Here is a 576,716-nt window from a genome sequence, read left to right as displayed (position 1 = left end):
ATCTACTTAATGTGTAGTAAACACTATGTTATGGATTTGCAAACAAATTTAATATAGCTTTCTTATATAGGCCAACTCTCAGTGTAGATATCTGAATTTGACCTACCACAATGTGCTGTAGGGTTCCTTTCTTTTGGATTCTATTGAAGGTGAGATATTTGCTTCTCTATTTCTGTTTCTCTCTGCCATTTTTTTCCTTAAATCTCTTTCCCATTTTTTGCATATACAGCACTTATCTTTTCATACCAAAACTATTCAGTGTTTTCTATAAATTAATATTGCTCTTCTGAAACCTATTTCCTGTAATATGTACATCTTTTTTTTTCTGCTGCTTAGAAATCCATTTTAAGGATTTTATTTTAAAATACAGAGGAGATACAATACAAAAGATATTAAAGGAAGTCCTGTACATACAAAAAATGAAAACTTCAACAATCAAGCTCTGTCTTCACATCTAAGATCAGAATATTCCCCACAGTGCCAGATTTAGTACTACTTTTCTTTCTATCGTTTATAAAAAAAATAGACAATTTCTAGTTGTTGTTTTTTTTTTTTTCTTTCATTTTCTTTCTTCCCCCCTTTCTTTCTCTCTCCCCTCTCATTCTCTCTTTCTCTCTTCCTCCCCTTTCTTCTTCCTTAATCCCCCTCCTTTCCTTCCTCTCCCTTCCTTTCCCCCTCTCTCTTCTCCTTTCCTCCCCCCTTTCTCTCCCCCTCCCTCTTTCTCTCCCCCTCCCTCTTTCTCTCTTCCCTTCCCTGGCCCCCTCCCTCTCCCTCACCTTTTCTTCCCCTCAATAACTCTTTCTCCCTTTCCACCTACCTCTTTCCCTCTCTCCTCCCCTCTTCCCCTTATTCTTCCCCTCCCTTTTCTTCCCTCTCCCCTCTTTTCCTTTCTTTCTCTCCCTCCTTCCCTCACTTTCTCTTCTTCCTGCCCCCCCATTCTTCCCTTGCCCCCTCTCCCTTCCCCCTCTTTCTCCTCTCTCTTCTTCCCTTCCCCCCTCTCTCCTTCCTTCCCTCACTCCCTCTCCCACCTCCCTTCCTCTCTCCCTCTCTTTATCCTTCCCCCTCTTCCTCCCTCTCTTAGAATCATAGAATCACTAAGGTTGGAAAAGACCTCCAAGATCATCTGGTCCAACCATACATCTACCACCAATATCACCCACTAAACCATGTCCCTAAGCACCTTGTCCAACCTTTCCTTAAACACCCCCCAGGGATGGTGACTCCAGCTCCCTGGGTAACCCAATGCCTGACTACTCCTGAGAATAAACGTTTCCTAATTTCCAATGTAAACCTCCCCTGGCACAGCTAGTCCTATCAATGGTTATCTGTGAGAAAAGGCCAACCCTCAGCTCCTCACCACTTCCTTTCAGGTAGCTGTAGAGAGCAATAAGGTCTCCCCAATCCTCCTCTTTTCCAGACTAGACAATCCCGGTTCTGTCAGCTGCTCCTCACAAGACTTGTGTTCCAGGCCCTTCACCAGCTTCACAGTCCTTCTCTGGACACGTTTCAGGGCCTCAATGTCTTTACTGTAGTAAGAAGCCCCAAGCTGAACATAGTGCTCAAGGTGTGGCCTCGCCAGGTCAGAGTTCAGGGGGATGATCACCTCCTTGGTCCTGCTGGCTACACTGTTCCTGACACAAACCAGGATGTCATTGGCCTTCTTGGCCATCTGGGCACACTGCTGGCTGGTGTTCAGGCAAGCATCAACCAACACACCCAGATCCTTTTCCTCTACTCAGCTTTCCATCCAGTCTGCCCCAAGCCTGCAGCATTACGTGGGGTCTGTCCCTCACTCCCTCCCTCCCACCCTTCTCTCTCCCCTTTTCCCCCTATTTACCCTTACTCTTCCTCTCTTTCTTTCCCTTGCTCTCATCCTCCCTTTCCTTCTCTCTTCCTCCCCCTTCTCTCCCTCCATTCTCTCTGTCTCCACTCCTCACTCCCTTGTTCTGTCCCCCACCTCCCTCTTCCCTCCCTCTTCCCCCTTCTCTCCTCCATTTTCCCTCTTCCCCTTTCTCTCCCTCCTGCCCCTTACTCTCTTTCTTTCTCTCTTTCTTTCTCTCTTTTTCTCTTCTTTCTCTCTTCTTTCTCTCTTTCTCTCTCTCTTTCCCTTTTCATATTCTGTGCATGTACTAAAATCCAGGAAAAGATTGGAAAAGCTTGCTGATAATTACTACATGGCAGGATGGAATCACCTGCTTATCTTAGTTTGGGTTTACAGTCTGTAATATTTATTGGGCAAACTTCTTTGAATGGGTAATGAAGAAGGTTTAAAACACTTAGCTTGAAGGAGGTTTTCTTCTCATCTAGGCATTATTACTCAAGGCTTTTAATAGTTCCTTGTCTTAGACACTACTGTCATCTGTAGTGTTGTAATAGAGCTTCATGTTGAACCAAGAGTTTCAACATTCTGGATTACATTCAATATAACTTTTGATATTGAACAATAATTTGATATTGACAACTTTTGATGAGTTATTTATTTATTTGGTGCCTCCAAATATAATAAATAAATATATGTATTTTTTGTATATATATTTCCTGTATAGTTACCATGAGTATTGTGAACTGATGTAACAATTCATTTGTTATCTCAGTAAATTACAGTAGTTCCTTCATTCCTAATAACAGGTTTAATTATTATTTTCTATCAGCTCTTCCAGTTTAAAACATCTTATTCTTGTGAAACTGATGAGTTTTACTAAAGATTTCAATACGAGTTTTAAATCTTTATTAAAAAAAGAATATCATAATTAATTCTTTTGTCTACTAAGTAAAAATAACTGGACTGAACTAATACTAGTTTTGGTATATTCAGTGAATGTATGAATAAATCACTTAATTTTTTCTGTGGTTCATTTTTCATAATTGAAGGTGTTTATTGCTATTCCTTTAGTCAACAGTTTCTAGAAGCACCTGAATTACCTTTAATTATTATTATTACTTTTTCATTTTTTAAGCTGTGTCTTTATCTTTTACATGATAAGTTTTGTATTTATTCTCCCAGGCTACATATTTTGTCTTCTCTTTCAACTGCTTCCCTGTTCAGCAATGAGCATTTCTTTACTCAGTATGTAATGCTTATTTTCAATTTAAAACTCATATTTTATTCTTAGAGAATGTGCAGTAAGTTCCCTAAAAACTTATAGTTATTGAAATATTAATTACATATTAACAAATAAGAACCTTTTTTTTTTTTTTTTTTTTAAATAGCTCTATTGAAATAACATTTTCTAATCTTTTGGATGTCTTTAATCTTTTATTTTAATAGTATGTTTGTAGGTTAAGATTTGTCTCTGAACTTAGTAAAATAAAGCTTTTGTAAAGTGCCTGCTCTGGAAGGATGTGGAAGCCAGATCAAGTGCTATGAGAACATAGGAAGTCAGTCCGAATATGCAGTTATCCTGATTATTTTGCATTGCCATATAAAAAACATATTTAATTGCTTCATGAATGGAGTCACTGCATTCAACAGTAAGAAATATATAAGAAATATATATATATATATATATAATACATAAGAAATATACAGCAACAAGAAATAATTTATGCATTGCTTGAGGAGTTGAGGAGTTGCAGTAACACTGTTAAATACTGTTATGGGTAAAACAAAAGAACATTAAAGATGCCTTTTGACTTGGATGGATCTCAGTGGTCCAATTGTTCTTACGGTTGTAGCCATCCATTTTATTTTATACAATAGTTACAAAGAAAAATGCTAGTGACAGCACAGAAGGAGTATGCTCCCGCTATGAGAATCTTGTGCTGTGATGTAGCTGAAAGAAACGTATCTTGATAATTTGTCATAATCACACAATGAATTGCTTTGTGTCATGCTATAAATATACTTACATAAATTTTAAACAAATAGTTCTCAGTGCTGATGTTGATTTGGAAGAGTGTGTGTCTGCCTTGGAAGACAAAGTAAGCAATTCATAATATTCACAAAATAAAACATTTTTTTTCGGGAGTAATGGATACAATGTGAAGAGTTATGAAGAAAAAGTACTCAAAGAAAGTAATTATTGCAACAAAGAACAAATAATACATATGTTTTTCATATAAATGCTATGTAGAACACAAATACATATTTTATACATTAAGTTTTTCCTTACATCAATTGCAAACAAAAAAGAATAAAACTTTTTTTCTAAGTTGTAAGGAGGAATTATTATGTGAAAATGGAAGAGAAGATAAGGCTTCATTCAGATGTTTTCTTTGATATCTGACTTGGTTTTAGATGTTTTTTTATTTTATCAGCTGCAGAGCAGAGAAAAAGCAGAGCCATATCTTCCAGTGCCCATGGATACAGAACATGTAATTAATTATATGCAATTTTGTATGAAGTTGTACAGAGTTGCAGTGAGACTTTGATCATGAATGTCAGACAGCAAATGGAAGTCCATGTTAAGAATAATCAGAATCTGTACCCTCATTTCTGTCCAGTTTCAAGAAAAATAAAAAATAAAAAAGAAGAACGACAAAACAATAAAAACAAAACAGAAACAAAACAAAACAAAATAACAACCCAAAGAATCCTTAGCCAGCAGCAGATCACTTTCATACTTTTGCACCACTGCATTTAAGTACAAAAAAAAAAATATGAAAATAACTTTTTCTCAGCCAGGATCTTGAACTGGAAAATCAAATCATATTACTTTTTAAATGAAATTCATATGGTCTGGATGACTAGGTGGTTCACTTCGCATTTCCTGTATACCATCTTCAAAAGCTTTGATATTCAGAATACAGTTTATTATTTATGTTTGCAATGCATTAATATATTTTGCTATAATTTCTGTATGTACTGTAAAAAAACATGCATTTTGGATTATTATAATAACCCCAAGCAGAACTACAGGCTGAGAGAGGATTGGTTGGAAAGCTGCCTGGCAGAGAAGGACCTGGGAATGATGGTTGATAGTTGGCTGAACATGAGCCAGCAGTGTGCTCAGGTGGCCAAGAAGGTCAACAGCATCCTGGTTTGTATAAGAAGCAGTGTGACCAGCAGGTCTAAGGAAGTGATTGTCCCCCTGTACTCGGCTCTGGTGAGGCCGCACCTCGAGTACTGTGTTCAGTTTTGGGCCCCTCGCTACAAGAAGGACATGGAGGTGCTCGAACAAGTCCATAGAAGGGCGACGAAGCTGGTAGGGAGTCTGGAGAACAAGTCCTACGAGGAGCGACTGAGGGAGCTCGGCTTGTTCAGCTTGGAGAAAAGGAGGCTCAGGGGTGACATTATTGCTCTCTACAGGTACCTTAAAGGAGGCTGTAGCGAGGTGGGGGTTGGTCTATTCTCCCAAATGCCTGGTGACAGGACGAGGGGGAAATGGGCTAAAGTTGCACCAGGGGAGTTTTAGGTTGGATATTAGGAAGAACTTCTTTACCGAGAGGGTTGTTAGGCGTTGGAACGGGCTTCCCAGGGAAGTGGTGGAGTCACCATCCCTGGAGGTCTTTAAAAGATGTTTAGATGTAAAGCTTAGTGATACGGTTTAGTGGAGGACTTGTTAGTGTTAGGTCAGAGGTTGGACTCGATGATCTTGAGGTCTCTTCCAAACTAGAAATTCTGTGATTCTGTGATTTTGTTGCTTATATTTTTCTCCTTTTGTGAATGTGCCTTTGACAGACAGTGAACATTGTTATATTGGAATTCTACTTCAAATGACAGTTCCTTTGCTTCCAACCTGCAGGCATTCCATCTTATCTTCTGAGTAGAAAGTATTATGAAAAGGGACATGTGAAGGGAATTTGCACAACCTCTAAAGTAACAAAAGGTAACTTACAAGAGGTAACAACATGTACTGTGTTAAATTTTCCTTTGTTTGACTTATTTGCATGAAATGAATTTTGAAACATTCAGGTACTCCTGAGGAAACTTCCATATCACTCGGTTTTACTCAGTGAGATTTTCAGTAGTACACATGTATACATCTGGACTGCTTATTCCTTAAGGTTGGCATCACACATCTAGTTTCTGCTATCTTCTGTGGCGTGTCCTGGATCAAGGAGGTTTTTATCTCTAGGGTAATGGTACCAGTGACTCCATACATTTTGTTGTCTTCCTTCCATTTGGGCATGAAGAAAACAAATGAAGTTTAACAAGAGCAAGCGTAAAGTCCTGCACCTGGGAAGGAACAACTGCACGTCTCAGTACAGGCTGGGGGATGACCTGCTGGACAGGATCTTTGCAGAGAAGGACCTGGGGGTCCTGGTGGATGACAAGTTGACCATGGGTCAGCAGTGTGCCCTGGGTGGCCAAAAAGGCCAATGGAATCCTGGTGTGCATTAAAAAGAGTGCAGCCAACAGGTCAAGGGACTCCCCCTCTACTCTGCCCTGGTCAGGCCTCACCTGGAGTACTGTGTCCAGCTCTCGGCTCCCCGGTACAAAAAAGACAGGGATCTCCTGGAAAGAGCCCAGCAGAGGGCCACAAAGATGATATGGGGCCTGGAGCATCTTCCCTCTGAGGAAAGACTGAGAGACCTGGGTCTGTTCAGCCTTGAGAAGAGAAAACTGAGAGGGGATCTTATCAGTTTTTACAAATACATTAAGTGTGGGAGACACTGGGCAACCTGCTCTAGGGAATCTACTTTGGCAGGGGGGTTGGACCTGATGATCTCTTGAGGTCTCTTCCAACCCCTTCAGTTCTGTAATTCTTTAATTCTGTGATTCCCTGTTCGGCAGAGCTAGTCACCTATCATTGTAAGTTACATATTGTGTTCCCAAGTTTGGGGGGCCTTTTTTGCATTAAAAATGAACTAGCAACTAAACTAGCAACCCTAAAGGCAATGTGACATTCATTTGTTTTTTCCGTGGTTGTCCATCATAAAAGAAAATGGTTGAACAGGATCAGTAAATTTGATATTTTTATGACATACTCCATGCCTCATTAGAATATGCAGAAAAGTGTTGCTGTTTTATCAGTAAAACAGGTTTAATTTTTTTCCTCTTATTCTGGGGGAAAATATATTTCTATATGCCCACTATCACATCTTTCATTTTCTCCATTATATGGTGAGAAGGTTCCTCTTTTCTACTTTCTTTATATGACCACACAGACAAACCGTAACTGTTATGGCTGTGCATGGTCTTGAATGTTTACTTTACTCTGGTACACTTAATTGTTCCCTGAAGTCAGATATGATATTTTCAAGAGTAATTACGTCACATTTAACTAAAAATTAAATATAGATATATGTTCAAATGTATTCAAATCATCTTTCATTTAGAAACTAGACAATACTACACCCATCTACAAGAAGGGCATGAGAGAAAACCCAGGAACCTACATACCTAGAACAAGGAACCTCTAACTACAATACCTGTAAAAGTTTTGGAGAAGATTGTCCTATATACAACTGAATGCCATTTAAAGAACAAAGCTATTATCAGGCACAGTCAACATGTGTTCACAAATGGAAAAAAGTCTGGTCTTAGTAATTTTACCTCCTACAATAAGCATACAATACCTGCTTGGTCAGTGAAGGGAAGGTGGAGTACGTAATCTTCAGGGATTTTAGCAAAGTCTTTGATACTGTTGCTCACCATATCCTTCTGGAAAAATTGCCAACTGTGAGATGAACTGGTTCACCCTATGCTGGCTAATGAACTGGCTCAATGGTAGAATTCAATGGGTTGTAGTGAATCTGGTCTACATCTGGTTGGCTGGACAGTCACCAGTAATATTCCCTAGAGCTAAGTTGTAGGGCCAGTTCTGTTCAACAGTTTGATCAATGATCTGGATGGAGGAGAAGAAGCATGCCTCAACTAGTTTGCTGATTATGCTAATCTGGAATGTATTGTTCACTCCCTGGAGGGACAAGAGGCCTCACAGAAGGATCAAGATTGATTGGATAAATTGGAGCATTGGGAGCAGTCATCATTTCATTGGGAGCATGAAATTCAACAAAGGGAAAAGTCAGGTGCTGCATCTGGGACAGAATAATGCTCAACACAGATACAGACATGAGCAGTTGGAGAGCAGTCTGGTAGAAAGGAATCTAAAGGTGCTAGTTGACAGCAGGCTCAACATGTGCCAGCAGTATGCACTGGCAGCCAAGAAGGCAAACCAAATTTTGGGATGCATTAAACTCAGCATAGCCAGCTGATCAAAAGAGGTGATCCTCCCACTATATTTAGCATTGGTGCAGCCTTACCTTGAATATTTTGCACAGTTCCGGGCTCCAAAATATAAAAATGATATTAAGATACTCAAAAGCATCCAGAGGAATTCAACATGGTAAAATTGCTCAAAGGCATGTCCTTTGAAAAGAGGCTGAGGAAAATTGGGTTGTCTAGTTTGGAGAAAAAGAGGCCGAGAGGCAACCTCTTCGCTCTCTACAACTTCCTTGAGGAGGAGAATGGAAAGGGAGGTGCTGGTCTCTTCTCCCTGGTAAACAATGACAGGACACACAGGAATGGCACAAAGCTGCACCAGGGGAGGTTCAGACTAGGTATTAGGAAAAATATATTTGCTATTTATTTGTTGTGAGGGTTGTCAAACACTGGACCAGGCTTCCTAGACGGATGGTTGATGCCTGTCAGTGATCAAGAGGCATTCTGTTCTGTTCTATTCTATTCCGTTCCATTCCGTTCCATTCCATAGCTACCACAAAGAGTGAGAAATTTACACATATCTAGAGTATTTGTGAGACAATCTTGAACATTGAACATGAACATTGAACACTAAACATTCAAATGAACAGTCTTGACACAACACAACTTAAAATCAGTAAGTAAATAAGAAGTTAAGCTTATATTTAAATAATTTGTTTACATGAAATGGACAAACCTCAAAATTTGTAGGGCTTCCAGGAGGAAATATAATAGAAACGTGCAAAATTCTGCTTGGATGCTTTCCTCATAGCCACCTGTTTCAGTTTTAAATTGTTCGTTGCTATTGTATGAAAATAGAAATAAGTAGAGCTACCAATAAAGAATAAATATTACTAACATTTTCAGTGCTCAAAAATACAACAACAATGACAAAGTATGAGGTTTTATGGTAGGTTTTTTTTTGATTGTTTGTTTTTTATCCAAATATTTCTAATCAAAATTCATAAAAAGATTATTCGTTAGACAAACTGTACAGTTAATCAAAATTGAAAGGTAAAATTTGAAAAATAGGAGCTACATATTCCTATTTTCATTTTCCTCTAGCTGTTTTTATTTCATGCACCCAGATTACTTCAGGCACTTGTACTTATCTTATGCCTCAGTATAATCCTTTAGTGGATTACTCTGAAATGGTATGCACAGCTTCATTCATAGTTTCATAAATACATTAAAATACCAAAGTCACTTTTCATTTAAAGTAGAATGAATATTGTTTCCCACTGGCAGTCGTTAGATACTTTTTACAGCACACAAAAGTGAGGGGCTGTTGAACCTTTGAAATGCAAAGCATCTTTCTTAATAGAGATATTTGTCTTGTGTGGAAATGATAAGAAGTCTGATACTCTGAAACTTATTGAAAATTTATTTCTTTCTGCTAAACTGTTAAACAATAAATAGAAGGACAAGACAACTAGATCTATATAGGACAGAAACACCAAATATAGCTATCTTTTGCTTGTAGTTATATCAGGTATTAATATAGAGAAATTCAATTCCACTGAATTTCTTGGAATTATTTTAGATTCACAATGAATTAGAGTTGGCTTAGTGAATGCAGAAAATACTGTAACAGCAGTACGATCTTACACTGGGATGCTGATCAAAATGTGAGGCATTGGTCACATTTCTTTTCACAAAAGAATGTCACACAAGCTGCTCCAGTGGCACCATGGAGATTATGGCATCCATGTATTTATATCTAACATGGAGACAACTATGTAGCAGATAGTACTGCTTGCTTTGACATCAAGAAATCAGCATTTTCCAGTGGAAAAATGTCATGTCAAAAAGTTCTTGACTGGCTTCAGTGGACCATTTGATGCACTGCATGTAGCTGACTGACTTGAGAATTCAATTGAAATATGGGTAATTTGGGGTATGGGTATTGTTTTTCCAATAAATGCTGTTCCATGCTGTTACTGTGCACTTATGCCCATCTACCACATGACAGAAGACCATTTCAGAGCTTTGAGGCAGATCTGTCTAGAATCTGTTATGACACAGACTTAACAGAACTCTTCCAAAAAAGCATCATAGATTCATAAACTAAAACAACACTTAGCTTCTACCATGTCCTTTGTAGAAAAATAAATATTACATATTTTGTAGAAATGAACAGAAAAGAAAAAAGAAAAAAAAAAAAAAAAAAAAAAAAAATATATGCAGTTAGAAATCTAATGGCCAATATCTAACATTATACTTATGCAGAAAGTCACTGTAAGGAAACAATGAAACTCTCAGAATGTCTGAATGTTTTCTTTTATTCATTTTCTGCATTCTGAATGTCTGAGAGTGCAACTAAAGAGACCCTACAATTTTTGTAAGGATTAGATTTTTTTGTTCGTTTGATTGATTTTACTTTTTATTTATTTATTTATTTATATGTAAATAGTGATAGAAAGTTTAAAGAAAAGATGATGTAAGGTCACAGAAATAGAAACAAACAAGAAAATCAGTAAAATATTGACAGATAATAATAAGATGATAATATTAACTGGAAATACAGTGAGCTTGGAAGCAGAGAAGGACTGATAATATTAGCAGAAATATCATTATAAGAGGAGAGAAATATTTTCATAAATTGAAGTACAAAAGGATCTGGAAAATTAATAGGCAACTTATGTTCTAAGGAGGTAGAGAGCGGAAGGTAATGCTGATTGCATGCATCTGAATGTATGTGGTTGTTTTACCATGCTGGGCAGCAAAACACCACAACTGCTCCCTCACTCCCCCTCCTTAGATGAGGAGGAGAAGAAGTAAAGAACAACTCACGGGTTGAGATAAGGATTATTTAATTAAAGGGAAATAATAATAATAATAATTAAAGAAAGATTATTATGAACTAAACAATTTAACTAAAGGGGAAAAAAATAAAAAGGAAAGGAAAATGGAGGGTGAAAGGAAAAAAAAAGGGAGGAAAACAAACAAATAAAACAAATGAAGGCTATGTGGAAATGCAGAGGAAAGAAATTACTCTCTACTTCCCACAAATGAGTGATGCTTGACCACGTCGTTAAAGCAGGGCTTCAACGCACATAGCCGGTGTTTGGGAGGAGGACTGACATTTTCACAATGCGAGCCCACTCCTCCCCTCTTCTTCCTGTTTCCACCTTTTATTGTTGCGTGTGACATCATATGGTATGGAATATCCTTTTGATTGGTTTAGGTCAGCTGCCCTGGTGATGTTTCTCTTCTCATTTTTTTGCCCCCCCTGCCCCCCCAGGAGGGTTAGAGAGAGTCCCAATGCTGTGCCAGCACTGCTCAGTAGTAGACATAACACTGGTGTGATACCACTGCTGTTCTAGCTACAAGTGCAGAGCACAGCACTGTATGGGCTGCTACAGGGAAAGTTAATATTCCATCCAGACCCAGTACAATGTATGAAACCATTTGCAGTCAGCAAGACAGCAAAGGCAGAAGTGATGTTAAGTGCTTTGAACTCTATTGCATCTCTTAATTTGCAAGAATTGTCAGGACATAACAGTTCTCTCGTATATTTGGTTGGGTATCATGTCTAAAAGTTACCCAGACATCCTCTTCTGAGAAAAGTACATACACAGTAGACAGAGTTAGAATATTCTCTCTTTCGTCTTAAGACTTCTCCTAATTAATAGAGTTTTGTATGAGACTTGAAGCACAGGAGGTAATACACGTTTTTAAAGTATTGCTATTGTCACATTAAAGGCATATGGAAATGACACATTGCACAGTTTATATACAGTGCTCAGGAAAGTTGTTGACCTCAGGAACCGTGGCAGTGTTTTTCAAAACAAAACCACACTCAATGTGATATGGAATTTGTTTACAGGACAGTCACAAATCTCTTTAAGTGTTTATTTTTCTTGTCTTATGAAACAAGGGGAAGAAGTCATGATAACAAGGATATACAAACTGATGTCCATGTTCTTTCCTTAGTTATTCATTTAATCTTTCTATTCTCTAAGATATTTATTAGTAAGTGTTGCTTCTGTATAGACCCCCCTTCCTCTTTTTTTTTTTTTTTCTTTTGAGCAAGTATATGTTTATTCTTGCATTCCTTTTAATGTGACAAATGATTTATTTTTCAAAATACTTTTAAAGCTGTTACTGTTTTATCAGGTTCCACTGATATTGAATAACTAAAATATTATGCCACATCTTAGTCTACTTCTTTTTCCATGTCATCTATCAATATAATAAATTACCTTGTATCTTTTACAGAAACTTGAGTTATCCAAGGATTTGTGTTATGCCATGACAAAAATTGAAAAAAGATCTACAGAGTCAAAATCCAACTTGAAAATGCAGTCATGCTTTCTGGCACACAAGGCTGATATGAAACATCTATAGGGGGCATATAATATTTTTCCACTCTATTCTTCTGAAAAATGATTCTGAAGAAAATCTTACAAATCTGCGTTTTGTTGTTGTTTTGTTTTGTTTTGTTTTGTTTTCTCTCCTCAGCTACATGGCTTGTTAAAAATATATATATATTTCTTCTTCGTGCAGAGCTTGTCTTGCTACTGTCCTACTGCCACAGCATGACATACATTTAATTCTACTTTGTCATTTGCTCTCAAAGGACTTTTTTAATGCATTTTTTTTTTTATTGATAATTCTAAGGCTAATTAATTTCTCTATTACTTTATAGACTTTTAAAAGATTTTTTGAGACATAAATGCATTCATCTATCCTCTAATTTTTCTTTGCCTATTCTTCATAGTAATGACCTATGTCTATGCTATTCCTGGCCTAAAGATATACACACATTATCATATCAGGATCCATATTATTAACTGCTCTTCAACTCAGATCTTCAACTTAAGAGATGGGAATTGCCATATGCCATGGAGATAAAAACAAAATGTACAAAAAACACAAACAAACAAAAAAATAAGTACAGAAAAATGAGTAAAGAGATTGCTGCAGTCCTCTCCTGGCTGGCCAGAGATTCTTCTCTCTCTCTATAAGACAGATAATGAAATTACATTTAAAAGATTCTGAAAATATGTCTGTAGGTATAGGACAAAAAAGACTAAAAATAGGGGGGAAAAAAGTTAATAAAGGATGCTTAATGTGATGATATTGAATATAATAGTAGATAGTTTTGGAAATGGGAACGTATGAAAAAAATAACCCATAACAAACAAAGAAGATATATACATTAGCAAGGAGAAGCAAAATGAATGCTGTTTAGGTGAGAGGTTTAAATAAAAATGTTGAAGAATAGTAAAAAAGCTGAGAACTATACTCACAAGCCAGCAGCAGATGTAGACCACAGTTACGTTTACAAAATAGTTGGATGAAATCTAAGATACTAGTCAAAAAAAATTAGGTCTTAAAAAATATTAAGAGTAAAAAGTATGTTTTCCATATAAATATATATTTTTTCTCCTTATGCTATTTATTTATGTTGTTAGTTAATTTCTTATTGATTGCACCTTTTCTTTGTAAGAGCAGCTTAGAGACCAGAGTTTTCATAATTTATTCAACAAACACTCTTTTGTCTAATTAGAGGTCATTATTTCCTCACTATTTGTGCCTATCACTTCACCATAGCAGATTGTTTTTCTCAGTACTAACTGCATGAACGGAAGTACCTTTATAATCAGTTGGACAATTTAATTTATGCCCTTCTTCTTACTAGGGTTATTTATCACTTTTTGTGGTTAACCATCTAAGCTGTATAATCGTAGTTCCAATGACTGAATTTAATCAGATGCAGACAGAAAGCTCACATTAATTTTGTCTAAATTTCTAAGCTGTGATGGAAAACATCATCTGTACACTATTGTCTTCAGTCCCAGACTTACAAAAAATAAAAAAATCCCCCAGTAGAAAAACACCATTGAAAAGAAATCACAGTAAGTCATAGAATCATAGAATAGCATCACAGAATCATTTAGGTTGGAAAAGACCTCTAAGATTGTCAAGTCCAACCACTAACCTAACGCCTGACAAGTCTACCATTAGACCATGTGTAGACCATAGTACCACATCTACCAGTCTTTTGAATACCTTCAGGGATAGTGACTCAACCACTTTACTGGGCAGCCTGTTCTAATGCTTCACAACACTTTCAGTGAAGAAAGTTTTCTTAATATCCAACCTAAACATCCCCTGGTACAACTTGAGTACGAAGTGCAAGGTCCTGCATCTGGGTCTGGGGCAATCTCAAGCACAAATACAGGCTGGGCAGAGAATGGTCTGAAATCAGCCCTCATGAGAAGGACCTGGTGGTGGTGGTTAACAAGAAGCTCAACAGGAACTAGCAATGTGTGCTTGCAGCCCAGAAAGCATCCAGAGCTGCATCAAAAAAAAAAAAAAAAAAAAAAAAGCCAGCAGGGCAAAAGAGGTGATTCTCCCTCTCTACTCTGCTCTCATGAAACCCCACCTGGAGTACTGTGATCAGCTTTGGGGCTTCCAGCACAAGAAGGATATGGAAGTATTAGAATGAGTTCAAAGGATGGTTACAAAGATGATCAGAGGGATGAAGCACCCCTCCTACAAAAGCAGGCTGAGGGAATTTTGTCTGGAAAGACATTATAACAACCTTCCAATATCTAAAGGTGGCCTACAGGGAAGCTGGAGAGGGACTCTTTATCGGGAGAGTAGTGATAGGTCAAGGGGTAATGGCTTTAAACTAAAATAAGGTAGATTTAGATTAGATATAAGGAAGAAATTACTCAGAATTTACTCAGAAGATGGTGAGGCACTACAACAGGTTGCACAGAGAAGTTGTGGATACTCTATCCCTGGAAGTGTTCAAAGCCAGGCTGGATGTGTCTTTGAGCAACCTGGTCTAGTGGAAGGTGTCTTTGCATATGACAGGGGGACTGGAATTAGGTGATCTCTAAGGTCCCTTCCAACCCAAACCATTTTATGATTCTATGATTTCCTCTTGTCCTCTCTCTTGTTTCTCGGGAGAAGAGAATGACATCCACCCTGCAATAACTTCTTTTGAGGTAGTTTTAGATATTAATAAGGTCTCCCCCAAGCCTTCTTTTCTCTAAGCTAAATACTCCCAGTTCCCTCAACCACTCCTCATAAGAATTGTTCTCTAGGCCCCTCATCAGCTTTGTTGTCCTTCTTTGGACATGGAGTATTAGTCATATTAGGTGACACATTGCAGAGGATCTAACAGCACAGCTGTGCAACTAAGGTCTTTGGTTTGGAAACAAACAAACAAACAAACAAACAAACAAACAAACAAAGAATGAGGGAAAGACTTATTCTATCCAACATTTTTCATAAATGTATAAAAAAAGGAAAAATGATTGGAGTTTGGTAAACATTTCTGTCAATCAGAAATGAAATGCTTTTTGTTATATTGGAGTGTCCTGAATCACTTGAAAAATATTATGCCAGAAAAGACTAGTTATTCCTAAAAGAAGTCCCTCAGCTGATAGGCTATACATTATGCAAGTGACATTGAGACTCAAATCCCATGGCTGATCTAGAACAGAAATTTGAATTTAATCTCTTGTATTCAAGAGAATGGGATAACCTGGTTTGAAGAATTACTCCATAATCCTACCTCTGCTTGAATGCAATCCCTAGTGATAAGTGAAAAATGTTCCTTAATGATCTATATTAATTTGACATATTTTATTATCAAAATATAAATCTTCTGAAAGTCTTCAGATCTGCATTCATTTCTATAAACATCCTTAAACTTCCTGTAGCATTTATGTTCGTTTCCCCTGGTAGCTGAAAGAAATCGTTTATAGAGCCTGTGTTTACACTGTGTACTAAATTTGGGTTTGCAATCTGGATTTTGGCATCTTCTTTGGGATGTTTAGGATGATGTCCAGGACATCCTAAACTCTAAAATCCTAGGACTTTGATGGATGTAGACATCATCAGAGTCCTTAATGTTGCAAAAGAACCCCAAGGAGGTATTTCTTCCTCTCCTAATTGTTGTGATATCTGATCTTAACTCCAGTTTGAGGGGTCACATACTGTTATATTTTCCATAACTTTGCATAAATTGGGACACTTAGAATCATAGAATGTTTTTTACCATTTTTACCGTACCAATAGGAAACCATTACAACCTGTAAAATTATATAGCATGTACAAAAAGGGATATGATGCAATTTAGTAGTGGAAAGTTTAAACACTCATGATGGAATGTTATGTGCTAATGTTTTCAAGAGAAAAATAGTCACAAATCAAGTAAGAAAACTGTGCATTTATTATTTCTTATTATATATATAAACTTTTACCATTATACCATCAAAAACCTGTTAAAGAGACATGCAGGCTAGAACCTGGAATGTGCTAATTAAGATATAGAAAATTAAATTAAAGAATCTCAGTTAGGAAGTAGAAAAGGGACATAATCTGAGTGCCACATGATATCAAAATCTAATCATAATAAACAAGCAAAAACATTTTCTGAAATCTCAAAAGCAAAATGAGAAAGATTTTAGCTTTTTATGTGTTTGTGATGCAAAGCAGGGAAGGAGGATTCAGTAGCTGCATTAGACAAATAAACTCTTCCTTAAATCAGTAGATACTGGGGAGAACAGATGAATGCTGAGAGATTTTACGATGTCCTGCAATTTTATGGATTAATTACTCTCCCATCTCCGTCTGCAGCTGGGGAGCAGATAAGGCTAGAGAAGGTTTGAACAATGACAATAAAAGTTGTCATTCAAGTGACACCAGAACCTCCCTCTGTGGAATGTTAGTAGGAAAATAATTTCCAATCCCTTACAAGAACAGATAAATATTAACTATAGCTGTCTGATTATTCCAGGGAATAATCTGTTTTGCTCCTCCAGGGAACATACCAGAGAAGAGCACTTTATTCCGAAACTGGCTCTAGACTCAGCAGGGAGACAGAAGCTAACAGCTTAAATATTTCAGGAATAACTTTCTAAACTACTTTTTAAGTTTAAAATCCATTCAAATGAAAATTTTGATTGGGAAGGATGATTTGCCTCTCACCTTTGAGATATGATGAATGTTGCTGGGTGAGAAAATGAATTAAGGTATGATTCCATACTCTAACTAAGTTTAATGTCCATTCTAAAAGCACTTAAACTAGGTTACCTACTTTAACATACTACAAAATTTTCAGTGAGTGATTTTTCAACTTAGGAGGTATAATGTCTGCTAGAACTCCAGCAAAGCATGAAAAGCATGGGAAAGGCTATGATACAATAATTGAGAGCAGAAGAGGAGCACAGAAATACACTCTCCCCACATCCCACCAGATACTGTTTTGAGTACTTGAAAGCAACAACAATTTCCCATGTCACCCAACTGAGCGTGTCACCTGCATGTGCCCATGAAATGTAGGGCACAGGTCAAAAATAGATAGTCTTTAGTGACCTTCACTGTTTTTAAAAAACATTTTCTTAAATGTAAATCTTCAGTTTTGCTGTATGCTTTAAATTACAAAATCAAACTCCAATGTAAGGTTATGAAATATAAAAACAAGTATCCCTTCACAAAAGTATTGATGCAAATTTTTCAAGAATCAACTTCACAGTTCATAAATTCTATTTTCTAATTCATTTACTTTTTTTTTTTGGGGGGGATCCTCCATGAAATCCAGGCCTGCTGTCTCTCAGATCAATGTATTCATCCTGTTTCTCTCCAGAGCCCTAAATATTTTGATGGTTTAGTTGACATCACTACTTTTAATTTATCTTTAAAAATATACTCTGTAAATATTTAAGTAGCAATGCCAAAGCAAGTAAGCACAAAAAATACATATCTCTTTTCCATATTCAGTATTCAAAGTCACTGTTTCCTTTGCAAGTTTTAAAAGATATTAAAAATAACAAATTCTTCTTTTCTGAAAGATTCAATAGACCAAAGGAATGATAATCAAACTTATAAGAGAGAAACCTTACAGTGCTTTATCTGACTTGTCAAATACCTTTTCAGTCATTTTTATCTGGACTCTTAAGAAAATACACATGATCTGTTATACAGAAATGAGAGCACCTAGGTGTGATAACACCCCACCACCCCAGAACTGGACCCCAGAGAACACAGTTGTAAGCAGTTTCATGAGATTTGAGAGTTAGAGTACACACATCAGACAATGAAACTTTTAACTTTACTAATGATAGTATTTCAGCTGATTCATCTTTATTTTGCGACAAAGATATAGAGTAATTACTATTGCATTCTCATTACTTGAATATTCACTCACTCTAGGGGCTTGTGTAACAGCAATCCACTGCAAGAAGACAGCACCTCAGGTTGTGCAAGACTTTCTGTAAATACCTTAATTATCTCTACTTTAGACACATATAAAATTAAACAGCAAGGCATAGAAGAAAAAGAAAAAGATGAAGAAGAAGATGAAGAAGAAAAGGAACACTCCTAAGGCCGTTAGTTAAAGTCTCAAACAGCGGATAAAAGCCTCAACACAAAGTAGGCTGAGGAGTGAAGCAGTAATGTGGACTATATATATCACATGTACAGGGTGTTCTGAGGTAGTGATTTAGAGGGCAGGCAATGATTTGGTCAACAAGCACACAGCAGTGATTATGTACTCATTAATAAGCTCACCTTCAGTGTTAGTAAGTAATGCATTTTCTTGAGAGATAGTGCTCCAGCCAGAGCTATGGAATTTGCAGGCACTATTTTTCCTTTCCCTTTGTACCATGGTAAATAGAAAAGATCTGGATTGCCCAAATTCTCTGTTATATCATTAAAATCCAGTTAATGTCTGACCCAATGAAATCATCCTGCCACTTGGACTATATCGTCAATACTGAAATCAAGCATTTTTTGATGTGCTCATTTTACTATGTCAGGTGATCTGTACTTCAAAATTAATTTATCTCCCTGACTATAATGAAGCCAGGGCTTGTTAATTCTGACTGCCTACATGGCTAATTCAGTTATGTAGCTCATGGAACTAGTTTAGACCAGATCTAATGCTTAGTAGCTTAAAAACTTAATAAACTACTTAAAATTACATGAAAAGAATCCATGCCTTCAGGGAACAATTCAGAGACCAACTACTAGATGTCTAACTACTTCCTAAATTAGGACATTTCAGTGTCTTTCTGAAGTCTTTCAGAAAGACAAGTCTTTCCAGGATACTTCACTCACTGGGAGCTTGTGCACTTAAGACATACACTTTAGTTAAGTGTGAATAGCCTCTTTTCAGCTTCATCTCTTCAGACAGTCTTTCTTCGCAGTTTATCAGAGATCCTTTCTGCCCCTCTCCTCAAGTAAAATAAAATAATAAAGGTTCATTTATTATATTATATCTCTATTAAGAGATATGGTAATTCTCCCCAAGTAATGATTTATTTATTTATTTATTTATTTATTTTAATATTAGTATTGTTACAAAGCATTTGTCCTGTCTAGACATGTAACACTAAACAGAAGTGATTTCTCTTTCACCCAAATGCTTTAATGGAAAGAGCTAATTTTCCAGTTTTTGCATGGAAGCTACTCATGTTAAGATGAGATATTTGGTCTCAAAATGATAGTCAATGAAAAAAAAAATCTATCTCTCTGAATGGCTGCAATAATAATGCAGATAATTTGGTTGTGATCAAGTCTCACATTACTGCATTTTCTGCCAGCACCTGAAGTACCACTTGTTACACTGTTAAGAGTTCATCTCTGAATAAATACTTACGTATGTTTCAGTGAGTTCTATATCAATCTGATACCCTTTGAATAAGCTGTATTCTTTAAAAACTTTATTTTTTTCCTCTACCCACCAAATCTAGCTTTCATCAAATAAACTTTTTTTTTTTTTTTTTACTTTCAAAATTACGTAGACTGTTACCATTGTTATTATTATTTCTCTTATCTTTATCCCGAAACATTACAACATTACAAGAGGGAAAAAAAAGAGGGAGAGACCTTGCAGTAAAATGCAAAATTCATCACAAACACTTCACATATTTCTGGGTTGGTAGCATTGCAAGTAATGAGTAGCAGTAAATTCACCCTAATAAAAAGAAAAAAACAAAAACAAACAAACAACAACAACACATTTTTTTTTTATTTTGTTCACCTTTACAACCATTTATTGACACCACGCTTCATACTAAACAGCACAATCAGAGTAGTTTTGAGTACGAAACCACAGTCTGCAGTGACTTTTTAGGTTTTTGTAAATATTGAGGGCAGATGCTTCAGTTCTGGATCTGAGACATTTTAACTAGCTGATAATGTGAGAAATATTTATGACATTCTTGGGATGTCTCCTCCAATGCTGCTCTGTCATTCCTGCTTGAGTATTTTCACCTTAATCAGTTATGATATGGGGGAAGGTGGAATGAGTTACCAATATATATAATTATTTTGCATGCCCTATTTACCTAGAAGGGAATCACAGTGTCTTAAGGTAGCATTATCTTAATTATCTTAAGGTAGCATTAAAAACAAAACAAAACAAAACAAAACAAAACAAAAATAAAATAAAATAAACAGAAAAACTCTGTTATATTTAGTAAAACTGTAAGGTTCCAGTCTGTGCTGCATGAAGACACTTACTTGTAACTTCAGTTAATGATTTGGTCACAGAAGAAAATCCATTTAAGCTGCTTAAAATTGACAAACTAGGCTGCACATGGAAAAGATTTGTAAGCTTGTTCAATACTTAACTCAGAAGCAGTTACTGCTCACCTGCTTCTTTCCTCAGCCAATCACCATTTCTACTATTCCTGCCTCTGGGCATGTGCCCAATGGAAAAATATTGGAAAAAATCATGAAAAATCTTTGTGACATTGATATAGTCATTCCATGCTCCTGCAGGATTCCATGAATGGTGTTCATCCCATATAACCTCAGTAATCTAAGGAAAGTAGATAATAGTAGGATATTTGAGAGATATAAGCTCAATACAGGGCAATAAAATGCAGTATGTCTCACCTGTGCATAGCTACCTTTGGTCAGATGGGTCAGATGTATTCCAACATTGCTCCCATTGACTATAAAGGAGAACATGTCACTTGCTGAAACATAAAAGTAGATGCCTTCTTAGGTAATTTAAATAGTTTTTGAAACTACATGGTTTTTCAAATCTATGTAAAAGAAAAACAGGTTCATTTGAATCTGATAGTTTTAAGGTTGATTTTAAAGAGTTATATTTCCTAAAGATAAGGTTTGTGGACTGTCCTAAGATCCTGAGATTTGGATTCTTATATACGTGTTATTTTTTTTTAAGAAAAAGTAAAGGTCTCTTGTAAAATATGCAGGGACATGTATTCATGTGTTTTAAATCACAGTTTCATTAAGAAGTAATTGTTATTTGTGTAACTCTTCATATATCTACTCTCCTTGCTAAGGACTACAATCAGAAATGCCAGGATCTGTTACTATGATAACCTAATATTAGTTTCAAATGTTCCTTAATGGGTTCCTTAAAAGCTAAGCTCTCTGTTTAATTTCATAATATCAAAGCTCCTTAATTAATTAAACAGTCTTTTAGGAATCTTAACATATATTCAGGACTTAACTTATATGTGGATGTGTTAGAATCTGTACTATAATTCTTATGAACGTTCATTTTACACTGCTAGCAGATTATTACCATAATTTATCATACTGTATTTTACCTTAAAACTTTAAGCACCACACACAAGATACTATAAATATTTTCTTGTTTCTTTAGTTGTAATCATGTTTAGATCATTCATCCCAAGAAGTGTTTGATTAATCATATTATCATTTAAAATTAGATGTATGTGAACTTGCATTTATTTGTGGTCCAAAATCCATGCCATATAATGAATACGTGTAATAAATGCAATGTAATTTGTGTGTAAAAAATAAACCCTGTTCTCTTCAAATTTATTTTAACAAACTAAAACAAAGACTTTCTCATCTGAAAATCACCAAGCAAAGAAGTAGAAGAAGAGAGAGGAAGAAAAAGATCCTGAAAGTTTAGTAATGTTTTGTGTAGATGTAATGCATCTAAGTAGTACTTCAAAGGTTTGGTGTTATCCATCCCTATGCTTATTTTTGGGTAGATATTTTAAGCAAAATAATTCAGTGTAAAAAAACAAAACAAAACATAAAAACTGTTCCTACACAGAGAATATTTTGGATTAATTTATCCTTTTGAACTGCCTGCATCATAGTTATTATCTATTCAGTATAAAATTTTGGGAAGGTTTTCTACCTTGAGTTAGGTTTTTGACATTACTGGAACTTGACTGGGTTCACTTTTCTTCACAGAGTTCACTCCACCTACATGTATGTATTATACTGTAAAATATTGCCACTTCTATTCAAATAAAAATTGATCAAGAATATACTGCTCCTTGTGCCTTCCCATCCTCACTCCTGAAGACAAGTCCCTGAAGGCATGCTTCCAGTTTTATTTAGCAGAAGATAAAGGACAAAACAGTTTGGTTTCTAATCTAACACTTCAGATAATAGTTTGGTGTAAAGGCTGCACACTTGTAATTGCATTAGGCCAGTTTAGCTAGTAGATTAAAAGTTTTCCCAGGTGAAATGTGCAAACAAAGGCTCATTATAAAGTAATACATACTTAGTGGCTACTGGTCTGTTTCACACAGAAAGCTATATGGTGGTTATATTTTTGTATGTCTTGTGAATGTTGTGTGACCCAACCTGTCTGTTTTTTTGTTTGTTTGTTTGTTTGTTTTTTCATTTTATATTTAAAATTTTAGACAGTAATATCTTGAGAAGGCATTGAAAGTATAAGAATGTGTCATTGGTTTGTTTATGTTGTTTCAATCAGCGTTATGGCTAGCAAAACAAACTGTTTTTGCAGTTGTTTCCAAATCCTCTCCCAGGTCACTGCAGCATATGATATTTCTTTCATCTGAACCACAGTAAACAACCAGGGAAAGAATGAATGTTCCAGCAGCACTCTCTCTTTTTATTATTGGATCCTGAAACATTGGATTAATTCACTGGGTGTGTAGGTTTCAGATCCAGCTCTTGCAAAGCAAATCACTGACTGTGTAATATTAGTTCTGCAATGAGAACCTTGTTGAAATAAAGACATACCAGGCATCCAGTTCACTTTTTCAGCAAAAGTATCATTAATGTAAAGATCCTAAACACTTCAGTGTATCTGGGGGTTGGCTAGCTACATTCATAGGCATGTTTATATGGCAAGTGAATAGCTAAATATTGCTGCATTGGTGCCAAAGCAGTTTCCTCTGCTCGGCAGCTGGTACCTAAAAGTCGTCTTCCTAGGTGGCTAGGAAGAAGACTAGGGTGGCTCTCTCCTGGTGTTCTGTGACATTTCTGTGTACTGTCCTGTTGCAACTAATATTGATTCAAAACCTGCTTGGATGCTATCCTGCGCAAAGTGCTCTAGGTGAGCCTGATTAGCAGGGTGGTTGGACTAGATGATCTTCAGAGGTTTCTTCCAACCCAAACCATTCTGTGATTTCCTTCATGCACTGGGAACACTGATGAAACAAATCCAGCTGAGAAGAAGCAGCTGGTATTACGGTTTCCCCAGCCTATACAGAAAATTTAAGGTTAGCAGTTTTCTGTTTTCTTTAACTAAAACTTATACAAGCCAATGAGAACATCAAATCAATATATTTTTATTATCACACAGAATCACAGAATCACAAAATCATCTAGGTTGGAAGAGACCTCCAAGATCACCGAGTCCAACCTCTGACCTAACACTAACAAGTCCTCCACTAAACTGTATCACTAAACATCTTTTAAGGACCTCCAGGGATGGTGACTCAACCATTTCCCTGGGCAGCCTATTCCAATGCTTAACATCCCTTTCGGTAAAGAATTTTTTCCTAATATCCAACCTAAAACTCCCCAGGCACAACTTTAGCCCATTTCCCCTCGTCCTGTCACCAGGCACTTGGGAGAATAGACCAACCCCCACCTCGCTACAGCCTCCTTTAAGGTACCTATAGAGAGCAATAAGGTCGCCCCTGAGCCTCCTTTTCTCCAAGCTGAACAAACCCAGCTCCCTCAGCCGCTCCTCATAAGACTTGTTCTCCAGACCCCTCACCAGCTTCATCACCCTTTTCTGGAATCTCTCAAGCACCTCCATGTCCTTCTTGTAGTGAGGGGCCCAAACCTGAACACAGTACTCGAGGCGTGGCCTCACCAGAGCTGAATACAGGGGTACAGGGGGACAATCACTTCTCTAGACCTGCTGGTCACACTGCTTCTTATACAAACCAGGATGCTGTTGACCTTCTTGGCCACCTGAGAATACATACATATATATATATATATATATATATATAAATTTTGTGGTATTGTCACAGAGAAGAATTCTGAAGATTTATATGTACCAATTTGAAATGTGAGTATTAAAAAACATTACATGTATTTTCAAATATGTACTATGCAGTAAATATATGGTTACTTCTAGAATATCTAGCTGCAAAAATACATTTACAGGGTAAAATATTCAGAGGGGTGCCTATCTCTATAGAGATTGGTAAATTTATGTTTCTGCATAGTGTGCTGTTCATAGGGGCACTGTCTGCATTCTTTAGAAATTTTCTGTACCATAGTCTTGATTGCAATTCCACACACTATATTATAACTATCTAAATTCTGACTTCAGGCAAAAACTATCAGAGCTCCATATAACATTCATTGAGGTAATTGAAGCATTCTGTCAGACCACTGACAGACTAGCTTGTGAACTAAACAGAATTTTTCCTGATATCCAACTGTTTTTATTTGTAAACAGAGCAACAAAACAATTGTAACAGGAAAGGAATGCTCACGTCAAAGTGGAGGTACTAGATTATAAGGAGCTGTAGCCTTGAACATTTCACATTTACAAATTCAGTGTAAAAATAAGGTCCAGACAAGTTCTGTGTGTTGCATCAAATCTTTGAGTCCTCCTCTGTTATGACTTGTTGCCTCATTTGCATGGAATGGAGAAGGACCTAGGCTATTTTCTTTATATCAAGTAGCTGAATACTTCATTCTTTTTAAATAGGAACTTTAACACATATGGAGATAACCTTAGCACTAAGCTTTATTCTGTAATCTGAGATCCCAAAGTCATTCTCTGGTTCCTAAAAGGTGGTGTTATATAAACCTTTCAGTTTTCTTAGCCTAAACCTTCCTGCTCTTTTTCTTCTTAGAAATAGCAGGAGCCATGTAAGGATTGAGCAGCAAAGCACAGCAGATAACAAGTAACTGACCTTCGTTGTCTGTTTCAGCAAACTCTGAGCTATGAATAGTGCTGACGAGGGGAAACATACTGCTTTCTGCTACTTCTTCTTCAGAACTGGTAATCTCCTGATTACCAGCCTGGATGGGCAGCCGTTGAAGTAATTTCCTAATTAGCTGCCCCTGAAGCTGGGAGATCTTAATTGCAGGAGTATTCAGACCCAGACAATTTCTGAAACTTTTGAATTCACTGAGGAGGTTAATATTTGTTTCACCAGTAGAATTCACTCTGCTCCTATGAGATGTCTTAGATCTGAAGAAAATGGAACAAGAAAGTGTAGAAAGCTCACACTCCAATGTCAGCACTCAACCTCAGCAGCTGACAAAGCTTACCAGGTATGACTTGTTTGGTCTAAAACATTCCTAGGCATCTGCATATATGCTCTTATCTAGATACTTTACTATGGAAGGGGCCAATACATTACACCAGTCAGATATCCCCTTTTCAGTACAGACTTCACAATTACTTAGGTTTTTTAATAGGAGAGATAGTATATCCTGTCTGGAAATTAGGAAAGACCATTGGAAAGCTACAGGGTGCACCTAAATCATTTCTGGTGGACAGTAGAAATTAAAATTAACTGTTTGGGGGAAGACTGCTTTAATTTCAAGATGTTTTATAATAGAAGGGTCCTATTGCTGCTTCTGTGGTTTTAAAAAGAGTGAGCCTTACTCAATTAGATGTCTGCCCATCTTGGTTTCCAAGTGGTCCAAGAGATTAAAGTTCAAGCCCAGAGTCATCAAAACTGGGGGAAATTTTTGAAGTTAATCACTACTATATTTTGTATCTGCTCTGAGTGGTTTCTCATGATCACACACACAGCATGGATTACCTTTCAGAGTTTAAATTCTCTATCAGAGTGATAGGGAATGAATGTGTCTATTTGTGGTGCTGTGAACCATTCTGCTGGACTGTACCTAATTCTGACAGTGTGAAACCATTTAACCTATATCAGCTCAAGAATAAACAAAAGGAAAACAGAATCCATTCAAGACAACCATGACAAATTTTATATTTCAGTGCCATCTCAAGACAGAAATATGAAGTCACAGTATTATGCATGTTCAAGATATGTGGATGGAGGGAGAAGCAAAATTTCCTTGGGTGTCGAAAAATTTCCTCTCTCGAAATACAGCTCCCATGAAAACTGTGCCCTGGTCAAAATTCTTGAAAGGTTCAAATGGTTACATAGATCTTGCTAGAGAAATATCATAAACACAAGGGAGCATTACATTTTAATTAAGATAATAAGTAAGAAGGTACATAATTCAAAAATGCCAGAAGACAAAAAAACTGTTAGCTAGACAAAAGGTTGATGATGTGATGTCAAATAAACACAAACACAAATAAATCCTCAGATGAGTGAAAATTAAATGTACATTTTCTTTATACTCAGAATGCAATGAAATGAGTCATTCACCCCCGTTGCATGAGGAAAGAGCATTTTTATACATTTTTTGACTGTAGAGGAAGCCTAAACTCCAGGGCTAGCAATACCAGCTCTGAAGCTGAAGGTGAAGCCCACCAGTACTATAGTGGGCCTGTGCTGTGCTTGGTGTCATGAAGACAGCATGTGTCAATGTTTCAAGCAACTCATGTAGGAAAAACAAGTGAAACTTTCAAAGTCATCTCTAATCTATTTTTCCTTCTTACATGCAAGCTCTCCTGAGTGGTTTGCATTTGTTCCTTTTTGAGGTCATTTAGTTTCTTTTTTTAGCCTTTATTCATTAAATATTAAATTTAAAGCATTTGATCAAGACACTCACAGCTGGCAATGAGTCAGATCTAAACACTATATCTTAGTGATTTTTTCTGTCATTGTAATTTCTCTCTCACTGCTAAATGAATTATAGGGTATCACTGTAATGGGAAAAAGACCCTTTAAAATTAACCCTTGAGAAAAGGAACATAAATCAATGGGAAATATGTGGCAACAACAGGGTTTTATTTCCATTTTAAATCAGTAGGATAAGAAAAATTTAAATTCAAATAACATACACTAGATTTAATAATTTTTGCAATAGTAATATCTGGGACAAATACAGTGGCAACACTGTAGCAACATTTGACAAGTGTGCTGTTCATAGGTTGTGTGTGAGCTATGCAGTCTTTGGGGAAAAGGTTTAAAGGAAAAGCAGATAAACTGATTAACATGGAAAAATGTGGTGAGGTTTATGTTTTAGTTTAATTTACAGACCAAATAACTGCCAGAGTTTCAAAAACATTAGAATTCTTACATGTATTTGTAGGTGCAGGCCAGAGAACCCCATATATTTAAATTTAATAAGTCCTTGCTCAGTTTCCAGCCATGTTGGTTTCCTGCCTTCCCTGACTGACATGGGGATGTAGAGCTTTTGCACTCTAAGAGAAATGTCCTCAAAGAATCGACAACTCTGATCAGTTCTTCTTTCCCTAAGGGCTGTTTCCCAAGGGATCTCATCCATTAATTCTTTAAACATCTGGAAGTTTTATAAAGTTCAGGGTTCTCACATTGTTCTTGTTCTCTATTGTTCTCTATATGCCAGGCCCATATTCCTCGAGATTACAATCTTTGCAATCTGTTTCTTAACATAGAGGGCAACAATCCCAGCCCTTCCTTCCCTGTGTATCTCTTCTGAAAAGCTTCTAGCCCTCAATTGCAGTGTTCCAGTTGTTTCATTATGCAACTGACTGATTAATGTCAGTTTTCTAATTACATGAGGGTTTCCAACGCCTCCTTGTTTCCTACGCTGTGTTGGTATAGAGGCACTTCAGCTGGGCTACTGGTCGCATCACCTTTTTGTGAACACAAAGTCACAGATCATATGATCTCTTAAGCTTTGTTTCCTAAGGAAAAAATGACCAATAAAATAAGTACAAATAAGATATTTTTCAATACTGTTTTCAGCAATATAAAGATAAGTGGGCTACGGAAATATGCCTTCATATGGTAGTATGACTTCAGTGGGGCCAGCTGAAGCAAAAATTATTGCTGGGCTACTGGGCTAAACCTCAGCTGATCATGCTTCCTTAACTCTTGGATGTTGTTGCTGCTTGAGTTAGAGGTGAAATTGCTAGGTCTTTCTGGGGTCTCACATTAGAAATCAGTTCTTGTTAAGCAGTTGAGTTTTCTAGGCGAAGTTCAGGCAAGTCTAAAATGCCCCTATTAGCACATTGAAATGAGTACATACCAGATCCTATGAAACAATGATGTTTGCAGGATTGCACAGCCACCCACCCTGTCTTCTTTTTCATTCTTCAGCGTACTTATGGGACTGTAGGTTCAGAGGTTAAGTATTAGACAAAAAAAGTATGTCAAGTAAGGCATGTAGTTAAATGTTAACATGCATTAGTTTCCAACTAAAACAAACAAGCAAAAAACAGCCTGCAGTTAAAGGGAATTTGTTCTGTGTCATTATATAATTTTAAAAATCAACTTTAAATAAAGAATAAGAATGAAACAGCTAGTCATTTATTTGCCTTCTTATATAAGGCAACATTTCTGAGTGCCAAGTATGGAAGTGCTAACTACATATAAATAGGAAGTTTAAAAATGCCTCCTAAAGTTAATACTTTTGACTTGAAACCTGTAGACACACAGTCAGCCCTATAGTCACTCTACTAATTATTTTAATGAAAATATCATAATTTATCAGAAACTATTCATATGCACATCTGCAAGGTCTTCAACTGCCAAACAGTCATTTTTGTTTAGCATAGGTATAGTGATATCCCACGATTACAGATATTAGTAAAAACTTCATAGGGAAGAATACAACACCAGGCCCCTGAAATTGTAAGGGACCATTTGCGTGAGCTCAATGTCCATAAGTTCAAGCGGCCTGAAGTGATTCACCCCAGAATAGTGAAGGAGTTAGTAAATGTCATATCTGGGCTCCTCTCAACAATTTACCAAATGTCTTAGGAGTCTGGGAAGGTCCCTGCTGACTGGAAGCTAGCCAACGTTATACCCACCTATAAGAAAGGCACAGGAAAAGGCATAGCAAACTACAGACCTGTTAGTGTAATCAGAGATCCTGGAAAGAAGAAAATTATCTTGCAATTGAAAGGCATTTAAAGAACAAAGCTATTATCAGACACAGTCAACATGGGTTCACAAATGGGAAGTCTGGTCTTAGTAATTTTATCTCCTTCTACAGTAAGGTCCCCCACTTGGTAGATGAAGTGAAGATGGTGGATGTAATCTTTCTGGATTTTAGTAAGGACTTTGGCACCATCTCTCACACTATATTTCGGGACATATTGTCCAAGAGATGAACAGCTGGGTGATGAACTGGCTGAATGGCACAGTTCATAGGGTTGTAGTTAATGGGGCTGCATCTGTCTGGCAGCTGGTCACTAATGATGCTCCCCTGGGCTCAATTCTAGGTCCAATTCTGTTCAACATTTTTACCAGTGATCTGTATGCAGGATTGGAGTGCATCCTTAGAAAGTTCTCTGATGATACTAAAGTGGGAGGTGCCACTGACACACTCTGGAGGAATGAGAGGATGCATCCTCAGCAAGTTGGTGGTGATACTAAAGCAGGAGGTGCATTTGACTCTATGGAGGGACAGGCCTTACAGAGGGACCAGATACATTGGAGCATTGAAAAATCAATCAGCAATGGCATGAAATTCAACAAAGGTAAATGCTGGGCTCTGCACCTGGGACAGAGTAATACCAAACATGGGTACACTCTGTGGAGGTGAGTGGCTGGAGAGCACCTCAGCAGAAAGGGATCTGGGAGTGCTGGTTGATAAGCTCAACGTGAGTCAGCAGTGTTCCTTGTCAGCGAAGAGGGCAAGCTGCATTTTGGGATGCATTAATCACAGTGTAACCAGCCAGTCAGAAGAGGTGATTCTGGTGCTATATTTAGTGTTGGTGTGGCTTCACCTTGAATATTGTGTACAGTTCTGAGCTCTGCAACATCAAAAAAGAATATTAAGATATTTGAAAGTGTCCATAGAAGGGCATGTCCTATGAGGAAAGGCTGAAGACAGTTGGGTTGTCTAGTTTGGAAAAAAGGAGACTGAGAGGCAATCTTATTGCTCTCTACATATTCCCGTGGAGGCGAAGTGGAGAGGGAGGTGCTCATTTTTTCTCCCTGGTAACCAAAATAGGACATGTGGAAATTGTACAAAGCTATGCCAGGGGAGGTTCAGACTAGGTATTAGGAAATATTTCTTTATTGTGAGGGTGGTCAAATATCAGAACAGACTTTGTAGGGAGGTGATTGATGCCCCATGTTTGTCAGTGTTCAAGAAGCATTCAAATAATGCCCTCATTAACATGCTTTAACTTTTGTTTAGCCCTTGAAGTGATTAGGCAGTTGGATTTGATGATCTTTGTAGGTCCCTTCCAATTGAATTATTCCATCCCATCCCATCTCATCCCATCCCATCCCATCCCATCCTATTCAGTCTAACTTTAGCAATCAAACTTTTAGTATAATTCTGTTGAAGAATGAATAAATATGTCATTCTATTTTCATAGTAACTAACAGAATCATAGAATCATAGGATGGTTTGGGTTAGAAGGGACCTTAAAGATCATCTATTTCCATTCCCCTGTCATGGGCAAGGATGCCTTCTACTAGATCAGGTTGCCCAAAACGTCATCCACAGAATCACAATTGATATGAGACATACAATTGTACAGCCAGAACAACACAAACAAGTTCGCAAAGATGTAAAGTATCTGACTTTAATTTTTTTTACTGAAATATATACGCAGGAAAAGAGCATTGCAATTCATTATATTTATTATTTATCAAAGCAAAATAATATTCAAGCAAAGTTCAACAATTATTTGATCGGCATGGATAGAAGGAGGAGATAGAGATAAATCATGAATATTTCACTTTGCAAGATCACATACAAGAGACTCAGATGACTTCTCTTAGTTTTGAAAAGTGTATTTTACTACCACATATTGTAGGATCTATTATTATTCATTTCTGAGTTGTCTTAATTTCTGTGGACTTAGTAAATGTATTATGTGAAAATGTGAAGAAGATATGCAAGTGTAGTTTTCAGATTGTCAACTGGCAAGTGTCACCCAGTACATTTTGTAAGTGTAAATCAGAAGAAAAATCAGTATCTGATGGAAATGAAAAACACTGAAGCTAATAAACAAGAAACATTTCAATATGTATTTTCTTAGGAAGGTGATTGTCCCCCTCTACTCTGTCCTTATCAGGCCACACCTGGAGTACTGTGTCCGGTTTTGGGGCCCTCAGCACAAGAAAGATGTGAACCTGTTACAGCAGGTCCAGAGAAAGGCTGCAAAGATGATCAGAGGGTTGGAGCACCTCTCTTTTGAAGAAAGGCTGAGAGAGCTGGGGATGTTTGACCGGGAGAAGGCTCCGGGGAGACCTCATTCCAGTCTTTCAATATTTAAAGAGGACTTGTAAAAAAGATGGAGAAGGACTCTTCACTCAGATAATGACAGAACAAGGGGGAATGGTCTTAAACTAAAAGAGGAGGGATTTAAACTAGACATGAGGATGAAATTCTTCACTGTAAGGGTAGTGAGGCACTGGAACAGGTTGCCAAGAGAACTTGAGGATGCCCCATCCCCAGACACATTCAAGGCCAGGCTAGATGGGGCCTTGGCCAACCTGGCCTAGTGGAAGGTGTCCTTCCACTACAGGGGGGTTGTACTTAGATGATATTTAAGGTCCTTTCCAGCCTGAGCCATTCTATGATTCTATGATTCTTCTTGTTGAATAGAAGCTAATTTATGTGTAATGACACCTCACTTCTTGCTTATATAGATCATTCCAAATATAAAATATTGAACCAACTAAAATTAATGGCAATACAACTGTGCGATTTCAATTTTTTGGTATTTGAACATGGGATTATCACTACTGGAAGCTAAAAACATACCCAAAGACAGTAGTGTTCTTGCTTCCTTCTTTCTGGAGCTGGGGACAAAAAGCAGAATTGTTTATGGGCAGTCATTTTTAATGAATTCACTCTTTTACTTCTGTTTTTTAGATGACTACATTGTGGTCTTTGTCTTTCTTGCAGATGAATTTACAGGCATGATTATTTACTGAAACAGTGCATTGTAAGTTGAAATTTCAGGACATAAAAGGCTGATAAATGTTATTTCTTTAGTTATTCCTGTTAGTTCCACATAGTTCCAATTCAAAGACACACAGGCATAGAACTAGAAAATACCCAGTTTCTGCCTTCTCATATTCACTCCTGAATTGATTTCATTATTTATCTGTTCTTGCAAAAAAATCCAACCTGTAAATATTTGCTGGATTTGACCAAAACTTCATGTGTTCTTTCAGATCAATCAAAACTCTATTTTTCACCTGCTAACTTACTTTCTGAACAAGATATCCTAGCATTGCCATTGACCCTTTTAAATGCATGTAAGCTGTCAAGCAGAGGACTGTAGTCCTTATATCAAAACATCCTGAAAATGTGTCAGTGTTATTTCAAATGGTTTGTGTAAATTCATCCTTCACTGAATAATTTTTCTTTTCATTTACTTTGACTATAGGAAAGACTACTACATACCTATTTACATCCTGTGTTTATGAGCATTTTCATTCTAGAAGTTATCAACCACTATCAGTATGAATGCCGGCTGTATGGCTTCGTGATAAATACATTAGATTTACAAAACATAAAATATCATACACAGCTCAATCTATTTTTATTTTTTTTTCATTTTTGCCAAAATGAAACATTAATTTCTGTAGGAGCTTTCTAGATCTCTTTCCCAAACAAGACATTCTGGTTTTGTACTCTTTGTTAATATCTTGATTTTACATATATCTAATTGTCTATATGGTTCTGTCATACAAAGAAAGCATTTATTACCTTCAGAATTTGAATCTGCGTATTCTGTATTCTCCAGTATCTTGTTATAGTAGGCTTCTATATGTACATCGATGATAAAAAGAAGACTAGGGAAATTTTGGACACTCTCTGAAAGCAAACAGGAGACTTAGTCACCCAAGAAATGGAGAAGGCTGAGGTACTCAATGACTTTTTTTTTTGCCTCAGTCTTCAATACTAAGAGCTCTAGCCACATACCTGGGCCCCAGGAAGGAAAGGCTAGAAGAATAAAAAAACACCCACTGTCAGAGGAGATCAGATACGAGACCAGGGACAGAACCTAAAGGTGCACAAGTCATAGAATCATACATGTAGAATCATAGAATAGCTTGGGTTGGAAGGGACCTTAAGGATCATCTAGTTTCAACTCCCCTGCCTTAGGCAGGAATGCCACCCACTAGATCAGGTTTGCCAGGGCCCCATCCAGCCTGGAAAGTCCACAGGACCTGATGGGATATATCCAAGGGTCCTGAGGGAACTGGTGGATGTAGTTGCTTAGAGACTATCTATCACATTTGAGAAGTCGTGGCAGTCTAGTGAAATTTCCACTGACTGGAAGAGGGGAAACATAATCCTTATTTTTAAAAAGGAAAAATGATGGGGTTACATCATTGGTGGACAGGGGAAGAGCAACTGTACCTGGACTTGTGAAAAACATTTGACACTGTCCCCTATGTTATCCTTGTCTCTAAATTGGAAAGAGATGGATTTGATGAATGGATCACTCAGTGGGTAAGGAATTGACTGGATGGCTGCACTCAAAGAGTTGCAGTCATCATCTCAATGCCCAAGTGGAGATCAATGACAAGTGGTGCTCCTCAGGTGTCAATATTGAGACCGGTGCTGCTTAATGTTTTTATTGGTGACATGGACAGTGGGACTGAGTGTATCCTCAGCAAGTTTGCAAATGACACCAAGCTGTGTTTTGCATTCAACACACTGGAGGGAAGGGATGCCAGAGAGACCTGGACAGGCTGGAGAGGTAGCTCTGTGCAAATCTTATGAAGTTCAATATGGCCAAGATCCTGCTTCTGGGCTGGTGCAATCCCGAGCACAAATATAGACTGGGTGGAGAAGGGAAGAAGAAGAACCTGCAGGTGTTAGTAAATGAGAAATCTGACATGAGCCAGCAATGTGCACTTGCTGCCCAGAAAGCCAACTGTATTCTGGGCTGCATCAGAAGTATGGCCGGCAGGTCAAGGGAGGCGATTCTCCCATCCAGATTGGATGGGGCTTTGAGCAACCTGATCCTAGTAGAAGGTGTCCCTGCACATGGCAGAGGTGTTGGAATTAGATGATCCTTAAGGCCCCTTCCAACCCAAACCATTCTATAATTCTATGATTTTATGATTCTATAATTCTGTAATTCTATGATCTTTGTGGTTTACTGAAACCAATATTTTCTCTTGAAGGAGAACATCACAGTTAACAAAAAAAAAAATTGTTATGGTAGAGCTAAACAAAAAGAAATTACAATACAGTAGCCTTCTAATGACTGCCTGACAGCCACAAATTAGTGGTATGGTAACGACTTCACTGACAGTTTAAAATAAATTTACAAAATTATATCATGTAGTTTTTATTTTCAGCTATGACATTTTGTTCCCGTCTGGTTTCTGGTAGTTTTTGTTGTTGTTGTTGTTGTTGTTGTTATTGTTGTTGTTTTCTTCATATATATAACAGCTATGAAATATAATAAGATAGTCTCTTTGTCTTGCCATCTGAACTGCAATTAAATCCACCCACTCAGACTTCATGCTTCCTTACATTTCTGTTTTTACTTCCTTTTCCAATTTTAGTATGGTACCTTTTTTATCATCACTTTATGAGAAGTGTCTGAATTTCATTTTATGTCTCATGAGTGGCTTAGGGTATACAAGGTACCTTTTACTTAGCACAGAGATGATAACAAGGACCAGCTCCTCTGTCTTCAGACTCCACTTGCACTGGAATAATTACCATAAATAATCCCAAAACTACATTTATTAATGCATGCACACAATACGACATAAGTAAAACTTAAACATGCTGATCTTAGTTAAGAAACCCACTCAGGCACTAATTCTCCTATGTTCCCCCATGTAGTCTTGTGGCATCTGAGGGTGCAGCAACACAGATCAGACACAGCTATCTGTCTCTTCCCCTTTAATATGGAGGGAGATCACAGCAACTTCTTTCTGATCATAAGCACATTAGGTCTAAAGTTAGGTGAGGTTAAGCTAAACCAGTGTGGGTAAGATACCCTCCCATATTTGATCTTCTTTGTGCCTTGATAATTGTCTTTTGTCTTAGGTTTTACTTCCTTTGCAACAGGAACCATGTGGTAAAGGACAAGCCCTTGTAAGGCTTCTATGTATTTTTGCATTGTAAAATATTATTTAAAAAACATGATTTTTTATCAGAAGGCACCACATTTAAAGACCAAGGGACCTAGGTACAAAAAGTCAATTTGGGTGATGTTTAATTGCTAACAGCTTCTGCAAAGCCCATCCTAAGATAATCTAAATATGAAATATAAATAAAAATATAAAACAATAAAATATAATATAAACTATAATTAAATATAAATATAAAACATTATTTTTATTATTATTTTATAGTGTCTTGTAATAAAAGCTATCAATCATTATAATAATTATTGATAATCATAATTTAAAACTTAAGTCTTTAGACAAAATACTCTGTCCAATTTCTGACAATATATCAATGGCAGATGCACATTGTTCAAATCTTTACTTTCCAATCACATGCTGTTTATGTTAACTTATTTAAACATAATTGTGCAAAGTATGAGAAGTATCCCTTGGAAATGTATTTAAATACTCAAATGATGCTTTCCTTTCATTTTTAAATTCATCCCTTTTAAAAGTAAAGTTCATGTGACTGATGTCACTTGGAAAGAGGGAAAAATATAAGACTTGTATGAATTAAATGGAAATAATTGGTGTAGATTTGAGAAGTATTGCTACTGTGCATGTAATTTACATTCACAGTTGAGCTTTTCTGATTAATTGCTTCTGATAGGTTGTGTTTTCATTTTCTGACTTTTCACTTAGCGATATAATACGTTTTTATCTATGTACAAATTTGTTTATTTTCTTTGGAAAGAACTAAATTAATTCTCTCTGGCATATGTTGCAGGTTTGCCTCTTATGCAACATAGCTCCTTTCAAAGTTTGAATTAGCATTTTGCCTAGACAAGATCTGAAAATTATTCCAGCTTTATTGACATACTGAAGGAGAAGTATAAAATTGAACATGATTGTTTGAAACCTAGACTATATCTCAGTATTACAAGTATTGCAGTATTGGCAAACAAAGGTGAAGAGAAGTTTTGTTGTAGAAATTACCCACTGACATTTTAACAATATTGATTCTAGTACTATGAATGCTGCTTTGGGAGCACTGTGAAATAAATGTGTCAGTGTTAGAAAGATCCTGTGGAAATGCAAGCTGATTCTGATCTGTTGGTCGCTAATCCCTTATAGTATAAGGAGTCTAATTGCAGCGGTAGGAGGGATAGGGACAGAACTGAAGATGGTGTCCATTTTTGAAGAACCTGGCATCCTGGTTCCCATCTGGATACACACAGTAACCATCATGCTGCAGTACTGCAGTGCAACAAATCCAGGGAGTGTCATTCCCTTCTTCTACAGCCTTCTGCCCCAATCTCAGCTGGAGCAAAATCTATATATGAGGATCAGAAAGGCTTCCAACAGTTCCCTGATCTTTCTGCTTCAGGGACTAGGACTGTTGAATGTTCTATGGCATACACTCAGCCACAGTATAAATCATCTAGTTGAGACTATCTGAAGATTAAACTTTTAGTCTGTCTGAACAGAAAGCATTAGAGGATGCTTCATGTGGGACACTAGATGTCCATCTGCGCACAGCAGATTTTGTTAGAAGTTAAATACAATTTTCAATTTGTTAGGCAATACAGATTATGACCATAATACAATATATTCATAGTCTGAATAACAGTAGCTTGGAATCTCTTTGGAATTATATATATATATATATATAAAAGTCCACTGATATGGTTTCATGTTACTTTTTCCTGAGGTGAACCTCTCTCTCCTTTTTCTTCCATCTGTATTTTTATTTAGATCAGTTATTTATTTGTAATTTCAAAGTTTCAATTTAAAATCTTACTATGTCTCCACTATTAATTTAATTGTGAGTTAATTATAAAAGTAATGAAAATGTTGTCTTAATTTTCAAAGAGGACTTTCTACTTATTAACTATATTTGAAATGAGACTGATGAAATGTAGACATTTCTTTAAATATTGTGAATTCTACATTATGCGGTTTAATGTGGAAGTGTAGGTTTAATTAAACTTACAAAAATATCTAAAATTAATTAACTGTGTCCTGCCCTTCTGGGTTAGGGTTAATGGCTTGTTCTCAGAGGTGAGTTGTGTAACACCTTACAGGCTGTGTGTACTCCCTGTTGTGCTGTTGATCTCTGGGGTCTGGCTTAATGTTATCCAGTACCTGAGGGAACTCAGGTTATCCAGTTATCTGGATTACTGAATGTTATCCAGTACCATGCTGGGGCTGGTTTATAATGATCTGTACAACAACCAGTTATCCAGAGATTCTAATGAAGTCAAGTGGCCATGACCCCTGTGGTGAAAATTTGTGCAGAGCACACCACGACTGTATGCCAGCATGTTGGCAGTAATGACATGGAAAGACCTAGAAGAACCCACAGTGGATGAATGGGCTGGCCAACTCTGGCAGTACGAAAAAATTCTCTCTTCTTCCCTACAGGCACACATCTTGGCTGTGGAGAAACTTTCTCAAGAGAACAACTTGAAGATAATATATTTTCCTCCACACCTGTACAAACCAGTATCTCAGCTATCAGAAGTAATGTAACCATCCCGCTGCTCAAGAAAGGGGATATAGTGGGTACACATCACATGCTACCCTGTTGATTTACCTGTGTGACCATGAAGAGGAAATGAGCAAATGGTATGGAAAATCTACCTTGAACCTAGAGGCATGAGTATGTGCGTTGCAAGGAAAAAGGGGGTTCTTCTGGGAAATTTGCTGCTCCAGTTTCCAGTGGAAAAACTGTCTACTCTGTCCCCCAGAGAGAGTTGAAGGGATGATCTTATTCTGATTTTAACAAAGAGAATTCTGATATGTGTTTACAAGAAGTGAGTATCAAATACTATGATCTGGACTAGAGGGGTCCTGTCTCCAGCCAGATGGAGGAAAGGGAGAACCATACTTAATGGGTCTGACACATCGTCTGATGTGCCAGAGGAGTATAAGGCTCTAGTGGACACCAGTGCACAGTGTATCTTAATGACATCAAGATATAAAGGGGCAGAACTCATTTGTATTTCTGGAGTGACAGGAGGATCCTAAAAGCAAACTGTACTGGAGGCTTAAGTGAGCCTAACTGTAAATGAGTAGCAAAACCACCCCATTGTGACTGGCCCAGAGTCTCCATGTGTCCTTGGCATAGATTATCTCAGAATAGGATATTTCAAGGACATAAAAGGGTACCAGTGGGTTTTGATATAGCTGCCTTGGAGACGGAGGAAAAGAAACAGCTGTCCACCTTACCTAGTCTCTTGAAAAACCCTTCCATTGTGGGGTTGCTGAGGGTCAAAGAATGGCAGGTGCTGATTGCTACCACAGTGGTGCACTGGCAGACATATTGCACCAACCAAGAATCCCCAGCCCCACCCATAGAATCATAGAATCATAGAATCATTTAGGTTGGAAAAGACCTGTAAGATCATCTAGTCCAACTATGCACCTAGCACTGCCAAGTCTACCACTAAACTATTTCACTAAGTAGAACATTTACACATCTTTTGAATACCTTCAACTACTTCCCTGGACAGCCTGTTCCAATGTCTCACAACCCTTTCAGTGAAAAAATTTTTCTTGATATACAACTTAAACCTCTACAGCCAGCTACAACCTCCTTTGAGGTAGTTTTAGAGAATGATAAGGTCCCCCTTGAGCCTCCTTTTCTCTAAGCTAAATATCCCAGTTACTTCAACCCGACTACTCCTCGTAAGACTTGTTCTTTAAACCCTTTACCAGCTTTATTGCCCTTCTTTGGATGTTGGAACTAGGGAAAAAGAGGATCCAAGGTGTACTATACTCCAACTGAAACAGAGATATTGGCAGCATATGAAGGGGTTCGAGCCACTTCAGAAGTAGTTGGTACTGAATGGCCTCAAGTTGCGCCAGGGGAGGTTGAAGTTTAGGTTGGAAATTAGGAGACATTTCTTCTCAGAAAGAGTAGTCAGGCATTGGAAAAGATTGCCCAGGGAAGTGCTGGAGTGACTGTCCCTGGGGGAATTCAAGGAAATGTTGAACCTGGTGCTTAGTGACATGGTTTAGTGGGTGACATTGGTAGTAGGGTGATGGTTGGATCAGATGATCTTGAAGATCTTTTCCAGCCTTAAGGATTCTGTGATTTGATGACTCTATGAAGCACAGCTCCTCTTGGCACTCCACTACCGCTAGTGGGCTGGATGTTCAAAGGGATGGTCTTCTCTACACATAATGCAACTGTTGCTCTGTGGTGTAAGTGGGTTGTATTGATCACAAAGTGGGCTCGAATAGGAAACCCCAGTCACCCAGGAATCTTGGAAGTGATCACAGACTGGCCAGAGGGCTGGAACTTGGAATATCATCAGAGGATGATTGATGTGTGCTGAGGAGGCACCATTGTATAATAAATTACTAGAAAATGAGAAACAATATGCCCTGTTCACTGGTAGGTCCTCTTGTATTGTGGAAAAGCATCAAAGGTGGAAGGCTGTCATATAGAATCCTATATAGCAGAAACTGCTGAAGGAGAAGGTGAATCAAGTCAATTTGAAGAAGTAAAGGCCATCCAGCTGGCTTTAGGTATTGCTGAACGAGAAAAGTGGCCAGCACTCTATCTCTATAGTGACTGGATGGTGGCAAATGCCCTGTGTGGGTGGTTACAGCAGTGGCATCAGAGCAATGGGAAGCGCAGAGGCAAACCTACCCGTACTGCCACATTATGGAAAGTTATTGCTGCCTGGGCAGAAAACCTGGTTGTAAAAGTAAATATTCATGTACCCAGGAGATGGGCCTCTGAAGAACACCAAAACAACCAGCAGGTGGATCAGGCTGCTAAGATTGAAGTGGCTCAGGTTTACCTGGATTGGCAACATAAATGTAAATGTGAATCTTTTATTACTTGGTGGACCCATGACACTTGAGGCCATCAAGGAAGAGATGCAACATACAAATGGGCTCACAATTGAGGGGTAGACTTGACCATGAACACTACTGTATAGGTTATTCATGATTGTGAAATATGTGCTGCAGTTAAGCAAGCCAAGCAGTTCAAGCTCCTCTGGTGTGGAGGACAATGGCTGAAATATCAATACAGAGAGGCGTGGCAGATTGATTATATCACGCTCCCACAAACCTGCCAAGAGGAGCTCCATGTGCTTACAATGGTGGAAACAACCACCAGATGTCTGGAATCATATCCTGTGCCCCATGCCTCCACCCAAAACACTATCCTGGCCCTTGAAAAGCAAGTCTTATGGTAACATGGCAGCCCAGAAAGAACCATTTCAGACAATGGGACTCACTTCTGAAACAACATCATAGGCATTTGGGCCAAACAGCATGGCATTGAATGGTTGTATCTCAATCCCTATTGTGCATCAACCTCCAGGAAAATCAAATGATACAATGGACTGCTTGAGAGCAATGGATGCTGGAACATTAAAACATTGCAAAACACATTTAATAAAAGTCATCTGGTTAGTCGGCACTAGGGTATCTGCCAATTGAGCTAGCCTGCCCAGTCAAAATTTTTATGTACTGTAGAAGGGGATAAAGTCTCTATAGTGTGCATAAAGAACATCCTGTGGAACAGCAGAATGTCTGGGTTATTCCTTAGGCAAAGGCAGGAAGGACCTGTTCAAGGACCTGGGTGCACTTGGTGGGTAATATGGAAGGATGGGGAAGTCCAATGAGTACCTCAAGGGGATTTGATGTTGGGTGAGAATAGCCAATGATTTTAATTGCACGACTGTAATTGCAGTATAATGCTATGTAATCACAACAATGGTCACTATATGCCATATCAATGGTATTACAGTAAGTCACCCTGATTAATGAAGAATGAATTTTGATGGAACCAAGCAAAGTGAAGCAGTGATAGAACTGGAAAAGTGCAGTGCTGATGGAAGCAGAACTGTCCTCAGCCTCCAGTAATTCAACACCATGCCCTATCTCTTCTGCCCTGAAGGACTGTTATGACAGATGGAGCTCAAAGTCATGGACTAAATGAACTCATCAGATATTTTCAGCAGTGGTCGATAGACTAAAGGAATAATATCTGTGTTTATATATCAAAAGACAGAAAAGCTGCTGGTGTTTAACTGGGTTGTATTGGAAAGAATGGGACCTGAGCATGACATAGGTGTCGTGGAATAAGGGGCGTATATTGTCTTAGTAGCTGGTATAATGCTGTGTTTTTGGTTTAGATTGAGAATAATGTTGATAATACACTGATGTTTTAGTTGTTACAGAGCAGTGCTCATATTAATTTAAGGACTTTTCAGCTTCTCATACTGCCCTGCCAACAAGGAAGCAGGAGGTGCACAAGAAGCTGGGAGGGGACAAAACCAGGACAGTTGACCAAAACTGGGCAGAAATATTCCATACCATATGAGGTCATGCTAAACAGTAAAATAAGGTTCTCTTCTGATTCTCTCCCTCAACCCACTGTGTGTAGGAGTGTGGTGGATGGAGAATGAGTGCATGGCTCAGTGGTGCTTATTTGCCTGCTGAGTTAAACCACAACAAACAGGATTTAGTTATGAATCTTACCATAATGGAACTGCTTGCCCATCAGCTGAGTAAATGTATGGATGGATCTCTGAGAAGATGGGAACCCTTTTTTGGAAATACAGAGCTGCCTTCCATAGTTTACACTACTATATATGAATGGCAATTTTTGACTCAAAAGACATCGCTTACTGAAGAGTTTTCAAGACGACAATTCAATGGATGGATCTTAGTGTTTTATTCGTATCATGTATGTTCCAAGCTTCTGAAGGTTAAATCCCAAAAGTGAAACTAAGTAGGCTTCTAGAAAGTGCACACTCAAGCAAAATTGTTTTCCAAGATTTAAAATGTCCAAAGAGTATCTTTGGAACCAGTGGCTGCTAGTAATTGCAGTCAATAATTCATAAATCAATAATAAATTCACATGCATACACACAAAAAGGGCTTTATTACATGAGTCATTAGTGATAGAAATATCATGTTCTCTGACTATTTATAGTTTGAGAGCTTATTTGATATTCCATCTTGGAAGAAATGTGTAATCTTTCATTCCAATGTTCTGCATCATGGCCCAGCATTTCATCTTATCATTAGTTCTCCATTAGTTCACTGTGTAGTAGAACACCAACATATTGGTTCAATTCTGAATTTACACATATCTGAGATTTATAAAGGGACAAAGATTAATATTCTCAGTGTCATAGAACCTCAGTAATGTTTGGTAAGTTTCCAAAAATAAGGCTCTTAAAACTCATTTTCTCACAATTCATGCTAACTACAAAACTTTTTTCCTTTCTTCCATTGTTTCAAATAGGACTAAATGCCACTTTGAGAAGACAGAATTATATATATACTTAGTAAGAAGAGAACAAATGGACTGAATGATATGAGTTGGATCTGAATTTGGATGAAAAACATGGACAAAAAAAGTCATCACTTTAAAATAGCTACTTTATAATATGTCTTCCAAAAGAAACATGGCAAAACTTTTGTTGGTTTATTTTCTTTTTTGCATTTTTCTTTACGTAGAAGAATTGATGGTCCTGTTTTCCTCGCTGTATAATATGCAGGAAGTCTGTAATGAAGTTAACATGCAGCCTGACTGAACTGAATACTTAAAAGTCAGCAGGGTTTTCCCAGCATCTCAAAAATCAGGTTGCAATGTGTCTATTATACAGGAACCAGTGGTTAGCGTTAGTCCTCTGCATCTGAAGATGTTTACCTCATTTCTCTATTCTTCTTCCTCCATCTCAAAGAAATGATTTGGAAGAATCTCTTTGAATTACTGAGGTGTTTGATGTAGCAATAATAAATGTTCTTTTTCTTTGAACTTCGACGGAGTATTATTATTAGAAGTCCCTGGGGTGCTTAAGGAAAGGTTGGATGTGGTACTTAGGGACATGGTTTAGCGAGTGATATTAGTGGTAGGGGGACAGCTGGACCAGACGATTTCAGAAGTCTTTTCTAACCTTAATGGTTCTATGATTAAGTCTTTTAAAATAAATAAATAAATAAATAAATAAAAGCTACACTGGGAAGCACTAGAACAGTTTGTAGTTGAAAAATTTAATTATTTTTTTTTGACTAAATTTGACTAAAAATTTGACCATAATTTGTCTACTTGTCTAAACATGAGCCCAAACATACAATATGAAGGCATTGAGAAATTTAACAGTGACCCAAGCATAGTTAGATCTAAATATATACTAAATATATATATATATATATACATGTATACTTAATCTGCTGTAGACAACTTTTTCCTGATATATTGATGACTTTTTAACAACTGATGGAAGTTCTCATCTCAGAAACTGAGAAAGATTTCTAAAGAATTTTCATGTTATTGCTCTCTGGATATTTTCTCTTTAAATTAAATATCATTTTTTTCATTCTTATTAGAGGAAATAAAAGATTTCCACTTAGACTAGAAATCACTACTCTTTTTTAACAGAACTACATTTCCCAAATTAAACATTGACTTTTATACAGTGGTGATGTGGTGGTTTTAGCCAGCTGGGCATCTGGACTCCACCACAACTGTTCTCTCACTCCTCCTCCTCAAAAGGAAAGGGGGGAAAAATATGATGTAAAGGGCTGAAGGGTTGAGATAAAGACAGGGAGATTGTTCACCAACTACCATCATGGGCAAAACAGACTCAACATTAGGAGATTAATAGGATTATTGCCTATCACTATCAGACTAAAAGAGTGAGAAACTAAAAACAAACTAAAAATACCTTCCCCCCATCCACCCTCTTCTATGTCCTCCACCTGAGTGGCACAGGGGAATGGGGAATGGAGGCTGCAGTCAGTCCCCAATGCTTCATCTCCACTGCTCTTTCATGGTCACTCTCTGCCCCATCTCCAGCATGGGGTCTCTCCCACAAGATGCTGTCCTTCCTAAATTGATCCTACAAGGGCTGCCCACAGGCAGCAACTCTTCAAGAACTGCTCCGATATGGGTCCATACCACAGCATCTATCTATCCATCAGGGCAAACTACTCCAACATGGGTCATCCACAGGCAGCAGCTCCCCCCAAATCCCCTGCTCCTGCGTGGGCTGCAGCTCCGGCCCAGGGCCTGCTCCTGCGGGGGCTCTCCATGGGCTGCAGCCTCCTCCAGGCCACATCCACCTGCTCCACCGGGGGCTCCTCCACGTGCAGCATGGAGATCTGCTCCACGTGAGACCCATGGGCTGCAGGGGTCCCCTAGGGACCTCCCCACAGATCACAGGGGAACTTCAGTTCCAGCACCTGGAGCACCTTCTGCCCATCTTCTGCACTGACCTTGGGGTCTGCAAGGTTGTTTCTCTGTTTCTCACTTCCCTCTCCCAACTGCTGTTGCACTGAAGGTTTTTGTTTGTTTGTTTTGTTTTTGTTTTGTTTTGTTTTGTTTTGTTTTCCCTTTCTTAAATCTGCTCTCCTGGAGGACCAACCAGCATCACTCACTGGCTCAGCTCTGGCCTGTATCGGGTCCCTTTTGTCACCAGCTGAAGATGGTTCTGATGTGACATGGGGCAGCTGCTGGGTTCTGCTCACAGAGGCAACCCCTGCAGTACCCCACTACTAAGTCCTTGCCACATAAACCCTATATAGGCAGTAATTGTATTTTATCTCTATTTTGATTTGATTAAAATATTATACAATTTTTTATTTGTTGTAAGGAATGGAGTTTCTCATTAGGAATGATGTAAGCTATGTAGTCCAACAATTAATTATCATAACTGTTAACCCAAACTTGTAGCAGAACTAAGTCAATTTATAATTATTTTTTAATAGCCATCTTTCTTCATAATCTGTTTTAGTTTGTTTGTTTTACAGTACAATTATATAAATTATATAAACAATTATATAAACAAGATGCAGATATTCACAACATTAGCCAGTGTCTTAGAGTTACTTCAGCAGTTTGCAAACTTTGGTGTATAACAGTAAATGCGGGAATAACAGTTCTGCTTATGTGTTTTCATATAGTTGCACATAATTTTCTCACAAATTTATTTTCAAGGTTTGGTGGTTAAACACTGATAGGGACCACCACACCATTCTCTTATTCCCCTGCTCAGAAGGGTAAGGAAAAAATATGATGGAAAAAAAAAAACAACTCATATGTTTAGGTAAGGACAGGTAAATCACTCACCAGTTACCTTCACGGGTAAAACAGATTCAGTGTAAGACATGTTAATGAAATTTAATGACAATTACTAACAGACTAGAGCGGTGAGAACTAAAAGCAACCTAAAACCACCTTCCCTCTTCCTTCTATCTTCCCTCTTCTACCTCCTCCTCCTGACTGGTGCAAGGGAGTAGGGAATGAGGGTTGCAGTCATCCCATAACATTTTGTCTCTGGCATTCTTTCCTCCTAACTCTTCCCCTGCTCCAGTGTAGTGTCCCATGCATGGAAGGCAGCCATTCCCAAACTGATCCTATGTGGGTTTCCCACATGGATATAAGGGAGGATCCAACTTCAGTCTTCCATTACCTGGAGAGGATTTATAGAAAAGACAGAGACAGATTCTTCTCTTAGATATGTACAGCAAAAAAGTGAAAATCCAGCAACCATTACCTGCATAAAAAGGAAAATTCTTAACAGATAAATTATTCACTGCAATGGGGGTCAAACACTGGAAGAGGCTGCAGAGAGACACAATGGTATCTCCCCCCCTGTAGTTTTTCAAAATTCAGACCCTGGGCCATCCTACTTTTAGCAGGCCATTGAATAGGTCTAAGCCACTTGCTCTCTTCCACTTTCACCTCTCAAGTAAAAAAGAAAAAAACTGAAAAACCTTTTCACCAAAAACACAGAGTCCTTACAATAATCTTCTCCCTCTCATTTCATATATATTTATATCTGATTCAAAACTGAATCTCTTCTTCTGACCTGCTGTCCAATGATGCATTCACAAATCCTGATTAGGCAGCAAATGACAATTTTCAGTATGATCTCTGCAAGTGTAAGTGCAGCCACTGACTTATAAAATTTCTACTGAAGAGCCAGGTGGAAAACAGAAGATAAACTCTAATAAAAAAGATAACCTACTCACAGACAAAAAGTGTAAATTGGTTTCCAAGCCTCCTCAAAAAGTTTCACAGCAGAAATATTTTTTTCTTGTCATTTTTATTTATTTTATTTTATTTTATTTTATTTTATTTTATTTTATTTTATTTTATTTTATTTTATTTTATTTTATTTATTTGTTTTGGAGAGGAGAGATTCAATTTACAGAAGAGTGCAAGCAAATAAATAGCGAGACTTATCTCTAAAACCACCAAGCTAACACTGTAACATTTTTGTGAGGGTTTTCAAGACAACTGTTTCACCTTGTTTGATTGTATTATAACATCAGTATTCAGCCCACATTGGAAGAAAGCAGAAAGGCCATGTTACAATTTCCATTGTGCTTGTTTGTAAATTGAAGTGTATGCTGACATCCTGTAGTAGAATTAAGGAATGAAGGAATGAAAGCAACACAATTCATAAACCTGTTTTTTTGTTTTGTTTTGTTTTGTTTTTTTCACCATGTTAGAATCTAAATGCTGGAGGCATATTTTACTCAGTTGGACAGTCTAATCCTGTTTTGCTTTCAATAAAAGGATATTTTGCCTAATACTATTTGCTATTTTAGATATTACATTAATTTTGGAGTAGTCTGTACATAGGTCCAGCATTACTCCAACCCACGTGTAGCACCTGGAATTTTCTTTTGCTGAATTTCATGCCACTGATGATTGCCCAGTGCTCTAGTCTTCCTTGATCCCTCTGCAAGGCCTCTCCTTCCTTCAGGGAGCCAACAATCAGCAAACTTGCTGAGGACATATCCCACTCCTAAAAACAGATCAATGATAAAAAAGTTGAACAGAATGATCTTGCTTGTCTTCAAAGCTCACTTGTACAGCCAATTGAACTCTCTACTCTGTACAGCCAACAATCACAGATAGGCCAGCAGGAAATTGAAGGTGCTTGTGTTATCTCCTTTTTGTGATACTTTTTTTTTTTTTTTAGAACATCTTCCCAGTTAAAAGCTTATTAAGTTGTTGCTCTGCACTTTTTGTAAAAAAGAAGATAAGACTTTGTGGTTCATAATGTGAGGATGACTATTCACTACTAAAGTCAACTATTAAAACTTCTAAGGAATGTTTTTTTCTAGGCTGCTGAATTTGACTGGTGTTTTGGGAGTTACATCAGGATGGTGGTCAGTCACTAGAGGGGCTCCATTTTAGAACCAGTTCTCATAAATGACTTGGATGCAGGACTTAAAGGTATAATAAGTTTGCAGATGACATTAAATTGGGAGGAGCTGTTGAATCTGTCAAGGGCAGAGGGGCCTTGCAGAGAGATGTTGACAAATTAGAGGGCTGGGAGACCACCAACCACATGAAGTTTAACAAGAACAAGTGTCAGATTCTGCACCTGGGATGGGGCAATCCTGGCAAACACACAGCCTATATAGACTCTTCTATACAGAATGGAGGCTGGAGAGCAGCCCCTCAGAAAGAGATCTGGGGATTCTGGTTGACAGCAAACTGAACATGAGCCAACAGTGTGCCCTGGCAGCCAAAAGGACTAACCATACCCTGGACTGCATCAAGCATACCATTACTATCAGGTTGAGGGAACAGATTATCCTGCTCTTCTCTACATTTGCTGCTTCACTTCAAGTACTGTGTGCAGTTTTGGGCACCAGAGTATAAGAAGGATATAAAACTATTAGAGAGTGCCCAAAGGAGTGCTATGAAGATGGTAAAGGGTCTAAAGTGTAAGATGTATGAGGAGTGGCTGAAGTGACTTGGTTTGTTCAGCCTAGAGGAGGGGAGAGGGAACTCATTGTAGCCTACAACCTCCATGCTTGGGAGACTAGAGGGGCAAGTGCTTCTCTCTTCTTTCTTGTAACCAAGGGAATGGCATGAAGCTGCCACAGGAGAGGTTCAGGTTGGATATTAGAAGAAGCTTCTTCACTAAGAGGGTGGTTGGGCACTGGAAGAGGTTCCCCAGCTCATCGTACCAAGTTCGTTGGAGTTAAAGAAGCATTTGGACAACATCCTTAGGAATATGGTTTGATTTTTATATGGTCCTGTGTAGATGTAGGACTTGGGCTCAACGATCCTTGTGGCTCCCTTCCAACTCAGGATATTCTATGACGCCAGGGTTCTATGATTTAGCATTCCATTCTGGTCATGGTGTTGAAATTAAACTCTGCAGCTGAATATGTTCTTTCTGATTCTGAATATTTTTAGGATTTTATACACTAGAACAGAAAAAGAACTAGGAAAAAAAAAAAAAAAAAAAAAAACAAAGACTACTCAGAAAATGATGAGAGCTTCAGTGGTCATTTCCATAGGTATAGATGTTCAGTGCATCTGTAGTGATTAATGCCAGACTGTGTCATTTCTTTAATAAAGTTGTTGTGTTTGTTTGTTTGTTTGTTTGTTTTTTAATTTTGAACATAAAAAGTATATTAAATAACACCACATGTCATATAATGACCACATGTCATATAATGACTACAAGAGAAATCTTTGTTTTTCAATTCTAACTGTTTTAAAATAAAGAGTTCCTAAAGTTCTGCTTTACAGTCTGTGTGGGTAGAGAAGACAGGATTAGTCTGCCATCCAGGCAAATGCTGATGCGCTGTTGATAGAGACATCCCATCTATGTTAATGTCCAGACAACCTAATCACATGGTGTAGTACTGCAGATTTCTATAGGCATGACTAATTTAGATGTAGCACTTTTCATCCTTTTACATAGTCTGTTCCTCATATTTCTGTATTCATTTTTCTCTATTAATTTATGAGAAATATGAATGTGAAAACATTTTTATAGACTGGTTACAATGATGTGGGTCAAAGACATGCATAGGACATAAGACAGATAAGCTGAACACATGTTCAGAAGGATCAGTAAGCTTCCCCTGCCTAGAAAAATTACAATCTTACAAAAAGGAATTTATTGTTCAAAACTATAATATGATTTTAGTAGTCAGATACTTAATTTCTCTTTTCAGTTATACTTACGTTTTGAAAACAAACAAAAGAAACTTACAGATTCAAAGGTTGTAAAGGATATTGCTTTTCTTTATTGCCTTTTTTTGCCTAGTGAAGCTAAAAGTAACATAACTGATATCATGTAACAATTTTTTTATTTGTCTTTTATTTTCCTTACGTAAAATATCTGTTTAACATCATGAACATCACATCCTTGTTAAAAAAATCATACATAAATGCCACTGCCTTTTTTTTTTTTTTTTTGTAAGCAGGAGCTAAAGTACAACATAATTGTTTAAATGGTTGATGATAATCAAATATTTTCTAAGCAAACAGGCAATTTTTTAGATAATCTAAAGCTCTTTATCTATTACTCTCTCTCAGTGCAATGCATTAGGTAAATAGTACCGTGAATATTTTGAAATGGTATTAAGATTATCATTTTAATATTAGAATTAAAACATCTTTATTCTCTTGGATACAGCAGCTGGGAATTCTTTTTCTTTCCCTACTGAAAGCTCCAGTTCTACAGTTTTGTCTGTAAAGCAAACCACTAAACCCGTACGTGACTTCATTAAGATTTGAGAATTTCATAAAGATACAAGATTTCAATATGAATATGAATATGAAAATTTCATATTGAAGATTTCCTCTTAGATAACTTTTTTTTTTTTAATTCCTATTATTTCCTGTAACTTTCCTGCTTCCTGAGATCAGCTGCCTATTTCCCTATTTCAGTCAGAAATTCAGCTATTGTTCTGTTCTTAAAAAAAAAAAAAAAAAAAAAAAAAAAAAAAAAAAAAAGTTTTTAATTACTTGCATTTAGTTAGTTAGTTAGAGAAATTTTAGTGTGACTTTAGGGAAAAGTTCAAGGCAAAAGCACAGTACAAACTTACAAACTTTGTGTTCTTTATAATTCAGTAAAAAAAAAAAAATCCTTTATCTTAGTAAAATGGACCTAAAGTTAATTGAGCTCTTTAATGATACAACGTTTTGTGTATGTCGATGAATATTTCAGCAGTGATGTGAGTTAGTTAGTTGAAATAGAATAGAGGACATTTAGGCCTGGGTCTTTTAATTTGCAGTTGACATATGCATCCCTTTAAAGCATTACTGACTTCATCATTTGTTTATATATATATTTATTTTATTAGAAATTAAGTAATCTTTTGCTTGCAAAATTTCATGGGTATACTTAAGCTGTGTGCTGACATCTGAAGAGAATGCCAGTAGTATCCAAGAGCAATTCTTCAAGGTGGTGATGGCTTTAAAGACTGATGGATTCACATTAGACTGCAAATATCAAATGTAAAATCATGCTAACTTTATAAAACAAGTATGGTTTTGATTAATAAAATAAATCAAACTAAGTGCTGTTTTATGACCTTTGATCACTATTCAAAGAAAATTAATGCAGTTGACTGCCAATCTTTCATGTAATGGCAGCTATTAAATCCACGAGAAATCAACTCATTATCCAATTCATACCAATTAATCAGATACCTTGGCTAAGTGGAACACAGTAAAACATAATAGCTGTGATGGGGCACAGCTTAATTAAAACTCAAGTTTTTAAGCTCAGATTTATTTGTTTTTCTTTGTTATTTGCATTCCATCTTGGTGTTAAATGAAAAAAACATTTGCACTGTGAACAAAAAAAAAAAAAAAAGAAAACTGTTTTGTACTGGCTTTAGTGAAAGATAATATCATGAAGAGAATATTATATAATAAATGCTCTGGAAATAAAACATCAGTAGAGAAGGAAATGTTTAACAGGAATTGCTTCAGAATGTATTTATTTATCACATCAAGGAAAATATGTACATTATAATTATGCATTTTTGAAGAAGGAAGGAGTATTTCAGTGAGAGGAAAACAAAGAAGATCCAAGACAGCAAACCAAAGTATTACATCACATCATAGGGCAATTAACTTGACCCTGGCAAAGATGCTCTCTTTAAAGTACTTGTTAAAAGATCTTTTAATATTCACCGTAAGAAATGTTTGTAAGGAAGGTTAGTCAAACTCATACCAGGAGCTTAGCCAAATTTACGTTGAACAGTATTCAATTATTTTGTTATTTACAGGTTTATATATCTAAAATAACAAAATAAATTCCATCAGCCTTCACATATTCAAAAATCCATTCATTTTCTCTCACCATCTGATGGGTTAGTGACATCTGCTGGTTACCTCATGCAAGTTATAATATTTTACCAATGAGTCGACGATATATACAATAGATGGTTTTGTTAGTCTTCCATCCAGGTGCAATTATGGAAGGAGCAGCCCAACAGCCAGGTGTCTGTCAGGTAGTCCAAAGGGCTGTTTTAGATTTTTGGATCATATATCACTGTTCAGTTTTCTCGTACTGCAACACCAATGACTGTTAGCCAAGGAGACAGAAGATCTTAACAGCAGATGTGACTCTGATGGATACTAGAAGATTAAGATACTAGAATTGAGTATAGTAAGGCTAAGAAACTTTAAAGTGCACTTGGGCAGGAAGAGGATGGTGTAGATTTCTTTATTTTCCTGATGTGGAATCTCTTCAGAATCAATCCATAATACTTCCCAAGGACTGAGTATGCATGGTACTGCTCTTCTGAGTGACATATTTTGTAGGGAACTTTCTTTCCTGCTTCTTTATACATACTTTCCTTGTAAATGTTTATGGACACTTTCCTTGTAAATTTTGTAAATAAATGCATAAACGGTGCAGCACCTCTCCCCAGTCTGTTTTTTGCATATATAATGCATTTGGATCCTTCCACAGTGATAGAAGAAAGACAACACAAAAATCACATTGAGCAGCTAAAGATCAATCATCTAAATTGGACTAAGTTTAAAATCTCGGTAGTTCTCTTAGCATGTAAGACAGTAACAATGGGATTGAGTGTGAACATAAAATAGACTTCAGGTATGAAGGGTACTGTTGGAAATCAGTGCCATGGAGAATGTGTTTTCTCAGATCTTAAATCATGCTGCTGTGTTTTGGATTTAGGATTAGAACAATGCTGATAACACACTGATGTTTTAGTTGTTTCTGAGCAGTGCTTACACCAAGTCAAGGACTTTTTAGCTTCTTATGTTGCTCTGCTTGGCAGGAGGCTTGGAGTGCACAAGAAGATGGGAGGAGACACAACCAGCATAGCTGACCAAAACTGACCAAAGGGATATCACATACCATACATGTATGATGCCAGTCTTAGCAATACAGCTGGGGGGAGCTGGCTGGGAGGACTGCCATTGCTCAGGGATTGGATGAGTATCAGTTGTCAAGTGGTGAGCAATGCATTGTGCATCACTTGTTTTGCATATCCTCTTCCTTTCCCTTTCCCTTTCCCTTTCCCTTTCCCTTTCCCTTTCCCTTTCCCTTTCCCTTTCCCTTTCCCTTTCCCTTTCCCTTTCCCTTTCCCTTTCCCTTTCCCCTTCCCTTTCCCTTTCCCTTTCCCTTTTCCCTTTCCTTTTCCTTTTTTTTTTAAATTTTTTTTTAATTATTATTATTTTTCTTTTTCTCTCTCTTTTTTTTTTTTTTTATTTTTTCCAGCTGTGTCATGCTTAGCTGCCTACCATGTTAAACCACAACATATCCTCTATAGGACGTCAGGTTTGAGACCATCTATCTAAACTCAACTTACATGAATCCATGGAACCTAATGAACCTAATGCATTTAAGAGTGCTAAGGGAATTAGCAGATGAAGTTGCTAAGCCACTATCCATCATATTTGAGAAGTCATGTCAGTCCAATTAAGTTCCCAGTGACTGGCACAAGGGAGACGTAACAGCCATTTTTTAAAAAGACAAAAAAAGAAGACCTGGGGAACTACAGGCCAGTTGGTCTCTACTCTGTGCCCAGTAAAATTGTGGAGCAGATTCTCCTGGAAACTATGCTAAGGAACATGGAAAATTACAAGATGATTGATGACAGCCAACATGGTTTCACTAAGGGAATATATTTTGTGACAAATTTTGTGGCTGTCTATGATGAGGTTGCAGCACTGGTGGATAACAGCAACTGACATAATTTACCTGGATCTGTGCAAAACATTTTATACTGTCCCACACAGCATTCTTGTCTCTAAAATGGAGGGACATGGATTTGAGATGGAGAAATTGAGAGACATGAACAGATGTGGACTTAAAAAGGATAGATTTAAATTAGATATAAGGAAAAAAAAATTCCTAAGATGGCGGTGAGGCACTGGAACAGGTTACCCAGAGAAGCTGTGGGTACCTCACCTTGGGCACTGTTTAAGGCCAGATTGGATGAGGCTTTGAGCAACCTGATCTAGTGGGTGTTGCCCCTGCCCGTGGGGATGGAATATTTCAAGTCCCTTCCAACCCAAACCATTCTATGATTCTGTGATTTATAGATATGTGAGTGTATATAGATGTTTCCTAGCAATATTGGTTCTAAGGTGCTGGTAAGCATGAAACTAAAGTGTAAAACAAAAGACATTGTAGAGTTGGAAGTATTTTTGCAGTAGCTGAGAATATCAGCAACATAATTAAATTAAATTATATTAAATTGGTTATTTTTAGGAATGGCAAAGCAAAACATCAGAAATGACTCAAAGTGCAAAAATACATAACAGAAACATGTTCTTTTAAGTTAAAATGCATTGCCACTAAAGCAAAGAGTATTATTTGTAAACAACTTGGAGATCCCATAGGATAAAAACAACTATGAAAATTATATTGTTACACTTGTCACAATTCTGCTTAGCATAAATACTGTGCAGAATGCTACTATTAAAACATTTTAATGCAACCATAATACCTTTTAATTTTAATTTTTATTTTTTTTTTCAAATTAAATATCATACACACTTAATCAGTGTGGATTTGGGACAAAATAACTATTACCTGTATCCTGGAATGTGTATTTTAGAATACATACTAAATCTTCCAATAAATGATCTATTATGAGATCAGATGAATCTTCAATCCAAATCATTCATTGCGCAGGGTTTTCTACAGCCACAAAATTAGAACAGCTCCACAGCTACTGTTGTGCCATGTGGTGGAGAAGGCGCACACAGCCCCTGCCAGTGTTACTGAAGTGAGGGGGATATATATTTTAACGTTCTTAAACAACTAGTCTTTATTTTCTATCTCAGAAAACTGTACCTGAATCAGTCATTAATTTCAATGAATTGTTCCTCAAATAGAGGCTTTTTAAAAAGACAACAATAATTCTGCATTTTCCACCTGTATGCCTGCATAAAAGCTTGACTCAACTCAGTCTTCTAGTCTTACTTCATTTGATTTTAAAATAGGCTTAAAGTTGAATAACACATGCTTTACTGACTTGATGAGTACAGATGAAGTGATATATACACAAAGGTTCACTCACTCTTTTACCAGTGTCTTACCATATGTGCCTTAAGCATACCAGTCAGAGCATACTGACAGTATTATATCTTGTTTATAAACCTGTGCGTTTAGTAAGGTTTAATAATTTGTTAGCAAAATTGCATCAGAAAGCTAAGCTTCAGTGGAAAACAAAAACTCCCATTATGAGTTACAAAGTCATGGAAGTGTGGAGTTATAATAGAAATGCTGACACAATCTTAACCATAGTTATGTGAAGACAGGAAACTGTAATTGTGCCTATTATTAAAGACTTGAACTGTCGGTGTGTTTCACAGAATTGATTTTGCGATCTGTTTGTAGCTTGTTTCTCAGCTACTGTTTCAAAATGTCCCTGGTTACACAAATGGATTCTTAAGATCCTTTGTGACTTTATATATAACTAACTATATAACTCACATATTTGTTATGGTGCAGCTTTATCTGGTGGTACTGCTTGCAATTATTTGTTTGTTAATATTAATCATCTAATAAAGGATGCAAGAGATTATATACATCTTAATTTCTCCACTGGACACTCTGCTTACAACATGAACAGCTGAGTGGAGGAAAAGTAGCCACTCTGAAACCATGACTTTCTGCACATGTGCAGGTGTTTAGAGAAATGAGGGCAAGGGATAGAATAGACAGAATTGGATATGAACACTAGCGCAGTGTGTGTGATGCTCTTTTAAGCAATCTCTTTGAGCCAAGTATAAAGCAAGCGCAGATTATTTCTCAGCTTTCTCACAGCAGAGAGAAAATGAATTTTGTGTGGAAGAATTATATTTACTTCTTGCTTTACATGTGAGGAAAGAGCTATGTACAGACAAGGTTTCTGCCAGAGTAAGAATTATCTACTTTATTTGTAGAAACACCATTTCCTTTGATTTGTGAAATATCTGTGTACTGGGTCTGGCTGGAATGTTAACTTTCCCGGCAGCAGCCCATACAGTGCTGTACTCTGTACTTGTAGCTGGAACAGCAGTGTTACCACACCAGTGTTGAGCAGCAGTGGCACAGCATTGGGCCTCTCTCTAACCCTCCTAGGGGGTGGGCAAAAAGTGAGAAGAGAAACATCACTAGGGCAGCTGACCTAAACCAATCAAAGGGATATTCCATACCATGTGATGTCACACTCAGCAATAAAAGGTGGAAACAGGAAGAAGAGGGGAGGGGTGGGCTCTCGTTGGGAAACGTCGGTCCTCCTCTCGAACACCGGCTGCGTGCGTTGAGGCCTTGCTTCAAGGACGTGGTCAATCATCGCTCATTTGTGGGAAGTAGAGAGTAATTTCTTTCCTCTGCACTTCCATATAGCCTTCATTTATTTTATTTGTTTGTTTTCCTCCCTTCTTTTTATTTTTCCCTTTCCCCTCCCTTTTCCCCTTTCCTTTTTTATTTCCCCTTAGTTAAATTGTTTAGTTCATGGTAGTCTTTATTTAATTATTATAATTATTTCCCTTTAATTAAATTATCCTTATCTCAACCTGTGAGTTGTTCTTTGCTTTACTTCTCCCCCTCCTCATCTAAAGGAGGGGGCGTGAGAGAGCGGTTGTGGGGTTTAGCTGCCCAGCACGGTAAAACCACCACAATCTGGGATGACACATCTAGGATGGTCACATCAGTGAACAATCATTTAGGAGTGTCTTATAAGTGCCCACAAAGATGAGGCTGATTTATCTAGCACAGAGAAGTTGTGGATACCCCATCCCTGGCAATGTTTAAGTCCAGGTTGGATGGGGCTTTGAGCAACCTGGCCTAGTGGAAGGTGTCCCTGCACCATGTCAGGATGGGCTGGAATTAGATGATCTTTAAGGTGCTTTCCAATCCAAACCATTCTATGATTCTATGATTCTATCCAGTTTGTTGAAGCAGTAGTTTCTGCATTTTACTTTAGCATAATATAAAAATAATGTGTTTTTCTTTTAAAGGATCACTATTACATCATTCCTGGGAGTATTTTTGTTGTAAAATATTTTCAGCTCATTTCTTACATTACAGTGATACTTTATCACTAGACATGGTATATGTCTATAAGAGAGTATTTTCCTTTCCTGTCAGTTGATGGTTGATCCAGCTCCCATTATACTAAATGGTCATCTGTCAGATTTAATTTGAGTTAACTTAAATCTGTAAAGAGCAGTTCTGGTCACTTCTGTCCAGCACTATGTCATATACAAAAATGTCATATATGACAAATATATTATTTAGAGAAGTGATTACTGAGCAACACCACTGCAAAACTTTATATGTAATATGAAAAGTATAACAGTTTTTGAAATAATTTAATATCAAATGTGAAGTAAACTGCAGAATGATAATTTACATCAGCTAAGAATATGACCCATAATGTTCTTCAATAAATGTATGCACTGAGGAATTACTCATATATTTATCATAAAATGACAGACACTCTATGTCACTTTCCCTAGAATTCTTCCCCACCAAACACCCATGTACTTCCTTTCTGCTGTGAAAGATAAATGTTTCAAAATATTGAAAGATTGAAAGATAAAATCTGGCCTTTTTATTGGTGGGTAAACATCATTTGTGATAAAGGACTTGTAGAAATGGTGAAGTTGTTTTCAAATTAAGAATTTCCAGTGGTGATGTCTCCAATAGAAATGTCACCTCTGTAAAAAGCAGAATAGCCTACATGAAGTTGCTTTTCTTAGTCAACTTTTGCAGATCCCGTGCAGATCATCTAGGTTTCCCCTGGATGCTGTGCACTATATGTTGGAAAGCATGGGAATCTGGGTGCAATAAACATACTTAACATTGAAAGTCACAGAGAGGGCATCATTAAAAAGCTACTGACTACTATAATCTACTACCTTAATACCCTCTGTGAAAGAACCTCATTTTATTAAGACCTTACTGAACTATTGTGCATTTGTAAAACTCTGGCTTTGGACAATTCAGATATCAGTTGAAGTTAATATGTTGAAGAGATATAGGATCAAAACTAAAATCTTTGTAAAAATTTTGGAAATCTTTGTAAAAGTCATTATGTGGTACAGTTACAATCACAGAAATTTTGAATTTGGGAGAACTTTATTTTTTTTTAATCTGAAATGTTGATATTTCAAGAAAGGTGAGGAAAAAAACATGGTACATATTCTTCATGTTTATATTTAGTATTTATTAAAGGTGAGAGTCTAATAATCTTTGTTCTGGTGAAAAATAAAACAATAAATAATCTAGGCAGACCATTGTTGAAGAGATAGAAGAGGCATTTCATACCCTATTGGAAACTTAGAACATGGCGGCAACAGAGAACTTTAAATAAATATTTTCTAGAGAAATATTTTGACAGACTGATAATGAAACTCATGAAATGCACTGAGAGTAAATTTTGTTTAGGAGATTCGATGAGAAGCAGCTATTTCAGATTTAGTCTAAAAGGGAAAAATTGATTGAGATGCCAAAAGTTCGTGGGGTTAAGAGTAATCATAAAAAGATAAAGTGAACTACCCTAAGGGAAACAAAAGTATGACAGAAGAATTGAAAATTATATACTTTAAGAAGTCAAGCTTTAACAAGGAACTAAGGAAATTCCTATGACAGGTAATTAGGGAAGATAATCTGAGAGTAAGGAATGCAGCAAATCTGGCAGTTACTGAAATAAACTATATTAATGCATAACAGCAAACTAGCAAAAAGAACACAAAACAAAACACTAACAAAAAAAAAGACAAAAATCATGGTTAGAGACAATTTTAACTGCATTAGGGTTTCTTTTGTGACCTGAAAAGCAAAAACAAATCATATACATGTATAAAGGCCATAGCTCATATAATTAAGTAAGATTATAAAGGAAGAGCCCATACTTGTGAGGATAGATCCAGAAACACTACAGAGCAAATGAGTTTCAATTAACAAGAGAATTTTTTTTTTTTTTTTGAATAGTATATAAGAGGGAAACTAAAAGAAATACAGGTCCAATATTAATTGGAAAAGAAGAGCAAATAACAGCTGAAGCTTTCATTACTTGTTTTCTGAAGTCTAACTTGTAACAAGATTGCAAAAAGAATGCTTAACGAGAAGATGGTGATGTAGGCTTGATTCTGGAATATTTTGGTGAGATTGTCATATTTAAGTTAGAAGAACTTACAAAAGTCGCCTTACAGTGTTTAGGGTTCTGTGCGAAGAATTTGAACTCTTTGTACCACTAACAGTACTTTCAGAAAATGTGATTCATGTCCTAGCTTAAATTATCAATAAAAGCAACTTTAAGTTAAACCAAAGCATGTGCCTTTGCGGGGCTAAGATGTGGAAATAATGTTCCCTACAATTGACCATAACATGGCAGTGAATTGAAGCAAACAACTGGATGCAAAGTGCTGTTTTACAGGACTTTTAGAATCATGAAATCATCTAGGTTGGAAAAGACCCATAAAATCATCAAATCCAACCATCAACCTAACAGTATAAGGCCTACCACCAAGCCATATCCCTCAGGGCTCAATCCATGTGTCTTAAATATCTCCAGGAATGACAACTCCACCAATTCCCTGGGGAACCTGTTCTAATACCTAACCACTTGTTTGTGAAGAAGCTCTGATATCCAATCTAAACCACCCCGATGTAACTTGAGGCTGTTTTCTCATATTACTTGTCACACGAGAAAAAAGACCAACACCCATCTCACTACAATCTCCTCTCATGTAGTTGGAGAGAATGATGAGGTCTCCCCTTATCCTCCTTTTCTCCAGACTAAACAACACTTGTTCCCTCACCAGCTTCTCATACATCTTGCTCTCTACTTCTTTCACCAGCTTTTTTGCTCTTCTCTGAACACATTTCAGCAAGGGACCCAAAACCAAATACAGTGTTCAAGATGTGATCTCACAAATACAAATACAGAGGGACAATCACTTTCCTAGTTAACACCCTCCCTTTTCTATCAACCCTTTGCAACAGGGAATACAACTATTCAGCTCTACTTTACACTGGTGATCCTTTCTTGCAATATTTTGGCCAGTTTTAGGCACCACACTTTGAGAAAGGACAAAACAGTAAGAGTCTATAAGAGAACAGAATGTATGACAAACATATTAGGGAGTGTGCAAATTAAAAAGTAGCTAAATTTGCTTTCCTGGGGGCAGGAAGCAGGAAGCAGGAAGAAAGACTTCTAATTATAAAGGGTTGTTACGAAGAGGTAGTGAAGACAGGAGCAAAGGACAAGTAGAAATCAGTTTAACTGGTAACAAAAAAAACTATATATAACATATTAATGTATATATATACATATATGTATGTATGTATGCACATATGTATGTATGTATGTATGCACATATGTATGTATGTTAGCACAGAATCACAGAATGGTTAGGGACCACAGAAATGTTAGGTATGACAGAAAGGAAGGGATCTTTGAAGATCATATAGTCCAACCCCCTGCTTGGAGCATCAGTGGACCAGACTACTCCAAAAGGAAAACCTTTCACTGTGGTTTTCAAGACCAGTTTAGAAACCTGTTTGTTAGGGTGGTTTAACTGGAAGATGATGACCAAGGTGATTTTTCAAGGTCCTTTCTAATCTTACAGTTTTAGAATTTTTATTCCCTATCATCATGTTGTGTTAGCAAGAGTGGAGTACTCTATATCTCTCTCCTTTTTTTTTTTTTTTTTTTTTTTTTTTTTTTGTCTTGAATACAATGGACAACACCACATGTGTTTATGCAATATATTTTCTGGCATTGTTAACATTCCATTAGTGGCTGCTTACTGTAGAAATACAATGTTTAATAAGCAGTCTTCAAGACAGAAAAGTGGAGAATCTCTTCATTAAACAATAAGTATATAATTATACAGGAATAATTTTATACAGCTTTTTAAAAAGTGTTTCACCTATATCCTTTCTAAACATCAGCCATTCATTTACTGTTTAGTTTGCAGTACAATCAGATTAGAAATATTCTGCATTCTTACTCTGATGACAAAGAAAACACAATTTTGTACTGCATGCTAAATTATACTTTAAGAAAGTTCTTTTTAGTTAACTATTTTAGGCATTGTTGTCAGAGATTCAAATACATGATTACACAGATCAACTGAGTGATTAACACCGGGACTGTATGAAGACTGTGCGTAGACTTCTACAGTTCTGAATTGTTGCAACACAGCCATGTGATGCATGTTCCCTTTTAATTACAAGTCAACATCTTCCTAGTGCTAAACCAAACACAAAAAAAAAATCAAATTCCAGCATATTTCTGTCTTTAAACAAGTGGTTTTAAGGCCTCTGTAAGCCCAGGCTCAAATCTGTGACACAGACCAATTATATTTCATATAACAGAGGATTATCATCCCAATTAAAAGGAAAAGAAAAAGGCCAGGATATTTTTAGAAATCTGGTTAATTGATTAAACTTTTGGCTGGCTGCTAAAGTCTTACTCAGCTCCCTCCAGTAAAACTATCAACCTTTAATCACAATTCATTTATTTGAAAAGTGAATATACAACTATTTTTATAATGCTACTCTGTGTAACCAATTTCATATACTGACACTTGTTAGCTGCAACTTCACTAAAACACACCCAATGAATTCAAATATCAGCTGAACAACTGAGTTTCGTGATACCAGTGGAAACAATAACATCTCTTAATTCAGGTTAGTGTAATGAACTGTAAAAAGTTCATTACCCTTTATAAACCTAGCCTGAAGACAAATGGCAGGATTCCTTTACAGATAAAAAATAAAAAAATAAAAAAAATCTGAAACTAGTTATGTTTAACATGTTTAACAGGAGTCTAAACAATCCTTACAATCAATAGAAATTTGGGGGGAAGAGGATGGGGTGCAGTTGCCTGAACATACATATCAGTACTGTTTAAAAATATATAAAATATGATATCCTCCTCCATAAAATATCCTCCTAGCCTCCAGCTGCAAATTCAGTATGGGCCTGCCATAGGTCCCATGTCATAGGTCTATTTTATAGGTACCTTAGATATGCTGGGATATGTGAATAATGTTTAATATTTTTACATTAAAAAAGTGTTTTTGTTACTTCTTAAAGCTACATTTGTGCCTGGTAAATAAAATGTTTATCCAGTCACAGCATTGGCTTAATAAAATTTGATTCACATATAAAATTTTCTTATCTTCCTAACTGTTCGGAGAACTTGTTTGTTTGTTTGTTTTGTGAGTATATATGTTAAATGGCTGTAAGCTGCTCTTGAACAGCCAGACTGAGCAGAAAACTAAAAGCATATATACTATTTGACTTCCTGTACAAAAAAAAAAAAAAAAAAAAAAAAAAAAAAAAAAAAAAAAAAAAAGGAAACAACAAAAAGCTTTTTCTGTTTTCAGGTGTCATAGTTACTTGTGTTAAAGACCAATTATAAACAGCTATTTTTTAAAGAAAAAATATTGTCCTTAATTTTGATTATATTTTTAAATTGAATTTTAAACATTGCACATAAATAATTTTGTAACAGGAAAAAGTCATCACAAAGTTTATATGATATTTGTAAGGTTCCCATAAAAATATTAAAGTAAACTGTTCAGGTTTACAAAGTTCTATACCTGATTTATTTACAAGTCCATCTACTCAGAGGAAGAGAAACCTCAGAGTATGTTTATCGGTTCTTTAAGAACTGTAGTTATTTGATAGAGTTAACAGAAAATATAAAATACCATAGGCATATTCTTTACTTCACTTGGCAAAAATATGTGTGGACTTAGCAGGAAAGAGGAGCTGGGTAGTTTATTACTGCAAGTAAGAATATGATTTTTTTGAAAGGCTACTGAAAAGTTACTTAAATATTTTATTTAAGCAACTTTTTATAGGCATTGAATGTATTCAGGACCAATCCTTCAGGTGTAAGACCTCCAGATATTGGGGAAAATTAAACTTTCCCACTCCTCCTCGAAGCTCCAACTTTATGAACATTGTTTAAGAGACAAACACCATCATTATTATGCTTAAATCCACTGAGGAATCTGAATGTCGCTTCATTCCTTTCTGCACCTGTGTTTTACGTGAAAAAAACTGTGCTACTGATTCGTTTAGTGATATGACTATAAACGACTGGCAGGACAAGGGTAGAAACTTGACTTGTTATTGTTATTTATTTGACTAGCACTAATGAAGAAGAGATTAAGTCCCTGTAGTAAACACAAATATGATTATACTACATCAAGATATAACTAAGCATCAAATCAACTTCTTTTATTTTTAGGACTCTTCTTTTACCCTAAATTTTGTCACTTTATATGTTTTGTGAATTGTGATTTCTTTTTAGGAGGAGGACCATTCTCTTTTGTCTGTGTAAAGAGCAATCAATATATGCAATCTGGAAAAAAAAATAATGCAAAAGCTGGGGGGTTCCAGCTTATTTGGCATAACATTAATTTCAAAGAGAGAACTGACACCTTATTTGTAATTTGGATCAAAGGTTCTGGCAGCTTCCTTTCACAGGGAGATGTGAGTGTGTTGTGCCAGAGAAGGTGGTAGGTCCTGCTGTTTCTACATGCAGAGATTCTCCACCTTCTCCATGTGTGGCCACAAAACTTAGAACACTGTCTTAAAGCTTCTCTTCAGTTCTCATGCTGGAAATCAATCACTTGGATATTTATGGTGACTGATGGGGATTTTTCTGTCACTTCAACAAATATGAATAAGGATGCTAATCAATAGCTGTGCACAATAATTTGTAGTGGAATCCTGCAAGCAGGAAAAATAGTGTTATCGTTCAAATCTATACAGAACTGCTAAAGAAACCATATTTATATTCATATGTTTCTGTACATCTCAGTATCTCAAAACATGGAGAATACAGACATGAAAAAGATTAGAAACAACATAACCAAAGTATTTGAATTAGAATGTAATAATTACTTATTTAAAAAAATCATCAGCTTCCTCATTTCAATTTATATTTAATAAATTTTTATGGCATAAATAAAATGTTTAAAATTTTAGTAGAAGAAAATGTAGAAGTCTTACAGATCATTTTGAGTTACTGGCTTTTGGAAGAAAAGTATTACCAATCCATTCCATTAAGTAATGAAATTATCATAGCCGCGTGTCTGCAGAGTTGCCCTGAGCATGAAGCAATTTCTCTCCTTTCAGGCACACATGCACAACTGAGCTGTTCCCCTTTTCCTTCTTCTTTCATCAACTTGCTTTCCTGGAAACCATACATAAAGGAAAACAATGTAGATTATTCTGAAAATTCTTTTTTTGTTTGTTTGTTGTTTTTTTGTTTGTTTGTTTGTTTCATTTGGAACTAATAGGAACTTCAATACTATGTAAATCTGAGAGATAGGCATATCCATTTAATTTCAAGGGCAGAAACGCAAGTCTGAAATGTTTTAGACTCCCTATAAGTAATTGAACATGAAATCTTGAGATATGTTACATGAATACTGTCACAGACTTTTTAGAATTAATAGACTTCCTGGCAAATCAACATACAAATTTACTTGCTTTACATGAAATTAAAAAATGTACTTTTGAAGCATTAAGCTGACACAATCAGCAGCCTCAAATCACATATCTTGATTACTGTACTTAATACTTCTTTTCATTTGTTTCTGTTTATCTTTGCCTATCCTGTTAAATGTGATTAAATACTCTTGATCACTCATGAGCTCATGCTGAGCTGTATCATGTCACACAAAGCATCACAGAGTAAAATTATTCAAGATCAACACTCACACAGAAAACATTTGCCCTAGATTTGTCTTTTTTTCTGCTATATCTGGACCAATGGATGTGTTCAAATCCAGACAGATTTATTTATTATTATTATTTATTTATTTATTTATTTATTCATTTATTTATTTTTAACTGGCACTAGCAATTTATAGAAATAAGTACAATCCCTATTCCAAAAAATATTTTGTCAAAGCTCAGGAAGGGAGGTTTAACTTTCTTTTGTAGCTGGTAAGTTATATTCTTAAACTTCTTGTCACTTGCCTTAACTTATTTCCTTCTCAGTGAGATAAAAGGTCAAGAAGCAATACATTCACAGGCAAAGCTAGAGGATTTTGTGAAAAATATACTTTGAAATGAATCGTAGATTACTGTATATAATGAAAAACAAAGCTCCTGTTCCCTTCCCTTCCCTTCCCTTCCCTTCCCTTCCCTTCCCTTCCCTTCCCTTCCCTTCCCTTCCCTTCCCTTCCCTTCCCTTCCCTTCCCTTCCCTTCCCTTCCCTTCCCTTCCCTTCCCTTCCCTTCCCTTCCCTTCCCTTCCCTTCCCTTCCCTTCCCTTCCCTTCCCTTCCCTTCCCTTCCCTTCCCTTCCCACATTTAATACATGGATCATAGGAGACAATCTTTCCAGACCCAAATGGTTTTGGTGTGTGCTCTGCAGCTCAGTATATTAGACTAAGGATGTTCCTATTATTTCGGTTTAAGCAGTGTTGGAGAACGAGCTGTATAGATTGCTCTCTCAGACATATGTTTTGATACAACGATTTTAAGAAGTGTTTGAACTGTCTGGAACACAACCTTTATAGTACTGTGCCTCTGATTCTTATCAGTAGAGTATGAGTGGATATAATACTTTGCTATCTTATCCTTTTAGACCACAAGCTCCTTAGAGTTTGTGAGGGACTTTCTTATACTCCCAATGTGTACAGTCATATTGACATTCTAGAAGTGAACACAAGGCAGCCCAATAGATATTGTTTGGTTTTGTTACTTTATTTGTTTCATCTGATTCCCATGCTACAATTGAATTTATGGTGACTGCTGCTATAATTTCTTTGTCCGGCAAATTAGTTGATGTTCAAATTTTTACGCCAGCTTGTACCATAAGATGCTCCCTGGAATCTGGACTGTTTTCCCAGTTTTCTGGACAGACTGAGTTTAGCTAAAGTGATTACATTTCCTTGACTTCGTTAAATTAAGAAGTTTTTTTCCTGGATAACCACTTTTCTTCATGCAGCAAAAGTAAAACTTCCAGCTAAAATTAGTAAGAGTAGCACCAACTCATTTTCCTGTTACACAACTGCTTTCACTGGAGCAGAAAAGAACAAAATATCCTCATGTATTTGTTTCCATCCTAGGATTTAAAGTGCTCATGTAGAGTAGTCAGTATTTGTTTCATGAATCACCTAAACCACAGACCTTTTTATAGCTTGCCTGTATAAGACACCATTGTAACAGTAATTTTTAACAATTTCATTTTCTAGCACCACCTGCTGAAATGAGAAACCTGCTCTCTATATCTATTTCCATTCCTCTTTTTCTTTTTTTTTTTTTTTCCTGCAAATTTCCTGCATTTTTTTTTCTTATACTATAACCAAAAAACATTCTGTATCAAGATCTTTCAGTTTACAAATAAATGTAAAATATTATCCTATTATAATTGTTAAAACATATACACATTCTCCTTAGAGAAAACTGTCTCTAAAACTCCACTCATTTCTACTTTACATGGCACATTCTTTGTGTGTTTCTCTGTGTGTATAAATATTATATTGAAAACTATTTTTCATAATTTGTTCTCTGATCAAAATATACATTTTGAATATATTTATATATGCTCCTGTTTTCTCTGACTACTAGTTTCTCTTTCACTAATTTAGGATTAAAATCTTCATCTTCCTTTGGAGGTGAATAATGAGGAATGAAACAGATGTTCTTCCTTTAAGATGAAACCTTATTATCTTATCATCAGTGATCCTTGTAGTGAAGTATTACCAGGCTTTTTGGTTTGATTTGACTTTGTTTGGTTTTCATCCAGACACATTTGTCATTGTTATAACTGAAAAAGTGTCATTTAAGTGGTCACACAGTACTCCTCCCTGTTATTTGGTGCCAGTAAATAAACACCAATTACCTGATTACCTGATCAAATATGAGAAATATCAAGGTAATATAATTTAGACAGATTTCCAGTGCAATCTATAAATCATTATTTACCTTTAAGGCAGATCTGAGAACTGAAACCTTAGTTAATACATATTTGCATGTAACTTTTTTTTTTTTTCCCTAACACTTGAAAAATATTTTTTTACAAACCTGTAATCAAACTTATGGGTCAAAAATCCCAGTCTCAGTCATTTAAATTGTAGTTCCAGAATACCCCTATTTAAATTAAGGTTTTGTTTGTTTGTTTTAAAAGTGAGAAGATAAAATGAAGAGTATATGTGACATTTCCTTTGGATAAAACTGGTCATAAAATCACAGGTGCCAAACCATAGATCTGTCTAAACTGTAAACTAAAGTCACTGTTTTTGACTTGAGAGGTTTTGATAATGAATTCAGGCTTCAGTACAATGAGAGTGCACTGAGTTTTGCAGAATGCTAAGCAGAGATCAACAGAAAACAGGGAATTTGCACATACGTTAAAACCACTGCAACTTTCAGAGTATATCAAATTGAGGCTAGGATCCTATGAGTACTTACAGTTCTAGCTTCTGCATTACCATTGCTCTTGAATTAAACACACAAAAATGTAAAAGTCTATGATGTGAAATAGATAATTGTAAACAATTTGCAAGTGCCTTTTCTGATAAAAGTGCCACAGATCCTGTAATCTACATAACAGACTGAAAATGATCTGCTTTTGTGCAGAAGGATTAGCTAGCTAAATTCCAAGAATGTATATCTTTGAATATCAGCTAGTTCACAATCAGCTGATATTACTCAATTTAGATGTATATTTTATGTAACCTGGAAGATGAACAACAAATCATGGTTTTGGTTCATTTTTTCTTCAGTTTCCAATTGGAAAAAATGTCTTTCCAGCTTAGTCAGACTTCATTCTGCTGATAAGGGAGAATAACATATAACATTATGTCTCAGTAGAATCTTAAATGAACAGAGAAAACAATACATTTTTGGGGGGATAATAGCAGAAAAAAAATAATAAATAAAAATTAAATCTCTAAAAATCCTTTTGTGTAAAACTTGACCTTCTACAATATTATACATGTAACCTTATAAACCCATTTTAAGTCTGTAACCTGAGTAAAAGTTAGTCCTGAGAAAGGACTGTGTATCCTTCATTAAGCCAAAGATCCTAGGGAGAAAAATATTTATACTAATTTATATGGATTTACCCATACATGTGTATCTATATTAATACACAAATATATAAACAACTAAAAGGGCCATTTGTGATGAAAAAGCTCAATTTGAGACTCTCCTGGTATCCTAGCTACTCTGTAGCATGGTAAGAATATACATTAGTAATGAAAAAAGATGATGTAGTGTCCTCATGAAATGACCGACAAAATAGTTTAAGTTTGGTTTCGTTGAAAGAAGGGAAGAATGTGGATGGAACTTGTGTAGAAAAATAGTGAAACTGTAGATGAAAAATGAATATTACAGGTAGCTGGACACTAGAAAAGAAATGTTCTATCTATTGTGAGCATAAGAGCAACGTTCTCTGTGTGCTAAAATAAATTTGGTTGAACTCTGAGTCTCCCAATTATCTTTTCTGTTTCAGTCACTGTGTGACTTGTTATTGCTGTGACTTTCTCAGCCTTTCCATTGAATGTACTCAAATATATTTCAGTTCAGAATGCAGTAATACATGTACAGTCACACTGCAAAGATGTTTCCTTCTCTGCTTTTCCTACCTTCTTCATATGTTTCGTGTCTTCAGGATTATGTCTCCAAATACACTTCTTTTTTCTCACATTTCTTTCTGTAATGGATTTGTCCCTTGTTGATTTACTAGTCACTTGGTTTCCAGATGAAGAATGGAGAAAATAGGCACTGAATTCTTATAAATGTTGTGGTATCTATCTGACATGATCTAACACTGGCCTTCATCTTATCACATCCCTCTCACTTTTTAAAATGTAGTCCTTATGTTCTGCTTTATATCTCATACCTAACCAGTAAAACAAACAAACAAAAAGTTCTTTCTTCTCTCTGCACTCTGTATTTGCTCATTTATTTTGTTGCTTTTTATTTCAACTGTATGCATCATAGAAGAGTTGTGGATATTACACAGCCATCATTCAGCTAAACAATTGCACATCTTACATGTAGGATATCACCTCTGCTTCTATACACAGGTCCTACAATAAAAGATGAGGTGATCTGTGGCAAGTTCACATCCTCTGCAATGTCTGCAAGCCTCACAGCTCTGCCAAAACTCACCAGTATCATCCTAAGAATTATGACGTAATTCAATATGCTAAGCCATGCAGTGATGCCAATAATCAAACTATTTTGTCTCAGCATGTTTATATCCCAGGAACTAGTTGAAGCGTGCATTGTCCTACCATTACCTTTTTGTTGTAGGAACAGAGAAAGAAAGCCCACTGATTCATCCTTACTCTAACACTTGAATTGCTTAATGTAAAAAAATGTTGACAAACCAAAAAAAATACTTGAAAGTATTGACACTTGTACTTTTATATGTGTTCTTCTTTGTACTTTTGTACGTTCTTGGTGTTTGTTGGTTTGTTGGTTTGTTTGTTTTCCTAATGTATTTAACTGCAAATTTTCCCTAATGTATGAAGCTATTAGAAATATAAAAAATATGTCTGTTATGTTACTGGCATTTATCATCTAATTTATTCACAAGTAAAATATCCAATATATTCTAGCTTTGCTGATTCAGAGACTTTAATTTATATTTATGAATAAAAATAGAAGATGCATAATATTTAGTAGTATATACTGGATATTCCAAATACAGTACGTCACATTTGGTTCTTTCTTCAAATACAATTGTTTTTAATGTTGTGCAAAGATACTTTTCTTTTTGACAATATGCAGCCATTACAACTCACCTTTGCGTTAATGTACTTTGTTTTAAGAAGCCTAGATTTACTAAGGATATATTTTTTATTCTTCTCATTTTAACACAGAAAACTGGGAAGCTATCTTAGTGGGGATGGATGTCAGTAACTATGATATTCCCACAGCATTCTCCTCAAGAAACTGGCTGCTCTTGGCTTGGACTGGCGCACGCTTCGTTGGGTTAGAAACTGGCTGGATAGCCGGGCCCAAAGAGTCGTGGTAAATGGAGTCAAATCCAGTTGGAGGCCAGTCACTAGTGGCATTCCCCAGGGCTCGGTGCTGGGGCCAGTCGTCTTTAATATCTTCATCGATGATCTGGACGAGGGCATTGAGTGCACCCTCAGTAAGTTTGCAGATGACACCAAGTTAGGTGCATGTGTCGATCTGCTTGAGGGTAGGAAGGCTCTGCAGGAGGATCTGGATAGGCTGCACCAATGGGCTGAGGTAAACTGTATGAAGTTCAACAAGGCCAAATGCCGGGTCCTCCACCTGGGGTGCAATAACCCCAAGCAGAGCTACAGGCTGGGAGATGAGTGGTTGGAGAGCTGCCTGGCAGAGAAGGACCTGGGAGTATTGGTTGATAGTCGGCTGAATATGAGCCAGCAGTGTGCTCAGGTGGCCAAGAAGACCAACAGCATCCTGGTTTGTATAAGAAGCAGTGTGGCCAGCAGGGCTAGGGAGGTGATTGTCCCCCTGTACTCGGCTCTGGTGAGGCTGCACCTCGAGTACTATGTTCAGTTTTGGGCCCCTCACTACAAGAAGGACATCGAGGTGCTTGAGTGAGTCCAGAGAAGGGCGACGAAGCTGGTGAGGGGTCTGGAGAACAAGTCCTACGAGGAGCAGCTGAGGGAGCTGGGCTTGTTCAGCCTGGAGAAGAGGAGGCTCAGGGGCAACCTTATCACACTCTACAGATACCTTAAAGGAGGCTGTAGTGAGGTGGGGGTTGGTCTGTTCTCCCACGTGCCTTGTGACAGGACGAGGGGGAATGGGCTTAAGTTTCTCCAGGGGAGTTTTAGGTTGGATGTTAGGAAGAACTTGTTTTCCGAGAGGGTTGTTAGACATTGGAACAGGCTGCCCAGGGAAGTGGTTGAGTCACCATCCCTGGAAGTCTTTAAAAGACTTTTAGATGTAGAGCTTAGGGATATGGTTTAGTGGGAACTGTTAGTGTTAGGTCAGAAGTTGGACTCGATGATCTTGAGGTCTCTTCCAACCTAGAAATTCTGTGTGATTCTGTGTGATATTAATTTTTTTTAGCGAGAATATAGAACTTAAATGTTTGAATCCTCACAGTACTTGACACATTCTTTACTCAGAAAGGCTCTTTATGTTGGAAATTTACCTGAGGACACTTAAGTAAAAACTTTCTAAGGCAGAGAGTTTCATGCAGTTCTGATTTCTGATAGTTTAAGATTCAATATGGTCTTGTAAGTGAATTGAATTGTTTTCATTCCTTTCAACAGGTTTTTGAGCAGACACAGATAGCTAGGTATTTGCATAACTTTGATATCCACTTTGATATTTCTACTATCATTTTCCCACACTGCTGAGAAACATCATCCTGAGTATCTGAAGAAACTGAAGGACACCTAGACTGCTTTGCTGAACTTGGCCACCATGATTTAACTTATAACATGCTTTCATTCATGGTGGCAGGATATATGAGGCTAAATGCATTATAATTTGTAACCCTTTTCTGCCTCATGCTCATGTAGTTCATGAACAGGCCACAAATAAAGTCTCAGTGAAATTAATTTAGAAAACAAGCAAACAAACAAACAACACACAAGAAATCATGCAGCACTTCTCTGTCTCTTTTGAATTGTTTCTCAAGTTGTATTTAAAATCAGCATTTCAAGTATATGTTTTAAACTTCTAGCTAGAAGTCTCTTCACTTTTGGTGATGTGTCTTTGTTCTTCAGATTAAAATGTGTGCATGTACTGTAATCTTCTACAAAATCGTAAATGATTTAGTGTGACAAGAACTCACCTGAAACTTTGCCAGTGTGAATTATTTACCTTGCTTCCAAGTATTTTCTACTTCCTCATTCTATAAAACTATCATCAGATTGACATTTGTTGTCATGACAGCCTCACTGTCATGATGGCCTCTCCATCACTGCGGCCTCACCTCGAGTACTGTGTACATTTCTGGGCAGGAATGTGAAACTGTTGGAGAGTCATATAGAGTCCAGAGGAGGGCTATGAAGATGGTGAAGGGCCTAGAGGGGAAGACGTATGAGGAGCATCTGAAGTCATTTGGCCTGTTCAGTCTGGAAAAGAGGAGGCTGAGGGGAGAGCTCATCATGGTCTACAGCAGCCTCCTCATGAGACGGAACGGAGGGGCAGGCGCTGATTTATTCTCTTTAGTGACCAGTGATAGGACCTGCAGGAATGGAGTCAAGCTGCGACAGGGGATGTTCAAGCTGGATATCAGGAAGAGGTTCTTCACTGAGAGGGTTCTTGCACACTGGAATAGGTTCCCCAGTCATGGCGCCAAGCCTGTCAGAGTTCAAGAAGCATTTGGATTGCAAAATTAGTTATATGGTCTGAATTTTTGACTGGACCTGTGTGATGCCAGGAGTTGGACTTGATGACCATTAAGGGTCCCTTCCAACTTGGGATATTCTATAATTCCATGTTTTGTGATTCTATTATTCATTATAAATGAGAAGAAAATCAAAGCATATTAAAATTAAGTGATCAAAATATTGAAGTGAGGATGGATGGTAAATTATATTGGTTTACGCCATGATTAGATCATTCCTTGCTTACCTCCATGATTATTTTATTAACCTGTTTTGGACCAAATATATATATATATATATATATATATATATATAGTATGTATACATATATTGTGTATATGTATATCTCTCCAAGTACACTGCTTGAGCAGATACTTTGTTTTCTTTTTCATTCCCCCAAAACACGGAACAGAGGTCAACTTTTAACATCAAGTACATGCTTCCAGTGGGACCAATTTCTAGAAACTGAAGGACCTAGGTGCTGGTGGGGTGTTCTGTCTTTTTCTGAAGTGTCAGATAGCTAATAGCAACTTTCTTATCTGAATCAGATAATTCTTAAGCTTTTGTTAACTTTACAGCTGGCTCTACACTTTCCTGCTGTCAGAGAAGGTAAGTTCCCTAGAGGAAGGCAAAATAGATACTTTGCTCTTTTTATTATGATTATTATGATTGTTATGATTATGTAGGTGTTTAGAAGCAGTAATAGCAGCTTGATGCTGTTGAAAAATTCTTCAGAGCAAAGAGAAAAAAAAAAAAAAAAAAAAAAAAATATTTTGGGGTTTTCTCTAGATGCAGAGTAGAGCAAAATTAAATATCAAACACCCTGCCCGAGAGCCATAATTTCTTTTCCATGGTTTGAGAGGTTTTATACTTCTTAAATTTCCCTTGTTAGTCACAAACACATAAACTGACACTTTGGGACCAATTTATTCCTGTGGATGTCACATGAGAAATATTAGTGCCTTAACTTAAAACTTGGTTGCACTGGAGTTGCTTCATAGCCTTGCAGCCACCACAAATTATGCACAAATCTGAATGTATTACTGTGGAAAACCTTGTCCTATTCTTGCAAACAATTATGCATGTTACCTTCCCACATTTTTCTTAATGAGTGACTACACTTGCAGTATGCTGGAACAACTTACTGCACAATAGTAGCTGTGGTTTTAAAACTTTAAACCTAGAGAAATTCTAAACTCTTAGATTATCTTCATTCTTCATTTTGATACCTAGATTTCACTAACATGAATAAATTTGCCATCATATATTTATTGAGAATACAGAAAAAGCACAACTGGTAAAATAAAGTTGTTTGAAAAGGAATGCCAATAAGTCTTGAGGCAGAATGATACTCTGGATAGTATGTTCAGATTTTCTTTCCTCCTTTCTCCCTTTCCTAACATCAGTTGCTTTTTTTTTTTTTTTTTTTTTCTTCCAGTTTCTGGAAGGAATAGCATCCCTCCTCTCTGCCCAGCATAGATCAGGGGAATGGATCCACAGCATCCTTGCCTAGGTTGGGCTGCTGGATTTAGCCCAGTTCCCTGATACTTCTCAGATGCTATTTCATGAACAGTTTATATAATTTATTTTGGTTATTACTCAGCCCATACACTTGGTTTGACAGTGTTTAATGTTAGCAGTGACAAAATGAGCTCTTATTAAGAAAGCATTTCTGACAGGAATGTAAACATACTCTGAAAAAGGTGTTCCTACCATCACCCACTGGTGTATCTTCCAAATTTCAGATCTTATTCACATACTTGTCAGAAATCTATATGTAAAAAAGTCTCAAAGTGCTGTTATAACTCCTAATGAAATCAGAGGCTGTCCCATATTTAATTATTCTGAACTGAATTTATGCAGGTTTGTCCTTTTTTTCACTAACTTTTTGGAATGCTTTTCACTGTAAATAAAAATTCAATTTCCCTTTTCTTCTTGCTCTCAGTAGGTTTCAATATTAGATTTCAATATGTTATAAAAGATAAATCAGATTCTAACCTCTCAAGCTTCTTGCTTTGCTTTAAACTTATTCAAAATTTCCAAAATATGTCATATGTGAACTCAGATCTCCCTCTCCCTTTGCCATATTTGCCTCCTTCTGAGTTACAAAAGGATAAAAAATATTTCATTTATAGATCAGTCACCACTACCTTCATCTAAGTTCTTCATAGAAGCATGTATTTTCACCCTGATGAATTTATAATCTCATAATCTCATCTTTTTTTTTTTTTTTTTTTTTTTTTTTTTTTTTTTTTTTTTTTAGTTAGGAAAAGCCAGCCTTCTATTTAATTAGACTTGTTTAATTTTGCATTTAGAGAGGTAAATATCAAGTCAGCAACAGTGAAGAGAAAAAATAATGAGAAGAATTCCAAAACTGAGAAGAGAAAAGAGAAATTCTGTTTCCAATGATGACAGTGGAAAGAATCCATGTCTTCCACAGAGGCAAGATGTCACCTCAGGTTGCTGCTAAGAAAACATCCAGATGCTTTCCTCTCTCTTCTCTGTGACTTCTCTCTGACTTTTCTCATCCTAAATTGTTTCACTGCTCTATTTTTAGTTCATTCATTATTCCTCTTCATCTCCCTCTGTGGTGAGAAAGGGACAGGTCTGGTGTCAGTGGAAGCAATTTGAAATGAATAGATGTGCTAGCTGACCTCTTCACAGCCACATCACAAGACAACATTTACTGACACTATTTATGTTCCACTCAGAGGATTCAAGCTCTTAAATGACTTCAAGACAAAACTATCATTTGGAGGTTACTGCTGCAGCTTGTCCTACACTATTACTCTCTAGGCTAGAAAGTTGTTTGCTTGTCACCAAAAAGTGGATTTTGGTTTTCAATGGTTGCTGATCATAAAGAATAGTAAGATTTTCAAGAATGATTGACAACAGTTAAGTCTTTAGTTTGTTTATTAGTTTACATGTAGTTTATTGTCACAAAAATTGCTTAGAGAAAAAAAAATAAATCAAATATAGATCAGCTTTACTTTGATAGCTAAATTAAATTAATACAATGTAACATAATTAGATTTTTGTATGAGATAGAATGAATTTTTTATTATTTTAAAGGGTTATTTTCAATAATTCCATTCTGTCTAAGTCCATGAATCATCCAGAAACAACAACAGATAAAAGTTTGTAAAAGTTCTAAATGCAATGTAGATCTGTTGACATATTTCCCTTGGGGCACACATTCAGTGTTCTCTTCCTGTATTGTAAAGTTTAGTATTTAGATAAGGTTTGGTCTACTTTTACTGTATTCTTTAATTGTTTGTCCAGACTCTTTTTGTGTACATTTACCAAATTATTTTATTAATTCTTTTTTTATTTTCCAACTACTCACTGTCCCAAAATAAGATGGAAACTTGAGAAAAACAGGATGAGCAGTGTGGGAACAGTAAAACAAAGATCACAGGTTCTCAAAACATATGAAAGGGGAAAAAAAGTGAAAAGGGAGAAATTAAAAGGTTGAAAAAAAAAAATAAAAAAAATGAGCATATATGGTATAGAGGACCATCAAGTAGCTTGTGAACGTGTAGTACTCAGCCAATGAGGAAACAGGGGAGGTGATCAGGTGTCAGGTAATAGAGAATAAAAGGTTATTATTTGTTTACTATAATGCACTCATAATTGGCAGGATGCCCACCATTGCAATTGCAAATAAAGTAGCTTCACAGAAGCTACTTACCCTGTCTGAAGAAAATTATTGAGGTTTTTCTCACAACTCTGGGAGTAAAATAATCTGCAGAAGACTCAATATCCTAAGATTAATAATATGAACACCATTCTATACAAAGTTGTACCTCTACATCATAGAAAAGAGTATAAGAATAAGAACTAAGGAGGCTCCAGACTCAAGAGTCTGTGATAGAAAAATGCTAGAAAACAAACAAACAAACAAAAAGCAGTACAATTAGCTGACTCTAATATTTGAGCTCTGCTGTCCCTTTGTGGAAATGACAGATCACACATCTGCAGCAAAGATTATGTTTACAAATATGAATGAATGAATGAATGAATGAATGAATGAATGAATGACATTAAACTGCCCTTATTTTTCATCATATTTTAACAGCTGATGACCATATTCTACAGTCATGGAAAATATTTCATCTTTTGGGAGAAAAGGTAGAAAATTTGCCATTTTTCCCAAGAATATCTGTCAGCTAACATCTACTGTAGCATAAGATATACAAGTCCTGGGACATACAAGTACTGGAATAATTATACTTCCTACTGCCATTTGCCAATATGTCAAGAAAGAAACGCAGATTAAAAATAAAAATAAAATAATAAAAAAGCGCTCTTTTTTATTATTATTATTATTATTATTATTATTATTATTATTATTATTATTATTATTATTATTATTTAGGTTGAATAAATTATTTTACGTAGATTATTTTACATAAAAGTATGTGCAAAATATTTATTATTTTTGCTTGTAAAAGAACAAAAATTGAATCATTAGGTGGTTTCACTTTAAAGAAGCAGTCTGGGATCCGGAGTGGGAAGAAATAGAGGGAAGGATCTATAGTAGCACATGTTGTACTAGGTAGCTTTAACTGGAACTCAGCCCTCTTGTAAGCCACACAGACACTCAAAGTAATTCCTGAATACCAAAGCTGTCAGGAAAATTGTGCAAGGATTCAGAATTTTGTAGTAATTATGGTAAAACTCTTTCTGTTTGTTTGTTTTCCAAGTATTATTTCTGCCATTCTATTTTGTGTGTGTGTATGTGCTTACATGTATATATTTATACACACACAGACACATAGGTATGACTGACTGTTTATGTCCTTTAACAGGAATAGTTTACTTCAATCAGGGAGCTCACAGACATTTTCAGCTTAATCATAAGCTATTGTTAGCATGTTTAAGAAATGAGTTTCCAATTATGCAGCATGGAAAGGGCTGAGATCTGCAAAATCCTTGTTCCTCATTATGTAAGTAGGGAGATGAGTATAAACTATTTCTTCATTGAGTAAAATGGCACTTCTCATTACATGATCAGCATCACATGTTCTTTTCATACAATCTGGGACTGGGCAGTCAAGTTGCAATCACAAAAAATGTAGCTGCATCACAAAAAAATGTAGCAATGGTGCTTCAAACTTGAGCTAATTTTTACAGATGGAAAATTAGATTAGCCCACATTTGCAGTGGTAGGTTAATAAAATATATCTGAGTAAGCCATATATTGCAGAACTGACAGAATTCATCACTTGTCTATATGAGAAATACCAGGTCATTAGAACAGTTTCTATTTATTGTGTTTTTCTAGAGGCTTCCTTCTGTACAGGAGGCAGTTACTTTACTAGGATGCAATATATCTTCCCAGAAAGAAGGTTGCACAGTCACATTTACTAACCACAGCTCTCTTATTTAATCTTTTCAGTTATGCTGTCCTGCAGTTAGCTTTATTTCTCTTTTCTCTAATAATAATAATAATAATAATAATTAAAAATCACTTGGGAATTATTGTTTCTGTCATGTAAAAATGTAAAATGGAACAGTATCATGTAACAGTGAAGAGGGATCATATCCAGCTGTGCTACACAGATTTTGCATATGCATAATTTGGAGTCCCTCAAGATGAGTTAATACAAAATACAACAAAAGCATATAGTGCACAACTCCTAAAGAAAAAGAATATAGGACCAGAATATAAGCCCATAGAAAAGCAACAGGATGCAACATTAAATATCTGAAAAACACTCATACAACGTCATAAACTAAGGAAATTAGCTGAATGCATTGATTTCATTAAGCCATATTATCAGCAGTCCAAACCCATCCTTATTTTTTAATAGAGAACAAGTATGAAGGTTATGGAAGATGTTAAGTAAACTGTCGTGTAGATTCTTGTTCCTTTGTTGTTGTTGTTGTTGTTGTTTTAAAATCTTAATTTTGCTAGGCAAAGAGCTAAGGTTATATAACTAAGAACATAACAGTTTTATATCAATGTATATTACCATGACTAAATGATCAGACTATGTCCAGTTTTATGGCACTGTTCTAGACTTGAATTAAGGCTGTCATTATGTTTTGTTTCGTTTTGCTTTCATTTTGTTTTTCACATTTACAGAATTGCTGACACTTATTCCTGTCTTTGCAACTAACCAAGGAAGAGTCTTTGTCTCAGGTGACGTCTTTGCTAAATAGAATAAAAATCATTTTGCCCTTTGGGTGACTTTGAGCATCTAAAAAGTACATTCTAAGCAGTATTTTACCCATGACCTTTTCACTTCTATTTGTAATTATTTTTCCTCTCCTTTTCCATTTTTTTTATTTCTTTATGGCTCTTATCATTATTAATTATTATTATTGTTATTGTTATTGTTATTATTTCCTATAACATTCAAAAAATGCAACCTCAGGAAATGAAATTATCACAGTGAGATCTAAGCAATTTCTTTTGAATCCCATTCACCTTACTTTATGGTAGTTAGAAAATTCAAACGGATAGAAAGATCAGGGAGGGAACTGACAGTTTCTCAATAAATGGGTTCATAGAACACAACTGAAAGTCTGATGCAAAATTCTAATTTTAAATCAGTAGAGGAAAGGAGTGGTGCCTTTTCTGCCCCATAGAGAACATTTTCCTATAATTTTCCTACTGTTTATTTTGAGCTGTTGCTTGTCACTTCATGATGTTGCCTGTTTTTAAAATTAGCCTTCCTGGAATTTTCAGAGGTTACGCTGATCTATATATGGAACAGAAAACTGCATTATTTAATTTAATTTAATTTAATTTAAATTTATTTTATTTTATTTTATTTTATTTTATTTTATTTTATTTTATTTTATTTTATTTTATTTTATTTTATTTTATTTTATTTTATTAAGGAAGATTTTTAAGGCAGAGTTTCTGCTTAAATTTAAAATTTACAGCAGATGACTCAACTCTGTAATCCTTATTTATATGAAAACAAGCAAACAAAACCCTGCTGGAGTGAAAACATTCCCTAAGCAAGAACTGTGCTAAGAATTCGTCTCCTAATTTTAGTTTTGTTGTTGTTGTTGTTGTTGTTGTTGTTGTTGTTGTTGTTGTTGTTGTTGTTCTTCTTCTTCTTCTTCTTCTTCTTCTATTTTATTTATTTATTTGTTTATTTATTTATTTATGAATTTTATATAATGTATCCATTATAAACCAGTTACCAAGTCTACCTTATAAATGCAGTGGAAACTGACAGGATTTGTCAAAAATGCATTTTTGTCCTTTAATCCCACTGAAGCCAATGGAAAGGCAAAGGCTCCTTCAAAGCTTAACTTGGATGCTCAGAATCACTTTCTAGAAGACTGTCTAGCCCTTCATTGAGTGTTGTGAAATCTGCTGGGATATTAGTCTAATTACAGAATATCCCCTGGGGCATGTCTATAGATAACACTCTCATCCGTCTTTACCTCAGAGCTCTGTTTTAAGACATAATTAATTGCCTGCTGGGGTGCCTCTATCTTTTTTGTGAGCATAAAAAGATCTGAGGGCAGCTACCTTAGGATAGACTCCTGCCTTTTAGATGAACTGCACTTGGAAAAATCAGTCCCACTCCACAGTCATAAAGTATAAATATGCTAAAAAGAATCTTAACTGGAGATGTATTTAAGTTGATAATTCAATTTCGGCAGCAGATTTAATTTGTAAATTTATATTGGAAATAAAACCACAAAAATTCTTTAATAACTCTTCTGTGGATTACAGTATACCTATATTTAAAAAAATAATAAAAGCAATATTAACTTTTTCTCCAAAAATTGTCAAATCATAGCATAAAAGAGAACTATGAAACTTCTTTATTAAACACCTGACACTGTATTCAAAGAATTGTTTGTGAATGTCATTAGGAAAAAGCACAAAGCAGTAAAACATCCTCATGACACTGTAACAAGATTGGAGTAGTTGAGTATGAAATGCATACTTTTTAAAAAAATTTATATAGTTCCCTGATCTTTATTTTCTCCAGACAATTTTCAGTCAACAGGCAACATCATAGTTAATTCTAATGGAGGAACTACAGTTTTCAATGTAGGAGTTAAAGTGTCAAAAAAAGCATAGCTTTCATATAAATTTTAAAATAATAATTTTAATCTTATTAATTTCAAATGGCAATCAATATACCTGTATTATGCAGAACTTTTGCGTGCATATAATTAAATTATTTACCTGCTTTAATAGAAGAAAGCATGTTATTAGAAAAAGTGGTGAAATTGTTTAAAAGTGAGATCTCATTTTGCTTTCTTTACATACTAATCCATACAATAAATTCTGTCTTATTGAACTACTGGACCTTGAAGGGTGATACCCTAAAACTCATATCAACATGATGATTATATCTTTAGCACCTTTTGGTTCATTAAAAATCTCATACATTAAGACTGTCTTTTAACTCTTAAACATTTTATGCCACTTTGATTGTGTCTTTGCAGATTCTTAAGTCCAAATACTTAACTTTAAGTTAAGTCCAAATACTTTTAAAGAGTTGTTATTTTATTTTAAACTCCATTGAATGTTTTATATTAACACAGACTTAGTGGGGGAACTGCCACAGTAGTTCAATTCATGTTCGACATCTTATTTATGTTATTATATTTATATATTTTGTACGTTTATTTATTTTGCATGTAAAATTAATATGATAAATATTCCTATTGCTACAAAAATGCATACACATTTTAGAATGAAAGCAAAGAGATATTTTAAAAGAAGAAAGGAAAAAATAAAAACACAGAAATTAGGCTTGCATATTTCAAGAAGGAAAGAACTTTGCAACAAAGGGGTCTATCAAATTGTCTTACTGTTACAAAAGTATTTTAGGGCCTACAGTTATCGATAGGTTAGATTAGATTAGACTAGACTAGACTAGACTAGACTAGATGACAATACAAGAAATAATTACTATTTCTTTGATTTTTTTTTTTCTCTCTGCTGCTTCTGGGTCATAAAGCCATAGCATATTTTACTTATTATTTATTTATTTATTTATTTTAAATTCCCACTCTAACGTGCTTAAATCCTAAATTATTGTCATTAGGATGAGAAGAAGCAATGACTTGTTACCATACTGATGACTCTTACAGAATCATTCAGCACATTTATCAATTGCTCTTCACCCAAATGGAATGTACTTCACAATTGAGTGAAACTAGCAGTATTAAAAATTAAAAATATTTTCCTATTGGATATAGTAATGAGGAGGTTTTTATTTGCCAACATGCCAGATAATTTATTAATCTCAATCATTGTGACCTGTCTTCTATATTTATGGCAAAGCAATAAATCTGTACATTATGACTGTTAAGTACAATGCTTACTGTGTTAATGTTTTCCTCTCACTGCTCTCAAAGAACTGCATACCACTTCAGAGAGTACCTGATGCTTCACTAAGGTGAGTTCAATGGAAAATTAATTCATATCAGTCATTTGTTACAGCTTCTGACAATGATTCAGTTAAATTGTGTAGGAAGGGTAAAGCTATGTTGTCATGACCATTGCAGCATTGTGGACAAAGGTTAGACGAAATACCATGTCTGAGATTTTGCTTCTGTTATAAACTGTCAAGTATTTCAATAGTTGAGTATTTCAATAGCTGAACATAGTGAATAGTGGGGAGTAAGATTTCTATTTTTTCCATATCTAAAACCTGGGGATGTACAACACATCTCCTGCTGATCTACTTGCATTTGCGACCTTCCTAGGATGTATCCCTGTTCTCAGTTCATCTCAGATGACCCCCATGAGCCAAGTGTGATAAGAGGGGAAGATCAGGAGAGCTATTTCATAAGGGAACTATTAAACCAAAAACAAGTATTACTTCTGAAAGAACCATAAGCATTGTGTATGGAATGAACTATAGGATTTAGTGAGGATTTTTTTTTTTTTGCCTGACTTTCCCACTTTAGAATTATTTATATATAGAATTCTGTTGTACATCCCCAGATTTTAGATATGGAAAAAAATAGAAATCTTACTCCCCACTAATGTTCAGCTATTGAAATAGTTGACCACATATTATTTAATGCAATGATACCCATATGTTTACTCATCCAGCTATCACTGAGAGAAGGCACAGAATGAGGTAAGGGCAAGATTGGATCCATCCTTCTTTTTTGTTCTGCTCTCTTATTCACAGAAATCACAATTCAAGGAAAGCGTGTACTAGAAAATACGATGTACTACATCAAGATTTTCTATATCAAGACATGATAAGAATAGAAGTATATTCACTGGCAGTTAAACAGGCCAGGAATCTCAATCCCAGTCTAGTTTTATGTCATCTAACAAGAGTAGAAAATAAACTATAATTTTATCTTTATAAGTTATAAAGATAAAATATGTTTATAATTTTATATTTTTATCTTTATAAGTTATAAAAAAAGACTGTTTTAAGTCTTTTTTCCACATTTAAGTCTTTTCTCCACATTTAAGTGTATAGATGTCATTAAATATATATATATATATATTGCATGGATTTTTCTTTATTGGCTCTATAATAATAAGAGACAATACCTTTCAAAGAGTGGGATTTTGTAGTCAGTTTTTCTTCCTGAGATAAAAAAAGGAGGAAGAACTAGTTAAGGTCTTTCCCTCCCCCCCCCCCCTTTTTTTTTTTCTCTATAAAGGAGAAGATTAAAGGAATACTCTGATAAATCTCCCCTCATTTTCTCTTTGCTTTTTTTTTTTTTTTTCCAGAAAAAAATAATAAAATTATATTGACTTTAGATGTAGAACAATCTTTTAAATCCTCATTATTCTTAGGATTACAGAGATTACATGACAGGTAACAGGTATTTCCTGAAAACAGATGCAGGGAAATGACAAGGAAATATGTAAATAAGAATTCTTTCTTTCAAACACTGAAAGAAAAAAAGGGTAAGTCACTTATGCAGTCACCTCCTTTTCTGCCATTTTGCCCTCAAAACTGTATGGTAAAGATGAATATGAATAAGACAGACTGTCCTTAAAGGAGTTTAATTAGGCTTCTTAATACAAAATATGCTAATTTGTACATGACAAATTCAGCTGAGTTTTCAAGGGTGCCCTATATTGGGAAGATACAAATGAAAGAACAGATGGAAGTTAATAACTTGTTTAGATGTGAAAGCTTTGGATTTCAAATTTGCTTCAAAACTCTGGATTCTGTATTTTTTTTATTGCAATTTCTGATCATTTAAGTACAGATTCTGTTTTTGTTTCATATAGAGTAGATCTTGCACATGGAGCAACACACCAACAATGTTGTAGAGGATGATTTATCCCTTTTTCAAAGTTATTTCCAAAGTTTGCTTTGAAAAGTGATTTAGCAATGAATTCCAGCAATGATTTCATTTGTCAAACATGCTGCAGCATTTTTTGAAGTAGTTTGCATCAGTATTGCACAGGTAGTACAGATCACATGGTAGCAGTAAACTGAGTTGGGTTCTTGGCTTCTTACACACAAACTATATTTATTTTCTTTGTAAATTGAAAGTAGTGAAGAAATGGTTATAAATTTTAAAAGCAACACATGCACCTTCTAATATAGCAATCAAAAATGACAGGACATCATCTAAAAATCAGCTGATTCCAGAACATCTAGTTGCTTTCCATAGAACAGATCTGGAATGGCTGTTGTGGTTTTTGTCTGTTTGTTTGTTTAAAAAAAAAAAAAAATCATTGACCTACAAAGAAGTATAAAAGAGAAGTACTTTTTGTTAGTTTGTTACACAAACAGCTAGTTGTTCCCTTGTTTATTTTAGATTCTTGTTCCTGGTGAACTGAAAGTTAAAGTCCTATGATAAGAGAGAACATTTTAAGGAAGAACAAGTACAGGAGTATTGATGCCTGAGAAAATTAAGTATATTGGGTTGCTTTGCCTATGCATCTGCCTATATTGGGCAGATTTCTAAACAAGCCAAGGGGTGGAACTTGTAAAGACACAAAATTATGACCTCGTTTGTGAAATCTGGAGGTTAGTAGAGGCCAGAAACCAAATTAGACCTCACAAGGAAAAGCAGAGATAAATTAGGCCAGGAAGAAAATCAACACATGTATAATGTTAAGGTACTCATATAACATACGAGTTAAAAGACAGCAAAGTATTGCACCAAGGAACTTATTAGGGAGACCTATAAACAGTCTGTAGCTGTCACTCATTCTGCAGCTCATGGCAATACTGTGGCTTTAAACCATTACTCTCTTTGAAATTATAAAAAAGTCATAATTCTTCTACTAGATCAACTAGTGCTTCTTCTGAAAAGACATCTAGTGTTCAGCACTGTGTGTCTGGTCTGTTTACAAAACCATTATACTACTTAAAATGACTTATTTAAGGTTTTAGAAATGTCGTATATATGACAGGTTAAGTCAGTAATGTGATCCAGTAATGTAAACATAAAAGCTCTTTTTTTTTTTTTTTTTTTTTTTTTTTTTTCTTTCCCTTTGTGCTTTACCTCTAGTTTTCTGAGAACATGTGTGGTAGAAGTCTTAAAATCTGTGTGTCTATTTTCCTGATTTATAGGCGTACTGGAAAACTCTTATAACTTAAAACTTATATTGTATAAAATTTTTTACTTAGAAAACATATGGCTGTTTGCAATATATGGAGACATCTCAGTATTTCATTTTGATTGCTGGGTGTTTTTTATGTATAAAATGTTTTTATTCAGGGTATAAATGTGTTTCTACTTATGATATTTGAGTGTTTGTTATTTTTCACTTGGATTGGAAGAGATTATTAGCAGAGAGCTAATAACAGAGAGGTGTGGTTACCTTTGAAATAGCAGCCCTTATCTCAAAGACTAGAGGAGGGTGAAGACTGAACTTTCTCAGGGAAGATTATATGGAAGCAATAGAACACCTGCTGAAGGATTGGAAGTCTTTCAAAATAATTAGTTTGACTAAGAAATCCAGAACTTTATAAATGGAAAGCCTTCACATTTGTAAAGAAAAAATAAATAAAATAAAATAAAATAAAATAAAATAAAATAAAATAAAATAAAATAAAATAAAATAAAATAAAATATAAAATAAAATAAAATAGGGAATTCCTTGGGAATCACCATTTTGGTGGAGCTCTGGAAGCGAGGAAGATCTACTCCCCACTTTGTGGGAGAGCTGGGGGAGCGGGCATGAGAGAAGAGAGTATTGAGATGTAGATGGCTAAAAATATGCAGGGTTCCATTCCTCTGGGCAGGGGCTCTTGACCTGCAGCCCAGGATGAAGTCTACATTCTTAACAGATGTCCACTCCTAGCCAAAGTAAAAACACATTGAATTTTGAATTTTGGCAAGCCAACTTATGAAATAATTCACTATTATAATAGTCAAAATTTCTTTATAGAATCATAGAATTATTAATTTTGAAAAGACCTGATAAATATACATCATCAATTTACTCTATAGTGCTTTTCAAAAACTCTTTCACTTTATGTTTTGCAAAAGTAACATCCTTTGAGTAAAATGTCTCTGTCTTTAATGACTATCCAAATATCCTCTAAGTATTGTGCTTCTTTCTACTTCTTTAAACATCAGACCACAATTTATTGTTACAGCTGTATCTAGAAATTAGTTCCTGCTCAATTATTATTTTTTATTTTATTTTATTTTAATATTGGAGTAATAGAGCTAATGGAGCTAATAGAGTGTGGATTCCTTAGAAATGGTCTGAACAATTGGATCTTTATTTCTTTTTTAAATTTGTCATAACTACATTCTCTGCAGGAAGGGGCTAAGATGGTTAATTATTCTATTTTCCATGTATACATGTATGTAGTTCTCTTTTGTTAAAAGGAAACATTGATTTCTATTTAAGACAATATCCAGAACACGTTCCTTTAGGACATATGTCAAAAATACTTATAGAAGCAAAATGAAGAAAGGTAGTGAGTAACAGAACTTAAGTGATGACCATTAACAAAATAATATAAATTCCAGGTACAGATTACTATCTCCAATCTAACAATATAAGACACTCATTAAAACATATTTCCTTCTTTTTCCTTCCCAGAAGTGAACAAAACCCACTACAAAGTGCCAAGCTGACATTAGTGGAATTATTTCTGTTTACTTGGCAAAGCATAACACACAGATAATATTTCATTATTATTATTATTATTATTATTACCTTGGTTAGGCTTTTTCTTCTGTTCTAAGAAAATTGGTTCTTTGTCCACTGAAATTAATACCATTTTCATTTACTCCAGACTGTTAATTTTCCATTCTCAAAGACAAGACCTAACAGCTGATTACTGTTTCAATATCAGTATATATATGGTACTGTTTCAGTTTTCACTATATATTTTAAAGTGCATGTTTGTCAAAAAGTCTAATTAGAAACTAAATGTTTTGAGATTATTACTTAAGGCAAGTTTTATTCTTGTTCTTGTTCTTCCATTTACTGGTAGTAATTCTAAGTACTTTGTAGCATATTGTTTTGGACAGTGACTTTACTAAGAGATAGGAAGTACAATCTATTAGAAAGTAACCTGTGTCTTGTGAGACTGGGAAGAAGAGTGAGTTTCATTCACACTGAGAGTGAAAAGTTTGTGTAAAGCAACTCTAATGTAGCTGTGAATAGAAAAGGTTTCTAGGACGACAAGTACCTTATTCTTTCCCTTTCTCAGGGAAGGTGCTGAACTATATTATACAGTATGAGTGACTCCCTGAAGAGCTAGGTAAGGGTAATTGGGAGGGTGGCAAAGAAAAAGGGAAAGGAATTCGTATTTTTTTCCCAGTCTCTTAAGTAAAAAAAATATATATATAATAATAATAAAAAATAAATAAATACACCCAAATAATTCTGAAATGTAAATGAAAAGAATAATAATTTTGTATTTTTTTTAATATCATCAAAATATAAATTTTAATTAAACAAACATTCTAAAATCTAACAAAATTAACCAATTTCAAGTATGTCAGATGTAAACACTGTTCCAAGCTCCACACAAGCATTATGAACAGTCATTTCCCCCTTTCCATTAAATCCTCACATGGATGGTTCTGCTATACATTTCTAATGTAGAATCTGAAGTTAATATTCAAGTTGTGCTCATACGTCCAACTGATGATTATTTTTAACGGAGTTGATATTTTAATACTTCACTGGACATTGAAACAATTAAAATATTTATCATACTCAGTTATGCATGTTTTCCTCAATTTCTTGTGCTGTTGAGACTGGGATACAGACATGTATTTACAACAGCTACCCTGCAACATATCTTCAGGATTGCAAGAAACATCATCTTGACTGAGAAAAAGAAAAAAAAAATAAAAAAAGTCTTCCTTGATAGGTCATTGGAAGCAGCTTTCCAATAATACTCCCTACAGAAATATACTAGCATAATGAAAGAATTAAAGTTAGCAAAAACAAAACAAAATAACACAACACAAAACAAAAAGCTAGATCAAAGTCCATCACTGTAGCTGGCTATCTTCTCACTAGATTCAGCAGGCTTTTGGTATGATTAAATGACCATACCATAGAAAAATGAAAGTGAATAACAGAAATTGCCTCTTCCAGGTCATAGAATCATAGAATGGCTTGGAGTGGAAGGGACCTTAAAGATCGTCTAACTCCAATCCGCCAAAATGAAAATTAACCCCAACCCCAGGTCATGAAAATGAATTACAGGCAATAGGCTGGGAGAAGTAAGATCCAAATTGAACCTTTCAGATTATTTTTTCTTACAAAATATTAGAAAAATAGACTTATGAATTCTCCGTATATGTAACATAAAATGCTACATGTTTAATAAGGCTTAGGTTGACATTTTTTTCAGAGATCATTTAATGTTTACTAAATTGGGGTTTTAATATTAAATGTTACCTTACAATGTTGATATACATCATGTAAAGTTACAGATACTTACTTTTATTAATTTGGCATATGACTTTATCTAATATATATATGTATATATATGTATATATATATCCACTTTGAGCAGCCAATTTCACACTAGACCCACAGAATGACTTCCTCTACTGCCTATCCTTTTCAATCTTGGCTTCAAGAGCTTTATATCATTATATAATTTTACTTGAGATCATGGCATATTTCTTTTTGTCTTGCAGGAGTTAACCTACTCCAGGGGGTTTCTCAGTCACCTCTGTAAAACTGTTATTCAGGAGGCACCAGACTTGTCAAATAAAAGAGTAAACAAAACCAGTTTAAAATATTTTGGAAGGAGTCATCAAGCAACAATGTATTTTTGTTCTAAATATGGTATGAATATTTTTACTGTAGTGGAAAATCTATGTTATTGTTAGCACGGCTTTTGTTTGTGTTGGTCTTGAGCAGAAACAGACAATGTAATTGTTTAAGGCTCCACGCTTCAGGGAGTCCTATCTACTCATCACTTCAGTTTTTCCTTCCAGCTGGCTGCACTACCTGAATACCAACTACTCAGCAGTGATCATCCATAAAAAGGCAACATCACACACATGAGCATCTACCTGCAGGCTGTAGCTGATATGCTGAATTTCATTCCCCAAACAAAAAGATGCTGTGAGTTGTTGTTTCTTTGTTTTGTTTTGTTTTTTAACAAAAAGGCTGAGCTTTTTAACAAAATCTGAGCTTGTTCTTTGAACAGAAGGATGGAAGACAAATACTGTGCAGGGAGTATCAGACAAGGGAGGTAGATGAATGGGCATGAAAGTGTGTGGTCAAGACTGGAATATGATGGTTGCAAGAAGTAGTATGAAGATATGGACACCAGAGAATATAGAGCTGAGTTCCTGCTTTGAGGAAATGGAGACAGAGGAGGAGGAAGAAGGCAGATAGATGTAGGACATATAGAAAGTTGGAAGTGTGACCAAGCCAGAAGATGAGCTTTCAAGCACAGAAGTCTACAATGCTTAAGGTCACATCTGAGATATAGATACATAGATGTACAGGGGCACAACAACCCCAAGCAGAGCTACAGTCTGGGAGATGACTGTTTAGAAAGCTGCCTGGCATAGAAGGACCTGGGAGTATTGGTTGATAGTTGGCTGAATATGAGCCAGCAGTGTGCTCAGGTGGCCAAGAAGGCCAACAGCATCCTGGCTTGTATAAGAAACAGTGTGGCCAGCAGGGCTAGGGAAGTGATTGTCTCCCTGTACTTGGCTCTGGTGAGGCTGCACCTCGAGTACTGTGTTCAGTTTTGGGCCCCTCACTACAAGAAGGGCATTGAGGTGCTTGAGTGAGTCCAGAGAAGGGCGATGAAGCTGGTGAGGGGTCTGGAGAACAAGTCTTACAAGGAGTGGCTGAGGGAGCTGGGATTATTCAGCCTGGAAAAAAGGAGGCTCAGGGGCGACCTTATTGCTCTCTACAGGTACCTTAAAGGAGTCTGTAGTGAGGTAGGGGTTGGTCTGTTCTCTCACAGAGAGAGTGGCAACAAACTCCTCTTGGTAGTACCAGATGATGAACAAGGAGAAATGGTAAGAAATGGAAAGTTGAAATGTTCAGATTCTACATATGGAGCACAACAACAACAACAAAATCTAGGAGAGTAATGGAAACCGAATAAGTGTCATAGAGACGCTGTGCAATCTTCATTAATGGTGCTTTTCAAAAACTGATTAATCAAAAATCCATAGCTGACCATATCTAATGTGATGGTAGATCTGCTTCAACAGGGAGGTTGAATTGGAAAACAATCATCATTCTAGCCAACACTTCTTTGATATCTATGTTTTTGTACATTTTTTTTTTTCAGTTAAATTAGTTTGAATTATGTATGTCTGATTTTTTGTCATGGTTTTGGACAGGACAGAGTTAATTTTCTTTCCGGAGGCGCTTACGCAATGTTATTTTGGGGATTTTGGGTGAAAATAGTGGTGATAGCACACCAAATTTTTTGGTCCTTGTGGAAAAGTGTTTACAGAGAGCCAAGGAGCCAAGGACTTTTTTTTTTTTTTTTTTTTTTTTTTTTTTTATTCTTATGCTGTCCTGCCAACCAGGAGGCTGGGGGTGCACAAGAAATTAGGAAGGGACACAGCCAGGACAACTGACCCAGGCTGACCAAAGAAATATTCCACATCACAATGCATAATGCTCAGCAACCAAAGATGCAGTAAAGAAGAAGAAGGACAGGGTGATATTCAGAGTGATGGCATTTGTCTTCTCAGAAAACCATTACATGTGATGAGCCCTGCTTTCCTGGAAGTGGCTGAACACCTGTCTGCCAATGGGAAGTAGTGAATAAATTCATTTATTTGCTTTCCTTGCATGCATGGTTTTTGCTTTACTTCGTAGACTTTCTTTATTTGAACCCATGAGTTCTTGCACTTTTACCTCTCTGATTCTCACCTCCATCCCACCTGGAGAGAGTGAATGAGTGGCTGCATGGTACTTAGCCACCTACCAGGGCTAAACCACAACATTTCTGTATGGATTTCACGTGTAAGGAAGGAAAAAAAAATGCAACAATTAAACTGGGAAAAATTAAAAAGCAAAACAAACAAACAAACAAAAACAAAAACCAAAACATATATCTCTCCAATCTTAAACAGATAGCCATTAGAAACAAGTACTGTCTCTGAGAGATTCAGTGGAAACTACCTTATAATAAAACAGTATTTACTACTCATAGAGTACTAACTTTAGGTGAATTACACTTAGCAAACCCAGCAGCAGTCATATCTAGCTGTTTCACTAGAATGTATATATTAACTCCATTACTTATGTTACTGCTGAACTTGTTCTTGCATACAGTTTGTGTTTTTGTTTGTTTGTTTGTTTCTTTCTTTCTTTCTTTCTTTAATGCAGCTTCCAAATAAATTATCTTCAGATGTGTTTAAAGTCAATTTTGAGTTAGGTGAAATCTTCACAGCATTGTACAACAAACCTAGTAAATTACTGTATCCCTTTGCAGCTCTAAATTCCATCATTGTCAAAGACATTTGCCTCATTCATTGAGCCTCTAGTGAACTGTTTTGAGGAAGCAGTTGAAAATTTACATACTGAAATACTGAAAAGACCATATAGAATGTCTGAGTAATTTGCACTTACCTTCAGCTGTTTAAAATGAAATATAAAATAGCCATTGAAATCAGAACAATTTGCACTCTGTGTTATGAAATTTGTAATGATCTCAATACTCCAAGAATCATTGAAATAAGTCAACATGTTTCTTTGAGAAAAAATGTAGTTTTAAATGTATACATGAAATATTTTGGTAGCAAAATAGTAAAAAGCTATTTATATTGAGCCTGAGAAATGGAAAACCTTTATCTCCAAGATTCTGAAAACAATGAATATAAAATTTTCTTTTAGTGAAATTTCTTAAAGGATAAACCTAAGATTTTAGGACATATTTTCTCTTACAGTTTGATATTTTGACATAAATTGATAGGTCCATTATGCTTGGAGGTTTTGGTAATTTAGTTTTTAAATAAAGATGGTGTATGGTCTTTCAAAACTGTCAAGTCCAAAAATCTGAACATAGAAATTATTTTTGTGCAGTGTCATTATTCTCCCCTCCAACATCTCCTTAGCCACAGCATCCACTTTTTGATGCTGAATGCAGCTAAGGTGGGAAAAGAATCCTCAGTGTTCTGGTTGGGGCATCTGGGACTTGAGGTGGTGAAAGGGCCACAAAGACATGCAAATTCTCCAGCCTAGAGCTGCCACTTTCTCTCATGTAAACTAAGTCTTTTGCAGCTATTGACTTCGTAATTTCTTGTTTGGTCATATAACTTGATTCACCAATGTAGTGGGTTATACTGGGCTAGCAGCCAAACTCCCACCAGCTGCTTGCTCACCTCTCTTCCCCCAGTAGAAAACTGGGAAAACAGGAATGAGAAAACTTGTGGGTCAAGATGAAAATGGTGAGATCCATTACCAAATACTATTGTGGGCAAAACTGAGTGAACTTGGGAAAATTAACCTAATTTATTCCCAGTTAAAATAAATATTTAATTACTGATTCAGGTAGTGAAACAGGGAAACAAACAAACAAACAAAAAAAGACACATTAAAACAAGCTACTTCTTCCCCTCATTCCCAGGTTCAACTTCACTCCATCACTCCATACTCCTTTTATGCCTGCAGGTTAACTCTGCCTTCAGCAAGGAAAAGGGAAAGCACACCGTATGTCAGTGCATAGCAGTTTCTGCCCCTTTCTTCTTCTCATAGCTTTCCTCTTCTCCAGCATGAGTTCTTCCACGGACTGCAGTGCTTTAGGACAATATTCTCTGGTGCGGGACTTCCTCAGGCAGAAGGGTATATCAGCTCCATCATGGGGCTCCTCGCTCTCCCGCTGTAGTGACCATGACGTTCCCTCTGCTGTTTCTCACTCTTTTTGTTCCCTCCTCTTCTCTCTGTCTTTTTATCCCCATTTTTAAACTATGCTTCCCTGAGGCATCACAGTTTTACCAGCTAGGCCCAGCCATGCCCTGTGTTGGGGCCATTGGACCCATTTGGAACTGTCTGTGTCTGGCATGCGGCAGCCCTGGCCTCTCTCCACTGAGGTGCCCTGCAGCCCTGCTGCAAGCACTGGGGCACGGACACACAGTACAAGGAGCTACACAGCCTCCTCATAAAGCTTCATCAAATCTTGTCTTAGAATTCTGGCAGATTAGAAGATAATCATGTAGTTTTCTTCCTGGTTTGTTTATTTGCTTCCTTTAAGTACACATGAATAAAAGAAAATCATTTTGATGCAGATTAACTGTGTTTTATTTGCAGACAAAATAGAATATATCTGTATTGCCAAAAAAAAAAGAGTATGACTGTATGTACAAACCCTTGACCTGCCCATCAAAATTAGACAACAGAAAGGTGTTGCTGTTCACAGAGAAAATACTTTATGATGTTAGGAAAACCTTGAAACACTTACAGATTTTTTGATAACATGCCTATTCAAATTTTCTTTCCATAAAATCCAACATGTAATAATAGAGTTAGCGAAATGTTTTGTTGTTGTTGTTGTTATTTTGCTTGTTTGTTTCAGAGAGAGGAGCTGAATGAAATATAGAAGATAGACATCAACTATTGATGAAGTCTACCTGGACTTCAGCAAAGCCTTTAACATGGTCTCCCACAGTATTCTCCCAGAGAAGCTGGCAGCCTATAGGTTGGACAGGCACTCTCTTTATTGGGTTAAAATCTGGGTGGACAGCCAGGCCCAGAGAGTGGTGATAAATGGAGTTAAATTCAGCTGGAGAATGGTCACAAGTGGTATTCCCCAGGCATAATTTCTGGGGCCCATACTCTTTACTATCCTTATTGGTGATTTGGATGACAAAATTGAGTGCACCCTCAATATGTCTGCAGATGACACCAAGCTGGGGGGAAATGTTGATCTGCTCGAGGGTAGGAAGGCCCTGCAGAGAGACCTGGACAGGATGGGTGGATGGGCAGAGGCCAATGGGATGAAGTTCAACATGGCGAAGTGCTGGGTCCAGAACCTTGGTCACAACAACCCCATACATTGCTACAGGCTCAGCGTAGAGTGGCTCAGAAGCTATGCAAAGGAAGAGGATCTGGGGGTGATGTTCATGCTCATCTGAACATGAGTTGACAGTGTGTCCGGGTGTCCAAGGTATCAGGAATAGTGTAGCCAACAGGACCAGAGAAGTGATTGTCCCCTTGTATTCTGCTCTGGTGAGGCCACACCTCAAGTACTGTGTTCGATTTTGGGCCCCTCACTACAGTAAAGACATTGAGGCCTTGGAACATATCCAGAGAAGGACTGTGAAGCTGGTGAAAGGTCTGAACCACAACTCCTGTGAGGAGCGGTTGAGGAAACTGGGGTTGTTTAGTCTGGAGAAGAGGAGGCCCAGGGGAGACCTTATTGCTCTCTACAGCTACCTGAAAGGAAGCTGTGGGGAGCAGGGGGTTGGCCTCTTCTTGCAGATAACTAGTGATAGGACAAGAGGGAATGACCTCAAGTTGTGCCAGGGAAGTAGAAATTTCTTCTCAGAAAGAGTAGGCATTGGAATAGGTTGCCCAGGGAGGTGATGGAATCGCCTGCCCTGGGGATGTTTTAGAAAAGGTTGGATGTGGTATTTGGGGACATGGTTTAGTGGGTGACTTTTGTGGTAGGGTGATGGTTGGACCAGATGATCTTGGAGTTCTTTTCCATCCTTAATGATTCTTTGATCCTATGAACTGATATCTCTCTTTTAAATACTATGCTGAGTAATGGCTTGGAAAATTAGGCAATTAAGGTTTGTTTATGAAAAATAAACCATAATAAAATGGGATTATGAGCTACTCAAATGATTAAAAAAAATAAATTAGGTTCACATATACAGTAAATAAAAATAATATTAGATTTTTTTAACCAGGGAAGGATAGTTACATAGGAATTTATCCTGAAAAATTGAAATGTGCTAATTCCCTTATATGATAACAGTAACAGGAAAAATAACTGAGATCTGTGTCATTTATGAAGAATTAATAAGTATGTTTACAGGTTAAACCTAGGTTTTGAGTTTTTAGCTACTAAGGAAAGTAAAAATATGTCAGATAACCAATAGTGAAATTTCTCACAGAAATATCTAGTTCTCAGTCATCTTTATCTAACAACAGTTTTGCAGTTTTGGAGGGAATCCAAAGAAGAGACTCCCAGAAGTTAAACAGTTTGGTGCAGTATGGAATATGGAAAATCTATAATCAGATCTCAGCACAACCTGATCCACAACTGAATCTGGACCTATGAAATCCACGGTCAACTCTAATCATTAGGCTGTTTATGATATAGTGAAAATTCTCTCCTCTTTGAGAGAACTTTCGCTTGTGACATAGTAATAATTGGTTTTTTGTTTGTTTGTTTGTTTGTTTTTTCGTTAATCTCAAGGAACCTAAAGTTACTATTTAATAATACAGAGAAAACAGAAAAAAGTAGTGTGAGTCATTGAGTGAGTCTACATTACAGACTGATAAAAAAATCCAGTGAGGAGGACTGTAGGATGATTTTACACAATCTGTTACAGTTTCAGGATCATCTGTGCATGCCACATCTTTACTAGCACTAACATTTCTGCTTGAGATGACATCCAGCTGCTGGAGAACCTAGGATCCACTCGTCATCCTACTGAGTGACTTCTTTTCCTAGTGTACTTTTTGCTCATTATAATATCATTATAATGCCAAAACACACCTCCATCCCAAAAGCTACCCACCTCCAAGGTGCGACCACCCCTCACCGAGCATGCGCTCTGAATTTCTTGGAGCCCATTACTTTAAATGGAGACGGAAGAACTTTTTGCCAATCATAACTAAGATATGTTTGACTAGAGTCACTCAAGCTCCATCTAAAAGATAGAAAATAATATAAATTGGCCTAAGAGAGAGGGGATGTTAGGGAAGATACCACCTTCAGGGGAGATACCATCCTGAGGGAATACAACATCCTGAGGACCTCCTGACTCCTGGGATCAGTCGATGGGCTGAGCCTCTCTTCTGCCCCCATTGGGATGCCTTTGGGTGAGATTTGAACACTTGATTATAAATCTTTCTAGAATCTTTGATCCTTTTAACATGTTAATTTCTAGGCTGTGCACCTTTAACACCTGTAATACCTGTAACACCTGTAACACCTGTGTATTTCATGCATGCTAGCTTGCTTTTGCAGACAGTCACTATCACCGGCAATCCAAAGAACCTGGTTATCTGTTGCTGTAATAAATCACACTTGGTTGAATTGTCATAGCTCTCATTAAGTGCAACTAGGGTAAGGGTGGTTATACGTTATTGGTGAATCTGTGACAGTGATAGTTCAGTGTTCTGAATCCAACCAGACCCCAGATGGTTAACACGTTATTGGTGATTATCCGACCAGACCCCAGACAGTTAATTCGTTATTGGTGAATCCGACTGGACCCCAGATGATTAATGCATTATTGGTGAATCCGACTGGAGCCCAAACTGTTAATGCGTTATTGGTGAAATCTGTGATTGTGACCGGACACCAGACAGTTAATCCATTATTGGTGAATATCCGACCGGACCCCAGACAGTTAACGCATTATTGGTGCATCCGACTGGTTCAGTACCCTGAATCCAACCGGTCCCATAACGGTTAATCAGCTACACCCCTTAACGCGACACCTTGTTGTGGTGGTTTTACTCAGGTGGGCAGCCGAGCTCCACCACAACCACTCTCTCACTCCCCCTCTCCTCAAAGATGAAGGGGGAGAAAATACAACACAGAGAACTCATGGTTTGAGATGAGAAAGGTTTAATTAAAGGGAAAGGAAATGGGGAGAAAAAGAAACAAAAGAAACAATAAGTCCGCATGGAAGCACAGAGACAAGGGAAAAAATTATTCTCTACTTCCCATCAATGAGCGATGTTTGGCCACATCCTGGGAAGCAGGGCCTCAAAACGCGTAGTGGTTGTTCAGGAGGAACAGCCCCCTCCCCCATGAGAGCCCCCCTTTTTATTGCTGAGTGTGACATCAGGTGTTATGGAATATCCCTTTGGTTGGTTTAAGTCAGCTGCCCTGGCAATGTCCCCTCCCCAGCCTGCTGTCTCTTGGAGGCTTGGAAGGAGTCCTGATGCTGTGCCAGCACCATGAAGCAATAGACACAACACTGGAGTGGTATCAGTGCTGTTCCAGCTACGAGTGCAGAGCACAGTACTGTGTGGGCTGCTGCAGGGAAAGGTGACTCCAGCTCGGACAGACCCAACATACTTGTTTAAAAAGTGTCTAATAAAAATGGGAAAAGAATTATTTTATCTATCCTTGGTTTTCTCGGTTTTCGTCTTTTGTCCAATACTTCAGGTCTTTTTATCCTTTTGCTCTTTTCATTTTTTTGTTCTTTATTCATTTTCTTCCAGTTACTCATCTGCTTCTGAAGGTGTTTGCTCTGATTCTTACCTTACAGGTTCTTGATGCCTACAACAGTCTCACCTTCTGCTACACAAAATGATATTGTTATGTGAAGAACAAATCATAGTGTGTGTCCACAATGAAAAACAAACTATTTGCAGAAGGACTAGCCTACTTGTTTAAGTAGGCTATTGCTGACAATTAAAACTTAATTTCTTAGAATCATAGAATGTCTTGAGTTGGAAGGAACATTAAAGATTATCTAACTCCAGTCCCTCTGCCATAGGCCACCCACTAGATACTAGAACTGCCCATAAATTAAATTAGGTTGTAAATTATAACACTTCTAACCATGACAGGAGTGACATTTCAGGGGATTAAAATTCAAAACTAATAAACAGATCAAGATCTATCTTGGAGCTAGTGAAAGCAGTTATGATGAATTTGCCTCCTACAGAAGCTGGAGCTGGCCAATCTAAACTTAAAGTATATATAGTGGCTGATATTTTTCTTTTGTAGCATGCACCTGTAAGCCTGTATTGGGTTTATTTTTCAAGGTTTTGATAATGGGGGGCTTCAGGGGTGGCTTCTGTGAGAAGAATCCAGAAGCTGCCCCATGTCAGATCACAGCCAACGCCAGACAACTCCAAAAGGGACCCACTACTGGCCAGAGCTGGGCCAGTGAGCAATTTCCCTGTGCCACTCTGGGGGAGGGTATGGAACAGGGTGGATGTGGGGAAAATGTTTTTAATTTGTTTTTATTTTCTCACTGTTCTTGCCTGTTAGTAAGAGGGAATAAATTACATTAATCTCCCTATGCTGAGTCTGTTTTGCCCATGACTATAACAGTTGAGTGATCTCACTATCCTTATGCAAACCCTTGAGCCCTTTTCATAGCATTTTCTCCCCCTTTCCCTTGGAGTAAGAAAGCGGTTGTGGTGGAGTTCAGCAGCCCAGCAGGGTAAAACCAACACAAAGCCCACAGTTATAAAAATCTACATACTCTGCCACTCCCTGGCACTTCCCTGGGAGTGCACTCAAGGTTTATGTTTATGTCGTGCCATAGACTGCAGGGAACAACATCACATGGAACATCATCACCACCCTGCACTGATTTCAGCAACCTTGACCAGCAGCTTTGGGCCATTGTGCACCCCTTCTCATACCAGTCCCCACATTTACATTAACTGCTTTGCTTTTGGTTGCACATCTTGTTTTTATCACTCCTGATCACTTGTGCTCCCTGGACATGTGTTAAATAGGAAGCCAGATACAAGGCCTACCTATGACATTTCGTTCTCAGCAGGCAACTTCTCACATTATCTCTTGGTTCCTGGTTGCAGCTGACTGGTCCACCTGCCATTCCTTTCTCCCATGCAGCATACCAAATGTGCCTCAGTGTGCCCTCCTACGATTAAATTACACTGCTTTTGGAGAGCAGGATAGACAGATTAAGGTGAGAAAGTGAAGGATGTCATATTTAGGAATGTGCTTATTGGTAATATGATCTGTTCATCTCAGTTAATATATCTGCTGTGGAGTTGGTTAAACAGCTAACATTTGAGAGGACTAGAATTAGCGGTGCTATTGCAATTAAGGAAGGGAATTTCTGTTCTTTCAGCTCAGAAACTTGTACTCAAATGTTTTGTTTTGTTTAATTTCAAGGAGAAAGACTTTTGTAAAGAATCATTTTTATATTTTAGCTTCTTAATTAGTTATCAATTTCATATACACATAGATTGTTTTTTTTGCTATAGTAGTGAAAATATTATCTGTCCTTGCTATTACTAATATACAAAACTTCTTACTAGCTACTTGATTTGCAAATATAGAACTCAGAAAAATACATTATTAAGAATGTAAGATGCAAATAAAATACAAATGAATTGGATATAACAAAAATATTTTATTTCTAGTTATGTTATCTTTCAAATTAAACAAAGTCTTTGAAATAATAAATTATTATCAATAAAATATTCCTGAAAGCATTTAAACAAAACAGATGTTATACATCTGAATTTCTGAGGATCTACTGCTAGGTATCATTTTTCTTGACATTCTGAGATTCTGACATATTTATAGAATATAGAAACCTCTGGGAATATCTGAAATTAGATCGGAATTTTATATGGTTAAATAATGAACTAAAATAATTATAGAACAACTACAGTCTTCAAGTCTCCATGGGCTACAGGTCCGGCCCGGAATCTGCTCCGGCAGGGGTCTTCCACAGGCGGCAGCCTCCGTTGGTGCAGGGCCACCTGCTCCACTGCGGTCTCCTCCACGGGCTGCAGTGTTGAACCCTGCTCCACCATGGTACTTCATGGGCTGCAGGGGGACATCCTGCTTCACCATGGTCCTCACCACAGGCTGCAAGCCACAGGGGACTTCTGCTCCGGCGCCTGGAGCACCTCTCCCCCTCCTTCTGCACTGACCTTGGCGCCTGCAAGGCCGTTCCTCACTCCTTTCACTCTCTCAGCTGCTCTGTGGCACAGCATTTTTTCCCTGTCTCAAATATGCTCTCACAGAGGTGCAAAACAACATCGCTTATTGGCTCGGCTCGGGTCAACAAAGGGGCCCTTACCAAACATGGGGCAGCTTCTAGATCCTTCTCACAGAAACAACCCCTATGGCCCCCTTTTATCAAAACCTTGCCAGGTAAACCCACTACATCAAGAAGTATACATGTATATGTGTATGAAGAGAAAGGAGGAAGGATCTCTTAGAATTGTCAGTAAAGACAATGTAAGCATTACAATATGCAACATTATAAAGCATTAGATGAATATAAAGCATTAGATAAATAACTTGATTTTTCACATTTAAATTTTTCTAGATACATGTTGAACAATGCCAGCAGCACATTCCAGGATTCAGTAATGAATTCTTAGGTTTTCTAGAAAAGGAACAGAAATAATTTTTTAACCTTTGCTGTATACAAGATGATCACATTTCCCAATCCATTGTTCAGTGTTCATAAAAACATGCAAAATAAAATATCTTAGATGTTTTGGAACATCTAACATAAATTCAGTATGAATAATACTAATGTTGTTAAAAATGTAGATAACTAAAGCTCCTGTTATTAACCCGACCTTTTTAATTAGTATACACTTTGTGTCAGTTAGTTAAAGAAAGTGTTTTAGAACTGAAAACTGATTGGGTGCAGATATGCTGGTATAAATCAAGAATTACACAATTACACACAGTGTGAGAGGATAGCAAAGTCCAAAATAGAATAATAAGACAGGGTGTAGATGTGAGAGACTGCACATTTTGAACAGGTGGTAGATTTTCAAAGACAAATGCTTTCAACATATAAATAAATAAATGTAGCTTGAAAATTTATTTGATTCTTAAAAGGTTTATGCTCTTAAATCTTTCCTGGCTAGAATCCACTCTTCTTGAATCCACTGAAAAACTTCCCATTGATTCATCAGCTCATTAAAAGTTTTTGCAAATGCTCTGCGGAATATACTGTTCTCAGAAATTACTGTTAGGAGCTGCCTAATCCAGGAGTCAAACAAAAGGAAGCTACTGCAGCGCCATGTTCCCTGGTCCAGATTTCCAGTAAGCACCAATGCACTCAAGACATACACGTTTGCATACACTGTTTGCCACACAGATCAACACAGACAGAAAGCACAGCACTTATGCAAACATAAACAGTACAAGTGGACTCATGCTGTTCTCCTTTCTAGCTAATCAAGAATAAATCCTGTTAGTGGAAAATGTATATATACGGTATGTATGTATACACTGCAGCAGCTGGGCCCAGGCACTCAGGCTGCCTGGTAGCTGTCCCTGGATCCCAGTCTCCTCAGTTGCTGGCACCTGATCTGTGAGCCCGCAAAGCCATAGCCCCACTTCAGTTGCTGGTATTCTTTCCTGCATGTGCACACACACACACATGCATGCCAGTAGCTATCCTTGGTCTGTTCAGTAGCTGGCCCTAGACCTCCTGGTCTCACAGCTGCCTCATGCAAAGACACATACATGCAAAGGAGTCCCTCCATTACTATGTCCCCAAAGGCACTAATCATCCTCCATTGGGGGATCAAGGTGTCAGAGTTTTGAGTGCCACCCTGTGGCCATAGGCTGAGTATCCCTTGGGGTCAACCACGAAAAAGCTGGCCTGGGGCTCTGATTGCTCTGATGAGGTAGTTGGGGTTTCCTTGCCTGCCATTGTTCCTGTTGGCCCCTTTAGTTTCACAGAGATGAACCTATAATACCATAAATTAACAATTGCGTGCACTCTTCTATTAACTGATATATACCTTTCAGTTTTCAACATGAAGAGATGCTTAAAGAATTACACAATGACAAATATTTCTCTTCAGAAAATAGAACTTTGAAGGACAAAATCAGAACATTTGGAAGTTACTTCAAATATAAGTATGAGGTTGGTTAGGCATTGGAACAGGTTGCCCACAGAAGTTGTGGGATGCGCCAGCCCTGGAAATGTTCAAGGCCAGGTTGGATGGGGCTGCGAGCAACCTGGCTTAGTGGAAGGTGTCCCTGCCTATGGCAGGGGGGTTGGAACTAGGTTTTCTTTAAGGCAGCTTCCAACCCAAACCATTCTATGATGCTCTGATTCTATATCCATTAAAGACAGAGAATAAACGAACACACAAGAAAAAATAAAATTATGGTAATTAAATTATTCACATTATACTACACTGAGACACTAAAATCAAAAATAACTTTTATGTGGAAGGTACAAAAATAGATATATAGGCAAATATAGATACATCAAGCAAACCTTTTTTGTTTGTTTTTTTTGTTGTATGTTTTGTTTTGTTTTGTTTTGTTTTATGTGAAGGTATGACAGGATAACGAAAATAGTGATAACACTTCAGAGAGTGTCGTGTTAAGGGGTGTAGCTGATTAACCATTATAGGCCTGGTTGGATTCAGGGTACTGAACTATCACAATCACAAATTCACCAATAACGCATTAACCGTTCGGGGTTTGGTTGGATTCAGAGTACTGAACTACCACAGTCATGGATTCACCAATAACATGTAACCACCCTTACTCTAGTCGCATTTAATGAGAACTATCATGACTAGGAACAATGCAATCAAGTGCAATTTGTTACAGAAACAGGTACATAGGTTCTTTGGATTGCCGGCAATAGTTACTGTCTGCAAAAGCAAGCTAGCATGCATGAAATACACAGGTGACACAGATGCACAGCCTGGAAATTAACATGTTAAAAGGATCAAAGATTCTAGAAAGATTTATAATCAAGTGTTCAAATCTCACCCAAAGGCGTCCCAATGGGGGCAGAAGAGAGGCTCAGCCCATCGACTGATCCCAGGAGTCAGGAGGTCCTCAGGATGTTGTATTCCCTCAGGATGGTATCTCCCCTGAAGGTGGTATCTTCCCTAACATCCCCTCTCTCTTAGGCCAATTTATATTATTTTCTATCTTTTAGATGGAGCTTGAGTGACTCTAGTCAAACATATCTTAGTTATGATTGGCAAAAAGTTCTTCTGTCTCCATTTAAAGTAATGGGCTCCAAGAAATTCAGAGCGCATGCTCGGTGAGGGGTGGTCGCACCTTGGAGGTGGGTAGCTTTTGGGATGGAGGTGTGTTTTGGCATTATAATGATATTATAATGAGCAAAAGTACACAGCATTTGTCAAAACATGACAGGTCCTTGTCTCAGTGTAGCAAAAAGTGCAGCTTATCGGTCTCAGTGTGCAAAAGAACAATAGAGTCCCCACCTGGTCACAGAGCCTAGCCGTGGTGTCTCCACTCCACTCTATGCTCCGTACTGTTCCTTAGAACTAGCACACCAGGTTCCCCCAGCATGATAGCATCTAAGGTTGGAAGCCTAGGGAACGCTCAGGTAATGCAGCTATGCCCTACCCTGAAAGCCTCTTCAATGCTGTACATTTTCTTTAAAATGTGAATGTTAGTTTTATTTTCCTAGTTCAGGCAATTGCACCACAGAGAGTAAGGATTACTAGAACCAAAACGAACACTTTCTGAATAATTACCAAAAGTGAGATTTCTTTCTGAGTAGGTACGGTATTTATAGAAGCAGTTCATTAGAAGTAAATTCCTGTGGAGTAGATTCATTGGTCTGGTGCCTGTAGGGATCAGATACATTATATTGAGCAAACTTCAACTGAAGAAAACTGAACTTTTCAATGGTGCCATAACAGAATCATAGAATCATTTAGGTTGGAAAAGACCTCTAATATCTATCAACCTTTAACCTAGCACTGTGAAGTCCACTATTAAACCATGACACTAAGCACTATGCCTGCATGTTTTTGGAGAATACCAGGGATGGTGACTCTACTACATCCCCAGGCAGCCTGTTCCAATAATTCACAACCCTTTTACCAAAGAAATGTTTCCTGATATCCAACCTAAGCCTCCCCTGACACAATTTAAGGCCATTTCCTCTTGTCATATCTTTTAGTGAATGGGAAAAGAGACCAGTCCCTACATCGCTACAGACTTCTTTAAGGTAATTGTAGAGTGCAGTAATGTCTCTCCTGAGATGCTTTCTTTCTAGGCTGATCAACCTCAGCCGCTCCTCATAAGACTTGTTCTCTAGACACTTCACCAGCTTTGTTGCCCTTCTTTGGACATGCTCCAGCATCTTGATGTCTTTCTTGTAGTGAGTCCTGAAGCCTTCAGCTTAGAAAACTGCAATCAGCATGGGTACAACTTTATCAAAGGAAAAGGGTTAAATTCCTTCTTCACAGTTCGTGTCCTAACAGGTCAACGTCACTGATCACAAGTGTGCCTTGAGACAGTGTGTTGTGGCTTGGGTCACAAGCTACACTGAGCCTGTAGCAGACTTGGCCTGTTTATGCCTATATATCAGACCAGACATGAAGACACCACAGCCAAGAGATGGGGAGCCAGCAGTGTAATATTTCTATAAATATAAACTATCTCAGAAATTAAGAAGCTTTAGAAAGATACTGCAACTCTATGGACTTTCTAATGCTTGTCTTTGTTTCTTTCTTTGTACGATCTATGATTTTCTCCCCAGGTTCTGTGCATTCATTAAAGGCTAAGATTAGTTTTTCTGCAGCTGACGATGGGCTCAGTAACAAATATGTTACTTCAACAGATAAAGTTGCAGGAATAGGTATGATAGATGAAAAATTTTAGAAATCAGACCAGTGTCGTTCCATTACTTCCACTATGAAAGCTGTGTAGAAAAAAAAAAAAAAATAAAAAAAAAGAGAGAGAAAAAGAAAAATGCAGAGAAGAAAACGAAGGGAAACATGGGAAATAACAAGCTTACATGACAAAATTTATTCAAAGTTATTCCACAGCACTCTACAAATTATTTATACAACAATGAGTGTGCTTTGGACCCTATCAGGAATTTTTGCACCTATAATGGGGAGGAGACATTTTGTAGACTACAGACCTACAGAATACTAGTATAACTATTAATCAGTTGTTCTGTCACTACACACAACCAATATGTTCACAAGGTGGACACATCTTATGTCTGATGACATAATCATTTAACCATTGTCCATGGCAAGCCTATAATCCCAATTTTCTTTCCTTCTATGAAAGGCAAAACTATTCCTTAATAACAGCAGAAAGAAAAATGACTTTTGAATAAAAAGAAAATTTAATCAAAGGTGCAAAACTGCGTAAAATTAGAAGAAAACTGAACATGGACATTTCATGTGTGGAACAGAAGCAATGAACTGGCTTGCACTTAATGAATTGGATACTGATGAAGAAAACTGACCTAGAAATATCCTTAAAACATACAGATTAAAGTATAATAATTGGAAGAGATTTTGTAGTGCTGAATAGGCTTCCTTAAAAATGTATATAAACAGAAACAAAATTTAAAACTAAATTAATTAAAATTACAAAAGTATTCATTCTGAAGTGGTCACAATGGAGAAAGCAGAAACTTTTATTTATTTATTTATTTATTTTTTAAGAGAAGACACTGGCAGCACCACTCTAGCTCTTACTCCATTGAGATTTTCTTTATTAAAATTCTTTTGACTGACACTAGTATTTCTGCAGTTTCAGACTTCATGAGACTGAAATTTAGCCTGTCAGTTGAAGAGATTTAAATAGCTCTATTTAGCAGTTTGTCACTTTGATTTAGTAATTGGCAAAACATTAAATTTTTGAGATTTCAAGCACTTTTATGGCATCTTAATTTTGAAAAGTAAAATTTAGTAGACAGCCTCTAAAGCTTCAGTTGCTTAATTGTATTACTCTTGCAAACTGTGCAGATGTACAAAAGGCTTTCAAAAGAGTTCATGAACATGCAGCTGAAACTGCTTAACATAACACTTGTCCTTTGTATCTATGGAGCATCATTACTGTGCTTAAATCCTAATAGGCAGAATATGTATTTTCATAACTCCAGGTTTCTTTTGTGCCAGTCTAAAATAGTTACAAAACACTGGAACATTTCTTCCATAGGTTCATTTGAGATAAATGTTGGAGAAATGTAGAGAGTTAAAACTCCCTACATGTTAATGTGTATGGCATCAAAGACGTTGCATTATTCTGTGCAGAGTGACCTGATTTCAGAGTACATCATTGGCAAAATGATAAGAGCAAATTGTACTGGAAAGCTATAATTTCCTAGTTTTTTTCAAGTGCACAAGAGATTGTGCACAAGAGATCAAGTACTCAAGACTGTGAGAACAAAGTAAAGTACTATTAAAAAAAAAAAAAAAAAAGTCATTCTGTCAACTTGGTTCAAGGGCTAACATTAAACAATTCAAGTGCTTCCCATGATACATGAATTTCCTTTTTGAGCAGCTTTGCACAAGTCTGTGCTAATAGTTATCTTTAAGAAGCTTTTATGAACATTAGGTCATAGAATCATAGAATAACCCAAGTTGGAAGGGACCCATAAGGATCATCAAGTCCAACTCCTGGCACCGCACAGGACTGCCCAAAAGTTTAGGCCATGTGACTAAGTGCACAGTCCAATCGCTTTTTAAATTCAGACAGGCTTGGTGCAGTGACTACATCCCTGGGGAGCCTGTTCCAGTGTGCAACCACCCTCTCTGTGAAGAACCTCTTCCTAATGTCCAGACAAAACTTCCCCTGCCTCAGCTTAACACTGTTCTCATGGGTCCTATCACTGGTGTTTACAGAGAATAGGTCACCTGCCTCTCCACTCCCCCTTGCAAGGAAGTTGTAGACCGCAATGAGGTCCCCCTTCAGCCTCCTCTTCTCCAGGCTGAACAGGCCCAGTGCCCTCAGTTGCTCCTCATACGTCTTCCCCTCTAGGCCCTTCACCATCTTCATCGCCCTCCTCTGGACGCTCTCCAACAGTTTAATGTCCTTCTTGTACTGTGGTGCCCAGAACTGCAGACAGTACTCGAGGTGAGGCTGGACCAGCACAGAGTATAGCGGGACAATCACCTCCCTTGACCAACTAGCAATGTTGTGCTTGATGCATTCCAGGATATGGTTGGCCTTCCTGGCTGCCAGGGTACAGTGCTGGCTCATATTCATCTTGCAATCAACCACAACCCGCAGATCCCTCTCTGCGGGGCTGCTCTCCAGTGTCTCATCGCCCAGTCTGTATGTATAGCCAGGGTTGCCCTATCCCAGGTGCAGGACCCAGCACTTGCTTTTGTTAAACTTCATGTGGTTGGTGATCACCCAGCTCTCCAATCTGTCCAGATCTCTTTGCAAGGCCTTTCCACCCTCAACAGAGTCCACAACTCCTCCAAGTTTGGTGTTGTCAGCAAATTTGCTCAAAACACCTTCTAGTCCTACATCCATATCATTTATAAAGACATTGAAGAGGATTGACCCTAAAATGGAGCCTTGAGGGACCCCACTATTCCACTGTTCCCACTATTCTGACCATCTGCCAGCCAGATGTGGCCCCATTAACCACAACCCTTTGAGCTCTGCCTGTCAGCCAATTGCTCACCCATCGTATGATGTTTTTGTTAAGTTGTATGCTGGACATTTTATCCAGTAGAATCCTACGGGAAACCGTGTCAAAAGCTGTGCTGAAGTCCAAAAAGATCACATCAGCTGGTTTCGATTACAGGCCTGTAATTGCTAGGGTCTTCTTTCTTACCCTTCTTGAAAATTGACACATTTGCCAGCTTCCAGTCTACTGGGACCTCTCCAGATTCGCAAGATCATTGAAAAATAATTGAGAGAGGTCCCGTGATGACATCAGCCAGCTCTTTAAGCACCCTGGGATGGATCCCATCCAGACCCATGGACTTGTATGGATCCAGGTGGAGCAGCAAATCCCACACACGTTCAGGGTTGGTTGGGAGTTTGTCTTTCCCACCGTCATGGTCCTCCTGCTCAGGGCACCCAGGGTCCCGAAGCCCATCATCAGCATTGAAGACAGAGGTGAAGAAGACATGAAATGTCTCTGCTTTGCCTATGTCATTGTCTGTGAGGAGACATTCCCCGTCAAGCATCAGACCTATGTTTTCTTTGGTTCTTCTTTTTCTGTTCACATATCTTAAAAAAAAAAAAAAAAAAAAAAAAAAAATTGTCTCTCACAGACATGGCTAGCTTCAACTCTAGTTGGGCTTTGATCCCACGAATTTTCTCCCTACAAACATGAAGAGCATCCCTGTATTCCTTCCTCGTCACCTGACCCTCCAGTAGCAGGACCCTCCTGATCCCTGGTCAGCCAGGCCGGTCTTCTGCCCCACCTGCCTGACTTCCGATATTTTGGAATCGCCTGATCTTGTGCTTTTAGGAGGAAGTGCTTAAAGACTGACCAGTACTGATGGATGCCAATGCCTTCAAAAGCAGCTTCTTAGGGGACCTTGCTGACTAGTCCCCTAGGCAGCCTGAAGTCTGCTTTCCATATATCCAAGGCTGAAGTTTTGGTGGAAGTTTTCCTTCTGTCACCATAAATTCTAAACTCAATCACTTAATGGTCACTATGACTGAGACGGCTGCCAATTGCCACGTCTCCCACAAGACCCTCTCTGTTTTCCAGCAACAGATCAAGGAGGGCACCTTTCCTAGTTGGCTCCCTTAGCACCTGCACCAAGAATTTATCATCTAGGTGCTTTATGAACCTCATGGACTTGCTCGTGTCAGCTGTGTGGTGATCCCAATTGATGTCTGGCAAGTTGAAATCTCCCATAAGGACAAGGAGAATTTACCTTGAGGCATCTCTTAGTTCTGCAAAGAATAATTCATCGGCATTGTCATCCTGGCAGGGATGTCTGTAATAGATTCCCACAACGACGTCCCCTTTATTTGTTGATCCCTTAATCCTTACTCAGAAGGTCTCAACTTGAAGATCCACACAGTCCAGTCCATGCTTATATCACGACCCCACCACCTCGCCTACCCTGCCTGTCCCTCCTGAAGAGCCTGTAACCATCTATTGCAGCACACCAGCCACAGGACTCATCCCACCAGGTTTCACTTATGCCGATGATGTGGGACTTGGCCAAGACTTCCAGCTCATCCATTTTATTCCTCATACCACGTGCCTGTAGAAGCACTTCAAATGTGCCTCCCTACACACAGTACCTTGTGGAGCCAACCGAAGGACCTCACTGGCACACAGTCCTTCTGATTCTAGTGCACCATCCCTTAGCTCATCACCGGCATGCCTGATTTTATCCCCTTCCCCCTTCAACTCTAGTTTAAAGCCCTATCTATCAGCCCTGCCAACTCCTGAGCCAAAATCCTTACCCCTTTCTGAGAGAGGCGCATCCCATCTGGTGCCAGCAGGCCTGGCATAATGTAGACCTTCCCATGATCGAAGAACCCGAACTTCTGTCGGTTGCACCAGTCCCGAAGCCACGTGTTAATGTGGTGAGCCCGCTTGTCAGCATGGATCCCGCCTATCAGAATGACAGAGGCAAACACGACCTGTGTCCCTGATCCTTTAAGAAGTTGTCCCAAAGCCCTAAAGTCCCTTTTGATCACTCTCAGACTTCTCATTGCTACATTGTCTTTACCAGCCTGAAAGACCAGTAGCGGGTAGTAGTCGGTGGGCCGTATCAGGCACTTGACTTTCTTAGCTAAGTCTCTCACCCAAGCCCTGGGGAGACAACAGACTTCCCTGTGGGTTGGGTCCAGTCAGCATATCGGGCCCTCTGTCCCTTTCAAAAGGGAGTTCCCCATGACAATAACCCTTCTGTCTTTCTTGACAGACGATGTAGCAATGCCGGGGGTATGTTGCCTTGCCTTAGGCACCCTCTCCAACTGGGATGGGCTTTTGTCTACTTCATTGTTCTGACGGTCATGTTCTAGAACCTCGTACCTGTTACATAAGGGTAGATGGGAAGGTGAGGTGGGCAGGGACAGGGCACAAACAGAAACCTGCCTCCATTCCCCCCTGTGGCTTAGGTTCCCTCTTAGTGCCTGGTGGGTTGAGGGGACTTTTGTCTTCTGTGCAGCAGGAGGCACCTGTGCTGCAGCAGGCTCGAGTCTGTCTCAGAGAGGGTAGAGTACACCTCCACCAGTCAATTTCCTTCTCTGACTCCCTAATGCTCCTGAGCCTGCTCACCTCCTCCTGAAGCTCCACTACCTGGCTGAGCAGCTCTTCAACCTGGGCACACCTCCCACAGGCATACCCCTCACTGCTGCTGTCAGACACAGACAGAAGACTCGGGCACACCCTGCAGACCAAGACCTGGACAGCGGTGTGTTTCCCTGAGCCCTCTGTCTGAGTAGCCACATTGGTGACTGCAGCTGGAGAGGCCGGAAGAAATGCAGAGGCCATGGTTTTCTGCCTGGTTGAAACCATGGCCAGGTTTCTCACAAATCTGGAATTACTGGTCTTGTTGTGTAGTTTCTAATATGACACAGAGTTTTTATTTTTTATTTTTTTTTTTAAGAACTCACAACTGATTTTTTGGAGATCACCTTCTAAAGAATGCAAGCCTCTGTCAGACCTCATGATTCTGAGACATTCCTGAACATTGTCTAGCAATAAGTTAAAAAATAAGGGAGAAGCTTAAGGCCTTATCAGAGCAGTAAGAAGAGCAGTAAGAATATTCATCTGATAAAGAGTGCATTTTCTCAAAAAATTAGATAGAGTTCTGAATACTTAAGAAGCAAATAATCTGTGGGACATCCATCTTACAGTTCCTGAACTTTAGCTACTCAGTAATAAAGCAAAAAGGTAAGGCTGCATTTCCTAAAATAAGGAACTCTTCCATTTTTTCCAGAATCCTAGAATGGCTCAGATTGGAAGGGACCTTAAAGATCATCTAACTACACCCTTCCGGCATAGGCAGGGATGTCACCCACTAGATCAAGTTGCCAAAGGCCCTATCCAGCCTGGTCTTGAACACCTCTGTGAATGGCACATCTACAACTTCTCTGAGCAACCTGTTTCAGTGCCTCACTACCCTTACAGAGAAGAATTTTCTCCTGATGTCTAATCTAAATCTATCTTAGTTTAAGACCATTCCCCCTTGTTTAATCATTACCTAACTGAGTAAACAGTCCTCTGCCATTTTTATAAGACCCTTTTAAGTATTAAAAGATTGGAATGAGGTCTTCTCATGGAGCCTTCCCGGAGCCTTCACTTCTGTAAGCTGAATATCCCCAGCTCTCTTAGCCTTTCTTCATAAGAGGGCTGCTCCAACCCTCTGATCATCTTTGTAGCTCTCCTCTGGACTCACTCTAACAGGCCCATATCCTTTTGTGCTGGGGACCCCAAACCTGGACGCAGTACTCCAGGTGGGACCTCATGAGGGCAGGGTAGAGGGGCATAATCACCTCCCTGGACCTATTGTTCAGACCACTTTTGATGCAGCCCAATATGCAGTGGGCCTTCTGGGCTGCAAGTGCACACTGCCAACTCATGTCAAGACTTTCATCCACCAGAACCCCCAAGTCCTGCTGCTCTCAATGAGTTCTTCTCCCGGTCTGTACACCTTTCTGGGATTACCCTGACCCAGGTGCAGCACCTTGCACTTGGACTTGTTGAACCTCATGCGGTTCACGTGGTCCCACTTCTCCAACATGTCCAGGTCCCTTTGAATGGCATCTTTTCCTTCCAGCTTCTCAGAAGGATTATTCAGTTCTGGATCTTCAGTCAATGGAGGCACCCAATACCTTCTCAGATTAACCCCAATATTTAGCATTTCTTCCTGGGAATCTCTAGACATCTTCTCATCAGAGAGCTGATGCTCTGGAGCATTGTTCAAAGACATCTGACAAGGCAGTAGGCAGAGGGTATTCTGGTACTTTACTTACTCAGTATTTTATTGTGGGTGCTTACCTTACCTCATTAGCCCTCTAGCAATTACATGCAAGAATTTAGGAAACTGCATACATTTAGTTTCTGCTGAAAGGAGAGTTAAACTTAAGAGTGTTTATAAGTCTTAAAACTAGTAATATGAAGCCTCCCATAAATGAATAGATAGGAACATTAACATTCCCAAGACTTCTCATTTTTATTTACAAAGAATGTTGTAGTGCTCCTGATATTTAATTCTTTCTCTAGATTGCATTTCACTGTTTGATCCTGCACAAAAGTCATACCTTTTGCTACCATTTGTTGTCTCTACTCACATCAAACCTTGTTGCTTTCTAAACCAGTCTTTATACCAATTTGTAACAAAACTAACCCAATCTTTATTATTTCCTCTTCTTATTCAATATATACTTTAAAAAAATATCAGGTATAGGGAACTCACACCATTTAAATTTTTATTTTTATTTTTAAATTGTGAGCAAAGTTACTGTCTATGGATAGCCTCCACTACTAAATCTGACATGAAGTGCAGAGATCTATGTGTTTATTTTCCACATTGAAATGCTGAAAATGTCTGCTGAACTGCAGGTCTAAGGACTAATTCAAAGGTTTTGAAACATTCCGAGGCATTTTTTTTTTTTTTAATTTTATTTTTTTTTAGTTAAGAACACTAAACAAAGTAAGAAATTTAAAAATCAATATCATCTGGGAAAAAAAAAATTTTCCTGTATTTCTGGAGTGCTACTGAAGTACAATTCCCGTCCCGCCCCCCCCCCCCAAAAAAAAAAAAAAAAAAACGATGTAATATATAACATACAGTGTGAAACATATATAACATACAGTGTGAAAGAATCCCCATATTTGGACAAATATCCTCAAACATTTCAGTGAGCTATTGTGAAGATTGTCAATGTCATTTCAGAAAATAATTTTATCTAGGAGTAATGCACCAGCAGTTTTGAGAGGCCTTGAATATAAAAATTCCATTTTAAGAATAGATATCAAACATATAAAGTTAAAGGGGCTTCAATATACACTTGAGCATCCTCCATCAATCCTGGCAATTACCTTCCTCTAACTTCACAAGATTTGAATAGTGCTGGTACTGCTGCAAAATCTTATCAGCTCTTATTTCACTATCAGGGTTGTAATTTTCCGCCACTATGCACTGGTTCAATTAGATCCCTACTACATATAATGACAGCCTCTACACAAGTGAGAGGCATCAAGGAAACTAAGTGTAGGAACCATATCCTTTGATGGTTGCATCGCAATTTACTGATTGTTGAGCAGGGTTTAGTTTAGCACTTAGCATTTGGAATTAGATTTAGCTAGTAAGGGAGTATTATGCTTCATGAAATCTGAATGAAGAAGCAATCAGCCATATTTTATAATGGAAAGTCACAAATTTAGATTTTGCAGGGAAGAAAATCCTGCAGGCACATTTATGTCTCTATCAAACCAAAATAAAGCAACCATGCTCCGTGTTCTGAGCCAGACATTAAATATTCTGTGAGGGGACACTCCTTACATTTTTTCATGCTGAGGAAAAGACCTTTAACTCTATATGATGCCATAAAGGAGAAAACTGTGAATTCCAAAGGAATAGCAGCAACACATGGTGCCAGTGCTACCCTTCATCCTTGTTCACTCTTATAAACTGAAGAAGAAGCTGGGCAAGAGGATTCTTCAGGTATTCATTACATGGGGTAGAAATGTTGCCAATTTCAATGGCCCATGAACTAAGTTACATTGTTCTGGAGTTACTTTAACACTTCTCTGAAATGTCATTGAAGCAACACAAAATGGCTCCTTTGTAAATGGATTCTTAATATGTTAGGTTTTGAATAAATATAACAGCTCACCTGTGGTTTGAATTTTTTATGGATTTACCATTACTGTTACCTCATGTCTTTTATATTCCTACTTCTTTTTCCTCACTTCATCTTGTTATATTATCTCCCCTTGTGATTCTTTAAATCTGAAGGTGTTATTCAATGAACAGGTACTGAGTGGGCACTTACATTGTTATCTTTTTTTAAGACTGTTAGATGGTTGTGGAAGGTTGTTTTTTTTTTTTTTTTTTTTTTTTTTTTTTTTTTTTTTGTAATTGTGAAAGAAAGAAAGATTTTACCATAAGAGATACTACATACCGTATATAATGCATTTAATGTATTGGGCATAGAAATTGTTGGCAGAGGAGGAGCTCCTCTTCTGTGCCAGAAGAAGCCAAAGGCTGAGCCCTGCCAGACACAGCTGTCTTAAATGGACCCATCAAAGGACACAGCTGAGCCAAGCAGTGAAGCTGGTGGATCTGCTGTGAAAACATATTTAGAAAAGGGGAGAAAACACAGAGGAAAAGGAAAAACACAGACTGAGGAATAGGAGATAACCCACAATGGAGCTGGTTACACCTCCAAAGTGTTATAAGAATATATATTATCCTTATTATTATGTATATAATATCCTTACTATCTTTCTGTTAAATGGTAATAGATTAAGTCAAATTCGTTAAGCTGAGTCTGTTTTGCCCATAATAGTTGAGAGTTTTCCTTGCTTTTTTCTTGAGCCATGATCTTTCTTAATTCTGTTCTTCCTACTTTCTCTCCCATCATGGGGGAAGTAGGGAGGGGAGAGCAAGCATCTGTGTGGGTATATATATAGAAGGGGTTAAAAACAAGTCCATTAAAAGTGCTTACGTTTTCCGCATCTAATTTTTTTTTTTCCTTAAAACTAACATTTCAGTGCAACTTTGAATTTCTTAAATTTTTTGTTGAGCTCTGTCACTGTCACTGGGCAAGAACATCTCTCCCAGAAAGGAGAAGCAAAAAAAAGATTTTGGGTAGTTAAATATTTTTGAAATCTTCTACAGTGCAACTTTAAAGACAGAGAAAACAAGAACCTGCAAGATTTGTGTTCTAAGCATGCACACTGAAATTATCTAGCTGCCTACTAAACAAAGACCCCATCATAACTTAGGAATAATGGGCTGATTGTGATTGCAACAGAATTGGGTTGATGGATACATGTTTGACTCAATATATGTTTGTGAAAGGTTCAAATGTTCAAATTTGTTCCCAGGAGGATGCCTGGGGCGAGGAGGTCGACTCCGCGCCTCAGGACTGCCTCCACCAAGAAAGACAGGAGGGTTATTGTTGTTGGTGACTCGATTCTTAGGGGAACAGAGGGCCCTATTTGTCGGCCTGACCCTACCCGTAGGGAAGTCTGCTGTCTCCCTGGGGCCAGGGTCAGGGACGTTGCCAGGAAGCTTCCTAACCTGGTACGCCCCTCTGACTATTACCCTCTTTTGATAGTCCAGGCGGGCAGTGATAACATCGAAGAGAGAAGCCTCAAGGCTATCAAAAGGGACTTTAGGGGACTGGGTCGGTTAGTGGATGGAGCGGGAGTGCAGGTGGTGTTTTCGTCCATCCCTATGGTGGCAGGGAGCGGTTCAGAGAGGACACGGAAAGCCCACCTGTTAAACACGTGGCTCCGGGGCTGGTGCCAACGCAGAAATCTTGGGTTTTTTGATCATGGGGCACTTTACTCAGCACCTGGCCTGATGGCCGCAGACGGGTCCCTATCTTTTAGGGGAAAAAGGATCCTGGGCCAGGAACTGGCAGGGCTCATTGAGAGGGCTTTAAACTAGGTAGGAAGGGGGATGGGGCTGAGGCTAGGATTGTTGGGGCTGTGCTAGGGGGAACAATGGCAAGGCCGGAGGATAAGGCAATGGCCCAGCTGAAGTGCATCTACACCAATGCACGCAGCATGGGTAACAAACAGGAGGAGCTGGAAGCCATCGTGCGGCAGGCAGGCTACGACTTGGTTGCCATCACGGAGACGTGGTGGGACCAGTCTCATGACTGGAGTGCTGCAATGCCTGGCTATAAGCTCTATAGAAGGGACAGGCAGCATAGAAGGGGTGGTGGTGTGGCTCTCTATATTAGAGAGTCTTTCGAGGTTGTAGAACTCGAGGTTGGGAATGACAAGGTCGAGTCCCTTTGGGTTAGGATCGGCAGGGACAACAAGGCTAGTGTCCTGGTCGGGGTCTGCTATAGACCGCCGAACCAGGATGAGGAGACGGATGAGGAATTCTACAGGCAGCTGACAGAGGTTGCAAAATCATCAGCTCTTGTACTCGTGGGGGACTTCAACTTCCCTGACATATCCTGGAAGCACAACACAGCCCTGAGAAAGCAGTCTAGGAGGTTTCTGGAGAGCGTGGAAGATAGCTTCCTGACGCAGCTGGTTAGTGAACCTACCAGGGGTGGTGCCCCGCTAGACATTCTCTTCACAAACAGAGAAGGACTGGTGGAGGACGTGATCGTCGGGAGCTGTCTTGGGCAGAGTGACCACGCAATGGTGGAGTTCACTATTCTTGGTGAGGCCAGGAAGGGGACAAGTAAAACCGCTGTATTGGACTTTCGGAGGGCTGACTGTGAGCTGCTCAGGACACTAGTTGGTGGAGTCCCTTGGGAGGTGGTTCTGAAGGGCAGAGGGGTCCAGGAAGGCTGGGCGCTCTTCAAGAGGGAAGTCTTAATGGCGCAGGAACGGTCTGTCCCCACGTGCCCAAAGACGAGCTGGCGGGGAAGAAGACCGGCCTGGCTCAACAGAGAATTGTGGCTTGATCTTAGGAGGAAAAAGAGGGTTTATAAGCTTTGGAAAAGTGGGCAGGCCACTAAGGAGGACTTTAAAGAAGTAGCGAGGCTGTGCAGGGACAAAATTAGGAAGGCCAAAGCTCATCTGGAGCTCAATCTGGCTACTGCCGTTAAAGATAACAAAAAACGTTTCTATAAATACATCAACACAAAAAGGAGGACTAAGGAGAATCTCCATCCTTTACTGGATGCGGGGGGAAACTTAGTTACAAGAGATGAGGAAAAGGCGGAGGTGCTCAATGCCTTCTTTGCCTCAGTCTTTAGCGGCAATACCGGATGTTCTCTGGATACTCAGTACCCTGAGCTGGTGGAAGGGGATGGGGAGCAGGAAGTGGCCCTCATTATCCATGAAGAACTGGTTGGTGACCTGCTACGGCACTTAGATGTGCACAAGTTGATGGGGCCGGATGGGATCCACCCAAGGGTACTGAGGGAACTGGCAGAGGAGCTGGCCAAGCCACTATCCATCATTTATCAACAGTCCTGGCTATCAGGGGAGGTCCCAATCGACTGGCGGCTAGCAAACGTGACGCCCATCTACAAGAAGGGCCGGAGGGCAGACCCGGGAAACTACAGGCCTGTCAGTTTGACCTCAGTGCCAGGAAAGCTCATGGAGCAGATCCTCCTGAGAGTCATCATGCAGCACTTGCAGGGGAAGCAGGCGATCAGGCCCAGTCAGCATGGCTTTATGAAAGGCAGGTCATGCCTGACGAACCTGATCTCCTTCTATGACAGAGTGACGCGCTGGGTGGATGAGGGAAAGGCTGTGGATGTGGTCTACCTTGACTTCAGCAAGGCTTTTGACACCGTCTCCCACAGCATTCTCCTCAAGAAACTGGCTGCTCTTGACTTGGACTGGCGCACGCTTCGTTGGGTTAGAAACTGGCTGGATAGCCGGGCCCAAAGAGTCGTGGTGAATGGAGCCAAGTCCAGTTGGAGGCCAGTCACTAGTGGCGTCCCCCAGGGCTCGGTGCTGGGGCCGGTCGTCTTTAATATCTTCATCGATGATCTGGACGAGGGCATCGAGTGCACCCTCAGTAAGTTCGCAGATGACGCCAAGTTAGGTGCGTGTGTCGATCTGCTTGAGGGTAGGAAAGCTCTGCAGGAGGATCTGGATAGGCTGCACCAATGGGCTGAGTTCAACTGCATGAAGTTTAACAAGGCCAAGTGCCGGGTCCTGCACCTGGGGCGCAATAACCCCAAGCAGAGCTACAGGCTGGGAGAGGAATGGTTGGAGAGCTGCCAGGCAGAGAAGGACCTGGGAGTGATGGTGGATAGTCGGCTGAATATGAGCCAGCAGTGTGCTCAGGTGGCCAAGAAGGCCAACGGCATCCTGGCTTGTATCAGGAACAGTGTGACCAGCAGGGCTAGGGAGGTGATCGTCCCCCTGTACTCAGCTCTGGTGAGGCTGCACCTTGAGTACTGTGTTCAGTTTTGGGTCCACACTACAAGAAGGACATGGAAGTGCTTGAAAGAGTCCATAGAAGGGCGACGAAGCTGGTGAGGGGCCTGGAGAACAAGTCCTACGAGGAGCAGCTGAGGGAGCTGGGTTTGTTTAGCTTGGAGAAAAGGAGGCTCAGGGGCGACATTATTGCTCTCTACAGGTACCTTAAAGGAGGCTGTAGCGAGGTGGGTGTTGGTATGTTCTCCCACGTGCCTGGTGACAGGATGAGGGGGAATGGGCTAAAGCTGCACCAGGGGAGGTTTAGGTTGGATGTTAGGAGGAACTTCTTCACTGAAAGGGTTGTGAGGCATTGGAACAGGCTGCCCAGGGAAGTGGTGGAGTCACCATCCCTGGAAGTCTTCAAAAGACGCTTTGATGTAGAGCTTAGGGATATGGTTTAGTGGAGGGCTGTTAGTGTTAGGTTGGAGGTTGGACTCGATGACCTTGAGGTCTCTTCCAACCTAGAAAATTCTGTGATTCTGTGATTCTGTGAAATACAATAAATAGGTCTAAGAAGTTATCTATTTTTAGACTAAATGGGAAATGCTTGGTAATAACAGTAATAAAAAGCATACTTTCTACAGAAAAAAAAAAAAAAAGAAAAAAAAAAAGTAAAATGTAACTAATGTTTTAATATCTTCTGGTCATTTTCAGTACATATCTTCTTCTAAGGGTGTTACTTAACTAAATCAATAACATTCATATAATTTTAAATAGAAAGTGAATACTATGGTATTCTAGAGGTGTGTCAGTCTTTTTATCCTTCTGCAGTGTCAATCATTCTCCTCTTGATATCATATATATAACAGTCTGAGTCAGAGACATTCAATTTATACAGAAAAAGTTTCTCTCCCAGTGTTACTCTCTTCTCTCAAACAGATTCTCTGCCCTTCTCCATTCCTGTGAAGTTCTATCTTTATTAGAAAATTGGGGGAAAGAAAAAGGCCAAATGTCCTGTAAAAATGTATTTGTGCAGATGAAAGGACATCAGACTAATATTTCTGAACTTAAACTCTGGCAACTTGGTGCTTAATGAGATAACTGTGCTCAAAGATTTTTTTTCTCATTCACCATTCAAGCTTTGAAGAAAGTTTTCTCGGTTAGATCCAAAAAAAAAAGGACATTAAGAGGAGCTTGATGAGCTTTAAAAATGAAGTCTAAATGAAGTCTAAAACAGACATTGAAAAGACCGTTTCTGGATACTATAAAACCCCAATAGTTTGAGATTTTGTCTACGAACTTGTTTTCTCAGCGGTCATCGCTCTGAAGGAGTGAGTGACTCCTTCAAGAAGGGTCAAAACTCTTACGGTGAATTTTCTACCCCGAATTGTCTCTGAAGGAAATTGTCTTTCCAATCACTATGGCAGAAACCTGCAAAGGTCAGGTCCTGCAAGCTGCAGGATTTTGTGCCTAGAAGCTATGGGTTGGTGTGTGTTCTGAGCTCCTTGCATCACTAGAGCCCAGTTCTAACATAAGCTCACTATATGCACCACACCTGAAAGCTGGTTCCTATAACTAGAATTACAGAATTGTTTAGGCTGCAAGGCACCTTTTGAGAGCAGTTAGTCTAATTCCCCTGCTCAAACTTGGTCAGATGGAGCAGGTTGGCTAGTAGCATGTCCAATTATGCTTTGAATATCTCAAAGGATGGAGACTCCACAACTTCTAGTGTAAGTCCAGTTTAAGTGCTCCCTAATCCAGTCCTCCTCCAGTGAAAGTAAGACTTTATTACCCTAGTCTTTCCCTGTTGTCTGAGGGAAATATGGTATGGAAATATTCTGGTATTCCTGAATGCAGGTCTTACCAGTAAAAACAGAGGCAAAGAAGGCATTGAGTACCTTGGCCTTCTCCATGCCATTTGTCAACAAATCCCCTGCCCCATTCAGCAGGGAGAACACACTTTCCCTACTCTTCTTTTTGTTGTTTCTGTATTTGTATAAGACTTTCTTGTAAGCTTTCACAACCCTTGCCAGATTCAACTGGAGGAGGAGGTTCCAGACAAAGTTCAGATTGAAAATTAAGAGAACTTTCTGCTCAGAAAGAGGACTTAGTCATTGGAATGCATTGCCAAGGGGGATGATAAACACCCCCTCCCTGGGGGTGTTTAAGAAAAGGTTGGATGTGGTACTTACGGATATGGTTTAATGGGTAATATTGGTGGTAGGTGGATGGTTGAACCAGAAGATCTTGGAGGTCTTTTCCAACCTTAATTATTCTGTGATGCTAGCTCCAGGTCAGCTTTGGCTTTCCTAACCTTATCCCTGCAACTCTATGCTCCTGTTGAGTCACCTGCTCCTGTGTCCTTCTCCGATATACTTCCTTTCTTTTATGTCTGAGTTAAGAGCTCCTAGTTCATCCTTGTAATCTGCGTGCAACCTTTGCTTGATTTCCTACTTGTCAATATGAATCTTTATTGAGCTTGGAGTAAGTGATCCTTGTAAACCATCTCTCCTCTACCTTATTCTCTCAAAAAGAACGGATTGTAGTCCTGCCATAATCCCTCCTTTTAGGATTCTGAACACCTTCTCATGTTCACTTCTGCCAAGACTGTCTCTGACTTTCACATTCCAACAATTTCTTCTTGTTGGTAAGCATCAGGTCCAGGAGAGAACCTTTCCCTGTTGGCTCTCCAGTATGTGCCAAGAAGAAAAATAGGCCTACACTAAGCAGTTCAGCCTGTTTGTTGCTCTTCTCTTCTTTTCTTAGAGGAAGTGATACCCATCTTTTACACAGTAACCTAATGTTTTGATCACTACCTAGATTAAATTTTCTTTTTCATCTGAAGGCTTTCAAAGAACTCATCCAATGTAACTACTTGCATACCTAACTGCTAGACTATTTTTTTAAAGATTATATCATCATGATGTAATTTCTTTCTTATTTTCAAAGATCAAACATTATTCCAGTCTTAGAAAGGATAGATAGCTGGAAGATGCTATTTTTCAGAATGGAATAGTCTCAGGAGAGGGCCAGGGAAAGAACATCTATAAATTCATAATCTAATTTGTACCCATTTAGGTCTTTAATTAGGCTATGAAAATGCCTGTTGAAACTCTTTCTTACTCTGGAGCTAACACAATGACCGGTCTTGAACAAACAGTCAATAAATTAAATGCAATTTACTATCATTATTGTGGAAAATAAAGCTAAGATAAAAGTTATTAAAATTATATTGAAACTACAGAAATAATACCCATATTTTTTTTTATTTTTTTTCTTGAAATGAATGAGGCAAACAAACTTTGGCAAATTTGGAAAGAGAGGAATGATTATCATCTATCTGTATCTGAGACAGTCATCCCAGACGTTCTTAACAGACATCAGAGAGATATAGCAATTTTTTAGTGTGATCTATCTGACCTACTTTAGGCATCTGCATTAAGAGGAGGTGAGCTACTTTCTAGAAATCATTGTTTCTCTCCATTAGCTATAAAGGGAATACACACTGCTGGCTCAGGCATAGATATCTCTATTGCAGATGTCCACATGAGATCAGATGATGGATGCATGCTGGATGCATAAATGAGGTACTTTCAGTAAGTTGAGCAACTCTAAAAATAACTAGAAACTGTAACCTTCATCCTTCAGGGTTGGCAAACCTTGATGATACTCAGAGATTCTACTCTATTATGATAGAACTCGATAGATGAAGGAAATATAATTATAGGAGCTATAATAAAAGATATTCTGTAGATCTCAATGGAAGACATGTTTTCTGAGAGTATTCCATCTGTCTGCACAGGAAAGACAGAAGTTGTAAAAACAAACAAACAAAACAAAATGAACAAGCAAACAAACAACAACAACAACAACAACAAACATGTTCAGGTGATCTTGTGAATGTTGTTTCCTGGAAGATTGTAAATATATTAAAGTGAAAAAGGACTACTTTAAAGTAACTGTAATAGTTAAACAAAGATTATTAAAAAATTATTAGTTCACCTCCTTCACTAATTGTAAGCGAAATCCAGGAACATGTAAAATAATTTCTTTAATCTGATGACTGTTCCTGACAGTCCTTTCCATACCAAACACATACTCTGTAGGAAGTTGGAAACTATTGTAAAGCACAAAGCAGGAAATAATAGAATGAATTGCTTTTTATTTTATTAGGAGTTCTAAATTAAAATAGATGCTCAAAAATGCCTTACTCTCAGTACAGTTGGTTTCAATGTTTTTCCTTTTTCAGGCACTTTAATATCATAGATTCATAGAATCACAGAATCATAGAATAGCTTGGATTGACAGGGACCTTATAGATCACCTAGACCCAACTCCCCTGCCATGGGCAGGGACACCTTCCACTAGGCCAGGTTGCTCAAAGCCTCATCCAGCCTGGCCTTTAACACTTTCAGGGATGGGGCATCCACGGCTTCTCTGGGCAACCTGTTCTAGTGCCTCACTACCGTCAGAGAAAAGAATTTCTTCCTTATGCCTAATCTAAACCTACCCTTTTTTAGTTTAAAACTGTTATCCATTGTCTTAGCACTACACTTTCTGGTAAACAGTTTCTCTTAAACACCACATTATTTGTTAAATACTTTTTATTCATCCCTGTCATTTCCAAAGCACTTGTCTACATATAAAGTTGAATGACTTCATAGACAAGACAGCTTTGTAATGTTAGCAGCTCACCCCCATTTTTTCACAATGTCTGTAACATTTTCCAGACTTTCCCAAAGGAGATAGTAACATGGTAAGAAGACCAGGGTTGTTGTATTTGTTTATTGATTGATTGATTGATTGATTGATTTTTCCCTGAGTAACAGTGAATGCCATTTCCAGTGACATGTAACTTGATGGTGAAAGGGAACCTAATACAGAGTACCCCAAATGGAGTGTAAGAAATATTTTTGTGACCTTTGAGTGCTTGTAATGAGTAATGTCAAATGATAGTGCAGAATCACTATTGCTGCAAGCTATAGCAAACCACAGCAAATATACAGTTAAATAATCGATCTTTTCCTTATGTAGATCTCTTCCATCTGTACTTCTGTTACTAACCCATATTTTAGAGACACTTAGAGAAGGAGAGCAAATTCACAGCTGGAATAATGCCACCTTGCTGGCTGATTTGCAGCAGGGATAAGGGTTTTGGTAGGATCTGTCAACAATACCTAGTAGAGAATCTGTACCAGAAACAAAAATAAAAAATGGTTTTCAGAGTCAGTCATCTGAGTTTCAAACTTAGCAACGTAGCTTCTTTCTATTGCAGGGTTATTTCAAGCTTTTCTTTTTTAGTTTTTATTTATTCCTTGTTTTTAACAGTATACCAACCTGTTGACTTATAACCTTAACAAATGAATCGTGAACACTGGAACACTGTGAGTTCATGAAAAAAAAAAAAAAGTTGGTACTTTAAGTCATCTAATCACTTTTATTTTTCAAGACTAGTATTACTTGCTGATATTTATACTTCTTTTATAGTCTTGTTTGTTTATAACTAATTAAAGTTGTTAATTATGCTCTCATAGTTTTCTATATTATAGATGGAATGATAGATACTCAGGTTTTCAGAGTATATTCAGACTTGGACTTAGAATAAAATAGCCAGTCTGATCCATACTAAATATAATTTATATATCTGATGCAATAAAGAATGTGAAATATGTTCATCTGATTCGTGTCAATATGGAACAGTGCTAGGGCCTCATGATGAAATGTGACCTTCTGTCTTACATACCCTTGTATAACCACAAGTCCAAGAGAAACAGAGTGCTTAGTGCATATAGTTCTTGTATCTTTCAAAAGAATGGTCTAGCAGTTTGTGTTGATAGAGGGTTTGAAGGGTAAACCTTGAGACTCGGGTCTGGGAGATAAGAGAATAGGGGGGAGTTTTTTGAGATAACTGCTGACTATTGCATGAGACACAACTTTCTGACATCTGGCCCAGAGGCTGATAAATAAGGAGAGGGGGTAAGCTGAAGAACGACTGAAGGACAAATCCTGAGAGGAAGACTATGAGCCTTCAGTACAAGCAACCCCCAGAGGGACGACCAGAGACTGATACGCATGTGTCTGTGGGATGGTTTGGGTCCTGGGAAACTAATTATAATAACCCTGCCTTTTCCAAAAATGGTGATGATTATGTATTAGCCTAGGAGCATAAAAACCAGCCGCCTGATGTAACTTGTGTGCATCTTGGTGGAGCGGAGACTCCCAGCACACTCAGTGCTGTTTGCTTGCCTCTATTTGTTTAATAAATTGTAAACTTTAATTGCAATCCTATTTGGGACTCAGTCATTTATTACAAAGAAGACTATAGGATTTTCTGTAAGGGTGCCTTTTTATTTGTTTGTTTGTAAGTTTTGTAAGTGGCAAAAAAAAATCTGCAGGATAATGAATAAAATAAATATATATATATATATTTTGTGATTCAGAGAATGAACATTAGTTTCAGGCAATATTTTGGTTCAAAATAACATCCAAAACAGAGAAGAAAAACAGATTTATTTAATATGTATATTATATCAAGACTGAAAATAATATACTAAAAGCACCAAGTGCATCAATAAAATGGCTTAAAAAGAAAATCTGCAAGTATGCAAACTGGAGAGTTGTAAAATAATAAATAATGCAAAGCAGAAGAAAATGACATAAATTTCTTAAGCGCCTCTATGTGTTAGGACTGAAAACCATTAGGTTGGTCCGATGCAAAACAGGCATTTTTGTGCAACTACCAAGGTGAAATTGTGACCTTGTGATAGTACATATTGCTTTTTCAGCAATATGGCACCAGGCCACAAGTCATCCAACATGAAAAAATACTGCCATTAGCACAGCATATGCTTGCCACACGGCTGTGCATGATTGCAGTAGCCTATCAAGGATTACCAAGTGCTTCCTGTGGCTGGGGCCGCCAGTAGTGTGCTGCTCCAGGTTCAGGACCATGAAGGGGTAAAACCTATAAACAGACAGTGTCAGAAAGGCAGGAACATCAACCTAGGTCAACGTTGCCTCTGCAGGGATGCCCACAAGACATTAATACATACCGCATTGACAGGATGCCGACCATGACCTGGCTAAGTATCTATTGGAACAGCACCACACTTGGCACCCTCGTCATCGCCCTGGGGTCAGTATGTATGTAAATAGATCATAATAAAGCTTGCTTGTTTTATCTATCTGTCTGTCTGTCTGTCTGTCTATCTATCTATCTATCTATCTTGTCTGATCCTTGCTGGGCTGAACAAATGAGCTTCAGCCCCAGTAATCTAATTAGAACACTCTACCATGTTTGACTTGGTCAAACTTTTCCCGATTCAGACACAGCTGTAGGTTTGGTTGACTGGAGCACCTGTCATAGGAGAACAGGCTGAGAGAACTGGCCTGTTTGGCCTAGCAAAGAGAAGACAGGGGAGACCTCATCAATGTGTATAAATATCTGAGGAGAGGGTGTCAAAAGTATGGAGCCAGGCTCTTTTCAGTTGTGCCCAGTGACAGGAAGAGAGGCAACAGGCACAAATTGAAGCACAGGAGGTTCTGGCTGACTATGAGAGGGCACTTTTTTGCTGTGAGAGTGACAGAGCACTGGAACAGGTTGCCCAGAGAGGCTATGGAATCTCCTTCTCTGGAGATATTCAAAACCTGCCTAGATGCCATCCTGTGTAATGTGCTCTAGGTGATCCTGCACGGCAGGGGGGTTGGACTAGATGATCTTCAGATGATCTTCCAACCTCAGTCATTCTGTAATTCAGTGATTCTATGACAAAAGCAGTTATGTTATCTAGTGTAGCTTTAGATTTTGTAGTACTCTTCATGAGCAGGACATAGAACTCAGCTGCTCTAAAAGTTTGTATCACAGAAGAAAGCACTTCATTATTAGATGCTGTCAGTGCACCTGTCACTAAAGGACCTGGAAAGAGCTGGGGAAATGAATCTTTGATTTCTAGATATAGGCAAGCAGTCATCTTATCAGCTGCCAAGAGTTAAAGCCAATATACAAGACCAAGATATGAGGGAGTCTCATTGTATAACATCAGTGGAGAGAAACTTCAACAATGATCCTTTAAGAGCTTAGGTCTATGGGCAAACACAGCCTGGTAGATGTTCAGATATATATTTGAAAATCTAATGTTTACCAAGGAGGAGTGTTTTTCCTAGTCAGCAAATATTTGCCACAGTCAGCAAATAAAGGCAAATCCCTCCTGGAAAAGTTCATAGGAAGTTCATGGGAAGTGTTAGTTCTGAGACAGCTGACAAAATTCAGCACTTGTCATTTACTGTAGCTGGAGCTCAGGGAAAGCTGGTGAAGGAGGGTATAGATGTTTTGCTTACATGCAGTTAACTATCTATTCTGTTCTTTCAGAAAAGCTGTTGGCTGAAAGGAAGGCTGTTTTTATCCTGTTGTAATGAGCTATTCCTGCACTTTTGGGGAGGGACTGAGTTTTCTTGACTGGTAAGGCAATAGGGATCAGGCTTACAGATTGCTTTTGGTAGTCAAGGAAAGAAGTGATGTAGTGATCTGAGTAGACTGAATAACATTTGAATGACTAGGGAAGTCACTGAAAGTTAGAAAGCTAGAAAGCTAGAAAAGAATTAGAAAGCTAGGCTGAAAGAAAACTCCCAACTTTGCAGCTTTAACAGGCAGGAAATAGACTTTCCCACGAGGTATGAGTTTTCTTATTGAGATTACTTGGTTCTTTGATCACAACTTTAGAGATTATTGCAGTGGTCTTTGTGGGTTTGCATTATGGAGGAGGTTTAACATCTCTTCTTTAAAGCCCTGCCCAGCTGGAGACTTTTTAATACTGCCTGGGTACCTAACTCTCCTGGAGCCTAAAGTTTTGAAGTCATCAATTCATAATCTTGATATTTATAATTATTAATATTATTGTTTAATTTTTAGCTTGCTTTCATGAAAATGGTTCTCCTGAACAACCTGCACATGTGGTATATTGGTATAGTATATGACTGCATATTGTCTCAAATTTGCTTAATGCTGTCCTGAGGTACAAGTATTTTTGTGTTGAGTTGTGTGTTATGTCCTAGAAGAAAAAGTAAAACACAAAATCCAAATTCACATAAAAGTTTAACTTTTTTTTTTCTTAAATCAATTCAATAAAACATGATAGTGTTTCTTTAAACTTATGTTCTCATCTCCAAAATATAATTTTAAGTTAATACTTTAGTCTTCTCGTTTCTTTTAGGGTAATAATGTTATCGAAAAACTACTGACTACACTAAATATTATGTCCTGGTATATTTAGTGAAAGATAAAACAAACTGGTAAAAATATAGAGCAGAAAAGAATGTACATTTCTGGGGACTTGTTAGCTATTAGCTGTGAAAAAACAATGAACAGTGAATTTTAAAAGCTATTTATTTATTTATTTATTTTTCTTGCCTTCTACATCTTTACAAGCAAATAGGAGTTCTAAATGCTCAGACATACATTTATTAAATGATAATTTGATCCTGGAACTGTTCTTATTAAAGAAATTAAAACAACATAAACTTTCAAATATTTTATAATGGATATAATACTTCTGGTACCTTATAAGTAAAGAACTGTGAGAGAGAATCCAATTAAAAAAATTATGTATATATATATATATGTATATATATATATATATATACATATATATAATTCCTTTTGGGAAGTTTTCATGGCCTTTAAGTGTATTCCTGTTTTTATTGTACTGTAAGGTATAGATTTTGGAGGGGAAAAAAGAAAAATATAGGATTTAAAATTCTTATATAATCACAGGTGTCTACTAAATCTGATACATAATTAGTTTGTACCCCTAGAATTATCTCTTATCTATTTGTGGCATGTACTGCTGCTGGGACTAATGCAAACAGAGGAAGATCATTGTAGTTTAGTGTCAGAAAGCTCCCTGATAAAATGTTTTAATTCCTTTCAAATCTATTTCTAGAATATTGGGTGAAAGATATTAAAATAAAAGTATGCTCTGCATAGCCCATAACATCTACATACCAGCAGACCAAAGGATGTAAAATCTGAGATAAGAATCTGTTTATGGAAGGGAGTTGATTGATTTACATGGCAAGTTTGTGAGCAAGCTCTATAAGAGACATTATGAAATAGTACAGCTATATTATAAAACCTCAGCCATTCAATACAGAGCCAAAATAGTCTTATACATGTATTAACAGAGGAAATATTGCTGCACAGATGAAGAAAGAGGAAAAAACAAACAAATAAATTGTAAATTAAATCTTAACTAACCTGATCTCCCTCTATGATGAAACTAATCTTAACCCCTTCCATGATAAGATGACTTAGGACAAGGGAAAGGCTGTGATGTTTACTTAGACTTTAGCAAAACATTTGATTATAGTGTTTCCCAAAGCATACTCCCAGATAAACTGGTTGTTCATGGCTTGGATGGATGTACTGTTCATTGGGTACAAAACTGGATGGATGGCAGGGCCCAAAGGGTCTTTGCGAATAGAGTTAAATCTCTCTGGTGACTGGTTACAACTGATGTTCCCCAGGGCTCAGTATTGAGGCCAGTTTTGTGTAGTATTTTTATCATGATCCTTATGAGAGGATCAAGTGCATCCTCATGTTTTCAGATGACAACAAGTTAGGTGGGACTGCTGATCTGTTTGAGGATAGGAAGGCATTACTAAGGTGGAGGAAAAATTTGCAGACTTGCCTGACACCATTAGTTAATGGTATGATACTCTAGCTCTACTGGTCTTCATTTATTTTTATGCTAAAAGCTATCATTGATGAGTAAAATCAAAAGATTTTACCCTTTTCAGTTTTAGCCTGATGCAGTGCAATGAATCCAATGTCTTAATATAGTGAAACACAATTCCTAGTGAAGGCAGGATGAAGGTTGTTACAAGGAACTAGTATCTTGAAGAAAATGTCTGGGAGATTGAGATTTTTCTCTTTAATTACACTGCTAATTAATTGTATCAATAGGCACAACAATTCCTCATTCTGTGCAGAATGTGAAGCTCAGCTCTCTGAGGCAAGTAGAATTCCTCAGGAGAACTTGGCTGAGAAATGATTACATAAAGCACTCTCAGGCTGGCTGATTATTTTTAGTTAAATCCCAAGTGACTCAGGATATTGCTACTGTCGCCTGAAATTCTAAGTTCCATTATACTGACCATTGATTTTTTAAAAGAACTTTTCAGTATGACTCTTGTTACTAAAGCAGTTTTCTTCAATAAAAAACAGAAAGTGATTTTCCTTGCTGGGCAGGACTCCTCCAGGCCTGCATACCCATACTTTTAGCCAGCCCCATATCATCTGTGTTTATCTATGCTATTTCCATATATTTTTGCTTTGTAAAGGGTTTCTGATTGTTTTGTTCATCACTACTATTGTTAGATGTAGCAGTTGTACAATGGTGGCAGAAGATACTGTGGCTCATTTTGCTTGAGTCTATAAAAAGAAATAGACGTCTATAAACCAGCATATATGCATGTATGCATGTTATAAATATGAAAATTCAATGTTGAAGACTAGACATGCAAAGAGGGGGATGTCATCTTCCATTTTTTTTTTTTTTTTTTTTTTTTTTTTTTTGCTAAAGCTCAAGAACCAGTGACCTGAGTTCTTTCCACCTTCTATTAGGTACTTCACTGAAACAATTAAATTAGAAGTCTAGCTGCTAAAAGATTCTCTTGCAGAGTGTTATAGACATCTTGACAGAATAATTCATATCTTGCACAAGCTGACTCATCTTTTGGAAATTAATATGTATTTGCAGTAATGATAGAGGGAACCTAAGCTGAATAGGCTTCCAACTTGGGCAGTCCAGCTAAATACATAAAATCAGATAGGTGAAGTTAGGTCTAGTTAATTCATCTCTAGTGTTCAAGGAAACCTCTGTTACAATTGCAAGTGCCTCATACTCATAGCTGTTGTACTATAATACCTGTAGTAATTTAGACCTTTATTTTTTTAGTTCAGGAAGGGCTTTCACACAGCTTAAACAAAACATGCAGAAGACATTGCCTATTTGGGGAACATTTATTAGAAAATTTCTGACTCTTTCAGTGATCAAAAACTTCCTTTTTTTTTTTTTTTTTTTTTTTTTAAATGAATGAGTAAAAGCACAGTGCTTTAGTAGTGGAAGTTCTATCATTGCCACTATCATACAATCAATCAAACATCACTGAGCTGTCAAAGTGACAAAGTGAAAGAAGAAGAAAGCTAACAAGGGGACAATATTAAGGGACTGAATGCTTTGCCAGTTGGAACCATAGAGCTGAGAGAAAAGTTTAAATACTTGAAAAACAAGAAAAGAGATCCTTGATGAGACAGTTATATAAAAAGGAGAAGATAGAAATCATAGGAAAGGGAACCTCTCTAAAAAAAAATGTTCTGCAGTGCACTTGTTTAAGTATATTTTCTAATATCAGTGCTGTAACTGCTGAACTCTAATATCACACCATTTCTTGTTCAATTTTCAGAGAAAGAGCAATTGACCACTAGAAATGTGAAGGAGATTCAAGGCCAGTTTTAAATTCTGAAATCATGTTGTGACCTTTCGACTCAAGATCCTGTATACACAATGTGTCTAATTCTATATATTGTATAAGAGCCAAAATACACAGATATGCTGTTCAAGTTTTTCTACCAATTCAGTTGTAACTTGAACTACATTTACAGCTGATTTGTGAAAGAAAGTATTATCATGTTAGTTCAGATTGCATGAACACTCAAAGAGGTGGAAATATACACAGAATTTTGGCAAGGACCTCTTGTTATTTCACTTCAATATAATCATAGAATCATAGAATCATAGAATATCCTGAGTTGGAAGGGACCCTTAAGGATCGTCAAGTCCAACTCTTGACACCACACAGGTCTACCCAAAAGTTCAGACCATGTGACTAAGTGCACAGTCCAATCTCTTCTTAAATTCAGACAGGCTCGGTGCAGTGACCACTTCCCTGGGGAGCCTGTTCCAGTGTGCAACCACCCTCTCTGTGAAGAACCCCTAATAATAATCATATTATTATTATTATTATTTATAAATTAATTTTTGGAGTATTGAAAGAAATTCAAAAACATTTCTCACTTATGCTTGCCTGTAATATGCTCTAAGACATAGAAGTTTTCATGTCAAACCATAAAATTTTCAGCACAAAACTCACAAAGTAGTCACTGTGAAGCACGTTTTAAAAGATAATTTCAAAACTTTGAAGTTTTTCACAGGCAGATTTTGTATATAAAAAAAGAAAAAAAAAAAAACAAAAAACACAAAACATTTCCAGCAGGAGCAGAAAACACATACTTCTATTCCTTACTCTGTTACTCTAAAAGACAGGAAAAATCAAAATCAAAAATAAATAAACAACAACAACAACAACAACAAAAAACATCAAATTAATCATAAAATAAAATCATTTAGTCATTTTGATTGGAAAAGACATTTCTTCCTGATATCTAATTTGAACCTACCCTGATGCATTTAGAGGAAATTTCCTTGTGTCCTATCACTTGTCACCTATCACTTGTATATTTCACAATAAAAGATACTGACACCTCCCTTGGTGCAACCTCCTTTCAGGTAGTTGTAGAGACTGATGAAGTCTCCCCTCAGTCTCCTCTTCTCTAAACCACACAACCCCAGTTCCTTCAGTCACTCCTTATAAGTCTTGTTTCCTTGTCCCTTCACCAGCTTTGTTGCTCTTCTCTGCACACACTTGACCAACTCCAATATCCTTCTTGTAGTGAGGGACCTAAAAATGAACACAACATTTGAGGTGCAGTCCCACCAGTGACACATGCAAAGGGGCAATCACTTTCCTAGTCCTGCTTGCCACACAATTTCTGATGCAGGCTTGGATGGCAGTGGCTTTCTTGGCCACCTGGACACATTGCTGGCTCATGTTCAGCTGGCTTTGAAGGAACACCCTCAGGTCTGTTCATAGTATCATAGAATGGCATGGGTTGGAAGGGATCTCAAAGATCATCCAGACCCCACTGCCATTGGCAGCGATACCATCTACTAGATTAGGTTGCCCATCCAAGTCTTGAGCACTTCCAGGGATGAGACATTCATAACTTCTCTGGGCTACCTGTTCCAGTGGCTCACTACCCTCTGAGTGAAGAATTTCCTCCTAACATCTAATCTAAATGTCTTTTTGTTTAAATCCATTTCCCTTTATCACTATCTGCCCTTCTTTTTTATAACTCCCCATTAAGTATTGAAAGGTTGCAAGGAGGTCTCCGTGAAGCCTTCTCTTCTCCAGGCAGAACATCCCCAGCTCTCTCAGCCTTGCTTCACAGGAGAGCTGCCCTAGCCTTCTGGTCATCTTCATGGTCCTCCTTTGGATCCACTCTAACAGATAAACATCCTTCATGTGGTGAAGGCCCCAGACCTGGATACAGTAATCAGGTGGGTCCTTACAAGGGCAGAGGAGAGGGAGACAATCTCCTCCCTCAAACTTCTGCCCATGTCTCTGTTGATGCAGCCCACGATGCAGTTGGCCTTCTGGATTGTTGTCTCATCTCAAGCTTTTTGTCCACCAGAACCCCCAAATCCTTCTCAGCAGAGCTGCTCTCAATGCTCCCAGTCTGTGCTCATGCCTGGGATTGCCCTGACCCAGGTGCAGCACCTTGCACTTGGAATTGTTGAACCTCATGAACCTATGGCCCCACTTCTCAATCTTGTCCAAGTAAACAAAACTGTCTTTTTCTTCTGGACAACTTCTGTATTGGGTTGTGATGACTAATAAATTATTAATAAATTTTCCAGATCAGTGTCTAATGTTCTTTGCTTAAAAAAAAGACAGCTAATATAATTTTATGCAAGTTTATCCTAGAAATTAAACAGAGTTTACAGGAATTGCTTTCATATTGCTGCAATTTGAATTTTATTTTTTTTTTTGTGAAGATAACCATAATATGAACATATTGAAATTTTGATTCAGTATTATGAGAAAATATTAACTGCAACAAATAATTAAGAAATCAAAGACATCATTGAGATGTATTTATTTGTTTATGTTTTAGGCATGGTACTAAGCTTGAACAGGATAGTTGTTAAGAACATTTAGCTTCTTTTCAAGATTCAGGTTTTCCTAATGGGCCATGATGCTTGATTGTTGTATTTGCATCTATTTACTAATGTTTGGAACAGTCCTCAGGAGAAATTTTTTAACTGAAAGTCCCATAACCATACAATGGACAAAATTATATGTAGTCTTTTAAACAAAACCTCCTGAGTTCCAGCACTGGTGAAGAAGAATGTTTGTTTATGTTCTCTATGGGTTCCACACTTACTGGGTATCAGAGTGGAGTGAATCAACTATAGAATAAAAGAGGCCCAAAAGAGGGGAAAATCTAAGGTATTAATAAACCTTTGGTTGTTGCTTTATTTCCATGCCTGTTAAGACAGAGTTGTTTTTCCAGAGACTTTTGTCCAAGAGGCTGAAATATATTCCTAAAGAATAGACTTTTTCCCTTAACCTACATTCCCTGTTAAATCATTTTCTAACTGTTTCCTGGAGGAAAACAACCTCAGAAAATCCTTGTTACCATTATTCATTTTCTTTACCTGTTATTTCACTTCCAATATCCCAAATAGGTAAATACCCTACAACTTTCTTACTTCCTCAGAATCATTCTGCAGTTAACATTGTTCCTCGACTCACCAGTACAAATAGAGCCTCACCAAATCTTGAACCATCCATATACATTCTTCTATATCAGACATGTAAATGAAACAAAATCAATACTTTAGCATCTGAGAATTTGGATGATATAATTTACAATCGAAAATTGAAATTAATCCTTTTAAGAAATGACTTCACAACTGACCTTATGTTTTAAACATTAAACTGATTTTTGTATTACATTCACATTAGGACTGCCTTAGAATACCACCAGAAATATTTTTAAATACAGAATAAAGGTGCTAATCCTTTGAAAGATGTGAGTTGCTTTGAGCACATATATCCAGATCTGTGGTCAATTTAGGCATCCGTACTGTAGTTACAAACCTGTATGTGAAAATAGGAATAGTCATTGATGTTCCAAAATCTGAATGACTGGACTAATCACTGGCATTTTATTAATTTCTGACAATTGTCAGTCTTCAAGTGTCCAGGGTATTTCAATGCCAGCTTCCTCTGCAATCTGCCAAGAGCTCAGAATATAATATCAGGGCCATTTGTTTTGTGTTGATTGTGACTATCTGTTTGTGCCTGATACTTGATTTAATCACTGCCCTGAACCACATAATTGCCTTGAGAAAGGTGCCATGGAAATGAGTCAATTAATATATATGACCATGGACTTTGTAGATGTTCTAGAATATTAGATAAGCAGGCTGGTCTAAAACATCAACTGGCAACATTCTTAATATTTCTCTAAGGCTATTTTCAACTCTCTGTGGTGTTTGTTTTTCTAGTTGATTGATTATGTTGTTGCCCATTGCAGTGAGTGGATAGAGGGATAGCTATCTGAGTGTGGTGCCTGGTAGCTTATCAACAGTATTTCATATTTTGGGGGGTTTATTGTGTTTTCAAACTTCTCCTATCTTATTTGAACAGGAAAATAAGTACATTCTAGGATAACATTTCTGAGAGTACCTAACTTTCTTTAATTCACAGATTTTTAATAGCTTAAACTCATGCGTTGGTCTGACACATCTGAAAACAGACACTTTTACTCTACTTATGGATAAGGCCTGTAAAATGCAAGTGGTTTTGTCATATTTTACATAAAATCTGTGTTTAAGGGATTTGTTTGTCCAGTCTCTGCATGGGATAAGAAAAGGGAGGGCCTAATAGCTCTTTATGAAATTTTAATTCTATATCAAAATCTATAAAAATCTATATTAATAACTATCTAGAAACTCAATTCTATAGTCTCTGTGTCAAACAAAGTATAAATTTGGCTTTGTAACACTTTGCAGACAAAAAAAAGATTGAGTCATTTTGGCTTCTGACAGACCTCTCCTGACACTACTTCAGAAGGCAGTGATCCTGGCTTCTTGTCATTAGGGAGTTTCTTTGTTCTTTAGCAATACAGATTTACATAGGATAATGGAAAATAAATGGGCACTGGAAGGACAATCTGCTTAAAAACTCACCTTAGAGCATAGCCATCAGGAAGCAATTCATCCAAGTCATTTTCTGTCTCTATTCCCATAGTTAGAAGGTTTATAGACTTGTGTTACCATGGAATTTGGGCCCATGATTTTTCTCTTGGAATTCTTCCAGATGAGATTTTGCCACAGTAAAAGACCCACCTTGTTACAGTTAATATTCTTGTTGAAGGAAGGCTCCGGAGCTACTTATTAACACATTTATAAGAGGTGATTTCAACATTATTTAAGTAATTTGTTATTATTATTATTATTATTATTAAAGGCAGGGCAAGATATTTACATTTATATAATAAATTGTGTTTTAAACAGGGCAGTTTTATTATGTAAATTTCTGGATTCTTCAATTTTTTTTTTTTTTTTTTTTTGTGGTAAAAATCTAGAAGCAGTCAAACTCTCCTGAAGTATTATTGCAAATCTCTGAAATTAATTTCCTATATCCTCAACTAAGAATACTTTTACTCAATTTAATTGAAATTAATTTGTAAAAATTAATCCCTTTTCAAAATATAAAGTTATAACTTGTAGGATTATTTCACTACAATTTCAAGCATTTCTATAAGCAGATAATTTTTAATTTGCACAGCTATTTACATATTTTACAATTTATTTTTTTTCCCCATAACATGAATTAATATCCATAGTAGTTTAATGTAGTGAAAAAGAATGTTATCTGTCACTACTCAATTTCTGTCTGTGTGGTTTTGAACATTTCTACGTATCAAAGTATCATATTATTAAATCACTGTTTTATTAACAGTGATTTTTTTATAATTTATTATATTTATTTTATTATTTATTTTATTATTTTATTTGTTTTATTAAGCAAAAAAAAAGTTTTGCTTAATATGGAAAATATGTTCTTAATTGTGTTCAAACATCCATCACAAAATGGTTGACTTTAATACCCTTTTTTTTTTTTTTTTTTTTTTTTTTTCCCTCCATATGAATTATTCTTTCTTATAAAAGGCAGATTTTGGACAGAAAATAATATTCCATCCTGCATTTTTTTTCAGAGCTATTATCCCAAATACAGCCTTTCTCTGAAGCAAACTTGAATGTCTAGGGAATAAAACCTTGTAAAAGGCACATATACACATAAATGATCCATGAAATCATTCTTATAGAAAACAAAAAATTTTGCTTAAAATAAATAGGGTTCTTTTTTATCTTTCGTCCTTCCTGTTAATTTAGATTTCTGGCATTTTCACTGAAGTCTTGCAGTAAACTCAGATTATGTCTCAGATAAATAATGTATGATTAATAGGGGTTTATGCCTAGAATAGTAAAAATTGATTTTTGATTGACAGATTTGTCAATGACTACGATGACCCATTTGTCTATGATTGTTTATGATCCTTATAGTTACCAACTGTTTACATTATTCAAGCTGTTCTTTAATGCCAGCAGTTTCCAGGTTTCAAAAATTCCATGAGCTATCCACTAAAGTTACTATTTTTATGATTTCCTCAAGTATGCAAAGTCCTGCCTTTCAGAAACTGGTCATCATAATTTTTTGAACTACTAATATGAAAGTCACAGACTGACACCATCAGAAATGAATATCCATAGCTTTTTCAGGGCAAAGTAAGGTAGCCAAAAGGTAATATACTTCTCAGGTTCTAACATAAATAACTTCTCAGGTTCTCAGTAGAGCAGTCCAAAAGACATGAGAGAACCAGAACAGGGTTAAAGGAATGCAAACATATATGCAAATATATATGCAAATATATAGAAATAAAAGCAAACAGAAAGGCAAGAGAGATATCCTAAGAAACAAGACATTATGAAGTTGGTAATGTTTGACACCATTTGACCAGCAGGGTGGCAAATAGATGATGATGAGAGATTTAGAAGGAGTCAACTTAAAACAGAAGGCATGAGTCTCTTGGGGAAAGATCTTCTCAAAGGAAATAAGGAGTAGAATGGCTGGTGGAGTAACGCATTCATGAGCATGAAAGAGATGTAGATTGTTTACAACATTCCCACAAGTTAAGTTTGTCAAAAGTATAAATGGGCTTTAGTTGTAGTTTAAATACAGGAGATTCTGAGTATGTCACTGTTATGATTTACCTTTGGAAAAATCAAACAAACAGTTTTACTTAATTTTCTACAACTTAGTACAGTACAGAGATTATATTTGTACATTCTGTTTACATAGCTGTACATCATTTTACCTCTATTGACTTCGGTGGATTTATTTTTTATTATTATTTTTAATCCTAATGTCATTAAGAAAACAACTGTGAGCAGTGCATTTATCTAATGGTTTGTCAGAAGTCTTCCTGAACATCAGCCCTCTTCTTAACAATCAGATTTGAGGGCTAGTAGGTGGGAATTATAATGAACTGCTGAAAAAAAAAAAAAAAAAAAAAAAAAAAAAAAAAAAAAAAGGAGTTTACTAATGACATCTGCACAGCAAAAAGAAAAATATAAATTATGATAGATTCCCATGCTGTGTAGATGCTATGTAGTATGCACTTCAAAAAAGACAAAAATGTAAATAGAAGCAAAATGAAAAGAAATGATAGATGATATACAATAAAAGCTTAAAAGTAAAATTTCCAGGCTGTGAACAAGAAGACCAAAACTGTTGCTCTTAAAAAAAATAATAGTAATAATAATCATATCAAAATATCACATACGCCGTTGTGAAGTTTTATCTCTGAGGCATGTTAGTAATAAGAGAATAACTGATACTAATTGCGAGCAGAAACTGTAGAAAACGTGAAATGGATGCTCTATAATGCACAACTATTATGTTTTATAACTCTAGAATATTTGATCTTTAACTTTTCATTATGTCTTGCCATTTTAACACCTTCATACATTGAATTTTACAGTTGTTTTGCATTTTACTTGCCTCCCATTTTTCTTTCAAACACATATTTGTCAGTGGTTACATTGTATGCATTTAACAAGCAAAGAACAGTCTGTTCAGGAAAAATGGAGTGGGAGTAATCTGGCAGAAGCTAGGTAAACACCTTTGCCAAAAATAATGTAAATTAAATAAGAGTTATCTATGTCTAAAATTTGAATTTCCAGACTAAGACCTTCTGGATATTCAAGTGTGCAACAGTAGTTTTGGTATTATACTTCTGTTCTGTATATTTTCACCAGCTTTAGAGACAGGTTTATTAAAATACTTCCCTTGCCAAATCAGAAACTCTTTGGAAGATCTTCCACTTTTTCAACAAAATGAGTTTCCTTGCTCCATTTGTCTGATCCATGGAAACTGGCAGTGTTTCAGTAACTTTTGGCTCCAGGGTCCTCTGTGTTTAGGTGTTCCTTGGCCAGCCTAGCATGGCTCTGCCTCACATCCTATTGTTCTGCCATGCGTAAGACCAGTGACAGATATAGGTCATATTTCCAGGAGATGAAAAAATATCTGGACCCATCCATGCCCGTACTACACAATGCTGACTGAGATCCTTGCTAAGATGGCTACAGAGTCAGTACAAAGCATTTGTGTTAGCAGTGGGTAGTTGCACTTTGAGATAGCCACAGTGTTTTCAGAACTGTTATGGACTGCCTGCATAGTATTGGAGTGTGTCAAATAGACATGTTAGACTTGAACCATCAGTTCAGGTGGTTTTGTGTTAGACTGAAGAAAGTAGGTGTGTGATATGACTCTAATCACATTTCATGGATACTTAAAAGTTCAGAAAATCACCAAAAAACACAATTACACAACCTTGCCAGTTTCATAAACATAGTTATAATATTGTTACCAAGCCAATGATGAGCTGGAGAAAGTTCTCTGAGTGTTTGGATGAAACTCAAAAACAAAGAAACTAGGAAGGTTTCTCTTTTATTGGAACAATGTATTTGTAGTTGGGGTAATGCTAAATTACCTTTCCAAGGCAGAACTGCATAGATGGGAAATGCAACCAACAAGCCTATAACTTTCACTCCGAAGGACTCTTTCTGATTCTGTTACTTCACTGGACTCTCCCATGCAGAATTCGTACCTCAGTTAAGGCTTTCAATAACAGCTTGATGAGCTGCCAAGGAAAGAGTCTATGTATAATTAACTTTCATCTCTCTATATATTGCAATAGATAAATGTTGTGAAGCATATCCTATTAATCTAATTGACAGGAAAGGTAAGAAAATAATTCCAGTCCTGTTTCTGTGACTACAGGTGATGGGAAAACATTCATTACATATCTGTTGTTTTTTGTTTTTTGTTTGTTTTTACATATTGTTTAACTAAGACACTTGAGCTAATGAAATCACAGCTACTGTTGAAGATTAGTACTGGTAGAACTCTAAATACTGTGAAATGCATGGTCTAAAATAAGGATGTATTTATTCTACTTGCACATAAGTTACCTGTTATGCAACTCACGTTAGTTTGGAAAAAACAATTCTCTCCTACTGTGGGGGTGAATACAATGGGGTTTTCCTTCCTTGTATCACTGCAAATTGAAATTTCATCTGAAATATTAAATCTGCATTTTTTATTAAGGTAAATTTGCCAATATCTGTTATCAATAGTAACAGTTGCACTCTTGAGACAATGTCTTGAGCCAAGTAAAATACCTATATTGTGAGAATGCCTAACTATAGACCTTTCCTATAAACCAAGAGGCAATGCCAGGATGATCTTCATAGAAATATGAATTCGCTATGCAAATTCTGAGTCAGACACATAGGATGTGTTGATTTAAGCAGAACTACAGTGATATATGCCAATTGTTGATGTAGCACAGTAACTTTAAATAATATTATATGTTCCCTAGAAGTTTGTTATTCAAATTTTTCTAACAGATTACTGCATAACATAGAATCATAGAATCCTAGAATAGGTTGGGTTGGAAGGGACCTTAAAGATCATATAAAGATCCCTGCTATGGGCAGGGATGCCACCTACTAGATCAGATTTGCCAGGGCCCCATCCAGCCAGGTCTTGAACACCTCCAGGGATGGGACATCCACAACTTCTCTGGGCAACCTGTTGCAGTGTCTCACCACCCTCTGAGTAAAGAACTTCTTCTAATATCCAGTCTAAATCTAAAGCTCTTCCACTACAGCTTTTCAAGCATGAGGTAATGCTCACAGTTGATTAGGGGAGGTAAAATTAAAAGTATGATTAAGGTGTAGTTCTTTTACTTTCAGAGGTTTCTTTTCCCTCAAAATAGTCTCGAGTACAGCATTCTTTATCTTACCATTTTGTACATAATAGACAACTTTCATTGTAATAATCTGTCCATTCCCCTTGAATATTTTTTATATTTTGGTCATTTAGTTCTAAAATTATTCCTCATAGTGCTTTTAAGTGGTCCCTAAATTGTTCACTGGATTCATGTTGCTCTTTCCCATATACATATTACAATAACTTCTAATGGCTTTTCTTCTGTGTTGCTATTTTTATTTTTTATTTTTTATTATTATTATTATTTCATTTGGTAGCTACTTAGTCTTTTTAAAATATATAAATCAATAATCATTGTTAAATGAAACACATTAAGAATTAGTTCGTCATTAAGAAAGCAAAAGAAATAGAAAATCTGCAATGTGATTAAACATTTTCCATAAAGAGTTTGATCTGGTAGGAATTAAGGTGATATCTACTATATATGAATTTGGTTTTCTGACCAAAATTGTCTGGGCAAAATTCTTGCAAATAACTGTAATAGAAGCATTTCTTATGCATAAATAAAATTGGACTTCAAGTCTACTACCTTGTCTTAGTGAACATTAATTCCCCAGTGTTTCTTCTCATTGCTTTATAATGTGACTAATACAGTAAACTCCAACTACTGATTCATACTCTAACCTCATTCATGTTTAGCTCAGTTACAATGGTTACTTATACATATTGTAAATACTATTTTATTTATTTATTTATTTATTTGCCAAAGATATTCTCTTTTCCTATCCAAAATTCTACTTTCTGGTTTTGGTCTTAATGTTTGGACTACGTTTTTCATCAGCACCTTCAATTTTGTTATGTTTAGCTAATTTTTTTTCTTTTTGTTAGTTTGTTTGTTATTGTTGTCATTTTTTGGGAGGGGGTGCTTGAGGGAATGTCTCTCTTATTTTTTTTTTTTTTTTCTTCTTTAGAAAATACAGTACATTAAAAGGTTGTATTTGCCAGGTTTCACTGGGACATTCAAACACTTCTTACTGTGAAGTGTATTGTTATTCCAGTACCAAACAATTTAGATGAGCATGATAAATGACAGCAGGTTGTTTTTATTAAGGTTAATGACTTGATGATTTACAAGTGAAGGCATATTAGAGTCAAAATTATTGCAGTAATTGTTCCATTAAACAATGTGAACTTTGAATATACTGTTTTGGAATGCCCTGGAGATGTGTCATTACTATTATATTAATTTTGACATGGCATCTATTTCAGATGTGCTAACAATTTAGAAAAACTATGTACTGCTGCTTACAGCTTCCCAAAAACTTAAAGGTTACTGTCTTCTGTCAGCTTCTGATATCCAATAAAAAAATGAAAATTACCTCAGACAAAAAGCAGAGCAGGACAATAGCAACGTGTTAATGTAGACTCCTGTGGCTGTGAGAAATGGCTGACCAGGGTTTGGAGACAGTTGCTTGTACCTGTAAGCCACAGTAAATCTACAAATGGATTGCTGCCACCTCATCTCTCTTGGTTTCAATTGAGTCAGAACTGCTTCATACAGAAGCCCCATCTGTGATCTTTGGGTTTCAAACAGATAAAAGAAGAATCAAAAAGGAGCAGAAAGATCATCTGTATTTTATGAGCTATGAAATGTTTTCTAAGCAAAACTGATTACCAAGTGGTACAGTTAATTATAGGAAAGCCTTACTGCTGGCATTAGTTCTCAGAGAACAGACTGGGCCTTAAGAAGCAGCTTCTGGTATGAAAACTGTTCTTTTTAGCATTAGTTGATGGTACCTCGGAATTTAACTATCACATATCATGAATTATAAAGGGATGATAATATTAAATCATTATCTTACTTAGGAATTGTATCATTTGCCATTATTGTTGTTTTTAATAATGAAACACTGCAGTGAAGCTAGCTGATGAATGCTGTAATCTGAATTTATGATTCATCAGGATTATATTGAACTGCTATATTGCAATGTTGTTTGCAGAAAATTTTCACATTAATATTTTGAGTTTTGGGGGGAAGGTCAATACAATTCAGAGGATATTTGAAATGATAAATGATCCCTGAATATTTCTATATTCACACATACGGCAGTTATTCTTTTCTCATTAACAAGAGCAAAAGTGACCAACTCAGCCTTGTTAGCCATAAGCAAGCCAATCTTCAAAAGACCTCAGTAAAACTACACTTTTTTCCATTCTGAATAAGTCGATCAGATCTTCTTCTGTTTTAATACATAACGTCCTTTCCTTTCTATATGTAGCAACAAATGATTCTGCTAGCTATTTTCTGGACAACTCAGTGTAAGATTGCCTCTAACAAGTAAAATAAAGCAAACAATAGCAAGGAAATTAGTTTATTTGATTATTATGCTGTTTATACTTATTTTACTAAAAAAATGACTGACATCATGATATCGGGGGCGGGGTGTGGTATAGAGGATACAGGGTTCAGTAAGACGGCAACCAAAACATCGTCTAGCAGCTCTAGCTGCAGCCCTTTTTCTCCATCCCTCCTATTTTCCTTTGTTTTCAGCAGTTTAAATACAAACAAACAAACAAACAAACAAACAAACAAAAAAGCACTTCTGTTTCCACCATCTTTCCACTGTTTTTGCACTGCTTTGGAAATGAACAGCAAAAAGACAAGCTGGAAGTTGTTGCTGCTCATAGGAATAAAGGACCTGACAACTAGATTCTGTTTAGTAGAAGCACATGGATAAGGCTTTCACGTGATATGCTGTATGGGAGTAGCAACTAACAAACATTCCTATGACAGATGTAACCTGGTAACCTTAAATTGTTACCTTGATCTTGGAGTAGGAAAGAAGGCCGGGAGGAAGGGAACAGGGACAAGGGAAACATGGTTAGTCTTATTTCTTCAAAAGATATGTTGAAAAAATAATAAAATACAGCGTGGGATTTTATATTTTCATCCATGGTGAATTATGATTTGTACTCTAATTGTAAGAATAGGTTCGTGAAACCACACTGTGCTTTGTTGGGTAGTGGTCTTCATGTGATTTCTTTAATCTGTAGCTGGGTGTTAGTCTTTGGCATGACACAGTATGATGAAAGATGTGTCACTCTGAACATCCCTTCACAGACTATAGGACTGTATAAGCTAGCCCCATGTCTGCGCTTGTTCACTAAATGAGTACTAGGGTGTAAACATGAGCTAAAAATAACTTAAATAGAGACAATATTTCAACTGAACATGACTGCTTACATACATTTAACATTAAATAGTGTTTCTGATTCCTTATGATTCTTAAAAGAATCAGTTTTCCAACAGGACAGCAGTTATTTAGGTGCTCAACTTAATTTCTTAAGAAGAATTATATGAAGTAATGTTATTCAGTAGTGCCTTTAAATTGCTTATGGCTCCTATGAACTAAAAATTCTACCTTATATTGAGCACTTTTTCATTTTCCTTGATGAGAATTAAGGTCTTGTGCAATTCAGTTTCTGTTTTACTATGTAACTTTTTGTTTCAGGATGCAAGTCTGAGCACAGTATACCTCAGAATAAAGACTGTATATTCAGATTCAGTGCGTTTAGGATGTAGGCAATGGAATCATATGGTTCAATGTTCTGGAATACCCAGATATGCCCTGTTTTATTGCAATGGCCAATTCATGAATGAACACTGTTGCTGGTTATCAGGAAGAAACTTGATAATAATATCATAGTGTGAATAACTATCTGACACTACAGGGAAAACAAAGTCTCTTCTTTGTGCTGGATATTATTTAGATTTCACAAATTATCACAAATTGAAAATCTGGTGAAAAATTGTTAGGAGGGATTCCATCCTGTCAGAAACATATGGTAATTTTATATGAATTGATATCTTTTGTAAATGTGACAGCAGAAACATATGTGGAAATGTTTGCATGTAGAAGGGAGTAAAATGTGTTTTGTTGAAAATAAGACTTCAGCAATTGTCACAGTGTGTCTCATGATTAACAGTGTTGATGTGAAAATGATTTACTGAAAATTGCAGACTGAACACAAGTCATTTAATGCTCAAGCTCAGAGGAAAGACAAAAGAGATACAAACTGAGCATCTGGTTTTTGTTTTTCCTGTGACAACACCTTAGTATTGCAGTCCCCAATACTAACGTTACTGCAGAGTCGCAATCTAAAAATCAATAAAACATGCAAACTCTCACTGTTCCCTCTCTATGCATTGATTTTAACAAAATAAGCAAATCATTATCTCACACTTAGCATTTGCTGAGGAAAACAGAATTGGAAAATAAAGTGTAAAATTCCTGTGTAGAAATAGCAGTTTTTACAATATTTTGGAAGATATTGATGATGCTTTATTGATAAAAATGGACGACCGCTTTTTATCTTCCATGAGGTATCATAAACTTTGTACATCTATTCATGAGGAAAATTTTCTTCAGAACAAAGAGGTGGATTGTTAATCTAATGGTTGATATCTGTTGCAAGTAGCAGATAGGATACTTTCTAGAAAAGAGAAGTTATTAAAATTTAAAACATTAAAGATGCTTGCAGTGCAGTTAAAAAAAAAAAAAAAAGAATATTAGAAAAGAAAGAAATCTGTGATGTCTGTGATGAAAGTGTATCTATAAATATCCTAGTAAAAGATAGGGAAAAAAAAAAAAAGTTACAGACAGGTAACTTTTAACTTTAACAGGTAACTTAGAGAAAGCATCCAGATAGGAGAAAGGAAAAAAAAAAAAAAAAAAAAGTAGAAAAGGAAAAAAAAAGCTATTTATATTCCAATTATGTCTTTCTTCTGTTGTGTTTCATTACTTACTGAAAAGTCTACTTGGAAAGGCTGAAGAGTATATTCAGCCAAATATTCAAATATTTGTCCAAGCTTTCCTGCTTTGATTTGTAAAACTGGTGTAAAAATGATGTAAGAAGAATCTTCTTTTAGCAATATTTCCAGCAAGTAGACACCCAAACTAGTCCAGAAATATCACAGTTTCAGAATATTTAGAATTGTTTCAACATGTGTTGATAAAAAAATATATCGGGATAAAATCTAAATTAATTTAACTTTTTAAAACAACATTACATTGTTCATTCAAATTCATTCAGAAGATTTTATTATATGAAAGTTCTTTTGTCAAAAAGTGGATGGTGTCCCTGCGTATGTCATTGGGGTTGGAACTAGATGATCTTTGAGGTCCCTTCCAACCTAAGCCATTCCATGATTCTATGAATATCTTTTGGAGATGGTCATTTAATACCACAGTAGGACAACTCTCCTCTAAAATAATCTCTTGCTGCTGAGTGCTAATATGGCAACTCTAATGCCATGTGCCTGGAAAATCCTGTATGAAACCAGGAAAAAAAAAATAGATAAAGTAAAAGTACCGTCTTTTACCACTCTTAGTTCCTTATAACTGTATATCAGTTTTCTCTCCATGAAGCACTTTTTGCTAGTATGGTATCAGAGAAGACTTCAAATATTTTAAACATTAAAACACTAAGATTTAAGGACTGCATATTGGCAGATGACTTTTTAAAAGACATTTTAAAAGAGGTAATAATGGAATAAGTGTACTACCTTAACTGAGAAGAGACAAACAAGAGATACTTAGAGTTGTCTTTCACAGGACTAAAGCACTTTTGTAAATGCATCACTTGGACCTGTTTCTATCCTGATCTAAAATGGGTTGCTGCCTTTAATTTCTATCAGAATTTCACCACTCCATGGGCAGAGTGGTACCTCACTTCTGCTATTGCCTAGCAGAGCACCATACATTAGATGAAGCTCTAAAGAACTATAGTGCACTCTTAAAGTGATTCATCTTAGTGGCATTATCTTTAATGGTGCAAATTTTCCACCAATAAAAGTTTATTAAAAGACTAGTATTCTTACATATAATTTGGTCATTTATAGAAGAAAAAAAAAAATTGATGAATAATAGAACTGCTTTCTGCAAGTGCTATACTTGATTTTTTTTCCCAATAATCTTATAAAGGACAGTAAATATTTAACAGAACAACAGCTCAGTTCTGTAGATTTAGTGAAATCCCAAATCACCTTTCAAATTTCTTGTTCATTTTGAAATGCTGAAAGCATTCTCTGTCATCTTTTTGCCCTGCAGCTTTCATCATAATGGCTCAAAAATTCCAGAAAGCAAATTATTCCTGGTGCATGTTTTTTACGTGGTTCTGACCATGTTCTTGGGATAAATTTAGACATCAGGAGCTACACTCTAATAAGACATAGTCTCAGTAGCTTGTTTCCAGCATAATCTTTCATCTTTCTTCTCAAGTGACATGTTCAACTCTGTAATTTTACTGTTCTTTTATGAAACCAAAGATGTCAGACTTCTATGTATTCACTTTATATTAGTAAGAACTTGGATAGTGTAGAGATTCAGTCTGATTGAGAAGTGCTTTTACAGTGCACTTTGATGAGGGAGAAGGATTAGATATGTTATCTCATCTACTGTTTATCAACATCACTGTTTTGGGAAGTAACAAATGAAAATTGGTTATAATTACTTAGTTGTGTTTTTAAATTTCATTGTGTGTATTTAATTGTGTGTATTTTAAATTTCATTGTGTGTATTTAAATTTCAGAGTTATTAATATACTAAAAAACCTTACAGATAGGGATTCTGACTTCAAAAGTTAGAAAATAATTTTTCTTATCACTCAGACATTTCTTCATTCTTACATGTGAAGCAGTTGTCCATGTGTTTTGAAAAGTGTTGAGAGCTGTGGACTTTGACTCTTTGACTGGACTAAGCCTAGATGTGCAAATGGATTTGCATTATCGAAACCTGCCTGAGTTGTGATTTATTTCCCCATATAGAGGCCACAGAAAGAGAAATGTATACAAGACTGGCATTTAGTGAGATGATTGAGATGGACAAAGAGCCATAAATACATAAGGAACAAATACTGAGGAGAGACAATACAATTAACGTCCTATACCAGATGTTATGCATGTAATTGTATTAACCCTTACAAGAAAGAATGTGTAGAAAATTTATGTTGAATCCTATCCATTTTTTACAAATATATACTTTTTTTTTTTTTTTTTTTTTTTTTTTTGAGCAAGGACTTAAACTGGACTTCACAAATCCACACAAATATTATACTCATTGGAATTTGGAGGCAGTGTCTTACTAACACAAAGAAAGATTTCTACACAGTCAAGTCTCTTCAGTAGTAAAAAGACAAAGTCATTTACACCAGCATAACCAGTTACACTATGGTCAGAAAATGCTATTATTCAGGTTCCTTTTGTGTTGAAGAGTGGACTGGTGACTGTCAAAAATCAAATAATATAGAGATTTGAACTGGAGGTTCTTCCACATGCAAGGATAATAAATTTACCATTGACTGATGAGGATATGCACATCAATCTAAAAAATTTGCTCTTCTTTTCTTATATGCAGTTTGAGACTCTGAGCATGTACCTGAGGCAATAAATTCAATGCCTACTCAGAAAATTCTGTAATTTGTGAAGCAGCTCAATCGGCGTTATTATTTTCCAGAAAAATCTCTTTCACATGCCCATTGAACCTAGTGGATGTTTTGAAGCATAAGGAGCTTCCACATCCATAAGGACTCAGAAGGAGCAAGAGAAACAGTCATTGAATAATGCTGGTGCCTAAAGAGGATAAATGGGGCCATCTTTTAATTATATGGTTTTCCAGAGTTCCCTCACTTGCACAGAAGAAAACTATTTTATGTCCTTTTGATTGAAGATCATGTGAGATGTTAATTCTTTTGATAAATAAATGTATGTGTAAAAGCTCCACAAGCAAAATAGCGATTATGAGAAACACAAGAACATGCAGAGATGGCTTGTGTTTCTGAAGATATCTCAGTTATGTCCCAGTTTTGGAACAAGACAGGGTCTGGGCATGCACTACTTTCATAATCTTCCTCTCTGTGCTTTCTGTTCGTATTTCGTTTTTTCTGTTCAAGCAACAATCAGGAGCACAGGCCCAGAGCAACTGGCAATATGTCCCAATAACCTTGGGCTTCATGGTGTGGAAAATAGCAGCCTGGGTGGCCTACATGCTGCATACACCATACATACACACAGTCTGGCAGAAAGATGCTCTACTTTTGTTAATGCATTCTGATTTTTTTTTTTTTCCTGTAAGAAGAAATTCTGCAATTGCTTAGTATTAACAGAAAGCTTTCTCCTAGAAGCCATCTCCACTTGATCTCAGTAAGACTGCAGAAAGTGTTCACTTGTTGGCTAACAGCACAAATTCATTTCTCTAATAAAAGTCCTAGATGTAGACTAATTTCTAGTCTGACTTCCTACAGATGATTTCCTTCAGAAATGGTTACAAAATCAGGAACACTGTCTGCAATTGAGGGTACTGATTCCTGTTGTCAAGTGTATGAGAAACAGTGTCCTTTCAGTGTGGTAAAATGTTCTTTATTCTTTTCACTCATATTTGCTTCTCTCAATATTTGTTTTTAATCTTTGCTATTTCAGTCACATTCTTATGGCTTGTTCATAATTCAATGGTATGCATGCAATAGTACACAACATATTGTGTGAAAGTTCCCTACAATACAGTCTGTTCCTTTCAAAGTGTCTGTCATAATTTTTCATTATAGATGTTGTCAAGACTAAATTAGACAATATAGTGTTTGATAAAGCATATTTTAAAATATACCAAGAAGATGCAGCTAAAGCCAATATATATGGATCTTGAGGAAGCCACATTTCTTCCTCATTATAAGAAAGTCAATATTTTGATATATTTTTGGCAATGAATTCTAAAATCCAGACCGTGAGTGCCAAAGAGCCTGTCAGTTTGGAAGCTAATCCATATGCCAAGGAAACATTAAACAAATAATTAATTACTCACTTCAGAGAATGACCAGATATGAATAAAAATTCCACAAGGAAATAAAGCCCAATTATGGGTAAGTGTGAGGTGAAGTTTTAAATCACTTTTAACAAGGTGTAAAACACAGTCATAGTGTAAACACAGTATAACGTACATGATGAACTTACTGTTTACTAGCTCACTTGCAGCAGAATTTTACACAGGCAGTACTGTAGAAAAGAATAATCATTGAGAGTTAACATGAAACTCAAGTGCAGAGACATGCAGAAATACGTCTAAAGAATAACCTTTGGAAAAAGTGAACAAGCAATTATTTCATTTTCTAATCACAAGCCTTGGCAGTGGGCTCTATAGTTTTATATTTCCACTTAAAGCCACAGGTCTGTCTTCCCTACTGGAAAACAGGTAAGAGAATATGAACACACGGTTTAATACAAAATTTTTCTCCTCTACATTAATGATATATTTATTTCAATCGTTAATAGAACTCCAGCTACAGATCTCATTCTTTTAGATCAGACTGGATTTTTTTTCATTATTTCATTTTATTGTTATTATTTTTTTTTTGTCTTTTAACATGTCTGAAGCCCAAATCATCAAATTAAGAAAAAAAAAAATCTACCTCCTCACCTCCTCCTGTAGCTGTTTTCATTTTTCTCATGAATAGTTAAATCAATGCATTGAGAAGTGTTGGGGGTGCAGCCCGTACAAACTTCCGCCACATGCCAGCACACTGGCAGTCATCTTACTTTTGTTTTTTTTTTTTTCCTTTGTTTTCTCACTTCTCTCGCTTGTTAGTTGTAGGCAATAAATCTTACTATCTCCTTATGCCGAGTCTGTTTTGCCCGTTACAATAATTGTTGCGTGATTTTCTCGTCCTTATCTCAATCCTTGAGCCCTTTTCACATATTTTCTCCCCATTCCTCTTTGAGGAGGGGGAGTGAGAGAGTGGCTGTGGTGGAGCTCGGCTGCCCACCTGAGTAAAACCACGACAAGAAGTAAAACAGGGATGGATACAGAATTAGCCCCTGTAGTCTCAGCAGTGTTTATAGGGTGGTCTGATTCTAACAGCATCAGTTTCTACCATCTGTTCATAAGGGGACCACTGGCTGTTCCATGAGCCCCTTTGTTAGTCATGCTAAAAGGAATTTGTATGGCTAAAATTGAATTGTGTGAATATGCACATCCAGGAACTCCATCAGTGCAATAAATAACTGAATATAACACGAAAACAAAAATTAGAGCAATAGAATTATTTAAATACTTTGAAGATTAGTTCAATTTTCTCAGTTCTTTTGATTTAAAGAGCCTAGAACTGCAATAGGAAAACTATACTCACTACGGATAAATTGTCCAATCAACTTAGACATATTTGTGTAACACCTGTCCTGTTTTCACAGAAGTGTTGTATTATTTCAGAAGTAGTCCAAGCAATATATATATAGTTTGAAAAAGTATATTACTATTTACAAGCAGTTTTAAAATGTGTATTGCATGTCTCATTCTGCCTAATTTCTAGTATATATATATTAACATTCCTGATGCCTAATAAAACAAGGAAGATTATAATACCAGTTAAAATGGAAAAAAAAAAAAAAAAAAGACAACAAAAAAGTGATCTACACATCTATATTAATATAAGAGTATACTTGTATAAAAAAAATATATATATATATAGGAAAAAAATGTATAGGACTGAAAACATAGTAGTTTAAATATTGAAAAGGCATAATATGATTAAAGAATAAAGTTAATTTAAATTCAAAGAAATATTTTTACTTACTATGTTGCAATATTTGCCCAGCAACAGTTTTGTGGAAATATAGAACAGAGAGTTTTTCAGGGTATGAATTCAAAGATGAAACAAAGATAAGAATTAAAGATAATCAAAACCTAAACATAAAAATCAAGGAAACTTAGACAGTTTTTTAATTATTTAACTGTTTAAACATGAACTCCCTGAAGAACAGTCGGTGTTAAAGTCATGCCTGAGAAATGTGTCTACAGTAGGGAAAGGTTTTTATTCTGTAATGTTTATTTGGATGTTTTAATTAGACATTTAAGTATACTTCTCTTTGAAAGCAGCTACAAATTATATTGTTATCAATAAAAACATGCATTTTCAACAACGATCTTCGTTTCTTCCTTTTTTTCTTTTTTAATTAGAGTCCGAGGAAGTCTACTCCAGACTGATTTTCACATCTGTACTGAAGTGAAGGTAAATTGTTTTCAGTTCTCTGTACAAGAGCTGAACACGCTCTAGGCTACTGTCTTGCTTACCCATCCCCTTTTATTTATGCCATATTTAATTCCAACTTATCTGGTCTTCCAGCAACTAGGAATTATATAAGGGAAGTGTGCAAGTGAGTTAGAAGTCAGAATGAAAGATGTGTTCAGCTATGGTTTAATATCATGGATGAAGCTCTCACTGCACTGAGCTTAAAAGAATTTGCAGTGGTGATCCTATATGTGAAATATATTTGGACTCAAATTATCAATCACTACAAGTATCTGAGGATGTGCAAGTATGCCTACTGAGTGTACTGAGTATGGTGATGAAATGCAACTCTCATAGGAATAATGATATAGAGGACTGTACCCTTCAAATGTAAAATTATCTTTTGGAAAGAGGGGTCATTCAATGAGGATTAAAACGAGAGTTTTTCTTTCCTCCTGTTGCATATAGGATCTGTGGTGCCACAGATCTGTCTGGAAATGAGACACTTTTTTAGTTCACAGTGTCATGTACTTAGAAGATGTATAAAGTAGCAAAGTTTAGGTAACAGGGGGTAAAGATGCAGTCTGTAGGTGTGGCCTTTGTGAGAAGAGGCCAAGAGTTGCCCCCATGCTGGACAGAGCCAGTTTCATCCATCTAAAAATGTCTTCACAAGAAGACACAGATGAGACCATCAACCAATCTGGTCATGGGAAAACATGTTTAAGAAAGGGAAAAAAAATGTGAAAAACCACCACAGAAGTTTATGACTTTCTTATGTCAGGTGAGACCCTCCTCCCTCTTCCCAGATCTGCTGTACTATCAGTATTTGACATATGATGAAGGGTGGTATTGATTTCCCTAATGTGTCCCCAGTCTCTGTCCTTTGTCCTCCATGTCCTTTGAAGCTGATGTCTCTTCTGTACTATAATCCTAAACCACAGACATTCCATGTTTTTACATGAGGAAGGCATTCATAAGACTCAAACTTATTTCTCATCAGTGAACAAGATTATTTTTTTTTTTGAAATTGAGTTCCATGGTTTTTTTTTTTGTTTTGCTTTTTTTTTTTCTTTTTGGTTTTTGTTTTAAATTGAGTTCCATGGTTTTTATTTACATCCACGTTGTGCTGATTTATCTGAAAGTAATCACCCAAGACTTTGCACATTCATTTTCAGAGGAGTAGCAAGAAATAGTTTATTTAAATTTTCTGCATCTGGAGTTGCAGATTTTGCAGCCAGCATAGTTCATATTTAAAAATGTGGCTATATCAGTGCAAATTATAGTCTTAGCATCTACTGAAATTTCATGAAGAAATGATATATACAATAACTAAGATTCTAGAAAATGACACAAGTTATGATGGCATTTATAACATAGGGGAAAACAATGTTGAAAATATAACGGTTTATAAATGGATTAAAGAAAGAACCTGACACATCTTGTAATTCTGTGTACTGTCAAATTGGAATTTACGTGCAAAGGGCAAAAAAGATAAAAAGGCAGTTTCCCATGGTATGCAGTGCATGTAAGCTAATGCCTGGCAGAAATAATATGGTCAGCTGTTTTAGTACAGTACGCCGAGCCTGTGAAAGCAGTACCTGTATATTGGATTATTTGTGGTGAAAAAAATGTCCAAGACTTCATAATTGTGGGCCACTGAGGAGGACTATAAGGATGTTGCGAGGCTGTGCAGGGACAAAATTAGAAAAGCCAAAGCTCATCTTGAGCTCAATCTGGCTACTGCCATTAAAGACAACAAAAAATCTTTTTACAAATACATCAACGCAAAATGGAGGATTAAGGAGAATCTCCATCCTTTACTGAATGTGGGGGGAAACCTTGTTACAAAAGATGAGGAAAAAGTGGAGGTGCTTAATGCCTTCTTTGCCTCAGTCTTTAGCGGCAATACCCGTTGTTCTCTGGATACCCAGTACCCTGACCTGGTGGAAGGGGATGGGGAGCAGAATGTGGCCCTCACTATCCATGAGGAAATCGTTGGTGACCTGCTACAGCACTTGGATGTGCGCAAGTGGATGGTGCCGGATGGGATCCACCCGAGGGTACTGAGAGAACTGGCAGAGGAGCTGGCCAAGCTGCTTACCATCATTTATCAACAGTCCTGGCGACCTCGGGGGAGGTCCCAGTTGACTGGTGGCTAGCAAACGTGACGCCCATCTACAAGAAGGGCCGGAGGGCAAACCCAGGGAACTATAGTCCTCTCAGTTTGACCTCAGTGCCAGGGAAGCTCATGGAGCAGATTATCTTGAGTGTCATCACACAGCACTTGCAGGGCAAGCAGGCGATCAGGCCCAGTCAGCATGGCTTTATGAAAGGCAGATCATGCTTGACGAACCTGATCTCCTTCTATGACAAAGTGACATGCTTAATGGATGAGGGAAAGGCTGTGGATGTGGTCTACCTTGACTTCACCAAAGCTTTTGACACCGTTTCCCACGGCATTCTCCTCAAGAAACTGGCTGCTCTTGACTTGGACTGGCGCACGCTTCGTTGGGTTAGAAACTGGCTGGATAGCTGGGCCCAAAGAGTTGTGGTAAATGGAGTCAAATCCAGTTGGAGGCTGGTCACTAGTGGCATTCCCCAGGGCTCGGTGCTGGGGCCGGTCCTCTTTAATATCTTCATCAATGATCTGGACGAGGGCATCGAGTGCACCCTCAGTAAGTTTGCAGATGACACCAAGTTAGGTGCATGTGTCGATCTGCTCAAGGGTAGGAAAGCTCTGCAGGAGGATCTGGATAGGCTGCACCAATGGGCTGAGGTAAACTGTATGAAGTTCAACAAGGCCAAATGCCGGGTCCTCCACCTGGGGTGCAATAACCCCAAGCAGAGCTACAGGCTGGGAGAGGAATGGTTGGAAAGCTGCCTGGCAGAGAAGGACCTGGGAGTATTGGTTGATAGTCGGCTGAATATGAGCCAGCAGTGTACTCAGGTGGCCAAGAAGGCCAACAGCATCCTGGCTTGTATAAGAAGCAGTATGGCCAGCAGGGCTAAGGAAGTGATTGTCCCCCTGTACTTGGCTCTGGTGAGGCTGCACCTTGAGTACTGTGTTCAGTTTTGGGTCCACACTACAAGAAGGACATGGAAGTGCTTGAAAGAGTCCATAGAAGGGCGACGAAGCTGGTGAGGGACCTGGAGAACAAGTCCTACGAGGAGCAGCTGAGGGAGCTGGGTTTGTTTAGCTTGGAGAAAAGGAGGCTCAGGGGCGACATTATTGCTCTCTACAGGTACCTTAAAGGAGGCTGTAGCGAGGTGGGTGTTGGTCTGTTCTCCCACGTGCCTGGTGACAGGATGAGGGGGAATGGGCTAAAGCTGCACCAGGGGAGGTTTAGGTTGGATGTTAGGAGGAACTTCTTTACCAAAAGGTTTGTTAGACATTGGAACAGGCTGCCCAGGAAAGTGGTGGAGTCACCATCCCTGGAAGTCTTTAAAAGATGTTTAGATGTAGAGCTTAGGGATATGGTTTAGTGGGGACTGTTAGTATTAGGTCAGAGGTTGGACTCGATGATCTTGAGGTCTCTTCCAACCTAGAAATTCTGTGATTCTGTGATTCTGTGATCTAAAGGTGGTCCAACATGACAACTTGATCTCCAAATTGGAGAGGTATGGATTTGATGGGTAGACCATTCAGTGGATAAGGAATTGGTATGAAGGTCACACTCGGAGAGTGGTGGTCAGTAGATCTATGTCCAAGTAGAGGCTGGTGATGAGTGGTGTACCTCAGGGGTCTGTCCTGAGACCAGTACTGTTTAATATCTTCATCAACGACATAGAGAGTGGGATTGAGTGTACCCTCAGCAAACCTGTAGATGACACCAAGCTGAATGGTGAGGTTTGTACAATAGAAGGAAGGGATGCCATCCAAAACTGTATTGACTTGGAGAAGCTTGAGGAGAAGGCTCACGAACCTAATGAAGATCAACAAGTCCAAGTGCAAGGTGCTGCACCCAGGCTGGGGCAATCCTGGACATGGGTATGGACTGGGAGAAAAACACTTTGAGAGCAGCCCTGCAGAGAAGGACTTGGGGGTTCTGATGGACAAAAAGCTCAACATGAGTTGTCAGTGTGAGCTTGCAGCCCAGAAGGCCAGCTGCATCCTGGGCTGCATTAAAGGAGGAGTGGCCAGCAGGTCAAGGGAGGTGATTATCCCTCTCTTCTCAGCCCTTGTGAGGGAGGGCATCTGAAGTACTGCATCCAGGTCTGGAACCCCCAGCACAGGAAGGAGGTTGATCTGTTAGAACTGGTCTAGAGGAGGGCCACAAAGTTGATCAAGGGGCCGGAGCAGCTCTTCTATGAAGAAAGGCTGAGAGAGCTGGGGATGTTCAGTCTACAGAGAGAAGGCTCCATGATGACCTCATTGCAGCCTTTCAATACTTAAAGGGAGCTTATGAAAAAGATGGAAAAGGACTGTTTACTCATGTAGATAATGATAGGACAAGGGAGAATGGTTTTCAACTAAAAGAGAGGAGAATTAGATTAGATGTTAGGAAGAAATTCTTCACTCAGAGGTTGGTGAGGCACAGGAATACGTTGCTCAGAGAGGCTGTGGATGCCCCATTCCTGGAGGTGTTCAAGGCTAGGCTGGATGAGGCCCTGGCAAACTGGAGCTAGTGGGTGGCATTTCTGCCTACGGCAGGTGCGTTGGAACTAGATGATCTTTAAGGTCCCTTCCAACCCAAGCCATTCTATGATTCTATGAAATTTTCAAAAATAAATAATACCCTTCTTTTTTTTTCTCATTCCAGCTGTATTGCAACTCTACAAGCAATAAAACCTTCTGCTATGAGCATAAGAAATTCCTTCAAAACAGTTTGAATTGTGCTGTCATGTGTAGATTAATTTAAGTTATAGAAGTCCAGCTTGAAGCCTACTGATTTCAAGCTGGTGACTTTACTAAATTTGGTCATTTTTATGGTCTTTGTAGAGTAGTACTCAAGCACGTGTTATTGAATGTGAATACATTTGCACAGTTATTGTTAATTTTGTAGAAGTGGCCTTCTTATGGCCATTTCTGGCCATACCAGCCATATATATCACTCTGAAGTGATTATACTTATAAATTCAACCCATGCCAGAATTATGTATAGGAGTTTATCAAAGATTATTTTCAGACATTAGAAAAATTAATTTTGATGTTATGGGTTGAAAAAGCTTTGATGAACTATGGCTATGTTTTTATTAAATACATTCATAATCATGAGTAATGTAGCTTTTTGGATATTTGGATATTTGATAACATCTTTTATTGTGAGAAAATAGGCCCTTGTTTCTTTCTCTGCAGAAGATGTACTAAATCATTGTAACTTTTATAATTTACCACTATATTGATTGTTTCTGTCTCACCACAGAAATGAATGTAGAATAAAACCTGTGGAGTAAATCAGCCATTACCTGCTGAGTCACCCATAGAATGGGTGTGAACAAAAATAAAGGAACCTTAAAAAACTATACTAGAATTGGAATTACCACTTCAAGTAGTTCTTAAATATTCTTCACCTCTAGAGGTAAAAAAGCAAGACTCATTTAATCTTTTGCTTGTGTTTTGCTTTTCAGAAGAACTAACAATACTGAGACTTGTAAATATGGCTAACATAATTTTGCTTTTTCATACAGTAAAAATATAGTTGACAGCCAAAGGAGCATGAATTCTGGTTAATTAATATATGCCATTTTAGAAAGGACAAAAACTATGGTCAGTTATTCCTACTGAAGAATACACAGAATGGAAAATTGCTAATCAACAACATTTTTAAATGAAGTTTATAAAGCTCAGAAGCATTATTCCCTTCTTTATATATATGTGTGTGTGTGTGTATACATTTAGGAAATTACTGTTTGTTTGCTCATTTGTTTATCTTAAGATAAATTTTAATACACTTTTAAAATTTCTGGATTTATTTTATTTTTTTTTGTCTCAGTCTCAATGTGTTTTTGAAGACATGATTCATGTTTAGATCTCATAATTCACAGGAAAGATAAGGATTTCTTTGACTATTGTCCATATAATAATATTGCATATGTTGATTAGCCTCCAGGTGTATTGAGAATGATGGAACAGAATCTGTTAAACATTCAAAATAAAGTCAGGTAGGAAGAAAACAAAGCTGAGGTTATTATTTCTGATAACTCAAATGACATTTGGCATTTACAAGAGCATTTAAGATGGAGAGAAAAAAAAAAAAAAGAAAAAAAAAAAAAGATTTCGACTGCATACAGTTCAGGGCTGGCAGTCCCAGCCTCCTTACTAAATCTGTAAATACCTGTACCTAACAGCCACCTTCCATCCCACAAGGTACTTGAAGGACTTCTTTTAGGAAAGAAATTGGTTTATCTTGAACAATTCAGTTGATATAATTGTGTAGATCAATTGCATAGATACAACCTGAGCTATGTCTTAAGGAACCCTGCATTTCTACAATTCCTTTTTACACTTTCATCAATGTTAGATTAACGGTAATTTATATGTATACTTATTTTCCTCCATCAACTGAAAAGGGAGTTCGGATGACTGACACGTAGAACTCTCTGTTTAGTTATGTGAATCATTTTCCTTCATCTCTCTTGTTCCTCCCCTCAGTACTTTCACATAAATATCTTTGGTGTTCATGTTCTCAGCTTCATAGATATTATGGATATCCCTCTAATCTGCCCATATGCCACATATCTGATAGCAGCTTAGACGTTTACTCAGACTGTGGATTCCACAAGACAGCTAGATATTGCACTCCTCTTTTGTATATCCCTCAAAATACAAAAGAGAAAGGTCCTGATTTTCAAGATTATTTGTATTTAAAACATAGATATACATATATGCTTACATTTTTACAAATGCCTACAGTTAAAACCATCTTAAATGTAGTACTATTTGAATAATTATGTGTTTAATTACTGTTGAAAAATTAACATAAGATTCACAGTCCCCTAGATGAGAAAAATTTTACCCATCAGCAAAATATTGGCTGAAGAGATTTTGCATCATATTTGATGAACTGGTTTCTATAAAACTGTTAGTTTTAGATTTGTTAGGGATGTTTAACCCTAGTTCCTATGCTGATAATAATAATAATAACTATAATTATAATAATAATTTTAAATTAAGGAATAACAGAAAATTATGTCAGAAAATAGTATTAAAAGAAATTGTTCAAAAGCAGGTAATGGCTGATTTACTCCACAGGTTTTATTCTACATTCATTTCTGTGGTGAGACAGAAACAATCAATATAGTGGTAAATTATAAAAGTTACAATGATTTAGTACATCTTCTGCAGAGAAAGAAACAAGGGCCTATTTTCTCACAATAAAAGATGTTATCAAATATCCAAATATCCAAAAAGCTACATTACTCATGATTATGAATGTATTTAATAAAAACATAGCCATAGTTCATCAAAGCTTTTTCAACCCATAACATCAAAATTAATTTTTCTAATGTCTGAAAATAATCTTTGATAAACTCCTATACATAATTCTGGCATGGGTTGAATTTATAAGTATAATCACTTCAGAGTGATATATATGGCTGGTATGGCCAGAAATGGCCATAAGAAGGCCACTTCTACAAAATTAACAATAACTGTGCAAATGTATTCACATTCAATAACACGTGCTTGAGTACTACTCTACAAAGACCATAAAAATGACCAAATTTAGTAAAGTCACCAGCTTGAAATCAGTAGGCTTCAAGCTGGACTTCTATAACTTAAATTAATCTACACATGACAGCACAATTCAAACTGTTTTGAAGGAATTTCTTATGCTCATAGCAGAAGGTTTTATTGCTTGTAGAGTTGCAATACAGCTGGAATGAGAAAAAAAAAGAAGGGTATTATTTATTTTTGAAAATTTCATAGAATCATAGAATGGCTTGGGTTGGAAGGGACCTTAAAGATCATCTAGTTCCAACGCACCTGCCGTAGGCAGAAATGCCACCCACTAGCTCCAGTTTGCCAGGGCCTCATCCAGCCTAGCCTTGAACACCTCCAGGAATGGGGCATCCACAGCCTCTCTGAGCAACGTATTCCTGTGCCTCACCAACCTCTGAGTGAAGAATTTCTTCCTAACATCTAATCTAATTCTCCTCTCTTTTAGTTGAAAACCATTCTCCCTTGTCCTATCATTATCTACATGAGTAAACAGTCCTTTTCCATCTTTTTCATAAGCTCCCTTTAAGTATTGAAAGGCTGCAATGAGGTCATCATGGAGCCTTCTCTTCTGTAGACTGAACATCCCCAGCTCTCTCAGCCTTTCTTCATAGAAGAGCTGCTCCGGCCCCTTGATCAACTTTGTGGCCCTCCTCTAGACCAGTTCTAACAGATCAACCTCCTTCCTGTGCTGGGGGTTCCAGACCTGGATGCAGTACTTCAGATGCCCTCCCTCACAAGGGCTGAGAAGAGAGGGATAATCACCTCCCTTGACCTGCTGGCCACTCCTCCTTTAATGCAGCCCAGGATGCAGCTGGCCTTCTGGGCTGCAAGCTCACACTGACAACTCATGTTGAGCTTTTTGTCCATCAGAACCCCCAAGTCCTTCTCTGCAGGGCTGCTCTCAAAGTGTTTTTCTCCCAGTCCATACCCATGTCCAGGATTGCCCCAGCCTGGGTGCAGCACCTTGCACTTGGACTTGTTGATCTTCATTAGGTTCGTGAGCCTTCTCCTCAAGCTTCTCCAAGTCAATACAGTTTTGGATGGCATCCCTTCCTTCTATTGTACAAACCTCACCATTCAGCTTGGTGTCATCTACAGGTTTGCTGAGGGTACACTCAATCCCACTCTCTATGTCGTTGATGAAGATATTAAACAGTACTGGTCTCAGGACAGACCCCTGAGGTACACCACTCATCACCAGCCTCTACTTGGACATAGATCTACTGACCACCACTCTCCGAGTGTGACCTTCATACCAATTCCTTATCCACTGAATGGTCTACCCATCAAATCCATACCTCTCCAATTTGGAGATCAAGTTGTCATGTTGGACCACCTTTAGATCACAGAATCACAGAATCACAGAATTTCTAGGTTGGAAGAGACCTCAAGATCATCGAGTCCAACCTCTGACCTAATACTAACAGTCCCCACTAAACCATATCCCTAAGCTCTACATCTAAACATCTTTTAAAGACTTCCAGGGATGGTGACTCCACCACTTTCCTGGGCAGCCTGTTCCAATGTCTAACAAACCTTTTGGTAAAGAAGTTCCTCCTAACATCCAACCTAAACCTCCCCTGGTGCAGCTTTAGCCCATTCCCCCTCATCCTGTCACCAGGCACGTGGGAGAACAGACCAACACCCACCTCGCTACAGCCTCCTTTAAGGTACCTGTAGAGAGCAATAATGTCGCCCCTGAGCCTCCTTTTCTCCAAGCTAAACAAACCCAGCTCCCTCAGCTGCTCCTCGTAGGACTTGTTCTCCAGGTCCCTCACCAGCTTCGTCGCCCTTCTATGGACTCTTTCAAGCACTTCCATGTCCTTCTTGTAGTGTGGACCCAAAACTGAACACAGTACTCAAGGTGCAGCCTCACCAGAGCCAAGTACAGGGGGACAATCACTTCCTTAGCCCTGCTGGCCATACTGCTTCTTATACAAGCCAGGATGCTGTTGGCCTTCTTGGCCACCTGAGTACACTGCTGGCTCATATTCAGCCGACTATCAACCAATACTCCCAGGTCCTTCTCTGCCAGGCAGCTTTCCAACCATTCCTCTCCCAGCCTGTAGCTCTGCTTGGGGTTATTGCACCCCAGGTGGAGGACCCGGCATTTGGCCTTGTTGAACTTCATACAGTTTACCTCAGCCCATTGGTGCAGCCTATCCAGATCCTCCTGCAGAGCTTTCCTACCCTTGAGCAGATCGACACATGCACCTAACTTGGTGTCATCTGCAAACTTACTGAGGGTGCACTCGATGCCCTCGTCCAGATCATTGATGAAGATATTAAAGAGGACCGGCCCCAGCACCGAGCCCTGGGGAATGCCACTAGTGACCAGCCTCCAACTGGATTTGACTCCATTTACCACAACTCTTTGGGCCCAGCTATCCAGCCAGTTTCTAACCCAACGAAGCGTGCGCCAGTCCAAGTCAAGAGCAGCCAGTTTCTTGAGGAGAATGCCGTGGGAAACGGTGTCAAAAGCTTTGGTGAAGTCAAGGTAGACCACATCCACAGCCTTTCCCTCATCCATTAAGCATGTCACTTTGTCATAGAAGGAGATCAGGTTCGTCAAGCATGATCTGCCTTTCATAAAGCCATGCTGACTGGGCCTGATCGCCTGCTTGCCCTGCAAGTGCTGTGTGATGACACTCAAGATAATCTGCTCCATGAGCTTCCCTGGCACTGAGGTCAAACTGAGAGGACTATAGTTCCCTGGGTTTGCCCTCCGGCCCTTCTTGTAGATGGGCGTCACGTTTGCTAGCCACCAGTCAACTGGGACCTCCCCCGAGGTCGCCAGGACTGTTGATAAATGATGGTAAGCAGCTTGGCCAGCTCCTCTGCCAGTTCTCTCAGTACCCTCGGGTGGATCCCATCCGGCACCATCCACTTGCGCACATCCAAGTGCTGTAGCAGGTCACCAACGATTTCCTCATGGATAGTGAGGGCCACATTCTGCTCCCCATCCCCTTCCACCAGGTCAGGGTACTGGGTATCCAGAGAACAACGGGTATTGCCGCTAAAGACTGAGGCAAAGAAGGCATTAAGCACCTCCACTTTTTCCTCATCTTTTGTAACAAGGTTTCCCCCCACATTCAGTAAAGGATGGAGATTCTCCTTAATCCTCCATTTTGCGTTGATGTATTTGTAAAAAGATTTTTTGTTGTCTTTAATGGCAGTAGCCAGATTGAGCTCAAGATGAGCTTTGGCTTTTCTAATTTTGTCCCTGCACAGCCTCGCAACATCCTTATAGTCCTCCTCAGTGGCCCACAATTATGAAGTCTTGGACATTTTTTTCACCACAAATAATCCAATATACAGGTACTGCTTTCACAGGCTCGGCGTACTGTACTAAAACAGCTGACCATATTATTTCTGCCAGGCATTAGCTTACATGCACTGCATACCATGGGAAACTGCCTTTTTATCTTTTTTGCCCTTTGCACGTAAATTCCAATTTGACAGTACACAGAATTACAAGATGTGTCAGGTTCTTTCTTTAATCCATTTATAAACCGTTATATTTTCAACATTGTTTTCCCCTATGTTATAAATGCCATCATAACTTGTGTCATTTTCTAGAATCTTAGTTATTGTATATATCATTTCTTCATGAAATTTCAGTAGATGCTAAGACTATAATTTGCACTGATATAGCCACATTTTTAAATATGAACTATGCTGGCTGCAAAATCTGCAACTCCAGATGCAGAAAATTTAAATAAACTATTTCTTGCTACTCCTCTGAAAATGAATGTGCAAAGTCTTGGGTGATTACTTTCAGATAAATCAGCACAACGTGGATGTAAATAAAAACCATGGAACTCAATTTAAAACAAAAACCAAAAAGAAAAAAAAAAAGCAAAACAAAAAAAAAAACATGGAACTCAATTTCAAAAAAAAAAATAATCTTGTTCACTGATGAGAAATAAGTTTGAGTCTTATGAATGCCTTCCTCATGTAAAAACATGGAATGTCTGTGGTTGAATGTCTTTTCATCTCGACCTTCCTTGGTGTGTTTATGATCATTCCCTCATCTATGCACATGGAGAATATTTAGTCCACTCCTCTTAAACAATAGTCATTTAACTGATCTAAACTTTATTACCCTGTCTCACCTTAATTTTTTCTTTAGAATATGCAATACTAATACATTCAGCTAAACTTACTAAATCATGTTTGTAAGACCTGTACCATACTTGCTGTGTACTCTGCACTTGAACTGGTCCAATCTTTCTTGAAGTGTGCCCATGATAACCCATATAATAATTTACTGATTTATTTATATATATATATCATTTATTTATATGTTAGAAGCTTTTTGTTTTTTTTTTTGTTTGTTTGTTTGTTTATATGACACTATAATATTACTCACAAGAACTTAATAATAGCTTATGTTCAGCTATAGCATTTTTTTTTCTTAGCTAGCTGACTCTTACCTTTTTTTGTTTGTTTTTTCTTTTTTGACACTGAGTATCTTTGCCTTAGAAATTTTGCACTTGCTGTATTGAATTAAATACTACATTTCTCAAACCAGATCTCCAGTTCAACAAGAACTTATTGAAATCCAATCCTATCCTACAGCGTATTTACCAGGTTTCATAAAAACAATGCCTGTTTTACATCAAGGTTATTAATGAAAATATTGAATAACAGCAGTGTTCAGGAGAAATTCTGGGATAACCTATCCAGTTTGTCAGTGAAAAATTGGTAACCTTCTATCTAAATAAAGTTTTATGATCAGTTTCACTCCAACCTTATAACATTTTTTTCTAGAAAATCTTTCCTTTGGTTGTTTACTAGAATATTGTCAAAAGCCTACAGTTTCTTATCTATATAAGTCTGTTAGCCTGGGATAGAAGCAATTAGATTAGTCTGGCATGATTTGTTCTTGGCAAATCCATACTGGAGATATATATCTTTTGGTTATCTTCCAAGTTTGTTTTTTTTTTCTAGTCTGCTTCTGCCCTTTCTTAGTATGTGACACCTATTACTGATTCCAGATACTCCCATAAACAAGGAAGGCTTGCACATTGGAAAAAATCTGTGGTTAACAATACAGTGTGCTGATGTTAACATGATGTCACTTGTGGAAATAGCTACGTTTGTAATTTGTAATTTTGAAAATATGGAAATTTTCTTCAAAACAAACACGAGATTTTAAACAAAGCAAGCACTCACAATGTAGGAAATGGCAAAAGTGAAACTCTTTGTGTTATTGCAATTTTCCATATTCATAATGATACAGAGTTTTATATGGTTGTTAAATGATGTTTTAGGAGAATATATGTGGCTCATTCAGTGTTCCAGTTGTATCTCCACTTTATCCATTCAACATTATGCAGTGCAAAAGCATAAGCCTCATATTTTGACTTTTGGTGAAAGTCTGCAAGAAGTGTCTTAGGACATGCTGCTTAGACCACCTTCAGTGGCATGTCCTTCATGTCCTGCCAGTTTGATGTTACCAAGAAGGTGAAATTGTAAGAAACCTACACCCACCCCCATTTGAAGTTCCTGTTTAGAATATAAATATTTATATAATTCCCTTCAGCAAATAGTTTTACTTTTGTTTTGTTTTGTTTTGTTTCTTTTCTGTGCAATGTCTAGCACATTATATGTTTGGTTTTGGGTAAAATGTTCTTAGAACTACAATAATTAAAACTATAAGAAATAAATTTACATCAGAGCTCTTAAGAGATGTTGATCTGATTCATTTTGCCTTTGCTTTATGACAAAAAAAAAAAAAAAAAAAAAAAGTTGTACAATTATTGAATTGATCTACTTGCTGTATTAACACAGTCACATGAAAGTCTATGATATGATATAATTTAGAAGGGTTATCTGTCTCTTTGTCAGTAGAGGTACTTTATTCAAAAACTATTATTCTCTTTTGCAAATATTCTGTTAATGGAGGTAACATTCATAAACTCTAAGTAACCAGCATTAGCCTCAATTTAAATAATTATTACTTTTACATAGATCTGTTTTGTAAAAAAAAAAAAAAAAAAAAAAAAAAAAAGTACATCAGCTGAAAATCACCTCTTTATCTCTGTTCATGTTGGTTTTGTGTTAAAAGATACTACTAACAGAGTAAGCAAGAGAGAAAATGATCTGGTAGAAAGATGGAATGCGAACTTGCTAACAAGTTCTTAACACATTGCCTTGTATTAAGAACAATGAGTAAGTTGAAAAAAACTACAACTAACTTATTTGCAATAATTGCAATTGTCATTTGCAATAATTGTACTGCATGTGTAAACATGAGTTATTTTTATGTAGTAAATGTGCAGTCCCCTTTGTACAAGTGATCAGTAGGCTTCCCTGAATCTTCGTTGTCACAACACCCACTGATAACATTGTGATCCCATTCAACTAAAAATTGAAAGATAGTGTTCAAATCTTGTGGGATATTCCCTTTTAAATAAAATATTAATTGCTTAAAAAAAAAAAAAAAAAAAAAAAAAAGTGGAAGGACTTCAGTAAATGGCAAATAGACTCTAGACGATTAGAGGTTAAGGACCTGGAATTATGCTGTCGTTAATATTTTATGCTAAATTATTTTATAGATATAAATTCAACATTTTAATTACTCACATTTCTCTACACTCTCCCCCATGCACTCTCTATATTTAATTTCCCAGTGGATTCTGTTCCCTCTGCTTCAAATATCTGCTGAATTTCCTGATGCTCATTCTCAAAAGTTGTTAACTTCTCGTGGCCACATCTTTTAGTGACTGCATTTTTCAATTTTTCTGACATCTTTTGTCTCCTGGTGTCACATCTCAGCATCATCTCTCCAGACTTCACTTGCTTTCATCAGCCAAGCTTTTAAGCAGTGTCTGCTTTCAGCTGCAGTCCTATCATGTAGCTGCCTTATTTTAAACGCTATTGCTAGGTCCATACCTGCTTCTGTTCACTCCTTCAGTAGTCAGCTCTCCAGATACCAGCAATGGTAATAAGCCCTAGTTTCAAAGGATTTATGGAACCTATATCTGCCAGAAACACATCTGCATGACCACAAATATACATACTGAACTACCTCTGTCCTGTTAAAAGGACAGGCAAGTGTGATCTGGGAAGCACAGTGTCTGTGAAGCCTTTTCCTTGCTATTTCACCCTTGCCCCAGAGCAACAAATATGGATTTATATGGGAGCCATAGGTGCTTGTGAGTGTTACTAAGATCACTTTCTGTTCAGTATTAGATAATGTGGCATTGTTAGTAAGACTGATTAGTTAATAACGTTTTTGTTGACATGTACTGTAAATTGCTCCTGAGTGACACGGCTTTCAAGTCACTATTTAGCAATGCCTGTGTTAGCACAAACAGTGTTGTCTGTCCCACTTGCCTTATTGTTCATGCCAAGAAACAAAATGAAGCCAATGAGCCCATTCCTTGCTTCTCAGTGCACCCACACATTAATTTCTGGTCACTTATGAAGTGGAAAAAGGTTGGGAACCACATAAGTAATTAATTTTTCTAGGTTGGCCACCCATCTGGAAAACAATCCTTGTAAACAATCTACTTGGATACTCTAAAACACTTTTAAAATTTATTTTCAATAAGTTATTATTAAATTTAGAAAGGAGGAAAATTGGAAGGCAAATTAAACATTTAATTTGATGTGTAACTATGACGTGTAACTCTGAGTTATGTAATAATTAGGTGATAATTTGGTGCAGTTTAAAACCTGTCAGCTGCTACTTTTTCTTCTAAGGTAGCTTGTATTTTGGAGAAAATAGTACACACGTTTTACAAACATTTACTATTCTATTCACTGAAAATAACCTGATGAAGCAAGGAAACACACAGAGCTGATAGCAGGAGTTTTTCCAACTGCAACTTGACAACAAACAAAGGGACATACCAGGAAAAAAAAAAAAAGGGGGGGGGGGAACACACCTTCTGATATGTTCTTTTGTTCTTTCTAAATATGTTCTTTCTAAATATGTTCTTTTTGTTCCTTCTAAATTTTGACATTGGCTCAGTCTAGCTGCTCTTGGAGTCTTTGTGGTAATTGGCAAATATATCTTCCATAGCACCTTGTCCAAAACAGCTGTCATCAGAAGAGGAGGATTATTTACAAAATAACAAAAAGAGTTTAGAAGCATTGTACCCCATAGATACATACCCCATAGATACATTCTCAAATCCCAGAGTAATCTAGAATAGAGTTTTATGATCTTTCAGGAAATTCCATTTCACCAAATCCTTAACCAAAGTATCATAAAACAGCAACATTGCTAACAATCGACACCTTTAACTCTTCATCTAACTTCCGCCTCTTCAGTCTCAACAATTTTGTATTTCCTTTATTTATGCCCTAGAGAACTAATTTAGAAGTGTTAGCTGGCGATGTAGTAGCTATAAAGAGGTCTTGGAATCTGACTTCTGAAATAATTTCTTCATGTGATTTCAGGGTTTCATAATTGTGTAAGAGATGCTAATAGACAGAAGCAACCATGAGATGCTGTTATATGACAAAACTTCCTTATACTGTCTTTTGCCAGACTTGTAAAACATACAAAAACATTTTTATGTACTATTTTTTATCACATTTCCTCACCACCCCCTCCATCTCCCCCCACTGGCACTATGTACCATTAATTCAATGTCCTGAAACTCTTGCATTATGATACCTTTCATATTTCACTAGACATGAGATTTTCTATTCACTGTCTTCTCAAAAACTGTCCTTGATTATATCTGAACATCAGTGAAAATGAAACACTTGCTTAAGGTTTTTATTTTCACCTTTTTGGTGAGAAAATCCAGAAATGTTTCTGCTTTTTGATCCAGTAGATCAGCAAACTCCTGTAACTTTAAATGCTGCTGACATCCTTGAGCATTCAATAACTTGAGCCATTTTGACATGCTTATTGTCAACTGTGCCCATAGCAACACTCATAAGTGTCATCTGTTTTAACTCAAGTCTTCTTTTTTCAATTGACAAAAGAAGACAAGACACATCATGATTGTTCCAATTTTAGTATGTGATGAAGAATGATAATATTCATATATTGCCTGTGCCAAGTTGTGATGCTATTCATCAACTTGAAATTTCGGGAATAATGATGATGGTTATAAGCCTGTGTACCCTCTTCTGCTACTAAACAAGTATCTGCTTTCAAACAAGTTTCCTTGTTTCTTTTTTCCTTATACTTTTTAAAATATTTAACTAAAGACAGGAGAGGTTAGGCAAGAGGATAGCAAAAATCTGTTAAAGAAGAGCTAGAGCTCTGTGCTATTGGACTTATTACGTTTATGTGTTTCACTGTGAGGCTGGATGTCTGTATTCTATCAGAGTAGAAAACTATGAAGTATTGTTAACAGAATAAATCCATGGTTGATGTAAAACATCCTGTGATAGACCAAAACTACATGGATCAGAATTACCACTGTTTCTGGCATCCAAGCATGTTTTTCTTACTGTATTTTTTGTAATACTTCAGTACTTGAGGTTAAGAGATTTTAGCTTTCCAAGGCCTGAATGTCTTGGAATGTATATAAGCTGCTCCATGTTTATGACTGTTACAAGAAACAAGATAGAAAGGATACTTGTTAACATTCTTCTAAAGAATAGTTCTGTTGTCTGCTCTGTTTCAGTCCTTTTTGACTGACATTGTCTGTATATGATATATATTAAAAAGAGAACAATATTTGTCTTGAATAACAGTTACCTTTTGGTCACACTGATAATATATAAGCATACATTCATTGTGGAGAATAACCTTGCAGTGGCAGATGTTGCATGATGCTTGAGGTTGGTATATCAGAGAGCACATAAACCACAAATATACACTCCTTTGTAGATAATAAAACACTTAATGAATGTTCTTTTCAAAAGGAAAATAGAGACTGGAGGGTGTCTGTCACGTAAAGAATCATCACAGTCAAAGCAATGTTTAATTATCGAAGAAGTATATAGATCTGAAACTCAAATGAAATATTTTGGTTCTATAACAACTTTTAGTCTGTATATTTCTATATTTATCTATATATTTAGCTGGACTTCTGGGTCCAAGCCTACATTATAGGAACTCTTCTTATTTGTTTCAACCACATTCTGCCTTTTAAATTATGGTCATAAAAAGAATGCTGAGGGAATCTGCAGCCACACATTTTACTCAGAGTAAGTTTCAGGCCCCTAACGGGTAAGATGTTACTGCTGATTCTGGCTGATGAAGCTGAAAAGCAAACCTCTTTCTCATAACAGTCTTCACCTAAGAACTAAACCTTGGTCCTGAAGATTTTTTGCAAAAATGCATCAGTCACTCAATATTCTGGACAAATACCACAAGCTGGACTTAAAATGCACATCAAGCATGCATCAAGAAACCTTAAGTTTCCCAGAGGTGTGTTTAATAGTCATTCTGTGACTACTGAGTTAAAAAGTAAGGGAATTCTTGTGATGATTTAGGTGGTCAGTCTGCTGTTTCATAAGTCAGGGAGACAAAGGTTTGCTGAGTAGTGAGGATTTCTGCAAATTTTAATGTCTGTCCTTTTCCCCTAACTCTTTGCCACCTCTTAAGGCAGAGGTCAAGAACACTCTCTTATTCATCCTGGAACAATAAATGGTATTGATGCACACCCTTCAAGGGCCATGGTAATTTTTTTTTTTTTCTCAGTGAATTGCAGTTTCTGAGAAATGAAAAAGGAATGAGCACATTCCCTAATGCACTTGTGGGATTCTCTGTAGAAGCAGGCAGTCAGAGTACCTCAGGGAACTTTTAGGATTTGCAATATGCAAGCAAGTGCTTTCCCTAGTATAGTATACGCACTAAGCCCTGGCTTTTACCTCATGACCCCCTTAAGAATCAGATATCCACTTACCTCCCTAACTGCTTGATTTAATGCTTTCCAAGTTTTTGCAAGCTATAGACAGATTTTGAGACAGTCTTTGAGACTCTTGTCAAAAATATCAGTTTCAGAAATATCCCGTATAGCTTGAGATATACATGGCTAGTTCTAGAGTGCTCTAGAGCACTACACTGGATAGCAGGATACCTTCACATATCTAGCAGCCTAACTATAGTGGGTTTATTCACACATACAGAATGTTTTGTTGTCTCCAATCATTTAGAGGAAGCTTTATCAAAATACAGAATTCAAAGATGAAATATTATTTTCACTTAAGAACACAGACTTGTGGAAATGATACAAAATGAAAAATGGTAAAACCACACATTGTAGTGGGAAGTGACAAGTCAAGATCCTTCAGGACTATCTAAAGTAGCTTCCATGTTTTCTTCATCTGAATTGAGGGAATAATCCATATCCAATACTGAAGATACTCTTGTTTTTCTGAATAACACAGTTGCACTTCCTTTTTCTTGCTAGGGAAAGAAAAATTACACAAAGCAAAACCTGTAGACCAACTTTTATCCAGTTAAAAACTATAAATCTTTTCCCATTTATCTTTCACATGGTATTGTTGCTGTTTTTTCTTGTGCTTTGACATTGTGACAACTAAGGTAGAAATGCCCCTATCCTCTTTGATATCTCCAATGTCTAGGTAAAAAAATTTGAGCTGTTTGCTTTAACTTCCTCTTATGGTCAATACAAGAAAGAAGCACCCCTAGGGCACCATTTCTCTGCTCTAGTTTAGATATTTAAATCAAGAAGTGTTGAATTTACCCAAGAACTTGTTTTTCTGCAATAGCTTTGGAGTATAAACTCCAAATACCACATGGAGATACATACACAGAAAGCATCTGTAAAGCAAGCATACAGATAAATCCAACCCCAATTTTCTTTCCTTCCTCTTAGTTGAATTAAATTGTGTTATTTAATTAGCAATTCCCCGCCCTTATGCTGCTTTGCTATCAGAAGAAACATTAATATGTATATACTGTAATATTGAACATTCAAACTCACAGTGCTTTTACTAGAATCATAACTATTTTCTTTGGGTGAAAGAAGTACAAAGATTAAATATCACACCACATTTTAGCACCTAAATTGAGTCATTACTTGTTTTATGCATATTGATTCTGTGCACTCTCACACTTATCTGTGTTTGACAACAGAATAAAAAGTAATTAAAAGGTCCATCTCCTTGCAAACTCTTCTGACAATCTCTTTCACCTGAGCAGGGTGAATGGGAATTCGTTTCCTCTTGATGGAATGAGGACAGTGAACTGAGATACCAACATGCATGATCCTTCCACTCCCCTTTACTCTCCTTTTTTAAAAAATATTTATTTATATATATATTTTTTTCCTAACATCTTCTGAGACCATTACCAAAGTATATTAGAAGTGGCAATTTTACTACTTTACCAACATCTCTTTCTATGCACATAAATCTGAAAGTTCCATAGAATTACGGAGTCAGAAAAACAACAGAGGTTTGTAGAGACTAAAGTTGAAGCAAAGAAAATTATAGTATTGTGTCATAAACACACAGATCTGACTTCTCTCATAATAATCTTCCACTGTTACTTGAGTAGAACAGAACTGATCATTCCAAGTGGACGGATATAAAGAAGGTCTTCGGAAATATCTGGAAAATATTTCCCTTTCATTTTCCTATACGAGCTGCTTTTTCTTTCAGATTTCCAAAGCCTTAGAGAATGTTATTTAAGTAATTTTATGTGCCATTTGAAGATTAGAAACTAAATTTGAGGTTTTTGAAAAAAGCTTGACATTGCATTAAAAGTTAGGTAGCAAACAGGGAGTAAAAGCTTCTTAAAACTGTTATTTCCATCCCTCTCTTCTTCTCTCCCTATCTGTTCCTTCTGCTTTTCTTTCCTCTATTCTTTCCCCTCTTCTTTCCTCTCTCTCTCTCTCTCTCTCTTTCTCTTTCTCTTGTCTGTATTCTCTATATGTTAAAGTCTGTATCTTCCTGTCAGCAAGAATTTACCATAATTTAAAAGTGATAACAGTAATGCAAGTGAACAAATACTCAAACATCTCATATGGCATAAATGTCAGAAGGGAAGCTCTCAGAAAATTGCATGCAACATATAAAATGCAAAAGTAATATATAATGTCCCATGTGGAAAATAGAAAAGCTGAGCTCAATTCTTGCCCTTTACTTGCCTTTTACTTTGACTAGTACTGCTGAAAAACTAAGCCATAAACTCTCCTGAATCTCATCTCACCTGCACTACACAGATAGCTGTGAAGTACTGAAGTAAATTAAACAATCTCTTAGAACTGAGAGAAAATGAAACTTCATAATAACTTGTTTTATCAGGCCCAACTATTCTGCAAATGTTTTAGTGTGTCCATACTGGCAAAGAATATATTTCTTTCAGCTTTTTCCTGTCATTAATCTATTTTGACGCTATCAGGTATTTCTCTTGCGTCTAACTATTAACAATGTGAATTTGCAATATGAATTAGAAGTCTTTTTTATGTTATGTTATGTTATGTTATGTTATGTTATGTTATTTCATTTCATTTCATTTCATTTCATTTCATTATTTCATTTCATTTCATTTCATTTCATTCCATTCCATTCCATTATTTTTTTTTTTAATGAAAGAGGAAAGAGGAGTGTTTTTCCTCCTTTCACTGTTATTAGCTGGTGTTTCTCTCCACCCTCTACCTATTATTTTAATGGCCCAAAGGGATTCGCTTTTTTTGTTTGTTTGTTTGTTTTTTGTTATCTGATTAAGAGTTAGAATTGATTGTGCGATATACTTTTACGACTTCTGGAAAATTTCCATTGGAGTGCTATATTTTCAATTGCATTTTAACTTCATAAAGCTTGTATGTTTTAGACTGACTTCCTTTTAAAGTTCTGGGTGTCTACCTCAAATTAAACTTATTTTTGTTTTGTTGTTAGCTTATTTACAGCATTTCAGTTATTTCAAAAAGTAAAGCATGTTAAAAAATTCTGAAGATCTTAGCCCTGAACAGCTTTAATACTTTGTGGTTTGAACAGCTTTAATATTATGTGGTTTGGCAGAAGACTTGGAACTGGCAGAGGAGCTGCAGTGTGTCAGGAGTGCTTTTTAAACATCATGAAAATCTGCTTTGCTGCATCTTTTGAAGAATTGCCAATGCAGGAATTGTTGCTGGTAATTAGAAGAAACCTATGATTCTTTCTTCCTGGACAGAGCCTGACCCAACCATAAAGCAACATCTCCAATTACACATTCTTTCCATCATAGAGCTACATCAGAGTCAGACTTGCCAGGGCTGGCCAATTCTACAGAAAGGAAGTGGGAAGTAAACAAGGCATATTTGTGAGCATCCTTCATGATCAGCATGAAGGATCCTCCTGAAAGGGAGAGCTGTCAAAACGGAAGGCAGAAAAGAGAAAAGTCAGAATACAGGAAGAAAAAAAAAAAAAAAAAAAAAAAAAACAGACCTTAGCAAGTCTGTTAAGATCAAGTCTGTTAAGACTACAGCTCCAGGAAATGAAATAAACCGTAAGCAACAGTTCTGAGCCTGGTAGACAACCATGGGACAGATGAGCACAGATGAGATGAGATTTAAAGGAGTTTTCAATTACCAAAGACATGAGGGAGGGAAGACAGTCTGAAAAGTAGACAGTCACACCAGGAAGCTGGATCTGGTTGGACAAAGCAGGCAGGTTATAAAGTTCTGTGAGGGCAGAAAAAAAGACCAGAATAGAGGGACAATGACAAACAAGAGTTATACATGAGACTAGCTGATGCATTGATGGGGAAATGGTATGGTTAAAAAACATTAGAAAGAGGATTCTAAAGGATGGCAAGTGTAAATACATGTACATACCTGGACAAAGAATATGGGGCACCAGGAACAGCCAGCAGCTTGCATGGCTCCCTGCGTACTGTAGCAGCTGGTGTACACTCCTTTCCTCTGGAATTTCATCATCCATGCGTGTTAGACAGAGACTCTAGAGCTGAGAGCTGTAGATTGCATTTGGCATTAAGATGTTCAAACATTAGTCTTTGCAATAAGTCTTCCTCCAGCCTTCCCACTAGAGCAACTGTCTATTTTGCTTTTTTCCCATATTCACTTCCCGCACATCAGTGTAACCATCTGGTGAGTTGGAAAGTCTGTATATTATAATGGACAAATCTGGATTTATCAGAGAATGAGAAATGAGTGTTCATTCTGGAGTTAATGGTTTCCAATTCACTTTGTTTTGTAACTCAGAAAGGAAAGGCAGAGTTAGTATGAAGTGTTAAAATAATCTATACATAACTTTTATAAGATCTCTATGTTTGTTTGCTTTTTTTTACCCAGTGGGTAATATATATATATATATATTTATTTATTATATATAATATATTATTATTATTATTATTATATTTTATCATTATATTATATTATATATTATATATTATATATTATATATTATATATTATATATATTAATATATATTATATTATAATTTATAATATTATATCATGAAATATACCATATAATATATATATATTTTTGTAATATACTATAATAATATATAATATGTATTATAATATAATATATTTTATATTATATAATTTTATAATATAATATAATATAACATTTATTTTAATACTTAAAATATAATATATTATTATATGTATATATACATTTTTTAAAAATATTTAATCAGTTCATCATCTAAGTGGAAATAATTACAGCACAATACATAAGGTTTCATTGGTTTTCAAGCCCAGAAAGTATTGGCCAAATTTAAGACCTGGCAAAAGCGGTACCTTTAGTGAAAATGTCCCACTGGATGGAGCAAGTCCCAAGGCTGTCAGCTGATCTGCCTAATTATGTTATTCTTCAACACCCTTCTTGGACCTAGCCTTAAATTCCTTATTTTCTATGTCAGTTGTTTCTAGAGTGGTCTTTTAAATCAAATACAATTTATATTTTTTAAATAACAAACATGGCAAACATTAAAATAACAAAAATAACAAACATTCCTTGACTTGAATATAGCTGGCTAGAGCATAATTACACATTACAATTAAAAAAAAATAAAAAAATAAAAATAAAATAAAATAAAATAAAATAAAATAAAATAAAATAAAATTAAATTAAATTAAATTAAATTAAATTAAATTAAAATATATATATTTGGATACAGAAAAATATGGAAGGTTTCCCCTGACAAGGACAATTTAAACTTTTATGAAGGTCTGAAAATTAGAGATTATACTAAAAACCATTTTGCATCTTTTACTATTGTGTTTGTTACCATGTGTTAAGATAACGTATTCTAATTTGATACATTTTGTTGAACTATTAGGTAGTTCGACTAATCCCTGAAGTTTGAAAGTGAAAAACTTCCACTTAAGAAAGAAAATAAAGGTCATTATATTTTCATAGCCTTCGTTGTTTTTTTTTTTGTTTGTTTTGTTTTGTTTTGTTTTTCTCACACAACTCTTTTCCTGTTCTCTTCTAATACAACAGAGATGAAACATTTGATAAGACAATAATAAATGTCTTATGTGTGAGAAACGGATTACAGTTTTCAGCAGAACAGCAGAACCTCAGTTCACAATTATTTTAATAGGGAAAAAATATTTTTTTCTTATAGCTTGTACATTATAAAAAAGTTAACTCTTTAAAAACAAATCACCAATAAACATTCAGCTAAACACTGAAGAATAATTCTAACAATGCCATAAGAAATAAAGTTATATTAATAAAAACAAAATCGTGTCAGATTAGTTATTGTCTATTGTTTCTGACTTATTACAGCTTTCCAGGTAAAGTATGGTGACCAGAATTCAAAGGCATTTGAGAACCTTTCTTGTATACAAATGAGAAAGATATAGAAAATATATAAGAGAAAAATATATATAACTATGTATATAACTATAACTATATAACTATGTATATAAATTATAGTATATATATATTGTTCCATTCTTAAAAATAATTCCATTATAGATATATATATATAATGTTATATATATATATATAATTTGCATTACATTCTTATTTAATACCATAAGACTCTTGTTAAGCAATGACATTTTTTTGGTAGCAAAATTCTAAATTACAAATCTTGAAACCTAGAAAATTATTATTATTTCTCTGCCAGAGAGAGCTTCACCATATCAGTGTGACATAGACTGTAGCCTGAATGACTTGTTTCTGCAGTGTTGTTGTTGCTATGGGAACAGATGTGAAAAGCCTACTGCTATACTATAACACAATTAAGCATATTATGGCCTCTTTAATTGCATTCTTTAGAAGTCACCACAAACAAAGAGAGAATATTAAGCTGGATGGACTCTCATTTATTTTCAACAGACAATTTTGAATGAATATAGCAGGATAGACTTTCACTTATTTTTAACTACTTCTTTCTCCTACTGTTCTCATCTGTTCTCATGCCAAAAGAGAAAAAAAAAAAAAAAAAAAAATCTGTCATAAAGATATCCAACATATTACTCCACTTAAAAGACAGAAATACAAAAAGCTGTTCTTAAGGGTTTTCTGAGCCAACATTTAATATTTAGTAGATTCTAGGTTAATGACAGTGGAAACTTCTAGAATGAGAATGTCAGTTCCTCCTACATCATGGACGAACATATTTCATTATCTCTTTTTAAATAGCTGGGATTAACTGATAATAAGTCTAGTCTTATAATTCATAGTTAGTACCATGAAACAACTGCTTTCATTCCTGTTTTTTGATTGGTTGGTTTTATTTGTTTGGTTTTGGTTTTGTTTTCTCCTAATATTGACTCCATTTTCTGGTTTATGTGCTACTTTATACTGAGATGTCAAAATAAAGCTCTATTCTTTTGACAAAGAGAAGGAAAATAAAACAAAACAAAACACTACAATGCAAACTTTGGTAAACAGAAATATAACTTGTGAAGAGACAGAAGAATGTGGGGAATTTCCATGGCTCCATTAAGTCTAAATTCTTATACTACATTTTAAGTACTCTAAATTTGTCACTGTCTGTGGCATAATTCTGTCTGCAATGTTCCTTTTATTACCAAGCTTTTCTCACAGTTCACTAACAAAATTCTATCTGTAGAAGAAGAATTGTTCTGGAATTGCCATTAGAAAAAAAAGAAAAAAAAAAAAGAAAAAAAAAAAAAGAAAAAAAAAGAAAAAAAAAAAAGAGAGTGAGAGAGTGAAAGAGAGAGAGAAGTTGAAAACTATGGTATTAATAGGATCTCTGAAATTTGCTAAATGGAGATAACAAAATAACAATAACCAAAGTCTTGAGGCATTTGTTCATAAGGCATATTCTAAGTTTTGGAGAACAAGAGGACCTTTTCAGGTAGAAGAGAGAGGAATAACCGGAAAGAAAGACTTCAGACTGGTAATAAAGTAACAGATGAACTAATAAGATTACTACCCTGTGATAGAGATCGTATAGAAGTGAAGGATGGGAGGCTTACAGAGCTGCCAAAAGGTAGATATCCCTGAGAAATAAAGACAGTAGTGGTACAGTCCAAGCACCATGAACCATTCTCATTCAAAATATTGATACTAGTATAACCATCATCACTGTTATTGATTGTTGTTATCATTATTAATTGCCTGTGTGTTTCTATGTCCCTGCTGTCTGGCTGAGGGCTGGATTGCAGACTGACTTCCCATGATCACTGGGAGAATTTATGCCCCCAGGTACAAACTATGGTCACAGAGACTGGATGGCTATGGGCAAGAAGGCAGCAAATTTTGTTCCAGGGTAAGTAAGAGATGTGCTGTAATTTGTCAGCATGATTCTAGTCTCACACACAGTAGCCATTTGGGGCATTTTTGGTTATCTGTTAGCCTCAACATCAGTACAAAACCTGTGATTGTCTTCTCAAAGACACAAGAAATTGACAGCATGCTGCTGTCATGTCAATCATGTGAACAGCTGTCAGCTCACAGTTTGCTTTTTGAGGAGAATGCTGGCCTCATCAATAGGTCAGAAGATGGGTTTGAAACTCTGACCTTAACATTTGGAGGAGAGAGTACATCAAAGTAGAGGACTTCAGATGGGACAGCGACGAAAATCTACTTCAGATTATCAATGAATGTTTCATTCATGCCAGAACAACAGCACTGATTCATGTGTGTTCTAATAAAATAATTTCAAGTTAGTAGGCCATCTGTTAGGATGAAAGAAATCAAAGTGAATGAGGAAAGAAAATTAAGGAACTTTCTAGGCCACGACTTCTAGGTGACTCTGCTTGAGCAGGAGGGGTTGAACATTATGACCTCCAGATACACCTTCCAAACATTCTGTGTTTCTGTAAGCCAAAATTTAGATTCTAAACATTCATATCATACAGACATAATTGTAGAATGCCTTGGCTTTCCTTGAGAAAGGACTTCTTTCAGATATTATCATAAATAACTGCATATGAACAACAGTGAAAAGTTATTTGTTCCTTTTTCCACAGTGCTTGATGGGCTAAATTCAGTAAACATTCATAGCACATGTTGGCTGAAACAAGGTTTGTTACTGTCACAAGAGGATAAGTTGTTTTCTCCAGCTTTATCATACATATTGTCTCTTTTCCAGATTTTGGGGATGTCCCATGTAAAAAGTCATCCCATTTTTGTCTCCCTCAACACATGCCAGTATTGCAAACATCAGGCTTGTTTCTGTTCTGCAGACTGGCGAAGCAAGAGCAACTCTCTAGTAGCCTGGCTTATCTGTTTTACTCAGTAGGAAACGATCACATATTCAGTATTCAATATTTAAGCATGACTTCATAAGCTAGTGGTTAAGGAAAGAATCTTCGATTATCTGCTCTACTGAATACTTAACATAGAGTAGTGATCACTTACTGACACCAAGTCTCTGTACGTAAAGGAGTGTGCTGTACACTGGAAGGAAGTTGTTCTGTTTCTGTCTGCAAGTCTAACAAATATGTATTTATTTCATGGGGGAAGAAAAAAAAAATAAACAGTTTCAACAGGAAGTGAAGATAGAAACTTATTTCAATACACTTGAGAGACTGTCGTGGTCTTGAAATTAGAACATTCACGGGAGCTGCAGAAAGTTAAGGTTCAAATCCTCTTAAGTAAAGATATAAGCATAACCTCACAATGTAGGTGAGTTATTACATTGGATTACATTGGATTACAATGTAGGTGAGCTATTACATGGATTTTTTGAGGCAACAGATTTAAAAAAAAAAAAAAAAAAAAAAAGCAAAAAAGCATAAAACCAACCTCTCTTCTTCTCCCAACTATGCTCTGACTGAGAAGATGCAATAAGCAGTCAGTGGCAGAAGCACTCTGAATTGTATCCTATAATTGAGGCTTAACTTTCTGGGTTGAAGCTCTGTTTTCACTGTGTCTTGTTAGTTACCTCAGTGGCCTCTTTTGCTACCTGCTGTCCTTCATGCATCTTATTTTTAGAGATGAGCCCCTATTTCATTAATGGATCTTGTTTCTGTGGACCTTATTTTGTTGAGGCATTTATGGGAAGCCTGAGCACTGAAGTCAGGATGAGGGATTCCAATCTGCAGCAAAATGCTTTAAAGAGTCATAATGCTTCCCATTGCTATGTTTAAATATTTTCATGGTTAAAATCCCAAACCACTTCTGCTTTCATACAAGAGCATAACTTAGAGTAAAATGGGAATCTGTGAGATGAGGAAGATGGTTTATTGCTCTTACCTTGTTCACTTGCAAAACACAAGGATCAAAAATGTCTTGTTCTTCCTCTAACCTTCATGGAAAAATAAAGGAAAATAAGCTTTAGAACTTATAGCTCACTAAGCAATTGGGTATCTCTGGACTAGAGTGTTGGCTTTTGTGGATGTCATGACTTCAGTCCTAGTATTTACTTGCTTTTTGTACATATACCTAGAATATACCTAATGATATTGTTTGTGTCCATGTATTTTACAGTTTTGGTTGCAGTTATCAAGAATTATCAACAAGATCAATGTAGCTGATGTGATGAAAAATAAAGATAGTGTGTGTAAATGGAAAGGAGTTTCTTACAAAAACCATGATATTCTACAATGATTATGAAACTATAAGATAATATTCAGATATGGAAAATATTTTTATAGCTGTACATATTCTGAATTTTGAAGTTTCAAATGTAAATATGTGGGATCAGAAAAGGTCTTAAATCTCTGACTGCATCAATTGCAGCAATGCCCACTTCTTTGAATGATAGGACAGGGTATGCTATACATATATTCCTTCTTTAAAATTATTTGGAGCATCATTTGCCATCTCCTTACTCTCTTAACATTAACTTTTATATGGGATAATTGGATCTATTGTATATACATGTGTGGAATTTTGCTTCTTTTTGCAAAGAAAGATGTATCTTTTCAAAACAGAGATCTGAATTTATATGTAGGCTGTTCTTTTTATACAGACAGGCATGTCTGATGGGTGAATCTATCTGCAGCACGAACTTTGGCTCTGAAACCAAAGAAAATATAGTCCCCTTAATTGTTTTGGTTTAAGGTATTCAAATGCCAGTGGATATTATTTAGAACAGATGTTCTTTATATTCTTAATATAAAGAACACATCAATTTGGGAAACCATAAAAAAGAAAATGGGTGTATGCTGTCACCAGCCATTAAAGGTTACTTGTATTTTTCTGAAATAAAAGTTTAGTTATATTGATAGTTCAAATAAAGTGGACTAGCAATACAGATACAAAAGAGAACAATAGAAAAACAGCAATTATCCAGGTTAGTTGTTTATTTTCTTTCTTTTTTTTTTTTTTTTCCCTACAACTGAAGAAGTTAATGTTGCTACAAAATTCAGAATGCAATTATTCCTTTGATTCAGAAGCTTTGTTTGTTTCCTCACTAACAGCTCACATAATTTCACATCTGGGTTTTATTTTGTATTTAAAATAATTATGTAAAAAGTAATTTATAGAGTCACATCAATGGAGAAATCCACGGTAAATATTTTGATTTGCATACTGTATGCTCATGTTTTTTAAATATTCATAATCCTTATTACAAATTTTACTGTTAAATACCATCCTTAGAATCTGTTTGCTCTAAGATCGTCAACCTGTGGCTATGGAGAGATCAAATGTCACTTTCTATTGTTTGTATTGTGCAACCACATACTTAAAAGCATATGAAAATCTTTACTGTTCTTACCTTGTGTATATGTTCCTTGTTCTCCACCACAACTGGTATATGCAGAGAACAGGAAAAAGAAGTGATAATGTACTAGAGACTCCGGAGTGAAGTACTTGAAAAGGCACACTGTGGTCTTCACTGTGACAGATAGTATTTTCATTTAATTGCATTGATCATGTTTCATGTCATCATAAGGTCTCTGCCAGTGTCATATTTTCTGTGTTATCAATGTTGTGATCATTGCTCAAATCTTTAACTTTCTTATCTTTTTTCTAAATAACATATTATTAAAATTAATTAGTAATAAATTAATTGTCAAACAGTCAAACAATGTATTTCTAGTACAAAACAAAACAAAACAAAACAAAAAAGTTGAAAGGCATAATGACCTCTGCTCTCATAAGGATCAGAGGAGGGGAGGGATTTCCCTTGCCAGGAATGCCACCAGAGAGCAAGCTTTTAGCGTATTACAAATTGGTGCAAGTGCGACAAGAGAGAGGCTAATATTTTTACTATAACTTCAGCACCGTCAGATATTCTGGAAAACAACAAAAAAAAGGAAAAAAATCCTCTCGTGAAATAATTTCTGATTTAGGATGTCCTTTTTGTTGCAAAATAAATTATCCTAAACTGAATTTTCATGTCAACATTCGGTCTGGAGCAAAGTTTTATTGACGAATTATAAATCCCTGACAATAGGGAAATGTAATGTAAATCCTGACAAGATCCTTAGCTATCATGGTACAAATGACAATAGTATAATAAGTAGCCTACTACATATTTTATGTTAATAAATATGCACAAGATAAAACATATCATTTTAATATTATAAACTCATATAATTAATATGTTAATATATTATTGTATACTTTCCTGAAATACAGTAGTGTATATTCAAACACACAAAGGCATTATGCTGTTAGAATGTCTCAGCTAACTAGAAATGAGTAAAATGCACAGGTGATATCAGTATAAATGCATCAATACAAGAATGTTTTACCTCAGCAGTGACCTCCTTTTATTTATTGATCCTATTTTACTAAAATTCTACTCAATATCTGTGGGTTTGTGTTTTTTTTTTTTTTTTTTTTTTTTCTGTTTACTTTTACATGCAATGAGAACTGAATATTTACAGAAACAATCTGAATACTAAAATAATGTATAACATCTTCAAGAATTGTTAGCTAGTATCTAATTACATCAAAATATGATGTAAAAATTAATTGATATTCATAAATACTGTCAATAAACAATTAGAAATAGTTACTTCCATAGTACTTTATCATTTTGGTAGAACAGATTCGAGAAGATATTGTGGAGGTCTTTAAAAAAAACAGGTGAAAACTCGTTTGGAAAGAGAACAGAGAGCAATTAATGTTTATAACCTGAAATAAGGTTTCCTAAAGCTATGATATGAAGTAAAGAAAGAAACTGAAGCTGTAAATCAGTATATTTTCATTTTTTAAAGATGCTAAATACTAAATACTATATACTATATACTATAAATACTATATACTCAATACTAAAGCCAATCTATGGCTTCAATATAATCATTAAGTTTCTTAGCATAAGGAGAAGTCCTCAAGGCCATGAATATAATGGTATAAATGAATTCAGGACCTTAATTGCATATCTCAGGGAACTAGCTTATTTCTCTACTTCAGCTTAACATCTTAAAAATGTTTCTGATGTTATGAAGGAAATGATGGTACTTGGTAATCTATCTCATAGGATAGATTAAGGTTTAACAATTATCAAGCAAATTAAGTTTATTCAAAGCTTCTGAAAACATATGCTTCTAAAACTCTATTAATGGAAACAATTCGGATATGGGACTGCTACCCATAAAAACAATTGAAGAATATATGCTATACTGAGAGTTTGGGCTACCTTGTTTAACATTTAAGTTACCAGTGTATGGCATTATAGGTCATCCCAACACATATGCACAATGTGTGTACAATATTTTTACATTTTAGTTTCAGTGAAAAGTCAGTGAAGTCAGTGAAAAAGTAGACTGTGATGTCTACTAATGTGCTTATTACCCCTGCCAGCAGAAGTCCTACAGCCTAAGCATTCTTTATAAATTTTTGCAGTCACAAGTCTTGTCATCCTCCATGACTATAATCATGGACACATAAAAGCTTGTGTTCTCACTATATAACACGAGGAGACAAACTGAAAAACTTGCAGTGGAAAAACAGGAGTTCCACTTCTTGCATTTTACCTTCTCTCAAGACACTCTAAAAATTTCTGTGTCCTCAGTAGCTAAACTGTATTTAGCTGTTATATAAACTATTATATAAACTGTTTAACCTGTTCTATCAACAAATTCCCATTCACAAGTATCTAGCTCCTTTTCAACTGACATATGCAGATTATACAGTCTATCCCCCTAATTTTACTGTATTAATTTTATGGGTAGTGTGAACTTGCTGAAACAGAAAGTTAGAATAGGAAGTGGTAAATATTAATTGCTTATCCCAAAGCTGGGCTGACAGACTTCTGATGGAGAAATCCTGTGAAGAAATATTAGTACATGGTCTGTAAAACAAGGAAACTAATTGCAGCCCTAAAAAAAGTGAATAGATACATTTATCCTGAAGCGGCATTTTGCTAATTATATGTATAAAATATTTAGATAACCTGTTAACAAAACAAAATTAAAAATTACATTGAGATACTGCTGTATACTACAGTAGTATCCATATTCTCCTATCCTACATATTGTTTGAATATGGTAGCAGAATTTGCCCGAGATGCTTCCAGAGACTTATAACATCAGAGTTTTTTCCATACAGATAACATTTCTACAACTTCAGCTACAGTTCAGTCCAGATAAATATTTCAATGTGAGTATGACTGTAAATTAGGGCTAGTGAACAGTAATGTTAACATATAATTATGCTCCTCAAAGCTCAAGAGTGATGCATCCCAGCAAAAAGGCAGTCAGGCAAAAATGTCATAAGGCCTACACGAATGAAAAAAGTGCTCCTGGAACAACTCAAATGCAAAAAGGGAGCCTAAAGAGCAGGAAGGAAGGCCAGGTAGCCTGAAGAATACAGATAAATCATCTGAGCAGCCAGGGATCAGGTTAGGAAAGCTAAAACACTGGTAGAATTAAATCTGGCCAAGGACATCAAGAGCAACATGAAAAGGCTTCTATAAGTGCATCAGTGGTAGAAGGAAGACTAGGGAAAATGTGGGGCCCCTGTGTGGGGAAGGAAACAGGAGAACTGGTTACCATGATAAGTAGAAGGCTGAGGTACTCAACAGTTTTCAGTTTTCACTGGCAAGTGTTCTAGCCAAACTGCCCAAGTCACAGAATACAAAGGCAGGGACTGGGACAATGAAAAACTGTCAACTTGAGGAGGAGATAATTTCTGAGGTCATCTAAGGAACCTGAAGGTGTGCAAGTCCATCAGACATGATGAGATGCATCCTTGGGTCCTGTCATGAGGGAACTGACAGATGAAGCTACTAAGCCACTATCCATCATATCTGAGAAGTCGTGGTAGTCCAGTGAAAGTACCCAGTGACTGGAAAAGGGAAGACAGGACTCCCATCTTTAAAAAGGGAAAAAAAGAAGACCTGGGAATTACAAGCCAGTCAGTCTCACCTGTGTGCAAAATAATGGATCAGATCCTCCTGAAAACTATGCTAAGGCACATGGAAAATAATGAGGTGACTGGTGACAGCCAACATGGCTTCACTAAGGGAAGATCTTTCCCAACAAGTTAGGTGGTCTCCTAAAAAGGGGTTACAGTACTGGTGGATAAGGGAAGAGCAACTGACAATCCACCTGGGCTTGTGCAAAGCAGTTGACACTGTCCTGCACATCATTTTTGTCTCTAAATCGCAGAGACAGATTTGACAGATGGATCTCTCAATGGATTAGAAATTGAGTGGGTGGTTGTGCTCATAGAGTTGTAGTCAACAGCTTAATGTCCCGGTGGAAACCAGTGACTAATGATATTTCTCAGTGATCAGTGTTGGGACTGGCACTATTTAACATATTTGTAGGCAACATGGATAGTGGGATCAAGTGCACCCTCAGCAAATTTTGCAGTGATATGAAGCTGTATACTGCAGTCAAAGTACTGGAGGGAAGGGATACCATCCAGACGGATGTTGACAGGTTTGAGGGGTGGGCCAGTGCAAACCTTATGAAATTCAACAAGTCCAAGTGCTAGGTGCTGCATCTGGGCCAAGCACAAATACAAAATGGATGGAACATGGATTAAGAGCAGCCCTATTGATAAGGACTTGGGGATGTTGGTTGATGAAAACTCAACATGAGATGGCAGTGTGTGCTTGCAGCCCAGAAAGCCAACTGTATGTCTGCATCAAAATAATCATGGCCAGCATGTCAAGGAAGGTAATTTTCCCCCTCTACTCTTCTCTCATGAGATCCCACCTGGAGTACTGTGTTCAGCTCTGGGGCTCTTTCTCATCCACAGATGAGAAAGGTTTAATTAAAGGGAAAGGAAATGGGGAGAAAAAGAAACAAAAGAAACAATAAGTCTGTGCAGAAGCACAGAGAGAGGGAAAAAAATTATTCTCTACTTCCCTGGCAATGTCCTCTCCCCATCACTTGCCCACCCCCAGCCTGCTGGCTCTTGGGGGCTTGGAACAGTCCTGATGCTGTGCCAGCACTATGCAGCAATAGACACAACACTCGAGTGATATCAGTGCTGTTCCAGCTACGAGTGCAGAGCACAGCACTGTGAGGGCTGCTGTAGGGAAAGGTGACTCCAGCTCAGACAGACCCAACACCCTCTCCCAGCTCAAAAAGGACATGGATCTGTTAGAGCGGGTCCAGAGGAGGGCCGTGAAAATTATCAGAGAGCTGAAACACCTTAAAGAGGGCCTACAACAAGTCTGGAAAAGGACTCTATCAGGGAGAGTAGTAAAAGGACAAAGGGTAATGGCTTTAAACTAAAAGAGGGTGGATTTAAATTAGGTATTAGGAGGAAATTCTTCACTGTGAGGGCAGTGAGGCACTGGAAAAGGTTGCCCAGAGAAGCTGTGAGATCCCTGGCAGTGTTCAAGACCAGGTTGGATTGGTCTTTGTGCAACCTGGTCTAGTGCAGGGTGTCCCTTCACATGGCAGGGGGGGTTGGAATTGCATGATCCCTAAAGTCCCTTCTAACCCAAACCATTCTGTGATTCCATATGAACTTCAGTTAACCCTATATGAAAAGAGAGAAACTCAGTTATAGGAACAAAGAATGATAAGTATGAACAACATGTTGTTTCACTGGGAAACTCATGAAGGTGTCAAGAACCACAGAGTGCTAGAACCAATGATGGTAGCACCCAATTGTTAGACACAGAGGGAATATGAATGAGACAAGAACTGGGCATTCTTTGCCTATCTCCCAGACTGAAGGTGTTTGGGGTCACTAGGGAGACAACACATGGGACTCACAATCATGTCCCAGACCATGTATTCTGTGGCTGGAGCCACTGCTTTGACGACTTGGTTTCTTTTCAGTCTTCAGGACCATTTTTTCTTTCTTGTGGGGCAAGTCATGAAATGTATAAAATTTCATGTATGCATGAACAAGGTGTTTAAGTATACAGGACTTAATATTAAGTATACAAGACAAGTATTTCAGTCTCTTCACTGTCTTTTAGTCTTGAATGGTGAAAGAGTCAGCATGTTTTAACAAGTGCTTACTTGTTTATTTATATCAGTAGTCTTTTTTTTTTTTTTTTTTTTTCCCACAACATGTTTCTCTGTTGTCAGTTTCTTCTTCATGTTGAATTTTCCTTTTAATAGGGTAAACATTTTTATGTTATCTTTGATAAACTAGATGTTTTTATTGTCATGAAAGAATGTGTCTGGAAGAAAGGAGAGGAATATCTTCTTAGCTTCTCCTTAGGTCATCAAGAGCTAAACAACCAATGTAGTCTTATCTACTTAGTGAACAAGTAAGTAATTTTAACCTTCCTGGAAAGCATAAATGGCAGTACTTGAAGGCATGTTTTACTCTACCCACTTCCAGTGTTAGAGGAAAATAATATAAATGTAGATCTCAGAAAATTGAAAGCTGTAAAATGAAAAGCTGTATCTTTGGCAGAATATTGAAACAGTTTATGGCTCTGTCGGGATCTGAAGAAGAGTAAGATTTTAGCATGTTTTCCTAGACTAATAAGTGTTTTTATTGTCCTGGGTACCATGACTTCATTATCTGGGCCACAGAGAAGCAAGTATGCAACTTTTGTCCTTCAGGCACTGTGGAGTGGTCATAAGGGTCAATAGTTAGTGAATTTCTGTTTGATGGACTATACAAACTTATTGATTTAATTTCCTGGCACAGTTCTCTTGAATTTCTGATAGCTACATGTCCATATAAACTAAATGTCTGCATAAGTAACAATCTCATTGGTTGATTCTGAAGAGAATGAAAACATAAAATGTATGGAAATCTTTACCCATATTACACATAAGACACTTGCTTCAGGAAGGACTCCTAATTTGACTCCTCCGTACAAAATCAGTAACAATAAATAAGAGTTTTGGTTCTGTACCAGTCAGTCTCATTCTCTCCATAAGCATTAAACTGATTTGAAAACGTGCTGTTCTTTTATGGAACCACAAAAAGTAATATTTATTATAGTATTTTTAATCTTCATTCAAACATGTTAATTCTAAGCCTTTCAAATGTACTGCATTTTGTATTGAAAACTGTTGAGAAAAAAAACATGTTTTCTCTCTACTGCTTTTGTTTTACATAAAAAGCATTTAAAAGGAAGTCACTCCTAAGAATTTAAGCCCATGGAGAAAACAACTACAACAACAAACAATTTGAATATGATCTGAAGAAAAATATATGGTTTTTATATTTGATTTTCATGGATGTACAATTCCTTGTTTTATAACTCATGCTACATTTTTATTTATGTTGTAAAAATACTGCAGACATGGACATTCCACATTTTTAAAAGTATGTTTCCTACTATGATAATGTAATTGTCAGTCCATGGCACAAACATTTTTAGAAAAACAAATATTTTAAAATAGAAGTGCTACACATAAGCCTATAATGAGCCAATCAATAACCACGCACCTTACATTTCCTTGCTGTTGCAGTAAGAAAGGGAAATAAAGCAACCTTAATCAATAGCTAATTTCACTAAGAGAAGACAGTAGTCTGGTATCTGTATGTCTATGTGATGTGTTCACTTTGGATGACACACCACATTGGAAGCCATTATACGACAATTAGCTGAACAGAACAGGTTAGTGAAAAGAGAAATATAGGATAATTTCATTTATACTGGAACTCAGAGACCATGACAAAAGTGTAAATAACACAACTTGCTCGGAGAAGTTTAAAAATATAGAAAAATAACGTAAAGTATTAAAAGAAAAGTTTCTAAATTGTCTGTGATACAAAGATAGCTGCAAGTTATGAATAAACGAACAAGAAGCTGAGGACTGTTCTTTATTGCTTCAGTAAGCTATAACGTAACACATTTATATAATTAACCATTTGTACCTTCAACCAAGCAACAAGAAAAACAAGAATGCAAAGAGATTTCTCTAATTATAATCACTATTTTAATATAGTTCTTGTTTTTTTTACTTAGACCTTCTCAAAACAACACTTTTATGGTTGGTAGTATAACTTCAAACTCTTTATAGTGTCCTGTAGATCTTATAAGAACAATACATGTCTTCAATTTATTAAAACAGAAGTACCTTATTTTATTAATATTCCTTTTTGAATTATATAATTTTATATAAGTGAATATATAATTAAGTGTAAGATAACTGTGCTAAAGAGGTGTGTTGGGTCTGTCTGAGCTGGAGTCACCTTTTCCCTGCAGCAACCCTCACAGTGCTGTGCTCTGCACTCGTAGCTGGAACAGCACTGATATCACTCAAGTGTTGTGTCTATTGCTGCATAGTGCTGGCACAGCATCAGGACTCCTTCCAAGCCCCCAAGAGCCAGCAGGCTGGGGGTGGGCAAGTGATGGGCAGAGCACATTGCCAGGGCGGCTGACTTAAACCAACCAAAGGGATATTCCATAACACCTGATGTCATACTCAGCAATAAAACAGGGGGCTCTCGTGGGGGAGGGGGCTGTTCCTCCTGAACAACCACTACGCGTTTTGAGGCCCTGCTTCCCAGGATGTGGCCAAACATCACTTGTCAATGGAAAGTAGAGAATAATTTTTTTCCCTCTCTCTGTGCTTCCGCTCAGACTTATTTTTTCTTTTGTTTCTTTTTCTCCCCATTTCCTTTCCCTTTAATTAAACTTTTCTCCTCTCAAACCTCGAGTCCTCTGTGTTGTATTTTCTCCCCCTTCCTCTTTGAGGAGAGGGGGAGTGAGAGAGTGGTTGTGGTGGAGCTCGGCTGCCCACCTAAGTAAAACCACCACAAGAGGCATACAGCAAAAAATCAGAAATCCATCAGCATTCCAAACCTAGTGATTTGTTCTCTCCCCGGATCAGTTCTACAATGAATTGAGAAAAATACAAAGAAGGAGGCCAGCAGGAGGTCTCAATTGCAGATAAAATTAAAAATAAATATAGAAATTCCAAAAAGCCTACTTTCTCATTTTCCCTCTGAAATAGATTCACTGGAAATACAGATAGCAATTGCAGTTTTCAATCAAAAATACCTGTACAAGCTTTTCTTTTCCCTAAATTGTACAGTATTTTTGAAGGCAAAAATCATTAAAAGTTGTGCCTTGCTTTAAAATAAGCAAACTTATTTATTTATTTTTAATCACGTATCTAAGTCACTTATCTGCTCTGTTGTACATAATTACAAAAAAATAAAAAATAAAAAATAATGATTTTTCATGCCCAGAGGGCTAACATTCAGAGAGATAATCACAGAATCACAGAATTTTCTAGGTTGGAAGAGACCTCAAGATCATCGAGTCCAACCTCTGACCTAACGCTAACAGTCCCCACTAAACCATTTCCCTAAGCTCTACATCTAAACATCTTTTGAAGACTTCCAGGGATGGTGACTCCACCACTTCCCTGGGCAGCCTGTTCCAGTGCCTCACAACCCTTTCAGTGAAGAAGTTCTTCCTAACATCTAACCTAAAACTCCCCTGGCTCAACTTAAGCCCATTCCCCCTCGTCCTGTCACCAGGCACGTGGGAGAACAGGCCAACCCCCACCTCGCTACAGCCTCCCTTGAGGTACCCATAGAGAGCGATAAGGTCGCCCCTGAGCCTCCTCTTCTCCAGGCTGAACAAGCCCAGCTCCCTCAGCTGCTCCTCGTAGGACTTGTTCTCCAGGCCCCTCACCAGCTTCGTTGCCCTTCTCTGGACCCGCTCAAGCACCTCCATGTCCTTCTTGTAGCGAGGGGCCCAAAACTGAACACAGTACTCGAGGTGCGGCCTCACCAGAGCTGAGTACAGGGGGACGATCACCTCCCTAGCCCTGCTGGCCACACTGTTCCTGATACAAGCCAGGATGCCGTTGGCCTTCTTGGCCACCTGAGCACACTGCTGGCTCATATTCAGCCGACTATCCACCATCACTCCCAGGTCCTTCTCTGCCTGGCAGCTCTCCAACCATTCCTCTCCCAGCCTGTAGCTCTGCTTGGGGTTATTGCGCCCCAGGTGCAGGACCCGGCACTTGGCCTTGTTGAACTTCATGCAGTTGACCTCAGCCCATCGGTGCAGCCTATCCAGATCCTCCTGCAGAGCTTTCCTACCCTTGAGCAGATCGACACACGCACCTAACTTGGTGTCATCTGCGAACTTACTGAGGGTGCACTCGATGCCCTCGTCCAGATCATCGATGAAGATATTAAAGACGACCGGCCCCAGCACCGAGCCCTGGGGGACGCCACTAGTGACTGGCCTCCAACTGGACTTGGCTCCATTCACCACGACTCTTTGGGTCCGGCTACCCAGCCAGTTTCTAACCCAACGAAGCGTGCGCCAGTCCAAGTCAAGAGCAGCCAGTTTCTTGAAGAGAATGCTGTGGGAGACGGTGTCAAAAGCCTTGCTGAAGTCAAGGTAGACCACATCCACAGCCTTTCCCTCATCCATTAAGCATGTCACTTTGTCATAGAAGGAGATCAGGTTCGTCAGGTTTTTTTTCATAAAGCCATGCTGACTGGGCCTGATCGCCTGCTGGCCCTGCAAGTGCTGCATGATGACTCTCAGGAGGATCTGCTCCATGAGCTTCCCTGGCACTGAGGTCAAACTGACAGGCCTGTAGTTTCCCGGGTCTGCCCTCCGGCCCTTCTTGTAGATGGGCGTCACATTTGCTAGCCGCCAGTCGATTGGGACCTCCCCCGATAGCCAGGACTGTTGATAAATGATGGATAGTGGCTTGGCCAGCTCCTCTGCCAGTTCCCTCAGTACCCTTGGGTGGATCCCATCCGGCCCCATCAACTTGTGCACATCTAAGTGCCGTAGCAGGTCACCAACCAGTTCTTCATGGATAATGAGGGCCACTTCCTGCTCCCCATCCCCTTCCACCAGCTCAGGGTACTGAGTATCCAGAGAACATCCGGTATTGCCGCTAAAGACTGAGGCAAAGAAGGCATTGAGCACCTCCGCCTTTTCCTCATCTCTTGTAACTAAGTTTCCCCCCGCATCCAGTAAAGGATGGAGATTCTCCTTAGTCCTCCTTTTTGTGTTGATGTATTTATAGAAACGTTTTTTGTTATCTTTAACGGCAGTAGCCAGATTGAGCTCCAGATGAGCTTTGGCCTTCCTAATTTTGTCCCTGCACAGCCTCACTACTTCTTTAAAGTCCTCCTTAGTGGCCTGCCCACTTTTCCAAAGCTTATAAACCCTCTTTTTCCTCCTAAGATCAAGCCACAATTTTCTGTTGAGCCAGGCCGGTCTTCTTCCCCGCCAGCTCGTCTTTGGGCACGTGGGGACAGACCATTCCTGCGCCATTAAGATTTCCCTCTTGAAGAGCTCCCAGCCTTCCTGGACCCCTCTGCCCTTCAGAACCGCCTCCCAAGGGACTCCACCAACTAGTGTCCTGAGCAGCTCAAAGTCAGCCCTCCGAAAGTCCAATACAGCGGTTTTACTGGTCCCCTTCCTGGCCTCACCAAGAATAGTGAACTCCACCATTGCGTGGTCACTCTGCCCAAGACAGTTTCCAACCACCACATCGCCCACCAGTCCTTCTCTGTTTGTGAAGAGAAGGTCTAGCGGGGCACCACCCCTGGTAGGTTCACTAACCAGCTGCATCAGGAAGCTATCTTCCACGCTCTCCAGAAACCTCCTAGACTGCTTTCTCAGGGCTGTGTTGTGCTTCCAAGATATGTCAGGGAAGTTGAAGTCCCCCACGAGTACAAGAGCTGACGATTTTGCAACCTCTGTCAGCTGCCTGTAGAATTCCTCATCCGTCTCCTCATCCTGGTTCGGCGGTCTATAGCAGACCCCGACCAGGACACTAGCCTTGTTGTCCCTGCCGATCCTAACCCAAAGGGACTCGACCTTGTCATTCCCAACCTCGAGTTCTACAACCTCGAAAGACTCTCTAATATAGAGAGCCACACCACCACCCCTTCTATGCTGCCTGTCCCTTCTATAGAGCTTATAGCCAGGCATTGCAGCACTCCAGTCATGAGACTGGTCCCACCACGTCTCCGTGATGGCAACCAAGTCGTAGCCTGCCTGCCGCACGATGGCTTCCAGCTCCTCCTGTTTGTTACCCATGCTGCGTGCATTGGTGTAGATGCACTTCAGCTGGGCCATTGCCTTATCCTCCGGCCTTGCCATTGTTCCCCCTAGCACAGCCCCAACAATCCTAGCCTCAGCCCCATCCCCCTTCCTACCTAGTTTAAAGATAAACCACAAACAAAACCAAACTTGGATAAGTTTTAAAAGGAAAGAGCATGCAAAGCAGCTTCATGCACTAAAGTTCAGGTCACAATGCTGAACACACATTCAGGTATCCTGCAGACACAGACCACTCAGAAGTCAAACTCATCTGAGAATATCAAGGGCCCTGAGATCGTTCACAGAATGGCTGGCATCTACACAAATAAATTTCCAAGGCTGGGTAGCTAAAGGCAAACTGGCCACTGGGTATGCTCTTGCACTATTCTGGCTGACAGACCATGCTGGGGAGTTGCTGAGAAAAAGCAGTTGTTGAAACAGGCCAAGTAATTTTCAGAAAACATGCTGAGAGTTGTCAAAGCAAGGATGATCGCATTATCATGCAAGGAAGCATTCCTCTGCATACTAGTATAGGTGCATCCAGAGAGACTGACATAAGTAGCGCTACACAGACGGGCTCACTGTCTTTAATCATAAGACATGAGCAGAGAGCCAGTCATGAATGCCTAAAATTTCTTAAATATAACTTAGAGCAGGCTTTCATCACACAAAATATTTAATGACATTGAAGTTTTTGTTTGTTTGATTGATTGATTACTTTTTTCTGTTTGTTTGTTTTTACTGTAAAGGTGACAGAGCACTAGTACAGGGTGTCCAGAGAAGTTGTGGAATCTTCCATGCTAGAGATATTCAAAAGCCATGGACAAAAAGGACATGGTCTTGGGTCACTCCTTGAGTAGGCTGGACCAGATAACAGCCAGAGGTCCTTGCTAACCTCAACCATTTTGAAAATTTGTGATTCCATAAAATATTCACACTTCCATGTCCTGGCAGTCTATTGCTAATCTGCTTGTGGCATTTTTCTCTGAACTCATCATGAAACAGACACAGATTACAAACAAAAGAACAGTTTTTATTTCACTTGCAGGGTTGCTTGTAATCCAGACCAATGCAGCTGTGTGAACAAGATCATGGAAATTATTGGGGTTACTAACAATCCTGCAGTATAAATGAGCAATAAGCCACACAGAACAAAACTGGGATTGAATAGTAAGGGGTAGAAAGGCATAAATGTCTTAAACTGCAGCCATTGCTAAAGCTTCTGTATCATGGAACTGTAGACAGTATGATCTGATGAGTTCTTCTCATGCAGGAGAAATATATTAATTTAAAATAAGTTCTTCTTCTTACCCTCATCTGATACAGTTTCATTGAAACAGACTAGGAACACTTGCACAACCATATACAACTGCTGAAAGACATCTCAGGAAGCTGTGTTGTCTGAGCAATTATTTACTGCTTCATTTAAAGAACAGTTCCTTGCTGTAACAATGTGCATATCTGAAACATATGCTGGCACATCAAAAGAGAATGCAAATTCACTTCATGAGAATTTCTACTTTGAGCAGGGGGACATGTTGTCAGCTAGTAGGAAATGTTGAACAATGATAGACTTTGAAGTTTGGAAGTCCATCAGTGTCCAGAATTAGGCCTCCTATATGTAGAGTATTTACTTCACTGAGTGGGACTCTGTAGTTTTAAAAGGGCAGGAAAAGTGCCTGGTTTTGTTTAGATGCTCTAAACAAGCAGAAAAAGAGAATGACGTTTTAGGCATTTTTTTACATGAAGGATCTTTAACCTGTTATTTTTGATCTTTCTGGAGTGTCTGTTCAATTATGTATTTATTTATTTATTTATTTTTCTGAGTATGACATTCTGTCTGTTGAGAATATCTTCCCAATACTGTTGTTATCAGTAAATTTCATACTTCTACTTATTTGTCAAAGGTCACAAATTGAAAGATTAACTGGCATTGTTCTCATGACTGATACCAGGAACTTTCACTAGCAGTCTCCCTTCAGGTTTCTCTGTTTGTGTCTACTCTTTAGCAAGTATCTAAACCAGTTTAGTTACTGTGCTTTACAGTGCCTCCATTTATATTTATGTTCTTCAGCTAAAAGTTTTACATTTCAGATGACTTACTTATGTTTGAGAATATAAATTGCAAAATAATTACTATATAACAGTCAGGCTACACGGGAAGCATAGCATGTAAACTTGCAGTAGACTTTATTTCCTTTGTTTTGAAAATGATCTGGTTTAATTTGAAAAGATGTAAGCTTAATCTGGTGTCATTTCCTTTTAGCAAGCCCGGTTTACGTTTATATTTTGGAGTTGTGAGTATAAACCAAATCAATAGTTAATCTTACTATACACAAAGTAAAGAAGTGATAGCACTACAATAGTCTCAGATCTAGGTGGAGAATTTGAACAGAAAAAAAAAAAAGTGAGAAAGAAACTAATGCCTTTATATTTTCAGTGATTTTATACTTGATAAATAATCTGTTTTAGTGAGTAGATAATTCTTATTTTATATGCTCCTCATGCTTCATATTCCAACTGAGGACAAGAAAAAAAAGAAAAATTAACAAGACAAATGTTTCTTACATAAGAATATACATAAAATAATACTTTTGTTAAGAAATAAAGCATAAAATTTCCTTTATAAGAATAAATTATAATGAATTATTATATTTATTCATATTATAATGGCAGCTTGAAATAATATTTTAAAATGGAAAGTGGGTGAAAAATGTGTGGAGACAAGAAATAGGTTTACAATTCCATTTGTGTAAGAAAACATTCATGAATTATATTTATGATTTTTTTCAATTTGAAATTCTTGCCTGCATGAATTCAAATAGTGCTATTGAAGCCAATTTTTTAGTGCTATAGAAGCTATTTTTTTTTATACAGTCACTAGGCAAGTTGGTCAATGAGGGTCAAAGAAATAGGCATCTTTTATTGGCACAAATCAGTTAACATTTTCATATTGCTCAAATCCATTTGTTTTTTATTTATTTATTTGAAATTTTAACTTCACCAAGTAATCTTTGCTTATGATTCTGTTTTATAAAATATCCTTGAATTGACTATCATTTTCAATGGACTAAAAATATATTTGCAAATAAATCAACTTTAGGGAAAATGTATTCCTAGGACCTCTCTCAGGTTCCTTAAATACTCCATGAAGATTATTTTATTTAGCAGATATTCTGAATATAAAAAAAAAAAAAATGAAGACTAAGAAGCTCAATCTGAATATTGTTTGCTTTCCTGAATACACAGGTCATATTCAAGTTAGATAAAACTTTATTAAAGACTCCTAAAATATATGAAGCTAGGAACTACAACAGGAATGTCATGTTCTCTGACCTAATTTTACATCATTAGATGAAATTCGAAATAGCAATTCTAATTAAGGTTCAATCTTTGTGCCCTATGACACCTTTCAAATTCTTCACTGTCTTTCTGTAGGGTACATTCAGAAATATTTTTATATGTATATATAAAATGTATATGTATAAATCATACGTATGTATATGTATATATAGGTATAGATGTACAATTTTTTGTGCATATTTTAATGGAACTCGAGTCATAAGGGTATGTGCAAAAGTTGATTACTGTGGTAGTTGGTGCACCAAAAGAAGTCACTCAGAGTAAGACTGCATAGTACAAATCTTGTTTGCTGTCCTGTCCTTTCAGTGCATGGGTCTGAGCCAGACTGTACTCCATCCACAATTGCTTCAGTACTCCAGACAGTCACACAACCCTGACTCCACACTCCTACTTCTCATTCAACACTCAGCAATGACAGAGAAGGTTGTCCACAGCTGTTTCTTCTCTGTTCTCTTCTTCAACATACTTACATGAAGAACCCAGTGAAGTGAAGTATTTGAACAAAATGCAAAGGACAATCTTATGTTTATGATTTTCATTCATACATGTTCAGCAGGCTTCAAAGCCAAACCAAAATAATTTAACAAAAATTAATAATGAATAATAATAATAATAATGATAACGACAATTTTAGGAATATGGACTGTGTTGAAGTTATTGTGTATTTGGATACCAAAGAGTAAAACCTTTTTTCCTCAGATATTCAAACAGAACTCTTTCACAATTGGAAAAGACATGGAAAGCCAACTTCACTTTCCATGCCAGTAGTAAGTCATATTTTGAGCCCCAAGATATATGTAAAAAGTACCCAGATATAAAGCCTGTCTAGATGTCTAGATCCTGTATAAAGTCTTCCTGCAAAAGCAGTATCTTGTAACCTAATCTAACTTTGAAGTTAGCATCACTTTGAGGATGATCTTGACTATATCCCTTCCATATTAAATTGTTATATGACTCATGAATCATATGCTTTCTCTGAATGCAATAGATACTGGGATGGACTGTGTTTCTTGCAAAATATGACATGTATTTAAAATGTTGAGTGTTGGATCCTTTTATAAATGTCTTTCTTGGAAAAATGATTTCTGAAATACATGATTATGGATTTGGTTCTGCTTCTTTAATTCAAAAGGAGAAACCAAATCCAGAAAACAATTGTTCATAGAAAATACATTTGTTTAAAAAAAAAATGTTTTCAGAAATGTTTTACTATATACTCTTCACCAAAATTAAAAAGAAATATATATTTTATTCTTTCAGTTTCCATTTTTCCTGAAAAAGTCAGGCAATAACATTGAAAATTTCATTCTAAAAATGAATTTTAGATTAAGAACCTTTTTTTCCTAAAGTTATTTTTCACTTACATTTAGAGTAATTTATCTTCAATAAATACCTTGTTTGTAATAGCTAACTAGTTAATGTACTTATTTTAGGAAACTACTAGGATGTTAATCAGTTTTGTCATTAGGAGAGCAATTCTCCAAATTCAATATTCTATTCCAGAATAAGCTTGTTGTCTTCTGAAGATGACAAAAATGTAAAGAATGTTAATGACCCAGATTTAAATAATATTATTACATACCATCAGGTCTATACAGTACATCGTTCTTATGTGTATTGGTGTCAGAACAGGTTAGTTACCATCCTTGATTTTAATATGCTCTATTCAGAGAAAACAAGTTTTTATAATAAAAGTCACAATTTCTTGTCTTAGTTAATACTACATTATGTGTTATTGGACTAATTTCCCAAAGACAATAACTTAGACAAACTTTCCAGGGGACAGATATTATTAGGTCAGAGAAGCCGATTCAAGTAGAACTACCGACAGTGGCAAGCTGTTGACTGAGAACTTGTAATTTAGTTAGAAAACAAGCTATTATTGAAGAATTTTATAAGATACAGCTATCGGCTCCTCTCTAATTATTTTGTCTAGTTTTACAGGACAGGAAAACATATCTCAAAAGCTGGGGTAATCTGTTATTCCTAGTGGCTTCTTTCAGGAAAAAGTTTCACACAGGATCCCTTCTTATATTAAAATGCTAGGAATAAAGGTAAGGAATGAAGCTTGCATAAAAGCAGTTGATAGCTTTGCTGAATGCTGCTGATAAGACGGCTTCAAATGAAAACTAATAAGAGAAAGAACAGCTGTACATATACAAAGAAGACAGCTTCTCAGAAGAGACACTGTCCTTTAGATCCAAGCATGGGCAATGTTACTTACAACTTCCAAGCCAGAAGTCTGGTATCAGGTGCCTCAATACAAAGATGAGCAAAACAAAACTGAAATAGTGACAGGAACATTCTCATAGCACAGAAATAGAGCAAAAGTAAAGACAGAGAGAACAATATTTCTTCACAACAGAAAAGAACAGTAAAGCTGTAGAGGAGGGAGCAAGGTTCCAAGCAACAGCTGGAAACTATGAACAGCAGCAAGAAAGGAGAACTGATGGAAGTATCATAAAATAAACATTTTCCTGTCAATATAGAGGCTGCCCAAAGAAGTTGGAGATAATACTGCTGTTATCAGTGTGTTACAGGATGATTTCACATTCCAAGGGAGAAGATATTCAGAATGTAACATAGAACAATATCAGTGTTGAACTGAACAGGCCATATCATGCATTTTAAATGAACTTGGGGTAACTGCTGCAGTAATGCCAGAAAAAAAATAATAAATAAAATAAAATAAAATAAAATAAAATAAAATAAAATAAAATAAAATAAAATAAAATAAAATTAAATTAAATTAAATTAAATTAAATTAAATTAAATTAAAAAGTCAGAACAATATTTATTCAAAGCAGACAGCTGTGAAAATCAGGTTAAATACTGTATGGGCTCAGAGAAACAAAGTTAGACATTTGTGTTTAGTTCCTAGCATAAGGAGATGTTTGGTTTGGTTTGGTTTGGTTTGCATTGGTTTTGTTTGTTTGTTTGTTTAAATAAATAAATAAATATACTAAGAAACAAGGATTGACACTATATGCTTACTATGCTTAAGTTCCAGACACATTGAAGAAACCTGGTTCACCACCATAATAAAAGATGACTTCGCAGAAGTTTAAACCATTCATGGGACAAAGAGTGTTTCTTAGGCTGAGTACAAAAAAAAAAAAAAAAAGATTCAGATAGAAACTCCAGGTGCACTCTGTTATTTGCATTTGAAAAATTAAAAACAAACAAATAAACAAACAAACAAACAAAAAGATGAGAATGATAATACAGAACCAGAAATCACTTACTGGAACAGGAATAGATTTAGCATAAGTGTTAAGGAAATAACACTCTTTACCTTCTCCTGCCTAAGTCAGATGCCATGGGATAAGGACTGTCATGCAGCTGCACAGCTCCTGCACCCACATGAATGAATGCATTGTGCTTTGTGCAATCAAAACACAGCAAATGCTTTGTGGCAATAGCAAAATGCCACCTGTTTTATTTTCACAGAAAAAAATACCTATGCATGGATAAAGACAGAGATGATTAAATGATAATTTTGATATCAGACATCAAAGTATTCTCAAGACAGGAACCCACAGCAGACCTTGAGAAATTCCCATTTGCAAAAATCCTAAACAAGTCTGAGAGATACTGCTGCATTTGCTTGCTTTCCTCTAATTAAGAAATATTGTCAAAGGTTGAATAACACCATCATTACATTATTGATTTTTTCACATGTAGCATGAGGTACAGAGATTCCAACAGATTATTGGATGTAACTTCATGATGTTTCCAAAAGACTCCATTCACCCTATGACTAGACTTGGAGCAGGTAACCTCGGAAGTATGTATGTAACCAAAAATTTAGCAGGAGCCAAGCATAAGTAGAATACTGTCTATCTAATTGTAATGTTAACACATTTGTAATATACAAAAATCCATGAAAGTAGGAATTTGTTAGTGAAAATATTATTTAATATAAAGCTTATATTACAAAAGCATGAAATAATCTACCAAAGATAAGGGTGCTAAGAAATTCTCAGGAAAAGGAATGGTAACGTTAACATCTCTGCCAGTTTTGAAAGTGTTAAATATACTCTCTATCTGCATTACCAACCGATACATCTCTTAATGCTTTTGGAGCAATGTTTGAACATAACAGCTATTAGTAAGCTTAGAACTTTCATTCATGGTGCTTCATGGATGATCATTATACTCATGCATTAATAAGGACTTAATCCCACTTCACTTGGGATTAAGTAAGATAATGCATGGTAATGGCAAAATGCTAAAAGCACACTTAAGGCATTTTTCAGAGGTCCTCTGTGACATTATGTTCTCCTCCTTTTATCCAACCACTGAGTAATCCAATAGCTCCTTTTCACCTAGGATGAAATTCATTTTCCTTATACAAATTCCTTCTTGGTTAGATAGATCTGAGCTGATATCTCTACCCACACAAAAGAAAACTGTGTGGATATATGTCTCTGTGAAAAACGTATCTCCTTGATCGGACACATAGTTGGAACTAAAAAGTAGTCAGACAAGAGATTTACTCTACATTTTAGACTTTATACAGATGAGAGGAGTATTCCTGTCTCAGAAAAAAAGTTTGCAGTACAAGTGAAACAAATTTAAGAAATCTGAGAGGCTAACCCAAGGAGACTCTCATGGTTAAATCACTCTCTTGGAAAAGACAAATTCAAATCCTGTCAAGGTGAGAGGAAGGGTGAAAAATAAATGAGTGAATATTATCAGGATCCATAGTGAGTGCTTAACCAACCTTTTTTGGCTATGCTTTATATAGAACATTGTCTGCTCAGTGTGTGGTAAATAATTCCCTGTTCAGAATTATTAGTTGAGAAATAGTAGACTTTCAGCACCTTGGAAAACATTATAATAACATTAACTTATAGGATGACTATGTGCTTAAGATCTAAATCTTAGGCTAGGCTGGCAGATATGTTAGAAGAGCCCCAGTTATTCTTCACTGTAGATTTTGTCACACTGAACTGGATTTTACTACATAAATAAATAAAAGGCTACAATCTCTCAGGTGTCACCACTCAACTTGTACCTAACAAGTGACTTTCTGCTACAGATGTAAGCAACCTGAATGAAGCAGCTGTAATTTTCTAGGGAAAACAAAAACAAAAACAAAAACAAAAAAAAAAAAAAAAAAAAAAAAATGTCCTATGAAGATCATTGAAGAAGTTACGTCTTTTGACCTTGTATTCCAGTACTTAATTATTCCAGTACTTCAGAAGTGGCTACAAAGAGAGCAGAGGTTTTCTCTTGCTAAGGAAGCACATGGAGAAGACAAGGGGCAATGGGTACAAGTTGCATTCAGAGTGGTTTTGTCTTGAAAAGAAAGACCAAAAAAAAGAAAGAAATTTTTCAGAATGGGAGCAATCAATCTTTGGAACCTACCCAGGAACACGTAGAATTTCCCATGCTTTGATGTTTTCAAGATGCAGTTGGACAGGGTGTTAATCTCATCCTGGCTCCTTTTTCCCATAAAAGGTTGGACCTGGTGTTTTTTTGAGGTATCTTCCAACATAGGCTGTTCTATGATTCTAGGAGGAACAACTACTGCACAGCATAACCTGGCAATGCTTGTCTGTTTGTTTGTTTTCTGGATTGAAATACATAAATTTGTTGTGACTGAACATTTTTCCTGAAATATGATTGACTTTTTTTTTTTTAAATAATGGAAACCGCAGATATTCAAGCCCTGTGGAAATGGAAACTGATATTTGCAAAATATAACATTTTTCCTAATTTGATTTTTGACAAATGGTCTCTGTATTTGTTGACTGAAGGGCTGCATTATTAACATTACAGTGGGGACACACAGTGAGCAGCACAGACCTGAGAAAGACTTACAAGCTCAATTTGTATAATGTCTAGAATCACTTTGAGTTTTCAAAAAAACATTGATCATAATACGATACAGAACATATTTAACAGTAATCATTTTAATATAACTTTAATTAGCTCAACTTTCAAAGCAAGAGACACCAAATATTGAATGATTTTGAAATTAGCAGGGCTCAGAACTAAGGAAAGAGATCTACTGATTTTGAATTAAATCAGTGGTACTTTGCAGATTTCCATGTGCTGGTGATTTGGTCCTTTGTTTTACTGTATAAAAGAATCTTCAGTTACAGTTTCAGTTTAAATAGTTCTGAGAGATTTTATTTGTTTGGAAAAATATCTTCTGAACTGTGATTAGTTTGTTGGTCTGTGTCCCTAGATAAAGAAGGATTAGAACTTTAAAGGCAGGCAGAAGTAGAGCTAAGTTAAAACTATAAAACACTTAATCCATTTTTTCCTATACAGGATCACTAAATGCAGTAAATCAGATGCTACTAAAATCTTGGGGGAACTGGTTCAGAGAATTTAACTTCCACAGAGTAATAGAGACACAACAGCAGTGATGCAGGCCACAGCTTTGAATGGAAAAACACAATTTTATTTTTGTAATCAAAGCAAAATATTTAAAAATAATTATTTTCCCTACATTTTTATATTTCTGTGACTTAGAGTTTTAACCTATTTTTAGCTGTTAATGACAGGTGAGGTAGAGTGGCGAGATCTTCCGTGGAGCTTCAGATACAATGACCAGTGATTAGCTTCCAGAAAACATGACTCTAAGATAATTTTATTGCTTCATATCTTAGAACCTTCTGACATCATAAGCACATTTAAAAACTGATATATCTAAACCCTTTATCTATTGACCATTACTGTTCTAAAACACTTACATAACCTATAGCTGATCTGTAGTGTCCCCTTTTATTTTCTTTGTCTCATTCTTTCTTTTTCAAAATGAGAACTACCTCATCTGCAAACTTTTAGTGGCAGTCTGTCACTTTCTATCCAATCATACATTTTTCCAAATTCAGACTGATGTGAAATAAGATTTTGGAAGGAAAAGGAACTTCCAAACTCACCCATGAGAAACTGAATAGATTTGCAATCTGGGCTAAAAAATGTGAGTGGGTATTTTTTCTTGTACTGATAATATAAAAATTCCCTGTGCATCTCTGTACCCAAAAGTGGAATAGCAGAATGCATGAATGTTGAAAAAAAATGTAACGGAAGCTAAGTAGTTTTGCATTGAAAACTATCTTATTCACCCAGTCTTGGTTAGTCTAAGGTTTCACAGGGGATCTGCTTAAAATAAGGAGGGTCTCCAGTAGCTGGGCTGTCATGACTTGACAAATCTTTTTGTTGGAACTTCCCACTTTGAGAAGCTTTCATATGGCCAAGATTACCAGAGACTGACTTTAAAGGTTTCTGGTTACAGTGCCAAGGGAAAAGGAGCTCATCTAAATGAATAGTTAGAAATTGCACTCAAAAGCATTCAGATTCAGTCAGAAGAACCTTGGGCCAAACTCTTCCACAAGCAAACAAATGACTTGGTCATGCATATAGATGGAACAAGGAAGGAGGGGAAAGCTTGTGAATATTTAAAAAGTTGCCCTGCAAGTTGCCGCGATGGCATAATTCTATTTGATTATTTAATTTCTTAAATAAATAAATAAATAAATAGATAAATGTAACTGTACATTAGGAATAGAAAAAAATATATATATATTCTTACTCAGATCTCTTTGGAAAAGAGACTACTGATATTTAGGGACATTCCCCAGGCACAAACAACAGAGCTACATCTCCTGGGGACTGCTCCAGTTACAGTAGCTACCACAGATCTTCTTCACAACTTGCATGGATAATACTTTCCCCATTTTATTAAACATTTATCTTCACATACTCTCTAATCTAGTTAATCAGACCATGTCTGAACTTCCTTTTGCTGACCATACTAGGAAAATATAATCTAACACTATTCATAATCAGTAAATACCCCTCACTGTCAAAGAATTTCTACCAACTATACTAAAGCAGTACCAAAATATCCAGAAAAGTCACATACTATATATTCCCAATATGTGGGAATATATTCAAACTAGAGAATAAGTGCAGGTTCATGTCCCAGTTATTGATTTCAATTTGATTCCTCTAAGGTAAGTTCCTCTAAGGTAAGAGTATCTGGGAAGAAAAGTCGTCCTCAAATGAGTTTTTTACAAATAAGAAAACTGGCATAAAAGCTTGAAAAGTTAGTCTTCTCTCTTGAATTAAACAATTCTACTGTACAGATTATGCCAGAACCTTAATATAAACCTTCAGATAATATTTAACCCACAGCTAGTGAAGTGAAGGGTGTCTTTGCTTACTTCCAAATCATGCCATACATGTATATATCCAGAGAGCCAGTTTGGGAGCTTAATTGCCTGAGAGGATATAGAAACAGTTTGGAAAGTAATAACTGGGAACTGACTGAAGAAACTTAACCCATTTAGACCTTCCATTTATAACGGTGTTAATCTCAAAAAGGAGAGAAACAAAGATAATTTTGCTGGCTAAAAAATAAGTCATAGAGCAGAGCTCTGGAAAAACATAGAAAAAACCTTGAATACTTCGGTGTTTTTATTTTGGGGGAGGATTTCCATTTGTCACACTACTGGGCTAAGGGTTAAAGACATTTATGTGGTTAGTGTCAAACTAGATAAATCCAAAATCATTTCAATAAATCCCTAGCTGCAAAATGAGTTCAAGCCTGAGCTTTGAGTGAATTTTCTTCTTGTTTTGCTTTTGATTTGCTTGAAATGACAAAACAAGTAAATGAACAAACAGAGAAATCCAGATAAAGAGAAATAGCAGCATGAACACACAAAAAGCTAAAAAATGTTCTTAAAATAATATAGTGAAATTTGGCTATGCAGTGGCATGCTTCCTGGCAATTTAGTAATGTATTTGCCAAGGGCCAAGTTTAAACCTGCTTTGCATCTCCTGTATCAGAGAGCATTTAGGCTGAAGTACTTTCCAAAGAAGCTGTAGGAAGACCATATGAACCAGTGAGAAGGACATAAGGAATTAGTATGAAGACAAAATTTGGGTATGTATTGATTTTAGTAGCTTCCGTATCTATGGCTTCTTACTTAAACAGGTTGTTTTCTGTACTGCATCACTCATGGAGTTTCAGCCAATAGGGATTTATTCTCTGTTGTTTTCCATCACTTTGCCTCTAGAAGAAGGGCTTCTGATCAAACTTGTACAAACTGCACCAAGGGAACAGGCTTGTTCTTCAGCACATGGTGGAGCTGGTACCTCCATCTGCTCTACCATGGGAATGGAGGACATCAGTGTGTGGAATGAAGATTTGGAACCATTTCTCTCACATTCTGAATTGCTCAGGAAGCATTTGTAGCCAAGGCCATCTGACAGATGTCTGTTTCACTCAGGACTAATATCAGTGATCATTATGGTGTAATATGTGTCTCTGAGCCTCCACTGATCAGCCGATTTAAGATACTCTTGCAGATAGATCATCCCGTACATACTTTTCCCAGAACCGTGATTATTACTAGCATTAAGCATAAAACAGAGTTTAAAATCTATCTTGTAAATGTAAAATACAAGTTTATACTTGCGATAAAATATATTCCTAAATTTAATGAGGTATCTATGCCATCATTTTAAAGTTATAGAAAAGAAGAGAAAAATTTTTGTGAGTTAATTGCAATTCTAGCCTAATATGTTATGTGCATGCAAACATAAAGATATTCCCAAAGTAAAATGTCCTTTTTCTTTTAGTATGAAGTACTGAATACTAAGTCTCACATAGGAAAACATCCAGTCAAAACATCTTACTACTTAGCTGACTTAAAAATATGTACTCTATGACTTATTCCTTGGCAATTTCTTAATATTCTGGTGTTCCTCAGAATAAATAAATACATTTCAATAAATGTCTACAGTGGATGGATTTCTAACAACTCTAATTGACTGAAATTTTAACTGCATTTTCAGCCAATGCCTTTTGTTATTAAACTAGGGTTTTCCTCTGTTGAACTGAAGAAGTTTAATACAAAATGTATTTATCCAGACAGATTTATGCATTTAGGTGTCCGCATAACTGAACAGCTTTTCCCTGGAATATTTCATACATCTAGTTCATTGTCCATGCTCTTAATGATAAACAAATGGTACAAATATTCTTCTCAATAATAGAACGCTACTGAATCTGCCTACCACCTCAGATCTGGTAATGCTAGTTTAGAAAAATACTTCTTTTACTCAGAAAAAAAGATAGAAAGGTCATTACACAGGGATAAATCTGTACAGATACAGTTGGACAAGACACTCCATCACCATGTCAACACATACTGTCTAGCAGAGGTTAACTGATCTGGGACTCAGGACACAGAGTCAAATCTAACTTCTGTCAATGTTTTACTGTCCTATTTTCCAAAGATCATGTTCCTTTGTTATTTCATTCTCTGTATTTGCAAGACCGAGATAATGAGCTCTATTGTTGAACAGATATATATTAAAAGAGCAAAGTACTTTTGCCCTGACATTTCTACTGTGAATGAGTTGGGACAAGTGATACAAGACAAGACATTATGAGTTTAATTTATCCTGAAAACATCTGGGTTACTTTGTGAAACTAATCTTAGTTCAATAAAAATACTTATGTAACTATTTTATGCTAGAAATGCAGAGCAATAGCCAGAAAAATCTCTGCATTGATTGACGTAGGTGAGCCAAGCTTTTTTTTTACAAAAAAAAAAAAAAAAAAAAAAAAGTTTTACATTCTGTTCAGTTCTTTGGGGTCTGTGCAAAGTCCTGCTACTGAGTTGTATCAAACTCTTGTAAACAAAAATATAAAAGAGTTATTACAGCCAAAAGTTTACTTTGAGACTACTGTACCAATTATGATGTTGGTGTGAAAGTTTTGTTGTTGATGTATATATCTAAGCAGATCATCTCATACTGGAGAAACTGCAGGCCTATTTTTCTTCTCCTTTAACTCAAGAGTAAATCTCCCATTCAGTTCAAGAGGAATAAAACAAGATCCTTTAAAAAAAAAAAATAAATAAATCTGAGAAATATATTCTATGCCAAAAGATGCTATCTTGTAAGGCCTAATTCTGACTTCAGTCATCTTGCCAATTTCTACCAGGAAAGGCTTTGAGGGTGATATTTTATGCTTCAAGTGCGAGAAAACTGGGGCAACAATGAGCTGAGGGAATAATTTATAATTAATAATTTATTATATCTTTCTTTCTTCCTTTTTGAACAGTTGTGAAAGAGCATCTTCCTTTCAGCTGTGAGAGGCAATACCACAGTGGGTCACTCAAGGTGAGGAAGAGGACATAATATACTTTGTACTTATGGCGCCTGCCTTCTTGCTCAAGTCCTTTGCACACAAATCTTTTCTTGATGATTTGGTGTGCAGCCAGTTGGATTTGCTAATTTGTGATCCAGTGAGGGCAACGTGTGGGCTTTAAAGCACCTGAGGAACTATGGCTCTCTGCTGCATGAGCATAAGACCCAAAGGCCTGGATCAGGGTGTTCATAAGATAAGTGTCTTAATCTGCATGAGTCTCAATATTTATATCAATATCATCTCAATATCAATATCATCTCAATATCTCAATGTCATAATCTGCATGAGTCTCAAACATACTACATGATGTAGCTATGAACAGAAGGCTGAGGTTAATGTAAAGACTCATAATATAATAACACTATTTATTTATTCATTAACATCAGTCAAACTGTCTGAAAATAAACTTGGTATTAGTGTAGTTAATAAGCAGTTTACTGCAAGTATGGAATAACTAGAGACAGGGAAGATGAATTTGGTGTAGATATTTTATTATTTATCTATAGTAACAAACAGAAATAGTTCTTTTGTTTAATGCACATACTTTCTATGTGAATAAAAGTCTTACCCAAACACTCCTACTTAGTAAATTCCCCATTCTACAAATATTTCTGCCTGTACTTGGTCATATTATAAGACCATTTTGACAATATATTGTTATGAATACATAAAATGTAGATTGTGTATTTGATATCCATTATGCTTTTGATGATGATGATGATGATATGTGACTATAACTGGAAAAGAGCAGGAGATTAAAGGTAAAGTATTGCAGATAGTATATAAGCAGCAGTCACACTTTCTTATTTTGTTCTCTGCAGGGCAGAGCAGAACTTAGAACTAATAGCGTATTGTTCATTTTCAATAATTGCATATTAGAACTCCAAGTATGGCTTTCACCAGTGCCATCCACTATTCAGCAACAATACATATTTTAAGCAGCCACTCAGTAAATTAATTTCCTAGAATATTCTTGCAAAGTGAGCACAAAATGAGCTAGAATATTACCACAGAAAATTAAATGTTTCATTTAAATAAATATTTTCAGATTTCACCCCTCATTATCTGCTTGGCTATGCTCATCTCAGAAAGAGAGCTTGTGAGTATTCCTTTCTTTGAGCATCAAGAGCTGAAATTTTAGTTCAGATTTTTTAGGGCTGAAAGTCCTTAAATGAATGGGAAGAAGAGAAACATAAATCCTGAGCATACTGAAGTCTAGATTTTCTGATTTCTTCATGTATACAAATGTAAATATATCTTTAAATCATTGGTATACTTACATGTATGTATATTATATATATATACATGCATGTACATTATATATATATAAATACACACCAACAGACACAATAATAGAATTTCCATTAAAGATCTACTATAAGTGATCCATTCTAAATTATAAGTTTGGATTTATTTATTTATTTAATTATTTTGAGAGACAATTATAGAACAGCTGTAGTGAAGACAAAACTATTGTTCAGGTCTTTAAATATGAAGACACAATAAAGTCACAGCAAACTGCTTACAAGAACATTACAAAATCAAGACAATGTCAAATGTTTATGGAAATAATATGCATATTGTTGTTTAGGATGAAGCTCAGTAAAGGAACACCAAAATGTACAATGAGAGTTTTGTATTTCATTTCATTACTAAGGTTATTTGTTTCATCCTCAGACTATATCTGCATACTGATCTGCATGACAACTCAGAAGCCCACACAGAATCATCAATATTTCTGATTGCCATTTCATCCTTAGGGCAACTAGTGTGAAACACCATTAGGTGACAACTCTCATTACTGATTAAATGGATATTGCATACCCAATTTGATAAGCTAAGTGGGAATTTTTACTTTAGAAAGGTAGTCCTTTATTCAGTGGCGTCTTTTGGATTACCAGAAGATATGCGTTTTTGACAAAAGTGATACTTTCTATATGGTGGATATATGTTTGTTTCCTTTTCCTATATGAATAAAAAGAAAATGAGAATGCATCTATATTTGCTCAGGACCTGCAGAAACTAAGAGAAAGGGGAGATATACTTCCCCACTAACCACATTGCCATACTTGCAAAATCAGACAGGCATGATTTCAATTCTAAGGCAGATTGCGTTTAGGAGAAGCTATGACATATATTTTACATCATGAAAGTTAGATGAGTAGGCTTTAAAAAGTTCTGTGATTGCAACAACAAGTTTTGCAAACAGTTCCTTCTTTATTTCCTCTGAAAGCTGACATTTATTTTACAATAAAAGAGGTTCTAAGTGGGATTCAGAATTAAACTGGGATTAAACTGGGATTCAGAATTTATTCTCATATCTGATTATACACTCCTTATACTCATATACACCTCGTCTTTGTACTCATATTTGGGCACTTATCTACTCAACAAATAAACTTTTCCCATTCTCCCCTGTGGGTTTATTTGCCTCAAATTTCAGTTCTCTTTCATTTTTCTCCTCACAACGCCCTCTCTATTTGCTCCCAAATATCCACGAAAAAGTGATAGAGTCAGGACCTTTATTGACAAAATTTCCAGCAGCCTCCATCCAAATGTTGAATACAAAGCACAACATGTACATGTACAACAGTTACTCCTGAAAACTGGAGTGTCTTCTGCCCTTTTTTCCTCTTCAGGTCCTCCACCTGTTCAAAGACTCTTCATGTCACTGGTAGTAGCCTTCACAGAATAATCAAACTAACCTCTACGGGTTTCCTTCATAGGAAGTTATCCTAGGGCAAATGTATCAAGTATCTGCCACATGTACGCAGCAGAGATCTCTAGAAAGTCCCTTTATTGCTCCACAGTTTCTACTTTGTTATTAATGCAGCAAACCACATTACAGACAGAGGATCCAAAATCTGAATTTAAGAAATAAAATAAGTAACAGCAACACTGAAAAAAAAAATAGTTGGATAATATGCAGTATGTCACCTTTAGAATATATTTTATCTCTTGGTGTACTGTTATATATTTTTAATCTCCTGTCATAACAAATATAGCCTACCTGTGATCCACTAACACTTGAAGTATGTTTATTTTAGAATTAGATGACATTTTCAATTCTCATAATCACAAATTGCTCTTATTTGACAAATATTTAGTCTTTTATTTTAAATTAAGCTTAAAATAATAATTTTTAAAAAGGTTTTTTGCTTTTTCTCTCTGTCATTATTTCTATACCAGTATAATTTTTTTTTTTTTTTTTTGTTTCATTAATGTCAGCATAACTCAGAAATGAGTTTTAGATGAATTGAGTTTCTTGTGCTGACTAAATTTGCAGCAGCAAAGCAAAAAGCATTTCAGGCTCTTCAAAAACATATCCTTTTTATTATTTGTTGTTGAGAGACTGGTGATTTTAAAAACTAATAGATGCATAGAACTCTTTTTTTTTTTTTTTTTTGGTTTGTTTGTTTTGGAATCTCCATGATTGAGGGATTTTGATGCACTAGAAAATCATCAGGCTTTGTAAAGTTTTTGTCATTTGGCACCTAAAAAACATACACAGTACCATGTAATGAAATTATACAGCTGTTACAGTTACACAAGATTGTCTCTATAGTGAAGACATACAATATACACAAACAAACAATATGTGTGTATATATATGTTATATGCATATATATGACATATTTATTTAAAATAGTTATTTTACAATAGGAATTAAAATGCTTCATGCCATGTGACAATTTTTTGGTGAAATTAAATACACATCACACTTTGCCTTCTCAGCTGTTGCATGCTGCTTAGTTTTCAGCTTGGCACTGTCTACCTATGCAGTCACAGATGGAACATCAGTGTGTGTGACATGCTTTTCACCTGCCATGAAATGCTTAATTCCCTCCATCATTTTGTATAAACAATTTGCAATTCATTTAGTTCTCACATAGAGTATGCCAAAATAACTCAGTAAAATGATTACTATTAACAGTATTGGATTTAAAAGTAATGAAAAATGAATCTACTTTTAGAAGTTTTTACATGCTATAATTGACAGATCTGCAACCTACAGCACAGGATGAGGGATTGAAATTATATATGAGATTCTGCATCTGAGTCTCTCATATGACTTTTACATATTGACTTCTAGAACAAAAAGGAGTAGATTTATGATTTAGTCCCATCAAAGTCAACTGCAGTTTCTTTCCTATCCTGTGTTAAATGATCAGAAGTTTCATGCGACACCATATGATTGTCTAAACATCTATTACATGACATGGAAGGAATGTTGACTTAGGACACACAATATAAACAGCTTTACAAAGGTAGATGACTTCAGTCCTGAGGCTATATTTTACTTTAAAATCCATGACCTTTTGTACAGAGTAAGGAATATTTCAAAGATTTCCTGCTCTCACAGAACCACCGTTAATGCCAAACAGATTTATAAGCTTATTAAAATCTCCTGAAATGTTTTCCTAAATTATCCTTTTATGTAAAATTATCACAAATATTAAGAGGAAAGAGGAATATACTGAAAGATATTGTAAGTAAAGATGAGATGCAATTGCTTGCTTATCTCTATTGGCAACAAATAAAGTTTAGAATACTATCTTAGGATAAATCCTTGATTTTTAGATGGTTTAATTTAGGAGAAATGCCTCCTACCTTTCAATGTGCCTTTAAAGAGAATCTGCATCTCTCTTCAGTTCCTACCTGGGGCTGGTTCTTTAGTGAGTAATACTTGATATTCCTAACAGTATTCATTATAACCTTACAATGTCATCAAAGAGGCATATGTCATCCCAATAATTACTCTTTTGATTACTTGGCTTGTTGAATTTGTAATATTTGTACGCTTCAAATACATAGTTTCATTGACCAAGTCATGCATGCACAATACACAGTGCTAAATATTATTAGAATTTCATATTGCCACTAGTAATTAAAACTGCTCTTTACAATTTATACTTGTAAACCAGCTTTTTCTGCCATACTACTTTTTCTGAGCAATAAAGTAAGGTACTTTTTTTCTGCTAGATACTGGCATATCATGAGCTGGAGGAAGCAGCATATGGACAAATGTGTTCAATTTTTACAATTTAGGCTCAAATTGTAGTTGACTCTACATATCTAGACTATTTTGATCACTGTGGGAGATGTAAATGAGTATATAAAATTACAAATTAATCTTACTTACACAGTAGGAGAAAGATTTTATGTCAAGGAATAAGAGTAACAGGAGTATAATCATAAACCTTATTAGGTTAGTGTATATATTAGATGTATTGTACAATATGAAACAAACAAACAAGCAAACAAAAATGGTATAAAAATAGAAGTAAAAAACATCCAAGATACAAATAAGTTTTCACATAACCATTCTGAAATTGATGTAGATATGCAGGATGGCTCTTCAAAGTTAAAACACTTGTTCAAGAGTATAATGTTAAAAAAAGTAAAGATTATTGTGAGGATCAATGCCTAAAAAAATGCTAGTCTTCATAATTATAGGCTTAACTTATCAACATGGCATAAAGCTGCAAGTTAAGAATGCACATCTTGCTTTGAATAGCTTTGGTTTTCCCAGTTGGTTGACATACCCTGCAGGTCCCTTTCTTAAGACAATACACACTATGGTCATGGTCATGTTTATGGATGGGTCTTCACCTGGAGAATCATGAATTATAAAATCAGGCTTTTGTCTTTCAGTCAGAACTCTGTATTTCCATGCCCACTCAAAACCCTGAGCTCATGGTACTCACAGGTATATGAAATGGTACACTAGCAGTAACTACAGGCTCAAAAAAAAAAAAAAAAAAAAAAAAAAAGAGGTTGTAACTGTACATTTTGTCAGAGAAACCTATATCACAGATTAAGGTAATTAATAATGTGTTCTGAAAAATCTACTTTATGTAGTAAATCTGGGTTTCATCACCTTTTTTTCTTCTGCAAATAGTTTTTCAAAGAGAAAATCTGTAAGTGCTTTTAGTTCAAGAGCATTTAATAGTTTTGGCTGAAAAGAGAAAGCTGAAACAGCTTTGACACTTCTAGGTGACATATTTTTATTGTTTTGAAATGACATTTTGTTTTGTTAAGTACCCAAAACAGGAAAATCTACAAATTAATGCAAATGAAATTTATAATACAATTTAAAAAATTAATAATAATAATTGGTTTTCATTATTTTATTTCAGTAGTGCAATCCATGATTTTTAGCTTTGGCTCAACATACAACAGTTTGTTTTCGGTTTCTGTGGTCAGCCAGTGAAGTGGAGAAAAATATATATATATTTCAAGTTCTACTAGCAACCGTAAATTCCTTTATTTGAAAAACTACCAACTTGTCAACTACATATACAATACAAACCAAAGCAACCAACCAAACAAACAAAACAAAGAAAATCAGAAAGAAATAGAAGTAACTTATCTTTATTTTTTTAACATGAAATATGCACTAAGCTACAGAAAACTTTTTTAGATCAAAATTAAAATGACACAAACATAGAATTTTCTTACTTTTGTATGATTTTATGCATGTAAAACTTTTTCCTTATGTCATTTCTACTTTTCTTACCGTCATGATATTTACATTTCACCAAAGCAAATGGCAAAATATATCTTTTTCAAATATAACATTGTATTTTGTTATTTCCTGGTTGAGTGCATTTACCCAAACACTATATTTAGGGATTTTTATGTGAGGAAAAATAACAGAAGATTATGAATTCAGAGGAAAGAAAAGGCACAATTTTGTTTTGCTTTTATATCTTGGGGTGAAAAAAAAAAAAAATCCTTACTGTCCTTTGTAATTTTTAGTAAAGACAAGACTAAAGGAAATTATTTATAGTAGAAAAAGTGTTTGTTTCATAGTAACAAGATTTCTTCAGTGGATAATAAACATTAGTTCCACTTTTGAAATTACAGTTTTTCATGATACTCCAACAAAAATGTAGGCATTACAATTCTTCTTCCAGTTACAAAAGTTTAAATCTAAGTAAATCTGTTTGCTTCAGGCTCACAACAGTCAGTATAAAGCTGGAGTGAATTGGCTTGCAACAGTAAAATCAATCCTTGCTGAATTTTCCTAATATTGCATACAGAATATGAATTCTGCTCATTGTGAATTTTCACATATGGTAAATTAATTCTAGTAAGTTTGCTATTATTAATTTGCTTAACAATCTTTTTTCTTTTTTCTTTTTTCTGTAATTATAAATTTTGTTTGTTTTTATTGCATTTTAAATATTAAAATGTCAGATATTTTATCCTTTGTTCAGCTCTTTTAATACTTTATATAAATATTAGTTAAAAAGAGAAATATTTTGTCTGGTGTTACATTAATTCAATGACTGAAACATTAACATCTATTATTTATACAGTTTATCATGGATCAATACATCTTGATGCTGACTAAGAAAATCCATTTACACTTAGGCAGTTGCACTCAGAGCTGTAATTTTACCCATGTGGCAGCATAAGGAAACACAGATAATTCAAACTGGACCTTTGCCTGATGGTACTAAGGTTAATAGGAATGACAAACAAGGGATTTATTTTAATAATTATGACCCATTCTAGCATTTTCATGGGTGGTAAATAAGAACTTATTCTTGTGAGGTGTTCAACATTCTTAGATGTCATTAATTTAATTAGGAGCACAGTGCTTTTTAGGAAGTGTGCATCGCTAGCTCAGAATTAGGTTCCTAATTCCCTGCAATGAGTTTGAATTATTAGCATATTTAGAGCTGTCTCATTTTTTCTCTAGTCTTCAGGGTCTGAATGCACTTAAACATTTATGAAATGTCACTGAAAATATAACACTTGAAAAATATGAAAAATTGGCCCAGGGCTTCAACCATAAAATAATACGGCAGGAAGAAATTGGAAAGAACATACTGCGGAGTGTCTTGAATATTTTCACAGAATAAATAATAAATAAATAAATAGAATAGAAATTTTCATAGACTAGAAAAAGTGTTTCTTAAAACTTCTCTCAGTTCTCTAAGTTACAGAGATCAGGGATAGCTTTTATCCTGGGAATATTGAGCTTTATCCCTAACCAAAGTTCATGAAGTTCACTAAAATTTTATTTAACAGTGACATGCAGTGACAACATAAAGCAACAATATAATGCAAAATAAAAATAGTTAGTTGTCACGTTAGTTATAGATAGTTAGTTGTCATGTCAATATTAACAACATAAGTATATTTAATTGTTATATACTGGAAAATAGGGGAAAATATGGTTATTACCTTGTTTGTCAATTTCTCTTTTGTAATCTCTTTTTAATGCTCACCTGAAATTGTTACATGTCTGCCTCTTCCAGCTTGAGAAAAGCCAGAAAAATCCCTATTATATAAAAATTTGCATGAATTAAGATGTTCCTGTAGGCATAGGTTTTTACTAATGTTTAAGCATATTACACAGTTGTCATGCAAAGGCTCACTTCCTTAGCATCCCTTAGTAGATGACTTTCTGACTTTCTGGCCATGCCACAAAAATTAACAGGTCCTTTACAAGTTAAGGGTCTTTTTTTTTTTTTTTTTTTTTTTTTTCCAGTGACTGATAACTACTCTCCTCTTTTTAGTATTATTGTGATAATGAATAACCTGAATGGCCTCAAGATGCTCCAGTGGAGGTTTAGGTTGGAAATTGGGAGACATTTCTTCTTAGAAAGAGTATTCAGGCATTGGAACAGGTTGCCCAGGGAGGTGGTGGAGTTAAACATCCCTGGAGGTGTTTAACAAAAGGTTGGACAAGGTGTTTAGGGACATAGTTTTGTGGGTCATCACCCACTGGTGGTAGGGGAATATTTAGACCAGATAATCTTTGGGGTCTTTTCCAGTCTTAATGTTTCTGTGATTCTATAATTTTCTTTTAAACCTCCATTAATGTTCTTTTAAACATATATACATGTGCCTAAACAAGTCTATTTTGTATTATTTTTCCTGAGATCCCCACAAGCTAAAATGTGTTAGACACTGAATAGGGTCTAAACAGGATATGCCACCAGAGATATTGTTCAAGAGCAGCTGCTGACAGCTCTGGTTAGTAGTACCTTGATCAGAGGGCTACTTTTTTTTTTTCTGTTTTGTTTTGTTTTGTTTTTGGTGTGTGTGTGTGTGTGCGCGTGTGTTAGTAGCTGTGGAAAAGCTGCAGAAGGATTTACTACAGATTTTCATTCTTAATTTTAATCCTCTGTTGCAAATCAGGGGCATGGCAACCAGGCAAGAACAACCCTTCTGCTATTCCGTGTATGTCCCGATCTCTATTTTCTACAGTAAGTTGGCTAGAATCTCTCTGAATTAACATGTCAAAATAAGGAGAGGTGGCAATTTGTAGCCTGGTTTTCTTTCTTTTTTCAGGTAATTGAGTAAATTTCTAAGTAATTGAGTGAATGCAATCATTTCCCATGTCAGTCTGTCTGTCAAACTCACAGTAATCCTGGAACACTATTTTAGAGGGGTAAAGAGCCTAAAGATAAGCAGTTTTGATAATTTTATGAGAACTGGCAAGTGGATGGAGAAAAGACACTCTATTATTAATCCTTCTGGAAGAGGCTAATGAGGTCACCCTTTCTTAGATGTCAAAGACAGGAGGGAAAGCAGATATCATCAGTTATGCTGCACACAGAAATACTCAAAAAAAAAAAAAATGGAAAAAAAAAAAGAAAGAAAAAAAAAGGTGTCCATGTTATCTTATCTATATATTATCTTCTGTTCTAATTGCTAGATGCTAGAACTGGGGGATTAATTAGAGGGGTACAGCATGGGTATGGAAAGGTTGATGTTCCATCTAGACAACACTTCCATTCAGCGTGACAAATAAAATTAGATGACCAAACTAATTGTGACTTACATGACTGATTTGCTGAGGCTGAGGCAAAGAGAGAAGAAGGAAAGAAGGCACAAACAGACTTTAAGCTATGGCAAATCTTTCACTGATTCTGGAACCCTGAGCTATAAAAATTACTTCCTGTTGTTTCTTTTAACAGAGCTCTATTTACAGATGCAGAGAATCAGAGAATAGTTTGTGTTGAAAGGTACCTTAAGGATCATTTAATTCCAACCCCCTACCATGGGCAGGGACACCCTCCACTAGACCAGGTTGCTCAAAGACCCACCCAACCTGGCCTTAAATGTTTCCAGGGATGTGGCATCCACAGCTTCTCTGGACAACCTGTTCCAGTGTCACACCATCCTCTGAGGGAAGAATTACCTCCTAATATCTAAACCTCCCCTCTTTTGGTTTAAAACAATTACCCCTTGTCTTATTGCTACACTGTCTGGCAAAGAGTCCCTCACCATCTTTCTGGAAGTACTGAAAGGCTTCTATAAGATCTCTCCAGATAAATATTCCTACTGCCCAGTGTTTCATCCTTCTGCTTTCTATTACCTTAATGTGAATTAGATTTAACAGTGTGTTTGTTTTGTTTTGTTTTGTTTGTATTTCTTTTTAATTCATATAGTGTACATCAAATATCTAGACTATAATTGCTATGGTCTTGAGGTTGTTTTATGTTATATTGCATAGCAGTTCTTTCCAATGACTGTGTAATGCTACATACACTACTAGAAGGAAACTAAAGATCTAATATTGTCATGATTTTTTTCCTTGCTTCAAGTTGTAATTCAAGTTAGATATTTTCTTGCTATTGATTTATGAACAACAAAATAATGTTTAATAATTGGTAAACAAAAGTACAGTCTCCTTATGAAGCAAGAAGGATGTTATTGAAACATACTTTTAGCTTGGATGACAATAATTTTTTGCAAGCCCTCTGTTGTCTTAGCTGCATAATTTGTGACAGAATAACTTATGCTGAAAATTATCACTGAGGTGAACATTTTTTCTTCTATCAATAAAACATTTGTTTAACTTTCTGAAGAAGCTAAATAATGAGTAAGTCTAGTTTGTCTCTGTGTCTACTCTGCATTGGTGCAACCTCACCTTGACTACTGTGTGCAGTTTTGGGCACTGCAGTACAAAAAGGACATGAAACTATTGGAGAGTGTCCAAAGAGCTACAAAGATGGCGAAGGGGGTAAAGGGAAAGACATAAGTGAAACAGCTCAGGTCATTTGCTTTGTTCAGCCTGGAAAAGAGGAGGCTGAGGGTTTATCATGGTCTATAGCTTCCTCACAAGGGGAAACAGAGGGACAGGCACCGATCTATTTTCTCTGTTGACCAGCAATATGAGCCAAGAGAATGGAGCCAAGACATGACAGGGGTTCAGGCTGGAATACAAGAAAAGGTTCTTCACCGAGAGGGTGGTCAGCCAACGGAACAGGCTCCCTAGGGACATAGTCACAGCATCAAGCCTGTCGGAATTTAAGAAGCGTTTGGACTGTGCACTTAGTCATATAGTCTGAAATCTGATTTTTGGGTAGACCTGTGTGGAGGCAGGTGTTGGTCTTGATCCTTGTGGGTCCCTTCCAACTTGGGATATTCTATGATTCTATGATTAATATTTTTTGGATGCATATAAATCATAAAGACTGATAAATTTTATGTGATTTTCAATTGTAACTTCTTGATTTTATGGTTGTTAGTACGGATACCTCAGCATCTAGTCTAATTAACAAATTTCTCAGGACTTGTTAGCTTAGTCTTACACCCTCATTTATTTACACAGGAAGAAAACTGGTCTTAGCCGTAATGAAAAAAGGCTAGCTTTATTTATTTATTTATTTATTTATTTATTTATTCATTCATTCATTCATTTATGTTCTGTTTACCATTGTTTAATTAAGTTTGTGCAAACAGTCATCTGGGTAATGTTTCACTTTAGTAGAGAGACTCTTCGACATTCTATTTCATCCTTTCTTCCTATTGGAAGTTTGGATTCAAAAGTCACTGCAGCCACGTGGACATGTCCATGTGGACAGCCACAAACATTTTATTTCCTTCCTAAGCTGGAGAAGTTTCTTTCTATAAAGGACTGCTTTCTCACTGCAGTTTATGCAATTATAAAGCAATCATTAACATGAAAGGAGTTTTATATTTCCTGCTCTGAACTGTGGTACAGGGGCTATTAGCAATTACTGGCATAAAAAGTGCCCCTCCAGGCATCTCTCCAGATATTCCCAAGTTTGAAGAGTTACCAGCTCCATGCCAGTCTCCACTCTGCTAAGAGCTGGATGGACAAAGGAAGTAATTTTTAATGCAAGATAATATCTTTATTCAATCTACTAACTTCTGAAAAATGTTCTATAATCATTTGTGCCAGTGAATGACACATTGTTTCTACTAACTATATTTTTGCACATATTCATCTCTTTCATATAGGATTCCTGTAAAGCTGCTGAGATTTAAAATGGTGGAAGCTTTGCTAGAACAGAAACCATTTATTGAAATTGGGTAGAATACCATTCAGTTGCTCTCAGACAGAGCTGTACTACCCCTCTTTGCGTATCCTCTACATAAGGTACTAAATAGCAGGACCAATCTAGTAACAACGCAGTTTAGAAAGGATTTGCAGTATAAGAGAGATGGGACTAATTAGGCAAGGAGCCATTGATCGTTGTGAAGCTTTTGCAGGAACAGAGGAAGGTGGCTGACATCCAAACCCTACATTTCCTGGAATACAGAGAAAAAGGACTGCATCTAAAATTATAAAATTTGGATAAATCTTGAAATATTGCCATGCTATGAGTATGTTATAGAGTGAAAATTAAAACAAAACAAAACAAAAAGAAGTCAAAAACTGTGAAGTCAAAAAAAAAATCACTACTTTTTATTTTATTTTGGATGATAAATCACATTACCATACAATCTGTTATCTATTAGAATAGATATCTGCAGAGAAAGGTCTGCTAATGAAAAATACACACATATATATATATTTATAATATAAAGCATCATTTTTTTTTATATATAGATCTCAAAAAATTGCCAAAGTCCATTACAAAGACTTAGGTATGAAAAATCAATATGGGAACTCATGAAAAATAAACGCATTCATTTTATCCAATTTGATTTGCTCATCTATATTTTCTACCAGTTCACCACAATTTCAAAATCTTTAGCAATATCGCCCATGTTAATTAAAGCAGCACCAAATATAAAGGATACAAACCTTTTCTTATTTTCTTCAGCTAACATTATGTATCTATTCTATCAGATATCACCCCAACTGAGCAAAGATTTCATTATTCCACTGAGCAAAGATTTTGTAATTCCGATGAGCAGATGACTTTCATAAGTAGATAGATAAGGATATTAGGGTTTTAGATAGCCTGAAGTAAGGAGCTTAAGAGAAGAGGATGAATGTTATTCTGTGGAGTTCTTCATATTCTGGAAGAATGTGAATCTGGAAGCAACTGAATTGTAAACTAACATTTTACCTTGTCTTTTTTTTTTTTTTTGATCTATATACTCTTTTAAAGGAGTGAAGTAACCTGATTTGAAATTGGAAAGGCTCAGGCTTTCCAAGATTGTGCACATTTGTGTCATCCAATTCTCTGTAGCCACCCTGGTGGAGTCTGTGTTATGCATGGTTATACTGGACCACAGGCTGACTATGTCCCTTTCAGTATTACTCCCTGTGGATTAGTTTTGTTGTGCAATTTTGCAGCTGTCTTTGAAAATCATATTTCCAGACAAGCTCCTTTCCTGACGAGACTGAGATTCCCTTCTTATTTACCTTTTTCAGTTCTTTAAAGCTGAAGAACTTAAGGTCCAAGGTATGATTCAGGGCCTTAACTAAACTCCTTATTTATTTATTTTATTTATTTGTTTGTTTGTTTGTTTGTTTGTTTTATTGTGTTTCAAACCATTTTGTTCTGTTTAGCCAAGCTTTCTTCTAAATATAGAAGGAACACATGAAGTCATAACTGAAATATAGACTATGAATTCTGCAGATATTTTCTGTCTGTTGCATTATGGCTTCTATATGCATTGCTCTTTGAGACACAGCATAGAAGTTAAATCATGTCTGACATATATTTTACCCAATGGCTCAAGCAAATTATGAGACATATTTTAGAGAATTTGGGCACAGAAACAGGGCAAATAAAAGTATCAAATTTTGCAACTTTAAAAGAGCACATTGTTATGAACTGATGCATAGATTTGTCAGAACCAAGTGCTTAATCAGTACCTCTCACTTTGTATGAAGAGGTAATGTTTCTAATCCATGTGTACATTCTTCCAAGAGGGCTTCTTACCTGTTTTATGTTTGTGTTTGTTTGTTTTTTTTTAGGTGCTTGGAAAGTGAAAGACATATGATGATACTAGAGACTCTGCACGTGATTAGAAATGTGGCTTTGGGGACAAAATAAACTTGGTAAGGAAATGCTTTTTAAATACTTCCCAAAGTGCTTCGATGCAGCCAGAAATATGAACTCAAAGGGTAATTAGTTTTCTGCATTAATTCACTGGACATTTAAAGTCCAGGATCATTTTTCCATTGACTTAGCAGACCAGCTCTAGCTGTCATTGTCAGGCTTATCCTAACTTAAAGTACCTTACTAAGACTCCTAAGTTAAGGATCACAGTCATTGAAGTCTGCCTTTTATAGTCAATGGATTTGACTATATACTCAGATATACTCCTGCATATACTCAGACTGTAAATAGGATAAATTACTCTCAGGAGCTGTTCCTCCAGTCCATCAAACTACGAAGTTAGGGTGAATTAGGTATCACAGGTGCCTTAAGCTAAATTGGTAGAAATTGGGCCTCATTATATAGCTGAAACAACTATCCCTTTGAAGATAGTATGTGAGTCAAAATATGAATTTAAAATAATAAATATGTATTTATGTAAAGTTTAAAAATGTTTATTTATCATTTCACTAGTGGGTAAAATATCACTAATTTTCAGAGGAATTTTCAGTGCTTAACGTGAATAATACATACTTTAATAGAATTAATTTTTTATATAATGCCCTGTACATCAAGAAAAACATATACAATCAGTAAATTGTTAATTGTTGGTTTAGAGAGGATTAAGCAAAAATCTTTGAGATCAAGTCAGATGCTTCTGAAATCTGTAAGGTCTTGAGATCATTCTAAGTACTCACTTAACTTCACCTTAAGCAAAAGAGAAACCGCAATGCCGATAGCTCTGCCTTTCTCTTCCATCCAAGAAGTCTGTAATAAATGAATTAAAAATCTTTTCTAGAGAACTTTTTTTTTTTTTTAGATTAATGTCAGATTAATGTTTAGATTAATTAACTCTCAGCTTGACTTTGGAATTTAAAAGAAATTTTCTATGCTTCCCCAAAGTACATCTTAACACTTGGCCAGTGAGAAGTAACTTTTCAGGTCCACAGCAACCCATTTCTCCATATAGAAAGAAGGACAATAAGCACATGCACTTAGAGTGACCTGTGCCTATTTTAGCAAACTACTAGCAAGATGGCTTTTTTCTTTGAAAAATTATGCCCATATTAAAAGCTGCCTGTCTAGCCCACAGTACAAAAACCAGCTAGATTTAGATGAGACAAATCTATGAAGGCAGTGAAACTATATATATGTAGTTTTCACTATATATATTCATATTAATTTGATGTTTGACCAAAGCATTTTTACTTCTATTTTAAAATGAATTATTTTCTTCTGCTTGAGAAAGATATTCTTAATCTTGTGATCCATTTTTTCAGTGGGACTAAGTGATCAGCACTCTAGCTATCATTATATCAGTGTTTCTCTACATAGGTGTCTCAGGAATGTTCCTTAATTGAATAAACAAACAAACAAATAAACAAAACAAAACTAACCAAAACAAACAAACAAAATTACCAAAGAAATCAAAAGAAATAAGCACCAAAAGCCCAAGCCTCTTTTGTTCAGAATGAGAATTTAGACCTTATATCAACCATGAAATAAAGAAGGAAGATCAGTAGAATTTTCCTTTAGTAATAACCAGAGTGTATCTTGGCAGAAATATCTGTATTTTGAATATTAATAAATAACTTTGGTTCCTATAAATCAGGAAAAAAACTCAGCTTTTATTGACCAAATAGTACATAAACATGCCTTTTATCTATACTATCTATACTTATCCTAGAGGGGAAATGTAGCATAAACTGAGAACACAGTTATCTTTGCATGATTTTCTGTGTTTTGTATTGAATATACAAAAAATCTTAGCATATGTATAAAAGAATTGTGAAATTAACTTCTAGACTAGAGAGAAAGGAAAAAAAGTCAAAGTTCATGCTGAAACTTGAAGTTGAGACTTAAAAGGTGACATTAAATATTTGCACTGTTCTTTTCTCAAAAGGAAAGACTACTAGCATAATACTAAAGGAATTACGAATAAGAGGTGTATGTGATTCAGACTGTAAAGCAAATTCTTCATTTCAAATATTCTAAATGCTTCTAAAAATGTTAAAGAAAAAATAAATGTGCTAATATAAACTTATGCTTCATAACTGTTATCTTCTTTAATCCTCAGAGAGTTCTTTGTGCCTCCTGACTTTGTAAAGAATTAAGAAACAGCTCATACAAGAGTCCATTGTTACATTCCCTTCAGTACCATTTTCTTCTTTTCCTACAATTACTAGGATTTTTTTTCTTTGCTTCAAAATAGGATTCTTGTCTCATTTCAGTCCCTGTTACTTAATTCCTACTTGAAGTCATAATCCTCCCTGTCACATCACACCAATCTCTTCAAAGCCAATTGTGATGTCACAGTTTCCTGATTTTGACTTCAGAGGAGCTGATTATTTACGTACACTTTATGTACCAGAATTTAGTTTCTTCATACAAAAAAGGAATGAATACTGAAGACAGTTTCAAGGCACTAAATTCAAGGCACACGCTGTGAAAGTATGCACTTCCTGTTTAGCACTTGTCAGTAGTATTTTAATGGACTTTCTGCTAGAATAAAGAGGAAATAGAATACACTTACCTACACAGTCTTTGTCTTTTCCTTTCCTAAGGAGGATTTCTAAAAGAGGCTTCTCTGATTGTCCACAAAAAATTAAGGTGAGGTGATCATCTTTCCAAATAGTCAGTGGTGTTAGGAAAGAGTTTCAACCTGGATGGGTTTCAAACCTCTGATTTAAAACAATCATAGTGTTGCAACACCACATGATATTCACTGTCTAAGTGTTTTGTTGTTGTTGTTTTGTTTGGTTTTCATTTTGTTTTGTTGTTTGGTTGTATTGGTGGTTTTGATGTTTTGTTTTGTTCGCTGAAAAAGGAAACCTCTCCTGATTATTTGTCAGAAAAGGAAGCCCTGTATTACTGTCTCAGTGCTGACAAGACCATAAATTGGCCTTTATTAATTGCCATGGGATTGTCTTTTTGCATCACCAAATCAAAACCCCCAATCTTTCATATGAAAGAAGAATAACCAAGTCACCAAAAGCTCCATACCAACATGTTGACTGACTGATTTCAAATGAACAGATTAATTTATATGATACAGTGTACTGAACATTTGACTAAAAAACAAAAGAAACAACAGTAAAACTACAGAAAGTATCCCTTATTTTATGCAACTTTTCATTTCATGTGGTTTGATGTGTGTGATTGATCACCATAAGTTCTCCTAAACTAGGAATTACACTCAAACATTTTTAAACCTTTTCACGCCATGAGTTCAAATATTTCTGATGGGAACAGCTTAGAGGCTACTGACAGAGTTTGAGAGCACTGACAGTGTTCTTTTTTCTTTTTCATGGGAACTTACACAAGAGCTAATACATACTGAAGCTATGCATACTGTTAAAATATAGAAAAGAGATAATTCTCAGGCTTCAGTATATACTTGGCTTATTTCACCATTTCGTCTGTGTTTTTGTTGTTGTTGTTGTTGTTGTTTGTTTGTTTGTTTTGTTTGTTTGTTTGTTTTTCCTGTGTTTTGTTTCAAATTTCTTTCACATATGCCCAAGACAGGTTATCAGAGGGGGAGGTTTGGTCAGAATATCTTCAGGTATAATGAAACCCGTTTACTCTGAGCTTCCTTAGCACGTTTTCTGTCCTACTGCTACAAGGAAACAAACATAAATTACAAGGAACACCTTGTGCTATCTTGATTCTATCTCAGTGAAGACGACACTGAGTGTACCTTAATTAATTAATTAATTAGTTAATTAAAACATGGAGAAAACCTTTTATTTATTGCAGCTAAGGGCACGTAGAGCCCGTTTTGCCCCGCAGATGCGGCGGTGCTGTCAGCTCGGTGCGGCCGGCGGCGGCGGGGCCCTGCAGCATCCCAGCGGGCGAGCGGCGGGGCGAGGCGCGGCGCGGGGAGCCCACACGGCCCCGGCGGGGAATTCGCTTCCCGTCATCCACACGCCATCTAGCGACGGAAAAAAAAAAAAAAAAAAAAAAAAAAAAAGAGGTGGGGGGGGCATGGCTTTGCACGAGAGCGGAACGGAGAGAAGGAGGAAAAGGCTCCCATAGCCGTCCCAGCTCTCGCCTTTCCCAAAGCTGGTAAGGGGCATTTGGATATTGCAGCGAGAACTCCGGTAGTGAGGAGCATCGCCAGGCATTTTACCCGCCTCTTCAATCTTTCTTTCACTAAATAATCGTTCCCCTTCCCCTGAAACGAGCTGGCGCGCCCGAGAAATCCTCTAGATACCTCACCTAAGCCATCCCCGCCGCCCTACCCGAAACACCGATTCCTACCCGAAACACGGCGAACTCCAGAGGCTCTGCGCGGCGCTGCCGGCGGAGGGCTTGGACCGGGCGATCCCGGCCCCGCAGAGACACACGCACGCAGAGAGCCACACGGACAGAGGCACACGGACAGAGCCACAGACACGCACACACACAGACACACACACACAGACACACACACTGACACACACACACACACGGGCGCTCCCCTCCAGCCCCGCCGCCGGCAGAGCCCCTTTGTTCTGCGATGCTCACCCCCCCACCCCACGCCCCCTTATCTCCCCCTCCTCCCCCGCGCCCCGCTCCACCGCCCCCCTGCGCCTCCCTCCCTGCGCCCCTCGCCCGCGGGTGGCGGCGGCGGCGCGGCAGGGCAGGGCGGCATGGCCCGCCCGCCGCGGGGGAGGCTGCGGGAAGCCCCCCCCCCGCCCCCGGCCGCGGCAGGGCCTCGCCGCCGCCGCCCGCAGCCCGCAGCCCGCGGCAGGGGCAGGGGCAGCGGCCGCAGCCGCAGCCGCGCCTGACGGCAGACCCGCGCCGCAGGATCCGCGCCCCGCAAAGGACGTGCTCCGCCGAGTTGCCAGGCGCGATTACGTTTTTTTCTTTTTTTTTTTTTTTTTTTTTTTTTTTCTTTCTCCCCCCACCCACCCCTTGAACTTGTTGCTTGGCGCTCGGCGGTGGCGGAGGGGGTGGGGGTGGGGGAAAGCCTTATTATCGATGTCCCTTTGGATGCGATCGCGCTTTCTCAGGAGCAACTACTTCCCCGCCGTTCCCGGAGGGACGCGGAGATCCAGCGGCGGAGCCCGTATTTCCAAAAGTCTCTATGCAACTGAGCGCTCTCGCCAGACTTTCCCAGGTAGGTGCCGCAGGCTGGACACGTCCGGAGGGATGCGAGAGCAGAAGCGAGGGGAAGGGGCGAGAGGCGGGATTGATCTGGCCCCACCAAGCCGCGACCTGCAGCGCCGGGGCCCCGCGCCCCTGCCCCGCGCCCGCCTCCTGGTCCCCCCCCCCTCTTTCCTCCCTGGCCTCCCCCGGCGCCGGGGAGCCCCTGCCCCGCTGCCGCTCCAGCACCGGGTTCCCCGGCTTCGCCCTCCGCCGCCAGCTCCCGAGGATGTCCCCCAGCATCCTACCTTCAGCAGGAGGCTCCGAAGCCCCCGCACCTCCCCTCGCCACCGCGGCCCTGCCTGGCCCCTCTGTCCCCGCTCTGGATCAGACCCTTTCCCTGCCCTGACGCCCTGTTAGGGGAGGAATCCTCCCACGCCGCCCGATCTCTGCCCCGAGGCGCTCCCCCCTCGCCCCTCTGCCCTTCAACGCCTTTCCTCCACGGAAAACTTGCCTTAAAGTTTAATGCTGCCGCCCAGAGCTCCTCCCCTTGCCCCACCGGCTCCCACGGCCCCTAGCCTGGGTCAGGAGGAGTCCCCGGGGCGGTGATCAAGGTCAGCGAGAGGATTCGTCCCGCTGCTGCTCCAAGGCTGCGGCCGGGGACGTGGGGGGCGGCCCGCCCGGCCCGTCCTCTCCTCCCACCCATGGGGAGCGGGCGGCGGCGCCGGGCAACCCCGCTGCAGCCCGCCCGGGAAGGGCTTCGCTGGCGGCCGCGGCCCGGCCGGCAGCGGGCGGGGAGCGGAGAAGGGGCGGGCGGAGAGGCTGCATCGCGCGTGGAGGAGAATCTCCTTCCAGGTGGCTGCACCGCTGCACCAGGGCTACCAGGCGGCTCCCGGGTTTAGAGCTCCGTTGACTGCTGCTTCCATCCGGGGGCCTCGCATGGACCTCATATCCCAAGGATCTAGCTGCTAGAGTTGTAGCTGCTTTGAATACGCTGATTTTCTAAGTGCCCTGGTTTATTGTCCTAACTGTCCAACCAGCCCCTGGAAAGGACATTTTGGGACCAAAAAAAAAAAAAAAAAAAGGAAAAAAAAAAAAAAAAGGAGGAATCCAAAAGGTGGCCCAGTTAATGCTACAAATCACAACAATGTTCGGAAATTCTGTTGCCTTGAAAATGTGTGAGCATTTGTATTTTTCTTTTCCATTTGTGTTTTAGTGTCTGGACCAGAACTGTCTGTAAATTTGCTTCTTCAGCTGTAGTAGCTGTTTGGGACCATGGCAGCAGGAGTAGCAGCATGGTTGCCCTTTGCCAGGGCAGCGGCCATAGGATGGATGCCAGTGGCTACAGGTCCCATGCCAGCTGCTCCACGGCAGGAGAGGAAGCGAAGCCAGGACTCTCTGATTGTGCTGAATGTAAGTGGTATCCAGTTCCAGACGTGGCTGGACACCCTAGAGCGCTACCCTGACACTCTGTTGGGCAGTTCGGAGCGGGACTTCTTTTACCACCCTGAGACACAGCAGTACTTTTTTGATCGTGACCCTGACATTTTCCGCCACATTCTCAACTTCTACCGTACTGGGAAGCTTCATTATCCCCGCCAGGAGTGCATCTCTGCTTACGATGAGGAGCTGGCTTTCTTTGGCATCATCCCTGAGATCATTGGCGACTGCTGTTATGAGGAGTACAAGGATCGCCGACGTGAGAATGCTGAGCGCCTGCAGGATGATGCCGATCAGGATCATGCAGCTGAGAGCTCACTGCCCTCAATGACAGCTCGGCAGAGGATGTGGCGGGCTTTTGAAAATCCCCACACCAGTACACTGGCTCTGGTCTTCTACTATGTCACTGGTTTCTTCATTGCTGTCTCTGTCATTGCCAATGTGGTGGAAACAGTGCCCTGTGGGGTAAGCCCGGGTCGCATCAAGGAGCTACCCTGTGGAGAGCGCTATGCTGTGGCTTTCTTCTGTCTGGATACCGCCTGTGTCATGATCTTCACAGTTGAGTATCTCCTACGCCTGCTGGCAGCCCCTAGTCGCTACAAATTTGTGCGCAGTGTCATGAGTATCATTGATGTGGTAGCCATCATGCCATATTACATTGGCCTGGTGATGACAGATAATGAAGATGTCAGTGGGGCTTTTGTGACACTAAGAGTCTTTCGTGTCTTCAGGATCTTTAAGTTTTCCCGCCACTCGCAGGGGCTGCGTATCCTGGGCTATACCCTCAAAAGCTGTGCCTCAGAGTTAGGCTTCCTCCTCTTCTCACTCACTATGGCCATCATCATCTTTGCCACAGTCATGTACTATGCAGAAAAAGGTTCATCAGCCAGCAAGTTCACCAGCATCCCTGCAGCCTTCTGGTACACCATTGTCACCATGACAACACTGGGGTAAGTGCAGCTGGTGTTTGGTTACAGCCAACATTTCAACAAGTGTGTTGGCAAGAAGGAAAAGTGCTCAATTTAAAAAAATAAATTTGATAGAGAAAATGTGAGGGTAAGTTTTTGTCATGGAATGTCATGAATACAACTTAGCACTTAGTCTAAGTATTTTGCATGGTGAATTGAGTTAAAAGTGTTGCTGAAGTTAAAGTAACCTAAAACTCCAAATTACAGATACATTGGGGAAAAAAAAAAAAAAAAAGCAAACAAAAATTAATTCCCAAAACTATTTGGTGTCTTTACTATTTTCTCTGACATTTTTTTGTTGTTGTTGTTTTAGTTAGTGAAATTGGAATATTTTAGGAAAATCTATGAGTTATTCCTTGGAATTCTAACAGTGTTATGTTTGCTGGCAGGACAAGTTACAGTGTTGCTAAAGTAGTAATAGGGTGCAATATTTTAATTTGATCATTCATAAAAGGATGTGGATCTGCCATTTTGTTTGAAGTGATGTGTTGATGTAGACTTGGATATTGAGTTGGATATTGCAGAGTGATTTGCTTTCACGGAAATAAAGCAAGTATAGATACCTTAATCTTCACAAAAATGATTCCTAATTTCATTTAAGACTCTGGATATCTGTCCTTTGATTTTACATAACTATAACTTGGTCTCAAGTAAATGACATGTCAAGCTACGCTGACCCATGACAGATTCTAGAAAATGATCTGAGAAAATGTAAGATTTTTATATGACAAATCTAGTTTATGTATTAAAACATAATTCTAATGACATGCAGTCTTCCAGAGAATTAGGAATTTAAAAATGCTGTTGTTGACATTAGTCAGACCGCGATGAAGTTTACTGGAAAGGGGTGATAGTATTTTTTTAAAGTTTCTTACTGATAATGGAATCTTATTGTAGAAGCTGACTCTGTGTACAAGGTTGTTAAATCTATTTGTCTGTAATTCTGACATGAATTTAGAAGGCTGACTAATTTAAGAAGCTAATTTTGAGAGGTAGAGTATGAGCTGTGAAACTGAAAATTTGTTATTCCTTAGATGTTTTTTTTTCTAGTTATTTAATAATTACGTTTGAAAGTCAAACTTTTTACTTTTCTAAAGCAAAAGCTCATCATTTTATTAATCAAGCATTTTGCCACATCCTATTGGGAAAGTTGAGATTTATGAAACATGTAAAATTTTAAAATTTAACAAAATGAAAGTGCTTTATTATACCATAATGAACAAGTTGATTTATTATGTGCAATTTAATTTAGTTGGGAAACGGACATAGAAAATATTGAAAAAGATAATGGGTCTACATTATGCCACCAATTTTTGCACAGGGCTTTTATCTTCAGCATGATATAAAAATGAAGATAAATATAGTGCATTGTAAATATTTCATTACTTGTAAGGGCAAGTTATGCTAAAAAGGAGTGACAGGAGCTTTGGGGATTTTAGTCTGCTTTTAAGGTTGCTGGATTTTTTAGGTTTTCACTTTCTTCTGGTAGTGACAAACTGAAGGGAGAAGTTAACATAAGGAACAAGTTATATATGCAAAGCAGTTTCATAGTCCTATGCTTTCTGATGCTGACTCTTTTTGCAACATCTTTTTAATATGTGATGATTTCAACAAGTTATTTCTCGAGAATTTATCAGTATTCAGAATGAATAATCGTATTATAGAGGAGCAGGAACTGGTCTGTATTTTTTTGCAATGAAAGGTATTTCTTGAGTAAGTTGTTTTCACTGTTATGGGTGCAGTTTTGACAGTACTTGTCCATGGTACTGAACAAAATTTTGTCCTCAGCAGTAGGGTCAGTTTGCAGTTTATTATTACGTGGGTGTGATATCTATTTGGTGTTGTTAAGTTTAGTTTGTTTCTTTCATAAAATAATGAATACAATCCTATAGTTACAGGTTTTGAGGTGTTATACTGCATACTGATGAGATTTGAACATCATTAAAAATCTCTGAATAAAACCTAAAACCAGGCAGCCACACATTCATGATTTGAGGGGAAGTAGAAGAGTTAAAAAGAAAAATGTATGCTTGACTCAGTTTTAGGGGTAGTTTTCACAGAGAAAATTTTGAGCAGGTTGCACTGATATTCAGAGCTTCACCCTCCGAAGTTCAGATATAAGTTCAGATATGACAGACATCCCAAATTTCTGGGAAGTCTTTAATCAGTGGATTAGCTAGATGATGTCCTTTTAATAATATCATGATAACCATATAAAAATTACGTTTAAATGTTAAATACATATGAATAATTTAAATAAAATTAACATAATAAAAGCTTTGAACTCTTTTTAGTTGATGGAATAATTACACTAAAAGAGAGGGAAATTACAAGGAAAAGCAGCAAGGGTCAGTGAAAGCTGATTGTAATTAGTACTGCTACCTTTGCTTCTGTGAAAGATCTTCTCATCCACTCAGTAATGTAGAACTCCCATTCATTTTTAATTTTAGTTTTAGCTGAATTAGAGCTTTATAAATGGTCTCTATACAAACAACATTTTTTCTTTTAGGAACAAAGCTAGCTGAAATATCCTATTTTTGAAATGACAATAGCACACAGCAGGCTATCTGAAATATTACAAAAATGCCTGAAAACTAATACTGAATAATATACTAATATAAAGTTGAGGTTTTGAGTCCTGGTGTCATTTTCATATTTTCTAGATAGCAAGGGTACTGAGTAAGTGATCTTTGTATTCTGGGGAGTTATTATAATGGAAGCAGGGCTATATTTCTCAGTTCTGCATGATTGCTGAACAATTAAAGCATCTTTTAAAAACATAGGTTACATTTTTCTCTGCAGAGGGACAGTGACTTCAAATATTATTGTATTTTAACCTCCAAGGACATTCCAGCTCTTAACTGTTCTTGACTGCTCAACTCAAGTAATACATAGTTGTATATAGAGACGTTATATTTTCATACAATATAGGGAAGAAAGGAAGAGATGAAGGAAGCAAGGAAGGAGGAAGGGAAAAAAAAAGAAAGGCAAAAGGTGAAGAAGAAGAAGAAAGAAAGAAAGAAAGAGAGAAAGAAAGAAAGAAAGAAAGAAAGAAAGAAAGAAAGAAAGAAAGAAAGAAAGAAAGAAAGAAAGAGAGAGAGAGAAGGGAAAACAGAAGGAAGGAAAGATAAAAGTAAAAGAGAAAAAAAAAGAAGAAAGGGGGAGAGAAAAGGGGGAAGAAAGGAGAGAAAAAAGGAAAGAAGAAAAGCACAATGAGAAAGGAAAGGGGAAAAAAGAGAAATGGAAAAAAGAAAGAAGAGAAAAGAAGAAAGAAGAAAAAATGGAGAGAGGAAGGAAGGAAGAGAGAAAAATAAGAGCAAAAGAAGATAGAAATAGAGAAAGGAAGGTAGGAAGGAAGGAAGGAAGGAAGGAAGGAAGGAAGGAAGGAAGGAAGGAAGGAAGGAGGTTGGACTCGATGATCTTGAGGTCTCTTCCAACCTAGAAATTCTGTGATTCTGTGATTCTGTGAAGGGAGGGAGGGAGGGAGGGAGGGAGGGAGGGAAGGAGGGAGGAGACAGAAAGGTGGCTAGAATAATGGCACTCACTATTCCAGAAACTGAGCTGTCTGCTTTCAAAATTCAGTTTTATATTTTATCTGTATTCTTGCAAAAGCAAAATAGGGAAGAGGGACAAGAGAATAAAAATGAAAAACATCACAAAGCAGTTTGTGGTGATTCAAGATTAAAAAAAAAAAAAAAAGAAATCATAAAAGTTAGGGACAAAAAGGTCAAGAAGCAGGGCAGTGTAAAACATGTCAGAGAAAAAGGCTCGGGTTTATTGAACTGGGACTGACAGACTTACATAGGGGCTTGTGAACATCTACATCCATAATGACATAGTTATGACACCTGCTGCTGTCACCTTACAACATGGTAATCTAATAACATTCCTTTGGCCCTGTCAGTAGCCAGCTAGAATAACTGGTAAGGTTTTGATGGTGTCAAGGTGATGTTTGTTCCCAAATTTGGCAGAGCTGTAGTGTACTTTAAAGCTTTATACATATATTATACTTTAAATAAGGATCACAGTGCTCTTTTGTGACTAGTTCCAAAGCAATCTCACTGCTATATAAAACATTTGTATTTATAGGATTTACATTGGGTAGCATTGTCAGGTCATGTAATACATTTGTAGATGAGCACAATATTTTATGGGAAGAAGTTAAAACATAAGACCATTTATTTGTTTTGATTATGTAAACAAGAAGTGTGTCTTCTAGAAACAATAAACCACCCATTCATTTTCATTATTTGTTAATGGAGCCCATAATGTATGAGGGACATATCATATTACTTGTACTGAAGACATTAAAATCAAACAGGTGACTGAATGTGACAGTAGAAAACTTCAAGTAGTGAACAGGGTAATAGGATGATGGATTTCATTTTCCTACACATTCCATTCTCTTTTCCATTCTCATCACATCCCTGGGGTATGTTCCATCTATTCATTTTCTTTGCTTTTCTTTCAAAATACCATTTTCCATAGTCTTCCTATTTTGTTATTTGTCAGCTGGCTTGGCTCCTTTCCTCCCTTGTTTCAAACAAGTTTAATGTTTATATTAAGATTCTGGTTTTATTTTACTCTACTTCTTTGTTCCAGAGTCCTCATTCATCCTTCACCATTAGATTAAAACTTCCATTCATCATCGTCATTCATTTAACCTAAACTTTCTTCCTAAGAGTTTTTTTTCCTGACCTTTTTTTGATAGATTTTTCCTTATGAGCATCGTAAAACTTCCACAGCACTTTTTTTTTTTTTTTTTCCAAATGTCATGCACATTTTCTGGTTTTCCTTTTCTGTGAGTGCCTTTTGTTCCTTATTGTCTCCGTATTTTAGTTTGAAAACATCCACCTCTTCAGAACTCATATAAAAATATGAGTTAAATAAAATCTATCAAGAGACACAAAATTCAAAATCTCTATTCTGTGAACAATTTCATTAAGCACTATAAATACTCTCATGAAAAATATTGCAAAGGTAAAGATTAGCAAAGCTGGAATACTATTTCTGTATCTTTCATGTCATTCATTCTTTTTGTGTTTGAGTTTTTCAGCCCTGTTTCAAATAGTATTTTTCTCTTTTATATTCTTGTACACAACCTAGTGATTTTTGGATTTTACAAATGTGTTTGATGTCTTATTCTATTTTCTCTTCACAGCAGAGACTTAGCCTGAATCGTTAGAATACTATATCACAGAAGAGGGAGAAAGTATGGTGTAGTGTAATTGCCTTCAAAGCATATTGCTAGATATTCAGAAAGGGCTCCAGGGAGAATATGAAATACTAAAAAGCAAGGGTCATTTTGATAGCAGTGAGTAAAATTATTTGTTCTTTAATACAAAGAGAGTCAAACTGCATTGGGCTGTTGCAGACTTGACAGAGAACCTGGGTCATTACAATCCTGTTTAGTTGCACTGCTGACCAGCTTTCCAGTTAAAAAGATATACTGAAGATCTCTTAGAGGAATGGCAGTTAGTTTACTTCACTCTTTTTCTTGATTGTGAATTTGTGAGCTTCATTTATGAAGAGCATGAAAGTAATGCTTAACAGAAATAAATGTCTGCACAGAATGTAATTTATTTCCTCCTTTGGTGGAAACAGATGGAATTTTGTTTTGTTGCAGTTATTGTGAGAGAAGAATAAGAACTACGAGATTGGTGTGGACAAGGAGATAACAAAGAAATATACTGATTTAGGACAGCAGAACAAATCGACTCAGAGAGTAATTATGATTGGTGCCTGATCTATTAATTATGGCCTATCATTCAACTAATCCTCAGTGAATTTTACGAATTTAGTAAAAGCCGTAAGTAACCAACCCAAGAAGTTCAAACTGAGTGATGGCAATCTGTACTTGACTCACATTATTGTGCCCCTGTCTAAGAAGAAAAAATTGCAATATAAAATGCATATAAATGTCTGCATAAAGCATTAGAATCAGTGCTGCCATGAAAAAAATATCTGGAAATTGAAACCACATTTCTGAACACAGAAATTTATAAACAGTGCAAAAATAAGATTATCCAAAATAAGTTGACAATATCTTGCAGCTTCAGGATGACAATTTCCCAAACATTTGAAACAAAGTCTAATGAATTACTTCTAGTACTAGAGAAAGCTCAAGTACTAGAGTACCATATGGTATGCCACTATAGTCTACTGGTTGAAGTTATCTCATTATTCATAATTTATATCATGGTAAACTGATGAGAGTAGAATCTGGTTCAGCATTGGTTAAATAGATAGGTAGTTCAAAAGAAGGAGTATAAATTAGAAATCCAGAAACAAAGTTTCATCCTTCTCAAGTTTCATCAGTTACCTGACAAGGGAGCTGACAGAGTGATAGAAAAGATTCCATATATTTATGTTCCTATCCTTTATTGGGCAATATATTTTTGCGTAAGAAGTAGTCTTCAAAACATCTTTTTTTTTTTTTTTTTTTTTTTTTTTTCCTGCATTACTCAGGCAGTGGATTCAAATTCATAGACAACACTTTGAAATGATAATTTTACACTACATTTCCTGGAACAATAGTAATTACTATGCTTGGACTTCAACCCCTATCACAATTAGTAGCCTAAGTTCTACTATTATTTTTAAGACTTTTTTTTTTTTTTGCTTTTTTTTTTTTTTTTCCCCTGTAGTACATGACTTTGATCTTACCATGCTTATGGTGATATGTTATAATCCCTCTGCTAAGTAAAAACCGTGGGCTTTGTTTTAACAAAAAAAATCAATTTTTACCAAAGTACACAAAGAAATTTGCATTACTTCCACTTAAATAAATGGGAAATGAGATGAAATACAAAATAGAGCACCTGATGTTCAATGGGTGTAAGTATTCCAAAGAAAAATATTGGATACAAATATTTACTCATGCATTTCAAGTAGGGAGGCTCAGATACAAACATGAAAGCATATGAAGATCATGTGACAATACATCAGTCATAGAATATTTCAGTTTTGTTTAAAAAATCTTCCAGCAAAATTTATCTCTTTATAATTCAAATGAGACTGCTGTATTTTTCTTACACCTGAGTAAATAAAACTTGGGCATTATTAGAAGGCATATCTTAATGTACCCAGTCATCAGTACAAGTGTTTTTACTATTATCAGTACAAATTCAGTTGTCTGCAATTACAAGCTGACTTCATGACTACTATTTTTGTAAATATTACACAGTAATATTATTCATACAAGCAATCCTTATACAAGCATACAAGCATTCCTTATGTATGTAGAAAAAAGTTTCCTTTCTTATATTCCACAGCAGAATTTTGTTCCCTACTTATCTGCAGGTCTCCGTCCTGAAGGTGGAAACCTTTGGAGCAAATGTGCTTAATTAGGGCTAAATCCCACACTGTTATAGAAAATGGGAGGTTGCATAAAATCATACGAAAATGTTAACATCCAAAAAACCAAAAAAGTTTAAGTTTGCATATGTAAAGTATTTAGGAACTTAACACTGCAAGGAAGATTTTTAAAGGCATTTATGAATCTGGAGATGCAGTTAGGCACCCAGCTTGAAATCTCAGAAGAGGCTTAGGTACTTAGAAACATGGGAAAACACTTGAAAACATCTAAGCTGGGATACTAGGTAGATAGTTGCTTTAGAAAGCATTCTCCTTTGTACAAAAGAATAATTTCTAAGCTATGTAGAGTACTGTACAGACACTGAGTATGTCCTGTCCCAATCAAAATCAAAAAGACCTTACGAGTGTCTTGTGAAAATCCAATATGCCTTATATTCACATAGCACTGTGGAATAAGATAAACTGCTGTGTGTACAGAATTGTTAGGAAAGAGATATAAGTAATTCAAGGGGAAAAAAAGAAAGAGAAAAAAAAAAAAAAGGATAACATAACTAGGAGAGTAGTATGAGGTATCAGAGGGAAAATATTTTAATCCTCATTTTCTGCCTTTTTTCAAATCAAAAGTTCAATGTATAAAGAGATGTAAATATTTGAGTTATGGTATTGTTCAGATATTGTTCAAATAATGAAAATGTTTTTAGGAATCAAGCATAGAATTAAAAAACAGTGTCAAGTAAGGTGGTCTGTTTTCTCAATGAAACATGCAATTTGAGGATTTATTGGTTTCAGTAGAATGCACAATTGGATTATATAAAGGAGATCTGTCAAAATTCAGATGTGGGTAAGAAAAAGTAAACTCTAAGTCTCAATTTGAACCACTGAAAATTCATCCCCTACTCTGGTGTGCTGACAAATATTTTGTCTTATGCCTGTGGTTTGTAGATTTAAGTGGTCAGTTTGAGGAGGAGTGCTTACATGTACTTACCTTAATATTATCTTTGTAGAAAAAACTATTTTCTTGAGATAAGCATTTTGTATCACTTTTTTTTTTTTTTTTTTTTTTAGGAGATACTGTATTTGTGAGTTGACTCTTAACTAGATGGTCTTTAGCTCAATTTTGTACTAACTTACCACTTACCACTTAAGCTTCATATCAGATTTTAACCTATGAGGTTGTACTGCCAATGCTAATACTTTTACATATTTTTCAAAACATAATGTAGAATCACATAATAGAGACATTAAAAAAAAATGTTCTAAAATCTTTCCTTGAGTATCTGCGTAAACAAGTTAGGCTGTTTGAGCACTGAAGACTCAATTTCCTTAGGCAGATAAAACTTCCCATGGTGTAACAAACAATATAAACTTACAGGATTTTATTTAATTAGACTCAGTACTTCAGTAAATTAAAATAAAGTGAGTATATTCCGGTATAGTTTTAAATCATCTATGATAAAAATTATCTGTGTAACTTCATAGAGGTACTTGAACTTATCTAATATTATGGAAATACGTCACATTGTTTTTATTAATTATTTTATTGAAAAAAAAAAAATTTGAAACAAAACCCTAGCATTCTTGAAAATATATATCCAGAAATATGGTCTTTTTATTGGCAGATTCTCAAAGTATTTTGGCTGATAACAGGGAACAGTCTTTCAAGTTATCACTTACAAGCATGGCTATCCAGACATTCCTTACTGAGAGTCAGACTGTGAGGTTGTAATGCTGTGGTGGTTTTACCGTGCTGGGCAGCTAAACCCCACAACTGCTCTCTCACACCCCCTCTTTTAGATGAGGAGGGGGAGAAGTAAAGCAAAGAACAACTCACGGGTTGAGATAAGGATAATTTAATTAAAGGGAAATAATTATAATAATTAAATAAAGACTACCATGAACTAAACAATTTAACTAAAGGGAAATAAAAAGGGAAGGGGAAAAAGGGAGAGGGAAAGGGAAAAATAAAAAGAAGGGAGGAAAACAAACAAATAAAATAAATGAAGGCTATATGGAAGTGCAGAGGAAAGAAATTACTCTCTACTTCCCACAAATGAGCGATGATTGACCACGTCCTTGAAGCAGGGCCTCAACACACGTAGCTGGTGTTTGAGAGGAAGACCGACGTTTTCCGAACTAGAGCCCACCCCTCCCCTCTTCTTCCTGTTTCCACCTTTTATTGCTGAGTGTGACATCACATGGTATGGAATATCCCTTTGATTGGTTTAGGTCAGCTGCCCTAGTGATGTTTCTCTCCTCACTTTTTGCCCACCCCCTAGGAGGGTTAGAGAGAGGCCCAATGCTGTGCCACCGCTGCTCAGCAGTAGACCCAACAGTGGTGTGATAACACTGCTGTTCCAGCTACAAGTACAGAGTATGGCACTGTATGGGCTGCTGCAGGGAAATTTAACATTCCAGCCAGACCCAGTACAAATGGACATAACGTAATATTGTCTAATAATAGCTCACAGTCTTAAAGTGTCTGCTGCATCCTCACTCATTCTTTTGTTTAGTAAGATGAATCAAAAGAGTTTTCCATATAAGAACAAATGTAATGTGAGTGGGATCCTTAATTTTCGTTGTTGCTGTTATCTTCCTCCTTTTTTAACCAAAAAAAAAAAAATTGTATTACCTTGATGGTGACATTACTTTCAATTTCTGCAACTTCCATCTCTCCCACTTGCAGCTAGTTAACAATTCCCTGAGCATCCTTATCAGCTATGGACAGCAACTACAGCACTGTGCAGAGTTGCTTAGGAACAACATTGATGATCTTTGACAAGGTGGTTCACAGCTGCAACATGATAGTCCCCAAACTCTCCTGCTTCCCTCAGAGGAAGGAAAAGCAGAGTTTGAAGATGCTTTCCAAATCTGACTGTGAAGAGGGTATATACATTTTTGGTTTTCATCATCTAATCTCTTTATTGTTGGTAAATAGCAGCGTAAGAGTTGTGACCTTTCTATTGAAAGCACAGTAGTATTGAAAAATCTTTAGTAACAACTCCTTTTAACAACTTCATAACTTAAATACCAATGTATCTTGTATACTTTACAGAATTGAGAATTTTTATTTTTTCTATTTTTTTTTTTTTTTGGGGGGGGGGTGGATTTGGTTATTGATGTTTATATCATTTAATCATTTCCATGTTAAGACATGGACATCAAGAACTGGGGACAGGCAAACCTAGACAAGCAAAGAATATAGACTTATATACAGCTAAAGATGCAACTTATATATAGTTATATACAGTTAAAGATGCAACTGTTTCTGGTGTTTATTTGTTATATATATTTACATAAAAAATTACACAATATTTCCATTGTAAACTCTCCAGTGATAGACAATTTAGTTGGTATCAATAGCATTACTTTTTTTTTTTGCATGAGGATAGAAAACTTCAAAGGCTACTAAAAGAAGCTTCCCTTCAAAACTTTATAGTAAATTATAGTATTTCATAATAACTTTATTATAACTATAATTTATAATTATAGTTAATTATATAGTAAACTTATAGTAAATCTATCCTTGAACTGGCTTAATGATTTGGCAAGCTCAGTCTTTTTTGTTCGTTTGTTTGTTTCATTTTGTTTTTTTTAACAAGTGAAAGGAAATCTAAACTTTTTATCTTTTTGCTTGTTAACACACAAATCAACATATAGGATGTTTCAAAAGTGCTGAGTTTTGGATATGAAAGCTTCATACAAAAATGTGCAGTCTATGATATGTATCCTGTATTTGTGGACCATGTGCTACTTCTGCCACCTCTCTTACGGCCAGTTCTCTTTAATATCTTTATCAATGATCTGGATGAGGAGATCGAGTGCACCCTCAGTATGTTTGCAGATGACACCAAGTTAGGTGCGTGTGTTGATCTGCTCGAGAGTAGGAAGGCTCTGCAGGAGGATCTGGATAGACTGGACTGATGGGCTGAGGCCAGCTGTATGAGGTTCAACAAGGCCAAGTGCTGCACCAGGTCCTGCACCAGGGGCACAACAACCCTAAGCAGCGCTACAGGCTGGGAGATGAGTGGTTAGAAAGCTGCCTGGCAGAGAAGGGCCTGGGAGTGATGGTGGATAGTCGGCTGAATATGAGCCAGCAGTGTGCTTAGGTTGCCAAGAAGGCCAACAGCGTCCTGGCTTGTATCAGAAACAGTGTGGCCAGCAGGGCTAGGGAGGTGATCGTCCCCCTGTACTCGGCTCTGGTGAGGCCGCACCTCGAGTACTGTGTTCAGTTTTGGGCCCCTCTCTACAAGAAGGACATTGAGGTGCTTGAGCGAGTCCATAGAAGGGCAACGAAGCTGGTGAGGGGTCTGGAGAACAAGTCTTACGAGGAGCAGCTGAGAGAGCTGGGCTTGTTCAGCCTGGAAAAAAGGAGGCTCAGGGGCAACCTTATCACACTCTATAGGTACCTTAAAGGAGGCTGTAGCGAGGTGGGGATTGGTCTGTTCTCCCACGTGCCTGGTGACAGGACGAGGTGGAATGGGCTTAAGTTGCACCAGGGGAGTTTTAGGTTGGATATTAGGACGAACCTCTTTACTGAAAGGGATGTTAGGCATTGGAATAGGCTTCCCAGCGAAGTGGTTGAGTCACCATCCCTGGAGGTCTTTAAAAGATGTTTAGATGTAGAACTTCATGTTATGGTTTAGTGGAGGACTTATTAGTGTTAGGTCAGAGGTTGGACTAGGTGATCTTGGAGGTCTCTTCCTAGATGATTCCGTGATTCTGTGATTGAGGAAAAGGTAGCTGTTTAAAGGCTGCCAACAAGAACATTGTTGCTATTATTCATTTAACCTATGGTTTCTTTCATTGAAAATTTCCTCAAACTTTTGAAAAGTAATGCATTAAGTTATTCATGGGTGAAGCACTATTGCTAGTCATGCTAGTGAGCACTTCAGCATGGTTCAGTCTGTTGCTGTACAGCATGGCTACAGCAGCCTGTCTCCTCTAGGGACAGTCACAGCTGCGGATCATAGATGATACTGACTAGTTGTGTCTGGCACATTCAGCTGATAATTTCAGAAGACACTTCATCTTACAAATGTAAGAAAAAAACATAGTTGTGGGAGAGAGAGAGATGAACCAGTTTAGTCTCAGTTCTTGAGGAGAAGGGAGAAGAAAGAGTGCTGTCTCACTGGGAGAAGGAATGTGAGCTGCCGCCAAGCTGTGTGATGGGCCTGGATGGGTCTTTGAACAACCTGGTCTGGTGGGAGGTATCCTTACCACTGTCAGGAATGTTGGAGTTAGATGATCTTTAAAGTCCCTTCCAACCTAAAGCGTTCTGTGATTCTATGATTTTATGAGCTTTCCCTGTTTCACTATGTAGCCACCACATTTAGTGTGTAGTGTTTGCTACATCCTTGCAAAGGAATGAAATAGATAGAGAGAAATGTGCTAATGATGGCATTAGGAATACTAGGCAGGAGCTGCGGATTTAGATTCACATAAGTGGATCTGAAAGACATCAATATCAAAAGACTGAAAACAGGTTGGTTCATCTCTTATTGTCAATGCTGTACCTTCTGCCTCCAATACTTATTTTCCATCTCACTAGCTATATTTAAAAGTTCTTTTTTTTTTTTTTTTTTTTTTTTTCCAGAGAAAAATCCAAATACAGCAGAAAGGTTTCCTTAAATAAGCCTTTTTAATGTATACAATCCTCTTCTCAGTCCCTATGTTTGTGTGCATATTGCTACAGAATGTGTAGATTATGTTTTAGGTGTTTTTTGTTTGCTTGTTTGTTTGTTTGTTTGTTTAAAGAAAACGATCAGGACATACCATAGAAAAGAATGATCAGTGCAAAATCTGGAGACGGAACCCAAACTTATTTCTCTTCCAGATGCTAACCATCTCTGTGAGGTATTTATCTGCCCTGATTTACTTCTCCAAAAGTTAAATCCTTCTGAGCTAGTCATCCTTGTCCCACTTAAGAGGCAATGAAGAGAAGAAGGCATCTGGAGGTGCTCATACCTCTCCACTGAGTATAAAAGAAATTTATTATTATTAGCAGAGGCATTAATTTAAATTTAAATATGTAAATTCTAGGTAAAACATATGAGAGAAATCCCAACCTCTGTGTTTAATGGTTTGGTCTAGTCACCTTGTTCCAAACTGCATAACTTCAAAAGGCCAGTAACATATTCCTTTCAAAGATCGTAGCAGAGTACATGCTTGGGATTTGATGAGAATTTCCACTTTATATAAAAAACAGTGTTTTCTACATTTAAAGTCAAGCTATATATAAACATAACTTCTTTTTTTTTTAACCCACTTCAATGTTTTTGCCAATTTTTTGACCATTTCCAATCAAAACAAAGCAAAACACTAATTTAGAGAAAATATAATGAGTATATATATATATAAAAAATATAGTGTTTCTGTTATTTCAGAAGAAACAACTGGAAAACCAAAATAAACATTTAGTTAAGCATTCACTGAAATTTTGTGTGTTAAGAAGTCTTTCTCCAAATATCAATGCTTTTGAATAAACATATGGAATTCATGAAGACCTCAACTTTAAAGTGATGCAAACCAGTCCTTTTATTCTGAATGGGAAGACTAGAGACTGATTCAGTGTTTGTTTTCAAAGTTCCTCCAAACAAACCATTATTCCACAATGGAGTGCTGTCAGGCACATTTCCACATGCCATTCTATTGTCTTCCAGGAGTCAGACCTCAAAACTGTAGTTATGTATTGCCAATATGTATCTCTGAAGCAGACTGAAAATCTTAGAGACGTACTGAAACCTAAACTAAATTTCACCAGGGACACTCTTCTTATTGCAGTATTCATTTTCATATTTAATTCAATCGTATGTTACCATTTTCTTTCACTTAGAGCTGCCTCCAGACTGGAGCATTGCAGAGGCTTGAGGTTCATGAGAGAGGATTATGGTTAAGACAGCTTCAGAGTTTATATCTTTCTCATTTGCCTTATGAACTTTGTTAAATTCTCTGCAAATTATACCAATCTCTCTGGTGAGGAAATTCTGTAATTTGATATGAAATCCTGTTATTGACAATGATTTGGTTTAAATCATTTTAGTTCATCTCCATGTTCTGCTTTTTCAGATCAGCAAATCTGAAATTTACTAGCAAGTACAGTTCTATACCAATATGAAATAACACATCTGTAGGGTTTTATGAAATTATGTTGCTATACACTTTATTTTTCTTTCTTTTTTTTTTTTTTTTTTTTTATTAAAAGAGATGAATAAACTGCAGGAGAAATAATATTCCTTTTTTTCCCCTAGACTGGGTTGCTTTGTCATAAAGTTCCAAACAGGTTCTAAAGCAAAAGTGCCATCCTGCTTCACTACAGAAAGTTTGGTTCTCCTTTGATAGGCATCAGCAATTTTTCATGATTTGGGGAAAATAATGTTGATTTAATTGTATATCTTATACATTTCTATATCTTATACAGTTATTGCATAATTGTATAATCTTATATATAGTTATATATAGTACCTCTCTGATTTGCTGACCCAGTAAATGCTTTTTATAAGCTTGAGGGATGATGATGTTCTGGAACCTTTGCCCTTTGAACAATTCCTTCTGTAAAGAGTTGCTTATTTACATATACATTTCTGAGACTGAAAATAATATTTTCAATCTGCCAACCACTTTTCCACTCTCTTAAGAAACAAATTGTGAACAGGGACTCATGGAATCTGTCTGGAGAGAAATTATTTAGCTGAGTAGTTGGTGGAAACTGAGAAATAGATTATTTCCATTTTAGTTGTCAAGTAGAAGAAATAGAAATCTGAACTACTTCTCTTTCAAGAGAGGAGGCCAGTAGTGACTTGTGTTCTGCTGTGTGGTAGGTTGTATGTTGAGAAAGAGACAGTGCAGATTTTTTTCTGGATCTCAAACAAAAGGCCCAACAACAAATGGCTTTATAAATTAGCACCTTTAATAAGACAGAATAGCTATAAAAACTTACATCCTTTTGGATGCTGGGAACTGTGTGTTCATACAGCATTAGATGGACCCCAGATGGATTTTCCTGTGCCATGCTGCACAGACCATCTCCATAGGAGAAAATTATCCTTTTTGGTTCTTCAAGCTATTATACAATTTTATTTTTATTTTTATTTTATTTTTATTTTTATTTTTATTTTTATTTTTATATTTTTATTTTTATTTATTTATTTTAACAACAAACCAACTTTATTCATAAAGTTCTCATGAGAAACTCTTTCTGTGCTTTTAGAAAAAGGCAAAACTATGAAAATGATGTAATCACTAATACTGAGGGGGATCTGCCTGCAGGCTTCTCTGATACATTGAGTTAGTCACATTTATCCACAGAGAAGGGATTTGTGCAACACAGCACAGCGTGAAGGTTGGATGTGCAATTGTCTCCCAGGCACATTCACTACAACAGGATTGTGTTGCAAGATAGAAGGGCAATATATCTGTTATCAAATTTTCTTCACTATAGTGTAAAAATCAATAACTTATTTACTAATTGTTTACATAATTTGATTAGAGAACTATAAATTATAAAAGTATCAAGAACTTTTGCAATTGGACTCAGATAATGCCAAGATAAGGTGAATGTTTCAGTTAAATATCTAGAAGTTTCTAGAAGTTTCACAACAAAGCATCAAGATTTCTTCCCATATAAGATAGGAGAAAAGGCATTAGGAAATTTCCTCTTTTTTTTTTTTTTTTTTTTTTTAATGTGATACTTTGATAAAAGAAAAAAAAAAGCCAGAAAATATAACCATTGATTTCTTATTCTGAATTATTTTTTTATACATGTAGATCAAAAATTTGAAATGAAATGACATGAAATTGAAATTAAATTTCAGTTGTTTGTTCTGAATTGCTTTGGGAGTTCAATTTAAGGCAGTTTTGACATTTTCCTTATGTGCAATGGAGGATATATTTAATAAATAATGCTGTGAGAGAACCATTTCATCTTATGATGAAAGGTCATATTGCAGCCATTGCTATTCAATTATTTTTTTGACTGAGAAAGACAACTAGAAAAATTAATAGCAAAACATCCTTCAATGTGTATCAAGCACAAAAGATATAACATCTGCTATGGAAGGTCCTTAAGTTACAGAGTGCTGAAAGCTGAAGAGTTATAGTAATGGAAATATCTCTGTATTCTTGCTTTTTCATATGTTATACTCTTCTTCATTTGTTTCTAGCTACTGATAGAGTCAGGACATTGAGCTAAATGGATTCTTCACCTGATCCTGAATGAACACTCATGTTCTTAACCAGTGGAAATGACATAGATGTGGCTTGGATCAGTCTTAGAATAGAGAAATAAAATGTTTTATACTTTTTGTTCCTGAATTTTGCTACAGAACCATGGGCAATGGATAAAAGATAGATATTCTTAAAGTATCAAAGGGTTAGAGGGTCAAAAAATATCATAGAGATATAAAACCTTGCACATAGGAAAATACCTGCTTTAAACTCACAGTTATTTGTTACATCTTTTTTTTTTTCTTTTTTTTTTTTCTTTTTTTTTTTTTTCTTTTTTTTTTTCAGCTATTTATATAATCAAAGGTCATAATCTACAAGGTGCTAAGAATTTATGTCAGCTTCAAAACACTTAATAAGTATTTCAATGGAAGATGCATAAATGCTGCAACACCCATGACTGCTGAATACCTTGTAGGATTTAATGTTATTCACTTGATCCAAAACCCATGGATCAGAGATTCAGATTTGACCTTAGAGACCTTTGCCTCAAGCTTAAGTATGAAGATCTCTAGCAAGATATTAGCCAGGGCAACAGTTATTTATTCCATCTTGAACTGCAGGGCTTTAAAACAAACTCCATGGCATTGCAGCACAAATTCCTGCAATACAAGCATTGCTATCAGTATCTTATACAGAGATAGGGTGAAAAAATCAAAAGATAGAGTTTTGCTTTATTTACTGAAACATAGATTCATCGTGAGTTAAACAGTAAGATAACAGACTCTGACTTCTAATGTAACAGGTTTATTCTGTCCACAGATTATCAAAAGGAAACCCTTTTTAGAGATCAAATAATACCAAATAAATCAAATAAAATCTCCTCTTGTAGGAGGTGCTGTAGAGGTTGAGTCACACATCCTTCCCTGAGTATTTTACAGATATTGGTTATAAGCAACACTGGAGTAGAGAATTTGCTGAGTTTCTTACAGTTAAAAGCAGAAAAAGTTGGCTTATTTTTTTTCCTTACCTAAAAAGTCTTGTTAACTCAGAAACTTCCAGGTAACCTTGAAAAGATGTCACACATTAATAGTATCAGAGACTATGACGGCAAGAGCTGATGTAACTAATTTTGGACTGGTATAACAACGCTATTCAGAGCAATAAACTTTTTTTCTGTTGGTTGATCTGTTTACTATAACAGTCATTGAAAAATGTGCCATATATTACATCCAGGTAGTATAAAGTACTTTTAAACTGATAATTCTACCTATACTTTAGGATTGTCCTGCTTAACTGTATTAGGAAAAGGTCATCTGTGTTATAAATGGATATAAAGAAGAAATACTTAGTTCTATAACAAGAATCTGTCAAACAATCTGATAAAATGAATAAGACTCATATGAACCAACAGCATAATTATTATTATATGCACTCCTATTCTAACTTGCTTTTCCACATTAAAATCCATCCGTCCCAGTAAAAAGGCTTTATTAGGCTCCTCCCATACATGATGACCATTAGCTGAAGAATTTGTTTAACAAAAAACAAATACTTTTTTTTTTTTTTTTTTTTAATGTGAGACAGGAATGACAATACTCTGAAAGTCCCAGGAGTAGGACTGGAAGAGAGTAGATTATATTCTTAGGTTTTATTCCATTTAAGAGCATGTAGCAGCTTTGTTGGCATGGATGCACTGCATGAGTGACTTTGTTCATATTCACAACTCTTTCTGGGAAGTAAGTGGCTTAGTAAACAGTAATCATGCAATGTGTGTAAATATGTATTGAGATTAAACAGAAACATTTCTCATTGCTTTATATACGTTATTGATTAAAAAAAAAAAAAAAAGTGTTTTTTTCTGGTGGCATTTACTCTTATGGGGACTTTAAACCTTTAAACTTAAGTAAACCAGTAAACTTATGACTGATTTCTTTTTATAAATGAGAGATAATTTTCCTTATCTCATATATAAATAGTTCTCTATTTTCTCTATTTTATGATTTCTTCTCTGTTCCTCTTGAATTACACACTTTTTGGAAAAAAAAAAAAAAAAAAAAGAGGGCAGAACTCATGGGTGTCTAAGTATGACCCTAGATAAGAAGATCAGATAGTCATGTCTAGATTCAGGTGAGTTAACTCAATTTCAAGACTCATTGATTGCAATAGGAACTTCAACACTAGCTCACAGGTAAAAATCTGCATGCACACACAAAAAACACGTTCAATTTGGACTTGAATCCCATTCCAGGACAGCAAAATAGACTGACCATTGTATCAGAATGGTGACTATTTATTTATTTATTTATTTCAGATTTGGGGCACTGTATATTGGTCTAATACAATTTAACTGTTCCTTATTCCATTTTCAAGCTTCTTTCCCCAAGGTGCTTCTTCCTAATTGCATTGTCCACTGAGAAAGAGTGACAGTATGTTTCTCAGGAGAAGGACATAGAATCTATTGAACAAGTCACCTCAGAACTTAAATTCATGTACATTCTCATTATGGTTATATTACAGTCACCTCTGTACACTTCTTTAAAGAGTTTATACTTTCTGTCAACCTCTGCAAGAAAGCATTATATATATATGTATAATATTCACCTGGATGAATATTTTTATGCTAATTGAATAGAAAGAAGGAAAACAAAGAATTCACAGCTTTTAAACCTTCTGTCCTTGCTAGTGCATTTTAGAAACAGTGAAAACACAGCTGAAATGATATAAATATATGATATATGATATATATGATATAATCCAAGATATAAAACAGTGTTAGAAGAAAAAAATATTATATATATATATGCATATATGTGTATCTATGTAGAGGAATATTATGGACTTGTATTTCAAACTAGTGAAATGAAATTGAGCAATTATAGCAAGTAAAACTAAAGAAACCTATGTACAGGACATTATATTTTATGATAAAAGGCCACCAGAGACTATTGGGGAAACTATACTTACTGATATTAAAAAAAAAAAAAAAAAAAAAAAAAAAATCCTGAGCATTTTTTTCTAAGCAGCAATGTAGATAATTCATGGAAAATTTAATTTTTTCTACCCATGTTTGTGTTTGGAGGCAAAGCCCACCAGAGCCAATGGAAAGGTTTTCAATTTGTTCAGTGGGCTTTTGATCAGATTTCTAGTTATGTCTTACAGTATATAATCCATGATTTCTTTGTCATTATTTCATAAATTTAAAATAAATTATTCTGATGAGTACTAGAGCATTGAATTTTTGTCACATGAATTCCAAAGTAAAAATTTTGACCTTCTTTCCTTGTCAGAAAGGAAGGCAACTCTCTCATGATAGACTGGTGGAAATGTTAATGAAAGAGCTGAAAACACTGCTAGAATGTATTTATTATTATTTTAAAATGTTAAATGTGTCATGGAAAGGTTTGCTTACTTTATGTAATCCACTTGAATATGTGTGTCTCAGTCGTCAGTTTGGAACATATCAATGTGTAAGAAATGCAAATACTTTTTAGGGCTGAGGCAAACTCTAATAGTTAGATGCTGTGCAAGCTTCTGAGACTAGACACCGTGACGATTTTGTAGGCATCTCATTAACAAATTGTAGCTGCAGCATGCTCTGCTTTACTTATTTATTGAAGAGATAATGGGAAATAACTGGTTTCTTTGTGAAGTCATAAATAATATGACAGAAGGATATTAAATGCACTGAGATGTGACAGAAAAGCTAAAAACTTGTGGGGTTTAGTGTTTTATCGTGCCAGTTCTCTTTTACCAGTACATGTAAAATGAACAGATATGTTTTAGCCGTTTTTGTGAACAATTATCAATTTAGTGTGCTAGCTACTGAAATGTAGGTGTCTTAAAACATAAACAGTATCTGTTTTGCTATTTTGCAGTAATATTCAGATGTCACTGAAGAATAAATCTTTTATTTTTCATGTCTTTTTATATTATCTTATTTTTATTTTTATTTTTATTTTTATTTTTATTTTTATTTTTATTTTTATTTTTATTTGTCTAGAGATAGTCTTTCTGTCTTTCTTAATTTTTAAATTCCTGATATGAAACAATGGTTTTACATAGCATGAACATTTCTGACATTCATTCTGTGAATACTTTGTTCTCAGTGGGAGTCCTGTCCTGAAACTGCACACAAACATGCATGTGGTCCTCAGTGTTTTGCACACTTGATTAAAATAAAAGCCAGCTCTTTTTTTCCTTTGTTGTACATGCATGTGTGTGTGTGTGGTTGAACTAAAGAGAAAGTTTTATTGTAGTATTTAATTCCAGAAACATTCCTGAGTAGTACTGTCCCCTCTTCTTGTCTTCATTGCTGTTCTTTTCACTCAGAGTTACTGTGTGGTATACTATGAATTTCCTCAGAGACCACGGTGATTATAAAAGTAGCAATCTCTTTGGATACATGAGTTAGTCTTGAGAGTGTTTGTGAATATCCTGACCCCATAATTAGCCTAAAATTGACTCAGCTTTTAGTACAAAGCTGATATTGAAGACAGAGCTAAATAGCAATGCAGCCTGTTCTACTTAGGTCTCTATACACTGTCTAACTTCATGGTACCCAAGCAACTATCCTCTAAACATGCTTCTGCAAGTTGAAATTTTTTTTTTTCCTTCAACAATATGAACTCCTCAACTCCTCCAAGGTTGGTATTATAAACATTGTTACAGCAGGCAAGTGTTGAGGTCACCAATGTATGGATCTCTGACACTACCTCAGTGTGAATTTTGTCTATGCAAAATATTTTACAGTTTTATAGAATCCATTACCACAGCATCTAAAGACTAAGCTCATCTTCTGAAGGATAACCTTTTTATTGGAGGACTTCCAAGCATCTTCATATGGGATGCTGAACCTTGCTGCTTGCTTATCCCATTTACATCAGTTTTACAGTCATGTTAATCCATTGTTTCAGGAGCTACTCCGAGTTTACAATAATGTGAAAGTAGAATGAAGCCTGAACTGTCATGCTTAGCTTTGCCAGCAAAGTATATTTTTAATTATTTTTGAAGTAGCAGGATGCAGGAAACAGGTGAAGCAATTTCTAGTACAATTCAAGTGATATATATATATGAAATCTAAGGATAGATGCAGTTTACATCAACAATTCCAACTACTATGTTCTGCTTATTATTGCAACTTATATTTTCTTTTCAGGGATATCAGTGCCTTAATGACTTAGGAAAATGAAGAGTGAGTTTTCCACTGAGCAATAGAGTGATGAATTGAAATTCCCAGGATCTTCAAAGATACTTTTCTGTTAAACTTTCTATTTTTGTTAAAGTACAATTTAAAAATAGAAATTGTCAATGCTGAAAAGGAATTATCACAGAGTCACAGAATGTTAGTAGGGGTCTCTGGAGGTCGTCTGATCCAATGCCCCTGCCCAAGCAAAGCCACTTACTTAGAGCAGGTTGTATCTATACTACATTTGTGAAAAGCAGAGAAAAAAGCTTCTTTGATTGTTCAAATAACCGAGAAGCCATTGGACAAAATGTCACAGTTCTAAAAAATATATAAATAAAAAATAAAAATATGGACACTATTTCTCATAAATTTTAGAAAACTTTGGAAATATGGAAGTGCACCATATGAGATACACTCTTTTTTTTTTTTTTTTTAATAGTAAAAAGGACAGTTTATTGTTCCTGAAGTCCATTCCTGCTATCTGTTTCATAGAAACCACTGTTACTTTTTTTTTTTCTTTTATTTATTTATTTTTTTTTTTCACTGAGTCTAGTTTCTTTCCAACTCTTACAACAGCTGCACTTTTTCTCTACATAGGACAGAGGCAAAATAGCTGTGTACAGCTTGCAGCACCTCTTCATTCCCACAGACATTTGATGTCTGTCATCAAGCGTGGAATGACTAAGGATTTACATTTCAGATTATCTTTCAGAGAAAAAAAAAAATTCTCTTGAAATGTCAATTTTCCAATGCAAAGAAGCCATGGACTTTTCACACAAAATCCATTTTTTTTTTCAAGAGTTTCCAAGAAGTTATGTCTTGAGCCTATTGTTACTGTAATACATTAAAATAGTCAGAATACAACCCCAGGGCCTAATTTTGATACTATATGTCACTGTAGCTTTTTCAGACTGGCTGGGAGGTCTCTGAGACAAAGAGCCTTTAAAAGATTGTTTCTATCAGCAACCTGTTCAATTAACCAGCCATACAGGGAAAATGGAGAATAAATGAACATCCTTGCTTAGAGTTCAAGTAAAAGAGGTAATAGATTAGATCACTGTCGTATTTTGCCACAAGTGGTTTGTGGTAGAATAATTCTGCATTCATTACTTTACATGTTTTACTGTTGCAAGCTATTTCACCAATATTTCCAAAAGATAAGTTTGAGGAAGAATGAGCCTAATATGGTCTGGTAAATGCTGGGTCAATTTTTCTTGAGAATACATGTATACATGGATACTGGATACATGTATACATTAAAATACCATATAGTAGATATAATTATCAAAAGCAATAGAAACACATTATCAAGTGTTATATCCATACTATATACCAGACATATATCAGGTATGAAATGAATTTTTGTTATCCTTTTTGCCTCTTCTTTCGAGATAGGCATTATAGATCCAGATACCAATATTCACATTGCTGACTAGCTTAATCCTTTGGGTAGCTATAGATATAATATAAATTAACCAAAAAAAAAAAAGGAGAGAGAGAGAGAGAATAAAACATTATTTTTTTTTTTTGTGTCAAGTTCTATTATAGCTTAAAAGCATTAAGTCCATAGCATCCCTCAAATTTTTACTTGTTTAAACCCAGTGAAGGATTTTTTTTATTTTTTTTTTTTTATATGATGTACTAGAGTGTGATAAAGACCTTTCAACCTTGAACCACTTTGTCAGGATAATCGTAAAATTATAAGGGTCAATTTTAAATTCAATAGAAATAAGTTCTACACTTACGTTTTCTCAGTTATATATAGAACAGAGCTTGAACAAACAAGTCAAACACTGTAATTAGGCCATTCAGCTAACTGGTAGGACCATTCTGTTCTGTCTCCATTCTCCAGACAATATCTGATTATCAGGCAACATATCACATATCACTCTTTCTCTCTTACTGCAACATTTTCACATTGTATAAATATTTATTAGAAAAAGGCCCTAATTATGAAGGTTTCCTCTTTGCTTTTCTAGTGCCATAAATGACTGCATACAACAGGACAGAACTGTTCCATTAGACAAGCCTGACACCTTGTACTCTGGTGGGAGGAGGAAACAGCTGTTCATTTCACAGAAGCTTAACCTAAAGGGTGTTCTGACACCATTTTGTCCTTGTGAATATTATATTCTAGAATATGAATATTCAGAAATGCTTTTTTTTTTTTTTTTTTTTTTAGAAGGTGGTCTGTGTATAATGTGTTCTTACTTTTATATCCACTTATATTCCCAAATGGTGTTATATCTTTCTCCCCATAAGATATGTCTATTCTTTGCAAAGCAACTAAGACCTTTGCTAACTTTTACCTGAGTAGCTTGTAGCTCCTCAAGCAACTATCTTCACGAGACTACACTGTTACATACTTAGTTCTTTCTGTGCCAAGATACCTTAAAGTTAATGCAGTGCCTGATTGAATTTTTCTTCCTTACACATATTTTAGAGCTTATTGAAAATGTAGAAGATACGTTTCATTTATAACAAATATTTGCATAGCATGTGTGTAAATATGTGTTTGTTTATGTGTACTTACACATAGTATAGATGTCGTATATATAATCATATAAAAAGATATATGCAATCATGCTATATATTTTAGCAATACACCATGCACGTACTTCAATATGTTCAAGAGCATTCAAATTGTGAAAAGTGCTACAGCTCATTTTTGTCAAACTGCATCTTATTTTTGTCTGCTACAGAAACAAATCCTTTTTCTGAGCATTTTATTTTTGTCTCACTTAATTTCAGTAAGACTTCTTGCATATGTAAGTACTCAAAATGTAAGGGTTGCTGTTTCTAGATTCTGACTCAGACACTAGCTAAATAGTAACATCTCTACCTTGAATCTCTCTCTTTTCTTTTAAATTGGCAGGAAGCCCAGAAGTTTTCTTCATCTAAGGCATGTTCACAATTTTTAGCCTACTTTCATGCTAATTTGATCTTCTAATCATAAAATTAATCAAAATCTTTCCTATTGTTTAAAACTAAAGATAACATTTTTACAAAATCATTTTAGAATATTTTGACTATAAATTGACTATTAATGACAGAGAAATAATTACAGTTAAAGTTGTGTCTCATAGGCAAATGGTAAGTAAACTATTAGCTGATCCAAAGCTAATAAGCTAATAAGTAAATATCCCATTGACTTCAGAGAGTTACAGATTAGACCTCAATAAAAAATCTTTACTAGAAAGAGATTTCAGAAAAAAGAAAAATATATGTAGCTTTAGAAGTATGAGTTGTATCACAGTCAGTCTTCAGCCATAATAATTGGTTTGATTTGAGGAAAAAATATAGAAAATGTTTGACAAAGAATGATTTATTCTTCTGCACTTCCCTTTAAAATTATCTTGTCCTTGTAAATATTATATCCTAAAATACAAATTTCCAAAAATTACAAAAGCAAATATGCTTTTTTTTTCAAAGGTAGTCTGTCTTCCTCCTTTTATATTCAGATTATTGCTTCTATGGCATCCTGTATAACATCAAAATGCAGGACTGTATGAAGCTGATCATGGAAATTCAGTTCTGGAAAATTCAAAAGAGAAAAGTCTTTCCAGGTGGTATAATGTTCCCAACTGGTGAAGAAAAAGAATAGTAATTTCAGAAGAATTCAAGATGGTTAAGTGTAGTTGAACATTAAGTTCCCTGAACAAGCTTTTTTTCATTAGGTCATGAAATATCCAAGGGGGTTTTGAAAATTGCTGAGTCTCTTCCCATGCTGACATGAACTGGGGAGGAGACCTGGCTCAGTGCGCAGCAGCACGGCAAGGTAATGAAAAGGAAGGCGTCACCAGGTGGTGCTCTTGTCCACCGTGGTCCATGTTCCTGGTGCTTTGTGTGTGAGCATATGTTTAGTCTTGGGAAGACATGTAGACCTGATTTAGATTGGGGTTATGCTTGAAGAAAGTTCCCATTTTCAATCGGGTTCTAATCAGAGGACATTCCCAAGAAGAATTTGCTTTCCAGAAGCCAGTTAGATTCCAGGTTCGAGGTTCATGGGGGTGGAAGGAAAAAATATTACTTTCAGTGTATATCATTACATTTCTTTCAGCAAAGAATGCTATTTTAACCTTAGTTAAATGAGGAGAAAATGTTAAAGAGTAACACTGGCTTTAGTAGAGGAACAATGGAAGCCTAAGATGCGTGTCTGTTTTTAGTAGAATGATGTCACTAAATATTTGTAAGGCCTGTTTTAATGTTCAGTTCTTTTGAAACACTGTAATTAAGCTGTAAAAAAAAAAAAATAGCAATGTCAACTATATTGAATTCTGCAAGAATCCCAGAGAACTGTTCCATGAGCAATTTTAGGTGTTGACTTACTCATCAATCATATTACTTCAACAGTTGTCATCTAGACAGAGTCATGACTAGTAAGACCTTAAATATGTATCCAAGGAAATACGACGGAAACATTGTTTATTGACATTGTATTAATATTGAAGAGCAAGAATGTACATAATGTGACTACATGTCAAACTACATGTCAAATAAATTGCAGACCAATCTGCAATGTATAAATTAAATTAAGGATTTTTTTTATGACTCTGTTTAAATGAAGGAACTTTAAACATTTTGCATGGTTCTAAATTTTCAGCTATGCTTCCATAAAATCTATAGAAAAATAAATGTTTCATCATTTCATCTGTCATTTGTAGATTCTATGATTACGATTGCTTTAATGCTTTCATCCCTTGCTTTCATCCTGTATCAAGAGAACTTACAGTTTTTAGGAACTCATTATTTTCCCAAGATTTTCAGTAAAGCAGAAGCTCCCCGAACTCTGCAGATTCTCACATAATGGATATTCAAACATGTACTTGTACTTAAGAGCTACTTGTGCTAGGCAAATTCTTGTAAGAGAAATTAATATATACTTGTAAGTACATAGGAAAGCTATCTGCTTCATAAAATGCTTGAACTGAGAAGAGATGGAAGCTGAGACAGTACTAAGTGAAAATGCCAAATAGGTTTGCCTTGTTATTCTCTGGCTTCTATGCATTCAGTAATGGCTGCAAGATCCTGGCCTAGATATATCTTTGATCTGTCACAATTTATGAATTGTTACATTCCAAGTTTTTATGTCACTTCAAAACCAATGGAGCATGAAATTGTGTTTTGGCTAGATGCGTCAATCATGGGTGTTATGGAAATGGACATTTCAAAATTCCAAAATGTCCCCAGTGCCACTGCTTGTGAGTCACCAAAAGGTCATTGAACTTAATATTTTCTAAAAAAAAAAATAAAAAAATAAAAAAGTCATATTCAACATGCACTTATCAAATATCTCACCATAAATATCGTATTAATATACAACTTTTGCCAAGAAGTTTCCAGTTAACATCGTATGTGTTGCTTCTTGCATTCCAAGAGTGAGGAATGTATATTTTTTGAATTAAAAGTAAGTATATATTGCATTTCTTTTTTAGCAAAAAGATTAAAGGAATATTGGGCAGAAAAGTATTTTACGTGGGTATTGCAATGAAAAGTGATTCTAAATTCTCAAACATAACTTCCACTGGTTTATTTGAAAGTATTACTACTGAAGTATTACTACATTTCAGGAAATGTCATTTAATGTCATTAAATAGCTTCCACAGGATACTAGCAATGTGTATGTAACATTTTTTTATTTTTTTTTTTAACATTCAACACCACTTGAAATGAACATTGCTGGCTAAATCCAGGTTCAAGATTATTGTATTAAGCCTATTATGAGGGCTATTTTTGACTTTGTTTCTAAGGAAAAAATATTGTATAGTTTGTTTTGATTATTTTCTAACATTATAAGAACAGTGATAGAACAATTTCTCTTTTAAATGTTAAAAGAGTTTAAAATGCCCATAATGTAAGTAGATGTTGGGCTCATTAATTTTTTTTGCTTTGATTATCAGAGTCAATCTTTGGGATATGATAATACTCAAATGGTACAATGGCTTCCTCTTGGCTATTTTTAGCTTTGATGTTCCATCGTATGAGAATCAGCTTTGGTGATATTTCTAGCTACTTGGTTTGTTGAGTTTATTCATGCAATGAGGAAGTCCAGCAAAATATCTTTGACTACGAGCTCTAAAAAGCCATTCCCTAGGCCCTGACCTCATGGAACAACAGATAATATGAAGATAAGATGGCTATTTTTTTATACATTTCTTCAATAGGAAGATGTTTCTTGCTGAAGTGCAACAGACGAAATAAATGCCAGTAAATTAGAATTTAAAGTTAAAAATACTGCATCATTTATGAGCCTATACTGGGAAAAAAAAAAAAAAAAAAAGAAAAAAAAAAAAAAAAGAAGTCCCGTGTAGGTAAGAACAACACTATGCATACTATCCATTCTTTTTCTGGATGATTTGGTATCTATGATATCAGACCCAAGTAAAACTTCTCTGAAAATTCCTTTATCTCTAACAATCATTTTTCTATTTACCATGAGGACGTCTTTCTTATAAAACTCTAATATATTTCCTTTTGTTGAGTACAAGCTGTACAGTATCACTTGTTTGCGTACAGTACCTATCTGCATTTATCGTGTTTTGGAACAAGTGTAACCAATAATATCAAATTTCCAGCGCTTTTTTTTTTTTAGTAACTAGAGAATTTTTTCTTATTTTGTTCCAAAGTGAAAGTAATACCTTTTCCCATGAGACAATATTAATTCTTTATCCTAGTAGCTCTAGAACAAACTCCATTTCAAAAGAATAACTTACCTGGATTACTTACTGAAAAAAAAAAAAGTTAACCATACAGCTAGAACATTCAAAATCTTTTCTAAGTATCTTTTTTATTTTTTATTTCTGAGAATGACACAAGAGAAAATATCATTTCCATATTTTTAGAAAAGAGGTTACAGGAAAGCAATCATACTCCTTATTTTCTTCCTTAATTTCATTCTCACATTGGCAGAGATAAAGACAACTTTTGGAAAAAAATTAAAAAATAAAAAAAATCTTTGTCCTTCAAATGTGCAAAATGACACAGTAGTCACAGAAATGCCTTTAAACCAAGTAAAGGAGCTGGAATATCAGACATCAATCTAGTAAACATTTCCTTTTCATCTTGTGCTATTCACATGGAACTTAATAGCATAATTTCCACTCAACCTTGATTATACTCAACTCATGAGCATAAGGACATGTAAGAGTCTTTGAAAGGCCAACCACATAGAGACTGCTTTAGGGAGTAATAATGTGGTTTTGGAAGAAAGTGAACACAATTTTAGTGAAATAAAAATCAGAAAATGAGACAAATGCATTTCAGTAAAATATCTTCAGGAATGGAAAAAGTGCCCTTTATTATGTAGTATAGGAAATGTTATTGACAGCTGTGACAACTTAATGACTGTTAAAAATAGAATTCAACGTTAAATAACATAAATAAAAAAACAGGACAGGAAGCTTAAACTATAAACTGACTTTGTATTTATCTACTTATTTCTTCAATGTCTTTCACCTCAGACTTGCAAGTAGAAATTAATACTAAGATAAATATAGTTCTATAAGCAAAGCAGTGATTAGATAGTGTCACTAACAATTCATAACTGATTTCTCTGAAGGCAAATTGAAAGAAAATTTAAAAGTAATCATAAAGTGGATTTTGGGACAGACAGACTAGAAACTGCATAAACAACAATCTTCTTCCTTTGTGTTTTTTTTTTCAAATGCTTCTAACTCAAGCATTTGAGAACACCAACAAGCTATTTGGAAAACAAAACAAAACTAAACTAAACTAAAAAAAAACCACACAGCTCAAAGCAAATACATTGTTTGCTGAAGTATCCTGAATTCATTTTGAACAAGCATGATCCAATATCTTTTTACTTAGAAATCTTGTATGGCAAGGTCCATTATGCAACCATATTAGTGTCTGATTATGGCAAAGTTGGGAGTAAAAATATTTTTTTTCCTATTTTTTTATTGGTTCTTTAAAGAAAGAAAAAAAAATCAGTTCATATTTTTGGTGAATGTCACTACAAGGAATACAGAAGTCTAAAAAATGTAACCTGCAAGATAAATTTCACATGTACTGATTGAGCTCCTCACTAAGCAGTACAGCTCACTGAATGCTGTACCATCTGCTGGCCACATTTGAATTCCAGAGTAGCCATATCACTGTCATGATACCACAAAACTGTTTTATACTAAGCTGTGATCTGTCTGCCTCTACCCCTTTAGGCCCTGGTAAACTACGTCATTTCACTGTCTTCATGGTCAGAATCAAAGCTCATCACACACAAATGTAAAAGTTGCCAACAATACTGAAAAATGGTGAAAATTCAAAACTTCCTGCCTGTTTGTAAAACTTAGGAAAAGGACAAAAATTACTTAACACTTACAAGCCAGTTAGAATGACAGATTCCCAATACTGAAGCAAGATGAATACTGAAGCAAAGTAATTCTAGCAATTTATTTCAATCAAATTTCTTCCATTTAAAAATTGGCTTGAAATAGTTTTATGTTATTTTCTTTACTCACAGGCATTGTATAATGGGAAAATAGGTTATAGAAAGAAGTAGGTCTTTCTTATTGGCCATATATAGGTTACATAGTGAAATGTGCCCAGAGCTAAATATGTCCCACATGGTTGTAAGTAGAAGTTCATATTGCTACTTTGAAGTTGAGAATGTATCTAAAGCACCTCTGGACCTGCTTCATTCAGGAGTTTAAGTCAGATACTCCCACGTAACTGCAGAAAAGAAGTTGAACCTTCAATTTATCATGTAAAATTTAAAATGGTAGATTTGAGTCATAAAAAAGTTGCACCTACAGTATGTTTAAAAGTCCATAATACATTTTCAAAACTCCAATCTCAATTATAAACACGAGGAAAAAAAGGAGATCTGAGAGTGCTGAAGATTCAAACTAGAGCCAAAAATATTTGCAACTAATGAATGAATTAAGAACTTTGATATTAAATGTGTGGCGCAGTCTGTTGCATTTATAATTTAGTGTGGTTACAAGGCTGAAAACTTATTCATATTTTAATTTTTAGACAGGAGAGAGCATTTTCATGTCCTCCATGTAAGCTGTTTTGGCATGAGCACAGCTTGTACTAAAGTCTTGCATATAATGAATTATTTCAGCACTGAGAAGCAAGTTCTGTAGGCATATAATAAAGGTTGTTAACCAAATAAGATATTGAGAATAAAAAAATAAGACATTCGTTTGTTGAATTAAGGATAATATGAAAAGAAGGCAATGAAGTTCTCAGTTATGATTACATCTGGAACCTATATTTTCTCTTACTATTTTATTTCTAAGACAGAAGTGAAATCTTGTGTTTTGGATGGATGAATACGTAATATTGCCCAACCTATACAAACACTGCTATTATGAAAGAATAAGAAGTTAATGCATCTGTGAAATGTAATCACAACAATTTTGTAAGAATATCAAGACCGTAGTATTAAAGGTTTAAACAGTTCTCCTTTCATTTATTTTGCAAAAGTTCCATTCATGTAGGCTTAGTAAGGGAATTAATGCTTAACTTGTCTTATTTCCACTGACCTAGATGGAAAAGATTATCATTAACATGTGTTCTCTGAATAGGCATTGCAGTATTCACTATGATCAAATCATTCTCCAGGTAATAGAATCTCTTTGAGAAGTTAAATGGCCAATGTGCTCCTAGAGTCTTTCACTATGAATCACATTTTCCAAACCCCAGCCATTCCTGTGGTTATTCCAAGGATTCATCTTCATTCTTCAGCACTGATCTTGAATTATGTGCACCAGAACTGTATGCAGTATTCTCAGAGCACTTTGCACAAAGATTAAATTGTGAATAATATAACCCATGTAATTGTGATTCCTATGTACGTGGTGGAGAATCCCACCAGCGTTTTGTCCACAACAATAAACTGTGAGCTATTCAACTCAGTATATCCTTTACTATAAGTTTTGCCTAAGTACAAGTAATTAAAAAAAAAAAAAAAAAAAAAAAAAAGTCAAACCAGAATAAGGATATTCACACAGCTGTGTGAGTTGTATTGAGAATTCAATACAACTTCACTGGGAAAAAAAAAATTGAGATTTCAGTAGACACAAACAACTGTGGAAGCCTGCTATCATCAGTCGTGTTAAATATCTGAATTGTGCCTTAAAAAATGTTTGCAGTAGGTTTTTTTGAGCTTTACAGAAGTTTCAATTAAGGCAATTGAAAAACATTTGTATTGCACACATTTGTCAAATTCCAGATGGTAAAATAAAGCAATATTATTTACACTGAGAAGAAACATCATCTTTGTTAACCCAACAAACTGGGAGACACCTTGCATATAGTGTACAAGACTGAGCAAACCAGACAGTGTTTATTGAAGTCTTTATCTTAGTCTGATACTCCCTAGTGAAAGACTGTCAGGTTTGTCACAGTGGGAATTTTGTTGAATAGGAAATGCAGAATGGAGTTAGGAGCAACTTCAAATGGAAGTTGTTTCTACAGTTGTTTCTATTCCTTTTAGTCGGGCAGATATCTGTGTTCCACTGCAGCATCAAGACACTTTAATGAGATGATGCAGCATTCTATCCCTCATGTCTAAGTACAGTAATTACGGTAAGATTTATACCCATTATTAAGGAAAAGAATGAGAAAGAAAAATGCTATTGTATGATTAAAATAATTGATTAATGTATCTGATCGGGGGTTGAATGGGTAAAGGTGTGTGTCAGGAGTACTTAGTCATCCGTATATAGGACTAAAACAAATAATAAAAAGGTTGTTATATTAAATGTGCCAACATTCTATTTGAATTTATATTAATGCACACAACACTTTTTTTTTTTTTCCTGTTCCTATTGAAATCGATGTCCTCTGAGTTTATTGGGATGAGGATTATGGCCAATATCTGACCTAACAGAAAGAAGTTAATGGAAAAGAGGCTTAGGTCTTCTTAAATCCTGCAGCCTTGCATTGTGAAAGCATGTATTAAGAAAAAGAGGGGTAATTGTTTATTGCACATATACACATATTAAATATTAATCCAAAATCCTACTTGTCAGGAGAAGTGCATATAAAGTTAAGACATATAATGGATGATTTGAAGATCACACAGATACCAAAATCACAAGGGGACACTCAAACTATTAATGTGTAAAACAGTACATTTTTTGGCACTCTGAGACCACCAGGAAAAAAAAAACAAAAACAAAAACAAAAACACTTACCAACATGTTCAGTTTCCTCTGTCATTTTCACAAATTTATTTTAGGCAGCATGGTACCTATCATATCTCCTGCTAGGAGTTCATTATCTGATGGGTTATTTTTCTCTCACATTCTTTATTTCCTGATTTCTGTGAAGTTTTATGAAACCTTCATTTGAGCATTTGTTTTCAGTGTTCAATGACTCTTCTTTTCTAAGCTTCTTACAGTTTTCCTAAGTTAAATTGATATTCTGAGGTAATTGCTTTTTTTTCCCCCTAGTTTGTCTTAAAGAATTTCATCTTTTGAGGTGGATTTCATGCTTGGGAAGTTATTGTTTATTTGTTTAAGTATTTGTTATGATGGGCTTTATTCAGAACTCTGTTTACCACTGAGATCCTTCAGAAACTTCCACAGCTGGAGCTCCTAAACACAGACAAGATTCTAGAAAGTGTTTATGTTCTGTATGAGAGGTGTTTCTTGCCTCTGAAGACATATATTGAGAAATCTCTCTTTGAGGAAGAAATGTCACAGAAAAAAATCATCTACACTAGCACAATGATTTTTTTAAATAGTAAGTAACAGATATCTGTCTACTTTTGTGGAACTGTAGGACAGGATGGACATCTTTGCTGAACTTGTTGATCATATACTGGTGCATTTAAGGATTGACAGTTGCATACCTGAGAAAATTGAAGGAAGGGCATGATGTAGGTTAGGCAAGATATGAGAGCTGATCATTATGTGCTTCCATCACCTACAAGTCTGTGTTAAGCATATCACTGAATTCCACAGAAAATTATCATGTCACCTCATCACCCTATGGTCTTACATCTTCATGGGGTTTACATTTTAAATGACCCCAAATCTCAATACCTATATACAATTCCACTGTCCATTCTGAGACTACACTATGGTTTGAAAGACTACTCATAATCAGCTTGCAACACAAAAGCAAGGTAATAGCATTAGCATGGTATGACAATATAGCCACTTATTTCTCACCTTTCAGAAAACACACTGAAGTCAAACATTTTACTGTCTGATTAAACTGGAAGGGTAGCATGTACAGTCATGCTTGAAAGGCTAAGTACCAGTCCTGATGACATTCTTTGCCTTTCACCTGAATTTGTTATGGTTAACTAGCTAAAGTTTTAGCACATGAGTGTGTTTTGCAGACACTTGTTTAGATCAACTCTATTATTACCACTACAGGCAAGCTGTTTCTTGTCCTTGACAAATAAATAAATAAATAAATAAATAAATAATGTTGTCAAGAGCCAAAGTAGGGCAATTACAAAGTTATGATATATCTAGCACTAACGATCCAGTCTTGCCTGCTATTCTTCCTGAGGCAGGCTCTATTGAAAGGAAACAATTCAGTAACAACTGTTTTCTGAAGGAGTAGTGGTAATCAGCTCAAGGCCATCCAGAGGATATTGTCAGAAATATTATCCATTGTACATTAATGTGTGACTCCATTCTGGACATCAGACTACAAAAAGATCTTTAACAGAAATGACATTGACACAATGCAGTGCTTTGCCTCTAGTCATGTGGAGCCCTCCACTTCACTTCATACAAAATGTAGCTGCTCATATGCAGCTGTCATGCAATAACAGAGTGAAGTAGTTACTCTCTGGCAGAGTGAAGACTGTTACTCTCTGGCAAAATTAAAGGGTTCATGCTTTGCAATGGCTTGAAGTTACAGGTGTGAGGAAGTGACATTCTGTTTGCCTGCTTTATGGCACCCGTAATTAAAAATTTCTCTGGATAAATGGCTTTTCCAAACAAATATGCATTTTCAAGCTTTTTAAATAAATGAAAGTGAGACGTATTTCAGCATGAGAAACAACTGCTCATAGATGTCAATTATTCTTTCTCTTTTTCTACCTTGAAAAAAAAAAAAAGAATGATTCTAAATTGAATAGGCATTTATATGTAGCATTAATTAATATTTCACTGCTTTACACTGGGGAATAGATAGGAAAAGTTTTTTTGTTTGTTTGGTTTGTTTTGTTTTGTTTTGTTTTTCACTTACATCTGGTTAAACAAAGCTAAGTGGAACCTTCTGACATTATCAATTCAAGGATCTGAAAGGAAAGATGCTCTGTACAATAGTCTCTTCCATATATTTTTGCAAGTATTCTGTTTCAGTCTGCTATGAAATAACATAGCTTCTGCTTGTTATTTTTTATCTTTAGAAATACACTGTAGTTATAGTGTGCATGACTTATTTTTCATTGCTTTTAGAGCCAACTGCAATTCATTTGCCTGTGTTTCATGATTGCTGAAACCTTTGTGAACTAATCTGATCTTTTCTCATTGAACTCTTAGTTTGCCCACTGAGTAGATCAATCTTACACTTTATGAACTCAGATGTAGTGAGTCATCCTTTATTTCCATTAAAATCCTGTTGCCACCACCAGCTAATGCACCTCAACCAGAATTGTGCTTGTGCATTCCAGATGAAAAGGAAAAAATGAAATGTAATGAAAATAAATAAAATAAAATAAAATAAAATAAAATAAAATAAAATAAAATAAAATAAAATAAAATAAAATAAAATAAAATAAAATAAAATAAAATAAAATAAAATAAAATAAAATAAAATAAAATAAACCTGAGAATGTTTTTGCCTCAACTAGTCTATTCCTAACAGGAGTGCTTCTACTTTCCCTAGTACCCTAGCTAAGGGAATCACTTGGGTAAGGCAACCTTCTTCTGTGGTGGCAGGTGCTTCCAAGAAGGCAGTCAAGATCAAGGGCCCAGTCTTAGCTGAAGACAAAACTATTGCTCATAATGCTAATTGATCCTTGTGCATGTACACATACTGCATTATGCAAAACAACATTACATACTCATTTTTGTTTTCACATTCTGAAATATTAAAGAGCATGAGCAATATTTTAAGCAATTAAACATCTCATGCCAGTCTTACTCCTAATTAGAATAAATCAAATATAAAATATCAAAAGCTATTTGTAAGGAAATAATTCAAGTAGCATTTAAATGTATCATTGTATATGATGGTGGCAGAGGAAAATGTGCAAACAATTAGTTGCATGAGTAGACACAGGCAAACAAACAAAAAAGAGAACTAAGCAGAAAAATTTGTTAATAAATCCCTTCATTTATCAGTAGATTTGAATAAAAATCTAAGTTATTGAATTATGCTTTGAAGCTATTGAAGAAAGAACACAGTTTTGTGCTGCTAGCAAATTTTACAAATAGTAAGCTGATAAGTTTCACTGAAACTTTATATACTCATCTAAATAAAACATATTTGTAACAATGCAAGACTGTAGGTTTGGGTCTTGTGAAACTTGGAATAACCTCCTCCTCCCTCCGCCCCCCCACCCCCCCAAGCTATTGTCTATGTACTTATACAGCTGAAATACTCACTATTGTGAGTAGTTTTATACGTTTGAGTATTTGAATATTTTAAAAATGTTTTAATTGGTATTTTGAATATGAAAGTTTTATTTCTTCCCTTTTTTTGTTTGGTGTGTGTGTGCTAGTTTTTATTTTCTTTACTGAGTTTATATATTTCACAAATGCTTACAGGGAGTTAAATATTTGAGTATTTTTAATTAAAGGTTCAATTTATGTGCAAATATGTTCACTAGTTGATAAATATAAATAAAAGAAATATCAAATATTAAGAAAACAGTAAGACAATGAAATTACATCTGTTAAGTCCTTTCATAAACTAGTCCCTAAAAGATAGAAACCCCTGGACACTTCTATTTAGCTGTGCAGAATCTCAATGAAGAATATCCTTAATGAAAAAAATGCAAACGATGTTAATATAGTTTTTGAATAATGTAAATCCCCTGTATTAAACAGATTGTCATCTCATATTTTTTTTCTGTCTTCAGCAGATGAAATAGACTACATTTTCTATTTACCTTGTACCAGGAACACAACTGAGTAAAACATCTGTAGCCCTTACTAATCCATATTAACAGTGGATGTTACATACATGTTTACATTCACAGCCCAGAAAGAACCGCTAGCCTCATGCACTGTAAAACATAATCTGTGGCACTCATGCATTTTCATTCTCATGATCAGGGTTTACACTTCTGTTGTTTCAATGCATATTGCACAGTACTGCTCTGCTGATGCCTGAACTGCAGCATAAATAAAAGTACCTCCGCTGATAAACAATGCCTTTACTGGTATATTTCTCATATTTACCTGTCCTCTAGTTCTGCAAACATAGCAAATGTATGAATTTTGGTAGCCTTTCCAAAATTCTGTTACTGCAAGAGAAGATAACAATCCTTGCTGAGGGTCACTGATACTGTCAATGCAATCAAACCACAAAAATTCACTTGTAGTGCTACAAAGAATCACAGAATTGTAGGGGTTGGAAGGGACCTCAAAAGATCATCAGGTCCAACCCCCCTTCCAAAGCAGTTTCCCTAGAACAGGTTGCCAAGGTAGGCATTCAGATGGCCTTGAATATCTCCAAAGAAGGAGACTCTACAACCACCCTGGGCAACCTGTTCCAGTACTCCATCATCCTCACCATGAAGTTCTTTTGCATGTTGGTGCGAAGCTTCCTGTGCTCCATTTTCTGGACATTGCTCCTAGTCCTATCTCCAGAAACCACTGAAAAGAGTGATCTGAAAAGAGCCAAATCCCATTGTCTCTCACACTCAAGATATTTGTAAAGATTAATAAGATCCCCTCCCAGTCTTCTCTTCTCAAGGCTGAACAGACCCAGGTCTCTCAGCCTTTTCTCATAGGGAAGATGCTCCAGGGCCTGTATCATCTTTGTTGCCCTCCACTGGACTCTTTCCAGGAAAGAGCTTTAAGGAAAAGGGTCATTTAAGTCCTACCCTGGAATACTTGCCCTGTAGACATTATACAGGGTGCTCATTGTGTTCATTAAATAATAAATCCATTTGGTAGCCGTTTCCTTCAACTCATCTGTAATTTTACCTCATTTAAGACTGAATATGCACATAGTTTTGGCTCAGGGATAATACCAATTTTTAAATATACGTAAAAAATGACTATTAATTTCTCTTATCATGGCAGATGTACCAATCAGTGCTAGATTGCATTTCCCTTGAGAAAAGCTGAATATGAGTGATCTGTCAAGTCAAATACCTGTGTTTAGCAGTAAATCTGGGGGGGGGAGGGGGGGATAAAAATAAATAAATAAATAAATAAATAAGTTATAAAGTAATCAGTAGCCATTGGAAATCTCATCAGTGAAAAGTCTGTCTTTGTACAATACATTGAACAATAGTAATTACATATTAAATCAAGCATTTTAGAATTCTTCAGGTTTGCTTAAATCAGGTTGATTGATTTTTAAAATTTCTTTTACCCACAGGAAAGTGTGCTTCCAGTTGAGTGAAATGTTGGCCTAGCCCATGATTCATGATTGATGTTCAACTTTAACTTCTTTCCTTCAGCCACAGCTTCTGCTCATTGAGATATTAAAACTTAGGAGGACCGTTTTGGTATCAATGCTGAGGGAATTTAGTGCACTTTTATCCAGATGCCTATCTTGATATGGTTTCAGAATTAGGCAGTTTTATCCCAGTGTATATTTATCCAGATAAACCTGCAAAAGATAGATATATAGATAAGTAGGTAGGTAGATAGATAGATAGATAGGTAGATTAGTTAGATAGATTTACTAAAACACCTCAGGAACAAATATTGTATTAGTAAATTATTCCATGTAGATGTTTGTTGTGGACTTTTTAGAATATTTTTGTTGAAATAGTCTTTCAAACTTGGGATATCCAGTAACGATTCAGAATTCTGGAACATTTATTTGTCATCAGATCCCCCCTACAAAACCTCCCAGGCCCTAGCTCTGCATTAAGGTATGTGTACCTTTGTCCTCTGTTCTGTTTTGTATCAAAGAAGGTACAAACAAGCATCCCATTTGTGTGTATTTTATATGCATTGACCAAAGGTTTCTGTTACGATCAATGGGTCCAATATATCTACTGCAATATGAAAATGCAGTTCTAAGTGCAAGACAGAAAAAGGCTGTCTCCTACTCTGAGCATCTTTCATTAAACAGCTTTACGCTGTGCCCAGTCTCTTTGGTGCTTACATCCAGACACTTTGCATAGTTAGAAACATCTCAGTCTAGAAAATGGGTATTTATTTCCTGACTTAACTCTACTAAAATACAAACCTTCCCCAAGACTTCAAGATTCTGAAAAAGCAGACAGACTCAGACAAACAGTAATTACATCAAACGACATTACCTTCATTCATGGATATGGGAAGTAGCATCGGTGTCCATTTGCATAAAATTTAGGGATACAATGTACATAGACTAAGGTCTTAAGGAACAGGCTATTCTAAAGTTGCAAGACTGGAATAGTTTCTACTCATCAGCTGAAGTTGCTCCCATGGCAATTCCACTTCCTGGACAGGTGCTCATAACAGCTAGAGTATTACACAAAACATGCACAGCACTCTCAACAGCTGTCCTTTTAAAAACATTAAGATTATAAAGTTAGCTCAGCTTCATTATTAATACCCTAGGTCCCAGGTGAATACATATATTTAGGCTTTCTTACTGGTTGTCTCCTGACATTGCCTTACACAGCATCCAGGTACGTTGAAATGCTCTGCACAGTTGACTTACTTTTCAATTGAGTCAATAGAATGAAGTAAATAACTCCAGAAATCTGGATGAGCTTTCGCAGGAAAAGGTGCCTTTCTTTTTCCAAGGATCCTTCCATAGTCAGGCACCCACTTGTACTCACTGAGATAACTGATTTTTGTTATGCAAACAGGCATCCTGCCAGTGAGGTTATATATTTGAAATGAAGTTCAGCTACAGAGAAGGTAGATAGCTATTGACAGGTATGCATAAATTTGGGTATTCACCTGCCTTAGGATTCAGTTGCTTAAACAGAAATCACTAGTGCCATTTTATAAATCCTTCATCATCTTGCCTGGTAGCCTTCTTTTTTTCCTGAAGTGTTTCTCCTTTGGGATTGTGTTATAGCTTTCATTTACATACAGAATCTCTTCAGAGATCTTTGAAATGATTCTAGACATCCAACCTGTCTACTTTAGGTGAGTAGCATCATTCTGTTAGCATCACTGACTTCACAGATTGACTACAGTGAGACTTCAAACATCACTTCACAACTGCATGTATCCTATCCTCGAATCAAGGAACAGGAAAGTCGGGCTGATTACAGTTGCAAAAGTTAGGTGTTAATTTTAAACCAGATGAAATTCTAATGGATTACAGCACTCCAAAGACAACTAAAGGCAGGACATGAGAGGGGGCAAAGAGAGCTCATTTAAATTGTCTGCAGACAGGTGTGTTCTCCCTGTGGGACACCCTGGGGTTTCCAAGGCTTCCACACAAAGCTATCAAACAGATGTCTGTGACCTACAGGAGGCCTATTCCTTTTTGGCTGAGCAGATGGCCAGGTCAGATGCCCTAGGCCATCTTACACAGGACTCCATACCTAAATTTAGATAATTTAATCATATTCATGGAATCCATAAAGAAAACTATAGGACCAGCTGAATTTGGGAATAACCAGAGCAGAAAATACAGAAAAGGTGAAGTTCACAATAAGGCTGCTGTTATGAAAATGATTTAATGCTGTTTTGAAAGCATGGAGGTTCAGAATGAAAATGCAACTTTTATATAAACATGTTAATACTTGATACAAAGACTGCTTTTTTTTTTTTTTAATTTATTTTATTTTAATATGCTGTTTGAACTTATTCGACTTATTCCTAAATCTTGTGTTTGAGGGTCATATTTAAGTGCAATAGCTTACTCCGCAATATATAGGGTAATGTATTCGTTATCTGGTTTATTAAGGACAGTCAATTTTAACTGCTTTCAACTCTGATAGCGTGCTACCATAATAATATGGAAAATTATGCTTGCTTGTCTGTAAATTATGAGAAAGACCAACTATGAAAAATGTGGATATTTGCTGTATTTCTTGAGTGGAATATTTTAAATATAATTACAAAATTGATATATGTAAATATTTTTTTTATGTCCTCCATGAATTTTTAATCTCTTGTTGAAAACATTGATCTTGAAACTTGTCTGGAATTCTAGGAAAATGAAGGTCCTGCAACACATCATTCAGGATACCATTTTTTCCTATGGATGAGATGTTAACCAACAATATTTACAGTCAGAATATTTTGATTACTTTTGATAGAACTTTTTGGAAAAATAAATAAATAAATAAAACAAAACAAAACATTTACACTGTTACAGGCACACTTTCAAAAAAAATAATAGATTGCTTACCGTTTTACTAGTGGATCATTGAATTATGATTGTTTCTTATTAGCTTATTTGAGATCACTATCACACTATTACACTTACATTAAACCCTCACATTGTTATGAATGCGTTTCTATTACTGAAAACTTTAACCAGTGCATATTCAACAGAATCACTGGTTCCCAGACATAGAAGAGACTTCAAATCATCTTTGCTCTTAGTAGTAATTGTCTGTTTTAGTTTATTAGCTTACAATTCAAGAGGATTGTGTTAGTATTATCATTTCAAACTTATCAGGTATTTAGTTCTTCCTAGAAACTAAAGATTTTGATTTTTATTAGAAATCAGTTTTCAAATGTGAGCAAATATATTCCCCATATATTCTTTATATTCAAGAACAAACTATTGAACCAGCAACTTTATAAAGAAGCAGAATCCATAAATAAATAAATAAATAAATATACAAACTTTATTTTCTATAGCAATAAGTTCTGTATAGTGGTATGTAATAATCACATTTCGTTATGTGATTATTAAAAGGTATGTAGTATGCATTTACATAAATAAATAAATAAATAAATTTCTTGTATGGAAGCTTTCTTTCTCGAAAGAATCTTGCCACATGCTGAACTCTTGCCAGTGCTAACTTCATCTAACTGTTACTATGACTTCCCATAAATCTACTTCTTCTGAAGTTTCCCTGAAGTATAAGAATTATGTTTCACAGAATCACAGAATCACAGAATTTTCTAGGTTGGAAGAGACCTCAAGGTCATCGAGTCCAACCTCCAACCTAACGCTAACAGCCCTCCACTAAACCATATCCCTAAGCTAAAGTTTGGGACTTCCTAAATGAAAAGTCTGAAAAAGAACAGTGCCACTTGCAGTGCCCTATAAGGATCTAATCTGCAACACAAGAAATACTTCCACTGATATCACCAAGCATTGTTTTGGACCTGAAATGAACACCAGTAGCAGTATCCTCGTTACAAACAGATAAGGGATTAAGTGAAAATGATACGATTTTCCAAAATTTGGATTGATTTAGAATACAAACAAAATCTTTGTTGGGTTTTATTTCAGGTGAACCACCTTGGCCCATGAAATGAAATTGTGGGTTATCAGTGAAAATATGTGATACATTTGTTTTTAAATATTCAATCCCTAATAATCTTAAATCCTTAAATCCTCAGTCATCAATTTACATCATCAATATTTTATTTTGAAGGAATAATCTTATCTGAATTTCCTATCTTTAGGTATACACTTTATCTCCAGTGAAATATACCTCTAAACTGGCTTGATTTATACTATCAAAGTTCAAAATTAGAAGCAAAGCCCCTTGTATTTCAGCACTTCCTAAGCTTATTTTCCATGGTGACATCTCCTTTGAAACTGATTTCCTGGCAGTATTTGCTGCTTGCTTGTAGCGGGATTTCTGTACTGACAGTAATGATAGCCTATTATTTCCTTTGGCTAACAAGAAATTTACCTTTTATTCCTGCTGATCAAACTTGGAAAATAAGTACATACTTATGATAAATTTTTGTTATATGGAGAGTGGTCTAAATCAATTTCTATGCAGATGTTAATTCTTGCATATAAAAGTATTTGCATTTTGGTTTTCAAAGCTATTTTGTAAAAATGAATCAAAATAGAAAGATTCAAAGAAGAAATGTTTGCACTGGGTAGAAACTTAGCAGCACTGAAGTAGGTGGGAGTTCTGCTTCAGTGGGGCTGGAATTAAATCCACTGAATATTAGCATACAATATAGTAATATATTCCTCCCACAGTTTTCCATAAAGCTGACTAAAAAGCAAACAACTGCCTCCCCCCCCGGGACCAGCCTTAGCCTGCAAACCAATAGTATATTTACTATCAATAGCACAAGGGGAACAGTACAATAGCAATGTTAGTTTAGTAAAAACGTAGTTTATCCATGGGTTCTGCTATGCAAGTTGCTTACTGCCTTGGATGAACTTTTCCCGTTATATAAAACACTAATCATTTAATTAAGAACCCTAAGTTTTCACATCCTCTTCTTTGAAAAGCTTATGGCCACACTGAGCAAGAGTAGAAGGAAAGATGTAATATCTCCATTTTATAAAGGAGAATCTGCGGCATGGAGAGGATGTTGCTTGCTGGTGTTTGCATAAGTTGTGGTGATTAATTTTATGATTAGTGTCTTCATGTCCTCCTGAATGCAGGTGCAAGTCTTGGTTCTGCTTGATTCTTCTGATTTGACTGTGGCTGAAAAATTAATCAGAAGGTATATCAATTACGAAACTCCTGTTTGATCTTTAATTGAAGCCTGATAGAAAAATAGGAATGCAAACAATATCATTTCGTATTCTTAAATCAGATTAAAACTATGTTATTTGTAAAAATTCTACTAATGAGGAAAAAAATCACAAATTGAGAAACTTGTAACAAATGTCTAGAAAAATTGTGAAAGATAAATATTGCAGTAAGTGAGAAAAGACACTAAAAGTGCTTTTTTCAAGATTTTACTTCAGCTACCAAAAAAAAAAAAAAAAAGTCTTGTTACTGTCCTATAGCACACTGATCTTTTACACTCTTCTTATTAATGGGATCTGAGGATGGTTCTCCCTTGCCCTCCACATTCTCTGAAAAGAATAAAAGTTTTCTTTTATTAGTAGTGGTTGGAGAAAGATGTCGTATAAATGCCAAATTTTGCATTATATTTACAATTCAGTTTTAAGCCTTAACACTAGTTGTTACAGTAGACATCAGACTTTGTAGACTCAGTACTTTGCATTACTGATTCCACAGATACTGCTTTACAGGAATATTTTGCTGACAGTGGCATAATATGCATAATCTCTGTGAACTCAGCCATAAGCAGTGAAGGAAAATGTTTCTGAGAAAAGAATTTTTTGACAATTATTATTTTTTTTTTTCACATTTGTAAGTTTTAATGGAATAGAAGATGGAAGTGGGATTTTTCTTCTGTTTTTTTTTTTTGTTTGTTTGTTTGTTTGTTTGTTTTGTTGTTGTTGGCTTTTTTGTGTTTTTTGTTTGTTTTTTTCTTTCAGGTAGGTTCTGCCACTTTTCTGCAACTCACAAACACCACAAACACACCTTTTTTTTTTTTTTTTTACTGCAGGGCTCACTTTTCTATACAGCTTAAACTCAGTACTTCTGGAGTAAATCAAAGTGCTACTCCACATGATCAAAGATGGCAAATAAGGCATGTTTTTTAATGAAGAATATTGCTTGAATTGTTGTTTAGTGCAGTCCTTCTATGCAAGAAGATTTTTTAAAAACTCCTTTTTTGTATGCAAAAACGTTTTCAAGACTGGATTACTGAGAAGACCAAGTTTGTGCAATCACAGGAGGACTGAATAAGGCTATGAAAAAAGAGAAAGATTTGGGAAACATTTTATTCTACAAATCTATTTAGAAAAAAAAAAAAAAAAAACAGGTAAATGAGTGATTTTGTTTAAAGTTCTGAGTATCTTAAAGTACCCATCTCCAAAACAAATGTAAAAATATTTCTAAACAGTACAGACAAATGTCTCTCAGAAAGAATCATATATTTACGTTTTATATTTTCATTATATATATATATTATTTTCATTTTCCTATTATTTTCATTTTCCTGTTGCTTGTAGATTTGCTTCAGTGCATTCTCCTTTCTGAGCTCTGAATGTCTGTGTTCTCTATGCAAAAATATCTGCTTTCCCCCATTTTATCATGATGGTTTCAGCTTTGAGTAGGAGGTGTAGTCTATTTTTCATGGTTTGTTTTGAAATGTGCATCTTGTTTTTGTGTCATCTTTGAAATTCCCATGCCCACTTATCTCTATATGAAAGAAAGCTCTTCATTTAAGCAGTGAGATATGATACAGAATGTATTTGAGAATTATAATTTCACATTTTATAACATTTTGAAAGAGAAAATCTGAAGGTCTAAATAAACCAATATTGCAATAAAAGGGTGTAAATATTCTGGTCACTACAAAGTGATAAGTGATGGAACCAGTTTTCTTAAATCTTGAACAAATCTCTTTTTTTCTTTCATGAACTCAGCTGATATAGAAAAAAAGAAAAAAAAAAAGAAAAAAAAAAAAACATTTCCAGTTTTTCTCAGGAGTTGAATTCATGAATTCAAGAATTCATGAATTTCTTTATATCCAAACAGAACCAAGACTTTTTGTTTGTTTGTTTTCTGAATTGTAAGATACCTTACTCATAAGCATGCAACAGGGCATGTATGGAATGAGCTGCATTTCCAAGACCCATCACTGATAAGAATTACAATTTATCAGAAAACTTTTGCCTTAAACTCTAGTATTTGACACAGTTCTAGATGTGTTATCTTCAGCCATTAGCATTTCATCACAGGTCTTTCCAAGAGTCTTTATACTGTGGAAACGCAAGAGTCCTTGTCACGTGAAGCTTCTGACAGAAATGTAGATATGAAGCCCATGGCTATCTGGTTTTGGAACAAGCAAAAAAATGTCAGGGCTGAGATATATTCAGGTTTACTATTTTACTATTTACAATGCAAGACTTTTTTTTTTTTTTTTTTAATGACTCTCAGTCATGTGGTCCACTTACATTTTATTATTTTCACTTTCTGAATTAGTACTTGCTAGTTTTTTTATCAACTTGCAAAAATGGTGCTCAGTTTCACAGAGTCACAGAATGGTTGAAGTTGGAAGGAACCTCTGAAGATCATCATTTGGGGGTCGAACCCAATGATCTCTTGAGGTCCCTTCCAACCCCTACACTTCTTTGATTCTGTGATCTGTCCAATCCCACTGCCTAAGTAAGAACACCTAGAACTGGTTGCCCAGGACCATGTCCAGTCAGCTTTTGAAGATCTCCAAGAAGGGAGACTCCACAGCCTCTCCAGGCAACTTGTGCCAGTGCTCATTCACCTGCACAGTAAGGAAGTGTTTCCCGATGTTCAGACAGAGCCTCTTGTGTTACAGTTTGTTCCTATTGCCTCTTGTGCTGGTACTGGGCATCACTGAAAAGAGTCCCCTTTGCACCCTCCCTTCAGGTATTTATAGGCATTGATGAAATCCCCCCAACCCTTGTCTTCCGCAGGATGAACTGTCCCAGCTCACTCAGCCTCTCCTCATAGGATATGCTCCAGTCCCTTGATCATCTTGGTGGCCTTCTGTTGTACTCTTTCCAGTATGTACAAGTCTTTCTTGCACCAGACACAGTACTCCAGGTATGGCCTCACCAGTGCTGAGGAGAGGGGAAGGATCACCTCTCTTGACCTGCTGTCAATACTTTACTTAATTCAGCCAAGAATACTACTAGCTTTCATAGTAACAAAGGTACATTGCTGACTCGTATTCAACGTGGTGGTCACCAGCACCCCCAGGTTCTTTTCTACAAAGTTGCTTTCCAGCTAGGTGCAGGACTGTTCTCCTTATTGAACTTCATGAGATTCTTGTTATCCCACCTGTCCAACCTGTTGAGATCAGGTCCCCCTGGATGACAACATGGTCCTCTGGTGAATCAGTCTCTCCCCCCAGTTTCATGTCATCTAAGAAACTCTGGATTCCTCTTTCCCTTTTAGAACGTCTACATATAGCTTCACTGGCAGAAGTAATCCTTTTAAAGCTAAGATAACGCACCCTTTTATTTTATTTTATTTATTTATTTTCCCCCAGTAAAAGAGACAGTTTGAAGCAGGCAATTTATAATCCATAAATATGTTAAATTAACATGATTTTTAAGTTTGGGGTTTTAGTCAGTGAAGGTTTTTTTGAAACACAAAGCTTGAACTTAGAATGATCAAGAACAACTAAGCCATTTCTTTCAGGGAACTTTTGGTAGCATACAAGATTCACAAGCAATACATTAGCAGACTATATATATATATATATATATATATATATATATATATATATATATGTAGTCTGCTAATGTATTGCTATAGTCTGCTAAAGTATATATATGTACACACACTTCGGCATAGCATCATAGAATCATTTAGGTTGTAAAAGACCTCCAGGACCATCAAGTCCAACTGCTATCCTAGCACTGCCAAACATACCACTAAACCAAGTCTCTAAGCACCACTTCAACATGTCTTTTGAGTACCTCCAGGAATGGCGACTCAACTACTTCCCTTGGCAACCTGTTCCAATGCACGACGACCCTTTCAGTGAAGAAATTTTTCCTAAAATCCAACCTAAACCTTCCCTGGTACAACCTGAGGACATTTCCTCTTGGCCTATTGTTTGTTGTTTTGGAGAAGAGCATGTTCATATAGATTTAAGATAAATGTAAAACATAATTGAGATTAGAATATTTCTTATTTAAAAGATGTTATTGACTTTGTTATTGGAGTACTTAAACTATTATTTTTTCACACAGTCAAAAAAAATAAATTTATCGTTATATATTTATTTAATGCTGACACTGTTAGTGGTTCACATTCAATGCTCTGCTTTCACGAGCATATAATAGAATAAAGCAAAACTAAATTATTTAAGCAGGCATTCTTTTTTTTTTTTTTTTTTGTCTACTGTGTCATTGAAGCAATTTCATTTTAGGAGAATGCACATGCACATATCTATTTCTTGTGTGTTTGTGTGTTTATGTATACATATAAATATAAAAATGTATGTATAATATATGATATATATATATTATATATATATTATATATATATATGTATTATATGTATGTATTATAATACGTAATATATATATATGTATTATATATATGTATTATATATATTATATATATATATGTATATATATATATATACAAATATATCTAAAAAAATATATTCATTATTTAATATGATATACACTTTGACCCTACTGTAGCCATCATGTTAAAAAATCTTCTCATCATAGAAAGTCCACTGAGCCTACATGGCAAGAGGAAGATTGCAAGATTAGAATTATAAAAAACAAATGTCTTAGTTTAGAAAAGGCATGCTCAATGTATAAATCAGTGTCTTTAAAACATAATTATAATATTGATTTAACAGTTAAAATATATCTTCAGGTTCTGTTTCTAATCATATGAATACATTTGCCTTTTCTGACAGTTACTTTATTCTTCTTCTAGTGTATCTAAATTATTATCTGGTGTAAAAATGTCTTCCTCCTCTCTACTACTTTCTCCAAATCTGATGAGAAGTCTTTTCCACCTCCGTAAATCAAAACTGATAAGAATGAAGATAGTGTCCTGGTTAAGGGAACTGGGAATTTAGTGCTATTTTTTTTATTTATCACTTGTAGGCTTAGATCTCTGTCCTACCAGCTCAGATGGTAAAACAGATTCACAAGAGTGACAAACGTTGTAAGACACATTATTAAAGTACCCATATCATTTTATGGCCATAGATTTCAGAGAAGCTTTATATTCATAGTATAAACTGGAAGGGACAAAAATTTTAACTATATTGCTACAAAGATTATGGAATACCCAGCCTAAACTACACAAGAAGCTTTTTACTGTAATTTTTACTAATTGCTTGGCATAAAAAAATATATATATATACTTTAATGACAATATTGATCAGCCAGCAATGAGCCATAACCCTCCAGGGGGAAGGCTCTGATTAAGAAATAAGGTGAAAAACTGTGTATTAGTGCTGATCAAAATATACCTTGGATGCAGACACAAGGTGCTATCAATGCAGAGAATCCATAATATATTCAAGGTGTGCATTAACAAGCCCCTTGATGTGTTTTACTAGATTTCTACTTTGCATTCTTAAATCAAGATTTCTATGCTAAAAGAAGAATCTCACTCAATTTATAAATAGTCCCAAGAGGCCCTTGCAAATGTGCAACATTTTGAAGCAGAATCATTTAAATACTTTATGCAGTTAAATTTGATTGATTTGAAAAGAATATTTCCCCCCCCCCCCCCCCCCCCCCCCCCCCCCCCCGCCCCCCCCCCCCCCCCCCCCCCCCCCCCCCCCCCCCCCCCCCCCCCCCCCCCCCCCCCCCCCCCCCCCCCCCCCCCCCCCCCCCCCCCCCCCCCCCTCTCTCATTTTGTTATATTGTAAGATGTCTTTTTTTAACTGGGTATGTTTTGTTGTTAAGTCAACATTTCTTTGCACTGCCAATAGAATGTCAATTTAACTTTACACTGGTAAAATTTAGCCAGTCCCTGCTTATTTTGTTTCCTACAGGAAGGTATTAATCAGACTAGGAGAGTGTAACTATCTATGGATTGTAACTTTCAAAAAATATAAGAAAAAATGAAATCTGTTCATTATCTATCTCACTGGGACTATAGGAAAGATCAGTTAATGAATTGACAGTATTGTGACACACATTACCAACTAAACTTATATTTGTTTTATGTCATATTTTATGTATCTTTAAGTATACCAGCTATTTCTTCCTGTTCCACGAACCTGTCAGAGGTTTTTGCTGTATTTTCTGAAAATGTGCTTTTCTCAGAGTATTTTCCATGGGAAATATATCTTCCAAAATGAAAAGACATTGTTTAATAATGCTTTAGATAGAGATATGTGTGGGAAGGCACTCCCAACCTGCTGGAGATATTGCTCACTTGCTTTGATCATTTGCCTTTGATCATTTGTAAATTCAGGCCCAGTTACTGCTAAAAAATCATGGGCTTAATTATCCTTCAGATAAACATTTGAAGCACTGAAGTCTTGAAGATGTTTCTTTTTCCATCAAGGCTGAAGTTTCTTGGATGAGAAGTGCTAGATAAATACAACATATATACAGCTTTCTCTCTGTGACTGCTACCAGAGATTTCCTATCTTTCACTTCTCTTTTTTCCCCTCAACATAAGGCGACATGCACAGGCTACTTCCTATCACAATTGTGTCCTCCCTGTCACACAGTTTGAGTGCAGATATACTTCTCTTGCAATCTGGTGCAATGGTATGTATCTATTCAAATAATCCAAAATGCGAGTCTCACAAATCTGGAATTATGAAAGACATATAGGATGAAGTTTCTGAGTGCCATTTTAACAACTCTGATAAATTACCACAAAGGTGCTTTTATTGTGCTGAAACTCTGAGTAAAACCATAGATTATTGTCTGCTAGATATAAACTACAGATCATAAATGTAAAGGTGAGAAAACTAGTGAAATGTATCACTTCTGTTCCTGCTCTGCCAACTGAACAGACTGTTATAGAGTAAGAAAACAATTCAATTCAAACAATTCAAACCTGCCTGACTAAGGAGAAGAAAACTAAAACCAGCTACAGGAACTGCATTTACTTCTGACACTTCCGGCAGTACTTTGAAGCTTTACAGTTAGCTTTACAGTTTAAGGATATTTTATCTGCTGTGTTGCTGTTTGAAAGACAGCCACTATAAGGGAAGTCTGACTTGAAAACATGTAGTGACTTCTCTTGTTCAAACTGATCTCTGCAGAAGGATACTTGTGCCTGGAGTCCTGTCACAGATAGGAAGGTTGTTTGCTGGTGTAAGTTTTGCTACTAGCAACAAAAAACACCTGCTTTTTCTTTCTTCCTCTGTTTGGCATTGCTCTTGGCTTCACTTCTAGGAAATTAATAATATTAATATTGACATTGATATTGATATTTATTGTTATTATTATTATTATTACTATTGCTATTATTATTATTATTATTATCATCATCATTATTATCATTATTATCATTATTATTATCATTATTATTATTATTAAATATGAGAATACAAGAGAGTCATCACAAGGTTCATACATAGAAGGTCTAGTCTTGGATAATTATAGAGTTTCTCTGAAGATAACCAGTAGATAAACAGAGTGGATGTACCTCTGAAGTACTGGAAGAGAGTGCACACCTGGGCCACCCTATTTTGGAACACAGAATAGAACAGAGTGGAGAAAGGAGGCCTACCTCTTGCTTTTCCTCCTCCTACTACTCCTCCTACACTGAGTCCCATGGCAGTTGATTTAAGCAAAGATTTGATTGTAGCAATTGCCTCACAGAGGCTGAGGAGAAAGAGGGATTCCTCGGGGTTTATTTAAGTTCTCATTTCTGTCTTCAGTGAGTGGAAGGGAACTAAGGACTCCTGTGCAAAACTACATTAGAAAATGTACATCCAAAGAACATGGAAGCAGCAATTAGCTCAGAGCATCTCATCACAGCTCTGTCACTTTACAATGTGTTACTTCAGAAAGCAAAGGAATTCAAATAATGAAGCATTTTGCATATCTTGGCAGCAACATACAATCCCATTGGGAAGTTCCAGAAGGAAAAAATATCTTTTGGAAAGAAAATAGTTAAACTCATGGCACAAACAAAATTAGGCTGTTTAAAATCTGCTATTTAAAGACAAATTGTGAAATTTACAGCTCAGATGTTATTTTCACTTTAGCATATGGATATTAAGAATGTAAATCCATCAAAAGTACACACTCCAATCTCAGTACATCCAAATCAAACACCCTTGAAAAATGTTACATATTGCATCGAATCGATATGTAACAGATGCTAATAAGACTCGTATTCTACAACTATTATTTCTTAAGATATCCAAAAAGTTGATGGAAATACTTGGGAATTGTAGTGAGAATAAAGCTAGAAATCTGCCATGATAAGTATGCTACTGCACACCTGAAGAGTCATGTAGGTGGACCAGCTAAAAGACTCTTTCCCAATATTAATCAGATAGAAAACTTATGAAACTGAAAAACACACAAAGAATATAGTGAATAGTTTTTGGCAGGACTTATTTACATAGTAAGCAATATTTGGCTTCAGGTGTTGTCCTACATTTCAGTTAATGTCAGAACCATTAAGTGTTATGAAAATTGACCACATCTCTTCAAATAAGACTGTAAATCAAATAAGAATGTAAAAGTTTGTTTCCTACAGGAAGGTGTTAATCAGACTAGGGGAGTATAACTAGTTATGGACTAAGCAATTTTAGGGTTCTATTACAATCTGCCAACTCATACAGGTCATGATCTGTATAGTTTTAGAAAATGTACAAATGCATGACTTCTGGGAATATCTAAGGAATAAACATTCTATTCTTTTGGAAATATCTTGTATACAGTGGATGTTAAAATTATATATATAATCTAAGATTTGATTGTGCTCACTACCACTTGAAATATATAAGCCTTTATTTTGGTTGCAGATAACAAACTATTTATCAAGTTTTATTTTTCCTTAATGCCTTTAACAGTACTCCTGAAACAAAACACTTATGTCCATGTTCCTCTGTACATGACAGATAAACGCTTGATTCTCTATGTGCAGCTGAAATTTCACTTCTGTATAAGTTTGAACATTCTAAAAGTACATGAACTTAACCAAAAATGATTATTGTAAATAGAAAAATGAATATTGATTTAGAGATAACTATAACTACATATCCTCACTAAAATTTTTGGAAAGATTAATCAGCACAGTATAGAGGATCAATATTATATGTCTTAAAGGAGATAGATGGGATGAAATATTATTTGACAATCTTATCAGAAAGAGAGTAAAATATTTGTAAAAGCAATATTTTAGGCTAGACCATTCTGTGCATTGATTGTGAAGAATTCCTCCAGTAGAATTCTTTCAGAAATAAACCTTTGATTGATTATGTTTTTTAAGGAAACTTTCTTATTATGGACTTACACTCAGTTACCTAGGACTTATCTATTATTTAGTAAGTAAATAAGTGTATCTGTGACTGACTGCATCATGGAAAAGTCAGTGCTCTATTCTGTTGAACAGTTTTACTAAAAGGAGATAGTAGGAATTAGAATTTGGTGAGAATGATATTTTTGGAATCCTGTAAAGTGTTTTGGATATTTCCTTTTCTTTCTGCACTGAAACAAATCAAGATCTTAATTCTTAGAAGCAAGTGTCACTGGCTATTTTACTGTAGCCCAACAGCCTGTACAAATTCAAAATTTACAGTGATTTAAATAAAATGTTAATTCATAAAAATAGTTAAACGTTAATTTAAAAAAAAAAAAAAAGAAAAATAAGGGGGAGGGAGGGGGAGGGCCCTCCTGACATAAGCAAATTATTGAAACTTGGGAAACAACCAAATAAGGGCACTGACAGTGCAGTTCAGAAATTGTAATATTTACAGAATAATGGAAACACCCTTGGCATAGAGTTTCAGTAGTTTTGGCACTGTTTAGCTGGAACAGTGAATCAGAAATATCCATGGTGGACAAGCCAAGGAGCATCCTTGTAGGATCTCTGTAAAAATATTCATGAGAATTCATAGTGCTGGAAATAGTCATGTTGGTGCCTGCTGTTCTCCTCAGGCATCAAAATGAAAACAAAGGACATCTCAATGATGTCCTTTGTGTATCATCATCTGAGGTAAACAGAGACCAAATTCCACCTCTTTACATGGTTTCTAAAGTCCCATGGAGTTTCTTCAGCTTCTGAATCATGTAAAATAAATATTTATACTTTGACAACAGGAGGCTTTAATCTTGATTTTTTAAGAAATTGAGTTTGTTGTTGTTGTTGTTGTTTTTACCTTATTCCTTTTGGTTTCTTTATTGTCTTCTTAACCCCAGCAAAACAAGAAGAAGAAGGGGTAGGAAAGCAAGAATAAGGGGGTAGGAAACAGCTTTGCCAGCTCTCGACTTGCCAGGGAATCTATCACACTAAGAGTATCACCTGCTGATAAGATGTTTTTCACTCCTCTGTACCACCTGGTTGGTGCAGAGGAAAAGATGTAGATGAGATAACCCAGACCACTAAGTGCGAAACTGTAAAATGTTGTTCTCAATTTGAACATGCGCAAAGCATCAGAGAATTAGGCTTTATTTTAAGTAACTAGTAGAATACTGTGCGAAAGGACTCTGTCATTAAATCAGCTGATATTTATGCAATGGAAATGTAAATTATATTTCTTTTTTATGTATTTTTATGGATTTTTTCGTTTACATTGTAAACACTTCAAACTATGGAGTCTGATATATTGCAGAGAATATGTGAAACGACAGGCAGTAAGCTGTGCTACATGTCAGCATAGACCACATTTCCTTGAACAGAAGTAAAATAGTGTTGTTTTTGTTTGATTGTTTGTTTGTTTAATTATATTAGCTGACCATAACTTTCCCCCTCTATTTAAAAGTATATTATAATTGAAAACCTGTCTATAAGTGTAAGTTTTTATTTTACCACTGCACTGATGTAAAGTCTTTTCAATTATACTGCTTATTCAAGCTACATACTGAGCTTATACATGTAGAGGAGATCACAAGTTAATAATTACATTTTATGCTTCTCAATAAAATTGAGAGGGGTGGTATTTTTTGAGAGAATACTTTAAGGTCAATTCCTTAACAATATTTGTTCTTACAGTAGAATGACCAACCTAATCTTTTGACTGTCTTCCCAAAACACTGCCATGGAGCAGAGAACCTCCCACACTTAACACAGTGATAAGGTTAGCTTTTACAGGTGTGGGATAACAATTATTGCTACGAAATGGCTCTTTAGAGATCTTTGAGGTTGGAGGCTAAGCTTTCATTGCACTTCCTATTGCAATGTAAGCATATATGAACATACAAACACAACGAACATGAATGTAAGCAACCTTGGCAGGGTATGAGCTAGACAACTGAAGACACAATAGAGGCATTAAAAGTGACTTCTTAAACATTGTTGTGATGTAGCAACTCTGTGTCACACTCTGTGCAGAAGTAGCTAGGTTCTCAAAGATAAGCTTCTTGCCATTATCACCAATTTGTGCACCAGTCAGAATTTCTCTGGGCAAGTTCATTAACTACAAATACTTTACTTGTCTGAAGACCCAGATAAGGACCTGACATGCTGTTTGCTTTTTCATCTATAAAAATGAGGTATCTTTGTTAAAATCCCCTTGATTCACATTTCCAACTTCAAGAAAGAGAGAAAGGGAAAGGGAAAGGAAAGGGAAGGGAAAGGGGAAAGGGAAAGGGAAAGGAAAGGGAAAGGGAAAGGGAAAGGGAAAGGAAAGGGAAAGGGAAAGGGAAAGGGAAAGGGAAAGGTAGACAACATTCACTGCTCTCCCTCCATCTACCTAAGCTAATCATCCCATCATAAAAGCATGTAAGATTGGTTAAGCATGATTTCCCTTTGGCTAATTCATGCTGACTACTCCTGATCACCTTCTTATCTTCCACCTGCTTAGAGATGACCTGCAGGATAAGCAGCTCCATCACCTTTCCAGGGATGGAGGTGAGGCTGTCTGGCCTGTAGTTCTTCCTTCTTTCCCTTTTTGAAGACTGGATTGGCACTGTCTTTCTTCCAGACCACAGGCACCTCCACTGTTCTCCATGACCTTTCAAAGATAATGGAGAGTGGCCTAGCAATAACTTCCACCAACTCTCTCATGTACTCTGAAAATATGAAATATGAAATGTATATTTTTTATACTAAAATATGAGATTTTAGTATAAAAAATCTCTAGGAGCTGAAAAAATATTATTTTATTCTTCCAGCATTAATTTTTGGACTTTAAACTGATTTCACTGTACTTTATTTGTGCTTTTATATAGCACTTAGAAATATTATTCTCATCTTTTTCTAACTTGATACTTAGATACTGGATCAAGCATTCTTACTTCATGCTATTATTTGCTTTTCCCAGTGTTCCATTGCTTATATTTTCTTGCTTCTCAAAGTATACATGGAATATACTTAAGATCTGGCAAGTTATTGTGGAGGCCAACATCCCTTCACATGTGAGAGTGAATTCTTTCAAAACAATAGTGTATATTTGAGTATGAAAACTGAGGAATTAACAGGCATAATTTCACACTTACTCCCCGGTTCCACTTGATCTGTAGATGAGACATGACACTGAATTCAGTAGGATGAAAGTCTGAACTTTCATCAACATCAGACTCAATATCAAATAGCACTTCACCCTTATTTGTTGCTGAGTGGTCTAAAACATAATTGCAAAGTACTTTTCTAATTAGTTATCTTTAAAATTTTGCCTTTAGCATATTACATTTGGCAGCTTTGTGAAGTGTAAAAAATGTCACATAAGTGGATAGTGTCTGGGGAAACACAGTTACTTTTTTTCTAGTTGTAAAAAACAACAGCTTGTGAGGGTCAATCTTTTAAAGTGTATGCTTCACTGAATGCAATTATTAATCATTTCCCTTCAGGAAAAGTATTAAATTAAGTGTTAAAGTACAGATCTAAACAGTGTTAAGTGCCCAGAGCTACTGAGTTCATGGTTTCAGCTATATTTCAGTGTGAGATAATTGACCTTCCACAATGCAAATGTGAAGCTGGCACATATTGATACAAAATAACTCATCCTTCTGTGTTTTATCTCCTTGCATTTATTTATTTATTTTGGTGTCCATCCTGTGTTGCCATGAAGCATACTCTCTGGTTGTGTTTAGAATTGGGTCCTTAACTTTCTCTATTTTTAGTAAGCACATAGTTCACAGGACAGTTTTCTCCAATGCAACAGCTATATAGTAAAGATAGATGAAAATCAAGATAAATAATATGATCACGACTTTTTTTTTTTTTTGATTCAACAATCCTCCAAGCCAGTTGAATTTACTGACATTAAATAAATAAATAAATAAATAAATAATGTAAACTATAATTTTCATAGGTAAACAAACAAACCCCCTAAATCTGGCTCAAAACCAAAAGAATATATAATGACATATGACATAAATCTTTTTTTTTTTTTTTCAATGTGATTATGATACTGACAAAGATCTCTAATGTTCATCCTTGTTGTATTATTAAAGTGCTTTCTGTAATTACATTTTAATAATATGATTTACGTCACTAATTACAGATGGTGGCTTTTCCAAAGCAATTCCCAGTTCCAGATGCCTTTTCAAAAATCTCTCAGCATTTCTCTGGATGCTGATAACATCTAAAACACAACAGATACTGCTGGTTTACTAATAAGAAGAAGGAGATATTGAAATCATTTACAGATGAAAAGAAATTAGTCTGGTATAGTTAGTAGGATCTAGGAACCTGAAATGCAGTGTCTTTGCATGTATGTATACATGACTGTGTAAATAAACAAATATAAATGCCTATCTCTATGAATATATGCATACATGTTTGTGTGTTTATCTTTGCCCAGCTTTTCTGATAAATAGAGATTCTCTGTTACTATCAGAATACTCTATCATGAATTTACATTATTTTGTGTCCCTGGAAGCATTTCGCAGTGCAAGGAGTGTTGCTGAAGAACAGTGATTTTAAAAAGTGTGATTAGGAAAGAAAGACTGCTCTGGTGGGAAAGATTATGTCCTGTGTGATCAGAGCTTAGAGTTTGATTCATTACTCTTTCACAGGCCAGTTAACTTTAGACAAGTCAGTTATTCTTATCTTTTACAATGGCTGTGATTTGGCAAACAAATACTCCATGTTAAAATAAATAAATAAATAAATAAATAAATAAATAAATAAATAAATAAATAAAAATAAATCCTGTTATCCCTAGCTGAAAGAGAATTTTAAAAAGGTCTAATTTTTTTCCATGCACAATTTTGCTGTCAAGCGAAAGGCTTCATTCTAAATATTGATGTGGATTTTCTCTATATACAAATCTCAAGTATATCCTACACAAAGTTAAAAACATGACATTTATTATTATTTTTTTTTACCATCAGAAAATCTCTTCATGATGCTTGGATAGGTAATGACTGAGAAAGGAGAGAAATGAGAACAAGAAACAGTTTGGGATCTTTGTTTCTTCAGTTTAGAGTTGATATTTCAAAAACATTTTTGGTATCTAGGTCCCATCTTTAGTGAAAACAGAGATCATTATGTAATTAGTTATACAATATAGAAAGTGGGATCTGAAGGGGGTGATCACAATTCTATTTATCACCTGCTTCCACATCTCCTTCCATACAATAACCTCATAGCAGAAGTGCTCAAAGGCAACATGGAACGCCTTGTCCTGCCCAAAGATTTTAGAGAGAGCAGGGTCTTCAGCCTGCATCTTTGGCATTAGTAATCTGGCTGCAAGGCTGTAGACTCTCTTTCTGTGATATTGTCATATGACATAAGAGCATTTCAATAAATGCTTTAGGACAAGGACTTGATAATTGTTTTTTCCCTATGCCAAGTGACTGCACTGATAAGTCACATAATTGCATGTTCTGGGCTGATATCTGACTCAGGTAAATTATTCAATCCTACATATAATGAACCAGTTTAATGAAAGCCAAAGCAAATCCAGTATATCCATACAGAAATTTCCAGTATTGACAACTGACATTTTCATAGGAAGATCTATTCTGCTGAGAAATAAATGAATATTTCAGTATTATTGGAGGTTAAATAATTGGCTCATAGAAGAATTATTTTGAAATGATATGTCTCTAAACTTTTAACTTGCTTTTGTTCCTCAGTTACTGGCATAATTATGCGTTTTCTTTGAGGCTGTTATAAACTTTTAGTAACTTCCTGTATAGTTAACACAAACATATTCTTACTGTTTTAAACTTTGTTCAAGAAATCGTACCAATATTTTAATAAAAGGTTAACCTTCCTTTAGATTTGTAAATATTTTCAAGTGACTATCTCTGGTAGGGCAAAGCTGGAAACATGTACCACCTAGTGTCTGTCAACATTTGTTAATCTCATAGGAAAGCTCTCCTATTCATTACTAAGTGACCCTGTGAAGCAGTGGTAAAATCATAACTCAGTGTTTCAGCACTTGCTGAGGTACTGTGCCAGCACACTGGTACTGTGCATAGCTCGTAAATGGGGAACAGTTGTAGTTCCATGAATGCTGGATTTAGTTTCAAATTCACAGCAACTGCCTTCTTTTGGGGTTGGCAAACTTATATCAAGATTTGTACTGCTTCTTGCCTTATACCTACCTTCATTCTTTTTTGGGTAAATTTTTCAGAAGACACAAATCTTCAGGGAAAATAGGAACAAGTTGATTGCTGGAGCACATGGCTGTCCCTGAGTACATTGCACCAAATTCTCCACCCCTTGAGGGGATGTGTAATTGGAAACTTCATATGACCCCTGTAGTTCGAGTCTCTTCTTGGCTTGTTTTAGGTGATGAAGTCCATCCCTTTACAATTTTTTTCTAATTTATTTTATGTTAAGATAGTCAAGAGATGCACATTGTTGTTTGAGAGCATAACAATCTTACCAAAAAAGTAAGCATGTCTGTTTCGTTTATAGTTTTTAAAATTATAACTATATAAAAAATAAATAAATTATAAAGTATATTTGGAGAACTCATAGGGAAACTTGGTCCCATTTAATTTTACTAACACATCTCACCTTGATTTCAGACTCTGTGTCCTTGCCTTGAAAGACCCCCACAGCTTTGCCCCAAGCTATTTCTCTAACATTATCTGCTTTTGCATTCCTCTTCTTTATGCCACCAGCACCTGTCTCAATGCTTCTTTTGTCCCTGAACAGTCTCTCCAGGCTTTTTTCCATGCCTGTACATTCCACCTGGCAGTTCTTTGCCAAGTCACAATCCCACCTTCATTAAAGTCAAGTAACCAAAATAAATACTGTTTTTCTACCAGATTTAAAGTGAGTATAGAAAGAATCAAATAAAACCCCACACAAGTCCTGATCTGAAATGGTAAGCTAATGCAATGATTTCCTTGGCTTAAAACTGGATTGCCCGGGAACATGACCAGGCAGATTAAATTGCAAAACTTGGGAGATGATCCTCCTCATGAAAATGAACCCTGTTTATGTCAAATCTGTTATATTGCTTAGTCAGCTGGTATTACGCTAATAATTTCAGTATTAATTTAAGTGTTTTACATGGGTAAATGTAAATAAAGGATTTTTTTATGGCTTTAGGGTTATTGGCAAAGTTCATTTCTGGTCTGTGCTTACTCCTCATTCCAGGAAGCAGTTGGCACTACCTTCACTAGAGTTGCTGACTCTGTTGCAGACTCTGTTCCATATAAGGTTGTGCTCCAAGCATCTGAGTATCTTCCAGCAGTACCTGATGTGTCTAACATCTGCCCTATGCAGTCTGATGCAGTCTGCCCTATTCAGTCTGATCTTGGTCCTGGGCAGATGGAGTATGATGCAGTGCCCTGTTTCAATTTGTTATACCAGCTAATAAATTTGAAATTTATTGCTTGAGTTTGCGTGTGGTCTCTGTTCACTCCTTTCCCCTTTCTATTCACTGGAAAAGACCAGCAGCAAGGACACAGAAAGAACAGCTGTACCCCGAGTCCACAGGTAGGGTACATTCCATCTACTGCAGATGCTATCCAAGCACACTGCAGGGCTAACAACCTAGTCTTTAAATGTTTTATTTGTTTATTAATTATTTACTTATAAAAGTATCATGGCATTTAAAAACATGTTTCACTGAAAATCTGTCCTTTGTTTACTCTGAGATGTGAAAGTGGAGACATAATGCACAAGCTTTAAAAGATTAAAAAACATTCATTGAGTTTCACTCAGAAAGACCCTCTCCCTTGCCTTTTAATGCTGCAAAGTAGAATGGCACTACATAGGGAAGTCACTGCAACAGAGGTGTTTGTTTCTTCATTCTTTGACAGGCCTCCTAATATTTTTTCTTCAATGTTCTAGAAAATAAACAAGCAGATTAAAAAAATATCTCAAACAATATAACTGCTAAACTTAGCACTGTCAGACAGTACAAGATCAGAGCTATATGTTGTACTCCAGATATGGAACTGCTGTCAAAAATCTTCTAACCAATTCACTGATTAACCAAATAAAAAGGCTGATGGGAAAATTGTTTAGTGTTTTTTTTTTTTTGTTCACTTTTTAATGTTGATTTGCTTAGTGGACATTAAATATTTCATTATGGAATCCTTTTGGGGTAAGATGTTTGATTTCAGTCTTGAAAAAACAAAATTAAATGGTAAAGAAAACAAAACAAAGAAGCACAAACAACTTAACCTCTCTTTACTCTTTGTTGGATAGCATATGTTATCTTTTAGACATGCATAAGAATGTTCGCTAGGAATTGTTTTACAAAAGACCTTGGGGGATTTACAGGATGCTCATCTATTATTTTCCTTCCAGATTTAATTATATTTATCCAAATGAAGATTTATTCATCATTTTTGCACAACCTTCAATTTTTTTTCCTTCTTCCTTATTTCCTGACCTCTACTAAATGATCATGAAGAAAACAAGAGTTGTGATGAAAGCAGCATGGGTGAGGGGAAGGGGTACATTCTTGTCCAGTTTCCTCACTAAAAATGAGAGGAAAGGAAAAAGAAGTTTGTCAAAAAAGTAATAAAAGGAAATTTTGCATTTTGAAACTAACCTGCTTTGTAATGTCTCACCATTATTTTCTGTGTGTATGCAGAAGAACCTCGATATGAATGATATCATCTTCTGGATTGGCTTCAAAGGCAGTTAGAAATGCAACAGTTCTTTTAAATTCTCCATAATGCTAGCAAATTCTTTATGATCATTCAGTCTGGATGAAATCAACTGACAAAGACAGCTTTCCCTTTCTCTCTGAGCACAATAGAAGACTCCATTCTTCAAACACCCAAAGCAAACCCAGCCTTGCTAGCAGATAACTGCATGTTTCTTAGGATGTTTAAATGGAATCGACAGTCCTGACAAAATTGACAGAAATGTACAGCTGAAGTGTTAGATCTAATGAGCATGGGGTGTTGTTCTAGGTTTAATCATTGCATACTTTCATCTTTTTAATATTTATGTATTGTAGAATATATGTTATTCTATGTTAGAGCCATACTGTTGTGCCCCACACCTATGTGAAAAGTTTTTTCTTATGTTTAAATGAATTTCCTCTATTTCAGTTAGTGCCTATTGCTTCTTGGTCTGTCATTGGACACCACTCAGAAGAGTCTGACTCCATCATCTTTACTCCTCCCATCAGGTATACATGGATAAGATCCCCCTGAGCCTTCTCTTCTCCATGCTGAACTATCCAAGTTCTCTCAGCCTCTCCATATAACTCACATACTCCAAGCCCTTCATCACCTTTGTGGCTCTTTGCTGCAGTTGCTCTAGTATGTTCATGTATGTTCATGTTCTTTGGTACAGTCCTGTACCAAAGAGTCCAGGGACTGGGCCCAGCACTCCAGCCATGGAGTGCTGAGGAGAGGGGAAGGATCATACCCCCAACCTGCAAGTGATACAATGCTGTTCCTGATGCAGCCTAGAAGAAGCTTCTGGCCTTCACCACGAGGATGCATTTCTGATTCATGGTCCACCAAGACCATCAGGTCCATCAGGACCATGAAGGTCTTTTCTGGAAAGTTGCTTGCCAAGACAGTCAACCCCCAGCCTGTACCAATGTGCACAATTATTCCTTCCTATGTGTCTTTTCCTCAAGATTGTTAAACTCCTTCTGAATGGCACAATAACCATGTGGTTCATCAAGTTCTTCTTGGTTTTGTACCATCTTCAAATTTACTTTGTGTGCACTCTGTCCCATCATCCAGGACATTAGTGAAGAAGCTAAAGCATATCGGTTGCAGTATCAACCACTGGAGTATACAACTGGCCTCCAGCTGGACTTTTTGCCACTGATCACAACCTTTAGAACCCAGGAGTTCAGCTAGTTTTCAAACCACCTAACCCTTCATTTATCTAGCCTGTACCTCATCAGTGTCTCTAGCAAGATGTTATGGGATACAGTGCTGAAAGACTTACAGATGTTGAGACAAATTACATCAATCCCTCTCCACCAAGTTAGTCATCTCAGGTTGGTCAGGAGTGACTCATAAATCCATGCTGACTACCCACAATCACCCTCTTGTCCTTCATACATTTGGGAATGGTTTCCTTGACTATTTACTCCACCTCCTTTGCAGGGATTGAGGTAAGGCTATCTGACCTGTAGCTCCACTGACCCTAATTCCTGCCCTTTTGAAAGACAAGAGTGACATTTTCTGTCTTCCTATCCTCAGAAAACAACAACAACAACAACAACAACAAACTGTTTGTCAAGATCTTTTAGAGGTTATTGAGAGCGGTCCCATGATGACACTGGTCTCTCTCCTATGTACATCCCATCAGGTTCTATGGATTTATGTATCCACTTTATTTAAATGTTCAATGATCTCATCCTCCTTCAGTGAGGGGAAGTCTTCTCTGCTGCAGACTTCTCTGTTCTCAGGGACCCGAGATTCCTGAAATCTGATTTTACCAGTAAAGACTGAGGCAAAGATAGCCTCGAGATGTTGGTCCTTTCCATGTCCTTCATCAACCTGCTCTATCCAGCAGCCTGGGCATGTTTTCTCTTGTCTTCCTTTTGTTGCTAATATAACTGTGCCTTTCTTACTGAACTTCTCATCCCTTGCAAGATTCAATTCCAATAGGGCATTGGCCTTCCCAGCTCCATCCCTGCATACTAGGACAGTGTCTCCATCGTATTATCACTTCCACCTCCTTTATGCTTCTATTTTATGTTTGTGTTTTGTCAGGATCTCCTTGTTCATTTTTGCAGGCCTTCTGCTGACACTGCAGCTTGGAGAAGGTGACCCATGAAAATCAATCAGCTCTCCTGGACCCCTCCTTTCTCCAGGTCTGGCCCTAATGGGATTTTTTTTCCAAGCAGATCCCAGAACAAGCCGCTGTCTGCCCTCTTGAAGTCCGGTGCTGTTGATCCTGCTTTTTGCGTTGTTCCTTTCTCTCAGGATCTTTGAATTACACAGCCCCAATCTGTTTTTCCTTGACTAGAAGTATGAGGTCCAACAGAGTGCCTCTCACCAATAACTTTTTGACAGAGATGTTACAGGAGCTATCTTCATTGCACTCCAGAAACTTCCTGTCCTATATGTTGTCCTTCCATCAGATATTGGGATGGTTACTCCCCCATGAGGACAAGGCCTTGCAAATGTAAGGTTTCTTCTAGTTGTCTGAAGAAGGCTTCATCTGGTTCTTCTTCCTGATCAGGTGTTCTATAGTAGGCATCTACCATAACATTGCCTGTGTTGGTCTGCCTATTAATCTTGAACCATTGAGACCCAACTCTCAGTTGGCTCATACCTGTCCATAGGCAGAGTTCCATGCTCACATGGCACACTCCTCAAAGGCATGAAAAGAGATTCATTGTTTCTGTTCTAGCCTGTCCTTGAGAAATCACATATGATATAGTAGAACATTTATTTGTATCCATCCATTGCAACACCTTTGTCATGTGAGCTATCCTACCACATTATTGTGATCCCAATGAGATATTGTAGCCCTGTGACTGCATTCTGACTCTGATTTCTCCTGTTGGTTCTTCATGCTGTAGGCATTATTGCAGAGGCACTTCAGATGGACACCAAGATGTGCTGATTTTTCATGGAAAGGTATGAGAGCTTTCCCCATAAAGTAGGTGCTTTTTTATGTACATGGAGATGCTTGAAGTGGAACCCTTTCAGTACTGTTTTGTTGATTAAAAACTCGCACGTATTCGCATCAACCTGCAAACTTTATCTGCCAGCCTGGTCCACCTCTTCCTCATTTGATCACTAATCATCATAAATCTCCCCCATCATTCCCTTCTACCTCTCCTCTGTTCAATTCCCACTGCCCTTTTAAACTTTAATATCAAAAAGAAACATTCCCACTTGCCAGTCTTCAAGTATGAGTTGATGCACAAGGTAATGTCCTCCATGGTTCTTTAGGTAACTCATGTCAGATCAGCTCAATTTTCCCCCTAGCTTTTCTGCATTTTTCTTTAGCTAAAAAGTCTGTCCCCCCACTCCCTCCCCCTGCCCCCCCCCCCAAAAAAAAAAAAAAAAAAAAAAAAAAGAGAGAGAGAGAGAAGTAGTATGTATTGAATAAAATACAAAATATTGAGTTTGCTATGGGTAATCATTAATTGTCATTAATAATCTAGTAATATGTATTTCTTTTCCCAGCTACAATTCAGTGTTGCATGCAGGTTTCAGATATATATAGGCAGAATGTTGGAATTCCCTAAGATATTTTTAAGTTGCTACTCTGCAAACCCCATTTCTTCTTTATATTAGTTAGTGTGGATAAAAACATTGTTTTATTGTACTGCAAGCACATAATTTGACTTACTAGCATCCAGGATCCCAGATGACATGTAGTTTCAGAGATTTCGAAACATCAGCTGCATAAAAAGTTTCAACAGAATTCGTGCTAACTAGTACCTTTCAAAAGTCACTATCAAGGTGGTGCACCAAACTAGATTATAACAACCCATTTACAGATTAACTTGGACACAGAGAGTACACCAGAAAAAAATAAATTAATAAAAGCCAATGGTACATTTTCACCTTGACATAATGCCACAGAAAAGAAGGAAACAAAGTTAATCTTAAAATGTATTCATCCCAGCCTACCAATTAATCAAGTGTAGCATCAAATAAGCTTTTGGCCTCAAACAGCATGTCTTGTTTCTTACATAATCCAAAAAATAAATGTCTAATCACATACTTGTGAGAACTGGAGTAGAAGGAGCACTGAGAACTGGAAGTAGAAGGAGCAACTTCTTTGTACGGTGGAGGCAATTTTTCAGTGTGAGGAAATTTCATGGATTCATAATGGACTAAATTTGTCACTGTTGAAACATAGTCCTCCAAGGTAATTTGTCTTGCTAATTTTTTATTAGTCAGGATCATGTGGCTTGATGCACATTAACTCATTCACCTCTGTAGCCCCTCACTTTTGAATGCCTAATTTTAATGGGGTATTTTTACAAGAAAGCAAAGTATAAACACAAACTGAACAACCCGCTACTCCAATTTTTTGACACCCCACCTGGAGTACTGTGTTCAGTTCAGTTCTGGGACTTCCAGTACAAGAAGGACATGGACCTGCATGATGGTTTTACTCAGCTGGGCAGCCAAGCTCTACCACAACTGCTCTCTCATTCCAGCTCCTCAAAGGGAAACTCCTCATGGGCAGCAGGGGGTCAGCCTTCTCCACCAGGGGCCTCTCCACAGGCTGCAGGGGAACTTCTGCTCTGGCACCTGGAGCACCTCCTGCCCTCCTTCTGCACTGACCTTGGGGTCTGCAAGGCTGCTTTTCACTCCTCACTCTCCCAACTGCTGTGGTGCAGCAGGTTTTTTCCCCCTTTCTTAAATCTGCTCTCCCAGAGGAACAAGCAACAGTGCTTGTTGGCTTAGCTCTGGGCAGTGGTGGGTCCCTTTTGGAGCTGGCTGAAACTGGGTCCTTTTCTGACATGGGACAGCTTCTGGACTCTTCTCACAGAAGCCACCCCTCCAGCCTCCAGCTACCAAAACCTTCTCTGAATACAACCTGTTGGAGAGGACCCAGAGGAGTCCACAAATGTGATCCAAAGGCTGGAACACCTCTACTATGATGACAGGTTGAGGGAGTTAGGGTTGTTCAGCTTGGAGAAGAGAAGGCTCTGGGAATATCTCACAGCAGCCTTCCAGAACATAAAGGGGGCCACAGGAAAGACAAGGAGGGACTCTTTGTTGGATAGTGTAACGATAGGACAAGGAGTAATGGTTTTAAACTAAAAGCTTTGTGGCATTATGTCAAGGAAGAAATTGTTTACTCAGGGTGGTGAGGCACAGGACCAAGTTGCCCAGAGAAGTTGTTGATGCCCCATACCTGGAACTATTCAAGGCCAGGTTGGATAGGTTGAACAAACTGGTCCAGTGGGAGGTGTTTCTGCTCATGGCAGCAAATATTGGAGCTAGATAATCTTTAAGGTCCCTTCCAACCTAAATCATTCTACAATACCATAAAGCAGAGGTAAACTGAATGTGCTTTCCTGTGTGCTGCATAGCTGTTGTAGTGTGTCATCATTAAGATGCAGGAGATGCACCACTGCATCTTGCTTGTTTTGCTAAAGAAAGGTACTTGGTTTAAATGGTTGATTTTAAGTTTAACAACAACTACAACATATGTCCTCCATACAAATATTCAAAGTTCATTCTTATATTTTTGCTCTAATGTTAGACTTAGAAGTAAGGACCTGCCATCCCTATTCAGCACTTCATCTGCATCTAAATTTTATGGCAGAAATAAGAAAATAATCTGTTTAGGCCACAGCCTTAAATGGCTAACATCAGTCTTATCTAATACCTTAAGACTTTATTTTTATAGTTAAAGCATCCAACCCATCAATTTTTAAATTTACCAAGCCTTGTACAGAATGCCACAGAATGCAGAAGGTTTTTTAGCTGGACATCTAAAGAGAAACACAGAGAGGTAACATTTTTTATTGATATTGCCTCAGTATGGAATCTTTTGAATTAGTGTCCAAGACTCTAAATGGAGTTTTAGCCATTAAACAAATATGGAAAGGAAAAAATGCAGGCGTTATGTGTGCATTGAAAAAGAAATAAGCTAAACCCAGAAATAGTTATGTCCTCTACATAGTAATTATACAAACACATTTTTTATTTATAAAAATGTTCTATCCTTAAGCTCTTGGAGTGCCTCATAAATGTTAAAAACAAAAATGTTGGTCAGATGAAAAAACACAATGTCCATCAGAGAAAGTGCAAATAAGAAAGATGCACTCTAAACTAACATTGCTCTTCAATTCAAAAACTGAATTTGCACTACAGTTCAAGTTTATTTGCCTGTTTGGACTTTTGCAGTTTCTTTTACAACAAGCTGTCACATGTTCTAACACAAAATGCAAATTTTCAGGAGCAGTTCCTATTACAAAGTTTATATCAACTTCTTCTCATTATTAAAGGTAACCTGAGTGTAAGTAAATTAGAGTCTGGGGACAAATTATCTAGGAATTCCAGATAGGAAGCCAGCACTGTGTTTTGGCAATGGTTGTTGTGAGGGCTGGGTATTGTTTGTTTGTTTGATTTTTTTAAGTAGTTGGGAATGAAGGCAAGAGAAATTGAGAGGGAGGGAGGTAGTCGTGTCTCACACTGGCAAACTTAGGTTCAGTGCTATGTAAATCTTCAAGATCATTAGATTAGTGTGTCTTTGCATTTCCTCTGAAATTTGATACCTTAGTCTGATAGCTGCTTCAGTCATTGCATAAGCCCCTTGCAAGTAAGCTTCATAATTCACTGTGATTCTTTCAGGAACATATTTGTTAATAAGTGTCAACCTGAGTGACTTACAAACTGCTGATAGGCCTATCATTTAGAAAGAGAGAGTGCAACCAGGGGAATGTTTTTCCCTGATGCAGAGTTTTTGAATGAGCTTGGGCAAATCTCTGAATTTAGATTTTCTAATAGTATGATGTCATTTAAGATCTGTTTGCAGAAAGCAATGTAGTTGTTTCAATCAAGAGTATTTGGTGAGGCCACATGGTCTGCTTAGAACTATGTGGCCTCACTGTCATCTTACAATGCTATGAAGCTCTGAGCAGCAAATACCACGCATTAAAAGTTAAAAATCTAGGCCTCCTGGAAACATGTGACATGAAAAACAGCTTTAGCTGCGTGAAATTAAATGCAAGTGAAAATAGTGGAAAGGAAATGTGAGTAGCCAAGTCAGCTCAGTAACACCTCCCTCTTCTCAGTGTCTCCAGCCACTAGTTCTGTGCCTCTCAGCCATCAACCTAGTATTGAGAAAAAAGATTTCCTTCCTATTTTTAAAAAATCTATAGAGGAAAGAGTATCCATAAGAAATGAGGGATACACAAGCTTCTCCCTGCTTACCTGACCTGAAACAGGGCCTTGAAAAAACAGTTGCTTAAGCAGGAGGCAGGTGACTTTGCCTCCATGAGCTGCAGTTTCTTGCTTGATGGATCTGTTCCTTTTTCTGTAAGTAATAAAGAGTGAAGGACAAGCTTATGGTACAGGTCCAACACATTTCCCTGAGGAGTGGTAACCCAAGTTCAAACCTCTATGTCAGTCATTAGATAATTGCTTAAACAAAAAAACTGCTCCCACAAGAGAAATTTAACTTCTAGTTTAAATAACTGAAAATCAGTCAGGAAAGGATATTTAGATAAAAGGTGGGAAACTGAAGCATAAGACTGAAGTGAAGCAGTCCTGCTGAGATTTAAGGTGAACAATGACTAAGCCAAGCCAAATGCTTTTGTTGTGAAGGTGGCCTTTCTAATTGCCCTCTCCCACAAGACCATCAAAAGTTTTGCCTACCCTTCTGAGTTCCCATGAGGAGAACAAGAAGCACTCAGGCACTAGTAACAACAGTGTTTTGAGAACATCTGTAACTGCTAGACAAGAGGTGACAACAGAGACACATCTCTGAATCACATCCTTAAGAGTAAATTTCATTAAATATTAGTGGGACTTAGATTTTGATGGCACAGATCTGCAAGGACAAAAGAAGCTTTCCCCTTGTTTTTTTTTCTGGGGGGGATTAAGGTAACTGGTTTTCATAGAGAATATAAACTATAATTGCTGTTTGAGAATCCAAACAGATCAAGCTTTGTAAAAGTCTTTTTAAACTGTTTTTGTTGTTGTTTTGTAGTTTTTAAACTTATATGATTATTAATTAAGAAAATCACTTCTCAAATACAATTTTTAGGATGCAGCAATGAAAAATTGTAAAATAATTCTCAGGATCAATAATTGCAATTAAATTGCATTTAATTACAGTAATTATGAAAATGTTGAATTATCAGATTCAAAGGATTAAGTAACATAGGTTTTTACAATTTTTTCACAGCAAATGATGAATGCATTTTCTACCACTGTATGTGTTACCCTGATCATCAAAGGGTTTGCTCTTATTTGGAATTGTCTAAATTATATGTTCACACCTCTTTTCTTTGAAATGTAAATTAGTCACTATTATCAAAATTTAGCTGTCGTATGTATGATCTACTGTAAATCTTTAAGCATCAAGGGATGATGGAATGCATCTTTCAATTGTTATTGTTGGTTTAAAACACTACTGAAAGCACTACGTCCATAGAGCTTTCTTTAGGAAATTTTAATCAAATTAATCAAAGGGAGCATTTATTTATGTAGCTAAAAGGTAACAGAACAAAATATCATATAGACTAAAAGTATCTTCTGTGTGACATTAAATTAAATATAATGAACTGTGGATTAGCATTTGAAAATCCAGTTAACAAGCTTTTTCCTGTCAGAAGATTGCTCAGAGTTCATTAAGTCCGTTTCTCTTTTGGTATTGTACACATCCTTGAATTATTTCTAAGTATTACAGAATCATTTTACCATATTGGAGTCTGTGCATTATGTTCAGAGATTAATCTGTGAAAAGAGATGGATAGTGTTCACTTAGTGCAAATAAAATGTAAATTCTGGAGAAATAGTACACTGGTGGTGGGGGGTACAGTTTCTTATCAAATTTTATAATTCTTATCAAATTAAGTAATTCACATATCAGTTATGTGCTAATATTTTTTGAAAAGGATTTACAGCTACAGTTACACACTTTTTAAGTTTTTACCAGTCCTTGATAGGATGTATCGAGGTCTATGAATTCTATTTTTTAAGTGTCTTGTAACATGTCCATCACCACAGTATTTAAACACAGTCCAAAAGTACTTTAACTGAGTTATCTATAGCATAAATGTATCTCATTCTCACTCAAATCCCCTGTCAGGAGAGGGATTTTTTTCCTGTTATGCTGTGTCTTTTCACAGGATGCTTGATCATGTCTGCTTGATCTGCTTGAACTGACTTCATGTCAGTTCATATCTTCAGACAAACCCTGATAAATTTACTATCATACAGACAGATTTTACCTTTTTTCTTTTTACTTGTTGTACAATTTGATTTTACTTTTTTAGAAAACGTATTTTGCCTGAGAAGCAAAGCAATCTACTACAGTATCATATTGCTGGGTAATCTAGTGGTAAGTCATTGATACATATGCAGTACAAATAAACTTTCCAAAAATTCATTTTTAGATAGTAAACATTCTGATGAATGACCATTAAGAAATACCATAAATACTCTTTTAGATACATAGATACAAAAGCAAGAGTCAACTGCCCTTCTGAAATCTTCGTGCATATGAGATCACAGAAGTCACAAAAAAAAGGTTGAAGGAATGTAGTAGGTTCTACTGCAATTTCTGACTACAGGAATGATATAAAAAGGGTATCTTATAAAAAAAAAAAAAAAAAAATAAAAAAGTTATCATGGGTCTGGGACTGAATACAGAAAGAATTTATCCAACATTATCATAATATTTACATAAAATATGCCTTTATAAGAGTATAACTGTTCATTATAAATTAATTCCAGCCCTTAAATAGTGAACAGAATTATCCTTGTAAGGCTGTATATCAGCACCTGTTTTTGAAACATGCAGAGTCCCAGGGCCAATGCACAAAACATTGGCAAAATTATAAATCTACATGTTTTACTACATTAATTACCATTATAAATTTGAACTTTTTTTTTTTTTTTTTTTTTTTTTTTTTTTTTTTTTCACGAAGAGGCTTGTTTTCCTAACCACCTATGGTAATCTTATGTCCATATCAGGAGCTACAATTTTGGATGGTTTGGATATATTTCTGCTTTCATAATCAGACATTCTATATTGACAAAAACAACAACAAATAACAACAACAACAAAACACCTAGATTTAGGGTTTACAATATACTTCACAAAATCAGAACAATAGTGGGGTGGAATTCAGTGAACTAATATCCAGAATGCTAAACATACACACACACACACACACAAACAAACCTCAAAATAATAGAAAGACCGTAATAATTTCAAACCAAATTAACTAAGCACTAGTTGCACTAGTTATTCTTTTAACTTCTTTAACAGCTTTAAAATCAGATTTCTCTTCCTTTTCATGACAATTCAGTTTATAACAAAACAAAGAACTCAAGAAGCTCCTAATCAGATTAATGAGTCAGTGTCTCTGTCATTCTCAAGATCAAATCAAGTTTCAAGCTTTTATGTGCCTAGCAATCTTGAAGCATATCTTTGAATATCTCAAAATAGAAACTGAGGCAGAAGTTTCTATCAAAACCCCACCCATACAAGCAGGCACAGGTTTGTCAATAGATATGATACATGATTCATGGTACATTAATTGGTACTTGATTTATGCTTGTAACTTGGTTGAAGGAGCAGCTTCTTGTCTTTTCAGCCCATATACCAGAACTACATAAAAAGAAATATAAATAAGCTTGGTAATATATAATTTCATGGCATACTTAAGAATTTAGATTTAGGTTTTAGCTTGGGATTCATCTCAGGTCACTTTCATTGTACTGGATTACAGATGTAGGTATGGATATTTTAGGTAAATGGCAGAAGTTTTCAATAACTGAAGAAGGGATAAGGCATCTCATAAGGGTGCCTGTTCTTTTTACTCTTGAAGTATCAGTTTCTCTTCCTTGACTAAAAAGGGAGCACACGTGACCAAAGTTGATGGAGTAACTAACTTTAACATGCTCAAAATGATGTGAAATGGATACAGCCTTTGGGATCTGATAGCCTCTTGCACTGAGGATCAGAAAACTTTATATTGTGTTAGTTTTATATTGCATTTGTTCCCAATAAGTTCAATAAGAGATATTGTCTCACTTTGTTTTCTGTTTAACAACCAGCATTTGGTCTGTATGAATTGCTAGGTATTGCACTTAAGAAAATATAGTGAAGAAATCAAAGCTGTGAAGACAGGATAAGAAAGCAAAATGGACAGATAATTAATTAGGCCTGACGACTTTTTAATTTAATTTTATTTTATTTCTGTGCTCTGAAAAAAATAAATAAAAAAAATCTTAAGACTGCATAATTCAAAGATCAGTGGATGCAAGAGCTCTTTACTTGTTCATTTATTTTGTAACATATGTAGTGTCACTATTTTATGCTAACATGACTACTTTTAAGTGTGATGAGAAGCCAGATTTTAGTAAAAAATTTTCCATTTCAAAGGTTCAGGTCCATCAAAAGGGTTTAATGAATGATAAAGCCTATTTTATGATTTTTCTTCAAGTTCTGTAAAAAAAAGAGAGGAATTAATATTGCGTATCTTTGTTTTGTATTGCAATTCAAAGGTTCCTTTATGAATGGGACAAAAAAAAATCTCCATCTTTGTCTCTCTGTTAATGTCTATATATACACCATCAAACTTCTGACAAAAATGTGAAGGCAGGCCATTGATTATTAAAAATGTTTCCCCCAACAAAATTACATAAAAATAATGAAGATCACCACAATATTAGGCCTGGTTCCACTAAGAAACTTAAGTATCAGGATGATCAGGGATTAACTTCACACCTTAAGTAATTTGGCTTCCTGAATTTGAATACATCTTCTACTTCTGCTTGTAAGTTATACTTTTAAGCACAGTAAAGTGCAGCACACAAACCCGCATGTTAGAGCTGCCTAAATGTCCCTGGACTGAAAACAGCACCATTATTTCAATGCTACACAAGCAAATAAAGCCTGTACTTCAAGGCCAGTTAATATTTTGTGCTGGAGAAACACACCACCAGTGCTTACCAGGTGTAAGCATGGTTTTACATTGACATAATCTTTGTAGAATTAAGTCAAAGAGACCCAATATGCCAGTGGTTTGTGCAGTTAAGACATTCAAATAAATTTAGAAATGCACGAAAACCTAAATCCCATCCAACTAGGCATCTCCATGGGATTGAAATTCATAGCCTGGTAGTTGTCACATAGCTATATAAAAAGTCTGTGGTCCGTTTTGAGAGTGGATAATTGAATCACTCTTTCCTTTTAAAACATCAGAGTACAAAAAGGATGGAGACAGTCTGTATGCATTTGCCTAATGCTCTGGTTCTGGTCATCTAAACAGTAAGTTACTCAGGCTCAAAGATTTTCTCATCCTTAATTTCTGGCTTGAGGAAAAGTCAGTGTTCCTTTGGCACAGGCAAATTCAGTGTTTCTAAAACAAAAGAAAGAGTAAATGCCAGGAATATCCATCTTTTGAGTCATTACTCTAAATCTGCTGTTAAGCACAGTGAAATCCAAACCAAAAGTACTTCTTCCAAGACAACTCATTTTATCCCCTTTCAGTGGCTGGTGTTAGCTGGTTGTTTGTTTGTTTGTTTGTTTGTTTATAAACACGTGAGGTTTTTAATAAATCTGACACAGTAAAAGGTGATATTTTTTATTTTTATTTTTTATAGTTGTAATATTACATGCCTTTGCAGCAAATGGTTCGTTGTCTTCCACTTTGTGCAGAAAATTTATGTCAGTTTAAGTGAACAGCTCATTTGTAGCTGAAAGTAAAATAAAGCTGAAAGAAATGGCTACTAAATTGTAATAGTCACTTACAGAAAGTAAGGCAGACCCTTCTAAATTGAAAATATTTTGCTCTAATAATATTCAAAAGGTTCAGCACTCTAAAGTTAACTTTTTTAGCAGGAGCTAAAGCAGAGTCAAGCCATTTCTATTTCATTGTAAACTGGATCATTTCTGGAGTGATTCGGATGTACAATACAAAGGTAGACTTACTCATGTTCTACCACTCCTCATTTGTGGCCAAGAAGTTCCTCTAAGGATCTTTCTATGTTTTGTATTACCTTAGTAGAAGAATACAATCAAAAATGCAGTGGGAATGAATCATAAATTCTAATTCCTCTGATTATAAATCATGGACTCAATATATATCTAAAGATCACTTGTATTGAAATCAAGCCGAACTCTAGGGTAGTGGCCCTTATAGTTGTAACTTGAAGAGATGTTCTGAAAAATATAATGTTAAAGCTACACTGAGGCAGAAGTTCTAGATACTCATTAAAAAGACACATATCTCTATGGACATCTAGAGCTGTAGAACAGCTCTTTAAAAAATAAGTAGCCAGGGATATTGTTGATCACTCATCTACTATTAGTTGTTTTGTTTTATTTTTTTCATGCAAGTCAACAACTTGTTATGTTTCATTGTTATAATCATTAATCAGTTATAAATTCCTGGAAAATACAATCCCATCACACTGCATGGAAAAATTCCATTGAAGTCTATGGATCAGAATTTTTTGTTGAAGGCACACACAGAGACATGGTTTAGTGTGAGAAGGAAATATAGAGTTGGACTGTAGAACAAAACTATCCATCAGATTATTTGCATATTCCATCACACCCTGGAAACTAACAATACTTATTAAAGCTACTAAAAGGTATATTGAAAATAACAAACATTTAGATTACTAGTATAATATATATATATATATATAAATTATTAGTAAAACCACTGAGTTACTGAATGGTATACCATTCATGTCAAACACCTGGTCTACTCATCTAATTTCTATTAGATGAGTATGTAACTGGTATTTGTTCTTCAAATACCAGTTCTGTACACATTCATCTTAAATGTAATAATGTTTCAAGAGATAGCTGTTGGCAAAATTTTTGAATGTGACCTGATGTATCTCTTTCAGACTGAAATAATTAAATGCCCATTTTTATATGCAGTTCTGGTGTTTTCAATTCCTGTAACTTTATATATATATGTGTATATATATATATACATATAAATAGATATAATACAGAAAATTTTATACTGCTAGCTAAATATGAATGGGGTACTCAAAGAAATAGTCATTGCAAGAACAGATTTTCTGTTTCAGAAAGTGACCTTATGGAAAAAATAGTAGTAGAAGTAGTGGAAGAACTAATGAACTATTTTTCTGTTGTGCTGTGGCTCACACTTGAATTTTCTGACATCCTAAACTGTAATCTCTAATTGAAGCTTTTTCTGTTTTGGGGGTATTCGTAACATATCTTTCTTTCTTGCATGAATTTTCTCATGTCTAATTAGAGGTTAATTCATACTCCATTCACTTCCTCATTGAATATATTAATAAATAGGTTGTTCATATTTAGCAGTAATCTTTAAAAAATTTTGAGGAACTTGTTATATTTTATATCATATTTTCTCTATCAAATTTGGTAGACTTTGGACAATGGGTTCAAAAGCTGATTGGAAATTGACAGATACATTCAGCATTATTATTACAAAAACTGCCAAAGAAATGCAAAACTGAGGACAATCTGAAAAATAATAATAATAATACAATAAGATTGGGATTTTATTCAGTTTTTGTAAACTGGTTTTAATCAGTAAAACCAGGCTTTGGTTCTTTAAACTCAATAACCAGTACCTTATAGTTGGTCTGTGAAGGTTTACTACCTACCTCAATGCCATCATGGCCTGTGAATGTCATAAGCTGAGAGCATGATGGTGACCTACCATCATCCAGCCTCAGACCTTCCACGGTCTTCATTTGAAAAATTCTTGAAGTCAATATGTATATGTGAAGTCAGTGTTGAGGCATGTGGCATCCCAGCAGGCTCTGGCTATGCCTGCCACCACAGATGAAACATCAGTGCTGACACAGCAAATCTAGTCTTTTAGAAAGTCTCGAGATGTCCCTCAAAATACACTGAAATCAATGAGAATATAGTGGTAGCCAATAAGTTCCAGATAAGGCATTTTCAAAAATATTCCAAATTATGGAAGATTTTTTTCTTCATTTCTATTTTTTCCTCCATCAGCAATCAGATGTTTTCAGACAATCAAGAAAATATTTAACATATTGAAAAGTGCTTTGTGTCTCACTGAAATTTAAAACTACCAATATTTAAAAGCAGATCTGAAAACTTGATTATTATGTGGAAAAATCTGAATGATGCCTCTTTTAAAGGAAAGAAAGAATGCACTTATTACTCCCATATTTTTTCAATTTAATACATCTACAAAGTATACATAATATAGACAGAATAAAAATTAAAATAGTAGAACTGTGTGGCAGCTGGGAAAAGATGAATTGTTCAAAGGCTTTCCCTTCTCCTCCACTCCTACGTCATCTTAACTCCTTTATCCAGAGAACAAAATTTTTCTGTTTGGTGGACAAATGTCTGTTCTGTAGGGACACCAGTGCAAGCAAATTTAACTTGCATGCCCCAGCTGTGGTAGTGTGCAAGCATCCTCCAGCCTCTTCAGGCTGATGCAGCAGCAGCATTTAATGGTGCATAATTATGCCCTTCTTAGAGTTATTTACCTAGCATTTTTAAAAATGCACATAGAAGTGAAGTCTTCATTAAGATTTTCTTTATTCATCTCAGTAGTTATTGACTCTGATCCTCTATATGTTGATGTAAATCACTTTTCTGAGGGGAGTTGACTTGCATTAGTGTAAACCTGCTTGGAGAGAAAATCAGAGTTGCTTCATTTGTGGGAAATAATATCATTTCTCTCTAAATGAGTAGGAAGGCTTTTACACATTGATCGAAACTTCCATGAGTCTTGCCTTTCAATATTACTGTAGATTTAAAAATAGGAAAACAACACAGTCCCAATGTACAAGAAACTTGCGCAGAGCTGTTAATTCAAAGCAGGCACCATGTACAATCAATCCTTGTCTTCAAGGTGTCATAGTCCAGGCCCCTTTGAGCATGAGAGATCCCTGTTAAAGACCCTTTTCATTCTCAGACACAAAGTTGTACAAGTGCAAAAGACATCATAATGTGCAAAACAAATGAGTGCAGCTGAACACATGCCCAAGATATACAAATTTATTCAGGATTTATGCACAGGGAGGTAGCTTCTACATTTCTGGATTGGGGAACATCTGGAAAATCAGCAGGTTGCCTTGGATATATGGGGAAAGAATAATCTCATATGTTGTTTGTATAATATGCAGGGTTCAGCTGAGGAACAGTGTTACGTGAGACATCTGAACTTTAGCATGAATAGGGCAGAAGGTGGATTAGGACAAATGACTGGCTCCACTGAACATATATCTTTCAATGTTACTGTCCATTTCATCAGCAACTTCTTACTATTTTCAATAACTTCATCTGGGCTGTTCGTATGAATATTTTGAGCAGGCTATCACCCTAAATTGATTAGTTTGCACCTTCAATGTAATTAGCTCCTTATGTTCCTTTGCTAGAGGCAAACTATGTTATATTCAAGGTAGCTACACAGTTGTCTTCCATTCTGTCCCCCTTTTAGGTTGCTTTGGAAGGTAAATTGCACTCTAAAATTGTTGCTACTTTCCTCTGTAGAGAAATAGGTTAATGAAAGTATACTTTTAGAGAGAAAAGATGTATCTGATGTGATAGAATTAGTATCTATGAAACTAATTCTTCCTCTATTATTGAGATTCTTCTTTTATTTTCTCAGGTCTAATTCTCATTTAAATTATTTGTTTTCATAGACCACATATTTCATTAGTCATGGCTGAAGAACAATATAAAAGTATAGGTTGCTAAATATTAGGACTGAATTTTAGAATCTGAAGATTTAACAAATTAGGATCTTGCTTCTGCTGGATTTTGATTTTGATTTAAAAATAAATAAATTACAAACTGAGCTATACATCTGCAAGTTTATTCTGTTGTACCCTCTAAAGAAGTCTCATTTTATATCCTTCTAGGTATGGAGTGATCGAAGTTAGTACTAAGTCTATTTGAAATAGTTATTTTACTATGGTAACAGTGACTGAAACAGAAACTGCACATTGCAATGTAAACTGCTGGAAGAGGACAACTTCATTTTGCTTTCATGGTAAACAGTATGGGTAGGTCACCTATAGATGCATAAAGGAAATGCTAGCACCATTAGAACAATCATTGGATTACTATTTCTCAAAAATTACATTAATAATAAAATTAGGAGAGTCTTCTAAATTGTCAAGATTTAATAAAGTAAGGCATCTCAAAGTGAGGTTATTCTCAATGGGAAGGGTAATACCAGTGTGCTAAAAGGAAAGTCACTTTTATGTAATGCTAATCACATAAACCTCTCAAATATGATTGTTGTGATAAAGCATTGTATAGATCTTTGCATTATATGATCTTTATTTGTATTAGCATTATAAATAATGTGAGAAGAAAATAGCTCTCTAGATTTTTGACTGAGAACAGACAGTCCAGAACATCATAAAATGGTTTTGACAGTAGATTTTTAAATAGGAAAGCATCTAGGAAAATTACACAGGACACTCATCTAAACATTAGTGTAAATAAAGTCTATATTACTGCATGTTTTTTATTGTGTCTTCCATGCATACAACAAATTCTTTTAATTAATTAATTAATTATTTTATTTATTTATTTATTTATTTATTATCCTGAGTGAAAAAAATACTGTAACTACAGAGTAGATTTTTTTTTTTTTTTCTGAATGGCACATTAATGCATGACCTACAGAGTGACAGCCTGAAACTGAAAACATGATGACAAGTCTTTAGTGGTGCAACTGAGACAGAAGTGCTGTGGAAGTCAAAGGATTTCTAACATTTTACATTATATGAGAATCTGGCCCTCAGTTTCTAGTCTTCAGGGTGCTCATGCTCTCATACTACAAAAGCACGACAGATGTGCTAGGGGTTGACAAATACTCCTAAAGCATAGAGGAATTCAAGAGTTACAGTGATAAGGTGTCACAATTTATGACATGGCTCAGTTAATAATCCTGGGAGCTCAGAGGGAAAATTCATGCTTATTTTTAAGATGCTTCTCTAAAGGGTAAGGGTAAATCCTTCTTTTCTATAAGTGGCAAGACATTGTTCTACATTGGCTTAAAAAAAAATAAAAAATAAATAATCTTTAGACATATCTTTTTTTTTTTCCTATTGTTTCCAGTCTTTGTTTAACAAAAGACTTCCAGCCTTTGTTTACTTGAAGTTCCATTCTATTCCTTGCTTTTCTATCTCTTTCTATGCTCACCTTTGTATTTTTCCTCATAACACATGAGATGAACTAGAAGGGTAAATTCAGGTAGAGAGCATGACAAAGCTCTGAATGTACAGCCAGGAGGCCAGAGTGCATTTCACATATGATCCAATGAGCTGAATGTGTCTCATGTCTGAAAAAAATACTACAACAGTGTGTTCTTCTCTTTACATGTGAAAAGATTTATCAGTAGTTTATCACATTATTTATTGAGTAGGCATCATTCCAGAACACTTCTTTATTTTTTTTCCCCAAAAAATAATCAGAACAATTTTCTGCTGTAAATACAAGAGATAAGTTGATAGGTCTAGTTATTTTCTGTCATAGTAGAGTAAGTAATAAAGCATAAGGCTTTTCCACCTCAACCCCCTTATGGGAACAATAATAAGAGCCTTCAGGCTTCTGAGGTCATAAATCTCCTAAATAGGAATCAAGAACCATGTTCTTCCTAATTTATCATATTGTCAGTTATTATAGATATCCTTTCATCTAAACTCTCCTTGCACTATATCTTTCTCATCTTCTTAAGGCAACTCTGTTGATCACTGTTATGCATCTTACTTTTCTGCATTTACTTTTGGCTCTTCTTACATCCACTTCCCCAAATTTATCATTCCCACCACCCCCTCACACCTCCTGTCTACTGGTCCAGTGATTTCTTTCTGCCAGTCCCACCTCCCTATTCAGGTTGAATAATATCTTACCCAAAATACTTTCAGATACTAAAATATTGTGCTGGAATGGATTTCTCAACCAGTGACAAATTCAACCTTTCTCATCTCACCTAACTTTGAAGACAGTATTAAATTCCTAGTAGCTGATGCGGATCACCTGTCACAGGCTAAATTATGTCTCTTTTCTTTGTAGCTTTTTTTCTCTTACTGATCATTTTGTTTTTCTTTTGGCTAGTGTACAATTTGCTTAAATAATTTGCTTAAATTCTAGTTGTGTAAATATCTGAAGATTTAAAGATAGAAAGTTTCAGGATAATTGCTTCATTTCATTTCAGGTTAATGATAAACTCAGCTCCTCCTTTCTTTTATTGGAAAGTTTCCAAAAAAAAGTGCTAAATGATTTCCTGGTGAATGCACAACATTCTATTTTTGATTCTTAAAATGGACTCTATTCATTCTAGATATTGATGACAAATTCCTGATAAAAATTTATATATAATACAGTTAAATAACTTTATAAATAAGTCTATAAGCTAGAACATTCAGTAAATTGATAGATTTTATGTTTTTAAGGATTTGTTCTAACAACTAATAGAAATGTCATAATTTCTCTACTTTTTGAATAGTGATGGTCATTTCTAGACACAAGATGAAAACCTGAAAATAAAAATAAATAAAAATAAAAATAAAAATAAAAATAAAAATCTCTCTCTGTAAGTTTCCATAAGCCTCTTTCTCCTTAAAATGATCCAAAATCCTTAAATGGCAATAAAATAAAATAAAATAAAATAAAATAAAATAAAATAAAATAAAATAAAATAAAATAAAATAAAATAAAATAAAATAAAATAGCAAAAACCAGCCCTTCTTAAAAATTAAGATATCATTAACCTTTTTCAAGCATTTTACAAATGCTAATTTTAATGCCATGTAAATAAAACTCCAAGGAATGTTGTACATTGAGAGTAAATGTTTTCAGGTCTTATTGTTTGTTTGTTCTAATGTAAGAAGAAATTCATAAATGCTTCAAAACTAGGACAAATATGTGTCTATAAATAGCAATCAGTATCAGTGAAGCACAGCAACTTAATCTCCACTAGAATCTATTCTGAGCACAAAGTTAGGTGGAAGGACATGAAATTTGTTTTGGTTCCCATTGTCTTCCCATCACTGTTGTCACTCTAAACATACCCCTGTTCTCCACTTATCTCATACTCCCCTAATTCATCTGTATATTTTTCTCATTCTTGACATCTCAGGTTCCTACTTTCCTTCCCCTGATAAACAGCAGAGTAGTTTTTCCCTTGAATTTTCATCCTTCTAATCTACCAAGAACCCAATCTGACCTTAGGCTCCATGAAAGAAGTATAGAGAAAACACTTTTTTAAAAGAGTAAGGATACTTTTTAAACATGCTGAATCTTTCTGAATAAAATTATTATTATTTTTTTTTTCCTATAAAAACTGCTGTTACTCACTTTTTCCTGATAATCTGGATAGGGCTTCTTTACAGCATATAGGAACAAAATGTACAGGAGAATAAATGAATATACAGATTATACAGATTAATGAATATACAATTATACAGATTATACAAATATGGTACATATAATAAAATAACATACTGGAACATAAATCAAACCTGTTGTTTGGAGCTGTTAGGTAGACACGTTGTCCTTGATCAATACATCTCTCACCTCAAGCTTCATTCTACTACAGTATTCTAGAGGTGAGTTGCATCATTCTGCAGACAAACTATAGCAAGGATGGAAAGAAAAGGGGCTTCCTCAGAATTTCTTTTTGTGTCACTCCAAACTATGTTCTTAAAAGGTAGCAGAGTCCATTCTCAAAATAGAATTGGCAAGCATCCTCAGTTTAGACCTCATGAATACTTTGATATTTCTTGGAGCTTAATACCCCCTAGAGTATCATTTAAGTGTTCTCTCTGAGGCAATTGGGCTTTGGATGTCTGAGCCAGTCTCCAGGGTATTTAGAGTGATGCATTATTATTTTCCACAGTCACCTACACAGCACCCTGAGGTAAGATGCTGATATGTCTAATATTATATAGGAAGGCAGTGTCTGAACTAAGATCCAAGTTGTTTCCCAGTCATATTTTTGATTCCTTCAGGCACAGAAGGTTATCAGTCCCAAAGAGTGTTACTCAAAGTGGCCAGAACTCCACCAATCACTCAGCAAGACATTGCTGTGTGCATCCTGTAAGAGGCAGATAAAGAGCTAAGCAGACCTAATGGGATAAGTATAGCCCACAGCTGTATGATGCTGGTTGCTGGCTGGGATGGCATGTAAAAGCAAGAAGTGGGGGCAGGTTTCTAGACATTTTTTTTAAATCTGGCTGGATATAATTCTTATGTTGCATTTCAAACTGATGTGTTTTTTGTTTGTTTGTTTGTTTGTTTGTTTTTTCCTGAGGTGTTGTTCAAGTCCAAATATATTGAGCAATTTGGTGTGCAAATGGACATGACAGACAGGCTGTCTACAGGTTGTCCTTCAAGCAGAGGTCAGGCAGCCTATGAAGCATGCAAGGATTTGGGGCACTGCTGCACTCGCTTACCCAGTGAAGTGTGGACATGATTAACACCACTGCCGAAAAACATTATAGATTTCTTTACCGTGCTACTATTCAAGAGAGTAAGCGTGTACTTGATTCCTATGACATGCCTCTAGAGTAGCAGATAGCAGCCTTATGTACATCACGGATAAGACCTGGAGTACAAAGTTAGTGTGGTTTGTTACCGGAGCCTCCGCTGCTGTAGGAGCAAAAAATATATTTATATATATTACAAGAACAGGGAGGAATTTAAATTCAAAAATAACCCACTCCTCCATCTTTATCTACTGTGCTCTGTAGCTTTTGGACTATTCTTTCATGGCTTGTTCCTTTTTTTCTGCACCTCCTCTAGGACTCAACATGGCTGAGAGATAAGTGGTGCAAGAAAGTAGTCTGGCAGCAAGCAAGAGCACCAAGAAGCAGAAAAGTCAAGGAAGAGAGGTTTCACAGAGGCAGTTGCAGACTTGAACAGTGAAGAAGAAGGAAGTCAACAGATAATACAATACTAATAAAAAATAAGTGATTGGGATCCAGTGATCCAAAACAAGCTGACATTCAGATTTGAGGAAGAGGTATTAATTTATAAAATGGAATAAGCTTGCTTCTGCCTTTCTTTTCTTTAGGCTACTGATTAGATACCACTCTGCACTTGTCAATGTAGATTTCTCATACACATTCCCATTCTTATAAACATTTGCCAAGAAATTTTTGCAGAGAGGAGAAATGGACTAAGAAACAAAATCACAGAACCACAGAATCACAGAATTTTTGAGGTTGGGAAGGACCTCTGGAGATCCTTCTCAACAACCCCCCTGCCAAGCAGGGTCACCTAAAGCATACTGTGCAGGATGGCATCCAGGTAGATTCTGAATACCTCCAGAGTAGGAGACTCCACAGTCTCTCTGGGCAGCCTGTGCCAGTGCTCTGCCACCCTCACAGTAAAGAAGTGTCTTCCCATATTCTGATGGAACTTCCCGTGTCTCAGTTTGTGCTTGTTGCCTCTTGCCCTGTCACTGGGTGCCACTGGAAAGAGTCTGGGCCCATCCTCTTGACAACTTCCCTTCAGACATTTATACACATTGATCAGAGCCCCTCTATTCTTCTCTTCTCCAAGCTAAATGGACCCAGCTCTCTCAGCCTCTCCTCATACAACAGATGCTCCAGTCCCCTCATTGTCCAGCAGCCCTCTGCTGGACTCGCTCCAGGAGCTCCATGTCCCTCTTGTACTGAGGAGCCCAGAACTGGACAAAGTACTCCAGAAGTGGCCTCACCAGGCCTGAGTTGAGGTGCAGGATCACCCCTTGACCTGCTGGCAATGCTCTTCATAATGTACCCCCAGGATACCGTTGGCCTTCTTGGCCACAAGGGCACACTGCTGGCTCAGGGTCAGCCTGCTGTCCACCAGGACTCCCAGGTCCTTCTCTGCAGTGCTGCTTTCCAGTCAGTGAGCCCCCAGCCTGTATTGGTACATGGGGTTATTACCTCCCTAGCTGGCGAACCCTGCCTGCACTTGCCTTTGTTGAACTTCATCGGGTTCCTCACTGCCCAATTCTCCAGCCTGTCCAGCTCACTCTGAATAGCAGCACAACTCTGGGGTATCAGCGACTCTGCATCTCACCAATATAAAAAACACATTGTCATATTTTATTTTAAGAGAATATTCAATAATTTTCAAAGTCTTATGTGATGCATTGTCAGTATTAGATTTTGACGGGGGGGGAGGGGTGTTTTTTGTTTTTTTTTTTTTTTCTTTCTTCTGTCTGTATGTTCTTCAGTTTTATGTGATTTTGCTTATAGGAAACAGACTCTAATTTGTGTGCTGTTTTTTCAGCATGACCTTGGTGTCTCCTTTATATTGATTAAGACAGCAGAGATACCTGAGTGTTTGAGATCTAGTAGGTCATTTCAGTATTATGCCCATTTTAAACAGCTTTAATTTGATTTTTATATAAATATCACATCACTGAATATCTGTCAGTTCAGTTTAGCCATGCAGGTCAGTTTGCAATTAGCTCATATGCTGTTCTGGAGCTCTAAAGGCACAGCTAGTGTATTAAAAAAGAAAAAAAAAATGTTTCTTTCTATCTGTGACTTTGCCCATTCTGGCTGCCAAAAAGTTGGCTCTGTACACAGATCTCATGTTCTCTTTGCCACCCTCTCTTCCCTTTCTCTCTGAAGGTCTGCTGGTCTGTGAAGGAGAGCTATGATTTTGCTTTCTTTGTTGTGCACCATGTAGCAGTGGCAGACAAAAAATGCATTGTAGATGAAAAATATAAAAGCCCATGAGCTCTTCTCTGTGAACTCTTTTGCTATGATTGTTTCTTTTCTAAGGATCTCTATACTCCTCCAAGAAATGACTGGGCCTTGTGGATACAATCAAGCCCTAGCTGAATATCTTTCAGTCATTTGTACCACGTCATTCCTTTACTTTTAAGTACTATTTTTGCTGTTGTTTCAAGTTATTGTGCTACATTGCCAGTGACAGAACTTATTTCTTTTTTGCCAGTTATTCTGAGTTTTGGAAGGAAAGGGTTTTATGTGATCAGAAGCATCAGTCTGATGTACAAAATCATCTCTGTCCTACTCAGAGGTATAATTACAGTTATTGTGGGGTAGACAGTGTTTCCCTCTCAACACAGGTAGTGGTGTGCAGCAAGAGAAGTGATATCTGCAGTAAGGGATCTGAGTGAGAGCTGGTGTTCTTGAAGTCCATGTGTTGTTTGAAGGGGAGATGACTGACTATTGCTTTAGCATCTTATAAGTCTGTGAAAGAGCAAGCTGAAAGAAGGAAGGGGGAAGAAACCTATTGTAAATTCCATTGATCCCCACATGTCCCAAATATACAGTGGCATCCTAGAACACTAATCCTGTGACTAGTCTTCTGGATTTTAGTTGGGCCACCAAATCTCAAAATTAAATTTGTACTTAGGAGCATGTCTTAAAGGAGTAATGCTAAAAAGTACTAACTCTTGTTGGCTACTGGCATTTATCTCTTTCTCACCCTATGTCCTTCTTGATACTACAGAAAAATGCCTTCTGTGAAACAATGATGCAATTCAGTCTCATAAAAGAACAGTCCTTGAGAAAACAGACACAACAATTTCACATTACACAGAAATTATGTATAACAACCTTATCAGAGAACATTTTAACTTTCATTTACACCACCCTTTTGAAACAATTTTGAGGGATTTAAGATTTAAAAATAAACTTAGATGATGCTATATCATGTCATTAAAGCTGTCACTCAATTATTGCTAAAATCATATTTTTTTATTATGCCTTTTGAAAATACATGGTGCATAAAGGGATTAGCAATAGCTAATAAATGGAACACAGCAAACCCCAACAAGAGAAAGGAAAAATTATGTAAGGGAACTTTATGCATGCCCTGAATTGGCCATGTGTCTAAGATACTGATCTGTTGCAGACAGTATGGGCTGACCCTATTCACTAGGTGAAACTGAAATGGAAAATTGCATAGCAGCTTAAGGATCATAGGGGCAGCCAAAGACTATCTGCCACTCAAGAGCCGCCAATGCGTATTCCTTTGCTGCCCTATTCTAATCCATGGCTAGATGTTTTAAGTCACCTAGATAGGTGCTGTAAAACCTCATTCAGGAGAGCACCTTTGTGAGGATTTTTTGGAAAAATATTGTATCTTTTGGTCACATCTGATATATTGTTTAAAATGATGCAAGGAAATAAAGCATTTTGTGCATTGAAAATGTTTTTTACAAGTTTGCAAAAAGCATGTATTATGCATTATACTGAATTCCTACTTAGGAGTAAAAACACCATGCTAAACCAAATTCAGCCAAAAAGTCACAGGGTTTTCTTGATTTGGGTTTTCTTGAACATCTTAATGTGATCACATTGCTGGTTTCAGATCGGTATATTATCAGTCCATTTAGAACTGCTTTTTACGAAACTGGAAGATAGCTCAGATGTAGAAGTCTGACTTTTTTACATCTGAATAAATGCCTATCCAATAATTTTCCAGGAGTAGTCTTATTTGCTAATTTAAGAGAGTATTCTATCAAACTGTTAAAAAGAATAAAACTATGAAACCATGTCTGCCCTAAGTGTAGGCTATCTGCTCATCTAACTATGTTAATAAATAAAACAGAAATACTTGGTCTTAACCACATTGCCAGAGTTCTTGCCTTTTAGAATTACAGATCTGTCAGCAGTTTATCCCTTTGTGCGTCAGAAGGTCTTGCATCTTTATAAATTGAAACCACACATGCACACATACACTTTTTTTTCCTCTCATTCTATTTATATCACTTAGACTCTTTGAAGTAAAAGGTCTGATCTTTTATTATATCAAGCATGAATGTGTATCCTATATTTAACACCCTGCAAAAAAACTATTTGCACAGGTGCATCCAAAACCACTCTGGATTAGCTATTGTTATCTATTCTAGTTTCCTTCTAAATTGCATGGCATTATATTTCCCAGAATAATATGAATGTTCTCTGCTTCTTATTTGATTTCAAGTTAATTTGTGGAGTTTCTTTAACATTATTAATTCTTTAGCTCTTCCTAAACATCCTGATTGGAGTAGTTTTTGTTTTGTTTTGTTTTGTTTTGTTTGTTTGTTTTATGTTCTGCTGTGCTGAGTCTCTAAGCCATGCACACCATGCAATCCTTTACATGTGGCCATTGCAAATACAAAATTACTATCAAATCAAAATAATGTCTGCAAATGTTTGCACTAAGTGCCTGCCATAAAGGAATTAAACTTTAATGATTCACGTCTCCTCAGCATATGGGAGAAAAATGGGGGCATCTCTGTACATCACAGTCAAGGTATAAAAGGAAAGTTTTATGTGTGTGTTGTGTGTATGTATATGCATATCTGTATACAAATATTAATTAATACTTCTACTATCAAGTAAGATTGTCACATTCATTACTTTACAAAGATGCTCAAAGCTTCACAGAGCTTGACTTAAAAATATGTGAAACTGTACAGCTTCATAAAAGATTAGCAAAGAGAAATCAGGGTTGTAGTTTTGTTATGATACCATACGATTTCACAGTATGCATTACTCAAAACAGGAATAGTTGAACATTGTAATAATTCTCAACAAGCAAAAATGTTTAGTAAATTTTTCTGATCTGTATATTGGAAAAAGACAAATGTCATACTTAGATTCCAGCATGAGAAAAAATACTTTTTGTTTTAATTGTAACTAAATAAGAGATTAAACATCAGCTACTGAAGATTAAAAAAATTATAACTAGCATCTATAGATGTCTTGCATATAAAAGCCTTGAAATCAAGGAGCTCCTTGGATTATAATAAATGATTTTTGCCTGTTCTTAGAACAAATAGGAAAAAAATCAAAAGAATGGAAGATAATATCTATTATATCATTACTTAAGAACTATAAATAAAACAACCTGGGGAATATAAGCCCTCAGGAAAAGTAATGAAACGGTGATAGAAATCTTAGTTAATAAACTATTTAAATGATCACAGAATCATAGAATGGCTTCAGTAGGAAGGGACCTTAAAGATCTTCTAGTTCCAGTCCCTCTGCCATAGGCAGGGATGCCGTCCACTAAATCAAGTTGCTCAGGGCCTCATCTACCTGACCTTGAACACCTCCAGGGATGGGGCATCCACAACCTCTGTGGGCAACCTGTTCACCTGCTTCACCACCCTCTGAGTGAAGAATTTCCTCCTAACATCTAATCTAAATCTCTCCTCTTTTAGTTTAAAACCATACCCCTTTGTCCTGTCATTATCTAACTGAGAAAAGTGTCTTTCTCTCTCTATCTTTTTTATAAGCCCCCTTTAAATATTGAAAAGCTGCAATAAGGTCACCCTTCAACCTTCTCCAGACTGAACAGTCCCAGCTCTCTCAGCATTTCTTATTAGGAGAGGTGCGCCCTCTGATCATCTTTGTAGCCCTGCTTTGGACCAGTTCGAACAGATCAACATCCTTCTTGTGCTGGGGGTCCCAGACTGGATGCAGCATTCCAAGTGGGGCCTCACAAGGGCAGAGCAGAGGGGTACAATCACATCTTATGACCTGCAGGCCATTCCTCTTTTGATGCAGCCCAGAATGTAGTTTACTGTCTGCGCTGCAAGCATGCACTGCTGGTTCATGTTGAGCTTTTTGTCTACTAGAACCCCCCAAATCCTTCCTCTGCATGGCTGCTCTCACTAAGTTCTCACAGACTGTACTCATGTGTGGGATTGCCCCGACTTAGTTACATTTAGACTTGAACCTCATTCAGTTCACTTAGGCTCAAACCTCAAGTTTATTCAGGTCCCTTTGGATGGCATCCCTTCCTTCTGCTGTATCAACTGCACTACTCAGCTTAGTGTCATCTGCAAACTTGGTGAGGGTGAACACGATCCCGCTGTCTATGTCGTTGATAAAGATACTAAACAGTTGTAGTCCCAAGACAAACACCTGAAGGACACCACTCATCACTGTACTCCACCTGGACATAGCAACATTGACCACTACTCTCTGGGCGTGGCCATTCAGTCAATTCCATATCCACTGAGTGGTCCATATCTCTCCAATTGGGTAGTTTTTGTTGATATAATAGATGACAAAAAGTAGTGTAAATAGCAGGATGTATGATGCTGATATGAACTGCTTCTGCTAGGTGAAAGTCCTATGGAACTGGCCAGCACAACAAGGAAACTGTGTCTCATCCTCTTCACAGCTTTGATTATTTGCATTCTTTCCTTCTGGTTAGCCAGAATTAGCCATTTGTTAGCCATTTGTTTCTTAACTCTGTCCAAAAATACATTTATTATTTCCTCTTCCAGGAGGAATCAGGCCAATTTAGAAGGTTACACTCTAGAGAAATATTCCAAAACAAATAGTTTTATATATGTCTTCTGATTTAGTTATAGAGATCGTTTGGCACCAGTTCTTAAATATTGCATTTGAAACCCACTTATAAACTGATAATCTCATGTGAACCCAAATAATGGTGTCCTAAAACTCTGGGACTAATATTGTATTAAATTGGCTTTACAGTAGGCTCACAATTTCTTCTGTAATTGCTCTGTCCTCACTCTAGACTTCATATCTCTTTTTAGAAACACATGTTGAATGAAATAGTAAGATTTGTTTGTTAAGTAGTTGAAGTATATTTATACTTCAAAAAGCACTAATTTAATCTTAGGCTAAATGTTTCAGTTTTAAGGAAAACATTATAGGTAGGCTAAATTATACAATGGAATTAAAATGTAAAAAACAAACAAACAAAACACTCAGGAAACATATAACTTTTACTATATAAATGCTATTTAAACTATTATATAAATGGTAATATGATCTTTAGATTTGAAAATTGACAACGGTCTCTGCAATGTTGATAATGAAAGAGAAAGACTGATAATACAGTTAAAATAATAATTTGCATCATTTTTCATTATTTTTTTTCCCTTAAAAATGTTTCATAATCAAAATTGAAGTAGCCATTATAATGTTACTAATAATGCCAAGAGACACAGCAGGGAAATGGAAGCTAAAAATTTTGGATTTTTTTCTCTGGCTAGTAAATCTCTTTTGTAGTCAGCTTCCTGACAATTTTAATGACAGATCTCTGGTGTCAGCTGTAGCAGTACCTTCTCTTACTGTACCTTTCAGCAGGAAGTGAGTCGTTCCAAAATTTACTAACAGCAGAATGATCAACATGACACCATAATGAAAGTTGGGAGAATATTAGAATAATACATCAGATCAGAATCCATCATTAGTGCCATGGGCATAAATGGTAAATGTCATTTTTCTAGCTCTTGCCATAGGAAAAAAAAAAAAATAATAAGAGGGTGCTTTGTTCCTCTAAAGACTGCTCATGGAACAACACAGTCTTTTGATTTAAACCCTCACAATCACCGTTAGGATGGCTAACAGAATAAAACACTTTGATTAAATAATTCAAAGTACTGTAGAGGGAAATGATGTGTAAGTCCTGTTCTTGAAATAACCATGCTTGAAATCAGGCAAGATAGAGAGCAGCAGTGAATGGAAATGCTTGATCATTTAAGGCCTGGAGTTAGGAGGTTCTGAGCAGCTCTTGAAGTTCTCAATGAAGCTAAGAGCAGTGGGAGTCTCTTAGGAATGGCTTTCATTTGCAAAATGCATACATATAGCATTTTTTTTTTCAGGAAATTTGTATTAGGCTGCACTGCATTCTATACACAGCTCATGTTACTTTATATGGTTTTGTTCTCAGCAGAAGGCATTCACACCATCTAAGTTTTAGCATCTAACTTAGGGTCCTAAATCAGGACTGTAGTCTCCATATTTAGTGGTGCTCCAACAAGAAATTTAGAGCTAGTCATACCTAAATATCTGCAGTTTGGAAAATGTGACAAGCAACTAGAGTAAATCATAGCATGCAATCTTCATTAGTGTTGCACAGATTATATAAAAATACTGTATCTAGATGAATAAACACATTTTATTTAAGGCCTGAAGTCACTAACAGTTAGTGTCAAAAACTGGAGACAGCTTTCTCTATTAAAGGTGGGCTGATGGAAGTGCATATGTATAAAATATGTTTTATTTATATATGATGTATATGTGATATTTAAGGTTTCCAGCACTCACTGCTCAGTTTCAAACTGCCAAATTTTACTTCAAAAAATGAAGTTAAAATAGTTTGGTTATACTTTCATTCCTTTTAGTCAATTTGATGTGTTTTTTGAGGCTGATTCTCTCTTTTTTAATGCTTCTTTATATGCTTGGCTTTAAAGGAGTCGTACATATTTTTAAACAAACTGCACTGAGGTCAATGAGGGCCACTAAATGTGCAGTTTCTCTAAAAATCAGTTCACTTTTATCTAAACCTTTAAGTTATGAGGGTTCAAATTACAAGTTGTCATAGATATCAACAGTTTATAATAAGCAGTGATAGTGAGTCTATGGCATGCATGACAGAATTAGCAGCTGGGGTTGTCAACAGCAGAAACAAAGCCCCAGGGTTTACCTCAGAAGTACCACTTCTCCTGCCTGCCAGTTGGCAGGAAGGGGCTGGGAGAAGCTCTGGGGAACAGTGACAAGGGAATCAGAGGGAATTCAGAGTGGAGAAGATATTGACATATAAATCCTATAAGATATGAATTTGAGCCAAGCACATTGTATTAATATTAAGATGGCAAAAGTTCATTTTATTTTAATTTCAGCCTCTTTGCATAAATGGAAAAAGGTCCAATATGTCTAATTTGTAATTACTAAGGAATGTTTTGGGTCAAACTGGGTTTAAACCTGGTGGGTTTAAATGGGCTGTATCCCATCTTTACTATCTCAGATTTTTAAATACAGATGTGAGAGCAACTATGACGTATTATTCCTACACTGAGTCACAGAATGACTGAGGTTGGAGAGACTTCTGGAAGCCATCTGGTCAAATCCCCCTGCTCAAGCAGGGCCACACAGAGCTGGTTGCCCAGGATCATGTTCAGGTGGCTTTTGGCTTTTAAAGATCTCCAAGCAGGGAGACTCCACAACCTCTCCGGGAAACCTTTGACAGTGCTCCATCACCCACACAGTAGAAAAGTGTTTCCTGATGTTCAGAGGGAATCTCCTGTGTTTTAGTTTGTTTCCATTTCCTCTTGTTCTGGCACTGGGTACCACTGAAAATAACTTGTCTTTGTCCTCAGAATCCTGCCATCAGATATTTGTACACATTGAGAAGCTCCCTCCTGAGCTTTCCCTTTGACAGGCTAAACAGTCACAGCCCTCTCAACCTTTCATCAAAATGGATGGCCCTGTTCCTTCATCATCCTCCTGACCCCTTCACAGGACCTCTTCCAGTAGCTCCACTTCTGTCTTGCACTGGGGAGCCCAGAACTGGGCACTGTACTCAGGTATGGCCTCACCAGTGCTAAGAGACTCACAAGAGTGTTGTGAAGACAAAAATCTGAAAGATTATGAGGATCTCTCATATCCTGGTGACCAGAAGGCAAAATAAATAGTACAAACAAACGCATAAAGAATCAGAGCTAAGGCAGTAAGTGAAATCTTAAGTATGTTGTTAGATAAGCTTTGTGTATTTGACTTTTGGAAGAGAGCAACATTGTTGTAATGCAGTTTGGTCTCATATTTCTCAGGTTTAAAAAAATAAATTGCAGTTAAAAAAAGATTTTTGATGTGGAGTCACACTGGTACATTTATGTTTTATCCAGAAGACTTTAAACATGTCTAAGAGCAGTCCCCTGCTACTCCAGCTCACAGAAAGCAGGAATAGTCATTTTCTGTGGGATTAGCTGTTAGTGTCAGAAGAGAAGCATATGGGTTTCAGATGTTTGCTGGTTGCATGAGCATAATGATATTAGGTTTCCTCATTTCTGTAACAGATACAGAAAAGAGAATCCTGCATAGTACAGATTTCATTCGTATCGGTTCTCTTACGGTATAGGTTCTGCACCCCCTTCTCCTCCTGCATGTCTCTGTCCCAGACTACTGCCACTGCTCATCCCAGGTGTGTATTTTCTTTCCCACCTTGATGCATCGTTTGAGCAATCAGCCACTGCATCCATGGTGCCATCTTTCCACAACTCTCCTCTCCCTTGTGTGTTGAGAAACTGCTTTTCTTGAGCTCATTTCTTGACTTAACACTGTTTATAAAAGTACCTCAAGCAACCTCCCCCTCTTATCCTTTCACATCTTTTATCTTTACAGTAACAATTATTATGAAGCAAAAATGCAGCATGAAAACTGTTAACCTGTACTGTGATATTTACACTGAAAGTATTCAGTTTTCTCTGGGATTACAGTGCCAGTAACTTCACTGACTTCACTGACTATGGCTTTTAGAAATAAAGTAACTTCTCATATTGCAATATATAAATTTGATTTCAAATATTAATATTTCTTATTTGATTCTTTATTTCACTAGTTTCAGCTTGAATAGGAAAAGGTGTTATGCTTTTCTGTTTTTCATCTTAAATTTTATTTATCGTGTATTATTAGAAATCTACATTTCAAAGGTGTATTTCTCTTGACAAATCCTGTTTGGCTTGTAATGTCTTCTTTGGATACTTTGGCAATAGTGAGTTGTTAGTTTTGTAGGTCAAACTGAATTGAATAGGGAATGGAGTGTCTTAACATACTTGAAATAACATTGTAAGAACACAGTATTACTTGAATCACTTTTGTATGTTATAGTAATCTTAATACTCGATGAAAAACACACATCTGCATAAAAACAAACACAAACAGACTTCAGGAGATCTTTTTCTCTTAATCTTAGAAATACAAGAGGCATTAAAAATAAGGGAAAGAAATGCCTCAAATCTTTTAAGAGAACATTGGAATGCTAGAAAAATCTCTGTTACTGTTATAATATTTTACATATACAGATTGCCATAGAAATTTATTTTAATCTATACTATGATATAATCAGTTAAAAAATACCTACAGCCTATGGGAAAAAAAAAAAAAAAAGTCCCAACTTCAGAGAACAACTTAAAATCATCTACTTTTCCACAGACTGTTACAAAACTATTTGTCAGTTTATGAATGATTTCATTTTCTAGAGACAAATCATGACACATATGAAATAGAAAATGGAACTAGAGTATGCAACATATTTTCACAGTAACATTTTACATATTAGGAAACAACCTCATGGGAGATACTGTATAGTACAAAGAACATAAGTTGCATTGAACCTTAACTGCTTTCTTTCTTGGTTTTGTATAGGTCGACTTGTTTTTCAAGGAGGGTAAATAAATTTGTTTGATGTTTGTTTTCATTTTTCAGTCACAGATGTTCTTTCAGATACATTTTTCTTCTAAAATGCAAACATTTTGTCATATTTGGTTGTCTCAGAGAAAACTTCCCCTGATCAGAGAAAAGAGAGTCAAAGTCACAATGAGATTTGTTATGGATTAATCTCAGTTTAATTGCTTCAAAGCTTCTTTGGGAATGTAAGGGTAGGAAACACTATAAAATGCTGAAACAGGTGTATCCTACTGAAATGCATCCCAGTCATCATATAATAGCAACTTGCACAAACCCTCATTATTTTCAATATACTTCAATAAACAATTTATTTATTTATTTATTTATTTATTTATTTATTTATTTATTTATTTATTTTGATGAATGAAAGAGAGTTCTGGTTTTGCTATTAATAGAACCAGGATTGAATTTATGGACTTTTCTGTGGAAGTGGACATTTGGATCATCATGGATGATAGCAAATCAAATATAGGAGGGAAAAAATTCTGCCTAGAAGCTTCTACAGTTTTTTGTAATTCATGTACAATATAACTGCAACAGAAAAAGAAAGGTTTTTACCTTTTCTTTTTGCGTTGGTACTTTTGGGGCAAGGAGGATCCATATCAATTAATGGAATTGTTGCAGTAAATTAAGCTTTCTTCTTTGTTTCCTTAGGACAATTATAGAATCATTGAACATCCTGAGTTGCAAGGGACCATGGATCATTGAATTCAACTTCTGACTCCACACAGGACCACTCAAAAATCAAACCATATGTCTGAGTGCACTGTCCAAATGCTTGGAACTCCAAATTTCTGGTTTCTGTACTAGCAGTATAGTTAGTGATCTAGCAGTCACTGAGAAAAGAATAACTGTAAAGTTTTCATCTATCCTTTTACATATGTTAAGACTTTATATGACCCTAATTTTTCTCAGTAATGTTAATTTCCAGGAAGAGGCTTCCCACTCAGTAACTATTATGTAAATCTCCCTGGTTAATCACCAGCTGACGTGCTGCTTTGGCAGGGCCAATGTCTTTTCTTAACTGGAATCGATAACCTGCCTTCTCTGCGTCACTTTATTTGGATAACTTTTACCATGAACAAAGACACAATACAAGAAGGATGTACTCATTCAAAGAGCATAAAACAGGGCTTGCTTGGTTTTGTTTTGTTTTGCTATTACACACAACAGAGAATCTGGAAAAAGAAAGAAAATTAAGTATTAATATGCTTACCACTGTTATAAATGAGGTCTCAACTCAATCTGAATTTTGTAATATTTATAAAACAAATATTTCTAAAAGGTATAAAAGCTATAAAAGGCAAGTAAACAGCGCTGGGTGTGCGGGGAGAATATGCTCCACCAACACGCACACACGAACATCAAACATTCTAAATATACAGAACATTGCTTTACATACTAAACCCGAGTATGCCTATACATACGTACAATCAGGAAAGGTAACAAACAATCCTTTAAGTTCCATGACTTAACAGTCTCCCATTTTCCATTCGTTTTGAACAATACATGTATGTCTCGCTTTAAGTTGTCAAGCAACTCGGTCTTCAGGCCTTATGTATCCCGTTCTTCCCAGATTGAAGAAAAACGTATCCATCTCCTTTTCAAGGCCAATGAGGCCTCGGTCAAAAGGCAAGTTGAGGTCAACAGGGGGCATAACAGCAAAAGCCTTGGATGGCTGTAGCAGCAGAGGGGCCAATGGTGTAGCAGTCGGATCAGTAAAGGAGCCCGCAGCTCCCTCACTATCTGGCAAGCCTCTTTAAGGCCTCAGAGATTGCTCGCCAGGTGCCAAGCAATCCCTCCGCTACCTTGTCATTTTTAGTTGCAGAGTCCCACACCTTGACCTCAGTTTGGTCCCATATTTCAGGCTCCTAAACTGTCCAATTGTTAATAAGGAGAATAAGCTGTAAGGTTACCAGGACAGTCTTTGTTCCTAAGGACGTATGATTCCCCATAATGCGCAACTGCTTACCAGCGAGAGGCAGTTGTGTGCACAGGTCCGCTTCTCTCAGCTCGAGCTTCTCTCCAGCTCCAGTGCGCCTATTTTCAGTGACTTTCTGTACAAGCTTCTCTGAGCAGTTTGCTGAGTTTGGCCAAACCTATCTTCATGAGGTGATCAAAGTGCCTGTTCCCGTTCTGGTCTCCATTCTGCCAGCCTGTTCCCCCTCACTTCTTTTTCCTGCTTCTTTATTGATGATATAACTTCATCGTGTTGCCTTTTTCTTTTTTCTTTTCTTCTTTCTTGAGGGCAGGCTCCCCTCTTATACCCTTCTCTCCACAGCAGTTCTTTTCAAAACAACTTTTCATTGGTCAAACAACTTTGAATGTAACAACAACAGGAAACACACAGAGACATCCATGCCTTAACGGCTGGAGAACAAGAGAACCATCTGGAGAACAAGAAACCGGAGACTGCATGGAGTCTCCTGAATCACCTTTCTTTGTTCCCTCTAAACTCTTTTATATTCCTGATGGCCTCGTCGTTAAGAGTCTAATGTTATCTCAACCATGGGGCTTTCCAACCCCCATGGCCACATTCCCAAATCTCCCCCTTCTTTATTAATATCAACCATTTTCTCGACACGAATTACCACTCCATATATAACACCACCTCAGTAAGGCATGCAGTAAGTCTTTGCTGGCCAGACAGTTTGATGACAGGTACGGAGAGGGTCAGCCACCATTGCTGATCCTTAGTGTTGCTGATGTTCCATCTTCTAGATCCTAGGTTTTCCTTTTTTATTTTATACCTTCTCAAGTTGTGTTTTTTGTTTTGTTTTGTTTTGTTTTGTAATAATTAAGATCCCAACTACCCCTGTTTAAACATTCTTACTTCTGCTTGTCATTTTACCTCTCTTTTCTAGCTTAGCACTTTTTTTGCAGCTCTTACTCACAATTTATCATCTTTTTCTGAAGTTTGAGTCAAGATTACACAACCATGTCATATTGAAAGCAGCCATTGAATCACAGACAGCTCTGAGAGAACCCCTGTGAGAGAGGTTACACACCAGTGACACTGGAAGGCTGACAATGTTTAATGAGAATAGCTTTTATGTTTTACAGTAGAAAGGATGAAATGCTATCCATCTTTGGCCATACAACAGTCACGCTTAGTTGAAATTAAAATGGCTAAAGCCATGTCATGGATGTGTCATGGATGAACTTCGGGATGAAGCTTTAAACAGTGGAAGAAAGAAAGTCAAAGGAACTCTCAGCTTCCCATCAAAATATTGACTTCAGTGCCTCATGTATTTCAGAGCCCTCCATTTGCCTCAGACAAACACCCCAAAGACTTTATCTATTGCACATTCAAGCCTCCTCTGTCTACATGTAGGAGTTTACAAGACCATCTGTTCAGGTTTAGACAACAAAGTAGTTAAAATGCTGGCATCCTTTCTGCTCCAGCACTTTCATGACTGTTGCCACTAAAGGAGTTAAATAAGAGATAGCACCTCCACGTGTGTGAGGTGCAGTAGGAATGCTCAACACAAACATGATAATGAGTAGGAGAAAGTGTAGATGGAGAAAAGGGGAAAGATTTAGCTGGTGTAGCAGAATAGCAGAATATAAAGTGAGAAGCAAATGAAAATACTCTATCCAAAGATGAAAGAAAAGTAACTCAAGTTCCATAGAGAAAATGAGAAACTGGAAAAACTGAATGGGTCAAAAGGAAATAGATTGTATACCTGAAGGGCAGTATCTGTGCCAAGACTTCCTCCGAGAGGGCCCAAAGGGATGAGATATGTTCAGCCAGAAAAACTGAGATATCCAAAGAGAATAGGTCACAGATCCTGCTTAGAAATTACATGAAAAAGGAAAAATAAAAACAACAAAAAAAAAAAAGCAACAAATAACATGTAAAATATTTGTATTACATCATCACTAACACACCAAAGAGTAGGTTTTTGCTTATGCAGCATAAGTAAAGATTAGGAAAGATAATTTAAAATACGTGTGTAGAAACACACAAGTAGGTATCAGTCAATTAAATTATCAGAGAATATACATCAGTTAAAATTCATGTCAGGCAGGCTGGATGTCATCTGTCACTACCAGTCACTACAGGATGACTGGAAATAAAAATTATCAGCTTCCTGGTTGAAAACCTCTATATGAATATTCAAGGAACTGTTTCTCTGCTCTTGTAGTCATCATGGCAATCTACACTTTTTGAATGTGTAGAAATATATTGGTATAACCATAAAAGGCTTTGTGGCACAACAATAAATGGTTCTGTTTTATTCTTGAAACTGATTTATTATGTTTCAAATTCTTCCTGAGGCAATTTCCTTTTTTTCTGAATATACAGTATGTTAATCTATTAGTCTCAAACTGTTTCTTTCTGTGCACTAAACTTGACGCTGAGGCTATAATTCTCTTTTGTTTCCTGGAGAAATAACAGGTTAACAAAATAAGAGTTTGCTGTAGATAAACTTCTCAGCCCTTATGCAGAAAAAAAAAATCAATCAAACAAAAATAACAAATAATAATAATAATAATAATAAAACAATTAGAACACATTTTAGTGAACTATCATTACAAATGTTGTAAAATTCATTAAGCATTTAGACAAATGACTTTATTGTTCCTAGCTTTGGGTAGTCAAAATGTATAAACTGAAAAAAATATATATATACATGTATGTTGCTGTTATGGGTTCCTATAAAAAAATAAAAATCATGTGTTTAACAATACAATGCTTTGATCAAATTTTGCTGACTGCTCTGTGAATGATGATGTGATACATTAATTAAACCATAAACTGTTGCATCATTTTTATGGTCACTTTACATTTCATTCTGTGGTGCAGAAAACAAATTTTGCACACAATTTCAAATAAAGGTGAGCCAGTTATAATGAAGTTACTTATGTCTGTGTATTTTTACAGTAAATACCAGCTAATCCATAAGCCGCACATATTACAGTTTTCTGATTCTTTTGCCATCAGTAAAAGTTATTAGAGCTTTTAGATTACCCTTTTGGTCAACTAACAATATATAACATGATACTTCTTCCAATACAGTAAACTCAGAAGTCCCCACTGAGTGCAGTTATCATAACACAGGTGCTGTGGTGAATTTGCTGTAAAATTGCACATATTCATTAAACAATAAGTATATATTCAAAACTAAAACCTGCTAATCTCTTACAGTTTCTGTTTAAAAACACAGTAAACTGACTAATCTGTTTTTATATAGAAGCATATTGTGTATATGTATACATATAATTATTTATATATTGTGTAAGAATAATCATTACCTGAAACAGCCTATGATATTATGACTACTTGATAGATAAGAAGAGTATTGCAAAGGCTGGGTAGCATACATTAGTGGACAGTAAGGTAGATTGAGAATTAGCTGGATGGCATGAGCTCAGAGGGTTGTGCTCAACAGTGCTGTCTTGTTGGAGGCCTGTAGCTAACAGTGTCCCCCAGGGATCAGTACTGGGTGCAGTCTTGTTCAGCTTTTTCATCAACGACCTGGATTATGGAACAGACTGCACCCTAAGCAAGTTTGCCGATGACACAAAACTGGGAAGAGTGGCAGATACCCCAGAGGGCTGTGTTGCCATGCAGAGAGACCTGGACAGGCTGGAGAATTGGGCAGTGAGGAACCCGATGAAGTTCAACAAAGGCAAGTGCAGGCAGGGTTCGCCAGCTAGGGAGGTAATAACCCCATGTACCAATACAGGCTGGGGGCTCACTGACTGGAAAGCAGCACTGCAGAGAAGGACCTGGGAGTCCTGGTGGACAGCAGGCTGACCCTGAGCCAGCAGTGTGCCCTTGTGGCCAAGAAGGCCAACGGTATCCTGGGGGTACATTATGAAGAGCATTGCCAGCAGGTCAAGGGGTGATCCTGCACCTCAACTCAGGCCTGGTGAGGCCACTTCTGGAGTACTTTGTCCAGTTCTGGGCTCCTCAGTACAAGAGGGACATGGAGCTCCTGGAGCGAGTCCAGCAGAGGGCTGCTGGACAATGAGGGGACTGGAGCATCTGTTGTATGAGGAGAGGCTGAGAGAGCTGGGTCCATTTAGCTTGGAGAAGAGAAGAATAGAGGGGCTCTGATCAATGTGTATAAATGTCTGAAGGGAAGTTGTCAAGAGGATGGGCCCAGACTCTTTCCAGTGGCACCCAGTGACAGGGCAAGAGGCAACAAGCACAAACTGAGACACGGGAAGTTCCATCAGAATATGGGAAGACACTTCTTTACTGTGAGGGTGGCAGAGCACTGGCACAGGCTGCCCAGAGAGACTGTGGAGTCTCCTACTCTGGAGGTATTCAGAATCTACCTGGATGCCATCCTGCACAGTATGCTTTAGGTGACCCTGCTTGGCAGGGGGGTTGTTGAGAGGGATCTCCAGAGGTCCTTCCCAACCTCAAAAATTCTGTGATTCTGTGGTTAAGAAAAACACTTTTTAAGCACTATTTTGTAGCATTACTGATGTATATTAGATAATTACAATACAAAAATGCTTCTATTGTCAATGTAGAAGATGATTTTTTAATACTTGATATTAGCATAGTATGAAATGGGACTGCGGTTGGTCCTGTGCAGAGCCATAAATTGGACTCAGTCATCCTTGTGGGTCCCTTCCAACTCAAAGTATTCTATGCTTCTATGACTCTGTGATTCTGTGAACACAAAGAAGAACATGATAGCACATCACAAAATTTAGTAAAATCATTAAAGTAGACAGAGATAAATAGAAGAAAATGTAAAATATATATCTTGACCAACTACATCATGATAAATTAACTCCCAGTTATTTAACAATGAACATAAACCTTAATAAGGAAGAAAAATGTTAAAAAGTAGATTTAAATTTCATCCTCTTAGATACAGACTAATACCTAAGACATATAAATAACATCTAGCCTATGCTTTAGTTCAAGAGATGAACATGTCAGTTTGAAAGACCATAGATCATTTCAGTTAGTGAGATCAAGGTCCTCTCTGATGTGTTCTGGAAGATAGCTGCTCTAAAAAAAAAAAATAAATAAAATTATTTTTTTTCCTGCCATCTTTCAAGCTGGCTCCTAACAACTTCTGTTTGATTTTAGCTCAAGGTTATGGAATAATTTAAGACAGAAATGCATAGGACAGACAAAAAGGTACTAAACTCTTTAAATGTGATTATTGGGTTTCAGATGAAGTTTATTAGCAATACATTTTCTCAATGATAAGTTAATTCTTGATGCCAACTAATCATTATTGTCCACACTGTTATAGAACCAATAGGTACATTTGATACTCTGGGTCCTAAGAATGGTGTAGACATACACATGAGAGTGTACAAAGTTGTCCTTTCATTCGTTCCATTCTTTCTCCTCAAATTGAGTGAAATTAGCATTGAACAATTGCTTCACAGTAAATGGTCACACAGGATTCTTTAGATTTAAGCTACTGTCACCTCTTTTTAATCTATGGGATATATTATGTTGCTAAGATTTAGTGAAGAACCACAAATTGAAATGTGAGCAGCATCCTGATGCCCAGCTTGGACATCTCTCTCCTGTGTTAAATGTTCTATTGACATCAATTGCAATGCAAATAGCCTTTGTATGACTGAAAGAGATAGAAAGTGTGGAGGTGATGGTGGCATGTAATACGGCAAAGACTAAATCAGTTTTCTGAACATAGAACTTTTATCAGGCATTTGGACAATAACAAAAAAAAAATCTGTTTCATTCAGTTTCAGGTGTTCTGAGAAAATCTAACAGTATTTTTTCCAAACAGTCCAAGTTCTCATGAAAGACAGAAATCCATGTTCTTCTTATATTTTCTAAGATATAGACCTTAGTACCTTAGTGGTACCTTAGTACCACACTTTTGCAACCTTCATGAAAGTCAAATTAGATATACTTACTATGACTAGACTAAAGAGACAAATTGGGAAGAATTGACCACTTGTTACTGTGAATATTAGACATTAAAACTCCACAGTTCACATATAGGATGACATTATGCTAGCATTGATCAGTAAAGAACTAAATGATTTCTCCTAGTTGGAAGAAGACTTTGTCTCAATCTTTGTTTCTTGCTTTACAGGGTGCAGACACTGTTGAAGGTATTCTTATTTTTATCTTGGCTTATCTTTTATCAAGATTTTTATCTTGGCTATCACAGTAGTTTTCTCCAAATCATTTTTAAGGAAAAATAAACAAACAATAACAACAGAAAAACCTCAATCATCTTCTTAATACAAAGGGATCAAAATCTTAAGTTCAAACAAGTTTTTTTTTCCATATAGACAAGATCTTTTTTTCATTACAAAATATTAAAATAGTAAATCGGTTGAAAGAGTCTAGCCCATCAATTCTGAAGGTCTTGATCCCTCATAACTTTCATGATTCATGTAAGAAATTTTTCATTGTAAAGAAACTCATCAAAGGAATTGCCAACTCTGTTCCAAAGAAAGTAAAACACATTTGCCTAAAACAGTCAGTAAAACCTAACTAGTCCATTAAGATGTGGCCATATATACACAACAATAGCCCAGTGAGGAATCAGTATTAAACACTGAAAGCCCACAGAAGACACCTACAGATGGCAATGATGTGATCCTTAATATTCTTTTTCCTGAAGTACCTTAAATAAGAAAATCCCTTGATAATATCGGCACTAAATTCATGCTATTTCTTCAATTAAAACACAAGAAAATGTAAACTTTACAAATATATAGACACCTTTAGACTCATTGCTGAAGAAGTAAATGGCTACATTCTTAGAGTACTGAACCACAGCACTCTGGCCTAGTTCATTACTAGAAAAAATGGCTGGAGCCAAAACCTGACAAACTAAAGCTGCTAAGCAGTTTCTTCCTGCTTCGTACTGCAGTTCAATTTTACCATAAAATCATAGTCACCACTTGCCAACACATCACACCCTATCATAACTCTGCACAGCATGAGAGAACTGCAATTTCCAGCAATGGGCTATCATCTGCTATACTCTGCCAAGCACACAGTACTATAGCATGTCCCTGGCTGGCTGTCAAACCACTTCAGCACTCCACAGCACTCCATGTCCAGCTCATAAGTCAGTGTACTAGTATCAGGACACCATAATGAACATAATTGTGTGCAGAAGGATTTAGCACAGCTGTAGAACTATGCAGCTGACACTCTCATTGTGATACATCACCTTATAAAACCAGTAATATCCACAAGAGAGGAAATGGAATTGACTGGTCAGATGAGGGTGCAGCCAACTAGCTCCCATTGTTTTCCAAGCTCCTGTGTCATATTAACATATCAGATTTCAAAATGACTTCTGGAAGCTTAAAAACTAATGCAACATTTCATATGTAAAACCAGTATAAAGTCTTAGGCCAAAGTCTATTCTGCCTTATACCCATGTAATACTATTGAACTCACTGTACAATCAATGCCCAGCAGGTGTGCTAATTTCAGTAAAATGTTCTGTGTCATGTTACATAGAACTCCACATGAGCTGCAATGTCAAACTGCATGGGGGTAGACAAAATCCATAATACACTGTGAAGTCTGTTTAGGCACTCATTTCAACTTGATGATTTGATGAACTCAAAATCAGAGGCCCATCAAAACAATGAAAGAGGAAGTTATCATTTGAAGAAAGCTGAAGACTATGTAAGCAGATGTTTTGGCTGGTGTGACTTTAAGCAACGGATACCCAGACAACTGGTCATACAAGCCCAAAGTAACCGTATTGCTCTCTTGCAGATAAGCAACTTCCATGTCTCTTTTGCATGGGGCTGGGTTTTACAGCCCTCTAAATCCATCACTTTAGTCGACTTTTGAAAGACCAGATTAAGTTTTGACTTTTGTCATCAATTTTTCTAAGACAGGGTGGATTGTTCTCCCTCTCTGAGGGCAGGAGTGAAGCCATCATAAGACAGGTCAGCTCAAGTTGCAGTTTACAAGGTGATGTCTTTGTTTCACACATAGAGACAAAAGATACCCATTTCTGGGTATCCATGGATAGAAGTAGAGATATGGGAGTTACCCTTCCAAAGGGTGGGAAAAGAGACTTATGATGATTGCAATCCTGGAAGGATTGTGGAGAAACAAGTGAAGCCTGTCATGTTCTTAGCTGAAATCAAAGATGAGGAACAGAAAGTCTCTGTTCTTATGGAAGAACTATACAGATATATTTTGACTATATCTTTTGACACACAAAGCACTGGACAGAATGAAAGGGAGAGGGAAGAGGAGAGATGCCTGCCGACTCACCTTAGGGCCATCAGTTAATCTTTGCTTGGAGCAGAGGAGGTAGTAGTCTTCTACAAACTAGAAGAAATTAAGGAAAGAGCCATATGATGTAATGTGTGAGTTACATTATTCTCAAGTGAGTTACAAAACTGTTGTCTTCAGTAAATGATATATATAGCCTTCTGTGTTTCTTCTTACATATTAAAGACAATTTTACCATTGTTTGAAGATAGCTGGATCATGATCTCCAGCTGCTCAGAGTATGATTAAAAGCTAGAATATTACTTGGAAGGGCAGCAACATTTTCACGTACTTTCCCATAGAAAGATAAACGTTATAAACTTCGAGAGCACTCAGGAGCCAGGTAGTCTATACAAGAGTAAAAATCACTCTTAATAATTAATTCTTCAGTAAAAAGGAAGTGCGTTTGGACTCCTGGAAACATCCAGGCTATGATTCAGTAAGGTATTTAAAAGGTGTGTTTATCTCAAAGCTCAGGCTAGCGTCCCATTAGTGAACAGTTTAGGACTTTGTCTTTCACAGATAGGAAAATTTTTGTTATGTAATCATGTGCTTTAACTAACATATATGTTGAAAGTATTTTGATTTTAATTGGGGCACAAATTGGATGTTCAGGAGCATTAGTGATACCTGTTCTAATATTCTATACTTTTATTAACATAGCCTCTTCCAAATTTGTAATGTGACTGTCTTTCCCCTAACATAATCTCTAAATTTATGTTGTAGGAAGTTTTTCAGTACTCTAAATTAAGAAAATGTCCAATTAAACAAATCTAGATTGTGTCTTAAATAATGCTTTCTGAAACTACCAAAATCTTCTTTCCCTTTTCCTCTTCTTCTTTATATTCTCTTTTAACATTTAGAAAGTACAATCACACTTCCAAAATGCAGGTATAAATTTATATAATGTTAAAACTTCACACCTTATTTCAGGTAAGACCTTCAAATAAATGGAGTAATTATGGTTGTCTCTTTGTATTTTGTAAGCAGTTAACTACTTGGTTAAGAAGAATGATGTTCAGTGTTGAAATCCAAAGGAATTAGAAAATCAATCATCCAGCAAATGATTGGAGGTGATACATACTTATCCAGACTCTGTCTGGATACACTGTTCCTGGATTCTCAAGCTGTTTAAATAAATGAAAAACAAACAAACAAATAAACCAATAAACTGTGTCTCTTCTGTTGTTCTGCTTACACTTTCAAACAGTATTTAAACAGCTAGAATAACAGCAATACATGATATTCTCTCAATGGTGAAGAAAATTACTCATCTTTATGTGATCAGAGTTAAGGTGTTAAAGTAACTGTTATAACTATCTTTTCTGGGTGGAACTGTAGGAAGAAAAGAAAGTGTTATAAAAGAAAGCTGAAAAGGACTGTTTTGAAATAAAAGCATTGTATTTGGATAGCAGTTAAACCTAAAATTTCACCACACTGGTCCTGGGATGTGGAAATAAAGCTGTATGGAAAATCATTTTTCTATTCTATCAAGGGGCAAGGAAGTCATGTTGACAGATGGGGAGTTGACAGTTGTCACTAAACAAATGTCTGGAAAAATCATGAACATTCCAGTTCCTTTAGGTATTCTCTGTCAAACTGAAATAAAAAAGCTCTTCATAGCAACAGTCATTGAACATCAGAATTGATTCCCATCTTTGGGAAGGGAAGAGGAATTTTTGTGCAAGGGAAATCTTTATGAAGGGCAAGCAGGAGCAGATACAGAAAAGACAAAATAAAATTTACAAGAAAAAATAAGTAGTAATTTTATTAGCCCTGTTTTAACAAATGTGGTCTGATTAAGTTACTATTTATGACAGTCCCTGTCATATTCATGTAACATTTAGGTATCAGAGCATGAGTAATACAGTGAGATAAAATTTTGCTTCCTTAAGACAATTGGAGAAATGATTTGACTTTCAGAAATGTAAATGGCTGTAAAATATTATGTTAGGATATGCATATTAAGAAAAATTAAATTGCTTCTGTTCTTGCTTTTTTTCATGCTTTAATGTGGCTTTAATTTCTGGGAAATTCAGACTGAACATGAATTTTTGTAGAAAGCATAAGACATAAGAGTATCTGAAAATAGTCTTTAAGTTGTACACAGTATTAAAAGAAGGGGACTCTTATAATAGAAATAAAACCGAAATGTTTTTACTTAATAAGTATTAATGCAAATGCGTATGGTAAAATTATACAAATAAGAATAATAATCATCGTAGCCACAGCTAGTTTTTTTATTTCAACAGGTTTGCTGTTCTGTTTGAATGGATATTACACTGTAAGTGCCACAGTAATTTATACCAGGAAAGTGTTACATAATAATAATAATAATAATAATAATAATAATAATAATAATAACAACAATAATAGTAATAGTTATAATAGTAATAGTAATAATAATAATAATATAAAAGGGGAAGAGAAAACGAGAAGGGGAAAAGCAGAATAAGGTGATGTTTGCATTTTAAATTAGTCAAAATAACTAAATATTGAGCTGACTGTGAAGAGGTGAAGAAAAATTGTCAAGCAGACAATAAAAATGTAGATACAGTTTTGTAATAACTGCAAAACCACATCAACAGAACTCCCCCCAAACATCTAATAACTATTGCTTAATGGTCTCTAAAACGGCTTCTGCCATTCGGAAAACAGTAATCCTGAATAATTTTCTAAACATATAATTCATTGATTATATTTTTCTTTACATATAATGTATATGTATAATGTAAATGTATAAAATGATTAATGCCTTGCTATCTGTTTAAATTATTAAATTCTTTGGGATCTGGGAAGAAAAAGGTCACCAAAACAACTGTGTCATAATAAGTGCTGTTTACTTAGAAAGAATTTGAGAAAAAACTACATAGAATTATATGTAATTGTAGTGAACCATTATCTTGAATAATGCAAGGAGCTATATATCTCAGAAAGATTATCATATAAAAATCAATCTATGATATCATTTGAAATCATTAGCACATTTCATAAAATATATCATTAGCTTAGCTTGCTATTCTGAGCTGGACACAGAAAGGTCTCAGAAAAGTTCTAGGACCTGCCGTAAACAATGCAGTAGAAAGAAAAAAAAATCAGAGGTCAACAGAGACATGGAACGGGCTTTGAAGGTACAGAGAGCAGACTGTAGATCTTCATCTTGGAAAGAAACACAATAGCTTTCTTTAAAATTAAGAACAGCAAGAAGCTAAAGCAGAAAGATTTTTCTAAATTTCTCACAACAGAGGAATTAGGGAACATCTGAATTAAATTATCAGTCAAGAGGGAAAAACTGGAAAGAAAAAAAAAAAAAAAAAAGGTGCTGCTTTCATCCAATATGTAATTTAAACTATGTGACTAGGAGATTGGTTTGGCATGACCAAAGAAAATAATTCAAATGATGAAGAATATGTTTTAGGTACTAAACACTATGTTTTAGATGCAGCTGGTGGCTGAGGCCACCTGTTGCTGGAAACTGAATGGAGACACTAGAAGGAAAAGCAGTCTATTCATAAGCTATTCTTACCGTGTATCCATTCTTTTATATAAGCCTCTGTTCTTGGCAGCTATCAGAGACAGGCTAATGGGCTAAGTGGACCTTTGATCTGACACATTATGAGAACGCATATGCTCCTCTTAGATCAGGTCTCCATAGAGTTGTGTGCTCCAAAGAACTTGGAAGGTGCAGCCATTAATTTACATTTTATATTCTTGATTTCTGAAATAATAACCAGTTCTAGCACAATAGAATAAGAGTTACACATATGTAAAGAGTAAAGAATTGTTTTATGATTACATCACGTGAGTTGTTTCTGGTCTGTTAAAGACAGAAAAAAAAAAAAAAAAATGTAAAGCAGTTTACACTTACAGCACCAAAAACTGCTAGCATTTCCAAAGTACTTAGTGACCACCATCCTGGATGATTTGTAAGTGTCAGCACAGTGCCAGCACAGAAAGCTGCATTTTAGTGTAGAACTTATGTTTTCATGTGGAAACTTTTGCTTCTTAACACTGTCTCACTTCAGTGCAAATATACCATGCACTTTCATCAGAGCAAGCCATTTTCCTTCTCATTATTCTGTGTAATTTCAAAACCCCACTTTTCATCTATCCCTGTTTTAGCTGAGGACATGCATCTTCTCAGTCAAGTTCTTACATTCTAATTACAATTAGTCAAATCCCATTCAATATATAACTAATTCAGAATAGTAGAGTTTTAGACATCTCAGCTATCAGTCTCAGATTATCAGGATGTTTGTGTTTTTTGCCTTCTGAAAATTGGCAGCAGTATTTTTTTGTCAAACTTCATGCATATGAGGATCTTTGTTTCATTTTCACTGCATACACAAACATTAACCAAGTATAAGGAGTTTGTAAACTTCAGTTTTATAACCTTCAAATATATTTGCAGTGGGCCATCTGCCCATGCAGCAGCTACTCTGTCTGTAAGTCAGCCAGAGATCTGGCAACAGAGGATCCCTGGTTCTTGCTCTGCTCCCTGGGCAAATAGGCAAACAGGCAGCATATTTTATCTTGAAAACAGTCAAATGTTGTCACTCGGTTTCCAAAACAAACCATTATTGGACTGCCAAGCTTTGACAGAATATTGAGTTGGTGTCTTTGTTCTAATGCAGAGAAATTCCATCCCTGAGTAAATTTTAGCTTTTCAACAGACAAACTATAAATTTTCTTCACTAAGCCAGTTTTACTCCTCCCTCTTCAGCTCAGCTTGCATAACTTTTTTGTACTTTTTTTTTTTTTTCAGCTAACACTCTGCCGTGGTTTAACCCGACCGGCAGCTAAACACCACGCAGCCGTTCGCTCACCCTCCCCCCTCCCTCTCTGGGACGGGGGAGAGAAATGGAAAGTGAAGCCCGTGAGTTGAGATAAAGACAGTTTAATAAGACAGGAAAAAAAAATAACAAAATAATAATAACAATAATAATAATGATGATACAATGGTGATAATACGAAAGTAATAATAGTATGTACAAACAAGTGATGCACAATGCAATTGCTCACCACCCGCTGACCGATGCCCAGCCTAACCCCGAGCAGTCCGGCCCCCTCCCCCCGGCTAGCCACCCCTATATATTGTTTAGCATGACGTCAGATGGTATGGAATACCCCTTTGGCTAGTTTGGGTCACCTGTCCTGGGTCTGTCCCCTCCCAGCTCTTACTGCACCCCCCAGCCTGCCCGTTGGCAGGACAGAGCAAAGGCTGAGATGTCCTTGGCTTAGTATAAGCACTGCTCTGCAACAATTAAAGCATCGGGGTGTTATCAGCACTCTTCTCATTCTAAGCCAAAACACAGCATTCCACCAGCTACTAGGAAGAAAATTAATTCTGTGCTAACTGAAACCAGGACATCTATCCACCCCTTATTCCATACCATTTATGTCATGCTCAGGTTACACTCTTTTCCATACATTCTAATTAGTCACCTATAGTAATCATGGTAGTGATAACATACAGTATAATATACTATTTAACATGGTGCAATTCAGTTTATGGGCTATTCTCACCCAGTATTAAATCTCCTTGAGGTACACACCGGACCTCTCCGTTCTTTTGCATCACCCACCAAGTATATCCAGGTCCCTGAGCGAAAACAATTCCACGAATAGGTTTGCCTTTTCCTGAGGCAGGAGTAGCCCAGACTGTTTTACCCAGCATATTTTTTACATGCAGTACAGGAACTTTATCCCCATCTACAGTACGTAACAGGTTTGATTGGGCAGGTCCAGCTCGGTTGGTAGATCCCCTAGTATTGACTAACCAGGTGGCCTTTGCCAAATGCGTATCCCAGTTTTTGAACGTCCCAGCGCCCATTGCTTTCAAGGTAGTCTTTAACAGGCCATTGTATCGTTCAACTTTCCCGGAGGCTGGTGCATGATAGGGGATGTGATACACCCATTCAATACCATGTTCTTTGGCCCAAGTGTCTATAAGGTTGTTTCGGAAGTGAGTCCCATTGTCTGATTCTATTCTTTCTGGGGTGCCATGTCGCCATAGGACTTGCTTTTCAAGGCCCAGGATGGTGTTCCGGGCGGTAGCATGAGGCACAGGATATGTTTCCAGCCATCCGGTGGTTGCTTCCACCATTGTAAGTACGTGGCGCTTGCCATTGCGAGTTTGAGGGAGTGTGATGTAATCAATCTGCCAGGCCTCTCCATATTTATATTTCAGCCATCGTCCTCCATACCAAAGAGGCTTTGACCGTTTGGCTTGCTTGATTGCAGCACATGTTTCACAGTCATGAATAACCTGTGCTATAGCGTCCATGGTCAAGTCCACCCCTCGATCACGAGCCCATCTGTATGTTGCATCTCTACCTTGATGGCCTGAGGTGTCATGGGCCCATCGGGCTATAAATAATTCACCTTTATGCTGCCAATCCAGGTCCACCTGAGCTACTTCAATCTTAGCAGCCTGATCCACCTGCTGGTTGTTTTGATGTTCTTCAGTAGCCCGATTCTTGGGCACATGAGCATCTACGTGGCGTACTTTCACAGCCAGGTTCTCTACCCGAGCAGCAATATCTTGCCACAATGCAGCAGCCCAGATAGGTTTGCCCCTACGCTGCCAGTTGTTTTGCTTCCATTGCTGTAACCATCCCCACAGGGCATTTGCTACCATCCATGAATCGGTGTAGAGATAGAGAACTGGCCATTTTTCTCGTTCAGCAATGTCTAAAGCCAGCTGAATGGCTTTCACTTCTGCAAACTGACTCGATTCACCTTCTCCCTCAGCAGCTTCTGCAACTCGTCGCGTAGGACTCCATACAGCAGCCTTCCATCTCCGATGCTTCCCCACAATACGACAGGACCCATCAGTGAACAGGGCATATTTCTTTTCATTCTCTGGCAACTGGTTGTACAGTGGGGCTTCTTCAGCACGACCCACCTCCTCCTCTGATGATATCCCAAAGTATTTGCCTTCTGGCCAGTCCATGATCACTTCCAATATTCCTGGGCGACTGGGGTTTCCTATTCGAGCCCGCTGAGTAATCAGTGCAACCCACTTGCTCCATGTAGCATCAGTTGCATGATGCGTAGAGGGGACCCTTCCCTTGAACATCCAGCCTAGTACCGGTAATCGGGGTGCTAGGAGGAGCTGAGCTTCAGTACCGACCACCTCCGAAGCAGATCGAACTCCTTCATATGCTGCCAATATCTCCTTTTCAGTTGGAGTATAGCGGGCCTCAGATCCTCTGTATCCCCGACTCCAAAACCCCAGAGGCCGACCTCGAGTTTCCCCAGGTTCTTTCTGCCAGAGGCTCCAGGTGGGGCCGTTCTCCCCGGCTGCAGTATAGAGCACATTCTTTACATCTGGTCCTGTTCGAACTGGCCCAAGGGCTACTGCATGGACTATTTCCTGCTTGATTTGTTCAAAGGCTTGTCGTTGTTCAGGGCCCCATTCAAACTCATTCTTCTTACGAGTTACTTGGTAGAGTGGGTTTACAATCAGACTGTAATTTGGGATGTGCATTCTCCAAAACCCCACAACACCTAGGAAAGTCTGTGTTTCTTTTTTGTTAGTTGGTGGAGACATAGCTGTTATTTTGTTGATCACATCCATTGGGATTTGACGACGTCCATCTTGCCATTTTATTCCTAAAAACTGGATCTCCCGTGCAGGTCCTTTGACTTTATTTTGTTTTATGGCAAAACCGGCTTTCAGAAGGATTTGGACTATTTTCTTCCCTTTCTCGAAAACTTCCTCTGCTGTGTCACCCCACACAATAATGTCATCGATGTACTGCAGGTGTTCAGGAGCTTCCCCCTGCTCTAGTGCAGACTGGATCAGCCCATGGCAAATGGTAGGGCTGTGTTTCCACCCCTGGGGCAGCCTATTCCAAGTATATTGGACTCCCCTCCAAGTGAAGGCAAATTGTGGCCTGCACTCTGCTGCTAGAGGGATGGAGAAAAATGCATTAGCGATATCAATTGTGGCGTACCACTTGGCTGCCTTCGATTCAAGTTCATACTGAAGTTCCAGCATGTCCGGCACTGCAGCACTCAGTGGTGGCGTGACTTCGTTCAGGCCGCGATAGTCCACTGTTAGTCTCCACTCGCCATTAGACTTTCGCACTGGCCATATGGGACTATTGAAAGGTGAATGAGTCTTGCTGATCACTCCTTGGCTCTCCAATTGACGAATTAGCTTATGGATGGGAATCAGGGAGTCTCGGTTGGTGCGATATTGCCGCCGGTGCACAGTTGTGGTAGCAATTGGCACTTGCTGTTCTTCGACCCTCAGCAACCCCACAACAGAGGGGTCCTCTGAGAGACCAGGCAAGGTAGATAATTGTTTAATGCCCTCTGTCTCTAAGGCAGCAATACCAAAAGCCCACCGGAACCCTTTTGGGTCCTTGCAGTATCCTCTTCTAAGATAGTCTATGCCAAGGATACATGGAGCATCCGGACCAGTCACAATGCGGTGCTTTTCCCACTCATTCCCAGTCAGACTCACTTCAGCCTCCAATACAGTCAACTGCTGAGATCCCCCTGTCACTCCACAAATATAGATGGGCTCTGGTCCTTTATAGCTCGATGGCATTATAGTACATTGTGCACCGGTGTCTACTAAAGCCTTATACTTCTGTGCGCGTGATGTGCCAGGCCATCGAATCCACACAGTCCAATAAACTCGATTGTCCCTTTCCTCCCCCTGGCTGGAGGCAGGGCCCCCCTAATCCTGGTCAGAATCTTCCTCGTTTCTGTGTTTGAAGGACTGTCTGCTGGAAGTTGGAGCAGCAAACTTTTCGGAGAATCCCTTTTTCCTGATTGTTTTCTTTTGCAACTCACGTACCCGTGCCTCTAGGGTCGCGGTAGATTTTCCATCCCACTTTCTCATGTCCTCTCCATGGTCTCGTAAGTAAAACCACAGGGTGGCACGGGGTGAGTACCCACCATATCGTCTTCCTTGTGTGGGTGAACGCCTACCCCTGACAGCTGAGACACTGCTTTGTACAGGTGCGAAGGAGAATAATCTCTCTTCAAGTTGGTGAACCTTTTCAGAAAGTTTCTCCCAAGTGTTCTCCTTTGGTCGGTGGGCACTGGTTGGTTCAGGTGGGGAGGACAATAGATTCTCTTCAAGTTGGTGAACCTTTTCAGAAAGTTTCTCCACAGCTGAGACGCAGGCCTGTAAGGAAGAGGAGAGACTTTCTTCGTACTGCCGGAGTTGTTTAGCCGCTTCACCCACTGTGGGTTCCTCATCCTCTTTCCAGGCCATTATTGCCAATGAGCTGGCATATGATGATGGTGCACTCCGTACAAACTTCCGCCACATGGGTCGTGTACACTTGACTTCATCTGGATCTGTGGATGTTTGTTTGAGGTCTGGATCCTCATAAATCACTTCCCGTACGGCTAATTCCCTCAGGTACTGGATTCCCTTCTCCATAGTGGTCCACTTGCCTGGTAGACATAAAATATCTTCCTTGAAGGGATACCTTTCCCTCACAGCTGAGAGGAGACGCCTCCAGAGGCTGGTGGGTCGTGCTCCATCTGCAATTGCTTTGTCAATGCCGGCGTCTCGAGCAAGGGATCCCAGCCGCTTGGCTTCCCTGCCGTCTAATTCCACACAATTGGCTCCAGAGTCCCAGCACCGGAGCAGCCAGGTGACAAGCTGCTCACCTATACAGCGACCAAAATCTTTTCGCACATCTCGTAGCTCGCGCTCGTTTAGGCTTCGGGTAGTTACTGTTGCTCTTTCGGCATCCTCATCTTCCTCCTCCTGAATCCTTGACGGCCCAGCGTCGTCATCATCTTCGTCATCTCTATACTTAGTTTTGGCAGAAGCCTTACCTGGATTGGCAGAAGACTCTCTGCGTTCTAAACGACTTGAATTTCTATACCATATTTTCACCTTCTCTACAGGGGCAGCTTGCACTGCTACTGCTTGTTTCTCTGACTTTGTTACAGGGTCTGCCACAGGGGTTGGAATGCCCTCTGCAGGGTCAACTTGCACTGCTACAGCTCGTTTCTCTGACACGGCCACAGGAGCTGGAGCGGCTACAGGAGCTGGAGCAGTTGCAGGAACCGGAGCTGTAGCGGCTACAGAAGCTGGAGTTGGAGCTGGAGCAGTTGCAGGAGCTGGGACTGGAGCAGCAGTAGGAGCTGGAGCTGGAGCAGTTGCAGGAGCTGGGACTGGAGCAGCAGTAGGAGCTGGAGCTGGAGCGGCTTCAGGAGCTGGAGCTGGAGCGGCTTCAGGAGCTGGGACTGGAGCAGTTGCAGGAACTGGGACTGGAGTAGCGGCCGGAGCTGGAACTGGAGCGACTGCAGGAACTGGGACTGGAGCAGCTGCAGGAGCTGGAGCTGGAGCAGCTTCAGGAGCTGGGACTGGAGCAGTTGCAGGAGCTGGAGCTGGAGCGGCTGCAGGAGCTGGGACTGGAGCGGCTGCAGGAGCTGGGACTGGAGCGGCTGCAGGAGCTGGAGCTGGAGCAGCTTCAGGAGCTGGAGCTGGAGCGGCTGCAGGAGCTGGAGCTGGAGCGGCTGCAGGAGCTGGGACTGGAGCGGCTGCAGGAGCTGGGACTGGAGCGGCTGCAGAATCCACCGTAGGGGTCACAGTGGCCGTTGGATCTGTCACAGGGTTTGGAGTGGCCGCAGGGTCTGTCACTAAGTTGACAGCAGTATCAATGGCAGCTCGATAGGCATGAGCCAGGCCCCAGCACGTTACAATGATTTGTGTTACTTTGGAACTGCCAGAATCATTACACCTTTTTTTCAAGCATTCTGCCAGTTTTTGAGGATTTTGCCATTGTTCAGGGGTGAATTTCCAACACACTGGGGGTGCCAACTGCTCTAGATGCCTGCCCATATCCACCCATACTCCCTGCCACCCACAACTATACTGCCTCCGGGCAGATCTCCGGATGAGCTTCATAAGTAGTTGTTTAACTTTAAGCAGAATCTGAAGTGCATTCATGAGGCAGAACAACAAGACTATGGTATTCTGAGTATTCCAGAAATATTCAATATCTTGGAGAGCTATTGTGACAAGCTCAGGGGATAAGAGGGTGGTGAAGGAGGAAGGCAGAGTGACCCAGGAGGATACAGGGGTGGTGAAGGAGAAAGGGAGAGTAAGCAAGTAAGGAAAAATATCCTCCCCTTTCCCCTCCACAGATTGACTCTCTAATGGAGAAAAACAATAGGTATAATTGCTAATAGTTCCCAAGATGCTGTTTCCAAAGTACAGAGTCCACGATGTTACTGAGTATAAATACCAAGTTAGAGTCATGACCAGATATCTTATCGTCTCATAAGCCATTGCTATAACACTTAGTACCATAATGGTCTGAAACCAGGGCCCGGAGAGGAGAAACAACACTACAGAGAGCAAATACGGAAAATAATGTACTATAATACTCAATTTGGAAAACAGGCGCAGCAGAGTTGTGATTAAAGCAATCAGCATCGTGACAAGTGACTATTAAGCAGGTCTAATCCTTACACCAATTTTAGTTTAACACACTCTGATCAGATCTGCCGTTATCTCAACCTTTCGGGCCCCACGTTGGGCGCCAAAAAGACTGTCGTGGTTTAACCCGACCGGCAGCTAAACACCACGCAGCCGTTCGCTCACCCTCCCCCCTCCCTCTCTGGGACGGGGGAGAGAAATGGAAAGTGAAGCCCGTGAGTTGAGATAAAGACAGTTTAATAAGACAGGAAAAAAAAATAACAAAATAATAATAACAATAATAATAATGATGATACAATGGTGATAATACGAAAGTAATAATAGTATGTACAAACAAGTGATGCACAATGCAATTGCTCACCACCCGCTGACCGATGCCCAGCCTAACCCCGAGCAGTCCGGCCCCCTCCCCCCGGCTAGCCACCCCTATATATTGTTTAGCATGACGTCAGATGGTATGGAATACCCCTTTGGCTAGTTTGGGTCACCTGTCCTGGGTCTGTCCCCTCCCAGCTCTTACTGCACCCCCCAGCCTGCCCGTTGGCAGGACAGAGCAAAGGCTGAGATGTCCTTGGCTTAGTATAAGCACTGCTCTGCAACAATTAAAGCATCGGGGTGTTATCAGCACTCTTCTCATTCTAAGCCAAAACACAGCATTCCACCAGCTACTAGGAAGAAAATTAATTCTGTGCTAACTGAAACCAGGACACACTCATACAGTTATGAATGATCCTTGACTATAACACTATACTTCATATTTATTTAAGAACCTGCTTCCTTTCATCCTCTTGGAAATTACATAACTGTTGTTGTCAAAGGGAAAAAGGTTTCTTAATCTGCAATTTGTTCTCTTAAAGTCACATCTACATCTGTCCACTTCATTTCATTCAGTATCTGGTTGGGGCAGTTAGGGGTGGAGGAAATGTTTAGAAGGGAATTTACATGTTCAAGCACAGAGAAGATTAATAGGGATTTCCTCCTCCACCATAGCTTTCAAAGACACAAAGTTCTTCCTACCTTCACACCCCTTCCCTACCATGAACCAGGAAATTCTACTACTTCTTCCCACCAATGAAAAAAGCTTGGTGATGACTTTCAAAGAACAAGCATTAACAAGTATTTGTTTTTAAACATCCTCTTTCAGTATAGATGGAATGTACCTCAGCAGTTTCAGATATCTAAAACACAGATGTTTACATATCAATTAGACATTCCCTGTGTTCAAGACCAAAGAGTCTTGGCAAGGGATTTCTTTGCCAGTACCTCTGCATTGTATTAGTCACTGCTGCACCTCTGGGTGACATTCCTCTCTATTACCTACAAAGAGTTTAGGTGGCTATGTCCGTTGTAGATCTTCCACACAGTAAATGTATACACTGGGATGAACGCCTCACTATCTGTCTAAATTATTATTGGGGTCTGGGAAGAAAAAAAAATAATTTAAGTAAATGGTTAATATTACTGATGAAGCATGTGAAATTCCACCTGCAGTACAAATACATATGATCATCTACAAAACATGCCATAATATGTACAGTTGAAGGATCAATACAGAGCTTCAGTGCTTCACAATCCTTTTTCAATCTACCTGCCATATCCTGGAGAAAGATATTTTTATTTTCCTATAACAATGTGATTGAAAACAAGATAAATGCTTTTGATATTGGCAGATGGACAAATAGTCATATTTTACTTAACTGGAACATAAATTATGACTTTTAAAGTGTGGAAGAGTTTTTTGTGTTTTTTTTTGTTTGTTTGTTTCTTTGTTTGTTTTTTTGTTTGTTTTTTATTGTTTTGGTTTATTTTGTTTTTTTTTCTTAAAAAAAAATCCTGAAAAAGAAAATACTTTGACATGAACTGGCTCTCATATTTACAGTAAAAACAGAAATTTCTAAAAAAAAAAAAAAAATCTCAAAATTTCAATCCAAGTTATAGAATACATGGGATTTTTTTTAAAGCTGAAACATTTTACCAAAACTTGAGACCAAGGGGTTCTTCTTAATTTACAGATATTTCTAGCCAGAATCTGTATGAAAAGTTACATTATTTTACCTGTAAATTAAGAGAGAATAATCTCAGTCTGTATGAGTGAAAATATATATATATATATATAGTGAAATTATATGTAGCTATTTCTTGCTATAACTTTTGGGAAGTTAGCATCTGAGCCCAGCTCTAGCTCACCAACAGAATGCTTATGCTGATCTCCACAGCCTTTGAGTGCAGTATCACTCTCAAAGTTTGGATATAAATATATATATACGTATATATTATATATGTGTATATATTATATTATATTATATTATATTATATTATATTATATTATATTATATTATATTATATTATATTATATTATATTATATTATATTATATTATATTATATATATTATATTATTATTATATATGTATATAATTGGGAAGATTGGTTAGGCTGTAATTTCAAAGTACCTGAAATGCGAAATTTGTTCCTTAGTGACGTGCTGTTAGAAGAGAATCTACACTGAGGTAGCTGAAATAGGGAAAGCTCACTTTAGTGAAAAAAAATATATATATATTCATGAAACTTAATGTCTTTAAACCTTTCCTACAGGCTTATTTTCTAATCTCCAATGTTCCCTTGCTGCTTTCATGATGTCTGCTCTAAGGTCTTAGCAGACATCACCACAGACTCCTAGGTGGCCCTGTGCTGCAGGCCATGTGTTGTCCCAGTGAGCACTCTCAAAGCTTCTTATAGTAAACCACCAGAGAACAAACAACCTCTGACATATTTTAGTGTCTTCTGCCTAACCCAGGCCAAGCCAAACAGCCTCCTCCTGACTGATAGGTGTGTTAGAAAATAAATAAATAAATAAATAAAATGCACAGCATATATATTCAATATTATAAAATAATGAATAAAGAGATATAACAGATCTTATCCACCTCATTGGTAATCCTCATCTGTCTGGAGGTATTCCTGTGATTTGAAGTGCAAAGAACAGTTTGGGCTTTGTGATATTACTGTTCTCTTCATGCTTCTGAAATGAAAACTTGAAAATCTATATAGTGCCATTTGGATCACTGAAAAGAGGAACTTAAGAAATTCTACGTGCCACCTAGAATGTGTGGTCTTACCACATTTTCCAGAAAAGTTATTCTTCGCCAGCACTGAAAAAAAAAATCCACAATCCACTGCACATTTTAAAAATGTTATGTGTGTTTATTGACTCCTTCAGCTCAAATTGATCCAACCCAACCCCATTCAGTTTTGATTTCCATTTTCAAGTGGCACCTAGAATTTAGGCCATGGTTATCCAATCTGAATTTAATTTTATGTAAAGTATGAAGAAAAAGATTCAGAGCTCTCCCTTACACATGAAGCTCTGCAGTTCTATAACATAAAATGTACATCAGAAAAGCAAAAAGTGAAATCATATTCTGCTAAAAATAATGGGAGCTTAGATATTTGTACCACAGCAGCCAGAATGTCACTGATAATGACTGTGGAAAGCAGAAAAGTCAAAAAAATATTCATGCATTAGACCACATTATAGAAGGGTCTTTTCCCTTTCCCATAAAAGGGGGTCTTTTTCCCCCATAGATTTGCATGGGTCACCTCTCCTCTACATCACATTGAAATGCTTTTGTAGCAGCAGCTGCAGCAATTAGTGAGGTGGAGGAGTAACACTGTACAAAAGTATTTAATAAATTTCAAGTGTTTGCTGACAGCTTTGCTCTCCACAGAACAGCCTGTTTATTCTTAGGAAAAGGAGCCTGAATCATAGGGTTGTAAACATTCTGTTCAATATTTTTAACAGCCTTCCAGGCTCTTTGTTGCAATTCAGAGCATGAACATCAATATGAAAGCACGGTTTGGAAGCTCCTTAGGTAGCTTAACTAGGTAGGTGTTTGATCATTGATGGCAGGCACACCAACTTATGAGAGTAATCTTTTCCTACATGCAAAGATATGAAACAACAGGATTTTCAGAACAGGTTATATATTTCTTCATCAACAAAAAGGGTGATATGTACACCCAGTGTACTTATTGATATATAAATATAGACATTTTTAGTAGCTGCTTCTGTGTTCTTATGTCAGAAGGTTGCAAACAGAGTATTAGTAACCATATGATGATTGTTTTTAATGTAAAAGCTGTAAATCAGCCATTTTCATCTATATTCACCATAAATCAAACAGTAAAATGTTTTCCTCTCTGCTTTTATCTCCTTCTATATTTCCTTTATCACCAAACTTTTTGTAAAATCTCTAATATACTCTGTGCTTTCAGCCATGCTTCAGTTGAATGCTTCTTCATACTTTACTGCTTATTTGCCTTCCAATCTAAGGTTTCCTTCCATTTTTCACCTCATGCACTCTGAAATACCTTTTCCCCAAGGGAGCCAAAGAGCTAGGTTAATTATGTTTGTTGGCCATGCATCTGACACAATTAGTTCTAATTAGCAGATTTGTTTACACATAAACATAGTTTCCAGGTAGACCATAATTCGTATGACCAGCAGTACATATCATTGGGTCTCATGAATGTTCTACCTTTATACTTAGTGTCAGAATAGCTTACTAGCTCTTAAGAACAAATCATTCTTTTCCATTTCATTCCTGCATTGCATTTTACAGATGACTATCTCTTAACACTGATTTCAAGAGTACATCAAAAAAATATACTGAACCTTTGGGACAAGCCCAGCCTAAAGTTCATTTTTTGGTTTGTTACAGTAACAATAAAGAACCATCATAAAAATATGAATCTTAAACCTTATAATATTCTTATAATATTATAATAATATAATTTCATTTTAAGTAGCATGATGAAAAGTGTTGCTTAATGGGTTTTGGATAATTATTCAGTATATACTGGATGTAATAATAAGATTGAGGATAACTAGATCTTTGTAGAGTAATCAGTTAATGCACAATGAATTCTACAACAATTCAGTATAAATGGGTGTTATTTTCTCCAAGCATAGATTTGTATATTATTGGGTCTGGATCCTCTGGAGAAATCCAGAAACTTTAAATGTACTAGAAATTAAAAGGTAGCTGATTTAAGGAAAATAGTATTCAAAACTACATCTATTTGGTTATATAATAATTTAAATTGTTATTTTCCTAAATAAAAGGTGCTTGTAAGGCTGAGTATAGTGGGGAGCATCCCCACTGGGAGAGCATCTAGGCAGAACTAATATAATTTGATCTACACGGTAGTACAGTCAATTGAAATGTTTCAGTCTGGACTTCAGAAGATATTTTTTCAGTAAGGATGATTTATTTTGTCAAACAATTGGTCAAAGGCAAAGGTCAGATTTAAACCAGTCTATTGAATAATGAGCAATATTCTGATGTCCTGCCCATTTAAACCTCCCCTTTTCCACAGCCACATGTCTGAAGGAGCAGCCGAGGACCCATTATTTGAGTCACCAATTCTGCCTTGGTTTTGTACATTAAACACCTTTCTCTTTTTGTCTGTACATCAACATCTGTCAATGTATTTCTTCAGGTACATAAGTCTAGTTAGTGGCCCTTCACTGAAAACGACTGAAACTGAGTTCTTCTATCTGTCACACAGATAAGCTGTCTCAGCTGCAGCTGTAGTTTAAACACACACCCATGCTGATATGCTTCCAAATTAGCATGACCAGGAATGAAGTGACAACTCAGCTTCTTTGGTAATCTTTATTTTTCTGTTTGTTTCTTTGTTTCAGTTGCTATTAAAATTGTAGTCACTCCAGCTATGGTGCCTCTAAGTGTTGTTACTATTATGAGATCAAGATCTTACAGGCGAATGACCTTTCCCATGTCACCTCCCTGTAAGATCCTATAATTCTGTAGGAGCTTTCTAGTAATGGCTTTTCACAAACACCAACACAATCAGATTTCACAACAGATGTAAGAGACATGACATTGACAGCCTTTCTCTAGTGCTGTAAACATAAATAAATAAATAAACAAATAAGATTTATACATTTGCTTTAATAAGAAAGTTCTTAATAATATTTTCACATAAGAAAACCCTATTGAGATTTGTCCCTGCTCTATTTTTCTTTCTGCTGGTTTGAAACCACACTGTATTTTCTTTCTTTTCTGTGGTTCACAATCACTGTAGCTGGTGATTGTGGTTCACAATCACATAGGTCACTGCAATCAGCGTGTGCATCTGCTGAATCATAGAAACCTTATTTCATTGGAGCCTTGCAATTACTTTTTTTTTTTTTTTTTTTCCCACACAAACTGAATCTTCAAATGCCCTCCTAGATTCTCTAGATTCTCAGCTATGTCAAAGCTTTCGGGAAAAGGCAGCTGTGGAATACAGTAGATGTCTGAGTAGAGGTTAGGTTTTCTTCTCCTAGTTCTCTGACTTGGACTAGAATAGGCTTCTTAAAACTATGTTCTAGCCACATGTTCTGTAATTTATCTTTTAATTTCATTGACATATCTGCTCTGGAGAGAGCAATATATATCAACATTTTGCATCTAGTTACTTCCTTATTGACACAGCCAGTTGGCAGATATTATTCCGCTAAGAAATATGAAGTAAATACTGCAAAATGTATTCAGAAACACTTATATGTACTTTATATATATATATATATATATATATATACACGTATATATATAGGCTGTGTATGTGGCGCCAGTGGATTCACTTTCTCCAAATACTCCAGCAAACAATTTTAAAAGGAGGCATGTTCACCAAAGGTCACAGCTGAGTAGCTAGTGCATATTCAAGAAAATATTTAAGCATATGCTTAACTTTGAACTTCAAATTGTATTGAGTCTCAAGGGGATCCAAGCATGTGCTTAAAATTCTTCTGGTTAGTTACAACAAGAAATTAACTATAGTGTGTCCTGATGTAAGACCGTATGCATAGACAGCTATCCAAGATCAGCTGATAGATGGAAACTTACCCAATCAGATCACTTATGTTTTTTATAAAATCTTTGCATTTTGTATAAATGTGCCTTAAGAAAGCTTTGTAGTTTAACTATTGCTTAAAAAGTTGACAGAAAGCTCTTAATACACTTCTAAAACATATTTATTTCTCACAAATACACAAGAAGATCTCAATGTTTCCTGACAACAAAAGTAACTGAATCATAGCACTTTCATAGAATCACAGAATCATTAAGGTTGGAAAAGACCTTCAAGATCATCTGGTCTATCCATCACCCTACTACCAATGTCACCCACTAAACCATGTCCTCCTATACACCAAAGCAATCTTTGGATCTAGATTTTTCTCCATGTAGCTCCACTAATAAATGATGGGGCTTAGGCTTCTAGGATTACTAGATTTATTTTACTAAAAGCCAAAAATATGAAAAAGTCATTGTTCGAGTAGGATGAATATAAGCCTTGATCCTATAAAATGTATTAAGAATGGTACTTAGGGACTATACCATGACACATTTTTTTCTTACTGTCATGAAAAATATGCTCCTTGACTTTTAACTTTCATTAAAAATCCCCCAAAAAGTTCTTGACACTTGTAGAATGAATTATGGTTTAGTGAAGGACTGGTTAGTGTTAGGTCAGAGGTTGGACTAGGCGATATTGGAGGTCTCTTCCAACCTAGACGATTCTGTGATTCTGTGTGATTCTGTGAATTCCTCTGTGCAGACACAGAAAAATATTTTATTTCCCACAAAACAGTGTATGCTTCATAATAGGCAATTTAATTCTTTTTTTTTTTTTGATAGTGTCCATCAAAGTTTATTTTTCATTCCTCAGAAATTACCTAACATATTATCCAGTTTGTCTCTGATGATGATTTGATGAAGTCTACTATTTCCATTTCGATGTTTTGTTTATGTTTATACCGTCTACCCTAATATACTGTTTATCTTGACTTTGATGAAATATGAGGATGGCACCACTGTTTTATGTCTCTTTAAATTTGTTAGAAAACTTATTTCATCTGTTATAATAAACACTTGATAATGATCTTTTCTTAATTGCTCAATTTATACTGTCACTCCCCCTCTTTTGAGTTTTCTTCTGGTTATAATCTGATGTTTTATTTCAATGGACTTCACAGAAAGCAGAGAACATTTCTTCCTCCCAGACTATAGCTGTGATGAATTACTGCTTTCCTATTTGGGATATATGAGTTAGGATATTTATTTTTATTTCATTTTTTAATTCTTATATGTGTAAGAATTTATACAAAATGCAAAGATTTTATAAAAAAAAAATAAATAAATTGACATTAAATTAATGCAGTCATCAGCTGTCTAAAGTGCCTCACAAAATAGATCTTTCAATTCAGAAAGAAGGTCCAGAATTCCAGTAATAATGCTAATGATGATAACAATCACATTAATTTTTTTAAAGGTGCTCATGTACATTGCCATCACTGTTGTTCCTGCAAAAATAAATAAATAAATAAATGAATCACTATAGCAGTCAACCAAATTGTATCATTTTCAAGATTTAATTTAAGTATGTTTCAGTGTTCTGCAGAAAATGCAGAGAAAGACATTCCTAAATGTGAAGTTTAGGAATCCATTATCCTTGCTTAAAAATAGAAATTACTATAATGAACTCAAGAGGAACCTGAAATTCTAGCTGTTCATTAAAGTGGTTTCTTTAGCTGCATGAACTAATGGCAAGTCCTTTAGTAGTTTCATTTAGTAGTCTGCACTTCTTTCTCCAATAGTCATTTGACCAGAGAAAATGTTAGATCATGTTGACAAGTTGTCGATTAAAATTAAATGTTGCTAGCAAATACCATTGAGTGCCTTAATTAAAACTACCACAGCTCTTTTAAAAGTTAATGATATCTGTCATTAGAAGTATATGTTAATATCCCTTAACACAGAAAAAAATAAAAGAAAGTGTAAAACTGTGCTTTGAAGACTGACTCTTGTCACATGTATGCATGAAATTCTACAAAAACAAAATAAAAATAATTAGAAATCATAATAATTAATAAATAATTCACAATACATAATACATATTCTGGCATGTAGTGTATTCCCTACCTTTACAGTTGTATGGAAGATGCACATTAACTATTTGTGCACTGTGATGTATGTACAGCCACGTAAATTTCAACAGTGCGTCACTGTCTGAAGGCAGTGAAGAAAAAAATACATAGGAGATCTCCCCTGGGGGGGAGGGAACGGGGAAAGGCTTGTAAATTAAATTAATTTATCTACAGATGGTGAATTATTTGTGATGTTGATTTTTTGTGGGAAATATGATCCTCAGTTGACTGGTGCATTAAGGTATAATTAATATGAAATATTTCATTAAGAATTGCTGTTATGAAAAACTTTACTTGTATGTTATCACTGTGTTCTTGAAATACAACATTCCAGATACACTAGCAAAAGATAAAAAGACAAGATAAAGAAGATAAAATAGGATAAGACTTCACTGGTGCAGTACCCTGAGGAAAGTGACAACAGCCTTCGGTATTCTTGGTACAAACAGCACACAAAAAATCCCATATTTCTGGGAGGAATATATTCTAGGCCTCACTGAATTCATAAAACTTTGTAAGCAAGCACAACCTGCTTGCACTGAGGCAAGCAGGCTCCAAGTTCAAATCTCTACCAGCAATGTTAACTTTCAGTTGGGAATAAAAATGATGATCCACACCTCCCTGGAAAGATTTTGGACCTCTGCAGTAGCAAAGCAATATTGTATCCAAATTATGTATTTCAGCTCTGATCTGGGAAAACATGCAGACATATCTCTAATTTTAGCTTTGATATATAGAACAAACTTAAGGAGCATTACAATGAAATTTTCCCAAGGCAGTGTTTAAGCAGGAGGGTCCTCTTTTGGTTAGAAGACAAAAAGGTAAAAGGACAAGAGATGTTGTGCATTTTTTACATATATGTAAAGAATAAACATGTAACTTTTCCTTCAGTTTTACTCTCAGCTTGCTTTCATGTTGTCTTTATTTTGGTAATTAGTTGTTGGCTTCAGTCGATGATATTTATCGTCTTCTATTTGTGCAATTGGTATAATTACCTAATTAGTTTAAATAGATGCAATCATCATTAAAATGCTTTGGATTGCATGAAATTTTATGGAAATCACATAATATATACTCAGTGGTAGCTAAAATACTATGATGAGATTGTTTCGATGTTTTTTCTTAAAATTGCATTGTGATTTTTCCACGGCTTAGCGCAACACATGCCCATATTGAAAGTTGCAGTAGGATAGCAAGAAACTTCCAGAGGCATGAAATGAGGGGACTTCTCCCAGCTACCTAGAAAAAAAGTTGCCGTGAATACCTGAAGACTAATTCTTACACAGAAACATGCAGACAAATATTAAAAGTCAAATTCATCAAACACCTCTTTTGTTTTTATCTAGTGCTAACTTAGTATTGTGTTAATATCTGTCTCTTACTGAAATAGAAGATTAATAAATTAGATAGATAAATAAATTTGTATTAACATAGTGTCCTGGTTTCAGTTAGGACAGAGTTAATTTTCTTCCTAGTAGCTGGTGGAATGCTATATTTTGGCTTAGGATGAGAAGAGTGCTGATAACATGCTGATGTTTTAATTGTTGCAGAGCAGTGCTTACACCAAGCCAAGGACGTCTCAGCTTCTTGCTCTGTCCTGCCTATGGGCAGGCTGGGGGTGCAGCAGGAGCTGGGAGGGGACAGACCCAGGACAGGTGACCCAAACTAGCCAAAGGGGTATTCCATAAAATCTGACGTCATGCTAAACAATATATAGGGGTGGCTAGCTGGGGGAGGGGGGCCAGACTGCTCAGGGTTATACTGGGCATCGGTCAGTGGGTGGTGAGCTATTGCATTGTACATCACTTGTTTGTACACATTATTAGTAGTAGTACTATTATCATCATCATTATTATTATTATTGTTATTATTATTTTCCTGTCTTAATAAACTGTCTTTATCTCAACTCACAGGCTTCACTTTCCTGTTTCTCTCCCCCGTCCCAGAGAGGGAGGGGGGAGGGTGAGCGAACGTCTGTGTGGTGTTTAGCTGCCAGCCGGGTTAAACCACAACACATAGACATTGGAAAGTAGGTCTAAAAGTCACCATTTGCTTGTCTATTGGTTTTATGTGGCAAGGGTTTGGTAGCTACAGGACTGCAGGGGTGGGCTCTGTAAGAAGAGGCCAAAAACTGCCCCATGTCAGATCAGAGCCAACTCCAGATGGCTCCAAAAGGGAGCCACCACTGACCAGAGGTGAGTCTGTGAGCAACACTCATTGGGCCTCTGGCAGAGCAGATGAAGGAACATGAAAAAAGTGCTGCGTAACAGCAGCTGAGAGAGCAATGTGTGAGAGGTGGTGTCTGCAGCTCTGCAGACACCAAGGTCAGTGCAGAAGGAGGGCAGGAGGTGCTCCAAGCATGCAGCAGAAGCTCCCTGGCAGCCTGTGGAGAGGCCCCTGGTAGAGTAGGCTGTCCCCCTGCAGCCCATGGGTCCCACATGGAGCAGATCTCCATGCTGCGGCCCATGGAAAGCCCCCGCAGGAGCAGGCCCCGGGCTGGAGCTGCAGCCCACGGAGAGGGGCCCACGCAGGAGCAGAGGGTCTGGGGGGAGCTGCCACCCATGGGGGACCCATGCTGGAGCAGTTTGCTCTTGATGGATGGACCACGTGGTACAGAGCCATGTGGGAGCAGTGCTTGAAGGGCTGCTGCCTGTGGGCAGCCCCCACAGGCTCAGTTCGGGAAGGACGGCATCCCGTGGGAGGGACCCCACTTGGAGCAGGGGCAGAGAGGGACTGTGAAGAAGTGGCAGAGATGAAGTGTTAGGGACTGACTGCAACCCCCAATCCCCCTTCCCCTGTGCTGCTGGGGGCAGGCAGTAGAGGAGGGTTGATGGGGGAAGGTGTTTTTAGTTTGCTTTTAGTTTCTAATTGTTCTAGTCCAATAGCGATAGGCAATAAATTATATCAATCACTAAGTCTGTTTTGCCCATGACAGTAATTGGTGAGGGACTGCTCTGTCTTTAACCCGTTAGCTTTTTTCATCATATTTTCTCCCTCTTTTCCTTTGAGGAGTGACTGAATGGTTTGGTGGAGCTCAGCTAGCCATCAGTGTGAAACCACCACAGCTTGATGGAGACCCTGAGATCATAGCTTGCAGCTGTGAAGAGATGTTTCATCCAAAATAGTTCCACTATACTCACTTAACAAATATTGAATACTGCTGGTTGCATGAAAAAGAGAAAGCCATTGCTATTCTGTGCTACAACTGCAGAGATGGAGAAATTAAGGACATCACAACGTCCTAAATTCCTAGGAATTCTTTCTGGTAACAGAGTTTCATATGCTGTTCTTCTGAGGAGAATAGCTGAACCCCAGAGACAAGCAGCTCTTTACTTATATGCAGACATCTCTAAGAAGAATGTTATTTTTCATGATACTTTTAAGAACCAGACTGAGATCCTAGAAATAAACATCAACAAACATGAGAAAACCACAGAAGTGTTAAGATCTTTATTTGCCACCTCACTAGTCAGCTTTGCTGTGTAATTTTTGATAAAGACTGAAGTGATAACACATACCACACATGACTTAGGGTCCATGACTAGTCATGACTAGTGGACCATATTATATGACGAAATGATACAGGTGTGAAAAGTTATGAATACTGTGTGGATGTTCCTTAGATTTTCTGTTTCTCACAATTCTGATATTCAACCGTCTATTCGGAACAATCAGATTTTTCAAGAAGTTACGCATCCAGATGTCTAAAGGTGAGATGAACTATGAAATTCTTTTTCAAGTTGTGACCATTAGGCATTAATATTTAGCATACAAGGTGTTGCGCTGTATTTATTAGATGGCAGTTTCTATAACAATTCATAATAAATGGCATCTCATATGCAGCATGCAATGACATATCCTGTGTCATACAAACACATGAGAAATTCCATTCACATGGGTAAATTGCTACCTAACATGCTAAAGCATTAAAATGTTTATTTTACCCAGTAATTCACATCTATGAAGATATAGAAAAGGATTAAAAGTATTTAGTTTATTGCAGTTTCTGAATTATTATTTCTAAATCTTGGAACTCTGAAACAGACAAAAGACCCATAAATCAGTGGGAGTTAGTCCAATTTTTTGGGTTATTAAATAGCTGAGTAAAAATCCATGTCTTTTTCCATTTATATTTTCTTAAGTATTTTAAGACTGTATTTCTTGTTATTAAATATGATTTCTGATTTAAACATTTATCAGAACGATTTCAAAAGCAAATTAATTAAGGGTAAATATCTATCAAACATTGCAAGGTATTTTAATTACTCTGGGGAGGAAAGGAATGTTCCTCCTGGAGTTCATAGTTTCATATCTGGACATTCTGCAACTTTTTACCTTTTCTCAATTTTGTAAATAACATCATTTGAGTATTTTGAAATGTACAAGTCTTTCAATTCAGCAACCATTTGAGGAATTTTACCATGGAGGAATTATTCACATATTTTTATGGTTGGCAGAAATCAAATCTGCAAACACGTGTCCCTCCCTGGAGATAAAAAGAAAAAAAAAAAAAAAAAAAAAAAAATTTTTTTTTTAAAAACTCTTTTATGTGTTCTTTACATTCCAAAAATGTTGAGGTTAGTTTAAAAAAATAAAACTAAAAAAAAAATCACGTTAGGATGGTTAGGATGCTGCATAACACTAGCTAATGTTGTCACTTTTGCAGTGAGCCCCAGCTGTGCTCCCTGCTGTTCTCTCAATTCTTCTGGAAGTCTGGAAAGGGTAGGGAAACTTGTGAAAAGAATGATGCTAGTACACTTAGCTTCATTTATGGCTTGAATAGTCCAATTCTTGATATTTATCTCTAAGTTTAATTATTTCAATGCATTTGCTATTAATAAGCAGCTAATAAAGGGAATACTCTATAGACATCTGTAATCACACTAAGCTTGCGAATGAGCTTAATTACGTTTTACACTTCAGAAAATATATTAAAATAACTCTAAAGAATGCTTTGTGGTCACCCTCAGTTCTCATGTAACGGGTGTATAAATCCTACTCATTCCTAAGTTAAGTGACAGAGAAAAATAAAAGGTAATTTTTAATGGCAGAGCTCAGTGCATTATATAGCTCATAAGAAAATATCCTGATTACTGTTTTATTCCTTGGAATTGTTCATTTTAACTTATGATTGCTGCAGTCAGTAACCAGTCTGGTCACCCAGCCCTCTGCTTGTCCATGGTTTTCCTGTTTACTATCTAAAGATTGAGCAGGTGGATTCCTTCATACTTGCAAGCACTGTCAGACCAGTTGACCAGATGGTAACTACTAAGTTACCATCTGAGCAGGGAGAAAAAAAAGGCCATAGCTCACCTCTGTCATGAAATTGTGTTTTCCATAAATACAGAAAAGCAACATGTAGGAAGTGGTGTCTTGTTCATATCTACTTTGATGCCAAGAAAACAAATGACTACAACTACCTTGGAAAAGATTAGTGACATGCTTATTGATCTGTAAATTTTAACTTTCCAGTGATTCATAATCATTAAAATTTTACTTGTAATCAGCCAAGTCTACATATTATATTATTATTATTATCTGGGCCCTTCCTCCCAGCCTTTCTGTTACCATACATATTTGAAGCCTGATCCAGATCCGAGGGATGGAGTGAGTGAACAGTGACTCCTTCCATGTCTTTCTGTTCTCAATTAATCATCACTGCATTCTTGTTCCCAGGAAGTAGCCATTGTCCAAAAACAATTTGCAGGTGCAGATCTGTTTTTCTTTTTTCTCTGGTCAGCAGTGCAAGGCTTTACAAACAAGATTTTTAAAGGCACTGGTACATCTATCTCTTACTGATTTTGGTGAGAGTAAAATGTCTAAGTACCTTGACAAATCTTGTTATAAATGACTTAGCAAAATCCAATTTTCCAAAGTGACTTAAGCAGAGTTAGGAGCCTGAGAACTCAGACACACAATTAGGTTACCACTGCTTAACATGTTACCATTCATCAGCTTAGCTTGAAGTTCAATCATTTCAGGACAGGTTAAACAAAATTATCTCATATTTGCCACTGACTAAGACTGAGTGCACAAACATTTAGAGTTGCTCTGCTAGTTCAGTATATCTTCTTAAATCATGGTAACATGACAATGTACCTGAATGACTTTTCTATTTGAAAGTCGGTGGGATTTGGAGCTTTAATGGAATAAAGAGATTCTATGGCATTATTGTTTTTGTTTGTTTGTTTGTTTGTTTGTTTTTAATGCTGTGTCAGCTTTTTATCATTGACTGTCACTGTCTTTGCTCCAGCCCTTTGGCACAGGTGACAGAGTTTCCCTTTCATTGTGTTATGGCATATGTTGATATCAGGCAAATGTATTCACACTAAGAGTTACAGTATCTTTAAGTAATCCCAAAATTTATCAGGTGTCATAACATTAAGATTTTAATCAATTTGTACAAGTACAGCTTGAATGTTTAAAGATACTTTGATCCTGAATAGCTACAACTTATGTACAAGTCAGTTTTATGTTGACTGCAATGGTAACAATGAAACTGTGAGAAAACATGTTCACTGTGAACTAACTGCATCAATATTTACCAAGCTTACCAAATGGATGAATTTGAATTTGTAGTAGATGTAATAAAATTACTTTTCAAGCTAGCAAGTTAAGAGTTGATGTAAGAACATGAAAACAGCCACACCAAAGGTCTGTTGCCTGACATCTTATCTCCACCAGTGACGTAGAGAAGTGTCTGTGAAAGTTTTACCAGTGGTCAACATGTTGTGGTAACTTTCCTGGGATACCCTCCAAAATTCTAGCAATATGAGCCTCAGAGATTTGTGCTTCCACTAGCTGTATCTTTATTTTTGTCTTTGTAACATTTTTCTACCTGAAATTCACCTGATTAATTTGTTGATCTCATGCCAACTTTTGCATGCACAGTATCACGCAGCAATGGATTTATCAGCATTCCATATGAAAAACAAACAAACAAACAAAAGCTGGCTGGAAATTATATTTGAAATTCTCCAGCTTTTTGCTTTTAACAGTTTGGACACAAGTATCTTTCCCAAGGTCACAGAAAATGGTTGGAGAGAAGGTCTGAATTTGTTTTGCTGATTTCTGTCTTGTAACATAGCCACGGAACCAGCCTTCTCTTATATATATCAGTTTAAACTATTTGGAATTCAAGTGAGTTTGCATTACTGCATTCCTAATTTAAATCAAGCTGTCTGACAGTGTGTCTTCTTTGAATACTTCAGGATAGATAAGATATAGTATTTTAAAGGAAGCATTGCAGCTAAGGTGTTTAAATGTTCCAGAACACCTCCCATACATCAGAAACTCAGGGCTCCCTATTCACCTTGAATATATGCTTCATGAGCATTTTTTTTTTTATTTTATATTATCTCTCAGTAAACACTTTAAGTGTGTTGGCTTTATTTCCAAACCATTCTCTGGAGTGCTCCAGAAAATATTCTCCAGAGAATAACTTTGTCCTGTTGCTTACCAGCAACCTGTTTCAGCTATGCTGCAAAATCTCATGTAAATTATTGTCATATGTTTAGTTGTCATAGGGAGATATGAAGATTATTGCATTCTTGTGTTATGTGCTAACATTCATCTAAATCTAGCGTTATTCCCTTAAGTGACAAAAACAACTCTCTGTTTTATTTTATTTTATAATATTTTATTTAGAACTTGTGAAGATTTAAAAATCTTTATGGATAGGTAATGAGTTCTTTTCAGTGGGACAGTTGTACCTTGTATATAATCTACAGTTTCCACTCCTTTTGTGGTTCATGGCATCTTTTGGTTTGATTGACTGTTATATACAACCTTAAAATCATTTTGAGGAGTCAACTCCTTCTCCAGGGCAAGACTGAGACATTAAATTTAAGTAACATTTTATTTATTTATTTATTTATTCCGAAATGACTATTCCAACTCATTTACAGCTCTTTGTTTTCTGTATATTTGTTGGCTCAGGTGACCTGTAAATTCAGTAATGCGTGCAGCATCTTGGGAGAAAAACATCATGTAAATGGCATCTTTTCATAAATCAGGCCATAACTGCCTCTAATCCCAGTGTGTTTTTATTATCCCTCGTTTTTCATCAGCTGAAATAATTCTCATTGTTGGACCATTTCTCTTGTACAGTAGTTTTACATAAAGCCATTTCTAAGCAATTGGTTTATAATGATGTTGTTGCAGAGATAATTTCTCCATAAATTCTACCGTGTTTTGTTGTTGTTGTTGTTGTTGTTTGTTTGCTTGTTTGCTTGCTTTTTTCCTCTTGACTTCTAAGGAAGACAAGCAAAAGCAATCAATGAATGATTTTTGTTTTATTTTGCTATCAGTTTTGTTGTTGTTGTTGTGTTGTTTTTTTTTTCCATCTAATGGGGGAATAGGCATTTAAAAAGAAAAAAATATAACAAAAAAAGAACACAGTTCCAGTATATGCACATAAAAGCAAAAAGCTGTGTAAAAGTTGTATCTTGTGTTAAAAATAATGCAATGGAAATTCTTACAAGAAAATGATTCACCCTAAATGCCCTGAAGGGTTTTTTTTCTTTTTTTTTTTTTTTTTTTTTTTCCCTGTTATTAGTACTTCTAATATCATCTCAGATACTGAAGCAGCAGTTGTAAACTGAAGTTAGTTTCAACTTCCTTCATATTTCGTGTCTTCATGTACTCAGAAATGATGCACAGATGCTTTGTACGCACATCTCTACAAGAATTATTTTAAAATATTCAAATCTTGTTCCAGAGATTTGTGGCTTTTTTTTTTTTTTTTTTTTTTTCCTAATTCCTGGCAGTGTTCCAAATCATCATTTACAATGTATTTCTGTGAAGAAGAAGGATTAGTACTAGCAGGTACTATCAGCAAATATCAAGTTCTTTTTTGCAAATTCTTTTGATACATAGCTTATTAAAGGTATGGGCTTGCCTCCTCTGATGGTTCTTTAAACTGAATCTGCTTTTCCCTTCCATTCATCCTTGTTCAAGTTTTGACATACGCTGCCTTTCCATGAAGGCTTCCAGAGCTGAGATGACCTTGCCAAAGATCAAGAGATGTGTCTGGAAGAATTATAATTTCTTGGAAGACAATTTGTATGATTACTGTGTAAAAGAGCACTTGTTTTGTAGTGATTGATAATAACACTGGCAGTACTGACTGATCATAAGAAATATTTATATGGCAGGTTCTTAAGTAGTGGACTTGTAGGAAAAATTAAATGCATATCAAGAAGAAAACAGTTTCTTTGTGTATAGAGTCAGAGTTTGTAGTTCTTTGGAAATATCTTTAATTATATTCTTAATTTTTGCCTTGTTTTACAGACACAAATATACCAGATAATTGCCTCCAAAATAATACTAGACCTCACAAAATTAATAGTGCAGAAGATGTCCTTGATATATTTCAAAAGCAGTTGTTTCATTTTTTGAATTAATGTTTTAAATTACATGCTTGTAAAAATATTCTTAGATATCAATCATATTCAAAAAGATTTATTAAGAAACAAACAGATGTATTTTTACTCACCTTCTTCTCAAGGTTTGTAACACAAAAGTATTTTAAGAGAATCTGCATGGTTTGTTATTTGTGACTGTGGCATATTTTTAGACAGGAGTTGTCTACTACCTTTCTTACCAAGTTGGGTTGATACATTAACAAGTAATATTTAGTAAGTGTTATGCTAGTATTTTAACTATTTATAGACATTAAAAACAAGCAGTCATCAGGTGGTTGTTGAAATACAAATAGACCTGTCTTGATTCTCAGTTTCACTACATAACATAAGTCCATTAAAAACAGTGATATGGTAGAATTACTCTTGGTTGGGTTAGGTGCAAGTGAAAGTAAAACTTCTCTGACTGCTGGTATATGTAGTAAGTGAAGACACACGCACACTAAAATCTCATATATGTATATATATACATATACACATATACATACACACACACACATATACAGTGCACAACTGTATACGTATGTATCATAGAATTATAGAATGGTTTGAGTTGGAAGGGACCTTAAAGATCATCTAACTCCAACCCCCCTGCCATAGGCAGGGATTCTACCAACTAGGTCAGGTTGGCTAAGGCCCCATTCAGCCTGACCTTGAACACCCCCAGGGATGGGGCATCCACAGCTTCTCTTGGCAACCTGTTCCAGTGCCTCACTACCCTTACAGTGAAGAATTTCCTCCTCAAGTCTAATGTAAATCTATCCTCTTTTACTTTAAAACCATTCCCCCTTGTCCTGTCATTATCTACCTGAGCAAGGAGTCATTCTCCATCCTTTTTATAAAAGCCTTTTAAGTAGTGAAAGGCCACAATGAGGTCTCCCCAGAGCCTTCTCTTCAGTAGGTTGAACATCCCCAGCTCTCTCTATCTTTCTTCATCTTTGTAGCCCTACTCTGGACTTACTCTAACAGGTCCACATCTTTCTTGTGCTGGGGAGACCCCAAACTTGGCTGCAATACTCCAGGTAGGGCCTCATGATGGCAGAGCAGAGGGGGACAGTCACCTCCCTTGACCTGCTGGTCACACCTCTTTTGATGCAGCCCAGGCTGTGGTTGGCCTTCTGGGCTGCAGGTGCACACTGCTGGCTCATGTCAAGCTTTTTGTCTACTAGAACCCCCAAGTCTTTCTCCACAGGGCTTCTTTCACTGGGTTCTTCTCCCAGTCTGTACTCCTGTTGGATTGCCCCAACCTAGGTGCAGCACCTTGCACTTGGACTTGTTGAACCTCATGTGGTTCACATAGGCCCACTTCTCCAGCTTGTCCAGGTCCCTTTCAATGGCTTCCCTTCATTCTTTGATATCAACCACATCACTCAGCTTAGTGTGACCTGCAAGCTTGCTGGGGGTGCACTCAATCCCATTGTCTAGGTCATTGATGAAAATATTGAAAAGCACTGATATCAGGACAGATCCCTGAGGGACACCACTCGTCACTGGCCTCCACCTGGACACAGAACGATTAACCACCAATCTCTGGGTGCACATATCAAGCCAATTCCATATCCACTGGATGGTCCACCCTTCAAATCCATATCTTTCCAATTTAGAGATTAGGATGCTGCGTGGGACTATGTCAAAAAGCCTTACAGAAGTCCAGGTAAATAACATCAGTTGGTCTTCCCTTGTTGGTTGATGGAATCACTCCATCATACAAGGCTACCATATTGGTCAGGCATAATTTGCCATTGGTGAAGCCACACTGGCTGTGCCAGATCACCAACCGCATGAAGTTCAATAAGAGCAAGTGCCGGGTCCTGCACCTGGGACGGGGAAACCCTGGCTGCACGTACAGACTGGGCGATGAGACGCTGGAGAGCAGCCTAGAAGAGAGGGATCTGGGGGTCGTGGTAGACAGCAAGTTGAATATGAGCCAGCAGTGTGCCCTGGCAGCCAGGAGGGCCAATCGTATCCTGGGGTGCATCAAGCACGGCATCGCTAGTAGGTCAAGGGAGGTGATTGTCCCGCTCTACTCTGCGCTGGTGCGGCCTCACCTCGAGTACTGTGTGCAGTTCTGGGCACCACAGTATAAAAAGGATATGAAACTGTTGGAAAGTGTCCAGAGGAGGGCTACGAAGATGGTGAAAGGCCTTGAGGGGAAGACGTACGAGGAACGGCTGAGGTCACTGGGCCTGTTCAGCCTGGAGAAGAGGAGGCTGAGGGGAGACCTCATCACAGTCTACAACTTCCTCGTAAGGGGGTGTCGAGAGGCAGGAGACCTTTTCTCCATTAACACCAGTGACAGGACCCGCGGGAACGGGGTTAAGCTGAGGCAGGGGAAATTTAGGCTGGACGTCAGGAGGGGGTTCTTCACAGAGAGGGTGGTTGCACACTGGAACAGGCTCCCCAGGGAAGTGGTCACTGCACCGAGCCTGTCTGAATTTAAGAAGAGATTGGACTGTGAACTTAGGCACATGGTCTGAACTTTTGGGTAGACCTGTGCGGTGTCAAGAGTTGGACTTGATGATCCTTAAGGGTCCCTTCCAACTCAGGATATTCTATGATTCTATGATTCTATGATTCTATGACCTCCTGTAGTGGGTTTACGTGGCAAGGTTTTGGTAACAGGGGCCACAAGGGTGGCTTCTGTGAGAAGGATCTAGAAGCTGCCCCATGTTTGGTAAGGTCCCCACTGCTGACCAGAGCTCAGCCAATAAGTGATGTTGTTTTGTGCCTCTGTGAGAGCATATTTAAGACAGGGAAAAGCATATTTAAGACAGGTTTACTGTAACACACAGCAGCTGGGAGAGTGAGAGGAGTGAGGAACAGCCTTGCAGGCGCCAAGGTCAGTGCAGAAGGAGAGGGAGAGGTGCTCCAGGCACTGGAGCAGAAGTCCCCAGCGGCCTGTGGTGAGGAACATGTTGAAGCAGGCAGCCCATGGACCTGTGGCCCATGGAGTACCACGGTGGAGCAGGGTTCCACGCTGCAGCCCATGGAGGAGACCACGGTGGAGCAGGTAGCCCTGCACTGACGGAGGCTGCCGCCTGTGGAAGACCCTTGCTCAAGCAGATCCCAGGTCGGACCTGTAGCCCATGGAGAGACCATGCAGGAGCAGGTGACCTGGCAGGAGCTGCTGCCCATGGGGGACCCAGGTTGGAGCAGTTTGCTCCTGAGGGATGGACCCATATCTGGAGCAGCTCTTGAAGAGCTGCTGCCTGTGGGAAGCCCACACCAGATCAGTTCACCAAGGACTGCAACCCGTGGGAGGGATCCCACAGCACAAGGGACGAGAGTGTCCGAGATGGAGTGGCAGAGAAGAAGCGCTATATATTGACCATAATCCCTATTCCCCTGTTCCTATGTGCCGCTCGGGGGGAGGAGGTGGAAGAGGGTGGATGTGGGGTGAAGGTGCTTTTGGTTTCTTTCCTTTGTTTCTCACTTCTCTAGCTTGTTAGTAATAGGTAATAAATCTTATTACCTCCCTACGCCTAGTCTGCTTTGCCCATCACAATAATTACTGTGTGATCTCCCTGTCCTTATCTCAACCCTTGAGCCCTTTTCATCGTATTTTCTCCCTATTACTCTTTGAGGAGGGGGAGTGAGAGGGTGGTTGTGGTGAAGCTTGGCCACCCACCTGAGTAAAACCACCACACCCCCTTGTCCTGCATGTGCCTTAACATTGCCTCCAGGAGGATTCTTTCCATGATCTTGCCAGGCACAGAGGTGAGGCTCACTGGTCCGTAGTTCCCAGGGTCTTCCTTTCTATGCTTTTTTAAAATGAGGGTGATGTTTCCCTTTTTCCAGTCACCATAGACTTTTGTCTGACTGCCATGATATTTTCAATATGACGGAGAGTGGCTTAGCAACTCCATCAGCTAGTTCCTTCAGGACCCTGGGATGCATGTTGTCAGGCCCCATAGGCTTGTACCTGTTCATTTTCACCAGGTGATCTTGAACCTTCTCTTCACTTACAGTGGGAGGGATTTTCCTTCTCCAGCCCTCATATATGATTTCAGGGAAATGAGAGATGTGGGAAGCCTGAGCACTAGTGAAGACTAAAGACGTTATGTACCTCTCCCTTCTTCCCCTCTACAACTGTTGTTACCAGTCCTTCATCCTCATTTTTCAGAGGCACTACAGTCTTTGTGGTCTTTCTTTTGCATACAATGTACCTGTAGAACCCCTTCTTGTGGTTCTTTGCATCCCTTGTCAAATTTAGTTTTGTCAGTGCCTTGGCTTTTCTGATCCCATCCCTGCACGTCCAGACAGCATTTCTATACTCTTCCCAGGGCACATGGCCCTGTTTCCACCGTCTATGCATTTCCTTCTTTTGTCCAAGTTTGACCAGCAGGTTCTTGCTGAACCATGCTGGTTTCCTACCTTTCCTGATTGATTTATTATATATGGGGATAGAGACCTCTTGCACTCTAAGGAAAATATCCCTAAAGAGTTGCCAGCTCTGATCAGATCCTCTGTCCCATGGGATCTCATCCACTAATTCTTTGAACACCTGGAAGCTCACTCTTCTAAAGTTCAGGGTCCTGACTTTGCTCTTAGCCAGGCCCATATCCCTGGAGATCACAAACTCAACCAGGGCATGGTCACTGCAACCCAGGCTTCCTCCAATCTTAACCTCTTTAATGAACTCTTCTGCATTGGTGAGCTCCAGGTCCAGTAAAGCTTCTCTGGCTGGTTTGTCTAATACCTGGCAAGGAAGTAGTCCTCAATGGACTTCAGAAGTCTCCTGGATTGCTTACTGCCCGCCATGTGGCTTTCCCAGCAAACATCTGGGTGGTTGAAATCCCCCAGGAGGATGAAAGCCTGTGAGCATGATAATTCTTGTAGTTGTGTTTTTTTTCTTGTTGGAGACGTGTTTTTTGTTGTTTTGTTGTTGTTTTTTAAGTATTCGCATTTAGGGGTTCTTCTGAGTAACTTTCAGGTACATCCCCTTCCTCCACTGAATCTATTTTAAAGCCCTGCTAATGAGCGTGGCCAGCTTGCTGCCCAAAATGCTCTTGTCCCACTTGGTTGGGTGTGCCCCATCCTGTGTCAGAAAGCCAAGTCTCTCAAAAGCACGCCCAAGATCATAGAACCCAAAACCCTGAGCATGACCCCAGTTACACAGACAATCATTCACTTGATATGTACACCACCTCCTCTTTGGGTCCTAGTCTCCAGCTGGGAGGATTGAGGAGAACACTACTTGTGCTCCTGACCCCTTCAGCATCTTCCCAAGGGACATAAAGTCTCGTTTGATGATTTTGAATCTCCTTGTCGTGGCCGCAATTGTCTCTACATGAAAGAGCAAGAATGGCTTGACCAAGCTCGATAACCTCTTTGTGTCATCATAAATATAGGCCCCAGGTACGCAGCAAACCTCTCTCAAGAGATTGTCTGGGTGGCAAATGAGCACCTCAGTGCCTCTCAGAGAGGAATCTCCAATTACCAACACCCTCTGTGCTTACTTTGTGGCACTCTTTCTTATACAAGTGGTTTGCTGGTCCACCTTTCTTGGGTCTTGACCATTACCATTGTTGTTATAGACACCCTCTCCTTTTCTGAGCCCCAGAGCATCATATCTGTTGCATAGGGGCAATTCAGGGGCAAGGGAGAGATTCCTCACTCTGCTCTGAGCAGAGACAAGGATCCAGCCTCCCTTGTCTTGTGCAATCATCAATTCTGCTGGTCTCAGTTTGGAAGCCATTTTACCACCACCTTGTGAGGATTTAAGGCAAAGCGGTTGCTCAGCCTGCACCAGCACAAGATACCACGCATTGATCTCTTGTTTGGATTCCTGGATGCATCACAGCCTGCTGAGCACCTCTTGCAACCCGGCAACTTGCTCAGAGAGTACATCTCTATATATATACGTATTCGATATCTCACTATATATATAAATGTATAGTGACAGTTCATACATAGCATGAGTAGAGTTATCATGGCTTGACAATATATTTCAATACATTTCATTTATGAAAACTCTATTATGAGAACTCTAGAATGAGAACTCCAAGAACTACAGAAGCATATTCAATTGATTTAAGTTTCCTTCTCTTTCCTTGTATTTCAGCATTCTTTTTTTTTTTTTTTTTTTTAAAGAAACCTTTTTGAACTTTCTGAGAACTCACACACATTGCTCAGAGAGGTTGGAGAGGTATCTATTCTTGGAGATATTTAAAAGCCAAGTATATAGTATATTCAAGTGCATGGTCCTGGGCAACCTCTTGTAGGTGGCCCTGCTTGAGTAGGGGCTTGAACCAGATGACCTCCAGAGGTCCCTTCCAACCTCAACCATTCTGTGATTCTGTGAAACTTACAACTGAAATGTATTATATAAAGTTTCAATTGTGATAATAGGTTGCACGTAGCACAAAACACAAAATAGTAAGTGTTCATTAAGATGTACCAATTCCATTGTTATGATGTACTGAAATAAAGAATGAGACACATTTCTCAAATTATATCTTAGCATATTTACATACACCAGTAATCACCGGAACAGATAGCTATTTTAGCTCATCAGGGGAAAAGTATTAAAGCTACTTATAGTATATATCTAAATTTATCATTCCTGTCCTTCATGTTACTTTTTATGGGAGTTAATTATTGGTTGCTTTTAATTATGCTTCATGGCCTTTGTCCTGGAGACTATCCAAAGTGTAAATTATCATGGTATGCAATTTAGTGAAACAGTTTCCAGGCATCGTGCCATCCTCAAAATCTTGTGAAACAATTGTTTTTAAAATTAGGAAAATATTAGTGTGCATATTTAGATTATGAATAGTGGGCGAGAAACTTTTGACACTATTCTGCCGAGCGCTATTAATCTAATGAAAGTCTGGGGGTTGGTTTGTCTTTCATTATAATTCCTAACTGCCTCTAAATTAAGAGCATGAGAAGAGTGGTGTGTCACTGCTGTTGCTCCATTTGCTGACAGAGAGCACAATGGCTTCTTATCTTTCTGAATATTTTTAAAGTTCATGTGTAGGTGTATAAAAGCTCACCCTTCTGTTTTGGAAGCAGCTGTTAGGCAGGATTTGTCCTCATAAAAACATTACTTCTCAGCTGAGTGACTCAAACACTTTTAGGTGAAATAAAACTTGTATAGGTTCTCACACAGGCCAGGGACATCAATGAAGATCTACTGGAAAAGCTGGGTAAATCCTTGAGTTGCTGGGCTGGGCTGAAATCTGTGCAACCATTGTTACTTGTGTAAAAGACACTACCATCACTGAATTGGTATTGGAGGCACCATACCAATGCAATCAAATATATACAAAGAGAGTAAACATCTGTGTAGATACAGATATATCTATAAATATATATATAAACATTTATATCATATAATATACATATTTAATATTAATATTCAATATATTTTATAATATTAATATTAAATACAATGTAATATTAATAATATAATATAGTATTTATATTTATATTACATTTACATTTACATTTACATTTACATTTACATTTATATATTTTATATAAATATAAATATAAATATAAATATAAATATAAATATAAATATAAATATAAATAATATATATGTATATAGAAAATAATATAAATATAACTACAGATTAAGGTAAGTCTCTCAGGAGCCATTTATGATCTCACAACAATTATTTTGTAAGTATTTTTAAATCATTACGTGAAGAAGCAGACATGCAAAGAACCTGAAAAACTGTATCAGAGAATGATCCCACAAAGACTTTCTGAATTATAGTTTCCTGAGTTGTCTCATTGCTAGCCTTGCTCAAATCCGTGCTGTAACGGAAAATATTCTAATACTTTTAATATTATTAAAAAGCAGTTGGAGACCAAGTAATAAAAATGTTCAAAATCAATTTACCATGATATATAAAAAGATGTCTTTCTTACTTATGAGCTACCTGAGATCAGCACAGAAGAATTTGTCAGCTCAGGACCCTTCTGATGAACCAGAAGAAATAATTATATGGCATTTACAAAGGAAGCTGATTCAGGGAAAAAGAAAAAAAAATGTGCAGACTTCACTTAAACCGATATATTGTAAAATGCATAATACAAACAAATTAGAAATGCCATCAGAAAAGCTTTCAAACAAATTATAGATAGAAGTACATGCATAGTTAACAGTTCTCTAGGACAAGAATGTGCCATGAACATCTCAGCAGAAGCTTTATTGTAAGAAATGTTAATAGTTTTTGCTTTTGTTAAAATCCATTTAATGTAACTGCTAATAGGAAATAAATACTTTTGCCTGGCTTGTGCAGTACTTTGGTATAGCACATCATTATCAATCTATTAAATAAAATCAGAAAATTTTACATAGTTGTCTCATCGAAACACAATTTAACATGAACATCAAAGACCTAATTTCTGATGAACAGTGTTCCACTCCAGCAAACTATAAAACTCTTCAATTAAACTAAGCACCTCTCATTCTGCTTCTGTAGGTCTATGGGACTTAAAAAATTTAACAGACTTTTTCTTCCTTATTTCTTAATAAATTTTAGCTGAGATTTAAAATCTCCCACCATTGTTCTTATAAGGTAGGAAAATAATCAAAACAAACTATACATTTTTCCTTCAGAAAAAAAAAAAAAAAAAAAAAAAAAAAAAACCAAAAATAGGCTTCATAATAGGCCTTTAATACAATAATCTTGAGCCTGAATTTAGTCAGCAATGTTAATTGCAAGTGGTGTTGAATGGAGTGAAATCCAGCTGGTGACTGGTCACAAGTGGTGTTCCCCTAGGGTTGGTGTTGAGGCCTATCCTCTTTAATGGCTTTACTGATGATTTGGATGAGGGAATTGAGTGCACCCTCAGTAAGTCTGCAGATGACACCAAGTTGGGGGGAAGTGTCAATCTGCCGGAGGGTAGGAAGGCCCTGCAGAGGACAGGATGAGCCGATTGGCAGAGGCCAATGGGATGAGGCTCAACATGGATAAGTCCTGGGTCCTGCACTTTGGCCACAACATCCCTATGCAGCACTACAGACTTGGGACAGAATGGCTGCAAAGCTGTGCAGAGGAAAAGGATCTGGGGGTGTTGATTGACGCTCTCCTGAACATGAGCCAGCAGTGTGCCCAGGTGGCCAAGAAGGCCAACGGCATCCTGGCTTGTATCAGGAATAGTGGAAGACCAGGGAGGTGATTGTCCCCCTGCACTCTGCTCTGGAGAGGCTGCACCTTGAGTACTGTGTTGGGTTTTGGGACCCTCACTACAAGAAAGACATTGAGGCACTGGATTGTGTCCAGAAAAGGGTTACAAGGCTGGTGAAGAGTCTGAAACACAAGTCTTATGAGGAGCAGCTGAGGGAACTGGGGTTGTTTAGTCTGGAGAAGAGGAGGCTCAGGAGTGACCTTATTGCTCTCTAGAACTACCTGAAACAAAGTTGTGGGGAGCTGGAGGTCAGCCTCTTCTCACAGATAATTAGCAGTAGGACAAGAAGGAATGGCCTCAAGTTGCACCAGGGGAAGTTCAGGTTGGAAATAAAGAGGAAATTTAGTCTCAGAAAGAGTAGTTAGTCATTGGAACGGGTTGCCCAGGGAAGTGGTGAAGTCACTGTCCCTGGGGATGTATAAGGAAAGGTTGGACGTGGTGCTTAGGGACATGGTTTAGTGGGTCATAATGGTGGTAGGGGGATGGTTGGAGCAGATGATCTTGGAGTTCTTTTCCAACCTTAATGGTTCTATGATTCTATGATTGTAATTTGACAAAGTGACGCGCTTAGTGGATGAGGGAAAGGCTGTGGATGTGGTCTACCTTGACTTCAGTAAGGCTTTTGACACTGTTTCCCACAATATTCTCCTCAAGAAACTGGCTGCTCGTGGCTTGGACTGGCGTACGCTTTGTTGGGTTAGAAACTGGCTGGATAGCTGGGCCCAAAGAGTTGTGGTGAATGGAGTCAAATCTAGTTGGAGGCCGGTCACTAGTGGCATTCCCCAGGGCTCGGTGCTGGGGCCGGTCCTCTTTAATATCTTCATCGATGATCTGGATGAGGGCATTGAGTGCACCCTCAGTATGTTTGCAGATGACACCAAGTTAGGTGTGTGTGTCGATCTTCTCAAGAGTAGGAAAGCTCTGCAGGAGGATCTGGATAGGCTGCACCAATGGGCTGAGGCCAACTATATGAATTTCAACAAGGTCAAGTGACAGGTCCTATACCTGGGGCACAATAACCCCAAGCAGAGCTACAGACTGGGAGAGGATTGGTTGGAAAGCTGCCTGGCAGAGAAAGACCTGGGAGTATTGGTTGATAGTCGGCTGAATATGAGCCAGCAGTGTGCTCAGGTGGCCAAGAAGGCCAACAGCATCCTGGCTTGTATAAGAAGCAGTGTGGCCAGCAGGGCTAGGGAAGTGATTGTCCCCCTGTACTTGGCTCTGGTGAGGCCGCACCTCGAGTACTGTGTTCAGTTTTAGGCCCCTCACTACAAGAAGGACATCGAGGTGCTCGAAAGAGTCCGTAGAAGGGCGACGAAGCTGGTGAGGGACCTGGAGAACAAGTCCTACGAGGAGCGGCTGAGGGAGCTGGGTTTGTTCAGCCTGGAGAAGAGGAGGCTCAGGGCGCAAACTTATCACTCTTTATGAGTACCTTAAAGGAGGCTGTAGCGAGGTGGGGGTTGGTCTGTTCTCCCATGTGCCTGGTTACAGGACGAGGGGGAACAGGCTAAAGTTGAGCCAGGGGTTTTTTAAGTTGGATATTAGGAAGAACTTCTTTACTGAAAGGGATGTTAGGCATTGGAATGGGCTTCCCAGGGAAGTGGTTGAGTTACCATCCCTGGAGGTCTTTAAAAGATGTTTAGATGTTGAACTTAGTGATATGGTTTAGTGGAGGACTTGTTAGTGTTAGGACTCAATGATTTTGAGGTCTCTTCCAACCTAGACAATTCTGTGATTCCGTGTGATTCTGTAATTTGACAATTTGTGCTAGGTTTTTAATATTTTTTTCCATTTTATTTACCACTCAATTAATATCTTTAGTTTTAACACTACTTGGCTTCTGCCTTTAGAACTGTTTATATTTTTAGTTTTTACCTTCATTGGTTTGCTTCTTTAAATCATTGCAAGCTAAGCTCTCAAAATTAAGAGCTGACTTTGTTCACAGGGATTTTACCTGTTAGAAATTTACCTGGATTTAGCAGAGTAGTTAAACATGGTCTTAAACCAACTAAACTCATTTGGAAATATAATGTAGACTTTGTTCCTTACTGTTAAATAACATCTTTCAGAACTGCAAATCAGCTAATCAGAATTAGTCTCATAGTTTCTATGTTACAAAGAATATTCTTCCAAACTCAGGGTATGTCATTGTCTTTAGGGTTCATGATATTTTAAAGTAACAGGTTTTGCTTAATTATAATGAACCTTTCATAAACTGAAGCTCATTTGTGTTAGTAGTCAAATGTTGATTTTAATCTGGAAAGTTCATTGCAAATATGTTGTGTTCTCTTGATTTAGGTAATTATCCTCACTTAGTACGTTAATGGCAAGGATTGCACAGGCTTTTTAAAGAACTCCTAGTTCTCTGTAGAACACTTATTAAAAGTGGAGAGTATGTAGTTCTCTTTTATCACTTTAATGAACCCCAGTGTTTTTATTGTCTATTCACTTACATGCAAAGTGTAGTGCAACTATATATTAGCTACTAATTAGCTTTATTCCAGGAAAAAAAAAAAATAAAAAAAAAATAAAAAAAATAAATAAAAAGCATAAAAGTAACCCATGTCATCATTAAGATTTTGAACAATAATGTTTCTAATGGCTATCAAAGAATAAAACAAACCCATTTTAATTACTTTTAAAATGCATATGTTTTGCTGCAGATATTTTGCTTTTATCTGTTTTTATATTTATAACAACCTATGTTTTTTCAAAAAGACAAATTAGAGCATAACTGTTGTCACAACCTTTGCCAGCCCATGGGTAGCAACATAATGAGAAAAATGTTCTGAGAACAACATGAAATTTTTATCTCCCTTTTGGTCTCATTTGCAATATTTGCATTCACATTTCCTGCAGCAAACATAACAGCATTCTGATAAACCTTCACAGACCATGAATGGCCAGTGGCTACAAGTGAGGACTGCAGCTGTTGAATCATGTTGTACTTAGATGGATTAAATTTAGATAATCCTTCACTGCTTGTATTCAGTGTACTCATTGGACATAACATTGTAATATGCATGAGAAAGTTCTGAAATTTTCTCATTGTAATTCTGTTCCCAGTGCAGTCCATTATTTCCAGCAATGATTCAAGTGATAGGTGTAGGGCATGGGATGGTATGTTCATTGCTGTATCGGTTAAGCTGTCCATGGTACAATTCTTCATGTGCAAAATATTAAAATAATACGACAAAAATGTCTCTGACATAACCAGATATTAGGAGGTGGAGGTAATAACTGAAGAGTAATCTTCAATCTGAAGAACAGATAAACATAATCAAAAAACACATAGAACAAGTATCTGAAATAAGTTCTTATGCAGGATTTTTCTTATGTTTAATTTTAAATAAAATCTGAAGTTTCCCTTTTAAGCTAAGTGTTCCTATTCCTCTGAGAAATTTATAGGAGAATAGGAATTTTTATATACACTAGAAATTGTTAGTATATAGTAACTAATGATTGGTTAATTGAAAGATGATACTACTGGAAGGTACAACTGAGAATGGTACTTAATCTCAGGAACATGAGATAAATGTGAAATTAGGCATAATTCTCTACTTTATATAATTCTATCTTTTTGTCATTCCAGATCCTTAATAGCATTCAGCCCTTAGAAAAAGGTTTCTACTCTGATGCAAGCAATAATGTTACCAATGCTCTCTGACACTAACCCACATGATAATGAGATCCTCCAATGAAAGGTGTTCTGCAAGAACTAAATACCATTATTATCCAAAGCTACACCATTATACTGAAGCTACAAGGCATTAATGCTATTCAGAATAGTATTCTTTTCTGCGTAGAACCCCTTTTAAGCTACTGTGTGGTAGTCAGACAAGAAATTCTGTTAGCTGAATGACCACAGATATATTCTTCAATAACCTAGACTAATACATATGCACATTATGAAGATGCAATCCCTTTATGTGTTGTTTGTTAACGTATTTCTTTTTCATGCTTGTCCACTGATAATTTCAGCACTTTCTTCAGCAAGTGACCTGAATAAACTGAGAGCACAAATGTTAATCAGATGTATTGATTTGAGAAGCAACTGCTTTGTTCTCTGCTCTGGTGGGCATAATGCCACAACTTAACTTTGGTCAAACAAAAACCTCTAATATGGTTCTATGTGGCTTTAAGAAGCATACCTTTTTTTTTTTTTTTCTTTTTTTTTTTTTTTTTTTAAACATATGCAGCAACTTAGCTTAACTGAAGATATCCTTTAATTATTTCATTCCATGTCAGCATTTGTGCACAAAGGTTTTTGAAGAAAGGCATTAGATGGGTGTCGGAAGTGACACTTTACTCTCATTAGCCCTGTGAGACTGCTGAATTGCAGAACAGACAGTCTTCTGGTCAAGTTCCTGCCTAATAACCTTAATCAGGGTCAAATGCTCACAAAGCTATAGCTTTCTTGATGCCTTCTTTAGTCCATCCACTGACTCCCATACATGAAAACAGAAATGTTGCAGAGAAAGCTGCTTCTTTCATCACTGCAGCTTTCAGTTCACATACAGAGCTCACTATAATCAGGTTAAAATTTTCTCCATCTCCTTTAGTTATTAGCTTATTTAATGCCACTGGATGTTGCAGAATACTTTCCACTGGCTTCTGTGGATTTCAGATTGCACAAACTGTGGCCTGTGTGTTACCAATAATAATAATAGTGAACACTGGCATATTGAAAGCCTTCCTAGAATTTGGTATACACCAAACACAATTTATACAGAAAAAAAATAAATAATAAATAATAATGTTAATTGCTTCTAGCCTCATACATTTATGGCCTTTTCCTACCAATCATCATGCGGGGGGGAGGTTTGTTCATGCAGGTGCTGAACAGTGTCTAGTCTACATTCCTCCAAAAGCCAACACATAAACACCAAAGGGAAAATGGGAAGCAAGCAGAGGCAGCAGCTGGAGGAGTGAATGAGTTATGTGCCAGAATTTAAGTTAGCAGCGAACTCTGGGCTCGGAAGCATTTGTGCAGAATCTGAATGCTTTATATTCCCTGGTAGTTTCAGCTCACTCTTGTTAGCTGCTCTCTTAAATTTCCCTAATATTGACCAGACAACATTCACCACAGAGTACTTGACTGTAATCTGGGAAATCCATAATGAGAGTCCATACTCAGTTTAGTGCAAGCTGCTCTCAGGAACAACCCTTACTCCTAGTGCATTGCTGACAAACAATGATGTTACTGTATTAGGTCTAGTGTGCCAACATGGCATTAATTCTCTCTAACCTTCAGAAATTAGAAAAGGTAGCAATTATACCCTTAAAAAGTCACTTTTGAATTGACTGTTAATCATGCGATGCCCATGGCACTAATAAGTCATTAGTTGTGTAGTGGCTCATTATAAGGTGCAATATGTAGAAGAGCTCATTTATGCAATTCCTTGCTGAACGTCAATTAGGTTATTTATAGATAATATGTGCTTATGATATAATATCGGTTATGAGTTATATCGCTGGGAATGTGCTTTTTCTGTTGAAACGTAACAAGGTAAAGATTCATTTGAAGTATCTGTACAATTAAAGTGTTGTAACAACAACAACAAAACTGTTAATACAGTATTTCTTTCAGTACTATATCCTCTAGAGAACATGATCTTTTGAAAGATATTTTTTTTTCTGTATTGAAATCTCTTCCCATTTACACTGTAGTTTTGTTTTTCAGTTGTTCTGTCTACTTGAGTTATTCGTGTTTTCTGAAGAACTCAGAAATAGGGGAACTAAAGTAAAAGACGTTGTAAACAGAATTTAAGGTATAAAGGCAGCTAAGTAGTATTATTCCAGATTTATATGCTAATGTTCTAAAGGTTTCAAAAATACAATGATATTGAATATATTAACCTGTATTTTGAAAACACTACCTGCATTTAAAAGAGACATAGTTACCCCAAAGAGAGAGGGGGAAAAAAAAAAAAAAAAAAAAAAAAAAGAAGATAGCATGATAACAGAAATATTGTGTAAATATATGCCAATTTAGAATTCCTAAAGTAATTTTTAATTGTTACTTTCTGATTATTCCCTCAATAACATAATTTATAATGAAACAATTAAAAGCATACATTTCTGTCTAAAAAGAGAGTAAGCAAAATGTAAAAACACATCAAGCCTTCTTTACTTTAAAAAGCTTGCAGTTGATTTAATCCAAACACATACATAAACACAGAAATCCTCTACTTCTCCCGGATTAGATCATCTCTAAGGATAACATTTAGCACCTCTAGAATAATTTATATGGCTTCAGCCAAAACCCTAGTCCTGTTAGCTAGTTGCAATGGAAAACTGTTTGATATATCCCAGCTTCTTCTGTTTGATATTGGCTTCCACATCCAGGCTGCCACGGAGAGCAAAGAATGGCTGGAATGAGGAGCAGAAGACCATCTGGGATTTCAATATTTTCTAGAAGGAAATCAAAACAACAACAACAAAACAGTAAAACAAAAAAAAACAATGAAAGAGAGAGAGAGAAAGAGAGAGAGAGTTCTTGCAGAGAGCATCTTTACAAATAGGGAAAAGGTCCAGAAGCAACACAGGAGGAAAAGAGACTGGTTCAGAGGTGGTGTGCAGTACTTCTGAGCAAGGTAACTGATCATGGTGAAAATGAGGACAGTGTCTAATAGATCTGTGACAACCCCTCTCCTTTTCATTCTATCTTCACTGTGCTAGATCAGAACTGTGGTATCTTGAGATATCTGTGAGGCTAAAGAGCTTCCTGAGACTTGCTAATATGAATCTGTCCAGTCAAGGAGAAGAGGAGGTTATGGTACACCTCTTGCAGTCAGAATAAATTAATGTAGACTTGAAAGAATTCACAAGTATGGCAGAGAAGTGTTTTAGTTTTAGATGTTTGCTGTTCTAGGAGAGGTTTCCAATGATGATGAATAACCTTATTAAAAAAAAAAAAAAAAAAAAAAAGGATTATGTTTGCAATAAGACTAGCAGACACTGAGGGTTCTTTGGCCCTTTTCATGAAATTGAAGCTGTATCGAGGGATGGCAACCCTAGAAATGAAAAACTGAATACAGTTTATTTCTTTCTCTCCATGAGTGCAATGTTCTACCATGGACATCCCGGAGAGATAGGCCTTAAAGAGTGAAAACAGCCTTAGCAAGGGGAAAGGAGTCACTCCAATTTCATCTTCTAAAAGACCAGGTCAATGAATGAAACACCTATTGTAGAGGAGAAAATCACACTCTGCTAGCCATCTTCTTCCTCCTCAAAGTACTGAAGGAACAAGTTGTAATGTCAGGATTATTCATAGAAATTTTCTATATGCCTTGTGATTCTTCTAATGTGAATTCAGGGCACCCCTTGTCAGCTTTCTTTGCTGTTAGTACACATTTAAATTAAATGACCCCAGTTTCTTTGAATTTATATCCTACAATTTTCTCAATGGCATCAAAGCCCACTATGCTACAGAGGAATTTGCTGGAAATTGTGTTAGCAAGAGCTTGCTGCAGCCCGAGTCCTGCAAAGTATTAAACATAAGCTTAAATTTACTCAAGGAAATAGAGGGTCTTAAGTATAATCCAGTTGAAGTTACTCCTAACAATTAATCATGTACTTGTGATATGCAAGCATTAATATAGCTGCTGGATCAGGACCTGAGTTTGTTTCTGGGTTATCCCTTAGAAGGTAAAACAGTTATAATCTGATATTTTTGTAGTAGAGAGCCTCAAACTCTAGCTCACTTGTAGAAATGCTTCTGTGATTAGAAAATGTTTAACCTTTAATTTTTTAAAAAATTTTTTTTTGGATTTTCATATGAGTAAATAAAAGAATGAAAACTTCAATGGTCTGTATATAAAATAATTAAGTCAAAAGTATTATTTAAAAATCAAAGGAAAAATATTTCCTAATCCAGTTAAATTAAACTCCATTGGAACCTATTCAGTCACCTTCATAACTATTTAAAATAGTGATTGTGCAATACTTGTGTGATCAAAGTTAATGTAATATGTATGCAATCAAAGTTAGTGTTAAGACATATAATGATTTTACCAGATGAACCATGAATATAAATGACATATTAACATACTTATAAAAGATCATAATATTTGCATGGATAAAAAATATTTTTTTAAAGAAGTAATGGTTTGTCTCATTATCTCGTAGAGGATTCCATGTATTATTTATCTTATGAGAAAGCTTCCATATGCCATCTTATGATTTAACCTCTCTGAGTGATTTTTGAAACAGCAGCAGTAAAAGAGGGTTGGGTTTATTTCAAATAGAATGATTTATAAGTACATCGATAATTTGAGTAGTGGTTTCTACTTAAATCTCAAGTCCACCTTGGTCATTGTCTTGAGTGTGAAGGCTTCTTAAATGTCCTCTTAGCTTTTAATTTTATATTCTATAGACATATTTTATGGAATTGCTTAGTCTAAGTGAAAAGAAAACAACAACAACAACAAAAACAACAACAACAACAAAACACAAACAAAACAAAACAAAACAGAACAAAACAACAACAACAACAAACAGAGAAAACAACAACAACAACAAAAAACGGAAGGAGCTGCACACTTCCCCAGAGCTGAGGTCCATGTTGGGACTTCATCTGCCAGAAGGCTATTGGTTAGCCTTCAACAGAACAGCCATCAGGGAGGACTGTGCTTCTCTCATCAGGGTCTAGCATAGAGGTCTCCTGCCACATAGAAAACAAAGAATTGATGCAGTTGCATGTCATGCCTGTGAAAGTGTGAGGCATTTTCCACATGTTCTGTTCTCTTGCACTCACATGCCAAGGGAATATAATCAGGTTTTACCTTTTTGTAAAATATAAACTGGAGAAAAGCCAGGAAGATAAAAGCTCACTGAATACTAAATTTTTCAAAGGTTCATATTTTATTCTAAACTTACACATGAAGTTTAGAATATCAGAAAAGTAAGGGTTTGCCTTTCTTTCCAAGATGCTTACAGACTGTTTATCTTTTCTCAGTTAGTGATTACAGATGAACCCTTTAAATTTTCCCCTGTATTTCTATTAAAAATGCTGTAGTATCTCCTAATTGTCTCTTGGTTTGGTCCCAAATGCCTATGTCTTAAAAATCCAAAGTATCCCCCACCTGCTCTAAAGTTATGTAGCTCTGAGGTCTCTTAAAACCCCCTCAAGTATCAAAGAGATTTTCACCTGAGTTGTTGTGGGCTTAATCAATCAGTACAAAAAGGATCTCTACTCATGGTTCCATGTCACAGATAGAAATAATTATTATCTGCAAAATTTTCTAATCAGGATTTCTGTAGAGCAGAGATAGCTTTAGGACTAAAATAAATGACAGCCCCCAAAAGAAGGTGCAGTTGAAATACACTCATAACTTTATGTTTAATGTGTTCAGTTTCAGTGAAGTTGGTCACATGAATGTTGGTATATTAAAACATACATATTTCATAATGGTAAGGTTGAAATGAGCATCTTAAATTCTGTGGATTTTGTTGATGTCTTATATATATAAATATAACCGTGTACACAGCCACAACATTGTCAGTGTTTTCTCATAATTTGTACCAATACTACCAATAATACTACCAGTATTCAGTACTTCTGCACATCCATTTGTAATGATACTGTGTGTATATTCTAGTACTATGCTAACACCAACTCTACTGTGTTCAGACAATAAAAAGTAATGAGAGGCTGTTCTATGACCATAATTTATGAAAACCGTAGTTATTTCAGGAGATTATCTTTGTCCTTATGCAAATTATTTATTTTTTCCACTTATAGTGTACCTTTTGAAATTAAATTGAAATTTTGGAATGCCTTAAAGCCTGACTATCATGTACCAGCTGTCTCAGTCAGCTGGCTTGTCAGTCAATACAGACTGCAAGTCACAACTGTATTTGACCCTGATTGGAAGGCTATTTTAGAAATCATGCCTGTGTAATGAACAAGTTGTACTTAAGAGATCATATCCTTTTAACTGGTGAGGCGAAGAGTGTAAAAATAACATCTACACACTGATGACCTCTTTATTTAAAAAAAAAAAAAAAAAAAAAAAGTGATAGACAAAAACAATTTCAGAAAACTCCCAGAGCCAATATACATCCTTTTGTTCTTTCCAAACATTGGGTCTTAGTGTTTTTCTTTTTTCCTCACTCTCACACTTTTTTCTTCTGTCCTCTGAAGAACTGCTGCCTTTCCCAGAGGCCTTGAAGCCATACCTGGCCAGCTACTCTCTTAGAGCATGCATGCCCACTAGACGCTGTTGTAGCTTTCAGTCTTGTTTCCTTCCTCATTAGCTGAAACCTCTGGCAATAAATAAATAAATAAATAGATAGATAGATAAATAAATGAATAAATCTTGCGGAAATTTTATGTCACATAGGCTGCTGCTATGCTCGACATCACCATAGGTTTTTTTATAAGCAGATTGGAAGCTTTGAGAATTTTAGGGGTCGATCCTTTTTTTTGACTGTTAAGTACACACTGAGCTTCAATGATATGTGGATCTCCATTAAGAAACACAGTTTTCTTCTTAAATTCTGATAGCTCTCTCTTTCCCATGCTTGTCTCATTTTACCTGTAAGTAATTGATTTTCCTTGATAATAGAATCCTATCTATAGATAGGATTACTGTAAACATGACTTTATTTAAATACTTCCACCTTTACATTTTAATACAAAATTTAGAATAGTGTTTAGAAGGAATGAAATATGTAATACATATACATATTATTGTATTTATTTATATAATTTATATTGTTTGACCTATTTCTTATGAGAAGGAAAGATGAGAAAAGGGTCATAACGGTATTCACCATGGAAATGTGTGTGTTTTTTTCTCATTTCAATACTATCATGTACTGAATCTCTGTTCCAATTCTCTCTCAGAAAGGAGCTTGTTCTTGGCACTTATCCAAGCTGCTTTCATCATTGTTGAACTTGAAATGCTCTCGCACCTTGGCATGGTTTCAACTATGTCAGTTAAATGACAAAGAGGGAAAGTCAGGCCAACAGCAAAAACCACCTTTCCTGGAGAGATATGATGTTGACCCAGAAATAACACTGAGCAGCCTGAACAACGTTGCTACATGCAATATTATTTTAATAGGAAGAATGATCTAGTAGTATCTGTGCATATTCATTCATTGTTGTGTTTACTGCTGTCATGGTGTGTGTGCTTACTAAAAAGATTTAAGTAAGGGAAAGAAAAAATAAAATGCAGTATAGGAAATGTTCTGCTTGCTACTCTGTAATACAGTATACTGTAACATTTAATCACTGATAAGTACTATTATTTTAGTTCATATGCAAAGTACATTGCTTGCAGTAGAATTTTTACAAGTATCATTGAATTTTTACAAATATCAAAACACAGTGTAACCAAGTCTTTTACAATAAAGTTTAGAATAGATTCAGGTAAAGAACATGCCCTTTATATTAAAGATTTACTTAAATAAAATTCTTCCTGTTGGCAACAAGTGTCTTTTGGATTACATATTTCTTATATCATTATTTTCATGGTTGTATTAAGTGTCAACAGGCTTTTGGTCATAGCTATTACATCTATGCAATATAATTTAATAAACACAGAAATAACTCCAAATCCTAAATGTATTAGACAGAATTGAGGTAAGAAAGACAGAAAATTATCCAACAGGAAAAGACTTTGGAGCCAAATGGTATTAAACAGTATTTCAAAAGCATTCATTTTTGGTCTAACTTTATTTTCAGTGAAACCATCTTAACCATTGAACTCAATGAAGCCGCCCATCACCCAGTGATTTTGAAAACACTACAAAAGGTAGTGTTTTGGTTCTACCAAAGAAGAGACATCACAAAGTCAAAACTCAGGACAGTTTAATTGCATATTTGTTATTTGTATCTCCTGAAAGCTAACAGTTCAAAATTTCTATGCTAAGTGAAAAGTGCATTTCTCCATTTGTAGTTATTATCCTACACTAAACTTATATTAAATCAGTGAAAATGTGGAGATTGAATATCCTTGTTGTCAGCAATTAATACTGAAAAAATTAAACCATTTAGTTCATGTAGAACTCTGAGTGCATGTCATTTATGTGAATACATAATAGAATCAATAAGTTCAAATTGTCTCAGTGAATGGCTAGAAATGGCCACCTGGCAAATGCCAAGTCCTTCCTGAAGGTAGTTGTTATTTCTCCTTTATTTAGAAATTGTGAGACACAGCTAAATTATAGTTGATAACATTCACATGTTAATGGCATATTCTATTCACTACGCACAGTTTTCATTTCAGTGCATAGGAGATTCTTTAAATTCTTCTTAAAGCTCCAGTTTTGACAGGATAGTGTAACACTAATTTCAATGTGCATAAATTGATAAACATGTTGCTTTGGAAATTTCATCACACCAGGTGAAATGAAATGTGTACCTTTTCTGTACATTCATGAACTTGAATAGTAAGAATATATTTAATAGTCTGTTTCAATCATTCCATGTTGTTATGTATTACTAAAGATCTCAGAATTTGTTAAATACATTCATTATACATGACACTCGCAAGAACGGAGTAGGATTTTTCTTGTACTAGTTCTCCATTGGGAACAGTATATTTCATGGTGATTTTTTCTTGATGAAGTTATAGCAGCGTTGATCCATTTTAAAATATAATTCCCATTTTTCTACAATGTTCATAATAATTGGAGACTAATGCAAATGTCACCCCCCATAAAACTGAGGTTATAATGAGATGAAATTAACTGATATACTATTGTTACTAATATAATTTTAAAAGACTTTTAGATGCTTATTCAAAAAGCCTTCTATTATAAAGAGTTTATTTTACATACTTACCTCTATTTTTTATTACATTAAATTTCTGAATTAACTAAAAATGCTCTCTAGAACATTTAGTTTTTCCCCTTCTTTGGGAAAAAATAATAATTAGAGACTGGTCACAATATTTTGCTTTGCTACTGTCAATAGACCTATGTCTATCATGCTTAGTGTATGATAAAAAGGAATATTAATAGATTTTTAAAAATAAGCTATGTAAGCATAGTGCCAAGTCTAATTCATGAATTGTAAAATATTTTCAGTTTTTAATTTAGTAATATTTACAATAAGACAACATTAGTGAAAAAAGTGCACCGGTGGGATGTAAGCTTACTGCATAATCATTTTGTATTATACAATAATTTTAATCATTGTCATTAGGGAGCACATACTCAGGTGTTATTTAATGCCACTTTAGTTGTAAGACCTCATCTGAGAAAAGGAAAATAAATGAGAGAAATAAGCATGAATGATGAGAAAATAAAATTCCACAGGAACACTTCCAACAGATAATATATTATTGTCCTCAGAACCTGTGTTTAACTACCAGTCTGAGTTTGTTCACAAAGCTATATCTGTTTAACATCCCAAAAATCTTAACGCTTTCTGGCCAGCATACTGATTTTCCTTGGTAATCAATATACCACTAAAAAAATAACTCCCTGGCAGGTGCACCTTACTAACTATACCGATTCATGGCTACTAAGGAATGTGAATCTTTCTATAAGAGCTGGTAATTTGGGGTATCTGGAGGACAGGAATGATGTTTAATAAAACACATTAACTTTTGATGGTTTTTCCTATAGTGCAGGCATTTCTTACTTGTATAGGAAAAACAAAAAACAAAAAACAAACAAACAAAAAAACACTAATAATTAATGATAAAAACTAATCAATTAATATATTAATGCATTTCATTCCATTTCCCATGGTAATATTGTTAGCTCATTTATATTTAATTTACATGAAGTATAAATGGACCTTAAGGGCTGTATTAATTAAATAATTTGAGAAACTTAAAATAAAAAATAAGAAACAACTAAATTAACTAGTTTATGTTATTTACTAGTTTAACCAGTATGAACTGACTTCAGCTCAATCTTTTTCTAATTCATCTGACAATTGTCCTGGCTTCAGATGGGATAGAGTTAATTTTCTTCCTAGTACTTGGTATGATGCTATGTTTTGGATTTAGGATGAGAACAATGTTGATAACACGCCGACATTTCAGTTTTTGCTGAGCAGTGCTTATACTAAGCCAAGGACTCAGCTTCTTATCCCAGCCTGCTAACAAGGATGCAGGGGGTGCACAAGAATCTGGAAAGGAACAAAACCAGGACAGCTGACCCGAACTGGCCAGAGGGATATTCCATACTATATGGCATCATGCTGAATAATAAAACAGGGGGGAGTTGGCTGTGGAGAGCTGCCATTTCTAGGGGACTGGCTGTGCATCAGTTGGCTGGTGGTGAGTAATTGCATTGTGCATCACTTGCTTTGTTTCTTCTTTTTGTTTTTGTTTTTCTATCCTTTCCTTTTCTCTTTTTTATTAAACTGTTCTTATCTCAACCCATGAGTTCTTGTACTTGTCTTTTCAGTTTTTTCCCTGATCCCACTGAGAGAGGGGAGAGTGAGTGAATGGCTGTGTGTTGTTTAGCTCTCTGCTGGGTTGAACCACAATAACAGAATAATAGAATCGTTAAGTTGGAAAAGACTTTCAAGATCAAGCATCAGCCAAGTCAGATTACTAAACCATGTCCCATGTAGTTCCATGTCCACGTCTCCTACGTATCTCCAGGGATGGGGACTCCACCACATCTCTCATTCCAATGCTTCTACCCTCTGTGAAGAAATTATTCCTATGGTCCAATTTAAACCTCCCTTGGCACAACTTGAGTCCATTTTATCATGTCTTATCACTTGTCACCTGAGAAATGAGACCTAGGTTTCTATCCATTTGGCAACAGGACAGCAAAGTGGCAGTTAGGCACACAAATTCAAAATTTTGATCCTCTAGTTCTTCACTTTTCTGTGATCTCGCTTCTGAAATATTTTGAGTTCTACAAAGTAAGTTCTGCAGAATCCTTAGTCCCAATTCCAGGTAGGTCCTAAAATTACTGAACACCATGGGCCCTACTCGTCAACAATATTCATATGTTGGAAGATCGCTGTGGCTATTCCTCTAGCACGGCATCATCAGGAGGATGGTTGTGCTCTTTCCCTTTCCGCCTAGCCTCTCTCATAGGTAGAATATTTGCTTAGTAATTTGGAAGTTACCACAAATCTTTGCTCAACCCTTTTGTGGTTGTGTCTCTAGTAATATACAGACCTGTAACTGTTCTCTGGCCCTAAGATTTAAGGGCATGACATAGCTCACTTTCATGTGACTATGTTTTTTCACTTATGGGGAAATAAAGTGCTGGGAAAAATGTGTGGAACATGACTTTCCTTGAATTGTAGTGCGGCCTTGTCTGGGTTGCTTCGCACTGGCCGAATCCAGAACAGAACAAAGAACTGTGCTAACAACTTGACAGTATGTGCAACATTGGACCTGCTTCACAAGGCCCACTTTGGGGCCCTGCTTTACACATTAGTATAGATGTCACTTTAAGGCAAGTTTTTTCCTGAAGTTGTGCAATAGTAATTCCCTTTCAATTTGGAAGTCTTGTCATGATATATTTGAAATCTTAACTTCAGAAGTTGACTTTGTCAGTTGTCACTCTGTTCAAAATAAGTTAACTTAATTCTTACAAATTTTATAGATCTGAACAAAGGGCTGGTGTGGTTCATGTTTGCAGAGTCAGGTCTAGACTCTTAAAATTTGATGAATACAACAGGAGTGATTTTAAATTCTTTTCACAAATACTGTCTTCTCTAAAACAATATTAGATCTTGATCTCACATTAGTGCCTCTTTCCTCACGTGTATTTTTTGGAAAGTGCTTAATCAAAATAAATCATTAATTCAATCTCTAGTAAAGAAAGATGATTTGGGGAAGAAGATGTTTTATTGCAGCTTGTCTACTATTGATAAATGAGAACAAGGACTTCAGTGATAAGAGTTCAACACATCTGACTAGCGAAAATAACAAGAACATTTATATGTATTTATATTCTAGTGTTTACATAAATCTGGGTATTTATATTCTAGTGCTTACATCAATTCACACTTTTCCCTCTTCCAAATGCACCCTATCTTACATTGTTTATTGTTGTTGTTGTTGTTGTTGTTGTTGTTTGTTTTTGTTTTGTTTTGTTTTGTTTTTATGGTATAAATGGCATGAGAGGGCTACAAGCTCCCAAAGTCATGTCTTTTTTATTCATGTCCTGCTCAGTCATTTTTGAGTGTGTCTTTCGTGTACACACATGGAATACATGGAGCGGGTAATATTCCAGGCATTTTTGGAAGGCGTGCAAAGGAAGGGAGAAATCTCTGACAACTGGGCCTTCTGCTCAGAAGTTTGAGACACGCACATTCTACTAACATGAGAGTTTAAATTAAACATACAAATTAAGAGCTCTGCTGAGGTGGCTAGGCTATCACTTACAATCATGCAAAGAAAGAGTTGCCACTAAGAGCAATATTTAAGTATATAGGTATTCAATCCTAGTTAGGTTTTGTGCCCATTAAAGTGGTGTGAATACCCTGGTGTGCAATAGCTTGTGAACTGCCTTCATTGTGGCATGAAGCAACATTTTCACACATCTTGGATATTCTTAGCCTATTAGAATTAAGTGGACTCTTGTGTCCCATAAGCTCAGCTGCAGGTTAGACTTTTAGTGGAATGAATACAGAATTTCATAATTTTTCCAGTCATTCTGATAATATGATTTTTCTCCAGAAATAGTTAAGTGTTGCTGGATGTATTATTTTTTGCTTCATGTTTTGAATAGATAGTTATTTGAATGGCATAAGCAGCAGTAGAATTATGATTCAGCTACCTTAGTGGTGTGTTCTTACTCATCTTCTACTGATATTCAGTGTTCATATTTTAGTGGTATGTTAATATGCAAATTTTAAACCAGACACTGGAATGTCTCCTGAAAGTGAATTTCAGCAATCTGTTATGTGTTGGCTAGTTAAGTCAGTCATATGGTTTTGTTTATGTCAAGTTGTATATTTCCTATGAAATCGGAGAATGTAAAACAGAAGTGCATAACAAGCAGACGTGTAGAGACTATAGAGAATTCTATTTTTTTATAACAAGCCTGTTTAAGCACATCTCAAAATATGTGTGCAATTTCCAAGCAGAAATGATAGAACAATTATGAAAATTAAATATTCAGAAATATTTACTAGTAAATTGCAAGGGGTTTAAAAATTTGTTCATGGCTTTAGCAGGGAAAATTATTTAATTTAGCTATTTTGCTAATATATCATTTTACTCTGTTGTCATTACTCGTGATTAACTCAGAAAATAGGCTTAACAAAAACAAAGAATGGATATAATTCAGAATATATTAAAAAAATTAATTTCAGTGGTGTATGTATATTAAAACTTTAATCTTAATAAGGATCATATCATTGAGTACTTTAATTTTCATTCTACATACAAAATCTGAGACACATGAGATAATATCTAGAACCTTACAGTTTTAAATTTTATTGTATTGGCACTACTTTCTGTCATTCAGCATATTTTCTTATTAATATTTCATATTTATATATTGGAGTTTCTTGTAATTAAATTTTGTAGATATGGTTATTCATACAAAAATTCTTCCCTTCACTTGCAATTGCTTCCTTCAAGAATCATAATTAATGTAACATAACAATGTAAGTTTTTATATTCCTAAAATTAGTTTGAAAATTTTGAAACTTCCCAAAAAAGTGCTCAGGATATGTTCTTAATTAAGAAATAATGACAATGGAAAAGATAGTTGTCTTAAGTTAATGATCTCCAGCTGCCACATTAATGCTGAGGCAAAGCCAAGACATTTATTTCCAAAGATGGAAAAATTGATTTTATGATAGTGCTCTATTGCAATGACTTCATTTCTATTATGTCAAGAAAATGATGCAGAGAAAATGATGTTGAGTTCTGTCAGATGAATTATGGTGAAAGAGAGTGACAGATGTTCAGTGTAACAGTATTCATTTGCTTCATCCTAAATGGATAAATAAAAGCAGAGATTTGACCTTATTTATCCAATCAGGTGCTAGATTAAATTTTGAAGTTACCCTATTTGCAAGTGGGACTTTTTGTCATAATGGTAAGTGAAGAAAAAAAAAAAAAAAGATTGTGGAATAAGAAATTACATTATCAGTCACCTCTGTCTTATTATAAAGACATAGACATTGAACATCATCACTGAAATATGAAAATAATATTTTAAGATTTCGGAATCATTTTATGTATAACATGTAATTCACATGTCTAACTTCCACAGTATTCATCTGCACTGAGTGTATCAATTTCCTATGCATCAATAGAGCAGTCAAAATATCAATATGATGAAATCTTAGATGAATGGTTGGCTTAAACCATTAACTTCCAAAACAAAATATTATATAGTCACCAAATAATTTAATGTTTCAACGTGTTCTAGAGTTTAAAAATATGATATTACAGATTAGAAACTGAGGTTAATCACAAAGGCAAAAATATATGTAAACTAATTCACTTTTCTTCTTGATAATTGTCCCTCCCATTTCTTTGAGGGTTATTTTTTAATAAGTAGATAGGAGCATTTTCCCATGTCCAATTTTTAAGCCTTTCAATTATAGTCAGATTTAATCTTCAATATTTTATTCAAAACCAAAACACACAGGTGCCTTAAAAGTACGAGGATACTTTCTCCAGGTCCTACTGTGGCCAAAGAAGAAAGAGTGGTTCTACAAGAGTCCAAATAAGAAGAGAAAGCTGGTAGAAATGCATTGAATCTTGCTCAGGATAAGTCTGTTTCTGCCTATTGTCTTCTGAGAAATCCTAGAGAGTCTGGCTTCTTAAATGAGTCACTTAAATAGGATCACCTAAGGCTTGGTTTTCATGCATGGGAATTTTGAAGTTTTTTCACATGGCCACTTCACTGTAGGAGCTTCAGCTCCTATAGTGGAATTATGAATTGGTAGCACTTCCAATACCTCACACCAAGTTTTAACTTCAGAGATTATGCTGTTCAGAAAACTTTATAACATATAGGTACTGCATTTTTTTTGCCATTTTAATCCCTCAGGGGGAAGAGGTAGTCTAATACACTGAAATTTTAAAATCGCATTACATTCTCAGAAGCATGTTTCTGTTCCCTGAAGGCATTCTTCCTGAGATGTTAAATTCAGTATGAAGCTTAACATTTAGCCACTTGTTTTACATGACAAATGGAGATGGAAGTGACCATCAGGTCCTCAGAAACAACATATTCAGAAAAGTACATTTTGAGTTCCTTTTTTAAGAATACTAAAGAAAGTAATAAATCTTTTTCTTTTAAGGTCAATTAAAGCTGTGGCTTTTATGAAATTTCAAGACTCTTTTCCTGTGATGTTCATTTGTGTGAGCATGTCTTAAATCAATATTTATCTTTTTGGACCTTTTTAGTTACAGTTTCTCTTATGCAAGTTGCAATTAGCAAAATGTTATGGTTTTGGCCTCTAATAAATAAAGAATATCTTAGGATTCATTAAAAATATAATATTAATATTAATATTAATAATAAAGCTTTACAATGTAAAACTAAAAAGCAGGAAAAAAATATATAAGTGATTTTAAACAGCTTGTTTTGTTGGAACTAAAATGCATATAAACCTAAGTAATGCAGAAAAAAATCCAAAACAACACTTACACAAATAACATTAAAACCATAGAAACAAATTTAAATTATTTTAAAATTGTGTTATTCCTATGCTTTTTAGTATGATTCTGACACAGTTAAAAGTAAACAGTATGAAAATCTACTTTATCTCAAGCAGAGAGTAGCCAATAAATTTTATAAAGCCTGAAGTTAAAAATTTGCTGTTGATCGGATGACAAAGATGCTTTTTTGATACAAAACTCTTTGGCTACTAAATGAATCAATGAAGAGGAAAAAAATAAAAAATAAAAAAAATTGGCTTTCCTTACACTTTTAGCTTCCTTACACTTTTTAAGAATCTCTGCTTCTTAAGCAAGAGTGAGTCCTCCATTTTCATACAACACAAACATCATCCTCCAACACAATTTTCCTATAACACAAACAGCATCCTCCATTTTCCTACTCACATGTTGAGTCCTCCATTTTCCTAAAACAGAAAGAAAGGGGGCATTCTCTGGAGACACCATACCATCTGAAATGCCATTTATTGTCCAACTCTCTTGCCTTTTTCCTTCTGTTGCTTCATGTTTCATCTGTGGACAGCTGTGTCACTTGTGACATGCTATAAAGCATGTCACTCCCCCTTGTCCTCCAATTTGCATTATAAGGTGGACTTAGTCTCACCTAACATTTTTGTCTCTACGCAACAGTAGTGTAACTTAGCATCTAAAGTATTTGTGCTATCAAGATTAGACTGCCTTCAAAGTCACTGTAGAGAAACAACCATCTGCAGGTTACAATACGTCTCCTCAGATGTAGATATCTGCATTACAAATCATGCTTTATGTTTCCCTGTGACTTTAAATAGTGTCTACAAAAAGCAATAAAAACGTACTCAGACATATAATTAGATAAATCCCATTCCCTCTAGCAACATATATAGTATTCATAGAACATGTTCTGCTTTATACTACATTCAGATTCATTTAATAATTCAATAAGTTAAAGACTGCAGAGGCCTGCTCCTGAAGTCCTTAACTAAAGTAAATACATTATATGTAGTCTATATACAAGGTTAAAGCAAAGAGTATTTAAATACCCTCTTTTGCTATTTGACATAGCAATGTGGAGTCTAGCAGTGATTTGCTTACAGGAAAATTTTGCAGTCCCTACAAGAAAAATTCTTCTAAAAATGCCCAAATAAAAATATGGTAGATATCAAGTAGAAACGGGCATTGAACTACGTAGTCCAGATATAAAGGAAAAAAAAAAAAAAAAAAAAAAAAAAAAAAAAAAAAAAAAAGTCTGTTGGAATAAAAGAAAAAGTGAAATAAACCTAATATGTATTAGATTTAAATTAATTTTTCATAGTGCATGATTAGCCTTGAATATCTTATCTTCTTCTATTAGGAAGGTCAGGATGTGATTGATGGAAGGCGAACATTTTAATATACACCCCATATCTTGGCAAGATACTTTTTTGGGTTCTCAGAATTATTTTCTGCTCCAAAGCATATTAATAAATAATTCAATGTTGATATAAAAATGGCTGGTTTCATTAGAAAATCTTGTTTCTGAGGTCTTGAAATGATGCTGTAGGAAGTCTTATTACATAAAACCTGTAACGGGTTATCCATTCTGAAGAATTTCAGTCTTCTACACTTTAAAAGTAGTATCAAAATGCTTGTTAGTTTTTCCACGGTATTGCATGCTTATCACTGTGATTTATCAAATTATCTGTTAAGCTTCAAGGAGTTTATATGAAATAAAATGTTGAAAAGCACAGCTAAAGCGTAATTTCTGGACACACTGGGAAAAGCACAGTGTAAAGAAAAGCCATAAAAACTCAAAGCAAATAGCTTGTATGATGTTGAATGTACCAGGTTTGCTTTTCTTTTTAATAGAAAAAGTCCTTGTTTTTTTGTGTTTTTCTCCATCTAGAGCTTTGTTAATTCCTTACCTTTAAGTATTATAGTTCTCTCCCTAAATTGTTTCTGGATGAAGATTTACTGAACATTATCTACTAGGGTTGGTGTCATCCCCATATTCTCTCCAGCAGTTCCTTTTCTTTCTATTTCAGTTGTTCTTCTTTCCTGGTGGTTACAAGATTGCACAGAGCAGTTTTAAATTGGTAGCATGCTGTTAACTGAAGAGTATAGCAAATTAGTTCAAATTACAGTGTTTTATACAATATACACTACAAAGCTTTTAGTAAACTATCTATTGAGTTCTAGGAAAATAAACTGAATTCCTCAGTACTACCACAAAATGCACTGTTGAGATCAAGGGGAATTGTATCCTAGGAGCAGGAAGAGACATCACAAATCAAACTCCATTTTCTTATACAACAAATACAGAATCATGAATGTCAAAGTGATTTTCAGAGTGTGTTCAACAAAACTGAATTTACTAATGTCTTTATGAGGAATAAGGGGAGGAACTATCAGTTGGATTAAGGGAGGAACATCTTATTTGGAAAATAAAGTAGTGCGATGTTAAAGAAAAAATGGCAAAGAAACACACCAAAAAAAAATGACATGAAGACTAGAGAAGAAAAAAGGAGGCAACAAATGGGAGGCAACAAAAAAGGAAAAGAAAGTGGATGAGAAAGCCAGACAGGGAAAAAGAATTCTATCAACAAGGACCCTTTATATTTCTCAAAAATAAAATAAAATAAATTAAAATAAATAAAATAAAATAAAATAAAATAAAATAAAATAAAATAAAATAAAATAAAATAAAATAAAATAAAATAAAATAAAATAAAATAAAATGTATCTTCATATATTTGAATATTTAATAGATGGTAGTGTTGCCATTTTCCTTATCTTCTTGATTAATACAATATATAGTAATATACATAGTAGGTTTAGGAGTTGTTTAGGAGATGTTTTTCAGCGCTTGTACTCGTGGGGGACTTCAACTTCCCTGACATATCCTGGAAGCACAACACAGCCCTGAGAAAGCAGTCTAGGAGGTTTCTGGAGAGCGTGGAAGATAGCTTCCTGACACAGCTGGTTAGTGAACCTACCAGGGGTGGTGCCCCGCTAGACCTTCTCTTCACAAACAGAGAAGGACTGGTGGAGGATGTGATTGTCGGGAGCTGTCTTGGGCAGAGTGACCACGAAATGGTGGAGTTCACTATTTTTGGCGAGGCCAGGAAGGGGACCAGTAAAACCGCTGTATTGGACTTTCGGAGGGCTGACTTTGAGCTGCTCAGGACACTAGTTGGTGGAGTCCCTTGGGAGGCGGTTCTGAAGGGCAGAGGGGTCCAGGAAGGCTGGGCGCTCTTCAAGAGGGAAATCTTAATGGCACAGGAGTGGTCTGTCCCCATGTGTCCAAAGACGAGCCAGCAGGGAAGAAGACCAGCCTGGCTCAACAGAGAATTGTGGCTTGATCTTAGGAGAAAAAAGAGGGTTTATAAGCTTTGGAAAAGTGGGCAGGCCACTAGGGAGGACTTTAAAGATGTAGCGAGGCTGTGCAGGGACAAAATTAGGAAGGCCAAAGCTCATCTGGAACTCAATTTGGCTACTGCCATTAAAGATAACAAAAAACATTTTTATAAATACATCAACACAGAAAGGAGGACTAAGGAGAATCTCCATCCTTTACTGGATGCGGGGGGAAACTTAGTTACAAGAGATGAGGAGGTGCTCAATGCCTTCTTTGCCTCAGTCTTTAGCAGCAATACTGGTTGTTCTCTGGATACCCAGTATCCTGAGCTGGTGGAAGGGGATAGGGAACGGGATGTGGCCCTCACTATCCACGAAGAACTGGTTGGTGACCTGCTACGGCACTTGGATGTGCACGAGTCGATGGGGCCAGATGGGATCCACCCAAGAGTACTGAGAGAACTGGTGGAGGAACTGGCCAAGCCACTATCCATCATTTATCAGCAGTCCTGGCTATCGGGGGAGGTCCCAGTTGACTGGCGGCTAGCAAATGTGACACCCATCTACAAGAAGGGCCGGAGGGCAGACATGGGAAACTACACGCCTATCAGTTTGACCTCAGTACCAGGGAAGCTCATGGAGCAGATCCTCTTGAGAGTCATCATGCGGCACTTGCAGGGCCAGCAGGCGATCAGGCCCAGTCAGCATAGGTTTATGAAAGGCAGATCCTGCTTGATGAACCTGATCTCCTTCTATGACAAAGTGACGCGCTGGGTGGATGAGGGAAAGGCTGTGGATGTGGTCTACCTTGACTTCAGCAAGGCTTTTGACACCGTCTCCCACAGCATTCTCTTCAAGAAACTGGCTGCTCTTGACTTGGACTGGCGCACGCTTCGTTGGGTTAGAAACTGGCTGGGTAGCCGGGCCCAAAGAGTTGTGGTAAATGGAGTCAAGTCCAGTTGGAGGCCAGTCACTAGTGGCGTCCCCCAGGGCTCGGTGCTGGGGCCGGTCCTCTTTAATATCTTCATCAATGATCTGGATGAGGGCATTGAGTGCACCCTCAGTAAGTTTGCAGATGACACCAAGCTATGCGCGTGTGTCGATCTGCTTGAGGGTAGGAAAGCTCTGCAGGAGGATCTGGATAGGCTGCACCGATGGGCTGAGGTCAACTGCATGAAGTTCAACAAGGCCAAGTGCCGGGTCCTGCACCTGGGGCGCAATAACCCCAAGCAGAGCTACAGGCTGGGAGATGAGTGGTTGGAGAGCTGCCAGGCAGAGAAAGACCTGGGAATGATGGTTGATATTTGGCTGAATATGAGCCAGCAGTGTGCTCAAGTGGCCAAAAAGGCCAACAGCATCCTGGCTTGCATTCTAAACAGTGTGGCCAGCAGGGCTAGGGAGGTGATTGTCCCCCTGTACTCGGCTCTGGTGAGGCCGCATCTCGAGTACTGTGTTCAGTTTTGGGCCCCTCGCTACAAGAAGGACATCGAGGTGCTTGAGCGGGTGCAGAGAAGGGCCACGAAGCTGGTGAGGGACCTGGAGAACAAGTCCTACAAGGAGCGGCTGAGGGAGCTGGGTTTGTTCAGCCTGGAGAAGAGGAGGCTCAGGGGCGACCTTATTGCTCTTTACAGGTACCTTAAAGGAGGCTGTAGTGAGGTGGGGGTTGGCCTGTTCTCCCACGTGCCTGGTGACAGGACGAGGGGGAATGGGCTAAAGTTGCGCCAGGGGAGTTTTAGGTTAGATGTTAGGAAGAACTTCTTTACCGAAAGGGTTGTGAGACATTGGAACAGGCTGCCCAGGAAAGTGGTGGAGTCACCATCCCTGGAAGTCTTTAAAAGACGTTTAGATGTAGAGCTTAGGGATATGGTCTAGTGGGGACAGTTAGCGTTAGGTCAGAGTTTGGACTCGATGATCTTGAGGTCTCTTCCAACCTAGAAATTCTGTGATTCTGTGATATGTTTTTTTAACAAATGTAAACCATCTAAAGTTTTCCAGATATTTCTAAGCGGGGTCACAGTTCATAGAGTTCATGGTGATGTATTAGGATCTAATAATATGCTCTTCATCATGCAGAAGTTCTACCTACAGGTATGTTTAAAGGGGACTGAATGTAGCAGTTGTCTCAATACTAGGCTACTCATGAGACTTCACCCACTTCTGTTCAGGAGAATTCAGACCAAATTCAAGATCACTTATACATATACATATATATATGTTTAGCTTAGGACTTCTCTGGTACTTGTCAGCAATATATATTATTCTCAGTAATATCTCTTCATTTGGCCTTCCAATGCTGAACATCGCAGCCACAAGCTAGTCATGAGCTAGCATAGTCATGAGCATGGTCCACTATTTTCAGCTAAGCTCGAGTTACTGTCAGTATCAGATATCAAAATAAAATAAAATAAAATAAAATAAAATAAAATAATAAAATATAAAAAATAAACTTTTCTAGTGCAAATATATCATCAAATGGGTGATGGGTGCCCTGTAAATGGATATAAGTCATCCTTTCTTATGATCTGTTATCTGATAAATCATTTTGTAACTTCTGATTTTCTGGATAAACCCAGTTCACAGGTATATCAAAAAGATGGATAGAAAGGAAGGAACATAGGTCATGGAAAAAAAAATAATAAATAAATAAATAAATAAATAAATAAAAAATCTTTAGCACATCAGTGAGCTGTCATCAAAAGAAAAAATAAGTTGTTCTTATATGTCATCATTATTCACTTTTACAGTTAAATAAATAAATGAATGAATGAATGAAAACAAAAGCAATTCAACAACAAAAACAGTAAGAACAACAACCAAATAGAGGAATTTTGGCAACTGAGATGGCTCATGTGCTATAGTATCAATGGGATACTATAATAGACCTATTTCAAAGTGTCATAGAAATATTTACTGGTTTGTATATTTCACTTCATTGTGAACAGAAAAGGCCAGGAGTGAATAATTCATGCTGTTCTCAGTGACTTTGATAAAACCTTTATGTGTTATAAAACTCATAGATATTCTGTATGTACCATTACATGTTAAAGTGAAAATAATGTTTCAAAGGTTTTAGAGGACTATTTTTACTATGTCTATTTTCATACTTGCAAAGGCAGGTTCACACCTAGTGTGAAGCAACTGTGGGTATTATTAGATTCTTTTAAAATTCCCTGACGAGGTATTGTAAACTTAAAGATGCAGACACTTGGGTTGTCTAGTCTGGAGAAAAGAAAGCAAAGAGGTGACCTCACTGCTTTCTACAACTTCCTGAAGTGGGTAAATGAAGAGAGAGCTCCAGTTACTGATGTCAGGATACATAGGAAAGGCACAAAGCTGCACCAGGGGCAGTTCAGACCAGATATTAGGAAAAATATCGTTACTGTGAGGGAGGTCAGACACTGGAAAAGACTTCCTTATTAGGTGATTGATATCCTGTGACTGTCAGTGTTCAAGAGGTATTTGAACAATGCCGTCATTAATATTGTTTAACTTTTGTTCAGCCTGAAGTTGTCAGGCAGTTGGACTACATGACATTTCAAATTCCCTTCCAACTGAAGTATTCTATTATATTCTGTTCTATTCTATTTCATTCTATTCTGTTCTGTTATGTTCTGTTCTGTTTTGTTTCGTTCCATTCCATTCCATTCCATTCCATTTCATTCCGTTGCATTCCGTTGCATTCCATTGCATTCCGTATTCTATTATATTCTGTTCTATTCCATTCCATTCCATTCCGTTGCATTCCATTCCGTTGCATTCCGTATTCTATTATATTCCATTCCATTCCATTCCATTCCATTCCATTCCATTAAAGAAACAAACAAACAAAGAAACCCTATTTCAAATCTTTTTTTTTCTTTTTTTCTTTTTTTCTTTTTTTCTTTTTTTCTTTTTTTCTTTTTTTCTTTTTTTTTCTTTTTTTCTTTTTTTCTTTTTTTCTTTCTTAAAACCTGTTACAGCTTATGCTGGATTTAATTAGAGAGCAGATTTCTATTCCTTCTGTTGAAATAGCTAAATACCCTCCTCTGGGTATTGGGAAAGAAACAGGAAGATTTATAGAAAACAATACCAAAAATCCTGTCAGTCATCAATCTGTGGGACTACAGGTATTGTGAAGTGGACTAGCTGTCTAATTTTAAGCTGCTCACTTACGATCTTGTAAAAGCCAAAGAGAAACAGGTGGCTTTCAAGTATGATACTTCTCATAAAGATATATATATCCTCTAATGTTAGTCAGACAAATTATATCTTAGGAATGACTTTCTTTTACTGGTATTACCTAGCATGTTTGTCAGAGACATGGAGAGGGGGACTGAGTGCACTCTCAGTGAGTTTGCAGATGACACCAAGCTGAGTGGTGCAGCTGACACAAGAGAATTATATGCCATGGAAAGGGACCTAGACAAGCTTGACAAGGGGCCCCATGTGAACCTAGTGAGGTTCAACAAGTCTAAGTGCAAGGTGCTGCACCAAGGTCAGAGCAATCCAGTCTGTCAGATATCAGCACAGACCGGGTGAAGAACTCATCGAGAGCAACTCTGGGGAGAAGGACTTGGGGGTGTTGACTGATGAGAAGCTCAACAAGAACAGTGTGGAATTAACAGCCCAGAAAGCCAACTATAACCAAAAAGAAGCATGACCAGCAGGTTGGGAGAGGTGATTCTCACCCTCTCAAGAGTCCTCACCTGGAGTACTGTGTTCAGCCCTGTGTTCAGCATAAGTAGAATATGGGCTTGGAGTGAGTCCAGAGGAAGACCATGAATATGATCAAAGGTCTAGGAGCATCTCTACTATGAAGACAGGCTGAGAGAGCTGTGATCGTTTAGCCTGGAGAAAAGAAAGCTCCATGGACACTTTATAGCAGCCTTCCAGTACCTAAAGGGGACCTACAGGATAGCTGAAGAGATGCTCTTTGTCAGGGAATGTATTGATAGTACATGGGGTAATGGCTTTAAACTGAAAGATGGTAGATTTAGTTTAGGAAGAAACTCTTTGTCATGAGGATGGTGTGACACTGGAACATGTTGCCCAGAGAAGTTGTGGATGTCCCCTCTCTGGAGGTGTTCAAGGCCAGGTTGGATGGGGCTTTGAGCAACCTGGTCTAGTGGAAGGTATCCCTGCCCATGGCAACATTGAGCAACCTGATCTAGAGGAAGGTATTCCTGCCCATGCCAGGGGCATTGGCACTAGATGATCTCTAAGGTCTCTTCCAGCCCAAAGCATTCTGGGATTCCATAATTCTATGATAGATTCTCCTCCTTGACTACAAAAAGAAGAAGAAGAAGAAGAAGAAGAAAAAAAAAAAAAAAAAAAAAAAAAAAAAAAGCCTGGAGGGGATAGTTCTGAAGCAGATATCTATTTTGTAGATGTCTTAAATGATGAGATGCAATGAATCTCATCATTTATCACTATCAGTAACAGGACTAGAAATATTATTTGATTAGTGTCACCAACTGGCACTCAGAATCCTACTGTACTAAACATTATACAAAGTAACAATAGAAGAAACTCCCTGACCCAGAAAATAGATGAAACAAAACAAAACAAAACAAAACAAAAACAGAAGTAATATTCATTTTACCTGTATGTGACTGAGAAACAGGATAGTGTCACCCTTCTCAAGGAAGAGTTTCCTTTACATAGTTGCCAAGTATTTAGTACATTATCTGAGTTATTTTCTTAGGTATTAGTACACTACTGATTAATGTGATGATAATTTAGCAAAGGCACAAAAGGAATCCACAAAAATAACAGTGACTGAACCCTTGTTTCCTAAGCATTAATCCAATGTTTAATCACAAGTTGTTGTTCCTGATTTATTTTTCAAATATATTTTTTAGGATTTAAATTTATGTATTTCTAAGTTCTTGACTGTTTCCCACAGTAAATCATGAGTTCATTTTGCAAAGAAATTTCTGCAAATGTGAATGAAGACTGACTTTTTAAAGCATATTCTAGGGAAAGAGAAATTGGTCCTGATATTTGTCATAATGGAAGAGGATTTTGTTAGCCCACTTTTCACATCACCTATCTTACAAAGATTTATGGATGCCTTACTTAGCATTTAATTTAAATTTAAATGAATATTGTTTAAAAAAAAAAAAAATCTGCATTCAAAAGCAGGCACAGATATTTGAAAATAAAATGAGTCTGCAAATAATTTAGCATGTCAATTCTTGTTACTAACTGAATAACCAAAAAGAAGTAGTTTCAGCTCTGGAATTACATTTTACAATTATGTTATAAATGATCTTTAATTGCTCTCTCTAAAATCTATCTATCTAATTTTCTCATAATTGCATTCAACTATTTATAAACCATATCCAGCCACTCATAGTATTCACTTTCTTTGACAATAGTCTTAATTATACAAACCACATTTCCTGATGTAATGTTAATAAATTCTTAGAGTTTTCAACTGCAGGTCTGCATAATTATTTTAAAATATCTTAAATGCAACCAATTAAATATTGTCAAATTAATTCTATGCATAGCAGGTAAAAACATTGGCATTTTGTTCTATAAGAGGAATATGTTTAGTAGCTTTACAGTCATTAGCATTTCAAAAGCAAGAGAATCTTTTATATATTTTTCACTCTCCCTCCTCTTTCCCCACTCACTTGGTGTTGCAGCATGCTTAGTAGAAAAGGAAACATAAAATTTGAGTCCTAGAGTGTATCTCTCTTGAATGCTGGAGCTTCATCCTTCTGAATGTCTGGCCCTAAGCTAATAGGGAATGAAGGAAAGCCAAAACTTCAGAAGAAATGAGTCACAAACAATGGTGTGTGGACCCTTTTTCTTCTAGCTGCCTTGGTTGTGGTTGGGCTGATGGTGAGAAAGTGTCTGGGATGAAAAAAGGCAGAGAGAGGAAGAGGAACAGTTTTCAGAAGATCAAACCAATCTGCTTGGCTAGAAAACACTGCGTGACAAGATCTCAAATCCCTGTCTTTCTGGAGAAATAAAGAAGACATCTGGAAGGGACATTTATACCATTTTTTCTTTTTAATTAGTGCATTAGGTTTCTTTGCCATTCTCACATTAAATTCCCATTATATTGTGGCATTAGAAATAACTGTGTCATAGCAATTTCTCTTGGAAAGCAATGAAAAAACAAAAGGAACCTTGTGTGGGTGAAGAGAAGTGCAGAACAACAAAACACTATATTTCCTGCAAAAATACTTTGAAGGTTGTATTTAAAACCAGGCAAACCCTGACCTCTCTCTTTGGGTATAAAGCCATTTAAGGGAGTATGCATTTTTAGCTAACTACTCAGATATTTTCAGTTTTAATCAGATTTTGATTCTTTGATACAGTCTCTTTAGTGAAAGTCTGGAGATTTAAAATTGAAAACTGAGATGCTTACCACCTTAGTCCAGTTACTTGCCAGATGGGTGACTAGAGAATTATTTTTTTCAGATTTTGCATTTTTTATTGCATATGAGAAAATGAGATTTCTACTTTAATGTCTTATGTATTTAAAGCTTGTAGGAAATTTGGGATCCCAATTTGACAGAGTATTGTTACATTGAAAAGTCGCTTCGATGAATTTTGATAACAAAATATTTTAAGTGATTTTTACCTCCTTTTGTTCATTACATATACTTCTTGAGTTTCATAAAAGATCTGCTTGTTTTTGGCTTTTTCTGATCTTAAGGACAGGAATAAAAAATAGACTCTGAAACCAATAAAAATGATAATGTAAAATTATAAATAAAATGTCTCCCTGTCCTTTACACTTTCCCTTCCATAAGTATGTATAAAAATATACAATCATAGACTCGTTCATGTTGGAAAAGACCTCCAAGACCATCTGCTCCAACCATCCCTCACCCACAAATATTACCCACTAAACCATGCCCCTAAGTACCACATCCAACCTTTCTTTAAACACCCACAGGGACAGTAAATCCAACATCTCCCTGAGCAATCCATTCCAATGCCTTGCAATATTCCTTGAAGCTAACAGTGAACAAAAAAGAACAATTAATTTAAAATGTAAGTCTTCCTCAAGGACAGTTCCACTTACTTGATAGAAAGAGAGTTCTGCTTTTACATCCAAATGGAAACACCATCATTTGCAACCAACTCAAAATTCTGTATTATATAGAGATACTGAACTTTAGTTTGACAATGACTGGATTTGCAAAGCATCCAGAAAAACTCTTTGAAAATTGTAGATATAAAAATCCAAAATTTCTGCTACTTGGCTTAGTAAGAAATATCTGATTACTAAATGAGAGTAGAGGTACATTTATAAATCAGTTTGTAGATGGAGGAACAGTAAATTTTGTTCACAGTAACTTTAAATCTATAAATTTTGTTCTGATTCTTTTTTCTATTCCCGAATTCTCATATTTTCGGTAATAATATGAGTGTTTGGATCTTCCATCCAAGAATCTAAAGTATTCTACAAATTAATTAATGTCACATCTTACTATCAGGCAAGCAAGATTTCTGAGCAGGAAAGCAGAAATCAAGTATGTTTAAAACCCATCACTTGATTCAACACAGGAATAGAACTCAGAATCTCATATTTGAATTCTCTTGTTTTCGAATAGCCCCCTATAGAGAAACATTTTTATAGAACTATTTTATTTAGAAAGTTCTGGAAGCTGGATATTTTTAATAATTCTTGTGCTAATAGTTTCTGAACAGACAATTTTGCTTCCTCTTTTTCATTTTTTGTTTAATTCATCAGCATGAAAATTAAGTACAAAGAAAATTAAACTTTGTTTATTCTGTTGGACTTCATTAAGCAAAATAAAAATTTGTATAGCATCTTTTCTTTCCATATTCTCTGTAATGGGAAATGCATTTCCAAAGGATTCCTTTTATCCAAAGTGTATACTGTGTACTTCAGAAGACAGGCACATAAACAGTTGATAATTGATTGTTTTCTTAGTAAAGACAATTGATATGGAAATCCCTCTCACTTATTCAAATGTTGTTAGAACTTCTAGAAAGACTGTAAAAGTGTTGCACAGTCCCAATGACTTTCAATGGCAGTATTTTTCTGTTTATGGACTCTTCAATCACTACTCTAGAAGTAGCGTGTGTAAAAAATGCTAACTGCACTGACTGCATGATGCACTCGGCATACACAGATCGCCACATAGTCATGAGTCTGGTGCCTAATACAACACTTTATAACTTGCAGTAATTAATTTTCATTTAAATTCAGCTATACTGTGGCTACATCTCTGCTTTATCTGCTGTTATGTCCCTGTTACCATCTACTTCTTCCTTTACTTATATTTATCATTAAAACAGCCAGGTGTCCTTTTGCAGAATTCTGTATTAGGTCCTTTGTGACAATAGAAATTTAATATGCTGCTCAAAATTATTTAAGAACTTTCTCCAGTATTTCTACTCCAAACAAAATACTTGTATATAAAACTAATTAAAACTAATGTCTGGTCTAGATGAGCTTTGTAAAAAAGACTAAATACAGGAAACAAAATTTTTGGTACATGTTTAGGTCATTTTTCCCAAGGAAAAAAAAAAAAAAAAAAAAAAAAAAGTAGCAGAATCAAAGCTGTATGCTGTTATTAAATTCCTGAAGGACAGTTCTTGTCTTGTCCTTGCTCAAATAACAGCTTTTCATGACAGCAAAACCAAAGTAGCCACAATGTAAGTGAGAGTTTAATAACATGTATTGTGCTGTGATTTCTAACCTGCCACAGTCCAGATTAGTTTTAAGAACATATCAAAGTCAATTACAACAGCAGTCTCGGGAATGTTTTTTTATTTGGTTGCATGCTGTTAAAATGTTTTAATTGGTTTCAGAAATCTGTTGACATAAAATAATTTCATAACTTCATTATGCTGCCTCTAACAATAAACTCCAAATTACCTTGTACTTTCTCTCTAGTTAAGCACAGTATGTTATATAGTGAATAGCTGAAATATTTCTTACATCTTACTAGTCAAAAGCTCTGTATTACAGACAGACATACATAGTGCACCTTAGAAAGCTGCATGTATTATAAATGATTCAGGAAGAGTAAATATGCATTTTGTATTGAAATACTGAGCAATTTATTGCAAACTACAAAATATAATCTCAGACCTGTAATGAAAGCTTCAGTCTAACTTTCACTTTCTGCTCAAGTCAAATTGTAGCATAATTTACACAGAAAACTGGTACAATGAACTCAGCTGAATTTCCATTAGATTGCTCAGCTGTCACTGGGAGCTATATCTGTTAGGTAACTTCCCAGACAGAGCTTGCAATGTTAACGGCTTTGAAAAGAAGCCCAGATACAAAAGATTTTCACTTGTACAGCACGTGTGGTAAAAGTAGCACTGGGACTTCCCTGGGCTATAAATGTAACTGGAAGATGGCTAGGGGTGGCAGAGTGCCAGGAAAATTTTGCCTCCCTAATCTCAGACTGCTGGGATGTGCTATGACTTTAATTGAACTAGTACTATAAAGGAACTTCTCAGACTTTCAGTACACCTAAATAGAACTTATCCACTTCAAAATTCATAATACCAGGCAAAATATTAGTGATAAAATGCAAATCTGCTGAAGATCTGAGGTTATTTTTGCATTTTATGAGGCTGGATATTTCTCTTCTAGCAAAATCTGTTGCTAAGGACTACTTAATTTTAAAGCAAAAATTGGAGAGCTTTTGAAAACAAGAAAACACAATTCTTCAAAAATAAGCTTGTTTTCCCCAGAAAATAAGAAAATATGAGCTGCCTGCTCTTTCTGCCAGCCAGAAATCTTCTGCACTTTTAACATATTGCCGTCTACACTGGTGCATTTTGGGTCTGTATGAGCTTTGGGAAAGCCTGACATCATCCTCCTCCCATCCTTTCTAAACAGGGTCACAGCTCATCTGATTGAAGACTCTAGATCTTGTGAATAAAGCAAGAATTCCAGTTAGCTCTGGAGTCATCTACTTCTAGACCTATTCCACCTATTTCTGGAAGACATGTTCCAGACAGGATGAATTGAATGGAAACAGCTAATAGAGCAAAACATCCAATCCCAAATCTGTCCTTCCGGGAATAGATATAGATGAAGAGAAGGCTACTAGGCTCCAGGCTTACCTGCTTTGGGTTTTGATTAGCTGTGACATACATTCTAAAATGTGTGACTGACTGTGGGGGAAAAACAGTCTGGAGCCTTTGGAGCTAGCACTGAGCTCAAAGCGTTTGTTATATAGTGTAAATGTAGCTGGAAACCTACTTTTAAAGGTAGCTGTGGGGGGTCAGTTTTTCACAACAGGTAGGGAACTCTCCAACTTTGAGGGATAAGAGGAAGGCACCCTGTGAGGATGAGCACTGTTAGCAGAGGAGGCTGCTGCAATTTTCTACCCTAAAATGAAGATGGAAGCATTTTTTAAAAGCTTGAACATATGAAGTCTGAGGGACCAGTTCAGGGAGGCTGGTGTGTTACGTGAAGGCATCCCATGACATCCTACTAGCAAAGCTGAGAAACTGTGGGATAGATGAGTGGACGGCAAGGTGGGTTGAGAACTGGCTGACTGGCCGAGCTTAGAGTGTGGTGATCGGCAGAGCAGAGTCTGGCTGGAGTCCAGTCTTTTTCAACATCTTCATCGATGACCTTGATGAGGGAATAGTGTCTGCCCTCAGCAAGTACGCTGATGATACAAAGCTGGGAGGAGTGGCTGGCACGCCAGAAGGCTGTGCTGCCGTACAGCGAGACCTGGACCCGCTGGAGAGATGCGCAGGAAGAAACCAAATGAGATTTAATAAGAGCAAGTGGAGAGTCCTGCACCTGGGAAGGAACAACCCGAAGTATCAGTACAGGCTGGGGGACGACCTGCTGGAGAGGAGCTCTAACGAAAAGGACCTGGGGGTCCTGGTGGATGACAGGTTGACCATGAGCCAACACTGTGCCCTTGTGGCCAAGAGGGCCAATGGGATCCTGGCATGCATTAAAAGGAGTGTGGCCAGCAGGTCAAGGGAGGTGATCTTCCCCCTCTACTCTCAGGTTCTACTCTGCCCTGGTCAGGCCTCACCTGGAGTACTGTGTCCAGTTCTGGGCTCCCTGGTACAAGAAAGACAGAGATCTCCTGGAAAGAGTCCAGCAGAGGACCACAAAGATGATATGGGGCCTGGAGCATCTTCCTTATGAGGAAAGGCTGAGAGACCTAGGTCTGTTCAGCCTGGAGAAAAGAAGACTGAGAGGGGATCTCTTCAGTGTATACAAATATCTGAAGGGTGGGGGACAGAAGGATGTAGCCAACCTCTTCTCAGTGGTTTGTGGGGATAGGACAATGGCTGCAAGTTAGAGCACAGGAAGTTCCACACTGACATGCGAAAGAACTTCTTCATGGTGAGGGTGACGGAGCATTGGAACAGGCTGCCTAGGGAGGTTGTAGAATCTCCTTCTCTGGAGATATTCAAGGCCTGTCTGGATGCCTACCTGGGCAGCCTGCTCTGAGGAACCTGCTTTGGCAGGGGGGTTGGACCCAATGGATTCGAGGTCCCTTCCAACCCCTACAGTTCTGTGACTCTGTGATTCTGTGATCTGATATGTTCTGAAGGTCCTCACAAAGGCTGAATGGTTCCATGAGACAATTTTTGGCACTTCAAGATCTTCAGATTCCTTTTACAGTCATTAAAATATTCTGGAGTATGCTATGTTTAGAGGAACTGAGGTTGTTTCAAAGGGATTAATTATAAAATATGTTGTTTTCCCTGAAGCCTGTTTCAGTTCATAATGCTGTTTGGGGACCAGGAAGAACCTACATGTGAGGTTTAAATATAACCACAGCCACTTTCTTCAGGTCTTTCTTTGGGGAGTGGATGGAACTGCATGGAGAGGCAGGTGTATTCTCTCAGGATGAAACAGAGCTTTTGAAGGGGAATAAATGCTGCTGTTGTCTCCAAATGTATCACTGTCCTCTTTATTCTGTTTTTAGGTCTTTTTAGACAAAGTAGCCTAGAAGAAAAAATATTCATAACTATAAGTATTTAAAGTATTTAACTAATCGTATAAAACGTGGGAGAGCTTTATAGGAGTGTTCTTTATCATGTTTTGTTTTCATAATAAAGATTAAATTCCAGTGAAAAAGACAACTTTTGAGATTAATCCACACCATTTTATTGATTCCTCAGTGGGCTTATGCAGCTATGGAATAAGGGTTACATAGATCCAAGGCAAGCATTGACTTACTATAATTGTAAACAAATGAACTAGTTCTTTTGAATTTAAGGGGAAACTATTTATGTCATAAGAACTTCACAACAAAACTTTAATACAAAAAGTTTCTGACTGCAAGGCTATAAAGTGATCTATTCTTGTCTTGAAGGTCTTAAAATGAATTATCTTTTGGACTTTTTACTCTTTCTGACTGCTTTATCATATAATTGCTATCAGGACACTGCATTGATATCAACTGGAATATTATACACTGATTGCTTAGTTCAAAAGAAGAAAAGTCCCTAACAAAATCTTTCATTTTAACAAATACTGCAATAAAAATGAAAAGATCTGCTTATAGCTACTAGGAAACTGTTAAAGAGAATGTAAATTTTGCTGCATTTTGGACACAATTCTGATCTTCCTGTGATGATGTGTGAAAACTAGGAGATATTTCATTGACAGTGAAGCTACAGAAGTTTATAACTGTTATGAGTTGTTTCAAGATTAGACTTATAATCATGAACAGTAACACATTAAAGTTAATGATGACATTTCATATGACATTTGTTAATTTACAGTTTCTCATTTGGGCTTATCTACATAGGCCATAACAATGGATGTGGTAAAGGGTAAAGACAACTTTAGAAATAGTAATACTTGAAAAGGTCATCACGATTTCTCAATGTACTACAGAGTATTTGTTTAAATGAAATATCTTTGTTATAAAATGTCCTTTGTATATTGGCACATATATCGTTTCTGTTTAGGTTATCCTTGTCAGTGGGGTGAATATTTGAGCAGAAGGGTTTTCCCTCCTAGACTGAAATGTACTAGCTTTCTTTCCATTTGCATCTTTCTGTCTTCACATAGTCAATCACTTTCAACACCAAGTCTCATTAAGTCCACCCTAAAACTTGAAACAAACATTATTTCCTTATTTTTTTTAAAGCTACTTTCAAAGGTGCCAAGCAAGGAAAATCTTGCTTGAATGACCATATAGATAATGTTTAAATCTTAGTGTGTTCTGAGCCTCAACAATATCTTATATTTTGAGTCCATGTAAACTAATCTGGATACAAAGCAACAGTCCATATCCGCTTTCCTATTTTATGTTTGGAGGTGTGACTGATATACAACAAAAATGCAGACATCCCTGCCACATTCTAGGAACTCCTCTGGATATGTGACATGCATAATGCAATGATAACATCTAAGAGAGTAAGCAAAATGCTTATTCTACATTTCTGTGAACTTAGTCCATATTTCCAGAAGAATTTCTATTATTAAGAGGTAACTATGCACACTCAGCCAAAGGACTAGGGATCCACCCCTCACAAGTGAAAATCAGCACCCTCCTTTCTCTGGCCCGGTTTCTGTATATATTTGAATTTCTATTTCTATTTTTTCAGCTTTCACATTGATGACTTAAATCTTTCCATTAAAGCCGTTGATCAGAATTCAGTGATTTGTTACCAGACATTAGCATACAGCTTTTTGTTGCCTTAAGGTTTCTACTGCTATCTTTAAAATTAAAATAGGAAATTCTTTCTCATTAATGAGCAGTAGTAGAAAAGTTCTTAACCTATTTAAGAAAATCAAACAACACCATGACATTAGTTTATGAGAAGGGCAGAAAGTTTGAATTGAGAAGGGTTACATTTATATCATTTTCTTATTTTGAAGTTGAAGGACCTTGTAAGAAACAAGCAATTGCACTGACTAATGAAAACAATTCTTCTGAAGTGAAAAGTAAACACTATCAGTAGCAGAGCAAAAAGCTTTTTTCTTATCTCCAAAAGTGGTAGAAATTGGTTTCCTTAGCTTTTTTTTTTTTTTTTTTTTTTTTTTTAGATTAAATGTTCTACTGAGCATAACTTTCTGCTAAAGAAAAGAAGGACTTGATGAGTTTGAACATCAAATGGGACATTCATAGATATAACATAAACTGTTAATACTCGCTTACAGACATTAGCTTAACTAGTTCCAGACTACAGCTGTTTTATCCCATTCTGAAAGTATGATAAGGATTTCTTTTTCATATGTACTATTCCTCTTGTGAAAGAAGAACTGTATGCTGCAGAGACTGCATGCAGTCTTTTGGCTTTCCTTATTATGTTGTTTTCACTTGTTCTGGTAATTCCTTGAGGTGCATGGGTGGGGGTGTGAGGAACTTTTTCTTTTGGATGTTTTGCTGGAAAGAAAATAAAATTACAATTGCAAACTAATTAAAGCTCTTTAAGCTCTGCAGTCTCCAATGTCAGACTGAGCTAATTTTTGGTCTCTCTTGTCTTCAGCCATTTATCTGCTGTATCTTTTTGTGTAGTGTACAGTCTACATTTAGAGAGATCATGGCTAATTCTCCTTGTTTATCACATAGCACTCCACACTGCGACAAGCAAGTGATTCTGTTACTTCGAAATGCTCTTGCCTATAATTCCAATCTGTGTTTTGACATGTATTTCCCAACCCACAGATGTCTCCTAATTTTCTTTTGAAATGAATTTTTTAAGCTTTCAATTTTACTTGCTTCTCATTACCTTTATTTGGTTGCTTACTAACATTTGATTAACTAAGAATTTTATTATCCCCATAGATGTTCTCCTTTATGTTTCTTTAAGAGTTTTAATCTAAGTAGGACCAAAAAAAAAAAAAAAAAGTTTTGTTTTACTTAAGTTACTGTATACTATTATTTGCAATATGTTTATAAAATTGTCAGTTCCATTTTTTTGTACTACTTTATGCTTTGTTTACTATTATGCCTCTGAAGCCATAATGTTCTTTTCTCAAAATTCTTCATGTTCATTCTCCTGGTTATGTATTCCAGCAGACAGAAAAGCAACTACCAAACTTAGATATTTTTACTACAGATCTGGTTAGATGGATATTAAAACAGAGCAGGCTTAGGATAAGGATCAAAGTATATTTCTTGCTTGCAAGTTATGATGTGATTATGATGTGATTATGATTGCCACTACTCTGGAAAATTGATGTTCATTAAGAGTTTCTGTGGGTATCAGAACTGCAAGTATTCTGAGATTCAACAAAGGTTGTGATTTTATTTATGGTTTCATAACATTTGTTCATTATGAATTTGATTGCTCTTACTTATTGGAAAAATTACAATATGAAAACTTTTTTCTTCCATTATCAATAAAGATGCTAGGCAAAAATCTCCTTGGGGAAAAAAAAAAAAAAAAAATCTGGGAAACATTGGGGTATTCTGTAGTCATCTTGATATTAAATTAAGACTCAATTGAGACTCCACATTTTATTTAAACATGATGCAGAATGTGCAACTAAAATAATTGCTAGATAAACATCTAAAAATCTACACTTTACTGCAAGTTTCTGTCAGGCTTGTAAATGCATTACCATGGATATAAAGAGAGTGCTATTTAGGAGGCAAAAGCAACCCACTATTCCAGCTTAAATGAAGTCTGTCACAAAACAATTATATCTTAACATCCTTTCTAGTAGGATTAGATAACACACTTGAAAACTGTAAATTGTCCATGCATGATGTGACTGCTTTACTCCATGTAATTATATAACTTACACTGCAATGTTTAAAATGGTGATTCCATTTAGTGACAGGTTAGATTGCATACAGATGCATGTTTCAAAATGTAATCAGTTTAAAATCTTTGATGAGCTGGAAACTCTGAAGAAAATTTCACTGTTGTGGCTTTGTAGCCTGATCCCAAGAATCTGTGCATCCCAAGAATCTGTTGTATTGGGTGGGTTTCAAGATAAGTATGAATAGCATTCAATAAGGACAAAACGTTTGGTGTCTGTGACTACAGTTATTTTGCTTTGAGGCCTTTAAGGCAAAAACTAAAACGAGTCTATGAAAAAGCACATAAAATTTATCTTCTTTTCTTTCAGAATTATACTTTTGAAAGTAGTCCCAGAAAGAAAATAATTAACAAGTACTCAAGTACTTTTATCTTTAGGAGGTACTTGTTTTTTTGACAGTTGAGCTAAAATATTAGTGCTCTTTGGTTTTTTGTTTGTTTGTTTGTTTGTTTTGTTTTGTTTTTGTTGTTTTTTTTTGTTTTTTCGTTTTTTTTTTTTTCTAAGACAATATGCCACTTTGTTCCCCTGCAGCATCTATGGAGATTTATGGGATAGCTACTGCCCCACACTGGTACATTAGCTGTCTAGATAACGCGTGTAAACACATTTTTTTTTTACAGACTAAGGTCATATAATCATATAATGGTGTGGGTTGGAAGGGACTTTAAGGATTATCTAGTTCTAACCCCCCTGTCATGGCCAGAGACACCTCCCACTAGACCAGGTTGCTCAAAGCCTAATCCAGCCTGGCCTTGAACACATCCAGGGATAAGGCATCCACAACTTCTCTGGGCAACCTGTTCCAGCACCTCACCACCCTCATAGTAAAGATTGTCTTCCTAATACCTAATTTAAACCCACCCTCTTTCAGTTTAAAGCCATTACCCAAACCATTACCCCTTGTCCCATCACTACACTCTGACAAAGAGTCCATTTCCATTTTCCCTGTAGGCCCCCATAAAGTTCTGGAATGCCTTTATAAGCTGTCCCTGTAGCCTTCTTTTCTCCAGTGTAAATGACCCCAGCTCTCGCAGCCTGTCTTCATAGGAGAGGTGCTCCAACCTTCTGATTGTCTTTGTGGCCTTCCTCTGGACTCACTTTAACAGGTCCCTATCTTAAATAAAGAAAAAGATCACCACCCAAATACACAGATACCCTTGGACTCTTCAAAATCTTCCAGACACTTATGACACCTTGATTTCATACAACCATATGCAGTCCTCCTTTCTGTTCCCTGCCTGATTCATATACAACCAATATCTTCAAATTTTGATGGAAACCCCGTCCAGGCACTGAACATCCCTTCCAGGCATTCTCTGTCCCCAGACCAAGTCCCTTGAAAACATTTCTAGATTACTCTTAACACCATGATCTAGATTACTCTTAACACCACTATCCTCTACTCCTTGCCCAGTAGATCACTCCTGCAAAGCTGCCTAAAGCTTCCCAAAATGATGAGGGTTCCTGCCTACTTGGGTAGCAACAATTTGTTTTGTCTACATCTGTAGAGAACACTAAGCTGCTTGCAGCTGTTAGGTCCACAGTAGGTTGCCCTGGGATCAGGGAGGTGTAGCAGCCCAGACAGTTTCCTACAGCCACATGCTCAGCAGGCAGAATCTGGCCCATGCATGTATTCATTGTCAGACAAACACCAAACACACAGCACTTGATGTTTTATATTTCATGTTAATTTAACCCTCATATAAAAGACGCAATCACATCAAATAATGTCAGGGTATTTTATTTTTCAAGAGATTTTTGCCTTTTTAATGTAGTTTGCTTAGAGGTCAATAGCATTTTAAAACCTGAGTATCTGTATCTCTCTCCTCTTTCAGCTACTCTTTGACTCTTTTTCTGATGGATGGTATATATATAATAAGAGCTTTAAAGCATTATTTAGAAATATCATTGTAAAATCTAGGCATATTCCCCCTCAAATGCTCAGAGCTCAAATGAAGCAATAGTAGTTCTCTGTTAAATCTGGAGATTTCTATCTTTGCATTAAGATTATATTTTCAATGCTGAGTATACTGCATAAGTGGTAGAAAATCAGCCCTCTTCAGAAAATAAGAACTTCAGCTGGTAAAAGCAGATAAAGCTTATGAGTCAAACTATCATTTCTTTGTGGAGAATGGTACTTGAAATTCGAGAAGTGCTGGGGGTTACCTCAGGCAGGAAAGTCTTTTTCTGTTCTGGTGACAAGCTGCCCAAATATGATCACCAAGTGAAAACAAATAAACAAAAACTCTCTGTGTACATTGGCTGGATGGAAGCTTTAATTTACCAGATGAATTGTCTCCAGCGTTTGTTGTGAATGCTCTCAATCCAAGTCAGCACTCCTCTTCATCAGAAGAATGTTTATACCTCTGTCCACCAAAACTATGACCAACCTCCATCTCACAGCTAGAGAGCCTCTACAAATGATTCTGTGTGGGCACTGAAGGTCACCATAGTGCTGAGCATTAGATCAAGCACCAAGAAGAATTTCTCTCCATGGAACTGGGATGCACTCTGATAAAGGAGGAAGTGGGAGTCATTAAAAGAAATGAGACGGGAGTAGGAATCACTGATTAAATAGGCAAGAGTGAAGAAAGCTCATAAGGAGGCACCACAGTTAGAGGTGGATAGGGAAGTGAAGGAGCAGAGGAAAGGAAAATGGTCAACAGTAAGAGGAAAAAAAGATCAGAAAGAGACACACACAGCAGAGGAAAAATTAAGGGGAGTGAGCATAATTGGAGATGTCAGAGCAGGAGCACAAAGGGAGTTCCACTGGAGCATAGTGACACCTGCATCTAAATCCTACAGATCTGTTATCTCTCCCTCCACTCTCTGTAGTCTGCTTTTGCAACTTCGTGTGTGTGTTTATGTGTGTGTGCACATGTGTGTAGTAAAGATTGGAAATTGTGGGGAAAAAAAGTGTTCCTCCCCAGTAAACTCATAACTCCTCCATCCATATATTGTCACACTTTGTTCTTCTCCAGTGGTTCTCACTCTAACATTCACCTGAAGCAATATTTAAGACAGCAACCCTACAAAGAGCTGGGAACACCACTCCACTGGGGTGGACATGGGAACTCAGTCTGTCTCTTGCTAGAAGGGCTCATGTTTGTGCCTCATCACAGCAGCTTCTCTCTAGGAGATAATACTGGCAACAGCAGTCTGCAAAGAGACTGTGAAGAAGGCAGCTTCTTGGAGTTCCTAGTCTGCACGTCCTCCTCAGGATTTGCCTATCTATAATATTGTCACTGGCTTTGTTGCCCTCAGTAAATGTCGCTGCCACACACATGCACATTTGTAAAATTCATCTAAATTCATGTTTAATTTGATTGTTAAAGATGTGAAAATGATACATATAAAATTGACCAACATCAAAACTATATGTTCCTGCTTCCATAAAATAGGAGAAGAATATACAGTAATGAAGTACATCCTTGGAATATAATAGCAATCAAGTTTCTTTCTATGTTCTATGTAGGATTTCTGAGGCTTGTCTTCATTATGAAAGCTGATGGGGTGACAAAGCAGAATCCCCTTTCCTGATTTTTTTGGGCTGACCTCCATGCTGTGCCTAAAGAACTGGTAACCTGTTCAGCCACCTGGGATAGCCAAGCTAGGGAGTTCTCTGCAGTGGTTTCTTCCCTGTGTCCCTGTCATCTACATGGATCTCTTTTTCCTTCCTGGTTTTATTCCTGAAAGCATTCGGTCTGCATTTCAATGTAAATATAATAAGCGAGTGTTCTTCTTCTCTCCTTGTTCAGAGGATTTCTCCTCGTTTGCACTCCTGCTGTTTTTCACTTAGCACTTTTTGCTGGTGGAATCCTCCTACCTTAAATGGTTTTCCTGTGAGATCACACCGCTTTCAGAACCATTACAAAACAATATAAATCATATACTATAAAAAGTTATTATTGTAATACTTCTTCTCAAGCTCACAAGATTCAGATTGCTTTTAACATTTTAGAGAAACCATGTGCCATCTGTAGCAAGGGTGACAGACTGCTTTGTCTTGAATCTGCTTCCCTTTTATTTATTCTCAGCTTTATGCAACACTTCCCTGGTGCTCGATATACTGGGAAAACAATGAATGTTACAGAATCAAATACTCAAAAGGTAAGAAATGCCAAGATTAAGTTTACTTTGGCAACATTTGCCTTGCAAGTGCACATTTATGAAGTTTATTAAAAATATTTTTTAATGCACTGTTTAATATTAGGTTGCCCAGTGAGTCCTTAAGCCCTCTCATTGTGAATGAATAGCTAAAGTTAATCCTCTGAAAACCAAGAAGTACAAAAGTCAACACCTATGTCATGAATCAATAACATCACCTTTTTACACAATGCTTGATGTGTATTCAAGCCTTTACCTTCATTGATGCTGATGACCTCAGACTGCAGGGTAAATCTAAAACTTTACTAATATAGATTTGGGGTTAGAACAAATATACATGTAGCACATAAAGCTAGCTATAGTTTGCCTGTACTTCAACCTGGTTGTACAAAACTATCTACATTTCCTATAGTTAAATCTACTCATGAAAAGTTTCTCACCCTCTGGAATCCATTACTTCTTTTTTATTCTAGCCCTGATGATCTTTCCTGAGAACTAGTGGAAGGAATGCCCTAGACACTCCCTAGACTTCACTGCTGTATGTTCCACAAGCATCTTGATGCTTTCTCTGGCTAAGAGATCCCATATCTACTTACTTCAGAATGAAACATAACATCAATATCTAATGTCAAATGATAGAAAAAATTCTTATTTCAGTGGTCATCAAACATGTCACAGAAAGTAAAGCTTGAGTTTAGCCATAGCAGGAATGAAAACACTGTATAAAAAACAGAGAATGAAAAACTCAAACTTTTTAACATAAAAGTGGGATGTTGGAATACTGTGAAATTAATATCTAACTATTCAATTACACACACACACCAGAAAGAAAGAAAGAAAGAAAGAAAGAAAGAAAGAAAGAAAGAAAGAAAGAAAGAAAGAAAGAAAGAAAGAAAGAAAGAAAGACTAATAATTTATAAAATATTGTCAATTCTTGTTCCTTGTTTAGGGACTGAGTCAAGGCAGCCATGGATCTTAGCCAATATTTATTTATTCACTAGGTTTTATTATTAATATAATCAGATTGTTACAGCAGATAGCTATTCACACCATACATTCTCTTACTCACTACTACATTTCACTTGCATATTCACATGCTCAGTTTTAGCAACAGTTGGAGCAAGAGCTAGGAGACCAACCCCAAACATGCTCAGAAGGATAAAGTCACACTGGCACAAGAGTGGTTTCTAGGTGGGAGTTCAGAAAATCCCTGTATCTATTTCTCATTATATGTACACATAATCCTTTGATGTATGGAATCTTTGTCTTCATATCATTGTGAACTACATCTTGGATGTGGTTCAAGCTATATTACCTACTCTTAATGCAAGTGTGCACTAGTGACTATGCACAGGTTTGGCATACTCAATGGAGTTCAGTTCTTGCAGTTCTTGCAGACTCAACAGACTCCAAAGTTTATCAGTTTGGGGGAAACTTTCTCACACTACCCTTCTATGCATTTTTCCTGTTTCCAGTCTGCTGTGTTCCAGTAACTATTTTTCCATCCAGACCTAGAGATACTTGTATTATTTGCTCACCAGAAAAAAATAACAGTTTCTAACATAAGATTGTGATTTTTTTCATGTTTTAAAGATTTGTTCTTTTTCTTTCAAAGGCATATATATATACACATAAATATATACATATGTAAGTGTACAAACACAGAAAGAGAAAAAGAGATTTTGAAGGGGGGCAGTGTGTTTAAATGCACATTTTATTTAAGTTTGAGTATACATTTAAAATTGGCTACCATGTTCTCTGTGGCTTTAAAAGTATCTTGTTTGTATTCTATCCACTCCTCAGCCTCATACCAGTGAATAATCAACACAGGATTAAATTAAAATCCAAACAGTATCTTCTACATGAGCTGGAGGAAGTCAATACCTCATTCTGCAAGATGTGGATGTGCCCTGTGTATGAACTCAGCACATGCAAAACCTATTGATTTTTTTTTCCATGGTAGGCTCTATCCAGCTCCTACTACTGGCAGTGGGTACCTTTTCACGCACTTCAGTAGAGTTTGGGAGCAGGTTTTTAATCTCTTTGATTTTAGTATGACCTTTAGTGTGATAAACCTTAATGTTTGACCAGGTATTTAATATGAAGTGCTTTGTACCCATGGAGTTAACATAGAATTTACATAGTGAGTTAAATTCAGAGCTAAAATAAATGTTTTTTTCTGGTACATGAATTCAGTTTGACTGCTCAATAGTACAAAAAATATATTCCACAATCCATCATTCTATTCTAGGTTTTGCAATCAAGGTTTTCCACAGAAAGAGAAATGGCTTTTTTAACAGAAAAAAAAAAGGGGGGGGGGGGGGCATAATGCACTTATTTTATTTATTTATTTATTTATAATTCATTTAGACACCCAAATTTTAAGATTCTGAAGCTTTTTATCAAAAAAAAAAAAAAAACAACACCTTTTTATACTTACTTAATTTTAAGATTGTGAAAATGCTGAACACGTCATGTCACATTTATGTCTACTTACATATATCTAGTTAAATCTTTACCATAGTTTTACAAGTCAAAACTATTTAAAGCATATAGAATATAGAGAATTTGAAAAAATAAAAAATAAATAATAATAATAATAATAAGGTTATCACAATGGAAAATATCAAGAGATGTATTTAATCACCTGTTTGGTTACATGCAAGATTCTAACCCTCTCTCCAATTGATATCGCTGCTATACAGAGCAATAAAAGTTAAACAATTGTATTTTAAAGATTTTTTTTAAAGTTGATATTCAGAGCCTTGGCCATGTGGCTGCCATTAATGTTAAAAGGGGTTACACAGCCAATTTAATCAAGTTAAAAACATATTCCAGAGTTAAAAACCCATCATATGACAGAACATGCATTTTTGTTAAACTAATGAGATTGTAGGTTGTAGTAGACATTTACTGTGTCTAAATGTGAGCAAAAGGGAAACACAGGAAGAATATACAACAGATGCTTGGAAGATTTTTTTGTGAATGAATTTCTACCACTTGCAACATCTCTCCACCTTTTGCAAAAACATGCACTTGATGAGGAACAGTTCTGAAGTTCACTAGGCAGACAAAGCTTAACACAAATAAGTCTTCTGAGTCTGATGTAACCAAGAAAAAACATGCAAGTTCTTCTGCCTGTTTAAGATATGGAGAGTAGTAGTAATTCTTACACAAAAACAGTTTAATCTGCCAGGTTGGGGTATGTTTTGATTTTTATTTTTTTTTATGTAAAAGATCATCTTGTTAAGGATGTTTATTATGCAGGAAGAGTTGAATCAGCTTTGGGAAGCAATGTGAGATCCTGTTTTCTTCCCATTTCAGAGCTGTCTTAGGTTGAAGGGATACCAGGTTTCCATTACAAACCAACAGCTCAAAGCAAACCCACACTGCAGCAGCTGCCATTGTAAGGGAACTGGCCTACACCAAGCGGGTCTGAATGCATTGAAAAGGATATGCTGGGTGATGAGAAGATCTCCAGCTGATCTTCCTCAGAACCTTCTCAGAACTGATGGGGGCAGGGGTATGTCTGAGAAGTGATGTTTGAAGGACTGGTCATTGGCTTTCCTGCATAAATGCTTCTCTTTCTTTTTTCTCCCAGAAAGAAGGACAGAGAGAAGAGGAGGAAAAGTAAAGCTGAAAACCCTGATTAAAGAAAACAGATATTTTATTTTCTGTGGTTTTTAGAGATCAGCCATAAGATGTGTTTGCCCTGCCAAGGTTCTCAGCCTTAAGATGTGTTTGCCTTGCCATGGTTCCCAGCCATAAGACTGGGCATGGTCGCTGTGAAATTTGTCTCATGTAAAGATAGGTTCTACACTAAGACTGGGTGCTGGAAGGATTGGCCTTTATGTCTGTGAGTCAGCTGCAGCCTGGAGTTAGGGCCTTTCACCCTACCAGCAACTGTGCTGCTTCTTTAAACTAAGAATGTGGATTTATTGTGTCACTGAATGTGGAGAATATGCAAAGACACTAGACTCATGCAAAAGCTATGAATTTGATAGAGTGATTCGAAGGCTTATGGTCTTTATAAGATTCCTTTCACACAGTAACTGAGCCTCATTTAGGAAAAATAGCAAAGAGATACTGTAATACAAATGTCTGAGATACCACATGCCACTTCAGGTGATGGAGAGATGTGTCCTGTGTATTGTGTTCATATGACTAACAGGTGCACAATGGGATGTGAAAGTAGGACAGCGCCATGTGTACTGAGTACCATGACAGGAGAGGCCTTTTGCTTCCAGCTGTGGCCCAGGGGACATACTTGGCAAGCGTTTGGATTTGGCATATTGTCACAGAGATACTCTGAGGTCAGGATTTGAGGACAAAGAGAGGATAGGCTATAGCACTGCTCATGTACCAAAGTAGGAAATGGGTCCCAAAAGCATGAATTCATTCAGGTGCTGTGCAGCTAAGCAGGCCTGTAGAGCACCAGCAACATAGTGAGATGGAAAAAAAAAAAAAAAAAAAAAAAAAAAAAAAAAAAAAAAAAAAGAGAGAGAGATGTCAATTGCAAAATAAAAATAAAGAAATGCGGCTTGGAAGAAGAAGGTTTAATTTATGGCACCGGGATGACAGATGACTGAAATTATCCTATTGGAATGGGAAGCATTTTTTTAAACTGAGTGCTTCCCACTCAATCAGGAATTGAGTGGAACTACAGAGGATTCTGCTCTTGGCTTCTGCCAAATTCAAATAAGATATGCAAGGTAGTCATCAGGAATGTCACTTATTGGCAAAAAATACAAATGCAAACCTTCATTTGATGGAAAAAGAGAAGGAACATGAGTTAGTGTCATGAGGAATAGTACATGCAGCTCACAGAAAACTGGTGGAATCTTCCTGGAAGCTCACTGCTGGACTTTGGTAGTGAGAGCAGTTCTGAACTGGCATGGCAAGAAGGATTTATTCTAGGCATACTACCTGTTTTTCTTGCAAAGGTAAGTTTGTAAAACATTGAACAGGGAGGAGCAATGTGAATAACCACTGTGAGCCTGGAATTGGTAAGAGGATAGTGTTAAAAGTTATGGAGAGAAAGGGCAGAGTCATAGGCTGGATATTTTCTGTGGAGTACAGGTTCACTTGAAAGCCTACAGCAGAGGGCTTAGTCAGGGAGCCTATTATCTGGCCTTCATGAATTGACAAAGTAAAGGGTCAATTGACTGGAAATTTTTATGAAAGCAGGAAAATTGTTTATTGTAAAAGTTCATATTCAGGACCAAAATCACTGAGGGAAGGGATTATTATCATGATACTGGCTGCTCTGGAAGAACTGTCCCCAGTCTGTGAATCCAGAGGTAGAGAGACAGCTGACTCCTGCTGAAAGATCAGATAACTGTTCAACAGGGCTCCTCAAAGAACAGGAGCCAAAATGTGATGCTGCCTTTTCTTAAGGACAATGAGAAATAGGATTAGAATTTCTAATATCTTATTAGAAAGAATTTCTAATATCTTATTAGAAAAAAAGTGTTCGCTTCACTGCTAGCACCTTGTACAAAAACATGAGATAAGTTTCTAGCAATGACTCTCATGCTTTGTGGTCTGGGAAATGATGGGGAGAAGAGTAGAGAACATCTACTCTTCATCACTCAGAAAAGACCTGCTGGCAGGGTGGAGAGAGAACTGTTGGCAGGCCTCTCTCAGGTAGCAGAGCTGGCACTGCAAAAGTTAATGACAGATCTCTGTTCCAGACCACTAAAGCTAGTTTCAGAAAAGGATAGTACCAAGACATGTCCTTGTCTTTATCTGAATTACTTTTTGGAACTAAGTTACATTTGTAAAAAATACTTCCCATCAAAGGAAAGCAGTGTACACTGTACTGAACAATCAGTCCTGGGTCCTTCTTGTCTAACTTCAAGGATTTTAAGTTCCATTTTACAATAGCAACTTCCAAATATATCCATGTATGGATGTGGTTTCTGAAATATTAATGCTGCAAACTCTAAAATATTCCAAAGCAGAAGGAAAATAAGATGCATGATAGCACGATTCTAAACCAGTAATCTAACCAATCCAATTTAAATAATCCAACCCAATAATCCAACCATAACATTAAACAATCTGACAGTTTAACACTGTAGTGCCAGTACCCATTTTACTTAAAGAAATAGGTAAATGGAATGTAATGTTCCATTAATCTGTCTTTGATATAATAAACTATGAACTTAACTGAAAAATGAGTGCATTGTCTTGTAGAGTCAGCAATAACCTCTTACAATGTCAATCATCCTTTAATTCATAAATCCCTTTACAATCATTTACAGCTTGTTGAAAGTATTGATATGAATTTTAAGCAATACTAATCATTAACCTTCCAAGTTCACTGTAGAAGATTATAGATTATAAATAGACCACAGAAGATTAAACTGTTAAAATGCAAACTCATTTGATAGTTCTAATCCTTAAAAAAAAAAATGCTTTTCCACAGGAGTTATATCCAGACTTGTAAGCAAACCTTCTATACACAGCAATAACAAATGATTGTAACCTCAAACGCTTAAAAATGGTTCACTATACTTGAAACATTAACCTGATGTAAGTAGAGGGACAAGTAGCTGAACCAGAACTCTTTATCAATAGCCTTCCTAGAAGAGCCTTCCAAAAGTTGTATTTCAAAGATAAATAACATTTTAATTCCATCAGACATCTTTCACCCTTCAAACTGCTGATGAAGGCCAAAAGTGGCAGATGCAACTATCAGCTGTAAACCCTTACACTGATGAAAAAACAGGCTGTGTTCTGAGTCTACAGCTTTCACCTGTGTGGTTATATAAAACATCATTGTGTGATAAAACTGGAAACATCTTCTCCTGTGTTGATGGGCAGAGCCCAAGGGGACGAGGTTCAACATGGCTAAGTGCCATGTCCTGCACTTTGGCCACAACAACCCCATGCAGTGCTACAGGCTTGCGACAGAGTGGCTCAAAAGCTATACAGAGGAAAAGGACCTGGGGGTGCTGATTGATGCTCATCTGAACATCCAGACAGTGTGCCCAGGTGGCCAAGAAGTATCCTGGCTTGTATCAGGAATAGTGTAGCCAGCAGGACCAGGGAGGTGATCATTCTTCTGTACTCTGCTCTGGCGAGGCCACACCTCAAGTACTGCGTTCAGTTTTGGCCCCTCAGTAAAAGGACATCAAGGCCCTGGAGCATGTCCAGAGAAGGGCTACAAAGCTGGTGAAGGGCCTGGAACACAAGTCCTGTGAGGAACAGCTGAGGGAACTGGGGTTGTTTAGTCTGGAGAAGAGGAGGCATAGGGGAGACCTTAATGCTCTCTACAGGTACCTGAAAGGAAGGTGTGGGGAGCTGGGGGTTGGCCTCTTCTCACAGATAACTATCTATAGGACTAGAGAGAATGGCCACAAGTTGTGCCAGGGGAGGTTAAGATTGGGAATTAAGAGGCATTTCTTCTCAGAAAGAGCAGTCAGGCATTGGAATGGGTTGCCCGGGGAGGTGGTGGAGTCACTGTCCCTGGTGATGTTCAAGGAAAGGTTGGACATGGTGCTTAGGTACATGGTTTAATGAGTGACATTGGTATTAGGGGGATGGTTGGACCAGAGGATCTTGAAGGTCTTTTCCAACCTTAATGATTCTCTGATTCTTCATGCTGTCTGCCTCTTCATCCAGATTTCAAGCTCGTCTACGTTTCACTGCTTAACGGTATGATTTCTTAAGACTGTAGCTTGTTCTGGAAACATATGCAGCATCTCATCAGTGTTCCACTAGTAAAGCATACACTGGTGCTTTGCTGGTGGACACTGCATGTTAATGTCTGAGTTAAGTCACATTCCTGTATGTCTACAATAACAAGAATCCATGCTACTTACTCTTCACTTGCAATCCAACAAATCATAGAATATCCCGAGCTGGAAGGGACCCATAAGGATCATCAAGTCCAACTCCTGGCACCACACAGGTCTACCCAAAATCTTAGACCATGTGACTAAGTGCACAGTCCAAACACTTCTTAGACTCCAACAGGCTTGGTGCCATGCCTGTTTCCCTGGATAGCTAGTTCCAGTGTGCAACAACCCTCTCAGTGAAGTTGCCTCAGCTTGACACCATTCCTGTGGGTCCTATCACTGGTGACTAAGGAGAATAGATTGACACCTTCCCCTCCACTCCCTCTCGTGAGGAAGCTGTAGACCATGATGAGGTCTCCCCTCAGCCTCCTCTCTTCTAGTTTTTTGCATCCATTCAGCACTCCCTGCTAGAAATGCTCTATTAGCTGGTAAATCTATAGATACTGACATCTAAAATGTATTTTGAAGGAAGGTTTAGGTCTCATAGGCTGATTGGAGCTTGTAAGAAAAAATTAACGCTTTTATTAGGTAATTTGGATATGTTTTTCAGCACTATCCTGGCAGAAACCAGTCAGGGATTACACAACCCATCCTCCCAGCAGATCTGTAAAGCTGGGTGATTTTCTGCCTGCTCACCTGCTTCACTTAGAACCATCTGCCAAGTGACCTTCCACAAGCACCCCAAAAGCTAGGGACAATACAGTGGCCCATAATTTCCCCAGAAGGTCTTCTCAGAAGACAGCCAGGCATATTATTCTTCCCCTGGAACTTCATTCTCTTTTTAGAAAACCCTGCAAAGTTTATGCCAGAGTAGTAATGATTCATAACTATTGGTTTATGTCTTGACATTATAGTTTTAACACTGCTGCAATTGTGTCTTATTATTATTATTATTGTATCAAAATAATTTGCAGTGCAGAACATCCGCAGGTTGTGAAGGTAGATAATAAGCATAAAAAATAGGAAGACACTAAATGGAGTGTTCATCACCTCATATATAGAAAAACAAGCATGCAGACGTTCATTTTTTAATTGTCAAGAAGTAAATCTTCAAAAGTATAGGCTGTATCTTAGAATATAATCACTTACTCTCCTCTCTATTTTAATGTCAGCATAAAGAACATTGTGCAATAACCCAGCAGGTGTTAAACATAATAACATTCTACACTCAAAACCTTTGGCTGATAAATAAATTAAGAGGAGATTGATGGAAAAGATCTAACTGCTCACCTGAATATCCAGATTTGGATGATGATGAAAACTGCTAATCCTTTTCTCCCTTTTAGTTTAGTCTGGGATCTAACTCAATTGTTCTATTTCATTTGGGGGAAATAAGTTGGAACATGTCTGGATACGAGCAGATGCCAAAACACCCTAACCAAGACATTCATTTTTAATGCTCAGATTCTTCTGTCAAGTCCTTTATATAATACATAGATCAGTAATTATTAGACCTCAGTGAGAAGCTCTTTAATCTACTTTGAAATACACTTTGTCCCCCTTGTTTTATTTAGACCAGTACTGATCTTTCCAAGCCTAAAAGCCTGTCCTTTTGAATTGTTTTGTGGTATTCGTTAATACCCCCAACTACAATGATTTTCAATTTACTGTTGTGAATAGGAGCCTTTCCACTGATTAAACCCTGCAAAATATCTTAGTCTGTCCCAGCTGCATCTAGCCATCCTGCATCCTGCATCCTGCATACTGCATCTATGCAATGAAGACACAAGACTGATAGTATCTTAATATGAAAACAGAAGCTCCGCTTATTTGTAGTCCTTATTTGCCTTTGCCTTGCCTCAGATAGCATCAGAGACTATTCAGGATCTGAACATTTCCAAAATACACAAGGAACTATTCTATTCCTACTTCCTTACCAATATGTTTCCCCAAAGGTACATTAATATAAAATTATTTTAATAAATGTATGTTTATTACTTAAGACTATCTTGCAAAAAGTTTAATGAAGTATATATACAGATGTTTCAAAAGACTTATGTTGTCTTAAGTTTTCTTTAAAAAACTAGTAGCTCCATATTCTTGCCACAAGCTGTCATTAGATTTACTCCACTACAGTTTAATTGGTGGGGTTTAGATATATACTAGAAGCTTCAAGAATTTGTAATAATTTCACGTGGGTAACATACGTTTAACATTTTATATGCTAAGCTATAATGTAGTGAATATATATTGATTAGACTGCAAGATATAATTTTAGTACAACAAATACACTGTAGGCAATTAACAATATAGAGAAGAAAAGTGAAAAAATGAAAAAGAAAAAAAAAAGAAAAAAGAAAAAAAAAGACATGAAGTATATGATAATCCCAAAGTTTGACTCTGCCTTCCTAAACAGTTTAGCATGATTAAACACAGAATGACTGCATTTTGTTCAGAGACCTTTCTTCATACTTCTAGACAATATAGATGCTTAGCTAGCACCCTCCTGGATGGTGCTAGGGGACGGACCAGCTGTTCCTGGAGAGCAAATAAGACCACAGGCTTTCTTGGAATTCTAGGGATTTTCTAAGTGGACTGCAGACTTCATTACCTTTTAATTTCACAGTCTCATAAATGTTCTTTCAAAGGGAAATCAGCAATTTTTTGGAGGTAAATTGTTGCAGGTATTTCTTTGGTTGGTTGGCTGTTGTTCTGAACAGGTAGGAAGGTTTACAGTTATATAGTAAGACTGGTTAATTAGCAGGTGGACATTGTTAATTTTCAAAAAAACATTGGTATTAAATTACCATATTTTGTTCCATATTTTGCACTGACTTGAACTTCTACTTTTTCTCTTTTGTCAGGATCTTATACTGACTTCATTTAACATTTACTTAGGTAGAATAGAATCATAGCATAGAGTGACTTGGGTTGGAAGGGATGTTGGAGATCATCTAGTGCCATGGGCAGGGACACCTCTTACTAGACCAGGTTGCTCAAAGCCCCATTCAACCTGGCTTTAAACACCTCCTGGTGTTCCTCCACACCATCCACAACTTCTGTGGGAAACCTGTTCCAGTGCTTCACCACGCTCTCAGGGAAGAATTTCCCCCTAACACCTAATCTAAATCTACCCACTTTTAGTTTAAAAACATTCTTCCTTGCCCAGCTATCCCTAGCTGCCTAAGCAAAAAGTCACTCTCCATCTTTTTTATAAGCCCCCTCTAAGTACTGAAAGGCTGCAATGAGGTCTCCCCGGAACCTTCTCTTCTCCAGGCTGAACATCCCCAGCCCTCTCAACCTTCCTTCACAGGAGAGGTGCTCCAGACCTCTGATCACCTTCACAGTCCTACTTTGAACCTACTCTAACAGATCCACACCATTCTTATTGGGGGGGACTCATGTCTGGGATTGTCCTGACCCAGGTGCAGCACCTTGTACTTGGACTTGTTGAAACTCATGTGGTTCACATGGTCCCACTTCTCAAGCTTATCCAGGTCCCTTTGGATGACTCCCCTTCCTTCTGATTTATTGACTATACCACTCAGCTTGGTGTCATCTGCAAACTTGCTGTGGGTGCATTCATATCTATTATATTGCATCTTGGTCTATGAGCAAAACAAACATATCTCTATTCCATTGTTCTGTGTCCATGACATTATGATTTCTGTCCACGGCAAAAATATCATGACAAGCCTTTTTCTTCTTTTTTTTTTTTTTTTGAGGGGGGGACGGACAGACATATGGTAATAAGTATATTATCTTTCAGTTATTATACATTGAAGTGAACAGGGAATTGTGAAAGTCTCTCAAAGAAATAGTGCAATCTCTTTGTAAATTAGTCTCTATGTTACAGAATGAGGCTTGTGTATATCTTTTAATGAAGAATTTGAGAATACCACTAACTACCTCTTCTCCCCTCAGAATAGGGAGGCTGTGGTGCATCATTCAGTATTGCTTATCACTCTAGGGACAGAATGAGGAAAAAGTAAACAACACTGAATAGGTTGCAGAAGGTATGAGCACATCAGAAACTATTTCATCTGCACTGTAGTGAGGAGCTTAGCAGAGCTCCTAATCAGTCCTTCTCCTCACCGAGAAAACACTGTACAAAAAATAACAATGGAGACTCAAATTCTTTTTTATTTTCTGTTAGCAAGTAAAAATGGAGCCAGCAGGCCAAAACCAGCAGCTTCACAATGGGAAAGGAATTCACTAAGGAATATCAAAGTTGTACTAATATATGTATATTTATTCTTGTTTATTTATTTATTCTATGCATGTGTATACCTATGCATATCTATATATGTTTGTAATTAGGAGGAGAACTGTTCCTCCTCTGATAAATCTCATGTTCCTCAGGGAACACACATTTTCAAACTGTATTCCAGCAGACTGAGAGGAGAATTAGGTGACTTCTGCTGGGATGGATATGTGGATTCTCTGAAGGTAGATATATGAAGAGATATATGCAGACTTCCTAAAGACAGGCAAATCTACCAAAGTCCTGTTTTTGACTCAACAGATGTTGTTACAGCTGACTGTGATAATCATGACTCAGAGAGCTAAAGGCAAGACCCTTCAACATGACCCTGGAGTATTCTTCTCCAGAATAAGCAACATTGCTTATTCACAATAGTAGCTACTGTTGGATCGTTACCTGACTGACACTCATTACCTCCTCTCAGGACTGCTTAAGTTTTACTCTAATGTGAGCTTCAGAGAGGAAGTAGGAAGCAGGCCAATATTAACTATTCCAGAAAAAAAAAAATAAGAGTATGTAAGGGGAAAGTGGTACGTTTTGCCCTGCATTTTCAGAATATCTTCTGTACAGATAAGGGTAAGCTAGTTTCATGTAGTGATTTCCAGACACATGTTGACACAGACTGAGAAACAGAGAGGGATTTTGCTTAACCATCAGAGCACTGCAGAAATTCTGATAGAGAGCTTAGGGCAGTAACAATCAGGCATTGCTATCATACAGTGTTTGCCTTTTTATACTGGTTTATTTTCTTATATCTGATATAATTTTATCGACTTTTTTTAGGTCTGTGCTTGAAGTCTGTTACTGGCTCATTAGAGTTTCCTATGTCAGACCTCTACAGCATTATATCATGTGTGATGGCAATGCTGTTTAATAAGCCACACTGTTTAATAAGCCACACTGTGAATACTTTGCATACTGTGGAAGGACAATAAACAGTTTTGCAACACATTTATCTATGTAAATTTGTTTTAAAAAAGCAAAAGTTAGTAACCTGTCTAGCGACCTTTTGTAAGGCATTAAAACTTTCTTTTCTCATTTTTATTTTTTGAAAAAGAACTGGGGCATATTTCAGGCAGGTCCAATGTCACCTGAATAAATAAGCAGATGGAACAGAATATCAGAAATAGATGAGAAAAAAAAATAATAAAAAAAAAAAAAATCAGAAAGCTTGAAATGAAGGAACTAATTTATCCAACAACCAAAAATCTAGTCTTTCCAGACTTTAGATAGATTCTTTATTTTTAACATATGGAGAGCAGATGGAACAGCAACAGCAAAAAAAAATGTGTCTATGACTAATCAAGTGTATGAAAGTGACCAGGGCGAGTAGAAATGGAGAAAACTTAGGGTTATCTAATATATATTTCTCTGCTATTTCTGCCTGTTTCCTCATTGTTTTTTTTAAATTATATTTGGATGTAAATATATTTAAAAAATCCTCAGGAAAAAGTGCCACAGTCAGTTTGAATTCATGAGTCAAGTGTTTCATATCTGATAGCCTGTAAATTCATAATAAATTCTATACACTTTAAATCTTGTCAGAAAAAGTAAGACCACAGGAAGAGAAGTTCTGTGAATATTTGAATCCTGTTCATGAGAATTTAAGTATTTTACATTTGAATTTTCATAAGAATGTATTTCTAAGAACAATGTGGAACTGGTGGTGAAATTAATATTTAATCTTTAAGAGTTGTAATTTCAGAATTTTATGAGCTACTGCCAAGAAAATATCTAAAAGAGGTATCTAATTATTCAATGGTGTTATTTCAGTATCAACATTTTGCACATTCTTAAAGATTTATAGCAACGTAACATAAGACATTATAGAGTTTAATTTGAGCCATCAAATCTTTGCATTTATTTTCTAATTGTCTAAAAAAAATGTTTAATGAAAAAAATATCAGAGCAAAATTGCAGTGGAAATAAAATAGATAATTCTAATAGAAACAATGTTTATGGTAATTCACCACGAATAGATTTTGAGTTTGCTCTTGATCACTTACTAAGTACATATGTATATTACACCAGAAAGTGAAAATTAAATTAATGTTGTAGAATAATTTAATGCTAGCAATGTTATTGAAAAAAAAGAACAATACTGGATATGTAATAGGTTTGGTTTGGCCATAAATATATGAACATATACGCACTTATATTTACTCAATTTTTTCAGGCAATTGTTGCAATGGTACATATGATTTGAGCAGACGGTACTATAACACTGGTAGTTCTACCTGCTTTTGTTCAAATGTTTAACTGAAAGGATTAGGTTTGTTTTCTGTTCTCTTACAACAGTGAATCCAGGTGTCATTTCATCTTGGGGTGGAGCTACCCTACTATATCCTTACAGAAAGACAATGCTTTTAATGTTTAATCCAAGGGCTGGTGAAGCTCTGGATCACTCAGGTGTGATGTTGTCTGTGATTATTTGGTAGTCAGATGGTTCTTGATCTGAGGCTTGGGTGAAATTTATCCTTTCACAGAAGTGTTCATTGTGTGCATGAATAAACACTGGATGAGTTGATTATAGAGTCCAGTAATCTACTGTTAGATTCAATCACTATCACAACATATAAAACTCCATTTAAAATTTTATTATTCTTCCAATTAGAAGTTATTCAGATGGTTAGAAACATAACTTGCAGGTTAGATTAACTAGATTTAATCATACCAAAGATATCTGAAGATGTCAAAAGACGGATGATTAGGGGTTTTCAAAACTGCTGTGGCATACAATGCCTGTGATTTTAAAATATGTAAGGACTTGTTTTGCAAGCAGCACAAATACCTTGCAATATATTAGATGTGTTCTTCCAAATTTTATTAAAGGAGCATCAGTAAGGAGCAGTTTAAATGGTGATTTCAAGATTGGGTTTGACTGAGCTCTTCTTTAACAAGCGTAAAAAAAAAAAAAAAAAAAAATGTTTCTTACTGTCTTCTAGTTATTAGATAGCACCATTTTCCATCTGACCCATTGTCAGAGCTGCTAACTGTAACAAGTCCATGCTCAGCTTTGGAAAACTGATCCCCTTCCAGTGGTGGGGTGTCAAACTGCAAATGACAATGGTTTAAGATTTAATTTTTAAAAAGTTCTCAAGGTCAGACACTACTCTAGATCTAACTATCAACATTACTACTCCTACATGATGCAAGAGATTGTGATGGGCAGCCTGAAAGTTCATTGAAGCTAACAGGAGATGCAAGGATGTCACTTTGTCATGCTCACCAGTTGTTTCTCTCTATCTTGTTAAAATTCTATAACTTGCTGTGATTAAACCATTCAGAGTTGCATTACTAAATGTTTTGTGATTCAGAAGGGTTTATGAGATTTTGACATTAAAAATTCATCAAGAATATTATTCAAATATAATTTGAATATGGTGAAGCCATGCTGGCTGTCTCAGATCACCTGCTGGTGTTGCATGTGCTTTAACATTGCTTTCAACGTTAAGTCACACTTAATACTACATTACTAGGACATTGTCGTAATGTCCTTTGGGTGAATTGATTTCTTTAGTGTATTCCTAGGTAGCAGGGTATACCTCCATCAAGCTGCACAACTTGCTTTTCGGTATACAGGAATTTACAAAGAGACCAGCCTTACCCAGGAAATTTTATTGTGATATGGAACAATATATCTAAGAAAAATGTTTTAATTGTAAGCATCCCATTACAAGTTCATAAAGGTTAGGCTTCTAAGCCACTTAAAGTTCAAACAGGAATTTCACCAAAGGACCCACTAACACTTGGACTTATGCATGTATGTCAAGGCTCATTTTTAAATACTTACCCTATGTGAGCTTTTAAGGAATTAACTTAAAACATTTAGCAATCTAAATTCTCTGTTCCTTTCTGTAAAACTCTTATTCAGCAGGAGGGCTCTAATTGAGTAATAACTGAGGCATGCGGTAGTTAACATTTCTTCATACATTTCTTTAAAGTGGTTGTTATAAACGGGAACATGTAAAGAAAAAGCTTTTTATCAAATGTGGCATTTCTTTGCATTCAGGCACATGAGTTTATTTACATCTGCTTTTTTAAGTGTCAAAAAATCATTGCCTATTATCAGCGCAAAGCCAATTCAACTATACATGTAAGACAGTGATCTGATTCTATCCTGGCTGGCAAGTCACATGCAGAATCATTATCTAAATAGAAAATTCTCTATTACATCTCATATGTGAGCCAATGAGAAAATAGTTCTGATGTTTTTTTTTTTTTTCTGAAAGCTGAAAATTTCTCATCCTCTTTGTTTACAGAGCAAGAAAACTTGTTTGCTTACAGCACGAGGGAAAACTGAATTGCACAAGCCGTGTATTCATGGTTGCTTGCTAGAATGCAACTGTTCCTCAAAACATTTCCATTAAGAATAATATCATAAGAACTAATCATTCAGCAGTAGTGCTACGTTTTCTGTTTATAGTGCTAGAGTGTGAAAATCTTAGTAAAAATCTTAGTAAAATGTTGTATGCTCATGATAAATATCTTTTATAGGATATTTTGCAGAACATATGTTTTATTTCATTAAAATAAAAATTACAAACAGTAATGATCCTTACATCTGCCTTGGAAATGTAAATAAAACCCAACTGTATGTATTCTTTACATATATATAATAGCAAAATAACAGAAAATATCGCCTTTTTAACTTTATATATATATATATATATGTTATTTTAAAATCCTTTTTGGTGTGTGTGTGTGACTTTCATATTTGATGTCAAGACTCTTTAAGCAATGTTAATTAGTTTAGTACAACTCAGGAAATGTAGTAGAGTCTAGTTTATTTGTGAGATCAGTGTAGATCACTCTGATTTACCAGTTGTCTGAACACCTTGTAGTAGACAGAAGATTGAAATCTCCATACCAATACAACTCTTGGGAATTGCCTTGTCTGAATTATATGTATATAATTCTTACACTGCTGAAATAACTGCACCTTTCTTCATCTCTGCTCCTCTTGCAGTGCCCAATGCAAGGAGATGTTAATCTAATCAAAGGTTTGAATGGGAGATGAAGCAAATGGAGATATCCTGCACTACTATTGCTTCTGTCCATAAATGTAATAGATGGGCTTTTCACTCTCCCTTGTCAGAACTTCTGCAAGTTAATAAATTTGACTTTGGCAAGGAACAGAAAGCTCTACATTCTATTACTAATTTCCTGAGCCAGTTCCTTCACCCCACAAATTTGCCTTTTGGTCAGAATGCAGTTCTCTGCCACTTGAGTTTAGGAGGCACTTCATCATATGTTCATAAAATTTATGCAAAAAAAGATTCTGCTTTTTGTAAAGCTCTTAAATGGAGATGTCCTTTAGCAGCTGTGGGTTGCACAGCACATAAGGAAGATGGTAAGCCAATTCTGAGGTGAATGATATTTTCTGACAGGGAGATAATACATTCATAATAAGATTCAGTGTTAAGTGTTCACTTGGCTCAGGACTACAAGTCATGGAATGCCATTTTGGTGTACTTCTTAACCATGCACATCCTGGTTGTTTATAGATGCATGCACTTCAATTTACCTGAAACAAACAGTCCTGGGTGAACTGTTATGTATCTGAAATCTTATTCTTTAAAGAGCTAAAAGACTGTTATTTTTAACCACTAATTTGTGCTTTCCTCTCTTGATGGATTTTAATGTAGTAAGAGCACTCCTTTCTTGCCAATCTGATGTCATCTGAATCCATCAAGTAGTATTCTGTTGTATCAGGCTTACATGTGGCTCATTTGAACATATTTGTTAACTGTTATTATTAAGATGTTGATATGTAAATAACTTGAAAATGTCTTCCCTTTAAAATAATTGTCAGAAGTAACTGTATTCAGTTTCACAAAACTTAATAAAAATCAAAAGTCCTTGAAAATCAAATTAACAGATTTATGCACTAATAATTAAATTTACATGCATTGTATGGTGAGATACATTAGCATCATGAAGAATGGTAATGGCAATAAGGGCATTATCAAATACTGGGAACTATATGCTCAGAACAAACTTTAAATCATAGAATGGGTTTCCCTTGCAAGCAAAATGATGAGTAGCATTTAAAAACTCACAATTTACAGCACAGACAATTTTTTCAAGAGCACTTTGTGTCTCACACACAGTGACTCATATCTGCACAGATATGATAAATATCTTTATATTGTGATTTATACTGTGATAAATATCTTTATCAACTGTTTAGAAAATGGAATTGAGTGCACCTACAACATGTTTACAGATGACACCAAGCTGAGTGGCTGAGTGGCAAAGTCAATAAAACAGAAGGAAGGGAAGCCATACAAAGGGACCTGGACAAGCTTAAGAAGTGGGACCATGTGAACCTAATGAGGTTCAACAAGTCCAAATGCAAAGTACTGCACCTGCGTCAGGACAATCTCAGACATGAGTACAGGCTGGGAGAAGAACACATTGAGGACAGCCCTGCAGAAAAGGACTTGGGGCTCCTGGTGGACAAAAGGCTCAACATGAGCCAGCAGTGTGTACTTGCAGCCCAGAAGGCCAAATGCATCAGGGGTTGCATCACCAGAGATGTAGCAGGTAAAGGAAGGTGATTGTCCTCCTCTACTCTGCCTACTTAGACTGCGATGTCCAGGTCTGGGGTCCCCAGCACAAGAAAGGTGTGGATCTGCTAGAGTAGGTTCAGAGTAGGGCCATGAAGATGATCAGAAGGCTGGAGCACCTCTCCTGTGAAAGAAGGTTGAGAGGGCTGGGGATGTTCAGCCTGGATAGAAGGGAAGGCTCCGGGGAGACCTCATGGCAGCCTTTCAGTACTTAGAGGGGGCTTATAAAAAAGATGGAGAGTGACTTTTTGCTTAGGCAGCTAGGGATAGCTGGGCAAGGAAGAATGTTTTTAAACTAAAAGTGGGTAGATTTAGATTAGGTGTTAGGGGGAAATTCTTCCCTGAGAGCGTGGTGAAGCACTGGAACAGGTTTCCCACAGAAGTTGTGGATGGTGTGGAGGAACACCTGGAGGTGTTTAAGGCCAGGTTGAATGGGGCTTTGAGCAACTTGGTCTAGTCAGGGGGGTTGGCACTAGATGATCTCCAATGTCCCTTCCAACCCAAGCTGTTCTATGATATCACAGAATCATAGATTTTTCAACAATTGCATGTTGCAAACAAGAATGAGGGATTACAGCAAGAACAGAGAGAATAAAGACTCTGGTGGAGATGGAGATCTGGGATCATCATGTTCAAATTAACTGAACTTCTTAAATTAGAATGCTAGTAGCTGTAAGTTGCTTTTACAATCAGTGGGTGGAGACAGATATCTCTAAAATGCAATTTAGGCCATTTAGATAAGTGACTCAGGACTTAATTTCTCTCTCCATGTTGATCCTGAATTTAAATGCCTTGAATCTAGGCAAAGCTCAAACCTTACCTAATGCCCTTGTAAGGCATGTTGTTGAAAACATCTTGTGTCTGCTTAGAAATAAGTCGTAGCTGGCTTGCAGAAGTGATCCAGAGAATATTAACTGAAATAGATGCCATATGGCTTATTGCAATTGGTAGTTTATTTTTGTGGGGCAACAATTTATTAACTAAATTCAGTATTTTTATCTTCCTACCTCAGTCCAGAATACAGATGGATGGAGGAACCTTACTTTTTAAAAAATGTATAAAAAGGTCAAAATCTGTAAAAAGACCATTTGTTCATGGTACAGAAAAGTCTGCACTACATTTAAATGCATGTGCATAAGTGTATCTAAATACAGGTTTTCTTTTATTTATAGATGTGTATATATATTTGTGTTTACTTTTAAAGGTTCTCAAGTAAACCCTATAGCTCTCTTTCTGGAGTATGACTTTCTGGAATATGGTTTTCCTAACTTTTGTGTATTAGAAGCTAATATACAAGCATAATTACAAACATTAATAAAATTAACATCACAGTGACTGCTTTGCAGAGTTACACACTCTTGCTTAAAACAGTCTAAAGAATGGCATTTACTTTTAACAGCCACAAGTTCACTATAGTAAAAGTACCTTTGAAATAAAAAGAATATGTGTGAGAGAGATTTTTAAAGGATATTTCATTTTTCTTCACTGATATCCCTATCAAAGATCTCAGCTTGAGCCATTCTTGCTGATAATATTCAACCCTGTGTCTGTGTAGCTCACTTTATTTATTTGTTAGTAGCATATGTTTATAGTGGCAATTGTGGGAAGTTCTATTTAGGTCTGACGGTCAATGCTTCCACTGTAGGGTACTGTGAGACTGATTCACACTTGTTTGGATTACTGGATCACAGAGAATGGATTACTGTTAAAAGAAGAGACCAGACCTATGTCAAATATATTTAAATGGAAATAACATTTACTTTGTTGTAGCATTGTTGCTTCAGGTTCAGTTTGAGAAAGTAAATTTCTAAGAATACTGTAAGGCCTGGGAGGCATTGAAAAATCAATTCTCTCTATGCTTCAAAAGAATCCTCAAAAGAATTTAAGAAATTAATCCCAGCTACCCTGAAATGATCTACAGAAAGTAGTCATTAAGATAACTTACAGTTTGTTGAAATTCACCAGTATCTGCCAAGCCAATATGAAAGTCTTTGAGGGAAAACATTAAGGGATTCTGCCTGTAGCAAAATATTAAATTCTTGGCACAAATAAAAACAGAGGATACTCATTTCACAATTGCATTTGTAAAGCTTCAGACTTGCTCTGTACTAGGTGTAACAAGACTTGCAACCTGCAAGAACAAGCCTAGAGATTGTACTACAGACCTTGGAAGCTGCTCTTTCCATTTCACAGGCCAATCTTCCAAACACACATTTCCCAATACTAAGCAAACAATGGTCCTTACAACCATTGTGGACTGCTATTCCATAATTTTTAATGTGTCAGAGAATATAAAGCTGGAACAAGTCTCAGATCACACTATCTACCTATGTTTTAAAAACAAACTGATTAACTATATTCAAGGTATTTTTGTTAGATTTTGTCTAGCTTGTTCTTTGATTTTCCACACATTTAGTCTTCTGTAGTAGGCCCAAAGCAAGATTATTTTTTTAATTCAAATTTTATTTAGTGTTAGATCTGGCACATGAAATGGCCTGAAGTTCCAGAAGCACAGAATTAGTGGCGGGACAGACTTGTATAGCATTACCCTTCCGTGTATATCCAAGAAGTACAATTATACATGTATATCCTAAGATTGAAGGGCTCCTCTGAATGTTAAAGGTGATGATGCTCTGTATTCACAAGCATGCTTTGAAGATTATCATCCTGGAAAACTTTCTTAGAAGTATTTGAGTAGATCCAAATTCCTTGGTCTGACCAGACTATCCAACCTGAACTAAGAAAGACAGATGCAAGATCCATCATGCTCATACTCCATCATGCTCATACTGCACAGATCTTGAGACTAGATGAAGACTAGGCAATATCTAATGTAATAGGCACAATAACATACAACCATAAGCATAGTTACTATATCTGGCAGCTTTCAATGCTAATTCCTGTAATTCACTGAGACACCAAACAATCAATTCCCTTTCCTCAGATCTTATCTGTTGTGCAAGTAATGGGAGGCATAGAAAGGCATAATGAAATAAGTCTGTGCCCTGAAATTATACTGCTGAGAAAGGTAAAATCTCATGAGACAAATCCAGAATCACCAGAGCAGGAAGACTGGGAAAGGACTACAACAATCCTGTAGAATCAGACACATTTCTTCCTACTCTGCTATAAACACTGAGTCCAAGAGGAGAAAAGGAGAGGTGTGACTGCAGAGACTGCCCATGAAATGACTGATATGTATGACTATCTCTGTCTGAGCAATGTGTTTGCCTTGAGTAAAGTTTGGCCAAGAAGTTTATGACATGCAAAAGAATGTTGCATCCTTCCTGGTTCTTGCTGAAAAGAGTTGCCAACCAGTAACCATTAACGTTGCCAATGTTACCAGTAACCATTAAGAGTTGCCAACCAGTCCATTAACGAGGAAAGAAGTTCTCCTGTTCTTTTCAGGGTGGAAACCCTGTTTCTCCCTTTTTTCTTGATTACATTTCCTCCTTTTTTATTTTTTTTTCCTATTTTCCTCCTTTCATACCTACAGTAGACCTGTTTAATATAACCTAAACTGTGCAAGATATTTTAAGAAAGAATTTATGTATCTCTTATAGATACATTTAACAATTTTATTTATTACTTATCAGGAAGAACACTGTAAATGTCAGTATCTTAACAGAAGAGTATGGCTAGATATGTGGCAAGTAGCAGGAAGAGTAGACACAGGAATTCAGAAGCTAAGTCTCAGTATTCTAGGAGCAAACATGAGACATTCCTTAGATAGGAATATATTTGATATGGGAGTGAAATAATTAGGAAATTCTGGGGAGAGTGTTTGAGGGGCAAGGAAGTGGGCTTTGGAGATGAGGGTAGAGGGCCAGAGAGAAGGAAAGAATGTACGCAGTATTGGAAGGGAACAAAAACTGACTGTCTGGGGGTAGATTCTGAACTAATCTGTAGGGTCTTGAGGTGTTTCGGGTAATGCTGATGGTTTATAAAGCAGGAACATAGCAAGCTGAGGTCTGGAAAGGAGTGTTGACCCTTAAGTCAGCTTTGGTGAGGGCTAGTGTAAAGTCGCAAAATCTGGGAAGTAGAGTCACTGTGGTCCACATTTGCCATTGAACCACAAGCTGGGCACAGGAAAGGGGACACAGGCATGTGTCAACAGACACACACACACACACACATACACACACACAAGCTTACACAGAGAATGATTTTCCTTATTCCAACCTCACACACGTTCATTCACACATGCATTTGCCTTCTCTATTTACCTTCTGCTTTCAGAGATCCAATGTTTTCTTATTACAAAGGCTAACTCAGAGTGAGAAGGAAAAAGAAGAGAAAACTGTCGGTGGAGTAGACAGAAAAATGAATTATTCTCGTGTGTGTGTGTGTGCATATCCCAGAGGAAAATAAAATAAAATAAATTCAATTAATATAGTTTTAATTTAGACAAATATTCTGAAGGAGTATGTAGTAAAATTTGCAGATCTGATGATAGCAGTCCTCTAGTGGAATGATTTGAGTGGAATGATTTGAGGCAACGAATGGGAAATGAGTGTTTTTTGTCTCCAGTTGGAGTGGCCTGCACTTTCAGAAGGGAGGTAGTACTGTCACCTACAGCATCGAGTACTTTAGACACCTAAGAACTTTCTCTTAACTAACACAGAAGATGAAACAGTTAATTCATGAAAGCCTTAAATGGAGAGCATCGAATAAGGAATTCTTAAATCTTTCCTTAGTGAGTTTTTAAAAAATATTACCTATGCTCTCCTTAGGGTGGAAATATAACATCTAACTTTTGCAAGATGCTCTGGAGTATTAATTCCTGGAATGCATGTATGGTTGCATTTTGTTTCAGGTTGGTAGCTGCTATCAGCTCCCTCCCTTTAAATGTTTCTTCATAATTGTAGTTTAATGAGAAATTTATTACACATGAATACTTACCTGAGCTTGGAGGTGATTTTAAGTCTCTCCCACAATACCTGATTTCCTTGGCATCAAGAGGCTTCTCTTTTCAATTATCTTCTCATTCAATACTAGTTTAGAGATATTCTGTACTTTTACACAATACATTCAAAAGAAATAACCACTAGAACAGCTGGAGAAGAATAGTTTTTATACAGAGAAGTGGTATTGAGAACATTTTGAACTGTGAAAGTAATAAAAATGTTTGGCAAGGAGGTATATAAATAAGTTATTTTGGATGGAAGTAAAGAAAAAAAAAGTGTATGGGGTTGATGATGCTATGCTTTCTCCATCACTTATAAATTAGAGAATGAAAACAGGTGGAAATTCATTCTCTTTCTATCTTCTTTATCTGCAGTTAATGAAATTATCTTAGCTATTAAGAAAACATGGCTTATTTCTTCATTGTTCATTGCCTTCCTTTGAGTTTATTTAGCCTACCAACAGAATACTTTGCAAGATTCAGAGACACCTGCACAGAGTCTACAGCTGAAGAAATATAAGAACTTGAATGTCTGTCTCTGACTATATTTAATAAAACTCCTTAAAGTACTTGTTTTAAAGTTATTTCCTTTTTAAGACAGTTAGAGACTAACTCTTGTGAGGGTTGTGTATTTTACTACCCATCACAATTCCTGATGTATTAGTATTAAATTTCAGCAGCTGGGAAAGAAGAACCCCTGGATGAGGTTCAGGCTAGGAGCTACCTGGCTGGGGAGCTGTTCTACCAAAAATGTTATGGCAGTCTTGTCAGAAAGCAAGCTGACCATGAGCCAGCAGGGTGCCCTGACAGCTAAGAAGGCCAACAGTATTCTGGGCTCTATTAAGAGCAGCACAGCCAGGAGGCTGTGGAAAGTGATTCTGCCCTCCCTTGCCTACCTCAGTAGTTGTTAGGTCACATCTAGAGGATTGCATATAGTTTTGGGAAAGGGCCACCAAGCTGGTCAGGAGACACAAGTACTTGTCCTGGGAGATGAAGCTTCTTACTGATTAAAAAAAAAAAAAAAAAAAAGTAGCCATCTGATATGCACGGGGAGGTTACCAAAAGAGATGCAAGCAAATTCTTCCAGTGGAGCATGGTGGAAGGATAAGGGTCAAATGGTGAATCCAAGAGAGGTTTAGTTTGGACATTGAAAACAGTCAAGTCCCACAAGGGCAATCAAGCAGCAGAACAGATTGTCTGGGGAGACTCTACCCTTGGAAGTTTTAAAATAAAGCTAGATAAATTCCTGAGCAACACATTGTGACCTCACAGCCAAGTCTATGTTGAGCAAACAGTTGTCCTAGAGACCTGCTGAGGTCCTAGGATCCCAATATGAATCAGCCGTGGGTTGGCTGGACCTTTGTTGTGGCAGAGCTGTCCATGGTACTAATTTTGTCTGATGCTATGATCTCAGTTTTTGCCACTGGACATGAGTTACTGCAGCTGCATTTATGATATAGCATAGCAACAAAAGTTATAGAATCCTAAATGAAATACAACTTATAATTACATTATACATTATACATTATACAATAACCAAAGTGTTTGACTGTTTCCAGAGAAGAAGCTGCTCTATACCGAAGTTGTAAAATCACATTAGGAAATTAATTCAGTAATGAGAGTAAATTTACTTGGTCAATTTGTTAAACTCATTCTGATGGGTTGTTTCCTACTTATATTTTCAAAAACCAAGACAGAGAAATTTGAAAATTATATCTAAGCCTCACATCTTTAAATCAATCATAATGACTTTGAACTAACAAAACTGAGGTTGACTGTGTTTAAAAGATTTATTCTTGTTTTTGAATAGGTGGTCTTACATTAAAAACAAAACAAAACAAAACAAAAAACCTGTTTGCAATGTTTAAAATATTTTTTGTTTGGTTTGGCACCCCTTGAAACCCCTGAATGCTAATTAAGATGCTGAAGCAATGCTATAAAAACATTTGTATCATCTTTGTCTTCTGTTCTTTTTGAAAGAGAGAAATAAGGATGCATCCTACGCAAATGTTGCAAATCAAAATAGAGGGTAGCTAACTAAAACTAGTGCAAAGCTTTTTTCACACCTCAGTCATCTTTAGCCTTTGCTAACCTCGTACCTCAATAGCAAAGAAGAAATTCCTTACTGATGGAAAATGATGAGGAAATGAATGTGTAGATGTGAACAATTTAAAGACGTAATTACCTGTAACCTAAGTTCTCAGGATAAAAAGATGTATTTGTTAATGCATGAAACCTTTTTAACTTGTGAAAGTATATTTTATTATTAATTTTACTATTCACATATCAACCTTCTTTTGCTGAAAAGGTCATTAATATTTTTATAGTGAATTGAAAATTCAATTTAAAAAATAACACTTTTCTCTGCAATCTTTCACATTTTGGCATTCATATGACAAAATTTTTTATGTGTTTTTTTCAGTATCTCTGGTTCAGTTGTAGGACTTCTAACTTGGAAAAGCAATTATTAACATTGTATTTCTTTTTCATGTGGTTACAGCAATCAAGCAAATAAACTGTTGTTGTATCTGTTTTTAACAGCTATCCAGTCAAAGATAAATTTGTATTATTGCATCAGTCCTTTTAAATATTGATTATTATTATTATTATGTTATCTTTTATACAGATAATCAGGAAAAAAAAAAAAAAAAAGAAAGAAAAAAAAAAGTGTTCCAATGTATTCCAGATTTATTTTTTTTCAGTTCTTTCTGTGGATATAGAAGCACATAAGAGAATACAATAAAATGTTATTTATAAAAATAAATATTATTTACAAAAATAAATGTTATTTAGAAAAAAAGTGTTATTTAGAAAAAAAATGTTATTTAGAAAATAAAATGTTATTAAAAGTTATTTAGAAAAATAATGGGTGTGTTAGGTACGATGTCTGAAAACTGTCATTGAGTCTTCAGAATCAGCCTGGTGGGCAAGTCTGGTCTGGTTTTGATGGAAAATATTAATGCCTTCTAAGGAAAGCCAAGCAACATCATCACTTAAGAATATACTTCTTTGATTACTTATGAATGTAATTCACATATAATACACAGTTATCTCTTGATTCTCCCGTTTTTTTTTCAGATCTTCCTGAGGCAAGATTGATTCATGATATGCTGGCCTCAAGTAGGAAGGGATAAAGTGACAAACTGAGATTTACATTTAAGTTCCATCGGTGCACTTCTTTATTGTTAACGAAAGTTCAGTGGATAGTGACTGCAAAGCAAAGGGTCAACATACTTTAAATAAATGTTTAGCAATCAATTGCGAAAATAGGTTATTTAAATATCTCATTCACACAGGAAAGTAACAGTGTTTAAAATCCAGAAGTCTCTCATTAGGTTTTAGTTTTGCCACCAGTCAAAAAAGATAGAGAAAAGTTTTTATACTATTCTTGATGATATCATATAACAATAACATGTAAGTGCATACAACAAATATCATATTGCCACGTGCAATATTAATTGATTTAACACACCTCATCACTAAGAACCAATGAAGAAAATTAAGTAATTAAGTAATGGAAAAAAAAAAAAAAAAAAAAAAAAAAAAAAAAAAAAAAAAAAGCAAAGCAAAGCAATAGATATTAATATCATTACGTAAAAATTGTATTAGATATGTGCCAGCAAAAACTACTCCATCCAGCATTCAGTTTCTATCCAAACCTTTTGAGTGCATCCACATTCTCTCAAACTTTATAGGAGCTGTAAAACTCATGTATGTATCTCAAAAGAAAAATGGAGTGACGTGAATCACAACCATAAAACTGATCTGGGTGTCCCTCCTTGATAAAGGTATGGCAAAATGGTTGATTCTAGGCACTCAGAAAGACACAGAATTACACCTCTTGCTGTTGTATCTTAGCCTTCTTTTCTTTCACTGTTTCCCTTACCTCTTAGTTTCTACAGGCAAGTGTCCTTGCCTGCCTTCTAATTTAGCTTTCATCTACTCAAACTAGTAGAAACATGATGAATGCTGTAGTCTTTTGATCTACCTACCTATTGTCATATTTAGGCCAAATTATCCAAAAAATCCATTAATTTTACATGCGTCTACTATTTGTTTTAAGAAGCTGTCTTACATTTTTATAACATCCATCATACCTGTAATCAAAGCTATAAACTTTCAAGAGCTAAAATAATTAGTCTGTCTGTGATTGAGACTGAGTCTCAGGAAATGGGTAAATACGTGACCTCAGTACTCAAAGACTGCTATATGACTCACTGAAACTTTCATACTCACCTGTTAAAAACTTTTTCACAGCCCTATCATTCTCATTTTGAAGAATAGGAAATGTCCTTGGAGCTCTAATTATAGTATGTCTCTTAATGTAGACTTCAAACCATGCATTTAGATGAATTATTGTAAGAAATGCTGTGGTTTTAAGCACACAATGGAGAATGCCTAATTAGTATACAGTAACTATCTACCTACATGCTGATACCGACTTTCATTTTATCTCTTCTGAGGTTATCCATCATCATTTCACCAGACTTCCAAACACCTTCTAGTTTAGCAAAAACACAAAATGTACCAAAACCAGAATAACTTAAAATTGATTTTCTCACTCAATAGTGACAGAAAACCTCTGGCAAGCTCTATGTTTGGAAGCTGAACACATCTTCAGTTTGTAAAGAAAAAAAAAAAAAACACTGCTGGAACATTCTGTTCTACAGAACACTCCCACTCTCTTGCATGTGCTTATCAATAGTATCATTGTGATATTTTCTGTAGAAGAAACCAGAAAGGTACCAGCTGTTTGCTCCCTTTTCACAATGTATGAGTAATTTCATAACAATAAATCCTTCACTGACTGGTAGAAAGCAAATGAACTTGTCAGTTTGGGGCCTAATATTCAGACTGAAGGAGACAATTCTCTATATATTTCAAGAATATTTTAACATTTTCTTTAGAAAGAGTTCCATCTCTTTCAAGGATGTTCTTTGTTCCTTTACTTTTCTAGAAAGGTGGGGTTGTTTGTTGGGTTGCTGTTCTTGTTTTTGTGTGTTTGGTGGTTTTGAGGTTGTTTGTTTTTTGTGTGTGTGTGTGTGAGAGAGAGGAAGACTATGTGTTTTAATCTGATTCTATAGCTTAAATTGCTAAAGATATGACTTTTAACCTAAACCAATATCTGTGGGAAATGTTTACCAACTGCCTTTCCTTACTAAAATTCATTCCAGCTCCATACTCTGTCCTCCACGGAAAACTTTGTTATATTATAATGCCTCCATCTGCTTCTCCTTTGTTCTTATAATAAGGTGATTTGATATTTTAGCAGTATAACTTCTACTAAAATAGTTGTTCATGGTGCAGGAAAATTGAGTGTTCACTCCACTGGACTATTTCTTTAAATCTCTAAGGAGAGGTTATTGCAAGTTATTAAAATAGTTCCTCTATTTTGTCCTTCACTTTGTTTAGTTTACTGACTTCTCTGAAAATATGTTTTGATTATTATTTAATATCTCATTTTTCAACTAAATATCTCCTTTCCTTCACCATCAAAAATAGTTTATAGAAAATATTTGCTACAGATAAACAAATAAATAAATAAACACAGAATTATATAATAGTTGAGGGTCAAAGAGTTGTCCAGTTTATTGCCATGACAAGCTTTGAATTTCTTCAAAGATGGAGACTGCACAACTATTTTGGCTATCAATAGGCTAAATTCTGTTTGCGTATGCCTTCTTTGTCTGGCAAATAAAGAAAGAAAGAAACTATTTATTAAACTGATTTAAAAAAAATAAAAATAAATGTAGAAATCATACTAAGTATTATGGAGCAATAAATCTTACTGTCCACATCCACATGGTAAGCAATTATTCATTCAGTTGCAAAGCAACTAAAAGACAGAACTAACTTTACTTTACAGATGTGTATTTGTGTGCATGCATTCACAGGTATATATATGCATGTTTCTATATTTATTTATTTAGATAAAATATAGTTCATTTATAAAAGCATTCTAAAGACACAAACCCTTTAATTATATGAAGGAAATAATGTTTTAGACCTACAGAAAGAGAGCATCTCAGCCTCTGCATGTCTGAGAGCATGAATATCTGAAACACCTTATTGAAAAACCTCGTTGAGTGAGCTGGTGTTCAAAGGTTGCTTATAGTGTGACTGGGAGCTAATATTAACAGTGTTGATAATCTACTGGTCAACAAAAAAAAAAAAAAAAACAGTAACAAAAAATCTAGTCATGGATCCCTCCTCCTAAAAATCTCCATCATTTCCCCCTCAAAAGTTTTGGTCATAGTTTTTGATCTCTTCTGTCAACAGGGAAGGCCTAGATGAGCTTTCTTACAAAGACATCTGTGAGTCAGACCCCAAATATTTTAAAGAGCGTTTCATCTTGACTATTACATCTATGTGACTGGACACTGACAGAAATGGTGGAAAAATGAGATCCAAGGTGTAGATGGACTTTGTAAGTGAAATTAAAGCATCTGTATTGTGGTAATTATGTAGGCTGTTTCTCCAAAAATAAATTCTGTAGTTTTGGATGATTTCAAAGTAGAATTTCTACATCTCCTTTTTATTAAAAAAAAAAAAAAAAAAAAAATGTGAATTAATATTCAAAATATACTTGCCAAAAGCAGACTTTTAATATAATCTCATATGGCAGAATTTTAAATTTGGTGTCTATGACTGCCCATGTTATCAGAGTGCTGCTAACTGTATCTGCCAACTAAGTCTGTAATTTAGAAAATCTTGGCTTAGTGATCTCATCAGCTTTAAGGAGCTGCCATTTAGAAGAGATTAGATGCATTGCTAACAACTGTTTCTAAAAATGCTGACAAAAATATAACACGTGGTCTAATGCCTTAAATTTCATCTCAAAATACGGTCAAGGTAATATTTTTCTCCTGAGTAAAATTAAAACATGCGCAACTTCATAAAATCCTATTTATATAGCCATAAATAATGATCTTATGAACTTTATCTACTGAGCCATTTCCTGTTCAAGGCTGTTTACAATGATGATAATACTTTTTCAACAAAGCTAAGAATATTAACTTTGTTTCTCAACAGCAGGGCTCATCCAACTTTTAACTAGACAGCAGTAAAATTTGAGTAGGGAGCTTACTGACATTTGAAACAAAATAAATGCCATGTTACTTAATAAAACTATTATCTGCAAGGTAGGAGATAAAATATGATATGACATAGACCTGAATGGGGAAGATTTTAATATCTGCACATACGTTTTAAGAATATTTATACTGAATACTAGAGAAGTACCTTTAAGTACCTTTTTCTTCCTAGACTCAAAGCAGAGAAACTGGTGTAAATTACGAAATTTCAATAAGTTGTATTTAATAACTAGTTCTGCTTTCATAATGATAAAAGCAATTTCTCCTTTACTTTAGCTCCTAGTGAGAGTTTGCACAACTTCACAGTCAAAATTTTTCAGGTACTGGACCAGAGAGGCTGGCCAGGCTAATAGTGCATGACACTAAGGGATCTCCATAGATAATCCAACAAGGTACTTGAGGATTCTCCTTGTTGGAAATCACCCAGGAGTATACAGCAAAAGCAGAAATCAGAAAAAGGAATAGGTGATCTGCTACTGCACTGTGACAATTCCCAGCTCAGGCATTGCACTCTGAGGGAGCTTATAGATGAGACACTTCAAAGACCCTCCCACACAGCTCTTTGGACCAATCCTTATCTTGGCCCAAGTCCTCATCTTGAGACCAATAAAACTGCAAAAGAACAAATAGATATGTAAACATGGGAAGTATTTGTTCAGATTTGGTTCTATTTTTTCTTTCATAGGACTTTGAGAACAAAGTTTTCCAATTGTGATAAGGGGACTGTTCCCCCTCCAACAACAAAAACAACAACAAAAAAAGGAAAAAGGAAACGTGAATCAAAGTCATACTGAGGATAATAATTAGCTACAGAAAAAAATGGGCAGCTTGGTATGTACCTGATAGTACCTTCATTGATAAGAATCTTCTTCAAACACTTTGATGGATTTACCAACATGCAGTGGGCCAGAGCCCAGGAATCTCTGATGACCATAGAAATATTTTGGATGTCAGGAAATCCAGGAGTCTAAATGTCAACTGAAATATGTCAAGCACCTAAACAAAGTCTGCAGAACCAGTTTCCCAATTAATCAGATAGTTCTGTCTGTGAGGTTTAACGACATTGAGAAAAAGATGCCAAAGCATCTTAGGTCTACATATTTTTTGAACATTTGTGAAACACTGACTGATCCCTCCATTGAATAACATCAAAAACAAGTTAAATATGAGTAAATATTAAGATGCATGCATATATTTTTGCAATGGAATTTTCTACTGAGGTGATATCCTCCAATTTGTATAACTGATTGTCTTGAACATTAAAAGGTAAATATGTAATGCTAAAAGTTGCCAAAACAATTCTATTCTTTATAAAATTTTCTGTTGCAGTTTTCTTGAGATGGATAGTTCATCTTTCTTTTAATGTGATCCAGTTTGCTTATAACTAAAATCATTCATCCCTTCTCAAACTGTCAATGTTACAATACTACACAGAGAAATTTAATCTACCAACAACACGTACTGTTTTGCTCAGTTACTCATGCAAATCTAAGGATGAATTTAATTTCAGCAAGGTAGCAATAGATAGAAACTGGCAAACACTTCAGTCAACGGAATTGTTTTAGCTTTTGTCAGCCTTTGACCACACTTTACATTACTTAATCATACTTTACATTACTTCTTCATAAGTATTTTGTACACAGTAGTCTTGTTTCCAGTGTCTCTGAAGAAAATGATCCCTATATAAGGCAACAGAAAAAGTTAACATGAACCTATTCTTATGTCTAATCTGAAACTCTTGTGTATGTGTCATTCCCCTTTTCACAAACCATATTATTAAATTATGGATATCTTATATGCAGTTTCCTAATTAAATTTGCTGCTTTTGAAGATTGATTGCTCAGCAATATTTCTAATTTTTCCTTTTGGTACTTTCAGCCTACCCTGTGGATTTTGTAATGTCTGGTAATATAGTGAGCTTTCAATAAAATTTATTATCCTTTTTAGGCTACATATAAATATCTTAAATAAAACTTTGACATCAACATTAAAGCACTAAAATATGTCTTCTGTTCTCTCCGGCTATTCCATATTTTATGTGTTTGATTTTAATGTGAATGTGATATTCAAACTAAATAAATGTATGGTAAGGGGAAATGTAAATGTCAATAAGCTTCATTGAATACTTTCATTAAATGCTTGTGTTGTGTAAAAAGACATTGTGAAGTTAAGGTATGAGGTAAACCCTCTGTGCCACCATTCTGTATATCTGCATGTTACAAAAAAGATTTAAAATCCTCTGTAGAATATGTTAAAGAAGTAAGTTACTCTGACATATTAATAAAAATCATTAATATTTTAATATTGTTCTTATTTTTGAAGGTTCTTTCAGTTATCTGTTTCTGCAAGCCTAAAATTAGACATGTTGCACATATGTATAGTAGACTATATTATCCTGAGAAAAAATGATATTTTACTTTTTAGTTTTATTACATCCAAAATTGCAATAATTAAAATATTTTCTACCTTTTATTATTATTATTATTATTATGTTTTCAATTAAGTGTCTAAGAACAGTAAGAATGAAAGGATATTATTTTACTAGTGTTAAAGTTATTTGTATTATACATAACCTGTGTTTAAGAATGGTTTTATCTACACAACCTATATGAAAGAGAACTAATTCCTATAAATGCGTGCAATGACTGTCTCTAGGACTGGCATTCATTTTTCCTACAGTCTCTCTTTCTGGAGAGATGGGTGCAGAAAACATGGCTTACCATCAGCTTCTTTATGTGAGATTAGAATTGCTAAGAAATTGCTTCTGTGTCTGTACCCTCCATCTTTGTCCATCCTTCCCTGCCTGTTTCGTATTGAAATCATTTAATAGGGTAGCATCTTCAGGGAATTAACTATCCCATTTAGAGTGTCCACTCCCTCCAAACATCAGGTAGCTCTGGACAGAAGGGTACTGTGACCACAGCAGATGCAGAAATGGTTTATTTCACACTTTGGAAAGCACTACTAATCATAACTATTTAGTGGCTCTCACTGGTTGTTGTAAAGACCTTGAGAAATGTACTTTTCACATCAGCGTTAAAGGTAACAGAAGATGAACCAACATGGACATGCATCCACTTGGCCATGCAGGTCACTTCAGGATGCCAATGGAGTGCATCAGCATAGGTGAATCTAACCCAAGGTTTATTTGAAATCACAGGCAGCTGATGGTGGACTTCTTTGGCAAGTGTGCTGGACAACAGTTTCCTTGGTGATGTACACGAGATGTACTTAGTGATGTGGTTATAACTTTCAAGCAACATACTTATGTTTTTCTCATCTGCACCTAGATTTAGTTGTGCAGGGATCCTCTTCACGATTTGGTCAATATATTTTGGAAATATTAGATTTCTATGTTCAGCCCTATTCCTCTTTTCTTTATCTTACTTTTCATTACTCATTCATTTCCAGTAGTTGCAAAATCAATGTGGGTAGTCTAAGGGCCTTATTCTCCAAACTAAATAACCTTATTTCTGTCTATTGTTAGTATTCTTCCTCCTCATAGCTGGAACATAAATCCTGAATGGAATTTATTGAGGTCTAAAATTTGGATAATATATGCCTTTTAAAAATGTCACATATAAAGCTGGGTCCCAACTCCCTGTGGAAAACTTCCTCTGTGAGTAGTCTTTCCCCATGGCAAAGCTGAAAGTGTGACACCCTCAAATCTGGATCCCTATTTCATAAACAGCTAAACTACTTTGTCTTTACCGGGGGCATGTCTGTGTAAATGGCAGTTATCATGGCTAGCTAGCACCCTGACAATTTACACATTCTCATATTTCCCTCTCAGTAACTTGTTTGAAAGTTAAAAAGCATGACTTTTCCTTTGACTATTAAAATTCTAATCCTCCAAATCAAAGTGGAGCATTAAAACATTCTTCTTACATTTCCATATGCACCTGACTAGGTCCCAGAGCAGTTCTGTGGACCTCTATGTATTTATGCATGAGTGGATTGATATGATTAGCTGATCTTTTTAACTGCCAGAGAGAACATTTTAAATTCAGAATTGGTAACAATACAATAATTAGGTTTTAATCCCTGCAAATGTTAATGGATATGAAACTTCAAGCCACATATAAAGAAAAAAATTAAACACATAAAAAAGCATTCAGGTGTACTTTAGATCCGCATAACTGTGATTCTGAAGTCTCGTTGCCTCACAACTACCCACACCTCTAACCAGGCTTCTGCCTCAGATCATCAGATCCCCTGCAGAGCTGCTTTTGCCACCTCTAGCAGCACCCCAGTCCTGACAGGACTAAGCAGCTCTCATTTTTGCTGTTTAATATTCGGAAGCAGGTCTCCTGCTGCTTTTCTCCAGGAGGGTTTCCCAGGAACTGTGCAAGTCACACTTCTTAAACTGTCACTTTCTTTTAAAATATGAGCTAGGTTCTTTCCTGCCTCAGCTCCAACCACAGCCTAATGTCTAACATAGTCACAGATTCATAAGAGATGAAGCACTGGTTCCCACTTTGGTCTGAGGGAATTCGCTTTCATTTCCTGGGAAGAGATGCATAAGCAATGGTGGGACACATTTAGCCTCTTCTTTTCAACGGGTGCTAGGGTGAAGATTCATCAGTTTGCCTAGTTCTGGTTCCACAGTTGGTACAGGACAAAGCACATGAACAGTCCTTGGGTCTAGAGCAGAAATTAGAGCTCTTACTTGAGCTCTTACCAAAGAGCAGACTTGCTTCTGTTAGCTTCCTCTGTATCACAAGTCCTAACAATAGGCTTCCACAACAGGAATAAAAAGTATGAATCACACCACCTCATCTCCTTAATTTATAAGCAGTACTTGTGAATGACTTGTGAATACATTAATAAGTAAATAAACATTATATATAAAATATAATTTTAAGGAAGGAAACGTGAACCTACTTTCAGGACAGGCTTCTGGGCTGTCCTTCTGCTTACCTGCAGAAGGAGACTGGCAGACTTCATGATTCATGTCTGCTGCCTGCATTTTTCTAAAGACTTCTCAGCTGAATCCCCATTTGGTTTGTTGCCTTATTTATTCCCAGAAGGGGTGCCTAACTCTCCCCATGCACTTTCAAAGTGCTATATTTTGTGGCACAAAGTCTTCCTGGATGTTATGTTGCTATGCCAAAATTAGGCTGTGTAATCTTATATTTCCTTTCTGATTTTAGTCAATAAAGCTTATACACTTCCCTGCAGTATAATCACTATTTTCTCCTATCTCCTCCATATCCCTCCTGAAGTTTTTGGTTTCCTATAACATGTCACAATACCAACAAATCAATCTAACTTTTTCAGGTTTTGATTGATGATCCTAGTGGTCTACTTGAAACACTGCACTGGGACCTGGCTGTCACAAGCTGAATTCTGAATCTCAGAATGAGATATCTGTGGGTTTTTTGTTTGTTTGATTGTTTTTTGATGTTGTGGTTTGGTTTGGTTTGGTTTGGTTTGGTTTGGTTTGGTTTGGTTTGGTTTGGTTTGGTTGGTGTCATTTGTTTGTTTGTTTGTTGAACTTAAGTTGACTGGCATGGGTGAACTCCCGGACTCCCCAGATTCTGTGGCATTTCTGCCATTGGTTTCAAATTGTCACATAGATCTTTGTTATGAATGTACAAAGCATATAGAAAAATCTGATGGAAAAGATAGAAAATGGCAGCTGCCTATCTAACATTCTCAAACTTTCTGTTGCAGTAATGTACAGCCAAGTTTGATTTCGTTTTGATAATGAACTTGAAAATGAAGGGAATTAATCAGTGGAAAACAGTGAAAACTGAAAAATGAGATGGAATCAGAGAGGACAATCTACATAGCCCCAAAATATAAGCAGCAAGTCATTTAACCTATTTTCTCTGTACTGTTTGCAGATTAGAGTGTTTACCTAATACTTTCTATTAACTTTAAGCTAGCTGGTTTTCTAATTTAGCAGATTGCCCTGAAGCTTGCTACTGGCTTTCTAGTAAGTTTGATCTTTTATTAGCTACAGTTCTTTGTGATATTCATTATACATTCATTTACATTTACATTTTCAGATTTCAGAAGTACACCCATATTAGCATTCTTTTGTTACTAACAAATGGCAGAATAATTAACATAGAGCATTTGATCTCATTAATAGAATTTATGTTTGGTCTTTTGAGCTCACAATAAATAAGCAGTGGGGAAAAAAATGTAAAATATTACTCATTTGATACATTCAATATACTTTGTTTGGTGTATCCTTTCATGTTACTTTACATCCATTCAGCCTGAAACTCATCATTATCTGCACACTCTTGTTAATATACTTTTTTATTTTATGGGAAATAATACACTCTAAACTGGGATTGGTAGATTGAATTTAAAAGTGGTTAGCACTATGTATAGTAATCTAAAGTTAAAAAACAGTCATTTTTCCTTGTGCATGTCATACCCTGTTTAGCCCTGTGAAATTCTACTAGAGTCAACAGGGCAATTTCTTCCACATATAGAAGGGGAATATACTGAGCCAAATATCCTTAACTTTTTTTGCATAAGGTAGTGTGATTACATGCAATATCTCCCTCCCACACAGGGAGGTTGCCTTTCATTTGGGTGATGAGAGAAATTTGTTCATCAGTATCTACCATTTGAATCCAACAGAGAAATGGACAACATCCTCACAGTTTCTCAGCGAGTGTTTGGTAGATACATACTCTTAGGTCAGACAAGACAGGCAAAGGAAGTTCTGAATATGATTGTAAAATCTAAGTCAAATACGAATGTTGAAGAAAAGTGTTCTTTAGATTATTCCTCAAAAGAGACTGATGGTATTTTACCTGAGGAAGGAGCTGAGGGATACAACCAGGGTAGTCTCACAAAGGTGGAGCCATGTGTTTGCCAAAAGGCTGTAGTTATCTATGACATCACTGTCTCAGGTTACTACCCACAGTGAAAGGATTACCTCACTACTGGACCATATGCCCAAGTGAGGTGTGCTAATTCAGGTGGCTGTGGAAGATGACTGGATAAGCTGCCAGGTTGTGCATGGAGGAGTGCTTACAGGTTTTGTCCTAGTTTCTTGTATTTGGAGACTGAAAAATAATATGCTGTAGCAAGAGAGTCTGAATTTATTAAGAAAAGGATCTTCATAAAGTACTCCTATATTTATAAGCAACGAAATAGATTATTCTCATTATATCAGCCTGTACAGATTTGAAAGCTTTGAAATCACTGATGAATTTCAGGAATAATAAAAAGGGGAAGGCCCTAAAAAGGGGAGTCACAGCCTCATGATAGACTTTTTCATTTGACATCCTGTTAAAGCTAAAAAAGAGCCCCCCACCATGCTAATATTAATTAATATTTTTGATTATTAGTTATTATTTATTTGTATTTATTTTTATTAATAATTGGTTTTAGTTGTTAATCATTATTAATTTGATATTATCTCTCACACTCTAGACAAAAAAAGCACCACCACCACCAAAAAATAATAATAATAATAATAAAAATAAAATAATAATTAAAAAAAAATAAAAAAATAAACAAAAAAATACCCTGTTGTCTTAGGAAGCCTAAATGACAAAGAACATCTGGTGCCACCTGAAACTGAAAATGTTGCAAATATGGAACAGCACAAGGGAGAGAAATTTTGTGTCTGTACACTGGAAGTCTGTGTTTTGTAAAATGTTCATTTTCTGTTCCTTTTTGTCCTTAAAAATACTTCTTTTTCATGATGTTGTAAATCTTTTATTTTTGAATAACAGGTGAAAGTCACATCTGCTCTATGCTTGGACTAAGCTTTATTACGTAGCTAGCTGCTTAACTAATAAGTTGGTCACACTGATGTGGAAGAAAAGTACATTTATTGCTTCAGTTCAATACTGTAGAATGGTTCATCCTGGTGAAAAGTTGTATAATTGTCTTTTGGGCCTGCATCATTGGTCAGACCACATGTGTATTCTAGAAGAGATTAAAATATCTGTTTGTGCAGCTAAAATGACCTTACCAAACATTATTAAAGATTTCTACACAACAGATTTTGTGACTTCTTTGAATGAATATGCATTTTCTTCATGAGCAATTATGAATACTTTTCAGAGATTTTTTTTTTTTCTAAATGAAGATCAGAGAATCACAGAACTGAAGGGGTTGGAAGAGACCTTGAAAGATCATCAGGTCCAACCCCCCTGCAAAGCAGGTTGCCCAAGTAGGCGTCCAGACAGGCCTTAAATATCTCCAGAGAAGGAGACTCCACAACCTCCCTGGACAGCCTGTTCCAGTGCTCTGTCACCCTCACTGTGAAGAAATTGTTTCGCATGTTGGTGTGGAACTTCCTGTGCTCTATCTTGTGACCATTACTTCTTGTCCTGTCCCCGCAAACCACTGAAAAGAGGTTGGCCAAATCCCTCTGTCTCCCACACCTCAGGTACTTATACACATTGATGAGATCCCCTCTCAGTCTTCTTTTCTCCAGGCTGAACAGACATAGGTCTCTCAGCCTTTCCTCGTAAGGAAGATGCTCCAGGCCCTCTATCATCTTTGTGGCCCTCCACTGGACTCTTTCCAGGAGATTCCTTCCTCTTTTGTATTGTGGAGTCCAGAACTGGACACAGTACTCCAGGTGAGGTCTGACCAGGGCAGAGTAGAGGGGGAGGATCTCCTCCCTTGACCTGCTGGCCACACTCCTTTTAATGCACACCAGGATCCCTTTGGCCCTCTTGGCCACAAGGTCACACTGCTGGTTCATGGTCAACTTGTCATCCACCAGGACCCCCAGGTCCTCCTCCTCAGAGCAGGTCATACCCCAGCCTGCGACCCTGAATGTGTGTGATATTTGCTGCTCCACCTGGATCCGTACAAATCCATGGGTCCGGATGGGATCCATCACAGGGTGCTTAAAGAGCTGTCTGATGTCATTATGGGATGTTTCTCAATAATTTTTCAATGATCTTGAGAATCTGGAGAGGTCCCAGTAGACTGGAAGCTGGCAAATGTTGTCCCGATTTTCAAGAAGGGTAGGAAAGAAGACCCGAGTAATTACAGGCCTGTCAGTCTCACGTCAGTGCCTGGTAAAATTATGAAGATGATCTTCGAAGTTATTGAGGCGCACCTGGGGGACAATGCAGTCATCGGTCCCAGCCAACATGGGTTCATGAGGGGTAGGTCCTGCCTAACAAATTTGATTTCCTTTTATGATAAGATCACCCATCTAGTTGACCAAGGGAAACCAGCTGATGTGATCTTTTTGGACTTCAGCAAGGCTTTTGACACGGTTTCCCATAGGATCTTACTGGACAAAATGTCCAGCATACAACTTAACAAAAACATCATACGATGGGTGAGCAATTGGCTGACAGGCAGAGCTCAAAGGGTTGGGGTTAATGGGGCCACATCTGGCTGGCGGATGGTCACTAGTGGGGTCCCTCAAGGCTCCATTTTAGGGTCAGTCCTCTTCAATGTCTTTATAAATGATTTGGATGTAGGACTAGAAGGTGTTTTGAGCAAATTTGCTGACGACACCAAACTTGGAGGAGTTGTGGACTCTGTTGAGTGTGGAAAGGCCTTGCAGAGAGATCTGGACAGATTGGAGATCTGGGACAGCAGTCCCGCAGAGACGGATCTGGGGGTTGTGATTGACAGCAAGTTGAATATGAGCCAGCAGTGTGACCTGGAAGCCAGGAAGGCAAACCGTATCCTGGGATGCATCAAGCACAGCATCACTAGTCAGTGAAGGGAGGTGATTGTCCCACTCTACTCTGTGCTGATCCAGCCTCACCTTGGGTACTGTGTATAGTTCTGGGCACCACAGTACAAGAAGGACATTAAACTGTTGGAGAGTATCCAGAGGAGGGTGGTGAAGATGGTGAAGGGCCTAGAGGGGAAGACGTATGAGGAGCACTGGGCCTCTTCAGCCTGGAGAAGAGGAGGCTGAGAGGGGACCTCATCGCGGTCTACAACTTCCTCACGAGGGGAAGTGGGGAGGCAGGTGACCTATTCTCTGTAAACAGCAGTGATAGTACCCACAGGAATGGTGTTAAGCTGAGGCAGGGGAAGTTTAGGAAGAAGAACATCAGGAAGAGGTTCTTCACCAAGAAGGTGGTTGCACACTGGAACAGGCTCCCCAGGGATGTAGTCACTGCACCAAGCCTGTCTGAATTTAAAAAGCGATTGGACTGTGTACTCAGTCACATGGTCTAAACTTTTAGGTAGACCTGTGCAGTGCCAGGAGTTGGACTTGATGATCCTTATGGGTCCCTTCCAACTTGGGATATTCTATGATTCTATGATTCCTTCCCAGGTGCAGGACTCTACACTTGCTCTTATTAAACCTAATTTGGTTTCTTCCTACCCATCTTTCTAGCCTGTCCAGGTCTCACTGAATGGCAGCACAGCCTTCTGGCGTGTCAGCTACTCCTCCCAGCTTTGTGTCATCAGCGTACTTGCTGAGGGCAGACACTATTCCCTCATCAAGGTAGTTGATGAAGATGTTGAACAAGATCGGACCCAGCACCGACACCTGGGAAACACCACTAGTCACAGGTCTCCAGTCAGACTCTGCATGGCCAATCACCATGCTCTGAGCTTGGTTGAGTTCTCAACCCACCTTACTGTCCACTCCTCTATCCCACACTTCCACCGCTTTGCTAGTAGGATGTCATGGGAGACAGTATTGAAAGCCTTACTAAAGTCAAGGTAAATGACATCCACTGCTCTCCCCTCATCTACCCAGCTGGTGATGCCATCATAGAAGGCAATGAGGTTGGTCAAGCACAACTTCCCCTTGGTGAATCCATGCTGACTACTCCTCATAACCTTCTCTTCCAGTTGTTTGGAGATGGCATCCGGAACAAGCTGTTCCAACACCTTTCCAGGGACAGAGGTGAGACTGACTGGCCTGTAGTTTCCCGGATCCTCCTTCTTGCCCATCTTGAAGACCAAAGTGACATTCCTCTAATCTTCAGGCACCTCTCCTGTTCTGCAGGACCTTTCAAAGATGATAGAGAGTGGTTCAGCAATCAGCTCTGCCAACTCCCTTAGCACACAGGGAAGCATCCAATCAGGACGCATGGATTTGTGTGCGTTGAGCCCATGCAGATGCTCCCGAACCACTCCCTTGTCAACAAGGGGGGAGATTTCCACTTCCCAAATGATTGTCCTCCCTCCATGGTTCAAGGAGTCCCAAGGGGGAGTCCTTGAAGCAAAGACTGAAGCAAAGAAAGCATTCAATATCTCTGCCTTCTCAGCATCTCCCGTTACCAGGACACCGCCCTTGTTCAGCAAGGGACCCACATTATCTTCCTTTTACTGTCTTCCTTTTACTGTTTACATACTTAAAAAAATCAAATCAAATCAAATCAAATCAAATCTTATTATCTTTTATCTCTTTTGCAAGCCTCATCTCTAGATGGGCTTTAGCCTTCCTTGTCGTGTCCCTGCAGGTAAGGACTTCTATACTCCCAACACTTCTATACTCCTCCCAAGAGGACAGGCCCTTTTTCCACATTTCATAAAGCTTCCTCTTCCTTTTGATCTTATCCATGAGCTCCTTGCTCATTAATGTGGGTTTCCTGCCCAATTCCCCGGTTTCCTACTCTTAGGAATGCACCGATCCTGAGCTTGGAATAAGTGCCATTTAAATGTAAGATAAATGATAGTTTTTTTAATGAAGAGCAGGTTTAGTCTAAAATATGTCTATAAGGGGCCTACAGCTATTCTCTAAATTAAACAAAATATAGCCAAAAATACTGGCCTAAAATATTGGGTAGAAATTTCAAAAACATCAAGTATTGTTTTTCCCCAGTTCTTAAAAATTAATTCATTCCAAAATGATAATGTTATTTGCTCTATTATTTAAAAAAGAATAAAGCTTTCTAAAATAATATAATCAAAATGCTAAAAGAATGAAATACTTCATATCATTTTTCAGGTTTACTTCAAATTGTTTCTTTATTTTTCATGTTTTCCAGTATTTCCATAATAATACCTTATTTCAATCAAAACCAAAGTAGCTTTTATCTATAGGAAAAACAAATCTGCCTGTATTACCAGGTCTATTTCTAGTTGCAGATTTAGCAACTGCCCCTGCAGATATATTTTCTTTCTTTTTAAGCATGGCTGACCAGAAAAATGTACCCGATACATTTCCATATACTTATTGGGAAAACTATCAATGTTTTCATCCCTACAGTAAGAATACTTTCTAAATTCATTATGTTCTGTTTTTCCTCCGTTGATCTTCAACTACGTCACTTCAGTCAGCTGTTAAAAAAAAAAATAAAAAAATTCCTCTTTTTGATATTATAATTGAGGCATCATCATCAAAGTGAAAAACTCTGTTAAAAGAATGTGTGCAAGCCACCAGATCTACTGGGTAATTTATACAGCAACTCTTATTCAGGATGGGTGGGATATACTGGTCATGAAGCTCTAATATGGTCATCAGAAATATTTTCTATGAGTTCACTGTCATTGTGTGCTAATCATAAAATGAAAGAGGACTTCAAGAAAACAGATTTCCCCCATAATTTAAAGTAATAAACTTTACAATTTTCCTTAACCACTTCTCAGGAGTTTCTTGTCTCCATTATTCTCCTGCCCACCTTCTACTGGCAGATACCCGAGATATATCTGTAGCCCCTGAAAATCTGTTAAGAGTTTACAGCATCATAAAATGCCTGTTGTTTCCTTTCACAGTAAGGTCTTGAGAAAGGCCAGCTGGGCTTGGAAAATTGGACAGAGAGTGCAAATAGAAGATTGCAGAGAATTATAATATTCATGAAAGTGCCTCATTTTTTCTTTATGTAAGCTTTATGGGAAGCGTGTTTTAGTCAAACCAGATGACTAAATTAGTCAAAACCTAATTCAAGAGGTCATGTTAGGTGAAGAAGTGGAGATATTCATCTTTAATAGTTCGATAGATGTTATTTGTGTAATAACTGTGCCAGGAGTACGTGGTGTAGATCACAAGTTTTTATTGGTTTCCTGGCAAAGGATTAATGTCACATGACCTTAACTGTATTTTAATCCCATAAATGGTTGTGCCTTTGAGTTCAAATGTATTAATTTATTTATTTGTAGTTTGCAGGTCTTTCTCATTCTGTTGTTATTGCACATAAACCTCTGGTATTAGCCATCTTTCTCTGATACACAGTTCATTACTAATTGTACCCTAAACTAGGTTCAGGATGTTGCAACTTGGACAAATGTTGGACAAATACTATTTAAATGATATGTAACATCTTTATAACTAAGACATTTTCCTAAAAGTTTTTTAAAACTACACTCAATTAAAAGTTCACAGAGAAGCATACTTACCATTCCAGATCCTAGTATGGGAATTCTCAGTACCTACTTCAAAAATATTAATCTCCTACCAGATTGCAGATGGAGCATAATGCAGACAAGTTCCTCAAACTGGCACCAGCATTTATGGTTCCAAGGGTATCTAGATCACAATCACTCATTCTAAGGTTAACATTATTGCTTACTTAAATACCTATGTATTATTTTTTTTCTACTGGTTGTCCTGGTTTCAGTTAGAACAGAATTAATTTTCTTCCTGGTAGCTGGTGGAATGCTGTGTTTTGGCTTAGGATGAGAAGAGTGCTGATAACACCCCGATGTTTTAATTGTTGCAGAGCAGTGCTTATACCAAGCCAAGGACACCTCAGCCTTTTGCTCTGTCCTGCCAACAGGCAGGCTGGGGGTGCAGTAAGAGCTGGGAGGGGACAGACCCAGGACAGTTGACCCAAACTAGCCAAAGGGGTATTCCATACCATCTGACGTCATGCTAAACATGAACCTAAACTAGGTTCAGGATGTTGCAACTTGGACAAATGTTGGACAAATACCATTTAAATGATATGTAACATCTTTATAACTATATATGTAACATCTTTATAACCATAGGGGTGGCTAGCCGGGGGAGGGGGCCGGACTGCTCGGGGTTAAGCTGGGCATTGGTCAGCGGGTGGTGAGCAATTGCATTGTGCATCACTTGTTTGTACATATTATTAGTAGTAGTACTATTATCATCATTGTATTATTATTATTATTATTATTATTATTATTATTATTATTTTCCTGTCTTATTAAACTCTCTTTATCTCAACTCACGGGCTTCACTTTCCATTTCTCTCCCCCGTCCCAGAGAGGGAGGGGGGAGGGTGAGCGAACGGCTGCGTGGTGTTTAGCTGCCGGCTGGGTTAAACCACGACACTGGTATTCTATGAACACTTCAAGACAGGCTAGTATTGAATGAGCTGCTGTACAAAACTGGAGTAAATGACAATTCTTTCCTCTTAAAGTCTAAGGCTATAAGTCAGAAATGCATTTAAGTGTCTATTTAAGTGTCTTTTCTCTATTCAGAGAAGTACTTAGGCAAATGCTTTGAAGTAAGCACACTATGTTCCCATTAAGGAATGATTTCTGGATTAAATCTCTGAGATTACAAACTTTATATAGATTCTTAATTTTACAAGCACAGTTGAAATAATTCCATTAAAATCTTACATCTAATATCTGTCTGTAAAAGATGCATTTGAGAAATATATTTGAGAAAACTTCATGTGAGGTGTTGATGATATCATGTCTGCCATGTTCCCTAATGTTGTCAAAAACCCTGACAATTAATAGTGTGGACTGTAAAGTGCAGATAACTTCTTTTGCTCTGATTTATTTATTTGGTTTCTTGATAAATTAAGTGTAAAGATACAGCTTTAACGCCCTCAGTGTTAAAAGCCACAAAGGACTGTTTTTATTGTCAATTGACAAACACCGCATTTTTCATTTTTAATGCTTTTATTCATGAATTAGGTCCATCACTTGATAAAATAGATTTCTTTCAAAGATTTACTTTGTATTAATTCTTTCATAGCATTATTCTGCTGAAGAACTTCACTACATGTTTGTATTTTTATGTGGCTAAACATTTGCATTTAATAGCTTTTGAAAGCCAAGTTCATGGCTACCCCAATTAATAACAATGATATACTGTGGATTTTATAGCAAATTAACTGTCCGACAACAAGGCTGAACAACAATAACATAAAAGTTATGGTGTGTGTTTCATTCCAAAACTAACTTACCAAGAAATAGACTGCAGAATACAGAGCATTTAAGAATTCCTTCATAAATCAAGCTTGTCCCTTACTTACAAATTTATATAATTAAGTATCTGAGATAAAAACACTTATTGCCTTAGTCACAGAATATAGAAAGAGAAAGGAGGGCAGAATTATATAGCCTGTTTGCCTGTTTCTGTTCTCAAAAAGATATTGATCATATATATTCATATAATCATATAATCAGATATTGATATTCAGATATTCATATGATCATATAATCAGATATTGATCATATCTGTCATTGTTATATTTTTGTGAAATATATACCCAGAAACACTCATTGTTTTCAGTTTTCTCAGAAGTGCTTACAACACTTTATAATCACTTTGCAGCACTTTTTCAAACTTGATGACTCTTACATTGATCAAAGAAATTCAGTATCACAGTAGTTTTGCTCAGTACTTTCTGGTGTGTTCAACAAAATTTAAGCTTCTCAGTACCGTGCAATGAAGAGTTACTGTATTTTATATTCAAAGTTCATAAAAATAAAAATGACTGAGTTGAAATACTTAAGTATCACCTGGATTTTCAGTCATATGAGGGGCAGAGTCATTCTGAACATACACATTCCTTACTCCTACTCTCTTTGATCTTGTCTTGGGACCAAATGTCAGAGATAACTGAGGTTCTGCTTATGGGAAGAGAAGAAGATAATAGAGAAATCCCAGCTGACAGGGTCAGGAGAAGGATTCACCTATCTTAGATGAGCAAGGACATTACATTTTGACATCTTCAATGGGTCTGAACATCCTAAGGGTGATAGGAAACCACAGCTTGACAAAGAGAAGAGAATGTGAAGCTGGTGGGTACTCTAATTTATTCTCTTAGATTACTCTCCCTGTCTTCCATTCCTCTATTTATTGTTCTATTATTTAATGTTTCTTTTTACACACTCTTCCTCATTTTCTAAAATTTTACTAAAACTTCTTCACACTTTCCCAAACGTCTCTCTTGTTCCTGACCTTTTACCTCTTAAGCCCTGCCAAAGAAGACACAGGATCCTACTGGGGAGGGCAAGAAAGGGTTCCTGTTACTCTCTGCTTGATTCTCCTTTATTTTGTTGTACTAGTCTCCAAAAGTGGATAATATCAGTTCTTCACAGTTTTAAGGAGGGGAGATGAAGAATTCTTTGAAGATGTACAACCTTAAAGGCAGTGCCAAGGTAATTGCTTGGGAATTCATCAATGATAGAGACTACATATTTTATTTTTATCACCTCTTTATGGGAAGCCCTGACTGTTGGCTAGGTCCTAAATCTAGAATAAAGGTCAAATTATGGCATTGCATAGTCTCTGTCTCTGTTAAAGATCAGACCAAGTTTTCCTCTGACCAAAGAAACTGCTATTCTGAGCCTACTGTTTAAGACACGGTGAACAAGTGGTTGTGGAAAAGGTTTCTCTTCCCATTAAATAAATAGTGTTCTTCTCTTAAAGTACATTAGTTTAAAACCTAAGTATATCTCTAAACATTTTCAGTGCATTTTTTTTCTAAACATAAAGTAGGAGTGAAGGGAATTCATCATATGGTGCTATGTGACATAGTCTGGGGAAAGAAACATTTCCTCTTTCATATAGAATTGACTTTGAGATTGAAGTCAGATGTGATGAGCCTCAAGTCTGACATTAGGATAAAAATCTTAACACTGAAACTAAAGGCACCTGTTGACAGGAGTAGCAAGATTTCATCTTGCCTTGGCTGCTGACTGGTATTTCTTATGAAATTCCATGGATTCCTAATTAGCTATGCTGAAGTTTCTCAACCTCTTTTTTTTTTTTTTTTTTTTTATTAATTCACTCTTAACTGACATACTTCTATCTATTGCCTATCCTTCTCCAGCAATTCAGTTAAAAATATGGGTTTGCCAGTGGTTTTAGTTAAAACTGATTATAACTTATACTCCAAACAATTGGCAGAAAGATTCAGACTATGATTATTTCATATATGATACACGTCGCACACATTTTTGTATTTTCAAATACACTTTGTCAAATATGCACTCTAAGTGTCAAATACGCACTCCCCATCTGGACACCTACCTGGGCAGCTTGCTTTAAGGAACCTGTTTTGGCAGGGGGGTTGGACCTGATGATCTTTCAAAGTCCCTTCCAACCCCTATGATTCTGTAATTCTGTGATTCTGTAAAATATTTTGTTTGCTGCAATAATGCAGAACACTTCTTTTTATGATATATCAGGGCATTTTTGCTATTCTAAATAGACGAAACTCCTCATTAAATAATTTTATTATTACTGAGTATTTTGCCAGTGTAACGCTAGGAGAAACACAACAGATTTATGTCATAAAGCCGTCTTCATTATGTTTTTAACAGCTTTTGTTCCTTGAGGGTAAGAGGAAAAGGTGTTGCATATGCATGCAACTTTGTTGCCAATAAAGCTAAAATAAAATTAGTTAAAAACCTAGGGAATTCAGACTTTTTATGGAATGCTTTCACTATTCAAAAATACTACAGTAATATAATTTCCATTCCTATTTATATTAATTGACTAACAGATTGTTTCATACGGGATCTTTAAAAGATTTATTTCTCCAAAAATATTCCAAAACAAAGGAGGAGGCAGGTGGAATAAACTATAACTGCATGCTGCTCTGTAGATTAAAAATATTTTTTTATTTTGTTTTTCAGAAGCATTGTAGGAATAATACAACCCCAAAATCTATAGAGCACTCATTGCACTGTTCTAACTGTAACAAAAAGTCATGGTGGACCAAGCAGTTATCATCTATGATTTAGTAACTTTCTCCAGATCATGCAAGAAGTCTGTGGAAGAACACAGGTTCTAAGTCCAGTGGTTCTGTGGATAGACATGGTTTTTTGGTTGGTTGGTTGGTTTTGATTGTTTGTTTGTTTGTCGTTTGTTTGGTTTTGTTTTTACAAAGTGTGGTCTCCCTAGGCTTCCTCTGCAGTAGCTGGAGAAAGGACTTCTAAGGACTTCCAAGGACTAAGCCCAGCTACCCAAGCCCCTATTCTGAATCTTTCAGCTTCTGACTCTCAGCAAGATGGGGCTAATACCCATCTTCCTGGACCTCTGTCTGAGTATTATAAGGATCTTCTTGTCTGTCTGATATTTAGGCTGCATAGATAGATAGAGACATTTGAGGAGAAAAGAATATCTCTGCTGAGAATAGGTTACTATCAAGTGCTTTGTTCTCTCAAAAACTTACTATTATAAACTAGTGAGTATTCTTAGTGACTTCAATGGCATTACATGTGTCATATTAAGATATGCAGTTTTCTGCACCTTTGCTATACCATTCATGGTGTAGTAATTTGTGTTAGCTCTGCACTGCAGAATGCAGTGCTATATCAAAGACATACAAAATTCAAATAAAATTTTAAAATTATTTTGTTATAATACCAAATATTATGTGGATATTTCCTCCTAGTTTTCTCTGTCTTACATTCCTATCCACCATTTGATGGTGTTGTAACAGAAACAGACAATGCTAAGAGACAGATTGCAGCCTGACAGAGAAGGTACACATAGGGTAGAGCATGGAAAAATATAAGAGGCTCTTGTGAGAATAACTTAGCTTCATTGCTGGTACCCACTGAAGTGCAAAAAGCTGGCACTGATCTAATAACTAGGGGTAAGAAATGGTGTGGGAAATACACAAGATTCAAACAAGAAATGAAGAATATGGCCTAGTCTGTTGGGCTCTATGGTATGGGCAGCACATAACTCAGAAACCTGGCTTTACTGTAGATCAGCTCTATGGAAATTATTTAAGTTGTGTTTTGCATGACATTCTTAACTATTTAATCCCAATTTTTAATTAGCAAAATATTTCTTATTTACAAAATATTTTAATGTGAGTAACTGACAAGCCTCTTGACTTCCAGCAGCTTTCTATGAAAACACTATGTTTTCCTGGAAATTTACTTATTTATTTGAATTAGTTGGGGTTTCTTTGGTTTTCCTTTTTTTTTTTTTTTTTTGGCTGTTTAACACCAGGTCTGTTTTTGTTTAAGAGATTTGTGTAACTTAAGTGAATATTCTTTCATAAGTTATCTCTTTATGTAATGTGTAATGATCCTTGAGAAAAAAAAAAAAAAAAAAAAAAAATAAATAAAAAAATATTGCAACTTTATTAAATAATTAAAAAATTAAATATCATAGCTGCATAAATTTTACACATACATATTTACATATTTTAAATCATGCAAATATTCACACATGAGTGTTCATCAAGTAAATGAAACAAAATGTTTCCTTGACAAGGTAAGATACACAGCTTAGCAAAAAAATCAGACTTGAATAATAAAAATTGCCTGAACTTCACCTACTTAAAAATAAATTAATCAAGAATTAACTATCATCAATAAGATGACTGTTAAGGTATGTCTTCTTAAAAGTGTATCATTGTGCTGAAAAAGCAGAAACCCAAACAGAATGAAAAACAATGCAATACACAGGGGCACTCTCAGATGAATACCTGGTGAAGAACTAGACGTGTACTGAATTTTTCTGTGCATCAAGGTTATCCATTTAAACGGTGTCTCTTTTGCTATCTAAGAGCATGCATTTTCCAGCCTAGAAGATTTCACACATGAATAGTAGTAACACATTCTGTAATTATCCTTTATACTATGTCTTTGTCAGAATGTGTAACACTGCAGTTTTTCATCATTAGAAACAGGGAAGGAATTTAAAATACTTCAAATAAATTTTACACATAACTGTTTTTCCCAGTATTCTTACAACACACGGGAGTCTATTTTAACCACTGGAATGCCTTTTTAGACAGGAAAGGGGAGAAGTGATTTATAAAACTACTGTTACTGATTGTTTTGAGAAGAAACATATGAAACAAAATTAATTGTGTTTCAGAATTATCTCTGAATTTATTTTCGAAATGAATATTTTAGATTCAGTTAAGTTAGTAGGTAAAATAGGGAAAATTAAGTCAAGAAATTAAAAGCAATTCATAAGAAATTAAATCCCTAGTAATTCTTAATGAAAATACCTCTAATGATTCTAATGCTCTCTTTGGCTAGTGGATGCAAACGAACTTCACCAATGACAGATAGGCATTTGGTAAACAGTATTTTGGTATCTTTGGTAAACAGTATTTTCTACATGCCACTTCGAGCCTGAATAGATACAGCAAATCAATGAAAATACAGTGCCAATTTCATCACCTCCTAAATTGTGGTCTTTTCAGAAATATATGATGATTTGAGTACCACATCATTTCATTTTATCTTCCATGTATAGTCATTTCTCTATTATTTCTCTTCAAAGCATGATCAGCTTCTTGTAGAAATATTTTATAGCAGCTCAAGGTTTCAAAACAGCTGTTTAATGGAAGATCTTCAGATTTTACTACCCATTCGTTATAAAGGATGTACAGACTTATTTGTAAGCCTATCCTTGTGAGGATATAGGACCAATGCAAAATCTAGCAGCAGAATTTCATGTGCAATGACTGCAGAAGCTTCCCGTTCATTACTTTGCATACCCTTCCATTTTTCATTACTTCATCTTTTGAATGTAAAAGTAATATATATGTGCTTATTATGTCAGTATTATGTTGGTCTGATCAGTTTCTGAAGTGCAAAGGGGGGCTGAGATGCTGGGAGAAATGGTGGTTTCCCAGGGCTAGGTCTGTAAATGCCATTAGTGCCCTGACCTTACCAAAGACCGTGTAACTCCAATTTGGCAAAAACAAGCCCGGTTGGTTCTATCTGTTTCACTATATATAATAAAGTACAGCTTTATTTCCAGTGACTTCAGTCATAGCAGAATAAACTAAGCAGAGAAGTCTAACTTTCATATTGTCCAATGTATTTAAAGCCAGGAGTAAGCAAGCAGCAGTAAAGTGCCTTCTCAGATGTGGCGTATTCTTACACCAGGAGAAAACTCTAAAACTGGTAGTATTTTAAGTATCTGCTGAGGTTCTTTCATAATTTAACATTTTCCTTTTCCTTAGATCTTCAAAAGGTAAACACAATAAGCAGAGGCAATAAATAAAACTGTCCCAGTAACAGAAGACCCTACCACATAACAAGAACCCTAGGATGGCACAGAGCTACATACCAACATCATTCTTGTCTCAGCAAATTGAAAAGGTCATAAAGGAATGTAACGATTTTCAGGATAGCTTCTTTCTTTTGCTGTAGGTCACCAAGGCAGCAGTTGCTATATGTTAGTATTGCATTGGCAATGCTTCACCCTGCCTGACCCCCTTCCCACCTCTGAAAGAAAGGACAAAATAAAATAACTACATGTGCAAAGTTAGAGACAGGACACAAAAATCAAAAGAAGCAAAATAGATCTTAAAGGTGTCCTAAGGTATACCTTTCAGATAACAGATGAGAATAAAGAAAAAAAAAAAAAAATGTTGCTAAAATTTATTTGCAAACTGAATCTGTTTACAAAAACAGTAGGACAAATAGGATTTCAGAGACTAAATTACATTTCAGTATTCATACCATCTAGCTCAGGGATTTGGGGAATTATGTAAAACCTGAGCACAGACCATTAATTATATCAAATATATCTTAAGGTATCTTAAATATTTATCTTAAATATTATAGTTTTTAATAAACTGAATACTAATATTTTTAAATTACCAGTGTCACCTGATTGTTATTTGATGGAATACATCAAATTATCAGATACTTTCAGTTCTGAAATGGTTAAAGGTAATGGTGTCCTTGTGGTTTTGGCAGTGGGTACTAACAGACACTAATACTTTCCTGGTACCACAATGATAAAATAGTTATGTAAAACTCACATGTGTCTCTGATTAGTACCCTCCTTTGTCCCACCTGAAGAAAGATAAGACATGTACCCATTCTGTAAATAGCAATAAATACAAGACTGTTATTCAGAGATTCTTTAGCAAATTATTCAGAGATCCTTTAGTGACTTATAAAGTCTCTTGGAAAGGAAGTAAAATCATAAGTGGCTCAAGTGCAGTAAGTCATGCCCTTCTACATTACTTAAATATTCAGAATACTAATTCATTCTATGGGAGGCAGCTTGGTGTTCCTCTTATAGCTCAATAACACAAATGCTTTAGATTTCCTTAAGCCTGAAAACTAAGCCGCATGAAAAACAAAGTGTGCTTGTCAACTAATGAAATATAGAATAGGGTGGGCAATTGAGAAGAAGAGCCTTAAAAAAAGCACTTACAGAAGAGACAGACATATTCTGCTTCCCTTTCTAATTCTGCAATCCAAGTTAGCTTTGGCAATTAGAAGTGCATGAGTCTGATGAGAGCACAATTTGTCATGCTAGCTAAGCAACAGATAGACTGTTCTTGAGAGTTCTTCTTCCTTTGAATAAGTACTTATTAAGTAGAGAGCAAGGATTGTTTCTGAAAAGGTGTCAAGGACTGTTTCAGCAGTACTATTCTGAACAGCACATAGTACACAAAATAATGATAGACTCCTGTCTTCATCAAGATGTCTCTCTTCTCTGCATTATTCTTATAATTGGTACAATTTCAATTCATTAAGCAATTCATATAAAAAATTAGATGGGTGTCCTACGTGTTTGTAACACCCTTCCACTCACTTTCATTTTCCCTCCTGTGAAGTCAAGAAAAAGATATTTTCAAAAATCTGCTATTCATTGCAGTTCGACATCTTTTCTTACTGTTGATGGATTTTCAGAAACAGACTGTGCCGTAAGTAATACTTCCCAATCTTTATTATGCCACCATCAATTCCATAGATGGTGTGGAATTATGCCAGCATGAATCAGATGTATTGGCTTCTAATTTTTTCAAGTAAACAGGAACCAACTGACCTTTTCTGTGCCATACTTCTAATAATACCTCCTTTATTTATCTAAGAGCTTTCTCTATAGGTTTTAATTGCAGTTTCATTGTCTTTTTACAGACCATAGTGCTTTTCTTTGAAATTTATAGTGTTATTGCACAAATAAATGAACTTACCTGATTTCTTTAGATTTCAGAAGGATTTTTTTTTAGTGAAGAGATACTGGGATGCACTGTATACATCTCACAAAACAGTTATTTAAAAAAAAATATTTTGCTAGAACATTTAACAACATGAATATAAAGTAAACATACTTTATACTTCCTTAGGTGTTTATGAATGCAATCTATTTTACTAGAATGAAGACATTCCAAAATAACATAAATATGTTAAGAAATAAAAAGCAACATGCATCCAAATCAATGGATTATTTTTTTTTCTTGGGAATGTGAATGTATATATATTTGCCATGATAACCAGATCATTTTATATTTCACATACAGCCTTTTCTTCTTCTTTTTTTTTTTTTTCTAAATGTTTGAAAATATAATGAACAATTTGGTTCACAGATGCTGAAGTTTTATAATGAAGGACTTATAAGAATGATTCTTGAAGTTTAGAAGTGTCACAACCTGAAACCTCTCAAAAAAGAAATAATGTCTAGAAGCAATTAGTCTGAAACTATTCCCTGGTTTTGCATTTCAGATGACAAAAGCTTAGATGCAGTAGAATGTCAAGATTAATTTCATTTCATATCTTCTCATAATGTCACCAGTCTTGTGCAGGTGCAATCGGCAATTGGACAGGGTGCTCGTGGTGTAACATTTCAAGAGTATGTGTTAGTTTTTTTGATTGTATTTTTTTCTTTGTTTGCTTGTTTGTACATGGAGGAGATTGTCTAAAATGGTCTCCAAATGCCCAGAACCAAAGTTGGCGAGTTCTTCCAAACATTTAAGTTTAGTTAGATGATACAACATGAAATATCATATATATTTTTTGCCTCAGTCTTCACCAGCAAGTGCTCAAGTCACACAGCCCAAGTCACAGAAGGCTGGGCAGGGACTGGGAGAATGAAAAATCACTGATTGTAGATCGGCTTTGAGACCATCTAAGGCCTCAAATGAAGGTGCACTACTCCATGGGACCTGATGAAACATATCCAGGGGTCCTGAGGGAATAGGAAGATGAAGTTGCTAAGCCACTATCCATCATATTTGAGAAGTTGTGGTAGTCCAGTGAAGGTTTCCAGTGACTGGAAATGGAGAAATATAACTATCATTTTTAAAAAGGGAATAAAGGAAGACCTAGGGAACTACAAGACAGTCAGTCTCTCCTCTGTGCCTGGCAAGATCTTAGATTATATTAAATTTACCCCACTGCCTTTAATGCTAGGGAAAAAAAAAATAATCTAGTCATATTAAAATAAATGCACTATTTCACTTACATATGGAATGTAAGTATAGACTGACTTCACTGGTAGACTTATATAGTTTCTTTTCTGTAACAATGTCAGTAATGACTTTATAACCTAACTCTTTTTTGAAAATATCTCTATATATTAAATGTTCAACAGTGGGAGAGTGTGATAAAACATGACAGAAACAGTGACTTCAGTTGTTTGCTATTTGGGTTAAAAAGTTTCCAAAGACCTGAAGTTGTGGGTGATTTTTCAGCTGAAGATAATGACGCTAGGATTATACTCAAGCAAATATAGGTATTCATCCTCTTTATTTTGTGTGCTTTCTATCCAATAATGACCACTGTCATACTTCAGGCAGCCTCCTGTGGCTTTCAGAGTCTTCCAGGCAATTGCTTTTAGAAAGAGAAATCAGTTACATGTATCTGGATATTTTCTCTCCTAACTTGTTTTATTCATCCTGCATAGACATCAGGTCACAAATGACAGAAAGAATAATACTTTCCTGACTCTTCAGCTGTGACATTAACCCCACTCCTTAACAAGCAGTTCTGCCCCAAGACAAGATTTTTGTTAAAAACTCAAAGGCAAAGAGCAGATTCCTTTGATCATACCCTAAAGAAGACTGTATGGCATTACAAGTGATGATATCAAATTTCTTCAAAGATATACTCGCCCCAGAGTTTCAAAAAATACTTTGCAAAATGTTGCAAGCTTCCACTCTTACTATCATTTTATTCTACATGCACATACATTTTTCTATTTGATGAAACTCACCCCATCCCTTACTAGTTCATCAAGATTCTTCTTCTGTCCAGCCTTCATTGATTGTCTGCTCTTTTTGTTTTCTCCATGTGTGTGTGTATTTTAGCTTTGGTGTTAATTCTTTGATACTCAGTTCTTCCAGTCTTTCATTTCCAAATCACAGCTGTCTAGGTCCATTTGCAAATGGAGTAATGTTTCAAATAATAAAGTAAGATGTAAATATTATTTTGCTATTGATTCATACCAATGTAACACCACTGGAATCATACTTTTTTACAGTGGTGTAAGGAAGTACTGACTCAGATTCATCATTAATAAATATAACTAATAGCCTTGTTCCTGCTTGCAATTATACAACATAGCCCAGGGAAAAAGATCATAAGAAAAGTGGTTACATTCCTCCCTCCACTGCCGGCTTCTTATCAATATATTATAGAAATGAGAATATTTCCATATTTTTATACCTGTAAATTAGATATAGATTGAATTTATAATTGTCACATTCTTCGATCTTTCTCCATTAGTTGGTTTTGTTTTTGTTCTTGTTATTTTGTTTTGTTTTGCTTTTTCAAAAATTTAGAATTAGATTTTAGTATTAGCAGTATTTAAAATCTTCATATGGGAATTCAAAAGGATAATAACTTTGGGGAGTAGATCTATAAAATTTTCCTTAAGTGATTTCACTGGACCAAAGAATATAATTGCACAGAAGGGCACTTCCAACAGAAGTTAAAGAATTTTAGATTCCTGCTTGCCCGTTATTGTCTTGCATCCTAAGGAAATAAAGCTATATTCTGAAACCATTTTTATGAAAAGACTGCTGGATTATTTAATTCTTAACTTCTCTGTGTAGAGTAAAACACAAAACAGAGGATTGGCAAAGGACTGAATCTTGAAATTAAAAAAAATAAAAGAGAAAAAATAAACAGTTTGAACTGCACTGAAGGGACTATAATGCAAATAAAAGGCTTGAAAGAGATCTAGGCTTTACAGAAACAGTATGGAAGGTTTCACTGTATAAAAGTTATTTTTCTAACAGATATAAAATACAAAGGGTACTTAAAGACATATTTTACACTGGAGCTTACTGAGACAGAGTATAAAGACATAGATATTCTAATGAAACCATTAAAAGTTTTTTATTATTATTATTTTTTTTTTTTTTTTAGCAGAACAATATGTTTTATCTTGAAAGCCAAGTAGAAAGCTAAAGTGTTTTCTGGTACTTGGCAAGTCTAAAAATGTTTCCTGCTACTGTTTGTTTCAATAACTTTTTGCAAAACACTCTAAAATTAGTTTGATGTCTGGAAATAACATCATAATTCCACTAGCACTTTAAATTTACACAAAGCACAACTACAACCTCAAGAGGCTGTCCTCCTCTCACCCCTTTAGCCCTTCTTTTCCACCTCTACACCACTGCCTCCATTATGCTGGCAAAAATGTTTGGGCAATTGTGGATTGAATTGCTAAGTAATCTGGTTTGAACTAAGTCAGGAAATTAAATGTTAGAACCTGAGTCCATTCTTTGAGCCAGCTCACTGTGTCTCCACTAAAGTGCCTGGGGAATGACAGCGTAAAGCTGGAGTATCCACTTAAGAAGCATCAGTACCAGAAGGGTAGGTGCTTACAGAGGTTGAAACAGAACAAGTGCTAGAGAAAGCTGTCCAATACCCATAAAGAAGAACACCCCAGAAAGGCAGCCTTGCTTATAAGAGTGGTATTTCTGGTTGTCAACCAAACATAATGTTTCCTGTCAATCGTGAGCTGATTTTTGTGGAACTATTTGAGGTCCTCTGCACTGAGCTCTCAAATCTGCCTAGCAAGTTCAGACAGTAGTTCTCGAACTGATGAGGCCTCTAGCCACAGCAATGGAGTCATCTCCTTATTCCTCCTAAGTGAATATGCTTGAGCCATATTGTGTCCAGTTGCATTTACATGTGTCAAGCCCATGCTGGACCAGGCTGGGGACATCTCTGGACTTCTGTAGGCTTTCTGGACAGGTCACTGTAAACCCGGTGAGACTAATGTAGCAAAGACTGCACAGCACTGAATAATCCTGCCAGAACTGAGCTGGCCTCCCCAGCATCCCTGCATCTGTAGTACAATTAATCTGTCAACTAAATAAACTGCCCATGGATGAGCAAGCACTGTCTGTGCACAATAGAAAATGAACATACATTGCACACTCTATGTCATGGTAGTGTAAGGACAAGTAATGATTAACAAGTAGGTCTTCCAGTCACTGTAATTTTTAAATATACTTGGTTAACATTGGTTAAGTGTTAACTGAAAGTGGTGGGCAACTGTTTCTCTAAGCCTAAATTATAGTGGATAGTAGCTAACCAGATCTGTAACAGCTTAACAAAGTTCAAACCAAAGTCATGTTCATTGCAGACATGGTTTAGTAACAGGTATAGCTGCAGTGTCATCTGTGAGTGACATTTATTTCTGTGTTTCTCAAGAGGACACCTGTACCATAAACCTTGCAACAGCTTCTGGAAATTCAGATTGGTGTGCTAGGAACCAGAGTCTCTTTACTCTCCTGAATGTCAGGGAATGGGCTGCACCAACTGTACTTCATGGGAGATAGGAGAGCAGAACTTGTCAGAAACATAGAATTTCCAGCACTTGTTGGCTCTAACTGGACAACAAGGAATTTCTACTGTGGACCATTTATTTTCAAATTGCAGAGAGCAGTTTACCAAGCAGGGCTTGTCCCAAGTGTACCAGCAGGTGGCTTTGCAGCTAGTACAAAAAAAAAAAAAAAAAAAAGACAACAAACACACATAAGGGGCTGTTTAGGTATGAACAGAAAAAGCACCTGCTGTGTTTCAAAGAATAATGAGCTAAGTAAGGCAGGGGGTAAATGGTGTTGTCTCTTATCTCCATGACATGTTAATAACAGGAAAGATTTCAGAGGAACGTTTACAAAACCTAGAGGAGGCTTGAAAGAAATTGCAAAGATATGATACTAAAGCTAACAAAGATAAGTGTGTTCATTTCTGTTGGATTTTTCCTCCCCCTTCTTCTCCCAAGCCAGGTAACATAGCATATGGGCTGAAAATTAAGGCTACATATCTTCCAAAAATTAAAATCTGATACACACAGAATATGAAAAAGACCTTTAAGAGTTCTCCAGGGTTGAGCTTTAAGACTATGTGAGAAACTAGATGTTGGATGCTGGGGGTGTGGAGGGAAAAGTCTGTTATATTGGCACAGGACAGTACACTGTGAAATGACTTTTGGAAGCCTATTTTTTAAAATATCTTTTTTAAAAAAATCTTTTTTTTTTTTCTTTTTTTTTTTTTTTTTCTTCTTTTCTAGAGAGTGACAGCTGTTGTTTCATATGTTAGATCAATGTTAAATCAATTTGTGTTCATGCACAAATACAGGCTGGGTGGATAATGGATTGAGAGCAGCCCTGAGGGTGCCCCTGGGAGTGTTGGTTGATGAGAAGCTCAACATGAGCCAGCAATGTGTGCTTGCAGCCCAGAAAGCCAACAGTATCTTGTGCTGCATCAAAAGAAGTGTGACCAGCAGAGCAAGGGAGGTGATTCTCCCGCTCTACTCTGATCTTGTGAGATTTGGAGCACTATGGGCCCCCAGCACAAAAAGGACATGGAAGTATTAGAATGAGTTTAGAGGAGGGCCACAAAGATGATCAAGGGGCTGGAGCACCTCTCCTACAAAGACAGGCTGAGAGTTGGAGTTGCTCAACCTGGAGAAGAGAAGGCTCTGGGGAGACCTTACAGCTGCCTTCCAGTACCTAAAGGGGGCCTACAGGAAAGCTGGAGAGGGACTTTTCTCACAGAGAATAGTGATAGGACAAGGGGGAATAGCTTTAAACTAAAAGAGGGTAGGTTTAGATTTGATATGAGGAGGACATTCTTCATTCAGCTGGTGATAAGACACAGGAATAGGTTGCCCAGAGAAGCTGTGGATAACCCATCCCTGGAGGTGTTCAAGGCCAGGCTGGATGGGGCTTTGAGCAACCTGGTCAGATGGGAGTTGTTCCTATCCATGGCAGGGGGGGTGAAATTTTTAAGGCCCCTTCCAACCCAAACCATTCTATGATTCCCAAGCTAAATACCGGAATATTCTGTTGTTTAGATGGAACTATGGAATTGCATTCCATATATACCAACATTAATTAGCTTAATAATTATTCTCACAGATTAAAAAAAAAAAAAAAAAAAAAAAAAAGAGTCAAATGGCTGTGGACAAAAGAAAATAATATGTTTTGAGGAAATGAGAAATAAATTGTGTAGTTCCGTTTTCATCAAAATAACACTTTACCCAAAACAATAGTGTTTAATAACTCTCTTGTCAGAACTAAGCTTTGACTTCAGACATCTATAATTCTGGGATTGAAAATGCATTACATTTCCTTCTACTGTATTAGCAAAGAGTGGTAGAAATTACTAGAAAATAACTTTGATTGGAGAATATTAAATTCCACACAGAAAAGGGGTTTTGTTTTTTTTCTCAACTCACAACAAAAATCACAAAGTGTTGGTAAAAATACTTCAAAGATGCACATTCCCTAGATGGTGACAGTAGAGAGCCTGGATCTTACTAGATCATTTTAAAGACCATCAGAAATACGCTTATCAGGAGTTTCTGTCTCAGCTGCCATTTCTTCAAGGAAAATGAATAGGCAAAGGAATAGGAAAAGGCAAAGAAATGGTTCACTTCCTAAGTAACGTCTTTATTACAGTTAAAAATATTGATCTAAAAACAGGAAAAACCCTGTGCAAGTTAAGAAAATTTCTCTATGCTCTGAATAACTTAATCACACAAACAAAGGGAAACCTATTTCTTTTTAATTCAGGTGATTGGATTTACCATGGAAATTGCTGGCTGAGGACTAAATGTAATAATACTAAAATGTCTGGGGGAAAAAAATAGGCAAAATAAGGGCAAATGAGAAATAAAAACAAAGGAGAAGATCAGAATTATCAGAATTTACTATAGGAAGGAGACATTGAATCAATACATTGAAATGGCAAGGAGCAGGTCTGACTAGCCATCAGAATGTGATAATGTGTGAATAAATGGCATCACATCACCTGTAGCTGGAACTCAACTGCTGAGCTGAGATTCTTCTAAAAACACTATGTGTTTCTTTCTTTCTTCAGGAAACACACGACAGGCAAAGTAGTTAGGTTCTCTCAATGCCCAGAAATTGAGATCTGTGATAACAGCCTTTGGTGTTAACACCTGAAAAGTGTTTTATTCTTATAAATATATTTTCAGAGAACTGTCTGTAATTTAATCAGGATAAAGTTCAGACATTTCCAAAGCAGAATGTAGTAAAGGTCCAGCAGTGAATGTATTAAGAGAGAAATTTGGGGAGACATGCAAATAAAGGTAGATGAAAAATAATTAGGGAATCCCACAAGGTGGAAATCTGATTTTTTTTTATTAGCACCAAGGTTTGCTCTATCATATCCTGAAGATTCATCCAAATTTGGTGTTCTGTTTGATCTCCAAAAAAACAAAGACCAGCCAAGGCCACTTGAAAAATGCCAGAGCACGGTGTGTATCTGTTTCATGCTTTTGATTCCACAGATGAAGAACAAGGTGGAAGGAATAGAGAACAAGTTTAGGGAATATGTATGGGGACTGATAATATATTAGTGAAAAAGAGAAGATAACAAAGAGGAGAAAAGACCAGCAATTATTAGATGAAAGCTTAGTTATAGGGCATAAACCTGGAAGAACTGTAATTATCAGCTTTCATTGACCACAGAAAGAGAAAGCAATACCGGAAAAAAAAAAAAAAAAAAAAAAAAAAAAAGAGAGAGAGAGAGAGAGAGAGAACCTTGATCTGTAGAACTTAAAGGAGACAGTACATCTGATTTTTTTTTTTTAATATTGTGATATAACTTCTAGTTCCATAGGTTTTTCTATTTCTTTTTCTCAGAACAGAGTATTCTAAATAAGTATGTGATTGAGAAGTTTTAGTTTCAGCTATGATTTAAGCTTCTGCAGTAGCATAGGTTATGTTGTTTCTCCCTGTTGTTTTCCACTTTCTTGGCAGTGTTTTTCAGATGAAAAATAAAGTGTTATTCAGTCTTTAGGAAGGAGTGCTAGAACTTTTGATTTTCTATCTCTACACATAGCAAAAAAAATTACACAAAGCTAAAAAGAATACACACCTCCTCTTACTGCAGCTCCAATGATAGGATCACAAATATTTTTTGCTTTAAAAAAAAAAAAAAAAAAAAAAAAGAAGTATATATATATTTATATATATACTTTATATTACCCTTTACACAGACCACATTTAAGGCTTTGGGGGATAAAAGGTAGGCATGGGAAGCTTCAGCCATAGAAAGCAGCTATAACCTCACCTTTCTTTTATCAATTTTATCCAGCATAAAAAGGAATAATTTGCAGCTGAGATTATAGGAGGATCCATCATCTTTTGTAGCTCTCTTCAGAAGCTTAAATTTTCTAACCCTAAGGTTGGTGAAACAATCCTTTCTCTCTATGCAAGGAATTGCACTCCCTCCTTACTTAAAAAAGTGGACAGGTTGGGGCAAATAAAAATACATTACGCATCCTTGCATTCACCTCAGTGAACCTCAGCTGTTGTCTACAAGAACAATTTTCAGAAAGAAGTGCCTGACTGTAATTCAACAACAATTGTTCTTTTTCCCTATAGAAACAGCTCCTGGTGCAACCAGGCAGACAAACATATGCATTCCTTTCACAGAGAAAAACATGCTCTCAGCAGTGCTCAGGTAGGCAGGCAACCAGGCATGAAACTGAAAACACTCAGCAAAACAAGTGCAAGCAAATGCATTCTTGGGTTATCAAATAAATAAATAAATAAATAAATAAATAAATAAATAAATAAATAAATAAATAAAGAGGTTGAGGGGCAAAGATCAGAACTCAGATCACTCCTATTATTATTTGGTAGGCTGGATTTTGTTTGTTTGGTTGGTTTTGTTGTTTGTTTGTTTGTTTTTTTCTTCATCTCCTCTTTTTTTTTTTTTTTTTTAGCAAAAGCAGGAAAATAATTGAGTTATCCCAGCATGAACTGCATTTCCATCGCCGGAGGAAGGAGTCAAAGTCTCATTGCATAATGCTGTATAGCCTCTGACCCCAGTTCCTCAAATGTGTGTGCACACAGGTGGGCTGCAAATCTTGCTGGCAGAGACTGGACTAGCACTGGGTAATGACCTGGCTCTCCAGAATTGAGTTACCTCACAAAGGCAGCTGAATGAACTCTGTCATCCACAGATTCATTAAAAAGGAACAATAGGACATTCTTCTTTTAACAGAGAGTGGTCAAGGGATGATGAGAGCACCTAGATGGATTGGACTAGAATGGCTCACAAGAAAGGAACTGCAGAGAAAGGGATCAGTGCAGTGCCAGCTTGGGGTCTGCTTAGCATTGAGCAGTCCTGAGCCTTAAAGATCCCTGGCTGGTAATGGCTTTTGGAGGGAAAGAGGAGAGGGTGAACCATTAATTTTGACATGTTAACCATTAATTTTTCCATGCCACAAGGCAGTAGAGAGGCTGCATTATTTCATAATCTTCTTTTCCCTGAGCATCCATCCATGTTGAAAGAAACTTGTATGGACATTATAGGCAGATATTTAGATATTTCACATATCTAAGGTTTGGAATTCAAGAAAGAATAAGAATAAACACAGTATCAGTGAAAAGGAAATATGACTGCTAAATGAGTTTACTGAACAACAAATAATGCGTTTGACTTGGTATTATGAGAGTTAACTCTCCTCAGAATGACACTCTGGTGTCCCTGCTTTTCTTTCCAAAAAAAAATAAATAAAATAAAATAATATATATATATATATATATTTATAGTTTCTTGTCAAGTTAGTTCAGTTTATCAGCCAAAAGAAGACATTTATTTCTGGCAGACATGCAAACACATTTCGGGATTTGAAACTCTGACTGAAAACTCTCTGATATATATAAAGTATACACTACTTTTTTGTTGTTTTTTCTTTCTCTCCCTCTCTTTCTTTTGTTTCTGTCTGGTACTAAATGATTCTTATGTTCACAGAGTTTGGGTGTCCCTCTGTTTTTCTGAAATAGAAAGAATAACTATATCTCTTCTTTTCCTTACAACCCCAGAGATAAAATGGCTTGTTGCTGTTTATTTGCTTGTGTTTGTGTGTATTTATGTGATAAGGGGCAAATGCATGTCTCTTGCATGTGTAAATAAATTATTGAAGGAAAATAAGCTAAGTGTTATCTTTTGTTCTGAAAGCTTTTAGAGTAATGTGGATATTCTTATCTTGTGCAGAATAGGGCACGATAATGTCCATTATCCTCTGCAAGATTTGTTTGCTGCTCACACACCAGCCTAGCGTGGTTCCATTGTTTCAGTGGCCCATAGATGTTATCAGAGGCAATGGTTAGCATGGGGTATGCAGTTTCTCAGCAGGCAGGTTTTGATATTTAGAAATTTAGAAATTTAGTCAAGCCTCCTGTTGAGAATTAATGGGAAGTCAGAACAGAGAACCAAGGCAGCAGGTTTGCAGAGCAGAGGATTAAAAATTTACACTCCATCCAGACCTTAGGCCAAACTGCAAACGATAGCTCACAGTCAGGATTGGAGACCATTTCAGAAGATTTATTTGTGATAATATCGATAGATGACATTTTATAGCATCTGTACTACTTACTGAGAGTTAATTTAGAGCTGAGTAGGTAATGTAGGTAGTGGTCTTCTTTTTTTTTTTTTTTTTTTTTTTTTTTTTGTGATGAGTGGTCATCATCAGATGAAGTATTTCCTTCCATATAGTTAATGCAGGCCTCAGCTCCCAGGAAAATGGCCATGGCAGTTCTCTTGTGTTCCAGGTCTAGTTTATGAGTGAATTGAATTGGACAGAAGAAATCATATTTCAGTTCTTCTTTCTGACTTCTCCAGGGATTTTCTCTGAGGTCACTCTGCATGTGGGTGTTGATCTCTCAGCTGTGTTCTCAGGAGCATGGAAGCAACAGAGAGACAAGCAGTTCAGAAGAATTTTGCAAGCTATAATTTAGCCAACAGTTTTAGTCATGCTGATGAGTCTGAACAGACTTCTAGCCCACTCTTCTATAGCAAATTTCTGGACTATTTTTTGTTCATTTGAACTCTCTCTGCGAATGCTCACGGTAACACCAGTTCAAGACTGAATAAGGCACAGTTACAAGCATCAATGTATATTCTGTACTTGCCATCAGCTACTGTAATGCAGAGCTAGGTTACCTCAGGTACAGAAGAAACTCCTGCTTCAGTATTCTACTGGAGACCAGGAGTCCACAGCCCCTTGAGAGGTAATGGAAGAAGACAGTGCAGCAGAAATGCATGGGGTGACAATTCACCTGATACTAGTTAGCTCTGTTCTGGGTACATTGTTTTCAGCTGAGCTTGTTCCGGGGCTCTTCACCAGGTTCCCTGATATTTTGGGCTCTAATTGATGCCTGAACACATTCTGGGCAGGCCAGTTGGGGTGTTACAAACACAACTATGTTGTATGCATGCCCAAAGGGGCATTAGAGGAAGAATTTAGCTGTGTTAAGGTGATGTTGGGCCTAAGTCCTATCAGATTTTATGTAGCCTGCAGACACAAGCTTGGCTATCTTTTAATACCTTGCACAAATTCAAACTCATCTACCAAAAATGCAGGCCTAGCTACACTGTTCAAAAAGAGTTTGACCAGACTTTACAATAAGCCTTTATGACACACAATGTAAATAAATATTGTTATAAAAATTTATTGAGTTACAGCAAAGCTGAAGAAGGCACACAATCAAAAGAGAAATGAAACTAAGGAGAATCCAGTAATTTTTTTTATATTTTTTTTTTAAAGACAATCATTATTTGAGTATCAGGTCACATCATCTGCTTGACATTAGACTCTCACTAAGAAAATAAGCAATTTTTTCTTGGAGCAAGAAAAAAACAGGGTAACAATTCAAAAATGTTATTAGTCTAATCGATATTTCCATAGTCTCTGACTACTAAATGGTAACTCTTCAAAATTTAGTGGAGATCATGGAAATTGATAATGACATTGAGCAGAAGTGAAGTTATAATATTGATGATAACTGGTCATGTTACCTACCTGGCTATGTTTAGACTTAAGACAAAAATTCACTTTTTTTTTAAGTCTTAAATAGTTTTTATTATTATTTGTGCAATATTCCTAGGGGACTTAAGTGTTCCATATATACTCTATAAATACAAAACAGTCTCTCTATGGGAATTAGGTACTTTAAACCTCACAGTAACTGAATGTACAAGTCAAGGAAAGGGAGGGAAATAGAAGTGCAAAGGAGTATGTTCAGACAGCATGTCCCATGGTTCTTCAGCTCAAAGAGAGTGCTGAGAGTCCACCTGCTGTTAAGAGCTGCTGGTTCATTGTGCAATCATAGAATTGTAGAAAAAATGTTGCTGGAGGACATCTGGCCTGGCTTGCTCAAAACAGGGCTAACTTTGAAGCTGGTTCACATCACTCATGCCCTTTCCTGTCAAATTCTGAATTTATCCAAGGACAGAGACTCTACATCCCCTCTGAGTAACCTGTTCCAGTGTTTGACCACCCTCATAGTGACTTTATTTTTTCCTCATAAACGGGTGTAATTTCCATTCTTACAGCCTATCCCTATTAATTCTTTTCCCTATGTCTGTGGGAATTCTGACTCCACCTCATCTATAAAGTTCTATTAGGGAGCTGAGGACAATAACTAGATTCTCCCTTAGTTTTCTCACATCCAGGTTGACCAAATCCAGGTCTCTCAGCCACTACTTATGGCATGTTTTCCATCACCATAGACATCTTGGTGGCCAGTTTACAAATGCATCTCTCATAGCAGGAAGTACAAAATCAGAACACCAGATGCAAAGTCACAATTGCTGAATACAGAGAAACTAACTTTCCTTCTCCTGATGACTAAACTGCTGTTACTGGAGCTCTACACATGGTTATGAAAAACACACTACCTAATCATGTTCAGCTTGCACACTAGAACGCAGAGGTCCTCCTCCACAAAGAAGGACATTTCCTCTCACATTAAAAGCCACAGCAAAAAAGACTTTGGGTATCTCTCTTTACAGCCTAGAATAATTGTTCCAAATGTTTGAGAAATGACATTGCTTTTCACAAAAATATTGTTTGCTGAAGGAAATCATTTGAGTTGAGCACTGATGAGCATACAGGTTGTTACTGCAATTAAAGTTGTGCTTTATGTTTTATTGTCTTTTAATATATATTTTTTCAAGTAAAGGAATAATAAGACAGTACTTCATTCTCTTGACAACACTTTATTGACATGTATCATTTTTTATTGACTTTGCTAACATCAGCTTGTAGATTTTTATTTATTATTATTATTATTTGACTCAGTAAGCAATCCAGTAGTGGATTTAGCTCCCTTGTGTGGGTTTTGGTTCTTTATCGAGGCTAGTGGAGATTAGAGACCTTTGAAAGACCCAATAAGAAGCCTCACAATAAATAAATAAATAAATAAATAAATAAATAATAATAATAAAAATCCAGTCTGGTGTGTTAAATAGGTTTGAACAGTTTCTTTGTAATATTTAACACATACTATTATAAAACTTGAGCTTGATCTGATTTACAGATAATCCTTTAGAGTAGTATCATAAAAATGTATGAGCATGTAAAATAAAAAGGAAAGTGGGAAGAGCATGTGTATCTTAATAGACTAAGTACAAGAAATATTGAAGTATATATTCTATTGCTTAAGGCAGAGTAATAATAAAAAATGCAATAAAAATAAAAAGTAGAATATATTTAGACTAAAAATGACCTGTCAACCTCAACTCTAAACCAGAAATAAAGTCAGAAGCATTATTTCTAACACCAGGCATTAGATAAGCCAACCACAAGTTCTGAGACTTTTTAATAAAAAGCAAATATATTATTTAGTAGACTTCCTAAGTCTCATCAAAGATGTTCAGTATGCATGGACTTACAAGCGCTTGAGTATGCATGCACTGACAGATAAGCACAGACAAATAATTAAAAAATAAGAAAAACAACTGAAATATTCTGTACATCTCAGAGAAAAAGACTGATTTTATTTCCCTAAGTGTTTATTGATCATTTGAGAAGAACTGTGTTTGATCTTGACAACTGGAAAGGCAGTCTGAAGAAATTCTAAGCATCATTGGGCTCTAAGCATCTTGAGCATTGCTTCCTAAAACACAGATGTATAGACCAAGGTTCCTCTCTTCTGTTTTTTATCTCTCCACAGTTAAAACACTTGAGTTCACTTAGGCTTTCAGATGATTATGAGAAAGGATAAGTTACCTTGAAGTCTTTGGAGATGGCTCAGCTATGTACTGAGAGCTGTCTAATTCAGATTTTTCAGACAGCTTTGCAAAGCTAAGTGAGGTGAATCCAGGTGAAGGTCTATACAACCATACAACATGTCCCACCATTCCAACAACAGAAAGGAGCATTCCAATTACAAAACAACATCTTCAGAAATGATATAAGCAACAATATGTACTTTAACTACTATTCAGGTTTTTCTCCATTTCTCCCTTTCAGCTTGATCCCTTGTCTCTGTAACCTCTGCTACACTTTTTGGAATGTAGATGTCACCTTCATCTCTGTCTGTAAGCACACATTAAAAGCACTCCATAAGCAATAAATCCTCGTTGCCAATATTAGAGAGCTTATTTTCTATCTTCTTTGAAAGACTCCAGATGACAGAGTTTAACTTGCAGATTTAAATTTCTGCCCCTTTTTCTGCAATACTGGCCCATTGATTCTAGTATGTCTTCATTGGGTTAAATGAGGTTAGAATTTATTCTATAGTGTTCATTTAAGGATGTATCACAGGAGAACTTTCTCTTTCACTGCTTTGAAAGTTGCCTTCATTAAAGAGCCCTATTTTAGGTTCCCCGTCACTTTAACTTCAAAACTCTAATTAATATAGGACATATTTTTAAACTGGAAGTCAAAGGATACTGCATCTCCAGAGTTTAAAGGACAGTCTTTGCAGAAACTTGTAATTGTTGGTCATTATGGAATTATTTTCCTAGTAAATTTCAGCTCAAAAGTGGTTTCTCATAGTGCTTACAAACACCTTTTACATTTAAATCCTGAAAATTCATGTGCAGATTGCTTTTGAAGAAAACAGGCTTTAATCAGTAGTTTTAGCCCTAATCCACCACCTGGTGCTTGAAAGAGTATTATGGGTCTAATCCTACTCTTACTAATTCAATGAATAAGATCTGACAGTACACACAACGACATGTACATTGCCTCTATATTGGCTTCAGATAGGAAAATACCCCTCCCTTTCTTCTTAAGCTGTTCTTGCCTTCCTCAAATACTGCAGATAGAATCTGGACTTAAAGTTTTAGGGTATTTTTTACAGAAGAATGATAAAAAAAGATTGCGTTAGACTCCACAACTGCTACCCAGAGACCTTGAGAGACTAGGATACCAAAAATAGCATCCGTGACTGTGTAACAGCAGGATTTTTACTCCAACAAAGCAAAACTGATTGTCTGTAAAAGGAAGACAGAAATATTTTAATGAAGTCACCATTGCAAAGTGATGGGTTGTTTTTTTGCTTTTTTTTTAATAGTGCCATACGTCCTTTAACAAGAACTACTCTGTAGCCCTAATGCATTTCTTGCATAACAGCTCAGATAAGTAAAAAGGGCTAGATACAATGCAGTAGATGACCTCCAAAAATTCAACCCTCTTATGAGAATAGAATAAAATAATTATCTGTGGTGGTTTCACCCTGATGGGCAGTTAATCTCCACCACAACATCTCTCTCACTCCCCCTCCTCAAATGAAGAGGAGGAGAATATTCAATGAGAAAGGGTTAAAGGATTGTGATAAGGACAGGGAGTTCCCTCACCAATTACCGTTATGGACAAAATGGACTCAGTCTAGAGAGATTAATATAATTTATTGCCTGTTACCAACAGACTAGACCAGTAAGAAACTAAAAGCAAACTACAAACACCTTCCCCCCCATCCACGCTCTTCTGCCACCACCCCCCAAGTGGAACAGGGGAACAGGGAATGGGTGCTGCGGTCAGTCCCTGAAACTTTGTCTCCACCACTCCTTCACGGTCACTCTCTGCCCCTGCTCCACGTGGGGTCCCTCCCACGGGATGCCGTCCTTCCTGAACTGATCCTGCGGGGGCTGCCCACAGGCAGCAGCCCTTCAAAAACTGCTCCCACACGGCTCTATACCACAGGGTCCATCCCCCAGGAGCAAACTGCTCCTGCATGGGTCCCCCATGGGCGGCAGCTCCCCCCAGACCCCCTGCTCCTGCGTGGGCTCCTCTCCACGGGCTGCAGCTCCAGCCTGGGGCCTGCTCCTGCGGGGGCTCTCCATGGGCCGCAGCCTCCTCCAGGCCACAGCCACCTGCTCCACCGGGGGCTCCTCCACCCATGGGGGGGCTGCAGCGTGGAGATCTGCTCCATGTGGGACCCATGGGCTGCAGGGGGACAGCCTGCTCCACCAGGGGCCTCTCCACAGGCCACAGGGGAACTGCTGCTGCGTGCCTGGAACACCTCCTGCCCTCCTACTGCACTGAGCTTGGGGGCTGCAGGGCTGGTTCTCACTCCTCACTCTCCCAGCTGCTGTGGTGCATCAGTTTTTCCCCTTACTGAAATCTGCTGTCATAGAGACACAAACAACATTGCTTATTTTTTTGGCTCAGGCCAGTGGTGGGTCTCTCTTGGAGCCTGCTAGAGGTGGCTCTTATCTAACATGGGAAAGCTCCTGGGTTCTTCTCACAGTGCCCACCCCCGAAGTCCCCCTGCTATAAAGGCCTTGCCAAGTAAACCCAGTAAAGTATCAAAGAAATTGCATCTGACATGTCCAAATGATTGTTGGAAAGAACAACAGTGTTTATCATACCTCTTGTTTTATATCACATTCTGATTTATTTTTCAAGGAATATATTACACAATTTTTTTAACTTCTGACTTTTTTGGGTTTTGTTTATTTGTTTATTTGTTCTGTTTTTTAAGGATTACGTAAATTTGTTCAGTCCCTTAGCTACAAGCTAAAACGCGTCAATTACTTGGACTGTCATGCAATTCTGTTTGTCTTTAGTGTTTCTCCAGCACTATTTAGGTCAGTCCTCTTACTGCGTTGAATATTTGTACTAGCAAGAATTTGATACCACTGTTTCATTCTCACACATTGACTGATTGCTTGCTTATTTTAATAGTTGTATAATATTTATGTATATAATGTATATATACAACTATATACATGTATATATCTTATTGTACAGTTATTATGTTAGAAGGACAGGGGGTGCAGATGAGCTGAGTCACTAAGACCACTGTCTTCCAGTCACCAACAACCACATCCTAAAATGTGGTCCTTATTTCCACTGAAGGTCATCCTCTCCTCAGAGTAGAAGCAGTGTCCCTCTTCCTGTGGGATAGCTGCAGCACTGAGTAGCAAACATAAACAGCTGCTAGGTTGCATGTCACTTCATCCTACCTTCTGGGTTGATGGGATGAAGTACAGTCCTGCTGTACTTCAGCAGGAAGTACAGCAGTCCTGCTGTACTTCAGCACAGCACAGAGTTTCAGTTTGTAAATGTCTTGAAAAGGTGACAAACACATCTATTAGGTTCTCTTACCTAGCATTTATAGAACTGAATCAGCAAATGGGAGGGCTGCACATGTGGCTGTCCGCTTAGATATGTTTATAATAATTCCTAAGCAATCATTTCCATGGACACTTCTTTCTTCTCTTTCTGCCTTCCGTTCTTCTCTCTGTGAGATTATCCTCATGTTGGTGACACCAAGATTTATATGAAAGCAAGATCCCAAAGGCTTTAGGCCATGATCCTATAAAGTTGAGGTTGAATGACTAGACAGTAGTTCTTATGAAAAAGATGATCAAAGATTACCAGACAGATGGAATGTTTTTAGTCTGGAGAGTGGAGACAAAAAGCAAAGTGGAGTAATATAAAAACAGAATGAAAAAGTATTGCTCAGCTGTGTTTTGATTATTGGCACAGACAGGAATTGCTGCTTTATTTCCAAAGAAGTATCTATTTATTTCATCTTTTATTTTTTCTCTTGTGAGAGTTGACCTTCTGTGATTCTTTTTATCCATTCATTCCTACTCCTCCTGAACAGGTACAGCCCAGTGATATACCTGCATGACTACTTATTAAAGACATAATGTTGGTAATACAAAGCAGGGATCTTCTAGCTCCTAAGGCAAATGCATTTATTAGTTTATACTGATGAGCACATTAAAGAAAGGGAGGCCTGGAGAGAGGACTTTAATTGTGATTACCTGACTTAGAGTCTCGTAATAGCAAAGTTTTGTGTGAATAGAAAAGAAAACTCTCCTAATATTTACAACCAAATTTGACCTACTTTGAAGGCAATGAAAAATGGTTTATTGGCTTCTCAGACGTCTAACACCCAGAACTGATCTATGCCCTCCAGCACAGTAAATCTGAGATCTCACAGTCTAAGTTTACCAGCAGGGTGAGAGATGATCCAAAATGCCCTAGAATTAAAGACAGCAAGAAAGATGGGAGTCACAGTAATAAGACCATATGACTGAGCAGTATCAAATGTTTGAAATGGTTTTACTATTTCTGTGGAAATTATTGTTATTTCCATTTTTGTAGTGCTAGAAGGATTCCTAAATATGGATATGAAAAAGAAGATAAAAAAGCTTTGGCCCACTGCAGTGCATTTTGACTGTGGCAGTGGGGTAAACTCTGTGCCCCCTACATCCTCCCCTTTTTTACCAAGCAATTTCCTGCTTTAAGAAAAGTGACAGCTGTGGGGAAAAGCAATGCACTAAAAAGAGAGACTCAGCAGAGGTCCAAGGAAAACCTTCGGTGTAGTAGTGGATGGAGTTAAGCGGGGTTCAAGGAACCAGTGCCAGTGTGAGAGGAGGGTATGTTCTGAAAAGGGATAGGAGAAAATGCTGTGGTCTCTTGTAGAAGATAAATCAATATGAATTGTACAAATTACCTTATGAAGTAATGTGCCTTATCATCACAAGAAACAACATTAACACTGGCAATGGGGTTCTCCTCCACAATCAGCTATAGGTTACAAGCCATAGCACAAAAATCAGACACTCAAAGCTGAGAGTGAATGCTCATAAAAAAAAAGCTTACTGAAGTAAGTGAAATTGTTGTTGAAAGTGGAGAGAGGCCAGAATCTGGTCCTCAACAGAAGTTATACTTCACTTTAAAATATTCTTGAAAAATTTTGAACAGCACTGTTTTTCAGACTATGATGACCCAGCATGTTAAATCTCCATGCTAAAAGCCAGTTTTAAGAGTCTTTGCAATCTAATGAGATTGCAACAATCTTTTCCCGAAGGAGAACAGAAGTCACTTCTGGAGGTATATATAGGTAACATGGTACAACATCCACAGCATTGACACTCAGCCATACATGTCACTCCTCTGACTCTCAAACCACATAACAGCTCAAGGCCAGTGGGTCATTTATTCATCCATTCCCTAGACATATAACTCTGTACAGATTTGAAAATCAGGGTGCAATTACCAATCCAGTATATGGAACAGCAAAGCTCTGAGGTGTATCATCATTTTGCACCAGGACTGTAGCACAGACTCTCTTCTTCCAGATGCCAGCTCCATCTCCAAAGCTGTGCAGTTATAATATGTTCGCAAACAAGAAAGTACCCATAATAAGAAAGTCAAGGAGAAAAGGAAGGAAATCGGTGTTCAACACGCTGCAAACAAACATAACAGCAGAAAAGGACAGAAGAGTTGCTATATAAAGGTCTCTAAAAAGAGATTTATACTCAGTGAGAAGCAAAACTAATTTAAAATGCATAAAAAGGAGAGGGTTTGGCAGTCCTCATTAAATTGTGCCTGTTGTTATAGAGATAAAAGAAACACAGTTTGAACCAAAAGGTTGAGAAGAAATTTAAAATCCGAGGACAAAATTTCAGTGAATGGCATAGTTAAAATTAAGCACAAGGGCTGTCAGATATTGCTGAGAGCTCCTGACTGATTTTGACAAACCAAAAAAAAATGAACACAATGAATATAGTTATACTTGAAGTGGAGACAGGTAGAAATTGATAGGTTACTCTTTTATGATGGGGCCTTGAGGTCAAGTGAGTAACTGGCTCAGGAAATATATTTCAGCTGTGGTCAGAGAGATGGTCAGGAGTAGCTTTACTTGCTTATTTTTGTTTACATCAAGGGGTCCAAAAACGCAGCCTGCAAGACCAAGATAAATGATCTGCAGTATATTGCTTTTATAGCATTTTCAATTAAAAATGGATTTCCAAAGGTTCACAGAAATCAGAGAAAGCTTGTGTGTGGTTCAAAATGTTCAGATATCACTGGGGAATTCATTGCTCAGTGGATAAGCAGAAGGAGTCTTTCTTTGCAGCACAGAGATCATTACTGGAAAGATAACTTTTACAGTGCTTCTGATGTCTGATATACCACAGCATTTGTCTGAGCATGACACACAGCCTTTCGAAGGGGAAAGAATTATAGTAGAGGCACAATATTAACGATTCTGAAAGTCTCGTGTCACAACCCGGAGAACTGTGGTATCTAATTATTAGGCATAATGATTTGCACAAGTGCTGTGCCAAATAATGATGAGAGAATTAGACACCTAAAAATTGAGTCTGCCCTCTGGGCAAGGTCAGTGTAGCCAGTTGGTGGGAAAAAAAGCCAAAGTAGTACTGTGGAAATGAATTTTTATTCCCTTGCAGAATTTAAATCCATGTTGCAAGGAGGGCTACATTGACCGTGAATACACCCTGAACCATCATCTTAAGTGAAATACGTTTGTCTTTCAAAACCTGAAGAAGGGAGAGGATAGGGTAAGACTTTTCTTTGAAAACCCACAGAAAGAGGTGAAGGTGCTACCTCTAAATTTAAGCCTTGATTTTTATTGCAAACCGCATTGGAGAGCTGGGATCAAAAAGCTTTTCTGCATGAAGGGTTTGACCATCCACGAATGCTCCAGTCTCCAAAAGCTTTACTCGTTGTTGGCAGGTAAAGTATTTTCTCTGTGTCGTTATTTGAAAATAAAAGTCCATTGGTTAAAAACTATACAGAACTTGCAGCTGTAGTTTGATTGCACATTTAAAACAGCACTGAACTTGAGACTTGGCTTTCTGAATATTTTGGTATTTTGTGAAATACATGCTGCATGGGAAATGATTGGGAAAAATCCCTCTCCAACATGATTTCTGGAGCACGTGTGTGGAGCACCTGCACTCATCTCTCCAGTCAGAGAAGTCTCACACAATTTTCCCAAGAACTAGGTTATACTACTGAGTAGTTATCAAACTCTCCATAAAAATTCTGATTTGTTTAATGAACACTGAAACCTTACAAATTAAAGTGTAAAAACACTATGGAAAGGAAGTGTGATAGTCCAGAAGCTCAATTTCTGAGGGATCCACAAGAAAATTCAAGGGTTATCAGTTATCTCTAGAAAGGGTGATTTTGAAAGGGCTTTGGCATGATGTTTTTAAACATTATAAACAACAGAGAGGAAGACATTCTCTCATACACATAGAAAATTTATTTGTTACTTATGAAAAGAATAGTAGAGGTCAGTATCATGAAGTATTATGCCTGAATAACCAAGAGGATTGGTAGCAAGATACAGAACCTTTCAGTTATGGGACATGAATTGAAATGATAATGGGGTTAGTAGTGACAGAGAGTCATTGTCATGTCATTGCAGCTTCCTAATGTTTAGAGTCATCGGTGGCTTGGTGGCTTGCATCCAATTACTAGAGCATAAGAGGTCACATTACAAAATACATTATCAGAATTGGCAGAGAAGATAAACTCATTTCTACCCTTTGTACCATGCTGCTACTTTTCCATATACAAAGTTATCCTTTAAAAGTCATGTCAAGACTCAAAACCAGTAGTGAAGCATTCATTGACAAAGTTGACACCTGCACAATCTGATGGAGGACTAACTATTGATTCAAAATGTCTCATGTGTCTCAAATGTCTCAAAATGCAAATTTTCCTATTTAAACTATGTAATGCCAGGCTTTTACAGCTTGCCAAGTTAGTGCCTGGCAGGTGGGAGGCTGAGGGTTAAGCTGTTCACATAGTGAGTAGCTCACACAGGCTTTTGGTTTCTTTGCAAGAAAAGAGATATAACTATGCTCAGCTGAAACAAATTACTCTGCCAGGAAAATTTAAGAGGATTGAATGCTATAGCATTCCCTCCTTTTTTCAAGGTAGGGAAAGGAAGGAAAAGGATGGGATGGGGGTTGGGATGGGATGGGACGGGATGGGACGGGACGGGATGGGATGGGATGGGATGGGATGGGACGGGACGGGACGGGACTTAGCGCTGATAGAAAGCTGAGTTGTTAAGAGCCTTGAGTGAACTCAGGGAGCTTTTGCTTTTATTTTCCTAGACTTAAAGTACGTCAGTTGTTTCACTTTTCGTGGACTTATCTGAGAAGCTTGAAAATCCCTGAAAATTGAAGAATAAAAAGACGATTAGACCAACAGAAAAAAAAAAAAAAAAAAAAAAGCAAATGTGCTGTTACATCCAGAAACTTTCACTGATGTGTTTCCTGAAATATATTTTAAATAGTAAGGCATGAACAGTACAGGCTGGGGGTTTACCTGCTAGAGAAGAGCTCTGTAGAGAGAGACTTGGAGTCCAGGTGGACAGCAGGCTGACCATGAGCCAGCAATGTGCCCTTGTGGCCAAGAAGGCCAATGGTATCCTGGGGTCCGTTAGGAAGAGTTTTGCCAGCAGGTCAAGGGCACCTTGACCCTGATCATCCCCTTCTACTCAGCCCTGGTGAGGGCTGCTAAGATGATTAGAGGACGGGAGCACTTGTTGTATGAGGACAGCCTGAGAGTACTGGGCCTATTTGGTCTGGAAAAGAGAAGACTGACAGGAGACCTAATCAATGTGTATAAATATCTGAGGGGAGGCTGTCAAGAGGATGAAGCCAGTCTCTCTTCAGTTGTGCCCAGCAACAAGATGAGAGGCAACATGCACAAACTGAAGCACAGGAGATTCTGGCTGAATATGAGAGAGCACTTCTTTGCTTTGAGGGTGGCAGAGTACTGGCAGAGGTTGTCCAGAGAGTTTGTGGAATCTCGTTCTCTGGAGATATTCAAAACCCACCTGGATGCCTTCCTGTGCAACGTGCTTTAGGTGACCCTGCTCAGCAGGGGGGTTGGACTAGATGATCTTCAGAGGTCTCTTCCAATCTCATCCATTCCGTGATTCTGTGATTATGAAATTGTCACAAAAATGATGAGAGCTGAATTTCAGAGGAGAAATAACAGTAGAGGTTCTCAGAATAAAATTACTCTCCTGACTGAAAGGGACACTAAAATCTTGGACTGTGATAAATCTTCTAGTGCACAAAAGCTGTAAAAAGACATTATTACTACCTTAAAGGGAAAGTTCTCAGTCTTGTCCAAGTATTGTACGTATGTGTGTGCGTGCATAAAACTATACTAGAGTAGTTTTCAGTCTAGATTTAACAAATTTAGTGTTAGTATTAGAGAAAAATTAACTGAAATATTCAATATTTGCCAGGAATCCTTAGAGACTTAGTTCAGTAGCAGTATAATCCTGGCACAAGCTAGTTTGTGTTTTTCATTTTTGCCTGAAGGATTGTAAAAAATAATAGTGATCCATTGGTGGTTGTGCTAGCCAGTGCTGAGCATGACACAATAGACTGTTTTCAAATGATGAAAATCTGAGGTAAAACAAGCAACAAGAAGGAAGGGGAAATTGATTTTTTTTGTTGTTGTTGTTTTGAAAGACAAGAAAATAATTCTGTTTATCATCTCAAGAACACTTAAAAATATTTTTGCCTTCATTATTTTTAATGTATTAAACTCCAACTTTATCTAGTAGGATTAAATATGTGGAAGTTAAGCCAGGATGTTTTTATGTTACAAGGCATGCGAAAAGGTGACAACAAGCCTGTAATGCAGACTGGATACTTCTAGTACTTTGCTGAAAAACACATCACAAGGAGTAACAGATTTAGTGGGAATCATCTCTAGATCTTGGTCTGCTCATTAGAGCACTGAACAGCAGGGCTTAGCCTGAACTGAACAGTTGCTTCACTCAGTTTCGCTTGAGCATGGAAGCAGCTGGATTTGATTGCTAAGTGAAATCAGCTTACTGATCTCTGTACTGTGCCCAGTAGCTGTCACAAAAAAAAAAAAAAGAGGCATGGCTGTCCTTGCAGACTTCCACAGTGCATTTCTAGTGTTAATGTGATTTATACTTGGCACAGTCTGACCTGATGGCTAATATATACTCAAGAAAAATTTAGGAATGGATTGGCAGATCAGTGCCTTGTTTTGACTTTGCTGCTATTTAACATAAGTATTGCATCTGAAAGAAAATCTGTAGGAGAATTTAATTACATAACATTTTCAGCAGTATTTCTGGGACGAAACAAGAATACTGGACCCAGACTGCACCTAATCACAACACTAATAGGAAAATTCTCACTCACCTCCGCTGAAGCAAGACAGCATATGAAAACATACCCTCAGGATTCAGAAACATTCCATTTGAATAGGAACCTAAGTCCATATTTCATGACACAATTCTGATTTTATTCACTATGCTGAAAAATTTACTAAACTGAAGAATAATACGTTTTTGCTTGTTTGTTTGTTTGTTTGTTTTTGTCTTCTGAAGTGTCTCAGGGAACAGTAAGCATCCGTGAACCAAGGCTAGGTGGAAGATGTTTAGCAGCTGCCTTTGAAATCATTTCCCAGATAGGATGTGTCAAGCCATAGACTGTCCTGCTGGGAATTAATGGAGCCTGGAACTGGACTCTTTACAGACAAGTTGGTGTAGTCAGTAAAGTCCATGTTGCTCTGGTTTACTGTAGTATGGGTTCTTTATTCAGTCTTTACTAGGTGCTATGGCCAAACATCACTTGAAGGCATTGCCCATCATTCATCCCTTATCTTTAATGTAAAGAGTGGCTAGAGACGGTGGTACTTTTGAAGACGGAGATTTTTATATTCTGATATTGTTCATGTTAATGGCTTAAGTAGGAACTGCAGGAAACTACTCCATTGTATTTGTACCATTTTACTTCAAATGCTGTATGTCTGAGTCTGGTGTGTGTTCATCCTGGTTTCTATTCCTCTATGACATACAAAATACTGCCTCTTTGTATTCTTTTGTAGTTCTCTTCTCCCAATAAAGTATTTTCAGAAAGAATACAAAAAAAAAAATTGTATTCAGAGGACAAAGATGTATTTCTGTTAACCTAAGTATTGGTACAAATCTAGGAGCGCATTTTCTTTCTCTGGGTAGCATGGGTGCTGCGTAAGCTATACCGTTTCAATGATCATTTGGTAAAGATTTTGTCACAACAGTCATCAAAACTCCCATGCTGTGCCAGAAGTCTAACAACGCTGTTTTCTCTGTCAGTGATAGAGATCTAGGATGTAAGACAAATATTACCAGCCCCACCAATAATAAGATTTGGACAGAGAAATAACAAGGATGAGAAATCACATATTAATGTTGTGAATAATAATGTCTTATTGTCCAAGACATCAGAAAAATAAGCTATTCTGAACTTGTCCATACTTCTTTGAATACTGTGTGGAGTTTTGGTCCTCTTTTCTCATAAATTATACAGAAGAATTGGAGAAGAAAAGGGCGAGAAGGTATGATCCAATACAGGAACTAGATTCTGTATGGGCAGAGTAGGACTTGTAGTCTGGAAAAGAGATAAGGAAAATAGTAAGAAACCACAAGTATCAGGAGCAGGGTGGCTGGAGATCGCACACCAGATGCTTTTTCAAATACAAGGATCTTGTTGGGAGCTTCATATAGAGCAAGGAACCGCATTCAGAAGCATCTAAAGACCGCGCATAGCAGACCGAGGAACTGCCAATGTTGCGAATGCTAAAAATGTGTATGGATTAAATGGAACAAAATAAAGCCTATGCAAATGCAATGCATTAAGCACTAGCTACAAAGAAATTGCAAATAACTCAAGTACCAGAGCAGAAAAGGTTGGAGGCTGGAAGAGCATTAAGGGATATTATCATGTATATTTACCCTATTTTTTCCATATAAGTTTGTTTATTCAAGGTTAAATGTTGGAGACTGAAATATGAGTCTAGACAAAGCTTTGATCTGACCTGTTACTGGTATTTTTTGGTTCATTTCTGAACTTTGACAAAGTTGGCCATTTTGTTCAATGTATATGTGTTTGTGTGTGGGCACATGCAATTAAAAAAAAATTATTGAAAAACTGAGTCCTGACTAAATACGTATTATGTCATTGATTTTTAAGAACAAAGACCTTGGAATTTTTATTTTAGGGAAGTGAGTCGGAATTGCAGGAGCAAAGATCAAATTGTCAATTATATTTTTTTTTTCCTTTGAGTGACTGTTGGTTTCACACAAAATAGACTGGGAAAAAAAAAAAAAAAAAAAAAAAAAGGAATGTCTACAGACCCCAGAAAATGCAAAGTATCTGAGTGACAGTATATTCTTACTGTAATCGTTTGTACCATCTTATGATTAATGATACAGTAAAGCATTTATCCTCTGCTTATCACTATGGTATCTCAAAAACTTGAAATTCTGAACTAATACAACAAAGTAATAACTGAAATCCATGTTAATTAGATATAGTATTTGTAGGACTATAGATAATTTTAAGAAACAAAGACATTTTTATTTACCTCTTCCTGTCCACTACACTCTCTTAATCAAATGAAAAAAAAAAAAAAAAAAAAAAAAAAAAAAGTTAGCTTTATCTAATTCTTCTAAATCTAGCCCTGGATCATTTCACATTCACATACAGTGGTGTTTTAAAAACAGAATTCACTCCTAAACTGCAGTTTAGATACTTGTAAAATTGTAAATGTACAGGTTGAATCCTTAAGGCAACACAGTTGAAATGCTTATAATGCTTATTTAGAAATTCCACTTAAACTTATTACCAGTAGCATTTTAAATTATCAGTTGTTGCATGTAATGTTGAAATAAATGACTAATTAGTGTCAACTTGCCAGCATTTAGTCACCAAACAGCTTGGAAGCTCTAGGGAACAGCTTCATAACAATTTACAGCACCCTCCTTAGACAAAGACACCATTTTGCAATTGTCAGATATAATTTGACATCTCTATAATATTGCCTTATATGTTGCACTTCTTTTTCTACTCTCAGAATGGATAGTTTCTTTTCTTCACTGACGGCATTTTTCCAACTGGTTTTAATGTTAAAATGCTTAACTGATATTTTCTCCCTATCTATGCCTATCTATATAGTCCTAAGAGTCTGTCTGTGAGCAAAAGCAAGGCAAGTTGGCAAAGATCTGTTTATTCACATGTCCATGGTACCACAAAAGCAAGGTTTAATCAGTCTGTCCTTTCTGAGGGAGAGTGTGGCAGACTATCTGATGAATACATGTATTACTGCTGACATACAGTCCTCTGTATGTAGAACTGTACTAAGTTGTACTAAGCATGAAATCCCACCAAATACATGGCAGATCTTTCATCATGTAAGCATCTTCATTAATCACAGGAGCTGTTGCTGGAACCCCCAACTCTGAGGTACTCCATTATGGGTTGTGATTTAAACAAACAAACAAAAAAGACTAAAAGAAGTGCTTAAAAGCACAAGCTAATGCTTTCCTCAGTGTGCGGAGACCCTCAGCTGCAGTTGCTGCAGTCTCATGTCTACCATTTGACAGGAGAGGGCTTGGGCACTCACTGCTCTCACATGGACATGGCAGGGCAAGAGCACCTGTCCTTCCTACAGAAGCCTGTTACAACAAAGCAGGTTGTGTGAGGACAGGCTTTGCCTGCAAACTCTGAAAAAGACCCATTTTCACCTACAAGTTTCAATAATGACCAGCACATGGTGGGAATCACAGTGATTTTGGTAGTACTTTTTGGTAGTACTAGGAAGGACAGGTTGAATATTTTGCTTCAAAAATATTTTTTCTGCTGTGTTACTCTTCTTATTCATGAAAAGTGTCTGATCCATTCAAAAATATTCTCTTAAAACAAACAAACAAAAAAGTATGCTTATTTTTGCCTCTGAAAATTGGGGAAAAATATAAAAAGAATGACAACAACAAAAATCCCACACCTCAGTAGCATGTCTGTGCAAGTGTGACATAGCTGTTGAAGGTCAGCCGAGCTTTAGCCCTGCTTATTTAAATAGACACCATACAACTTTAAGCAGATATCATACTTCTATAGTGCTTTGCAGCATCTCAGGAGCAGTTAGGATATTAGCTTCTCCTATGGATTGAAGGTGACATGACAAAAAAAGAAACATAAAAACATTTTTTAATCTTTTCATATTAGTATTTCCTTGTAAATGAAAACATAAGGAATTTGGTCATCTGAATCTCTGCCTTGACTGCAAAAATTCAGAAGTGTTTGTAATGAGCGAGTCTTAACTTGTTAATATGCAAAAGGTCCTTTTTCTGTGACCTGTAAATACTGAAGTCCACCTGTCCACCTTGGAAATCTGCTTAAGCTTCTTGGATGAAAGCCCTGGTGCACGCACATGTGCACACACATACACAGAATAATAATAATAATAATAGTAATAATAATAATAACTATAATACTAATAAATAAATAAATAAAAATGGAACCTTGTATTTTAGAAAATGAGAACTCAGCCAGGTACAGGGGCAGTAGTGTGTTACTGTCTGGCAAGGCAGGTTTGACTCTGGCCCTGTGGTCCGGAAAGCCCAGGGAGCACTGCCGCTCTTGAGAAGCAGATGTGCTCTACATCATTCATGAATGATCATTCTGGCCAGTGCTTGCAGCAGCATTCATGGACCCCAGAGGGGACCACGTCCATCACTGCTGAGCTGAAGAGAGGGCTATTGCAACAGAGGGCCCTTCACAGCAATAAAAGCAGCCAGAAAGATTATTTGTAATTCTGTACAGAATCTCCCTAGGTTGGAATAAAATTTGGAATAATGCATATAATGTTCTGCATCTCACACTAACAGCAATATTTTGTATTATTAGAAATTACTTTTCCAAAATCATTAGGCTATTTTAAGACCTAGGTAAGGCTGCAGATTCATCATGATTATTGTTAGCGTCAGAGAGGCTGGGAATTGGTTTTCTTGCTTTCTCCCCAATGCTGGAGCATTATTGCATGTCTGACTGGGTGGCTAGATGTCTACACACAAGGGCTGATGAGCAGCTGTGTGATTGCAGTTTAGAGTCTTACAGAGCAGCCTCTGGGGCTCTGCATGTGGTCCTGGAGAAGAGGAAGGTGTCATCAGCCAAAATGGGAAGCCAGAAGGCACTTCCCTATTCAAGGGAACTCACCCCACTGAGGTGGGCACCACACTGACCTTGCCTGAACCGGCCAAGCAAATGGAGGGTGAGAGACTATACCTGGAAAGAGGAGACAGCAGGGGGGAAACTAGCTAGACCAAATTAAAAAGGTCAGATTTACAACACTGTGTTAATCACCTCCAGTACCAAAAGCCAGAACTCTACCTGCTTGACATGCCAAATCTGCTGGGAAACACGGCTGTCAGCTACACAAGAGAAAAAATGTGCCATTCTGGCTTCTGTATAGATTGTTTAGTTTCCATGGATTTTGTATTATTTTCATTGTTCTTTTACCATAATTTCACTTGTTTTTAAAATAAATGGTGGCAAGTTATTTTTAATGACTTTTATTTTTTTACACCTCCATAATATTCTGATATGTTTTACATTTGAAAATAAAAATGTTACTAGCTTTCCCTCTTCAGTAAATACGATGGGAGCAGACAACAGACCTCAATCAATGTAATGTTTGTAAAAGAATGTAAATTAATTCGAAAGAGGTAGGAGAGAGCAGAAGTATTTGTAACATGCGTTAAAAATGTTTTTTTGTTGTTGTTGTTTGTTTGTTTGTTTGTTTTTTGCATTTGTATTTGCATTTAATTTTAATGGCGTTTATGCCCCCTAGTGTCAGAAAACGCTACTGCATCTAGGTTCTTTGAATGTGGACAATTTGTTCTTGTCAGCCTAAATTATTTGTTCTCCTTAAAAACACACATCTGTAGTGGGTTTACGTGTCAAGGTTTTGGTAGCAGGGGGCAATAGGGGTGGTTTCTGTGAGAAGGATCTAGAAGCTGCCCCATGTTTGGTAAGGGCCCCACTGCTGACCAGAGCCGAGCCAATAAGCAATGTTGTTTTGCGCCTCTGTGAGAGCATATTTGAGACAGGGAAAAGAAAACATTGCGCCATACAGCAGCTGGGAGAGTGAGAAGAGTGAGGAACAGCCTTTCAGGTGCCAATGTCAGTGAAGAAGGAGGGGGAGAAGTGCTCCAGGCGCCGGAGCAGAAGTCCCCTGTGGCCTGTGGTGAGGACCATGGTGAAGCAGGATGTCCCCCTGCAGCCCATGGAGTACCACAGTGGAGCAGGTGGACCTGCACCGACGGAAACTGCCACCTGTGGAAGACCCCTGCCCAAGCAGATCCCAGGCTGGACCTGTAGCCAGTGGAGAGGAGACCACGCAGGAGCAGGTGACCTGGCAGGAGCTGCTGCCCATGGGGGACCCAGGTTGGAGCAGTTTGCTCCTGAGGGATGGACCCCATGGTACGGACCCAAATCTGGAGCAGTTCTGGAAGAGCTGCTGCCTGTGGGAAGCCCGCGCCAGATCAGTTCATCAAGGACTGCATCCCGTGGGAGGGACCCCACCGCACAGGGGACGAGAGTGACCGAGAAGGAGCGGCAGAGAAGTGCTATAGACTGACCATATTTCTGTGCATATAGACTGACCACTATTCCCCCATTCCCCTGCACCGCTCAGGGGGAGGAGGTGGAAGAGGTTGGATGTGGGGGGAAGGTGCTTTTGGGTTCTTTCCTTTGTTTCTCACTTCTCTAGCTTGTTAGTAATAAGCAATAAATCTTACTGTCTCCCTATGCCGAGTCTGTTTTGCCCGTCACAATAATTACTGTGTGATCTCCTTGTCCTTATCTCAACCTTTGAGCCCTTTTCATCGTATTTTCTCCCCGTTCCTCTTTGAGGAGGGGGAGTGAGAGAGCGGTTGTGGTGGAGCTCGGCTGCCCACTCAAGCAGAACCACCACAACATCCTAGATTTATTGCTACTATATATTTCCTACAATTTCAGAGTTTTCTGTTGAGATCATCTAGGGGGGAATGTTTCTGCCTAAAGTAAACTATTCCAAATTTGCATTTCTGATCTCTCAAACACACATAAAAATGTTACTACATAAAAATAGCTATATTCTTGTGATATTTTACCATCTAGAATACTCTTACTTTTAACTTAAAAAAAAAAAAAAAGTATGTGTTCAAATATGAATAGACGTTTAAAAAAGCAGTATTGTCACTCCTATAACATAGAGATTGTTAAAGAGAAGACCTTCTCTGCTCACATCAAGGAAAAATAGCTAAAAAGTAGGTTTCTTTCAGAAATGTCAGAACTTTAACTTATGAGATCTTTTGTTTTGGACCCAACTGAAAACAGTCCTCATTAGACTCAGAAATAAGACGTAGCTGATGATACTAAAAATACACTTTCTGTTGTCAAAGATTTCTTAAATTATGGTTATGCAACATTGGGTATATTCTACTCAGTCAGAAAAACAGTATCACTTTATTTGGTGGATGTTTGAGGGTTAGCTCTGCTGTGGTAACACTTTAGGTACAGAATGGGCATTTGTAAACCAAATCACATTCCTTTTTCCCAGGTTCCTACAAGAGCTCACCCATCTGTGTGTGGTTCAGTCTGCATTTCAAGCCCCCAGATTTGTCATGCAGAGCTAGAAGAAACATACCCATGTTGCTCAGATCAATACTCTGAATGAATCAGTATTTGTTTTCAAAATAAAGAAATAGACTTCCTTACTGTCTTCCCTTGCAGTAAGGAGTCAAATAAGCAGAAGTTGTCTACTACCTGCTGAATACAAACAACTGAAACAAAAGTGTATGCCTTTAAAGCCATCCATATACTATGTCACTTAGTGAACAGATAGCCATGAACTGAAGAAGCACCACATGTCTGACCTGTCTGGTCTATGTCCAGTAAAACCAAGGCATTAGTTTGATCATATAGTTTCTGACTTGTGATTTGATAAAACTTGACTGACACATCTAGTTTGTCACATCCTTTTTGCTTCCCTTTTTGCTAAATGAAGTAGAACACCCCTGATTGATAACAGGGATAAACACAATGTCTCTTTTTCTTCACTCATCCAGGGCATACAATATTGTGATGGCACTTTTGATGTTGCAAAATTAGATTGTCAGCAGAAATCATAAATGCCCAAAAATTGACTTGAGCTTTGCCCACAATAGATATATGTGGAACAGACTATATACAAAGCTATAAAGAGACTGAAACTAAAAGAAGGAAAAAAAAAAAAAAAAAAAAAAAAAAAACATAAAGGAGAATATGTTTGTATTTACCATCTGAATAGCAGGAAGAAAAGCAGGGTAGCACTAGATAAAACCTTGAAATAGTTCACTTTTGAAAAGTGTGAAAAATGTTTAATGAGATTCCATATCTGTTGTGTTTCCATGACTGAAGAGATCAGATTTGTGGCAGAAATCAAAATTTGTCTTAGAGATCAAGTGTGATTTTTCCATTTCAAAATATAAACACCACAAAGCTACCCTGCCATGTGAAAATTGAGTTATTTTTTAGTTTAGACTTTCCAAGGAATAAAGCAATTACAGATTGGTTGTAGGGAGAAATTTTCCCTTCATTTTATGTCATCCGCTTCCGTTGATGAAGTATAACTAAAGGTAGTGTTTAACCAGCAGAAGGAACTTCATTAATAATTCTAGTCATGTCTACACTAGACTCAAATCTGTGTCACTGTCCCAAAGGAGACCAAGTCTAACCAGTGTAAATGCAGTAAAAACTCCATTTTGTCATAACAGTGAGCAAATATATTTCTTTCCCTGTTCAGGTAAAGTACTTTCTTGGCAGTCATATTTTCTGACTGTAATTTATTTAAATATCTCAAACATGGTGTTTATCAGCAGGAGAAAAACGAATTATGTTAATCATTAATGAAGTGAATTATATTATTAGCATCAGGGAATGGACAAAGTGTTACATTTGGAAAATGTAAATGTTGTACAACTTCTTCAAACTGAAAAAAAAAAAAAAAAAAAAAAAGCAAAAGGAAGTTATTTCAAAATAAGCAATATATCTATCTACCTTTCATATTGCCCTGTAGGCAAGAAAAACATGGTGAAATACCTTCATATATTAAAAAATATTGTTTTTTTATTTCATTCCATAACATTGAGATACCGTGAAAAAGTAGCCCTTTAACTAGATAGGTTACACATAAACACCAAAATGTTAGAGATGGATCTGCTAATATTCCTGTCACCACCCCTAAAACATCAGTCTGTGGATAATTCATATAATTATAGTATCACGCTATCAGCAATATGATATATCTCTGAGCAACTTCAAACCAAATTAATTAGACCCAGAAATGCCTTCAGTCCACAGAAGCCATTGGTGACAATGTAGCCTTATGAAGGTTCTGCAATTTCACATTTCAAGTGATAATTTTAGGTATCTAAATATAGGTTTGGTAATCTAGTTTGATAGTTCTGTCCTAGTAATACTAAGTGTGTGTAAATTTTGTGTTTCAAGCTCTGGTTGTGTCAGGTTTGTGTAAATATATCCTGCCTCTTAAATAGCTTTCTCTTGATATATTTTGATTCAATTTCAGAGAATACTTGGATTGTATCTAAAAAGATGAAGCAAAACAGTAACAATTATTGTAAACCAATAACATTTATCAGCAATCTGATCCTAGGCCTCCTCCTCCAAACAAGATTCAAGTCACCCACTGCTATCACCACCAAATACTCACAGGATCATGCTAGGTAGCCCCCTCCAGCCCTACACCATTGGTAGTCCTGTGCCTCCACTCACTCACCACTGCTGGGGTTAGTTGGGTTCCAGAAGCCCCATTCATCAAAGGGACCTTGAAAGGCTGTTTATCACCCCTGTGTATCACCCCTGAGAGATTCTGGTCAGCTTAGGAAGATAAGCTCCAAAAATATGTATGCTGTGAGGTGCAAATGTTAATGGGATTGAACTCTAGTGTTTTTCTGATTTTTATACATGCTGTAACTGAGACTACCTATATTAATAACTTAGGTTTTATTGGATTCTATTACATTATGTCCTTTTATCCACTTGTGCATGCCATAAAATCAACAATTATCAGCATTCAAATTCTAAGGTAGTGAGATTTTTATTAGTACAAATATTAATGTACTTTTTTCCTGTGAATATTTTACACTTGGGCATGTCTTATAAAGAAACCAAATATTTCTTTTACACAACATAGTCATGGTCAGTAAACTAAGACTTGGTCATCTACATTATGTCTGCCTGGATGAACACTTACTGGAATCATTGAGTTAAACACCTTTCTCTTATCTTACAACATTCACACCATTTATCTTCATCTACAAGGTGAGACATAATCTCCTTCAGACATATGCTGAGCTCTCATTGCTATGAAGTGTTCTCTTACCATGTATAGATATGATGTCCTCAATCCTTTACCGCCCCCCCCTTCTCATTATTAGGTGCATGACCATGTGACTTGTAGACTCCACACACACACACAACTTCTCTGTTATCTTTCCAGTTCCTGCTGAACTGATAGTTTGTGGATTTTTTGTTTGGTTGGTTGTTTATTGTTTGTTTTTGGTTTTGTTTTTCCAATACCACTTTCTAAACACTGTTCCCACTGCGGTTCTATTTCTTACCTTTTCTTGTGTTGTTTCTTTTAAAATAGAGAAAGTGCCATATCTCTGTTCACAAGTATATTCAATTTACCTGCTGCAATCTATATTTAACAGTAACTTAAAACACAGCACAGTTAAAAAAAGAATGGTACTTGAATCTAATATATCTCATTATTAAACTCTGTAGTTTGTAATTGCATACTTGTCCTGTAGAATATGGCAGACTACAGAGTGCAAATAGCCAATATGTCTTAATAAGCTGTCACCGGAATCCCACTACATACTTCTCAGCAGCACTATTTACTTGCTAGGGAAAAAAAAAATCATAAAGAAGTGTGGTAAATTCAAGTCCTAGTAATTCTGAGCATTGCCAAGATCTGCCATTAGAATTTCTTTGGTTATTTCTTTGTGCCTTGAGTTTGTGGGGTTTGCTTTTGGATAAGAGAAAAAAAAAAATAAATAAAATATATATATATATATATATATGTATATATATTTAAACCATAGAAGGGACTTCTGGAGGTCAGATAGTCCAGCCTCTCACTCAGAGAAGGCCTATCAACAACAACAAATTAGGTTAGACATGTTTTTGATCAACCAAGTCTTGAAAATCTCCAAGGACTGAAAATCCATGATCTCCTGGGCACCCTTTTCCAAAAATGCTCTACCTTCCAAAATGAAAGTACTATATCAGCTTAGTGAGATAATAGATTATTCAGCTTGACATCTAACTTATCAAGTGGTCTCCCTAGGATCTCATCATTGGAAAGCAATGAGTTCTTCTGTCAAGCAAATAGACTAAGAACATGACTTAGATGCTGAATATTTTTTCAGAGCCAGATCTGTTCTCATTGCAATAGGGCCAGCTTGAGAATACTATATTAAGTAAACCACAGATGACTGCAGCTGATGGACAGGATACCTAACATCAGCTTGAAATTAAAAATATGTGTGCACAACACTGGGCTTGCTATGTAATTTATGCATATGTATATAAAATATTCATATGCATCAATTATTATTTGCAAGACAAGTAAAATCTATTGTACAGTTAATTCATCTTGAAATTCAATACTGTGAAGAGATTTTGTCTTTACTAAGGGTTTTGTCTTCTCTAACCCAGGTATGGTGACATGGTGCCAAAGACAATAGCTGGCAAGATTTTTGGTTCAATATGCTCCCTGAGTGGGGTCTTAGTCATTGCTCTCCCAGTCCCTGTCATTGTCTCCAACTTCAGCCGTATCTACCACCAGAACCAACGTGCAGACAAGCGCAGGGCACAAAAGGTAAGATCCCATTTTCTTCCTCTTTTGCTGTTGACAATAGATAAATGATGACTTTTTATATGTTGTGCATCCTCAAGGCGAGTATGATTTCTTAGGAATATGACTTGAATGTATACACTACATGCTGAGCCAGGGTTCCAGATGCAAATGTTGTGTTATTTTTCATTTTAAAAAACATGCTTTGTTTATTTTCATTTATCAAACAAATAGACAAATCCCTAAGCATTACTTCTGATATCTGTCTTATCAGTCAGTTTCACTAATCTATGTGTTTAATTCCCAGGTTCATTCTCTGGGGAATCTGACTATTTGGGACCTTGTTTCTGTAGATCTACTTTGCGTAAAAGGCTTCAGAAAAGGAGCTGAATCGGGAAAAGACCATAGCGGAAGTCTTTTTTGTCCAGCTTTCTTGGCTTACTGAAGATCTCACTAAAATACTAAGTAGCTCTATGACAAGATATTTTTTCTCCCTGGCTCATGTGAGCAAGGTCAAAAGCCAGGAAGGACTACTTACCAGGAAAGTAAACTTAGGCAAATCACCATCATTAAACTTAGGCAAATCGCCATCAGTTGCCAAACTTAGGCAATCACCATCATTTCCATATCACTATCAAAATAATAGTACCAATCCACTTCACCCAACCTCATGATGAAAAGTATCTCATGCAGCCTCTATAGACAACTGAAGCCCTGATAAGGGAGCCAAGATGTATTACCTTCTGCTCCTCTGCTGCTGGCAGTCAAAAGGCTCTGGATGCAAGGGGTCTTGGATTTGGAGTTTTTTTGTGGTCCCATGGCCTCTCTTCATGATTAGGGTAACTGCGTTTCTTTCTACACTCCAGCAAATGTACATCCGCGGCAGGCTCAGAGTTCTGTGTGGTCCAGTGAGAGCAGGATCCCTGCCCACAGAAGGGTGCAGGCAGGTGATGGATGTGGAGTACAGATGTAGAGCAGAGGAATAGAGGCTGCCACAAGCTGCAGCTGCCTCATATGGATAATAAAGGTTTAGGTAGGTCTGTCTACCTTTCTGACTGATGCCTGCATAGAAATAAAGTGAAATAAATGTACATAATAGCACCATCCTCAGAATATCTTAGAATCGTAAGAAACTGAGGTACATTATTAAGAAAGTCAGTCATAGGCCTGGGCTGAATATATTGTACCCTTTAAATGGCCGTATCTTGTAAGAATGTTGTCAGGTGGGGAAAATGTCAATAACAGAAAACAGGGGCATCTTAGAAATGTAATACCTTTCTTGCTAGAGACACGTGGGAACCTTTTTTTAAAATATAGACTGCTTTGGTAAGCTAAATGATCTCACCTACTAATTCCACACATCCTTTTACATCATGTTTTCTCCCATGTGCTAGTTCCAGCTGTATATTCCCCTCTCCCATAACTGGAAAATGTAGAGAATACATCACTTTTACACTACATTACTTTTGTAGAGAACTTTTCAATTCTGTTTATGTAGCACTGGTAAAAACTGCATGCACCACCAGTGCTTCATTACTGTGCCTCAGAGCATGGTTCCAGTCATGGATAAGAGATCTACTTGATCCCAGCAATCAATATGCTTGTTCTGAGCTTTCATAATGACTGCAGAGACAACCAGCCTTACTTCAGATAGACACAGTCTCCTACTGTATATTGTGAAACAAAATTTTCTATGTCTGATTTGCACTTTCCAGTGCATGGGGGAGGGAGGAGGGAAACTTGCAAAAATTAGATGGGCAGACTGGCTGATATTTCCTATAATCTCTTCCTGAATAGAAACTGCTTAGTAGCTGGCTTATTCTCCTTGGAAAAACAGCGAGCTCATTGTATGTCACAAACAGGAATATGGAGTGATGAATGGCAATCCTGCAAAATCTCTTTTACTCTGCTCCCCAGAATAATGCCAACAGTAAGGATGAGAGATTTACTCTGACCATGTTTATTCCCTTCTAGCTTTGGAGAAAATGGCTTGGAGGTCTGGTTAATGTAGCACTGTACCTCCTGTTGCAAAGCTAATCTCCTCTCTCATTCTAAAATGACTGAGAAGTTATGAACTTATTGTTGCTCTGATGGACTGAAAGAAAAGTCAACTAAAGGGACATCTTGGGTACAGTATAGTCTGTACTTAGAAATATTTACCTATGAAGCATAGCTTTGCATTTCACAGGAGAGTTCTACTGCATTTGCATAAGAATATTCAAGCAAAAATGTTGAAATGTTGAACTTTGAAATTCCTGCTTCGTTCAAGGCAATAGAAGGTCTACACAGTTTTCTAAAGTAAATGTTTCTTAAGAAGCCACCCTTATTCTGTAAGGCCAAAGAACACAAGCTTGGAAGAAACTGCTGTTCTATGGATCACAGCATGAACCCTTGCAGGAACCCTTGCTTCCATCTTATTGAAAAGATTGGATATTGGAATTGTGGAACTTCCTTTACTAGTATCTCATACGTAAGTTTAATCAAGGTAGTCTTCAGAAATGACAAAATATCTGGGCTGTAAGGAAACTCTAGAGAGAGTTCCTCTTCAGTTAAGAATTGAAATCTAGTATCAGAACTCAGAATTTTCAGCAGAAAAATGTTGTCTCATGTTACACTGGTGGAAGAGACATATGACCACAAATACATGCATCTAATGAGTTCTGCATTGTCATTCAGGTTTAGAAAATGTCACTTGCTTCTTTTTAGAAAAAAAAAAAAAAAAGAAAAGAGAGAGAGAGAGAGAGAGAAAGAAATAATGTCCATAAAACATTAATGTCCAAGAGAAAATGGAAGAGAAAAATTTATTTATATACCATCTCAGTTTCAATGCATTTTGAAGGAAGATCTTACTTCTAACCACAGAAATATATTGTCATAAAACAGACTTCAATATAAACAAACAAACAAAATAGATTGAAAGTAGAATATTAAAAAAAAAAAAAAAAAAAACTATCTGTGCTCATCAGAATATTTTCTTCTACCAGATAGTAATGTCCAAGAATCTGACCTTTTCTGGCAATAAGCAAATAAATAATCCAAAATAGATATTCATGGGAGTTGACATTCATGGCAGAACTAATTATGCTCTACAGTCTTACTACACTTTTTCCTTAAGCAGATTTATCTCAACTGAGAAGATAGTTTTGAAGAAGGCTGCTTGTGAAGATTTTCTCACCTAGAGACAACTTGAGGAGATTAAGTTATTTTCATTTCTCATCATTGCTTTCAGGAGGCAAATTTAATGACAGATATGTTGTGACTGGTCTATGTGGAAACAAAAGGAAAAATAAAAGGAAAAAAATGAAATAAAGGAAAAATGACTATTATCTCCAAAATCTGATTTAATAAATGCTATTCAACTTGATTCTTTCATATGATTATGGTCTTCTACCTTCATAAAATATAACACAAAGATTGGCTGGGCTCATATTTCATTATTTACTGATTGTACATCATGTATTTATCTCTCAAGTTATGACTAATTAGTTACTACATAAATACAAATAGCTCAAGAATGAATTACAGCAATAGTACCTAGCAATCTAGAGCTGAGCTTTTGCAATAAGGAACCATGCTAGGCAATATAAATTCTTTAAGCTCAAATAGGATATTAATCTCAGCGGTATTGTAGAGATATAACTAATGGAACAACTTATCCAAGAGTTTTAAATTTAACACAAAAGCACATAAAACTTGTGTTTACTGAGTTTGAATAGATTGTGAAAGCAAAGCACAACTCAACAAATATATGAACCTTTTTTAATTGCATATCCATTAGCTTCCAAAGTAAACAGCATTTTATTCTCTACTGCATGCTGATGTTCTATAACTTATTTTCAGCTAGTCTAAAGTCAATTATTTGCAATTACTGAAAATTAGAAAATCAGAGCATGAAATGTGGGCCTGATTTTTCACTTGAAAACAAACATATAGGATGGATTTATGAAAGACCAAAGAGGCAAGGAAAAAAAAAAAAAAAGACAAACACAGTAAGACTAATATTCAGATCATTTTGGCCACTGCTACACTGTTATAGGAGTCATAATGACCGTGAAGGACTTTTAATTTTAATGTTGTAATTGTACAAGTTCATGATAAAAATAACAAACATAAAGACAATAAGGTAAGTAATCAGTACTTTTTCAGTTTTGATAAACAAACAGTTAAGCAGTCTGGAGAGTAGCAGACTACAGGAGGTACTAAATTAGAAGGGTAGGCTACCTGGCTCCTTGAATAACAAATGAGATTCTTGTTAAAAATGATTCCCAGTACCACAATAATCTTTGCCCTAAAGTATTTCTGATAAAATCTCTCTAACTACAATTAGACAGCTGAGGTTATCTTGAGTGCTGAATACTGGATGTTGTAAATATCCCATAGTGCTACACTTAGCATTATTTAAAACCTTGAGAAAATAAGTGTTTATCTTCTAAAACTGACAGAACAGGTAGTTGTTGAAGAAAAGCAGTTTATTTTCGTAAGGTTTCTATAAATGCAGTCATAGACAAGGATCCATCTTTAAGATACAAAATTTGAAGGTAGAAAAGAAAGTGAAACATTCAACAGTGTTCAGTACAATACAAGGGATGCTATAAGGATTGGAATCAGTTTCTTTAGAAAGCATCAGATAGAATGACTATGATGGAATTTCATCCTAATAGCTGGAATTTCATCCCAATAAGTAAAATAACAGTGTTTTAGATCGCTGTTTTTGTCCCATACAATGTAAAAATTACCATAGTCAAGGTTTCACACTGAATGGCTAACATGGAAAAATCTCATAACAAAGCAGTTAACCTATTGCAGGAGAATTTAATCCCTTCTTTGTTTACCAAATATTCCATGAAAGAAGAGTTAGGAAGGATATTGCAGTGGTTGAAAGGGACAGTTATCACTCTTTTTCTGTTATAAATGACAGAAAGTGCAGTTCAGATTAAAGGAAAATACAATTCTTCCATAACCACTTTTTTTTTTTTTTTGATGTCATCACATCATCCTGATGTCCTTCACGGGAATTCAATCCCTAATACACAGCCCTTAAAATCCTGTGGCTGATATGAGCTTTGAACAATTCCTTGGTAAGAAATGTGGGAAGTCACTGGACTGCTAATGCTTCAGGCTCTGATTAAACAGACAGAAGCACTGAAAAGAAATTTTATCATTTTTGTGACTGGTTTGTAAGCACTCCCAGTTTCAAGAGTATTTTCTATAAGCTGAAATAAAGCAGGCAAGCCACAATATCCGGTTCATTTCTTGGCAATAGTTTTATTGTCTTCACTTCAGTAAATGGTGTAAATTCTGGCCATCTTTATGAGTCTCAGCTAGAAAGATGTAAGCTATGAGTTTCCATCTCACAAATGCTTTCTAAGATACTATAAATTCATATTTACAAAGCAATTTAAAACCCTCACATGGAAAATACAACCTTCATCTTACATGTGGTGCAGCACATCAATACATTAAGATAGTCTGATGAACTGTTATATTTTTTACATTTCTTTATTAAATGGTGCTGCACCATAATTATTACCTCAGTCACTGTAAGGGGAAATGAATATACAAGCTAAAAGAAAAAGCATGATTAATGTCAGTATGTTTGTTCATTAAATTTAATGAATTTCCTTGTAAATCTTGAAAAATTTTTGTGACCAAAATCACTTATTTATGAAACTTCAAGCTGCATCCTGCAACAGCATCTCTAAAGCACCTTGAGCTCCTAGTGATAAAGAGTAGTGGTAAGAGAGACCTTTCACTTACTCACAAATGTAACCCATAAACGTGTTTTGACAATACTGTATTCTGCAGTACAGGCAAAGCTCTTCTCAGGCTTCAGCCAATCATGCTGGTGTTGCTTCTCAAGTGTTCCACCTTGAAAAAAAAATGAATCGTCTGCCTGTCCAAGAGGATTTTTAATTACCAGCCCTGAAGACTTGGCCTTAACCACACCGTTGGCCTGTGCAGAAGTACTGTGGGATCAAGGCACTTTGTTCCTTAACTTTGTCCTTTAGGTTGAGGTCCATTTACTGCACAACTGGGAGGGCTGTGTACACAGAGGAAGATGACAAAGCAATGTGTTATTCTAAAACAGCTGACAGATCACAAAATGAGGCATTGTGGTCTTTTTGTCTCAGTGATGCACACATGCACAGCATTATCTTATTTTCTCTCTGAACAATTAAAAGATAACAAATGCAAAATATATCAGCCAGATTCTAGAATGTTTGCTGTTAGCTGTCATGGTTTTCTTGGCTCACTCTTGAGAAGATCTGTGAGTTTGAGAATGCAAGTGCAAAGAAGCATGGTGTTGAGTCATTCCTCATAGTTAGTCAATTATTAATCATGCCAGAGAGAAGATCTGGTGCCTGCAGTGACCAGGCTGCTTCTCTCTACGTTAAGCACTCAAGGATTCTCAATCATTTCATGTTGACATTTAATGCCAAAGAAACTGGGAGGAGAGAGATACACGCTCCCTCTATCTTCTCAAAATAACTGAGCAATTGTCAGGAATGGAAATCCTGATTAATGTATTAAACTCAGTTTTTCAAGTTGTTCACTTGTCTCCCTCTGTGCTTCAGCAGCCATTCAACTCAAGGTGCTGCTCTGCATTTGGCTTTCAGAATCAGAAAGCTTTGGTACATATAAGGAACCAGCCACAAAAATTAAAGAACCAAGAGACCATTCTAGTAATAAGTGCTTCCATCTTCCATAACATGGGTTAAGGGACTCTTTTCTTCATACTTTTCCCTAACGTTGGCTGCTGACTGTTCTGCAAGTCAGTGGATTCAAAGCATCCTTCACTCACCACCACCTTCTCTGGGATGAATGTCACCTACATAAGCAAGGAGGTTCACCTGAGAAATCCCAGACCACATCTCCTCTCTCTCAGCAATTGGACACTCCAAAAAGTCAAATTATGATCATGATGATTATAATCATGTAGATTATGATCAACAATGATGATTTTTAAGGCTGATTATAGAAATACACATGAAGAGATGAAAAGGTTTTAAAAGGCCTGGAAGATACTGAGAAACTTAGATGGGAGACAGTGTAAAAGCAATCACCGCATTCTGTTACTTCCAAAAATCAGAAGTCTCTGAGAAACTAGCTCATGGTAGTTGTAATAATATTTTTTTCTGAATTATTTCTTCCCCTATAAAGAGATATTCACTGCAGGAAGCAGCTGAGATGGAAGTCATACTCCTGACCCACAAGGCATAAGAAGTGGCTAAGTCACATCCAGGAAAAAAGCAGGAGTCTCTTACATGCTGATATGTCTAATCTGCTCTCCAAAATCTTTGTTCTTGTTAGCTGATGCATGCAAACAAATAAAAATTTTTGGCTTTATGGGAAGACATTTTTGATTTGCACCACCTGGAGTACGAATGCAATGCAGCCTTTCAGTGATTATGACATTGGTATTCATAAGCAGCTGGTTCCAATTAGCAGTTTTAGATAAACAGAATAATGGATACAAGTACAACTGACACTCTTCCTTTTTGTCTATTTACACAGAAAGCAAGACTTGCTCGAATTCGTGCTGCAAAGAGTGGGAGTGCTAATGCCTACATGCAGAGCAAACGAAATGGCTTACTGAGTAACCAGCTGCAGCAGGTAATGTTTTTGTATTCTCCACCTCCAGAGTAACAGCTTAATAATAGCCCAGCAGCAGTTTATTCTATTTATCACCAGGGCAAGTCAACTTGGGTCTTTAGGCAATGTTATTTTTAGAGGTAGATTAAGGAAGGATAAGCTGGACAATTATTATGTTAAAGGTAGCTTATGAGAGCTGATGATAGGGTAATAATATAATAATAATAATGTTAATATTAAAATGGCTAGATAGAAATGCTGGATTCAATGTAAGCCACAGTTCTAGAGCTAAATCCTGCAGAAGACCACAGTAAAAAAGCACAGGGTGTTTGCGTCTTAGGAAGTATGTTGGATTTATCTCATTTGGCTTTAGACAGCTAGAACATGGGTGATGTTCTCTAATAAAAAGTAGCTGCAGCATACTGTTGGCACAAAGGGGTGTTGCAGAGTGAAAAACATTCCCTGGAAGCACCTAATTTTTTTTTTTTTTTTTTCCTGGGGAAAATCTCAGTGATTACCTCCAAATGCAGCAGGGACTTACAGCCAGGAGCCCAGGCAACAGCTGGGACCAGGATGTGCAGCGGCTGCGTGGCTGCGAGCAGCTGGAGGTGGTCCCTGGGCTGCTCAGAGCTGTAACCAGCTGAGAAAGACTGAAGACACAGTGTTTCTTAGTCCCTGCCATTTTCTAGTGTTTTGGCAGTTCCCTGGGGGATACAGGAAGGCTTTCATTCCTCTATGCCCTTTCTCTTTAAAAACTGTTAAAAAGCCTACTATTCTAGCAAATAGCCAGAAGAGGAGGAAGTGGCTGTGTGATTTAGCATAAAAGAGGAGCAGGCAGAATACTTGTTTCCTCTTCTGCATGGAAGAATTCAAATCTTTGAAAGAAAGAGACACGAAATGGCTTAATTGCCATGCAGCTTTCAAATATCCCAAAGTTGAATTGTAATCTCTCCTATTATCCCACTTCCTACCCTATTTAGTTTTCTGCTTTCTAGTGAATAATTACAAAAGCAATTAATAAACAGTGGATGCTTTCTACTTAATTCTTCATTCTGTGTCAGTAACATCTGCTGTATGCTTTCTGAAGTCAGCAGATTGGGATCACTGACATGAATTTTTGTGTAAGCAGCAATACCATAAATTCCTTAGTGATGTGAAATGATCCCAGGAAGACTACTATGTTCAATTTCCTTCCAATAAGGCATGTTCCCAGGAAAAAAATAATAATAAGAAGAAATTATTACTGTCACTGGAATTTATTATAATTTTAATATTAATTCAACATTCAAAGATCATGTGTTGATTGTAGTTGGAAATTGTACTAGTCCACCTGTATACACATAAAAGACCTAAGATGGAAATATTTAAAAGGAAATGCAAAGCAAGGATATATATATATATATATTTAAATCAAAAGCAAAAGAGTAATTGCATCCAAGATCATTTGTGTTATCCCATGTAGATGAGACGTTATGCTGCAGTATACAATCCAGATTAGTTCTGATCAAATATTTGGATAGGAGCCCTCTTGTTCATAAATGAGAATAATACAGATTTCTTTGTATTAACAGTCCTCCAGTGAAGAAGAACAGGCCTTTGTTAGCAAATCTGGCTCTTCCTTTGAAACACAGCACCACCACCTGCTTCACTGCCTGGAAAAAACTACGGTAAGAAAAAAAAGTGTGTTTTCCTGTAAATTCCAACATCAGTGTAGTTCTGAATGTTTTCAGTATTTCTTCTAATTAATAAGCCTTTGTGTGAAAGTGATTAGCTGTGAAGAGAAGCCGTTTTATCATATTTTAAAACATTATACCCTCTGCATGTAAGTAAGAGAGAGAGAGAGCCTGGATGACAGCCTCATCTAAGGTGAAAGATACTGTGACATGAGCCTAGTCTAGGGGCAAACGTGGCCTTCAGAGTGGTTTTCATACACTCCATAATGCTAACATCTGCACTTCTCTGCAGTACAGTTCAGGAGACATCATTTGTAGTCCTTACGTATTTAAAACTGTGGAGTCAAACCTTTGGTGTAGAGAGCTGCTGAGTGTTTCCTCTACCATGAGTACAGTTCTTGCCGAAGCAACTGCACGGGAGGATCCCCAAGCATCTCATTTTGAAGATTCAAATGTTTAATCCAGATGTAGGTGCAAAGCTTCAGAGTCTTTGGCTTCATTTTAGACACTGAGGTCCCTGTAGAAATCAGTGACTCAATTCATAACAGCCCAAATACGCTCATCTAGATTTGAAACTCCCTATTAATCAGAAGAACTACTTATCATGTGCTCTCTATATTTTTCCCTGATCAATATCTGGATAATTATACAGCCATAAAGGATAATAAACTATAGCAGAGTTATGATTCAGTAATATCTAAATGCCATGTTTACTAATAGTATGTATTTGGACAGTTAAGGTCACAGCAATAAACCTAATCATCCCTAACTTCATATTGCTTCCTCTTTTATCGCTTTCTAAGGAAACTCAGAACATAAATATTAATTATGTTTAGTTTAATCTTTGTAGATATGGGAATTTCACATTAAGGCATGCTAAAATTATCTCTTTGTATTTTTATATTGTTGCAGGTGTTATATTGCTATGTAAAAATTTACTTTATATTGTAGGTACATTGGTCAACATCCATTAGACCACCATTTACAAATTTACATCTAGTTTTATAAGTTCTGGTTGCATGGAAAAAATATATGATAGAGGCCATCCATATGCCTTGTACTATGGCATTTCTTGACAAACACTATAAACACTTGATCAAGTTAGTGACTCCTGAATATCTAGGTTAAGTATTTTTGTGATTTTTTTTTTAATCCATTTTCATGAATAAGTCACTAATAGAAGAAAAAAAAAAATAATGTTTGCTAATAGGATACAGTTCACCAAAAATGAAGATGTACAATACTGGTGTCTGGACAGCTAGCTCAGATACAGATTCCATGACAGGTTCTGCAGTCTCCTTCTGTTTTTTATTTATTTTTTGCACAAATTAAGTATCTTATTCTCAGAAGCCAAATCAAAGGTTGCAGTTATGGCATGACTTCTCTTCCCATTGCTTCCCATTCATTCCCATTCCATCAATACCACTCCCTCTCCCAAACCCTCCTTGAAATCTAACGTTTTAAGACATTTTCCAATAACTGTTAAAAAGCACAAGGTAGAAAAAAAATGGCACAAAATGAGGCAATGAGCACAAACTGAAACACAAGAGGCTCTGTCTAAACATCAGAAAATATTTTATTTATTTATTTATTTTAAATGCAGTGCTGGTGACTGGGCACTAGCACAGGTTGCCCTGAGAGGTTGTGGAGTCTCCCTCCCTGGAGATTCTTAAAAGCCACATGGACATGGTCTTGAACAACAGGCTTGAGGCTGCCCTGATTGAGCACTGCCCTACGGGCAGTGGTCCAGATGACCTGCTGTGATTCTGTGAAATCTATTTTGCAATTTCTTTTGAAGTTCTGGATACATAGGGAAACTTCATGTTATTTCATCTTAACTTTGTGATCTAGTTTTTCATTAAAAGACACAGTAATGCTTCCACTATATTTGATGGAGATCCATGTGAAAGTCTTAGTACTACTCTTTCTAAAAGATTTAAAAGTTTTCTACCTACAGACATTGCTAAATTAAAATATGATGTATGTATATATATATATTAATGTTCTCTTTTGACAGCATTTCCTTGTAAATAAATTGTCACAGTTGTTACATCACTAGCTAGTAATGTCATCTCATGGTTGCTTATGTTTTTTCCATTCTTACTTTCAGAATATTTTTTATGCAATGGGTTGTAAGACAGAATGTCTCACAGGATACAAAGTAGCTACTTTTCCAGGGTTCAGACTGGGTCCTTTTGGAACATTTCTGAGACATTTTGTACTAGGACCTGATAATAGTAATCTGCCTTAAAAATGTTCCATAGTTGAACATTACAAACATGTTTTAAAAACCTAGTAGTAGCCACAGGTCATGTCAAACTATCACAGAAATCATGAAAAAAACATATTCATTTGGTGGGAGCTGGATTCAACACCACAATTTTCAAATTTCCTCTAATTATAGTGGTGGAATATATAAGCCTTTATTTTTATTTTAAACAGAAGTCTTTATTTTTAAGAATATATAATGCAAGTATTATCTTGTTTCCTAAAGCTGACTACAATCTACTTTACTTTGCCTTGTTTGTTGGGTCCTGTTTCTGGCACTAATGCTCATATGACACATGCACACAAAAATGTATTCATGGGCTCCAAGTTGTATTCTGCAACTGTCTGGTCAGATCATACACTCCAAAATTTTAAGTGGGAAGCTGAAATTTTGGGCCCCTGGTCTGTGGAATATAGCAAGTGGCTGGCTCATGGTAAAACAGCAAGAGTGAGATGCCTTCTTAGCCTCCCCTCATCTTTTGAATGAAATATAATTTGGTGTAAACCTCAATCAAAAGAAATTAAGCAAAGAAATATTCTTTTCCAACATTTTAAAGCTAATAAGATGAAATCTTTTCCACTCTAAGAAATTCAGTGTGAGCAATGTTATTGAATTCTAAAACTTACATTAATAATTAAAATAATTGTATTGGAAGTTATATTTTACAGGCTACTTTTAGCTGATGTAAAAACAGTTAATTAATAAGTATAATAAAATAGATTAACTTGGGCCATTATATCATTTCAAAATTATTCCAGTCGATATTAGAAGTTCACTCAACGGCTCTCCTTAATGGACCCTACTAATTGAATTCTTGTTGGTTACTACATAAAAGTTTTAGGAAGAACAAAATTACTTTCAATCAGAACACTAGCAGAGATTTTGGCAAACAGAATATAACCCACTGAACATAATCTAAGGATAATGATTAGGTCACTTTTCTCTCTGAATTTTCTGTCCACTGTGTGATAGCATTCAAAATATTTTTTGTAGCTGACACATGCCTAATAGAAGTTGATTGTCAGGCAAATTCTTTCCATATCACTTGAAATTGGTATGCTTCAACACCAGTCAATTCCACACAAATTTATATTTGAGTGAAGGAGAAGAGAAGAAATAGAAATAATAATAATGCTTATGAAGGTATTTCAATTTCTAGCAAACATATGGCTACAATTACTATTCTATTTATTTTGCTCACATATTTTATATTTGCACTATGCTGTAATTCTCCTGGAAAACACCTTTCCAATTAGAGTATTGTTCTTCAGGGTTTGTTTGTTTGTTTTTTACATTCCAACGCATAAAAATGCAGCAGGCTAACAATCTTGAAGTGAATGAGACTGAGAAGAGTGTAAAACTACTTAAAACATGTCCCCTAAACCATCCACAGGATATGTAGACTGATTCCAGTGGTAACTGGAAAGATTTTAGAAAAACCTTTCAAACTGCATGTGAGCATGTTTTAATCTCTATTTAGTTTGGGCTGCCACTTCTAAATTATTGTAAAAATTCCTCTTTGTTTTGTTGTTGCCATCTACTATAATCAGCACCACTATTTTTCACCCTTCAGCTCACAAAGAAAGTGTGGAAATCACAGCTGGAAAATATTTATTAATTTTATTTTATTATGGTTTCATACAGTAAATCTTATTTATTTCCAAATGACATTTAGGGCATTTACATAAGCACCACTTTTATTTTTATTAATAAACATAATCCCTGATTTTGTGGCACTCCATAGATTATACAGATATCCATAGTGCAAGCTACAGCATGATCATAAGCTATTTTACGAAAGAATTTGCATTATTTGTTTTGTAGTTAAGAGCCCTGAGAGTTTTGTTCCAGTGTTTACATTTGTATTGGTATTCAGCCCAGACTAATAGGGGCTAAACACTATAATCAAGACTAAGCTGTCTAACTTTACCAATTTATTCAGTTGTGTCAATTTAAGCCTTTAAAGAAGCATGATTAATACATTCACTTTAATTAACTTTGTGTGCATGCTTTGTCCCTTTGCTGGCTTCCTCTGGGCTAGAATCATGAGTTTGTGGATGAACAAGTCTATGAAGAGAGCTGCATGGAGGTTTCTACAGTCAATAGACCCCCAAGCCACAGCCCCTCTCTGTCATCTCAACAAGGTGTCACCAGTACTTGCTGCTCACGAAGACATAAAAAGACTTACCGCATCCCAAACACCACCATTGCTGGCAGCCGTCAAGGCAGTGTACAAGAGCTCAGCACCATCCAGATCAGATGTGTGGAGAGGACGCCTCTGTCTAACAGGTACCTCTTATGCATCAGTGCACCGAGAGCTGAAACCCCTTCAGTTGTTAGAGATGTGGATGTGTCATGGCTTCCACAAGCGGGCTGGGAGGCTAAAGATAAAACTAAAGTGGTCATCCAAAAACGAACAGTAGGACTGAAATATCCCCTGCACTTAATTTTCTCTAGACTTAATTCTAAGATAATAGAATAATCCCTCTCTTTGCATTTCTGCCCTCTCATGTTCTCCCCACAAAATATTGTGTATTCTTTGCACAGAATATCTTCCAGGGACTCCAAATTACATAGAGCACCAAATAGTACTGGCCATGGACAAACATGTAAGAAACAACACAGAAAAATTTGCAATTCAGACACACAAGATGAGCAAATGGGAAATGAAATAAAGTTTTATCACCGCTGTTGTGCTATTAATTTGGTGCAGAAACAGAACATAAATAAGACCTCAAATAAAGACACAGAATGGGGAAACTAAATTAGGTTCCCAGAGTCCCAAGTGTTTTAGCCATAAGATAGACTCTTCTAAACAAACAAACAAACAAAAAAAATGGTTAAGAAAAAAATATTTTGCCATTTGAGGAGTTATTACAAAAGTTAGGAAAGTGCAGTTTAAGAGTCTGTAATTTGCTGAAAATATCTGCTCTTAGAAATAAACCATTTGGCTTTTGGATGTATCTGAGCACCATCTCTGAAAACAGAGGAAAGGTCTCGGGAGACTCAGAAGTGTTTTCCATTGAACTCAAATATACTAGCATTTAACTAAGAAGTGTTCTCAGCACTAGGTGTTATAAAGATTGTCTTGTTAAGTGACATTTTGAGTAGCTTACTTTGAATAGTTATTAGGTTTGAATTTCACTTCCATGAACAATTTAGCAGCTTGTAGCTAAAGGAGTTTTTCAGCTGCTGTGCAATGAGACCTCAGCACAAAGCTCCAATCTGTCTTAGATTTTCAGGAAATGTTCTGCCTGGATCCTTCTTTTCCCTGCTAGAGGACTTCTCTGGGTGAGAAGGAAGGCAGAAAGGGGGCCTCATCCTTGTCCATACCTGCTACTTGCGTACATGCTGGTATGGCAGTGCTGCTTTGCACTTCTGAGCCTCTGAGCTCTGTAATGCAGAAAAGGACCAGCTGAGACAGTAGAATTGGGTGTACAAGAGGTTTGCAGTAATATGGGCTTTCTTTCTTCATGGGTTTTTGTTTCTTCCTCCAGCCGATCCAGCTTAAATGCCAAAGTGGAAGAGTGTGTTAAACTAAACTGTGAGCAGCCTTACGTCACTACAGCAATAATTAGCATCCCAACACCTCCAGTCACCACACCTGAAGGAGATGATAGGCCAGAGTCTCCCGAATATTCGGGAGGAAACATTGTCAGAGTATCTGCTTTGTAAAACAAGGAATTATTTATAAATTAGAATAAAGACCACTTGCAAGCTGAGCTGGAGCAGTGGGAAACAAGTCCCGAGGAATGAGAGAGCTGACAAAGACAACACCTCTTGATGCGTGTGCCAGCAGCGATGGATCGAGAGGTTCAGGAGAACCACAGCACTTTGTGGGTCTCGGTGTCGTAGCGTGTAAACCAAGTGGAGTTTCTACACACTATTGAAAATGACACGTGGTGGAAGCTTCTGTGACCATCCTGACTTACTATATGAGCACAATGAAATGTCCCCATTGATGCTTCTTCTTATCATGAGAGCTCTTTTTAGAAAAAATAGAAAAAAAAAAAAAGAAAAAAAAAAACACAAAACAAAAAAAAAATAGAAACAAACCTGTGTTCCTGCTGAATGCAAAATGAGAAACATTTTGATAACTTGTCTTTTTTTTCTCTTGTTAATAAACCACAAACTTGTTGAGAAACTATGAAGAAAAAAAAAAAAAAAAGAAAAAAATGCTCATATGAAATATGTTTGTACTGACTGAAATAAATACAACCATAATGCATGCTGAAATTATTTGGAGCTGTGATCTCAGTTTACTTTTGTTGTTTTTCAGATTAGGCATGATAAAATATTACTGTAGAAAGGGGCATTTCTGTGCACTTACAACAAGCTGATTGTTAATGTTCCATGGTAGTTGTACAAATAACTTCCCTTTGAAAAACACAGTATTTCTTATTTAAACACTCATTAGTGAACTAAAGGTGTTCAGTTAGTTCAATATTTACTATGGTTTTATCTTGCTTCCTAGGTACTGTTACAACTGCAATAAGTCATTGTACACCTGTTGTATCAGGAATCAGGATTTATTTTTCTTTAAGGTATTTTACACAACTTCATCTGCACTATAAACTGCAAATTGCAAACATTTAAATAATCTTACAGCCAAACTGTGCATCACAAATGTGCTACTCAATCACTGTTTTGTCCACTGTCCTCTGTTTCTATGACAGTTCATTGTCTGCTCCAATGTTACCGTACTGTTTGGGATTTTAAGGCTACTGATGAATCAGCATAGTCATTTGTTCTGTAGACATCTTGTCTACTTCTATATTTTCAGAACAAACCTCTTGTTCCAATGTACTGTTACAGGATCAATACTATTTGAAATGAATTTACAACAAAGGTGTTTTGAGGATCCACTAAAACTTATCTCCAAACCTTTTCCAACTGACATTCTGCAGCGTCCAGAGTAAGGCAGAAGACACTGAAAGGTGTTCAGTAAAAATGATGACTAAATTATTTTTGTAATGATCTGTAAACTTGCATCCTAAAATTTGAGAATTTATGTTGTGTCAAGATATCTAATTACCTAAGAACACTGACAGAACAATGGATTGGGTCCCGAAGCTACAAAAATGCAATTGGTATCAATTGGAATTTGCCTACGTGGGCAGGCCTAGAAGGCACTGCGAAGGCTCTGCTAGTTAATTTTTTTTGGCTTCATTTTTAAAATGAATTGATGCATTGATGTTAGCAGGAACCTTTCTGATAAAAAAGTGACATTTTTCTCCATAAGAGTGCGTTAGAAGATGTATCATAATGCTTCCTATATACATGAACTACCATACATCATATACATCAAATATACATGGAATATATGCATATCAATACATACATATATACATCGAGAACACTGGATCAGAAATGATTGCATGTCTGCAAAATAAAATATGCATATAAATCAAAGGCTCGGTGCATTAGAGGCCATTACAATAAACGATTAACAGTTACTTAATAGTTTGAGTAGTGTATATTTCAGAATAGTATTTGTTAGCATTCTACTGACCTTAAAATTTACATTAGGAGAAAACACCCACTGAAAACTGAAACTTGCTGATGATACACCACGTTTTACTGCACACAGATACTATTATTTCTCTGTACATGTCAACAGAGATTGAAGAGTAGATGATGGACTATCGTGCTACAGCATATACACCAAAATATAACAATGTCACATACTAGACTTAAATTGCAATTAAAAGGAGTATATAATGTAATGAAATACTTTTTTTTTTTTTCTTGTTTAGTTATTCAGAAGCTTAGCTAATTTGCACTGAACTTCCCACTTTTTGTGCAAATCAGAATAACTTACCATAAACTGAGCTTCTAAATTTCTTTTAGACCAAAATAGATAGCAGAAGCATAGATTGTCCTCTGACAAAACACTAACTCTGAGTATTTCTGAAGTCAATTACATTGCATTGCTCTCCTTTCTTCTAGCCTGTTAGAAAATTGCAGTAGATCTTCTGAAGCTGGTGAGTTACCTAAGTTTTAATGGGGTTAAAAAGAAACACAATGGTCCTAGAGTTTTTATTTACATACTCCTTCTACCCATGGCCACTCATAACAAACTGGCTTAGTCTCAACCTTTTGCTAAAACAGTTCTTGATATAAATCTACATTGATACTATCAATCTGCAACAACAGCTTAATGCCATATGGAACTTCTTGACCAGTTACATCAGGTAAATAATGTAAAAAGGCAGTTAGTGAACCCAGCTTGAGACAGATTACATACAACCCAGGAAGCCTACTGACTCCATCAAGTCATGTCTCTTAAAAACGCTTTATTCTCCTTTTCGCATGAATTAAAAATAAAAATAAAAATCACACTATAGCAATACACTTGCATAACAGTTATACCCCTGAACCAATCTGTACTTTCATTCTTAAATTACAGTTTAAGGAATAATTTAGTATGATTTTGCAGTCTTGTCTTATATTTCCATATGTCACATGCAAAATCATTAATTTATTCTGAATTTGGGAAATACACATTCTTTTGGTGTTTTAGGTGATTTAAATACTGTTTTGGTAGTGAATGACTGTTGATGACTGTGTAAAATGCATCTGTACTGTACATGAAATGTAATTATTTCTGTGTATCATACAAAGAGACCGAGGTTGTTGTTTTTGACAATTTTGTTTGACAGTCATATAGCGTATTTCAGAAGGCAGCATAATACATGCATTATGCTGAATAAATAGACATTTGAGGAATATTTAAATAAAACATCTGCATGCTTGAATGGGTCAACCTGGTTTTGCAATAACTTATTCATGGGACTTGTTTTTTTTTCCTACCAAGAGTCAAGGAACAGTAAATCTGAGGACAATGAATGTCCCCAATACACATTTCAGGCAAGCACATCTGAGCCCATGCAAACCATAAGAGAGCCACCAAGACCAACATGCTGCATTAACACAGACTTGCCCTTCTCTGGGTAGGCAGCCACCACATTTCCCTTCCCCACTGCCCTTCACTATTATTGCTGCTACGAGGAGCCCTCTGCCAGTTCCTACCCAGCCTGCAGCAGCAGAGAAAATTGGAGTATTGAATTATTTCAAAAATATTTTTCAAATATTTCAAAAAATTTCTGCTTTGTTTTGAATATATCCAGGCACCGACTGGATATGTCTCCCAGGCTACAAAATTACCTCAAGTCTGAGAGCAAATTCCTTTGATATATTAGTGCACAGATGTGATCAAACTCCTTTCACAGCAGCAAACAACACACTGCAGATCATTTGCAAGGGGCAAACGATAGTGCAGATGATGCTCATCTATCAGCTGCCTATGCCATAGCACTGGCATGCATGATGGTCAACTTTATCAGGAGCTGAACCATCCTAGACCATTTTTAAGAATGACTGTCCTCCCATAAAATGTCTTCAGAAACAGAAAACATATACTTTACATTTGAGATTTTGTATATAGTCACTGTGGAAACACACCCACTGCTGAACGAATGCATTTGCAGCAAAGAGCACACTGCAACCTGCACATGCTCTGTGGGAAAGGGTGATGTTCAAGAAGGAAATTGGTCTAGAGGAGGATATATTAGTAAAATGACGGGATTGTAAAGATTTGCACTGGGAGGGCGCTTAGGAGTTTGTATGCTCTCTTGCCCGTAACTGGGGCTCACCGTGGTTTTATTTTGCCGTTGACCACAGAAACATCTGATGCTCAGGTGTCCTGGAACAGCCATGAGCAGTAACTACACAGCAGAATGGTGTATAACCAGAGAGCTGGAATAGCTGTCAGTCATGGACAACATCAACATAGATAAATTGACAAAGGCTGTAAGACATACCTAATTACCTAGACCATTTAGTTTCTTACTTGCCTGCATTATCTATTTATTTACTTTTCAAGTACCCATTTTCACTGTATGCACTAATACACACAACAAGCAACTGAAGGCGGGGGAGTGCTGAATAAAAAGCAAGCAGATGCATAAAAATTCTTATGTATTTAGGACATCACAAATTGTTAAAAAAAATGAAGTCTATCATACCAGAGTTTTAAGTTTTTAGAAACAATTTTGTTTCAATAATTCACATGAATTAAATATAATGCTTTAGAGATAAATAAATAAATAAATAAAACTATTCAAAAAAGTATTTTAAAAACACAAAAACTATTTTAAAAATACTTTCCTGTATAATAATTACATTATTTCCCTTATTATAAGTTGTGTAGTCACTGCCAAAAACAGCCTCTGTTTTTACTATATATTCTTTATAATATTCTCTTAGATTTGCAGGGTACTTTTACAGAGTGGGTGGTTATAAAGAACAGAAAGCGGTTATACGTCTTCCAGAAAGCCTTGACTCGTGACCTGCTGGTGGATGAAGCAATACCTTGTCCAAAGACCAGGAATAGTGAAGTTTGTCTCGTAAAAGTATCCCCATACTCCCAAATTATTTCAGTGTAAACCTCACTCAACCTCACTGCTGCAGCAAGTTCCCTCAAGTGTGAGATTCGTGTGGCTGAATGGAAATGTCTGACGTGGGCAGGGGGTGACCCATTTCCTAACACATTAAGTGATCTGTGAAAAACATTAAGGAGCAGCTCCACAGTTGCTTCTTGTGACAAGAAAGATTTGGTTCATTACAGCTTATGCTGCACAGAAGAAAGAATACACCACCATTCTCCTCTGAGTACTCCTGCAAAACTAAGGGGAAAAGGAAATTAAAGGTTGAAGTAATTCTCACTGCTGCAAATGTCTCTAAATATTCCCCTTTTGCCAAGCAACCTCTCACTTACTTGTATCCTAAAGCTCTACAGGAAACGAATAGACTTACAGCAACCCAGTCAATCAATTTTAAGGTTCCTTTAACAAGCCCTAGAAAAACATAGACACCTCATAGCCTGAGCACACAAAAAGAGAAAAGTTTGAAAGTGTTCCAATTTACAGCTAAGACCTAGATTGACAAATGGGGTTAGATACTCAAAATAGAAGTTTTCTATCCCAGAAAAGGAATACTTTCATCATTCCTGACACGTAAATCTTTCCCTGAATTAAGCTAACCCCATTCTGAATGCAGACTGGCTCAGGAACTGGGTACCAAGCACAAGTTACCCAGACTATAGATGTTTGTTATCGTGGAAGTCCAAAAGCACTGGTCTGGGAGACTGGTCCCTTATCAAAGGAGCCCCACCATAATGAAGGAACCCCCACCAAATCATTTTTTGAGAAGCAGTACCACAAACCCCTAATCTCTCTATTCATGGTATGGATTCACCACCCCCTGGACCTAATGTTTTAGCTGTGATTTGATAAATCCCTTTCAACATTTGAACTGAACAAGAGGCATTGAACTTCTTTATTGAAGAACTGAGTAGATCCCAAGGACACGTGTAGACCGTTTCTCAGGGTGCTCTTCAACACCTTGCTTCCATTCTGCTCTAAGGACTGGCAACCCCCACAAGGACTATATAAGTACCTCCACTATCTGTTACACTGCTGTAGGAGTAATTGTGGGCTTAATGAACAGTGGCATACTGATCTCCACCCTAAACACACACATCTCATTCTGGATGATCTCAGGCATAGGTTCATTTCTCTAACCTCCTTTGTCAGACTGGCAGCTTGGGTACATAAATACTCCTCAATCTCAAAGCAGAGGATCACTACAAGTCGACATCTAACCACTACGCATACATAACATACTATATTTCCAATATATATACAAGATGCACAAACAAAATTTAGGCAGAGCAGCAATACAGGTATCTCACAAACCCAGCTCAGGAGCCATAATCCAGATCTGAGGAGACTCTACAAGATATTCTATCATATTCATGTTTCTTAAGATGAATGAAGCCTTAACCCCTAAGCCTGTCCTAGCGAGCTCATCGTGTTCAGACAGCTATACTGCTGCCGTAACTACACCTACTGGCAGTGCTTCTTAACCACCTGGGAAGCCTAACACCAAGCAACTTGGGCTGTAAAAGCAGCCCAGGACTAGAGGCACAGCTGTATTTAGAGAAGGTTGAAACTTGGAATTACCACAGGGTCTCGTAGCCTTATGTGGCCTAGGATTTAGACTAGTAAAGGAAATGTCCAAATGTTAGGACTACAAAATCATAAAATATTCATGCTAGCAAAGGAGCTCCCCAAAATGGACTTAGGGGATTCCAAAGGGACCCTGACAGGCTTGAGAGGTGGGCCTGTGCAAACCTCATGAGGTTCAACAAGGCCAAATGCAAGGTCCTGCACCTGGGCTGGGACAATTCCAAGCATATAGATACAGGGTGGGAGGAGAATGAATTGAGAAGAATGAATTGCCCTGAGGAGAAGAACCTGAGGTGTTGGTGGATGAGAAGCTCAACACAAGATGGCAATGCGTGCTTGCAGCCCAAAAAGCCAACTGTATCCTGGGCTGCATCAAAAGAAGAGTGGCCAGCAGGGTGAGGGAGGTGATTCTTGCCCTCTACTCTGCCCTTGTGAGACCCCACCTGGAGCACGGTGTGCAGCTCTGGGGCCCCCAGCACAAGAAGGACATGGAGGTATTAGAATGAGTTCAGAGGAGGGCCACAAAGATGATCAAGGGGCTGGAGCACCTCTCCTACTAAGACAGGCTGGAAGAGTTGGGAGTTGTTCAGCCTGGAGAAGAGAAGGCTCCAGGGAGACCTTCCAGCAACCTTCCAGTACATAAAGGGGGGCCCCCTGATTGGAGGCATCCCAATCCACTGTGTAGTGTAACAGGTCACTGTGGCAGTCCAAAATTCAGGCTTTCTTAGACACATCCTCCTTTTCTACATGGAACTTTCTCTGTAGCTACAGACATGTACAGAAATGTTGCTCAGTCTAAGCAGTGGGAAGGACGAAAATCTGCATACGTGCAGTAATGCTGGGCATAAAACCTTCTGAAAGGCACCTAAAAGTATTTCTGACAAAGTCATTCCAATCAAAATGTGGAGAGCTCTATCCTTTACCCTTTTTCTTAAATCCCAAAGTAAGTATTAGCATCTCTGTAAGAAAGATACAAAAGCAAAAGATAATCTTGCTTGCAATATAACCTGTGAAGTAATTACACCCACTTGTAGACTGCTAAAAAACAAACAACAGCCCACACAACTGACAAGCTTAATTTCATGATCCCTTGGAAGCTTTCTTAGAAGCAATAAAAAAGCAACTGAAATTTACAGTTCAGTTTCTCCATGACAGAATAAGTGGAATGGGTAAAGATGCATCAAATTAACTCACACTAGCAGGAGGACCCTCCTAACTCCCACCAAAGCATTCACGCTCTGTGACTTCAAAATGAAAAAGCCATTATGGAATTTAAGACAGTAGTGATTTTATTGTCTACCAAATCACACCTTACTTCTTTTTTTTTTCCTCTTACAAATTCCAAAACAAATGAAAGAATTTTTAAAATGTAGTTCTATGTAAAAACCCTATTTGCCACAAACTACTGTACTCAGTGGAACAAATATATATTTCAGGAGCATGGCTGACTGTAAAAATAATCCTATGAAATAAACATTGTTCATAAAAATACAGTAAAATGCACTTTCCCCATGTCAATAAATACATTTAATGCTGTTTCCAGTTGGCATTTTAAGCCACTAGAGAGCTCTTAATGAAGTACAAGCCAAAGTATAATTTCTCCTTATGTACTTTAACAATTATTGCAATAGCATCCAGAACGGTAAGCATTTTCCTTGTAGTCTTTTGTTTCCATCTCCATGGGAATCACAGACAGGAGAAAAGATTTATTTATAAAAAAATAGGCTACTCCTATAATGATCCCCATTTTGGAAAGACTGTTTAGTTGTTTTATTTTTTTTCTTTTTACTAAGAAATAGTCCATAGAACAAACTGTTTCAAAGGAGAATTCTCTAGAATTACTCAGAAAATTAAAGTCTATTGTCCAAAATCATTGTTTTGTTTTTAATCCCTGTTTAATACATTTAACCGTTTAATAAACTTAAAAATTAAACAGTTACATTAGATAAAAATAGAAGTTTTAGAACATCTTTAACAACAATAGCTAAGATAAAGGTTTTGTTAGAAAAAGAAAATCTTGCACTTTTTACAGATCTTGCAATTTTTCAAATCCAAGTATTTACTTGAATTGTAGTTCCGCTATCCATGCACACACAAAAACACACAATTATATATACATAGATCCCTGATTATTTTAAGACATTTTCCAAATGGCTTATTAAAAATGTAAAAGTCAATTTCAGCTGAAGTCACATTTTGTTTGTTCAAAGCACAGTCATTTCTTCAAAAGACAAGTATCTTTCTTCCTTTCCCATGATGCTTCCGCAGAGGTTTTGTCTATCTACACGTGAACAAATCAGTATTTTACACATCACTCATCTTGTGACAGTAAGTTAACTATTACTGTGCCCAGAGAATGAATGCCTTTTAAAAGCAAGAACAATTCTGTTATACAGCTCTTCTAAGAGGCTGAAATACAGACATTTCATTATCTTTCTTAATGCACAGGCCTCTTTATCAATCATTAGCTGGTTTTTGAAGCATAGGAAGACTGGTATATTTGGTATACTTGATGGAACAGAATAAAAACAACAAAAAATGATTAAAACCCCTGTATCTTCTTAGATTAATTCCATCACCTACAACTCTTCCATTTCAAAGTGTGTATTAAAGCTATTTGACATCGATGTATGTTCAAAGATTCTTGTTAGGCTTGGTTTCAGTAGTTCCACAGAATGACATGACAGCTGCTGCGAGGTATCATTCTTCAGGGACATGATTTGATCTGCCCCAGGATCCCTTCTGTCATAGTACAGAGCCCACAGCAAGGTAATAGTGAGGATCATAGCCAGAATCTGCGTTACTCCAATGGAGATTCCAAGAAATCTCAGCACTTGCAATTGCTTCGTCCCCCTCAAAAATGTGTACATTTTTTTACCGCATCCCTATGAAACAAAAATAGATAAAAAAAAAAAGTTAGTCAATATTATTTGGCTTGCAGTTCCCAAGGCTTAGCCAGTTTTAGTACTGGCTTTTCTGGCTCCCCCAAAAGATCTACAGACTTGCATGATCTCATCAATGTTTCTTCTCACCTTTTGTTTTTAAGTGTTACCTGCATCCATCATATGCCAGTTTTTTAGTTCAGCAGAAATACTCTATAGAGTAGGAAAATCATTACATTCCAGACACTGAGTAGGGAATAGTGAAAAAAAAAAACACCCTTGATGGAGGATTTCTGACAAATTTTGAGAATGTATTGAGTACTAACAGAACTTCTTTAGTACTGAGTAGTAACAGTATCATATAGCATTATTCCAGCTTTTCATTCTTGAAATAGTAGCATTTCCTCACTGCAAAAAACATATTCATTTATGCTAGTTACACTCTGCCAGCCTCATGTATCTGTAGACTATACTCTAAAAATGAACTTGGCTTCATTTCTGATCTGAAAGCAGAAACTTCTGCCATTTTTTGCATAGTTTACACAAAGAACCAGTTTTTCCTTGTCTTGTGCAGGGCCAGTCAAGGTATATCTCTTGCTACAAAGTAATTTCCTAAAGTCTTTGAAAAGTCTATTGGGTATTGGTTCAGCGGAGAGAAAGAAAAATAAATAACACCAAGTCATTGAGACTGGTAGGGAAGGACAAAACCAATATTGTGAAAAATGACACGGAAATTCACCTGTTAGAAAAATGGACTAACAGAATCACAAAATATCCTGAGTTGGAAGAGACCCCCAAGGATCATTGAATTCAACTCCAGGCTCCACATGGGAACACCCAAAAATCAGGCCATCTGTCTGAGAGCACTATCCAAATGCTCCTTGAACTGGTAGGGCTGGTGCCGTGCCCACTGCCCTGGGGAACCTGTCCCAGTGCCCGACCACATTCTGGGTGCAGAACCTTTCCCTAACCCCCAGCCTGACCCTCCCCTGTCCCAGCTCCATGCCGTTCCCTCGGGTCCTGTCGCTGTCCCCAGAGAGCAGAGCTCAGCGCCTGCCCCTCCACTCCCCTCGTGAGGGAGCTGCAGGCCGCCATGAGGCCTCCCCTCAGCCTGCTCTGCTCTGGGCTGAACAAACCAAGGGACCTCAGCCACTCCTCATATGTCTTCCCCTCTAGGCCCTTCACCATCTTTGTAGCCCTCCTTCGGACAATCTCTACTGGTTTTATGTCCTTCTTATATTGAGGTGCCCAGAACTGCACACAGTGCTGGAGGTGAGGCCGCCCAGTGCAGAGCAGAGCAGGACAATCCCTTCCCTCGCCCAGCTGGCAGTGCTGGGCCTGACGCACCCCATGGTATGCTTGGCTCTCCTGGCTGCCAGGGCACACTGCTGGCTCACATTCAACATGCTGTCAAACAAAATCCCCAGTTCCCTTTCAGTGGGGCTGCTCTCCAGCCTCTCATCCCCATCTGCATATATAACCAAAATTGCCTCAGGTGCAGAATTTGCTGTTTGGTCTTGTTAAAATTCATATGACTGGTGATTGCCCAGCTCTCTAATTTGTCAAAATCTCTCTGCCCTAGAGGGAGTCAGCAGTTCCTCCCAGTTTAGTGTCATCTGCAAACTTACTCAGTATACGTTCGAATCCTACATCCAAGTAATTTATGGAAATAGTAAAGCCCTAAAATGGAGCCCTGGGGAACCCCAATAGTGACTGGCCACCAGCCTGATGTAACCCTGTTTACAATAAACGTTAGAGCCCAACCCACCATCCGATTGTTCACCCATCATATTATCTACCTGTGTGCTGGACATTTGTTCCATAAGGCTATTGTGAGAAACACTATCAAAAGTTTTGCTGAAATCCAAAAAGATTACATCTACTGTCTTCCATTGGTCATCTATATGGGTATCGTCATAAAAGGAAATTAAGTTAGTTAAACAGGACTTTACCCTCAAGAACTCATATTGGCTGTGACCTGTACCATCTTTCAGATGTTTTTCAATAATTCCCAGAATAATCTCCATAATTTTACCAGAAACTGAAGTGAGACTGACAGGCCTGTAATTACCTGGGTCTTCTTTCTTACCCTTCTTGAAAACTGGGACAAAATTTGCCAGTTTCCTGAGAGTTTTCGGGGACCCTCCTCAGATTCCAAAGACTTTTGGACGAGAGGTCTTGTGATAACATTGGCCAGCTCTTTGAGTATCCAGGGGTGAATCCCATTTTTCCTGCACTTATATGCATCCAGCTGGAGCAGCAAACCCTGCACAAATTTGCAACTAGCTGGGATTTTATTTTTCCCACAATCAGGGTCCTCCATCCAACCCAGGGCTAACTGGCTTAGCATAGTGGTTTCCATGCTTCTTTCCCACCTATACACCATCTCCAGCTGCTGCAGCAGCACCAGGAAACACCCCTAGCCATAGCAGGTCCCCAAGCTGAGTCAAATTAATTACACCTCTGAAGCAATACAAGTACCAACACCCATCCTGCAGACTGCTATTCCCATGGAGACTCTGCAGATGTTCGAGCTTGAAAGTCACCTCACAGCATTATTGTCATGCTTTATTTCATATCTCACTGTGAGAGTGGCTGCAATTACCCACCCTGCACAAACCTAGGCGGGGAACTAGACCCTTCTCCAAAGAGCTTACCACCCACATGCTGTATTAGGAAGATGGTTATACCCATCACCTCTCCCTACCATTGTACAGGTGCAAATCCAAAGCACTTATTTACAGAAAAATAATTATTTACACAAAAAAAAAAAAAGACCGAAAAAAAATAAAAAGTATGTTAAAATACCGTAAGCAGACATTTTCAAAAAATGGAAATTTAGGAAGAATAATCTCTTATGTAGAGCACATGCTGCACAGTTTGTGCATGTGGCCAAGTAATTACTGCACAAGGTTTCTGAAAAGCTCCCAAGTCCCTGTAGATCAGCAAGGATCCACAGAGATGCTGGCTCTGGGGACTACTGGACAGCAGTGCAAACACAAGCTACACTACTTGCTGCTCAGAAAAGTCTTAGAAAGGATAAAACTCTGAAGAGCAGGCCCTAAGCTACTTTGACACATGCTAAACTTTACAGGACTTCACAGTACAGAAATCAAAGGAACAGCATCAGCAAGGGAAAATTCAGAGTAGTAGTCATTATAGGATAATACTAAGGAGTACCAGCAGGCATTGGTCCCAGCAGAAGACCTCGTGGAACCCATCAGAATGGGCATTACCTTCAAAACACCATTTTTGTGGTTATGTCCTTCCTACAAATCTTGTAACTTTTCTATGAAAAGAAAGCAATTGATCAAAATGACATAATCTGAAGATATATCAGGCTATAATAAACAACACTTTTCAAGTTTTACTTTTTCAAGTAAAATTCCTTCATATAACTTCAGTCATGAAGTTATTTGATGAAAGGCCTGATTCTTGCCTGACACACAAAATTCACACTGCAGTCAGCAGGTTCTCATTTAGGATATAAATAAAATCAACATACTACAGAGTAAGTTAAAGGATCTCAATGTCTTTACACTCTTCACAATGCCTTGGTGTTTTTATGTTTTTATAAATTAACACAGTTTAGACACAGAACAAGGAGAAAATCTGGATTCTTTGAAATCTGAAAAAAAGAAATATATAGCAAAAGCTATGTAATTGAACTTGATGAACAAAAATCACCACGTTAGTGTCTTTTTTTTTTCCTGCAGCTAAAAGACAGTGGTGTAATTAAGTAACTTTCCAAATTTGTTTTTAATTACAGAGAAACTGTCTGCATTTTAATACTTAGATAACGTTAAGGGATTAAGGTACAAGCTGGTCACAATTTAAAAATGCTCAACCACAGCAGTATTCAAATTCAGTTCATTTGTTGCCTGGAGGAAACATCCATTAACAAACAGCACTAACATTAATGCCTGCATCTCCTGCAGAAAACACACATAACTGACACAAATTATGCCCGATCTAGATAGACTGCCGCCCTTTTTTGGACATTTAATGATGTTCTCACAGTTTTGCTCTAATACCTGTTCATAATCAGCCTCAAAACTGAGAAATACCCAGCTACCCCCGTTATCCTCAAATTCATTTTATTTCTGCTTATGCAACATATTCATCGTTGGTAGCCTGCAATTAAAGAGTACACAAATATACTTCCCTAGGCAAAAGTAGTACTTTGTCACTAAACTGAAAGCTCTTGTTGAGAAATCATAAATACTATAAAATTTTGTAGTGATCATTCAGAGGAGTATTAGCTTCGAACTCCTACTGAGCTATTAAGGTATTAAGCTCTAAACCAGTATTAAGGACCTGGTTCAAGTTTACTCTAAGAGCCATTTGGCATTTTCAGTATTAAAACAGAAACAAAGCATGTTTTTCTGATTTACTGCAACACCACAGTACCAACAGAATAATAATCAGATCTTAAATAAATAAGATCTTCTCAGAGCAGCAGAGAACTGATAAACCACAAGCACATGTAACATCTGTTATATATACAAGTTCTGAGGATTGTCAAAATTATACTAGAAAAAAAAAAAAAAAAGTAAAAATTAACACACAATTTTGATTTTTCTGAAGCTATCAAATCCTACCAATTATTTTACAAGACTGGCAGACGTCCCCTTGTTCTCAGACCAAACTGAAACAAAATGAACCTCCTAAACATGAGAACTAAGAAGTCCTCATGCACACCCATTTCAATTACAATCTAAGACTTCCTTATTCTATGAATTGTACAAAGGTGAGGGGTTTGTCAGAATAAATGCAGTTCAACATTTAAAAAAAAAAAAAAAAGGAAAGAAAGAAAGAAAAGGCTTTCAAAATATAGCAGCAGGAGCACAATTCCTGTCAAAAATACTTTCAGGCAAGTCTTCAAGTAAGCCACCATCCTTTCAACAGAAATTGTTATTGCAAAGGACTCCAAATGAGACCACAGAGAGCTCAGAGATCCCAGCAGAAAATTACAGCACAACTACAACAAAATTTTATCCATCCCAGCCAACAAACTAAACTTCTGTTTTCTGAAATACTGCAAAGGACTTTTCTGAAGTACCAGAATGGATATTTACATAAGCCAATTTTAGCCTAGCGAGGCTAATCTCATCAGGTTCCCTCTAGAATCAGCAGACTACATAAATTTGTTTTAAATCACTTTCTAAAGAAGCTTTCCTCCTTCTGTTATCCAAAGCAGAAGTCAGACAGATTAGCCTTGCAGTTAAAGTTGTTTTTGCATGACAGTGATAAATATAAGAACAAGGATATAGTACAAGCCTGTAAGAAAACCCACAAACAAGCATCATGGAAAAAAAAAAAAACAAAAAAAAACAGTTTTGCCAACCAAACACTGTACATAACTCGGAAAGCAAAACATTATTTTTGTGGCTGGTGAAACAAAATAAAGGCTGTCCCATTTTGGAAAAGATTCTGCAGTAGAAAGCCAAATATATGTGTGTTTGTGTTTATTTATTTTTTTAATAAGAGATTAAATCCAACTAAAAAGTCACTGGGGTATCTAGGGTAGAATAGAAGAAGAACTATAAATATGCCCTTCAGGTTTCTGTTAGAAAAAAGCCAGGCAGTCTCTCTGCAAATCTAGTAGGCATTAATTTAGTCTTTGTGCTCCACAACATCATTGTCCTTCACTATTAATTCTCACACATCCTGGTAGCTACTTGACTTCTTGTCATGTTAGCTCTATTGTGTCTCTGATTCTCTTCCTCCACCGGCCTACTTTTATTGAGAGACTTCAAATTGAATCTAGCACTTTTGACATTTAACACAGTTTGGAACACAATGGATGGTTTCAGGAGTTGAAAAATCCTTCCTAACAGCTGTTATTTTTATTCTCCAAAAGTAACTGAAGAAAATGTTACATTATATGTAACAAAATGTCAAACTATACCGTCAATTAGTTTCTGGGAAAAATCATGATTGGGAACTTTGTCAACATCATGGAAGCCCACCTTCAAGGATTGGGCTTGTCCTAGTATTGATCTCGATTTGTATGTCACAGCAAAGAACCAGCATGGTTCTCTGTTCCAGGCCTGGTTCCTCATGGACTCATTCCCAATTTCACACCCAAAAGAGCACACTTAAGTACCACCATTCATCTTCCTTCGTCTAAAAGTAATATTCAAGGTAAAGAAAGAAAAATATCTCACAGTAACTTTGGCTCAGGAATTACCTAAGCTATATTGGTGGCACACAAGGAGTAAGTGTTGGACTACTACCAGACTGCCTGTTGAGGTGCTTGGTTCAGCTTGAACACCTTTGCTTAAGTCCTCTCCTCTCACTTTCCAGAATCAAACATAGAAGTGTGAACTGTGGCTGCAAAGTAGGCGAGCTGCAGTTGGCTATAAAAACCATACCGAAAACAAAATATCCTCCCTCATGCCTAATTTACTTCATCTCTTCAGAAAAACACTGTGAAAAAAGATCTGAGAATCTCAGTGTCTTTGTCAATAGATGTGCTCCTGATTTTCAGTGTCTACCTCCACAGTTAAAGGACCTTCTGACATCTATAAGAGAAGAAAGTGTGCAGATAGGAAGTTAGTGCTTCAAGAGTGCTGCCTCTGGAGGTCTTCATTAAAAAAGACAGCAGATGCTCAAAACCTCAGCATTAACAACATTAACTTCTTTCAAAAAAACAAAACAAAACAAAACAAAACAAACAAACAAACAAAAAAGAATTGCTCTGCAAACCTTTTTGCTGCAATGCAAGAGAAAAAAAAAGTTTGGAAAAAAGAAACCGGATCATGAAGACTGCACAAAGCCATCTGAAATACCCATATTTTTATTCTTACCTCCTGATAAAGGTCACTGAGATCCTCATGATGTGCCTGCTTAGAGCATCCTGGGAACTCTCTGACACAACAGGAGTCAGGTGGCCAGTCCATCTCTGTCATTTCCAGCCAGTCTGTGAAGTACACCACCCCACAACATTTAAACTGCAAAGGAAGGATTAACCAAGATCAGCAATAATGATGCTACTTCTTCACAAAAGTAGGTCATCAAACAAGTTAAATAAATTCCTATTAAAACATTTTGAAATATTTAAGTAGGACTAAAACACAAACAAGAGCTTTCAGGTACATTCCTCTGCTTTGACAGAAAAGTGGTGTGAAAGAAGTAATGCAGTGACCAATGAACACTTCAGAAACAGCCAGTGATACTGCTCTGTCCTTTAAAACCCCACTGTTCCTTCAAAGGAGGCTTTGCAGAAATTCCCATACTTTTCAGTTTTGCTATCCATATTACTGTAGACTAACGCATGATAATCTCATGGCAAGAGTGACCAACCACATCTGTGGCTAAAGCAAATTGTACGAAAAGATTATTACGGTCTTACTAGTAAGGACTACTCCTGCAAGGCTACAGCTACGGACATATCTGTTGAAAAATAGATCAGAAAAAGCATACAGCAGAGATTTATCTGAAAATAGTAAAAAAAAAAAAAAGTTTAAAAAGTGAGAAAAGGTAGAGACGTTACAAATATTGAAAGACAAAATGTAAATGGAAGAATAGGGCATCACAGTAAAATATAATAATAAAACACAGCAACAGAAACAATCATAAAAGTGGGAACTCTAGCTGCAAAGCAGATGAGCCATAATTGGCTATAAAAACCACCAGGACTAACAACCTGTCTTCTCTGAAGAGCACACCAGAAGATTTAAAGCCAAATGACTAGCCTACCACATTCCTAGCTGCATTCACATAAAAAACAGCTGAAGCAGCTATGTCAGATTTTTTTTTCAGCATTGGATGGGGAGTTGATATGACTGAGAAAAGGCCTTGTAAGAGGAACAAAATGGTGCTGTCCGTCTGAATGTCCTCCAGTACCAATCTCAGTGCTTACAATTCATCTAGCAAAGACCCATGGACTTGAGAACATTTGCCCCATTTACCCACCTCACAGACAGACTTCTGTATATGATTAATCCACTTCTCAGTCATATTCAAACAGATCAGTGCCCAGATACAATGCTTGTACTCCACTCCTCTTACATACCCCACTTCTTCCATTTCTGAATTTCAGCACAGCTTTAGCGCCCCTATTTTTATCATTGCAACCATAAAGTCAACCTCATTGAACAGTCTCCTTATTATCGAGTCTTTTTTCCCCAACCCCAGTTCTTCCTTCCTGCCTTGAAACAACCCTTCCCGCCTTCCTTAGCATAGTCACAACTCTGGCATTAGACCAGCAAGGGAGGTGGTAGCGGTGGTGGGAAAAACATTTCCCGTCTCTCTCAGATGTTAAATAATACAGAAGAAAGAGCACACAGCTGATCAGAGATGACTTTTTAGGAATTGGAAAAAATCATAATGCTGACTAAAGAAGGGCTTCATGCAGAGTGCTCATTCAGGCATAAAATACATACCATGTTCACCCATTCACCATCTAAGTTATGAGTAGGCAGAACAAAAACGAGACTTCAACAGTTTAGTAGAAGTGGTAAAAGAGCCTTCTTAAATTCACTTCAAAGTTTCTCAAAATTCCTTTGGTCACAGATAAAACATCAGAAATTTAACTTAAAAAAGAAATTCTTCTCCCCTAGAAGAGTTAAGGCATGGCTTCTTTAGCAAAGAAGCAGATGTTTTATTACTAGTATTCACCTTAAAACCATTATTATGACACTACTATAACCAGGACCATAAAAGGCAGCTTTTTATTTAATCAACCTATGCATTTAAATCAAGATACAATATCAGCTCTATTCAAGGAATTCAAGACCATCTGATTATGTTATCTCAGGCTGCAGAACAGACACACGCTCTACCTGCATATGAAGGATTACTGTTTAATGTAGCACTTGAATAGCCAGAGCAAGGGTGAGGGGTTTAAATGCATGTAGTCCTCGCTCTCTGTTTTAGGTTTTAGTATAAATACAGACTAACCAAGCACAGCTAGGAAATGTTTAAATAAACAGGAAATCTGTGCAACACCAATAGACTTAAACATTTCAACAAGGGCAGCACAATGACAGGCATTTAAAGAGTTCTCTTCCTGCACATGAGTTACATTTGTAGTTAATGGGTTTTACCTTGGGCAATTTCATTTTTGTAACATAATACTTCATTCTTTAAAAATAGTTCTGAATTTTAGTAGGCTACAGGGCAAAGCTGTGAATACATAAGGCAGTTTTTTGCTTTGTTTTTTTTGACTCCTGGTCAAAGGAAATAAAAACCCTGATCACTTTTTGCTAACCTCAACAAGGTTAGCAAAAAGTGATCAGGTCACTTCTCATTCGCAGATGACACCAAGTTAGGTGCGTGTGTCGATCTGCTTGAGGGTAGGAAAGCTCTGCAGGAGGATCTGGATAGGCTGCACCGATGGGCTGAGGTCAACTGCATGAAGTTCAACAAGGCCAAGTGCCGGGTCCTGCACCTGGGGCGCAATAACCCCAAGCAGAGCTACAGGATGGGAGAGGAATGGTTGGAAAGCTGCCAGGCAGAGAAGGACCTGGGAGTGATGGTGGATAGTCACCTGAATATGAGCCAGCAGTGTGCTCAGGTGGCCAAGAAGGCCAACGGCATCCTGGCTTGTATCAGGAACAGCGTGACCAGCAGGGCTAGGGAGGTGATCGTCCCCCTGTACTCAGCTCTGGTGAGGCCGCACCTCGAGTACTGTGTTCAGTTTTGGGCCCCTCACTACAAGAAGGACATCGAGGTGCTTGAGCGGGTGCAGAGAAGGGCGACGAAGCTGGTGAGGGGTCTGGAGAACAAGTCCTACGAGGAGCGGCTGAGGGAGCTGGGTTTGTTCAGCCTGGAGAAGAGGAGGCTCAGGGGTGACCTTATCGCTCTTTTTAGGTACCTCAAGGGAGGCTGTAGTGAGGTGGGGGTTGGCCTGTTCTCCCACGTGCCTGGTGACAGGACGAGGGGGAATGGGCTTAAGTTGAGCCAGGGGAGTTTTAGGTTAGATGTTAGGAAGAACTTCTTCACTGAAAGGGTTGTGAGGCACTGGAACAGGCTGCCCAGGGAAGTGGTGGAGTCACCATCCCTGGAAGTCTTCAAAAGACGCTTAGATGTAGAGCTTAGGGATATGGTTTAGTGGAGGGCTGTTAGTGTTAGGTTGGAGGTTGGACTCGATGACCTTGAGGTCTCTTCCAACCTAGAAAATTCTGTGATTCTGTGATTCTGTAACAAAAGAGACAGCACTGGCATCCTTTTGGAAGCTTCCTGTGCCACTCAAGTCCAGGTAACCACGGTTCTTATACATGACAGCTCCATGAAAGGAAACTAACAGAGCATACAGGAAGGGTAGCATAGCTTAATATTAAAATAGAACATAGAATTGTTCGTTTTATTTTACCTGAAGAATTTCATTTCTTTATAAGCCATATTCTTAACTTTTATAATAATCCTAAAACGTGTTGGTATCCTAACATTACTAGCAGAAAAAAAGACAGTGCTAGCACTTTCATTGAGTTTAGTAACATTCTTACTTTTAACATATACAAAGAGAGTTTTAATATGTTCTGAGTGTTATTTTGAATTAGGCTTCATGTAACACCACGATTACACACTAACTAGATATAGATCTTCGACTCCTGAACTGCTGGATACTTTGATGATATTGAGAATTATTTATATGACTGAACAGAAATAAGCTCGTGAGGTTGTCATGTCTGTCCACTACTAGTATTGGTAGCTTTTGTAGTAGCAGTAGTTCAGTAGTGTAAGCTACCAAACACTGGTCATTTATTTTAATTTACTTTTTGAGGTGCAGGTCTTTATAACACATTGATATTAAAATTTATATAACATGGATACACATGAACTTACCTGTATTAGGCAAAGCTACAGTATGTCATGTAAATAATGTAATTTCTAAGAAAACAGGAGATCAAGTTGTAGAATATACAAAATAGTGTCTTTAGGACCTACAGAACCTCAAAAGCAGGCTATCAAGTGATGTAAGAGACATTGTCACTACACAGGGTTTCATTTAACTTGCATTCATCTATTCACTTAAAAATAAAGTTTTTCCTTTAGCAGATACATAACACTAAACATGTATTATTTCAGTTCATGAATTAACCATCTTCTTACCTCCTTCTGAAAGAAATTCCAGGCGTGGGTCAGCCACTGGTATCTAGGTAGGCCATAATTGGTCATCCTGGCTTTCAGAGTGATCATATCAGACCATTGTACTGGAACCTAGAACAAGGAAAGAAAAGTGATTGACACAACAGAAGGCCAGTTAGCTTGTGGCTCCAAACCGAGAACCTTCATCTACTCCGAGATCTTTTAAGTGCAATAACCAAAACAACTCTGTATTCAAATAAAACAGGAAAAATAAATGTTTCAACTTTTATGACACCAAATCTTTATAAACCTTTATAACAATAGCAGGAAAAAGTTATTTGGATCTTTTTCTGGTAATGTAGTGTACACTGAAAAGGAGCTATCGCATTTTTGAGAGATTCAAAGATTGTAGTGTACAATTTGATTATATGATTACCAGATTTTATCTGGCATAAAATTTGAACCAAGCCCCATCCCAGTCATCAGGGATGGATTTCGTCTGCTCCAATTTAGTTATCTCCTTGTTGCCTTCTTAGTCAATACAATGAAACAGGCAGCTGTCCAGGGTAATTCATCTCATCGCAAGATAAATATTTTACACAAGGCGGATGAATCATTCCCTTGAAGCCCCAAATCCACTTTCTTCAATGTCTATGGTGACAAACGCAGATTTAAATATCTATCTTTTAAATTTGTAACATTGAGATTAATTCTGCCCTGATCATCTTTCCAGTAGCTTTCTGGCTTTGACTGAAGTTGAACACACAGGTATCTTGAATGTGCTCAATTAAGAACAGTAACAAGTTTAGAAAATGAGGACCTGTGAAATTTTTCTTCACACACACTCATTGCCTTGTAAATCTTCTTGTCTGAAAGAATAATTGTTAAATCATTTTTTAAAACCTGACTACACAGAAGTGAAGAGCTGGTGCTCTCATCAGATGACGACCTCTAATTAGTAATTTGTTAGAAATAAAGTAAGCAAACACTATGGCACTGGGCATACAGTGCAGTTAAGAAGCAAGGAAAGAAACTGGCTTCCTGTTTAGCAGCTCAAATTTCAGTGTGCCAAAGTGAAACAAGGAGTTGAAGACTTCATAGTTGCCCTTCTAGGCACGCATACCATTTGTGCTGAGTTTTGCCTTGTTCCCACCAGCCTTAACAGTCACGGTGAAAGCAATCACAACTGCAATATAGGCTTTCATTTGGAGGGCTGGGGAGCCAAGCTACTCTGGTGGCTATGACTGAGCTCTCCAGTTCAATTTGGAGCAAACAGTAATAGCACTGTGTGAATATAAATAAATATAACTTGAGAAGAAAAAGAAAATCACAACGCTTTCCAAGAAGCCTGGTCCTTGTCCTTTGTATATTATGAATATATTAATAATAATAACAACCCAGAAATTTAACACACCTTTCACTTTGCAGAATTTTTATTCCTTGTGCTATAAAGCTTTGAATTCACCATTGTCCACATGAAAAATATATGGTAGCAGTACAGCACTAAGAATACTTATGAAAACAATGTCACAGAATACTTGCAAACATTATACTAGTCACTGTAATAAAATAATTTGCTTTTGTACTCAATGCTGATTTTCAGTGCCGTGTAAAGAGAAATGTACTCTTTTTTTCTTTGGATAATACTCTATATCACTGTAATTAAGATTTTATTTGCTAGACTGTTTTATTATCTTGAGTTGAATACAGTCCTAGGTTACACACATAAAAAAGGTGTCCTTTATGAAAACAACTAGAAGGAGGAAAAAAAATCAGAAAGTGAGAGATGGAAGTTAAAAACAAAACAAATCAAACTAAAACCCACTGTAGGAAGGCAATTTGAATTCTGGAGCTAAGGAGGGACACTGTCTGGAATCTGTATGTTTGACTACTACCAGAATATCTAGACATCAAACTGAGGACATCAATGTATCTGCTAAGCAGCTTCCTGCCAGCTCATATGCATAGTACTGCACAATAACACAGAACCATGAGATACATTCATTTGACTGTGCAGCGTATGTTTAGTTTTATAACAACGCCTTCATGCAGCATGTAAATAAACAAAAGTGTAGAAACAAGGGTTTGAATTTGGCACACAAAGTGCAGTTTGCTGTTCAGATCTGCTTGTTAGGATTATTTTTCTAATATATATCAAGGCCTGACCAATGCCCAAGTAAGCTGAGAACCAACAGTGGCTGTTCATTCTTGTGGGTGGAAAAAATAGTCACGAGGCACACTTCATGCTGAGAGCTATCATGAGCTAGAAGGAAAATTGTTTATACAAGGGCTCTTACAGTAGATTTGACCATATGCCAAAGAAAGACCATTTTGGATTAGCAGAGGTGGCTCTGCCTCAGTGACGTTTTTGACAACATCACACACCCACCTACACTAATGCTAACTGATTCTCAGAGATCCACAAGGGGTTCTTGTGATTTCATGCTACACTGAAACCAACACGACAGTGAGCCATTCCCCGGGGATACAAGGCAGTCATCTCATCTCCATGCAGCAGAGTAGGAGAAAGCATGCTGCAGGGAAGTGACCCGCACAGGTATGAAAGAATCACTGAGAAACAGCTGTGCTTTTCCAAACCACCACATTTCCTATGGGTGTCAGCAGCAGGTAACCTGAGTCTGGCCCATCTCATTACACGAGGAGTACTGGTGTTAAGACAAAGAAGGAGAAGGAAAGGTAATTAGTTGGAAAGAGAAAACAGTATTTCAAAGGATACACAGTATTTCAGAGGATAAGGAAATGGGTATAAAAGACAGGAAGAAAAGACAAATAGAAAAGCAATTTCCAAAGAGATCTTTTTCTATTCTATTTGGATGTTCAAAGTTCACATTCGTATTCTTGAATTCCTGGAAGAGAGAGGAAAACCTGAAAGAGCATGGATTACTGGGTTCCCTGTGACCCACTGCCAAAGGTACAAACATAGAGCTCAGTGCTGTTAAGGGGAGAGGGGCCCAGGGAAAGCCATGGGTTTTTCTGGGGGGAAGAAGTATCACCAGGGCCTTAACATGGGTATCTGGGCTTTTATCAAAATGTTCCAGGTTAGAGTTTCAGTCGCATAGCAGGTAACTGAACAGTTACCCCCATAGCTTGGGGGTTGCCCCAAAACACACACATAGCTTCAGGTTTTCTATCTGAATGGAAAAGGCTAGGCTGGAGAAGGCACATACTGGTGCACCGAAGGTTATGTCATTCCAGGCAGTTTCCACCAACAAGATTTATGTGGGAAGATGTTAAGTTATAATTGTCAGCCTTGGTAAAACCCTGGAGAGGGCAGCTGTGCCCATAGGATGATGCACGCCTCTCACCTGCATTCCCAGTTTTAAAATGCATCAATGTGAGTTGACATTTAAAGCAAAGAGATAGACTTAATCACTGTTATATTAAAACACCCTGTTGGAATCTGTATAGCAAGGGAATGAATTCTGATGCAAAATGCTGCCACGTAACTTCAGATTTCAAATCTGCCAGAAATTCCTCTAATCCCAGTACTGTGTAAACATCAGGAAAGCTCCCTCCCATCTTACTGCAGCAATGAAATGCTACACACTGCTGAAAAGACCAATATGTTGGGCATATTTTGGCAGCTTGCAGAAAAATATTTGTCTTGCTATTCATATAAATGTACCAGACTGAACGCAAGACAAAAGGATGTAGCAGCCAGCAGAATAACATTTCATTCTATTTTTTTGCTCAACACCTACCCATTTTCCTGCATGACGGTACAGCTACACAAACTAGACTGAGATAAAACCTCTTCACAAGTTTACAGAAGAGTGTTTTATAGCTCAGACACGCTTTGCTTAAAACTGGTATTTATAGCTTGTGGAGGCAGTGCGATTTCAGAAGGCAGCAAGTTCTTTAGTGAAAGTACACACTGTTTACAATATAGTACACTGAGCTTGAGCTTTTCTTTAAAACATTAAGAACTTTTAGAGCAAAATCCCTACAAATTCTCACATCTCCTCCCTCAAAATACTTATCTTAAAAACTGAAGATCATATTTAATCCTTAAAATTTCCACTGGCTTCAATGAGAATCTGCCTAAGCAAGAATTAACTAAAAATAAAGTCCTTAAATAAATCAGGGGCTGCAGATTTGTCTCTCAAATACAGAGTGGGTGGGGAGAAACCCAGACGGGACCTTCCAGACAGACGTGACTTTCCAGAAGAATTCTGTTTAAAAAAAAAAAGACAGTCACATGAAATTAGACTGTCAGAATAATGTACAAAGATAAACACTACAGCAATTAGAAAACAGCTAGCTAATGGAAATCTTTGTTTTCTTCTCTGGAAAAAATGCAGCCTCCTTTGCTGACTCACCGTTATTTCCTGCTCATAGGTCCAAACACCACAGGCCAGTTCAACACAGAATATTACAAGCAAGCTTCCAAAGTACTGCAGAAAACAGAATGGCCTTAGTTACTTTTGAAATTCATGTTAGCTTTGAAGAAAAAAAAAAAAAAAAAAAAAAAAAAAAGACTTAAAAATATTAAAGGACATCTCAAAACATCACTAATATTTCACATGACTGAGGACATGGAATCTGAAATACATTGTTTGTTAACAAAATATTAAAAGATTCATGAAGCAAACTTTCTAAAGATTTAAGTCATGTAAATTTTCTTACTGACTTAACATGAAGCATATGAAACGTTACAATGGGGAAAACAATCTTATTTCACCTCAGAAAGCCCTTCACTTTTTTCACTTTACTCACTTAACCAACGTTCCTTGGTTAATAGCCAGAAGTAGGGGAAAAATAATTAAAAGTATTGTCAAGATGTTAACACAAATAAGGGTTCTTGAAAGCTATGCTCTTAAAATTATTTGAAGTATTGGAGATCAGGCATAAATGCACAAATAGTTATTAGTATGGATTGAATTTTTTTTTTTATCTACTACAAGATCTCATCTTTGATTTATTTTAAAATAGAAAAAAATGTACAAATGAAGAAGCTGTACAGGACTTGGTTAAGACTGTTAAGAAAAGCTGACATTTTTACTCTTCCTAATCACACCAAACTTCTATATAGCATCAACAAAGCCCTCCCGAACTGAAGTAGCATGGAAATTAAGAGTAACTCACGTACGATTTATTTAAAGCAAAGTTCCATTCACTCTCAACTCCAAACATTCTTCCACGTCACTGGACTGACCTTCACCTTGTTCTCAGTCTTAAAGTTAGTCTTAATGGATTTTAATTTTATTTGGAATTTGAAAACAACGAAGCTATGATTTCAGATTTCTCCCATGAGACTGACTGTTTCTATTGTTTCTGATTCACTGTTTTATTAGCTCTCTTCCTCTCCCCTATTCTTGTGCCAAAAGCAGAGACAGAGGTGCAGAGACTTTTGACAGAGTGCTCTAGAAGTTCCTGTGCCCCATGTTAGCTTCCTCATCTATTATTTTAAAGAGGTACTGAATTAGTATACGTGCACAAAGAAACACCATCAAAATATAAATCAGAATAGAAGAAATATACGATTTCTTTAGTAGGATAAATGCCAAAATGCTTCTAAGTTAGTCATTTAATTCTGCAATGCATTTAGGAAGGTATAAAAAACACAAATATGTACTAAGGGTGATGTTTTTTTTTCCTATTAAAAGGTCAACAAACAGTTTTATTCAAAATAGAGAATAGAAATCCACAAGTGTTAGGATTTAATATTCTTCTGCAGAAGATCATTTTCATACACCCGGTCTGGAACTGTATGATTCAGCTTGGCATCTAATGAACAGTGTCTTGCCTTTTCTTCTATTTGCTGATCAAACCTAACTCCCTGAATTATCTTGACAGTCACAACAGTCAAATTAAAAGTGTGCATGCAAAAATACCAACGTGAATTTTCAAGAGAATCTTGTATTCACATCCTCATCCTATAAAGGCGTGCACTACAAAGATGGTGTTGAAAGCAGAGATCCTGTTTTATCAGTCTCTGCCATGTTACACTGCAGTTTCATAGTCATTGTCACTGAATAACACATTGTGTGTCTTGACAAATCAACACTAAGCACACACAGAGCTCCAGCATAAACCTGCAAAAACCAATATGTTCATTCTGCAAGGGTCCAAAAGAAAAAAAAATGAGTTGTACTTCATAAGAACAATGATGCTTTCTGTAAAAAATAAATTCGTAAGCTTTTAGACAATCTATCCACTGTTACTGTACTGTCTGTAGGTTAAGCAAAGGTGTATTTTCTTTCCTTTTTTTTTTTTTTTTTTTAAATGGAAATCTATTTTGCAAAGTACTCTCTTTGAAAGAAGGAAAGAATGCCACCTGCTTTAGCTCTTACTTCATTTGGAAAAGGACTTAAGGACATTACGGGTAACACTGACATTTTTTGAGAGAGAGAACTGAATGTTTAGGTGAAAAGTGAATTTGAGTTCTCATTTCTCAAAGAAAATTTCAGCGTTTTTAAACTGTGACTCAATAATGTGTCTGGGACTACCTGCTATCCCCAGATGTTATATAAAACTCACTGACCATAGTGAAAGTGATACATCTGTGTGTGTATATGTGGCATACTTGGGAAAATGCTTAATTTACATCTCCTGGTAACATGTCATTCATTCACAAACCTTAACATTTGATATTTCCTCATTTTTGTAAGCATACTGTTAAAACACTTTCTGGTAGCAGCTGGAGACAGAAGAGCCAAAACACACTACTTTCTCCAGTTATTGAATATAGCCTATTTATCCAGATTTACTCAAACCATTTCTGGTATGCTAAGAATTGAGTTCCTCTTACTCTTGCTACATCTGGACATGTCATAGCACTGTAGAACCAAGCCTTCTGTCTTGAGAAAGCCCATCTTCTGTCCATAAGAGAAAAGACAACAAATGACAAAGAATTTACAGATATGCAGGAATAGATACACTAGGAACTGAGCAACTGCAGGCAGACCAAACTCTCATACACTAGCTTCAGTTTCACTGTGCTGTTGAAGAGGAACATTATAGCTCTCTATATTTAATGGTTTGAAGAACAAGTAATTCTTACAGAATTCGTGTGGGGGGAAAAAAGCCTCTGGAGCCATTATATAAATTTATTACCCCTAACTTCCATCTTCCAAATACAGGAGTTATTCGCTTAAATGCTTATTATTTGTCCCCAGTGGAATTCCCAAGGAATGTTAAATGCATCTTTCTGCATTTACACACTCCTACTTTTTGCCAAATACAAGGATTTGGTTTCAAAACAAGGTTTAATATTTCTTCCTTGCTTCTACAGGCTAAGTGGTACATTTTGTAAAGGAGACAAACTCACTGTGGAACACCATCATGCTTTAAACCCAAACCCATGCCCCCAGGTCACCAATAATACTTTCACCAGCCCACCTTCCTCATAAACCACTCTTGGCGTCACTGCCAAGGTACCTTCTACCTTTGGTTTTCTCCCCCTCTTCCAGGACATGCCAGGAGACAGGAAGGCACAGAAAGGATTGAGCAGTTTTTTAAAGGTATTTACAAGTCACCACGAAAAAAATCTACATGCAATAATGTAAAGCCATGATCACTCCAAGAATTAGACCTCTTGCATGGCGAATTCTACAGACTTAACATTTCTCTTCTGCAGGCAGTGGGTAATGACTATCGTTCTTGCCCTATTAAGACTATGCAAAACCATCAAAAAATAGAGGTGGCTCCTTCATCCTGTTACAAATCTGGCTGAATTGGTTTCACTGAAGGACTTCCACAAGCAAGGCTGTGGAAAAGACTAAAATTTTGTTGTTTTGAGAAAAGATGGATGACTGAAATGCCAGTAGAAAACACCCTTGAGAGTAGTGAATCAAAGTAAAAATATTTCCCAATTTAAAAAAGAAATAAAGAATACCAGAGACACTGCTTCTCTCTAAGCCAGGGACATGCATGTGGCCAAGATCCTAAACTTCAGTATCCCCACAGTGTCAAATGGATATTGTCAATTAGCAGGAGCTGGTTCCCCTGTAACTCCCACGTTTAACTTGCTCACTGACACTGGCCCAGGGGAGGAAGAAAGGAACAAAGCAGCTCGGTAAAGCAGTAGTTTTCCAGCAGAGGCATCTCTCCTACTACCCAGAGCCTTGCACAAGCACCTGGAATCCTCTAGCAACAGATGGGTATGTGTATGCAGCTCAGTCCCCAGAATAGAGAGCTGCTGCGTTAATGGCCTGTGGAGGTTTGAACAACTGTACTTTTCCAGCACATCACTCATGAGACAGGCACAAAGGAACTCGAGCTATGGAGTTCAGAATAATCCTTTTCCTCTTCCTTTCTTATGCAAAACAGTAAACAGAAAGTAAGTGGGAATAAAAACAAAGTAATTTCTGTGAAAACTACCTTCAAAGGGATGGGGAAATGACGGGGGGATGAAGGGCCAAGAAAGACATTAAGCATATTCCCTAAACTGTGATGAGACACTGTTCTCCTGGAACACTCTTCATGTGATGCAGGCGTAAAAGTGACCACAGTTTACATGCTCATCCTGCCCTGAATCCGCTGATGCAGAAAAGACACATCAATAGCAAGGAAACCTATCACAGTGAACACTCACAGTAAGTGCAAAGACACTGCAAGATCACACTCAGCTACTACAAGTTATAACACCCCTTCTTGTTAAAGAATTGGACAGCCATAAATTCACTGCTCCAGCAAATTCCCATATAATAATACAAAGGCACAGCAAGATAACAGAATGAAAATCCAATGATGCTAAAAATTCAACCACAGAAAAGAAGTAATTCTCAAATGATCAAGAATTAAAAAAAAATAAAAATAAAAATGGGGACTGGCACTGAAATTGTAGGTTTTATTCTTACTCAGATAATTATTCAGATACCTACTTGCATAAATGCTATCAACCTGTTAAATCACCACAAAGGTACATGCTATTTGCAGATACGCATTAAAAACATCAAACTAATTCAAAACTATTTTTAGAAAGATCTGTGTGGACTGTCTAAATGGATCACAGGTTTTAATCTGAATAAAATTCCTGCACGCAGCAGTGGCATCACAGAAGAGGGTACAAGCTCCACACGTCAGTGCTCCATATGTGGAGCATATACATGCTGGCATATGCCCAAAATGTCTTCTTCCCTCTCTGTGTAAGGCTTAAAAAAAGGAACTATAAAATTAATCTATCCTAATTAAATTATGACAGGCTTTTGGCTATTCTATTTCCTCTACCAAACTAAGCAAAAGACTACCACCACAGAACACATCGCAGGAACACATTTCTTTCTCAATGGTTTCCATCATTTAGATACATATAAAATTGCAATAGTAAGTGCAAAATCATTATGAAGTGGAAAATCATTATGACAAAAATCAAAGATATTTTGCATTAGTTTAAAAAGTTGTTGTTTTTTTTTTGTTTGTTTGTTTGTTTTTCCCCTAACAATTCATGTTCTGTTCTGAGTGTAGTGAATGGCACCATATGAAGTATCTCCCTCACAGAATCTTTTTTATGGCTTTCTGTACTGCAGAGCATAGATTTTTTGGATGCAATTGTGGGTAACTACAGGGAAGGATATAAAGTATGAAGCACGTTTCATGCAGAGATGTAATTCAAGACTCACTGCAGTTATAGAGATTATTTTTTTCTATCTTGAATATGCCACATGATGCTTGCAATTAATCACTGAATAATATTGCAACTTGTCTATGCTTTTGGGCAACAGGTGAAAAGAACTTGTGAAAACTAACCTATTTCGGCTACTAACATGGCAACAGGACCATCAAAAAATGACTCCAGATTTCAGAAAACAGTACATTGTGGGAATTTACAAAAATTTTCTTCCTCCTCCTCCCACTCCAGTCCCCCTATTGTAAATGCTCTTCTCCAAAGTATCTCCAAGACTATGGATTTTTTCAGAGATATTTCACAGTGGAAGAAACCAATTCTAGATACAATTAGCAAAGGAAAAAGAAAACTAGAGTTAAAAATGTAGTCAGCTTCAGCAGTCTTCACTGCAACAGCCAGGGCAACATGAATATTCCATATTCTATTACCTACCATCATAATAATCCTGCTGGCACAGATGCAAAAACTCCATGACAGTCCTCCACAGATGCCCTTTCAAACTCTATTGTAAGCTTTATGCCAGAAATTAAGCTAAGAGCAGAAGCCCTAACAGAAATCTGATGACCTAGGATATTTATTGACCTACAAATCACTATTAGCCTCTTGTGACAAGCAGCCGAGGCAGTAAGAGTAGCTATACTACAAAGCTATTTATAGCTCATGTTCCTGAAGTATTAGCACACGGCTTTTTTTTGCTGCTACAGCTGGGTTTGGCAATTTTTTTTGCCAATGACTTATTGAATTCAACTCAGCATTGAACTACTATAACCGGTAAAATTAGGGGGCTGTTATGTCAAGCACTGGGAGAATCAAAGACCTAAAAAAATCCCCACTCACTCTTTTAGATCCTGCTCATGGTATTCCCATGTTGTTTGCAGCCTGGAAGTATGATTTGGAAGCAAGAGTCTAGGCAGCTCATGAAAACACAACAGAGACATGGCTCTGCAGCCACCAAATTTCATCAGAAAGGCATAAGAATGGCTTAATTGACCTTTCTCTTTCCTCACACGTTTTGGTTTCTGTATTACGTGACACTCCTTTTACTGGGTCTAGACCCTATTCAGTCTGTTCTTACAGAAGCCTGGTTAGATACTACTGCTCTGGAAAACCTGAGGACACTTCACAGTCTAAGTTCTTCTCTAGACAATGAGTATATCCCATCACACAACATACTAAAAGTATTGGCTTCTTCTGAATTTCCGAACAGTGAGAAAGCAAGAGAGCATTCTGTATATGAAAGCAATGGCAAAAGCAAACAACGGCTGGAGTCAGAAAATGCAATATGGTGAAGAAAAAATGAAAGCGTGGGGGATGTTCCAGCTGCTGGCAAATCTGGTCTACAAGACTCTAAATATCATTCAATTTTTGAAGAATCAGTTACACTTGTTAATGAATCATCACTCACGTGCTTTGCATTTCATTTAATAAACATCTATTTTCAAGCTTTAGCTCTCTCCTCCCAAGCGTTTTTCTTTTCTCCCAGAAGATAACACGCTTTTTCCAGACTCAGGAAAAACCACAACTCTCACGTCAGAGCAAACAAAAAGTAACTGCTCAGCAAGTCCAGCCTCCTCAGCCTTGCTGTCTGATGCTCTCACCTTCTTGGGCAACATGGTCCAAATGGCAAGAGAGGCCAGAAAGATCTGACAGAGAAGGGCAGGGGCTGAGGGAGATTCCAAGAGCAAGCAGCTGCAGAACAGAGCCTTACTGGAACCTCTGAACGACTGCAGTACATGGTATGTAAAACAGATGCCAAAAGATTTTAAGAGGGTTATGTAGAGCACTTCCCAATGGCCAACAGCCTGAGAGCATCAGCCTTATTCTTCGGAGACACAAGCCATCCAGACATCTGTCTGCACCCTACGAAACGTCAGATGGCCACTGCCACAGAGCCTGATTACCAACAGGAACCAGACTCTTTCAGTGAAAAAAAATAATAAAAAGTCCTTCCTCCCTCAGCAAGTTACAAGCTATGGTTTCCTCTAATTTTGTCAGTTTAACAGCTAATGAGGCTATTTTAATGATTGATCCAGCTATACTTTTTAGAAAGGGAGCAAGCACTCATTAAAGAGTCTGACAAGCTGCACAGCTAACTGAAATCCTGTTTATCCACTCCTGCAGTGCAAACTTTCCTTGCCTCCCCCCCCTCTTCCCTTTCCCCAGCTCCTTCAGCCCTGCCCTGAAGGGATTAACAGTTCATTTGTCATCCTGATCTAAAATTTGGTTTACTGGCTTGACAATGCAAGAATTTGTGAGGGATGCAGTCACGAGTCAACAAGGAAATGGGCTGAAACCACCAGCTTACAACACCAGCTACTGAATGCCATCCAGTCCTTCAAAATAAATACATTCCACAGCAAATTGATCAAATGTTTTGTATTTCAGTTTCCCAGATCACCCAATTTAATCATTCTGTACAAACGGTCTTGACGTCTGAGAGCTTTGTGAAATCCAAGGCTTATATAAATAATGATCACTTTTCCCAAAAACCTTTATAACTATTTTTCTGAACAAAATAAATGGCTTTTGTTATGTATGGAAATGAACATTTTAGATTTTGAAGGTATGTGTCCAAATTCTCTTGATTGGCCTGTTTGCCTTTTTAAAAAATAGACGATTTTACTTATGAACTGTAAAAACTTGGTTCACAGCCTCCATTCCTCTATGAGATAGAAATGATATGTTTTAAATATTATACTTTAACACTTAATCTTGTTTATGTAAGAAAACGGGTATTACTTTGGAAATAAGCAAATGTGCACTTCAGACAATTATTAGGATTTATTTGCCCCAGGCTCAATTACCTCAAGTCAACGAACTCCAAGGAATAAGGGTCACTGCAAGGTCAGGGTAAAGTACTAAACAGGACTTTGGTAAAGATAGACGTTAGACCATAATTTCCTCAGGGCTTAGAATATTCCTTTCCCCCTTCTTCTCCCCATATTTCATAGGATTTATATGAAAAACTAAAGTTTCCTGTTCTGTACAGATTTTTCAAAATGCAGCCCCCTTAATCACTTCCCCTCCCCCCCTTCATTTTCTATCAAGGCAATTAAACACTTAAAAAATGCTTTTTTGTTCAAAAAAATCCTTTCTCCTTGTAAAATAGGCCATGTCAGTGCTGACACACACAGTAAGTCTGCTTCAGCATGCCCCAAAACACTTCTAACATTCACCATTGTGAGTGAAAAGTGCTCTTCTCAGGTACAAAATCCATACCGCACGTAGCAGTGCCTCTGCGGTTAATTAGTCAGGACAGTGAGATTAGGCAGGAAAGAGATAAATTTACATGACAGGATGTGCACTCCATTTTCACTTTGTGACAAAAAAGGTAGGCCACTGGTGAGACTGGGCTGCATTTTAGACAATACACGGAGGTTTGACTGGGCTTTGTGGATCTCCTTAATCACTTACTCCCCTCCTTTCTGGAACTCTTTTGTTCCCTGTTCCTTTCACTGGAGGACAAGAAGCTGGGCAAACAAGCTATCGGCTTGGAGCTGGGAAGGACAGAAGGAAAAAAATGCCCTACAGCAACAAGAAAACATATCATCTGAGCAGGTCTCCATCTTCTCTTTTCTGTGAAGATGCACCCTTCATTCTCATCCCAGTATCGCTCCCCACTTTCTTGCCTCAGCACCCCAATCCCTTGTATCTACTGTCATATCAGACCCTGTTCTTTCAATAGCTTCCTAGTACCCACTTCCATCATCCCACTTCAATTACTACTATCTTTCCTCCTCCATTCATCAGAGAGCATTTCAGTCCTCTTTACTTCCCTGGACATCAATGACTTTCAGGAAGTTGTAAGAAGAAAATAATATTAACAGCATAAGTAGGAATGGGGGAAAATGGGAACAAGGAAAATAAAAGGAACAAAGTTCACATGAAAACTTTTAATTTTGAGGCCAGACCCAGCAACACGTTGTAAAACCAATACTCAGGACATACATCCCAAAAAGAAGGCAAAATGCTCAACCCTCATCAGGTTAACCTAAAGTACGGCATGTAGAGCAAAATGTGACACAGAAGTTCAGGCAGCATGTTTCAAACTGAAAACATAGCGGGACCACAAAATGACTACTTTCAACAGATATGTACCTTTCAACTTAGCACTATGCCTTTTTCCAAAAGGATGAGCAAGAGGCTCTTCACTGTTGCAGAAGTACATGAAAAACCCATTTTAACTGACAGCATCATCATCTTGGTGTCGAACCTTGCATAAGCCTGAAAGGCCTTGGAGTTGTTGGTCAGTTTTTATTCTGAAGCTACCGGGTAATTGCATCAAACTGTACTGTGCTGGCTGTGCCCCTGTATTAGAAGGCAGCTGCTAAGTAGAGGGGTGATCATCAGCCTGAGCCCAGCAAACATTTGGATCAAAGCCAAGCATTCATCAGAAGACCAGGACACTCCCACCTGCTCAATTCCTGACATGCTCCTCCACCCTAACACTTCTCCTTCCTTGCTGTTCAAACGCACATCAGCTCGTTTGTTGTTTGTCCAACAGACAGCAATCTGCATCTCTAAATGCCTCCCAAGAACCCATAAAGCTAGGCAACTTGTATCTCTTCTCTTTAAGCTCCTTCATTTAGCTAAGAAAATTACATATGGTTTCAAAGCACTTGCCTTGGAAAAAGTCTTGGAAATACATACACAGCAACGTACGTTTGTGTTGAGAAGACAGGGTCACCACAGCACGCTTCATGCCTACGCAGTCAGAGAGAGAGGCTGGCACCAGACACTAAGACCACTGTAGTCCACTCCCTGTGCTCTGAGACCCACACAACACACCCTCTCCAGAAAAGCCAAGCTTTATTCTGTGGCACCACCAACGCTGTTCTCAAAATCTAACCATTTATTTGTACCTTTAAAATCCTGTTCTGAACAGGAAAGAAGCTTACCCTCTATCCAGTCTCAAGACAAAAAGATGGTTATACATTATAAGACATCGCATGCAGCTCAGCTTCAGACTGAAAATTAGAAATATGTAAAACAAAACAACAACAAAAAAAGAAGTCCTGTATTTATTTTCTTCAGAAAATTACTCATATCTGAATTTACTGGGAGATAATTAACATTGGTAAACTTTAAGCGTATTTTATCTTAGAAATGGAATGTCAAACAAGCAACTTTTAGATATGCAAGCCACGTGTCCAGCCTCTTACTTACTGACCATCTGAACTTGGGTTTTAGCACAGTACTGGCTTCTCATCTAATCTGTACTACAGTATTATCAACTGACTTAAATCCATCTTTCTTAAATGACTTAAATTATCTTTCACAAAGGCAGGCTAACCTGTCTTATGAATATGTTTTCCTCCCAGTCACACCATCTTTATATGAAGAGATGCTGATGAAAGAGGCACAAAATGCAAAAAATAAGAACTCTAGTCTGTCTAATTCTAAACTGCATGGGATAAACTTCATGGGATGGGGTAAGTATGTTTGTCAGATATTTCTTCCCTTTCGATGCTTAGTAGTTTAATAATCATAGAATCATTAAGGTTGGGGAAGACCTCCGAGATCATCTGCTCCAAATGATGAGATACTTCTGGTAAGTAAATAATTTTGATGCTTTATCTGGTTGTGTTTCAACTTGTTTAGTAGACAATTCAGCCTGTCAAGTTCCAATCTGCAACCCAGTTCTGCCACAACTGAATTAACAGTTTGACCACACACCAACAGGGGTCTAAGAATATTTAGCTCTCAACAATATTTATTTCTCTGACAATTTTATGATGAAAATCAGTACGAAAACTTGCCCTATTGACCAAATATTCCTAACAGTTTTTCCTTTTGAGAAAGCACAGCCAGATACGTTTGAATGCTATAATTACAGAAAAGTCATAGCAATAAATGCCAGAATTTGCAATACAACTCCAGCCAGGAAAATATTTTCCAGTGGGATTTTCATGAAGAGGTTTTTGTCAAGCAACAGAGTTTCCTCTTGCTGTTTAAATGAAACAAAAACTTCATAAAATTTACACACCCTTAAGGTTACTATTCTCAGAGAATATGTGCACAACTTGGTTTTGTTGTTTTCATTGCTTTTTCAATGAAGTTAGGCTATGTACATAGCAGAGCTTAAAAACAATCCAAAACATGTACAGCTTCAGAAGACAAAAGGTAAAAGAATAGTTATTTTTTTTTCTCTCCTTCTTTTTTTCTTTTTTTTTTTTTTTTTAAGTTAAATAATTTTTGGAAAAACCATAACAAGAACCACAAAACCTGGACTCCAGCTTGTCATCCTTGGACTGTTTACAAAGTCAATACACTGACATGAAGAGGTCCAGATCTTCCATTTCAGGCTGGCATCACAGCCCAATTCTCTAAATAAAAAATAAGCCTGGGTCTCCATCTCATTCCCAAACTTCCAACCATGAGTAACCCATTTTTCCTCAACTCCTCACTACAAAGTGCTACTGCACATTTTGCTAACACTCTCACCGACTAGCCTACCACTGAATCAGCAACAAACCAACCCCTTAATAGACAAAAATATTGGGTGCAACTATATTGCATGGCTGGAACAATGAGAATAAAGCTGCCCTCCTGGGCCAAGCTGAGCAAAGGAAGATTCACTGAATTACAATTACAGTTCAGTTAACACACTGGTGACAACAGGAATCTAAGTCAGAAGTGTTTCTGGTTTTGTAAAGTATTCCTATCAGTAAACTAGAAAACTCTTGAGGAAAGTTTACTATAAATGTTAACAGGAAAGAAGAAAATAAGGCTCCAGTATGCAACAAAAGTTTCTCTATAGAAGAGGTTATTTTTGTGGTTAATATTAAAAAACATCTACCTCTGACGCTTTGGTTCGATCATTTTTAAACATACAGATGGAACCACTGGAATTATTTAACTTAGTATAATTTTGCACTGTGCTAGATGCACTGAATTTTCCTGATAAACAGCAACAGCTTTCTCTTTAGAAGAAAGTTACTGTAAACTTAAAACTTACTTGGGCAATATGGTCTTATATTAGAAATGGTATCCTTTCTAAAAGCAATTTTCTAGATACAAAAGGTAAGGAATTTCTTCTGTGCCTCTGAAAAACCCTCTCAATGCAGATTTTTAGAAAACACAGTAGAAGAATTTCATTTGACTTAAAGCATGAGACTCATTTTTAAGTGAATCAAACTAGAAGAAAATGGAAGTACTGAGGAATTCATGTTATGCTTGTATATTGGTAGGCATCGCAACCATATAAACTTAGTAAATAGAACACTTACAGAACAAAAGCACACTAACATCCAGATGTGCTTTTTTTTTTTTTTTTTAATCTCTTAAATGTTTAGAACAGAATCAAGCTGAATTCTAACTAAACTTGTTGCTATTGTTCACCTTACATTAAAAACAGAAGGAGTGCTTGGCTAGAATTCTCACGGAAGTCATTCCAAGCATGTTGCAATCTTGAGAAATCACAGTCTCAGAAGATAATCTGTTCCCCCTTTGCATGTATTTCAGGAACCTGTCAGGTAGTCTCCCCTGAAATAGGACACACATCACAAGTGGTAGAACAGGCCTACAAGTGAACAATGTGCTTTTAGTGAAGTCTTTTGAGTACATATCTGATATACAATGGAAATGGCATCTGGAAAGAGGCCAGACCATTTATGAGATGTGACCCTAGCTGCAGCAGAACACAAAGCAAAAGCCACAAGTCAAAGCCTCACGCAACATGCAACACAACATCCCCCTGGCAGCCTCTCCCTATGGTTAACTCTATAGCTGTAGTTAACTTTATTTAAATCCCAAGGGCTATGAAATACATAAGCTGTATGTTATAGTTCTAAATCAAGATGACCAGATGTTCCTAAGATCACATCTATTTTCTTTTTATAAATCCTCACACAAGCACACACACACAAAAAAGTATTTTTGTTTGTTTGTGGTGTGGTTTTTTTTTGTTTGGTTGGTTTTAGTTTGTTAAAGTTTGTTCTACAATACTAGTAGAGTAAGCTGCAGATATCTGGAGTATGAAATGCTATGATGGAATAAAACAGTCATTTATCATATGAACAATAATCAAACCTACCCATCTTAGAGGATTTGTCCTAATACTTGAACTGTCAATGCTGCAAAATGCAGCGAGACAACCTCACAATAATTTTGAAGAGATCTTCAGCACCTGAAATATTCATTTCTAAGTTAGGATGTTGGTCATTTGCAGAACAAAAAAAAAAAAAAAGACATTACAGACACTCACAGTATACACCCTGGGTTATTTATACCACTAGTCCTCAGGGCTATATATTCCTAAAACAATTAAAGTTAAATGTTTGTAGTTTAAAATTGCTGGTTCTACAAACAATCCAGAGCATACACCTCAGAATACTGAGGTGTTCTACTTTCTTACTATAAGGCAGAATCAACATTAATTCAATTTATATTTATGCCTCACATGAAGCTGGAAAAGTTTCAAACATTTAATTGCAAGATAAAATTTGGAAACTAGATACAGTATTCCGTTGAATGAAAAATATGTAACAGACTGATATATACATTTTACAGTCCTTATGCTTTATTAGATTTTTACAAGAATCCAATTCAATTAACCACATTAGCACTAGCAATTAGTATGCTGTCAGGAACATCATGATTTGGATCCAAGTATCTTTGCTTGCTGTCATTATGGCTGCTGTGGACTTCAAAAAGAAGATTAAAACCATGATCGAAGAGGTTGTTAATGTTTTACATGAAGATTCTTTTGTTTTAGGTCATCTGGTTTTACAAAAGCTCATTTTGTAGATCAGTCACTTTTCTGATTAGTCTGATGAATGAAGCATTGACTTTTGTCTGCATACTCGTGCAGTGTAACAAGATTGTATTAGCAATTAATCAAAAACAACAACATACTTAAGATAGCTTAGTTTTGCTTATCAGCTTCACTAGCAAGAACAAATTCTAAGGCTCCTGAGAATGAAATAGTGCAAGGTAAATGACAGAAATGTCTTGTTTTGATATAGTGTGATTTGACTGCCTAAACACACTTCGAATAATTTATTTCCAGATGGCTGTAAAAGCCATAACTGACTTCTTTCCACAGGCAGCTTAAATAAACTGAAGGCAAACATCAGTTTTAACTTCTTTCTTATTGTTCCTTTGTAATTAGTTATGATTTTTTGAAAGTTTTATAGCAAAAACATTTTTTTCATATGCTAAATAACATTGGCCTATGTAGTTGCTTTTGCCTTTTAATTAATTTTAATTCCCATTAAAAGTTATCACCACCATAAAACACACAATGAAAATAATCTTACAACCTTACCAGAAGAAATAAGAGCTTAATGAAGTTTACCATCTTTTAGTACTTTCATTATCTATATAAAACAAAAATATATGAATGGCCCTATACAAAATATGTAAGATTACTTGATAATTACATAGTATGAAATTACATAAAATTGTTAGTTTTATGCAAGTGCTTATAACTAAGTAACGTGTCAGAGAACTTGTTCTCACTGATTTGCAAGACCTAGAAATATAATATGCATGACTATTGCATTAGAAATCTTTCATAATTAAATGATAATTTTTCCTAATTATATAATTTTGAAACAATAATCTTAATATTGTACTAGATGCTTAATATCCAAAAGGAGAAGCAGTGTTTGCCATCTTGCAATTAAGGGACACTTGTGATACATACCTCCTGTTTGAAATCTCAAATAAAGCTTACCCCAATTTTCTCAAAGGAAAAAAAAAAAAAAAATTAATGCAAAACCCCAGTACAGTTTCCTGATTGTTTCCTGAGTATTTCCAATTGGATAAAAGCAATGGTTGCATAAATCTCAGACAACTTCTCACTTTGTTTTTTTGGGGGTCATTTTGTATAATATTTTTGAGGTACAGGCATCGTGTACTTTCGCCTTAAACCATTAGAAAAGTACAACTGTACACATTTTGGAAGAACCCAACATACAATTCAGTAGAAAAAAAACAACAGCAAGAAGCCAATTCTACATTTACAAGACTCCAAGATATCCTCAAGAGCTGAAGGACTTTACCAGTCCACATTCTCCCATAAAAAAACATTAGCCAAATCTAATATACCTCTCTCACGTCCATTGCTTACATGTACACACTACTTGGAATTCCACTAATCCTTGCACTAAAATACAAAGACCAGCTCTGCAAAGAGAGCTCTACCACTTAGATTTCTTAGAGGCATGCAGGTACACGACATCCTTGATTTCAGCGCTGCCGAAGGTCTAAATATTTGTTGTTAATATTTTTAAAATCTAAATATTTGAAATTTGTTCAAGGGTTTCTTGAACAAGGGTTGCCTATCCTCAAACTCCCTGACTTCTAGATGAATTAAAAGGCATTTAACTCCTTTTACAGTCAAAGCCTGTAGCTAAATTTTATATAAAGCCTTGCGCAGGAGTGGCTACTGGTTTTCAGCTGCTCTTGGCTCAGTTACGTAGCCTCCAAAGGAAAAAAAGCTGACTACTTAAAATTTATGTTTAAACTCACTTACAACTAAATGCAAGTGCAAAACTCCACATCCATGTAAAATAATGTAAAGTTTCTGAATGCGTTCTCAAACAAATTTCATCAGCTAGAAATGCTGTTACTTTGCTTTATTCCTACAATCAGTTATAAGTCTGGGTTATCCAGACTGGGTTATCCAGCTATTGAACACTCACGAATCAGAAGGTTAGCACAAGGGTTTATTTCAGACCACTCCAACTCATGTTCCTGTAATTATTAGTACTTAAGAGTTTGAGTTATTTTTCTCTTCAGGAACTCCTTTACTAAATGAAGTAGATTTTTAAAAATGAAACACTGTTTGTCTTTCGGTCATAGCATAATGCAGTCTAAGCAGTAATTTTTTTCCTACTGTGTGCTTAGCAATTACAATTCCTCACTGATACCATAACTCAACATGGTAATAAAAAATAATCAGTATTTATCTAGCGCCAGAGGATTAAAACTTTTCTTACATTGTTGAAGTGAAGCATAAGTTAGCTGTTGTTAGAGGTTATGAAACGTACCCAGACAAGGAGCAACAGATTTCTTTTCACTGTTCCACAGTAGCCCAACATTCCAACTAGGATAAGGAAACAGCAGACTGCAATCATGACTGGATGGACCACAGGAAAGTAAGTCAAAATGACAGCCTCTTCCACCCTGAAACCAATCAGAACCACAATCAAAATAACATAATCACACAAAAATTATACAGTGGAAAAACATAATATAGGCACTAAAACAAAAAGGGTAGATTAGCAGATGTGTTATTTCCAGTACCTTACGAGTTTCAGAGAAATCTCTTCAATGTGTTTTTAGTCAAATGCTGTAATCAGGTACCAGGAGGTAAGGAAAGCGAAGTCTGAAACCTCTTTGGGACAAAGGCAAAGTGCCTGTCCTACACTTGCACAGCGTGTAGCACAGTGAGGCCCTGTTCCATAAACAGGGCTCATAAACACTGCAGGAACACAAATAACAACATTCTTAAATCTCTGGACTAAATAGAAACTAAAAATATTCAAAACTGTACAGAAATACAATATGGTTACACGTTGGCAATTGGCCAAAAATTGATCCCTGTCAAGAGGAATAAAACAAGATTAAATTTGTATCTCCCTTATCTCGAATTTCAACTGATGCCAATAATGGCTGTAAGAATACACCTTTCATCAAAACAATAATTACCTTAACTGAAGGCTTCTTAATTCTATAAATCCTAATTAGGAAAGCTGCTATACAGAAGAAACAATGTACACTGCAATCATTCACCTACACAGATTATGAGGTTTAAGGAGAGCTTTACCTTGTTTCTGCAGTTAAAGTGAGAACATTATTCAGGTAGTCTCTCATCCAAGCAGAAACACCTAAAACACTGATGGACATCAACTAAAAAGAAAAGATGAAGTTATTTATCACACATGTAAAAAAACTGCAAGATCATTCATAGTTTAAGTACAAGATTAATAACATCTGTCATGTAATCATTTATCTGAACAGCAGACTGTCCCCAGAATCGTGCTTCTATATGCTCAGAGTTGGTTTGTTGCCCAAGTATTTAGGCAGCCAGTAACAATTATCTTCTCTTTCAGAGCGGATAATTAATGCCTGGAATACCTTCTCTTCCACCCCATGGAGTGATGCCAATGCTGACCTAAGTCCCACAGCTGCACAAGGTACCATAGAAACAAGAGGGGCAATTTATGCTGCTAAAACCAGTGACTCTTTCAGGGCTCAGAGATGACATCCACCTGTTCATATGAGATCATGAAGCCACCTTCAGGTGCACAGCCAGTAAAGAATCATCTGAAGCCACATACAGGATACAATGGCACTGATAGGAGACAAGATAAATCTTGTGGTTAAATTTAGAAGAATCTGATTCTCTCATTCAAGTAAAGTCATGCTATGAAGCCTCAGTTGCCTGAACTGCAAAATGACAAAGTTCACTTCTTTTGACTTAGATTATAAAGCCTGGGCCACTCGAGTGTTGGATGTCTAGCTGCCATGCACTTGAGAGACAAAGCCACTACGCATTCACCAGTACTGCTCCTACAGAAAATAAAACCCCAGAGATGGAGCCCACCCAGAACAGCCACCGCCTTGGTGGAGCTGAGTTTTTACCACCCAGTGGCATCGTACTTCTCAAGCCATTTTGAAGAATTCAGCTGGTCTATTACACCCAGAGAATTTGGACAAAGATCCCTCTCCCACTGACACAAGTCTAAATTGCAGTTCAGGGGCTGAACCTGGCAGGCTCAGGATCTCAGAACCACCACTGCCTTGCTGAGAGATGGAGACCTAAGAATCGTATAGGTGGATGCTAGGAAAACCCACCATTATGTTAACTGCTTCTAAAACCAATGTGAGGTGCCAACCTTCCCTGGCACATTTCCTTAAAGCTATCACAAAGAACTACTGGCTCGAATCTAATGCATCAGAGAAGTTCCTCTGTGTCCTTACTGGCTCCTTCCAACACTTTGTGTTTGCCTGCAGCATGCTCACAGCAGGCCAGTTCTGCCTTTAGGGTATCATGGGAAGTCCCAGTGGCCACCCCACTGCTTCATCCCGCTTTTCACAACTGATGCACCAAGTACAGGCGCTGCCTTGGGTTGGGTGGTGCCAATGAGAACGCTGGCTGCTTGGGGTGCAACAAGCACAGCCACAATAGCTTGCACATGCTACAAACCTACTGCATGCATGTGTGTCAGGGACCACGTCATTTAAGCTTTGTGGGAGCTACTGTGGTTGGTGAAACAGTAGGAGTGAAAAGCATTTTCTATTCTGTTTAATTGATAACGCAGGATGCTGCAGGAGGAAGGACAATGGGCATTTCCTCCCAGCTCAACTCCTAGACAACGACTTGTCTCTTGCAAATCTTCTTGGAAGAAAGCAGCAGGCAAATGTTATACAAGCAATAAAAATCATGTTTGTAACACAAAGAGAGGTAAGGAAGGCTTCAGGTATGTAGCACATTTCCTTATGGTCAAAAATTAACAGAAAACATTTTTAACCCTTCCCACAAGGTCTGCTGATACATACACAGAAAGCGTTAGCTTGCACTTCCATTGTTTAATTTATAGTAAGATACTTGAAGAAGAAATAAATTTGGTACTTTGCTTTACAGCAGTGGTGTTCAGTAGTGAGAAGTCCTTCAAAACCACACTCCTCAGCAGCTTTTAATAAGAGCCAGATGGTCCCTACTACAAAAACTACACCGGGAAAAAAAAAAAAAAAAAAAAAAAAAAAAAAGATTTCACTTGCTAAATAATATTTTCTTCTACTTGAGACTGGTAGACCACCTAGTCCCCATTCTCTGCTAGGGACTCACAGCCCACATTCTTCTCTCTGCCTTCTGTGTGCAGCATTACATTCCCATAAGGCAACGAGGGTGGTAGATTCCTTGCCAAAAGGTGGAAGACCCTTCTTCAGAGAAGGTAAGGATCAGGGAGCCAAAAAAGTCACCACAAGGAGCTTGGAGCCTGCAGGTCATTCAGAGACAGAAAGATCAAGGAGCAAGCTGCTAAAACACAGAGGGGACAGAAAGGAGTTCCTAGAGACCAAAAGAAACAAGCGGTTTCCCACCACTGAGACAACCATTCAGTCTGCTAGAAGAAAGGACCTGCCTACAAAGGCAAATCATGAACTGAGAGAACTTTCACTTCTGTCTTCCTAAAAGCTGAGTTCTCTCTATGTAGATTTGTATACTTCCCTACATAAAATCTACCTTTCAATGTTTATGAGACTTCTGTTCATCTCACAACACTGAGGAGGAAGTCTAGGCAGATACATCTCAAAGCAATGGCCCACATGGCTACATGACTTCTAGAGAAATGCTTCGTGGAAGTATCATGGAACGGGACTGGTTTCATTCACCACAAACAGCAACTGGAAGAAAAGGGCCATTTCCCTTCACCCAGAGAACATAACCTTCGCCAATAATGTAACCGCATGAATGCTATTTCAACCCACGAGGACAAGGTCTATATGAAAGCTTCCGTACTTCATTCAAAAAGCATTTAGCCATTTAGGTCTCCCTGGTTGTTCTCATTCAGGGTAAATAGCTATTAGCCAATTACAACTGTTTCTTCTTGGATATAAATTATATGCAAGAAAATCCCTCCCTGAAACCACAGTGAGAACCAAGCTATAGCTCACCTGCTCACCTATCCTGTGCTCTGAATGCCCTCGGCACAATTAACTTCTTCAGCAGTTACTGCCTTCTGCTCTGCTTGCAATGCCTCCATGGCATCAACACAACAGCTAGCTCAGCATCACTCAGAAACCATACAAGCACAATGCCTTACCATGCTGCTACACAGACACTTTCCTGAGCAACACCCTTCTGACACACAGACACTATCCATGAGAAGCATCATTGGACCTACTTCAAAGTAAGGTGCAAAGTGAATTATTATCTGAATAACCTGAAAGGCAGACTTCTTAGACATGTTGGATTCACATCGATGAAAGTCTGTAGCATTGTCAAATTGGGGTGGCATAAAGACACGGCTCAGAAAGAGAACATGCAAATATTCAAAAACCCCTTATTTAATAAGGAGGCATACAGAAGAGTAGACCATGAGAATACAAAAAAGCAATTCAACAATAGGCTGATTATAAAAGGCATATTTTATGGCATATAACCCAGCAAGTGCTTAGTAGCTCATAGCTACATAAAAAGGTAGCGCTGGGAAAAAAAGAGTGATATCCCTTCTGATCAGCAGAAATCAGCCTCTGGGCAGGAACACCATGCAGGATGAAAGATGTGCTTGCAACAGCCTGCCCTGCATTAATGACTGAGGTTGATGTTTAGTTTAGAGACAAAAGATTATCAAACATTAGCTCATACCCATCAATCACCTTGATGGCTCTCCTGCTCCAGCCACAGGGGAATCACAACAGGAGTACAACACACCCAAATCCTACAGCCTCCTTCTTTGTGACTCAAAGTGCTTCTGCACAGTTCTGTAACAATGTCAAGCATCCCCAAGCACCACCTGAAATCAGGAGGCTCAAGGCACCTACCGCTTTGTAACACAGGCCACAGGAGGAGGATCTTCAGCTGGCAACACAGCAAACACAAGGCCATCAGCAAGGCAGCTCAGCCCATGTGCAGGAGCAACAACAATCTCCCCAGAAACCTTGGTGTGCACCCAAACCTCCCAGCAATCACCAGCTGACACCGTAATTCTCTGCTCCTTGAAAACAGCGTTGCAATGGGCAGAGGCCAGGTCCTCGTTACAGTTTTCATTGGCTCATTTTGAAGCAGAACAAAAGGTGGCCTTAAAAACTGGCAGTTGCTTCATAACTGATTTAGATGCAAAATCCCGACCAGTCAGAAAGCCATACCGAGCAGTCAGACAAAAGGACATGAGTTTATGAGAAAACCACCAAAATAATTTGCACCACATTAGCAGTTACATCATTTAATCAAAAAGTTTTCATCCAAGCTTCTCTGATGACAGCCAGTCTGCTGTGCTGTAAACATAACACACTAGTAGGCAGTAAAACATTTTTATTTGTTGCAGCTGGCTGCACAAGTCACTATGGATTTCATTCCAAACCATCACAATATGTTATATAGCTATCAACACGACACCGAAGGCTTTATGAAATTGTCTGCTGTCATACTCGCTTTTAAATATATTTTCACCCCGATTAAACAAAGGTAGTAAATTATTTTTTATATATGTGCAATATGCAGATCACACGGTAATATACTGCACTTCCAAACTAGTTTATAGCATCAAGTTTTTAAAGCTACTAAAACTTTCCTCAGACAACTGGAAATAAAGTCTCCAACAATGAACTCAAAATACTAGGAATGGTCATTTCCAAGTGTAGTTTAAATTATCTCTGAAACTCTTTTACATAAGCTATGCAGGAAAATACATTTTATTCCTTCAGTATGTACTTTAAGTCATTATTGTGACTGTCCTACTCTTAGTATCTTTGAAGCTACACCTGAACTGGAAAATAAATCTGCATTCTTAATTAATAAACGAACATGAATTCTAGTCTTTGAGGGCATAAGATGCATTGCCATGCATGACTTTTTATTTCCTTGTCATCCTGCTCTAATTCAAGCACCTCAATTTTAACCATGAAACTTACTCTGCTCATTTGACAGCAGGTGGGTTGTTTTTTTCATATATTATTAAATTGGTTAAAAGGCTAAAATTATCTTCCATATTAAAAATTACACACAGTTCTTTTGAGCAAAACAGATTAAGTAAACAACTTCAGGCCAAGCTCTGGGTTCTGCGTAAGATGCTGAGCAGTAGCACTACAAAGCAACTTCCTTGCTCCAAGGAAACTACTTCCAATATATGGCAACATTCAACAGAATAAGTCTTTCAATTTTCATAAAGAAGTAACTCTTCAGATTTTTTTCCAGTTAGAATTGATTTGAGTAACCTGAGCTGTGACTTACCCAGAGCAGGCAGGGAGGAATCACTACAAGGTCATGAACAGAACATGTTGCAATGTTTTCACAGCATTTTCACAATTAAGTTCAATATTCAGATCATTGAACAAACACAGATGACTCAGATCCCTGGACAAACAAACGGTTCCATTTTTGGGGGAGAGAGGGAGGGAGGGGTGTAAGGGTGGGGGAGAAAGGGTCAAGAGGTCTTGTTTCTCTGTATTACCTGGCAAAAGCCTTCAAGTGTTTACAGAAAGAAGCATGGCCTATAAAAAAGGAAATATCTCCTCATCCCCACTAATGCACCTTTTATTTTAAGGGTATGCCAACATTTAGTTTTAGCTAAGGTTCCTGCACAGGGTTATGTATTGGTCCCCTCCCACTTGCAAACAGCTGAAGCATGTACTTATTTGCACTTTGAATCCAGGTTTGCTTGCACAGCTGCAGCTGTGATTAACAACCTGATCCGTGCTTGGCATGGGCTGGAACTTGCACACTTTGCAATCAGGCAACTGCCGGAGCACTGACAGCCTGCTAACGGGTCACTCTCCCAAGGAAACCAAGCAAGTTTTCCAGCAACTGACTGTACAAGGATCCTACAGCACTGCAGCATGAAGAACTGTGGAGTAAGAACCCAAATATGCAAACAGGTTTCAGTACAATTAATCTAATAGCAGGTTCTTCCATAAGCCAGACCCAGGTACAAATTTCTGCACATAAAGGGCAAAGAGGGATAAGAAAGTGAACCTATCTCTGTATCCACCCTCTCGGTGACTATATATTCACGGCACCTTTCATTAGGACAAGATTTGTGGTGTTCCTCCCTCAAAATGGGCAAGTAACCATACCATTGCAGAGAGCTTTTGCCTTTGGGAAGGCAAAGGCACCCACTGCTGATCGTGGGTAATTTGTAGCAATGCACAGAGCCCAAATGCCCAGATCCATACCACAAGTCACACACCACCGCCAAGATGATACGCTTCACATACACACAACATACTTTTAATTTTGTTTCCACAAGTGCTTGGTTTTGTTTATGGATAGTAGGCAATCTCTCTTAGGCCCACAGATGGCAAATGGTTTTTTAAACCTGGTGTATACAACCAGAAAACTGATATAAGAGAAACTATGTAAATGGATATAAGATATAAACTATATGAACTGATATAAACTGATACAATACCAAAAAATCGGTATTAAACCTACATGTATGACCCTCATCTCGTGCCCACCACATACTCAAGATAATGGCAGATCATTAAGGTACAGAAACAGTGTCTGGGGATTCATAAATAATCAGGTAGCTACTGTCTACAGAAAGATGTGAATTAAAGAATAAATGCAAGTACCTGCAAGTCAGGTGGAGCATCTGGTTTGAAGCATTTTCTTTCCCTTAGCTACTGACTCAGATTTAGACAGCATGGTTTTGTGTCTTCATCCTCAAGGTAAATACAATGAGTTCCACACAATTAAGGCTGAGGATTTCCCCCAAATGGATGTGGTTTCATTAACTCCTGAATGCCAGCTAAGAAACATATTAATGTCATTTCTAACATTAGGGTGAAGTTTGCGTTTATTTTTTCCTTTCCGCCATCACATCAAGCCACTCTCTTTTTCAGGACTGTATTGTTGAGACTGCTTTGCCAATTTACTGTCAACGCACCAGGAGGAACGAGCCTCAACAGCTACGAAGACATGTATGGTGAAACGTTATGCAGAGGTAGATACAAAGTTGACTAATAGCTGAACTCTGCTTTGCTTTGTTATGATTTATGGCCTTCAGAAACCCACTTGGACCATCAAAATATATCTCCCCTCTCTGCGTTCCTTACCTTTCACTCGCTCACCCACTTTACTATACCCTGCTTCAGACACGTTCCTTACAGCCTTTCCCCCAGACAGAAAGGCTAAGATGGTAGCTGAGAAAAAAAAAAAAAAAAGGAAAAAAAAGTAGATTAAATAATTATCTCTATATATATTTATCTCTTCAAATTTGTTAGTGGCCTTTCTAGATGTCCATGTCCCCAGAGATAGCACTTGACTCTCCTCTGAATTATATCTGTACAGCAGCTTAAAAAGAACCTTGACTCTGAGGCAGGCTTTTGTGCACTCCCTGAATCTAACGATGTTATATAAATAACACAGCCCAAAGACACCAAAAAGTTTTCTCAAAGACCAGTCTTAAAAGTATTTCTGGTCCTTTAAAATTCCTCCTGCAGCTTGCTCTGCTGAGCACCATTAAAAGACACCATATTCTGACAGAAGCTAGAGTTATTCTTGCATGGCTTCAAAGACGGCTTATTCTTTACACAAGAATGCTAAGAAAATCAGGTTTCAGTTACCAACATCTACAGTGCAGTCTCTAAAAACAGACTGCATTAGCCTAGCACGAACCCCACACTTACACTGCTACAGGTAGCCAGCCAGGCAGTGCTCGTTTCTATGGATATTATTAGCCACTTACATTCTTCAAGAATTTGACCCTGACTCTATTCACTCCAAGTATCTTCAAATGCCACTGGCATGAGTGGAAGTTGGATGGCAGCAGAAACACGACTGCTACTCAGACTCCGGTTCCAAGGAAGGGAGGATGACTGATTTCTTCGTTGTGTTACAGCAGATGTAAAAAAAATGAGGTAAAAGTAATTACAAGATTGAACACATACATTTGGGGTTGGAAAAAGGATATACTTGAGGTTGGAAAAAGAAAGAAACTCAATACTGCTGCTTCCAATCATTCTTAGGGCTTCTTTGTGCAAGGCAAATATTCCCTCACTGTATTTTCTCAGGTGGAACACATAACCAAAACTAGACGGTACAAGTGTTCAATATATTCATAACAAAGGGAAAATTGACTGGAAGCTTGCTCCACTTTCATTTTCCCTGATTTCTTGTTCACAAGCACAAATTCAAGATAGAGGTAAAACAATTTACAGAGTCTGCAAGGAAGGCTTATTGGCTGCAATCACATGGCCTGATTAGATGGTGCTGCTACATGCTAAGAGCTGCAGCGAAGGAAAGCACAGGCATCATTCAACAGAAACAGCATAAACCCAGGCAGATAAACCCCACAAGGTGAAGGATGTGGCAACATCTCTGACTGCTTGAACATCCAGTGACACTGAATCATCTGGTAAGATACGTTCACCACCTAAGACACAGCCATCTGTGACTTACAGCCGTGATTTGCCCAAGCCACTACGGCATGGTCATTCTCTGTTGTAAGGGACACAACAGCAGCTGCTCCTTCTTTCTGTTTTCCACACATGCTCATCAGAGCAGGGAAAAAGAAAAAAACAAGCTGGCAGTTTTGTCAAGGCAAAGAAAGTTAATACAGACTTTTTTCCTGAATGTCAGCTATTATTTTGCTTTTTTTTTTTTTTTTAAAGGAAAAGGAGCCTTTAAAGGAAAGGAGCCTTAAAAAAAAAAAAAAAAAGAGAGAAAAAGGAGAAAATTGACAGAATAATTGTGCTGCTGTTACTCGTATTTAGTAGCATTGCCCAGTTCACCGATTTTGGCTATTTGTAATTTTTTAAAAGGAATGCACGGCTGAGCTGCCAGAAGTAAAACAGGTCCATGCCTCTCAGAGCAGTTGCTTCGTTTAATCCTCTCTTATTATAAGCAGTCAGGACGCTGAATTTTTCCTGCACTCAGCACTGTTTTCTATTTCCTCTCCTTACACAACCGTAAGGGCCACTGCCCTCGGACAGCCTGCTGCGTTACGCCTGTGCCATTAATACAGGCTTGCCATGCTCTGTGACTGAAGCCTGCCTGTAATACCAAGCTAAGGTCTCTCCACTTTACACAACTGCAAAGAAAGTTTAAAGGCAAGAGGTTGCAGCAAAGCACGGGAGAATAATTGCAATATTCCAAAATGTGTCAGAGAGGCTTTATGTCAAAACAGACAAGGACTCTCGTATTAAACCCAAGACTGCTGCTACACTGGACATCAGGAGCTCGCCGATAGAGAAAAGCCCTACCAGAGGGAAAGACCCTGCAGTCTCATACACTGCAGAAATTATCTGTAGAACTATCGAAACTAAATCTCTCCAGCTACTGACACCCATTCTATGCAGAGATAAAGACTGGTATTGCCTCTAAAACCAGAAAATCAGGACGCAGTAGGAGCATGTCTTCTCTCAAGCACCACTAAGATAATCTGCTTGGTTGATCACTAAGTCTTGACTAAAAAACACCAAATCATGCATTGTTGGAGGTCCTCTCTTCTTATTAGGCTGTCCAGAAAGCAATGCGCTGCAAATAGCAGCGTTGCAAAGCCTAAAATGGGACATCTGCAGAAATCCAGCTGGGTCTCTCAGTCTGAATTCCTTTAAGAAGTGGTGCTTATTTAAACATGTGGATGACAGAAGAAATCATACCAAATGTTAAATGCAGACTTCACTCTGAAAGATACTCCTTGTCCAGGGCACTGTCAAAAAAAGCCTTATGAACCCAGAAGGAAGAGAAGCTCCTAAAACTGCAACTCCCGTTACTCTGAAAAAGACATCTTGTAGTCAGCTGCATGATTCAATTGACCTTAGAAACAGCTTCCGGGAGGATCATCAGATCTATTACCACATTCAGTCACTTAATTAACAATAATTAGAGCACTGACAACCTATTTATTCCCACCTCAGAAGAAACTGCCTACTGCAAGTAGCAGCTTTGGAATTACCAATCCATCGACTCCCACAAAGCCTGGATTCCTCAGAAGCAGTAAGGGCAGTAAACTCACTGGTCCGTTATCAAAACTGGATGAACTCTTAGAAGACAGACCTTTTTTTTTTTTTTCAGTTGAATGCTTATTTATTATTTACAGCTAAAGAGCCTTTGGGCCAAAAATGACAAAAAGGGTACTGGACAACACCTCTTTCCTTCCTCTCACACACATGTGCATCACCCTGTCGACTGCTCCCCATCACAGCTCATTAGCTCAGCCCAGTAAAAGAAGCTTCTCTTCCCAAATACAAAGCGTGCAGTTGTACACATACAAGAAACACTCTGGGAAAGCTTCAAGTATCACAGCACAGTGACTGATGAAGTTCTCCCACTTCTCTGCTTCTAGGCTCAAACAACAACCCAATTATGAAGACATCAGCTTGTTGTATGTGATGCATAACACTTTCTGAAGAGGCTTCACATGCACTAGTGTGCCCTTATCAGGCTGGCAATGACAACAGCTGCAATCCCCATATACACATGCTGCAACGGTTGCACACAGAGACACGCTTGAAAATTACTTTAAGCGTTCCCTCTTCCCAGAGGGAAAATCAGCCTGCACCAGGCAGGCCACAGGCTCTCTCAGTTTTGGTCAGGGCTTCAAATGTTGGAGGTCAGCAGAGCTGAGGGTCTCTTCTTCCAGCCTGGAGGAGAAACCAATCCTCTCTGCAGAAGGCACTGCTGGACCGACCACTGGACAGCACCAGAATGAAACAAGGAGAGGTTATCACTGCATCCTGGTTAGGCCCCCGAATTAAGCCATGATTTTAAAAAGTCAACCCGTGCTGTTTGGATATCTTCAGTGTTTTCAGCTGGAGACTGATAACTGGCACATTAATGACAGCCTTGAAGGTGTTTGGAGGCAACATCCCCTTGGAAGGAATGAAGCAAGAACTGCAAAACCCTCCCAGAACAGGCTTGGAGAGAGTAACACACATGCTCCCAGAACAGTGAGGTCCCTTCACACCCCAGACTCATGCTTTGCTCTCATCTATTTCAAGCATGCTGCCATTGTGTTTATCTGTTAAGGCAGAGCCTACCATACTCGCAGCTTCAGAGGAATGTGGCTGCACATTTCCAGGTGCCGATCTAATCTAAACTTCCTGCCATCCAGTCCATAATCTGAGCTGGTATTTATCAAAGTAAGTGTTAACATAAGCAACAGACAAGCTAAAGCTTTCCAAATGGAAGGAAGAGTGATGGCGAGGGGAAAACAGGGCCCTCAGCCCCGTGCTGGCAAGCGAGTACCTGCTGCCAGGGGAGCTTTTCCACAAGGCAATTTTGGCCAGCAGGGTCATGCTCGTAGACCCAGGAAAGTCACTGGTAACACTCTCACTGACCTCAGCTGGAGAAAATTCAACTTGGGTAGAGAAGGAGACATGGGACATTTCACTACAATAAGCAACAAGTAGCAGATTTGTTAAATACACATCTGAACAGGAGCAGATAGGAAGCAGAAAGAGGTTTCTAACACGCACACTCCTCCAAAGAACCTGATTTAACTGTAATACTTCCCATCTACCATTCATCCTATTTCTTACTACACAGTTCTGGCACACTCATTTTGTTTGTTTGCTTTATTCCGAGCCAAACGGTTGCACCCATCTGCTTTCTAAGATGCAAAGAACCACCTCCAAGCAGAGTGGCCAATTTTTCATTTTACTTCTAACACCTTTAATTTCATGCACATTACGAAAGACAGCTTTATTCTTTACAACATCTGTGGTGCAAGTTATCTGCTGATACTGGCATTTATTATGTAATTACATATTTGCATGCTTTGGCATTACATAGATTTCACTTAGCTGCTTGGGTGTAATTTCCAGTGCCCTGCCCTCAGCTAGGAAGATTAAGTACAGACATTTTTCATATTCTTGTTCTGAACACGAGCATGCGAAGTTACCATTTTCTTCCCTAGGACTTCTTGGGATACCACTATACACTGGAAAGATCGCCATTTCTCTATGATTATGGAAAAAAAAAATCATACTTCCTAGTTAGGGGTGATCTGAGACACTACTATTCAAAAGGTTGAAAAAAAATCTAAAGAATGAGAAATAGTTTCTAGCCATGAATGCTTTAAACAAAATCTTGAAAAAACGAATTGTGAATGGACAAAGTTAGCAGCAGCACATTACTGATGTAGTTGCTGTTACTCCACCGTCAAGCTCAGAGGTGCTCCGTAGCTCCATGCCTTCAGTCCACAACAGAAAAAAAGTAATATATATAGCAATGAAAAGTTGGAAGGAGCAATCTGACATGGAAAGGAACTTAAATTCAAGCAACGAGGGCAAACGTTTAAATGTCCAAAGCGAGACAACATACACCCTCCCAGACAAATACATTTACATGCATCTCCCACCTCCACCTCTACCTGTTTCTGGTGTGTTTTCCCCTTTGCACCTGTTCACTGCCTACTGCCTCTTTGCTTATCCTGCCTCAGCCTCCATAAATTTATAACGTGCAACAAGCCTCGATCTCCCTAGAGAGGAACTGCGACACAACGTAGCAGCACCAAGTTCCCTCCAAAGGTAAGGAGCAAGCTTCCTACAGAAGGAAAGTCACTCAGGAAGAGGAATGAATCACTCAGCTCCAGCACCGAGGCCCTCACTGCCACAGAACGGGTCAACTGACACAGTGCGGGGGCATAACCTCATGGACAACCTAGGTAGCACCTAAATGGCAGCTTCAGCTTAAAAGGCTGAGTAATACATTTGACAAAACGTGGCAAGCACTGAGAATGGGGGGAAAGGGAACAAGCTTAAGGGAACAAGAACAAGCTTCTTTAGGTGGTGAGCCAAGGCATGAATGGAAACTGATGAGGACAGCTCAAGGCAGGAATCATGAACCCAACGGATAGCAGTGAGTACGCAAACAGGAGACAGTTTTGTTTTCAGCCATGTGGGTGTCTGTTCTCTCAACTCTAGCAATACATGCCTAAAAATATGAAGTTGAACCCAGATCAGTTAAACCCAAGGCAGCCTCTGCCTTAATCAAAACAAAAACCCAAGTTTGGGGATTTCGTACAATACCAATGAAAATCACATATGATGTTTTAAATAATTACGCATCCTTTAAAAAAATTGAAGGATGTCCTCGTCTCTTATTAAAGGACGTTAGTCCTACATACTGCAGAAATTAAATACTTACTTTTCATCTGTCAAATACAACATAAAAGCTACATACTTTCATCAGAACCTCAGACTGTTTGCGTTATACAAGAAAAGTATCTTCTTGTCCCAAATGCTGTTTAACAGTTCTGTCTCATTCATATTCTGATCTCCACTTGATTTCCAGTAATCATGGGACTCGGTCTTTAGTTCAGCATAAACTCTGCTCGGTCCCAGCATTGCCCGAGATGCCGAAAGCAGCCGGCATAAGCCATAAACCACCGCAGGCCTCGCCTGCCAGCCAGGATGCGGTCCCCGAGATGAGCTGGGGTAAGCCCAGCGCTCGGACACCTGTGGGAGCTCGGAGTTTGGGCTGGGTCCGGGATGCTCCGGAGCCGAGGCGGCGAGGAAGGCAGCACGCTGCGGAATGTTCTTCCCTTCCCACAGCCGTGCAGGCACTACAGGTGCCCGGACCCCCACCCCGCCAGGCTCACCCCAAATCTGGCTTGCGGCTGGCTCCCGAGGGCCCGCAGCCCCGCACTCACCCAGAAGAGGAGGTTGAGGGCGTAGAGCAGGCAGCGCAGGCACCTCACCGAGTCCTCCCTGGCCATGGCGAGCCCCGGAGGCAGTCGGCGCCGTCCATCCTCTCACCACATCCTCCCTCCCCGGGCCGGCCAGGGCACGGCAGGGCAGGGCACGGCAGGGCAGAGCCGGGAGCTCGCCGCAGCCGCAGGTGGAGCCTCCCCACAGCGACTCCCCCCTCGCTCACTCGCCCCGCCGAGGGCCTCATCGGGGCCGGGCAGCGCTGCCCAGGGCCGGCGGGGCGCTGACGGGAAGCTCCCGGCGGCCGCGGCCGCCCCCGCCCGCAGCGCTCCGCGCAGCCCCGCGGCGCCCAGCGCCGCCGCGCAGGCGCCACCGCCCGCGGCTCGCCGGGTCCTAGCGCCGCCCGCCGGGGAAGGCCTGGCGGCCCGAGGCGTGGGGGGGGTTCCTCCGGGTGTGTTGGGGCTCCCCGGGGTGTTTGGGGGCTCCCCCGGGCGGTGGGGGGCTCCGAGGCGCCGGGAGACTGGGCTCCGAGGGTCCGGGGGCCGTATGTGGTGGAATGAGGTGCTGCTGTGCGCCGTGTGTTGTGCCCGAGGGACAAAATGGAAGTGGCGGCTTGGGAGGGTGGGAGTTTGGGGTTCCTTCACCTTAGGGTGAAGCACCCTAAAATGTCTTCCCTCCCTGGGCTGGAGCCGCGCTGGAAGCCTAAGTTGTGCCAGTGGTTGGGTTGCTGCTGCTGCTCTTCAGGGGAGAGGGGAGGTTTTGAGCAATAAGCCGAAATGCATGAAAACCTCCTCCTGTGGTATTTTGGCCCAGAGCGGCAAATAATCTCATAAAACAGATTTTTTTATATATTTTTTTTTTATTTTGTGAGTGGTTTTTCTGCAACATTTACCAGACATTTCCCAATATTTCAGTGCTGTTGCATTGGAAACAAAACGTCGCTGAAATCCAACCCGAATCTGGGCATCCGCAGCCCAGTGCCGCTTCCACATCTCCAGGCAGCAGAAGGCTCTCCTGGACGGGGAAGTAAGGCCCTCTGCACCTCTCCAGCTATTATGAAGACACTGGTTTAAATCTAACGACCCCAGAGGGGTCTGGTCCAAATCAGAACACTCATATTTTGCTGAGTAAGAGAGTAAAGCAGCCAATCTCGAAATGCAGCCATGTTGAAGATAATCGTTCAGGAAATAGACAAAATCTGCAGTTATTTTTCTGGCAAAGCTGCCGTGCATTGGTCCCATAATGTCTGTAGCACTTACAGATTCCACAACTAAGCTGAAAAAAATCATCCTGTTTCTGAAATCTGTTAAAGGACATGCAAATCTAGTTACAGTGGTAAATTCCTACTGAAATCTGTATTGTTTCAACTTATGCATATATCTCCATATTTTAAAAGTAATATTACATTTTAAAGCACAATTATACACAGATTAGCAAAACATTTTCCACAAATACATACAAATGTGTTGTGGTGCCACACAAACAAAAAGTGTAAGAAAA

At 37.1% G+C, this 576,716-nt stretch overlaps 2 protein-coding genes across 4 annotated transcripts; one reads left to right on the top strand and one right to left on the bottom strand.

Moving 5' to 3' along the window:
• Nucleotides 1-224,350: 224,350 nt before the first annotated feature.
• Nucleotides 224,351-520,420, top strand: KCND2 (potassium voltage-gated channel subfamily D member 2). Of its 2 annotated transcripts, XM_032185082.1 has the most exons (8): nt 224,351-224,431; nt 225,361-225,467; nt 226,650-227,823; nt 504,732-504,894; nt 512,386-512,484; nt 514,035-514,130; nt 518,447-518,694; nt 519,903-520,420. In XM_032185082.1, exons 3-8 carry the CDS (start codon nt 226,709-226,711, stop codon nt 520,078-520,080), a joined length of 1,899 nt encoding a protein of 632 aa, XP_032040973.1. In that variant the 5' UTR covers nt 224,351-224,431; nt 225,361-225,467; nt 226,650-226,708; the 3' UTR covers nt 520,081-520,420. The 2 variants fall into 2 exon arrangements, with proteins under 2 accessions (XP_032040973.1, XP_032040964.1); XM_032185073.1 differs by lacking the exon at nt 224,351-224,431 and having other exon boundaries at nt 225,264-225,467.
• An 8,174-nt stretch (nt 520,421-528,594) lies between these two features.
• On the bottom strand, nt 528,595-575,516 carry TSPAN12 (tetraspanin 12). Of its 2 annotated transcripts, XM_032189711.1 has the most exons (7): nt 575,219-575,516; nt 561,721-561,803; nt 560,942-561,077; nt 544,696-544,770; nt 540,380-540,487; nt 536,131-536,274; nt 528,595-529,321 (listed from the first exon to the last, which is right to left on the bottom strand). In XM_032189711.1, the coding sequence occupies exons 1-7, from the start codon at nt 575,282-575,284 to the stop codon at nt 529,016-529,018; spliced, it is 918 nt and encodes a 305-aa protein (XP_032045602.1). In that variant the 5' UTR covers nt 575,285-575,516; the 3' UTR covers nt 528,595-529,015. The 2 variants fall into 2 exon arrangements, with proteins under 2 accessions (XP_032045602.1, XP_032045611.1); XM_032189720.1 differs by lacking the exon at nt 544,696-544,770 and having other exon boundaries at nt 575,219-575,515.
• Between the last annotated feature and the right edge of the window lie 1,200 nt (nt 575,517-576,716).

The sequence above is a fragment of the Aythya fuligula genome, chromosome 1 (genome assembly GCF_009819795.1).
Source record: "Aythya fuligula isolate bAytFul2 chromosome 1, bAytFul2.pri, whole genome shotgun sequence".
Taxonomy (NCBI): domain Eukaryota; kingdom Metazoa; phylum Chordata; class Aves; order Anseriformes; family Anatidae; genus Aythya; species Aythya fuligula.
The sequence above is the reverse complement of the archived record's forward strand: the minus strand, read 5'-3'. Positions and strand labels throughout refer to the sequence as shown.

Coding starts and splice junctions, on each gene's coding strand:
- KCND2 (XM_032185082.1), top strand. CDS start 226,709: ATGGCAGCAGGAGTAGCAGCATGGTTGCCCTTTGCCAGGGCAGCGGCC. Junction 504,895..512,385: donor ACAAGCGCAGGGCACAAAAG/GTAAGATCCCAT, acceptor CTATTTACACAG/AAAGCAAGACTTGCTCGAAT. Junction 512,485..514,034: donor TGAGTAACCAGCTGCAGCAG/GTAATGTTTTTG, acceptor TTGTATTAACAG/TCCTCCAGTGAAGAAGAACA.
- TSPAN12 (XM_032189711.1), bottom strand. CDS start 575,284: ATGGCCAGGGAGGACTCGGTGAGGTGCCTGCGCTGCCTGCTCTACGCC. Junction 561,078..561,720: donor ACTTTAACTGCAGAAACAAG/GTAAAGCTCTCC, acceptor GATTGGTTTCAG/GGTGGAAGAGGCTGTCATTT. Junction 544,771..560,941: donor ATCTGTTGCTCCTTGTCTGG/GTACGTTTCATA, acceptor TGTTTTCTGCAG/TACTTTGGAAGCTTGCTTGT.